We start from the raw sequence: 542385 nt of genomic DNA, 5'->3' as shown, positions 1-542385 counted from the left end.
AGTATCCACTAAAGTTGCGAATTTTAGTTCCCAGGCTAATTTCTCAAGGCATTTTTTATCCATCTCTTAAGTGTAAGAGATCAAACTGTGGCTTTTGTGATGTACATTTCCATAAATTTCACTGGAGATTTAGGAGGGGGTTTTATCCATTATGTCTGTGAATTAATTCTGCTGCTTAGTTCTTGTTTCATTTCATTCCTACAATCTTAGTTTGGCACTCTGGATAAGGCATATCATCACATCCTACAGCAAAAGATCCGCATCATCCAACGCAGGGAAGAGAGGTGGTGGGAAGCTCTATTGCAGGGTAGATCTTCTTCCAAGACAGTGTTGGCTTACAGTAAGATGGGATGTCAGTCTCTATCTAATCTAATGATTCTAGATCCAAATCTCTTACTGGAGTAAGGAGGAGATAATTTTTTTTAATACAAAACATAATGATCTACCAACGAGCTGGAAGAATTAGAGTCACTGTAGCAGTGCTAATCTATTCCCACAGTAATGCAGAAACTGATCTGAGAGGCACCAGAACCAAGCAAGTATGCATCAGCTTTATTAGCCTTTAAAGAAGTTGAATCTAACACCCTTGGGAGTTTTTCTGATATGAAAAGTACTTTAGTCACAAGAAAGGAGATAGAAAAGTGCTAACAGGTTTAAAGGACATTTTTTTAAAGGTACATTCTCCATACAAAATAAGCAGGTTGATTTAAAATTACAACAAGATCAGGCCTGTGAATTGCCATATCTTTCACACCAGCCTTTACCAACTTGTATTTTTCTGTGGTGTATGAGGCCCATGTGCCGTGGAAAGATCACCGCCATCCTGTTTTGTATGTTCTTTATTATAAAAACAAAATTCCTAGAGGCAAGAAATTATGACCCTCCGCATTACGCCCCACAGGTTTCTTTACGGACAACAGCTGTGGCACGTCCATGTGATACCACAGAGATGCTGCATGTTTCCGTTGCTTCAATGGATTTTTGTTCTGCAAGCATCATCTGTATTGTCACATGTTGCAGTGGGCAGAGAAGGGGCTGGGGCCCAGCAACAAATGCCATATGAGCTCTGGTCATATATACTTAGATCAAACTGCTAACATGACCTCGCTTGACCTCGATGGGCTCTGCATGCAAGGGAACATTTATGTAACAAGCTGAGCAGGCAATCCAGCACTGATAAGGTGTTAAATAAGTGCACCAGGACTGCTCTGGTGCAGTAAATCACCAAGCGCTTTGCACCACTAGGCATATTTCCCAAGCTAACATCTAGCTAGATATAACTTTTAAAACATAAACTGTTTTCCTGGATGTCCCAAGACATGGCAACCCTAGCTCCTCCCTGGAGGAGGAGGAATGCGCTGCCTCTCCCCCGAGCCACCCAGCATGGAGACCTGTCAAGTCCCTTCCTGAGGCTAGGGTGAAGAGGATGCAGCTCCAAAGTTTCAAAGGAATGGAATCAGAAGACAGCTAAGTCCCTGTTCCCACCTCCATCACCTCTGCCTGTGTGCCAGTGGGGTGCTGGCTCCACCGAGGAGCTCGACACCCTGCTGCTCATCCCTGTGCCTGTGTGAAGCCTGGCATTGAGCAAAAAACACTGTGACAGAGTAGTCTGTATAAAGTTTTTAAAAACTGAAAGCTCTGAATGGGTATCTCTTAGTCTAAACTAATTTTGTTAAACCAGTTGTAAATCTGCTGTAGCTAAAGTTTATTATTGCATGCCAGTTTTGTATTTCAAATTAGCCAAGATGCCAGGGACTGGATTAGAAATCTCTAGTGCTGCAGCACACCTCTGCGGTATGTAATATAGCAGCTATAGGTAGACCAGATATAAAACCTTCATTCAGGGGTGTATGAGTGGATTAGACAAAAACTAAATGGAGGAAAACCCCATTAATGCAATCAGATGTGTATGCATGAACCAGCATCACTCAGTGGGGCTCATGGCACTGAAAATCCTTCTGAGACAGCATGGGATCAAACAAAACACATTTTGAAACAATCTAGTACTGACAGGTTTGGAGATGATGAATGCCTTTACATATCTGTAGGGAATGCGGCTTTGTTTTCTTTTACAAGACAGTAACAGCTTCTATCAGCACACATCACTCTATGTTGGGTGATTAAAACCATTAAGGAAAGGAAAATCTGATTTTAGTCAGGTAAAAATGAATTTTATTTCTCTGAATTTCTTTCTTTTGTCCCCATTAAAAATATTTACAAAAGGATTTTTTTCCTAAACTTACTCATAATTAAGATTACTTATAAATCTGCTTCTATATCCATAATGAAATGATGACTTTTTTTTTTAGCTATTTGATACTGAAACTTTAACAATACAACAGCACAACTATTTTCCCTAATCTTGCAATACAGATTCAAACCTCAGCTGAACACACAATCTGAAAATCAGCTATGATCTGCTCCAAAGGTTTAAATATTCATATCTGTACTAACAGTTGAGTACAAAGGAGTTGTGGCCAGGTCAATTAAAATAATATTTTTTTCAAGTATTTATGTGAAAAAAAAATCTTCCATTCATCTCAAATTAGTGTACTGTGTAGTTACCGCCCATTATAAACAAGAAGAATTCAAAGAAAATTATCACAGTTTTATTTGCAAGAAAAATCTACAGTGCAATTGTTTTTGTCCACCTGATCATTTCTAAATCACTTTTATATCATCCACACAAGTATAAAGGAGAAAAATGTGCAATGATAAACTCTAAGACAGTGGACGGAAATGCTACTTGACTTTCACCCTACCTGGAATCAGAAGAAGAAAAGAGCCATCCTTAACTTTGCCACCCACTTTGAAATTCAGAAAAAGCATCAACATCAACCCCACAAATGCTGGGTATTTATGCAGAAAGACTTTCCACGGGACTTGGCGAGGAAATGGAAGCCAAAGTTTTCATTGCCTTACCCAAGAATTACTGCAAAATATAATTTTTCAAACAAATTAAAAGTGTAAGAAGGTAGTAAATACTCATGGATTGTTCTCTGGATTTGCAGAAATCAGTAGCAAAACTCCCATTGATTCAAGCACCCATCTGTGAAGGAACAAGATTCAGGATGGGAGATGTTCCAGGCATGGAGAAAAACATACAGCAATTGACAGGACTTTATTATATGGACTTTACTGTTATTACGTGGTTTCATTGTACCCACACTACACAGTGCACAGACTGGGCATGCTTGGGCTTGCCACAAGTTTGTCTTCTCCCTGCTTCCCCGCTCCCCTCTCTGATAGGCTGAAGAAGCTGCAGAGAGGAGACAGTTACCATTCGCCTTTCCTTCTCCAGTTCCTCCCACGTTCCTCCCCCTTTGCCTGTGTCCCTACCCCGATTCGTTCCCCCGTTTGTCTGTCTCATGCTCCACCCTGTGTTCTAGCCCTTTCCCTGCCTAAACCTATTAAACCTCTGGACACCCCCATAAAGTATTCCATTTGCATCTCTACCTTGTCTCTGGACTGTTCTGTGTTGTGTCACAGCCCCATCCGCCCTTGGACTGTGGCACTCATCATTTCACTAGGCTGGAAGAGAATGCAGAGATGAAGGAGGAGCTTTCTCCTTTTGAATTTTTGCTCGATAATTAGTTAAGCTTCAACAATTTTCAGTATAGGTCATAATTGCTTCAAACTGCTACACTCATGTGATCAGTATCTTTTGCAGACAATGTTGCACCACAGGGAATAACCAACATAATTATATGGCACAGTTTGGCTTGAATTAATAGTTCTGAGAACTCAGATTAAGACAGATTAGGATTCAAAATTGTCCAGATCAGTTTCCTAGAAAAGCCTCTTTTTGTATTAGTTTTTTCATAAAACAAAATAATGACCCACAAAATTATTTCTGCTCGTAGAGGGCTGCGTACTCTCCAGCACTACTTGGAGTTAAGTGTTTTATGACTAACCCTGCTCTGAGACATTTCAATACGAGTAGTAAAGGCCAGAGGAGTTCTCACATGCATATCCTTTACCCTACAGAAGTTTGCTCCACTTGCTGCACCTGCCAGAGGGGTGAAACAGTACTTTTTACCATAGGCAAGAGAAATGAAGCTGGCAGCTAGAACTGATATCGTATGATACTGCCTGTATGACACAGTTTTCACTGTTTGCCAGGCGCCAGCTGCTGAGAGCTCCTGCACAGGATGCCTGTCTCTGGCTGAATTTTTTGGTGGGAAGTTTTATCAAAACAGTTCAACTTCTTTTCAAACTAAGATCATGGAAAATGTTACAGTCCTCTCAAGAACTCTTGTTAAGAATCTCTAGCAGCACTTTCTCTGAGACATAGACTTGAAATTTGGGGTTAGTGAATTGTCTGGCCCCTAGCATAGGCATTTGTCATTGTACAGAAGTAAGGGCACTCTCTCTTGTATTCTTATAAATGTCTTTATTGATGAGCTTGAAAAAGCTGGATTTGAGCATGGAGTGATAAGCAAAGCAAGGAAAATTACAGGATCAGAATAAAAGCAACTGAGTGAAGGTGGCAGAGGGGGGCAAACAGGCAAAGAAGAAAAGGGCTTATATGCCCAGAATGGAAAGATGCAAGAAGGAAATAAAAGAAGTTGAAGATGAAAACATTTGTAAGAACAAGAAAACTCCACATTACAGGACTTAGAGCTGATACAAGGTTTCCCTACCAGTGGGAACAACTGGTTTAGATATTAATAAGCATCTCGTGTTGTTGAAAGCTGTTCAACAGGAGTTACCAGGTCCATATTTAGTCCATAAACTCTAGCTATGGAGATCTGTGCTGCAAATATTGGCAGTAGCAAAGTTTGAACCATGAGGACGACTCAATAGAGTATCAGTACATCTCCACAGGATAAACTAACAAAAAACCAGACACCCAGGCACTCCTCCTGCATGTGTGAGTTCCTATTTGAAAAGACAGGAATATAGCGAGGAGGGAATTTTTTAAAGTTGGGAAATGAAATTTTAACCATGCAACCTTATTTTGGCACAACAGACTCCTGAGCTGTACTGCTGACACAGAGGGAGGGAACACTAAACCCAGCATCTGGATCAAGTCCTCCCTCCCACACTAACATTGCTGACAAAACTCCTTGGTCATCTTTCCCTAAACTGAAGACTTCTAGCAGTGTAGTTGTCTTCCTATTGTGTATTTAAGGTTATTAGTTCAAAGTTCGGGCATTGTTTAATCCTCAAAGCCATTTTGTATCAGATTTTATCCATTCCCTATTGTCCTTTGAGATACCTATTTCTCCTAATTATCTACATTTTTATTGGTAAAATCTCAATGTCACTGGCACATCTGCTGCCAGATATGCACCGTATGCTTCTCCTTCTCTCCAAGCAAAACAGTTACCTGATTTTTAGCTGTGAAGTTACACAGTACAGGATAATTTCATGGGTCTTTTGCATCAGGAAAATGTTGCTTAAAACTGTTTTCCTTACAGAATGTAATAATTATCGTAATAGGCCTATTTTTATCAGTAAATTAAGTCCAGTGAAAACATACAGTACATGCATGACTAGTGAGATCTTAATTAACTTTCAGATAATTAAACCTCTTTCAGATGATTAACCCCATTTGGGATTTATATGGACAGCGTAACAAAATATGCCAGAAGGTAACAAAAACATTCTGAATATTCATTCCTAAATTGTTCATAACAAACCTCTACAGAGCCCAGGAGACATCTGTCAGTCTTCTGTGGGGACTTATATTATCAAGCTTGCTGAATAGATCCCTTTTAGACAATACTAAAAAACCCAGCCTTTTATGGGGGAAAACACATTTTGTTATTATTCATACCAGTTTCTAGTTTCTTATACTGAGCTGTTCTTATCTTAAAAGTGTATATTTTTCTAAATTTATTAAATCCTTATTCAGTTCTGATGCCATCACCCACCCCGCTGGCACAGTGTAGTTAGTAACTCTCATTTTTATATATGGATATTGTAGCAGATGGTACAATCAGGATCTCTGTACTTTGAACTAGCAGGAAATAATTCATTAAACACTTTTTAAATGGAAGTGTGATTTCATTAAAAAAACCCCCAAAACCTGGCATAATAAATCTTATTCTTGGATGGGAAGTTGAAGGATGGGACACATTTGTGCCACCAACAGTATTTCAATATCTTTACAGCAATTTGTTTTAAAGTCTTATATCTGAAGTAAACTAACAGTGAGTTTTTTACCAAGATACATATTTTCTCTATAAGATAATATGAAAATATATTCAGTTCTATTCAGGATTCACAATACAAGCTAATGAAATTCAGTCCAATAATAGGCTCACTAATGTTATGCAACCTCCTTTTCTTCAGCCTCTGAGTCTACTCAAAGCACAGTTCTGTCATCCCTGGCTTAGGCACATAAAGAGAGTAGAGAAAATATGAGAATAAGACCAATCAAGTCAGGTTTCAGCTGCCTCTGAAATAATTTTTACAATTCCCACCACCTCTTTTTTTATTATTTTAATTTTTTTATTAACTGCAGCATTAAAGTCATTGAAGATCTCATGCAGTTCTCCACCTAAATAGTGATACATTTCCAGATCTGATAAACTTAAAAAATCACCCCAGAACTAAATTAATTTCAAATTAGTGAGAAAGTTGCTGCTCTTACCAGTAAAAAGCAATGAGACAAAAGCTCTGCAGCAAAATAAAGTTACTATAAGAGGCAGCAAAAGCAGAACTCAAATGTGGGTCTTGTAGTTCTATGGAAACAATGTATACCAACAATGTCCCCAGACAAATAGAGCTGTTTGGTAAATTAGTTTATAGGAAAACTCTGCTAATGTATGGCAGGTATTCCTTTTCAGAAGAAGCCTAGTCTGAGTCAATACCAGGTAGCTAAGAAGCTGGATGTACAAGGATGTCCTTTGATCAGAAACAAAGTAATTGACATATGAGATCATTCTAGTGATGGCCATGTTATTTTAATTTTCCCAACCTCTCAAAGTGAAAGAAAAAACTCAAACAACCAACCATCCCAAAAACCCAACCAAAAAAAAATAAAGTTAAAATGCAAAAAACACTCTGAAAAGAAACTCCAGGTTATTATAAGTGCCACACTGCCCAAGGAATATTTTAGCAACTATTGGGTAGTGGCATACTACCAAACAGTAATTTGGCAACTACAGAGACGTGGTTATTCAAGAGTTAATCAGCTATCCCTATGTGGCTATGCTGTTCTTTGCCTCACAGAAGTGCTCCTTCCTGGCAGATTGTCAGGTACTGTGGGAAGCTCATTCTTTGCTTCCATCAAGCTCTCTTCTTCTGAAAAGTGGAGTACAGTTCCAGTATTGCCAATATGAGCATTAAATTGTCTTCACCTTATTTGAACCAGATTTTATTTTTGTTTCAACATTATTTTCACTGGTAGCTTCCTCTGAGAATCTGTTTGAACAGGAAACCCCATATGCCCATATGCCAGGGTTTAACAGCTAAATGGAGTGAGAAAATCTTCAATTAGCTGAAAGTGGTTTCAGCCAGGCAGGCTGAGAAATGTCTACTGACCAAAAAACTGAAAAAGCTAATTTAGCAGTCATTATATTTTCTAATTATTTAATTCTAGTGGAACATCAAATATTTAGTACCGTTAATTGAAAAAAAACCCAAGAAACAAACCAACAAAAACCAAACATAGTGAATCCAAGACTAATATAGACAATTATTAAAATATTGACTTTTTTTTGGACAGTACAAGCCCCAGACTTGTTAAGGAAGCGGTAATGAATCTCCACACTAAATCAAACAAATTGTCCAGCTTCCAGCATTGCATTTTGGGCATATTAAAAGAAATACTCTTATTCCTAGTGATCAGTTACAAGCCAGTTTTACAAGCAGACTTTGCAAAGTTACTTTGACATTAATAGAAAAAAAAGAGAATAGAGCAGGAAATTTTAAATAGATTTAGATGAACAATTAACTGATAATCTTTTCTAAAACACAAATAATTCTTTTCAGTATGGTTTATTATTATTTCCATGGCAGTAGTATTTTGAGATTTAGTCATGGCACAGATTCCCTTTTTGCTAGACGCTGTATAGGAACAAAAAGACAACCCTTGTCTTGAAGAACTCACAGGCAAGCACATGGTTATTTGCTAGACAATATATTTTAGACCATAATTGCCTCATTTGTTCCAACCCTGATCATCTCTCATCTTTCTTAATGGAATCAAGTTATTGACATCACAGTGGCTGGGTACAGAACATACATTTATATGAGACCGTATGCACAGTTATTATGAGTTTCTTATTCAGAAAGCATATAATTTCTTTGGCTTTGATATACTAAACAGTAACTGACAAATCAGGTACTCTTCTCTGAAAATATTTAATCAGACAAAGCTAATTCAGCTTTGCTGGCCATGAGCTTCTGTGCATTAAGCCATCTGCTTTTATGGGGGAACAGGACAGGAAAAAAAGCAGGTCAGTTGTCAGTAGAAAGAAGTTAAATGAAACTCAGTTTGATTAAGTAGAACGTCAAAATGTAAGTTAATTGAGAAAAAAGTAAATTAAAATAATTTCCTACTGTCACTTCTGAAACATTATGGCTTATCATTTATGCATACCATATCTGTGCAAGACCACCCTCAATCCCTGCCAGCAAGAGCTTGTAATTTTTATTGTTGCCTCAGGGGTTTACTACAACTTGTCCTTAGCAAAGCAGCAGAATTTCAACAACATTATGTCTAATCACATTTCCTAACTCCATTCAAAGATTAATTTGTCCTGTCCAGTTTGTCATTGCAGAAGATACAAATTTGGTCTCTTAATTGTGCTTTCTTTTGTTCACTCTATGGATTCTGGAAACAAATGACATTTTTTTCTTAAACAGAGTTGAAAGATCTTTGTTTCCATCGCAGTCAAGAGACACTTTACAGTCAGTTTCACAGAAGTCAGAATTTTCTTGTGAGATTGAAATATGACCAGTTTGTGGTTGCTTCTTTAAATTTTCTCTAAATCTATTGATTCTAAATTTTCTCTCTTTTCTCTAAATCCTTTACAGCCAAAGGCAAATCATGTTTCAACCAATCTTAGCTACAGAGAGTACATATTTTTCAAAAGCTGATCTCCTCTGTAAGGATATTTTTACTTCACCAAGGAAATTCTCCTTTTTGTTAGCACAGAAAATATTACTCACCACTGCTCATCTTCCTCTGCTTTACTCTATTCTTCATCAAATCATACTCTCAAATGGAAGTGTCTGTACTGGCACCCTCCTGAGTAATCCTTCACCTCTTATCCTTAAAATTCGCTACTCTTGTATTTAACTATGGAGAAGAATAAGGTCACAGCAACCTAGGTTTTGTGTGATATCAGTTTAAAAAAAAAAAAAAAGAAGAAAAACTCACAACAGTCTACACTGTTAGATTTCTAAGTCAGTTTCTGTAAGAAAAAACCCTGCTTTTTTATTGGCTTTGCAAAAGGAATTAGCATGCGATTGAACGTCATCATCTTTGCCAAGCAAATAGCTGTAGATATATATTAAACACTCTTAAGTCCTTTCAATCCCATTTACTCTCCACCTGTCTCTCAAACTGAGCATCCCATTCAGGCAGAAGCGCAAATACCACACAGAGTAATAGAGAATACAAATCTATGTATTTCAAACACACATCTTCTCGCCCTGCTGTTCCCAGTGTTTGTTTGAAAAGTACAGAGTCAAGAGATGGCCAAACACACAGCCAGTCAAACAGAACAGCATTCAGTTTAAGAAATCGATATTTACATGCTTTCTACAAGTTGTCCTGCATTTATAGGCTCAGCCATACGGACAGAGGTTCGCTGATTCTGAATACAAGTAATTATATGTATTCTTGTGTATATATCACTGTACATATATACGTATACTGCTGCATGTCAGACAACTTTAAAAGCAGGAAAATACTATGTCCAGTACCTTGCATGATGTTGGTCTTTTGAATCAGAAGTGGGTTTTGAATCTATCACTCTTCGTAGATATATTCACAAATATACATGATGTATTTTCTGCTTTTATAAGAAATGTTCTGTCTTAACAACAGAAGTCATAATAACTTTTCATAAAATAGCCTATTATTTTACAGAATTTTTATCCCCCAACCCATATCATCTTTTTCAGATATTTTCATATTGCAAAATACATCTGAACACCTCAGTGCTTGAGGTGAAACACATTTCACAGGATTTAGAATCGTTCAATGTCATGAAAAAAACCAACACTGCATGAAGCTATCTAAGGGCTCTTCTGTTCCTTGGGCTTTGCGTACAGAGCCAACCACATCACTGAGTTAAAGTTTCCAGGCCTCCATTCCTGCATCAGACACACCAGGACAATTAGATGCCAGGCATTTTCCTTCTCCCCACTGACAGTGCTATTTTTCCAGTGTTGAAAGTAATGGACTTAATTAATGGAGACCACCATCACCAGCACTCCTTCTGCCTGTCTTTGCCCACAGACTAACCAACAGATGCTACACTTTCAACAACGTACTATTAAAAAAATATGATCTTGAAAAAACCTTACCAAACACCACCCAAAATTGCTGCTCTTTGTGGCCAATTGCTTACTTCATGCTGGGGTTACATTAAGGTGTCAGGGAACCTGAGGGCACCAACAGGCCTTACCAGGACCCCCAGGGCCACTTTGCACACCTTCCACCCACCCATAGCTCTGGTGCCATCAGTCCCTCCCCAGTCAGGAGGCTGCCTGGTCATTGGCCCCATCAGGCCAATGTCCCATCCCTTCCCCACTGAGGAGTGTGATGCCCCTACTGGTGCCATGGGATAGACCCTGGCTGCCAGGCTCTGTCCGGCCACCCCAGGATCCCTGCCACTGCCCACCCCTAGTGAGCCCTGGACCCCACCATGCTCTGATATGCTGCACCAGAATGTTTTGTACAGTTACAACTTTTTAAAAGATAGAACCCATACATCTTACGGTTGTAGCTGTGTTGGGCTTTTGAAATTTTTATTTTCATTAATTAATTCATTCATTAATTTTCTGCTATGCTGCCCCAGTGATGGCTGTCACGAGGTCTTGAAAACCAAAGTACATAGAGAGGATCCTTGTTCCTCAAAGTCTGAAGCCAAAGACGTCTCCTGGCAATACCTATGGCTTTTCACAGAAAATCCAACACTGGCATACATGTCAATCACCTGAGCAAGGCACTGATGGACATTTTCACCTCAGGATCAGGCATTAAAGAGAACAGCACCTCATTTGTACATACAAATCCATATCAATAAAACCTATAGCAAAATTTGAACATTTGGGACAATATCTCTGGCAGGAACACATAGTCTTCCTTTCTCTTACGCTGAGACATCCTAGATCACCAAAGAAATATTTTTTGACATTTTTTCCTAAACTGTAAAACTGCTAGTTAATTTTAGTGTTACTTTGCATTTTCTTTTTATCCCTCAGATCACACTACTTTATATCAGCAAAGAGGTGAAGATAAGAGAAAGCAAAAAATCCTTGGTTTGTTATTTTAATGCCTAAACTGCAGAGCATTTAATTATTTTCAAAATTGTTTTAACATAATCAGGTAGTTTTCAAAATATAAGCATCTCAGAAAACTACCAAGTTGTCAGGGCTTGAGCTATTTGGGGTATCAAGGTTTCTACGCTTTTTCGATTAAGAATTATATAAAATGTATCACATATGTTTTCTGTCAGGGCAATTACAGGTCTTGATCCACACACTTTCCGTCAAACAATCTTTTAAATAGCTATGTTTCTCAGGTATACAGCTAGAGGTTGTTATTATCATTATGACTGGGTTTGGCACATGTCTGCCTACCACAGCAGTATTTATTAATAGTTTATGTGCTGTTTTTCCAAATCTTGAAACAAATATTACGGGCATTAGAGCAAAAGTATTTGCTGCATTGACATCACTGTAGAAATTATATTTTGATTGCTATAGGCAATTTTTTGTCTTTTACTGTAATAAAATTAAAATTTAATCAGAAATTCAAGATTTAAAATAACCCTGTTGTTCTCCAGAAGTCTCATTAGTAAGCAGAGAATACCATACCTCTGACAATTATAGGGTTGTGGGGGTTTTTTTTGCTTTAAAAAAGATAACTCTACTTCATTATTTTTAAAAGCCTTTGTTGTGGCAAGTAATGAGGATTACATTGATCCTTTGACTTGTCTTGTAGATGAAGGTGTCTTTGATCATATAAGTATTATGAATTCCTAGATCAATATTTTCCCTTCCCTATCCCTGATCCCAAAGTACAAACAGTTGCTATAGGGAAATAAAAGTGACATTTTAAATTAAGGAGATCATTAGATGTTACTTCTTAAGAGCAGTTTCCTTTAAAAAGAATACAGAAAAAAAATTTAAATATCTGTGACATGATTTACAGGGAAAGTACTTGTACAAAGGAAAGACAATCATTCTGTAAATGATAAGCTTCTTAACAAATGGAATTTCCACTTTCCCATAGGCAAGACAATGCTTAGCAATATACTGATTTGTAAAATCTTAAGGCTCTTCTTCAGAAACAAGTAAAACTTCAGTATTTCATTAAACGAAAAAGTAAGCCTCCAACACAAGACTGGAAGGCAATACCTCAGCCTCATGCCTTTGCTGACTGTTCTCAAAATGGAAAGCTATCCCTGTTTGCCTATAGACTGCATGGTGGGATTCACCTGACCTACTTTCCAATTTCTAAATGTTAACTGCCTAAACCTAAGCTAGTCATATAGATTCACAGACACCTTGAATTGTAAAATATCTTAAGTTGGAAGGGACGCACAAGGATCATCAAGTCCAACTCCCTCCTCCTTGCAGGACTACCTAAAAGTAAGTCATATTAGTGAGAGTGTCATCCAGACACTCCTTGTGGTCTGACAGGCTCGGTGCCATGACCACTTCTCTGGTAATCTGTTCCAGTGAACCAACCACCCTCTCAGTGACTCCGATGATAGTTAATGGAGAAAAACAGGTATGGACAGAAGGCGAATCATCACTTCTTCCATTTTTATTATTTATTTTGCTCAGTTTCCACACTTACGTGGGTAATCACAGCTATTCATTCTTATCAACAGGACAACAGGCACTTTCAGAAGCATCTAAAAAGAGAAAAGCTCAAGAAAGGAAGTAAACCCATTTATTTGCACTAATAGTACAGTAGCTACCTTTGGGGCACCTAAAGTCAGGAAAGATGACATTCATTCCTTATGTCAATCTCCTGAATTTTGGATGTAATATAAGGACATGTTTCACCCCGAACTTGCATAGCCTTCATTCTCTTTGAAAAACCTTGTAATCAGGACTCAGAACCCAGTTTCTTACATGAAACTGAAGGATTATTTGGAAAAAAGGATCCTAAACACAGAAGGAAAAAAAAATGTATAAAAAGCCATTTGTTTAATGAATAGGGATGTGTACAATAAGGTGAAAAGTTTTAAATAGGGCACCTAATATCCCTTTCCTATTGTTTAAATAGCTTGTTTCAGAAAAAAGACATCATTATTCACTGCGTATGATGTTCTAAGCAATAGTCAAAAGATGCAGGGATTATGGGCATAATCTGAAACTGCTGACTGGAAAGTGCTATAGCAGGCTACACCAGACTAGCCAAAACTGACAAAGAGTATCAGAGAAAGAGCTTTAGCATTCAAAAATATTCTTTGAAGTAAAAGTCGACTCTTCATTTTAAATGTCTGATAAAATAAGAAACACTCACATCTCTGGTAAGACAATGAATGTACAAAACCAAGTAAATTCTTAAGGAGAACTGATTTTTGCAAATCAGTCACATTACTATTTCTAGCCCTAACAGATAGCACAGTAATTTTCCAATTACCATGTAGGTAGAACAGCAGTTCATATCAAATTTCAGAATGAAAATGCACACTATGCAATTTTTCTAGTTCCTCTTTCTATATGGCTAATAGAACACAAGGTGGAAAATTGCTCCTCGAAGTTAATTAGCCTTTAGTTATCACCAGTTATGCTTCCAGCTGTTCTGTTTCATCCTAGGCTTCTTAATTTATTCATCTGGCATATTCAGATCTGTTTCCTCCATACGCATATGTTCATAAAAAGAAGAAGGAAGAAATCCTGTTTCTGGAGAATTAATCCCTCATCTGTCAGATTCCTGATTGCAGCTTCATCAGTAATCCAGTGCTTGCAAGCATGCAATTTACAGTAATTATATTTCTTGTTGTTTAGAGACGTATAATCCATGGAAGTCACAAAAATAAATCATTTGGGAAACCTAAGGTATACGTTCTTACCATTTCTTTTACAATGAAGGTCAGATAAACTCTCATAATTCTCCAAGACTGTAAAATTAGCTTCTTAAGAAAAAGACTAAGAGCTCACTAGTCTGTATCAGTAGCATATTAATAAAGAGAATGCTACTTATGGCTCTTTGCAGCTAAAGAAAAGAAAAAAAATTGAGCTTTTTTTTTTTCTTTTAATATGGCATGTAATGATACACCAGATATTTTGAAAAAATCAGAAGAGAAAATTGGTTAGTCCTCTTACATCACTAAATGTATCGGAATAATCTTAATTTCCTCAAACATAGTAATTATTCTAACTTGCTTTGTGCATATGATTTTTACTTTTTCCTTGTTGATCTTGAATATTGAAAGTATGAATACTATTTTTCAAGGCAATTAATCACATAAGCCACTATATTTTTTTCTGTCCCTTAACACTATGTCAATTTAATAATTCATTTAAGTGCAAATTCAGAATAAAAGTTTGTGAAACACTACGTATTTGCATGATTAAAATTATCTTTCTGTGAATCTTTGTGCAAACAAAACTCTATGGCTCAGATGTCACACAAATATAAACAAGAGCAGCACAATATGAAGAATCATGTGTAAATTGCGTGCACATTACTGCATTTGTTAGTAGTTGCACCCACTGCCCCAAAGGAAATCTGCACACAGCCCTTCTTCATTCATGTTCCATGCAAAGCAGGATTGCCAGAGACTCTGGCATTACTTTTTGCGGAAAGAAGAGGGAGGTCAGCCCCTTATACCACTTGATTCCCAACATTTCTTCCTGGACAAACTGGCAAGAAACAGACTGCATGGGTGGTCTGCAAGATGGGTAGGAAACTGGCTCACAGAGCACTCGGACGGCAGTGATCAAAGCTTTTTACTTAGGCTTGGCAGCCTGTCACATGTGGGATTGACCCTCCAGTGATCGATACAAGGCCGCACGCTGTTCAGCATCATACTTGAGAACTCCCATCTGCAGCCTTAACTGTGTTTTTTTGAGTTGATTCAAATGAACTACTAATATATTTTTGCAACCATTATATAGAATTTTCCTGTCAAAGAACTAAAATACATATCTATAGCTATGCAATATTGTCAAACATGTATTTCCCAATTCTAAACACTCAATACTTGACTCACCTGTAAGTGGTAATTGCATTTCTAATATAATGTACCTAACTAAGTCTTTCTTCCCCCTTCTTAGCTGTCTGTGTACAGAACTTAACAAGTAGTCCAATTTTTCAGTGTTGGTATTGTGATAATAATCAGAAGTAGCTTTCTGGAGTGTGCAGTCTAAGATCAGTCATACTGGGCAGCACCTTTGTGCCTTTTCTGCCACCAACAGCTGCTACAAACTGCCCGCCATTTGTTTTGTGGGAACTTGGCATCCTCTTAGCTTTTGTGTGCCCTCTACATTCTGCCGTCTTTTCTCAGTATCATTTCTCTGAAAAGGATGCAGAAGCTGCAACAAGCTTACCTGGCCTCCAAAGAGTTGTAGCAGAGAGAGGTAGCGGCTCCACAAGTGTAGAGGAAGAGAAGTAACAGACCCACACCTACCACTCTTTCCAAAAGAAGCAGAAAGAAGCAGTGAAGGTGAAAAGTCACAACATAGAATCATAGAATCAACTGGGTTGGAAAAGACCTCTGAGATCATCAAGTCCAACCCTTGATCCAACACTGCCATGTTTACCAGACCATGGCACTAAGTGCCACATCCAGTTTCACCTTAAAAACCTCCAGGGACTGTGAATCCACCATGTCCCTGGGCAGCCCATTCCAAGGTCTGATTACTCTCTCTGTAAAAAATTTTTTTCTAGTATTCAACCTAAACTTCCCCTCGCAGAGCTTAAGACCATGCCCTCTTGTCATACTGCTGGTTTTCTGGGAGAAGATACCAGCCCCCACCTGGCTACAGCCTCCTTTCAGGTAGTTGTAGAGCCTCCTCTTCTCCAGGCTAAACAACCTCAGCTCCCTCAGCCACTCCTCATAGGACTTGTGCTCGAGTCCCTTCACCAGCCTCATTGCTCTTCTCTGGGAATAGACCACTGCTGCCTCCTGTTGTGTGAGACTTGCTCTTTGTCCGTCTCAGAGGGTTCAGAAAAGAAATGAAAGGTTTATTTGTAACTTCTGCCTATGGGAGGAAGCTGGGAAGATCAATTTTTTTCTCCATTTTACTTCATACCCCATGACAGTTGGAGTCTTGCAGATGTCTCTGCAGCTGAGGGTAATGATGGAGAATTTGTGACATTCTCAAAGAAAAGACAACATCTGCAGATGCCATAATACAAAACACGTAACTTCGCCTAAATATGGGAAATGATTGCTTTAAGGAAGAGTTGCAAAAGGTAGCCAGAACAAGGCTGTAGCACGTGATTAAGTGAGTTGAGGGCAACACAAGCTTGATCCTAAATATTAGAGGACATCAGAATTTCTGGAATTTCTAGTTCTACCCATGGATTAGGCACATCAAAGGTAGCTATCCTTAAGTCCAGAATGGATAACTAAATAATTGAGTAACACAGTGTCAGTCAGTGATTTTTAGATGTGTCTGGCATGGATATTGGCCATATAAATCTAAGAAAAGATTCCACGTGTTTTATGTGAATACATTAGAAGTCTATTCAGTTTCCTTTGAATTGCTTCAGTCCAAACAAATCTTATTGCACTAACATTGAGATATTAAGATGTGGAGTGAAAGGAGTGTGTAGTAATGAGGAATAAAGGACTGAAAATCACTACCAGTATGATGTGATATACGCACAGAGAAAGACAAATAATTGCACCTGTGCATGAAGGAGACAAGTCTGATAATATGTATTCATACATCGTAATCAAAACAACATTAATATATTCCAAAGTAAAAGAATTAGAGACATCTCATCAGAGATGTCATGAGACATCTCATTCCATCGTGTGAGTGCTATTTACACCTGGCTTACAGAAGTTAAAATTCTTAAGAAAAACTTGTGAACATTTGCTTGTTTGATTAAAATTATATATATGATTCGGTGCTCCAAACTAGCAGTGAGAGTGATATGCCTCGTGAACATTATAAAACTGAAAAAAAAAAAAAACCAAATTCTTAAGCTAACAGCAAGTGACCTAGTTGTTGTATGTCAGATTCTGATCTCCCTGACTGAATTAGATACTAAATATGTTATATTCAAATATTGTATTATTTTGAATGTAATACACTGTAGTGGGTTTCTGTGGCTGAGTTTTGGTAGCGAGGGAGGCTACAGAGGTGGCTTCTGTTAGAAGCTGCTAGAAGCTTCCCCTGTCCCGTGGAGCTAATGCCAGCTCGTTCCAGGACGAATTTCCTGCCACTGGCCAAGGCCGAGCCAATTAGGAGCAATAGTAACGCCCCTGTGATAACATATTTAAGAAAAAAAGATTTTTGCATAGAAGAAATTCCAACCAGGAAAGAGTGAATTGAGAACATGGGAACAACAAGGTAGACTCCAAGGTCAGTGCAGAGGTAAGGGGAGGAGGTTCTCCAGGCACCAGAGCTGAAGCCCCTGTAGCCTGGGGCGCAGACCATGGTGAAGCAGGTTGTCCCCCTGCAGCCCATGGAGGACCATCAGGATACAGAGATCCACCTGCAGCCCATGGAGGAGCCCATGCTGGAGCAGGTGGATTGTAGTAGGTTTCTGTGGCTGAGTTTTGGTAGCAAGGGAGGCTACAGAGGTGGCTTGAAGGAGGCTGAGACTCCGTGGGAGGCCCAGGATGGAGCAGGGTCCTGCTAGAAACCTGCGGCCTGTGGAGAGGGAAGCCCACGCTTGGAGCAGGTTTTTCCTGGGTAGGACTCGTGGCCCCTGTGGGGGACCCATGTCAATACAGTTCATTCATGAAGGACTGCACCCCATGGAGGAGTGACCCACAGGACAGCAGTTTGGGAAGAACTGCTGCCTGAGGGATGGACTCATGCTGGAGAGGTCCATCAAGGACTGTCTACTGTGGGAGGGACCCCACGGGAGCAGGGGAAAGACTCTCCTCCCTGAGCAGCGGCAGAAACAACAACTGACTGTAACCCCCATTCCCTGTCTGCCTGAACCACTGAGGGGGAGGAGGGAGAACATGGAAGGAAGGAGGGGTGGGGGGAAGGTGTTTTTAAGACTATTTCTTACTCTTTGGCTCTTATCCTGTTAGTAATAAATATAAGTATTATCCCCACTTTGAATCTTGTTTTGCCCGTGAAGGTAATCAGTCACTGACCTCTCCCAGCTCTTATCTATACTCATGAATTCTTAGCTGTTTTTTTTCCTCTCTCCTCTGTCCAGTTGCAGAGGGAAAGTGAGAGAGCAGCTTTAGTGGATACATGGTATCTGGACAGGGACAACCCACTACAGTGGGTTTTATCAGTGTCTTTTAACTGGCATATATTTAATTTATGGCTTATATATTTAATAAACAGGATGTTAAGCAATCAAATTCAGAACAACTAAGTACCTATATAGAAGACAATAAAATTATTATTATTATTGTCCTGAGAGACACCATGTTTTAACAGCCTTCTTTAATAGATAGTTGGCTTAAATAGATAAGAAGAAAGCTGAAGCCCCTAAACCTGCAGTTAAATCAGAAAGTTTCTTGTATTCCTAAACACAGGCTTTCCAACAAGATCTGAAATTTTCTTCCTTAAGAGTGTAGATGTCAAAAATTCCCTGTTATTCGAAGACAAACAGGGAGGGTCTCAACTACCTATAAGGTACCAAGAGGACATCTGCTCAACCCTCTTTGGCTGAGCAGTGGTCTTGCCACCCTGTGCAATGGTTAGAGCAATTCAGATGGGCAATGGGTGCTCCTGGACATGAAGGGGCTGAAGTCAAAGCTCCTCATTCCCAGCAGTAGTTTGTCCCCGTCTCCTTTCCAACAGGTCAAAGCAACACTGTGAAGCCAGAGCACCATCAAACAGAGAGTTGTCTGGCCAAAATACTGCAGCTCAGCCCTACCCTCTCCAAAGAGGTGGCAGCATGTTCACACTATGAGTGGTGCTGAGCAGTAACAGTACAAACAGGTACTTATAGAAAGACTGCTATACTAGGCCAAATTAGGACATTGTAAAAAGGACATATCAGTGAAGAGGTGTAGTGACTCACAGTTTGTGGGTTCCTGTAACATTCATCACCAGGGTGAAACCAAGGAAAAGGCACTGGCTTCTCCAGAGCAGGAGTAGAACCAACAGACCTGGATCACGTACCTAGCTTTGCAAAACACTTTAGGCTTACCACCTAATATCCCTATGCTTCTGTTACCCATTTATAAAACTGAACAACTGCTTCAGTAGCTCTCATGAATGTGCTGTGAAGAATGAGCACACCAGAAAAGCTTGCTAAATAATGAGTAAGGATTGGTTCTGCTGATGCCGTTATGTGCTTCTGCCAATAGTACCTGCCAAATGCAGTTAGAATCATTAGGGTGCTCTCTGTTGTAATATGACACAGAAATGAGACCTAATGAAATTTGTAGAAAAGAAATAGTGTTCCCCTTCAAGGCAGCTGCTCAATCAGAAACTCAGGTAAAGTGACCTAATGAATCTTTCTAATTTTACTTCTGAATTTAAAAATATAGAATATTACAGAAATTAGCATTTCTCATTTGCTAATAGCAACATTTCTCCTCACTGAATACAGGAATAATTCATGTAGTTAAGCAAGGAAAACAAAGTAGCTAATTTACTTCTGATATTTAATTAACTTCACATGAGATATTTATGAGTAGAAGGTAAATGCAACTATTGCCAATGTCTGTGTACTTCTCTAGCCTGACCACTATGAAGAGCCAGAACTGTTTGTTTATCCATTTATATGTGGTACAATTACATTAGAAAATTTGACTTTTACAAAGGCATTATTCTGTCATAATGTATCTGTCTTCTAAAGTATTTGCATATGTAAATTCATCTGTCCCTATATATACTAAATGTGCAGATTTACCCTGAACCTTTACATCAACTGTCATGCTTATTATTTGGTAAGAAATCAGCTGTCACAGATCAATACACAGAAGCCCTGCTCTCCTTTTCATGCAGTCTATGGAAAAATTAAAATGCGTTGGAAGTCCCACTTCTGTCAAAGGACAATTCTTTCTTGAATAGCTTGTTTGATTTTGAATTCTCTTTAATGCCAGGCTTAGGTGATGGGAGATTCATGGAAGTGGTTTAGAATGAAATAAAATAAAGCTTCTATTAAATGACAATTAGAATGATGCCTGTATGATGCCAGCCTACCAAGTAGGCCAATAAGACAACATGTTCTCAGACAGAAAACCTTTGTTTCAGGGAACTCCTGTGCTTGTTTTCAAGTTTATTTTTAAAATAACTGCCTCTGGCATCCATCCCATATTAATTATTTGCCACACTATCATGCTTTAATTCACAGGGAACCTTTCACTTCCAAAACTTGCAGATTTAATTCCTCCTCAGAAAGCCATTTTAATCAGCCAAAAAAAGATACTTCTGGTTTAATTCTGGATACGGAACACCTTTGACATTACAGTTCTTTTCCCCAAGAATTAATATCCAGTCAGGAGTTGTTTTATTGTGTGCCTCATGAATGTTGTAAATTCTAGTAGATCACCATGCTGCTTGCAGTAATCTGTAAAAGCTTCTATTCCTTAATTTATTAACATCTGTATTACACTTGTTTTTAAGAAACAGTAATTGCTCATTAATCCTTTATTAAAAATCTTGGTATAAATTGCAAGCATGAAATAAATACTGCTGTTAAAGTCACCTAAGAAATATGCAAAAGCATAAGTTGAAGAGGTAAGTGGCTGGAGGGCCTCATCACTTCAAACCAGAGGTTCTCTCCAGCCATTAGCAGATTAGAAAGTTTTTTATGGTCACACATTGTGCTAGTCTTCTAGAGACAGTGCAAAAAAATCCCACCTCAGTCCAAGTTCCTGCTTGACTACCCTAACCCCATTCCACACCCCTGAGAGCTAACCGTGAAGATCCTTCTTTAATCATTCATGGTGAGAATGGAAGTTCAACTGAGTTCAGTAATCCTCTTCAGCCAGTGCTGAACCAGTTTCTGCACCTTTCTTTGCAGAGTGAGGGATGCTGCAGTGGCATCTCTGCAGTACTGCTGAATTTCAAAGGGCCAGTGCTACGGCATGTGGTGGCAGAAGCCAAACTCTCTACTTTGGTGCTGACAACAGAATCTAATGCCTTGTGTATGTGATTTCTTTCCTTTTTGCCAACTGCATGCTGAGGCCACACTAACTCTTCCATGATTTGGTTTTAGTGTAGTAATTTTAAATCTTTTGAAATCAGGGAAAAATCCTGCTTAATTTCTGTAGCAGTAGAGTTAGGCCCTGTAACTCACCTAGTAGGAAAAATAAAAAGAAGACATCGTATGTAATTAAATATGTTTCTCTAGAGAAAAACACACAGCCCTGACATTACAGTATGTGCAGCTGAGCCACCATGTTCCTGCATTAAAAGGTTAAAATTAGTCCATTCAGTGCTTAATGAGATGTTTCCATCTTAGAACTTGAATCAGATATTTTTCAATTAACTTCAGGCACAAAGTATGCTGAAACGAAAGACTTGAACTGAAGCCATGCTATTATTAAGGAATTGGAATAGGTACAGTGTACCAGGAACATAATGAAACTTGAAATTGTTGTCCTCAAGAAAAAAAAAGAAAAAAAAAAGATTAAAAGACTGAAAGAAAGAGATTGGGACTGGTATTGACAATAGTGTTTGAACAGGGAGAGATCTGGGTTTATATTCGATCCTTAATATCTCATTCAAAATCAAAGCAAGGTGGGACACTCTAAAGAGCTTGGAAGAGTGTGAGTATACACAAGACAGCCTCTTATTTTAAGAGTTGTGCTGACCACTTGAGAAGAGATGTGACCTCCACCCTTGACAGAAATGTGGCCCACATCCTTTTCTTTTCTAGCAGATGTTTTGACATCTCCCAGGGTGCAGAGTTACAGCTTTTTATATTACACTGAACTCCTTAAAATCCAGATTTATGCTTTACTCTTTATGCTGAATCTAATTGCCTCAAAAATCCTTCTGATTTCAAAATTGGTTTTTTAAGATCGGGAAGACAAAGGCCAATTAGTTCCACTTTGTCAAGCTTGAGTTATTCTAAGGCAGTTTAACAAAGGCTCCTTAAGCAGAAGAAATATCCCAGTTTCACAGAGGAGCATGGCAACCTTTCCCTGGATCCCTTGGTGTTTAGGGACCTGCCTGTTAACTATTAACATCTACTGCAGGACATCCAGTCTGTGCCAGAGTAACACCGGCCAGGAGAGGCCCTTCCCCCTCCTCCCCTATGATCCTTTAGTGTTTCCTCATTAGCACCCTGGAAAGGAGTTGGCAGTTTTAAACTCAAGGTCAAGGAAAACTGTTAACTAAGAAAATCACTCAGCTGCTTCGATGCTTTTTCTCACATGGTTTGAGCCACGCAGTGGGAGAGGGCAGCCCAGGACTCCTAGCAAGCCTAAGGGCCTCCCTCCTGCTGCTGCCCCCAGTAACCCTGGCAACCCACTGGTGGGCCTCAGTGATGGGGTGGGGTTTCTGGCTTTCTGGCTGGCAGCCCTGCAGAAGGGTTTCCATGGCCACCTGCTCCACGGCCTGGATCCTGGCAGGCAGCCTTTGGTGCTGCGACCCAGCAGGATGGGCAGGGGCAGCAGCTCCCTGTGCACCTGCCACCCATTTCCTTGCTATGGGCTCCCTCCCCCCCTGCACCCCATAACCTCTGCCACAGAGTGCACATAGACACCTATTTCTCCCCTCTCTTCTTGTTTTGTTTTGTTATTTTTTTCTTTTCACTGTTTTTTAGGAAAGAAACCCAGATCTTATCTTTCCCAGCATTTCTAAATGAGGCTGCAAGGCTGGTTTCCAGAGCAGCTAAGGCATCCCACAAAGAGTTAAAAAATAATACCACCCCAACCAAGAAAACAAACCCAATAATAAAAGAAACTGTTTTGTGGCTGAAACAAACTTTTGGGTGTTTTGTGGACATTGCCTTGTGAACAGATCCCCAGCCCTTGTCAACATGGTGAGAGGACAGGATGAGGAGGGCACTGTCTCCACAGCTGCGCCCCTCCAAGCTCTGGCAGCCCCAGATGCCAGCCTTCACTTGACATGGACGCACAGGGTGGATATTCCACAGTGGGCAGCTGCCACATGCCTGTAGTAAAGGGAACACACCAAGAACTACTTAGAGGCAGGTTGAAAGCCTGATCTTTCACCCTCTCCTTTCTTGCAGGGCTGATACATAATGCATTGAAACATGGAGCCAGGCTTCATGCCTATTAGTCCCTTAGGGATGTAAAATTGGAGAATACTTTTGAATTGGATATGGTGCCCGCAGTCTTTTGAGGAGTAAATCTATCCTGAGCAAACACATAGAAAGAGAAAACTTTTTTCTGTCTTGCCGTGGGTCTGATTTCAAGGAGGTTTCGTTCTAGCTGTGCTCCATTTGCAAATGACAGTTTTCAGTGTAATATATTGTTTAGAAAGATTTATATGGCAAAAAAGTCACATTTGTTTTGTATGTTTCCTTTTCAGACAGAAGAACTTGCTCCATGCAATTTCTCCAGCTAGCAGTATTCTTTCAATATCATTTACTACTGAAGTCATGCTGAGACCCAGGAAAATAACTACTTTATTCCAACTTTCCTGAAACCTGTTTGCTCATTTCTAAGTACATGTGGCCCCAGACTTGCAAAGTACTCTTTGTGCATATCGAGATCTGTGCAGGCAACTTGCAGGTTCACAGCTCACATTGGAAATCTGCTGCCACAAGGTGAACCAAGTGTAAGACTGAGAGACCTTAAAGTATATTTTCCATTGTCAATGCTACCATTACTGAAGAGTGCTCACAGGAGCATCATTTTACAGATAAGCAGTAATGCCTGTCCTGAGGAATTCAAACTTAAGTCTTTGCCTGTATAGCAACTTTCATTCTAGGAAGTCATTTTAAGCATTCACCAATTTCTTCTTGCAGTCATAAATACATAGAAAAGGAAATCAAGCTACAGAGAACTGAAGCTTCTTCCACAAACAACACAAAAGGGCTCTGCAGGGCATCCTTTAGGAAGCTTGAGTTTTAGGCATGCAGATGCTGCTAACTGCTCAGGAAAACAGAATCCAGCATGTTGAGGTCCATAGCACAACTCTACATCACAACCACAAAAAGGAACCTGAGGGTCCTGGTGGAGGGCGAGTTGAATATCAGTCGTCAGTGCCCTGGCAGCCAGGAGGGCCAACTGTGTGGTGGGGGGCATCAGCCGGCACCAGCCAGCTCATCGAGGGAGGTGATTGCGCCGCTCTGCTCTGGACTGGGGTGGCCTCTCCTTGAACATTATGTGCAGTCTTGGGCATCGCTATATAAGAAAGATATAAAGCTATTAGAGAGCATCCAACAGAGGACCACAAAGATGGTGAAGGGTCTAGAGGGGAAGCCATACAAGGAGTGGCTGAAGAGTGGCTGAGGTTAGCTTATTCAGCATGCAGAAGAGGAGACTGAGGGGAGACGTCATTGCAGTGTATAGCTTCCTCATGAGGGGAAGTGAAGGGACAGGCACTGATCTCTTCTCTCTGGTGACCAGGGACAGGACTGAATTTGTGTCAGGGGAGGTTTAGGTTGTACATTAGGAAAAGGTTTTTCACCCAGAAGGTGGCTGGGCACTGGAACAGGGAAATGGTCACAGCACCAAGCCTGACAGGGTTCAAAAAGCGTTTGGACAATGCTCTTGGGTACATGGTGTGATTCTTAAGGCTGTCCTGTGCAGGGCCAGGAGCTGGACTTTGATGATCCTTGTGTGTCCATTCTAACTCAGGGTATTCTATGATTCTATGAACCTTCTGAGATCCCAGGGTGTGGGACAGCAAAGTGTCTTTCAAACACTGTTCAGGCTGGGAGTCATGCTTTCAAATGGCACTGCCTCCCTACCAGACTCAAATCCTGCACATCTTGACAGCCCTGGACAGCTTTATTGTCCAGAATTCTTCTGTAAGCAATGTAAAAAGTCACACTTCTTGGACAATTACCTATATCATGTTCAGTTTTTATACATTTGAAATACATCCCTAGGCAGTTTATACTGGGTGTAAGTGGCAAGGTTTAAGTAGCAGGAAAGCTGCAGGGATGACTTCTGTCATAAGACACAGCTGGCTCCGTGATGGACAGAACCAGTTGCAGCAGGTTCCAAGATGGACCCACTGCTGTCAGAAGATGAGTCCATCGGCAGCACTCTGATAATATATTTAAGAAAGAATAAAAAATGCTGCGTAGGAGATGTGTGAGAGAGGAATGAGAAAAATGCGAATGAAACAAGCCTGCAGACACTCAGATTAGTGAAGAAGGAGGAGATGCTTCTTATGCCAGAGCAGATTCCCCTGCAGGCTGTGGGGAAGACCATGGTGAAACAAGTTATACCCCTGCAGCCCATGGAGGACCACGGTGGAGAAGATATTCACACTGCAGTTCGTGGAGAGCCCATGCTGTAGCAGGCTTCTGGCAGGACCTGTGGCCCCACAGGGCACCCATGCTGGAGCAGCCCATTCCTGAAGGACTGTGCACAATAGAAAGAAACCATGTTGGAGCAGTTCTGAAGAGGCACAGTTTCCAAAATTGTTCTGATACTGCTCTATCAGCTGCCCTATCATACAATGCAAATAGAATATTGAGCACTATTTACACAAATTTATCTGCATTGTAACTCCTGAACTGTGAAAAAATATGTGGGTGGAAAAGGAATCTTGATTTGTTTGAGCCATGCTCAGTAAATTCACTCTTGGTGAGTCCTAAAAGCTTTGGTCAATGTGTGTACCTTTGCAGTTCTTTTCTCTTTCTGCATGTGTGTTCTGAAGGAAAACCTTTCCATACAATGCACTCAATGTCATAGGGCAAGCAAAGCATCTTTAAAGAACCAAAACTGTAAGATTTTTATTTCATTCTTTAGGGGGTCACAAAAGCCTTTGCTATCCTCCCACTGGCATTTTCACACCTACACAAAGCCAGGAGCATGGGTCACTGTGACAGGCACGTACTCAGTGTTCAGTTACTGACTGCTTCCAAACCTGCCTTTGTGCACAAGATTACTTTTATTCTCTCTGGGACAGAAACATATGAATTCTTAGAAGGTGGGACTGAAATTTGCAACTCCTTGGACCTATATATTAAAGCTGCCACAATGTGAATGGTCTATTTCCTATGAAATCTCCTCACTTTACCATCTTAGCAAACAAGCAAGATCTGGGACCTTTCACCTAGGAGCCTTGCTCCAAAAAGAAGTTACTACTAAAGCTCCTTGAACAATTTTCACAAGTGTAAGTTATTTATAACATTGCTTGCTGTGATCTTAACAAGTAAAAAGAAAAAACATCTATAAACTTTCCCTGAAAGAAAGCACAGCGTGTCTCTGCAAGCTGTTCCTTAAGGGAACAGCACACAGCAATTTTCTTCTACAGCCTTTTAAACACAAAGGGGAAGGTCGTGGGTACCAGACATTCAGGTTAAGAAACTCACAAGGATCATACGATGATGATACAGACTCATTCTGCATCTGTGGAACACAGGCTTAAAAGATAACTCCTGAGATATCACGTCCAGTTCTCAGTTGTCACAGGACACCATGACACCATGAGACTTTATCATATAGTCTTAGACCTTCTTTGGGTTTTTGCCCTCATAACTCCTAGAATAAGGCTCCTCTAGGGCCAGACTGCTCTGGTAGTTAAAAATCATCTTATAATTTCCTGCAATTAATACTCTTTCATTTTTTTCCCAACATTGTCCTCAGGTCAGATAGCTCTCCTCTCTCTTGTCAGTTTTACAGAGAGCAATTATATCTTACTGCAATTCAAGAGGAAGCTGCTTCTCTCCCCTCCACCTTCTCCTGCTCCTCTTCCAGCAGTGAGAGCAGATTAGAGACAAAAATGTCCACATCAAGCATCCCACCTTCTTTCCTCTCATAATCATAGATTTATTGCAAACTGTTGGCACACATACTAGGCAGAAGTGTACTCCACACACAGACCTACAAGTTCCCTGAGAGAATGACAACCATGGTAGGGGGAGCTGAATATCGCTACGAGAGCAGATGTTTGCTAGCAAAATATGGAAAATGGGCCAACAAGCAACAACTAATATGGAAGGTCACAGAGCTCAAGCCAGTTTCCAGGTGCTGTTGAATTTGCTAATACAGACTGCTCCTGGGATCTAGTGGAAGCTCATGTCTTAAAATTAATCCTACTTCTTGGGATGTTGCTCTTTATAAATAGAATGTTTTCATAAGAATTGCAAAGGGCACATTTCCTGCATCATGTCTACTCTGTCTCTCACTGTTGTTCTATGAATCCAGAGCAATGTAGGCATTTACTGCTTACTGCTGATTGCAGCCAAAGATCTCTTTGAATGAGAGAGAGAAGGTTCTGCTGAAGAGCAGAGTGCAGTCCATTTGATTGATGGATGTGTGGGACTGCAACAGTGTATCAGCCATCACCTACATAGAAGTATCAAAGCATGTGACTCTTAAGAGAAAGCTAGCAGCATCTGGCGCTCTGCTCTTTGGCTTGAAAAATGAGGGCCTGCAATCAAGAGGATTGTTGAATAGATTCATTATTGTAGTTAATAGTGAAAGTTGCCACAGTGCATGTGAGCAGGTTGATATTTTGCACCTAACAGGTGAAAGAAGTTTTGAAATTATTATTAAATGTTTTGAAAGTAAATTAATAAAAAAATAAGTTTACACTGTTTTGGCATGAGTAGTCCTTTTTCTTTTAGTAGGTTTGCTTCTAAGATAATTTAGTGCTTATAAAAGAGAGAGGTTGTTAACCAAGGAAAGATACCTATTTTCTTCATTCACAGACCAGGTATATTGGGAGCATCTGGCTTATTCTGAGCTTTTGAAGATGACTATCCACTTTGAAGTTTGTGTTTTCTGTCAATGAAGCCAGCAGGTTATCATTTTTGTAAGTGGAAACCATGAGGTACTTTGAAGGTTTTTTTTCCCTGACATTATTAGCAGCACTTCAAATCTACATATTATAAAAGACACTTTTTTTGAAACATTCCCATGATTCTTTATGAGAATATTCAGTTTGGGTGTTTATTTTATTTCTGTGTTTCAGAGTAATGGCCCATTTCTCCTGTAAAACATGAGCTGAAAGATAGATGCCTGACAAGTCATTTTGAGTCTTGCCCATTGGAATGCAAACACCCCTTTAAATCTATGCAGAAGACTAATAAAGGAGTTAATTCTAACATTTACAGCACTTAGCAAGGAAATAAAATAAAAATTAACTCAGAATTATAAGTAAATATAACATCTTATCGTGTTTTTATTCATAACATGATAATTGAGAGAATGGTGTTGTGTGAGTGCATCGATCTAAATCAGAGAAAGGAGACAGTCAAGTCTGTGGCTAAACATAAGGTATCATGGCATAAATTTGTTTAACAGCAGTACATCAGATTACTGCCATGTATTCTGATTTAACATGGATTGCTTGAGGACAGGAACACAGAAATTTATCTTGGCTTCTAGTGATATTTAGAAGCTAATTGAAATTAATTTTAGCTAAGTCAAAGACATTCTTCTGAGAAAAAATTAGTTCATGTAAGAGATGAGAGAAAGAATATAAAAAATTTCATTTAAACATGTGAAATCTTTTTTTAGTGTAGAGTAGTTAAACACTGGAACTGGTTGCCCAGAGAAACTGATGAGTCCCCACTCTCGGAGATACTCAAAACCCTGGATAACAGTGTATCTAACAATCTACGCTGATATTGAAAAAGTCTGGACTGTTTCTTTCTTGGCATGTCTATACAAATAGTTGAGAATCATGGCCCTGATTCGTGGGAAAATCTATATTACAGAAGAAGATTAGAATTATTGCATGGTGAACTATAGATAGACAGTATTTAGACTACAGATCATAGGTAGGTTATAGACAGAGAGTCTTTCTATCTTTAAAATACCAAACCTCTGAGGCTCAGAGCAGTGTATGTCTGACTCCACACATGTGTGATCATATTACAGTATTCTCCTTTTCCAAAGCTGTGACTGTTATTACCTGATCACATTTGCTCCGTGTTATGACTTACACACAAAAGCAGCCCAAGGATATTACAGGGTGTTGATCTATCTGTGGAGGAGAAAAATAGGGTGACCAGTAATGCCAAGACATGAATAAAAATGGAAGGAGGAGTTTTGTGTATAGGGACCCAAATTTAATGGTATATCAGGGTCACTGAAATTCTCTAGATAAGATCAGAGCAGGAAATGAATACAAGACTTATGCCTGCACAAAGAGGCTATTCTTTGCAGAGATACAAGTATTACACAAAGTGAGTGGGCTAAGTTTGCCTCCCACATTTCTTTCATTACTCATACCTAACACTTGCTAGTTAGCTAACATCAATTTTTCATGCTGGGCTGCTCCAGTTCCACTGAACATTAATGTTAGTAAAACAATCTCTCACTTTATGTTATGCTGCATAGATAAAAATTGTAGTGCTGCCAAAGTCACTGAAGTCACAGGTTCTTACTGAGTTTTGAAGCAGGATATACCCTACTCTCAACCCTCAATGGGAGACAGGGTTGCCATAAAATTACGGGGAAAAGAAGGTAGTGAAAATGACTGACTGTGTAGGACTCAAAAAGAACAGTGCACTGGAACCAAACAAATCTTCAAACAGGCAGAGAGGCAATTTTCTCGTTTGGGATCTAAGTAGGACACTACTCTTCATTAGCATTACACTTCCTTATGGTACAGTTATAGTAAGTGCAAAATCAGTTCTGTGTCTTGCCTGGAAAACATAAAGAACCTAAACACACCTTAGTACTGAAATGACCCTTGACAGACCAGTAACTCAGAGGGACTGTTATCTGGTTAATTATCACCACCAGTACCTAGAGCAGAAGACTATTATCAAAATCACCTCCACAGTTATTGCACCAGCTTGCAAGGCCTTGGCAGATTGCAGCATGACAACTGGCTTTGGTCTGGAGACCTAACACTCTAAAACAACACTACTTTGATGACTTCAGGGAGGCTGCAGTGATTTACATTGCCTGAGAGTAAAAATACATCAATCTAGAGGGACAGAATTAGCTCAGTTGGTTAGAGCCTGGCGCTAATAACACCAAGGTTGTGGATTTGATCCCTGTATGGGCCCTCATTTAAGAGTTGGACTTCATGATCCTTGTGGATTCCTTTCAACTCACAATATTCTGTGATTCTGTGAAAATGGACTAGTTGCTGTACCTTCTACTATATGATATGGCACCACGCACTATACAGCAGAAAGGAAATTGCTGATGAAGTATAGAAAAGGGTCCTATACGCATCCACATATGCTGAATAAAAAAACCTGGAGGATACCCTCATAACCTTTGCTTTCTAGTGTGGCCAAACAAAATGTGGTTAGACACATTTATTTTGTAGTCTCTAACCACACTGACAAGATTCTGATGAATGAGAATTGCCCCAAGCACAATATTTCTCTTTTTTCATTGTTGGTGACTCTCCACATAAGCTGTCTTTCATGCTCTAATTCTTTATGCCGGCCTGTGCGCATTCTGTGCTGTGGTGCTTTGACATGCTAATGAATTTTGCCATGCTGTTAATAACTCAAAGCTACAGGACACCCAATGATATCATCATTACCAGCCTGTGTACAGTTGTTTTGTCTTCTTGTCAAATTTTAGTCTAGCATTTTCATCTGGGAAAAAATAACACGCCTATCTGAGAGGACAGGTAAGGGATATTTGGCATGATCCTCCATTACACTGACCTACATTGCTCGTGAAAGCTAGGGCCCCTGACCTGTATGTTGGGAGTACAACGTTAGCAAGGGCATTTGCTTCCAAAGAAGAGACTTTTCTTTAAGTATTTTCTATTGTTTTCCAAATGAACTTTGTGCTGGGAAAAAAAATGTATTTGTTGAATGTGAGTACTGCAGGTACATTTAACATAAGTATTCCCAGGTAGCACCACCAGCCTGCCCCTGATCTGGCAGTGCTGAAGGAATAGGGCAGCTTTTGTGGCAGCCTAAGGTCTTTCCTTCAGAAGCTGCCAATGACTGCTAGGCAAGTTTTTATTGTTCCTCTCTGGCAGCAAGACTGAGAGCCTAATTTCATTTCACATGTGCCCAGACCCCCATATCAGTACTCTTATAACGAGTCTGAACTTTCAAAACAGTGTATAATCATTGATATCAAACCCTGCAGCTGCCCACTGAGATGTTATCACCACACTTTTCTATTAGAAAGGACATGCAAGAGACTCTGCCCAGTGCCACATAGTGACTTTGGCAGTCACACCTCTCAGGCTATATTCTTAATGTATTAACTTCATGGCTAACTCAGACACTGGAATAATATAAAATACATTTAGCGCAAAACCTCAAAGAAAACTCTGTGAAATGCCTTGCTTTCACATGATGGTTATAATTCCCAAATACCTTTCTGGTGAAGGTGGATACTTTTCTCTTCTTTACAAGAATGGGTAAAAAGAAGCGTTTGAAGGGGAAGGGATTTTCCCACCCACATTCAGGCATTCAGTGGCCACATGGGGTGCATCTGGGTCTTTCCCAGGTCTCATGTTACTCTGTACTAGCAGTCTCACTAGGTTGCCTCAGCACTGCAAGACTGTGACATACCGAGCTGCCTCCTAAGATGCACAACCTCACAGAAGTTTGTGGTATTCATCATCATAAAGAATAAGGACATTAGTCCTATTAGACTAAAGAATTTAGTCTATGTTTGCTGTTCAGATTATTGTGTGAAGAATATGAAAGACTCTCCTTGTATTTCCTGCAGAGCTAAGGGCTAGTCCAGGGTTTCTCAGCCGCACAGCCAAAAGTGACTTTTTTTACCCAAAGTGCTAGAGAAAAATAACTCCTTGATATTTCCTTTCTCTTCTCACATCTCTCCATTTTCCAAAATTACAAGATCTTATTGCTTGTCACCTTCTGAGGTAGTCATCTATCACCTCCAGGCAATTCAGTCCTATGCCATCTCACACCAGTTCCCTTTAGAAGCCTCATCTCTTCCCTCACTGGTGAGTGGTCCCTACTTCCCCTCCAGCATTGCTGTCACATGAGTGAAGAGCAGTAAATGAAGAAATCCAAGCTCAAGCCAGATCTTGTTCTTGTTCTGATGTTATCCCATCAGAGAATGGGAAGCCAGAATAGAGTTGGCAGTGGAGGGATGGAGTCTGGTCCTCCTTTTGTCTTGAGGGATTTTAAAAACACAGTCATTGTGCATAGTGCTCCTAAACATCCTGAAACCCTCCTTTTAAACCTCTTCCTTCTCCTCCAGGGATGGCAGCCACACGGTGGGAAGGGAGATGTGGAAGTCAGATGCCTGGCTCAATTTCTCAGGCATCACATAATCCCAGGTAGCTCACTCTGACCTTTTCCAGTGCAGGCAGTGGGATGCTGGCTGATGCCAGCCACTGACCAGCCCAGGCAGCAGCCAGTGCTTTGGGTGGCCTTTACTGGGACCAATACTGAAACCTTCATTCCCTGTATTGTTTTCTATCCTTACCTTCCTTTTTTTCTTGCATATTACTAGTAGACCAGACATATCAGGTAGATATTACTTGTAGAAACCATGCTCCTAGTTAACTCAAAGCTCTTGAATAAAAATTCATGAATAAAAATAAAAATCCCATTTTATACTCATTCTCTATCCTTCACAAGCATGGCTTTCTGTTTTTCATTAACTGTACTGTCACACCACTGCTGATTATTTAAACTACAAAGCGTCATGCTAGTTGAAGCAAATATATGTAGTGAGGAAACAACAATATGAAAACACCCACTTTTCTTAATACTGAGACTTTGAAAAGCCCCTTGGTATGACTGATGTTAAAAGCCAGTGGTTTTTTCTCCATGTAGATCTGACGCTTGCCAAAACAGAGTGCAAATATAATGCTTCTAGCAGGCATCTGTGGCATTTAGGTATCAGAATCTGCATTTGGCCAGCCAGCTGCTGCTGTGGTCCCTATCTGCACAGTATTTCCTGTATCAGGAGACAATTTCTTCTAACTTCCAATGAGTTTGCAGCTGCAAAGGCCACACTGCTGACTACGTCACTTTTATTTTTGTTTCTTCTCTTATGACTTCAAATCTCAGAGGATACCACACATGGTCGAGGAGGAGAAGAGCTTTTATGAGCTCAAGACAACTCTCAAATGTTATTTGTCTTGGGAATCTACTACAGTATTGCTTATAGGCTAGAAGGTCCCTGCCCCAAAACATTCACATAATGAGATCCAGTGGTTGAAGGCTCTAGATGACAGCAATCTAAGGAGTCACAGCCATTGTCACACCTTGTCCTGGCATCGCAGACAAAAGGTGTTGGAAATACAATGAGATGTTTTCTTAACTATATATTTTAGATGCTTCCAGAGTCTGCATTGGTGGGGTCTTTCTTTTTAATAAGAAAATTGAAATCAGGTGAGAGCTACAGATCAAAAAAAGGAAAGTATTGCATTTTAAAAATTAAAAAAAACCCCCAAACTAATAATCTGAAAAGTTGGAGAAAAATAACTCTACTACTGATCCAAGGCCTTGATTGCAATACCAGTTGTTCCTAGCTCCATATTACTTTTCAGTTCCAGGCAAAGAGGTTTTTTTATATATCAGTGAAAACAGCATGTTTTTAAAAATAAATAATTCTAATGACGTAAGGTACTGTTTTATCACTTCTCTTATAATAATGATAGCAACAGAAAAAAATTTATTTACACCATTGAAACATACCAGTAAGTTTATTGCTACGTTAAAAGTCCAGCTAGCTCATAGAAGTCAGTGTTTAAGGAAGAGTGTGAGAATAGGATACACATTGCATATCCCATGTTTCAGCAGTCCAGAGAAGCTCCTCATCAAGAAGTTGCAATAACAGTTATTTCAGTTGTCAGGGGTTTTATCTTCTACAGACTCATGGAGTGAACTCGTTATTCAGCATCTAAAGTACTCTGTAGTGTGAGTTCTACCATCTGGCTGTGTACTACACAGAAAGTATATTCTTTTGATTGTTTGGAATTGAACAGCATTGAACATAACAAATTCATTTTATAGGTATGATTTCTGAATTACGAGAAATGGTGACTAACACTCCATGGTTAATTTCTTATTGTCACTCAGACTTTGTAGACCCATATGACACCACCACCCCTCCCCAAGTTGTCTCACTTCTACTTTGAAGACACTTAGATGATATACTCATTCCTAATAGAGGTGCTATTTCTTTGATCTCTTATGCTTCTTTTTTTTTGACTCTTCCATACCCTTGTTGTGACAGAGTGGTTTGAAGAGACTACAGCGTTGAAGGTGTAGGGGCATTATGAATGTTTTTTGCAATGTGACAATGCTTTTTGTGTTGTTTTCTATTTCTTTCCTAAGAATTCCTACTTTTAAATAGTTTATTCATCTTCCTGTAAAAGAAAAAGTCTGAATTACAGGAGTCTCCAAGAACTCTGCTAGGGTAAACACTGACACAAATAATCCATTATCATAATACTGTCTTGATGGATGGTGGGATGATGCACTGTCTGAAATAATGACTAGAAGAGTTGCATTTCCCAGTTTAATGAGACACAATGATGTAAGCAGATTTGACAGTTGTTTCCTGAGAGGCTGCCTGCCCCTTGTTGAAAGGCTTTCTTGCCTAATGTTTTAGAAGAGAGAGATGTCAGTTACGTGGGTGTTTTCTTGCTCTGCAGGCAGCCAATTATTGCCTATCACGTCTCACACAGCTGCTATTTCACACACACAAGCCCAGGTGGATGTCACATCCTATTTTTACAACTCAAACTGACAAATTGAGGCAAACATGGAAAATGCAATATTCCAGGCCTTGCAGGTAGAGTCTGCATTGCCACGATTATAGTATTCTCCCCTGTGTTATGGAAAAGCCTAACCATTAATGTAAGCATTTAGCTAATGTCCTACTGAGCAACAAGATAAGGACTACATGTGAAAATTCTTGTCACTTTGAAGTTTTAGCCGTATGTGGAGAAATGGGGTTTATTTCTAAATACTGAATGTAGAAATCGGCTCAAATTAATATTTTGAGCTATTCATAGATCTTAAAACGTCCTGACCAAGATTTCTAATGTGGGAGTACCTTGGTTTGTAATCACTGCACTGTACTCTGTAATCAAGTGCCTGCCTCAGATACTTTCTTGAGGCCTCTCTCCAGCTTTGACTGTGGGTGGTGAAGTTCTTCCCATGTGTGCAATGCCAATAAATAACATTTCTGCAAAAGTATCTCTCAGTGTTAGATTCTCAAATTTTGCAGAAATAAAGAGTCAGGGGCACTACTGACAGTCTTCAATAACTGTCTGATAATTCACAAGAATCTCAAATCCCTTTTTCCATAATTCGGTAACTCAACCTGAAACGGATACCCAAAGCTCAACTTTTATTTCCAGACTTTCCAAGCAGAATTTTGAGGGTTTTTCTAGTTCACCGTTTTTGTGGCTCCAAGAGAGCTGATTCCACTGTGCTGATCCCACTATGGCTCAAGGACAGCTCCTGTCTTGCTGGACCCACACTTGCACAAAGGTTTGCAGGTGTTTCCATGCAAAGCATCACTGCTGGAACAGGCAGTGGCATGTTCTGTGGAAACAGAAGGAGTTGGGGAAATCAACATAGCAGCCTCTTGCTTGTATCCTGTCCGATATAGTCAGAAAGGGAACACGCTGACCCAAGTGCGGCACTAGCAGACACAGGGGCTCTGGACCTAAGGGCAGCTGGAGGGATCAAGGCTGAGCAGACACACATTGAGAAGCCAATTTGTCCACAAACTTGAACTTCTGATTGTTCAACAGGGATCTAAATATAAATAAGAGTGGCTTAAGCTGTTGTAATACACCCCAGCTTATACTGAATAAAGTACTCTCTCTGGAGGATACTGGAATCCATTTAATATATGGGGACATCTGCCATACATCAGCTAGAGTAGCTAAATCATTTTCTATTTTGAACCTCTATGGAAGTACAACTACCTATAGTGAAGAATTTCTGATTAGATGCAGAGGAAAAGCCCATTAATATATTTCCTTAGTGTCATGAGTGACTGAGTGGGTTTTCCAGGCAAAACTCAAAACGTTTCATATTCTCAAAAATATATATTCCTTCTATGCAGGGATTTTTCCAAGTAGCACCAATGATTCCCATGGCAAAATTAAATTAAAAGGGATACAGATTATTTTATTGTCTGTCCCCAGCCACTGAGTAGAATAAAGAAAGTGTTACTTCAATTGTTATCACTGATAACAATCCTGTATTACATAAAAGCTCTCTCAACTGAGAATGTGATTTGAAGCTTGTTTTTAAATACAGCAAAACAGGAAAGATCATTCAGTCTTACCTGTAGTCATGTGCAGAGCCCATGTATCTAAGGAAGATGTGTGACTGAATGGTATTTGTGGTGCTGTCTACTGTGATTTCCATAAATTGTCAACTCTGATTTCATAAACTCCACTCTTCCTAACTCTAAGGGAATATGTCCATTCATTACCTTTTTGCTTTTTCATTCTATGAAAATTTGTAGTACGGGATTAAAACACTAAGGTTTGTAAAATAAACACTGTGAAAAATGCAGTCTCCACATCTCTGACCTAACTTGACTTCTTCATTACAAACCTTTTTTTTCTCAAATACTAGGTCAGGGTACCTCTAAAAATCTGCTGGAAATCCAGCTGGTTCTCAGGACTTAGGATGGTACCAGCTTTCAAATACCCTTTTTTCCCTCTCTTGCATGGTAAATATACCATTCAAACCACACTGCTAATTTTTATGGCTTATATCATCATGATCCATTGTATCTTCATTAAAACAAGTAATGGCAGAGCTTTGTAAAATTAGATGAATCACATTGACTGAGCTCTGGAGTAATTCAGTGATGAATTGTGTTACATGTCTGTGTTACACAGGAGGAATAACTGCACTGCAGTGACTTATAGCTGTCCTGCGAAGCAGCTGTATGCTGTGGAAAGGTGCAGCTCTGATCATTAGGAGCTCTGAAACTGGGAAAGGCAGAAGAACAACAGCTATTCTTCTCCCTTTCTGACAAGTGACACACGCCTCACAAATTATTTTGACTAGATTACTTAGGTCTTACATGGATTACTAGAGGTATACAGGGTAAGACCATATTAGCTGTGGTTATTGCACAGTTAATCACATAGGATTTGATCTTCAACTGATGTCAGTCTGACCAGGCTCATTGAGGAAGTTAAGAAACATCCATTGATAGCATATGAGCAGCAGAAGTGAGTTGTAGAAGATAAATAACTTCTTGTGGAAAATATTATATGAGTATCTCATGCTATTTCCATGCCACATGCATGAATAAAGTTGCAAAAAGTCAATATTACAAAATAAAGGTAACACTGGCGTGTTTTGCATTACATACGCATTTTTTTATATATATCCAGTGAAAAATAGAAATTACTTGGACTCCTGAACCTGTTAACTGGAGACATAAGAATCCTGTACGTCAAACAAAAGCATAGAGCTTGGCCTAGGGAGAAGAAACTGTCCAGAGTTCATAATTTGTGAGGGAAAGGCACACTGCAATGACACATGGCACAACCAGAGCACTTGAAGAGCTCTGCCTGGAAAAAGACACTTGGTTCTTCAGTAGTAGTTACAGAAAGGTGTCCTGCAGTAAGTCATCCTTACTGAAGTGAAGAGTGTGAAGTACATGGTTGATGGGATAAACACTGTCATCTGTAGACATATTGCACTGGTTTTATGCCACAGACAGTATCACACACTGTCAAAACCAGCATCTGGTTTACTTCACACAGGAGTGTTTCCAGAACTGTCCCCTTGAAGTGACAGAAAAGAGTAGATAGAATTGCTTCAAATCTCTCTGAAGTGAGAGTGAAATGCAATGACATTTGCAAGGATCCAGCAAAGTAAGGCAACTGGTTAGGTCAGAACTTGAAGAAGAAGGGCAGGCCTTGTCATGCCAAGATTCAGAAGTCATATTGACAGCCACATCAGATAGTAAACCTTGAGAATATGGTCTAGTAACCATATTAAGTTATTATTGCAGAAGGGGACAAAGGCTCAGTGACAGTGCCTCATTTCTTGGCTTTTCTTTCTGTGATAACAGCCTCAATCAAACACACTGTCTGTTGGCATCACTGTGTCCTTTGACAGCTGACACCCTGTTAAGCTATGGGTGAAGCCGACAGACTCACAGTCAAAGTCTTCGAGAATATTCCCATTGCAGACTCTCTGCTTTTCATGATCTTTAAAATGTAGTCTTCATTGGGAGAAATGCTTACAACACAAATGAGAAGATTTTTGTTTAAAAGAAATGAGCCTTGAATTTCAGTAAATGTTTGCTGTATTGCATAATTATACATATATGAACATTTACAGAAATATGTTATTTTTTCTTATGGATAAGATGGAACACTAGTTTTCTCAAGATAACAGGGCACCATGATTTTTCTAAAAGCTCTTACATATAGTAAGGTGTATTTTGCTGTTGATACTGGTTTCCATCAGGATGAAAGGCAGTCATGTATTCACATTTACTGGATTGACGCTTGTCATACTTGATGGCACTGTTAAAAGTGACACCTTTTAAAAAATCTGCCACTTTTTGGAACAAAAACATGGTTTGAAACAAAGGCCTGTGGACAAAAAAGGCCCTAAATGTGCTTTACTGCTGCCATCTTCCGACATGCAGGTTAAATTGCAGGGTTTTGAAAGAAATTAGCCCAGGCTATTTTTTCCTAACCTGCTTTCCAGTAAATGCCATTACATCGGTGATAAAACATAATGGGATTACAAATATGTGGCTTTGACATGCAAAAGGACCGTGGCTGCACGAAGTACACTCATATGCTCCAGAGAATCCAAGACAGGAAAGGCAGGACATGAATTTCATTCTGAATCTTTTTGGTTAGATGTGCTCCAATAGGAGCATGAAGCAACAAGGAAAGAGAGTGTCTAATGTACTCTTTTGCAATACTTTATTATGATCTAAATTTACTTTCTTGGTCAAAGGGTTGGGCTGTCGAACACATTTCTAAAAGAAACTGAATTGTAGTTGCTGATCCTCCATGCTCAAAAGCTTATTCTCCACTGGGAGCATAACAACACATTAAAATCAGCTCATCAAACAGAGAAGGATATAAAAGAGAAGAAAAAAAGCTGAAAAACTGAAGCACTCCTACCACAAGGAGGGGAAACATCTGTGGATTAACTACACATGTTTACTAGAGTTTCCAACTAGTATTGACTGTGCAGGGCTCAGATACTATCATAAGAGATGATATGAAAACATAGGTATAGTTGGTGTGAACTTCATATGAATGGCATTACCTTGAAGCATCTACCATAATGAGATAATGCAGTGACACAGATGGAGGCTTTCACAGTATTCACTTCCCATATCCTACCTAGACATTTGGGCTCCTGATACTTTCGCTCTAAGAAGATGTCAAGTGACGAATTCAGCAAAAATCCAGGCCAGAGGCTCTGGCCAGACTACTCACATCCCAGAATACTCACATTTGCCTCCTCAAGCAATGCTTGACTTGCAGCCACTTTGTATACACCTGCCTTGCAGCGAGCTCAATTAACGCACAGTTCCACGCAGTCTGCACTTTCCTTTGAATCATTTGTGCTGGAGCCTTGGAAGAAAGAGTGGCAGGGGATTAATCCGTGCTTCTTAGCAAAGCCAAACCCAAGGCACATTCCACCATAGCAGTGACCAAGAACCTATATAGAGCGGCTGATTTACTAATAACCTCTAAAACATAACATTTGCTTTGGAGACAAGTGGGGAGGGTTTAATTTTCATTTCTAAAAAATTACTTCTGGTTCTCAGTAAAGTTATCCCAGCCTCAGTAATGAGACAAGGTAGCACATCAGACATCCAGCAGGCTCCAGTCAGAGGGAGACAGTACTGGTCCATTTCTAATTGCTCTTCAGTCCTGTTTTTCATGACAAAATCCAGTCTTCCTGCTGATTTTATGCTGTTGGGTATCATGACATGCTTACTGGGAGTTTGGCTTGCACAAATTCATTTCCCAGAGGATGTTGTTAAACATCTGTTGTCATATGGTACCAGCTATATGCTGTGGCTGGTTTCTGGAAAGTGGTCCAGACCGAAGCCTCTCAGGGAATGTGGTTAAAGGAGGATGCTTCATCTGGATACCTGATTAGAACAACCACTGGTTCTGCATCGTTCGTCATTGCCATCAGTCAGGTTACTTTAGGGACTGTTCTGACACTTCTGCTCCACTCTATTTTTAAGGCTCTCTTTTATATCCTATTTTTTCCTTCCTTCTCATCTCTTCCGCCTTTCTTCTCTAACATAACAAGCACTTGCTCTCTGTGTTCACACTCAATGTCTGCATAAACAGAAAAGAAAATTTTGTAGATAAGAAATCTATGCACATTTGAATATTTCCTATCCTTTGTATGTCATCTTATAAACTGCATGGAGGAAAATAATCCCTTACGGAACAGTGCAGCCCTTGTCAGATCCCCAATCCTGTTTGGAAACAGTGGGTTTAGAGTTTCATACATTGTTAATTTCATAGTTAAGAACTGGGTAGAGATTTTGCAGGATGAGGGTTTAGTTTTGCTGGACATTCCTCTTAAATCCTTTGTATAGTAGAAATCGGTTTCTACTTTCTTTTCTTTCCACACCAGTAAAATCTCTAGTGAAGTAATAATCCCACGTGATTTACTGGTACTTTGGACTGATGCCAGCTTTGTTTTAATCCCAGCTGCTGCTTTATCCTCTGGGTATTTCAGTTCATAGCAAAGTGCACAACACAGTCTCCAGAATCTTGTGCGAGCAAAAATTTTAATAATTTTATTCAGTCCCTTTGCTTTGTCCCTCATGGCAGAGCTCTGCTGGTCCTCAAACTTGCCCAATTTGATTACATTTAAACTATCTTTAAATAGATGCATCCCCTGGGTGAAACTTCTTCCCTGATTAGTCTGGATGGGAAGCATCTGTTTTCCCTCTGGTAAAGAGAGTTCCTAAAATCAAAGCACAAAGACAGGCAATGGTCATGTCTTGTGGTGTTGGCTAAAGTCCAGCAAGCATGTGGTACAGTAGTGGAACTTGAATTTGGGCAGGCTGACCCAAAGAAAATAGCACAACCATCCCAAAAATGAAAAAATCAAACTCAGAGTAACACACCTACAGTGATCTCAAGCTGCCACAACGCCTTTGTACTTGGTGGCAGAACACGTATCAACACTGTGGTAAATATCACAGTCCAAAGCATATAAAATGCCTAAAACCAGAAGTATTATTAATTGAGAGCTACTGGTGCTGTATCCACAGCAGCCTTGTGTTCCTTTCTGTCCCCTTCCCTGCCCAAGGCCTGGAGGTTCCACTTCCTTCCCTTCCAGTGCCGAATGTGTCCAGCTTCTCTGCATCACAGTGGGAATAGGTAGTGGATGCAACCAGGTCCCACTCACCTCTTCCTGCCAACACTGTGTCCCGCAGGACCCCCTGGCATTCCTTCGAGGAAAGGCTGGAGCAGATTAGAGGTCACTTGTGACCTAGAGCCATGAGAGAAGTGGGAAGGGGAGACTTGGGAGTGTTCTACCCTCCAAGTGGGGAAAAGAAGATCCTGATGCATGGTTCAGCCCTGTGCTAGGTTTGCCACCATGGAGTGATACTGTCTAGGAGCAGGTCTTCTGCTGAGGAAAATGTATGAGTCAAGTCATCCTTCAGCTGTGGGTTTCATCTTGGAAGGAACCAGTTGGCTCACTCTGGAGATGCAGCTGGGATTAAAATTATATATATGTGATGTGAACTGTCTGCCACGGGACTGTGTAGATGTGCCCTAAACCTACACAGTCCAGTGAAGAGAGCACTGGACTGCAAACACTTCTCCTTCTGACTCCAGCTGGTTCTTTCAAAATCACTTTTCCTCTTCCTCTCTGGAAATAGGCCAGTCTTTTCTCTCACAGTGATTTTGTGACCCACAAAACGGGCTCTTCTTAAATTATCCTGCTTTCAGGAGTGCAGCCTGACAAGCCAATTACGCTAAATCAGCGCAGTCACCTGATATGCTGGTCTGTTGCAAGCTAGTGGACACGAGGAGGGAGGTGGCCCTGTTCCTGTGCACCAGCAGCTGTATTTCATGAAGCCCATGAAATAATCAGTCCATTAGCAGACTGACATCTTGATGGCCTAGTGACATTTTAAGGACATGGACCCCATGCGGCCTCACATGCATGGCTGAAGCATGAGGAGGAAGGTTCTGGAAGGGTCTGAGATGTGTTTCCTTATCACCAAGAAAAATTCAAAGATTTATAGATAAAATCTTGCAAGCTACAGGCTTGGTTACAAATTAAATCCCTTGCTGAGTCCCATAGCTAGGAAACTGTGAGATGGGTATTGTCCAGAACAGATAGCTTCAAGGGCTGATTTCTCCCAGGAAAGGGGAGATTTCTCCCAGGCATCAGGAGAACCCTCTCCCCACCCCCCCACCCTCCCCCCCAACATGAAATGTCACCTGTTTTTCATTTTCCTTAATTGCAAGGTGTGTTTTTTATTTTGTTACTTAGTTCATGCAGATCTACCCCCATGTTCTTGTGATCCCTCAGAGGCTTTCTTCATTTGCAAACTGTTATTTCCTGGTATTTGTCTCCTGTCCTAGTTCTTTTTGTCTCCCCTTACATCCATTTCCCCCCAGTGTTGAAGCAGTCAGTGAAGAGGCAAGGTTAGCACAGATCTCATGACATGCAAACCTGGGAACCAACCAGCAACACCTGCTCTGGCAGGAGAGTGAGCTGCAAAGAAATTTTCAACACAAAACTGTCATTTCAATAACACAGAACCACTCCAGAGCGTCTCTGAGCAAAGACTTAAAATCTCTTTCAGTGAGGCAGCATCATGCTCACTTGAGAAAGTCTGGGAGAGACGAAGTGAGCTGTTGTCACACATTTGCCACAGAGCTTGGCCTCAAGGTCCTCCCCATCCTCTCAAAACACAAGACTGCAAAACTCTAGGTGTGGTGAAAGTAAAGTGTGGTGAAGACAAACAATTTTCGGAAAAAAACATGTTATGTCCTTGCTGGAAGAGTTTTAATACAGCAGCAACAGCCAAAAAACTATAATGGGAAGCAAAAATAGTTTTAGTCAACTGATAAGTGAACACATCCTCTTTCTCTTTGTCTGGATTGCTTTTTACAGAGTACCCCTGTGGGTTGCATATTGGCAGGGAAAGCCTTAAGATTGTCCAACAGGCATAATTGTACTGGGGATCTCTGTGCATACTTTTCTAAGATCCAACATGCTGGACGCTCTCACATTTTGCTACTTGTTGTCAGCCTAGTGTCTCCCTACAGCTATTCCCACCTGAATAAAAACATCCAAAAATCCAATATTTTTTGATTTTAAAAAAATAAATCACCACCAGGCTCTGAGGAGCATGGGAGGAGTTTCCACTGTGCAAACACATCCACAAACACATACACTGTAAGCATCTGATTAAATACCTGCTACCAGTAAGCCAGAGCCAGATGTTGCCCATCTTCTCTAGCCCATCTGGATCAGATACCACAGATCTTTGTATGTCTAAATAAATCGAGATTATCTGGGAGAAAAACATAACAAAGCGTACATGAAAAAGATCTCATCATAAAGATCAGTTTTTCCAGTATTTGAGGTCTGATGTGGAAATATGAGTGAAGAGTCAGACCTGTGAACCAAAGCAGATCTGCTGGAGGCTGCCTGTGCTCCTGTGACCAGGTAACAGAGGGTGGATCTAGGAAGGCTGTGTCAGTGCTGGTGTGCCCAGACCCCTCTGTACAGCATTCCCAAAAGCAGGACTATCTACCTGAGCTGATGGTTCCCTCTGGTTTAGCTGCTGCTGAAGTCCTCAAGATGGAGAAACCAGGAAAACTGGCACCCATGGACCAGACTCCACTCCATGCTCAGAGGGAAAGAGGAACTGCATGTGGTTTCTGGCCACACCAAGGAACTATCACACTACTTCAGATGAGATTCTGAGATGAACCAAGCACCTGTAATTCCATTTACTGATATCCATCACGTCTCAGAAACGGGCGCCACGGCTGAGAAGCTGTACATTAAACAGACAGCCATTACATGACTCATACAATGAATCACAAAAATTTAATCAGTTGCTAAGAAAAAAAAAAACAGAAATTATGCAAGGTCATTGTCCATGCCTTTCAGAGCAGCTCACTGAGCCCATGCTCCCTGGCACCTAGGACTCTCAGATTAGGAGACAGATGGATTATGTAGATGAGGACAAATCATATGCCATGTAGCTGCAGGAAAACACAGAATTTACCTTGGAGCTGCTGGAAATAATAGACCAAAGACAAGCATCATGGAAAATGCACCAAGCTAGATTTTGAGCTGAAAGATTCCAAAGTGTACGGGTAAAAAGACATAGGATTTCAGGCATATAATTTCCTGGAAAACAGCCCCAGAGTTTGAAATTATTGTGGTTCCCTAAAGTTAGCTTCCCTTTCACGGTGCTAAAATATTCAGATACTGAGTACACGATGACTTGTGGAAACCCCTCTTCAAGTATATGCTTATACATGTATTTACCTTTATGTGAGAATGAATCAGTAGAGTGTGAATATCTTCTGAAATGCTCTCCAAGGCTGCTGCCCTGGATCAAGTGTTAGGACAGATGAAGCAGCAGTGCTTATATGAAAGGGAATGTGGATCTCCATGACATTCTGGGAGGAATAAATGTTTACATGTAATGTTTGACAGATGGGGATATTAATGCTTTCATTTTATGGATAAAGAAGACAGATATTAGAAGATTGCTGTGTATTACACAGTAGTAAAAGCTCTGTGATGAGGATAAAATTCTGGTCCTCCAGGGAGGAAATCTCTTTTCTCTAATTCAAGAGGAGAGCCTTTATGAAATGGATGATTTGCAGAGGGGAAGGAGTAACAACACTGGCAGCACTCACTTTTGAGGAAGGACCCAGGGGTGAATTACAGGAAGAGTGCTAGAGAGAGCAGGTCACGTAATATTGATATTTTAGTGAGATCCACAATGTAATTAAAAAAAAAATGAAAATAACTGGATTTAGAGACAAGGGCTAGCAAGAGCGATAAAACTTTGTCAGTGTCCCAAAACTACTTGAGCTGGATTTCTTTGATGCAACAAAATCCTGAAACACATCCACATAAGCATGTTATTAAGGTGATTAAATTAATCACTGCCACAACCTGTGCCTTGATCATACCTTTTCTTCCTTCCCCATCAGTCCTGACTTCCTATCTGAGTACAGCTCGCCTCATGTTTGTCATTTAAACTCTGCAAAAAAATGGAATATGTAGGGGAAGTTTATGGCCAGGACGTTTATTACTGTTCTCAATGTCAATTTATTTGCCCATTCTTACCTCCTGTCCTGGGTAATCGATCCTGCTAGAATGACTGACAACAAGTGGACCTTGAGCCCTACTGTGGGGGATATATGGCAAATTTGCAGCATCTGTAGCAAAAAGGAAGCCAAATCCAAAGGCTTTTAAAAGAGCTTTAATTCCCCTTGAAATAACAGGCAGGAACGTGCAGAAGAGGAAACAAATACTAAGGAAGTTCAGTGCTGCAGGCACTAGAAGTGACTGGGTGTTGGAAAGAGGAAACTCAGGAAAATGCTAAGCGGGCAAGAGAAAGAGAAAAAGTGCTTCTGGAGGTCAGTGCTCACATAAAACAATTGTTAACGTTATGGCCAGCACACCAGGAATCCCAGAAAGTTTATAGGATTTGATGCTGCTGCTTCAGAGTAATGAAGTATTCTTGAAAGCAATGCCGCTGGCTGATCAGTTTGGTGCTGCTCCTCCTGCCCCTGTAGCAGTCCTGTAGTTGAGATAAATGAAGACAAACCAGTCTGAAATCAGCTTTGTCAACCTGGTTTTATTTGTGTGCTTTGAAAAGACTCCAAATTAGGTCAGGATTTAGTAGCAGTTGCTGGGACTTAAAAAAAATGCTCTGTAGCAGTGACCTACCAAGGAAAACAAAAAAAAATTGGCTTGTGCTCTTGCTTGTGCTTTTATTTCTATATAAAAACAAGACATAAGAAGACTTGGACTGCTTCCTATAACTCTAAAAGAAAAGTATATGACAAGTGTCAACTTTGTCTTTCCCTATTTTTGCTGAAGAATTTGCAGGATGTCTCATACATGTCTCATACATGTCTCTCTTGCCCATCTCTTAGCTAAGATGGCAGAATTATCCAATCACTTAACATGAGTATATTTTCTCCTATATATTTGTAGGCATTTCAATGAAACAGAATATAAGTCCCCAAAGGACATTAATAGCCTTAATGAAAAATCATTACTCCTCTCAGCAAAGCATTTTGTATGTATCTGTATTATGCCAGTTATCCAGTGAGTCTGTTAGGACAAGCCCTGGAGTTATTATAAAAAGAATGCAAGAGAATATTATTAGATAATGAGGGAGAAACCTTTTAGGCCTGCTCCATACAGCATAAACAAGGGAAGAAAGCAAACATAATTCTCGTTTCCCCTTGACAGGACACCCTCAGATGGAGCTCAAGACATTTACTAGAGATGAGATATGGTGGGAAAAGTGGGTCAGAGCCTAAGAAGATAAGGAAAGAAAAAGGATGGTAATTTCTGTAGTGGTCTGTATTTAGACCTCTGTTGTCTTCACTTTTATACATGACTGACACAAATGGTCTTAAGGCCTATTTGCAGCTATTGATGAAACAAGACACAGACCCATAGCTGATGAACTGAGGTTGCTCCAAGTGAAATTCAACAGGATGTTGATCCTCCTGACAAATGGCAAGTAAGGCTGAATATTAAATGAAACATCCATTTAAAAACTCCTGAAGCAAACAATAAATGCTCCATACATTTAGGCTGAATGTGATCAGAGCATGGCAGTTGAAAGGTCACTGCACAAAAGACAGGCTGTAAAATGCTGTGTAGCAACTGAGTAACAAAAGCTCATATGCAGACGGCACAAAAGAAGAGAATTTGGAAGAAATCATAGATGTCAGTGTAAAATCTCTGTTCATGCATTTTAACTCTGAGAATTATATCTCAAAACAGAAAGTTAATGTACTCACCCTGTCGGAACTACTTCCATGGCTTCCCTCCATCTCCTGTGAAAGGACACAGAGGGCCAAATTCTGCCTGTGGGTACAGGACTGGGTTGCATCACTGAAATACTGCATGGTCTGTGGTGCTCCTTTATAATGGAAATCAACAGATAGTGGCCAAGCTACCCTCATTTCTCCTCTGTTTTTTCAGGTAAGTCTACAGCCTCTGAGTGCAGCACAGGGCAGTCTTTCTGCAGAAAGCTCACTGCAGTTCTCCACAACTCCAAAACCAGGACCTGACAGGGAAAAGAAAAATCCCAGACAAGTTCAGCATGTCTTGGAAGCCAAGGAGGGGCCGGTGGTACATAGAATGGCACCAAAGAGCTGTATTCTGCTGTGTTTGCATTAAAATTGATTTCTAAACATAAGCCACTGACTCAAGCAGACTCTTCTTGGGCAAAGCACTTGGACAGACTTACTAGGAGTGGAGAGGTAAATAGTTGCATTTCTCCCATCCAATGGCCTGCCCTTTGCATCCTCATACCTCCTGCTCCTGCACTGCATCCCTGACAATGCAGAAGGCTGCCTGTGGCTTGACAGGGAAGTTTTCCTCCATCACAACCCTGTAAAGCAATGAGGGAATGCAGTCATCTCATAGGGACCCATCACTTGGCCACCCTTGCAAACCACCCCAGAAAAGCCTCTCCCACCCTTGAGGTGCTCTTCCCAGTGAGAGCAGCATAGGATGGGAGCTGCCCCAAGATGGGTTTTAGCCCCCTCTGTGCACCTGAGCTGCCTACTTCTCTGCATGGCTTGCAAAGCACAAATAAACAGCCAGATAGAATCGTGGTAAACCATCCCATCCACTTCAGGCTGGACATCACAAGGTACAACTGGAGAGTGTCACAAGTCATTCCAGACTCTTCCTCAACAGCTGCTGGAAGATAAGGACTACTGCACTAATTAAAAATATAAGAGAGAAGATTCAGCTTGGAAGACTCAGCCTCTTCCCAGGCCTTGTTCAATACTGATCCTAAACAGAAAGAACACTACCTGGGACTGCTACCTATATACAAACTGCAGGAGTAGGAATTTAACCACCAAGCACACAGAAGAGCCTCAAACTAAAAGGGGTTTAACTAGATGAGCATCTTTTTCCACTTTCAGAAATTCTTTTTCCCACTGCAAAATCCATTATTAATTCCCCACCACACCTCTCTCTGCAGCCTCTGCCTGACAAGCCTTTGAACTCCTTCTCCCTCTCACCCTCCAGAGATTTCTTCCCTGTATAAATCCCTTGGAGATGCAGAGGGAATGGGTGCAGGGTTCGTGCAGGGTGCAGGGTTGATGCAGGGCTCTGGCAGCATTAGGAGAAGGCAGCAGCATAGCCAGGTCCTTGGGAGGAGTGTCCAGCTTAGCAAGGCAGGAGAGTTGGTCTGCCCACATCTGCCATCCCTCTTGCCTTGCCAGCTACCCAGTCAGCTCCTAGGATCTGGCTCCTGGGCTCACTGGTTGCAGGGGAAGAAGGACACACTGCTAAAACCATTCCCTGACACCTCCTCCTGAGGTGTGGCTACCACCTGAACTCTGCAGGGACACTCGCTAATGAGTGTTCAGTGCTTGAACATATTGGGCACACCAGCCACAAGTCAAAACAGTTTTATGTGAAAGGATGTTTTTCTGCCTTTGACAAGTGGGAGACACAGTGGTGCATGTGCTCTTCTTCCTGGGCTCAGAAACTGCAGCAGGAACAGAGCTCAGATCCCAAGAGTCCAGCTGGTGCTGGCAGCATGGCAGGGCAGTGTGACAGGGCAGTGTGGCATGGCAGTGTGATAAGGTAGAGTATGACAGAGCAGTGATGTGTTTCATCCAAATGGCATCAATGAATTCCATGTGATATTCTTTCAAAAATGCACTTGAAATGCATCAAAACTTAGAAAGATGTGGGAGCACTAGTAGGTAGTTGTGGACAATGAAAGTATGTAGGATGTAGGACAAACTAGAGTTGTGTAGGTGCCAGTCTAAGCGTTAACACTCTGAGCTGAGTTATACCAGGAGCTACTGAGTCACCTCCCTCAGGTTGTCTGGGATGGAAGCTCCTATGCCAATGGGCCACCTCCAGCCAGATTGCTAATGCTAACAAAGTGATTTTGCCATACAACAGGGTCTAATACCTGCTTTTTTGTAGTCTTTACATCTAATGCAGTCACTCTTCAATGGCTTACAAGCTGGGTGAACATAGGCTCTAAGGAAAAACTATTTAGTTTGCTGGAAACTAGAAATTAAAGTCATGGCTGACAAGTCAAACAGTGGATATCACAATTCCCTGTGTCTCTGGTGGGGCAGGTGGTGTCATGTTAAATGAGGGCATGAATTTTTGCATGATATCATCAGCTTTTTTGACTCAGAGTAAGTAGATTCAGTCTTTTCCTAGATGATAGTTTTGGAGTCTCCTACGTGTTTTGTGAAGGATTTCTGGGATGTTCAGGGGAACTAAGATCTGTCTTAGAAATAACTGTGATGTCTTAGGTGACATTTGTGATTTAGATTAAAGGTGATCAGTCAGTTGATGAGAGAAAAATTTAGACTGAGTCCTACTATGGTCCTTGGATGGCTGCTGGCAGCAGCCTTGCAACATGCAGCCCATGTACTGGGAACCACTTGGGCAGACACTGTCACCTGCAAAACCAGTAGTGAAGCCCTTAAGTCAAACTCCTTTACATTAGCAACAGCTCTGAATGGAAAACAGGTTAATAGAAAGGCCAAAGAACAATGTTGGTAAAGAATATGTGGTAGAAGGTATTGAAAACTAGCTTCTGATCTGGCTGAGCAGTAGCTTCTATGGTCTTAGGGATGCCAAGAATTGGAGACAATTTGTCCAGGAAGACAGGTCTCTGGAGAAGTATGGCAACATTTTACATCTGCAGCTGGCACCGAAGTTAAGGAAAAGAGCTATCAGAGAACATTTCCCAGATGAGTGCACTAATTCCTTTTCAGCCCTCTTACAGAGTGATTGTAGAGCTCCTGGGCACAGGGGAATGGTTCACATCTCTCAAACTGCATCTAATTCAGTCTTGAACTTAATTTGCAGCAGCAGCAGAAGCTGTCCAGGTTTCCCCTTGATTGTGGGGCTTATAACTGTGACTGCCATTAATGTATTATGTCCATGCACATATTTACCCAAACCACCTGTGAGGGGTGAAAGCAAAGCGAGACATGAGAGATGGTGGTCAGTATGGGATGCCCAGCTGCTTCCTCACGGATGAGTTGGCCCATGACAGAGGTACGAGCTGACAGGAGAGCACAGCACCGGAGATTAATTGCTTCTAATGAGCACCACTGCAGCCCAAAGAAAGGATGAACACAGGACTGCCTCAGAAACTACAGCACTTTAACCCTCTGTGGTGGGAAACCCCTCATCAGAGCTTTTTGGGCACTACATTAACACATCTGAAAAGGAGAGAGGATTTCTGCATGGTCTGTTGCCCACAGCAAATGGAAGTCAAGATCCCAGTTCAGCTTGCTTGGGAGGAACAGCCACGGCATCATGCAAAACGCTGGTCCCGTCACAAGCTCCTTAACCCAGCAGGAATTTGTTTAAATCTCCCCTTCCAGGACAGCCTTATTTTCTAATCCTGTTGCAGCCTCCCTGTTCTCTCATCATTTGTCCTGCACTATTGCTACAGCTCTGCCAGCCAGGACTGCTCACACATCAGTGTAAACCAGGGGTAACTCCACAGACCTTAAGAAGTGCACACTGGACTTACACCTCTGAGAAGGAACCTGAGCTTGGATGTCTGCCAGCTGTCTGGAAAAGCTCTATGAAGTGACTTTCTCTCTCCCCGCCACCCCCCCACCCCCCCCATTTGTTGCTTCTCCCTTTCTGTAGTGCTTTCTTTGTCAGTACATCTTTTAATAAAAAATTTAATAACAAAACCCAGAAATAGAGCATTTCCGCCTTCAGGCTGCTATCTGGGGCACCCATGAAAATAGCAACAACCACTGGGTAGCTCAGAGTTTAGATAAGGTCAGCTGCTCAAGGTCAGCCACCAGTTCTCTTTTAGGCAATTTCTGCAGGGTTCATCAAGTTTGCCATTGGGTCTATCAGGGTTCATCAGGTCAGCGCACAGAAGCACACAAACTATTCCTGTGCCACCATCCCATTGGAAAATCTCCTCTAAGCTTCCAGTGAAAGCAGGGAGAGGAGAGAGCATGGCTCTATACACACAGGAGGAAATCTACCAATCAGCAGGTATCATATCCATTTGCAGCGCCCTTGCCCTGGCACATGTGTTCAGGCTGGGCTTGGCTGCCCAGGAGCCAAACTGCTGCTGTGCCAAGTGGAGCCAGGGAAGCGCCCTGCTAGGATGGAGGCAACCAGGCTGGGAGGACCAGTCCTCTGTCCATCTGCACTGGGACAAAATGGAGGGAGAAAAACAACTGAGCTGTAGATTTCCCCACAATGAGTATTTGCAATCTAAGGGGGCAGAGAAAAAAACAAGCAACTTGATTATTAAAGTTAAGCCTGGGGAATTATCTTAGCTGGAAAAAGAAACTGGGGAAGAAAAAATCAGCCATTGAGTTGTATCAGTTTGGTGGAAAATTACTAAGGCTTTTCCAGGCTGTTTTCATGTCAGAACTGACCCAGTTTTTAAAATGCTAAAGAGTTGGAGGCGTTACTGAGCCACAGAAGAACTGAGCTATCCCAGGCCAAGCAGAACCATAATTTGGAGGAATTTTTCTTAAGTCAATCCACACTGACCTTGTTGGGGAACTCTACCTGTTGGATCTTGCTTTGTCTTAGGGGACATGGGCAGAAGATCTTTTCTGGAGAGCAGAGCAGGAATGGGTGATGAAGAGGAGCCCTGTGGAGAGAGGCTGGGCACTGCATGAGCCACCCGACAGCTGGTTGTGAGCAGATGTAGGTCACTTAGAGACTGGTGAAAACAGAGCCCACTAATTAGGGCACCAAATCGCTAACCACAGAAAAGAGATCAATCCGCTTTGTGACATGAAAAAACCTGAAGGCTTGTGCTGTGCTGTTTGTTTGGACACATTCACCATCTCTGATCAAAGGCACAAGGCTAAGAAATGGTTTTCTAGAAATCCTCAAGCTACAACCATTTCAAGCAACTTTGCCCGATTCAACAATTGCTCCATAAATCTTTCCTAAGGATTTTTATCTTGGGTAAGAGACTTTGGATTGTTGTCAATGTTTTTCTGAAAACAGGAGAGGATGTTTTATTGCCCCAGTTGCTTTTGTACTCTGAGCCCATGGTTCATGGAATGACAGGAACTGTAGTTTAGCTATTCCTTAAGGGTTTCCACTGAACATATCCTAAATTATTAAGGTTAAAAGGTATTGTATTTGGAACATTTATTGTTAAAATAATTTAAATTGCTTTTAAATCATGAAACATGCAAAAATAAATACTTTACTTATTTTATGTACTTTTTTTACAAAGATAATAATCATGTTCATAAATACATAAGAACAATATATTAATCGATTTCAATACTTTCGTGTTGAATCAATTCAACTCCAAACTGTAATACTTATTTTTAGAAGTAGTTTAATATAAAGTTATTCTTTACTCAAATAAAATTAGGTATAAAATTAATATTTTAAAATACTTGAAGTCCTTCCTCTAATGATAAAACCTACATATCTTTGACTAGATCAGTTTACAGGGTGGTGTCTTTTTGTGTAAGAAACAGCTGCTCTAGAGTATTCTAAGCTCATCCTTATTTGTAGAAGGTGGTACTAAAAACAAAGTATACTATCACATACCATTAATTTCTTTGAAAAATGTATCATAATACAGTTTCCAAGAAAAACAAACAAACAAACAGGAAAACCTTATGTGCAAGAGGAACTGTGTAACTGAGATTTGCTTGTTTTGGTTTGGGTTTTTTCCCTCCATGTACTACCGATAAAGAATGTGCTTTTAAGAAACTACAGGCTAATGTGTGGACCCAGGAAAATGTCCTCCTACAATAAACAAGAATTCTCTCATTAGCAAACTCCTTGAGTGCTACTATAAGGCATTAGTGCAGCTGGCACAGTTCCTAAGAATAGAATTATTCATTGCCATGGTTACCCATGCTGGAAATATTACCCTCTGCAATCATTGTAAACAAAGATCCTTTCACAACAGTGTAAAAATTAGAGCGCTTTAAGAAATTAAAGGAAATTATAAATTGTACAGAAGTTGAAGTTGTGCCTTGTAAGCACTGTAGCTTTTCTAGCACATGAAGGGTTCAACAACCTTCTGCCAAAATCTGATCCTCTCCCAGCCTAAATAACTTATGCAGCTCTGATTTGGCATCACCGACAGCAGGGTCAGAGCATGAGACCCAGAGTGCCTGGGCAGCACACAAGCCCTTCTGCAGGTGGTAGAAAGTGTGCTGGTAGGAAGAGTGGAAGTGTGCTGTTCAAATCACACAGGAAGGGCTGATCATAGCTGCAGCAGAGGAAGGCAAGAGGTGGGAAGTTATGACCCACGTTGCTGAAGGAGCTCTCCTCATGAAGAGTATCATGGAGCTAATTTGCATCAAACCTTTGAGTCATGGAGGAGAATGGTCCCTGGAGCTAGCACAAGTTTAGACAGAAACAGTAGCCACAAACTGAGCTTCCCTCCTGCACCATGCTTGGACATCTGGAGCAGAAGATATTCCAACAGATGACATTTGCACTGTGCAAATGCCTAGCGAGTAGGTGGGTTGGTTCACACAAAAGTAGGCAGCAAATGAATGGGAGAAACAGGACTAACACTCAGGCATCCTTTCGTCCTGCAAGTGCCTTTTCCATCTGAACACATTTCCTCAGGGTGGACTTGGTTTCTCCAGATGCCCGTGCCTTCTGTCTGGTCTATAGGCACTGTGGGGCTTTGGTCCAACACAAACAACCTGGAGAGGCTCTCATCCCACTGGGAGCCTATAGCAGAGTACAAAGATGTCTTAAATAAATCATTTGCACCTCACAGTCTAGGGCTGGCTGGGCTGGTGCCTCAGGAAATGATCTCTTCATGAGAGTATCTGAAAGGAAAAAGAAGAGTGAGTTGGGACTTGGAAAAAAGCAGCAGCGTTCACATGCACTGCCAGCAGTGATAACTGCACTGTACCCACTGCAGGGAGTTGCATGGAGGTTGTTCAGACCATTATGCACCAGTACAAGCTGGTGCTACTGCTTAGAAAGAAATCTCTTCAGTCCTCACAAGACCCCTCCATGATGTCTCAGCCCGAAGCCATCACACACAGCATGAGGGCTTGTGTATTCCTTCTTACCCTGTTGGGACAGCACATAGTCCTAAAAGTTCTTCAGGTTCACTGGGCTCCAGGCAGGCACCCATGCTTGCCTGTTGTGAGGCAAAGCATGGTGCGGGACTGTGGAAGGATGGTCCTGACCCCAGCACGTTTCTCAAATGTGGCTCTGACAGCGCTGTGGCCTGTTGACACTTCTTCCAGAAAATATCTCTCTTGTTCAGGTAGGAGAAGGGGTGGCTTAGGGGATCTCATCAACATACCTGAAGGGAGGACAGAGCCAGGCTTTTCTCAGTGTTTTCCAGCAACAGGACTAGAGGCAAAGGGCACAAACTGAAACACGGAAGGTTCCCTCTGAATGTCAGGAAACGCCTTTAACTGTGTAGGTGACTGAGCACTGGAACAGGTTGCCCAGGGAAGTCTTCCTCCTCAAAAGCCATCTGGACATGGTCCTGGGCAACTAGCTTTAGGTGGTCCCATTTGAGCAGGGGAGTTGGACCAGATGACCTCCAGAGATGCTTCCCACTTGAACTCTTCAGTGATTCTATGGCTCTGTAAAGGATAGCCCAAGGATACCCAAGAGGAGGGGGTTTGCTGAGGCAGGGGCCACACCCAGGCAGATACAGACTGGGCCGAGGAGCCCTCAGGACACTGCTCTGGGATAAAAACCAGTCACTAAAATAGAGTCCACAGCAAAATCTCGTAAAATTAACTAATATGTTTCTCATGGGATATAACATCAAATGAGCAGACCTTGGCACAGGGCAGTTTACTGGAGAGCTAAGGCAGCAGCTTTCCCCACTGAGATGCTGCTGGACGTGGCTGCTCAATGCCCTGGCTGTGGCAGCACCCAACATCGACCCTTGAAACCCAGAGAATACACCCAGACAGGAGCCAATTTAAAAACTATGAGAGCATGAAGCACCATGTGATTTGGAAACAAATGTTGCCTGAATTAGGTTTCCCAGTACTTCTATTTCATAACATTGCACTCCTGCTGCCTCCTGGGCAGGAAGGGAACGTGAAAGCCACAGTGACACAATCCAGCCAGCTCTGCCTAGCACAGGAGGAAAGCTGTATCCTTTTAGCATCATCCCCAGTCCCTTTTAACTCCAGACCAGTGTCCCTTAAAAAAATTTTATGTTATCTTTTGTAAATGCATGAGATATCTTTCACTAGATTAGGTTGCTCAGAGCTCCATCCAATCTGGCCTTGAACACTTCCAGGGATGGGGCATCCACAGCTTCTTTGGGCAACCTGTTCCAGTGCCTCACCACTCTCACAGTAAAGAATTTCTTCCTAATATGTAATCTAAACCCACTCATTTTCAGTTTGAAGCCATTCTCCGTTGTCCTGTCACTACACAGACATGCTCTTGTAAATAGTCTCTCCATCTTTCTTGTAAGTTTCCTTTAGGTACTAGAAGGCCAAAATTAGGTCACTCCAAAGCCTTCACCTTTCCAGGCAGAACAAACCCACTTCTCTTAGTCTTTCTCATAGGAGAGGTGTTCCATCTCTCTAATCAGCTTGGTGGCCCTCCTCTTGACTCACTGCAATAGGTCGATGTCCTTCCTGTGCTGGGGACCCCAGATCTGGATGCAGTATTCCAGGTGGGGTCTCACCAGAGTGGAGTAGAGGACCAGAATCCCCTCCATCGACCTGCTGACAATGCTGCTTTTGATGCAGCCCAGGATATGCTGGATTTTCTGGGCTGAAAGCACACACTGCCAGCTCATGTCCAACCTCTCATCCACCAGCACCCCAAAGTCTTTCTCGGCAGGGCTGCTTTCAATCTGTTCGTCCCCCAGCCAATATTGATACCAAAGGTTGCCCCAGCCGAGGTGCAGCACCTTGTACTTGGTCTTGCTAAACCTCATGAGCTTCCCATGGGCCCACTTCTCAAACTTGTCCAGGTCCCTCCGGATGGCACCCTGTCCTTCAGGTCTTTCAACAGAACCACGCAGCTTGGTGCCAACTGCAATTTGCTGAGGGTGAATTCAATCCATTCATCTATGTCATTAATGAAGATATTAAATAACAGTGGTCCTAGTATCCAAATCCTCCCCCTGGGTATTTACCACTGCCACCCCATGCAAAAAAAACCCCCACAAACAGGAAAAAAAAACCAGGAGAGAAGGTTTTCCCCTCACATTTATCATTCAGGTTATGGCCACATCTGCACCTGGTCAGTCTGGGCAAGATAGGAAGAATTAGAGTGATCCTGTTGCAGCATGCCCCTACTCACATCTCAAATTGCTTCACAGGCAGTGGGGTAAAATTTGAAGAATTTGGCCACCTGAAACCTTTCCTCTAGAAGGCTCACAATCCCCACTTAAAAGTTGGAAAAAGCAAAGGGGTGTGGTTTTGCACTCAAGGTCACAGAAGACATCTGTGAAAGGATATCACAGCCAATCACTCCAATCTCTACCCTGTTCTGCAGCCATTCTTCTTCATGAGCTGTGTTAAACAGCTCTGTAACAGCATCGGGGAGCCTCGAGAAGCCCTGCAGAGAAGCCCTAGGGAGGAAAGAGTAAGTTCAGTGATGCAGAATAAGATAGGGATACAAGCAGCCTACAAACCTCAACAAAGTGGTCCTTACCTCTGCTCGGCAGCTGAGCCATAGCAGAGCATTTGTGATCCTCACTGCATGGGAACATTTCTGCAGCAGGGAGGCCTGATATGGCCACAGGAACTGCAGGTTTGTAACCTCTTGAGGAAGCGTTGTAAGTCGTGCTCCTGCACATAATCCAACTGGAGAAAAACAGATGTGACAACACTGAAATGAAATCCCAAGGGGGAGAGAGAAATTGGGGAGCTTGTTAAGAATCCCACTGCCATCTGGAAGGCAGGAAGAGGCAGGCATCTGTGAGAAAGTGGCATCTCAGGGGAGAGCCTGGGTGCTTGCAGCTGGTACTGCAAGACCAAAGGATGAGGACTAGCTGATGGGCCTGGCCTGCCCTGGAAATCAGATGGGATGGTGAAAGGAAGGTTGGGTTTCATTTTCACTTCAGGGTATGTAGCAGAATCTAAAATAATCACCTCTGCTGATTGTTGTCCTTGGCAGGAGCAGTAACTTTGTGGCCCAAAGGGTTTAACTGAAGATACAAAGGGGGAAATGAAAGCACATTGGGCTCTTGATTTGCTAATAAGAGTCTTTTGTGCTGCTTACTGGTTCAGAGCCATCTCCTAGGTCTTAACCCTTTACTCCTTAGTTGCCATGAAAACATGTGGTCTTCCTCGACTATGCATTTTTTTTCAGAGGTAAGAACCGTTCTTTTTGAGCTTTCGCTAAGCTCCCATCATTGGTGCTAAATCTGGGACATGGAGAGGGAAGAGAAGGCCTATGCCATGGTAACAGATGCCTTTGAATTAGTAACTGGTTTTCTAGTAACTGATATTTTCTATAATTCAGCCCAATGAACACCAGCTTAACACTGGCCTTCTCTTATGGAAATGAAGGACAAAAGGCTTTTGCTTTTGGTTAGTCATGTAAATCCTCCGATGAAGCCTATTCTACCAGAAGGGTAGTAAAAGGCTGTGCTATAAATAGTGCTGTGTGTTTGGCTGCGCTGAGGCAGAAATGTAAGGTTTCATAGCTCGGATTTAGGACCCTGGTCGTTTCGGAGCCAGGGGCTGACATTTGCCTTTGTGCTTGTGCTCTGATGTCTGTTTTGCTTTCTGAAGCAGTCATTTATTTTAAATCGGTCTGAATACATGTTACATCCCGAGAAAGAATTGAGATCTGGCATAGACAAGTTAACTTGACTGTGTAATCTGGTCCAACTGTTTTTCCATAAAACATGCGGATTTATGGTGTTTTCTATCAGACTCTAGGAAAAAAATACAGGCAAATTCAACAGCATGTAGTGATGATAGACATAAATATTTTAAGCCCCTGAGAAAGCAGCAATAGGCAGCTCTGCAAAGGATGCAAGCACCATTTCTGCAGTTGCTGCATAGGAGTATTTCTTACTGATTTGAATTAAGCTGTTCAGACGCAGCAGCTCCATAATCAGACACTAAATCTGGCATGACAATGACTGGATATGGTCTAATTGGGAGGATCAAAAACTAAATTAGTTAACAGGGGGAAAAAAGACATCTATAAGCAAAAAAGTAGCAGGAGTGATTTCTTCACTAGAAGTGTTTCATTTTTGTATGACTTGTTATCCGTCAGTAAACAAAACCTATCAGTGCAGAACATGAAAGGTAGAAAGTCACAGAAAGACAGATATAGATGCAATATATCCCAGTTGTAAAGACAGACCCAGACTAGCTAAATTCTTTTCTCTCTCTATTTTTCCTTAAGAAATACTCTGAACAATACTCTGAACAAGAAATACTCCTGCTGATTGTTGTTTTCAACATTTTTCTGATCCTCCATATTACTTTAGGAGAACAGATTATTTTTTCATGTCCACTTTAGATTGTGGTCAGTATCCTCACAGCCATAATCAAAAGGAGGTTTTACATTACTCATATTTACTAGGACACATTTGTCTTTATTTATTCAAACGTATTTTGTTGCAAAATTCATCTTTATAGGTGAACAAATGGAGCTGGGTAGGAATGGAATAGATTTGCTTTACATGACATACAGATTAAGCATAAATTCTGTCCTTAAAATAGTGTTTTGTCATAGGATTTTTGTTTTCTTTGCATTCTGCATGTCATGTCACCCTGCATGTTCCCAGCTCCATGCAAGGAGCTCAGCACCATTTGTTCCCACGCTGTGGTAGCCTACAGCTGAATATGTTCTTGAAGCATGTTGAGCCACATAGGTGCCCTGGAGGCAACCATCTCCCTGTGAAGCAAAAGAGGACACTGCTGCCCTCAAGGCTTCTGGCTGCCCCAGGTTTCACTGCCTCAACCTCTCCCACCACCTCCATGATTCTACCCAGTCAACCTCTGCTCATTCAGGACCTTTACCCAGAGGATCTTTACTCAAGTCTCTTCTCTGTCCAAGGGACTTATGAGTTTCAAGTGACACCAACAGAGAAGGCTGATGAGGCCAGAGGAAGGGCCTGTCCGTGAGTCCCACCACAACACATGGGAGAGCAGATCCAGCCATGTGATGTTTTTGAGCCTGCCTGGTGCAAGAGCTTAAGTGATAGCAAAATTTTATCATAAAACCTCTGACCACAAGTTTCAAGCAAGACCACAGTTAGGTGCAGCTGATTTTGTGGATATGACTTTAAAATGTGGCATCTGCAGCCTTCTGTAAGTTGAGAAAGGAAGCAGTGGAAAAGGGACTCGGACCTCCCTGATCCAGGACTGTGCTCTGTCAGAAGGCGCAAGCCCTCTCTCCCCTCTCTGATGGCAACCCTTGGCTCCAGGTCACCTCTCACTGGAGTTCACAGGGGAGTGCTGCACAGAGCCACTTTGTGAAGGGACTTTGCATAAGGACACAGCGTCAGCATGGGTCATTTGTTAGTCTTCGGAGTAGCTGTGGGGAGTTGTACTTAAGTGACTCTTTGCATTTGTCTTAAGCTGGTAAAAATATACATATTGTTAAAGGACAAGTCTCCTTCATTAGTCAGAACAGGAGACTTCCTGCTCCCAAGATCTAAGTGAATACCTGATCCAAGTGCTAAGGGTCTTTGCAGAGCAAAAAGAGTGACGTGTCATTAGAGATGAAGCAGGTTCTTGGTCCTCAGTTGCCACAGCAGCACCCATGGCTGCTGAAATAACCCTTTGAAGAACATTTGAGCCTCCTTCCCATCCCCCTCAGGGCACTGTGGAATGGTTTTAATTGGAAGCAGATGTGCAATGTGGTAGGTAGGAGCAGGCGGCTGCTCAATGTGAGCTCCTAGTAAACAACTCCTGTACAATCACTTTGAAAGGGAAAACTACCATGATTCAAGGGAAAGGGTTTAAAATGAGGCTAGTACTCAGTGATGGTCAGCTGACTGGTCCATTAGACTTGCCAACACTCTTTACCAATTATTTGGAGTCAAGAATATTATCTTCTCTTTGTTGCTTGATAGATTTTGGATGCATCATTCATCTTCAATGAATGGGTCACAGGGAGATTTCCAGGTCATCACTTCCATTGCAAACATTTTTCCAGTAAGGTGGCCATGAAAGTCATAGAGATGTACCATCAGGAATGACTGATTTTGGTTTGAATTAGGGAGGGACTTTTAGCTCAATATTAGAAACTTCATCTTGATTTCAAAAGGAATATTTGGGCTAAGTCTGGTTTCAGGAGATTTTTCAATTTTTTTCTGTCACAGTGGATGTGTCAGGTTACTGTCATCTAGTTTTGTGGAAGGTGGTAACAGCTGTATCACACATCTACAATTATCAAGATTCATAAGTTGTTGTACATCTGCCCTGCACTTCACTGAAACCCCTCTGTCCCCCAGAATCCCAGCAACTATACTTGGACACAAGCAAGGTAACCACTAGGCAATCTTCTACGGTAGAGAATTTAAACTATAACTCCTCTGCTTTCAGATGCATAGGATAAACAACATGAACATGCAATATGGGACACAGGCTGAGAAAGCCTGAATGTAAAACTGCTTGTGCATTAAATCGCTGGGAAAACCTTTCTTCAGCCTCATTCCAGCTACTGGAAAGAGGAGTTACGCTTTTGTGAACATAGGATCAATTTATACTGTGTCACCATGTCCTGCTCCTTACTAGCATTAATGAGCTTTTCATACCTTTTGTTTTGTTATTGCCTGAAAACTATTGAGGAGATTTTATACCAGTACTTACTCTGGCAGGTTCAGTATCTTCCATGGGAGAACCCTTAGCAAGGCAGTGCTACTTAGCTAAGCAAAGTAAATAAACTTAAAGATTAAAACTTGACTGATGCAAATACTTCATGTGTCTTCTAAATGCAAGAAATTTAGAGAAAGTTGCAAAACAGAGGTTCTAATAAATGTCATTTCATAGTTACAGCAATGAAGTTCCAGTTTTAAAGGTGGGAAATGTAGCTTACAGCAGACTGCATTTTCTGGCTGTCACATCAAAACTGCAACTCCAAAGTCAATCTGTGCCAAGAGAACCAGCTTCCCTGCTGGCTTCCCAACCGGGAGAAGCAGGAAACAAAACCGATTTAAAAAACAGAACGAAGCTCAGTCCATTTCATTGTCTAAGTTGTTTAAAGGGAAAGAAAAACCAAAACCAAACAAAAACTACGTGCTGATGAAATGGAAGACCAGAAGACCAAAACTCTCATTTCTGAAAGCCCCCTTTAAGTAACAAATTTAGTCTAGTTATTCTATGATGTTTTTAGTAGAATTGCTAAAGGCATATTTATATAAAAATCAAAGTGCACACGAGCCCAAATATTCTCTTTTATGGTATTTTGGTGACATAATTTCCTAATGTCTTGCTTTCAAAAGCCTAGTATTTTCCAGTGCACTGAATAGATTGGCTCCATCTCTAGCTCAAACATCAAAAAGTAACCTTCACATTCATCAATGAAAAGTGACAACCGGTTTTATTAACTGTATTCATTATAACACATGACAGTGGGAATATTTTTCACTGTTAAGATTTTTGAATGGAAGAAAAGTGCAGTTAGTCTGAGTTCCTTACATTCATTAGAAGCAAGACTATTGAAACCATCAACATTTACAATGACACATAAGCAAACACCAGAATCAGTGCCAATAAATACACAGAGTACCAAAATAAATATTTACAGAATTAAAAATATAATAAACACTGATTAGTATATCCTTGTGAACTGCCAGGGAAGAAAGACATCTATTGCTATCAGTTAAGTTGTAAATACATTAAGAATACAGTGATTCGAGGAGACACATACTCATCAAAGTTTGTAGAAGTGGAAAGGAGCAGAGTGTGTCTAACAGTCTCTGTTATAAAAACACCCCCCCCGGAATGTTGTGAGCTTTCACTAAGAAAAAGTTGGTGCACACAGACTAGCCAGATTATTACCAAACCTTTTAAATAAGAGGAGAGGAGAGTTCTGGCTTTACTCACTCATTACCTTGAATAGGTCATATGCTACCTTACTGGGGGTGGCTGACACAAAATACGAGGGAAAATTGTAATTAACAGTGATCTGTCAGCTATAACACGTCTTATAGAAACAGGCTAAGTGACTTCTAACAGGACACATACGTCTCTTTCAGCACATAGGAAACACCAAGAGCATTGGTTTGTCCCATGCAGTGTGGAGCAGTCCCTGTTACCATTTCCTCATGCATACCATGATGTTTAAGCAGAGTTGGGCTGTCATTAAAGACTGAAGTCATAAAACACTGGATTTATCGAATCTGTATTTTCCACCAACCACATTCATACCTCATCCCCCATTTCAACAGGACCACAAGCTTCAACGCTAGAACTTTTCTGAGGCAGATTCTACTAACACAGCAAGGAAAATTCAGATGGGATCAAATTATGGAATTTTCACTCAACTTTAATAACAACTGACACTGCTAACAGATCCACTGATTTCAGAGAGAATACTGGTGGAATAAGATATTGTCTAACTGTCACAATTTCACCCATGGCAGAGGATTTACTTTAATTAAAAAAGAAAAAAAAAAAAAGGAACAGCTTTAGTCTTGCTCTCTCTTTCAAAAAGCAGGATAATGTTGCTTTTATCAAGCCACGTGCCTAGTACCTGGTAGTGCTGCTGCACTGTGTGTGCCACACTCCCTCCCCACTTGTCCTTGGGCTGCAAGGGTGCAGTCAGAGCTCCCCACCCTGCCTAGGGCTTGCGTCTTCACATCTTCCTGGAAAAATGAGGATGGAAGAGCAGTGAGATGCCATGAATCAGTGCTGGGCTACAGAGGATTTGTGGACATTTCTGTGCTGAAACTGTCTTTAGAAACTAAAACACTGGGCACTGCTCAGGTATTGATGAAAGCAGTCATACTGTAGTCCACCGGCAGGAGCACTGGCTTCAGCACACGCAGAATCACACCAGCTCCTAACCCAGTGTAACACAGCAATCCAAGCACCAATGCAAGAAAAAAAGGACACAGATTTTACAGGCATATGTATAAATATCTTTTTCCACAAGGACAAGAAGTTCAGCCCTTGCTTTCATTCCATCTCACAGACACTCTATCAACCCTCCCACTCCAGCACAGTACCACTACCCTGGCTTTTCCTGTTGTTGTCCAATTGGGCTGACACCTGCACATGGTGACAGCCTGCACCTCTCTGCTGGGACCACATGGCAGGGTCAGACAGCAAATGCTCCCAGTGACTGGAGGTGCCTTGCTCCCCCAGTCCACAAGGTGCAGGTGAGTTAGGACACACCTTCCTGTCTGCTGCCATTAACCAATATTTTAAGATCAGGCTTAATTCAAAGCAGATTTAGCCAATTTTCTTCTATGAGCACATTATGTTCAAAGCTCCCAATGCATCTGCATAAAAAGCCCATGGAAACAACCTGATACCGATTTATCAACTGTTTTGATGCAACATCATCCAAAATAATAAAAATCTGTTAAAGATCTTACCATTCAGTCCCTACATACTGGTCCCCCTAACAACATATATTAAAAATGTGGCTGTGAAATAGTTAAAGGGAGGCTTCATTAGTTACCATATCAAAACCACAAACAATAACAAAATAAGCAGGAGGTTTAGAACTGTGGAAAGGATCTGGTCCTGTTCTTGCCATCAAGAGTTAAATTAAGGAAGCCAGTGATTGTGTTAGCTGTAATTTAAACACGCTGAGCACTGGAATTATGTGCAGGAGTGCAGCTTGTTAAGATGGAAAAACAATGGACAGACATGTTTTGCATTCAGATGAGTGAAAACACTACCACAGTAATATAAAAGACTGCACAAACACCTGAATAATGCTAATATTTGGGGGAAAAAAGGAAGACTTATTTAAGAAACACTTCCTATTTCCTTAAGATAAGAGATTAAGGACCTTTGCCAGTTCTTACTGGAGTCAGTGGAAGCTCTGCCACAGCAGAACTGGACCTTGGAATGAGATTGTCATGTTGGCAAATGCCCGTTTTCTAACTTTGTGGCCATTGCTGGTTTAGCTTTTATTGCAGACCATTGCTTGGAGCTGATGTCAAAGTAGATAAAGCAATCTTCTTCTTTTAGCCATTGCTACAAGAAGCCTTTCAGACTAGCAGTTGAATCTCCTTACCCTATGAGGTACATAACCTTTTCCTCTCTCCACTACAACTTTGGCTTTATTTATTTAAGTATGTACAGAAAGGAAAAAGGAAAGCAGTTCTTATCAAAGATAAAGAAAATCCGGGCACAGACTCCATAACAAACAGCTCCTGGGCTTTCCTACAAGAGTGACATGCTTCCCTGACAGATTTGCTAAATTGTCCACAACAGGAAAGTGGAGGGATGCATTCCATGCTATGCAAAATATCACTCAACATCCTCACCCATGTGTATGAGATCACACAGCAGAGATCTCCATTTTAAATATTTTTGCAGCTTATTCTGAGGGGAAATTAATTTTTTTTCAAGACCAAGAAGTAGAAGCAAAGATCTCCTGAAGAACACACTGACAGCAGCTCCTCTTTTTTAGTGCTGGAAGGCTAGATCAAAAATCTCAGTTTCCCAAGCAACTGCAGTATGGCTGAAAGGGAAAGAGAGATATAGAAAGAAAAAAAGAAAAAAAGGGTCCTAGGCAATAGTATTCACTGTTTTGGATGGAAAAGTCTTCTAAGGCAAGAAGACCTTTAACAACCTGCTTTTGCAGGAATAAAGACCCACACCATGTGGCTCAAGTAGGTATAGCTATTATTCCTTTGCATATGACAAGTTCTTCTATTTCTCTCTACATGAAATGGACGTAGGAAACACCAATTCAGTGCTGACTGTTCCTAGCTGAGATGCTCACAAGGAAGACAAGATGTGAACTAATGAGCTAAAAAAATTCTGTGAGTCAAATTAAAAATAAACTGTCCCCTGAACACAAACAGCAAGACAGATTGAGATACCTCCTGCTCACAGCAAACAGCACGTGGACTCATGACAAGAGAATCCTGTCATCCCATCCCTCCCATCCCTCAATGGAAGGGAGGGATGTTCAGCAGGAACCAGTCCCAGGCCACTGAAGACAGCTGACAGTGTATTCTCAGCACTGAATCTCAGAAGAGTCAATTGTTGTGCAGTTCTGCTCGGACACGTGGGGTTATGTCATTAAAATGGGAGCATAAACAAAGGGGTGGAAAAAAAGGAAAAGCCAAAATAAAACACAAAACCAAATCCTGCAGAAGCTGTCAAGTGTAAACTCTGCCAAGACGCATTTCTGCAGTGTCTTTGAGTTGGTGTCAATTTGTTTTTCCATGACAGAAGCCTCAGCCTTTCATATCAGTAGCTATGAAAACACATTTTCAGGCCACCTTGCCTGGAGTCCCCCGTTGTGGCTGTTGGATAACCATCTGTCTTGTAAGTGGCTATTGTTACTGTGATCTGTCTCTTTTGTACCATTATTTTGCTCAAAAGCCTTTTCGGAAAGCAGTCCATTAGAACAGGGAAAGAAAAACCTCAGTGCATGGCCATGCCGCAGAATCAATGGCTCCCTTTGATCTGCAAGCTCAGTCAGTACTAAAAATTTAAGAAACAACAAGGTTTTGCTTTGCTAAGCAAAGCCTGTTAATTTGGCTCATCTGCACTCATAGCATCTTACTGAAAATGCCATCTGTAACAGATGTTTTAAGACTTTGGTGCAATATTCACTTAGCTTAGATAAATAATTTAGTAAGAGTCATTAAAAAATAATCAGTGAATTAATTTTCATAGTGTACATCTATGCATGTAATTTTTAAAATTCAGTCCTCTACTACCCGGAATGACGGTAGTGAGAATATTCACAGTGGATGAAGAAAATGCTGGTGATTGATGGAATAAGACTGAACATAGATTTTTCTTATTTTAGTCATAGAATTTCTTCTGAAATCTATTATATGTAGTTGAGTCCTATTACTGGCAAGAGCAAAATGCATATGCACTACATGGAAAATAAGACCTTTTCTGTCTGTTGCAGGCCACACATATAGTACAGAAACTTAGCTCCTATCATGACAAAAGAAGTCCACAAAAACATCACTTCATGCTACCGAAGGGAAATCTTCTGTGCTGATATAAAGGAGGGGAATGTATACCACTGAAATCACTGTAGCTAGCTATAAAACACTATGCAATATATAGAAAAATTCTAGGAATATATAAAATTTACCAGTAGGGACCTGAAAGTGCAAATAGTACACATAACTAAATACTGAGTCCTGATCTATAAAATCCTTTATGAACGGCATACAGCTGTTAATTACAAAGCATCATTCAGACCACCAAATAACAAATAAAACAAATTTTAAAAAGCATTGTTTAAGAAAATCAAAACAACGACAGCATTGGGAGTGTGATCTTTGGGACTCAGAACACCATTTCTACCTCAATTCCTACCAAAGCCAAGAAAAATATGTGCTTGAACAGGGTAATACAAATAAGAATGCAAGCCACAACAGAATGCCTCAGGACTATTGCCTCTTTTTGTCTCAGCCTTTAAATCCAGGAAGCCATTAACTGTTTGTTCTTAGGCATCTCACAGTATTTTACGGGGATCTTTCAGGAATTAAATACAGGTCTAAAGAAAGCCTTTGAACCTCCTTCCCATGATTGTTTTAGGCATTGTGTGGAGTTATACAAATATATTTGTGTGAAAATTGAAAGCCCTAGTAAATATTAGATTTTCTATTACCTTTTGAAATAAAGAACATAGATGGCTTAAAGACAAAAGTGAATTTTATAAATACAAAGTTAATTTGAACATTGAATTTTGTCTTTACTCTCACATAACCATTACCCTGAATCAACGTCAGTATGCCACAATGATTCAAAATACTGACGCTCTACTACCAGCTACTTTCCTGTTTTCCTTTTAAGGATATGATTGTCCTTAAAATATGTACATAGCAAGCAGCCAAACAAACCACCAAGAGATTTGCAAAATGTACTTACACTGGGTATGCAACAGAAAGCTTGAGAGAGCGACTGGGGAGCCCCTGGCATGGGCAGGCAGGGCGGTTGCCCTCCCACCCACGCTCGACTGCCAGCCCAGGGCTCCTCGCTCCAGGGGTTAGCACCGTGGGGGAAGCCGCCCACCAGCATGCAGAGGATGGAGGAAAAACATGGCAGAAAACAAAGGAGAGAGAGAAAAATGAAGAGAAGACAAAGCATTTTAATGATGGTTCGTGTTAATGGTTACGTGAGAGGGAGTTAGTCTAGTGTCATATTGGTTTCTCAATACAGACATGCCACAACGCGAACAAAAAACATATATGATGAATAATTTGCCACACACAAGTCCCGTACAGATGACAGCTGGTATCTCCCAGTGGTTTTAAAGATGCACCACTCCTACTACCTGTACTCACTGCTTCCAATTTTTATGATACTACCCCCACATCCTCCCTCCCTCTCAACTTCCAGTACCCTATAGAATCTTTCAGCACAATTTGTCCTTAGAACAAAATGGGGAACCAGGATTTTTCTGCAGAGTTGTCATGCAAGGAAAGATGTGTCCCTTACAGTCGAGCAAAAACAAAAGAACAGAAAAAGGAATGTTAGAATTAGGGCTGAGGAGCAGGATAATATTCCATGTTCTGTACATACATCCTTTTGAGGGTATTTCAGCTTTAACTTTCTAAAATGCACAAGCAGAGTCAGGCCAAATGCAAATCCCTTTCTCAGGCGAAGGAAACCATCGCCAGCATGTTTGGAGACAGATCCCCTGAGCCTGTGCGTGGGAGCGGGCACGCATGGCTGTGCTCACATGAGCATGGTGCACATACCCTGGGAGGAGGTGCGTGTGACTACACATGCATATGTACAACATGACCCTGTGGGGAGGCAGATAGGAAACCACACACATACACATAAGAAAGAAAGCATATAAAATAATCTTCCTTGAAGTGTATTAAGGTTCTTTCTCAAACCATGAAAACAGGGACTGGTCAGGAAAAACTAGCACTTTCACTGGCGTGTTGCAACTCGGTATTAAATCCTGCAGCAACTTCAGGACTAGATGCCAATTTGTAACTTTAAGGTCATTTCCCCAGTGAACCATGAACCACACATATACATATATACAATTCTTATTATGGTATATCCTGGCTTTTTATGGTTTGCCTATAACCTTAATATCCTTCAAATGTATATTCTGTATATTTATTTTCCTTTTTTTCTTTTGATCTTAGCGACAATAAAAACAACTGCTATGTAAGATCAGACCCATTAGCTTCAGTGATGTGAATTTAGGATTCTCTGCATAATATAGACATGTATATTTTTAAAATGTATATTATTTTTTAGATACACTGGAGCATATATTTTATATTAAATGTGGTCTGATGATTAAATATGTATATCAAAATATTTTGTAAATACATAACATTTACCTTTAAACTTCAGTGAATTTTGGAGCTTTTTCAGTGTATCATAAAAATATGTCCTCAGGCACATTAAAACCCTATTAAATTTCTTTAAAATGTTGCCAATGCCCACGTACAGTAGCCACTATTTAAAAATGTCCTGGCCATTAATACATTTCTCATAAGATACAAGCTCATCAGACCATTTTATGCACCACTAGCTTACCATATTTTCTTTCTCTCTCTTACAGTAAAATTATTCTGACATTATTAAGAATGAAAATAAAAAGCAACAAGAACCCAAACTTTCTTTAAATAGTCAAAAACTAATTTTATATATTTTAAAAAATAATACTTAAAAAACACATTTCTTTGCTGGGTTCCTTCTCCGTAAGGTTTAAGCCCAGAGCAACTGTGTCTAAACCCCTGAAAATAGAGGTTTGCAGTGGCAGTGCTGTCAGAACCTCAGCTCTGAGCCATGGAATATGCCACTAGGATAAAATCAGCACTTCAGACTTACTTATCTGGGGATGCATGAGCCCAAACAAACCAGAGTTTTGCTCTAATTTAAGGTACTTACACAAAGTTCTATCATTTTAGAACTGTAAAATTATCTACCTATAAAAACTAACTTTTGCTTAAACTCTAGATAATAAGGACGGGTGACTTTTTTTTTTTTCCATAAAAAATCTGTAGCATTGAGTAAATCTGCTAAAACATGTATATATTTACACATGGCGAAAGTTATTGTATAAATGTGGACAGTGTGTATATATTGGCATTTAGTAAAATGTTTCCCTGAACCTGATTGTATGCATTATCTGACAAGTATTGATGTAAACATCTGAATCTATGTCAGGTGTCTCTGTTACCCATTTACATTAGACCAGATCAAAACCAACCAGAGAGACAGACAAACAAAAATATGTTTTCCTGTTAGACAAGTCCACCTAACTCCTTAGTTAGCTCCTGCACACAAGTCAATCAAGTCTGCTGCTGAGCAGTGCTCTCGTTCCTACAGCAGGTAGAATACCTGTTAGGTTGGTTGCTTTTTGCTTGGCATTTTTTTCCAACATCTCATAGAGCAAACATCATTTTCAGAGCCAGGCACCCACCCTTCACTCCTCCCCCAGAAATGATTAAAAGATAAGTGTATTGAAGAACCTCTCATGTTGCTCCTTTTTGTAACTTTGTTCCTTTGAAGAACTCATGATACTGCTTTGCATGAGGAAGGATGGTCATTTAGGCTCATAATCCAAGTCCTACATCCAGAAAGGTGTGTAAAAATGAACCTCCCCAGAGTTTAGTGTTGCAGAAAAAAGATACAAATGTAAAAAAAAGTGCTCAAAAAGAAGTCGACTTTTTATATTCAGCCAAACAGTCTAGTAAGAAGAGATTCAGAAGTGCAGGCCCACGGAGTACAGTGAAGGAAGCCTTTTAGGTGCCTTTCTTCAGGTGATGCAAAACTGATTCATTATCTGTGGTCCCTTATGCAGACTTTCACATATTGACCTTGTTGTCTGTCTTTGTCTCCACCTCTTACTCAACTACTTTTTGGCACTGTCCTGGTATGTGGCAGCTTTCACTGCTGTCCCTGCTACGCCCCTGTTACTGACCCGGCGTACCAGTACTTTAGAGACAGGGATTTTTGTTCTGTGCATCTCGCTCTTGGCCAGGTGATGGTGTGCCACGTGATGGCTGTTACCGGCATCTGCTCCATGGCTGGTGGGATGCGAGGAGAGATGTTTAATGCTGATGGGTATCTTGGAGTCCTTCGCTGTGCTTGAGGGTGTTTTCAGTGAGCTCGTGGTCGTTATCGGCGACACGGGCTTGGACCGTGGCACACTGGTGACTTCTTCGTTTGTAGGCCCCACTGGTGGGTTCTCATCCGGCTCGGCATAGAGGTCGTAGAGAGCATCCCCGCTGTAGCTGTCCCTGGGAATGGTTTCCTTCTGGATGCTTGTGGAACCATCTTCCTCGGGACCAGGGGTGGTGGAATCCCAGTAGCCCTCGTCACTGTTTGGGATGCCTTCGTGTTGCTCCTTCTCTCTCCCCTTCTGCTCCTCTTTGTGGTTGACGTGTATGGCAATCTGGTGGAGGTCACCACGCTTCACCACCACCCTATTCTGGGCCCCTTCGGTACCTCGGTTTTCCTTCAGCTCCTCGGGCTTCTTTGTCCCTCCTCCACTTCCTCCTCCTTCTGTCTGAGTCTCGTCTTTCTGTGACAGCATATCCCAGAACTCCTGCAGGCAGGTGTCATCCACCTGCTCCGGGCTGGCCATCTCCTCCCCTCCTCCCTGGTAGGCCACCATGGTGGGGTGCTTCTTGGCGGCACCCAGCTTGCCGGCCACGGGGGTGCTCTTCTCGCAGACGCCACTCCCGCCGCCCACATCCTCCTCGTGGTCCGCAATAATATCTCCGCAGCCTGTAAGAGAGTCAAAGCTTTTCAGTGAAGTCACGTCAGCAAACATCAAACAAATACGATCAATCGACTGCTCTGAGGGTGGATCAACAGAGGAAGGGTCAGGGGCGGCTGCCGTCTCTTGACCGCTATCACAGTGAGGTTCAACAGGGGGGATAGTCGTTATTGGAATTTCACCTGTTATCGCCGCATCCTTCGCAGTCCCAACCTCTACGGCGCCTGGCTCCGGTCGCTCGCGGCTGAGCTCCTCGAGTCGCCGCACGGCGGCGGCGGGGGCCGGCTCCTCCCGGTGCGGGGGGCTGCTGGCCCGGGGCTCCCCGCCGCCTGCTTCGGGCTCCTCAGCCTCGGCGGGCGCCTCGCCGCTGCGCTTCTCCCGCGGCGGCTCCGGCCCCGCGTCTCCCGCGCCGTTCGGGGTCTCAGACAAAGGTTTCGGCGTCTCCTCCTTGATGCACTCCAGGCTGGCGGTCAGGGACCCCGGCATGATAAGGCCGGACGGGATGTCCGAGGTTTCCCCCCTCTCCTCCTTGCCGTTTTTGTCCTTTTTGTGCCACCGCATGCTGCTGAAGATCCCCTTCAGCCCCTTCTTTTGTCTGCCGCCAGCGCGGGGCTCCGCGCCCTCCGCCTGCCTGCCGTTCTTCCTCAGCAGCGAGAAGAAGCTGTGCGACTTGGCCACCGCGCTGCCGGCGGGGCCGGCGGGGCCGCCGAGGCTGCCGGCCGGCCGCTCCTGCGCCTCCCGACCCTGCGGATCGCCGCCGACCGGTTCCTCCTTCTTGTTGCTCTCCAGCACGGCGTCAGCCAAGCCGTCGTGCGTCCGGCTCCGCACCATCCCCGGCTTACCGGCGCCCTTCCCCTCCCCGCCTCTGCTGCGCACCCCGAAGATGCTCGGCATGGTGCCCCCGGACTTCCTCCTCCTGAACAGCTTGAAGGCGGTTTTGTTAATCCTCCCCGACGGCTGCTCGGTGGCCGGGGGCTCGGCACAGTCGCAGTGCGAGTCCATGTCTGCCGCTGCCGCCGCCGCGGCTTCCCCTCCGCCGCGGAGCGCGGTGCGATCCCTCACTGACAGCCCCGCCGCCGCCGCCGCCGCCGCCCGCCCGTCTCCATGGCAACAGGGAGGAGGGAGGGAGGGGGATAAGCCGCTTTCCCTCCGCCGCCGCGGGCCCGATCCAGTCGGCTGCCGCCGCCCGCTCCGAGCCGAGCCGAGCCGAGCCGACCTGCGCCGCCGCAGCACCGCCGGCAGCGCCCCCGCCCCGCCCGCCCCGCGGGCCTTACATAACGCGGCCCCTGCCCACTGCCTCACGCCGCCTCTCCCTCGCACGGCCAGGCTCGCGGGTGCCCTGGGAAGCTGCCGCGCCCGGGCGGGCAGGGCTCAGCTTTTATTTATGAGAGCGTTTTGCATCGCCGCTGTGTCCTCCCGGCACAGTCGCTCCGCGCCCCGGACCGCGGGCGTTGCGTGGCTGAGGCCGTGCGCTTCTGCGGCGCAACGAAGCACCCGCAGCGCCGAGAGGAAAAGGGGCCGGTGGGGCTGCGGGTGGTGACAGTCTGCAGGTACCAGTGCACCACACGGCAAGAACAGACGGGTGGGAACATGGGGCACCCAGACGGAACCCGGACGTAAATACCCCCGGGGGCAGAGGCAAAGGATGCCAAGTTCACCCCCCTCCCTTACTTCCCCATCTCCCACCTCACCAGGCTGACTCGCGCCATCCCTGTGTCCCTGTTTCTCCCCAGTGCCCCGAGGCCGCATGTCCCCACTGCCGACGGCCAGTGGGGAGCAGTGGTACAAGCTGGGGCACAGCCCAGCCCTCACCCCACTCGCCTCCCCTGCCGTGGAGGGAAAGGGCGGTGGGAGCCCATACGCAAATCTTTTCCCAGACCCTGTATCCACTGCACAGTCATGGCACCCAAATCATGCCCATGGTGATGATGGCCGGTAGTCCAAGGGCAGCTGGTGTCACCCTGATCACAAAATTTGTTAATCCTCATTAGCTGCAAATCTATCTCAGGTGCAAACAGAATAGGAATGGAATGGAATGGAATGGAATGGAATGGAATGGAATGGAATGGAATAGAATAGAATAGAATAGAATAGAATAGAATAGAATAGAATAGAATAGAATAGAATAGAGCAATTCAGTTGGAAGGGACCTCTAACAATTATCTAGTCCAACTGCCTGACCACTTCAGGGCTGACCAAAAGTTAAAGCATGTTATTAGGGGCATTGTCCAAATCCTCTTCACTAACAGCATCTACCACCTCTCTAGGAAGCCTGTTCACGTGTTTGACCACCCTTTTGATATAGAACTCCTTCCTCTAAAGTCTGAACCTTCTGAACCTCTCCTGGCAAAGCTTTGAATCATTCCCACGCATCCTGTCACTGGATACCAAGAAGAAGAGCTCAACACTTCCTCTCCACTTCCCCTTCTCAGGAAGCTGTGGAGAGCAATGAGGTCACCTCTTAGTCTCTTTTTCTCTAAACTAGACAAACCTGGCCAGTCAGTAAAAGGTTTTGCCATTGACTTCACTGGTTGGAAAAATTAGTTGTGGCTTTTTTTTTTTTTAACATCATCAGACATTCATTACATTCTCCCACGAGAGCAGGTTGAATTATCTGTTGTGAATAATTTATCCAGTGAATTTAGTCCTGTTCATGTATAAAGAGTGCCATTTGCATTCAGAATTACAAGTGTTCAATAAGAGCAATATGAGCACATCATTCAACTTACATGTCTTTCCTGCTTTCTGCAAGAGACAGAGGGAAGGACAGATGAGGCAGAAGCCAAGATATTGGCTGGAAGAGGAGGAGTGAGTTACGTTTTACAGAGTGGAGTTCATAAACATGCCTAGCACCCAGAAGCCATGGGGACAACCATGACCAATAGGTGTAAGTTGCTCACCTTGAGTATGCCTCCATCAATTGTTCCATGTCATGAGTTCCCCCATTACTTGATCATATTTCTGCTCTTTAAACAGCTGAAGGAAATTTGAAAAAAAAAAGTGAAAACACCAAATGCTCTTGACCAAATGCAAATACGCAGAGCCAGGTGTCCTTTCAAAATTTGAAAGAACAAAGTCTGATCATGTATCTTGGAAAAAAGTGGGAAAAATGCTAATGAGTAGAACTGGGTCACATGGCCGAACTTACCGATTTTTGCACTTTCCTACTGGTGCTTTGCTACATTTCACCAATCCTTTATATTTCACAAGTTCTTCTTACAAGTGTTGAATCCAATGGAAGGAGATACAGAGATACAAAAGGCAGAGTCGAGCTGGCTTAAAGCTTCACAGCTGTACAGAACAGACAAATTACTACATCTTCTTTCTTTTTGTGTCAATATCTGTGGTGGATATGGTGGTGAACATATGATGGTGGAGTTCCAGCTTGTTTTTCAGTCAACCTAAAATCCAGCTGTTAATGGAGGAAAGTGACTTGAGGTCAACCTGAAATTACTACTTGGGAAATATTTTGACAAATTAATTTTTTTTTCTGCACATTTGGGTTCAATCCTTTTTGCACTTTAAAAGTATTATTTAAATAACCTTGAAGTACCTCTGGAAATGGATAGTCATTCTAAAATGAAAGGTTAAAGCACTGAATTTTGAAAGTGACAAATTAAATATTCCCATTTTTTCATTTATCTTTTATTATTTTGATTTAACCTGAAGATAGCTATGGATTCATCATGAATTCATTTAGCCCCCTGCATTATGGTAGGGATTTCTTTATGGCTTCCCTTCGTCTCTGTAGGTCTAAAATCGAACTCTGCTTCTGACAGTGAAAAGTGTCATAACTGTCTGCCTGGCAAGGGGGAAGACAGACTGACAAACACCTTGCAAAGTGGAAGCAAACGGGCAGCTCTAATTTAAAAGCACACAGAGACTCCACAGCCATCAGGGAGCTCCTGATGACATGCAGACAAGGGGCAACTGAGCAGCTGTGGTAGGAGAGCTGTTTCTACTGAATCCCCACAGCATGACTTAGCCTGAGGGGCATCTGCCACGGTGGAAGAGATCCCATGCTGAGCTGCATGGCACAGCCACACCAGCAGGTTTATTCTAGCTGAAGGGGATATGGAAGAAGCTCTGTGGAAGAAATGTTCTCCAAGGTAGCTTTTTTTTTTCATGTTTAGACTGAGTATGAATGAAGAAAACCAGACAGGAGACGCTATATAACAAAATTATTCAAAAAGGGTAATTTAAAAAGTGTAGCATTTATAGGTACACATTTTTTAAAAAAGAAATTAAGGACTTTGAGGTGGAGTCTATTCTCTCCTTGTTCCTTGGACATACCCTACAGCTATTTTGGGCTGCTTGCTGGAGCTTACTGTCACAGCCTGCTGGTCCAGCACTCAGCCTTGGTTCCACCACTGACCCATGCTGTGATCCTGAGGAAGTCAGGGCTTTGCTTCATTTCAGCAGAGGATGCCTTTTCCAGTGACCCACAGGCACCACAGTCTTGTCCCAGCCTCACTCCCTACAAAGTGCCAGAGCCGCAGGGGCACCCCCTGCAGCTGGAGCCATCAGGTGAAACAGCATCAGCATCAGCAGTAATTACAAACCAGCTGCAGAGACTCACCCTGCTTCTCCCCAGTGATTATACTAGGCAGACACTCTCAGATCCCCCAGAAACTGCGGTCTGTGGCACAGAATGAATACTGAATAACATCCTAGGATTCACCAAGTATGAATTAGCGATGGGGGTTACAGCTAGCAAACAATTTTGTCCCTCATTTTGACAGAAGCCCCATTTTTTTGGTATTTCAAGGCTGCCTCACATGCTGAATGGGAGCACTGAGCACAGGGTGATAGGACAGAGCTGTTTGAACATCTCTGCTGGAGTTTTTCAGTTCATGCTTCATTTCTGCATAGGTTTAGTGACTCCAGAGAGTCAGGAGCAGCTGTCTCAATGTAATACCCAGGATATGCTCAGTTTTAAGCCAGAGTTTACCCATATTTTTGCTGAAGTTCTTTATCTTTTTTTTTTTGTTATCATTCTCCATAATCGTGTTTTAACCATCACATATACTATAGAATCATAGAATCGTTTAGGTTAGAAAAGACCTTTAAATCATTGAGTGCCACTGTTAGTTGTACATATGTATATATAATTCATGGGACTTGAAGAGGCTCCATCAATTTAAAACTTGTAGGTCCTCCTAACGATAAGCAGTGAATCATAGAAAGTGAATTGCAATGCTTTGGCCGGCACAGTGCCTGCATCCGGGCCCCAGCTGGTGATGGGAGAAAGTCAGAAGGCTTTTGAAAAGCCCTAGATAATTTCCACGTCAGGGTTTAGAAGTTAAGGATGAGTGCAGGGAGGCCCAGAGCAATAAGACCTTAGCAGGGAAAACGAGCTTACTACCTGAAAAGTTCCTTTGAACACAGCCGTTTCTTTTTACCTGATTAGGTGTGTTACTGGACAGATAAACTCTTCAATGCATTACAATAGCAGAAAATGGAAGAGATGCTGTTTGCTGGATTACAAAATCAATGGGCTCATTAGGGAAGACATAAGCACTGCCAGATGTCTGCTGTTACCCTAAAATCTGCTTAGGGAGCAATTGGGACTAGAAAAAAAGAACAGTTAAAACTGGCAAAAAAAAATTCAGAAAAAGAAATGGGAAATTAAAGAATCCCTCTTATTTTCCATGTGAGCCTTCTTGCTGTAACACATATCAGTGGCAAGTGCCTGCTCATACAGGTACAGGGGAAAAAAGTCTGGGTTTCTAACATTTGCCACTCATTTGCATTTGTCTCCCAACAGATCCATGTCCTCTAAAACAATATTTCCTTCCTACCTCTCCAGCCCATGCAGCAGCACCTAGGACCTCTTTGGGACCACTTACTTTGTTACTCCTGCCTTTGTTTTCCCAGTTCAGACCATTTTCCACATCCTTTTCTGCAAACCAAACTTTCTCCAGATGCAGAGGCATAAAGAGCGTAGATGTGCAGTTCAGCATATCCATAGCCTGGCCAACCCTTACTCAGAGGCAGCTCAAATTTGGAGATGTCTCAGGGAAAAACTTTTTAAAGGAATCTAAAAAATGCAATATATGGAAGTAAGAATAAAGAGTGGCAAGTAGAAGATGAAGGATAAAGTGAATTTCCTATGCTCTATCAGACTGTCATCTCCACACAGGCTTCATGCTCACCAGAAACTGCCTGGTTAACATATGAAAAACTGTCACTGGGAAAATGTACTGGGAAAAAATCAGTGCAATGTACAGATAACAAAGTTCATCATGACTGGGAGATGTCCATGTCCCTGTAGAATATCTCCCTTCTCCTGGGAGATAATAAACTGTCATTACTGTGTTTCATTGGCTGAAGAGCTGCAGTACTGGGAAGTGTTCAGCGAGCAGAACAAGACCTATTTCTCAAAATAGAGACCCGAACTCTATTTTCAGAAAATTACGTTAGAACTCCACAAACTTACAGAATTTGAAAGTGCCTGCTGCAAAACTATGTAACTTAAGTAACCAGCATGTCCTCTAAATCTAAGAAATCACACAAACAAGTGCTGAGGTACAAATTCTTGAACAGGTAAACAATCATGACCTTTTGCAGCATAAATATGGAGGAAAGAAAAAGTCAACCGCTAACTTTCACATGTTTAAACACTGGTCCAGTCTAGCTAAATGGGAAGAAGTCTCATTTCATGAGCCTGGAAGACTGTGTGTTAAACCTGAGACCTTCTAGTGAGGACTTAGGTGGAAGAAAACTTCTTGTTCTCACTAATAATATCCTTGGAGCAAAGGCCAACAACTTCTTTGAATGTGAAAGGAATCCTGTGGCCACTGTGAGGTTTTCTTTTGTTACTGTCACTCAGCCTCAGCATCCCTCCTGGGTGCAATTTTATTGAAAAATAAAAAAAGTTCCGAAACCATTGGATGTTCAGGTTGAGCAAACCAATCATGGGGTTCCTGAAATCAAGTCAACAATCTCAGGTGAGGAATAATGAAGATACAGTAGTTCATCCAAGATTTTGGGATAGTTTTTTGTTGTCGAAACAACTTTTCTGTATAAATGTTTTTTTTTTCTGTATAAATGTTTTGCTGTTTTAAAGAGGAAAATAGGAAAATAACAATAACTCTCCCTAAATGAATCAAAACGTGAGCTAAGCCTCAAAGAAAATTATTGAATATTTTCCAGTTCAGTCAACAGATTGAAAAAAATCAATCCTCTGCATACTATCTCTGTTATCCAATTGTTCTTCCCAATGCAAAACAAAAGGATTACAGCGAAATAAGGAAGCAACTGAGAAATTGAAACGGGAAAATAGCCATCATTTGTCTTAAAGAGAAATACGAGTTAAAAATGCAGGCAGTGCATGTAGTCCCCCAAGGGACAGATTTACTTCTAATTAATAATATGTTAGTGCCCTAGCCCTCTGCATTAAAAAAACAAAACCCTTTAGATTAATCCTGCTGCAGCAGTGTAGCCAGAACCTCTAAGAATTAACCCAGTCCAATCCCAGATTTACTTGCACTGTAATTACTGGAAATGTGGAGAGTATTTTTTCTTCCATATACTGAATTGAAAAGAGGAAGGTTAAAAGAAAAATAAATCCCATAAATATGAGATTTTTAGGTGGACATACAGACATTCTTCTTAAGATGTTTGCTGTATTCCAGATATAATAAAAACTTGATTTTTATTTCTAATTGTGATAGTTAAGTTTTTCTACTTCAAAAATAAATTAAAATGAAATCTTGGCTGTGCAGTCTCAGCAGACATTACAGATAACAGGACCACAGGAGGGATGGGTCTTCTCCACTATCTTTAATTAAAAGCCCAAACAAGAGTGTAAGCAGATTAGGGGGACCATGGGGAATACTGGGCCAGAATATGATTTTTGGAGGATGAAGACGCTGTTACTGAGAGGTAAGCATTCAGAAAAATTTCACTGCATAGGGGATGCCTGAGGTTTTTCCTCATCCCTGTACTACCTCAGCCCTTTCCATCAACTTCAGCAGAAATACTTCTGAATAGTGTTAGTGAATGTCAAAGTCAGAAACAGACCCGTAATTAAAGATTCAGCCTCCCTAAATAGGATACCTATATAGATGTGATCATATTACTTGTGCTTTTTTTTAATTAGTAGGAAATACTTCTCCAATTTGCCAGCAAGGCTACTGTGAAATTCAGCTGCTGCAGATAAATAATAAAAAAAAAGTCCTTTCATTACAAATACTGATAGATACATTATTAGTTTGATTTCTGGAGTGCTCTGTCTCGCTTTCCTTCTCTTCCCTCATTTCGCTGAGTATAAAGCAACCAGCTGCTAGGTATAACATCCAGTTGGAGGGGCTGAGTGCGAGCACCATGGTAGCATGTGGAAGTCTTCGGGTTCAAGTGAAAGGGCTGAGAGGACAAATGTGAAAAAGACATCTAAGCACGTGTGAAATACACAGGCTGCGAGGGAATTACTGAAAAACTTTGGGACCAAATCTGTGCCTTGCAATGTTGTGGGAAAGGAGAGAAAGGATTGTGATTTTTATTATTACAAATTTCCAAAACTAATGACAGAATTCACTGTCACTTTTTTTTTTTTTTCCCTGAGCCTGGAAACTGCAACTACTCCTGGATGGAGAAAGACAGTCTATATTTTCTGTTTAAAATAGGAAATATCTTCAGCATCTTCCAAACGATGGTTGACTATAAGATGCCACACAAAACTACCCCATGTGTTGTAGACCTGTAGGGACCACTGAATTCCATCTGCCTTAAACCAAAGGTTAGGTTTTGTCTCCCCATGCTTTAACCAGCTGCAGGATAAACAGCTGCATCTCAGCTAGTTAGCTTCAATCCCCTTTCTCTAATGGGCCAAAAGACAGGTATTCTTATGGTGTGCTTTATTTCACCTGTTTTACAGGTCAGCTTAAGGGTGGATGAGGTAAATCTTATCCTAAAAGCTCTGAGCAAATGTTGAATGTTCAGAGAAAAACACCTAACTTTGCTCAAATCGGCCCCTCAGTACTTGTGGATTTTAAGTTGTTTCCTCACTTTTCCAAAAATATCAACCAACATTTTTCAGATTTTCCATTTGAAAAAAACATTGTTACACAGAAATAAAACATTTTCATCATTTCTAATGCAAGCATGGGCATTGTTCAATGTATGTGCACGTGGCAGTGCCTTTTACTTGCACCAGAGGATCTACTAAGATGGTTTGCAGCACTAGGACTCTGGTCAAAGTTAAACCATGAGAAAGGTTTGGAGCAGCCTAGATTTTGGTTGTATTGTCCCTCAGAGCTGTGAGAGTTTCTAAAGAATCTGACCCCGCTTGTTCTTTCTAGAAACGATGCCTTGATGCACATCAGTGAACTTGTTAGTTGGAGGCAGTCACAGGAATGCTGGTAGCTTGTGGAGAAGCACACGATTAATTTCCCACACGGCACTTTCACTGATCTCTTTTTAATATTGGTCTCTGACGCCCTGCTTTCACTAAGGGGCATTCTGTTGTACACGCGATACAAATAACACCAGAGGTTTTTTTCCAAAGGGCTATTTTTGACAAGAGCTGTTGCTTTGACAGCAGATCGCTGGATCAATTCTAACTGAATGTCAGCTAAAGGACAGATTTCAGTTGCCTTTTTTTCCTTTTTTTCATCAGTAAGAAAAAAGAAGCAGTGGGTGTTGATTTATGACAATGTTACTGAAATATCTAAAGAGTATAGTGCAGTTTAAGAATAGATTAGTACCAAGAGGAATAATCACTTGGACTTCCACTCCTGCTCTTCTTCTTACTCAGACAAAACAGGTTTCCAGAGAAGCACCATTTGCACAAGGAGCATGTAAGAAATGTAGGATTAGGCCCTTTGAGTTGGCTGGTAGGGTACATGGTAGGCACAGCAAGCAACCCCCAGCCCCTTGGGACCTAGAAGGCTCTCCTCAGTGATGTTTCCACACAAAATAGCTGGATTCAGCATCTACCAAGGATAACCCACCAAACCAGTGCTGGATCAGGGCCAGCAGTGATAAAACTGGAAACCAGCAGCACAGGTTTTCTCAGTGTTGCTGGCTAGTTGGGAAAAGCTCATTTCTCTTGATTCTTGGCCAGGGTATATCATCTCCTGCTTCCAGCAAAACCAATGGGAAAACCATGCGCCAATGCAAAAGATGTGATATCTATCAAATGGGGCAGTCAAGATCATCCACTCATTTTTGTGGATTTTTTCCATGGAACTTCACAAAAATAGGCTGACAGGTGGTCACAAAGCTCTGCCTGAACTCATGGATTACCAAGCCAGAAGGAAGCATCTTGTGGCTGTTAGATCTGCAGACTTGGAAGAAACAAGCCAGAGAAAATGACCTGATTTTTTTTCGAAAACAAGTGCCTATGGCCTCTCTCTCTTTTGACTTTCTTGCATCATGACACATGTGCGCACACATATGTGCAAATATAAACACACAGAAGTCCCAAAGCATTTTTTTTCAGAGAGATTACTCTCTTTTTCACACTCTGGTCTTAAACAGTTTACTACTCTCCTTCAAAGTAACTCTCTGTGTTAATTTTTTTAAGTGTAATCATATCCATGAACTAGTACAGGGGATAAACAGACAGCAAACTGCATCCTTCACTAAAACTTATCTCAGATCAATTGATAATCCCTTGTCAGGATGATTGCTGTCAAAGCCAGGACAAGCAAAGGCATTTTTCATTTCCACCATTGCTGTTGTTGTCTTTTTCTGTCAGCCCAATTGAGCACAGCAAAAAGGAATAGCACCGTATAAGAGCCAGTTTGCCTTAGGATATAAATTGTCGTCTTTTATTTGTCCATAGCCAATGCTGCAAGAGTAACAAAGTGATGCCATAGAACTCAACCACCGTGCTGAAAACACAAAGGAGCCATTTTTTCCCCTCCAACTCAAGATGGCATCCAGCCATGCTGCCCCATGGCAGGCTCCAGCTCTCCCTCAGCCTGGCTGATGACAGGGCTGTGCGCAGCCATCCTGTGTTGCCTAGGGCCAGCCCTATGCCCCTGATGTTGGGCATCAGGGCTCAGCCTCCCTCAGCCTAAGCCCAGCAGAATTGATTCCTTCCCCCCCTCTCCAGAGCCAAGGGGTTTTGCAGGGTGCCTCCATGAAAGCTGTTTTCTCTCCTCCACTGCTCCTCCACACTTGGCAGGAGAGAGCCCTACACCTTTCATCTTGGAAGACAAGAAGGAGTCAGTAATTTTCTCTGGCACTGCTAGCCAAAGCCCTTCTGGAAAGGAGCTGACGCTATTATTGTAGAAGTGTAGCTGACTTATGGCAACAAATGCCAAAGAAGTGCATCACCCTTGTGGCTTGTTGTCTGCATGGCAGGACACCCTGTTGTGTGCTGGATTGTTACACGTAATCTATGCAAATGAAGTCATTAGCTTTAGCAGATGTTTTTTTATCATGCTGTCTCAAAATTGAAAAAGGGATCAGCAGGCATTTTTGTTTTCTTACCTAGATTTTGAGGAACAAAATAAATTGCAACAACCTGCTGTTAATGTGAACTCACCCTTCCTGGTACCTAAGGCTTTGCACCTACTTCTACTCTATATAAGAACATTTTATTTACTGCTTTTCATTTTCTTGATCTAATTTTCAACAAAAATCCTTGTAACAGCTTTAGGAAAGTAGGTTTTTGTTTATTATCTGCCTGTAACACATTGAGACAAACAAACACCTTAGCAAGGTATCAAAGCAGAGAATCAGCAGCAAATTTAAGTTCTTCATTCTTGGTCTTTGCTACCAGGCAGTACCACTCATTACAGAATACATTTTTTCTCTCCTTAGCCTGATGCATCTCAGTTAGGTGCCTATGACAGCTATTAGAGCAGCAGGCAAGGTAGTTTGGATGCAGCCACTTGGTTTTGGGGGCAAGATGGTTTAGTGGCATGAATGCAGGCTATTTTGTGCCTGGTGTCCCACTACCAGGCAGGACCCTGGACAGAGAGCAGATATAACCCCAGTGTTCCATCCTTGAGCTGTGGTTGGGCCATGAGAATTCTGAGGGTACGACCATGGTCTGACTGCAAGAGCTTGCAGTGGGAACTGGGACTGGAGCAGGGACCAAGGCAAGACTGACATCAAAGAGGCAAGAAAGAGGGTGAAGCTGAACTAAGAGGATTTGCTGGGGGCAGTGCCAGGGAGCCCCTGGAGCAGCCATATGGCGGCAGGCAGTGCCGGGCACCACCAGCTCCATCACTCCTGTGACCGTACAAGCAGCTCCTTCTCAGCGGCATGGCAGTGGGTTGCTGGGGTGGCACTGGGCTCCCCGCCTGCCTTCCCTACGCTCTGCAGCTGCTTGCCCAGGGCTGCTGGGCCTCAGCAAGGTGTGGGGGGAGAGGGTAGGGAGGGCTCAGGAGCAGTGGATAAGGAGAGCAGGGAGTGGGGGACTGGAGCAGCTCAGCAGAACTCTGCACCGCACAGCCCTCCCCACCAGCCCCCAGGCATGAGCCCACCACCCTGGGCACAGAAAAGGGCATTAGGCTGTGCTGCGGTAATTAACTGTGGATCGTGGATATATCTCCTGGATATTTAAATGTGAACCAGTTTAACTGAGGTTTAATTAAAGCTGTTGTGAATCGGCTTAAATCTGTGTTCCTTCAGTTCTCTAGGAACATTTTAGCTGCAGAGCTAGGATGCTATCTCCTGGAAGCAGGAGGGTTTGAGCTGGTTAATTGTTAGAGGCATCTGAAAACCTAAATATGCTGACCCAAATGCAGCTCTCAGAAAGAGAGAGCTGTCTTGGTGTTCTTGGAAATCACTGAGCCCAATTGCTCTGGGAGTGGAATCTCCCAGGGACTGGAAACATTGAGCCTTACAACTCTTGGTCCCACATACAAGGTACGCTTTCTCTCTCTCTTTTCTCCAATATAAATAAATAGGTTTGTGTATCCTAAAGAAAACAAAACCTACCAAAATACTCAGTTGCAAAAATGAAAGGAAAAGGATAAGAAAAAGACCAAATCATACCAATTAGCTCCCTTACTGAACAATTGGAAAGCATTCAGTGACAAAAAGGCATATAAAATAATAATAATCAGAGCAGAATACAGTAGCACAAAGCACTAATGTAAATTTGGTGAGACTCCAGCATCTGACTTGTCTTTTGCACTGCAAATATGGTGAAGCATTTTAAGAGAATGATGCTTTTCTATTAATCATTTATAGTATTGATACAGTACTTCTTGTAAGAGTCTTCTTTTTTTCCACTCACTGAACATTATGGATGTTCAATTATAATAAAGCATTACAAACTATTTGCTTCTAGCTAGGGAGAAAGATTTTCAGAGAAGTTTCTCTTAACATCAAAAGTAAAAAGTAATTTCCACTAAGAAAATACATTAACCTGCTATCAGTTAAGAGAATATAGTAATCTCAAAAGATTCCTGAAAATTTTTAAGAGAATATAGTCATCTCAAAAGATTTCTGAAAATTTTAAGTAACTTAGCATCAGATGATAAATTATTATCTTGTAATACAATAGCTTGTCATGTTTCTTTTATACTTAATAAGAATTGAAGAGAACAAGAATGGCACAGGATACTCTTAAAATGACAGGAATCAATAATCAAACATTCTGTCCACCTTCATTTCACACTGGTAACATGTTTTTCACTTTCCTTTGAAAGAGAGAATACAAGAGCCTGCCACTACAAATCTCTGTCCAGTGTGTTGCTTTTCACTGAGGGTTTACAGCTATAAGCCATAGCTGGAAAATCATACTACTGGGCTAAATTACAAAGGCAGAGCTCTAAAGCGTAGTTATTTTTATACTACATCTGTAACACCAGGATCAAGCAGAACCCCAGGGTCCTGGTTGTGTAAGACAATGCTCTCAAAGATGTAGAAAGCTGCGCTTGCCCGTAATTTACATCAACACATTTCCAAGTGTAGACATTGTATAAACCATAACTTGAGTGCCAACATTTGGCATTTAGGCATCTTAATAAACAGCTAAATGAAGGCACCAAAAATCAAAGTTCTAATACAGGAATAGCAGCTGACTTAACACAGAGCTCAGCCAGGCCCTGCAGAACCTGAGCCAAAGTACAAGCAGAACAGTGAGGCTGTAAATTTTGGTGTGGGGATGCTGGAGAGGGCAGCTGGATGCACTGTGGCCAGCCTTGGGTCTACTCAGGAGGTGGTTCCCAAAATCCTGGTTCCCCACTGTTCCTCTTCCTTGGGTCTGGGGACCCCTGAGGAACACCAAAGAGATCACACTTGCACAGTCAGGGAAATATTGGGTTGGAGGTGCCACACAAAGCCAGAAGAGGATTTCCGTTTCCTGTAGGTCTCATGAAGACTGTGGAAGTGAATGTGTCTAATCCCAGGCCCTCCGACCTCTCCAAGGGGAGACGAGCACTTCCCAGGGAAGCATTCAAGGGAAGAGGACAGCTGTGGGCAGCATGGAGGAAAATGCCAAGTGCATTCTTCCTAGTAAGGCACATTGTGCCCAAACTACACACAATGCCTCCAGGAGCCCCCTGGGCCATATTTGATATACCTCACACTCATCAGTTTTGGATCTTCACCCAGGCTGAAACTATCTGTTAGTAACAAGGATGAAGAATATTTTTATCTCACTCATAAAATATTGGATATTACTGAATTGTAGAAACTATTGACCTCATATTTACCACATCATTTTTTCCCTTAATGTGTGCAAAGACATTGCTATTAGGGATATACAGGCTCCATAGAGTAGACAATAACTGTCCAAAAGGGTTTTTTCCTGTCTCTGTGTTCATTTAAGCAGTTTTCTGTAAAAATTCAACTGGGAATTTCCTAAAGATACTGAAACTAGCAGACCAGTTTAATCCTTGCTTGCTTTATCTGCATTTCTAAGTCTCAAAATGATTTAATTAGTAACCAGTATTATAGTATATGTGGATTACAGTCCTATTAAGACAACAATTTTTTTAGCAGGATTAAAAAAAAATTTGCAAATCTCTTTCACTCTGGCTTAGTCCCCAGCCATTCACCTGGACAAAAGGCAGCTCATGTTGGTGAAATCATTTTGGTTTTGAGCACATTTCTCGAGTTTTTGCACCAGGTAACTGCAGACTTTGGAAGCTCTTTCTGTTGCTCCTCTAGAACACAAAGAGTATCATGAACCACTGTTATCAAAATAGAAATGGCTGATTTTTTTTTTCCATAAATATACAAATAACTTTATTGAACCCTGGGACGGATAGTAATCTCTCCTGACGTCTTGCAAAGCAGGAGCTGGTGGGTACTGGGGTTGGCCCTTGTGAGTGGATACAGCCCCACACTCCAGAGAGCAAATGGGCTAAGGAATGAAGAACTGTTTAAAAAGCAGCAAAAGGATGAAGACAGAAAAATTATAAGGCCATGCCATACAGACAATACAGTATGAAGACATTATCTTCTGTCTCTAATGTATAACGCAGACTTCAGTTCAGCTGAGAAATACCCTGGGCTGCTGCAGCACAAGCTAACACAGAGGCTGATGCACATGGAAGCAATACCCAGGAGCAGATCACAGGCTCAAGCAGACCTGGCCGAAGCCCCAGCACCAGCGTTTTTGTGATGGCGTCAGTGTATCAGTTGTACTGAAAAGCAATCTACTGAAAAGTAAAGCTGGAAGCATGGCTGAAGTGCAGGCAACATCGACTGCCAGGGCAGCCAGCAGTCTAACATCATGTTTTGAAGGCAGGAACAGCCATGAGTGCTGCAACAGAAAGTCAGCCCCAAACCAGGCTGCTGCAGTGGTGTCTCACCAGAACTGACACAGGTTGGACCTGGTGGGACTGACAAGGAGTGAACAGATGTTCACAGAGAAACCTCTTGTCTGCAATACTGCCCATCCTCTGGTGCTTTCCAGGCAGAGGAGACACCTGGCTGCATGACTGGAGCATGACGAGAGAACCCCTGAGGCTACTTTGTCCAGTGAGAAGTGACTGAGACCCTCACTCTACACGTGTTTCCGTACATGGCTGAAAACCAAGGAAATGAAATAACCCTGAACTTGCCTGTAGTGTTGCATGAAGATAAGGGGAAGGTAAAAAAACACACATGCCGTTCTCTTTTGTCCTTTCCAGGCAAGTGCAAATAAATCTGGCCAGATAGTAGTTTTATAACTGAATTAACCTTGAAAAAAACCCCTAATTTTGCATGAACTAAGACTATTTGAGTTCTCTCTAACACCCAAATGGTTCCTGGATTTGCCTGCCACGGGCCAGATTCCAGCTGGCATCCTTACTGCCACATCTGACCACAAAGGCATTGTTACTGGTGTGAGCAAGCTCAACTCACCAATTACTGATCCTCTGGCCCTTCCAGATCTTCATCTCATAGTTTCCTCTCACTGTTAAGGCAACACTGTCAAGAGAGGAAACTGGAAGCATGGGAAGCAGTTGAGCTTCACAAGAAGTCCCAGGTAAAACCCCTCTGATTTCTGTTTCTGATCACTTATTTCCAGCCATTTCTCAGCTGTGTCTTTTAAAAATTCCTTGAGGGAAATGTATACCCCATGGAAGAGTTATCCTTGATACTTGTCAAAGGTTGAATGTTACACAGTTGATTCGTTCACTTCTTTTCTTCCCATACATGCAGATGAGAGACATTGTGTTCAACAGCATTTTCAAACAGACACTTCATATTCTTGTCCTCAAAAGTAGTGCACACATTCAGTTCTTTATTGCTTGAGGCAGTGAAGAACAAACAGGAAAGGACAAGGTTTTTTGAGAACCACGTGCAGGAACAGAGGATAAAACGCACTGCCCAAAATGGGCAAGTTATAAAAAAGGAACAAGAGCAAAAGGAAACAGGAGCAACAAAGGAAAGGCAGGGGAGAACAAGCTGGTGTGCAACAGAAGTCTGACTAGGCTTCTTGCTGGGCCTGATGAAAGGCATAGACAAACAGAGAGACTGGAAAGCCAAACAAGAGGCCAAAATATCTGCACTGCAGTGCTGTATCCCAAGACATGCCCCAGTATCTGGGTTGACTCAAAGCAGAGGAGCCAGGACATCTGTAACCAGAGCCAGCACTTTCTCCAGCATGCACACTGATGAAGTCATCACCACCATGCCCACACTGCAAAGGCAGCCATACCAGTTCTCTCTGGAGCTAAAAAGGGCATCAAAACCCCTTTGAAAATACATAGCTCATGTGTGACACACAGAGAGACATTCATACATGTATGTATGTCCCCTGCTTAAGGGTACGATTGATTCAATGGACATGTGTGATTTGAGTAACTGTAGAATTCAGGGTCAAACTATGTGTATGTGACAGACAATTTCATTTTAAAAAGTAAAAAATACAGAATTTCCAGGTTTTTTAAGTGGCAAACACTTGGAGAGTCAACAAGGGATTCACAAGGGCTCAGTGAAAACCCCTCAAACTCAAGAGCTGCTAGCTAACAAGAGCAGCCTGGAATTATTTGCCTCATTTAGTTAAATTTGTGATATCACTCTCTCCAGGGTGGTTTGGGGTTTTTTTTAATGTTTACAAATAAATTCCTTAGATTCTTAAATCTTGACAGAACAGGTGAATGTCAAGACTCTCAATTTACATTACTTTTTCTTTCACTGATTTTGTGGGAGAATACAGGTACATCATTTCAGTACTCAGGTTTCTGTTTCTCCAGCTACTGAACAGATTAGTAATACGATGAATTAATGCTTTAATGTTAATTTAGGTTCCTTAAATTGATGATGCTGTGCAAGTGGAAAAATAATTAGTATGAGACCTCCTGGTCTCGTGTGAGAGCTATAAGAAGCTGTGGCTGTTTCTTGCTTTCCAAGTACAGAAATTCAGTCTGTTCCAGCAGAATTTTTATACTTTTGTTAGTTGGTGTAAGGCCGTGCCTATTTGCCCTTGATTATGTATTTAATTAGGTCTGCGATATTCTATAATTAAATAAGACCTGAAATGGAGATTAATTCTTTTTAGGATTCTCAGCTTACTCATCTCTTTTTACTACATGAAAGAGCAATGCATTTATCTCAGACACTATGTTAACTCTTCATGCTGTTGCCCTGGTCCAAATATTCCAACACTTCCAATCAATATGTACTAAAAAAACCAACCAACCAAAAAAAAAACAAAAAAACCCCCACAAAAACATAACAAAAAAACCCAGCAAAAATCCAAAACAAAACAAAACCCAAACAACCAACCAACCAAACAAACAAAAAAAAATAAAAACAAACCACCAAAAAACCAAGCAGCTAACAGCATTCTGGGATGGGCTGGATTTTCTCCCCAGGCAAGTTCCCACCTATAAAATTTCTTCCACCAGCAGGTCTCCTGCCTGCCCTTCACTCCCATTGAAGCAAAAGTAAAAACAGCCTGCATGACTGCTCTGCTGCAAAGTTTCCCTCTTTCCACCCCAGCTCCCAGCCTGAATGTGCTTTGTCTGGGCTGCTGCTTTGATGTTGCATCGGGCAGCTTTGGAACAATAACTTGAAGACAGCCTTAAAGCCAGCCAAGGGTAAAACATCCAGCCACTACTGTGCAATTGTGCAGATGACATGCCATGGCTTTGCAAGGAAGCTGGAGATGGCCACATAAGCCCCCGAATTTGAGACCATGGGCTGCCTGTCTGCCTCTCACAAGGAGCTCTATGAAAGCCAGGCCAGAGCAAAGCTCTATCCTCCTGTCTTAAATGGGTCGCTACTTTGAGTGCAAACAAGATGGATACGGCCTTGCCAGAGCTGTTGTCATATGTTGTTTTTGAACAATGGAGGATTGAGAGGGGGGAAAAATAACTTGTTTGTGTGTGTGTGTGCATCTGTCAATAAGGGAGCTTAAGTTGGGGATGAGAGACAAGTGCTGGAGAGGTACTTAGAGAGATTAAGTGCAGCAGATTTATAGGTGAAATCTGGTTAGTGTTGATGCAAAAGGTTGTGGGGGAGATTTTCAAAAGCACATGTGGGAGGAGACTGCTTGCATACTATTGATTTTCTATTTTGGTGCCTAGCTCTCATCACTGTATGACAGTCTTGTGAAGCACCAGAGCTCCTGGAGATACTGGAAGATGTCCCTGAAACAAGCAGGTGATGAGTCAACACTGACACCACCATCCACTGCAGAAAGGGAGAGGCGGGAAACCATAGGAAAAAGGCTCCCTTCCCCTCCATGTTGCAAAGTGAAAGCAGCGCAATGGTCCCTACTTCCCACGTTTTCCAAGTAACTCGTGGCACAAGCAGAGGTCAAAGAGCAGGAGAATGATACACAGCACACATTCATGAGCTGGGCATGTTTCCAGCTTTGCGAGCAGGAGTCATCGCTGCATCAGGGAGCACTAACAGCGGGGATTGCAGCCCCTGAGTTCACTTTCCCTGTAATTAACTCATCCTCATGTGGAGACAATCTCTTCTTCTCCTCTGTTTTGTCCAAACCTGGATGATGGCATCCAAGCACCAGAGACAGGACTGCAGCAAGTGCCCCCACACACATGGAGCAGGGGGAGGAGGATGTAAAAACAGGAATGGTTTTAAGCAAAGCTCTGAACTAGGGGCACTACAGCTCTTCACTCGCTGTCAGGAAACAGCAGCTGCTGCTCCACCACGTGCACTTTGTTTTTCTCTGAAGGCAGAAAATAAAGTAGGTCACTATTCTATTTTCCAGAAGCCGAGAGATTAAGGATATTAGGAAAGGGCATAGGATAGTGTAAGCTGCTGATGAAAACACCAGAGACCCAAGCTGCATGTGTTTACACATGACATGAAACTCAGCTGCTAACATGAAAAACAGAGATCATATGTAGATACTACATGAAGAAGAGATGTCAGGTGTATTAATTAGAGGCTATAAAGGCAGAAACATAAGGTTTCTGGCTCCTGAAAAAAACAGGAGACAAAGTAGAAAATTTTAGAAAAGTGAGAGAACATAAAAATCTTTTTAATTTTTTAATTAAAAAAAAAAAGAAGATATTCGCCAAGGAACTACAGGAGATCATATGCACAAATTATACAATGCAACACGAATTTGTACACAATTCTCATAAGTATGAATTATACATTTCGGTGAAGTGTGTAATTTGAAACTTTGAAGTTCTCTCTGCCTTAGACTTCTCTCTTGGGAAGAGACCCACACAGACAACAGACTTACACAAGCAAAGAGGCAGCAGCACTTGTTAAAAGCAGTGAAGGTTTTCAGAAACACCCTTTCTCCCTCAGCATTTCACTACTGGGACCCCTCTTGGGCAGGCAAGTTCCTCCTGTCACAGAGGAACCAAAATTTTTGCAAGTGGTCAGAAGGCTGCTAGAGTACAACATTCACTTCCATTTGTGATAAAGTAATATTTTTAAGGTTAGACATCATTAAAATGTGTATTTCCTTAGAAATAGACAAAACCTGAAAGGAAAGGAAAGGAGAGCAGAAACTGGGAAGATTTATCTGTAAGTCATTATTTCTTTTTTTTTTCTTCATTTCTAAATACCCTTTCTTTCACTGTTTGAGGAAGGGCTCCTGGAAACAACTAGCAATGCAATCTCAACCTGCATCCCCACATATGTTTCTGCCTAAATCACGTAAACGCAAACCAGGGCTTTCACATTGTCCAAGGCTCACCTACACAGAGAGCGGATCCAGGCTCAGTTCCCCAAAGCTGAGAGTGCCCTCACCCTTTCCACAAAGAGACAGGGAGTCCCAGGCTATGGCAGTAGGGATAGGTTGGGGTACGTCCCTGCATTCACACAGGTGCCCGCAGAAAGAGCAAAGGCAGAATTACTGAGGCAGACATTAAAGGCAGGCACTAGCCCCAGCCACAACTGGGACATGAGCTTTGTGTTGCCCCTGTATGTCACAGAGCCCCTGGGGATCCACTAGTGCCACACTTATCCTACAAAAGGAAGGAAAAGTTATTTCAGACATGAATCATCCTTCCCATTGAAGCACAAGAAACCTGGAGTTAGAGGTCTAAAACTGCTACCTAGAAACATCTTTTTCTCCATTGTCTACAAAGGTATCCAGAGGACTTTCAAATGCTGTCACCTAACGTCTGGACATAAACACTTAGATATATACTCTGCACCCTTGTCCCAGGTTCCTTGTGCCACCCAAGAGAGATGACTAAAATCATCTTAATGGGGGGGGGGGGAAATGTGCTGTGGCATGAGGACTTAAGAGCCCACCAGAAGGAGCTGGCAGCTCCCATGAGAAGGGCAATCAGAACTCAGAGGTTTGGACCGGCTTCACCGAAGGCAAAGAAATCTGGCTCCTTGATGTTGTTTATCTGATTCCGAACAGTTTTCTGGATTCTCATTTTCATTAATTACTGCTTAATTCTGTACTTCCCAGTTTCTCCGAGGCCTCTAGATATAACAATTTCAATTCTTCTGTTTACAAAGGAGACCTAATACATTAAAACCATTCACTTTAGACTTTTGTTTTGTGTGTTGTTTTTAAGTTGTTCTTATTCTTCCTCACTTTTGCCTCACAAGCTAATGGAAAAGAAAGATTTAATATCTTGATTTTCACTGGTACTGATCTTCAGCACTTTTTCTTATCCAACAGATCTGATGCAACTGGGGGAATGCTTCTGTATGGCTTCTGCAGAACTTACTTTTTTTCCTTTACAAGCTCTTATGACAGTATGTTAAGACATATCAAGTACCAGCCATCTTAGATTAAAAACAGCACTTTAGCATAAAATATTCAGACTGTGCCAACACCGGGGACCTTCATTTGTCAGCTGTATACTGTTGTTCCCATCATCTAGATATAATACTGCCATTCTGCAATTTGATAGAAATTTCAAGCAGTTTGGGAGGAATTGTTATTCAGTGTGATTTTAGTGGATTCATGGATTAATTGAAGATATTTTCCATACAGTACTATTAGAAAATAGAATTATCTGTAGATCCAGCTTCAGGGCCCTCAGTTAAATTGGTCCATATAAATCAGATAAAGCTAAATCTCTGACCTGAATAGATTGCAATCTAAGCAAACCAAAGGGAGAACTGATGAAAAGAGGATATTATCATAGTTTTCCACAGGCAAACAGGAGTAACACTGAGATTAAAAGACTTATCTGAGGTCAGAGATAGCCTGCAGCAGACTCTGCCATCCAATTCACATCTCCCAGAGTTCCACATTTAACTATGAAGCCATCTTCCTACTCTCATACAATCATACAAAACAATTAAAAAAGCTAGAGAATTAACTCTTGGTTTATTATAGTCTGGAAATTATTAAAGCGTCTCTAAGAGAAACAAAATATCTCTTTCTCTGAATCTCATATCCACTAGTAATTTAACTGGTTTTCCAGAAAGCAAGGGTATAATAAAAAAATTTTACTTGTTCCACCTAAAGAATCTGGCATATAGGAATATTTACAAACTTCTTAAGATGCTTTGGTAAAAGCAAGTTGCATAATTCACTATTTTGTTAGACTTGTCACATAAAAAGGAAATACGGCTTTCTATAGCAATTGCTACCGTATTCCACATTTACCTTGAAGTAAATCTCCTTCACAAAGACCAAAACTAATAGGTAACAAATTAATACCTTCACTTAACAGCACAATTGCTGACCACCACACACATGGCAATTTTTATCTTTTGTTCCCAATTCTGCATTTTCAGAGAGAAGGGAGAGGAGGATTTCCTATGTGCCCAAGGGAACAGAAGTTTCACCTCTACACAACACATGGGGCTTCATCACCAGTGAGGAGCACCTCAATGTAGTCAGCACTACAGATCATGCTATTCCACTTCCCAGTTCAACATACTCAACTGCTGGCATCACTTCTTGGCCTCAGACCTTGGTATACCTATGGTATCATGACACATCTGGAACATGCCTTGGAAATAATTAGGATCCAACACTAGTATCACTAAGCCCTTTAGGAAACATGTGTATGGGGGGGCAATATTCCTTAGGGACATCATGGGACATCAAATATTAAGCACACAAAGTACATCTCCTTTTAGCATTGCAAAGCTCTGCAGAAACCTGTTTTTTAGTTCTAGGCTGCCTTTCCCAGCAACATACTTACAACACAGGCCACTTCAGACGCAACCATTTTCAGAGCTAACTCATCTATTTAGAATAGCCTCTTCTGGCCTTTTAGGCTCAAATCTCCCTGCCTGGGGCAAGGACTGTGGTTCAAAGCCTTCCCCTTATCCCAGCTGGTCTCACTGTATCCCCTGAGCCCCAAGGAGTCCCAGAGCACTTGGCCAGGAAGATGAAGACCAGGGTTACAGTCATCTTAGATAAGTTCCCTCAGAATTGTGCTCCCTCTTACACCCCTTTCCTTCTCTTTAATTTGTTTGTCTTGATGAGTTACCTGAAGGCCTGCTTTGCTTCCCTGGAGGGATAGAAAGCACCACAGTGCTCCAAGGCAAGCTTTAGTCAACACAGAAAGGTCCAAGGAGAGACCACAGAGGAGAGGGTGATGCTCTCTCAGGGTTTCTGCTGCACTGCAACCCTGCTCAGCCCAGCAACACAGCCCAAGTGTAAGCACAGCCCTGCAAGAGAGGTGCCTGCCTGAACCCACCCAGGTCCATTAAGAAAATGAACAGGAACCTCTCCTTTCACATGCAACTCTTAACTATTAATAGCTAAAAGGCAGCAGACCAGAGGCAGAATTTGGGACCAGACCTCCTTGCATGTTTCACCAAGCACCAGCATCTCTTGCTGGCAGTTTCTTAATCAGCTCTCTGCTCTGCACATGGGTGTTTTGAATCCCGTTCTTCAGTTTCTCTTGCCAGCCAGGTAAACCCATCTCTGGGCTGCAGCCCAAGCTTTGCTACTAGTAGGATGAGACTTCAGACTATGGTGTCTAGAAATAGCAACTTGTGAATCCCCCAACTCGCCACAAGCAGCACAAAGGTGTCCAGGGGCCTTGTAATGCTCCCAAGTGCTGCTCTAGAGGCCATTGCCATGAAGTGCTCCATTTAATAACCATTGCAATGTTGAACATCTTAGGCACCTTGCTCCTTCATGAGCCCTTACATTCCCAGGCATGTTTCTCAGCTACTCCAAATTCTAGACCTTTAACCTGTACAAGCAGCAGGGAAGTGACTCACAGTGCCTGACTTTGCATGTGACTGAGCGGGTCACCTGAGGCTCCCTGCAGTCAAATGACAGAAACAGGCTTTTTCACCACGTGGTTCATATGACCCGTTTCAGACATGCACCTTCCTCAGGGCAGCTGTGCACCAGAAACAGCTGTTCCTCTGTGCAAGGAGCCAAGGGTGACCAGCTCAGAGGTTACGTCTGCACAGAAGTGGGTATATAAAGCTGGGGATGAATCCCACTGGGTGCCACTGGGACCTGGGTATGTGCCAGCAGCTTGTGATACCTCCTTCAGGGTCACTGGAGAGAGTGCTCAAGGGTTTTGATAATTTACATGGATACTGGCTGAAGTGGGCAGAGTAATTTCATCTCTCCATTGCTTGTCTATGATTTACAGCTTTGACGTGTATTTCTGCATTGCTCCTGTTTTATTAAATTAGTGCTAGGATCTCTTGAGGCAACTTTTAAATAATTTGCACAGTTTACCTAACATTCCTTGCTAGCTCAAGGTCTCATATGAAATTCGCTTGTATTCCACATAGCTCTTCTAGCCAGCTAAATGTATTATTCTGGAAATGACTGAGAATTTCAGGGTTGATGAACTGTTCAGCAACCTCATCATTATTCTGCAGGTTTCCTGTTTGTAGTCTTATAGGACTTGATAAAAGTAGTAATTTTATACAGATGTCTTTCCCTGACATATTTGTGGCTTTTAGTTTTTAATAAAATTTGTTTTCCAAAAATCACACTTGTCCAACTAGTTTGATAAAACATAATCAACTACATATTAAAGTCTACAAAAATGGCAGAAAGTAAGAGGGCAGTTGCTATTATCTTTGCACCATAGAAGGAAGAGAGTAATGCTTAAAGTGGCAATAAATCAAATTACAGCTGAAAATGATAACGTCATAGCAGCATAACTGCATTACGTCAGTAGCCTCAGGCTCTTTCCATAGTTCTATCTTGGCCTAGATGGCACATAAAAGCAACAAGGACAACAGTGGGTGTGCGCTTCCAATGACACTGTCATTTGAATGGCAGTAAAAACAAGGAACTAAACACAGTGTTGAGAGCTGCCTCTCAAACTCAGATTAACAGTAGCTAATACTTCAATTTTTGAGTCACCATAAAGACTGGTTCCAGGTATTTTATGTTCAAACAACAAGGTGCACTTAGCTTTGACAGATTTTTTCCGGGGAAGTGCTTCTCTCCCTGCCCCATTCTGCTTAGCTTTATGTCCAGAGAGTCGAGGTCCCTAAAGAAGAGTAAGCAGCTGGATGAATAGGTCATGAATGCATTTCTGTGCTGAGCCCTTCACCCTCAATGAAGCTTTAAAAGTGAAATGAGGCTTTGTTCGGTTTGTCAATATGAACAGACTACAAAGGCTTGACAACTCCCTCTCCTAAACCTCAGTATATTTGAAGACTTACACTCAAGAATGGGCAATTAAAACATTGTGGAGTACATGTCACCGTTATTTGATGGATATTAATAAAAATATTCCACAAAGTAAAAAACATTTGGAAAAAACCAAGAGAGTGTGAATACATCATTTCCTTCATCCAAAACAAGTTAATGCCTCTGCACAGCATCGAGTAGGAACATCTTCAAGACAATGGATAATTTCAAAACAATCCTTACATGCAGGAAACCATCCTACTCCTAACAAAGTGGCAAATGTTGAGGCCACAGCGGTTTCTCATCTTCAGAGAAGCATTCCTTACCCACTTCAGGTAGTATGAATCCACTATATAAAAAAGTATGAAAAAAATACACCAAATACCCAGTATTATTTTCAGAATTCATCCAAAAGATATCTTTATTGTGTTTTTTCTTTCTTAAAACTATATGGATTAAAAATGTATTTTACACGAAGTCCTACCAGTTTTAAATTTGTCCTACCAGTTTCAAATTACTACATTAAATTAAAAAACTATTAAACAGACACAGGAGCATCTTAGACATTTTTTTCCTCCTAAAAAGCATATTGTAATTTGTATCCAAATACAGAACATTTGTTATCCAAAGTGGAAAACTCCATTTAGCCCAACCTCTACCAGAGAGCTGGGAGGGGAGCTTTTCCTTAACTTACATGCAGTAGAAACTCACTTGGTGGTGTACTTGTAGTTGTTTAATGGACCAAATGCTGCTAAAAAAAAAACAAGTTTCCTTGACCTTATAACACCTGAGATGCCTTAGCTCATTCTAGGCCATGGTTACCAGTTCCTAAACACACTCTCAGGGAAAAAGCACAGCCTCAATACACCTACTGCTGTTTAACACTAAAGGAACCCCATTATCTGTTACGCTAATAAACCTACGAAGCAAGAGACTGTGCATGAGCAGCAGAGTTTCAGAGTGCCTTTTAACTGCAGTAAATCAGAGCAGCTCTCCCTAATCCTCAAAAGGAAAGAGCACCACACTTCACATCCTCAAATGCTGCTCAGAAGTGCTGTTCTTCCAGCTCTTGCCTAATGGTCCTTTTCAGAAGGAGGTCTGGCCTCCTTCTACAGGAGTTCTACAGACCTACCATAATACCAGTTTCCATATTACCATGCTGTTCTGCAGCTCACACAAAGCATGGTGTACCGTTGATAGAAATTGCAAGTGGTGACTTTCTACCTTGCTGACTTGGATAGCTGTTACCAAGACAAGCAGCTCAGTAGTAAACCACTGTCCCTTGGCTGACCTCTGCAGCTACACATGAGCAGCTCTTCTCAGCCTCAGTTGCCTTGGAGTCTAACTGAATATAGACAGAGAAGAGAGGAAAAGCAAGAAAATAGCAGAAATCACCAGAAACTGAATAGCCTTAAGAGCATTTAACCACAAGAGAGCACAGAGGACTCAATGCATATCAGCAGATGATAAAGCAGTCTCTGCCAAATTGTGTTCTTTAAATAAACTTTTGGCAAGACTTTACGATAGCAAAGCAGAATTTTACATATGGATTCTCATCCTGAAATAGAACAAGCCTAATAGAGATCCAGGAATTTGAATTTTTAGGGCTATATATAACTCAGCTTTAGGATAATGTAAATATCTCAGTTCCTCTATACACTACAATACTTCAAACATCAATAAGTTAAAGTAGTTCTTATTGCTAAACCTAATCCTTTCCCTACTGCCGAACTCCAGCCGACCAACAGTCCAAGCAGAAATTCATCCTCTGACAATCTCATGACCCACTCTTAGTATGCAATCTCCTCCACACAATCTATGCCTGGGAAGCAGCTCTCCTTTCCTTTTTCTTGGCTGATATCAGTAAATTGCTAGATATCAGTTATCTCTCTCCTCCCAGGCTGTTCTTTGGCAGCACAGATGGACGTGTGCTATGGGATATAAGCAACAGCAATTAGAGTGCAGTTCAGCCTCAATTTTTTTACAGCTATCGAAATCTCAGTGCTCTCCTCTGCACCATATTTCACAAAATTCATAGTGATGCTTACATCCAGTTGTGCTCTATATTCTCCCTTTACATTTTCCTGTTCCAAAAAGCATTCACCATCCGAAGTCAACTCACCATAAATTTTTAAAAAGAACCATTAGATTAATATTTACAAAGCTTTGTCTTCATAAAGTACCAAGCACCAAGAGTGCTTATGCTTCTCTTTTGAGACTACTAACCACACACCTCTATCATTCTTGCTGCATTCACATTGGAATTTAAATATTTGATGAAGTAGTATTTTCAAAACAAAACCCTCCTTAAATATAGAATTAACATATGCATAAACATTCATCCATTTTCTTCCACTAACCATTCCTTTTCAGTATGCTTCATAATTGCTGTAGGTATAGAAATTTCACAGAATATTCTGAGTTGGGACCCATAAGGATCAAGTCCAACTCTTAAGTGAATGGCCCATATAGGAATCATAGCCTCCTCTGACATTTCCTGTACCCACGATGAGCATTTAAAAGCCATCTAGATAAATGATATAACAGCCATTAGAACTTATTTTTCCCGCTCATGTGCTGTCCTCACATTCAAGGATAAAAAGTAATCAAAGTTATTATTCTGTCATGGTAGTCACACTTTTATCTTTTCAACGTATTGCAGACTAAATGGGACACTTGCACGTCACCAGATAACCTAGAAAGCCAGTGCACATGCAAAGTTCAGCAACTAAGCAAAAAAAGCACCTGGTTTATCAAGAATCATTTGTTCCAGCCATATACTACTAAAAACAAGTTTACTAAAAGCTTAAAGTGGGATTAGAACATAAAGAGGGATCCAATCAGTGACAGCATTTCCCCCTCTAAAGCATTCTCACATGAATCTCCAAGCACTAAGCTGCAGCAGTCTCATGCTTTCACAGAGGGACTCAGCCCGAGCAGTGTCAGAACCGAGCAACGTGTCCGAACAACATCCACAACTGCTGAATATTCAGAGAACAGCCCTGTTCTCTGCCAAGCCATATTCTTGCAAGAAAGCAGCCATCCTTCGTGTTTTACCCAGAGCAGCTCCAGGGGATGGAAAAATAAACACAAAACAGACAACATTTCTAGGATCACTTAGTCTTTCATCAGATTCTGGAACTAGCTCAGTTAGCACTGAAGCCCTCAAGCCACAGCAATATCAGTCCTTCCTCCTCCCACAGCCCAGCGTGGCCACCACAAAGATCAAGAATGACGTGTCCATCTCCATTTGGCTTTTATATTGTTTTTATGTCCCACTTGCCTCACTTCAACCATTCTGCACAGTAGCCAGCTATTTCTACATATGTTGCCTATCCTCAGTTCAAACATGCACTCTCCAAGTAATGCATGAACTCTGGCAGGTTGTATTCAAAGACAGGTGAGGCAATGAATGCTCCCTGGACTAAGTCGCTAAAATAAATAAGTGAGCCTTTCGGTTATTCTAGGAGCAAGTTAAACTCAGCTTTTTGCTCCACTTGTGTATGCACATACAAAACTTGCACTTTCAGTACAGCCAGTAGCACCCGCACACGGAAGAACATGTGGATAAACATGCTCGCGCACTTCATGTTCTGTGCCACTGGACACAGAACCAGCTGATGGATGTTGTGATTGCTGTGGCATATGGTTAAATCATACTGCTATGACTTAAGCAGGAGTTTTGACATTTTCCCCTAATGGTACTAGCCAGATTCTCCCACAGTATATTTCAACATACAGCCTGCTTTATCCAAAAGGAAGCCACTTGAATAAAAGCCTCCAATGGATTGAAGAGAGCCCTTTAAGTTGCATCTACCTACAGCAGGAGGGTCCCATTCTGTAATAAAGATCACAACACTGACTGTAAATTGCATAGTACAATGCTCCAGTGCATTTGTTTCCATCTGTACTATGCACAGAAACCATATTCTCAGCACAGATCAGCATGAAGCTGGATGTGGCTGAAGTAAATATGAGCAAAATGCTGTTGGAAGAAGTTTGAGCACTGTGTAGCAACTGCAAGTTAGGAAGAGCTTTATTACCATGACAAAAATTATCGCTGTCTTTACCAAATGAAGAATACAGCTGTATTCTAAGAATTAGAATTCTAACTAAGAATTAAAGAAAACTGTTCTTACTAGTTAATGTAAAAGTCACTGAGAAGAGAAGCTGGTGTTTTCAGAAAATTATTCCAATTTCCTAACAAGATTTATTGTAGCTGTTGAAAACACTTATCTGGGTTACCAAGTATGCAGTAATGGTAACAATAAGTAAATACGTAAATTCTCTCGATACTTAAGTCCTAAATTAAGCTCAGAATAGTGATTGTAATTAACAGACCAGCAGTGTACAGTGAATAACACAAAGCTGAGCCAGTCTCCCATTATCTAAAAGTTACAGAATCATTCAAGAAACTGATAAATAGGCCAAGTCATTTCTGTATTCTGTAGTCTGTATCAGGTATGAGTCATCCATAAAACGAAAATTTTAATGTTCACACACTGCTATTATAAATGGACTACTTAATGTCCAGTTAGATTGGCAATATTAAGATCATTTTATTTTAAGCTTTATGGATTTTGAAAACACGTACAAATAAAATACTTGTTACAAAACTCCATTTGCTAAAGTTTCTCCAGGAATATATATCAAGCATGATTCCAGCACATAGATAAATGACTTCTACAGAGAGCATTACATAGAGCAATAAATGCTAGTGAAACAGCCAGTCTTTCCAGATACATTACAATGAAAAGTTTTCTCTCCCTTTGTCACATCTAACGTTTGACTAAATGTTTTATTTCTAAATAGCCATGTCTGAAGTTAAAATGTGTAAGCAAACTGACTGTGGAAGTCAACAGGCACTCAGAAGCCCCAAAGGGGAGAGTAAGCACTATTTTTCAAGTTCACTAGTTCAGGGGTAAAAATTCCTGAGAGACAGAAAAACAACAAACCCTTTTTCTTCGATGGAAAGATGCTTGCCAGGGGACATTGCCAACAGACAGCTGTAAAGATAAACTGTAAGACTGAAGAATAATAGTAAGACAGAGCAAGGAAACCAATCTGTAATGCTAAGTAAGGAGGAATGCCTTGGTGGGGCAGCATGGGACTTCACCAGGGCTGCCTGCTTGCAAGGAAAGCATTCAGCAGAAATATATGCAGAGATACAAAGCACAGGATATGTACATGCTAATCTTGCCATTAAGATGGAAAACACCTATAGTTTGTGCCAAAACTGTAATCCCACTTAATTTTAAATGGTATGCAACTGACCTTAAAATACAAACAAGAATAAACAAAATATTGCACTCCAAAGTTACCATCAGGACATTTATTACATGAAGCAAGTAAATCAAGAAACACAAATCCATATATATTTTCTGTTGCTTGATGTCAGTGCAGAACTGCTCGGCTGCAAGTTTTTAACAGACCAGGTCACTGAATTCTCTGGGACCTGGAAACTGATCTCAGAAGCAGCATGCTTCTGACCTTCCATCTCGAGTCCCTGAACTGCTGCTGGACATCAAAACAGCTCTATTTCTACTTTATGAGTCATACTTCTGCAGTGTCCTGTTCCTTGCTACATGCTGTGACAAGGGTCCCCAACTACATCGTTTTCCTTAAATCTATTGTGCATACAGAAGTTGTGCTATTGAATTATGATGCCGTGCTGATTTTGAATGCAATTTAACATGTAGGCAGCTCAAGCTAACTAGATCAAACATGAGCTCACTCACACTGTTCACTGAGGCTGATCTGAGCCTTCAGAGTAGTGGAAGAAAGCTGTAGTACTTTCAGGTTATTGAAACATCCAGAGCATTAAGAAGCCTGTTACATCCGGCAGACATCTAGCACCACAATAAGCAACACCAGAAGGAAAGTGTGGCATAAACGGTGACAGCAAGTCAAAGCAGACTTCAGCCTAAGGATCTAATTCTAAAGGTTAATAATATAGGTTTCACAACCAGTACACTTAGCCTGTGATCAGTTACAGCTTTAGAACTATTAGCAAATAAAGAGGAGTTTTAAGAGCAACCTTTAGGTTCTGACCTAAAGATCTATAAATACCACTGGAGGGATGATCTAGTTTGAAATCAGATTATCTTTAAACTAACTAGAAAGCAATCATGCTTACACAAGGCCCTCATGCTAGTCACACTTGCTCAAGAGCAGGGCAGGACTCTAAAGAAACAGATGTTGACAGCATGCGTCCTGTGCTAGTTTAACATCGAACTTCCTTCTATTATTTATGTCACTTCCTTAAGAGGACAGTAGTTAAGCTAAGCTACCCCAGCCCCACTTCGGCCCAACTGAGCATCCAGTTATGTGCTCAGTTTAACAGAATGGGAGTAGTAAATTCTCGGAGATTTGCTGATGTGTTACTGTATCAAAAGGCCTCAGGAAAACAGCAACTAGAGAGGAAGAGCACATCACCTTTCCCAGCAAAGCATTCTTTGGCATGCTTATCCTGTGGAAGAGACACATCAAACTGTCACAGTTTGTGATAGCTTTCCTTCTACAACACCATTATTCTAGGGCATTTGTTCACACAGGAATGTGCAGTTTTATGGAAGGACTGCTGTTCCAGTTCTCTAAGTGGACTTTCCAGACTTCAGGCTTTTGCCCTTGATTTAGGTCACTAGTAATTGGACATGTGTAGAAAATGCACAGGCTCAGTTCAGTGTTGCCTAATTAATTTCTTAGTCTGATTTGGCAGTCGCCCTACAAAGTAGAACTGTTAGATATTCAAACTTGTATGGAAGAATACCTTGTGACACTAGAAAGCCTCCCAAAAAATAAGCCCAACTCTTTCGGTACTAGTGAAATAAATATTTTAAATTGCCTGGAGTACAAAATGAAATAAGTTCTCAGGTGAGACTATCAGCTTGGTTCGCTAAAAGAAAAAAGATCAAGCACAGCACAAAATATAGAAACCCAAAGACTTCATGGAGATCTCCTGAAGATGAAGCGCAGAATTGACAAGTGCCAAAGTCTAGCAACCTATGGAGCAGAATCAACTGTACCAATTTTCTGTCTGGAACATTATATTCTCAAGCACCTGGTGAGCACACCAATCAACCACAAACTAATGTCACAGCTTGAAAGAGAGAGTTCTGCACATTATTTTGATCTGTATGAGGCACCTTACAGTATTGTAACTGCTCCTGGAGCAGCATATTCATGATGAAGACAAGCTCATCCACTGAAATAAGAATTAAAATTATTTCTGCTCCTAGGCTACTGCCACAGTTTTTTAGTCAACTTGATGTTTTTTAAACCCTTCTTGAAGGACACAGAACAGCCCCACTGTGCTCAGTCCTGGCCATCCTGCCAAGCTTTCTGTTGGAGCTCACTTCACTACGATCTATTCACTTCACCACAGGTCCCATGTGCTTTAGGTAGTTTTGGCTTAAGCCTAAACAGCAAATGAGAAGAGACAGATGCCTCTCTGCAGGAACTTTTCTCACTGGTGACCCTGGGAGTTGAGTTGGCAGAACCATCTGAACCTCCTAAGATGGCTGCTCTACAGAACAGCCTTATAAAACACTATTCACATATTAACTGGAGTAAAATATTTACTTCAGATCAGGAAGTATTGTATTATTTGACAGACAAACAGGTTTGGTGCCTGAGCAGACAGTTTTGTAACATTTTAAAAGTGACCTAACATGCCTACCTTGATTTAAAATAAAATGGCATTCTGATTCCTTTCGCTAAGAAGTGAACTCTGCCAATTAAAAGGACCGGAAGACTGAAATGAACTCACTGTAACAGTACTGAAAGGCAACAGATCTTCTCTCCAAAAGCCTTGCATACAGGGTTACTCAGAGGGATGTTAAAGTAAAAACAAAATACAGTGATATTTGCAAAAAAGCTTAATATAATCTTTTGAGTTCATAAACTCTAAACAATAAATATGAAAAGTGTACATGGCACATCAGAGCAGCTAAATATAAAAAAAAAAAAAAAAAGTACAACTTGATAACACTTACCTATATTCTCAGTGCTAAGTTTGTTTGTGATATAATACAGGCTTAATATACAAGATGTTTTTCCAAAGAAAAACCACAGAACAAAGTTAATACAGAAGGTGAGGGAGGAGGGGAGACAATAAATAACAAGGCACAAAAACCTCTCTTGTTGCAACCCTGTAAGGCACCACTTGTGCAAACGTGAAAACTATCAAAACCTGTAGTGGAGAAATTCTAAATGTGTTCAAATAACTGGATAATGTATTTTAAATATGACACTATATGCTTATGCCTTTTGGAATAAAAATACTTACGAACCTTTATTTACACCAAAAGGCTTTTAAAAAACAAATTAGTGAAACGGGTGAATCAACAGCCAAATACAAGCGTCACAGCTAATTTCTCCCAGACAGCTTCACAAGTGCAACTTGACCGTGACCTATACTGGCCTTGCTAATAGAGTCCTGGGTCCAATACAGTGCAGAAGGAAATGCTGCATATCAAATTATGTAGCACGCCAGTAATTTTGACAAAACACAGGGATTAGGATAAGAATAGACTTATTTTCACTTGAAACCAAAAATTATTTAAATCAAGAGATAAAAGGTCAGTAGCATTAATCTAACATCATACCTAGAGCTCTTAATACCCAAAGTTATAATTTAAGAACTGGGCACCAACATTTTTATTCCTGTTATGTGCTCAGAAAATCTATCATGACACAAACTTCAGCAAAAACCTTCTCTCTTACTAGAAAATAACAGATACCTAATTAAGCTTACAAACTATAAGTTTCCCCCTTTTTTTCTTATGTCCCATGATCTCTACTGCATCCTCCAATTACATAAGAATCTCCAGATGATACTGAAGTTATTCACAATACGCACAGGTTGAACAACTTTTTACAAGATGAAAAGGGTTTTTCACTAATAACCAACATTTTCTTCTAATGAAACATTTAGGAGACGCTCAGTTTCTCATGAGCTTCAGACACATGAATGATTTTTTTTTTTTCCCCACTTGGGAACAGTATCAGTAGACTACATTTCCAGAAGTTCTGTTTGCAGTCTTGCAACTTGAACAACTGCACAGCACACAGTAAATAATCTAAAAGAATCTGACTATTCAGTTATTAGCTAAGTTTTGTTTTCTTATGTGACATGTCTTATTCTACACGTAAAGACCTTGTGCCCAAATGAAAACATTTGAGGTCAGACAACCTGTAGCTTCAGTGATGCTCCATCTACTGAGCTGCCAGAGAGGAAAATCAGGGCAATCTATTATATTTCAAACAACAGAGGAAATGGAAGACAAAACAGTCTTAAGTGGTAAGTTAACATTCATATAGCTATTTGCTGAAAGGCTGTGCCAGCATAGGCATGCTTCATTCCTTATATTCAGTCCTCTTTTAAGGATATAAAAATTTGAGCAAATACAATGTAAACAGAGCCAGGTAGACTGCAGTAGTAAAGAACAATATAATTGATCTGACAGGTTTAAGGCCAACTATTTATGATTTGAAATGTGTCATACTTTTCCATGGCACTTAATACACTGAATTTAGTACTGGATGACATTAAACAAGGGTATACATATTCATATCTAATGCGATATATACATGTAGCTTCAGTCCTTAAAATAGAAAGTTCAAGTTTTCTTGTCCAAATCAAATCAGTTTGTGAAAGAACACCTGTGGTTTCCTATAATGAATAAAGTAATATTACGATTTTAATCAATTTAGTGCAAACTGATCTAAGTCCAAAGACATACCATTCCTTGATTTTTAGTCACTACTTACCAAATGCCCGTTTCTTTTAACAAGACAACTAGACCTTTTTTTTCCCCTTGAAAGAACAGCAAACACCTGACGACTAGCATGCTGTTCTAGCCTACATTAACAAAACTTGCTGATATACAAATCATGTTTTGGTCATGCAGCAGAGACCCATCCTCAAAATAATCCATCTCTCCATTCAATCAGTCAAGAAGAGCACAGTGCCAGATTTTAATTAGCAGGTCATCCTGGCCACTCCGTACTCCAAGCTGACAACAGCAGGCTCAGCTTTGGAGAACTCGGACACAAGCTCACTGTAACGATTGTCTGCTGTGTTGCTGCCCTCTATAGTTCTCACGGCATCATTCCCAGGGATCGGCGGCTGCTCCTTCTTGAAGCATGGAGGGGTCTTCAGTGCCACGGGGGCAGGATGAGCAGACTGCTGATGTTCCTTCACAAGGACCACATCTGACTGCCCGTTTCTCTGCTTTATTTTCTGAAATACAGAGAATAGTTACTAACAGTGGGCATGACTCTTTACTGATAATATTCTGCTTCAAAAGGAAGTGAATCCCCTTCTTTTGCTGGCCAACTCAGCATCTACAGAATCATGTATGACATACCCTAGGCTAGATATGTAACAGTCATGTTAAGTGTTAGGCCATTGGATATTACATTATACTCCACAGCAGATACTACAAGCACTGCTTGCTTAAAATTTGTAGCTGAGCAGAAGACAGAAAGGTTGCCTGCCAATTAACAAGCAGGGAGCTTGCTAATAGTAAGTAGATGAAACTTGCTAATAAGTAGATTATGAGTCTCTTAAAGACATAACAGTTTGATAACTAAGCCTTATATATCCTTCCTAAAAACCTGCCAAAAGACTTCAGATCCAAAAAATACTAATACGTTTTGTTCAAATGCAGGAATACACTAAAACACGTCAACTGAAAAGCAGGACTGGAAAAAAGAACCTATCCTGCAAGCATGAGCAAGAGAATAGGAAAGATTTGGATTAAGGGTTTTTACGGTTGTGTGGTTTGGGTTTTTTATTTGTTTGTTTTGGTTTTGTTTTTAATTCAAACTCACTCACCCAGTAACTGAGAGCTTGCACTAGTTAACTGAACAGATTTGTTTGTTGGTTTATTTGTGTTCTATTAGAATGGAGACTAAGTCCAGAAGACTTTGGTGTTTCTTGACATCAATTTTTTGAAGATGGAAACAGTAGTAGCAAAGTCTACATCAAGATTTCAAACAAATACATCTCTTCATCACTCAAGTGAGAAATGTGGGCTCAGGTGAAGTAATCATCTTCGAATGAGGTTCTAGAAAATTCAAAACTAAGACTTCACTTTATATCTTGCTTATTCTTTAGATTGCTTCATCTTGAGTTTTCATCTTATTGCTTCAATTGTATAAAAACTTTTACATATACAATTAAGATATGAAACAGTATAAGATTAAATGACCTGCATTCATTACATTACAGTAGGATCAGTTTAATAAAATCTTCCCTCCTAGAAAAGCTGTGCTTCCCCCTTCTCCTCCCAACATAACAAACAGGAGTGTGTTACCTTTCTAGCCAGTCACAAGTAGTAAAACTGATAATCATAAGACTTTTGCATTCCTTAAAACATATTATTTTGAAGTTTCAGCACCTTAACTGACTATAACAGAAATATCAATTAAAAGCCACTAAGTCATACTAGAATAAAATCAGATACAGCCTATCCTGGCTGTTTACACTAGCACCTCGAAGTCAATTATATACATCTTATCTCTGTATTTAGCCCTGTCTTGAAATAAGCATTACAATGTACATGACCCATAATTATGGTGACTTACAACAGCATGCACCTGCATATGAAGTTAAAAAGACAATACTTACTGCTTCCATTTTAGTAGCTATAATGGAAATAAAACATTTTCAGTCTCCTTGGTTTAGCAACACAGCTGTAGCTATGATGGGTACCTTTTTATCCAAGATAAGTTTCACAGAAATTTAACCTACATTAAAATATCTTCAGTAATGCTTTGATAGTAGGAGAACTTTTACATAGTTCAGTTCATCAGTAAAGCAGAATGATGCCTAAGAGCAAAACATTGGCTGCATAGTCTGGCATTCATCACAGGAGCATCCAGTGGAAGTCAAAAGTCAACATTACACAGAGTAAGTGCCAGGCATACAGTAGTGACATTCACGTGAAAGCTAGCAGCATTATTACAGCTTTAAATGTGAATTTGAAAGACAAGAAGTCACATATACATACACTTATTTTGTAATACTTACAGCTTCCAGTTCTTTAATGTCCTCTTCCAGTTGTTTATTTTGCTCACTCAAATTCATTATAAGATTGAGCACAGACTGCCTGGGATGCATACTTCGGTCAAACTGATGGTACATATTTCTCCAAAACCTACATGAAGCAGACAGTTTAACTATGCAGGATAATGACAAAATTGAAGAAGAGATACTGTGTCTTATTTAAACTTACTTAAAATTGAATGACACTGTATTAGGCTCCAAAAGAGTTAGTTCTGGCAAAAAGTCTGGATTATATAGAGGATTCCGATATTTCTTTTGTTCTGCCAAAAGGAATGGCCACAAGGAGTAGGTCTTCTCTTTTACTCTTAAAGCAAAAAGAGATAAAGGTCAACACAGTGATTGCAAGCAAAAAACCAGAAGTTCTCCAACTAATAAATCAATCTTTAAAAAAAAAAGTTACCAGAAGTACTTATAAGTCTTGAATTAAAAGCTCTTAGTAAAATCAACTTCTTCCTGGTATATGCTAATGTTGGATAGAAATGCCAATTTTAGAAGTACTACTGCTTTTAAAATACAATGTGAGACAAACTGACAAAAACTTCACAGAAGTTTGCCAGCTGAAAGCATTGGAAGCTACCCTATTAATTCTTCCAATTGGCTAGTCTTGAGCAGGCAAGAATTTTAAGCTTGCCTAAAAAGAGACTGGGGGAGGGAATGAAGTGACATTTTCAAACTTAAGCTTACCTACTTTGAGAGGAGAAAAAAAAAAAAAAGAGGAAGAAAGGTACCTTAACTTTCCCTACGAAAAATCAGCATGGGATTTTCTCCCAGAATGAGAAAGACTGTCTCCAGAATGCAAAAGCACAAGAAGCACTGCTGTTCCCTGATGCAGTTCAACATAATTTTCAGTACTACCAATCCTGCCTCCATTTGTATTCAGAGCCTAAAATGAAGATTCACGCGAGTTCTTAGTCTGACAGAATAAACGAAAGACACATTACAATATGCCTGCTTACTTTAATTCTTCTCGTTCTTTTTCACAGTTTCCAAGGAAGTTACCAAACTGGCATGAATGGACATGTTCGTGGATTTGAAGGAGGAAAACTTCATTGTACTCAAAGGCTTGTGGAAACTGCTCAGTCAGATTCCACACACATTCTAAAAATTGGGTGAACACCGGTGAGATCTCTTTTGGATCACCATCCAACTGACAACATCTGAAAAAGATTCCATAAACAGATTGAAACTGGTTTAAGTTAGAAATCCAAAAAGTCTTACCTGCAATTGTTTTTAAATGACAGCACATTAATTAGACATTAGCCTTGGTTTGGAGATTAAGCACCTTACTTCAAGAACTGGGGCAATTTTGGAATAGAAATAAGTCTATATTTAACCTGTTTTTCTAACTTATAAGTAATCACACATTTGTATTCAGTACAGAATAGCAACATAGGACAGTTAAGTTCCTTTGTGTCTATTATTTTCACAGTCTTTGGAGTATATCAGCTAAAAGCAAATTAATAAGCAGTAAATAGCAGCAAGGCTATTGTTATAGTTGATGACAGGCAGATCAAGGGAAAAAACAGAACTGTGAACATATAGGACTTCTAAAGATAGGTGTGACTTCATCATCAAAGTAAACATAAATGTAAACTTTTCTTTAAAGACATCAAAACTAAGTGTTTCATATTGCCTAAATAGCTGGGACATAGCCTTAGATTGGTTTTGCACTGTCTATACATATGTGCAGACCTAGCTGCTGTCATCAACACTTGAGAGCAGAGTACCAGTAGTACTAAAAATTTATGTCTACAATATAAATCAATTATCCAATACATAGTTGAATAAATAGAATACAGTGCATTGTTTACTGAAAATAGCTTGCTGCTGAACTACCGCAGTGTTGCTAGAAATTTAACATCACAATCTCAGTTCAGTTTGCTGTATACATTTTACTATATTGGAGGAGTGAACTACCTGTCAGAGAACTTGTGCCCAAAAGAGATCCAGTCTTTCTCTATCAAGACCTAGAGGGTAAACAAACCAAATTCTCATGAAAAATGTTACTCAATCTTACATTTTACATGTATTAAATCTACAGGTTATCCATATATTGTATCAATAAATCTGATTATTTTGTATTCTGATTAAATTGTATTAAATCTGAGTCCAATTAATAACAGTAGGAGCAACCATTTGTCACTTTATAGCTTCTTTATTTTCCTGGAAGCCTTTCAGAGGAGATTCTCAAAGCACATTTCCAAAACTAGTAAAAAAGTTCAGCAACTTGCTAATCAGATAATTGTTCTTAAGCCAGACTCACTTTAAGCATAATGTATGACTTCACTAGATTATCAACTTTCAAAATATGGCAAAGCATAGGAAAAATTTTAGTATTTCCTTCCTGCTATCTTAGTTTACATAAAACCACACAATATAATCTTTCTAACACTTAGAGCAGTAAGTTTGTTAATATCAACAGTAGCTTGTTTTATCACTTCACAGAATCAAGCACCAAAAGGAACACAGTACCATCTGATCATTGCAGAAGTCTTCACAAAAATCTAATTGAAAGTGAGGAGTAAACAAACCCAAAGAGACTAAATGACTTCCCTAAAGATTACACACATTCGCACTATTCACAGCTTAATCCTCTTCCAATTCATCTTCAACTTCACTTTCATCGCTTGTAATATTTGTGACAGTTCTAATCAATATATTGTAGTAGTTTTATGTACCATCCCTATGGAGTTCCCATGACACCTTGCCTTGCCACTGCAGAACACTACTGATTTTCCTACTTTAAAATTTAGAATAATCACACCGAGATTCCTCTTCCTCTCTATGGAAAAATGAAGAAATTTAGATTGCTTAAACATCCTCAGGCACTGAGGGAGTTGTCATTGTTACATTTTGAAAATGTTGATTTGGGGACAAGTGATATAATACAGAGCTGCTGTAATTCAGTACGTCTGCTATGTCACATAAGCACTTTGGACTATGTCACAGATAATGGGCTTTTCTGGATGCAAAAGACAATCATGGCAACATTTCTGCACGGTGGCTAAAGAAATCTGCTATTGGTATTTCAGCTTTTTAGATTTTAAATAAATGTTTTTTCCAGTAGAAAGTATTTCTGTAAGAAAGATTCATCAGTATACTGCAAATCTCATTTTAGATTTGTAACCACACAAAAAAAGGCAGTATGTTTACACTGCTCCCTTTCACACTCAAACATTTTACATCTTTTATTTACCAAGGAAGAGCTCAACAATGCAACAGTTAGCTTACCATGAATCCTTTGATTGTTCTGTAATAGGAATCTAGTAAGAGAGCTCCAAGAGAGCAAACTTGGGAAGTCCTATCCCAGCCATCTGAGCAGTGCACTAATACACTTGCGCTCTCCATCGCTATTGCCTACAAAACACAGTTGTTTCTTGATAAATGTTCTTTTCCAGACAAAAGTCAAAATTTAGTAGATAAATAAAAAAGCTACCTTTATCGCAAACTCATAGCATAGGCCATTTTATTTAGCTAAGATAAAAAAATGTTTATTATGAGGAAAGAATTTAAAACCGTCAGAAAGCTAGGAATCTCTCCATGGAAGTATAGAAAACTCCTTACAAAGAAGAAATTCCACCACCACCTTTGCATAAGCTAACATCTCCAGTGGTTCCCAGTTCTCTTTCTTTCCCTTATAAAACTAAACTTACAAGAAAAGCTCGCAACATATACTAAAAAAGAATTAGATTACAAATTACAGAGTACAGATTAAAAAAACAAAACACCACCAACACATCATTAAAAGATACTCACTTCTTCGTCATTATACTACACAAAAGTAAAGGCCTAGGAAATGTTTATTAGCTTCAGCTAACAAATGAAATCCTGTTAGCTCAGATGTTTGTGAGGGTCATCTTTAGGACAATCATCCACTTTTAACTCAGTTAACTCCCTGTTATTTCACCTAGTAAAAACAAAGATCCAGGCTTTTTTCTTCACCCAGCCTTCTCAGGTCAAGCCCTTGGCTTCCTAAGTGCCTAGCAAAGGCAATTGTTCCCCCAAATTCCTCATAAAGAGTCCCATATCCTGGCCAAATGAAGTCAGCATAGCCACTTTGGCTGCTCTGCAATTACTGCCCCAGGAGCTCTGTTTTACAGGGCGCACTAAATAAGTTTGTTCCATCCTCCTCCAAACTGGTTACACCTTGCAGAAATACCTAAAGAACCAGGAACCATAAGAATCCATTTATCTCCCAGCAAGATGACCAAATAGCATTCAAAAAATCCCAAAACATTAGCTGGCATAAAGAAATGAAGAAATCAATCCAATCATAAAGAAACATGTAATACTTAAACCAGCATATCCAATGTACCAGTATATATACTAAACACCTACCTCCAAAAAAGGTCACTTGCAGAATTTTACACATTACATAACATTAAGCATAATTTTGCCTGGTAGCAAGTCAACTTCCTATCACATAAAGAAGCAGCATGCAAGTTACCTTGACTAGGAAGACAGCAGCATCCACCACAGCTTTGACGTGACGCAGCCATCCAGAATTCTCCAAACCAGACAAGAAGTCATTGACAGACAAACCCCTTGTGCCACTGACTGAAAGAAACCAGAAGTTAAAAAGCCTTAAGCAGTTGCAGCTACCTGAACCCTGCAATGTAGAAAGAAGAATAATTGCATTTTGTGTCTAATCTCCTGTGCTGTAAGTTGATCAGAAATCTTTCAGGAAACCACCACTCAAATAGTTTAAGGGACGGGTACTACAAAATAATCTCCATCCAGAATTCAACTCAGTAGACCTACAGTAATCACAAGTGACAAGATCTGTGTCTTTCTGACAAAATAACATTCCCAATAAATCCACTGGTTATCCCCAACAGGGAGCCTTACCCTTGTCTTACCAAGGAAGGAAATGCAAATGCCAAAGGCTTACCAGAAATACTTAAAGATTACTACTACTAGTAGGAAGTAGCTGCATCCAGACAATATACACAGTTCAGAGTAGTAAGACTGCCAGTTTCATCACCTCCACCCTGCTTAGGAGAATAAGGTGCAGTACAAGGACACGGTGAAGAAATTAAATCCATTGAGATTTTGTCTACCTCCAGACTTGACACACCACATTTCTGACTGATCTCTACCATTCTTCCATAATATATTCTGATGCTGTAACAATAATGCCAACTGAGATGCAAGGAAGAACTTGAGTTAAAGAAAAGATGCCTTGCAGCATAGCAGCAAGCAATGCAGACTAAAAGCTTCTCACACAGACAATTACCAATTCACATGAGACAGATAACCTGGTTCTTGTACAATTTTAAGTAGCAACTTACACAGTTACATTACTGTCCGAATATGACAAACTTTTGGCAATAAAAAAAAAAAATTTGCTGGCTAATGTAACTTCAGCTATGTGTAATTCTAAGAGAAGGTACCTGTGGCTGCCACCTACAAAAATACCCGTCCCTGCCACAGTGGAAGTCTACTTTCCACTAAGCTTAACAGTTGGTCTCGATGATCTTAAAAGTCTTTCAACCTAAAAGATTTTATGATTCTAAACTATTGGGTCCCAATAAAAATAAAAAGGCTCTGTAGATGAAAGCCAGCAGTAGGGACATAACAGCTCCAAAATAATCTTTATCTCTGATCATGGAAGGAAGTGAGTCAGCAGCAAAAGCAGAGAACAAAATTCACCAAATCCCTCTGTGACGCAGTTTCATATTCAACCAAGGCCCCTGATGTAATGAAGGCTATAACCTCTTGAACCACTGCCTCTCGGAGCTTTCCTGTATCTACACTAGATATTTCTCAGCTTTTAGTCAAAGTTTTGGTACACTCCCCATTGCTCAGGAAGATTTGTAGCGCCAAATGCTGCTGAATACTAGAACAAAGACAGGCTTCCAAACAAGTATTGCAGCACCTTTTCTAAAACCCATAGATCTTTGTCATCTACAAAACTACCTAGCAAACGATAGCACAATGAGATAACAAAACATCAAGAAACCCCTGGATACGAGACCTAATTTTAAAGGTTAGGCTGTAGATATCAGTAGAAGCAAGCTAGTTTTCCCTTATCTTTGAAAGAGCATCATTAGGCAAGAGCTCCAGTTTCGAAAGGTCTAGCACATGGAAGAAATCAGGAGAGAACTATTTGATCCTTTCAGCTAGCTCACAATTTCTCTACACCAGTGGTTCCATACACCTGTTCAATCACAATAGTACACAAACAGGTCTAGCACTCTATGGTAAAGGAAAGAAACTAAAAATAGTCAAATATCCGGAAATTCAAACATCTGCAGGGAAGGGACTAGACAAACAAGGCAATGTCTAGAGGCACTATTCATGGCAGCTCACCCCCACATTCTGTACCTTATGATTTAAAGCAGAAGCTTTCCAGCTAGAAAACAAACAGGCTTCCAGCCCTCAGTTTGTTTTCACCCAGATACTGCTGTCAAAATCTGCTTTTGATCAAAATTTTCAGCTTGGCAGAAATATTTCACCACTAGTATTTCCCTCTTCTAGCTAGATCTCTGTACTTTTATAAATGGAGGCAGAGATAGGAACACATATGTTGAGCCCACAGAGTTTCTATTTCTGTGAATTAACAAAGGCATTTTTATACTACTTGGTGATTAAATAAAGAAATTGCATTGACACTGTTCCGACACTTATGTGCTGAAAAAAAGTAATTTTCCAGATCCTTATGGTCTTTTATAGGGTCAAAGATGATTTATGGTACCACTAAGATGTTTAGCTACTTCACAAAAAATATAATTCAAGACAGTTTTGACTCTGTGGCTGCCATCATAAAAAACACAAGCCCTACAAGTCCCAAAACCTCATCATTCCCTTGCTTATTTGTCATTATTCACACTACTGCCTCAGGCAGCAGTTTAAGAAGTGACTAGACCTGCAGACTGAAGGACAGTGGGTTGCAGACAGAAGTTGTTTTTTAACAAATAAAAAAACCTAAACAACTCCTTCCCCCATATACAAAACCCACAAAACACCCTCAGTTTACACGCTTCCATCATCAAAATATACGTAACAGATCACAGCAGCTATTACTGAGCCTTTTCCTTAAATATTTCCTGCAGAAATGCTGCCTCTGACATACACAAAACCTTTTTGCTTATTAGAGTTCAATCTTTTCTGACATGCAGTACTGTATTTTGAATATATAAAACCTGAACTCTGTATTTAATGTCACAGCCACAAATTTAGTCTATGTGAAGATTCTCCCATTAGTGTTGTAGTCTGCCCATTAGGGGGGCAGTCATGTTCAAACTGAAGAAAACTATTTTAGGAAAGTTTTGTTGGGAAGGATTATGTCTTACATTCCGCTTGAAAGTGGAATCATTAGATTCTGAAGGAATTCTGACACAGAACCTAGGAGCAAGACACATGCCAAAGAAAAATAACAGTTGTTTGTCACAAAAAGCCCAAACAACTGAGGACAGTCTCAGTTACAATGGCCCTTGAAAAAACAAGGTCATTGATGATATCACATTCCTAATTTGAGAACATTTAGTTCGGCATGTTCAGGGAAAGTGAGCACACAGAAGCTAAATGGCATTTTCCTCGTTTTAAGTGATGAACCAGGGGTCTAAATAGTAAATTATTGCATACATCCCTAAATTTTAAGGGTCCTTCCTACCCCTAAAGAGGATTCTAATTCTAGAGTGGCATTCAGCAAAACTAGTGAATTATACAGACTGAACAGAGGTAAAACAATTGTGCTCATTTACCAAAAGACCTGATCTGAAGAACAACTAACAGACACCACTCATGATTTTGTTTCAATCAAGTTTAAATAAATCAATTCTCCACATGAGGAAAAACTAAAACATATTCCATCCTTAAAGAAAGCTACAGAAACATAGTAAGTACTGTTGGTGGGATGCTAAGTCAAATGGCTAAGAATATGAACTCTGTGAAGTTTAAGTGTGTGGCACACGCATTTCTGCATCAGACCCTATTACACAGGAGTAGGGTTCTTAAAAAAGTAAAAAAAACCATCAATACTTATTAGCAAGTTTTCTAGAACTGAAGATATTAGTAAAAGAGAGGGATTATGCCAAACGTAAAAACTGAAGCTCAGGATCACGCTTCTCATCTTTCCCTTAGAAAAAGTACATGCAGGAATAACTGGAAAAATACATATTATCAAAGTTCAGTAGGATTCTGTGCAGAGTGCCTGAAGAATAGGTTAGCAGCACATACAGGCTCAATCAAAGCAAAGTAAGACTACACCACTAGTCTGTGAGATTTCTTGACAAACGTAGCCAGAATGTCTTCATCAACATAGGCTTCCATACAAGCATAAGCCTTCTCCATGACTGGATATATCTGCATATTTCTGGAAGCCAACCACTTATACATGTATTGTCAGGTGTGGAACCCAGACTTCTGTCACTGTACTCTAATCTCAGTATTAGTACTCCACAAAGCATCTTAATTTTTCTCTCAGCTGTTTACCTAAATACAACACTACTGGAATTATGAACATACTTCTGACTCTCCATTTTCACCACCAGAAGGCAGGCAGTGGCATGGTGAAGTGGCTCACATTTTCCCTGCCCCCTTCCCTACAAACACCTACAAGCACAGAAGTGGCTCACCAGGTCAAAGAGCTCAAGTTTCGTACAGACCACATGCTCATTGCAAATTCTGTGGACCAAAGTGCTCCTTGAAGAACTGCTATTCTGTATAAGAAAATGTATGTACAGACAAACACTATTTTGTATATTTCCATTACATTGTACACGCGTTTAGAAAACACAGCAATCTTTCCCACAAGTCACTGACATACTAATCAAGTTCACTCAAGACATACATGCCATTCAATTTTCTTCAAAACAGCTCCATGCATTGGTTTACACTTTGAAGGTAAAGGTTTAAGGTAATTCATTACCACAGAGCAGAGCAAACTAGTACTAAACATAGAGCTGGGATAAAATATAGAAATATCAATGCAGCTTGTGTAAGATATTATTAAAGACTTCGGAAAAATACTCATCCTACTTTCATATACGTTACGATAGTACAGTTAAAACATACCTTCCAGAAGTTTTTGTAAGCTGGATCTCATTACATGAATATTTTCAATGCCAACAAACTGGAACCTAATGTTAGAGTAGTTGTCTTCATTCTCATAGCCCTTCCCAGCAGCTCTGTTTGCCATTGCATTAAGCTTAAAAGAGGAAAATAAAAATGCTGATAAACAGTACTTGAAATAAAAATATCAAATTAAGAAACAAAAGTCATGCAATTTCAGTGGAAAGCATTGGGAAAAAAACACAAGAGCACATAGCATAAACAGATTCTAATATACAGTTCATGACAAATCAACTTGAAAGCATTAAAGTCTAAGAAAGGGATGCTGAATAAAAACCAAGTTCTATATTTAGAGTTGACATATCTGAATAATGCATAGTAATTTCTTATTCTGTCCTCCATATTCCCACCAACAAACCTTCACCTGTTTCCAAACATTTTTGAGCAAAGACACTACAAAAAAATTCACCTAAAAAGCAAAGAGTAAGACACAGACTTTTCCAGCTTCTGTGTTCAGACATTTGAGTGAAATTAATACCAGCTGAAATGCAAATGGGTCTTAAAGAACGGGAGTTACCCACACATTCCAACACAGGTCATAACGTAATTCAACTTAATAACATAACATAATCCAATTTAATTAGACAGTGATGAATTATAGTGGTGAGGCACTGGAAAACGTTGCCCAGAGAAGTTGGGGATCCTGGTAGTAGTGTTCAAGGCCAGGTTGGATGGAGGTCTGGGCAACTTGGTTAAGGGGGGTTGGAACTAGGTGATCTTTAAGGCCCCTTCTAACTCAAACCCTAACCCTATGGTGACCTCAGAACGCTACAACAGCATTTCCTCTACTTCTTCCTTGCTAAGACAGACAGTTTGCACAGATCACTTACACAGAACACAGTACTTCCTCCCATTCCAAAAGAAACCCCAACACAGCTCATCTTTTCATGAATTTCATTTCAAACAGTTAAAATTACTTAGATCCCGCTCAACTACTCATTTCTTAAGTATACTTTTAAATGTACCTCTCCAAAAGTTCAGCATCACATTCAGTGAATTCTAGCTGAGTCCTGAGATAGATTCAACTTCTTTAAGAAAGCAAGTAATTAAACGCTTCCATAAAGAGGCCTCGCCTTCTCTTTAAAACATTTTTGCTCATGAGGGAGTCATACTTCACTCCAAATTTTTCTGTATTACACTGTATCCCTGTACTCTACTGTCCAGGAAAGAGCCTTGTCTGAAGAACCTGAAGTACATACCTTCGGCCTGGTATCCATGACATACATGTAGCGATTTGAAGGATTTGCTTTACTAATGGCTTGCAACATGTGTTCATCTTCCAGGCACCTGGCACTGAAACCTGAGAGAGGTTGACTGCATCTGCAAATTGCAGCCTACCACAGAAAACAAAGAACAAATTAGCATCAGTTTAATATCAGTAGTTGAAATGCCTTGCATAATTCTAAAAAGACACGGAAACAAATTGCTTTATTCAGCAGATAACATCACTAAACTGAATAAAGTTCAGGTATTCCAACCTTTTAAGCACATTACTCGGAGACCTTCAAACACAGTACCTACAATTTAAATCTAAAGGTTTATCAAAACATTTTTTCAGGCTCATCTACATAGGCAATGTATCAGTTTACATAATGGACCTAAAAACCCACAAAAAGTATAGGTTGGAAAAAAGTACACTTTAGCAAAGCAAGTTACTCCCTTAACATGAAATGGATTATGTTTGGTTTTACTAACACAAGTATGACTTTATTACTGCAAGCGTAATATGTTATTATCTAATGTAATTTTTGTAAAGTAATTTTCTATAATATGTTCTATTTCAGAAGGTATCGGGTACCAGAAGGTATCTTACAAATAGTAATTATCTTCAAATCCATCTAGCTTCACAGTCATCATTCATAAATTCTTCAACTCAGCAAGGTGATTGTCCTTCTCTCTCTCTCCATATTACCCCCTAGCTGAGACAGACTGCTTTACACCACTCTCTGTAAAATCTTATTTCTCATCCTGTAGGTTTTTTTACCTTGCAAAAAACTCCTTGGAGAACCAATTCTATTCTTCTGTTGATTTGTTATTGATTTTGTTTGAGTTTTTTTACCCGCCATTTTGACCTAACAGATTTTATTCCTGATACATCAAGGAACATAGATCCTTTAACAGAAAGCTATCTTCAGTTACTTTAATGTCAGTTTCTGAAAACTTCAGGAGATTCAACTGATTATCAACTGATTACTTAAGGACTTCTTGTAAACTGTCTTAGTTTAACTCAGCATCCTGTTAGGCACGACTAGTGTCAGCTGTATTTAAGGTTATCATGAGTCACACCATTCTCATACAAGTCACCATACTTGAACCTCCTTACCTACACCCCTGAACTACTGCCAAGTGTTGAGAAATGCTTTTTGGCACATTTATGGTAAAAGGAAGACACATTATACCTCTTTATTTTTATGATAATATGACAACACTGGGAATCTTCCTTTGCTTCTGAACTTGGAGCTACCAACAATTATGGGCTTGCTTGCAGTTCTGGGAACATAAAGTTCTCTAGGATATGTTTCACAAATCTGAAAGACACAGATACACAAAGAATTTTACATGCAAGGCACAAAGCCTATCCTAGTTTTATTGTATTCAATTTGAAAGATATTAGGTGAAATAAGAAATAAGAGATAAAGGATAAACACTAATATGTTTCTCTCTATATATGTAAATAACTCAGACAAGGAGACGAGCCACAGATAAAGTAGTACAAACTGGTATCTAAGTTACACAGCAGAGTACTGCCATACTAGCATTCAGTCTCAAGAATGCAATTCTTCAGTAGAAATGGTAAGAATATGTTTCAAATAAAATACTGGAATTATTTCCCTCATTTTTTTTTATTTGCAGACTACAAAGTAAGATGAATTCTAGTCTAGGAATCACCCAATACTGCAAATGCTAAAGTAGAATCCTGCTCAGTTAAGAGAGAAACCACAAAGCCGAAGAGCAACAGAATCGCTGGGGCTGGGCTTCAAACAGGTAACTATACTCTAAGAAACAACCCCAAAGAATCCATGCACACATACTCTCTCAATGAGGCCTTGGGAAAAACTTGGGAAAAATTAGAAAGTTGTGAGATTGCACACTGATTAAGCAGTTTACTCTCTCTACCTTGCAAGCCAAGTGATTTCATAGTATTAGGCTGTTTTCTATAGGCCTAGAATTCGAGTATAAAGCAGGAACAGATTCAGAGCAGAACGTATTTCCATTACAACACTTACCTTATAATCACGATTTGCATCAGACAACTGCCAGTAAGCATTTGGCACTCCCATTCTTTTATATTCTTCTGCTAGATCAATAAGCTGCCAGCCTTTGACTTGCTCAGATTCATTTTGTTTCGGGTTATAGGAAAAGGCATAAAGTTCTTCATATTTTGCTAAAAAGTAAAGAACACGTAATGGAGAGAAAGTTTCAGGCTTCAAGATTCACAGAGGCAAGACTAAATAGATACTTGGCCTGCCTGAAATATTTATTCTGCAACTATCCTACAGTTAACTGACACAGTTACAGATACTTAGAGGTAGGTTATGAGAATTTTCTTGAGTGTACTTGACCTATTTCAGAAGAGACATTTCTAATGCCATAAGGGCAAAGCACAGGTCACAAAATGAAGACTGACAAAACTGAATAAGGCAAAAGGCAGAATTACTAGAAGACTTCACAAGAGCTGATAGAACTAACTATTTCAAGAGGCAGGAACTGAAATTTATATCTACTGACCTTTAAAACCAGTAAGTTTTAAAGTTCCCTTTAAAACAAAAAAGATTTCAAAAACTTTGTTCTTCCTAATATGGTATTCACTTACCACAGATGACATTTTACACTGCTCTAAACACAAAGCATAAAATGCAAAAGGCCATACTAACTGACAGAAGTCTTTTGTAAACCTGAAATGGTAGTGTTATTCTAGCATCAATATTTCAGCTTTATTTTTGAAACTGCATGAAATTAGTAACAACTTAGTATTTGCTTAGTAGTTTTTTATCTATGGAACACACAATTAAGCGAGACTATATGCATTTATATTCAGGGACAGAAATGTAAAAAAAAATAAAGGGATCTTTCATTCTATTAGGGAACATCAGAGACCTACAAAAGCCAGACAATACATCTTCTGAATTTTTATGTAGATTAATATTTAATCAATAAAATTCTTTACATACTAAATTCATGTAAGACTTTACATAATGCATGTTTTTTAAAGAAATAAATAAAAGAGCCATGGATTTACACACACACACATCAACTTGTTATCCATGCATATATCCATGCAAAGTCTTTTACAGTGACAAGTATTACCTGTTTTTGACAGCTGAAGCAAAGAGTTATAAATGTCATGACAATCTCTCTCCCTGGGAACAACAAAGTGAACTATCCTGAAGTTCTTGCACTGGATGACAAGGGGGCAGCCAGAAGTAGTCAAGGGAAGTTTTTCCACTGCAGCAATGTGATGATGCAGTATCTGTGACATACAAAAACTCACAGTGTAAGCACGCTGATGAGAAATAAGAACAGCATACTATTCAGATTAGCAGATGTAAGACACATTATGCAATGCTGAATACGGATTTTGACTCATTTTGTTCATCGATTATAAAAAGAAATACATTTAGAAGCAGAAATCCAAGAATGACATTTTGGTTATGATACCATAATTGATAAAAATTTAATTATTCTCTTCTGTAATTTTTAAGTGTTACCTAATGTTTGTAAGAAAGAGTAAATATCCTTCTAAACGCAAAAGTGAGATGTAAAACGCCACTGTGGTTGGTCAGTTTGCTTTAACTTTGCTACCTGACAGGCTTTTATCTAATTAGGCAGTGTCCAGACAGGATATCTTTTTTTTGTAAGGATCTACAGGAACATACTTCAAAATTTTCAAAAAGTAAAAATAAAGTAAGTCAGGGAAAAAAATTCAAAGTATAAAAGATACAGAAGATCCTGATAATCTTAGAATTCCAGTATTTAACATCTACAGAATGAACAGGAGATAAGAAAAACATCTCCTGTATTACATACTGTGTCATGTAGACATGACAGTCTCACAGCTAAATGCTTTTTCACCACTTTAACAGAAGACTGTCACAGCAATGGACAGAAAAAAGTCCTCCCTAGATTTTTATCCATGTGGCAAATCTACACAAGATTTAGGTAAATACATGGCCAAGTAACAGCTGCTCAACTGTGAGAAGAAAGGCAAAGATACATTACCTAAACAGAACAAGATGTTCTTGATAGAACTTCAATTACCTCACTGAAGCAATCAACTCCTCTTAAATATTGATCAGAATTTGACAGACATCTGAAAACTATGCTGCCAAATATGCATTTGCAAAGAGACTATACCTTGAAGACATTATGATAATTATACTTGGTACTTGCACTATCATCAGAAATGCAGTACTCTTGAGTATAAGTTTCATTTCCCCAAAATGAAACCTTTTAAGGTAGTGCATAGGGAGATGCAAGCAAATAATGCTTCTGAATCATGTTCCCCCCAAAAACCCATTTTGTATGAAAGGATAGCAGTTTGGTTTGTACAAAGTTGTACATTGTAGTTAAGAATAACAGAAAAATAAATTTTCCTGAAAGCACCATGAGGCATTTAGTCAGACAACCACAATCCAGGGAAATATACCCACAGGGGAAAAAAAATAACCACAGCCAGGGAAAGAAGATTTCATCCTGAAGGATGAAAGACTTAAGGCACTAACTGAAGCTAGGTAGCTGGTCTCCAGTGCAAGGCAGAACTTGATGACCACATGTGTGCCACCAGGGCACTGAGTAGAAAAAACTAATGGGAATTGTTGTCCTAGTCAGCTTTGACTGTACAACATTGGTACTGGTCAACAAGAAGCTGCAGCCCCTTCTGAAATGTTTTATTCCAGAGATGAATACTTCTGAAGAAACAGATGCTTACTGCTCTAAAAAAGTGCATGTTATCTTCAATATTTCACCAAAACCTAGATTTTTGGATTTTTGCTGTCTCATTTAACCTAGATAGAATCTAATTATGAGGTAGTTAACACAGAAATTTTAAACCTGATACTTAAACTATCAAGCAGTCTCCCACTCCTGCCTCTGAATTGCGATGCAAATCAGTTATTTAGAGAAAACCACCACACATTCACTCAGGAATACAAGTGAAGGAAAAAATTACAGCAGCTTGAACAGAAGTGAACATTTTCAACATTACCTGATGTCAACTGCAGCAGTGTCATGCAAGTGTATAATCTGCAAATCGTTAACTTATTATGATACCATGAAGGAGGAGAATGCAGGAATAAATAAGAAGAACGTTTTAGTAAACAAATTCAACCTTAGATCAGGAAGAACAAAATGTATCTGGAGAACCCATGCCACAAGCAATCATTATCCTTACCCATGTCTCTTTCTGGCTTGAATCTATGAATAACAGATGAGTTGCTGTAAGGTATAGAGTTCCCGTCACTGACTTATTGCTCGTGCTGAACCTATCTAGTAATTTCACTTGCTCTACCTGTAAGAAAAAAAGAGGAGGGGGAACAAAACTTAATTTTGAATTTTTGCAGAAAGTCAAATCCTAACTTAGCAAAAGCTTTGTCAGTTTGTGCAATAATTTTGAAAATGGTAGAAAACATAACACAGCACACACAAGGCTATTCAGGACAAACTAGAGTGGTCACATAAGCTTTGAGAAGATTGACTAGTTAAAACACCCTGTTTCAATACAAGAGTGCATAATGAAGGCACAACACTAGGCTCGTCAGAATACTTACTCCATACACATCGACTATTGTTATTTACTAGTAAAAGAGACAAGGATATAATTAAAAAAAAAAAGAATTATTAATTACTAAGTTTTTAGGCTGCTTCCCCAAAACAGAGTAAATACACACTAACAATTTCCTACTCTTGAGATGCCAGCAGTGAATTAACAGCTGATCTCAGCAAGATGCTTCACTAGCTGTCTGCAGACTCAAAGCTATAAAGATTATGTTCTCCTGACTTCAGTTCTAGGCACGTACTGTCTTTTACATAATCCTCAACTTTAAAAATCTAGAACATCATAACCCTGCCTTATAGTCAAAATACATTCTAATGAAATGAAAGGATTATATCAATAATTATAAAAACTCATAGAAATTCAAGGACTGCGCTGGCATTTGAAGCAGATATTTCAAGCTTGAGTCTGGCAAGGGCAAATGACTCCTGGTATTCCATCAACATTGTTAACTCAATCCTACAGAAAACATTTCAAAAAAAAGTGATTTCTAGATAGCCTGCATTTTATCAGCTGCTTATAACTTCATGGGCTCCAAAGTTTGCTGTATTTGAAGCACACATTACATGATTCTTGGTGTGCAATGACATGAAAGGCAAATGGCTTATCTCCATGCATTCCTCTATTTCTTGGCAGGACTGCCTCATTAATGCCAAGTTAAAGCTCTTTGCCACCATTAAGTGCATGGCAGAACTCCAAAATCTTCCATGCCAGCCAGGCCATCACTGAGATGAGATGACTAGGAAAGCCCACATCTACTGTGCTGATGTTAAGCCAGTTAATTCATATGTACAAACATATTTATCTCTAAAAGCACATATAAAACAGAAAAAAAAAGGTTTTTTTCAATTTAAAAAAGTCAGTTAATACAAAATAGAATGGAGGAAATAAAAATATCTACTAGAAGTCAGCATTATTATTATATTCTAGATTTCAGTTTATAAAGCAAAAAAATTGGAAGCTACATGCAATCAGTACTTCAAAATACATTATGCTGAAACCAGCAAAGTATCAGTCCTCAGACAGAGAGCAGCATAAGTGAATACAGCACAGTCAAAACAGAGAATTCATATTGGGCAGATCTGCAGCAATAAGTGCTCGGGTACCTGGCACTGCACCTCCCCAGCAAATAGAGAAGTGTACAGAAACTGCTCCGGTTTTGTTCCAGTAACACAACGCACAAAATCCTAGCACGTGAGCTTTCATTCTCCTTCATGTAACAAGGCAGCTATCCTCAAAGTTAGATCAGGGCAGGCATTAGTGCTCCAACTTCCTCAAACATACGTAAAGTCTTCAAGAATCTGAAAACTAAACTGTAGGTATACTTTTCTTAAAGACAACTGAAATGTAATTTAGATTCAGCCTCCATAGATGACACATTCATTCAAACTTCACTCAAGTCCATTTCTATGGGTACTCAGCTAATTATACACTTTTTTTTTGGTTTTGTTTTGCTTTTTAATTGTGAAGTTTGGTAACTCCTCAGTCATGGAAAAAAGCCATCAGTTTTGAAGATGATGGTTTTGAGAGACTGAAGACCTCTACTAGGTTTTAGCACATTTGTAAACAAGGATCATTTAAGTAGTCAGAAGCAATTCTGATGGTAGCTAGCACTAATAAATTAGTGAGTTTTTAAACCAGTAAGAATTTGAACAGCGACCTCCATCATACAGAGTATTTACAGGCAAAGAGTCACCAAAAAGTTTATCATGACTAGGAGTTACATATCAACACGAAAAAAAACCCAAAGGAGTGTTCTCATAGAGGAGACAAGTTGAAACGGAGAGGAAGGGGGACATTACACTTCTGAGGTCTTGCATTAAGAAAGTGAAAGGATTAAATCTGAACAATTAACTGAAGGCAAAATCAGTTACCAAGATTTTTTCATTGTAACTTTGTATGACATTCACTGAAACCAAAAGGCGTTTTCCCTTTCCCATTTAAGTTTTAGGCTTGCAAATGTAAGTTTAGGATTTAGCAGTCAAGCCAAGCAAACTTTCCAACTCCAGTAGAAAATCCAGCAGTATTTTCACTTGAACAGATTTGACTGAAGAATTTCTAGCCTTTTCTGCCACATTTTGCTTTAAAATATCTTTAAGAACACTTTAAAGATTAATTGCAAAAATCACAATATTCTTATTTGTAATTTCTCCATTCCATGTTGTGAACTGAGTTTCATCATTTGTTGCTACTTTAGTAGTAAAGTCTCACAAGCAATTTTTAAGTTGACCTCACTTCTTTATTCAACATAAATATGTTAGACAGTTAAAGTTTAGCTTTTTGTGAAATTAATTTCAGGTAGCTGTGCTGACAGTTCTAGAAGAATTTTAACGTCAACATTTCGAGCAAACTGAAGTTTGACGAGGTATAAAACTTACTTCATCATATTCTCCTAAGGATAACAGCTGCCCTGCAGAGAAGCTAACTTGTGCAAAACTACAGTTATTTTAATTTTATTTTGCTATTACTTTAATCAAATAAATTGAAAAAACAAGAGTGCTGTCAGATTAGAAAACACAAGTATGTTTCAGAACAGCTGGAATGAGATCCAACTTGAACCTACAAAAAACCTGAACTTTTAAGACCTACAGTGCAGGCTGTACTTCAGGTTTTTTTGCTTCCTATAACTGTAATACTCAATTATTAACATCTAGCCTATATACATTTTAATCCAACTGGATATTCAATAAATCAACAGTTTACAAAAAGCTAGGCGAGCATCACATTTGTAACCAAAAAAAAATCATGCTATTTCTAGTCATGAAATTGATGTTTTCTGAATGGATAAATTTTTTCGTATGAATTATAAAAATAATTGCTTCAGGTAGTAAGTCTTATATCTTACAAGTTGCGTTCAGGCCCCAAAAACGTGCAGAACCACCACTTGCAGATGCAAAGAAGTCAGCTACCTGTAGCCTTTGTAGTCTCAGTTGCAGGTTTGAAACTTCGACAGCTCCTCTGCTCATCAAGAGACTTCGGCTTTAGTCTAGTTATCATTTTGAACTCAGCTGTTGACTGTAACCATACAATATTAAGTTCCCAAACAAGGAGTTTCAGGTTTATAAGTAAACAGGCTGATACGGAAACTTTATCTCCCATCTGTCAGCTTGGTGAAAGATTATTCCACCCAGTGAATTTAAGTGTCACTAACAACAGCTTCATCAGAGACCTTCCTCCAGTTTCACACATAGACATAAAAATGTATATAAAAAATAAAAGGAGCTATACACATTTATATAAAAGTTATATAAGCTATTACTCAAAAAATTTAAAGTCTATTCCTTTATGTAATTACTGGTTATATATCCACCATTTGGAACCGAAGTATGACCACTCCTTTTCTAAACATACCAGTAAATCTACTTTAAAATCAGACTGCCGAGTTCAGGAATTAATCACAATTTCCAGGACCAAACAGAGAAGGGCAGTCTTTTCAGCAGTCCTTGCAGTCAGGGCAAGTCCAAAATGTCAACTACAGCTTAGCTGATATTTTTCTGAATAGCCTAATACACATTGCACATGCACTGACGGCTTGAGTCCTTAACAACACTCACCGGAGTCTTCAAAATAGGAAAAAACAGAAGCGTTGTTTTCACAACAGATTTACCTCCAAAGCTGGAAAAAAGCTGCACGGAGCCACATCCCGAGCACATAAACCAAGTGCAATTCCCTCCCCGACGGCTTCTCCCCGCCAGAGAACCCCCCGCTACACCACGATTTTTAGCATCTTCCCCTCATTGCCGAGACGGGGCCCCTCCGGAGCAGCACTACCGAACTCCCCACCGGAGCTCCCACTCTTTCCAGCGGCACGGGCCGCTCCAGAGCCCCGCGGGGAAGAACAGCCACAAAACGGCAGGAGGGAGGGAGGGAGAACAACAACGCCCTCGCCCGCAGCGGACGGGCCGAGCCAGGCAGGCCCTCCCGGCCCCACGGTTTCCGCCGCCGTTCCCTGCCGCCCCTGTGCCGTCCCGCGGCGGCGGCAGTACCTTGGTGGTGCGGATGTGCTCCATGGCCGTGCCCGCCCGGCCGCGGCCGCCTCTCGCCCTCCGCGACACAGCCCAGCCGGGGCCGCTCCGCCAGCGCTTCCGGGCACGGGCGGGGCCGCGCGGGGCAAGGGCGGGGCCAGCGCCGAGCGCGCGCCCTGCAGCGGCCCCTCGCGGCGGGCGGCGGGAACGGCTGAGGGGCGGGGAGGGATGAAGGGAAGGGATGGATGAAGGGAAAGGGATGGCTGAGGGGCGGCGCGGGAAAATGACGGCGGGTAAAAAGATAACGGTACGGAAGTTACAGGGGAAAACACGATCGCTACTCCTCCTGTTGGAACGCGGTCGGCGCACCCGACCTCCCACACCCGATACAATCCAAGGGGGACTAAACGAAGGGTGGAGCGGAGCGCAGACCCTGCGGCCAGACTCTGTCGAAACGCTTACAGAGGAGGGAACTCGATGGTACTTTCTAAATGATGAACTGCACAGCAAGCGGCTGAAAGCCAAGGGAGATAAAGGAAGATGACCTGCTGTTGAACCAGCAACCATGACGAAATCACTCCCCTTGGACTGATATGTGTCCCCATCCCAAGGTTACCTCAGATACTATACTGAGATACCTGCCTCCAAGGTACAACCACTCATCGAGTAAGATGTAAGGCTAAAGTCACTCAAGCTTCACCTAAGTGAAAGAAATAGTATAACAGTAAGTTAAGAAAGTGGAGAAGTTGAGGAAAACTGCATCGTAACTTCTGGGATCAATCGATGGGCTGAACACGTCTTCTCCCCCATAGGTACGCATTAAGAGCCATTGTCTATGCACACTGAATGATTATCTTGAGCTAACTTTTGTTAGGGATTAGAGCTTGTTAGTATATTGCTTTGAATTGGTATATTGCTTTAAATATGTTTTTGTAGTCAGGTACTATCACTGGCAATCCTCGAACCTTAGCCTGTAACAATCTTATTAATAAAGAGTGCTGTTCTGTAACCTGTTAATGTGAGTCCAAGAGCACTGGCACTCGCTGGCAGTGAGTAAACGTGTGGAGACCCAGGAGGTGGTCTTGCTGGTGTGTGTGACCCTGAGCAAGTCAGTCAAACCTCCCTTCGATCTGGCAGACTGCTCAGTGAAGAGTCCAGCACTGACAGGCTGGTTGGGCACAGGGGCCTCGGCTTTCCTGGGGCTATTCAAACATTAAGAGTTTGAGAAAAATCTCCCCTTTTCACATGACAGGCAGGGATGGCTGAGGGACAGGAGTGGCTGAGGGGCAGCCTGAATGAAGCGTGGAGCTGCAGCGGGAGGCACTGGCCGGAGGGGCAGGGGCAGCGCCACACTGTGTCCCACAGGGAATGGCAGCTGTGCTGGGAGCCACGGAGCTCAGTGCTGGCTGTGAAACTGGCCTGGCAGCCAGGTGAAAATCTGGCGCTGAGGAGAGAGTGCCCTGGGTTCTGTGGAGGGGTGACCAATAGGTGTGTGGGAAAAAAAGAGCCATTCCCTGGTTATCCAAGTCTCTCTTTCAGTCCGTGTGTCTTGTGAATGGGGATATTCCTGGAAGATTGTTCTTTTTGTTGTAGCATCCCAAAGAGCTGGAAGTGGGAAATGTTTAGTCCAGCCCCACTGCTTACACGGGGCCACTCAGAGCCAGTTGTTCAGAAACATATCCAGGTAGCTTTTAAATATCATTAAAGATGGAGGTTCTGAACCATCACTTATCTGGGCAACCTCGTTAGTGCTTGGTCACTCTTGCAGTGTTTCCCGATATTAAGATGGAACCTCTTGTATTTCAGTCTGTGCACACTTGCCTCTGGTCCTGTCACTGGGCACCACCAAGAAGAGCCTGACTGTCCTCTTTGCACCCTCTCTTCAGGAATATACGTGTACTGTAAGTGCCCCTTGAGCCTTCTCCAAGCTGCAGTCTCCCAGCTCTCTCAGCCTTTCCTCATAGGAGAGGGGCTCCAGTCGTGCCGACACCAGGATCTTCACCTTGACCTGCTGCGAATGCTTTGCTGGTCAACAGTGTCTGAACATGAGCCAGCAGTGTGCCCAGGTGTCCAAGAAGGCCTGTATCAGCAATAGTGTGACCAGCAGGACCAGGGCAGTGATCATCCCCCTGTACTCAGGGGTACTCACAGCACTGGTGAGGCAACACCTTGAATCCTGTGTCTAGTTTTGGGCCCCTCGATTCAGGAAGGACATTGAGGTGCTGGAGCTTGTCTAGAGATGGGCAACAGAGCTGAGGAAGGGTCTGGAGCACAAGTCTTACGAGGAGCAGCTGAGGGAGTTGGCGTTGTTTAGTCTGGAGAAAAGGAGGGTCCGGGGAGGATGATTTAAAAAAAAAAAAGAAAGATGATTAAACATCACAGTGGATATCCCAGGGAGCTGGTGGAGTCACCGTCCCTGGAGGTGTTTAAGGAAAGGCTGGACGTGGCACTTAGTGCCGTGGCCTAGTGGACACGCTGGTGTCCGGTCGCACCTTGGAACCGACGATCCCAGAGGTCTTTCCCAGCCCAGCTCCCGAGCGTTGCTGTCGCTTTAAGGGCCGGCGGGCGGTCCCGTGGTGCACTGCGGCGGGCGCGCGGAGGGAGCGTGGCCGGCTGTGTCCGCGCGCTTGGTGTCGCCGCCTGGTCCGGAGCTGCGCCGGGCCCGATGCGGCGCTGAGGGGCCGCGACCTCCGACCCACCCACCCACCGACCCGGCCCCCGCCGCTGCCGGCTCCCGGCCCCGCTCTCCGGCTGTTCGCGCCGCCGCTGCCGCCATGTCTGCGGGCTTCTCCTTCGGCGGGGGCACCCTGGGCTCCGCGGCGGCCGCCGGCGCGGGAGGAGCAGGAGGAGCAGGCGGGGGCTTTTCCTTCGGAGCTGCCACGCCGAGGTAACGCGGCGCCCCCCCCCCCCGCTTCTGGGCTCGGCCCTGCCCCGCGGCCTGGGGCTGTCGAGCGGGCCCAGCTTGGGCCCGTGCGTGTGTGAGGGAGCGGGTCAGTGCCGGGGCGGCGCAGGGCCCGCGCTCGGCGCTTCGCCCGCTCCCGGAAGGGCCGCACGGCCCTCGGTGCATCGTGTCTGCCCCGGCCCTCCCGCCTCCTCCGCTTCCCAGGCTGCGCCTTCAGTGCAGCGTAGGGAGCGATCTGTTCAGCAGCTCATAGGAAAGGGAGCTGCTCTTCTCTTTTCGCTTTGTTTTGGTTCTGGGTGCCTCCTGTTGCCGTGGGATTTATGGTGCTGAAAAAAATCTCCCGGAGCAGTTAATTAGGGGTGAGATAAGAAAGGGTTTATTATGCCAAGGCAAAAGATGTTACGAGACGCGCGCCCCTGTGCCCGAGAGGTTACATTTTATAATACCATCCATCCAATGCCAAATGTGTCCACCCTGTGGCCTTTGCTCTGGACCGCCCCGGGTCCACCCCCTGAAAATGGGTCTGGGGTGTATTTTGGGACCCTCTGCTCATCCCATCTTCACCATCATCAGAGCACAAAGGGTACATAGTTACCTAATTCTTGACTTCATTTTGTTGTTCAGGCCCTGATATGCTGTTCTGCCAACAATCTAGGCCTTGCCTTGACAAAAGACTAAACATTTCTACTAGATTCAGGGGTAGGACTGATATAGGGAGCATAGAATGGGGTAAGAGGGTTAAGGAATGTGTAAACTAAGGGTGCTAGAGGGAAAGGGACAAGGGGCAAGGGAGGGAGGGTTGCTGCTTTTAAAATCTACCTATAAAACTTACAAGGCTTACAAATATTAGAAAAATAAAAAGCCATTAGGGGCTTAAGGCATCACTCCCTTCGCGGTTCTTCCTGCCGTCCTCAGTGCAGGATGTGCATCAGATGCGCGTCCAGGTGCTTCTTGGCAGTCAGCCTGAGCTTGTGTGTGCAGTACGAAGCTTGTTGGTGTTGAAACCCTAATGTATAGCATTGAAAGGTGAAATTCCATATATCTTTGCGAAGTTAGGTTCGACCTCGTGCTCTCTGATACAACCTTGCATTTGGTGTAGAGTTTCTCAGAGTAAAAGGAGCACTTTGATGTGCGTGTGGCATACAGCAGGCTCTGGACTAAAAGCGTTATGATTTAGGTTTCTCAGAATACCTGGTAAAAGTAAAGGTAAGGAAGGAAAGTCTTGTTGCTGGTTTTCCCACCTTTTTCTATTTCTTTACACACAACTGTACTAGCAGAGACTGTTTATTGTGACCAGCTTGCTGCTGTGCCTCAGTTGAAGATTAGGGCTGTTGTAGGGCTTTGCATCAGAGTATTTCCCAAATGTGATCAGGCAAAATTGATCACTGCAGTGTAAACTAAGCGAATAGGGTGGGCTACTCAAGGGAACTTCACCTGAAGCAGATGTATTTGGAAACACCTGTCAGAAGTGTCAGGAATTAGCACTGTGAGGGGAAGGGACAAGAACATCTGGATCTGAAGCCCATATGAGAAGGAACAAGTTTTTTGAGGTCCTCGTAATACTGTAAATTTTGTGGTCATTACACCCTGGTGACTTTTCCTGTGTTACCTGTGCTTGGTTTTGCTGGGAGGGTTTGTTTAGGATTTTGTGTGTTTTGGGTTTTTTTAATTGATATTTGTTTATTTTAATTCTCATGATAAAGCTTATATGGACTTGGTAAAGAGTTTAGATTTCTTTTGCTTCATGCTTTTTTAATACAGGTTTCCTGTGATTAAAATGAGCAAGTTAAAATAATATTTATTTATACAAAAACAATTTTCTAAATGTACTGAAACAAGGCAAGCTCTTTTGTCTTGTTGACCTGCATTTGTTAAAAACTGCCTATTGAATTTAAATATCTTTGGTGGATTTTTTTTTTTTTTGTTCTAGCTGACACTTTTATCTCTTAAAAAAAACTTAATAGGTACTAATTAATAGCAGTATAGCACTCTGTATTTTTATTAATTTATTTATTCTTACAAGCAGGGCCAGTCTTCAGGGCTGTTGGTCAAGGAGTGTCATAGAGGAAGAGGGCTTTTTACTGCTCTTTGAACATCCCTCTAAACTGGTTTGCTTGAGAATACATTTGAGACTATAAGAAGCTGTTCTTCTTCTGGGTTGGGTCTAAGATGGTATTGCCAGGTGTTGGCAGAAAAGGGGCTTTATTGTCTAGTACAAGCATAAATATTGTTCATCGGTGTGATGAGTCCAAGATTATATTCTGTTGGCCCAAAGCCTCTATGACATGCCAACCCCTCTAATTCCTGCATTGTACAAACAGCCGTTCAGGTACTTACATGCTTTCTTAATTGATGTTCTCTTGTATGTTTTAGCCAGGTGCAATGCTTTGTTCTAGGTCTAAAATTGGTTAAGACTTGACTAGAGTGACCCAAGCTCCTCTTCCTTCCATCCGTGGGGAGTAGATAGTCCTTCTGGCCCATGCTTTCTCCTACGGCTGAAAATGCTGCCATTGCTTTGTTCCTACATTTTGAATCTTTCTATCTTAAAATCCAAGCAAAATGCCACTTCATTTTATTTGGGTTGGTTTTGGTTCGGGGTTTTTTTTGTCCTCTTGTAGAACTGAATTGCATAGTTTGTGTCTTAGCTTTCTTCTACTGGAATGCTAAAATGAGAAAATTCTTCACAAAAGAGTCATCTTTTCCTGGACTGGAAGAAGATGAGAAACATAAACTCTTGACTAGGGAGAGAAGCACCGTGTTATATGTTCAAGTTTGCAAGCAGTTATGTCATGATACTGAAGTTTGGTATGTTGAAATTTTGGGAGTAAAGAAAGCTGAAATGCTTTGAATCCTGTGGGACACCTAGGCACGGTGGATCTGTGTCTTTCTAAACTACTTGGCTATTCTGCTTCCCAGATAACTTCTTTAAGAATAACTCCCACCTAGATTCTGAACTTGCAACCAACTTTTGCTGGGCTTGCCATAAGTGGTTTTGTAGATGGCTTGAAAAGTTCTAATGTAAAAGCTAGTTATAGCCTTTTTTTTTTTTTTTAAGGATTTACTTTTGGGTTTAACTTATATTAGGAGCAGCCTTCATACAAAAGGAGAGAAGAGATAAAGGAACAGTGAGAGAATACTGAACACTCGAAACATAAAACATTCCTTGACAACTGTTGCCTGGAAGTCTAAATTGCATTTTGTTTCAGTGCTACTGTTATACTTTTGCAAAATGTGTCTAAGTTAGAGAAAGCTTACCTTGTTTCTAAAAAGACTCACAGATGGGAGCAGGAAGTTACTACAAATATATTATTTACCTGATCTTTCGTCAATTAAGAACAAAATTTTTAAAATCATAGACTCATCTGGCTGTGATTGGAGATAATAATGATTATTGTGTTCTCCTGTGTTTTGTACAATGACAGTGTGTTCTGTGCTAAATGTAAAGCTTGGTCTCGGCATGAAACCTCTAAAATGCGTAGTTACCCAAAAGAAATTAAAAATGCTTAATTTTCCTAGTGATGACTGATCTCTGATTCTTTCCATCCCTTCACCTGTGAAAATAGCTCTCGAAGCTTATTTCTGTAACTTTCTGACACATAGGCAGAAAAGAAAGTATGGTAGGCATGGGTCCTCTGTGGTTGGCACCTGTGTAAAAGGATACTGTTTTGGTTAGAAAATTAATTCATACTTCAGTGTATTTTGATGGTAAGATAGGGCAAAGTTGTGCTATTGCTGTGTATGGTTCTGTGTCGCTGCTTATCACTTAAGAATGACAGAAAGCAACACTGGTTGAGGTTTCTGGTCAGAGGTAACTAACTGGACTTGTAACCTGCTTTGAAAAGATCTTCCAGATTTGTTGTCATCTTTGTGCTTCCTCTAGCACCTGTTCCCCCATTTCAGTGGAACAGGGATTATAATCAGGCAGAACTAATGAGGTGATCTAACAGAGAAAAGTTGAAATTTCCCACTGGTCTAGCAAGATCTAGCAGTTCAGCAGGAGTTGAACAAATGCTGGAGTTAGTGTCAGGGAAGCAGTGGGAGTTCGAGAGCTGTGGAAGGAAAAAGGGAAATGGGCTTCCTCTTTCTGTTTGTGAGCAGAAAGTGAACTTGAACTCTGTCTTGCACAACTGGGTTGTTTGTGCTTTGAGAAAGTGAATGATGGCATTTCAAAGAAATTGAAATGAGGGGTGGTGGTGGATGTTTTCATTTGGAAATATAATTATTGCTAATAGTCTTATTTTGTAATAGCTCAACAGGAGGACTTAATTTTGGAACTCTGGGCTCTTCCACTGCTACAGCAACTACATCGGCTCCTTCGGTGGGCTTTGGGAGTGGAATTTTTGGATCAAAATCAACCACTGGCTTTACACTAGGAAGCACCAGTACAGGTAGAAAAGAATTCTTGTACAGCAGAAATTTGATTCAGCAGTAAAAAAATAACTTCTATGTCCACAAAAACTGGGTCATTATAACGTGTTTACTATTTTACAGTAGTTCTGTAGCTCTGAGTATTACTTACATAGTTCTGTAAAACAGCTTAATTGAGCAGTTTAAGTTTATTGTGCATCATGCAGTACCAGTGCTGCAAAAACACAAATGCAATTACCAGAAAATTGCCTGGGCTATGTGTAAATTGTTCCATAATTTGAATCCTGATGTTTTTTAGAAATCTAAGTCTTGAGTCCGAAGTCCAGGATGCTCAAAATTGTGATGTAAGAATGAGTTGTATTTTGAACTAAAAGATATTTTAAAACATTTTGAAATTGTTAGCATTTGTAATGCAGTAAATGTAATCCTACAGTAGTAAACATTTCTTGGTTTGTTGGGGGTTTTTAAAGTTAGCGATACACATGAAGAAATTGAATAGTATTTTCTTAGGTCTCTAATTCAGCCTATAAACAGACAGCTTCTTATAGGAGTAATGGAGTGCAAAAGAGTAGAACTTCTCTGACTGGAAGTATTTTTCTTCAGCCATCAAGCAAACATAATGGATTTTACTTTGGCTCCAATATTGCTAGACAAAATGGTCTTTTTCTTGTATGCTGCTATGAGTAGATAGGGAAAGTTCTAAGAACCAATCTACTACAAAATAAATTCAACAGTAGACTGAAAGCCTGCATTACTGTGATTGGCTACATTGGGGTAATTTTCTTTTAGCTGTCAATGACTCTTTTGATATTCTAGTCAGATGGTTTTTAAAATATGAGATGGTGTAACCCTGTATTCAGAATAATCTCTTTAAGTTACCAGTAGGGCAGAACCCTAAACTGAGTCACAGGATTTTACAAGGAGTTTGGACTCTGTAATCCTCTTCATTATACTGTAAATCTGCTGGCTTACATGCTGATGTTATACACTACTGTATGACTGAAAAAAATACTTGATGGAATTACTAGTTTCCATTTTTTTACCTTCATTTGTTTGAAGTTTCATACAATTTGCTATTCTGCTGTGTTAAAATCAGCTTCAGGGGTAGCAGTTTCTTATAAAGAAAAATGTTTTTTAAAGTCAGTTATACTTTGATTTGTGCTGCTAGTGCTTACAAATAATGTTTTCTGTGTTAGTGTTTTATTTTAAGGACACTACAGAAGAAAACTTGTATAATAGTTGTCTCCTAATGTTGCATTATTTCAGTGTTTTGTTTCATGTTTGTTATTGTCATAACTTCTCTGTGGTCTTCAATTACTCTTCTTACTCTATTTATTTGTTCTCATTCTTAAAGCCGGAACAGCAACAAGTATTGCTACAGGACTGACACTAGGTAAGGACGTAATTTGTATTTTAATGTTATACAGACACAAGAAAACCCCAGGAGGTAGATCTTTCCTGTAATGCAGAGTTAGTGATCATATCTGAGCATGTATAAGCCAGCCCAAAAGTTAAGGCTGCAAACCAGAGTGAGGCCCTGCACTTCTGGGCACTGTTACTTGTTAAAGGGTTATTCAATTCCTGTACAACAGTCCCAGTGAAAAGTTAGACTTTGTTTTTATGTTCCCCTAATGAGCTTCATCCTTCAGCAGAGGGGAGGTAGAATATGTTATCAAAGAATTATTAATACAGAATTTCTTGGTCTAATGAACTCTGTGTGAACAGGTCTGTTTGGTAATTATCTCTTTTAGAAGAATAAAGAGGGTTGAACTGGAACAGACTTGGAGAATATTTTTGGTTTCTCTGATGCACTCAGGGTGACTGTTTTTCAGCTGTCATTACAAATACAGGAATATGTGGGTTGTTGTTGGGTTGTTTTGTTTCGCATTTGTTTTTTTTTCTTTTTAAACATGGGCTACTGAGGTCTGAGGAGTAACTGAGCTTGAGTACCACAGATGTTAGGGATGGGGGTGGTGCTTCAAGACTCACCGAAGTCAAAGAACTTAGGAAACCATACTATAAATAAATAGGAAAAATAGTGTTGAATAAAGAAGCAGATGAAATGGGCAGAAGAAGGGAGGAGCAGCTGTTAACTCAGAAGAGACTGTGTGATGCATAATCATACATGGAAGCCAGTACTATGGACATGACCATTAATTCTCTTCAATAGCTGAATGAAATTATTTCATCCAAAACAAACAGCAGTTACTGAGAATACAAACAATGTGTTTGCTGTTGTGGTTTCTGGATGTATGTGCACACTCCTCTTTTACTTTGGAGTATGGATTCTAGAATGTGAAATGCGTTCCTACCATGAAAACAGCACAAAGTGGGAACTTTTATTTATTTTACTTTAGAAGTGTTCAAAAGCAAAATTTGTGGCAATAACATCCCAACAAGTTTTCCTTGTTTGCAAATTGAAAGGATATGTGCATTCATTTTGGTATGCACATCCAATTGAGAATTTTTACTCTGTGTTTTGAGTAGTATTGTTTATAGCTCCAATTACCTATATTTGCATCATCTACTAGGTACTCTTGGTGGAAGCTCTTTTTTTTTTTTTGTTACAATTTTTTTAGATTGCCACTAGATATAATTGCCAGTTCATGATTAAAGCCTATTGGATCTGGAGCTAAAAATGCCTGTGCAATTGATGTAAACGTCTGAAATTTATTTGAAAGCGCTGTGGGGATATTTTACGTGATGCAAGTGATCTTGCACACCGTGGTGCTCGTGATGGTTAAATGGGAAGAATGCAGAAAAGATGGTGAATTTAGCATTCATTCACAAACAGAATGTTCCAAGAGCAATAATTGGTTTGGGGTTTCTTTTAGGCACGCCTGCCACCACATCAGCAGCTACTACAGGCTTTAGTTTAGGTTTCAACAAACCTGCAGCTTCAGCCACACCATTTGCTTTACCTGTTACTTCTACCTCAGCGGGTGGCCTGTCATTATCATCTGCTCTTACATCAACTCCTGCTGCAGGTAGGAAAATGTTTAGGGGTTTGGGGGGGGGGGTGTTGTTTCCTTTTTTAACAGGAAATCTCTATTGTAAAACAGTTCTATGTTTTATTTTTTCATTATTTACATAATTTTATGGTACTTAAATGAAAAGGTTCATTGGGCTTCTTGAGTTCTAAATTTGAGTACTCTAATACAGATAGAATTATGGCCAGTATGCCAGGTGACGTAGACACTGTATAATCTAAGTCATTAGAATTGTAGCAAGAGCTACAAAGAGCAATCAATAGCTGTTCGTCAGGTAAAATCATTTTTCATATTGTTAACCCCAGGTTGAAAGCTTCCTGCTTTCAACGGCTCTGAAGTTTGAAAAATGTCTACCTATTGTAGATGGCCTGAAATGGTTGACTAGTAGCAGAAATAAGTTTTTTTCCAAATTACTTCTCGTACTGACATACACCTGCTGTCATATTTAAAACTCAGCTGAACTGCACCATGCATGATAATAATTTAGACTGGAGTTCATTTTTCTTAGCCTTAGGAGACTGCATTTGAGCTCAGCTATCTGTGCCCTCTGTGCTCTGTCCCTTTATGCCTATGGTCTTTCTCTACTTGATTCTTCTTTGTCCTACCAAAAGCTGGGATGCTTAATTCCAAAAGATAGCTCAAACTACCATGAAAATGTTCTTGTATCATGTGTCTTGTGTAAATATTTTAATGCTAAGCATAAACATTAAAATTTCAGCATTTTAGTGTAAAAGTCAGTAGCATTTATGAGTTCCATTATGCTGTAAAATAAATTCTGTACCAGATTCTAGATTCTCTAGTGTTCGGGGGGGACTGCCAAAATTTCTGCATAGTTGCAGGTAAATATAGACTGATCAGGGTTATGAGGTCATATAACAAATAACATATAATTCGAAAGTCTATGGCTGTGGTTGAAGAATCTGAAGGAAATAAAAATGTTTGAGTTTATTATGCAATTATGATGAACGTGCTGTTCACACCTTTCAGTTATTTGAGATTGTCTGTGGCCACATTTGAATGCAGTGTCTGCATGAAGCTGGTTTCCATTCTCTGCAGGAACTACTGGCTTTACATTAAATTTGGGTGGCACAACTGCTTCAACTACAACTGCTTCCACAGGCCTTTCCTTAGGAGGAGCCTTAGCGGGTTTAGGAGGTTCACTCTTCCAGAATACAAGCACAGCAGCAACAGGTAAGTTAGTTTTTTTGCTCCTTCTGTCTCAAAACATTGAAATTTAATGTGTGATTGTACAAATTCATAACTTAAGTTTATACAAAGTCTTAATCCTGTGGAATGGTAATTTTTAACAGTGCTATGGTTAAGAACAGTGTTGCAGTCCATGGACAATAAAAATTAAATCTGAAATAATTGGCTCCTTTCTTATTCTTAAATGTGTTTGTACTTAATACTTTTTTAAAATGAAAATGCAAGGAAATCTTTGTTGTTGTCGTCATAATTGACTCAAGGAAGTTGGTCATGTATGGGAGAGGGCAATGATACAAAAATATCTATAACTGGTGAAGTTGAAAACTCCTTATTTTGGTGGGGTTTGGTCTGAATAAAATCTTTTACTGTTAGTGTTGTCATTTCATGGCTTCCTGGTTTTTTCAGCTCTAGAGGAAGAATTTGTGCTTTGTTGTAGTTTTGGTAACACTGCTCTTAAATGAAACAGAAAGATAGTTATGTCATCATTGAATGGTTTGGGTTGGAAGAGACCTTAATGATCATCTAGTTCCAACCACCCTGCCAAGGGCCGGAATGCCATCCACTGGACCAGGTTGCTCATGGCCCCATCCAGCCTGGCCTGGAACACTTGCATAGATGGAGCATCCACAATTTGTCTGGGCAACCTGTGCCAGTGCCTCACCATGCTCACAGTAAAGATTTCTTCCTAATATCTAATCTGAACTTACTCTTTCAGTTTGAAGCCATTCCCACTACCCTGTCACTATCTGCCTATTTAAAAAGTCACTCTCCCTCTTTTTTGTAAGCCTCCTTCGGAAGGCCACAGTGAGGCCTCCCTGGAGCTGCCTTATCTCTAAGCTGAACAACCCCAGCTCTCTCAGACTGTCTTCATAGGAGGGGTGCTCCAACTTTCTGAGCATCTCTCTAACCCTCTGGGCTCGCTCCAACAGGTTCGTGTATTTCTCGTGCTGAGGACCCCATAGCTGGATGCAGCATTCCAGGTGGGGTCCCACAAGGGCAGAGTAGAGAGGCAGAATCACCTCCCTCAACCTGCTGGCCATGCTGCTTTTGATGCAGCCCTAGGATATGACTGGCTTTCTGGGCTGCAAGCACACACTGTTGGCTCATGTCCAGCTTTCCATCCACAACAGTTCCCAAGTCTTTCTCCGCAGTGCTGCTCTCAGTGGGTTCTCCTGATCTGTATTCCAGTCTGGGATTTCTCCTGAACTAGGTGTAACACCTTGCACTTCATGAGGTTCTCATGGACCTAATTCTCAAGCTCGTCCTGGTCCCTCTGGATGGCATCCCTTCCTGCTGTTGTGTCAACTGTACTGCTCAGCTTCATCTCCTCTGCAAACTTGCTGAGGGTGCACTTGATCCCACTGCCTGTGTCACTGGTGAAGATACTGAAGAGCACCAGTCCCAAGACAGAGCCTTGAGGGACACCACTCATCACTGGCCTCAGTTTGGACATGGAGCCCATAGATCATACCTCTGGCTGCATCCAGCCAGCCAATTCCTTATCCACCAAATAGTCCACCCTTCAAATCCATGCTTCCAATTTGGAGATAAGGATGTTGCTTAGGACCATGTCAAAGGCCCCAGACAGAAGTCTAGGTAGATGACAACAGTCAGTCTTACCTTGTCAGCAGTTGGAGTCACTCCTTCATGGAAGGCCCCCAGACTGGTCAGGCACAATTTGCCTTTAGTGAAGCCATGCTGTCTGTCTCAAACTGCCTCCTTGTCTTGCATGTGCCTTAACATTGCTTCCACGAAGGTGTGCTCCATGACTTTTCCAGGCACAGAGGTGAGGCTCAGTGGTTTGTAGTTCCCCAGGTCTTCCTTTCTCACCTTTTTAAGAATAGGAGCGATGTTTCCCTTTTTCCAATCACCGGGGGCTTTGCCTGACCACCGTGGCTTTTCAGACATGACGAAGAGTGTCCTGGCAACATCATCAGCGAGTTCCCTCAGGACCCTGGGATGCATATTATCACAGACTTACGGCTATTCAACTTCATCAAGTGGGCTCAAACTGGCTCTTTGTTAAAGTTAGTGATCTAATTAGTTACCAAGTAACATGAAGAAATTGCATAAAACAAGTAAAGTTGTATGAAACTTCATGCAGTTTGTTTTCTTCTCTGCTTATTTTGCATATCTTTCAATCCGAGTGTAGTAAATGGATGCTGAAACTGTGAGCAAGTTTATATATGCTTTTAGTTTAAAATAAGTCTGAATTATCAACACTTAAAATGCAAAAATGCTGTTTGGATTTTTTATAGGACTTGGACAGAATGCTTTGGGTTTGACTCTGGGGACAACTGCGGCTCCTTCAACTACTGCCAATGAAGGTCTTGGTGGTATTGACTTTAGTAGTTCTTCAGACAAAAAGAGTAAGTTTTTTTTTAAATATTCTTTTTTTTTTTTAATTGAGAGAATTGTCAGAACACTACGGCAAAGACACCATTTCATTGTGTGAGGAGTGGGGAATTGAAGCTGTCGACTTTTAACTTCCTCTCCCTTGCAAGGCATTTCAGTTAAATTTGTTCTTTGATATTGTGCTTGTACAGAAGAACAAGATCTTGTGTGCAAATGCAATGTAATGTAAATGAACTTATTTATGTAAAAATAAGTGTAGGCTAGTGTCATGCTTGAGAACCAGGATCTCAACCCTTTAGCTTTCGGGGAGTGAAGACTCACAGGGCTGCTTGCTGAGATGCCGTCGCACGTTTCTATAGAGCTCTATGTCAGATTGTCACTAGAGGGAGGAACAGAGCTGTTTAAGTAGTGCTAATATGAAAAGTATTGCTTTGAAATCAACATTCTCCAGCTGTAAAAGATCTTAAACTTGGTTTCTTCTTTTGAAAGCCCACACAATTAAAATGGACTAATTTTACGTGTTATTATTTACACCATCAAATCTGTGTTTCTGATGGTGCATAGTTCTATCTGATACATTCTGTCAGGTTGTTATTGCAAGTTACAAAAACTTTACGTCTGTGGTAGCTTCAAAATACTTAAGTAAGGAACTATTGAGCATTGATATGTGGACACTTAATAATTTGTCTTGCTTTTATACTTCCAGAGTAAGCTTAACTAAAGCTGATTCTAAAATGTGCATTTTCTCTGGTGAATCAGAGCTGTTAATTTAATTTCTTGATTTCATTCAGGAGTGAAATTTTGAATAGGGTATGCCAATAGCTAAAAGAGAAGAAAAATATATAAACTCTATGAAACCATTTTTACAGAGTAACATAAGTTGTGGAGAGAGAAGTCTCCTTACTTGTAGAAGAGAGGGCATATTGTCTGTCCAAAGTGGAGTGCTCTGCATGATGTTGGTTTTGGTGTTTATTACCGAAACTGGGAGTGGTGAAAAGCTTTGATTCCTATGTACTTATGGGATTTCCATTACTATAATACTGGGATATCACAACACTTCCATAACATACAAGTGTCATGAAATGAGGACTAGAGAACCACAGGCTCAAAATCTACTTTGGTAGTAGTGTTGTTTTGTTCATCTCTTAGGGGAGAAACTTGCGTGAGTATCTGAATTGTCCTATTGTTGAAGAGTGGAACTGTGTCAGTTGGACTGTCAGGATAAGCAGAGATCCCTTAGCTAGTGGGAAATGTCAAAAGAGACTGTGTTTTTTGTGGTTTTGTTTTAATTTAGCAGTGTTTCTCATAATGGCTAGTGCTGGCTTAAGCAGCCCTGACAATATCCCTATTTAGGTGCTGCTACTTAGTTCTGTCAGTATACTTGTTAGTACTATGGTATGAGGAACTGTGTTAAGGTTTGAGAGTGGTGGTTCCTATGATTTTGAGGTTTTTATTTCTTTTTTCCTCATGAAAAAAGGAAGCAGGAGATGTGGCTAGCAAAGAAAAGTGCCCTAGGAATCCCAGGGCAGATAGGGGCTAGCATCTATGTTCTCTCCTCTGCAATTGGTTATAAAAGCTTTTCCTTCTAAAAACTGACTGTCCTGTATTTTTTTAAAATATAGTTGCAGGAAAAAAAAAAGCTGTTCTAATTTTTACTCATGTATTGCTAAAAAGAATGTTAAAAAATGTAAACTTTGAAGCACTTGCTTGCCCAGAAAGTAGCAGAATCTGATTTCAAATCTGCATGTTTTACTTTATAAGTATTCTCCTGATGTACAGCAACAACAAAACAAACAAAAAAAAGAGAAAAAGGTGGCTGGAGAGAGAAAGCAAAGCATATTTAGTTTTCTGCCTAATTTTTCAGTTATCAGCAGAGAAAGTCCTAAATTCTGGTGTTTATTCCTCCCACTTTTTTTTCCTCCCAGCTTGCTATAGATTATTTTTTTTCCCTTAACAAAAGGCATAAGGAATGGTTGTTGAGTGCAGGATCTCTAATATTCTGGGTGTGACAGTCTGTAGACAGTTTAAGTAGATGTTGCTTCTAAAAGTAGTAGCTATTCCTAGCAGGAGCACCCGACTTGTGCAACTTAAAACTTAGTTTGTGGCACTAGCATTAGCTGCATAGCTACTTTCTGTCTTGGTGGCACTGAGAGCGAAGACAGAACGTGAATTGGATCCAGCTGAAGATGAAGCCAGTTTCTTGGGCTTTCTGAGTGAGTGTTCTTCCTAGCAGACTGCTGTGGTATGGGATGCAATTACTGTCCTTGGCCATAACTAGAAATAGTCATGATCTGTGTTATTCATGATACTGTTTTCAGCTGTGTTCTGTCACTCAGAGGCATTTGGCATCTTGATCCACAGATGTGTAATTTGGACTGTGCAGGTGGTAGGTAAGCAGTAACATCTTCAGTTCTGTAAAACCTCATTACTGAAATAGCAGAATTCTTAGGGACCTCCAGTGGGCAAACGTTCATTACCTTTGTATTTGAGAGGAAACTGCTGTTGCTGAATTTAAACACTTGAATGTTTCGTGGGTGCAGGTCTAAGTGAGTTGTGGTTGCATAAACAGGAACAGATTTCTTATGCAACTGCAGTTGTTTATGCATTTGTAGTGACTTATATAGTGCCAAAAGATGCTGTATGTTACTCGGTGTGCCAAGAAATTAACACCTCAACTGTTGAAGCATTGGTTGTGAAAAGACAGTTATCTGTGAAGGGGGTGTAAATTAAAACTTTCTTTCTTTTATGACTAGTCTGATCTGTTCTGCTTATCAAGAGAAACCAAGCAGATGTAGTCATTAGTTCTTCCCTAAAATCTTATTAAGTTTGTTTTGTTTGTTCTTCAAAGCTTTATTTCTGACCTACAGTTTTTATTTCTCTAGGTGATAAAACAGGAACAAGACCAGAGTAAGTGTCAGATTTTCTTTGCAGTCCATGTTTTATTAGAAAACAGCTAAAAAAATATTTTAGCTTTTCTACTGATTTGATACTGAAAAAAGAGTAAATGTACATAACCAACATTTGCAGTATGAGCAATTTAGTAGTGTTGGTTCGTCATTTTGAATGTGGCAATTCTTCTTTTAAATGCAACACCTACAGCTTATTTGGCAGCTGCTGTAGGCTGATCATCTGGTCCGGAAAATGGTTTCTGCAAGTGTGTATAATGCTTACACCGCAGGCTTGGACCCTGGCTTAGTATCGGTAGTGTGCATTAATCCTAATCATTCCTAGCTGCAACACTTGTGCAATGGGTGCAGAACTAATCACTCACTTGAATGTTTTAGTGATATTTGGTAGTTATGCAAAAATGTTTGGCAATATGAAAGCGCCATCTAAACGTTCATTGTCTCTCATAGAGATAACAAAGCACTGAAGGATGAAAATCTACCTCCAGTAATCTGTCAAGATGTAGAAAATCTACAGTAAGTACTGGTTTTTATTTGTGATAATTGATTAGCTGAAGTACTGTTGATGCTCTATGTCAGGAACACCCTCCTGGAGGCTGCATGGAGCCCAAGGCCTTTTGGCAGGTCAGCTTTGAGAACAGTACTCTGGATAGTTCTAGTAGCTGAAGTCTTAGTCTGGCTTTTTTGCAGTCTCGCTTTTTCATGCATTTATGCAAATGGACCTGCCCAACAATATGCCCTTAGAATCTTAGCCATCTCTCTCTAGGAGTATTAGGCTTGTTGCACATGTATAGTTAGTATTGAACCTTATGTCCATATTGCGACTCTCGTATGGAGTAGAGAACTGCAAAAGAGCCTTCCCTCAGGCAGGGAGGGCATGGGTTGTAGACTTGGCTGCATGTCACTGTGTTTGTGAGTTCAAAATAGTAATAGCTTTTATATAGATGCTATATATTACTACATATATATAGCATTAAAGATATCTTAGTTTGTCATTCAGCATAACATCTTTAAACACTTGCTATTTGAAGTTAACGGTTTGGGGGAGGGGTTTGTTTTCGTTTCTGTTTTGTACTTTTACAGTATTAGCATGCTAGAAGTTAAGATAGTACTGTGCCATACAGTAATTTTACTGTTCAGTACTTGGTTTTGAAAAAAAAATAGCTGTTTAAGTAATGTGGCCAAGAGGTAAACAGTTGGGTACTTCAGATTCAATATGTTACGTTTATTTCTTCTTCACCCCCCTCTTTTTACCTTTCCCAGGAAATTTGTGAAAGAACAAAAGCAAGTTCAGGAAGAAATTAGTAGAATGTCCTCTAAAGCAATGCTTAAAGTACAAGAAGACATTAAAGCTTTGAAACAGCTTCTGTCTGTAGTTGCCAGTGGATTACAGAGAAACACTCTTAATATTGACAAGCTGAAAGTTGAAACTGCACAGGTATAAATTAATATAAATTTTGTTATGTAGAGTTTGTATGTTGATTGTTTCATGTAGGATAACTAGCCTTCTTTATCAGTAAAGTTAACACATGCATCCAAACTAAAACAGTTGTAAAGAAAATGAAAAATTGAATCACTTCTGATCTATTTGAAGTTACCGGGGGAGACTGAAATCTGTGATGTCAGTATTTTGAGATAAATACAACAGCAGTAAAAATGACTTTTATTCAGGAAAACATTCCTACCTAGCAGAGGCAACAGAAGGGAATGTGTGCCCACTTTAGTTCAGTTTCAGTAATATATTCAGCTGCTAGTGAAGTCACATTTGTAACAATGCACTGGACTCCGGAGCAGCAAAAATGCAAGTTATATGTTCTTCTGATGACTTTGAAAATAAAAGACCAAACAAAAAAACACCCCATAATATTTCAGGAACCAAAATATTGTAATTAGCACTAGTTTTCATTTAGTGAACTTGAGTCACGGCTCTGTCCACCAGTCTGCATCTTAGCTGTGCAGACAGTTTGAGCTTGAGTTTTGATACAAATGCTTTTCAGGTGAAGTTCTGTACCACTTTTTATTTCATCTAACATGTCAAGTATTGCTATATAAATAAGTAATATTTTATTCTAAAGTAAAAACGTTGATTTTTTTCTGTATTTTATTCTCTAGTTGTGCCTTGCCAACAGTTTTCTGTGAAAACAAAAAACTTCTTAATTATATTCTTGTATTTCTGTACATGATGCAGTTGAGTATATTCACAGAACCAGGCACTGAGAAATTCTTAATGGTAGAGTTATTAGAAATATTAAACAGAAGTGTATGTTGTAATTATCATGCATAACATGATCATTTCCATAGAGAGGCATTTTTCTAAACTAGTTAATATTTTTTTAAAAAGATAAAATAATCCTTTTTGCTCTGTCTCTTCTCTTTTAGGTGTGTTACTTCCTTGCACTTGAATGTTCCTTTTTTTCCCTTCTAGTCCTCAGTAATTATAACAATATTTCTGAAGTACAATAGAAAGATCTTATCTCTGACAGCTTAGTGTAATATTTTCTCAACTTTTGAGTGCTTTCAGTATGTGCTATCTTTTTTTCCTTCCCCAAACTTCTGTTAGTATTTGTAATTCTCCAACTTCCTAGCAGTCTGTTCTTTGGAGAAATTCTGGTCAGATTCTATCATGATTTTAACATAAATATATGAAGAAAATACTTTATGTGAACAAATAGTAGAGTCCTAGCTATTTTTCTTTTTGAACACTCCATACAGAACCTTATATTTTATTAATTTTCCCTATTTATTTAGGAGCTAAAGAATGCAGAAATAGCATTACGAACTCAGAAAACTCCTCCTGGTCTTCAGCACGAAAATACAGCCCCAGCAGAGTGAGTTGCTATTTGTAAAAAATAGTCAATGATACAGCCTGAAGAAGAGAAGAAATGAGGAGACCTTATTGCAGCCTTTCAGTACTTAAAAGGGGCTTGTAGAAAAGACAGGGACAGACTTTTTAGGGGGCCTGTTAAAACAAGGGGTAATGATTTTAAATTGAAGAGGGTAGATTCAGACTAGATATAAGGAAAAACTTTTTTACGATGAGGGTGGTAAAACACTGGAAAAAGTTGCCCAAAGAGGTGGTGAATGCTTCATCCCCGAAAACATTCAAGGTCGGGTTGTACAGAGCTCTGAGCAGCCTGATCTCATTGAAGATATCCATGCTTATGGGAGAGGATTTGGAAGGGACCTTTCAAGGTCATCTAGTCCAACCTAACCATTCTGTGATTCTGTGAACTTATTACAATTTTTTTCTGCTTCTTGTAGCATGGAGTGCTTCATAGAATCAGTGTTGTATTTCTGCATTTAATTTATCTTAGTGTCTTAGACTTCCAGTAGTAAATGTCATAGAACATAACACTGCAATTAATTGAAGGAAAATTGGCAGCTAATACAGATCAGATAAAAAGTATTGGCAAACTAATGAAGTATAATTATACAATTTCTTTGATTTACTCATCTAGCTACTTCAGAATCTTGGTTGAACAATTTGAAGTACAACTGCAGCAATACAGGCAACAAATAGAAGAACTGGAAAATCATCTTGCTACTCAAGCAAATAATTCACACATAACTCCACAAGGTAAACGTTTCAGTTTTAATCTTTCATACATGAAGAATTAAGCAAACTTATACCTTTAACATAAACTTAGTAGTTAATCTCCTCTCTTGTTATCGTTGGCTTTTCTCATATAATGTACAGAAATTAGTGTTCAGATGTATTCCTTAGTTCTTCGATGTAAGGATTTGGAATTAAAGGTTAAATTCATAAAGGTTCTTGAGCTTTTGAAGATGGATCCAGTTTCTGAGGTGTGATTTGTAAGCTTGGTTTGTTTTGACATCCACATCTCCCTCCAGCATCTAGGTGATGTCTGGCACCTTCTGTCTTGCGCTGGGCTGTCTGACCAGGCAAATAGGAGTGCCTCCTCTGCCAGCTCTAGATCAAAATGGGAACTTTTCCTTAGTTTGGAGCCTGTTGGTATTGCCTTCAGCTCTGATCAACTAAGAAAATTTAGTCTTGTTTGCTGCCACATCATTCAATCTTGAGAAGACCTTTCTGGTTAAAGAATACTGACCTCTGGACAGTAGTCTTCTACTGTTTGGTTACCATTCCTGTGATCATAGACAGTTTTATCTTTTGGGCCATTTTAGATACAGGTCCTGCAATAAGCAGTGATTTCAAGTGCATGTCTTTCTGTGCTAAACGATATTTGAAAGTCTTGCCATCACAGGATGGTACATAAACTATGGACCTTATATGTTAAAAAGAAAGAGGACTGTGTAGACCTAGCTTGCAGAGTAGAAAATCTACTGAATCCTGAGGGTCCTCTCTTTTTCTGTGTGGCCTTCTTGTTCATCAAGAGTACGAGAGGGATGCCTTCACAGATTTTCCTAAGGTTTTTCAGCAGTTTCTGCTAGAATCTAAAGGTTCCTTGCTTGTGTGGACAAGGCTCAATCTGTTGTGCCAGTACGAGCATACTGTCAACAAATGATGTAGTGCTCTAGACAACACTGTATGGTAAAGACTACATATGCAATACAGGAAAAACGTAGTTTGCCATGCAGGACTCCATGACTCAGAATGTCCTGAAAATTTTGAAGTGTCTAGTATTCAGTATCAATAAATTGCCTCCAGAGTCTTTGGAAACTTGTGGCCAGTCTTCCTAGACACCACTGCCTCCACAACCCTGCAGGGTGGCATGACGCTAATTCCACAGTTTTTTGGTTTTATAATGGAGAATTTTCCCTATGGACAGGCAGACATTTTCAGTTCAAGAATCATTGCTACACTATGCATCTTCAAGAACTTGATAGCTATTATTTGCATTTCAGTCGGTTATATGCATCCTTCAGAGGAAATGCAGCTGATCTTTTTGCAATAAAAGATCACTTCAGCACTCTTCTGTCCTCCACTTTTGTACATTGCTTCTTTGAGAAAAGCACTTTTTTGTCAGCGGATGCCTCATTTTGTCGAAATCTTTGAGATTTCCCCTTTAATACTAAAATTTTATGTTAGTTGGGTCAATGCCCTGAAAATACTTTTATATCTTTGTAGGAAGTGGGATATCCTAAATACAAGACTTTTGTAAGCAAGAAGCTCCCTGTTGTTTTTCTTTGTTTATGATGTGCTTGTGGGTTGAGCTAGATTAAGAGTTCCCATGATGCTTGTTAAAATTATGTCTTTTAAATGTAAATAAATCTTCCATTCTACTGCTGTCTCTGACGAAATCACCTGAACACTCAACTGTGCTTTAAGTCAGAAAGAGTGGAAAATATATACAAATACAAGAAAATTTCATTTAACTGTATATAGGTAAAAGCTGATAAGGTGAAAATGTTCCTTTGAAATTGGATAAAGTTAGTTTAAATATTATTTTTTAGCTTTGCGGATGATGGAATTATAGGAAACTATTTACTATATATATAAAAATAAATCTGAGAAAAGAGTATTTTTCAAAATAGTTTGAAGCTTTGTGTCACCCAATTGCTGTAATCCTGTATTTCTTATAGACATTACCTTGTTCACATGCTTGTGCTCTATGGGTTTTGGGTGAGCTTCTTAATTTAGTATAAATACGAAATCTTCTGGTAATGAGATTGTCACTTACCAACCTTTTACATGCCTCTTACAGACTTGTCTATGGCTATGCAGAAAATCTATCAAACATTTGTAGCTTTAGCTGCACAACTTCAATCAATCCATGAAAATGTAAAGGTATGTTGTTTTCATGTGTTCCTGTGTATTTAGTGAAAGGACTGCAAAGAGTTGTTTTTTTAAAATATATCTTTAGGTTTTCTTTTTTCTTTTTTTCCCCCTTCTGTTAATTTCACTGCTTCTAAAAATTTTCAAACTGTCCTAGAGAAGTACTTTGATTAAAAAAATAACTTTTGTTCAACTGAAGTCTAATTTGAAGTATTTACTGGTAGTAATGATAGCAACTGGCCACAATCACTTGGGTTACAAAATGTTTTTCATTTAACTCCTTTCCTTATAACTGTTGATCAGTTTTTGAAATGCCTTTGATTTCATGCTTTTATATTTTGATTTTTGCCTAATGACCTCTTGATCTCAAACAAAGATGATTTAAATCTGCTCTTGATCAAATAGGTAATAGGAGAAAAAAAAGTAAGTTTCCATATGTAAGATTTTTCAGCATATCAAAGAATTGAGGTTAAAATTGTATTCTGGCTATTTTAATTTCTTTGAACCTGGATTTCATGGTAAGTTGTATGTATAGAAGGAAAAAAGACTACTGTGAAAAAATCCTTATGTATCAAAGGTCCTAGTTAGGTCGGGTTTTTTCCATTATGGACTCTGGCTTGATTTTTTCCATTTACAGTTCTGGATATGTTGACAAAATGTTACTGTTCTACAATCCATAATTTTTTTGAAAACATCAAAACCCTTCTTGGTTGCAAAAAACAAACCAACTTGGAGAGGAGTACAAGTGTTTGTTTCTGCTAAGTGACTTCCTTAATGGAAATAGATATCTTAATTGTTTCCTTCTCTAAGCTTCTTCTGGGAAATTTTTTTGAGATTTTAGTCTAGTTGGTAGAAATGAATGCTGATACTTTGGAAGACAATTCAAAGATAAAGCTTCAAAAAACAGAAAAACAAATGTAATGCTAAAGTGTCAGATGTCATTATAACCATCTGTTTTAGTTTATCAGCTACAAGATGCTGGGAGATGAGAGCAGTTTTGAAATTGCTGTCTCTCCCTTATCTGATGGTTGTGATGTGGTTTGTGAAGGCAGAGCTGTGATCACAATTCATTCCTTTGCCCAAAGTAGGCTTTCTGGTTTGCACATACACTTTGATTCAAAGGTCTGAAGTTGTAAAAAAAAAAAAACAAACAAAAAACCAAAAACAACCCCCCCCCCCCAAAAAAACCCCAAAACCAAACAACAAAAAAACCCCAACAAAAAACACACCAAACCAAAAAAACAACCAACACATGACCTGAAACATCTTCGCGTGGGGTTGCTAAATATATTTATATAGTGTATGAACATGTAGATGCATTCTGTATCCCAGCTCAGTGAAAAGTAAAATATGCTTGGGCACAATTTGAGTAGGTAATGTCATTATCTACTATTATTATTCAGCACAGATTAACCTTAAGAACTGCTCTACAATGTCTCATGGCATTTGTCAGCTCCTAGAGCAGTGAGTATGGCATTGTATTAAATTTCGTCAGAGTTCTACAAATGCCTTTTCTCTCCAAAGACAGTACTCCTGATGTGATAGTGAAGTTATTCTTTTGTGTGTTGCCTGGTGTTTCTGGTAGATTTGGGATTACAGCTGTTCAAATCCCGAGTCAGAATTTTTGGACTGTAAACTCCTCTTCTAGGAAACAAGCATACCTTTGACCAGGAATACAGAACGTAGTATGCCTTCCATAAAATTGAATCTGTTGTTCTTTAATAAGTATATTGCATTTAAAGATTTTCTGTTGTAAGATGGAAGTCATCAGTTATTTAGTTAAAACTATTTATACTTTTTATGTTACCTAAGATACCCCTAGTTTCCTCATCTGTGACAGGTAGAAATTGCTCATGATGAACAGGCCTTGCTGGTATTGCCACAGAAGGTGGTGGGGTTTTGAGGAGGGAGAGGGCATAGGCAAGTGGAGGGGAGGGCACAAGACAACAGGCTTGGACTACTTCTTACCCCAAGGCAGAATGATCTATTGCATTTGGACTGTGTAATATTAATAATGAAATGCATCAGAAACAAGAGTGAATTCTAAAATACTGGTAGTTTCTTTAGCTTTGTGCTAAGAAAGAAATGCAAAAGTGAAAGGAAGGAAAGACAGGTGAAGGTGATATAGGGGAGCAAAAGCAGACTCCATGAAGAAAGGGTAGCACTGAAGAAAGAGTTGTTATTTTATAAGCTAGTAATGTGTCTTTATTTTGCCTCTTAGATCAGCTAGTACAGTGATACAAATTGAATTGTCCTGATTTGCACCAACTTTGAAAGATTTGGATACCATTTAGTATGTTAGTCTATTATGCTTGAATGCATAATTAAGGAACCTGTTCTGACTGTACCTGATGCAAACCAGTTCTTTCTAGCTCATAGCCCGACTGGGGTTTTTTGGGTTGTGGGGGAGCTTCTTGTTTGTTTTGGTGATGATGTTTGTTGGTTCGGTGGGGTTTTTTTTGGGGGGGGGGGGGCTTTGTGTTTGTGGGTTTTTTTGTTTTTTTTTTTTAGGAAATGTTATTCCTTATTCCTTATTAAGTTAAGGGTTTATATCAGATACATGGAACTAAAATGATTTCCTCCCACCCCCTTCAGATGCTCAAAGACCAATACCTTGGCTACAGGAAAAGCTTTCTGGGAGATGCAATGGATGTGTTTGAGGCAAGACGAACAGAAGCTAAGAAGTGGCAAAGCGCGCCACGTGTTACCACTGGACCGACTCCTTTCAGCAACATACCAAATGCAGCAGCCGTTGCGATGGCTGCAACACTTACTCAGCAGCAACAGCCTGCTACAGGTCTGAGTGCATTCAAGTTATAGATTATTAGTGTTGCCACAATAGTAAATTTGTGTAAAATTTTATATGAAGTCTTCCTGTGTGTTAGACTAAAAATCTAAACGTTGTGATAAGCAAAGTTACTGATACATAGCCAATAGAAAAATGCAGGGTAGACTTAGCAATAATTATACAACAGATACTTAATCTTGTGAATTTACTTGTATTAGCGATATTTACTGTATTGTTCTAACTTACCCCTTGGAATGTGAGTCTTCACTCTTAAGTAACGTCTCTGAATACACATAGTATAACCTCTTTCCAGAAACTGTATTGTTATAGTAAATTACTTTAAATTGGCGAGGAGAGAATATCTAAATGCATACTATCTTTTTCCTATGTAAAATTAACAATGCATTTTTATATAGCACTTTGGAACTGTAAAATAAAAAATGCTGCAGAACAGGAAGGATAGTGCAGCAAACATCTGTAGAATAGGAAGTCAGGTGCCTGGCTTATTTTATAGCCAACTCCTTTGTCAGTGTGGTGTTGGAGCAGTTTTTGCTGGCCATTCTGCTGTTGTGAATAAGTAGTAGAGGAAGTAGAGTGGGTCAGTGGTTCCGCACGCGTGTAAGAGGAAGACCAAAACAGAGGAAATCTATGACCCACTGCTAATGAAGAATGGATATGTATGGCAAAGGAAATAACTTAAGGCACCTTAATTGACACTGTTATACTAACCAACCCTCTCTGAGAGGGATTCCAGAATGTAGAGAACTGACTTAGTATGTCATCATTGAACAGAAATGAGGTAAATTCCATTTAATTTTACTTGAACGTGGATATGCGTCTATGTCAGCAAATTATGAAAAACATTCATTCCACTGTGTATTTTCTAAAATGTTTATCATAGGTGTACTGAAAGTCATATTAGCTCCTTCTCTTGTCTTATAACAACAGTTAAATTTTGAATGATTCTAGTTAAAAACTTGTGCAGCAGTCACCTTAAGTTTGACAAATTATTAGACTGTCCTTGCTTTTTCCTTAAGAGGAAAATACAATGTGCTTCCAGCCCTGGCTCTTCTAAACAGCAAGGAGATGGATTTAAATGACAAATATGCCAAAATATTTTGAACACAACAAAATACAAAGTCTTTATGAAATACTTCTCTTCTACATTTCAGTCACAGGCCACAGTCTTTTTGTTGCTGCTGTGTTAATCCATGGAAATTTTGTTGAAATGATGTCTACAAAAATGTATGGTTTTAAATAGAAAACATGAGATAATGTCACACTTCAGGGTTTTTAATACAGATAGGACTGTGGCTTGTGCAGCTTAATGTTGCCAAAGTAGTTCACCCTTTCTTGATCTTTTTCCTTGTCTTATATTTGGTTTTTTTAAATACTTTTTACAGTCATTACAGGATTAGTTCTTTATGAAAGACATACACTTGGGATGTCACATTTAAAAGTCATGCCTGCATTTTCATGAATTGAGGTGAGGGGTTTGAAGTTCCTGGACTTACTAGTCCAGATTCAAGGGAGCTGCTAATAACTTCAGTAAACTTATGCCAGTTATGGCACGACTTTGTGAATATTCTCTTAGGAATAGGAGTGAAGAGAGGAAGGAAAAAAAAAAAAGAAGAAAAAAGGCAGAATTGACCTCTACCAACAGAACTGAGGTGACAATACTATAACATTTTATAGTGAAAGGAGCAAATGGGAGTGTGTGTAGGTTGGTTTCGATTTTTGATTTTATGTTGGGGGGGGGTTTTGGGGGTTTTTTTTTTGTTGTTTTGAACTGAGTATTTCAAAAGCCAAAAATGTGCCAACTACACGATTGATGCAGATAGAGCAAGGCCATTAACTTACATCAAACGTACCAACAGACGTAGGTGACAATATTTTTTTGCTACATTTTCAGTTGGAATACTTTTACCCTCCATGCAGCTTACTTGAAGACCTGGAGGAATAGAGATAGATTGATGTTTTAAGTGGCACTTCAAGAATACTTAAAACTCTTAAAAAGTAGGGTTAGATGAATAGAAAAGGTACTTTGAGTTCCCTCTAGTTCAAAAATAGAATTAGTCAGGCCTAAACTATTTCAGAGATGTCTTGAAGTCCTAAAAGCATGCTGGATGGGAGCATTTCATAGTTTTCCTAAATTACTGATTTCAGTGCTTGACTTTCTCCCAGTTTCAGATTAAGGCTACCGCTTTTTGTCTTAGTTTTAGTGGAAAAGGAGGAGAATCTATTCTTTCAGTTTTGCAGGAATCTTAGTTTTCCCTCTTATTTTTCTTTTCCTTGTTTGAGTTTTCAGATGGCCATTTGCTGCAGTAGAACTGCAAATGCTTCATGTTTTAACTTAGTTTATCCAAATCATAACATAATACAATCTTCTACAAGTTAAAATTAGCATATTTCTGTGCAAGACCTAGATCCTGAAGAGTGGGGTAGATGAGGGATAGTAGAAGGTTCTGAGAGAAAAGGCTGTGAAATGAGGTCTATGTAAAGAAGGGGCAGGGGGTGTCTGTGTAATACCTGACCTGCTGTTGCTGTTCTTGAAGATAAGAATAAAACAAAAAAATTAATCTGGCCTGTGAAGTTTCTGACTAAAATGTAATACATGGTACTCTAGTATTGAGGAATCAGGATGCTTAGTCTTTTTAAAAAAAATATTTGATGTTTACGTGGTTAAGTCTTTCATAAGATGAAGTTAGAGTTAGTTACTGTTCTTTCTCTGAAAAAGATAAAAAATAATTTATTTTAAATTTACTTTCAGAAGTCAAAAGTTTAATAGCTACATCTAAGCTGTGGGATCAGGGAATGCCAGTTCCTGGGTGTAGATAGGCACCCTGTGTTCTCTCTGTATGCCGAGACTTGTCTGGCTTCTATTGAAATAAATAAAGCCAGTGGATCCTGGCCATATGGAAGAAAGGGAGCAAAGATGCACTCCACTGGGCACCTGGGATGGATAATCAGGACACCAGGACTGTGGTGTGCACATGGAAGCACAATTTTTGTGCAGTTTTTTGAAGCTAGAGTTATTAAAATTATGCTTAACTTTTGTCTGCACACAACCTTTCTCTCTAGTTTAGCGTTTTTGGTCCGAGCACAGCTCTGTTGATAGCAGTGAGGCTGGTTATGCTTTTGTGCCATAGCAGCTGGAATTTTAAGCCCTGCCTCACCTGCACCTTCCCTGGGAAATCTTGAACAGCATGGAAGTTAAAGCGATGGTGGCTAATCTACCTATTATTATTGATTGGACTACAGTAAGATTTTTAGAGGAAATTAAATCCTAGTGCACTGAGTCATTATTTAACTCAGTTGGTTAGAGCATGGTGCTTATAACGCCAAGGTTGTGGGTTCAGTCCCCTTATGGGCCATTCACTTAAGAGCTGGACTCGATCCTTGTGGGTCCCTTCCAACTCCAAGCATTCTATGTTTTTAATTCTGTGAGACCTGTAAATGTGTGAGGTTGAAACTGATCTTTCTTGGGTAAGACTAAATTATTTTAAAGAAAGGCTTTCCTTCAAGCTCACCTTTTCTCCTCTAAAAATACAATATCCCCCAACAACTTAGTTACTCTCTCCTTAGCTGGTGAAGTACAGAGTTAGTCAAAGCTTGATCAAGCTGTTAGCATACTTTGTTATGTTTTGATTTGATTCAGTATGAGATTCAAGTGCTAATGGGAAATGATACTGAAATCCTTATAACGCTTAAAAATTTTACTGTGTAGTTTAATTTTAACCAAGATTAGTATCAACCAGTGTATTACTTTGTCAGAATCAGATCTAAGTTGTGACACTAAATTTGCTCACTCTTTGGACCAGCTGTGATTTAAAAATTGCAGAATGTCACTAGGAAATCTGGCTGACCTGTCTGGTCTCTCTGTAATGGGTCCTATTCATTAAACTGAAATGCCCTACAGGGCAAAATATATCAAGTTTTAAACTGTTAAAATACTTGTTATAAAGAATTTGTCTCGTACCTATAATAGCCAGAAGTGCCATTTTTTTTTTTTTGCTAGTGCTTTTGGCATCAAAGAATCTTGCTTGGTTTTTGCTGGTGAAGATTGTGTTTATTTACAAGAACTATAAGTAGTGATGATACCTTCAGAACATTATGGTACAAAATCACCAAATATCATACGCTGTTGCTCAGTGAAAAGCTTGCTAGCCTAAGGAATAAGATCCTGTTTTATATGATCTGAGGTGTTTTAGTATAGTGTTTTTACTGCATGTTGCATTTGGTAAAAAGCTTGGCCTGGAGGACTGTAGTGATTTGTTTAAAAGGTCTTCCACTAACAGTGCCTCCTACTGAGACAGAAACCTGTGTACTTGAGAAGGAACTGGATATGTGTTTTTGAATTCTTTTACTTTATTAGATTACTGATTTGTGTAGGGGGGTTTGTTTTTTTTTATTGTTAACAATTTTTTTCTTATTTTTAAAGAGCTGCTAGGTAGACGTATCAGTATTTAAACTGGATGTAAACAACTTTTAGTTTGAAATCTATGTGAAATTTTGTAATTGCAACACCTGATATACTTTTTTTAAGTTGAAAAAAATAGTTCGGGTTTCCCAGCTATTCCCTGCTAAGCAGAGACTGAAAGCTAACAACTTTAGTTGCCCTTAAAATTTAGTTTTAACACTACTTCGAGTATACAGATGTTATTCAGCTGGGATCACATAAGAATTTTGTGTTCCTAGCAAAAAATGTTACTTTTCAATATACAGTGCCTTTCACTTGATTCAAAATGATTTTCCATTTAGATATTCAAATACTGAAATTATTTTAAAAGCTTGAAATATTCACATTTTAAATATTACTAATGGGAATGTATAAATATTACTAATGGGAAATGTTGTAGTAGAAAGGAAGAAATTTTGAATGAAAGTAGCCCAAGTGTGATAATGGTTTAGGAAAAAGGCTGAAATCATCTGAGCTTTATAGTAATATTTGAATAAATCATCACTTTCACAGATACAGTATGTAAAGTATGTTCAAAGATGAAGATGGTATCTTAAGCAAAGGTGTGGATGTCTGTGGATTAAGAGTTTGGCACTGTATTTTATCTTCAATGGTTAAACTTTTTAAATAGTGCACTGGAAACTGTTTGAAAAAGACAGGAATATAAGATTGTACTGTGAAAACTGTCAAAATATATTAATTATTTATCAGAATTAATTATTTTTAAATGTGTTAGTAACGGGCTAGCAAGTTGATTGTTTATTCCCCAAGTTTAAGGAGAAAAAAAAGGAACTGAGGCTGTAAATTTCATCTTGGCAGACTGAAATTGTTTTTTGACAGTCCTGCATCTTATTGCAAATATGCAGGGAAAGTACTGTCAACTTTTTTAAATTATGGAACAAACTGACTCTGAAATTTTGAATGTATCTAATTCATTAAGGTACACAGAACTGTGCCTTTTGTAAATGCTTATTTAAACAGGTGGTTTTACCTTATTGAATGGTGTTATGTAGCAGAGCTTAACAGAACTCAGTTATCACTTGTGTGGAAAAAAATGGATTGTCATGTTACTGTGTACTTGACTTGCTTAAAAATGAACAATAAATTTAATAAAATAAAGTCATTGTCTTGTTTTTTATCTTAGTGCTCTGTTTAAATTTGGATGGAATACTTAAGTAGTTTTGAAGAATCCTCTTTATTAAATTAACTTTAGGTAATACAGTTTTAGTTACATTAGGGTCAGTTCTTATGTTTTTAATTCAAAGGTTTTCCCTTACTCTGATTCCATTAATAAGGTGGCAAAATATTGTTACTTGTGAGTTATCTCAAGGTTTTGATTAATGTTTTAAAGTTTAAGGTGAGACTGGTTAACTTTTAAAAATACTAAATTGTGTTCTTATGTTATCAGTTTTGACTAGTTTCACCTTATTACAATCAGTGTTTTCTTAGATTTTTACTAGGTGAATGTAGTCAGTCAGTTAAGTGAGAAATTTTAATGAAGTAAAATTTGGGATCTTAATGGGATTTGTTGAAAGCAATGATGTTCACATTATCAAATACTTGAATAAGTAAATAAAGGACCTCTTTACTATGAAAGAGTAAGGCAAGTTTGTTCTCATTTTTTTTATACCAGGGCCACAGCCATCTCTGGGAGTTAGTTTTGGAACGCCATTCGGCTCAGGTATTGGCACTGGCTTGCAATCAAGTGGCTTAGGTTCTTCAAGCCTTGGAGGTACACTTTAACTTTTCTAATCTTTCATTGAATTTATTCTGCACATCTGAATCTCTTGCAAACCTTTAACTCTGCTAGGAGGATGATCTGTTTCAGGGAAAGACCTTAAAACTGGGGAGGTCTGTGCTTTCCAGGCTTCTTCCTGCCTTGCAGGAGGAGTTGCTAAGGCTAAGCCATTGTAGTGAAAACCCAGCATAAACAGGAAGAGGTAAACACAAAGAAACTGTGCTCTTAAAGCTAGGGAAGTACATCAAGTACATCCATTTGTCACTCCAACTTGACTTAATTTTACATATATGCAAGTTATACACCGGAGACATTAGACCATGCTGTAGCTCATCCATATAAGTTTTTCACTTGTTAACTATAGGGACCCCTTTCTGCTTGGATTGAGACAAGAATGAATCTTAAAAAATTACTACAGTTCTGGGATTCTGCTTGCTGAAATAGATTTGCTTTAGCAGTCACTCTGTGCCTCAGTGCTGAGGTGGAAGAAAAAATCCTGCCTCCAGCTGAAAAAGCAACATTTGAAAGCGAGGGGAAAAATACTTACCAAAATATTAATAATGCTAATGGGGAATATATTTCAGGAGGACACATGACTGTGAAAGAGTAGGTGGTATTAAAAAAGTTATAAAATTAATGTAGACCTTTTCATTTAAATATAATGTGTTCTCAGTAGTAGAATTACAGATAGAATTTAAATGATTAGTAGAAGCTACTGTGCATATAAATTTCCTATCTATGTAGGTTGGGGGTTCCCACAGACACTAATGTCCTCTGAAGCTTTTATAAGATCTGCAAAGAAAATCGATACATCTGCTGAGTGCAAACATAACGTGTTGTGGGTTTTCTTGCTACATCCTCTCTTCTCTGCAACCTCAGTCCACACTCCTACATTTTGCCTGTGAGCCAAACATACAAATAAGTGTTGCAAAGTATTTAAAATAATGAAACATCACTCAGTATTGGAAAGGTGATGTAATTTAAACATTACATGAGTTTTGCCCTAAATAATCATCTTGAAATTATCTTTAAATCTACCAATGTCCTTTCTCTTCAGATTTTAAGCTTTTTCAGATAGAAGAAAATCTGTATGCGCCTAAACAAGAAAAAACACAATAGTGGGCTAAAAGGAAATCACTTCTAATTTACCGTTTTTTTCCCACAGTCTTTTAAATGCCTTTAAAAAATCCCTATAAAATTCTTCCATTTTTACCAAAAACATTATAGAGTAAAGATTGTTCACCAGTCTTACCAATGTAAATAAAAGAACATTTTCAGCTGCTTCTAGTTTTGTCATAAAAAGCTGACTTGTATTCTTTTTTTTTTTTCCTAGTTATCTGCTTAGGAAGGTATTTGCTTGCATTATTGATCTGCAAAATGTTTGTCTTTTGATGAATCTAAAAGACTATCTGATAGAAGCAAGTAGAAAAATAAATACATACCTCCAAAATAGCCTGTAGGTGTGTTCTTGGAAACAAAATAGCAGAATGATTACTTAAGTTTGATTGTTTTTTTTAATCTTAGGGGTTTGGGTTTTTTTGAATGGGACAATTTTTAATGTATACTCTGGAAACACCATTTTAATTGGGGAAATTTGCTCTCTTGATTAATTTTCTGTGAATTTTGTCAATGATAAACAGGGGCTTTTGCATTTAAGTATATAAGTTATGTAGCATAGATCCTATGCTTCATTAAATAATTGCAGACACCTTGCCTGATTATTGGTTATCAATTTCAACCTAGATAGGACAAAAGAGTGTATCATTTAAATGAACTATCTTACATTCATATGATACTTGCCATTATATACCCTTAAACCTCATTTGATTTTAAAACATTTCAGAACACTAGGGAACACTGCTTCAGATAGTGTGGTCAATCCTTACTAGTCTTAAAATATCAAAATTATTTCTGTAAAGGAATAGTAAAGGCTCAGTTTGCAGTAAATGAAAGGATTTTCCCTGACACTTGAAACTTAAGATGGGAGCATAATTTCCTCAAATACAAATACTGTTCTCTTTTGGAAAAGCTCTTGAGACAGCCAAAATTAGAGAATATAGTTTTCTTACAGTTCCTATTGTCTGGCCTCTGTCTCAAACTGCAAGTATCAATTTACTTTTCCTTTGAAGTGATCTTGTATTAATAACATGATTTGAAATCTTAAAAAAATTATATTATGCAATTATAAAGGACAATTACAAAACTAAAGGAATGAGTTTTATTACAGCTATATGTTTATGGCTGTCCTTTGTATGATGATTTTTCACGTTAAAAATTTTGTTTCTCTTCTCTTTTTAACCCATTCAGTAGTTTCCTAGATAAAGCTAATCTCCAATAGCCTGGAAGAGGCATGACATTAAAATAAACCAAATGTAAACTTAAAAATTGCTTACTCTGTTTTAAGCATAATTTTTCTCCCAGAGTTGTAGATGAAGATTATGGCTTTCTGTAATAGAAGTGATATAACTTGTATCTGAATTTTCTTAGTTTTAGCCCATTTGGTTACCATTTTCTTGTCAATTTATAGCAATTCAACAGGAATTTCTTAAACTCTGATAATTTACAGCACCTGTTTTTATAGCTTTTCCTTTACTCAGTTTTGGATTTTGAAGGTAGTATTTTTCTCTAGTGCTTTCCACTTTGCACTCTTTTCTTAACACAGCGCTGTGTTGAGAATAAAATACTCTTGAGACAGTAATCTTAGGACTATTTGTTTACCAAATATGTTTGGTTTTAGAATACTCACCCAAAACCTATGTGTCTTTAATTGCTGTGTCTGATTTTTTTTTGCTGTATGTCTTTACTATTATTCTACTAGGATTTGGAAGTAGCTCTGCGTTTGGAAGTAGTGCCACAGGAGCATCATCATTTGGGTTTGGAACTACAAGTAAGCCATCAGGAAGTCTAAGTGCAGGTTGGTTTTTTTTTTTCTTTTAATTTGAAATTCAAGGTTATCTTAAAGCAAAAGTCTTATAATCAAACTGCTGCATTCAGTCTAAGAAAGCTACTGAAACAAATATGCTGAAAGGTGCATGTGTATATCACCAGTGAAGTAACTGTTTACTTACTAAATACACATTTTCAGATCAACTTTTAGGTTCTGCTAAAGGTCTCCCAGGTAGACAGTATTGAGTGAGCATTAATGTTTCCCATTTGATGGTGTCTTTCTAATTAGGAGTGGATGCAGGAGATCAGATGCATCAGATTGTATCAGATGCAGTCTGAGGCACAGAAAAGCAGTGGCTACTTGAATGCAGCAGTTACTGAGCTATTGAAATTAGTATATAAATTTGTGACAAATATACCAGTAATCTGACTTACTGTATTTACAAGTAAAGTTAAAATTCTTTTCTAGAAACCCAAAGGTTTCCTTTAAAGTGTATAACTGCTTACTCTATTTGAATAGTAAGTTATGCATATGTTATCTCTGTATATATTCATAAATGATTACATTAACCACTTTGAAAACATTTCTGTGGCAATTGAACTACACAGCATTCATTTCACTTTTTTGTTTTCATTTTGTTGGGGGTGATAAAATTAAAATATGGATCCTATTGCTCCTTAACTCAAATGTCTGAAATCTTAGTAACTTCTATAGCTTGCATCTCTATGTACCTTTTAAATAGGAGTAATAGCTATGAGTAGGTAAATAGATTACTATAGTCTGGTTTATATTACCATATAATACTTGTGTCCTGTTTCTGAATCTATTTCTTTAGACAAATGGGGTGAATGTGGGTTATGGGATTTACTGTTGCTGCTGCTTTTGTTTAGATATGAGATCTTAAATATTTTCCCAGACTAATGTCTAGTAAGTATTCCAACACCCTGTTCTTCTAGGCTGCTTAGATAATGCCCCAGCTCTCCTCCACGTTTTCCATGAGTTTGTTCTTATCTTAGAATGAAAATTATAGATCTCCAAATTGCTTCTGTCAAGTGTATGAGTTAGATTTAGTTGCTTTAAAAGATTTGAAGATGTTTCTAGGGGTATTACTGCTCTTCTCAATTTCAGTTTGTGTGTTTGAAGAGAAAAATCTGAGTCTTCTGACAGTACTTGAGTGTCTTCTAATAGTAAATTTGGCTTAATCCAGGAGCAGTCGTTGTGTCCAGTGTATCAGCAGATGAAAAGCAGAGCAGCCTTCTCTCAGTTCCTTTAGTGCACACACTGGCAAGATGGAACAGTGTCTCCAGATTCCCCCTGAAACACATACTGGCACTGTGGAAAGCTGACTCCAAACCAAGTCACATTTAATTCCTACTCTTATTTATTTAATGGCAACTAGAAAGGCCGATGTGAGTGGGCTGTTGTAAAGGGCATTAGGACTCTCAAAGTGATGGGAAAATAACAAAAATCACCATTGAATTTATAGATAAAATGTTAAGGGAGGAAGGGGGTGTACAAACACAATTTTTGTGAAAACAGATGCTAAATATTCTTTGAAGAGCTGAGTTCAGAATTTTTGTTGGAGACTTATTTTTATTGAAGAATAGCAACCTCAGTAAATGGGATAAGAGATAATCAAGTGGGATCATGGCGGGACATACTCATACTGCTGAAAAATGGACCTGATTATAATCCATGGGTTCTATGAGCAGCTTTTAGATACAGAGGCTATAATAAATCAGTCAAAGCTGTCCTGGAAATACTTTTAGATCTAGAGCACCCATTGTGATATGCAGGATGAAGGCAGAAATAGATTGGCTTTGAGATCTGCTGAACTGTTGTTTATCCATGTAGCATTAAAATAAATTAAAAATACTGTTATGGGGAGGTGTGTACCCATCTTTAGCTTACCTAGGTAAAGGGCTGATAGAAGCAGAGATGCAAAACCTCTTAACACCCTTCAGGGAGATGCAAAGGCTGTGCCTTCAAAGGGCAGGTTGTCATTTACTTTCTGATAATGGCTGTTTACACATACATAATACTAATTTCAACAATGAAATTGCTGACCACATTGTAGTTATAGTTCAAGACTCTGTGATTCTTCCCTCTAAAACTGAACTATTCTGTGACTGATTCTCTTTCCTTGCAATGGGAATAAGACTCAATGTATACCTTGTTCAGGGGTTTTTTTCCTGAAGATTTTTCATTTGAGTATTCAGCTTTAGGGTTTGGTTTACTTTTAATGAAGTACCATACCATGGCCTTGCTATGCTGTTATGATGGGACAAAACCATTTAGATGAATTTCCCATCTGCCTTTCTACACTTTTATGGCTGCCCTAAATGGCACTTCTAACATAACAGCTATTACTTTCCAAATTGTATCTAAATTAACAAGCATGTTTTCAGTCTTCTATCACATAATCTATGCATCTCTTACTCTAATATTACTCAAATAAAGCTCAAGCTGCCTTCCTTGCATGCTTCAAAATAATCCCTGCATCTAGGAGCAGCAACGTGGAGGTAATTTATGAAACTTTACCGTTGCCTGCTGAACTCCTGGCACTATAGATCACATACAGCTTTACCATGAATGGCATTAATTATGCCATTTTCTATAGGAAGCAATGCTTACCTGTTATCTCAGGTACATACTTGAAATAAAAAGGTAACTTACCAAGCACAGTTTTGGTTATTAAAAGACTTTTCATTCATGAGTCTCTCTGATTAAGAGCAGAAGACACAAGCTTGTGAGAGCTGCTTCAGGATTCTGAGGAGACAACCAGTTGGGTTTTTAATTCTGTACTTTCAAAATATTTAGGCACTGAGTTGAAGATACTGATGTGATCAAAGGATTGCTTTACTACTAGAGAACTAATGAAACAATGTTAAGTAATGCATGTTGAGAATATACCCTTTGTTACTTGTGAATCAGTCCCATTTTTCTTAATATTTTAACTGTTTACAGGTTTCCAGGTACAATGGAAGACCTTGCATGAAGCTCTTTGTTAAAATCTTAACTTGCTTGTGTCGTACTTGTTATTTTGTGTGATTGGTTGCCTTCTTGGTTTCCTGAGAGAACATAAAGAGAAGTTATGAAGCTCTGCTTCTTATTAACTAATCTTGGTGAAATTTCTAGCATTCTGTAATAGTTGCAATTATTATCCAAGTTGGTTGTTCACAAGTGATATAAATTTATAAAAGAAAATTAAATGAGTTGGTGTTACTGTTGCTGGAAACTAGAGGCAGATTTTCTTCAACCGATATTGTTTCATAGCTGAACCAAACGTTCACTTTGTTTACGTTGATAGAGGAGGGTGGAGGAGTTAAAATACACGATTTGCTTACATAGTCATTCAGTTTTTCCAAAGCTTTGTCTCCAGTTTTGCTTTTTAGTTTAAATCATAAAAGGTATTTTTAAATATAAAGAATCTGGCAAGGATTTTGACCCTTTTCTGCTTCACGTTTAAGGTGTGGTATGTGCCATGCATGTTATAAAGCCAGGAAAAGGTAGCCAAGCTAGTAGGAAGACGACTGGGTGCTCAGACTCCAGCTTTGTCGTTCATCTGTTGTGAGTGAACTGAGTGGGCCATGGTCCACTTGTACCTTCTGCCTTCTCTCCCACCTTAGAAGTGCACTGCATATTTATGCTGAGAACTTGAGGAATCTCGAGAAAATGGTTCTTCTGTTGTACAGTTTCAGTGGGAGTTTTGGGTGTTACTGTTGTAGGATAATGGTATAATAGACTTGTGATTTAGGATATAATTGCACTCACTGAGATAGGCTGTGTTAGTGCTGTAATATCCAAGTTCTCTTGGCAAGTCCGAGTGCAGTAGCAATGTGTTCTACAATGTTAGTATAAAGTATTACAAATGCTGGTAATAAAGTGCCTGGTGTTCATAACTTCAAGGAGAACAGACTTGCAGTCCTGATATAACTTATGTTTTAAAATATTTTTCCTTCCTTCATAAGGCTTTGGGAGCTCAACTACATCTGGGTTTAACTTCAGCAATCCCGGCATCACAGCATCAGCTGGCCTGACATTCGGGGTGTCTAATCCTGCATCTGCAGGCTTTGGGACAGGAGGGCAACTTCTTCAGCTGAAGAAACCTCCAGCTGGAAACAAGCGAGGGAAAAGATAGGCACCCCTTTTAGGGAGGGGGAAGTGAATCAACTTTGTTCATCTGAAAAGTCTATTTTTCTAGATTGATGCATTAATTAAATTGCATCCCAGGAGATTTATAAAAATTTTGCTACTTTTCCCTTGTCTGAAATACAAAATTAAATCATATTGAACAGCTATTTTCTTGTGAATAGAAACTCGTTTATGTATTTTTATTTTGGGCCCTAGTTTTAGAAATGTTCTATACTGCATTATTATTAAAGAATCTTGTAAAATCATCTATTTAACCTAATGTTAGTAGCAGAATATTTTTTGTTAATAAGCTTTATACCATATGAATATATGCATATTTGTTTGGGGTTTTTTTGTACAGATAAAATCTATTCTAGTACAAATACTAGAGTTCATATCTTCTGTTCTTGGATATGGCCTTTAAATCTACTTCAGGGTGTCTTTGTGTATATGGATGTAAATATATACAGTACAGTGCACACATCTGTGTGTATGTATGTGTATATATATATGTATAAAACACAGATGTGCATACATTTCCCCATAGACAGATCTCCTTTTCCTTGTGTGTTCTGTTTCTCCATGTTGCTCTGTGGTCCCACAGAGTTTCAAATAGTGGGTCCTAGGCTATGTCATCATTGCTTCTTGTTTTTTGTTGTTTAAAACCAGCTGAAAATGTTTACTATTTCATGAAGTTCGGTAGATAGTAGTTAGTAGCTCTTTTGTTTTTGTTTTTTTTAAATCTTTTTTCTTGGCCCATTTAGCAGCCAACTCTAAAGAAGTATCTGAGATTTTGACACAGACATTTCATAGGTAATGTTCCCAAAGTGTTTGAATTTTAGGGATTTTTTTTCTCCTGAGCTGAAGAGGGAGGGTATTGCAGGATTTCACCTGAAAGCTCAGGATGCCAGAAGGTCTGCGTGCAAGCAGGGCTGGATGAGCTTTTCCCTGGAACTGAGGGAGATGGGATATGCTGTGCTAATGAGCTGATAGCTGTTCCAAAACCAAGTTGATTCACTAGCTTCTTAGCACTGCTGGCACTGACTTAAAAGCAGTTGGATATCTGCTTTTAATACAAGGTATAGTACAATAAGTTGCTGCTAACGAATGGAGGGGGAAAATTATGTAATTTAAAGGTTAAAGCTATTGCAACAGTAGTTTATGAGTCTTGCATATTACAGCATCATAGCTTGTTGTGCTGCATCTCCAATTCGGTGTGCACTAGGAATATCTGGGAAAAATATCTTAAGGAGGAAATAGATCAATTGAGTCTTTGCAAATAACGATACTGGATTGAAGTGTGAGCATGAAACTTTGGAGTCAAGTTGCTTTTTATGCAGAGTTGTCATTTGCTTTTTATTGTTGAAGTGTTATTACCATTTTGTATGTTTTGGAAGTGTCTGCATTCAGCAGTGATTGCTCTTCAACAAATGTTCAGTTTGTCACTTGATCTGATAAAATTAAGGGAAACTGAGCACAGAATTCTTCACTTTTGTACTTGTATGTTATTGCATCTTTGTGAGCAGTCTCTTAGGAAGGGATATAATGTGGTTTTTCTAATGTCATGGAAAAATAAAGCTCACGGTTTATTTTGATTTTGACCTGTTTTTAAACTTTTATTGGGCTGCAGTCAAAACTGTAATGTTTGTATTCTTTTGTTACTGCTTTTTAAAATAATTAATATGTTAAACCACTGGACTCTCTTATAATGTATTAATTTGTGAAACTAATTCTAAATGTGTACTGTTTGTCCATATGTGCATCTTACCATTGTGTAAACAATAAAACAATTATGCTGTGATCCTTGTAATACATATCTGCCTATCTGAAAGATCATTTCCTGCTGTTCTCCTGCATTATAAGAGAAACAGAAACCCCATTGGTGATATGTAGAATCGTTTTCCTAGAATTTATATAGTGCAAAATTGTTCTTGCTGAATTTAGGGACTTGATCTCTCGACTGAAAGTGTGGAATGAAGGGAGGTATTGTATTGTGGGTTTGTCTAGAATCTCTTCATAGTGTGCTATATAAACCTGGATCGTGGTGTAATGTAACAGTGCTGGGAATGGCTTTGTAAATTGGGAAGCAGTCTGAGCCTCCCGGGTACTTGTGCTCTGTTTCTTTTCACATTAAAGCAACAGTTATACCCTTAATTTAGTCTAAGTGAAAATGGGATTATAAAATGGAATAATCACATGCTGGACTACAAACTAAAGTCAAAATGGGATTTGAAATAATTATATTCCCAGAATATTTACTTGGGTGGTTGAATGTAGTCATGATGTTCAGGGATCAACATTGTAAACACTGTTTCAAATTATTTTTTTCCTCCAGTTTAAAGATATGTAATATGATTAGAATGCAAAATACAAATACATTCAAGGTGTGGCTTGGTTTTCTACAAAGCAAGTTAAGAAGCTGACCTATACTTAAACACCATAAAATTAAATCAAGTCTGGATTATCTGTTCTATAAAGAAAGAAAAGTATGTACTGGAGTAAGATGGGGTTCTGTATTAGTTTGTGCCTTGGTGTACAGCTGTGGTGTAAACCTATGTGTGTGACCTCTTTCTTTACTAGAATTAACTTGTTTTTTCTTCAGTGTTCTTTCTGTGATGAAGATAGCAGGAAGAGGGAGAGAGTTATGCCTTAGATTGCTTGTTTCAGGAACCTCTTTCTGGTCCAGAACTTTCTTTGCCCTCACATTTGTCTCTGTTTCTGGCAAATCAGTTAGCTAGATACTACACTTACTTACTGCTTTCCTGTAGATTGTGAGGAAGGAGGTTGAGATAAGGTGGAGTGAGACAGAGTTTATGCATCTTCCCCACCACAAAAAATCCAGATGCAGCTATACTCCTTCCATCTGTGTATTTGTAACATAACTGTGTTTTCAACCTTGACTGCTTTTATAACACAATTTTTTGAATTAAAATAATGTTCAGGAATGCAGGTTTAGTGGCCTATTTTCCCTCTTTGACATCAGTGGTAATTCTTTGGTCTTTTCCAGTCTGCTACTCATGCTAACAGAAGAAATAATCCAGAGTCAATCATGTCAGCTCTCTTATGTGTTATTCCAGGTTATACCTGGAATGTCTCACCAGGGGATATGAAAGAGGCACCTTGCAGGTACCTAATGAGAAATTAAGAGTAACAATATAAAAACATCTATCTGTACCATAGAACATAAATGCTTTATGCTCTGTAAAAAGTTTGTTTCCCTAAAACCCTTATGCAAATTTCTAAGAACAAAGAACTGGCTACCCCCAAAAATTTCCAGCAATACATTATGTAGGTTTTGGACTAATTGCTGCGAAACAGCTGTCAGGCTTTTTCACTCTTCCCTCTCATTAAGTACCTTTCAGCACTGTGGCTGCTGCCTCCAGACACCAGTGGATGGTTGAATTATCCCTGTAGTAGACTGGTACAGCTTCTCATGGAAATGGGCAGGTGGGTTTAGGGAGGGGAGGTGATGCCCGCAGCAGCTCTGGAAGGCAGCGGTTACCTGCTGCGACAGTGCCCATGGAGCTCCAGCCCAGCTGTGACGTGCCATCTCCACCCAACCAGACTGGTAGGTTACTTAAAAAGAGGATGGAGCTGGTGAGGGAGGAGAAGTGTGGGAAGAGGTGAGGGGATGTAATGCGCAAGGCTCCCTATTGTGAATGGGACAATTCATTTTAATTCAGTTGGGGATAATTTCTTCTGATCTCAAATATTTATATCTTGATATTTTTCTAGTCCCAAAACAACTGCATTTGTAATATGATTTTCTTGTATTGATTGAATGTTTTGTTTAGTAGGTAGAAATAGCAATTTTGTTTTCTACATGGGCGATTCTTTTTTTGGGGAAAAAATTATAAATTAACTTTAAATTATAAATTAACTCCATAACCAAATGAATTAAAATATAAAATCAAGGGAGTCCTGTCAGGGTTCCAGTAGCTCTGATGGAGAATGCTGCTTTCACCAGGTGGCAGGAGGCTGCCAGTTATATACCACCACAAAGCCCTGTCATGCAGCGTGTGTAGGGAAATGGTCAGTGTCCTGCTGTGCCACCCCCAAGTCTGCAGGGCCAGATGGGATCCACCCAAGGGTACTAAAGGAGCTGGTGGAAGAGCTGGCCAAGCCCGTTTCAATCACTTACCAGCAGCCCTGGCTAACCAGGGAGGTCCTGGTTGACTGGAGATCAGCAAATGTGTTGCCTGTCTACCAGAAGATGCAGAAGGAGGATCCAAGGAACAACAGGCCTGTCACCCTGAGCTCCGTGCCAGGGAAGGTCATGGAGCAGATCATGTCGAGTGCCGCCACATGGCAGGACAAGGGCAAGCCAGCATGGGTTTGTGAAAGGAAGGTCCTGTTTGACCAACCTGATCTCCTTCTGTGACAGGGTGACTTGCTTAGCAGAAAGGCTGTGCATATTGTCTGCCTGGACTTCAGGAAAGCCTTTGACACCATCTCCCACAGCATTTTCCTGGAGAAACTGGCTGATCATGGCTTGGATGGGTGCACTTGTATCACCAGTAGTTTGGCCAGCAGGACTGGACAGTCATTGACCCCTCGTACCTGGCACTGGTGAGGCTGCATCTCAAGTCCTATGTTCAGTTTTGGGCTCCTCACAACAAGGACATTGAGGTGCTGGAGTGTGTCCAGAGAAGGGCAGTGAAGCTGGGTCTGAAGCACAGATCTTATGAGGAGCAGATGAGGGAGCTGGGGTTGTTTAACGTGGAGAAAAGAAGACTCAAGGGAAACTTCTCGTTCTCTACAACTGCCCGAAAGGAAGTGGCAGTGAGGTGGGGGTCAGCCTCTTCTCCCAGGTAATAAGTGACAGGATAAGAGGAAATGGCCTCGAGTTGTGCCATGGGAGGTTTAGATTGGGTGTTAGGAAAAATTTGTTCACTGAAAGGCTTGTTGTCAAGCACTGGAACAGGCTGCCCAGGGAAGTGGTTGAGTTGCCATCCCTGGGAGTGTTCAAAAAACACATTGACATGGTGCTTAGGGACATAGTTTAGCGGTGAACATGTGACCTTTTGTTTTCAGGTCATAAACATTTTCTGAAATGCCTTTAAGGTGGTAGACTTTTGTTGAACTTCAATATTTGAACAGTCCCTCTCACCCATTTGACTCCTGTTGCTAGGAGGTTTATTACTTAATGCTTTTTTTACTCAGCCTCGGGAATTTAATCTTTATAGCCCACGGCTGCAGCTAAATGCCACAGTGAGGAGGTGAGTAGACTACATGTTTCTTTAGCTTTGATACCTTTTCCAAAGAATGGTTTGTTTTCTGTTTTCTCACCTTTTAGAAGTAAGGCAATTCTAGCTTATTATGAACAGGCTATGATTAAGTTTAGAAGCATCTACAAACTAGAAGAGCTTCAGGGTTTATTTTACTTTTGAGTATAGATCGGTCCCCACCAGGATATCAGGTCATTTCTCTTTGAACAGTTTATGGAAAACTTGGAATATGTATTCCTATCCTAAACAGGTCGGTAGCTGAAAGAGCAAAAGATACTTTATTTGTTTGTTCAATAATGTTTTACAGACTGATGGATTTCTCTCTTTTCTCTAATGCAGGTGTCACCCTAAGGCAAGTGCTTGGGCAGAAGAAGGACAGCAGCTGTGTAGAACGTCATATAATTGCTTCCAAAATCCAGTTCTGATTAGAGGCCGGTATATACCTCGTGGTCAAAAAATCCCTTGCTGGCTCTCTGTATTTAATATGGCACTTTGTGTTAACAGGATATAATTCTGAGGCGATGCTGGTCCCAGTCACACAAGCAAGCTAGGAGGATGAGGTTTTGATCAGACGCTATGCTGTAGTAAAATGGGAAAGAAACACAGACTTGATGAATATTCAAAATCAAACTATTTATTATACAAAACTTGAAATTCTGAAAAATACCACATACTCTTATTAAGAGAAGATGTGGGTAAGTTCTCATGGGGGAAAAAAGATGATGACAGGCAGCTGAAATAGACTTTCAGTTGAGTGAAACCTTGGGGAAAAAAGTATGCACAAACTATGTACAGTTGGGTAGTCTATTAACTCCATGGTTGAGTACCTAAGTAGAAGATACCCTAAACTGAAAAAACATCCAACCCCTTCTCATCCTGTTAAGTGTTAGCATTCCTTGGCTGTTTGGGCTACCCTTATTTCTTTATCAACATCCACACAAAGGAATTTAACCTTTGAGCATAAACACTTTCACTGTTGTTCTATTTGGGGACAAAATAAGATAGATGTGATAAAGGTGTCCATTTGGAAAAAAAAAGTCTTATCTTTAAGAAAAAGGCTTGGAATGGGGCACAAATGCTAAGTGGATGAAATGGCAGTGAGCAGTTAGTCCTTCATAGTGTAGGGACATCTCTCCATCTCTGCTGGAGACACTCATTTTGTGACAATGTGTGGAGGAGTGATGATGAGCATCCCTGTATCTTACCAGTGTGCTGCCTTTGTTGTTCAGTGCAGCTGTGCTTGGCACAGCTCTCCAGCGTGTTGCCTCCTTTATCCTTAACAGCAATGCCGAAGGCAGCTATGGGGCTTCTGATTTAGCACCAGGTCAAAGTGAACCGACTGAAGCGACAGCAAAAGGAAAGTGCTCGCCTTGATGCCATGGAAATGAAACTTAGCAATGCACATTTTATCAGTTTCAAACAGGAATTGTCTTTTTTTCTTTTACCTTTTATTTTGGTTGCTGACTAAGGGAACTGGTGGCTGTCTGAAGGAACTCACTGCACCTAACATTGCTTTTGCTTACCCCCACAGTAGTGCTGTAATGCTTAAAGTACAAGAATAGCTTTAAAGAAGCAGGCACATGTTCGCATACCTCCAGCTGCCAAACCAGCAGCAAGCGTCATTCCCAGGGAGGGCAAGACCTTTGGCTGCCAACTAAGCTTATGCAGTACGGACCACAGGGCAAAGCTCCTACTTGATCCTGCAATAGCAAAGTGAAGTTGATGCTGAGCACTGCTCTGAGAGCAAAGAGCAAAGGCTGTTAACATTGGTTTTGTTGGCTTCAGGTGTGATGATGCTCTGTCAGTGCCAACAGCAACCTCCTGCTTGCATCAGGGATGTGCAGAAGTGGCTGCAAGTGCAGAAAGACTGGTAGCTCGTCCAGATTTAATTTCTGTAGTGAAGATACAGGTCTAATACAAATGCCTATTAGCTTAAAATTATACTTCATTAATAACAGTATTTAGCTAGAAATACTCTTCTAAGTAATTTGTGATTTTACACTTCAGAATTGTCACCTTCATCATCCCCTCTCCCTGTGACTTGTTTCTACTGCTGCCGTAGCTGGTGCAGTCATTACATGTTGCTCTGCCATGGCAGTATCCATGCTGGGGTGGCATCAGGGCTTAACAGGCTTCGGAGCTGTTGGGAAATATGGGGGTAAGATCCTGATCTCAGGCAGACGGATAGTGATACCATTCCAGCAGTGACAGAAACAATAACATTAAAATGGAACATCCCTGGATGTATCATTTAAAGTTAGCCTTGGGAAATGGAGGGGGACAGAAATTCCAAAGCCTCCTTGCCAGGCTAGATCATCTTTAAGGTAAGTCGTATTTGAGCTGTGGTATTAATGTCAAGTAAACCAGGAATGACGCAATACAGTCTTTTTGGCTTCTCTTGTAAGCAGTATTAAAAAATGTCCTGATCTAGAAAATATTTTCATAAATATTGTTAGTTTTCCACAACAATTTGCTGCTTCTTGCTCATTTGCAGAAATAATCCCTCTATAAAACCCAAAACTGCAAATTTAGCTGTACCAAGTCCTGTTGAACTGTACCCAGAGAAGAAGCGCTTTTTTACTTGCTAGAGCTCACTGAACTTACTGTACAGGCAATAACCTGGGCTACAGCTGTGTGGTGATGCTGCTTTCACTACATGGTGACTAAATCCTTGTCTTGCACTGTCACATGAGGAGGTGAGCACCAGTAAATTTCTGTTTTGAAATTATCCTTAGTTTTCTCTGCCTGCATTTGATAAAATGCTTATGCTTTATGCCCTGTGTGGCATAAACTGGAGAGTGAATGTGGAAAATTCCTGTGCTTTCCTGGCTTTTTCTTTTTTTTAGTTGAAATAACTTTATAAAATGATGCCTTGTCAAATTGGCGAGTGTCACTGTGAGGGCAAGCAGTGGGAAGATGGATTTAATCCACAGGTAATTCTTCCTTTGTTTTTGTCTGTGGAGCTGAAAAAAAAAGGCTAAAATTCTTTTGGTTTTAGCCAGTGTCTGGAGTGGTTGGTTAGTGCAGAAATAATAATTCAGTTAGGAAATGGCATCCCTTTCAACTTGAAGATGTGCACATCATCTTTGTGTGCAAGGTTTTACATACTGGACAGCAACCTGTTGAGCCTGCAGTAAGTGGAAACTCCCAAAATCAGTGTACTAAGACTCCAGGGAGCCTGACAATTGTACTGATCAGGGCTGAGTAACTGGACAATGCTAACAAACTCCCTAAAGACCCAGTCCAACGGGGCTCTTTGTTGGAACTGGGGGGATGTTTTCTGAGAAACAGTCTCCTCCTACACTGGTAAATTTGGACGGAGATGTCCCCCAGCGCTCACAGATACTGTTACCCTGCTCACCTCCCTTCAGCCTGCATCCCCTAACCCCATTATCAAGACAGTGTGCATTTTGGAGCCAGACATGCGATAGGGGAGGTGTCTGCGCCGGCTGTGATAAGGTGGTGCCAGCGCTGATTTCTGCTGTCACTGCTGCGTGTTCTGAGACAGTGAGCACTGACAGCAGGAGCTGAGCTTTGCCCACTGACATGCTCAGTGCCAGTGTAGCCACTGCAGATCCATAGCCCAGCCCCTGAGGAGTGTGCTAACTTCATATCATTTCATTCAAAGCTATTTTTATAGTCCTTTGCCTCTTTCTGTGAGTGTTGGGTTTTTTTCCTTGGGTCATCTTGATCTAATTATTTTCCAGGAAATGAGAGCCAATAAAAGAAAGCCTTTTGCTATGAATACATGTGTATTTTAAAATGTAGATATTAAATATGGTCCCTGAGCAGAAATAAAAACCAGTCTGGCTTATGCAACTAATACCACAATCGGAGTGGCAGTTTCGAGCTTTAAATGTATTGATGGTGTTTAAATTATGCTTACCACAGGTACACCTCCACTAGTGTAAAAGGTAGTTAATAACCAGGGTGTAAAGAAAAGGAAACCCTACTAAGTTAAGCCTATATATTCTGGTAACTATTCTCATCTGGGAAACTATGTTAGTAAAACCTGTCAGTATGGATTGCAGTCTTGAATTCAACAGTTCTCTGGTACAAAACCCGTAGTGATGGAGTTTCAATAACACTACCCTTCCCACTAACTTCACATGGGGGCAGCAAGGCATTGCTTTATCAGCAGGAAATACAGTTTTGCCTGAGAAGCGACTTTGCCAGGATAAATGTGAAAGATGCAGGGATTGCCGACCCTTGGCTCCAAGGTGATTTGTTTATAAGTTAAAAAAACACACAAACAACTACATGGGGTCACAGACTGGAATGGTTTCCTTTATTTTATGTAACCAGGAAGAGGAATCTCTGTTGTTGAAGAGGTGTACAAACTGCAATAAAATGTAGCTCTTATGGTAAGCGTGGCCAAATCATCTAAACAATAGTACCATGATAACGAATTCTAGATTTTCTCTGGAATAAGGGAGGGAGAAGACTTCAGGTTACGAGTTTTAATTTACAATCCTGATTTGCAATGTCGCGGACACAACTTTAGGGCCAAAGAATTCTCAAATCCAGATTTTCAAGGTTTCTGATAAGGCTGCAAAAGTGTTTGATGGTAATGATGTAATGACAAGTACACGAGCTAAATATAATGAGAATGGTACAAAAGTGCCTGTTTGGCATCCAGGGCTGGGCAATGAAAAGCAGGTCATCTCCCTTATACCCAAGTGACAAGGCTATCAAGAATGAAACAGAAAATCCCAAAGGGGAAGAGAAGAAAGCATCCATCCACCATCTAAAGTTTATCTCCAATGGGTCAAAAAGAAAAGAGAATAAGAGTTGCTGCTGGTTTTATGTCTCTTTGACCATCAAGGGAATGTGGCAAGCTGCAACAGCATGGGTTGGAAATATGATAGGGAAAGCAAAACATCCCTAACAGTGAGAGCCACTCACACACCTACAGAAGCTCACAGCAGCTTGGAGAGTTGCATTGCAGGGCTTTCCTCTTCCTAGCTCTAAGGAGGTTCCAACCAAAACAGATAGAGATACAGAATAAGGTGAGAGGTCTGGGTTCCTGCATTATCTTGGAGGATGTACACCCAAGGGGGAGGGAGAGGGACTGTTGTTTCTTACTTATTGTTACAAATTCCTCTTACTTGTCCTTTCTTTCCTTCCTGTCTGATGCATGCTGCCACAGCCAGCCCCAGCAAATGCTTGTGGTACCTTGCTGTGAACGGTTCAGCAGCTCAGACTCAAAGTGGGGTATCCTTGTTTTTCCCCTTCTCGAACTGCGAGCTGTTCAGGATGAAAGACATGCTTTTTTATTATCTCTCTTTTCATGCCTTTTCTGGTATTGTCTTTTTTTTGAATTAGGAGCAGTTTGTATTTGCAAAGAGCATTAGTAAATGAGGCCTACCAACCTTAGGAAAGCAAGGCACCATGCTCTGAAGGCACATAAAATTCCCATCTGTAGAGGGACTGTAGTAGAAGAACAGCAAAAATGCCTTTGTTATAATAAGGAGAATGTCTGTCAGTGCAGTGACTGAATGAATTTACAAGGTAAGAACATACTGGTCTTACGCAGTCACTTGAGCATATGGTGGCGATTATCCCACAGCAGCTTTACCTGCAGGGATCAGCGGCACAGGGAGCTGTGCCACAGCTCTGTGCCCAGGCATATAGATGTGCAGGTACTGCTCTCACACAGCCAGTGCAACAGCTGAACACTGGGTCCTTTAGAAGCTGTAAAGTGCTGTAGATGGGCTTATCCCCTACACTGCTGCACTGACAGTTTACAGCTCAGAGTGTTAAAAAATATATGCAAAATGCACTTTAGCAGTTTCAGACAAGTAATAAAAGTTCTTTTACCTTTTATTTTCCCTGCTCTAAGGGAGATGATTTTTCAGGAATAGCAGAATAGCGAGTTCTTCAAATTACTTAAGTAAAATGTGGTTATTTGCTTTCCTGAGCTCATGCTTTTGGCTGGAGAGGACAAAGAACATGTCTACTCACCCAAAGGCCTCAGAAAATTACACCTGGTAGTAGGACTAAAAATTCAGAGGTTTGTAGAAAAAAAAAAATTAAAAGAAAGTTGAAGCAGATAGAGATTTATAGACTATGTGATCATTATTGAATACCTCTAGGCTTTCAAAATCTCTCCCCATTCTAACATCTATATGATGTTTCAGTTATATCTAAAAGCTGCACAACACTCAGTTTGATGGGATAAGTGGATTTTGTGTCCTACAGGATCTGGGACCTTAGTGGTGAGTTTATTTTATATTGAAATAGATTAAGCTAATTTATGCTAGACACCAGAAAGTGAGTGAAAAAGTCGCAGAGTGGAAAAGACTGTTGCCATACTTACGTATTTTCACATAGTTTGGTTCTGGATTTTTTTGTGTGCTTTTAAACTTAAATCATAGGGGTATTACTTGATCAGCTTATAAAGACAGCGAGGAAAAAAACCCTCCACTAGTTAGTCTATTGCTAAATAGGATCTAAAGCATTTTGCAAAGGGCCAAATGTTTTAAGTTTTACAAAAGCATAATGAGGTATGCTATTATCTCTGCTGTTACCCATACAAGTTGAAACAAATCCCAAGCCTGAATATATAAAGTACCTGTTACAGATAATCTCTGCAGGAGATCTGGTGCTGGTACTTTGTTGTGATTGAGGCTCCTAACTTGGAGTATAGATAGGTAAAAAGCAAATTATCTAATCTAACCTATCTTCTCATAGTCTGTTATTGCTATTGAAAGAGATCCACCATACTGAGTATCAGTGAACCATCAACTCAAAGGACAGGGCTGGGAAAGTATTTTGCTTGCCACGTATAAAAGAACTGAGAAGCTGCTTTTCTTATTATGAAAATGTGACTCCAACTCAGATTTAAAGAAAATGATCTCGTAGGAAGATCTCTGTGAATGCAGGCGTTTAACAGCTGCTGTGCTGTCACTTGTGGCTGCCAGACAACCAAAGACAGGTCACTGGCGGGAGCTCATGGTTCTAATTCCTTCCCCAGACAACCCCCTTTCCTTGCTGTGACTCATCGCTGACCCACATCGCAGGGGTGTCTTGGGCAATGGGTGTTGTGGTTGGTGCGGGGGCAGTGTACAAAATCCACAGCTGTCTGTGGTGGGTTTCTCATGCCAGAGCTGACAGGTTTTGAGATGGAGCATCTCAAAGTCCATCATTCAAATCGCTGCAAGTTTCATCTTGTTCACCCAGCTGGGTCGATTTGATGGTACAGAACCTGCAATCCCACTTTTCATCTTGATAACTACAGACTTTTCCAAAGGTTAGCTGCTCCGGGTTACTAATCATCTCTGAGGTAAGTAAGGTGTGAGGTGTGTGGGAACCACCTCTGCTCAGCCAACGGCTGAGCTGCAGAAGGGCTGTGGCTGGGAAAGTACTCACTGCAAGCAACAGCGAAACTCAGGGGGTAAAATGCAACTACCTGGGCCCTAATTTGAGCAGAATCTGTTCCATCGGACCAGCAGCTCCATGAAAGCCTGCAGCTCTAGAGTGTCTGAAAAGAGAACAAAACAGGTGGATGAAGAGGGCGGGGGAAGGACCGATAGGTTGTCGGGGAAGGACAATAATTTCACTGAAGAAGAAAAGCTTGAAAGAATGAGAGAAATAAACAATACTTTGCAGTCACATTCCTTGCAGTGACAGTCCTTACCAGCAGGATTTAAAACCAGTGCCCCTTATCAGAGCTGCCCTGTTTGTGCCCTTTTATTAAAAGAAGTATTATTTTACTTGACGTAATGCGGTTTAAGTGAAATTTGCGATCGGTGCCACAAGAGCTGTCTCAGAGGGAAGGAGAAAACACAAACTTTGTTGACACCTCGGGCGTGTTTAAAGGTGCATCTTTGTTTTGCCGCTGACTTTTAAGAAGTCGTGAGGCAAAAATACGGGCGGCCGCTCTTTTGGGGGTGGAGGGATGCTTCGGTCATAGCGCCCGGAAGGGCGGTGGGGAGAACGCCTGTCTGGGACAGCCACAGTGGGTCTTGGGGGAGGGGCAGCGCGACCCCCGGGCTGGCCTCTGGTGCCGCACCCGTCCCCTTCTCCTCGTCCCCTTCTCCTCGTCCCCTTCTCCCTCTTCCCTTTCTCCCTCATCTCCTTCTTCTCTCCGCGGCGGGAGCGGTACCCCCCCGTCGGGCAGGGGCGGGGCGAGCGCATGCGCGCTGGGCAGCCCCCGCCGCCTATAAGAGCGGGAGCGGCGCCCCCCGCGCTCAGCGGCGCAGCGGGCGCGGTGCTGGACGGGGCGCGTACGGAAGGTGTTGGCGGCTCCTCAGCGCCGGCTCCAGTCCGTCGGTGGGAGGATCGGGGGCACCCGCCGGCCTGCGCCCATGGGCGCGGAGGAGGGCGCGGACCGGGCCGGCACGGCGCGGCGGCGGCGAGCGAGAGCCGAGTAGCGGTGCCCCCCGCCCCGCCGGTGCCGCTCGGGCGGTGCGTCCCGGCAGCCGCTCCACACCCCGTCGGCCGGCCCCGGGCATGTGGCGGCGGCGGCGGGACCCGCGGCCACACTCCCCGCAGCGCGGCGGCTGCCTGCCCCGGGGGGCCGGGCGGCGCTGCCCCGGCGCGGGGGGGCTCTGACGGCGCGGCCGCCCCCGCGGCGGCGCCATGCGGGGCTGGCTGCTGCTGGCGGCGCTGGGCTGGCTGCTGCCGGCGGGGGCCGCGGCTAGCGGCGAGTACTGCCACGGCTGGCTGGACGGGCAGGGCGGCTGGCGGGACGGCTTCCAGTGCCCCGAGCGCTTCGACGGCGGCGACGCCACCATCTGCTGCGGCAGCTGCGCCCTCCGGTACTGCTGCTCCAGCGCCGAGGCGCGGCTCGACCAGGGCGCCTGCGACAACGACCGGCGGCAGGGCGGCGCGGAGCCGGGCCGGCCCGGCAAGGACGGCTCCGACGGCGCGGCAGGTGAGGCGGCCCCGCCGAGGGTGGCACCACGGGTCCCTCCGGCTCGGCGGCTCCGCGCGGGTTTGCGTTGAACGTCTTGCCCGCCCCTTGCCCCCCATGTCGCCGGTTCCCTCCTCCGTCGAGTCGTGGGGCTGGCCGGGCCTGGCGGCGGCTGTTACACGAGGAGAAATGCCCAAGCTGAAGGCCTGGCTTTTCCTGCCCTTGTTATTGGAAATCCCAGCTGCGTCTCCGTTAGAGCAGGTGACACCACTCCCCGCAGTCCCGGCCTGGCGCAGCTCTGCCGCCACTTCGAACGGGCTCCTCAGCTCCGGTTGTGCTCCCCATTCAAAAGAGAAGGAAAAAATGAGACAACCGCATGTGAGCAAAAGAGAAAAAGTAACAGGATATTTCAAAAGAACTCTGGCTGGTCCCCACTGCAATTGTGTATGTTCTTCCAGCTCAGATATCCCCACTTAGGACTGGCTTTACAAGATTGAATTTCAAGGATAAACTCAAGTCTTTCTACTACTGTTTAAAAAAGCCCCGGTGGCTCCCCAGCACCCTTGCTCCCATTCACGCACGCTGAGCACACGAGAAGTAGCCTGAAGTGATGTTATAATTAGGACAGATTTACTCTTGCAAAACTTGTGCGTTACTGTCTGTAGCAAGTGCGTGCACCTGCTTAAGAGCTGCTGCAGCATCGAGCACAGAAGTGGAAATGATGTTTTGCAACCTTCTGTTTAAAAGTGCTGAAATAAGGGAAGATTTGTGTCTTTTTGATTATAACTTGCTCTGTGTAATCAGCTGTGCGAGGAGGTATTCTGAGCTGAGCAGATAAATAAACCTTTGCAGTTCTCAGAACAAGGCATTTTTTTTAAATTGGTGTTTACTGCTCAATAGGTTTGGGAGCCATCGCCCTGCACTGGCACTGTTAAGTTGCATGTCATTAGCAGTGGCTGTCTTAACAAGGTCAGACAGGGTCAAGCAGGGGTCCACAGCTCTGCTGGAGTCTTGGGGCTGCTGGGTTTTGGTGGAAATGATGAAGTCCAGGCATGTTGTTGGGAGCATTCACAAGCACTGAAGGGATGCACCTCTCCTTCATTATTCTCAGATATATCCATACACATTTCTTACTGAGGCAGAGAAAACAGCTTTTTTCCTGGGAGTGGTGCATAAGTACCTGGAGCCCAGGTCCTTCCAAGGATGGTGTTTGCCATGCTTGGTGGCTCCTGACCCCACCCATGAAGCATCACCCATACTTTCTGCTCCCACCCCTTGCCCATCCTCACTTGTCCTGCCCTGATGTCCCTTCATTAAGCCTTGCAAGGAGTGATGCTGCCCCTCTGCTGGCAGCGAAGCTTTGGAGCATGATGCAGTCTCCCCACTGCCTGCTCTGTAGTTTCTCCCTAAAGCCAGGGCTGAAGTGCAGAGCAAGCAGATGCTCATCCCCAGGGCTGTGGGGTGTCGGAGTCCCTGTGACTGCTGTCTGGTCACTGCCTTGCTGCCTCCCTTCCCCAGGGGGGTGACAACAAGCCAGAGTGGGCTGGTGATGGGGAGGGATTTGATGCAGCACTGGTATTTGACTAACTACCCTATGCTCCTGAGCCCTCAGCAGGGATCCTGTCCCCAAAGTATCTCCCTAAGGCACTGTTCAAACCTAGCAATGTCTTACCTAATTTTTCTAGCAAGGCATATTGGAGACGCAATCTGATGAAAGGTGGAGCAGTGTTTAATGTGGACTAGACCACCATCACCAGGAGTGAGCTGTCCTCCCTCAAGGTGTGAGCTGTGAGCTTTCATCCCTGCTAATAACTGTAAAGATGCTTTTGGAAACTTAAGCTGTTGGTTTAGGCAGCCCTTTTCATCATTTCAGTGTAAAACGGTTGGCTGCACACACAGCTGTCAGTGCTTGATCTGTACTGGGAGGAATGGGCTCCGCTTGGATGAGGGGGGACTTCTGCTGGAGCTGCTGAGGTTTGTCTTTGGCCCCAGTGACAATGTTTTCCTTGCTGTTGCAGTGCCCATCTATGTGCCATTCCTTATCGTTGGATCTGTATTTGTCGCCTTCATCATCTTGGGGTCACTGGTGGCAGCTTGCTGCTGCAGATGCCTGCGGCCCAAGCAGGAGCCCCAGCAGAGTCGAGCCCCTGGGGGCACCCGCCTGATGGAGACAATCCCCATGATCCCAAGTGCCAGCACCTCCCGGGGCTCCTCCTCTCGCCAGTCAAGCACAGCTGCCAGCTCCAGCTCCAGTGCCAACTCAGGGGCCAGAGCTCCACCGACCAGGTCCCAGACCAACTGCTGTTTGCCAGAAGGGACCATGAATAATGTCTATGTCAACATGCCGACGAACTTCTCAGTGCTGAACTGCCAGCAGGCCACCCAGATCGTGCCACACCAGGGGCAGTACCTGCACCCCCAGTACGTGGGCTACACTGTGCAGCATGACTCGATGCCACTGACCCCGGTGCCCCCCTTCCTAGATGGTTTGCAGAGCGGCTACAGGCAGATCCAGTCTCCCTACCCGCACACCAACAGCGAACAGAAGATGTACCCAGCTGTGACTGTGTAGCGCTGATGCCTTCCTCCCCCTCCCCGCCCAGAAGATTTTAATATCTAAACTGAACGGAGGAGAAATACTTCTTGGAATGAAGCTCCCAGAACATCACTTGTAAATAATTTTGAAAGGCTCATGCATGTCAGACAGTGTTTATAAACCATTTCTTTTCAACGGGGTCTGTTGCCAGAAACTGTAAGGATGATATCTCGGAATTAACGTTGCCAGATACGCTCTCATTCCAGTGCGTGATTTACAGCAGCGGCGGATTATGCTGAAAATGCATATGTATTTCACATTACTGTACTTGAGAGATAAATGTCGGAGCCGTTAAGTGCCCTTCAGGTATGACATGGTCAGAAGTATTTGCCTAATTAATTCGTAGAAAGGGTTTTGTTACACTGTACAAGACCACAGTACTTAAGAAACCTCTCTTCTCCTCTCCCAGCTCCTTAATGACATTTCCCGATGCTTTACAGACAATCACAACCAAGAGCCAAACAGTGCAATCCCTGCGTGCAGGGTGCTGGTACCAGCCTTCATGGTTTCTTACACACACCCAGTTTGGGATGAAATGCCACGAGAGACTTGGTCTTGCAAAGACCAGTTTTCCTTGTCCCTGGTATTTATGTAGGAGTTAGAAGAGTGAATTATTCAGCTCTTCTTCCATTGCACTTGAAATCCTTGATTTGGTTTTGTCTCAAGATCAGGACTCAGTAGTGGTTTGCACAGACTATCTTTGTGAACATTTTACTAAAAACACGGTACGAGGTGCTTGCTCTTTGTGATACTCAGCAAAGCTTTGGTACAGCTGGCAGCATCTGAGCTGAAACTGCCTTCACAGGGAAAGGTCATACTGTGATTCCAAATATGCCTAATTTAACCTCACTTCTCATGAAACAGTAAACCTGCAGGAATATGCATGAAGTTGTCAGCCCCAAAGCCTACTTGCAGCTGAGTCTGCCTGTAGGAAAATGGAGTTTGTCCCACTCTCCTGCCAGCCCATTCTGAGTCCCCTGCCCTCCCATGTGGGAGTAGGGGAGTCTCACACAGAATTGCCCTGGCTGGGACACGGTAGGGCTGGTGCAGGTTTGAAACCCATCCTCTTTTCTTCTTTACCTGTGGGGCAGGGGACTAGGAAGGCACAGCTGTATTTAATAATAAGGAAAAAGGCCCAACCAAAGGACAAGGGTGCTTGTGGTGCTGTGGGGATCAGGGAGATGGTGAGGTGTGGACAGGGGGGACACTTTCACGCTGGAGCCGCTGGCTCTGTTTTGCTTTGCTTCATCTGGAGAAAACACCTCTCCAGGTGGAAAGGCAACAGCATGCTGGGAATAATCAGATCATGCTAATTGTAATATATCAACCCAGATGTAGCAAACTAAGGCTGGTTTTGTCTCTTAAAAAAGCACAGTCTCTGCGTTTCCATCCATTTGTTCTTCAGCCAAAACATTGCAACAGAAGACTGAGGCTCTATACAAAAGAACAGGCAATTACTGTAACCAGACCAGACATTACAAAAGGTTTCTTATTGTCTGATACTGTATCGATATGTAGCAATAACTGTGATACTGTTATTTTTTGTATGTCTGTTTTTAAATGACACATAAGGTGCAGACACTTTGCCAAATCCAGTGGTTTGCTCATAAACATGCCACACACAGGCAGTCTGCAGTGGGCAGAAATGGTTTGGCCACTGCCATGGGGAAATGAATAGGTAATTTATCCTAGATCTGTTGTTCCTGGCTGCGATCGCCCAGTCAGTGTGCAGGACCTGGACAGAAAGATTGGTGTATGGGACCTGGCATCCCCTCCAGCCAGGCTGGGCGTCTTCATGAAGGCAGTGCCCAGCTGCTGGAGGTGTCAGTGTCCGCCCTGCTCTGCCTGCACAGCGTGGTGCTTGGGGATCTTCAAGGTAGTGGTTGCACCAGAGCTGGGTGCTGCCAAGCTTCTGAAGGACCCACCCTGCTGTCTGGTCTCATGGGGATTTAGGTTTCTACATGCCCACATGGTAGCGTGATCACTCTGACCTTCCCAAGCTGAGCTGGCAGCTGCCTGTGGCTTCAGAAGGAGCTGGAGGCGCTTGGCCCCAGGTGAGACCTGGCCTGTTCCTGCATGACCAGACAAGCAGCTCATCTCTGTGGTCGTGACGTTTCCCAGCTGTGAACCAAATCAGCTCCCCCTTCCACCAGTGCACACACTGCCTGCCTTGCACAGGCCCTGGCAAGGACACCTTCTCTGACCTATGAAATTCAGGTGAATCTTTGTATATTGTTTACTTGTTTAAAAAAAAAAAAAAAAGAAAAAAGAATAAGTTAAATTTAAGTCTGTAGAAATTAATTTACAACTGAAGGCAGAGAAACCTGAGTTGTAATAGAAGGAATTTTGTGAGATGTGGTGATTTTTTTAATGTCATGTACAATAATGTAAAACCAATGTTACCATTTAATATAGCTTTTAAATCTCTGAAAGAGCACTTGCTTTAAAGTGCTTCTTACAAATGAAGAAAAAAGCCCCCTTTGTTTCTTAATAAATACTTTACAGTGTGATTTCAGTTTTGTTTGCTTTGTCATAGGCTCTTTTTTCTTCAGTTAATAATTTACTTTCTTCTGTCTACAAAAGCACATCTGACCAGCCCACTTCTCCAGACTCTGGAAAAAAGCAAAGTTTGGATTTTTTGCTGCATTTTTAAAGACTAACAGTAAACCCATCGACTTACATGGCTGAACACGGTGCCCCAGTGGGGCATATGTGAGGGTGTATGTTTGTAGAGAAGGGGAGCAGGGAGATGGCATCTGAGCATCAGATGAGATGGGGACCCCTCATGTCTCAGTGGCCACAGGGGTGGCTGAGGAGCAGCAGCAGGAGCAGGATGGGCCAGAGCCCATGGCCCCATCAGGTTCCCCATTTCCAAATAATACCAAATGCTCTGCAGCAAACAGCATTTTTGGAGGATTTTGGTTTCAGTAGGTCTCATGGTTAACAGTTGAGCATTTCGAGTGTACAACTCAGTAAGAGGCCCTGCTGTTCTCACTGTCCTCTGCATGGGGACCCTTCTTGCTTGAGCAAACTCCATCCTCATAAGTGAGACCAAGACCAAAACTAAACCCCTGTTGTGCCAGGGGGCATAATGCAAGCCTGGGACAAGGCCACTTTGCTTTCCTGGTGTTTGCTCCCTGCTACTGCTGGCAATGCTGGCACTGCACTCTGTGGGCAGGCAGATGGCTGGGAGAGCCAAGAGGGCACGGATAGGAAACTGGGTCTTTGTTGGATCTGCCTGTTTATGACTCAAATAAGACCAGTCTGGGAAAAAAGTAGCCTTCGTCAGGCTGTACACAGCATGTCCTAAAATGCCACCAGTTCCTAGCATCTGGGGGAGGTAAGGGAGCAAGGCTGGAAGCAGAAAGCTGTCAGGGAAGGGGAAGGGGGGGGGAGGGTCAGCCATGGCTTGGAGTAGATGTGCTGAGGTGGCAAGCACTGTGCAGCAGGAGAGGCCAACAGTTTGTGTCAAAGCTTTTTCTTGTATTTTTATGTGGGGTGTTTTCCTCCTTGGTAGTTTTTTTCCCACGGTTGAGAGAAGTGGGTTTTTCCTGCTCCATGTGGTGACTATGGATGGCACGGGGAAAGAGAGTGTGGAAACTTGCTGAAGAACTCCGAGCAAGCGCAAGTGGTGGTGCATTTACTTTTTATAGGCTACAGTGCCAGTTGAGACCAAGGTCAATTGGATTGCAACTCAGAAGGAATAGTCCACATACAATACAGGAACTGGAAAACCCTCGTGCAGTGTTGCTGCGTAGCGCTGGGACACAGCAGGGTTGGGCTTGAACCAGGGACCAGGATGGGCACAGCAGCTCCTACCAAGGAATGTGCAGCTGCTCCGCAGGAGAGATGGTCTCCTTCTTTTCTTTAAAATGCAAGAGGCTAAAAAATTCTAAACCTGCTGCATGGCCCATAAATACATTTTTGGCCTTATATTGCTGTAAGAAGGGATGGAAACACTCCTGACATCACCCATCTTGCAACCTTAGCTGAGTACTCTTCACACTAAGTCACGCAGCTTGGTGAGGGATGATGCGTGGCTCAGGAAACTCACCCCAAGAAGCTGTACATCTCTTTCCTTGCTCAATTTCATCCCGATACTCAGTCCTATCTTCCCAAACATTCCTCTTTTTTTTCCTGCTGCTTACACCCCTTAAATGTTCTCGCTCACTTGCAGTTTAAAGTGTATGGCATCCTGTTTCTGTTCCTGTTTCTCAATACATTCCTACCTATTTCAGGCACTGAAGTGCTCAGTCACGTGTTGTGCAGGGTGAGCAGTAGTGATGGTGGGCAGAAGCCAGCAAATCCCACACAGGCTAGGCCAGCGCTGGTTTGTCCAGAGCACACACCAAGATGCTGGTGGTGTCCTCACAAGGGGAACTGTGCCCCTGAGGTGGCCATAGGCAATCCCATCAGGCTTGGCCAGTACTGACCACAGTGCCCATACCACTGAGCTATGCAGGGAACAGTAAGAAATCATCATCAGAGACGTGACCCCCTCACAACACACAAGTGGAGAACCACTTCAAAATGTCTTACCTATTAGCTGGGCACAGTCAGAGGACAAAGCCCATTAGCAGGGGGTTTTCATGCCCCTGTACAGCTGTTACCAGCCATCATCGAGGTTATTAGTGGAAAGTGGGGAGCGTGGTGAAATTAGAAGCCATTGCTTACATGTGGCCCTTAATGCCCACAGGAGAGCGATTGGGGTGCAGGTCTCAGCTCAGCACATTGACCTCAGCACCTTCCTTTCAAAAAATCTCGTTCACTGTTCACTTTTGGTCTTGCCGGAACTCTTCTTCTCCCTCCAGATTTTCTGTTTTTCCACTCTTTTCCTCTCACTGAAGTTATTACTAAATATTATTCCCCACTTGTATTCCCTTGTATTTTTCCAAGCTGAATCTCATTTTATTGTTTCCTCCTCATATTTCCTGCTTCTCTGTAGGTCTCTTTGTAATATTTCTCTGTCCTCAGAGAGGCTTGCAACATTTTCCTGCCCAGGATCCCTTTCAAATGGACTGAACAAATTACATAAGCTTGTGCCGTCCTTTCTCCCCTTCTCCATCTACACTGAATGGAGCTGGTTCCATGAGATGCTGGCTCACAGTACCCCCTGTCCTGTAGCAGAACATTTAATCCCTGTGACAGTATTTCTGTGCAACCTGAACAGACAGATAACACCAGCCACTGGTGCTGTAACACTCCTGTGCTGTAGCCTCCTGTGCCCCAGCAGTGGGAATATACCCATCACGCTGGACCACCTAGCACAAAATACCCATGTGGGCTTCATCAGCGGGAAGTCCTCATGTAAGCCAACATTTCAGTGTGGCTGCTTTGCACCAGATGCTGTTGGCTCATCTGCAGCGAGCCCTGGAGGCACCCTTGCCCTGGAGGCACCCTTGCCAACCCAAGGTTGGCATGGGTGATGTCTTGCCTCAGAACCTTAGGGTGTGCCAGTGCCCCCGTCTCCTGGGGCGGACCTGGCCCCAGACACAGCTCCCCCCACCCCGGGAAGCCACTACAGTCCTGGCATAGGGCTGGCTTTTCTCTCTCTACTGCAGAAATCTCCCTTCCTGTGCTGACACTTTACTGGTCTTGAGATTTGCTGACAAAAATGCTGTCCTAAGTGCTTGGCTTCATTTGTATTTTATATCTGGAAAATCTAAGCACACTGACCTGACCCCAGGCCTTTTTCACCTGGGTTGTGACACTGCACCTCTCACCTTCTCCAGCTTCTCCATGCTGGCTTGTTTACAATGCTTTCCTTGGCCCTCATGTCATGTCTATCTTCTGCTTGCCCCCACGTCTGCCCAGTGACCTGCAGGGAGCTGGGCACTCCACTGTGGTGACTGCTGAGCCAGACCTCTTGTGGGGGCAGCTGTGCTGGATGGGGGCATCTGGGGCATCTCCTTAGTGAGTAGAGGCACAGCTTTGTTAGGAAAACACCTGCCCACTAAACATCAAAGGTGATATCTTCCAAATACCAAGAAAAAGGCAAGCAAACATTCCACTAGGCATGGCTGAGAAGTTGCTAGGTGTGTCAGAAGGCGACTATCCTCTTACTTCCTGATTTTCATTAGAAGAGGGGAGAGAAAGCTCTCTGGAATGTAACATGAGTCACAGCTCTCAGATTGCAAGTGCCTCCAGCATTGTACTGGCCACTAGCTTTGTCAAAAGAAGGTTGACTTTTTTTAATGTTAATCAATTTTAGTGGTTATTTCTGATGAGATGAAACCAGGCAGGTAACAACTCAAACAATCACCTTCTGCACTGGGCAAGGCCCAGTGGGTACATGCAGCACACCAAAGACATGTGTTGTCTTCTGTTTGCATTGTTGACAGCACATCAGGAAATATAAAAGAAAACTCACCTTAAACCTTGAAATAGCAATAATATCCTTTCTCCTAAACATGATAATCCTTCATGTTCAGGTAAGCAGTCCTTTATTGGCTGTTATCAGTCCTTCAGAAAACCTCCAGCAAAATCAAGGCAAACAGTGATACATCAAGTTGAAAAATGTTGTTTAATTCAAAAGATGAGTTGTTTTCCATCAGGCCTTCCTCATGTTTAATGCCGAGCCAGCTCAGGGAACAGCCCACCATGGTTTGTCTTTGTCGGTTAACTTGAAAACAAAAAAGTAAAATGCACTCCTTCAGAGCCTACCAATGCTATTTAGCAAGGGCAAGTGAACATTATGTCAGATAGCAGTAATAAGACAGCAATAAAGTTACTTATCTGTCTCCCTTCTGAAATACTGAGCAGCTTCACAGAATCATAAAAAAATGGGTTGGGTTGGGTTGGAAGGAAAGATCCTCTAGTTCCAACCCCCTGCCATGGGCAGGGACATTTTTCACTAGACCTCACTAGATGTTGCTCAGAAGCCCACCCAGCCTTGCCTTGAACACTTCCAGGGATGCAGGGATGGGGCAAACAGGCTTCCTTCAATCAGGTTTAGAAAGAGCTTTGAAATCTGACAGGGACAAGCTGGCAGACTATTTGATGCTGCTGGGTGCAGAGCTGAGCTTAGCTAGGCCACGAGCTTCCCGCAGCTCGATGGTGCTACGTTCACTCGCACCAGTTACAGGACAAGATGAGGATGCTGGTGTGTTGTGCAGTCTCTGCTATGATTTATTACCCAAATGGTAAATACTGGCTTATGCAGCTGCTAATTCCCTCAATATTTGCTTTTGAGAGACACAATCAATCCCACTGACTTCACACATCAGTCAGTGTACGCGTGACCGTAAATGTCTCGTTATGCAGGAAAAAATGATTCTCAGTTTACATCAGTGCAAACCAAAAGCAAGTGCTGTTGACCTACTGTGCAGTCAGAATCAAGCTCTCAGTTTAAAAGTTGAAGTGCTGGCTTCACTATGTAGGGATAAATACATGCAGTCATTATACAGGATTTAATTAACATGTGTGATAATGGTATGCAGCTCAAGCTCTGATACCAGGCACATTCAAATGAGCTGACACCAAGATCACACTACTTTTTTTTTTTAAAAAAAGGCCTGTATTAGTGTGCCTGCAGGCAGTTCCAGTGTGGAGAAAGTAAAGAGTGAGAGGGACCAGCACAGTTACAAAACCAGTGCATTATACAAACCCAAACCACAGTCCCTTCCTTCCAGTCTTTTTCTCCTGAGGGAGTGGGGTGTGCTCCTGCTGTCTGTACTGATTACCAGCAAGTACCAGCAGTACCACAGGACAACAAACTGTCTTGGTTTATTGTGACAACTCTGCTGAATGTTTGTTATCAGACTAGGCTAGTGCCAGCTAAGCCATCAGACAAGATGGGTGTGAGAGCTGAGGCTCCCAGATTCTTCACTGCAGGATTTAAGTGCCAAACTGCCCTGAAAACTTGCAGCTTTGTCACTCGAAGGCCTGCTTTCTGTGACCCACGAAGCTCAGTGTCCCCACCACTCTGACATGGCACCCTCACAGAGGCAGCACCTAATATCAAGGAGAATGCAGAGGGAAACCAGGACCACCTCTTTGGCCATCACCCCACTGTCCCATCAGATCAGTCATGGTATGAAAAATGCAAAATGAGCTCTCTCCTATCAAACTTCCTCATGGTGAGTGTCCTGGCTGACTATGACCACTGCAGCAGGGTCTCACCAGCACTGTTCACCATTCCCTCACCTGGGACATAGCCCACTCCCCATTTGCCCTGGAGCTCCTTCCTCAGTATGGACAGCCAAGAACCAGCAGTGGCTTTCAGTGATGTTTCAAGCCTTAATTCTCCACAGCTGTGTACTTCTGCTGAGGAGGGAGCAGGACAAACTCATTGCTCCTTGCAGGTTTCCGAGGACCTGCTGCACCCCAAACGCTGGGGTAACTCAAAGAGGCACAGGGCTGTGCTGGAGGGAAGGCTGGTTCTAGGTGACTGGGTACTGCTGCAGCAGTGCTCACAAAAAGGGATTATGTTTCTTAAATCTTCTTCCTTAACATTCCTCAACTGGACCTTTCTCAGTTACACTTTTATTTTTTAATGTTCCCATTTCAGACTTGAGCATTAATCTACAGGTTTAGGGGACTTTGATTCTCCTTTGGTCTGTTATGAGGCACCCAAGAGTGCCATCAACACTTAGCAGCTGCTCCAACAAATATTTGGCTCTGGGACATGAGCACTAGACTCTCTCACAATCTTGCCTGTCAAACTGTTAAGAGGGAAAGTCTCTGAGGTGATTAGTCAACTAATATATCTAATAAGGGTTTTAAGGAGCAATCCATTACATTTAACAATTCTGAGAATCATTTCCCTTTTTGTGTGCTGTACAAGAGACGACAGTGCAGGGAGCAGTTGGCCAAGCATTGAATTCTCCCACCACCAACTGAACAAAGCTTATGTAAGTTTATCATCAATTTTACTTTGGTGTAATTGATTGCCCAGATGTGTGAGAAGCTTTTACATACAGTGCACTTCCTGCTGCTACATGCTTGCAGGCTGGACTGCTGCTGCGGAGGCCCAGAGAAGGAGCAAGCATTTAGTGCAGCACAACGCAAGGAGTTCATCACTCTCTATTTCTTTGCAAAGGAAAAGCATACACTAGTTCTGGCTTTTGGGATAAAAGTGTTTTGAAATGTGCTCAAGCAATGACTTGTAAAGGGAAGAGGGGAAATTTGGCTTACATCTTTTTGTTTCCTAATGTAAAAAAACACCAGAAACTTGTTTTAAAAAAGTCTCTCTATGCTCTTAAAAGTGGTTGTCAGCAATCTATAAGGAAACAACCTATTCACCAAGTTATAGCACCCTAAGGAGAGAAAGTTTTAGCCAGACTATACATAAATATGCATTTTGCTCCTGATAAAATCTGTTTAACTCCAGCATCTAATAATATTTGGACAAAAAGATCTCTTTGTTAAAGCTCATACACTTTTACTTTCTATAGGGATCTTACAATGCATGTTCCCTGTGGTCACCAAAAATCAGGTAAGGCTAGCATTTTCTGCAAATTTATCTTCAGCCGTTACTTGCATTACCCCTCTGGTGTTCCAGCCCCCTCACTTTGCAGCAGGTCCAGCACAAGAGACAATGTGATTCACAGCTCACTATGAAAAAATATTTGTTAAATGGAAAGAATATATTGTAGTAGAGAGGATCACAGCTTGTGTCCCCCAGAGCGTATGGATGCAGTGCTGTTGGGGAAACGAGAGCCTTTGTGTGGTGCTTCATGCTGTCAGTCTTGCTTGAGGCAAGTGAGCTTGAGAGTTACTTCTCCAGGTATGGTAACGTGAGCGAGTTCAGCAGCATCAGCTGAGCACCATCAACAGAGAGTAGGTGTGATATTCCTGAGCAGGCAGAAGCAGGAGAGATCCTGTCCCTGTGCTCAGGATAGTTTGGAGGAAACCAGTCTGCCACAGTCTTGCCTCACCTCACATCTCTCTGCATCATCAGACCATGCTCCCCCCTCCAACACAAGAGCATGCAAGCCCAGCATTAAAAAAGCCTCTTGCAAATTTAGCTGCAAGTAAGGAGGTAAAGGAGGTTTCAGGGCTTAATTTTCCTCTGCTGTGTCTATATGACTTAGTTGGGACAAAAGACTTCCAAGGTTTATTTTGGTGAAGCCTTGGTGAGATTGAGTGTATCATTTGTAGGAGAATCTCTCTCCATCTAGCTTATATAAGAAGATGGTTTTCACCCTGGAGATAGTATTCAAATACCATGCACCTGCTGTAAGCTCAGCAGAACCATTCTTATTTTGCCATATTAGTCTTGCTTTGGGGCCTGATTTGAGACTCATTAAAGGAACTCAAGCCTTGTCCTAGGCACTAACAAGCAGGCCCTTAAAACACACCCAAAAGGCCATGAAAAAATAAAAATAATCCATTCACCAGCTTTTCAGACTAAATCTCGAATACATTTAGCATTGAACTCTTGCTGCAAATCTTGTGGGGGGATAAAACAAACAAGCTTTGGTCCACTGGATTGCTTTAATAAAAGGTTTATTGGAAATATTTTTGTGCAGACATACAACAGTCAACAATGCTGTTCAAAGCTACAAATTGTCTAAGTTTCTTGACCCTTCTAAAAATACAAGTAAATGACCTTCATTTGTATTCAGTCTGGAAGGGAAACAAACTCCACTGTAATGCGATGCTGTATTTAAACTACCAAAGGACATTAATAGGACCTGAAAATGGTAACACTTCTAGGGGAAAAAACCCACACACCACTGCTGCTCTGCTGGGAGCCAATTAAACATCCCCCCACAGCATCACTCCTCTCTGCATATCCAGATTAAAACGTCCCCATCTGAAACAATATTTAAGCAATTCGAGTACAGATATGACAGACAAGTGGGCACATGACTTGGCTCGCTGATGAAAAAGATGCTGTTAAGATCCTGTCACTCAAGACGCTGAATATTTGACCTCCCAGTGCAATAGGCTGCACTTTGGGGGCAGGAGAAGGGACAAGGGGAGGTTTTCAAATCAGACAGTTCTTCCAACACACACATGCACACAGTCCCAGAGGGCTTGGCTGCCTCATTGCTGTATATCTGGAGTCCTTTCTTTTTTTTTTTTTTTTAAAGAGTTTAGAAACAACTTTGAGCAACTTTCCAATCTATGAGGTCTTGACCGTAAGAAAAGCAAGTACCCTCATTCCCTTCCTGAATCAAAATATCAACCAGAAGAGCAAAGGAGAGCATATGCACAGTCTGGTAAACTCCATGTTTTCTAAGAAACCCTGCAGATGTTTTGAAATTGATTAATTTATGCCAAGATGACATCTGGAACATCTTCGCAGGGAAGCCACCCAGTAAGGTAGTTAGAATTTAAAATAATCATGTCTTTCTGTTAATGTTGGCTTTTTCCCTTGGCTTCATCACTCCATAATTACAGGGTGCTGACCTTCCAGCTATGCATAGGGACAATTTGGCAATGTATTAGACTTTTCTCCATCATTAGACCTCTGTTTGACTGCCCAGAGCTGGGCTTGACCACACAGAGTTTGTCATTTACCCACTTCTGTTTCTCTTTAGTAGCTACAGAGATGCTGAAGGAGAACAAACCCCTTGTGGCAGACTTCAGAACTTGTCTCACTTTGTTCATATATAAAGGTAGCCTTTGAATAAACACCAGTACTCAGATGCTTTACCTTCTGTCCACACCACAAATGAGCAGGCCATGAATCCAAATGAAACAACTTCTAGACTTCACACTCTATCACAAAAAGATCCAGGTCCCCAGATTAACAAGTCCCTTGCACTGGCCTGAGGGACAGGAACCTGCCCAGGAGCAACACCTAAGAACTCCCATTAACTCTTCATGAAGGATTCTCAGTCAGGACTGAAATAATTTCAGTGCTCAGTTCTGGTGGGTCCATGAGGAAAACAGTAGCTGGGAAACAATTTAGCAATCTGTCATAACCCATGAAACAACCCACTAGAGCCAAAGTATGCTAAGCAGGGGGCACTTCTGGCAGGGACACCTTTCCTTTTTCCAAGCCCAGGACTCAGCTTGGTACCAGAGAAACTCAGCTTCGGGAAGGAACCAAAGAAAAAAGCTTTATCACAGCTCTTCAGGGAAGCCTGAGGAATTCCTCCCTTCTCTAACCTCTAACAGCAGCAGTGGTCTTGGCCAAACTATTCTGTTTCCCAGTACCTTCACCTCTCCAGCCAGCCAATCCGAGAGCACATTCCTGGCCAGATAAACTCAGTCAGGCTGTCAGGGCTTTCTGCAGGTCACTGAGAAGTAATCACCTTTGGGATTCACTTGTGGGGCCAAGCAGAACAGGGCATTTTCTGGTTTTCATTTGCCAACAAAGCTCAAAGCCTCCATTAATCTTACTGCTACATATGGAAAAGGTACAGAAAGAGTTATTTTCTGTACCCATATAGACTTATTTTGATGTCTCCTATTGTACTGACCTGTCCTGTGGCTTTCTCCAGACACACAGCTCTGGTCACAGATGCTGAAAGGTGGTGAAGCCTCTCTTGGGTATCTATAGGATACTGAAGATGAGAGATCTGAGCTCTTTCCTTCCTGGAGTTATTCAGTTTTGAGAAGTCAGTATAAGCAATATTCTAAGAGTAGGAAAAATAAAATGGGAATAGAGTTGTATTAACTATGTTATCAAGCCTAAAAGATTTGCCCCAACCCCACGGAGGACAAAAAAGCTTTTAAGAAAAAAATCAGTGTGTATGGTTTCACCAACCCAGAAAGCTCAGCACCAGGAAGAATAAGCTCCAGAAAGAAACTGCCTCTCTGAAAGCTCAGGTCATGTCAAAGGTCTCACCTCACCATCACTAACAGGTAACTTCCAAGGAAGCAGGGGCCATGCTCCTGGAACAGCTCATTTTACCCCTGCTGCTGCTGGCAGAGTCCCACTGGCCACTGTCTATGATACAAAAACAACTATGCTACCATGCTGTGGAACAGTAAGCTCCCTGTGGCTGCCCTTCTCAGCCTGGCTGGAGACCCACACTTCAAAATGGGATCTCCTGCACAGAGAGCTTCTGAGGAACAGTGACACGTCTGCAGATAAGCAACACGCCAAAGAGAAGAATCACTGTCTGTCAACTCACTTGCCCAGTGACACGATGGCTCACACAGGGCCTGACCGATGCGATGAGAGTGCGCTGTGTACAAGTCCAGCCATCAGATTCATGACCTCCTGAGCAGCGTGGAGGGACAGTTATGAGTTATGCTTAGGAACAACACTTGGATTTAAATTCAAACCTCATTTGATAGGCACTTTAGCTGTGCCTCTAAGAGCTGCCTGCTGGACAGCCTCAGGGTCTGGATCTACTTGGTGCTCAGCATTCTCAAGGAGGCACAGAGCTGCAGCATAGACAGATTCTGGAAGAAATGAGTAAAAGGGTCCTTCCTGACAGGACAGAAGGAGTCCAACTATCTAGACACTGAGTAACATGAAGGGTCAATGCTGTGTTTCAGAAGCAGAAGCAAACTGCTACCCAGATATAGCAGTTATATAGCACAGGTATAGCACAGATTCTCCTCTCTGACCCCTCAGGTATTTCATACCGTCACTGTTTCTTATTAGACTCAACAAGACACAAAGAGCTTTCCCGCAAACTGATTGAAGTTTAATGCATTGATACTGGGTGGATCCAAAACTAAGGTAAAATTATCCTCAGTGCTTAACACTATGAGAAATCTGACAAATCTGAAGTGCTTCTTGGGGGCAAACAGCCACTGAAGGGCTGCTCTGCTTCAAACTTGAGCTGTGAGGTATAATAGCAGAAGTACAGTCAGAGCATTTAAAGATGAAATTAAGTAATTTTTTACAAAACCAAGGGACAATGTAAATAGGACATCACTAGTTTTCACTGATGACTAGAGGCAATGCGAAACAGCAGATTTAGTGAGTTAGCCCAAAAGGACAAAATAAGCTTGCAGGACAGGGACAGTGTAAGGTCCATGCACCCCTCAAGCTCTTGGGTTCTCCATACAGGGCCAAGTTGCACCCACTGTGGACAGTGACTACGTCACATTCCCTACATTTCACATATTCTGGTCCACCTGAGCTTTCTTATTTGTGACTTTATTATTATGACTGTGTCCCAGCAAACACGCTCCATTACATGCTGTAAAAATAATGTAATCTTGGTAAGAGGAGACTTCCCTGCAGCATCTGCTATTAGCTGCTGGCTGAGGCAGGGGACTGCACAGTTTTGGCATGCACTGAGAGGCTTGTGGTCTAGTGAAACACAGATTAGCGAGGCTTGACTGTTATCTTAATTTACAGCCCATATAGTTCATGTTAACTCTACACACATTTTTAGATACATTAGCAGCTTAGTTTGACCTAGATACTTTTATTGGTGATTCGCCATTTCTCCTTGAGAAGTTATTACTGACTTCCCATGCTAGCTCCCTACAGCAAGACCTGAAGCCCTGTCAAGGAAAAAAAAATGTCAACAGACTTCTCAGCAGTGCTTAGCTCAGGCTCCCACTCGCTGGCTTCAATCTGCTACTAGGCAATCATTAAAGGAACAGCAGTTTCTATGCAAGCAGTTTCTATGCAAGCAGATTCCACTGTTACAAAAAGCAGCAACTAGATCCACGTTTAATTTAGGTAAATCATCACTCCCTTCTGAATATTCAAACCCACCTCCTTTTGGTCAGTGCAGAGAGCTGCCCAGGAAATCCTTTTCTGATCAATCCTAGGTAGTTAAGCCTGGACAGTAATGCAGAAATCTCCCATTCCTTCTGCTCCGATACCCTGTCTAGTTGATAACAGTTTCACACAGCGCTTTCAAAGGCTGCTGTTACTGCTACATGCATTTGCCTTAATGAACAAGGAATTCTGTTGATGCAGAGCAGCTGCCATCCTTTTGCTGGAATACACCTCATCATTGTTCATGAAGACGAGCAACTCCAACAGCCAGTCTACAGCGTATTACAATACATTAATTCCCATAATGACTCCAAAGAACAAGAAGAATGCCAGGTCTTGACCCGGGTGGGTTCTACAGAATTAACTCAGCTAGAGATTAAGGCCTTACAGTGATGATAAAGTCTGACCCACTAGCCCCAGTGTCACATACTGTATAGCCCTGCGACAAATCCCATGTGCAATTCCCATTGAGCTGACAACCAACACACGTACCTCAGTCTAAGCCACCATTCACTCTGGGGAGGGTCTGTGTTTGTGACACACACTGACCTCAATTTACCGGGAGGTCAAAATGATACAGCCCATAGTCTACACTAATAAAATAAATCACATCAGATGACAGCTTCTCCTCCCCAGCATTTCCCATTATGTTCTGTAAATTTTATTGCAGTAAGTTAAGAACAGAAAAGACTTCAGGATCCTTTCTATTCTCTGCTTAACACGTTTACTTGCCCTTCTTCATTATCCAGAGGTTTTTAAAAGTTTCTTTCTGCAGCCTCATGAAAAGCCTCCAAATTGTTTACATACCAATGTTTGGTGTGTGGCTTAGAGTACAAAGACTAAGCTGATCTTATTTTGTCTTGGTGGGAAGTTAATTTTCCTTGTGTTTTTACAAAAGGAAGAAACAATTAGCAGTTCTGAGGAATGGCTTACACCACACATTTCCTAAATAAATCTGGGTTCTAAATAAAAGGAAGTGTTTAACAGGTTATATCAGCATTAAGATTTAGAAGCTCCTGGGATCAGGTTTACTCTCCCCTTATTTATTCTCTGCACTAGTATTCGTGGCTTTAAACAAAATTTATCTCCCAGAAAATACACACATCCACACTTGGCCCCTTGACATTCATGCCTATGGCAAAATTATTTGCATGTTTCCCCTACTGCATAATTGTCTCATTAGCACTGCAGAAAGAAGGTGATGACTTTTTCCTCTGTGCCATCAACTTAATCCAAGACCAATCCTGACTGGTGCTGCAGGAGCAAAATTTGCCTTTTTTAACACGGAAGAGGACTCTGAGCCTTTGAGGTGGCACTGGGAATTGAATTATGACACTTGAGCACTGGCATTTACTCACAATCCTTAAGGAAAATTAAGCCAGTTGGCCAGTCTGGTGCTTTCCTTTCCTTAACATAAATATTCATATTCAAATTGCTTTCGGATATATTTAAATCAATAAAAAAATCTGGATGATGGTCAATAGGGCAAAAAACAACGCCAACTTTCTAAATACACAGATGTAGTATATACATTAACCACAAAACCTGGCTTAAACACAGCAGTATTTACTTTATACTATTCAGAAACATGGCTTGGCGACTAAAATTAATAGAACTCGTCTGGAGGACAGCATAAGCTTTCTAAGAGCTCTTTCAGCTTTAACTTATGCGCCAGTTTTTGCCTTTTTTTTCCCCCCCAAATTCCAATCTATGCAGCAGCACGCCTGTCCCACTGGCACAGCAAGGCCGTGGAGCCAGCATTTCTTCCAGGGCTCACAGGTCTGAAGCCTGGGAAGCCTGTTGATGGATTAGATCTAGAAGAGGGACAGGTTTGGCTGAACAAACAAACAGCAGGTCTTCTCTTCACAATGACCAGCTCTGTTTGTGTACATGTGTGTGCACACATGTGTGTAAACCCCTCCTAACTTTTCTTCGCAAACCTATCCTACCTGGCCAGGGAAATACTTCTTTAGGGTTACAGCATCAGCCTCCTGTGTGGATGCATATCTTCATATCTGACAAGATTGTACCTTTAAAGTTCTCGCTGTTTTCTTCTACTATTAAAGTGGGAATGGGATTATGGAGGGAAATCCCTAGCTACATTGGAAGTGCACATCCAAATACATCATGAAGCGTTAGGAAGAGGCACCTATTTGAGTTAATCTTTGTGTACAATGCCATGCACTCAAGACAGCTGCCCTGCCAAGCTCTCTGACTTCCACATCTTGGTTTTGTAAGTAAGCTACTAATTGGGTTTCAGAAAGCTGAGACAGATCCCTAATAAATCCTGTAAGAGGGCATGAAATATTCTAAGTAATTGTTTGCTATCTTGTGTTATTCTGTCATAAGAAGGCAAATAAGCATTTTTAGCTACAAACTGTGTTGCAATCAAAAATTTTACACCAAATGGTCTGTTAAAAATTTCAGCCAAATTAGTAAACAGTGAATACTAGAAGGAGTAAAGTCTGCATGCAGTTGTGTGCACTTGGTCTGTGTGTAACAAAACAGGAAATCTCAGCACCCCGTTCCAATTAAGCAAAGGCTTGTTTCTCATGGAACATAAATTTTTTGCTTTTCTCCCAGAACAACCTTATGCTGATGTTTTAAATAGTGGTAAAACATTGTTTTTAATTTCACACCTCACATAGCACAGTCAAATGCTTCGTAACAACATAAACAAAACTTTAGGCAGAGCTTTGCAACTGAAGTCAAACAACGATTTCCCCCCACATTATGTACTCAAGGTTTGCAGGGAGAATACAGAAACTTGTTGGCTAAGGCCACAGAAATGAGTTCTCTGGTGTTCTGGCTGCTGCCACCAATTCTAGTCAAGAATGTGTTAACAGTGGATGCATTGATCCAAATCCCATTATTCCCACCACCCATCAAGTAAAAACCATTTATTCTATTTCTGTTCTCCTTTTGGTTGTATCGTAGGATCGAACAACTTGCGACTGGGAAACAACACCGTGTTCTTCTTGAGAAAATGCATACCCATCTGAAAAAGCAAAGGAAGAGAGAAAAATAAATCACTGGAGTAGAGCTCAAGGGCACAGCCCATTTTTAGAAACAGGTTTAGGCATTACTAAAGTTACATGATTGAGACTGCAACCATCTTCATTTCTGTGCTGCGCTTCTGATGCTTACAGCTGCGCACTGCATTGCCCACATGGCATAGAATGGATGACTGCTGCCAGCTTCATCCTGCTGCTCCCCTCCCCAAACCAGTTAATTTATACAGTCAGCGACTCCCTCTGTGCTAGCCTTGAAAGCTACAGATTGATTTGAACACACGTATACTCCTACAGTGGCAGAGCTTCTTTAAAGACTTTAGAGAGAAATAGAGATTTGCATTTCAGCTCGACTCCTCTACAGTTTGCTTGATATCAGCAGTTCCTCTGGAGAAACATGGAAATGTCTAGCCTGCAACTGGATCTTTGTCACATCCTCCTCTTAACTCCATTCATCCATATTTTGCATAGAGCAAACAAACATATTCTGGAGGTCTTTATTTTGTTAATCCTGCTAGCTAGCACAATCCTTTGGTCTCCCTAGAAATTACTCAGATGAAAATAACCACGCGCATGATTTCTTTTGAAGTACTGTGGACAAGGCAAGTGACATTTCTGACATCATCTGCAAAACACCACAATGCTGATAAAACAGTCACAAAAGCTAATGGGCCTACATGGTGAAACACCAGACAGACTTGCAGACATGACCCTACAGAAAATTCTGAATGAAAAACTATAGCAAAGTACAACAGACTTTGTGATGCCAAGGAAACGTGGTTTTCAGGTGTAAATGAGTAATCATAAAGGATAAGAAGGGCAGATTAGCATAGTTACAGAAACAAAGAAATAGGAAAGTCACAGGCTACACCTAACCAGATAATGCTTGGTAGTAGAAAAGCAGGCAAGACTTGGGAGAATCCAAGAATTAAACCATGGCTAACTCTCCATGGGCAACACTCCATCTCCCCTGAGGAGCTCTGGAAGCAGGAGCTTGAGAATTCTCAAATCCTGCCTGAGATTTATCCCAGGCTAAAACCCACATAATCAGATAAGGACACATCCCAGTTACTACCCAGAGACCTATCAAATGCCTTTCAGAAGTCCTCCCTTAATTCTCCCCCCTACACCAGGTACTGAGGTAAGGCTGGAGCACAACAAAGAGGGTCTGTGTGACAGAAAGGCACACAGGGCTGAACACCCTCTTAAGACAGGAGGGATATGAGGCTCCCAAGAAGCTTGCTGCTATAGACTAGACTTGCTCCCCATGGGCCTGAATGCAGCCTTCTTTGAAGCAGGTGACCAATGCCGGTAGCCAAAAGCAGCCCAGAAGACCAGAAATTAACTGTATCCTGTGAGGCTTGTTAAATCTTCACCTTAACAACCAAGTTGGGACCATGTGACTCAAGCAAAGATGCTCAAGCAGTCCTAGATCTTTTCTCTGGCTGATGCCTGTACAGGGAGGGTGGTCAGCAACTCCTGTACAGTAGTAAGCTGCTGAGAAGAGAATCCTGCAACACTACGATTGACCAGTAGATAACGTGTAGGGTTTTCCCTTCTCTCACAGAATGCAGGTAAATGTCCCCTCTGAAGCCACTGGGATTCCACTGTAGATTCAAGCTCTTAAGGCAGAGGGCACAATCCCTTAGCAGGAGAGGTTAGCTGACCTGAATCACAAGTACAGCAGGAAATCTTTGCCACTAAGTGGAGGGGATTCAAACAGAAATACATCACTCTAGTCACATCTTCCTCTTGGAGTGACTGCAGGACAGCTTGAACCCTGATTTGATTACATGATTGATCATCCCAGTGTCCCATTTTATTTTCCCTGAGCAATTCTATGCCAATATACATACCCCTACGGAGGCACAGGTTGGTTTTTCCTGCCTCTAGCTGAAGGTTCACGAAGTGTAAACAGTCTTTTGGAAAAAAGTACGTCCATGCTGGATCATTGCAAAGGAAATACTAGTTATAAAAGAGGCTTTCATTTAAAAAGGGGTAGATTGACACTTAAACAAATACCACCAGTGGGTTTCTTCCATGTTAAGGGCCAGCATCCTCTTAGCTTTTTTGGCTAAATTCTCAGTGGTAAGTCAACTTAGTCAAAGACTGTAAGCTTAAGCCCTAAAGACTGAAGCCCACGACCCATAACCTGATATTTGCATTGAGATGGCTTTCCTGTATTTACTTATCCAGTAAGATCATCCAGCACAGTGAAGTCTTCCATTGCCATGACTACTGCAAATACAGCACTGACCACACAAGTGTGTGAAGACCATCAGGCCCAGGTATCTTCCTGCCTATTTCCTGTGCTAGCAGAGGCCTGTAAACAGCCAGGTACCCCAATCACTCCACAATGCCAATGCAAAAGGCAGTCAAAGAAACAGGTTCACCACTCTCACATCAGTAGAAAACACCTTAACATGACAAAAAAATTTCAGGCTACAATCAGTGGTTAAGAGTACCAGGGGTATCCTTACATCTTCATGTTCTTCACCCATCCTGAAATACCAGCAACAAGAGTTTTGTGTGTACGTCATGGGAAAGACTGTGACCCTTGCACATCACCTACTTAGCTGAAGCTCAATATTTGGCAGTTCATTTAAAACTTTTCTGTAGATCTCCGTACAGGAAGATGAGTTCATATTACATTTTTCTATTCACATTACAATTAAAACTGAACTTCAAGCTGTGTAGGCAGCTTACTGTGTGCCTTGTGGAATCAAAATGTGTGCATTTGTAGAGCTGCTTGGGGAGTGTGGATGTGGAATCAAAATGTGTGCATTTTGATTCCACATCCACACTCCCCAAGCAGCTCTACATTTCCACTGTTTTTAGACCCCATCCAAAAACAATGAAAGTTTCCATCTGCCAGTTACTAGGGAACTTTCCGGAAGTCTGAACTTTTCCCCCAACTCTAGTTTTAAAACCACACCTATAAGCCTGCCCTGGGAACAATGCCCTCATTGTTCAGCTGTCCTACAGCAGCCCAAGGAAGGAGCACATTTCTTTGGGGCTTTCTGGGCACAACCCACTCATGGCTGTCACAGGAGGAAGGATCTTTGTACTCAGAGACTTTCTATTAATGGAGAAAAGGCACACTTTTGAACATCTATCAATGGGGCTCACTTGTTAAGAGGAGATTCACATTCTCATCAAATCTAAGGTTTCATTAGTACCAGATATTATCAGACAACCTACTCAATTTTGAAAGCATCCTGTTGGGTTTTCTTAAAGCTTTGATATTCTATTAGTAGATCAGAATCTAGTCTCCCATTAGGTTTCTAATTTAACACACTCTTTTTCTGTTTACTGCAATGGCTATTCTGGTCTGTGTGATGCTGGACTACAGCAACCATCTCCATGCATGTGCCTTGAACACAGAGAGCAACTTGTGGAAGCTCAACATACTCATATACATGAGCATACTCATGTGCAACAACTTCCAAGACCAGGACCAAGAAAGGGTCCAGGGTGGTCTTTTTATTCCAGAAAATCTCTCCACAGAAGGACCGCCTACAGGTCTAGTTGCTTCAGGGATTTATTTTCAAGGCCTTCTACTCCTTGCACTCTCCTCTGATACACTCAAAGTGTCTGTCTCAGGATTTCTTTAGGCCAGCTGGTAAAAGGGCAATTTTCACTGGCAGCCCATTAGAACCTTTGCCTGCTGCAGCAGTTCACTATTTCATACATGCTGTGGTATTATGGTTTAGTATAGTCCAAAGCAGAAAAATGCCCCCTTTTGTTTGCCTTTGGAGAAGAATGCCCAAATTCAAATCCACTATAATTTTTAAGTGGTTGGTGAGGATGGGAGGGACTTAAAAAAAAAAAACAACCAACAAACAACCAAACCCTCTTTTAGTAAATGTTGCTTCTTAGGTAGCAAAAATCTCTCTGACATAAGAAAAATCGACGTTAGGGTATTAACTGACCAGCCAAATCTCTCTCAGGCCAAATGTCTGGTTCTGCACAGTTTTTAAGGATATTTGCTATGATGTCACAGTTCACATTTATCAGTTAAACAGTGAATGCTAACTCAGCTTTGACTTCTCCAGCAACCCACTTCCACTTAACCTGGGAAAGAGAGAGCTGCTTAAAATCTTGAACAGTTTGACTAATGCTTTCAGAAATCGTTAATTTCTCTCCTGATAAACTGTGCCTGTGTTTTCTAAAGGACTGAAGAGTGATTCCTACCAAATGACCCCATCTCTTTCATCCCAGATACTAACCCACTGATATTTGCATGTAGAAAATAGAGTCAGATGCCACAGCATCAAATCTAAACTGATTATTCCTACTTCTTTTTCTTAAGTTGATTTTAGAAGATTGAAACTCCACTTAACATCAACAAACATGTAGCTTGGAAAAAATAAAGAATTCAGATTATATTTCAAACACATGCAAGATAAGAGGAAAAGGAGTCTAAAAACATCTCAAGTAGCTACCCCTTTGTTTTTCAAATCAAAAGGCACCAGCAGAAAAGTGAGAGGAAGAAGGTGTCTGCTAGTGGTGAATAAATAGTGGGATTAGAGCCCTCAGCATGAACATATTATTATTATTTATTATTTGTCAGCTCCCATACTGTGAAATGAACCTCAGATGACAGGTGCTTTTTCTCCATTGATTAATAAGGTGCAAACCATATGCTCTGTGTTCAGATTTTCTCTCTGCAATCACCATATTCTGTCAAAGGAAGAGGGATTTTCTTTGCTAGCACAGGAAATCTGGGCCAAGTGCAGTAATCCTCATTCAGGCATGGCTATTGGCATTTCAGGGGGAGTTCTGCCAAAGCTGCGCTTTAATGGAAGTGGGATTCAGATCTATTTTTAAAGAGCATGCTGAGACAAATGATAACTAACACTGCCAGGGATGTTGCAGGAGGGAAACTGCACTAGAGAGGTGTTGTGGGACTTTCCTTATAGATGGACAGGTCTGAGAGTACCTGAGCAAGAGGGGAACATCGCTCCTCCCATCCTGCTGGTGAGGCTCTGGAGGCACAAGTGATACAGGTCAGTCACACAGAAGGAAAGGGGAGGTCAGAGGCATCTTCTGAATCTACAGAGCTTCTCTAAAGGAGGTGCTACTTTCAAAAAGTCACAGCAAAAAAAAGACACAGATTTGGATGGAGACCTAGAGAAAACTTCGTTGCCAGCAAACCGTCTGAGGGAGAGCTTTTGCAAGTCATTATTGCTCGTTCCCCCAAGTGTGAACCCTACAGCAAGCTAAAGGGAAGGGTCCAAAGACACATCTGGGAGGAGCCTGGTAACATTTCCTGCTCAGTCTTAAGAGGTTTCAGAAAGCAGATGGCATCAGGGAATTCCCAATTTCACCAGACACCTTTGCCAGGAGACAGACCAAGCCTGGGTACCAGCATCGTCACTGCTGCCTACATGATTCCACTAAGATGGTTTTATGTTAGCACATGAGCTTGACAACCGCATGAAACTCTTCCACTAAAGTCTCATGACAATGTCATCCAAATGGGAGCTTCACTTTTTTTTCTTTTTTTTTTTTAAAGTAAACTTCCTAGACATTACACTGGTAAGAAGAAACCACATAATTTTTGATAGTACAAGCTAGTAGACAGATTTCTTTCATGCTTCTGACAGCTCTACACAATTCAGGAACACACAAAACAAAGTCAGAGCAAGAAAAACAGCCATGAAGGTTTTACTTTAAGGGCATACCCTTCCAGGGGTTACTAAACTGGGCCTACTCTCCAAGGCAGCCACTCTGAGACAGTCTCTTTAGGGAGGGAAGCATTTAAGAGACTAATCCTGGCTGCCACTCCTGTACAGCACTGACATGGCACTGTCTCTGTGGTTCTGCTACCCACTTTGGGGGCCGGATCCACAAGAGCCTGGTGCCATATGAGAGCACCCCAGCCACAAATCATGCCTGAAAGTGCTGTGCTAGTGCTTCTGTAGAGGGGCTGACTTACCAACAGAGAGCTAATGAAACACATGCAGAATGAGCTTCTGCCTTTCTCACAGGGCTGTGCAGACTTAACTCAGTCAGCTCTTTCCTCCCACCACAGACCACTAGTACTAGCCTGGAAACTCTCCATGAGATTTTTCTCCTTTCCATGTGATTGGAAACAAAGCTATTTAGGTATTGCTTCATCTCAAAACATTTGGTAGTGGTTGTTGTCAAAAATAAAGTGATTCTCAAACTAGTACTGCATCTTCGCAATCTGTGCTAGGGGAAATTTAATCCCATTTTCATTCCTTTTTGGGACTAAGGCAATTCATTTGCTTAAGCCCTCATCAGCGCTAACTAAACTAACCATTTTCCTGCTTTATATGCAAGTGACAGATTCAGAGTGGAAGTCACACAAATTTTTGGTCTTCACAGGCTGGTAACTTATGGCCTGGTAGAAACATGAACAATTCAAGACTTCAAACACAGCGCTTGTAGCGTGATTTAAGATACTGGCCTGGCATGTCAAGGCTACTGCCCCATTCATCAACTCTTTGCTTTGAAGATTTCTAGCATTTAGTAAACAGTTTAGGGTTGTGAAAACAGCACATGTTCACTGGATTTCACATGGCCTTGTACATATAGCAGCTATGCAACACTGGAAAATAATATTTGACAAGAGATGACAGAAGTCATGGATACACCACAAAAAGCATCTTTCAGTCCCAACAGTTTCAAAATCAAAATTTATGTTCATGTGAAAAACAGACTGCTGAATGTAACCTGTCCTGACTGGTCTGACTCATTTAGCACTTAATCATTTGCATTTATGGGGAAGTTGGTTATCCAAACTAGGATTTATTTTGATCTCATTTTTCTTTCCCAACAGCTATTTACCTGCTAATAACCTGATGATGTGTTCTATGAGACTAAAAGCACATATTAAGTCTGACTAGTCACCTCTGGTGTATCTCTCTTCTGTACCTTGTTAAGGCTTTACAGTAGACTACTTTCACAGCAATTTCTTTAAGCATTTTACAGATTTCTTCTGCCAACCATAGCTTTTGCAATCTTCTCAAAGAGCATGTTTGCATGTCCAAAGCTGTGTTGCTACCAGCATTCCCGGCTGCTTGACACAAAGGATTAAATACTGGCAGAAACATATGGTCCACAGGACTGCTCTGCACACCAGCCTCTCTTCCCAGGAGCAATGGGATTGATTGCTGAGGACCCTATATTCCTTTAAAGTGATGGCCGTGCAACAGATCTATGAACGACAAAGATGATCAGATCCATCACTGTTCCACCCCTTCTAGTCAAATTCCCTGTGGAAAACAGGAATATCTCAGGTATTTGGGTTTTCAAATCCCAGCCCTGCCTCCATGACCTGAACCATAACAGTTCTGCTACAGAAGACAACACAGCTAGCAGTGAGATTTGATTTCAGTGATTCTTTAGTCAGAGGTGTCACTTCTCACTGCAATGGCAATACGAACCTCAAATCCTGAGTGCCTGCCCCTTGCCCTGTGCGCTGCAGTACTGCACACTGGGGGGCTGTTTTCTTTAGTAAGATGAGCATATTTTGACCACTAGTTTAACCACAAGAGAGACTGCATTTTACCAATACAAGGGGCTGACTGGACTCCCTAGTCCCCCAAGACAGCATGGTCCTTCAGTGTATCTGGCTTACAGAGCTGTTAACAATGATTTTTAATACTGTGGAAGCCCTTCTAACACTGACAAAAACCCATCAGGTCCAGCAGATACAAGGTCTATTCCTCTAGGAAGATGAATAAATGGATGACCTGTACACCATCTAGGAAGATGAATAAATGCAATTTATTCGAAACAGCAGCAGCAGTGAGATGTGATGTTACCACTCTTCCCCCAGCAGTGGCCAAAGAGGGAGAGGAGAGAGGCCGCTCTGCAGGCCACGGTTTTCCTCATCAGCGACACGCAGAATCGCAAGTGGCATTACTGAAACATGGCTGTATTCTCAGCTAACCACAGATAATATGATTTCTCATACAGAAACCACTTCTATCTAAGCTAGGCTCTATCACAGCATTTATTTTATGCAGAGTTTTTGATTTTTTACAGTATCCTTAAGACTATCAGCATTCTACCTTTAGAGAACCTGCTTACTGGGGGTTTTGTCATTTGGGCCTGTTGATTGGTTCCTGGGGAATTAACCACATTTGAGCTCCACTTGCCTACGGCCAAATACACTAATTCCACTTCCAAATGTATGTGTCTTGCTTGGCAGCTCAGCCTCTGTGCTAGATTATCTCTACCTACAATTTAATTAAAAAATAATCACCCTTTGCTTCACTCATCTGGGACTGACTGCTGTGAAACACACACGCATACATGATCCGCTACTTACGTGATATACTTTGCTGGACAGAATGAGCACGGAAAAGGCTCGGAGGAGTTTTCCTGCCAAGCCTTTTTAACAAATGATCACGTTCGTTCACGCTAAGGGAGAGAGGAAAAAAAAAAAATAGAAAAAATACCAGTGAGTAACTAGATAATTTCAAGGTAAAAGTCAGCTTTATTTAAAGTACTTGGCAGCTTTGACTTTGTCAATATTTGAGATGGTTGTAGTACGAAAAAGAATTTCCCCTTTTTTTGTTTAAACTGCACATTAGCAAGAGAACTGTCTAATGATGGAAACTCATCCTTTCTAAGGATACTTTGTATAAGTCTACTTTTAGTCAGTCTATCTCTAATATTACCGTTATTGTAATTTCTGAATGCTTGATGCCTCTAAATTATTACAAACCATGTTAGAAGTCTGATCAAGTAATATAGAACATTAAAAAGAAGATTTCTCTTTAGTATTATATACATTAATCACAGCACACACAAATGGCCTTAGAGAGAAGGAGCAAAGCACTGAAGCTTAGCACAAGGTAGAAGGCTTCTATCACACCTGCAAAACGACCTGAAGTAACAAAAGGTGGGAACCATAGTTAGGTTTAGTTTAGGAGATATTCTATCTCCTAAAGAACATTCTCATTTTCCTCATATGAGAAAGAAAAATTTCTATCCTTTTTCAAAAAAAACCCACAAAACTTTGTTTTTCACAGTTCCTGTGAAAGGCCTGAAAAAATTATTGCTGAATTTACAAAAAGTAAAAATACAAACTTGAGGTGAAAAATACAGTATGCTTACACTAGGTTTAACACACACACACAAATCATTAGAGATGCTCTCCACTCTGATTTTTATTAAAAACACAACATTCATTCAATCAAGAATTTTATGCCCAGAATTAACGAACGATGACTAAGATCCTGACCTTTCAAAGCATTTAATTATGTGTACAAGTCCCATTAAGTTTCATGAGGTTTTAAAATAACGTTATCAAATCTCACTGCACTGGAGCCTCAAATAACTTCAACATCAGATTATTTTCAGAAAGATATTACAGTCTATTTTAGTTCAAAGTTCTCCACAATTGGGCTGTTTTTAACATTTCACCCTTGTTCCTAACACCGAGATGAAGCTAGTGCATAGAAGGAATCTACTTGCTGGAGCAGCTCCTTGCAGTGTCTTTATCCCATTTGCACCACATTTACACTGTGTCTCCATTTTCACAGTCTGCTTTTTCTTTCACATCTTTATTCACAAGCAGTAATTCCACTAGTTATGCTGAAAACATGGATACACACCTGAATGCCAATGCATTACAAATTCACATGCATTTGGTACATGAAATGGAAATCCCAGCAAGCACAGCTGCTGCCGTCAACAAGCTTACAACAGATTTAAACAAACAACTCCCTTTCACTGAAGCAGTTTGCTATCTTCAAACAAGAAAGTAACTGAAGAATCTCTGAGATGCCTATAATATGTAATCCAGCCATGCAGGCTTATATTCCACTTAATAGTCCATTAAGGTAACAGCCAGGCTCAGTCCTCTGTTCATTGCATAATGAGATGTCCACAAAAGAAAGGGAGGAATCCTTCTCTTTTTCCTGGGGTCTCTAAGCTCACACACCTGAACTGGAAGCTTGTAGAGCCTACAGACTCCTCCTTTAAAATGTTTACAAACTGCCAAGTGTTTTCAGACACTTGGTCTCTTCCCCACTCCTTCCCTTGGCACCACAGAATCACACCTGCAACAGATACGCCAGGTTGCTTTCTCTGCCTGCAGTCAGTAGTACTCCCTCAATATAAAACAGAAGTTGATAAAAGATTTGGAAGCAAAAGTAAAGATTCCAACTGAGTTTGTCAAACAATCTCTAAGAAGATCATGAGATCTGCATGTGTTCAAAAGAGAGAGGGTCACAGGTTTCCATTAAAACCAGGGTTACCGCATGAAAGCTTCTAAAATCTTGGAAGACCCAACTGCTTAAAAAACCAAAGACTGGTTGTTGTCTGTAAAAAAAATCAAGTACATACAGAAAGAAATTTCTAACTGCTCCAAGCAGGCAGCATAATAGAAAGCATGTACTACAAAGAAAGCACGTACTACGCCAGGTAAGGGTGATGCAATGGAAGGCATGAAGCAAGACACGAGACTTCTCTAACCTTTAACAGCTTGCTCACAAAGTTGGCAGCCTGCAGAGCCAATCACTACCAGTGCACATGCAAATTAGCGATGCTGATTGTAGAGGACTGCTGGGTAACCTGTTGGTGTAGTGAAACACTGTCTGAACCAACTGCTGTCCTGTGAATGATGGAAGTGGAACACTTGTTCACCTTCTGTAGGTGAAGAATATGCAAGAAGAGTCTTTCCCATCTCAGTGGGAGAACTGGAGGGCAATTTAAAGAAGGAAATTTAAATCGATCAAAAATATTTATTTTGAGGGACAAATAAGCAATATTTGCCACAAAATTCTTACACTGAGAATGGAATTAATCATAGCAGCAAAAAGTGTGAGGAACAAATTCTTCATCTGTCTGTCTACCACAAAGCAACATATGAAGTGCAGGCCAATAATGCTTCTCCATGAAGGCTTCTCCATGAAATGTGTGGAGGAAAGTGTGTTGTCAAGGGACTTCTGAACAGGAACCACACATTGCAGCTTTAAGAAACTGAAGTCACATCTGATTTTCCCATTTGGGAAATTATACTGCATTATATGTATGCAGAGAAAGAAAAACTCATGAAGAATTAGAGCATTTGTGGCTTAAGTGGAAGGGATGACTAAACGGACTGCAAGTCAAGACCAGTCAAGTACTATAAAATAAGCTCTTAATACACAGAGGTTAATGCAACACAGCTCTCTGAAATGGATGAGTATTTGATTTATTAACAGATACTAGATCTCCCAATACAAACCCTGAAAGGAAAGTGAAGTGGCTTTCTTAAAGTATTTGCACTCATACTGAGTCCCCACTTTCAGAAAAGGTTTTTGTCTGCTGCCAGCAGGTAACAAAGTGAAGACCTCTCAGTCTCCCTCACACTTCGATGCAAAACTAATAACAACACTGGACTCACAGGTAACAGGTTAAGCCTTGTTCACAGAAATACTGCTTGTTAACAATCCCAAGCATTAGCCACGATTTTCAATTTAATTCTGCTTTCCAGTGACTCAGAGTCAGTGCCTAAGCACCCCCACGGGGTCTAAGGATGGCATCTTAAGATGCCTTGAGGCAAAAGGATAAGAGATCATAAGATCATACTCTGAATACGGGATAGTTGTGTTCATATTCAGGACCTCAAAAATTGTGTCAGAATGGAAGAAATCACAAACCTGGACATTCTTATGGAAGGCAATAGTGAGATATGCTTTGGTTGGTGACCTCTGAGAGGGTAAGGGAGAGGCACCACCTATTTGTAATTATATGAAGGACAAAGGACACAGACAAAATGCTTTGAACTAAACAAACAGTAGATTAGAACAATAATTATTAAAATGTCCCAACTCTGAGGGTTACTATGAAAAAAATGATTAAAAAAAAGTCTATATGCAAGTCAGCTAAATCCAGATTCAGTTGCTAGCAATAATGTAGAATACCTGGGGCCAGGAATACTTTTGCAATGGCTTCATAAGAGGGTTAAGACAACTTCTGCCTGCCTGGAAGTCTGTGCTAAAAACATCACACAAATTCATTAAGTGAATGACAAATCAAAAGGTAAACTAAAGGTAACACATTATTTCATAACAATGTTTTCAATTCCATGAATAAAATGACTCTTCCATCTTCCTAACTGAATAGCCCTAAGGTGTCAACAGAGACCTTCATTTAATCTTTGTGTTCTCTTCTTCTCATCCCTCACAAAAGCAAACAGCCCTTAAATCTCGGCAACAAACATCTGGCTTTACACATTCAAATGAGGTGCATCAAAACAAACAGAATAATTCAAAGCTGACCACAAGGTTCTGCTGTCTCATTTGCTGAAGTAATTAAAAAAAGATGAGCTTCACCACAAATTAGCTCAACTGAGTGCTAATTAGCGTTAATGAGGATTTGTAGTATTTGGTATAGCTTGACCCAGAATGTCCTCCTGAGTCCACTAATTGGCTGGTGGGAAAAGCAGGGATCACAAAACAGGGAGGGTTAAAGTGGATGCAGGTGTCTCTTAAAATTGAATCTTCCTGAGAAAACACACACATAGTCCAGTTAAAAAATACAAAATAAAAAATCAGAGCCCTCCTTCTCTTACAAGATCTGAACTTTTTGTTTGTGTTTTGTTACAATGTACTAGAGGAGACAGAGAATAGAAGCACACCAAATGCGCAAATACACTTATTGCCGTTGGTTTTAACTCACTGCCCCTCTTCAGTCAGATATACACATATGAAATGACTTCCTTTGTTTCTGCTTTTCCACTTTGCAGAAGGAAGAACTGATGTACTACCAGGGCTGCTAGAGATGACACAACTAAAACGCACAAGCACACTTCTGCTACCCCCACCTCAAAAACATGCAAAGAACCTGTGGCAGAAGCACGGCTCTTCAGTGCAAGATACTCAGCATCCGTGGGTAAGCCCAGAGAACAAGAAAGCTGCAGCTGTTTTCCCTGTCATCTGGATAACTACGAAGCCCTCACTATACTGCCTGCATGTGCAGCATCACTGTTTCTTCTATCCTAAACTGCTGCTGCAGCACATAGCAACAGGTAAATCATTGTACAGCTTGGTTTAAAATAGAAAATCCTTCAAGGCTGAGGCTGAAGTTTTGCCCTTAACTCCACAGCCATACTCCTGACCACATGCATTTTCAAAAAAAGCAGCAGATAAATCCCTGTTCAGCCTCTTTCCTTCCACTGCCACAAATTCTGCCAAACACACTGTTGCCCTGACTGGCCTGCATTCTCCTCCTATTGGAAGAAGCATCTTGCAATGCATTGTCCACGACTGCAACAGCAGGGATGGGAGAGAATGAGGGAGGGGAGAAGAAGTTTTTGCAAAATATCCCATGTGGCCACACACACAGTAAAAGATTAGAAAGTTTCTATCCCTGCCATCTTTAGCTGTGGATTAGATTTTGAAGGGAAAAGAGGATATTCTTCTCTCCCTTTTAAAATTTTAGAATGAAAATATAATAATTCATTGCCTCCATACCAACAGTAACTTACACAAAAGTTTGCTGTTTCTTGTTGACATTTTTCAGTCACTGAAAAACGCAACAAAATAAAATACACAGAGTGAGAAGAAAGGTCTGAAGCAGACTTCTCCAGCTTTGATCAATCCTAACCACCAAATCCTTTACAAGCAGACTGTTGATTTTCATTCTCTTGGCTCTCAAACTCCATTAAGTGTCTTCTGAAGAACAACTGGGGGTTCAAGCACTATGGCTTCTCCCCACCTATTACCTGGCAAAGAGGACTCTCAGATCCCTCTCTGGCTGCTAGGACATATCTGAGGATTTATTCACTACCTCAGGTATTCCTGGGGATTTATTCACAAGTTCCATCTCTCACCTTTAGTGAATTATTTAAAGGCTTACAGAATCAATCATGGTCCTGGCAGACAGAGAGCAAGCACCACACACCAGGAAGAGTCTGTGGCCACACCTTTGTAATTGGCCAGAGGAGAGCTATTTTTCTTCTTCAGATACTCCCTTCTGGCTGAGGGTACTCCCCTAAAACAGACGCAGGCCTCAGTTTAACTTGTTTTCTTTTAGTTTAGTCTCAAGTGCATTACTTGAATGTGCATACAGGAACTGTTGAGAGTTATGCAGTGGACAGAGAAATAACTAACATAGGCTTGGCATAAGAAGAATGTAAAAACAACATTAACGCAGACCAGGAATTCAAAATTATATCATGAAAGTCATCTCAAATGCAAGTCACACTAATGTTGAGTGTTCGGCAAAACTCTGTGCTCAAACACCCAGAAAAACTCAAGGCAGGAAGAAAGGCCTGACTGGGTGAGTGAGCAAATACACCTCCATCCTCTGCGCTTCAGAGACATCACAGAGAGGAATCACCTTCCTACAGAACAGCACAAGTGGCAACTATGGGCGTCTGCTGGTTTTTTGATCCACAAAGAGGAGATGTTATTTTTTGTTATCTAGCATTGGATTGCAGGAATGTTTTACTCTGAGGTCAGAGGAGGAGGTCTTTTTAATTTAAAAGGTAAACAGGCATTACTGATAATGAATTTGCAGTGTAATCAAAGGAAACCTCTGGAGCATTTCACAAGGAAGTGTCTGACGCATATAAACAGTAAAACAAAAATCAGCATTTTCTTTGTAGAGTCAGCATCTACACACACTGGTCCTTAATCACTCTGGATCCAGATGAAATACACATATCAAACCATCCTCCTTTTGCATTCTACTGTAAAAATTCAGCGAGCCATCAACAAAAAAACTCCGGCCCACAGCTAGGAGACCAAAGGGTCACCAGCACAAACCACAGAGAAATAAAGACAGAAGTGTTGCCTGTGTCACTTGTAGGTTGGGAGGTGCAAGAAGTAACCTGTCAGAAGTGATTCCTGCAGCAGACAGCCGTGTTTTAAGGAGTATCAAGTCCTTGCTGAGGGCTCAGCAGCAGCCAGCTTTCCAGGGAAGCTGAGCCCTTATGGTTTGCCCTAGTATAACACTTTCAGGCCTTGTTAGTGCAGCAGCTCCCCTCCAGCAGGCTTCCCAAGCACATGTGACAGCCACAGAAGAGAAACTCCCCTTCCCTAGACAGGAGGCAACTCTTTAGGGAACCTTCCTTCTTTATGAACTATATTTGACATTATCCAGCCAAATGTTTGCCAGTTAAGCATCAAATGTATCTGGATGTGTGGCCCTGCAAGGACGACTTGGAACATACTGAGAGCAGCCATGTAGCAAGCTCTCCAGGCCTGCAGCATGGGGTACTGAGCTCAGCCCAGGGGTGGTTGCAAGTTGTTTATCCTGCCTGGATGTGAAAAGGTTAAGAGTGTCAAACACCTTCAGCGACAGCTCCATGGATGTCCTTCGTGGTGACTGATGGCTAAAGTAGCCCCTGCCCTTACCAGTCAGTGGGAGAACCTGACAGTTCTCCCCACACCACATGACTTCCTTCAGCTCACTTAACATGTGGACGCCACAAACAGTGGAGCTGATCCAGCTGAGGAGCCAGGGAAAAGATGGGCCCATGTGATCACGGCTGGTAACTAGTGGTTTGCGAAATTATTAAGCCAGCCTTGCAGCCACATCAACAGAAACCCATGGATCCATGGCCGTCACCAATGCCCTGAAGAAACACTGTTGTTACAGCTTGTGATTTGGCTTGGCAGAATGCTGCTTCAGCCAAACAGCAGCTTTCCCATTGCACCCCAGAGGTCTGCATGAAGAAGCAGCTGCAGCCAGAGGGCAGCAGCAGCAGCAGGCCCTACAGCTGGTGCACACAGGTCTAGCCCTGTTGCCACATCACCTTGTACCCATGGAAGAACCATCCTGCAACAGCAGAGGCCAAGGCATGTTGTGAGCTTCAGCCAGCCCCCATTTGCAGCACCCAGATAGTATACAGAGTTCTAGAACCAAATTCTCCACTCTAAGCCCACACAATCTTCTTCAACTTGTTTCTTAAAGAGGAATGGATAAAAGTAGGACAAAGCTTTTCCTTTTGGTGACAAGCAAGAGTGATTTACATCTTCTTTTGTCATTAACAATGTCCTAAGGCAGAAAAGCTAGATTCCTTTCTGACTCCTAGAATCAGTTGGACAGTCCATTCTACCCTTCATTTTTGAGACTTACTCCTAAACTTCTTTTGAAGACTACTACTTAGAACAGAAGGGTATATATTGGGTTTGCGTAGCAAGGTTTTGGCAGTGGGGGTCTACAGAGGCGGCTTCTGTGAGAAGCTGCCAGAAGCTTCCCCCGTGTCCTACAGAGTCAATGCCACTTAGCTCATAGATGGAGGGTGAGTAACAGAGCAGCTCTGAGGGGAACCTGGTGTCCAGTCAGGGTGAACCCACAATAAGACCAAGCACATTTTAAAAACACCATCTAAAAAATTGGACACTAAACATCACATTCCTCTCTGAAATGCAACAACCCAAAGAAAATAATTGAGATATCTCTCTCCTTAAAGTACCTTCCATTTCTAAGCACTGCAAACACTATGCATGTGTTTATACATTTCCTTGGGACAGGGGGGTAAACACCCTTGTTAACTGTCCCAAAGTCAACCAACTTAACACTGCCCAGTTTTGCCTTCAGCCTTTCCAAAATGTGGGAATTGACTCAATTTAAACATTTCAGAAGCAGAAAAGGCAAAGTGTGGCTTGCTGCTTTTCAGCTATCCTCCTTTTGGTATCAGTGCTGTTGATTTCTTGTCCCTAAGTGCTTCACTTTGCACTTACTCTGCTGGGTGCTTGGTCATATCCCTTACAGAGAAGGTGGCAATACAGTTGTAATTATAACATTCTTTTCCTACTCATTCATTTTTTCAGAAGTAGTCACCTTGGAGGTTGAAGTTTTCTGTGCTTGGTCTCTATGTATAGATGTTTTTTTGGTTTGGGGTCTTTGCATGTGGTTTGTTTTTTGTTTTGTTTTGTTTTTTCCAAGTTTTCTGGATTTTCCATGTAAGTCCACTTACATACTCTCATTTAAGTTAAAGTTACTTCTGTCTTCCAAAACTCTGAATTCCTCTTATCAGCTTTTTTCTTCCTTTTCTTTAGAGACAAAATAAAAGCTTAAGAATAAAGCTTAAGAACAGCTCAAGGCAACAACAAAAAATGGTGAACTTTGAAAGTGTCGTGATACAATTTAGAGCACAGCCCGTGACATTTGGCTGATCTGAAAAAAAACCCAAATTGCCTTTCTGTAAGCTTTTAAGTATTTTGTAATTGTCCACTAAATATTTAATACCTAATACAACTTGTGTTTTCTTGTTCTTGCTATGCATAACTTAGCACTTTATTCTTTACCGCAAATCAGAAGGGTGAATGCTGACTGTCCTGCCTCTCTTTCCAGACCATGTTAACCAGGAGAGGAGCCAGGGTCCAGGCAGACTGCTGAAGCCATTAGGCTGGAACAGTTGTTATGGAGCAGTTCTCCTGCTGTGCAGCCTGGAGGGGAAGATTTCTTCTCTCCCCTGCGGAGATCCCCAATGCCCAAGCCAGTAATTTAGGATTAGGCATCAGAGGGATTGGCCCCTTAATCAGTTTTAACTCTCATCTTGTTATGTTCTCTTTTTTCTAATCTTTCTTTTCAATTTACAGCTTCATTTTGGCCTTTGTGCTGATACTGTACCTCCGTCAACTTTGACTTTGGTAGCAGATTTGATCACAGTTGTAAATCCTTCTCCAGGTCACCAGGTTTTAACCCTATTTGTGCAATGGATCTCCCTCAAGGTTACGTGATAGGTACAATGACAATGTGAAATTAATTGCACCAGGGAAGAGGCATGCCAGCTCCAACTGGTTTGCACTAGCAACCAGGCACTTGGGTCCCCAGTATCAGTGGGAACATGGTAACATCCCCCCTTCAACACTCTGGCCAGATTCTGAAACCTCCTCTGTCCTCTGCTCCTTCCCAGCTCTGCCCCACAGCCTCCCCACAGTGGAATCAAACTTAGTGATTTCAAGTGCCTCACACACATGGGTGAGGCAGAAATGCCAGAAATTAATTGTACATGTTAAAACAAGGAAATAATGTGATGATGCCTTACTGATATGGGACAGGAGGGAGAGAGAAAGGGTCAAGTGTAAAATAAAACAAAATTATGCATTTTCCACCTACCATACATGAATGTTTACCATATGGAATCAAAGAATTTAAAAAACCCCCACTGATATAGTTTTATGTGCTTTTTGCTAGTAAAAGGAGTCTAATATCTTTTTACTAGAAAAGCTGCAAGGAAAAATCATAAATATGCCAGTCACTTTCTTGTGTATGCTGGTGGAGAAATCTCACCTTTGCTTCCCAAAAATGGTGTGAAGAACATCTGGAAAAATTGATAAAAAGGATGCTGAAACCTCAAAACCCAAAATACACCTCTCCCTCTTGAACCTCGTTTTACGCTCAGCTGCACTGGAAGGGCTGGATTCAGATCACAGTCGTGCGTATCCTGAGCAAATACACTGAAGTCAACACGTTCATGAAACAAGAATTCGGCTCCAAACATCCAATGCAATTTAACCAGTTGAAAGCACCAGACTAAGTTTAATTCAAGTAAGATTCACTGTACCTGCTGATGTGAAGGGGCTTTACTGGCATGGTCTCCCATTTCAAGTAGATGTAACTTGAAATGCATCAATAAAGAGACAAAGTGCTTTGAAATATAATGAGCCCAAGTCTCAGTCCTGTTGATCTTAACGAAAAAGCTTGCAGCTTCCTCATGAGGAACCATGAGACCAGGTCCTCACCTTATTCATGTGTTTGTTAAAAGTTAAGTCTGTTTTGCCGTTTCTGCTTCTGCTGGCACAAGGTTGAGGCCTCTGCTCCTCTCAGTTCTGTGCATGGCCACAAGCCTGAGACAGGTTCCCCATGTTCCCCTCTTGCTCTTCCCCAGGGACCCATGGAGCGGGAAAATCTCCACGGGTACCTGTGTCAGCTCACCAATTACCCACTAGGTCATGCAGCTTCTGAAATGAGATAAGCATCTACCCTCACACACCAAATAAAACCCAGGCTAAGATAAATAAGACAACTTGCTCTCAGGGCGAGAGCTGGTCATGCACATTTCACTAAAGCAACAGAGTCAGATTTGGTGAGAAGCACGTAAATGAAAGAGAATCTACACCAGCATGCCTCCTTGTTGAAGGCAGACAGTGGAGAGCCTGTGGGGAGCTCCTGTTTTAGGTGTACCAAAAAAACTTTTATGCAATGGAGGTAAAAGAGGCACCATAGCCATCCCCAGTGGGTGTCTGAGAGCAGCAAGAGCAAAGAGGCATACTGAAAAACGCTGCACAAACACACACTGCAGCGCTTCCTTACTGCTCACGGCTATACCTCGCTAAGTCTGTAGTTGCTTCCTTTCACCTTTGCTGAAGACAAGATACTGCCTCCCAGAATTCCAAACCATTTGAAGAAATTCTTCCCAATACTTCAGTGATGTGGGTACTTTCCTGCAACACCCCATGCAGGCCCTTCAGCTCCTTGTAAAGTAGATCATGAAAGCCACGTTCTTCTTCAGTATAATATAATTTTCTAATCCTGGCCACCAAGCAATTAATAACAGGACAGAAAAAACAACCAAAAAGCTACTTTCAAAGGGAGCTCTCTGGCAATTCTAAGACAGAGAAACCCTCTGAAACAGGAAATCTACTGCCGCAAAGAGGGTGCCGCACAGCTTTGCTCACTCTCCATTAGCTGGCTAGTGGAGCAATAACGTGACAAGAGTTTCCAAAGTAAAGTTTGCTTTGGTGCCTAATCAGGCTTTACTCCACCTGAACTCCTGCTGACTTCAATGAGAGGTTAGATGGAGTGAAAAGTGAATGAGGGCTTGAAGGTTTGGTCCTTTATGAGCCAAGATTTCAGTTGTAAACTTATTTAAAGACACAAGAATCTCTGCAGCTGAACTCAATGCCACTTTTGAACACAAACCTGTAGAAAACTTGTTTTTCTTTGTGCAAATCTCACATGTTAACATGATTAAATCTGCTGGGCAGGTGTCTTCTCATGTCGATGTTTGCTTTGGCACACAAGCTGCCCCTCTCACCTCTCCAAATTCATGAAAATTTAGTGTTAAAGCCTGCCTTTTGTTACATGAGCGTGCCAGGGAGTCCCTCTGCCTTCCCACATCAAGGCTTGCTCATGTCACAGCTGGGCTGAAGCTCAGCCCAGTGCTGCCAGGTGCCCAGGCTGGGGAGGGCAAGTGTGGGTACTCATCTTCCATACGCAGGCAAGCGTGGCATGGGATCCACCACCAGCTCCTTACTGCAGAATCCCTCTGCTGCTTCTCAAGTTGTTTCTTGAGTTGTCAGTTTTCCAGCTTCCCTGATGAATCCCCTGCTCCTGGAATCATGTGACTGATCATCCCAGCTTCCATGAAAATTAGTTTTTAGCTATCCAGATGAGATATACAAAGGAATCAGAGCATGAGCCTTTACAGGTCAAAACTATACACTTGATATAATCTCCAAGCCACCACTGTAATGCTATTTGCAAGGGTTTTGGGACCCAGCTGTAGTGCTCAGAGTGCTGACACTCTGCCCTGCACAGACCGGACAGTTCCTCACCTACCATTTCCCTTGCTGTTTGCTCCCTGCCATTGGTACGGCAAAAATTTGCACCTGCTTTTTTAGATCAATACAAGCAAGTTCAATTTTAGAAACTGTTCAAAGGGGCTAAGATTCAAAAGCATGTAGCAAGCACTAGTGAAGACATTTTTTATTAGCCCAGAAAAATGTGTCTAGCAAGAACAGTTGGCAGGGTGAAGACCCTCTAAGACACAATATGCATATTTAGGTATCAAGTGGCACACGCAGCTCTCCCAGCACTCCTTTCCCAAGAGCAGAGATGACCCAGGTGTTATCTGCTCACATTTGATAGCAATTCAGTTGAGCCACAGCAAACTAACGGCATCCTGTTGTGCAAGTCTAGATGCTTTTTGGGCTTTGCAAATTGCTTGTTGTTTAGCAGATTAGTCCTGAACATTCAAATCTTGCACCTCATTTTTTGTCTAATGTCTAGAAAATTATAAAAGTAATTAGCTCCCTAAATCCTTCTCTTATCTGTAATTGGGTGTGATTTTTTTTGTTGTTTGTTTGTGAAAAACACTGAACAAAAATAGTGTCCGTTATATGGGCCAGGAAAATAGACCTCGATGACAGCCAGCTTATCTTCCACAGCTGACTGAACAAACCAACAACTAATGGCTGTGTTTTCAGGAACACTTCCAACCAAGAGCCGAGGTGACAGACAGACCCGTGGAGGTTTTACGCAGCTCTACACTTTCCATTAGAAATGGGAAGACTCTCATTACTTTCCCTTCCTGCATAATGTCACATTGCCAGAAATATCCCAAGCGCAATGGGGCTATGGGCAGGAAGGTAGAGCAAAGCATGTGCCTTAGAATACATTTCCACCAGCTTCAAGGAATTTTTTAAAAAATAAAGAACATGAACCAGAGACTGTAACTGCAGAAAGTTCCAACTCTGTTTCTTTCCCACCCTCACCCTTCCCTTTGGACAAGCACACAATTTCTAGCAGGTGTGAAAGAGCCAGGAGACAAACAAAAGAGATAAAAGACAGAAAAACTCCGGAGAGCACTCAGGAGGCCACAACACAAGCACAGCACACCAGCTCCTAGCAGGCAGAGGCACTCTACCATTATCTAGTTCACAGATGGACCACCCAGAAAATCTGGGAGCAATTAGGAATGAGAAGAAACAAATGCATGGAAAGAAGGGGGGAGGGAAAATGGGAAGGAGAGCCAGAAGGGATTCCTTACATCATCTCCATGCAAGCGTTTCGAGAATGAAGTGAAGCTATATGGAGGAGGAATGCAGATGAAAGAGTTTGCAGTGAGAACGCAATAAAGTAAAAGGCTATGAAAACATGCAGCATATGAATGAATTACAACATGGCCATTAAATTTACAGAAAGTCAGGACAGTGTGTAAACAGAGAAGAAACCCATCAAGTTCTTGGAGACACAGACACGCACATATAAACAGATCAAATGCTAAGTGTCTCTTGTTGTTAACAGCATGTCAACCCGCCTTGCAACCCAGGGATCTATCAGGCAGAAAGCTGACTCACTCTCCTCTTCAACTGTCAGTAACCGGCATTAAATACTGGCAGGAAAAACACAAACGCTACAAACCAACACCAATGCAACCTCACATATTATGCATGGATAGGAACCATAGCGACACCCAAGGCGCTCATACTACCAGAGCCGTGTGCCTGGGAACAGCCAACTTTCTGCTCATCTTGTTTCCACTTACCTGGCTGGCATCTAATCTCACTATCAGTCAGCACCTCCCAACACCAAGTTATACCTTTCTTGCTTGGGAGGCTGATCTGATCATGGTAACCAAGTGCTTTGGCCCAACTGATTTCAAAGTGACTGCTGAGCACTCTAAAAACAAGGCCCATTATTTAATTAAATGCCTGATTTAAAGCATCTTTGTTGGGTTTAATTGTGGCATAGAAGGTTGCCTTTGTTGACCAGTGCTGCAAAGTTTGCTTTTTCTTTTTAAATCATTTGATATGCAGTTTTTGACTTTTGCTAGTGAGTACAACTTATGAACTGTGTTCTGTGGGATCTAAAAGTCACAGTAAAAAAATTACTCTAAATAAAAACTGAAGATACCAAGTGTTTTGAAGTGATCTTAATCAATAACACTGTGTTTACTTTGTCTTGGCCTCTGAGAAGCGAACTCTGGTCATTAAGGACATCTTATAAACACACTGAAGTTCACACAAGCATTTTTTAAAGCTTTTCAGTTTATCATAATCTCAGTAAACTCACTCCCTGATAATTTTCTCTAAAAACAGTCCTTGTTAACTCACAAGTTCAGTTGAAAAAAAAAATCTACTATCTGCTCGTCCTAGCAGCAGCTACAATATGGCAATTAGTTTACCTCAGAATAGACATCAAAGGCTCAAAGGATGACCCTGCCCCAGAAGAACAAAATCTTTTAAAAGCCCCATTCCACTCAGTTTGCTAGTTTATAAGGTTTGCTAAAATCCAGTTTAATGATCATGTAGTTTCTTAGCAAGTCATGTGGTGCCATATTGTGTAAGAAACAGAAGAGTTAGTTCTAAAACCTTTTTGAACTTGGAGAGCTTTTCCGACCAGCTGATGCAGAACCCCATTCTGAGATGGTAAATGAAACTGTTGGATGTAAAAGCCTGACCATGATTTTCTTTAGCTTCTTTCAGAAGAGACAAAAGTTCCCACACAACACATACTCTCCCCATACAATGAAAGATTCAATAATAGCAATATATTCAAGTCCATATGGTGCGGTTATAAGGGAGAGGCAAAACAAGAAACTAAGAATCCTGAAAGCAAGAGGCCTGTAAGCTGTGGTAGAAAAAACAAGAGCATGGAAAAAAAAATTAAGGTGAAACTGGATGAAGTAGTAGGGCACATTGGATTAGACAGTTCTTCTTTTAGCTACAATCTTTATATCCTGAGCTGCTGACAGTTCCCTCCCCTAACATGGTTATCATACAATTTCTTAATTTTTTTTGGATGACATATAACAAAGTGCTTTCAAAACCAGTCTGGCCCAGTAGCCAGGTAATAGCACTACATGTTACCGGGCAGGGTGACTGAGCAGCAGTTTCCAATACAGCCTCACAGCAATAATGCAGAAGAAATGAAAATGGAAGGGCTGGTTTCAGTGGGGGGGAACAGACATATACGAAAGGGAATAACAATAAATGAATAATACAGGAGAGAAGTCTTCTTACCCTGTCTAGAATCAGATTTGAATGGTGAACAAGAAATAGGGAGGGGAGAGGACAGGAAGGACAAAATGTTGCTTTAAATATTTAGCATAGACTTGCCCCACCTCTTTCCATTACTATCACGAAGCATGGCTTTTCCCAGCTCTCTTGTCTTCGTCTCCAACTCCTGAACTTGTTCCAGCAAAGTTTTATGGTAGGTATGCTTAGCCCTGTACCACAAGGAAAAGACAAAAACAAAACAAAAAAGCCATGTGAACATTTGATTTGCTGCAAGTCCCCAAATTTACCTGTCAGGGGAGAGGCACAGGGCCTTCCCTTGAAGGATTTGGAAAAGAAGGCACAGTGTTTCCACGTTTGTTCAGGTTCACAATACCTGGGAAAAAATACATAAGAAATGAGAAATCAGGAGGACTTCAAATTCAACAGAGTTTGGCTGCTTCAACAGAACACTTAAAACCTAACTAAGCAGCCAAGCTACGGGACCACAGAGATCTGACACCGCTGCCGTGGAACTGCTCAGGACCCAGGCATTCAGACAAAGGGCTGGGATTCATTGAATATTCATGGCAGTAAAACAAGATTCCACCCTGTCTTTTGAGCTACGTGTGGCACTGCTCTGAAAACCCGAGGAAAGTCTCAGGTAGTAACTGCCATTCAAACCCCTTGATTTTTGTTTATCATTCTCACATGACTGGAAAGGAATGTCTCTCCCCAGTGAACTTCCAAACTGACAGTAACAAGACTGGCTGTGACCTACTTCCTCAGCTTGAGGATTAAAAGAGCAACCTATGTACAACACCTGTAACCAAAATTTAGAGTGCAATTCCCCCCATAAAGAGACTTGACCTTTTTACCCCCAGTTTTACCTATTGCTCCAGTGCTATTATACCTAAATTACATTGATCTTGGGAAGAGACTCTAGTCCCCTTCGTCTTGACATGTACAAAGCAAGAAAAAAAGAAGCAGAGATCTTTCTTCAATGGGTAGTTTTTGATCAGCTTCCTCTTTTGTGTCACGTAAAGGAGGATAAATGTCCCATGAGAATATAATGATTTGCATGTGACTGCAAAAGAAGATAAGATGGAGCCAAGTTGGCTGAGACAGTACTTGCTTCATGGTATTAAAATAATATTCTTCAACTCTAGAGATGGCAAAAATTTCTGTACAAGTTTTATAAAAATCTTACATGCAGACACTAAAATCTTTAACCAACGATATAAAACAATGTCAAACTCCCTCTAGGAGAAAAAGAATGACTGGTGTATATGTAATTAAAATATAATGAAGACACATTTATTTTTAAAAGGTACTTATGATACTTATAGCTCCTTCCATGGGGAATAAGAAACAAAGACCACAAAATCTTTGCTGATACTATTTAGGATGACACTGCCTTGATATTAATACTAAGATATCCAAGTCCTCTGGTCTTTGTGTTGCTGAATTAGGCAAATGCCTAAAAATGAGAAGCTAAAATAAAAACTACTTTCAAAACATATCTGCATTTAAGAGAAAAAAAATAGAACAACAAAAGATGAAGCATAGAAAAATCTGGAAGTAAAGATTATCAGGATGCACTTAGAAGAACATACTGTTAAACCAACAAAGGTGTATGATTTGCAACACCAACATACTGTGTAGAAAGAAATGAGTAGCAAGAATATTTTTAAAATTCATAATGCTTCAATAATGTGAGATTACCAACAGCTGCACAGAAATTAATTAGATTCAAGTTGCTATAACTAGTTAGGCTAATGATTAGACTGGTCTCCTCTTTGAGGAAGGGAAAATATAGCTATTAAAATGAGAAAGCTTTGAGGCTATTAATTCTTATAATCTTTCTGGTTGACTTCATCATCACAGTCTTTAATTTAAATAAATACGTTGAAATTTTGACCTTGAACTTCTCTCTTACCTTTTAAAGAGGCCATACCTACTATTGCAAACTTGAAGACTGAGCGTGTTTGGAATTTTTCAAATCCTTTATAACCAGTTTTCCCCATAGACAAGAACACATATGTACAAGTTATTCAATCTCTCCCAAGGGTCCATGTGTATCTTACCACACACCATAAGAGATGATGTTCACCTTTAGAACAAGTATTGAATCCAAAACTTAACAGATCTTGAGCAACAAGTCCAATTTGTGCAGCACAGCTCAAGGAGGCTGATACGGCACAGTATGGAAAAAATACTGTTGTCCTGAAGTTAGGAGTACTGAAGTGTTTTGTAAGTAGTGTGAAACAATGAAACACAAGGGCTCTGCTGGGGCAACAATAAACCCACAGATAGTTGTTATGCATTGAGTCACTCCTTCACTTGGAAGCAAGAATATCCATGGAAGGGTCAGTAATCAAGTATTTATAAATAAATAAAAAAATATAAAAAGGGTCTGAGCTAACCTATCCACATGTTCCCTCAAAAACAAATATTAAAATATGGTACTACAATTGCCTCAGAGTCTGGGCTTGCTCCTATCAAAGTCAACTGCAAATATTCCATGGACTGCTGGCAACAGGACTTGAAACTTTATGACTTTTTCACTACAGCACATTATAAACTTTTGATACACAGAAACACAGGGAGGAGTCTTAGCTTTTAGCTTAGTACTTTACAAGTGGTCCTAGATGCACAATCTCTCAATAAATGATGAGATACTGTGTTCGATGTTACTGTTCAGCTGCAATTTGATGCATTACATAAAGACAAACTCACCTTCCCCTCACACACTGGGATATTAAGACCAGAGACCATAAGAACGGGCAAAAGGTTAACTGCATTTTGTATGGCCCTTCCCCTTCCAAGCCAGGGAAGTGCATCCCTTTGCTACCCTAGGAGGATATTTAGGGGGGTCAGGAGGCCAGAATCTGCCAGGGAGAAGCATGGTAGCATTCACAAACATTTCTCAAACATGACACCACCTCTATTGTGGCCCATTATCCTCACTACCATCTTACAAGTCTTGCACTCCAGAGACTGCAGGTATGTGCAAGGATGGGAAGAGCTCCCTGTACCTTCTCTTACTTACACAGCAGAACTGGTAAGTGCAAAATGCTTCTTCCCCCACAGTAAAAAAAAAAAAAAAAAGTACATGAAAAGTTTGGTAATTGGAAGGCTCAGGAAATTTTTCACTGTAATGTAAGTACTGAGATACCAATTATGACTAAATTCTTGCCCTCTTGCCTGATTTTGCTGAAATATACTCTGCATTTTTATGATTCCCATGTAACTCTGTGGCTCAGCTATTTCAAGACTTCCTAGCGCCGGTGACACGTATTCAAGTCACAAGTGCCAACTGTGAGGAAGCACTCACCTTATAAAGCTCTGTTCATTCAAATGGTTGCACAACTAGAACTTTTATAAGGTAAACCAAGGCACTGAATTCAGGGTAGTGGACCAAAGTTAATAATGTGGTATTTCAACCAAATATTAATAATAAGTTTCCCTCTCTTTAAAGAGAGTTTTCCACATTTCCTTGATTCATTTAAAAAGAAAAAAAAAAGGAAAAAAAAATAGCCTGGAGCTGTAGGGAGCATGGGAGGTAAGTGATGTTTTGACAAACGTAGCCTGTGTAACAAAGGGAACACGTAAAACTAGTTCTTGCTTCCAGCATTAGAAGTTTTGATAGTGCATGCAGCACAGCAGTTTAGAAAAAAAAGATTTGTATAGGTCTTTCCAATCAACTTTTTTCCAGACAAAAACTCTGTACCATGTGTATGGTATTCTGGCAGTATTTTGTACTGCAATTAGGCATGTACCTTTTGGGTCACATGGATGGTCCTCCTGCGGACATACGCTTCACATCCAAAAGAAACCGAAAGGGATAAATTCCATGATCATGAGAAATCAGTTGCTGTAATTTTATAGCCAAAACCATATTCTGTTGTATTACAGAGAGCAATGTGGTGTAACCACTGCTATGGAAATGTGCCGGCTGATTTCCAGAGGCCTTAGGCTCCAGTTTTAAATGGCAAGCCTCTTGGAAAGCAAACAGACCTTTACTCCTTCCATATGGCAGTGCTGATAGCTGTGTCATTTCATTTATCCTAGTTAAAATGTTAATGGTGTTAATTTTTCAGTGATGGGTTAGGGGAAAAAAAAGTCCTGCTCAGAGAACAGATTTTTTGCTTAATGTTGATAGGAGCCTCCTGTTTAAAATCTGTTGGGAAAACATCTAGCATATCAATCACACAAGTTTGTCTTGAGAGCTTCACAATCTCTGTACATTCTTGGTCTGAACGACTGAAAGGATTATGTTGCTGAGATTTCTCCAAGAAATATTAAAGAACAGGCTGAGTCAGTAACAGAGTTTAAAATGACTAATAGCTGAGGATGAGCCTGCCATGGTCTGGCCTGTTTTACAATTCATGAGTCATTTTTTGCCAAGAACTGATAAGAACAGAGGACAACTTCAGGACACTCAACTATCATGAAAACATTCAAAAAACTGAAGTGTAATCTTGGACATCTATACATAAATTTGATCCCTGCTGCTGCAAACAGTTCATCTCCTATTTAGCGTTAATCACAAAAGTTCCATTGACTTCTAAGCAGATAATTTTAAATAATACCTGACACAGGAGCAAGACCTGTTATGCTAAATGAATTTTAAGATTTCCCCCCCCCCGCCGAGCTTTAAGGAGCTGGTCACAGACACAGTTAAGTATCTAAATTTAAACATTTTGACTTCACTTTCAGAATTTTAAAATAATTTTCAATTGAAGAAGTTTAGTGAGTGCAACAAAAAGCCCTCTGATATGCTGGACTATTAAATCATAGTTTGACCCTGAAAAGAAATATTACAGTATGATACCTAGTTTTAATTTTAGCAGTAGCTCATGAAAATTAAGCTGAGGGAGACAACAGGAAAGCATTTAAGAAGTACTTACTGATTGGTAGATTTGCCTACTACCAATTTAATTTAGCTGTGCTATCAACCCCATATGAATAAAACATTTTTTAGATCTATGCACATGATCTGATTTCATAATGATGTTTGAAATGTGCCTGTGTTTGGGAAACTTTCTGCTTTTTGTCAGTATTTTCTGCATTTCTCCGTAAAGCAGGTTGGTGGACTTTGTAGTGCTAGGTTTACAAATGGACTTGATGCTATTAAAGGTCCTTTCCAACCTAAACGGTTTTATGATTCTAAGAATCTTCCTTGACTGACCAACAGTTCATTCCTGGAGCTAAGTGTTATGTGCTACAATCCTTCCACTTTGAGCCTTTGTGAAAAGTGACAAGCTAACATGTATTTCTCCTTCACTCCAGTTAGGATCTGCCTTTTGCCCAAGAATGTCCTGGGTCAATAACAAGGTTATTATATATTCATGCAACAAAACCTTCTCAGTTGTTTTCCAAGGGGAAGGATGAAAGGTTTGGTGCTTAAGACACTTAAAAGCATGCTGAACAAAACACCAGAAAGTCTAAATGAAAATGATACTTCTGCATTTCAAATTGCAATGGTAGAGAAGGTAAGTTGCTTCCCTTGGAATCCAAGTTCTTGAAATTGCTTGCCTCCTGTAATGCTTTGAAACCACAGAGTTTTGAGAGAAGGGGATTACACCAGCTTCTATTTTACAAGTTTTTTCCTCCTCTCTGGTCAGGGAAGGAATCATTACAACTTCAAACATAAAGTGTGGAGTATTGCTCTTCTCTCAGTTAAGTTTTGGAAGATCTGCTGCTGAAGGAGAACCTAAAAAGCAGCTGATGAATAACTTACTGAGACAGCTTCCTGAGAATGGATTAGAGTGCGACATTTTTACTTTCTACCTAAGCTTAGACAGGTTGAACAAATTATTTGCTCCTTTTTAGGAATAGAAAGTCTCTAATGTCCCGTTTAAATTTGCCTTTAAGTAAAGGATAGACAATACAGATAATCATAAGGTGACACACCTTCATTACTCAGACAAGGCTTCCTCCTTCAGATTCAGGACTAACTATTCATTCTCTCACATTGCTGGTTGCATTGGCAGGTGAGAAATCACACCCATTTCACCTTTTTTCCCTTTCAAAGGAGTACCATTTCACATTCACTGAAAGACTTCAGAGTTCTTTACAGAACAATACTGAACTGGACAACAGGTGAATACAGAATAATTCCTAAAACACCAAGAGGGGACTTACGCTGTCCATGCCACATCTTTAACAAGGCACGCAGTGGGCACAAGAAACAAGCCAAACCAGAAGTATCCACATCTTAACACCATTCCAGCCTGTGAAGGAAACAAACAAATAAATCATGAGTATTTTCAAGCCATTACATGTTAAGTGGTTGTTTACAAGCAAAAAGGTAGAGTGATGGCATCAGACAGGTACTGGGTGATGTTGAAATTTGATGGTGGTGGTAAGCCTCATCAACTCTTAACAGAAGATAGGCCTTCAATTAACAAATACTAATGGTATTTTTCACTGCAATGATTCCTTATGACCTCAGATTCCTTAGAAATTTCTGAAAACAATTTTTTAAAAGCATTTTGACCAAATCCTCCAATGATATTAAGTTGTAGATTCAGGCAGACGCATTTTAAGTCATGGAGAAGAGCACCATAAGTATATTTAACTTGCCCTTCTGACTATCTTCTGTGCCTTTTGCTTACTCTGTTTCTACCCACCGTCCTGGATCTCTAAGCAGGATCAAACTGACATGAAAAAACCACATTTCTCACTAAAATGTTTCAGTCATATTTCACTTAAATACAGCACTTCCTGTTCAAACTACTGCTGCCCGAAACCCAGGGTGGGAAAGATTCACTCCTGTCCTGCAAATGGCTTTTTTTACAAACAAAGAGTTCAAAGTTTATCTTTGCGTTTTTCGCATTGTTGCAATGCTTGAAGAAAAAGCTTGGTGGGATTTGAGAAGGAAGAAACCCTGCAGAACCCCATAGTTATGGAACAAAGTTGAAATACAGCACTATTTACAGAAATGCTACTTTCAATCATTAGAATCTTTTGCAGATAAATTAATGGTGATTAAGGCCCAGGTTCGGTAAATGGAAGACGTGAGACAACGTCATCACCTCTTGCATGCAACACACACACTTCCCATCAGAATCATTAAGCTCTCCAGCACATTAGGGACAGAAAGGATTTTTTTTTTTTTTGGTGCAAGGACACAACTGAAATAGAGGCTGAAGGGTTTCAACAGGATTTCCAGCGTCTAGACAGATTTTGCTCTCTAGCCAGTTATGGACACTGCTATATCTCTTTCCCAAAACATTTACTTCCCAATATTTTGTATGCTCCATACACACATCTACCAACATTCACATGCAACGCTGATAAAGGCAGGAAGGCCCGTACCCACGGACACAAAACTGTAGCAGCTACCTCACCAGTAGAAGGCAGGCTTGGCTGGCTCAGCTTTGCCTCACTACTGTAGCACACAAGCATTGCAAGCCTGTAATGCTGGAGTGCCAAGGCATTGCACAGATAAACACAAAGCTGAGCTGCAGAACTACACAAAATATCTACTAGCCTTTGAAATATATTGTAAGAAGACAAAATTTGTTATTATACCCTTAAACATGACTGATCATAACAAAAGACTTCTACCAATCACTACTTTTAATCTGAGAAAAGCCATCACAGTGCCTTGCCGGGATGTTCATCAATAGCATCTAGTACGTTCTCCTGGTGTTCATCTCCATTTAAAGTTGTTCACCTAACAACTAAGTCACATCTAGCAGCAACTTCCCTGTTATCCAAGAGGAAGAAGTTAGTGACCTGCTGAGCCACTTGGATCCTCACAAGTCTATGGGACCAGATGGGATCCATCCTAAGGTGATGACGGAACTGGTGGAAGAGCTCGCCAAGCTGCTCTCTATCATTTATCACCAGTCCTGGCTCACCAGGGACGTCCCAGATGATTGGAAGTTGGCTAATGTGACACCCATACACAAGAAGGGCCAGAAGGAAGACCTGGGAAACTACAGGCCTGTCAGCCTGACCTCAGTTCCTGGCAGGATGATCTGTTCCGTAACCTTAAGTGTGATCACATGGCACCTACAGGACAGACAGGGGATCAGAGCCAGCCAGCATGGGTTTAGGAAGGGCAGGTCCTGCCTGACCAACCTGATCTCCTTTTATGATAAGGTGACCCACCTGGTGGATGAGGGGAAGGCTGTGGATGTGTCTATCCGGACTTCAGCAAAGCCTTTGACACCGTCTCCCACAGCATACTCCTGGAAAAGCTGTAGCCCACAGCTTGGACAGGGGCACTCTGTGCTGGGTTAGGAACTGGTTGGAGGGCCGGGCCAGGGAGTGGTGGGGAACAGTGCTGCATCCAGTTGGCGGCCGGTCACTAGTGGTGACCCCCAGGGATCAGTGTTGGGCCCAGTCCTGTTTAATATCTTTACTGATGATCTGGACAAGGGGACTGAGTGTACCACCAGCAAATTTGCAGATGACACCAAGTTGGGGGGGGATTATCAACCTGCTGGAGGGTAGGAGGGCTCTGCAGAGGGACCTGGACAGGCTGGATAGATGGGCCAAATCCAACAGTATGATGTTTAACAAGACCAAGTGCTGGGTCCTGCACTTTGGCCACAACAACCCCATGCAGTGCTACAGGCTGGGCACAGAGTGGCTGCAGAGTGACCAGGCAGGGAGGGACCTGGGGGTTCCAATCAACAGGAAGCTGAACATGAGCCAGCAGTGTGCCCAGGTGGCCAAGAAGGCCAATGGCATCCTGGCCTGGATCAGGAATAGTGTGGCCAGCAGGACCAGGGCAGTGATTCTGCCCTTTGTATTCAGCACTAGTTAGGCCGCACCTTGAGTACTCTGTCCAGTTCTGGGCCCCTCAGTTTAGGAAGGACACTGAGGTGCTGGAGAGTGTCCAAACAAGGGCAATGAGGCTGGGGAAGGGACTGGAGCACAGGCTCTATGAGGAGCAGCTGAGGGAGCTGGGGTCGTTTAGCCTGGAGAAGAAAAGGCTCAGGAGAGACCTCATCGCTCTCTACAACTCCCTGAAAGGAGGTTGTAGCCAGGTGGGAGTTGGTCTCTTGTCCCAGGCAACCAGCAGTAGGACAAGAGGACACAGTCTTAGGTTAGACATTAGAAAGAAATTCTTTACAGTGAGAGTGATCAGACATTGGAATGGGCTGCCAGGGAGGTGGTGGAGTCACTGTCCCGGAAGGTATTCAAGAAGAGACTGAATGTGGCACTTAGTGCCATGGTCTAGTTGACAGAGTGGTGGGCTGGACTCGATCTCACAGGTCTTTTCCAACCTGGTTGATTCTGTGATTCTGTAACTTGCCCTTGGACTGCCCAGTAGCGAGTACTTCCAAAAGCATTTTTCATTTTAAATGTTAAATCCTCTGTGCCATTGCTGGACTGACAGACCAGTGGTAAATCTTGTACTGAAACCAAGAGCAAGCTAGACAGTGCTAAAACATTTATGGACACTTTGCCACCCACACAGACAGTAAGCAAACACATTCCAGTCCCAGAATCAGCTCTCAGTTATTTGGGAGCCCTCGTGCCTGCATTCACATGTGAATGCCAGAAGCATACAGGCAGTTTTGATCAATGTTTATTTAAAGAAAAGGATGTGCAGGAATAAGAGGGAATTCATAACTTCATTGTTAGCCAAAAAGCAGAACTGTAATAACAGTGCCAAAACTTAATGAGATTTATCCTCATGCTTTGCTCTTCTTTGGCTGTGACCCTGCAAGTGCTAGCAGTCACAGAACCACATCAGCATTATTTCCACAGACCATCCTCACGTTGCCTTTGCTAATAAAGGCTAAAAAGGGTCCATAGTATTCCATATGCATTTTCTGCTATTTTTGCTTGAAATATTTTACGTTCCACTTCTTGCTTTTCTAGCTGAAAGCAACTTGACACACTTTCAAAGTGCAGAACAATCTGAGTACGTGTTCAATAGAAGTATAAATGCTATTATTGTTGTTATAAATGTTGACATCTCAACCAATGACTATGAATTTGGACATGTCTCACATTAAAAAAAAATCAAAGCAAATACTTTTTGCCTGCAATTATGTATTTTACTCAAGTATTGTTCTTCCAAAAACTTCACCATAACAGTGAAACTATTCATCTCATCTGAACCCTGCCAAACACTCATTTTACTACTGGCAAGCCTTTTTCCACACAATCCTTACGAAAATTTTACTCCATTTCTGAGCTCATCTGGAAGTTTCTTTCTTGCTCACCTCTAGTTTCCCCTTGGAGTTATGTGAGTGCTATGCTGCTTGACAGTGAACTGGTTTGTCTTGCATGCACAGCTCTGCCTCTGAACACATTCTCCTCTCTGGCAGGATCACACCTTCTGCTCACAGGATGGGGGCTCCTCAGCAGAGGATTCACTGGAAATCACCTAGCATGTTCTGGGGACATCCACAGACTACCCACTTTTAGGATAGTCTCCAACTTGCAGGATAGAGAGCTGGGCTATGAACAGAAGCTACAATAAGAACACCTATATATCCCAACAAAGCTTTTCTCAGGCTTCCCAGCTGTTGCTGTGCTGCATTCCAGTTGCTCAGCTATTCCTGACAGCAGTGAAGACAGTACTACACTACATCTTCAGGAATGATCACTTTTTCTTTCTTTCTTTTTTTTTTTTTTTTGGTAAAGATCACAAGAAGCAGTAGAAATAGGCTGCTTTTTTAAAAAAATTCAGAATTTTGAGCAGCTCTGTCATCACACAGGCCCCACAGTACGCAACTAAGTAATTTTTATTCTGTCTACTGATGTAAACATTAGAGACTATCCCATCCAAATCTAACTACCAGAGATCATTAATCACAAGGCACCCCCCCAAAACACTTGAGACTAATGCAAGTCCTCCTACTGAGGACATTGCAACTTAAACTGCTGCCACCAGTAGACTGCCTTTCAAGCACTGATTAATCTGCCACAGACAAAGCACTCATTTTAGAGAACTGGTAACATTTGTTAAAAAGAAAGAATGGGAACAAGAAAAGAAAGAAAAAAAACCTTGGCTCCAGTTATTTCACAACTGAGAAGAAAATAATTTAGGTCCCAATACCTTTAACCTCTTGTAAACAACTTTTGTAAGAGTGAGTAGTTTCTTTTTCTTCTTTTAAACACAGTAAAAAAGTGATAATACTGGCCATTCAGAATGACCAGGAAGATCTGCTTTGTACTATTATTTTACATAGCCTAGGTTAAGGTATGCTTAATTTAACTCAAGGGCATGTTATACACAAGCATATCAAATACAGAGTAGGTTGTTTTTAAACAAATTTTAAATTGCAATATGGAATACATTTTGAACTCTTTTCTCTGTTTTACTACTTTTCCTTAGTATGCAAATAAGCATCATTCCTAATTGTACTATTCCACCAATAGGTGGTGCCACTATTTTCAGCAACTTCCAAGAAGGACAAGGCCAAAAGTGCCTAGGGGTGGGAAGTCAATATGTAGATTGTTTTGGTATTCTTTTCACAGCATGGTTAGACAACTGGGAACCAGTAAATGATTCTAACAAACCAAACAAGGATCTCAATCATCTTGTCATTCTAGAAAAGTGAGACAAAATTTAAATTTTTATTTTGAATAACAAAAGTTCTTTATTACTTCATTTCCTCATATATCCATGCATCTTAACTCTGACAAAAAATGAACAGCAAAAGCATAAGATCATGATGGAAACAGCTGGCTTTATATTTACAGCACAATTAAAAGTATTATTGGAAGTGCGCCTGGAGCCTGATCATAGCTCTCTCCACGAGACACGGGTAAGGATGCAATAAGTCACTCAGTTGTGGTTTCATATTTGTTCAATTTCAGCTTTATAAGCTAGGGATTCAAGTCTAACCTGCAGTCAGGCGATGGCGTACCACTTAAGTCACCAGTAGTCACATGTGGATGATAGCATGGCTCCGCCTTTGGCAGCACTTGGGAAAGGAGGAGTGAGGGAAAAGATGGCCACATGACTATTGTGAGGGATTCACATATGGCGACAGCACAAGAAATATTCAATGCCATCACTGAGATACTATTGATCTAGACTTCTAAGACACCGAAGGATCCTCCTGATGAGACATGTGGCCGAAGCTGCAAGTGCAACTCTGGGAGCCTTGGCCCTGCTGCTCCATCTGCATTGCCTCAATACCCAGCAGCAGACAACCCCACCTCAATAGCCAACTGAGATGCATGAGGTAGACATCTCTGCCAGTACCTCTCCTCCATTAGTTCTAGACCAGTGGCTTGGGTCTGAGCATACCACTTGAGAAAGGCTAAAGCTGGGGCAGGGGAATCCCAGTTGGTCACTCTGCTCCCATCCCATGTTAGGCAAGTCACTTGTAAGCATGTCTGTTATACAGTCAATGAAGACAGTTTTCTTCAAAGCTTATCTCTGCCTCAGCCCACTGTTGTGAGGTGCTACTCCTAGGGCCTTCATCACAGACACTTTCCCACTAGTGCAGCTAGCTTGGGCAAACAATCCCCCTCCATTTATCTTTAAGTTCCAGTGCCTCACCTGAAGGCAGGGTGTATGGACAAATATATTATTCTCCTTGAGAAACTCAGGCATTAGCACTGGGACACATTACAGCAATGTTCTAGAAACTTCCAGGTTCCTGGGAAATATGGCCTTCCATTTGCTCTATAGATTCAACAAAGCTCTACAGATTCAGACACTGCTTTAAATGTCTAGGAAATATTTGCAGTAGAAAGTAAAACACATGTTACCCCAATTTTGAAATTATTGCACTTCTAGTAATGTTATAGCTTAGACATCTTTGCAGCAGATTTTTTTTTAAAATGCTTACATAAGAAAATTTAAACCCTAACTTCAGGAGAAACAGATTCCATGCATTAAAAAAACTATCACAGATTGTCAACAATATCGCTGTGCAAACTCCTCAACAAATATATATTTATAGTTTGCAGACCATTACCCACACCTGTTTTAGAGAGCTCTCTTCCTTTAGAGAGCTGCACTGTGCATGCTCTGCATGTTTTGGGTCCTCTTAAGCCTGAATGTTTCAGCACCAGCACTAGGTAGTATTCTTTCAAAGACCTGGAAGTTTAACTTTGAATGGGTAAAAATATTAATTTCTCAACAATCAAGTAACTGGACAGATCTTAAGGAGACACAAGACTTGCCATATACTAACAGTCTAAACACATGCCATGTAACAACTGGAAGATACTGTGCCATAAACCAATCCATTTATCATAAATTACTCTGAAAGCATCAACTATCTCACACTTCAAATGATAAAAAGGCATTTATTACACTCAGTCAAAACCTCCCGCTATTGCTATTAGCTTATGTGGAACAGCCAGTATCTTCACCCCATGCTGTTAATACTGTAGTAGACAGACAAATTGTGTTAAAATTACGGTATTATACAAGATCCTCAAAGTGCTACAAATATCAGACTCACCTTAAAGATCATATACATTAAAGCTGAAAGTGCAGAGGGATGACAGGGCCAGCTCCTGCTCACACAACTCAATTGCAGTGCTGGGCAGACTGCCCAAGTTCCTCAGTTAAATTACACTACACAGAGAATGAGCCTCTCGGAGCCCAAATATGAAATATAATCAATACCCAAGAATGCAGTCTCAAGGATTTTCCCTGTGCACAGTGGAATACAGTCTAGCTTCGACATGAGTTGGTGCTTAAGGACTTCCCCACAGCATAACTGTAGCCAGCTCCAGGCTGGACAGCTTTACTAGATTCAGGGCTGAAAGGTGTGATCAACAGATTTACCAGCTCCCTCTTCAACAAGAGTCTAGGCTGGAAAAGTGCCTAAAGAGTAACTCCTTTGGGTTAGTGGCAAAGTGTTAAAAAATGAGGCAGAAAAATTTTATTTCCCCTCCTGCTTACACCACTGGGAGTCAGGAGTACCTCAGATGAAATCAGCGGAGCTCTGCCACTGAAAGGCTGGCTGGATATTTCCATGTCTGAAATAAAGATGTGCAATGTTTTCCATAATGTAAGAGTTTTCGTTCTAAAATGACTCAGATGAAAACAATGACCTCACTGGCTGGCTGGATTTAACACAATGATACATTGGTCCAGTCTCAAATCTATTTCCTCCCTCTTGCAGTGTCTGCTCATACAGTCATATCCCCTTGAGAGCAGTAGGAGGAGAAAAGAAAAAAAAGAAATCAAGACACCTCACTCACATATTTTACCCTTTTCCCTTAATTTTGCCAGTCAAAGACATACGGAAGCCTAGAGTAAGAAATCTCTCCACTGCGTAGCTTCCATGACATAGTTATCCAGTCTACTGGTAATTTCAATGTTCACCTGGATATAAATGTAGGGAGGGACAACAGGAGCAGTACTTTGAGCAAAAAGAAAAATGCCAACACAATATCACAAAGGCATATATTTGGCATTCCTAGCAAAACCCAAGGAATTTTGAGATACAGGTCTCAGGCAAGAAACTTTTTGTTAAAGAAGTTGCTGGTTATGATGGATAAAAGAAAGCAGGAAAATACAAACTGAAGTACAGAAGACTCAGAAAAATACAATGGCAACTCAAAAAAGATGAATTGCTTCCTTTAAGCTATTTCATGATCAGAAAATTCCAGGAATTAGCAATACAAAACTACAAACCAGTAAATTAGTATCTTCAAGGGCAAGAAAAAGCTCCACCCAAAGTAACTTGACATACACAGCCATGATTTTGGAAAAAACAGTTACGTTATAACACTACGGGAGCACAGTGAAATCCTCAAAGCTCCTACATGCTTTTATTTTCTTGTCAGGAATTCTTATTCCATAATGGAGAAACACAGCAAGTTAGCAACCTATTTCTATTTTGTTTCTTAATGTAATTCACAGAAATTAATATTTGATAGATGAATGAATATATCATCAGCCAAATGTGTCCCAAAGGATGTTAATAAGCTCTGCTTTGTGTTAACTAAAAATATATTCTACATCTGCAGCTTTACTTAAGGAAGAAATTATTGTATCTCATTATCTAATTAGTATACAACAGTAGCAATTAAACAAGGAGTCTGCCCATGCTACTTTCCATTATTACTCTCATAGCAAAAAATTAAGAAAATTAATCAGATGGTGCTTTAATCTGATTTTATGGTTCACTAGCAGTGTAAACTCTGATACAATTTCATGCAGCCCATCATTTTTTTTGTTGTTGGCTACAGTAAGTGCAATAAAAACCCCCATAAATTAATGTTTCTTCAAAGTCATTTGGAGAAGACCATTTGTTAAAACTTAGTAAAATCATATTCCATGTAAATGGATAAGTAGATTCCTGAAATTTTATTAGGAAACACAGATCTTGTCAACCAAAGAACTTCTCCTTTAAGTGGATGAAACACCTCAGTAAAACTTTACCTAAATGGCATGAGACGCTAATTATTCTTCCTGGTTAAAAACCCTCAACTATAAAACATAATTTTGTATTAGTCTGAGCTCCCCCAGCACGAATTAAAATCATTGAATCAAAGTAATTCTTTCCTTTGCACATGTTCGTGAGGACTACAAACAATCTGGGGAAAAACAACCAGCCCCTGACAATGTTTATGTCAAGATTTCTTTTTCCTCGTCTGCATCAGGCTTGGTGCTACTTTGAATCATAAGATAGAGTTTTCTGAGATTTACCCAACTGGACAGTTGTGCAACACAGTATAATCTTTTGTATTTCAATTTCAAATGAACTCACCCTTGAAAATGTGGAAGAGCAGGTCCATGGGTAGCTAGCTACTGGTGGGCAGTGACCTGCCACGGGGCTGTAACTTCACCAAGCCAAGGTAAAACATGTAGGAAAGCGTCCTTCCCACTATGAAAGCAAAGTCAATCCTACAGACACTTCTTTTAGAATCCTTGTATTTTTTCTCTCCTTCCCTTTCAAATTACACCAAAAGAGGCATGAATAGAAAGAACAAAGTAAATATGAAACACTAACTTTGACAGACCCGACAATGTAACAGTTTGTCTTATTCACTTCTTCATGCACTTCAGTATAAACTTCTACTCTGCATATAAAAAGAAATGTATCCTTTACATTATGGTCCTCCTCTTGAAGTAATGTTCAACATGCAACTACTCTTGTTAGCTGCCTGTAACTTTCTGTGAAGGTTTTAGGAACAACCACTCTTGTATAGTAGCTGGCCTTACTAACTGTGCCTTTATCATGAAAGTTGCAGGGGGAAAAAAAGTGAAATTTTATAGAACCCACCTTTGAATTTAAAACTCCAAGAGAGTAATTATGCTTAGCAGAAGCTGCTGCTTGCTAGCCAAGATACAAGTTATACCTACGAAGTTATACCTACAAAGAGTCAGAACTCTTGAATTTCCTGGCTTTGTGTGCTGAAATCTTCCAGCTGTGCTACTGCAACAGCACCGGCTTCCTCACATAAAACACATCCTCCTCACTATTAGCAAAGTAGCATTTCTAAGTAAAAAGCTGCTCTACCATAAGCAGAAAGATCACTTTCAGGAACCCTGGTCTTATTCTACCTTTACCATGGCTTCATGGTAAGAATGTGAGCATATGTCCCAACCTCAGAAAGCATAGAAGGTAGAATCAACCTCTATGGAGTGTTTAAAAAACAAGGTTTTAAACAAACAAATACTATATTGAAAAATAGGGTTTTTTATATTAGTATCAAATAACACTTTCTCATCTCACATGATTGTTTTATTAACTTTAAAAAAAATATTTGAGATGTGCATTTACTCTTTTACTACCTGTTTTGCCACAGAGTGTATCCTTGTGCTAAGTTTTTTTGTGCTTTTATAGACCATCTTAAGAGAGTGGATTAAAAACACCCAAAAACATAAACCACATTAACTACACGATTAAATATTTCAGGTAAGTAGAATCAGGTATCTATGCACTTGCCTGAGCCATCTAAACAATTCTATCTCCTGACTGAAGCTGCTGACCAAAACTCAAGTTCTATGGCACATATAAAAATCTGGAATGGCCAGTGGCAACACTTCTATCAGTATTAGTTCAAGTTAGATTCAGCATGTTGTCCCCCAAATCTGGCAAATGTGTTGACTTAAGGAAGACTGCTGCTCTCCAGAGTCTTGATGTAGCAATTTCCATGGGGTAGGCAGACACCTCTCTTGCAAGCAGCTTGTTGGAGAGTACTGTGAACCTACAGATTTGCTGCTTGCAGTGTATTAGAGCATTGAAACCCACAAACGGAAAACGCTGTTGTTCATATTCTGTTTTTTACTTATTTCCTGATACGACTTGAGATTAAATTTACTAGGATAACACTATTCCCCATGTCTTACATCCTGTGGATTCCTTAACAGCTCAAGAATTTCGGAAAATGGCTAATACTCATATAGTATGAATTAGATCTGGTAACTGCAAGGCTCAGAAGTAGATCTTCTCCAAGTTTTTTAAATTGGGGCATAGGTTTATAAATCAATGAGCAGGTTAAATTCTTACCAAACTCAACAGCAGCTGAAAGTACATCACTTCCAATAGAGGGAGTTCTGCATTCTGAAAAACTGTGGCCTTTAAACTCAGTTCTAGAGATTTTAATCTGTTCTTAATCTGTTACAGCAATGGTTGACTCACATTAGCTAAGTCATTACTTCCCCACATCGTATTTCTCCAGAAAGAGTACTTTACTAGCTCAGTCACTAAAAATTCACCTGAGATTTTATCTTCACTCAATGGTTATATTCTTAAAGCATGTTCTAAACGCAGCTAGGTCAAAGTTTTCTTTACTGTCATACTGTCTCTCCCGGAGGCCACAAAACCTTGGGGTTATTTTTAGCGTGACTGCAGTTCAACTCAGATCAATGGAGCCTTACCACAAATATGTACTTTTTCCCATGAAACTCTTCTCCTTCTCTTAATTTTCATTCCCAATGAACAATTTATGCCATTGCTTGAGCACATACAACCTCTTCATAGAGCCCCATGTCTCTGTGCCTTTAATTATCACATACAAAGTACATCTACAATGATTCCCATCACATTCTCTTGCCAAAGCCTTCTCCCTTCCTTTAACCCTTTACTGAAACCTTCATAACAGCATCATCACAATATAGTAATAATTTATATAAATTCTCTTCTCCACATCATGAATCACAGCTACAGATATCTGCTCTGAATCTACAAATAAATGAATTGCAGCCAAAAGTTAGGTTCCCAGCCCAGAGAAACGCCTGACAAGCCTTATAGGAATGCAGTGCAGTATTTGATGTTTGTAGGAGACACATAGTGCCACGGTAGATCTTCTGCACTGCTCAGCCTTGGTCATCTTGTGCCACCCCTATGTTTCCACAGATGGTTGATTTCTGAGCATATAACATTCCAAACACAAGAGCCAGTGACTGCTGAAGATAGGTAGTCCCACAGGAAATGCTCTGTTTATCATAAAACACTGTCAAAATGACAAATTGACCACAAGTGCTAGTCCAAGGTGCAGAGAATCTACTGGCCACCCGGCCTCAAGTCAGGCAGCACAGCCACCTCCTGCCTCACACTGCTTCCCAGCAGGACAGATTGGGCAGCCTTTCCACCCACAGAATGTAAGGCAGAGCGACTATAGGAGACCCATATTGTCAGCTTCTTTGCTGGGAAGAACACTATCGAAATATAATATCATTTGCTGCATTAACTTTATTTTTTGGTATTGATTTATGCTTTCCCTTTAATTAAAAGGTACCAGGAAAACATTTGGTTTTGATTCAGATACTCAAACACACCAAGACCCATTTTGGGTGACTCCTCAGCACAGGCCCAGCAGCCCTGTCTGCATCTCCACAATGAATGACTTCCGCCAGCGTGCAGCCTGAAAGCCTCCCTGGATCCTTCCTCCTAATCCCCGACATCTGTTCTGCGTCCAGGCCGGGCAGCAGGGACCCACCAGGGCCTGCTGTCAGTATGGCCACAGATGAGTAAACACACCAGCGCCCGTGTCAGGCTGCGTGTGATTTCAGCTGAGAACTCCGGACATGGAGCACGGTTCTCATTTAAAGCATTCGCAACGTCGAGGAAACACCTGTTAAGAAACTATCCAAAATAAATTCACCATGAGTCTTCTAAGAAAGAGAAAACCTGTGATCGACAGCAGCAGTACAAGATCCGACAGCAGCAGAATTAAAAGCCCCATTGCAAACCCTGACCAATTAAATACATAAACAGCATGATTTTTCACTTCAGGGTAACAGTTACTATATCATTTCTCATCTTCCACTTAAAATAGATGCTTTTCACACTGCAAGACTGACGTTTGACCTGTACTGACCTGGTTTATTTTCTTCTGTATGCAAGAATCCTACAATGCCATGTTATGTGTAGTTTTAAAAGAAACACTCCCATACGGCTGTTCTTTAAAATTGTGTCAGCTGCATATCATCAGGAACAGTTTTTAAATAGTTTCTGCCTGACTACTAAAAATGGTGGATCGACATTCTGCTTAAACCCTACAAGGTACAGTAGATGAAGATCAGTAATTTTAGAATTAACATTAAAATCGTAGAAATATCAAGATCTTCCAAAGCTGTATCAGTGACATTGGAAACAAATCCCAAAGTCTGCAAGTCTCTTAGTATCAGACAACTGGCATTTTTAAAAGGCTTGCCAGCAATCTTTTAATTTAAACCACTGTTTTTCCTCTTTAAGGACTTTGGAGGTTTATCTCAGCCAATAGGGGTACCTCCCCCTTCTCCCTGTGCACACATCTGACCAGCAATTGCACTGCAAGCTGCTTACTAATGATTGCGGCATTTTTCAAGAACACTTAAGTGATTTTGGAGCACGGGTGACACTGATGCTCCAGTAGAATTAGATCAAATATTTAAAATATTTTGCATTTCTCAGTTTCTTTCTATTCAGGGTTCTCCAGCAAGAACTATGCTGCTTACTAATTTGAGCACTATACCATGTCTGTGAGGTAGAAAATTTTATTTCTCATACTGCAGTGTGCTGGTTTTGGCTGGGCAGAGTTAATTTTCTTCACCATGGCTAGTATGAGGCTGTGTTTTGGATTTGTGTTGAATACAGGACTGATAATACAGAGATGTTTTTGTTATTGCTGAGCAGTGCTTACACAGAGCCAAGGCCTTTTCTGCTTTTCATACTGCCACACTGGTAAGGAAGCTAGGGGTGCATGGGAGATTGGAAGGAGACAGAGCCAGGTGACCCCAACTGACCAAAGGGGTATTCCAGATCAGATGACATCATGCTCAGTATATAAAGAGGAGGGAAAAAGAAGGAAGGGGGGTATGTTTGGAGCAATGGCATTTGTCTTCCTAAGTAACCATTACGTGTGATGGGGCCCTGCTCTCCTGCTGAACACCTGCCTGCCCATGAGAAGCAGTGAATTAATTCCTTGTTTTGCTTTGCTTGTGTGCTTGGCTTTTGTTTTCCCCATTAAACTGTCCTTATCTCAACCCATGAGTTTTCTGCTTTTTACCCTTCTGATCCTCTCCCTAATCCAGCTGGTGAGGGAGTGAGTGAGTGGCTGCATGGTGCTTGGTTGCTGGCTGGGGCTAAACCATGACATGTAGGTAAGGAAAACCAACATTCACAGCAATTAAGATGGCTTTCCCTACATCACACTGCAGTTTCGGGTCAAGATCAGGTGAGGCCACCTCCACCAGCTATTTCCTTGGGAGGCAGAATGCCAGGGGCATCACTCTGTTGCTGTGCCCACACCACCCACTTCTGGGCACAGCACTTCAGGCTGCACAAGCGGTCTCTTCATCTAAGTCAGACTTCCTCACTGGATGACCTCTGTTTATTCAGATTTCTAATTTCTGCTTGGTCCAGCTTGATCAAGTCCTTTATCAGAGCATCAGAAAATAAGGTACCACAGGGTAAGTGGGAAAGGTCCCTGCACAGGAGAGTAGCCAGTTAGGTAACACAAAGCCAAGAGCAGGACAACAAATTGGGTGTTCTTAATGGAGACAGATCATCGGGGGAGTTCTACAGAAGGCTGTACTATGATTTGTGGCAAACAAGATAATCAAAGACAGTCTAGGAAAGGGGTGAATATCAAGGCAACAGTTAGAGGAAATACTGTCTTCCCTTTGAGAGACTATAAAATAATACAAAATAGCCAGAAAGAACATCAAAGGGACATTTTATGCAATAAAATAAAATTCAATGTGTTTCAGTAGAAAGTGATAGACGTAGAGGAAAATAATATAAGTAATAGTCAGCTGAAGGCCCAAGGATGCAATCATGTTATCCAGTAGTCCAAAAAAATGAAATTCAGTGTTAGGACTTACTAGGAACGGGATTGAAGAAACTTAAATATTTTGCTGATATTAAAAAACCCCAAACCAACAACCAACTGTGCTTCATCTGCATGTTGCCTTCATTCCAAAAAGGACACTAGAGAATTAGAAAAGGTTGAGAAGAAAGGCAACTAAAATAATCATAGTATGGCTTGGTTTCATTATGAGTAATGCCTAATGCGATGACTTTCACTGAAGGAGAGAAAGAGACTATATAAAGGCCTGTAAAGGCAAGAATGGCAGAAAGCAGGTAAAAAGAATAACTGTTCCTTTCTTTTTCCAGTACAAGAACTGGAGACACCAGATCAGACAGCCAGCAGCAGGTTCAAAACCATTTAGAGATAACATGCTTTCACATACAGAGCATATGATTCATGCAGGTTGCTGTGGACCAGAAAGTGATCACACTACTTGGAAAACTTTCATTTGAACTTAAATTACACTGCTTCCTCGAAGAAAACCCCATTCAAGTTTAGTAAAAACAAAGGTATTGTTTCTAGGTGTTGAAATCCCTGAGCTGCTTAGAGCTAGGAGACTACATCACAAAAGTACCATTATATCTGTTTCTATTTGCGTACTCTTCCTAATCTTCTGCCACTGGGCATTGCCACAGCCAAGACAATAGGTTAGGTAGCTCTAGTGGGACTGAAGATGCATTCTTTAGATTGTATCAGCTGGAGGCTGCAGATAAAGGCTCCAGGGATAAAACATTTTTTCTCTATCGTGAAATCAATTGGGCAAGACAGAGGATATGTAACATTGAGGGGTCCAATCCCCTTGACACTGCAGTGACCCTTACCCACCTTCTTACTTCTACATCTCCCAGATCCCCCCACTTCCTCTACCTTCTAGAACCCACTCTTCCATTACTCTCACATTAATTTTTGTCTCATAAAGTCTCATAATTTTGTGTTCATCTTTCAGGTGATGACACACTGTGAGACCCAGCCTGCTGGGAAGTCTGACTTAAGAAGATGAACAGAGCTGATAGTTCTCTGGGACAGTCACCAGTCATTATCAGGGACGCTGGTTTCCAAAGACAGATGCTGATAAAAAAAACATCTGATCCATTTCTTCTAATGCATGAACCTAGCATGCATAAGATCTTCTGCAAGGGTACCTAGCAGACATTACAGTGAATAACCCCATTGTCTCAAAATGATAACCATGTGGCATAATTTCACACTACTCATTTATCCCTCATTCTCAGATGTGAGAAACTAAGTACCTACACACACAGAAGCTGGAATTTGACTAACTCCTCTCACAGAGAGGCAAGGTAGCACCAGCCTCAGTGATTAAATCCACTGCAGCAGGAGTGGATTTAAAGCTTTTAGTTTTGCTTAAAGACAAGTAAACCAAACTGATGATAAAGCAATGTGTATTTCAATCAAAAAGTGAAAGGAACAAAGATAACTCAATGCAGATAGGTATTATGGAGAGCTCCTTAATGAACATTTTTAAGAGAGGAAAACCAGTACCAGAGTACCAGGCTCCAGGGTTCAGCTCCTTCAAAAGTGACAAGCTTTCAGCCCACAAAACCACACATTAGGGCCAGCTTGCACCTTCCTATTAAACTTGCACGGCAAAGTGAGAACTACACACACCACAGAACTACATCCTTTTCCAAGACACAGACATGAACAACTACATACATTCTCAGGTAAATATTCAAAAGAGCATCATTGTATCACTTCCTCCTTACAAATACTTTCCAGCATGTCTGAGGGCAGCCTTATATGAAATAGGGGCACATGGAGCATATTCTGGGCCCCCAAATCATAACCTAAAACTCCTTTCTCTCCTTCTTCAGAGACTGGCACACAGGCACAGTAGAAGAGAAAGATGTTGAGAATTTGCACCACGCAGTAAAATGCTCACAAAACAAATCCCACAACCATATATAATTGAGTAATCCAGACTTTGGCTTACTCAGGTTTATGAGAACCAAACCAGCATTTAAAATTCTTATTTTTGCTTTCCTTTAAGTTTAATTAAGCTTGCCTTAGGCTCACAAGCTTACTGAATTTGAGACTTATTTTTGAGGTAACTGACCTGGAGAGTTTTCCTATCTGCTCTGCCCTTAAAGTATGTTCCAAGTTCATTCACTCTCTTACCACAAGCCTGACAGCAACATGAAAATCATATCAGAGGAAAAGAGTATTTTTATTTTTTAATATTAGCTGATAAACTTTAGCAACACAAAATAGTTTCAACCTCGCTTGTAGTCTCAGGGGGTCCTCCTGCAAGATTCAAGATTAGGCGAGATAGGAGTCTTATAGGTTGTGCTCTCCTGTTTCTCTCTGAGCTCTGAAACTGGGACTTTCTGAAAGGGATACTGGCTCCCACAATAAGCCCATTTGCTACAGGCAGCAGAAGCATTATCAAAGACCTCATTAGAGTCGTCAAAAGCTGGAGCTATTCTGCAACTGACAGAAAAATGTGGGTTTGCAGCACCAACAAATGCATCCAAGAGCTTCTCCAGTCTCCAAACAAGCAACCAATTTGCCAGAAAAAAATAATCCAGAATATTTATGTTAAAGTTCCCCCCTTCCCCTTCCAAAACCCCCTTAAATCAGCAGGGAAGAACTGTTGAATAAGAAAAGATTGCTAAACTCGCTACAGCAACAAGGTAGCACCATGCTAATGAAGTCATTCTGCTGTTCTGCTTTTGCACAGGCAAAAAGGATTATGAGCCTGTGTAGCATGGAAAAAAAAAAGATATAAATATAGCTCTGAAACCAAATATTTCAAAGAGGGATGAATCTGTAACTTTTTTTTCCATGTTGTTATTACATTCTAGATCATTAATGAAACAATCCAAGTGAAAAAAATAAAGGCAGTGCAGTGTGGAAAGGAGGATATAGCTAGAGGAAGATTTAGACTGTCAATTCCCTGTTAATGGTTCAGACTAATTCAGATGGGGTATGGTCATAAAGCTCTAGGGATTCACACATCCCTGCCTCAATTCAAGGCACTAATAACCAATCAGTATTTTAGATAAGACTCTATAAATATTTAAAATTTTTAATCCTTCGAGTGCCAAAAATAACATTTCCCATCATGTCTTTGCCTTTCCCACAGCAACAACAATGAGATTTCTCAGCTGGCATTGCTGGCATCAGCACAATGTCAGGTGGTTTTAGTAGTGGCACTCAATTAACTTAAAACGTTCTATCTAATTGATCCATTTCCTGCACTGATAAACAACTGTAAACAAATACTTCTCTTCAAAGGAACAGCTTTGTTCACAAATTAAAAAAGGAAAGGGGCCATCTGAATCATGCTAGTCATGGCTGTGTCAGGGGTTTTATTATAAACACTATTTTTAGGGCTCTAAATGAGTGATGTGACATTAAATATCACAAGCCAAATTCTTCCTCAAGTTAATGTGACAGTGGTGCTTCCTCACACAAGAATCTTTGCTTTTTCTTTTTTTAACCTCTTCTGTGTTACTGACAGCACCATCTGTGTATATTTACACTGTTTTGATTTTCCTAACCCATATTCAGCCTTTCCAATTTATACTCATTTTTGGCACAGGAAGTTCACTACCCCCCTTCACTTATACTTTCATCAGGTTCGGTGTCTGATTCCTGCATCTCAGTGGAACAACAGCCCCAGCAGTAAAACAAAAGCCAAATCACTTCTGTTTCTGCTTGCAATACCCCTTATAGACAGACGCCCACTCCCACCATTTTGACAAGCATGCATTTTGTGGTTTTTTCCAAACCTTTCAAAATGTAGCCAGGAAAAATTTCAGCATAAACTTTAGGTTTTTTTGCTGATTTGAAAGAAGCCACAACACAGACAGTTACTTGCAGCCTGTTGTCTCCTCTTTTACTAAAAATCCCTGCTACTGGATGTACTTCACTCCGCCCATTCCCCCCATCTGTAATTTTGTTTCTCTATCCACTTGATCCAAATGACAGTACAATCACAGAAGGGTTAAAGTTGGGAGGGACCACCGATGGGGTCACTTAGTCCAACCTCCCTGCTAAAGCAGGGTTTTCCTAGAGGACATTGCACAATGATCATAAAGATATTAGCTTGCCTCTAATGATTTCAGATCCATGCTAAAGCATGCTACAGAAATGCGAAATTATTTTTGCCACTACTATATTCTCCTCTGGAAGTGAGCCAGAAATTCTTAAATTTAGGGCATTAAAATTGCCACTGTCATTTCATTAGCAAAAGCATTTGTTAAAGTAATTAGGAAAAGGCAGACTTGCATTTTGGATCTTGGTATGGTCACACATATTAGCTCAGGAGTTCAAGCCTACTGTTATTAAAGTACACAATTGACACATTGCTTCAACAAACAGATCAAGTGATTGATTTCTACACACTGTCAGCTTCTATGTCTGTTTTGACAGATTCAGGGTGTTACCACATTCAATATTGCCCTAACATGATTACAACCTAAGACAGCTATTAGCCACTAACGTTTACGAAAATGACTGTAGCACTATATATTGATTATGCATTTTCAGGAGTAAGGTGCCCTCTGCAAACTTTTCAGTCCAGACACCTGTGGTTTACCTCAAACAGTTTAAAGACAGGAAAGCAAACCCAAATGCAAATTGGCAATCAAGTTCTAGGGCATGCTCACAGGAACAAGGTGCCAACAAGGCCTGAAAAGATCATATCCAAGCTATTATACTAATCCATATTTACTAATCCATACTTAAGAATATTTTTCAGGACTGTCGGAGACTGTAAGTTCAGATTTGTGAGTATTGAATGTCTAGAAGAAACAAAACAACAGAGCTGCTTACAAAACAAGTGATTCTCTGCAAAGTGGATTCAAACCAGCAGGATAAAAACAAAGGTTACCTATACATAGTGAACCTGCCCAAGGCGGGGGGTTGGAACAAAATGATTTTTAAGGTTCCTTCCAATCCAAACCATTCTATGATTTGATGCTAGATATACATATACATGCATCCAGAATCAATTATGAAACATAATGAAAATAAACAAAAAAGAAACGAAACATTACAGTAATTAGGAGAGGTCAATCAACTCCAGGAAAATAATACAGTAACACAACTCCGTGACTTTTGACTGCCAGTGTTAGTCAAGTGCAAACAAGAGGACTCACTGTCAGGTCAAAGGTAGGGTAGTATCATGTCATTACTATTACAACAGTAATGGTCTTTAGAAAACAAACAAGAAAGTGTAATGTAGGGGAGCTCACGTACTGAAAGGAATTGGCAAATGGACGAGAAGTGAACCTGGAGCTCTCCAAGGCTAAAACTAACATGAAATACCCAGAAGACAGCTGCTTTAACCTCCTTCAGAGACATCACTGCTTTCAATCCCTGGAAAAGTTACTGGTGTTAAAAACATACCAGTTTTGAGTTCTGTCTCACTGATGGAATCCAGGTTTTCTTAACCTTCCCTCACTTAGAGCAGACTCCAGTGCTTGCTTAGATGTCACTTTGAACCTGATAGGCTTTCTTCTTAGGCTGGTTTACAACACAATTATTAGTGTTACACAGCCTTTCCATGCAACAAGATCTAAATTAGCACATTCCAGCAGTAGAAGCTCATCAACTGAGTGTTCATGTGTCCATTGAGTTTGCTGTACCTGAAAGTAAGAGAGATCCCAAGAAGCCATTGCCTAGGGAAGCCAGACTGCCTAGGGTATTTCCTGCCACATTCACAGTTCAGCAATCTTGAAGTAAGCTCCCCCTCTGACAGGCCTTTCTCCAGAGTGCCTCTCTTCACTGATGTCATATATGGCATTATTTCCCCAAGGCCACCTTTACCCTTAGAGCATTCAGAGAACAACTTCGCATATGTATGGGAAATAAAAGATTTTTTAAAAAAGTGGGAATATCTAAGTTATAAATCGAAAAAAAATACCAAACAGAAGAGCTCTATTTTCAGCTAAAAGCATTATCCCTTTCTGACGCACGACACCACAAGAATTTGCAGATCTTTTTTATGAAACCCATAAAGAATCCAGAACAAGAAATAAGGCATCCCAGTAATATTACTGTCAACATCAGAATATTTGACAGAAATAAGGTGAAGATCTGAACCACTGGATTTTCCTATCTTTAGAAATCTTACTGACCTGGCCGTCTCAAACCACTGAATAGTTCACAGACCAGTAAGTACTATGCTCAGTTCTTAGAAAGAAGTAATGCAGACATCCATGAGGACTTTTAATGTATTATCTTTTTAATACATTGGGTCCAAAGGAGGTATACCTAGGTATGCCTATAGGAAAATTAGGTCTGGAAATTCAGATTGAATGGAAAGAGGGAGACCTCTAAAAATAAAAATCCAAGTGAGACTTGGTACATGCGTCTGAATGCTGGTGCAGGGGTGCCATTAAGTTTGAGGGTGTGTCTGGGTCATATTTAAGTCCACACAGGGAAAAGACATGACTGTGAAGGTAACATTTCCTACATTATAGTTTTCATGGAAGAGAAATGCTGGTGTGCATGGGCTGGAATTGAGCCATAGCTTATTTCAACATGTTTCTGATGTGGACAGTTAGGGTTCCCTGCAGACCAAGAGCCTGCTTAGACATAGTCAGTGAAATCAAAAAATAGTGGAAAGTCACACAGCTGCATTCCCTTCAAACTGCAGTACCTCTTGCTGTTTTAAGTTGTGGATCCCCAATTTGCATTTTACGTAACAGATACAGTGAGACTGAAAGATTTCCTAATGTAGGATCAAATTTAATTTGCATGCTTTTAAGGCAGAAAATACGTTCTAGTTTGACTGCAATGATAAAGACTTAAATTTAAAAGCACTGCCTAGGATACTATAGAAGAAATACAGTATGGAAAAGTAACCCAAAGGGAAAAAAATAAAAGGAAACTATATAAGAAATTAACACAGGTGATCAAATAACTGGAAGAGCTGCATAAAAGAACTGGTCCAGAAGGATACTTATAAATTACTTCCCTTTCTCAGAGAGCAACTTCAGAAAGAAATGAAAAAGCAGTCAGATGATTAAACAGATGTGTAATGAAGAGAACTGAAACTAATAAACTCCTCATCTGCAGCTTAACAGAACAGAAGGAAGTGAATTACAGGTATTAAAATTGTAAAACCAGAAGTTTAGTATAAAAGCCAGAGAAACTGCTGCATATAACTGGACAGCAGGGCTGGGGGAGTTCCAGACAAGCCTGGATGTTTCCTGGTACAAAGATCCTGTGGAGAGATATCAGTGAGGCTAAGAACCCACAGAGCTTGAAAGGCCAACAGAGGAAGAGGGGTCAGAGAAGCAATTAAATTAATGCAAACACAAAAAGCCCCAAGACCACACAGGTTTTCAGTAGAGCTTTATAGTAGAAGACCTGACATTCAAGGTACACAATCCCTACTCACTCCGACATATCTAGTAACTGCAGAGGTTCCCAAAACCAAAAGTGAGGCCAGTCTAACAGCACAAAAATAAACAGACTATTATGAGTATTGCACAGGCCAATTTAGTCTCTGAGTGGGGGAGAAAAATCCCTTCAAAAAAATCCTCCCCAGAAAAATAAAAAAACCATCCTTCCTCAGTCTATATGGTTTAAGTAAAAAGGAATCCTATGAAATAAACCACTGAGGCTGAGGCACAGGCAGACAGGAGCTATGTAAGCACAGAAATGAACTGGTAGGAAGGTACACATAGTATGGAACTAAATACACTAAGATTACTTCTAGACTGGTGCTGGCTTCTAACCCTACGTTTAGCTGTTGAACCCGCAGCTGCTCTACCCACAGCTTCAACTACAAAGAGGAGAAAGACACACATGTCCCTGATTTCCTCTTCTGTTCCTCACCTTAAATGAATTCCTGTTCCAAAAAGCCCCAAAAGAACGACCCACCACCTTCAAAGTCTCAGTTCCAATGTCACAAAATGTACAACTAACAAAATATAACAAACTTGTGCTCTAGTCACATAATCTGATACTTGTGTTAAGCACTTTCTCTGACTTTTATTATGAAACCTGTAGATGAATTTCAGTAGCACGAAGCTTTAAGATTTCCAGTTCCACCATAATTTAACTCCAATGCTAAAAGAATCTGTAATTAAACAGCTCCAAAACAAACTAGAATTTGTGTGGTCTGAACTAATCAAGTATGCACTGCTCCTAACCTCAGTCAGCCATATAAAATTAGTTTTCCTCTTACTATTTTGAAAAGAAGCGCAGGATATTAAAAAAAAGCCTACTTTTTTCTTGGCTATGCACTATAAGAGTGGTTAAAGAAAAAGGATAGAAATTGATAAAAACTGCTCTTCTGATTTGGTATACATCAACATAGTTATCAAAAAGCATTCTAAATACCACTCTAAATGGAATAATCAGATTCTGCTGTAATAGCAAATAAACCCCTAAAACTAATTGTAGTTCCTGGTTGCCCCCTTTGGAAAGGCACAATAACAGGATTACCTACCAAAAGATAATCAAAATTGTGCCAGCCAGTCATCAACTACTGGGAATCTTGCTGACCTTGATTTTTTAAGCAAAGGCTCGACAATAGGATATGACATACATATGTATTTAATGGTTTATTCCATACTCAATATCCGAGTTGATGCAAAAATAAATCACATCTGGGATTTATTATAAATAAGAGATGTCTTGGGTCTACTAAATCCAGAAGAGTCTACTCTTGTAATCACACTACTCAGGCATATAATGCACAGGAGAGAGCGTAGAACTCTAAGCCAACTCTTCTAAAATGATAAATCATTAAAAATTAATACCAAATATATCATAATATTAAAATGCCAAATTGACTTATCTGTAACTGAAAATTTATGATAGACTAATGAGAATTTCCATGAGAATGGAAACTATCTTGCTGGTCACTGAACTCACAAAAGCAGCAGAGCATCATTCAAGTACACATTTACAAAGTTTTGTCTAAAAGCTGCGAAATGCTCTGCTCAGTCTCCTGGGGCTCCTGGTGCACCACTTCAAATGTACACATCATCTGTCAGGTTTTTTTGCAATACAAAATTACCGCCAGTTTGTCACCTCATGAAAATATTAATCTGCTTCTTACAAAGTAATTTTTTCCCTCTTGCTCTACTACTGCCATTATCACTGGAAAGCTCTATTGGAATTTCCTCACTCTAGAAAGCAGCTCTTTAGAAATACTCTTCAGCTGAGGTTATATAGGGCTTGTTTCGATCCCTTTGCATCAAACTATCCTTGAGCATTTTTGCTTATTACGTTTGATTATTTGGTGCCCCATCTCCATATATATCTGTATCTACATATTTTAAGTAGAACTAATAATAGTAGAATTGTATTTTAAGTAGTGTTTCCCCCCATGTTTTCACCCTTGCAAAGTACAAGGCAAATTCTTAGTTTCTCCTGCCTTCCCTAAGTATTTCATAGAAACACTTTGCAGCCTAAGAATTAACTTTTCTTTCATGAGAATGCTCAGAACCACGAACAGTATTATAAACTGAAAAAGCTGACACTTTCTTCTGGAAAATTTTTCTCTGATTTTTCAAACTTAAAGTTAACTGCATGATGACAGCATTGGATGTTAAATTTTCCTTCAAAGACAAGATGCTTACTGGACAGTTCATTTTATCATACAAAGAATAAATATGTAGCAAAAGAGATCATGTCCTTTGGTGGAAATTTACAGAAAAAGTAGCTTTACTCCCTATACCTCCCTATCATCTTGACTGAAAACTACCACAAACACCCCTTCCACAGAAAGGTTAACGAGGAAGCAAGTGGTGATGTTCACAAGATAGGCACATCATGGATATTAGCACTGGGTTAAGACCTTACAGAGAAGGAGCAGACAGAAAACATTTAGGGGCTCAGTGAACATCAACCTGACAGTATGACAGAAAAAGACCTTTCTCTCTGTGGATGCAAAGCACACTCTTAACTGAGAAATAAAATCTCTAAATCCAGTGAAAGGTACTAAATAAAAGGCAATATGAAAATCCAGCCTACTCAGCTGCATAAACGTATGCAGTAGAGCCCTTTTGGTTACTAATGGGAATATTCTCCATTGACAAAAATCTTGGAAATTTCCATCTTGACAACCATATATCTGTCAAACTCTATCACAAAGTAAATGAAGATAAGGCTCAAGTAATGGGCTTGGATGTGAATGTGTCATGATGAGAGAGTCTGAGAACACAAACAGGATTCTTAGTTCTTTCCAGGGAGTCTGAAAACAGAACAAGCTCATCTCCATTCTGCAAGATCACCAGCCTTGTGTTTCCCATTGCTAATTACCCTTTGCAGGAGGAAAGAAAGGACACGGGGTGTTCCAAGTCACAGAGGGAGCAGGTTTAAAAGTGAAAATCCATGCCACAGAGCCTGAAGAATGCATTTCAACAAGATCGCTTTGAAGCCAACAACCTATCAAACTGTGGAGGAACCCTCCTGCCTCCACTGGCTCTTCTGGCATGAGACTGCGGAGCAAAAGTGAACCCTCAGACTTCCTACTGGAATGCACTGTGCAATTAGAGGGACTACTTAAAGGGGGCAGCTCCTCCCATTTGTAACTCTGTGATGACTTTTTACAACTATCCAGTTGCTTTCATGGCAGTATAGTATTAGGAAAATATCTGATATATTTTTAGCTTTCTTCTATTGTAGCTTAGCAGCTGGATTCAAAGAGAGCCAACACTCTGTGATTGAGCTGGCCTGTGTATGGATCAGTAACATATGCCCTCTAAAACATGACAAAAAGGGCCAAGGCAGGGATTACAGTTTTTAGGGTATAAATCCTCATGGATCAGGGCATAAGGTACTCCCCACTGCCATCCAGATTAGTATGGTTAATTAGCAGCTTTTCATGTTTCAATCAAACCTCGATGGTTCAATTCCTGTTATTTGAAAAATACTACTACTACATGTAACCTGAGAGAAGACAGGACTAACTGGATTAGTGACCTGATACAGCAACAATTTGTATGGCTTGGCTTGCCATAAATCCTGTTTAAACACTATCCTCTTGCTTAAAGCTGGACAGTCAGTGACCCTCAGCCTGCTTGGCCTGTTATGGAAGTGACCAGAGCAAAACACTTCTGAGCAAACCAAATCCATGCCTGCTGAAGTGACATGCCTTCACTTGGCAAGGTTGAGAAGGGCAGTGAAGAACATGGCTGTGCTTTGGGTGGAAATTTAATCTGTGCTGGGGATATTACCAACTGTGGAAATATTTGACTTAAAGAGTTATGCGTTTCCATATATTAACATACTTCCCACACTTGCTCACATCTGCCCAAATAAGCTATGAAATAAATATTTTCCACATTGTAAATATAGCACATATTTCTAATGCTCAGTGATACATCACTCAATCCAGAAGCCAGCTTTTGCAACTAAGCCTTTCATGGTACAGATCAGCAGGCAAGTAAACAAGTTGAAAAAAATTTTGCAGGCAGTTTACTTACATTTCAGTTTGTACTTCTCTTGTACATAGAATTTGTTTTATTTCAAAAAATAACTAGTGTCAACAGCTTAACAGAGTAACACCTAGTGCACTTTTCTTCTAAAGGAATACCTGTGATGAGAAAAGCAACTTCCTTAATCCCATCTGCTTTCTCAATATCAATGCAAAGTCTGATGCACAGAATTAGTGAGATAGAATATTAGTACAAAAGGTGACTTGCAAAGCAATTAGCCTCTTCATTTCATTGTATTGTATTTTAATGTTCTTAATTCATCCCATTAAATAAGGTCTTTCTGCCTAGGAATCAAGTCATTGCTATTTGCAGCCTCCTTTACTTTTGATAAATGATTATCTCAGAGACATTTGTTTAGTGAATTTTCAATGAAGATATTCTTTCTATAAAGTGTTTAGTTAAATTTTAATCAAATCCGTTAATTGATGGGTTTTCTTTTTTTGAATTTTACCATTTTTAACTCAAGAAATACAAGGTTACTGCATACATGTTACCCTGGTTTTACAAATTAATTGGATATATCCAGAACATTAAAGATGCTGTGAATGAAACAAAGACATTCCTTCTCCAAAAGGTTTGGTCAGGCAAGATAATAAAATAGGTGTTAAAAAACGCTGATTAAAAAAGCTAGAACCAGTACGATTAAGAAAATCTGTCCATTCCTACTTTCAGAGTTCTTCTGTATTGCCAAGACTTCACAATCTAACCTGCCTACCAAGGTGCCCAAGTAATAAAATTAGCATTTGAAAAAAACCTCAAACCTTTTTTACATGACAGAAAACTTGAATGGAACATTGTAAACTAATAGTATTGAAAAAATCCCCAAACCAAATAATTTCAACCAAATTTTATCTATATTAAGACAACCATAATAATGAACCTGGATAATAATTCTGAGCCTTTTTTTCTGGCATTTCCAGCTTTACACAGGATTAAATTTGAAGCAAAAAATGTATTTGGTAGAAAGTTGAAGCAAAATTTTCCTCACTTTTTGCAAAGTTGTGACTGAATGACAACTACTTGCTTGTGTTTAATAGAAATTCTAATCACATTTTTCCGAAAACAGCTACCACAAAAACTGTTCAAGTCTGTCCAGGGTATTGTCTAAAGTAAGTATTAGAGTATTTGTGCAGTTTGTATGGAAGGAAAAGGAAAGACTGAGGTAACTGCTGCTCGGAAACTGGTCAAAGACTGTGAAAGGACTGGTGGCTGGAGAATTCCTCTGCTTGCTTAGGTTGGTATAATTGAAGGCCAGCAGTTGCCCAGGATTTCTGTAAACATGACCACAATATATTGTACCATAACTGGCATACTATAACTAGAGCTCAGCTAGCTTTGTTTACAGAGGAAGCAACAGAACAAACTGAGCTGCTTCACTGATTATGAAATACATTCTTGAAAGGGTTTTGTGGTTTTTGGGTTTTTTTTAGAGACAAATATTCATCCTTACAAGAATTTACAGACTGACCATGCTTCCTCAGTCAGGGTTAATAAATACACTATTTTACTGAGTTAATGCCAATTCACTAGAAATTTCATTGCAGCAGGATTAAATTCTAACAAACCAGTCTCCAAAAAAATCCAACAAAAATTATGTTTCCTCATCAGCTAAGTGGTGACATCTGTAGAGCTATGGCCTAGCATCTGTGCTAATTAGAAATGGAAAGAGCAGCAAGAACTTCATGTTCTGACAGAATAGTTTTTAACATTTGAGGAAGCAATGCTACACTTCAGCCACCCATCTGGTAGATGGGTGTTGGTGATGGCCAGCACTAGGCCTCGCTGTGGCAGTTCAATGACCCAAGCAGTGTGTAAGAGTTGCGAGAGGAGACAGACTGATAATTCTTGCAGAAGTCTGAAGGGCACTGAAATGTTACTCTAGGCAGTCATGAACTACACGTATTTCCACAATTTATATAGCAGTACTGCTTAGATGCACTATTATTGAAGATTGGTTTGTTTTATTTATTTATAATGCCTCTCAGTGCAGCACATGATTTGGGGTAGTTTGATTACTCCATAGAAAAGGGACCTTTCGTTAGCATTTTGATCTCACCAAACACCCCCACATTTTTGCAGGGTATGATAAACAGAAGACTGGTCAGCTCTTCCCTCATAGTACACAGTGTAGTATTTACATGCCAAATGCTCTTAAAAGGCTTCTTCTTGGTCAAATCATCTTAATCCTCTGAGCAATTTCCAATTTCTTGATTCAGGTATTACTTCATGCTTCAATATTCAAGCTAAATCTACCTAGAATCTGCCTGCTTCTTGCAACCACACATCACTATCTACTAGTCTGACAATTCCTCCTGAGCAGTCCTTGACAAACTGCTGTTCACTTTTCTCTCCTATTCCTCAGTTTTTGTGTTACAGAGACCTCCAAGTCAGTCCCCCTCTGTACCAGTCCAAGACCAGGTGATTTCTATTCTAGGATCTCCTTCATCAGCCTCCCCTTTGGATAAACTTGACAGACTACATCCTACATTATCTTTGCCTTAAAGCATCGCTGTGTTTATGTCACTTCACTAACCTTGCGTCAATCCTGCTTCCTATGTATACACCTGCTTGGACATTTTAATCCACACTAGCATTCTGTCTTCTTGCATTACATGGCTATTTATTTTCCTCAACAGAATCTTAGGAGGGACATTATGGAAAGCTTTCAGAAAAGCCAAGTCAATTGTCTCATTCAGGTTGCCTTTATCTTCCATCAACTTCTTCAGTAATGCTGATAATATAAAGGACTACAATTTCCTCACCAAAGCCATGCCATTTTGACTTAAGTTACATTAACCTAATTTTTCCCTTATACTCTTCATGTATGAAATCTCTGTTGGCTGAAAACCATATTCACTTACACAAAACCGTATCAGGAAAAATTTAAAAGATAACTGATGGAGTTATTCATGGTTATTGCTGTCCTAATAGGAAAATTCATTTCTCAATTTCATTTCCAAGAGCTGAAGTAAAATTAAGTTATCTAATTCTTATGCTTTCCCTTGAAGACAGACTTCATTTGCATACCTTTAAGGTTTTCAGGAGCATTTGTTAAAAAAGAACAGGAAGGGATTTTCAAAGTGCTTACTATGTTCCATTCATAAAATAACTGTTTTATCAAGGAATTTAAAGAGTGCAGATTTATTGTTCTATCTTGTCATTATTTCCACTATAGTATTTGAGTGATTTACTACTCTTGAATTTTCAATAGATCTCCTAACTTTCTCCTAAGACATTAAGATTTGCTAAGGTCACACACTGATTTCCATTAAAAAAATGCCCTTGGAATAATAATTTCCCCTTCATATTCTACAGTGAAAATAGATGTAAAATAATTCATAACTTCCCTGCCACCTCATCATCTACTTTAGCTATCATTCAATTCTTGGTGCTTCAGAACGACCAGCCCTCCAGTCACCGATAAAAGGAGGCCAAATATCAGCTGATATTTCTGCCCACAGAGCAGAAATAGGAAGATAAAGCTTTATAATACTGATCTCCTTAACTCATCATGAGAGGAATCTCATGCAAACATGAGTGGGCACATGCCAGTCTCTCTCACTGCTTCAAGCCCTACTGAGAGAAAAAAAATAAAAAAGAGCCTGAGAGAAGCAGCGGCAGGACATCGTCAATTTATTTGAAGCTGCTTCTTGGAAAATGCTATCAAAGCTATTTCACTCTCTCTCTTCACCATCCCACCTCAGAACTCCTCCTTCCAGCCAGATCTGCGTATTCACTACAGTACTATATAGACGACCCTCACTGTGTGCAATACTGTATGTTTTCTTTGATTCTCCCCTTCCTCTTGTGCTGAATATACACAGTGCACTGTAGGGACAGAGACTTTTCATTAACAAGGCTAAGCCTCCTGAAGGGTCTCAGGAGTTTTCAGCAGTATGAGTAAATACACAGTTCAGAAAGGAAACGAAAGAATGAAAGGGCCAGGATGTTCTCAAGATTTCTCAGGTTTATGGTATCAGCTTAAACTCTATTGAGAAAACATGCAGCCCCAGTAGGAGTTTAATACAACCTGAAAGTACAGCTTAAACTTGGTTCCAACTTCAGATAATATTTATATCTGTGATGAAGTAGAACTAGCTCCCAATTCCACAGCAACAGCTGTGCTGCCATCCCATCCTGATCTGAAAGCCTCTTCAAAGGAGAGCAAGCTCTTCAGAAGGACACGGTAGGGTTTACTGGACAAAATTTTTCCTCAGGCCTGCTCCTTACTCCTGCCCTGGCAATCTGAAAATGGTGAGTCTGAGTGACACGTAAGGACAGATCAGAAGTAACAGTGAAGAGCACTATTAAACGGAAAGAGCTTAATATGACTTACTTGCAATTTATCTATAACATTCTTTTTCCATTCATACTCAGCATATCAGACTTCGACTGAAATATTTCTTCGGTTATGCTAAACCTCCTCTGGACATCCACGCTGTTAGTTAAGGAGCATGCAAAACAAGAAGCGTCTACTTAAAAGAGCAGCACATCGGAAACATCTCTGAACTAGAATGCATTTTCTTCAGAATACTGATGTACCATGCATCACAAAAAATATTCCCAAAGGACAACACAGTCAATAAACTCAAATGAAATTCAGCACAAGGAGGCAATTCCATCAGATCTTTCCGGTGACGTTATAAACACAACAAAAAGTGCTATTCATACATCACCTACCCAAGTCAATATTTGTTTTGTTGCTTCATGAATGCTTTGCAGGAGTGACCTTAATCATAAAAACAAAGCACTAAAAAGCATGGTTTGGTCCAAAACTTGTTTTGTCAGGCACTATACAGATCTCCCCAAGTAGCTCTGCCAACATATCTCAAGTCAAACTTGCAATACTCTGACCTAAAAGGACAAGAAGACTGTCAAAAATGAGACTACAAACATTTCCCTCAGGAGAGTGTTATGTGCAGAGACTCTTTCAGTGTTTGAAAAGGGGAGGGGAAGGGATTTTCCATGTCTGTATGTGTTTTCCGTATATATTTGCCAAGAGTTGGTAGATTATCCCCAGAGCCTACTTTGAACACCGGTATAACTGCTCTACTGTAATCTGTATTTCCTTTATGAACATGGAGACTTCAGAATAGAAGGCCAGATCTTGATTTCTGAGTTATTCTGGGCACACTAACAAAATAAATGAACCCCGGCTTTACCCCAGTGTCATTGAAAACAGATCTATAACCCCTCCAGTCTGCAGCACCTCCTGAGATTCAGGAGTTGAAAAGGACGGCAAGCGTAAGAATAGGAGAACAGGTAAAAACGTTGGATTTGTTACTTCACATAAAAAAAAAGCTCCACATGTATCGATTGCTTGTTTCAATAATGTAATTTCATTCTTGTGCAAGTACAGTGAATATAAACAGTGATGAGATAGAGATATAAATTAGGATAATGCCGTAAGCCCCCTCTCATTATCCCCCAGTACTCCTGATGAAAATTTGCTCTTAAAAACCCCACAGACTAGAAGTAGCTGCACAACACTTGACTGTCTGACTCATCAATGCAACACTCCCTTAAATGTAAGCTGCCAAACTACCAATCCAATCCTTTTTATTTCCTTCTTTGTCATCATAAGGATAAGTCTAAAAGCTTTTAGTGCATTTCCTCTCAGTTAAACTCAAATTAGTCCCCTCTGCTGGACTCCTACTGGGATGCCTTGGTCTACCCTAGAGCCCTTGCTGAGAAAAGCCCTTTTCAGTTCAGCAAATTACCTTGGTACCTGCTACTCTGACAAGGCTGACGCCATTATTTATTACATAATAAGCTCTCCCTGTTGAGGGTCAATTATTCCATTGACTGGGCATTACAATAATTCTTGGTAATTAAAAGAGGTACTTATGTGAATCTGGATGCATATTGAAAGAAACATTAGTCCTTTTGTTATCTTGGCAAGCCCTTGTTCCCAGTCCAGCCCAAGCAATTAGCATCTTTTGGCAATCCCTGTCAGCTGGGGTTTGGAAAGCCTGAAAAGAGGGTCACTCAGATGCTAATTTAGATACAATTGTGACAGCGGAGTTTAGAGGGAGCTGCTCCAAAGGCACCATCAGGGTTTAATAAAGCAAACAGCTTGGGTCCCAGTGACCCTGCTGAGGTAATTAAAAAGACTGCTCTATGTTGCTGTGCCAAATGGGAGAGTGGCATCATGAAGCCCATCCACAAAAACCATTTTTAAAAGACGTATAATCACCCATTTAATCTGCTCATTAAACAAATCTCTCATGCGGACTTAACAAGAATTAGCACTTTCTAAAAGGCAAAAATTGACAGAAAGCAGACAATTCAAACGATTCTAAAGGTCGTGATTCCTAAACGTTTTCCCATTATTATTATTATAAGCTCATTTAATGCTAATTTATAATATTTGGGGATATTGGTGTTTAAAACTATCCTTTAATGCTGTCTTTATGGAAGAAATATGAACATGCACTTCTCAAAGCTAACAGGCTGCAATGACATAGCTATAACAACAGTAAGAACCCCAGTCCTACAAACTGTGTAAATAACCCCACACTCAACCCACAGAAAATTCTGCAGGAGTGCTGTTCTGACACTGTGTTTTTCAGGATGCATCCCAGTAAGAGAGCTCTTCCACACCACTGCAGGCTCAACCTCTAACACATAAGTAACATTAGGTACCTTGTAATATGCAACTCTCGTGTTCCTCCAAGGATTAAGAGTTAGAACAGTCACTGCCGACAAAAGCCTATCACCTTCCCCTGCTTCAGAGAAAAAGAGTAAAATGAAAAAAGTTCCTCCTCTTTTGGGCTGGAAACCAAAACTAAAGTTACAGGGGTTGTAGGGCACTGAGTAAAGAGTAAGGAAAATATGTACTTTGGCTTGACAGTGACCTGATGTGTACCACAGATGAGCTATTCAACTCTATGCAGAATGTAAGATTTTTATTTTTGAAAGATATTCTGCTTTGGGTTGGGGTAACAACAGCAAAGGAGGAGGAAAACAATAAGTGAGAAGACAGAGGGTAATGCCAGCTGATTTTTTTTTTTCAGTTTTAAGACAGTATTGGAAAAAATTATCTCTGTACAATGTCACGTTTCATTATGATGCATTCAAATACAGCCTCCAAAATGCTGGTCTTCTTCAATCTTCTACTGAGAGACTAAAACATCAGGGAGGCCATTTTGGCCCCAGATAGAAAAATAAAATCATTAGGCATTGTAGCACGCTCAGCCCTGCTACTGAACTTCTTCAGACTGGTGAGGCTCAATACTATACATGCTCATGACTGACAAGCTGATGTTCTACTGAAAGCTGTTAATTAAAGATTGTAGAGATGGTGTCAGCATACTTTGTATCTCTAGATGCAAGTGATGCATGCGTACCTTTCACAGGTCAGAGCGCTGAGCTGGAATGACAACCTCAATTCCACACAAGCTCGAGAAAGTACAATCTACTTGGCATGTCCACCTTATTTGGAAATTGAAGGCCAAAGTCAGATTAAAGCTCTACATGCCGGTAATTTGCTAGATCAGTGTTTCTCATTTTGTCGTCTGTGGACTGGTAAACCATGAGACAAGTGTGTAATTCTTTTTACCTCTCAGCATATTACAAACAAGATCCTTGTTGTAGAGACAGACAGACACTAACTTACGACTTCCCCGATGGTAACTACAGAGCAGAGACTGACAAACAAGGCAAAGACAGACACCACTGTTCATTCTCAGAGAGCTGACTCAGTTGAACTACAGACCTGCAAATGTGAGTAGTTCTTAATTCTCAAGGTCACCAACATTCTCCAGTCACATGTCTAGCCACTACCACTGATCTGATGACACCTGAGTGCTCTTTTTTCTTCACTGTTCTTTAGCCCTAAAACATTACAAAGCAGGAAAAAAACCCCCAAAACTTCTCCAGGTCTGCCTAAGACAGGTGACAGGGGAAGCAATACCTTGGGCAATTTATCTCTGTAAAGAAATACATATACACAGAGGGATGTATTTTCCTCCCTCCAAGAGCCAGCATGTGCTATGGAACAGGTTATGTTAAAAATTCTGAAAGAAAAACCAGCCACCACCTACAGGTTGCAGGTCTTGCTGCAGTATAGTGGGAAAGACCATAACCTTGGACAGGGAACTATAGGATCTTACCTGAATAATCGCAGAAGTCCTCTACTTCCCAGGGAATCACCTAAAGAAAAGCCTAGTCTATATTCTATAGGAATACACACAAGTTAATTAGGCTAAGGAGCAATGATGGTAATATTTATGCAAATTCCATCTAGATCTATTGATATCTCACTACCAGTGCATGCTACTTGCCCTAGGTTGTTGCTAAACCAAACCACTTATACCTGGAACAAAGCTCTTAAAAGTGAAAAGAACTTCAGCACCAAAAACCAAAGCTTAAATAGGTAGGGGAAGAAACAGTCTTTTCCACCATGAAACAAAAGCTGAAATGGGTGTAGTATGGGGTAGTAGGAAATAAATCTAGAACTACTGAGTTTGACTAGTTTTTCAACTATTCTAAACTCAAGTTCTTTTTTTCTTAGTTCAATACAGGGAAGAAGGGGGTGCTGAGGAAGATGACAATAACGCGAGAAGGATGGAGAACATAAGGAACAGCAAAAAAAGAAAGAGGGAGGAGAAAATAAATCATCAAAACTATATAACCCTAGACTGCCTCACGGAGGAGCAGAGGAAAAAAATTAGACCATTCGTCTTCAGCATGTTTGCTTATTATCTCTTGGGAGAGCTTAGGATGTAATAGTTGACACCATTATACATACGTGCAATTAACCTCAACATATACTATTTCTATGTACCTTTGCAGTCTTATACATGCACACAAGTATCTTGTACTGATAAACCATGTCCAGTTTCTCTTAGCTCTACAGAAAGAATAATTCTTATATAAAATGAGCACAACTCTTTGCCCTAAAATACACTTTGATACTGACATTTGAAAATAGCTCTATATAGTTTCAATGACTACACACGTCCACTGTATCCCCTACCAACAAGTGTACTTCCTAACACACTTGAGAAAGTAATTCAATAGCTGGACAACTACAACTACACTTTCAGGTCTATTTAAAACTGCAAAAACAATGTGTCCTTTCTCCTGGGAGAGCTATGCTACCATTTGGTCAGACAGCAACACATTTTGGACGCGCTTCCAAAGTAGTTGCATGCATTGTGAAGATTTATGGCTGGATGGGGATCAACACAGGCGTGCAACTCCCTGGAAAACACTGAAATCCATCCAGAGATGAACCATCATGGACCAAGTCACACAAGCAGTTTCCTGACCAGTTACTCTGTGGAAGGAAATGGAAAAATTCAATCAACTAGTAAAATTTTTTTTCTTAAAATGAATCTCTATGTCATAAATGAACATGTAGCTTTGCTGCAATATGTAATACTCTGTTTACCTCTGCTTCTCCACCAGCATGTGTGACAGTCATTCCAGACATTCCTTCTGCAGCTTTTTGTTTATTTTGGAGAACGTTTAGAACGCTTTTGTGTTAGTTCAAAAAAAAAAATTTAAAAGAAAATTCTATTTTTAAAAAAGCCCACAAAACTCTGCAAGAAATCATCTATACAAGAGCTTTTAAAAGAATAAACACAGCTGCTTACCAAAGAGTAAGCAGTTACGGGAAAAAACACTAGTAGGTGCCAGTTTGATTTTTTAATTAATCTTAAGGCCGAGGCTGTCCTTTGATTCTTGTGACTTTTATTATTTTATTTCAAATGTATAGTTATTTCTTTTTTGTCCTAAAAAAAGTTATTTTAGGTAATGATGAAAAACCAACTTTCCACTAGTAACTATTTGAGTAATAAACATATAAACTACTAATATTAGTAAAAGATGACTTATTAAAAGCATACTTCAGAAAAGCAGCATTAGTTACCCTTCAAGCTCTCAAACAGAATTGAGAGATTGAAGACAATTTAAAAAGAAAAGCATATAGGTCAATTTATCCTCAGCAATGAATATTCATTTATTTCTGGTCACTGCGTAAATCTGCTTTTCTACTTTCTTTATTTAACTGTCAGAGGTTATAAAGATATAAACCCAAGATCATCTTATTATTAGGCACACAGTTAAAATATAAAATAAAAGCAACAGGGATACAACTAGTTTAAGAACATATGTGCTCTATGTTTATTTCTTTCTGGTAAAACAACAGTGTCAACTGGAATTTGAAATGTATTCTTTATTTAGATCTTGTAGGCTTAACAATAAGCCCTGACAGCTCCGTCTCAGCCCTCTCAAGGCCTGTACCAAATGAAGCCTAAACTCACCATTCAGCAACTGCACTGGCTATGGGATGTCTGGAATTTGTTGTGTGCACTCATCCTTAAAATGGAACAGCTGCTATGAAAGGCTGTTACAAGACACCCAAAGGGGGCAAAAGGTTCCAGTGACACTCTTATCTACAACCTGATATGAACAGCTTTTGCTGCTACCCTGCTCCCATCTCTAGGTGTAAAGTTACACGATATAAGGGTTCAAAACACTCCACTCAGTAAAACACAAAACTGAATGGCTTCTGTTCCTTTTCATGCCATTAGCTGTGCAGATGATTAAATCACCTATAAAGCATATTTATTTAGTGTAACACATCTCTATGCCCATTTTAAAAATATGCATTTTAGAAAACTACGTTTCTACACCGCCACCACCTCCCGGTCACATTTTAGTAAAAGGAGTAAGACAGTCCTTGGGCTGTGTCGTGCTTCTCTTGCTCTCTGATTGACTACATAGCCTATAAGCCCATGGACTAGTTGCATGAGGGGCTCAACCAGGATTTGGTTGTTAAGGATCAGAAAGCAATAGCAATATAGCAAAAATAGCTCTCAGGGGAAATATATTTTTTACTGCCAGAAAGAATATTTTTGTAAGAGAAGCATTTCTGTAATTCTTATTAGTTAAATAAAAGAGTGGAAATAACTAGAAGCATGAAGACCTGAGGTCCTGAGCTCCCATCAGAGTCAATGGCAGATTTCCCACCGAATTCACTGGATACACAATCAAGACCAAATGTGGGATACAAAAAGGAAATTATCAGAGGAAGGACTCCTATTCACAAAGGAGTCTGCATCTGCAAAGTCTGTACCTGTGCCTGAATGAAGTTCATAAATAAGACCAGTGTCCACACACGATACAACTGTGATGAGTTTTAGTTCCATTGGGAAAATCCTAAGAATACTTCTATTTAAAAAAAAGAGAAAAGACAGCTAATTTTTACAGACACACACCACTGGGCAAAGCCTAGTGTCTTTAGAAGGTCTGCTTTTCCACATACTTCCTCCCCTCCTATCCCCACAGCCTCTGCTTTCTCTGGTGCTTGCTCAGGTAACCCAGAGACCTGCCATGGTCTGCAACCAACCTCTCCTCCTTACACCAAAAGCAGGTACTATTTCTTTCTAACATTCCTCTGATACATCACATCCTCTTTCTAAACTTTATATTGAAGAGATTCAATGTATGTAATAAGACAGGAAACACTCGCCTCTAAACACTTTCATGCCTACATAAACATTGCTATAATTGCAACAGATCACCAGCCCCACTTCACCCAAAGATCAATACCACCTTGCAGATTCATCTTTTAATCAAACCACAATTTGTTATTGGCTGTGTGAATAAAATCCTATTCCCTACCTCTTCATACCTACCTTTGGGATTCTGGTTGGCCAAATTTCCTTCCATGGCTCTTCATAAGAGCTATGAGTCTCAGCATCATACAACCCTACCCTCTACCAATGTTCTGATTTGTATCCTGAGGTTTATATACTATATATGCTCCTGAGTGGGACAAGATCATGAAAAACCTGCTCTTTCAGGTAGAGTCAGAAATTAGAATCCCAGAACAATAATATCCCCAAGAATATCTCAGGAAGTGAGGAAGAAAGAAGAATCAGGGAAAGATGAGACTAATGGACTAACATGGTGTAAAACACAGCCAGGCAGGCAGACATAACAGTAGTATTTTCTGCAACACAGATGAGGTTAAAGTGAACCTGATTTGCATCCATCAAGACAGTAAAAGACACAGACAATACTGAGTTCTGCTCTAGAGCCTGGCTTTACTCTCCACCTCAAGATGATTCACCTGAATGAAAAGAGACAATTCCAATACAAAAATCCCTCTCCCTTTTTGAGAGTCCTCTCAGGAACCACTACACTTGCCATGGTTCTGAGGCAGGTAGGTCATCTCAGAGCAAAGAGAGAATGAATCAACCCCCCTTTTTCATCAGCTGCTACAGTACATATCGGACACCTACCATCCAAACAGAAGCTGCCTGCTTTGGCCACATCTGGAAGCATGGTTCTATTTCTAGCATGGCTGAGGCAACTTTGTCTTTCTTCCCTGTCATGGACCACTCAAGTAATACATTAAATACTCATTCAGTATTAATAAACACATTTTAGATGCCCAAAAATGAGACTTCCATCTTAGGTTAGCCATATTAAAATTATCTTGGACTAGGCACATTCTCACAGATTTGTCCAGTTCTGTATTTGCTTCACACTTTTAGCTCTTGTTCCTTGATGCTCGTGATGCCATCTGAACTTGAATCCTTTTAAAGTGCTGTAGCTGGAAATCATGCTAAAAGTGGTAGCAGTTTTTTGCATCTTCCTGTTAGACCCACAGCATACTTGAGAGTAAACCAACTCTTTTAGTTCCTACAGTTGAGCTTTGTCTTAGGTATTTCTACCGCTTCTAATGCTGTTCTCAGTGTTTCTCTAGATTCAGGTTACTTTATCATTCTGAGGAAATAACCATTAGTACCCAGACACTTCAGCCTCTCCTTTTCAGATGTCTCTTGATGTTATTTACATGGTTCAGAATTACTAAGTCAAAGGTTCAAAACATGAGGAAAAAACATCCACTAAAATAAAACCCAAACCCACCTGCCTAGAGCTCTACTCTCGTGTTAAAAAAAAAAAAAAAAGGATGACTTGGCCTCCAGCTGTTCTTTCAGCCCTGCCACAATGAAATCCCTACTAAAACAAAGCCCTTGAGACAAATCCTGTGAGCTCACTACTGGAGGTTTTTTAGTGTCATGTGTGTCCTCTGACTGAAATATGCCTTTCCTGTGATCCAGCAACACACTGTACAATTGGATTTGTACTGCATTTTCCTCTTTCTCTCTCACTCCTAGTATTAATCCCCCCCTCTTACTTTCTCCTGCACAGCTATACCAGGCTGATATTTCCAGCTAAACAAACGTAAGGTAAACCTTAATTTCGTGTCTGGTCAGCGAACTTCATGACTGTCCTGTTTTTACTCTGTTTTTTGTGGTTGCCACTAGACTTGTTTTACATCTGTTTGCATTAAAGCATGCTTTTCACTGAATGACTCAGACACTTAAAAGATCCCAAATCCCTCTCAATAGGGTTACATAAATTCTGAAGTGTTTGCTATTCCCTTCCTTTAATTTCAGTATCATCAGCTAATGTATATTATGATCTTAGATCTGATATTCTCATTCAAATTATTTATATAGGTATTATTAAAAAGATCAGTCCCCTGGAGCATACCACTAGTAACCTATTTTCAGTTAGCAAAATTATCATTTGCAGACACTGTATGTAACCTGCTTCGAGACATTTTTAAAGCCAACAGGCTATTTTTGCACCACAGATCATGACTCTGCGGTTTAACCAGTAAGCTCCTTTATGAAACCTTATAATTTGTTAAAGTGCCATTAATTCACATGGTTTCAATTTTTCGCAGTGTTGTTTTCCTCATAACATGAAAAAACCCAGAACGGTATCAAGATGAATTTGGAAAGCCAGACTTGAATGTGTGCTTATTTCTCAAGATTCCCAATTTTCTGTGTACAACATTCTTATTCTGACAACAATAACAAAAATACAAATAAGTTATTCAAGGGAATTTCAAGCACATGAACATTACAGTGTTAAACTTCGTTCTCCAGCCCTTTTTGCTCCATTTGTCCTGATTTAGTGTCTTATTCACTTTTCCTTTAAAATCATCAGCATTTCTCTATCTGACAGTTGGCAAGTAGGAAGGGAAACTGTTTTAAAGATCAAATTAAGCAAATCTGATTGAATAATTCAGATTTGCCATGGGACCCAATTATTTCTATTAGAAATCCTTATTTTTAAAAGGAAAAAAGTTATTTTCTTTGGCATCCAAATAATTATTTCTTTTACTTCTGGAAACATTGAAGTAGTTGTTTCCTGAGGTTTTACATGTTAACTCTTTCATATGTTTCCTGAGGTTTTACCCGTTAACTCTAGCCCGAAATAGGACCAGATGCTCCAAAGACAAGCATGAAATAGGTAAGAGATATTTTCCTCTTTGCTATTAAAAGTATGATATAAAATAGATTTGCAAACTAGACATGCAATTAGAGAGGACACCAACTGAAGGGCCTTGAGAATAACTGAAGGTTTGTTACAAACCACGATCAACACTACAAAATGTGCCAACTATCTGGAAAAGCATTTCCTGTATCAAAGTTCACTATAAACCAACTGTATTAGACTTGATAGTTCATTTCTCAGGAAAAGAAAATCCAACACCAAAAAACCCAAGCCAAACTGAACCCTCCACATTGCACCAAGTTTTATTTAAAGCCAGTCCTGAGGGCAGAAACTGTCTGTGCAGAAGCCTGCTTGTGACTGCAGAGACACATGGCTACTGTCTGCTGTCCTCACCCCATCTCTGATCTTCTAGTCCACCTTTCTGCCAGGGCAAGATATCAGCTAGATGACATGGAATCTCTAGGAAGTTACCTAAAGCATAGAGTACAGAGATGAAAGGGTAACCAACTTTGCACTTAATAGGTCTGTGTCCTTTCACAATAGGCCAGTTAAATCCTTTCATTCTCAATTCTTTGCATTTATATGGAGCATTTTTTTTAAGCAAGAATCTTCAGATGACTTTAATTAGGTTGTGCCTGCAGAAGCATAAGGCAGAAAAAAGGCCCAGAAAGTTTTAATTTTTGGAGCAGAAACATTGTAATTTTTAAAGTATATTTGAAAGTATTTCCAGGTTTCACAAAGAAAGATAAAACTAAGCATAAGATGTTTTTCCCCATTCAAATTTAGCATAGATTATCTTGTAGTTAAAAACAGCTCAAAAAGTGTCCTTTTTGAGGACAGCTAGAGCGAAGCCTCTGGAAGAAACAGTGCCATTAAAGCACTACATCTAACAATTGTCAGTGAAAATCTCACATGGAAAATCAAACGTTTGGGACATATGAACAATGCTTGGACAATGTTCTCAGGCACATAGTATGACTCTTGGGGTTGTTCTGTGCATGGCCAGGAGATGAACTTCGATAATCCTTGTGGGTCCCTTCCAACTCAGGATATTATGCAACTCCATGAAATAGTTAGATAGGATTCAAAACTAAAAGTAATTAACAAAAAGACACACTGCTTTATATGAAGTGGTGTAGTATGCATATTCCTCAAGCAAACTTATCCTGTTGCTACAGGAGTAAGCTCCTACTTGTGATTTTAGAAGTACTCCAGAGACCTTGTTCCAAGAAAAACATGCTCCTCTTTGTACTGTACTGCTGTTACAACTATTGTGAAAGAAGTGCTTCCCCAGTTTGGGGCACCATTAGCAGATTCAGTAACTGTATTCTGCTACACCACTCTTACTCTGCAATACAGAACAGTGAACACCTCCACTTGAGAAGCACCTGAACCAAGCGAAACATATGGAAGAGAATAGGTAGAATTACTCTGTCAAACCATGAAAAAACGGTATAACTCTTAAAAGACACCCTGTGACCTTCAAGGGAATCTCCTATTTAGAGGTAATGGCCATGTCTAAGCTGTACAGAAAGAACAGGCTCAGCAATTTGTCTAGGTTTGTAAAATTTGATGACCTGCTTGTTTTCCTTCTGCACCACAGGCTACTGACTTGTCTTTAAGCTTCTCCTCTTAATCATGCTGGAATTCACAGATTTCAAGCACCTTCCAGGAGTCTTGGCTGTAATACACTCAGCCGCATCCAGAGTCCATGCAATAGTGTCAACTCATGCTCAGACAGCAACTATCCCTCTTCAGAGAGCTGTTAGCTCGGCCCAATTTCTCACCAACATATTTATCTGCGAACAATATGAAGACTAACAAGAGGGTCAGGATATGAGAGGCCAAGAATCCCTCAAGGCAACATGCACTCAATGCAATTGTGCTTCTGAACCCATCAAAAGTAAAATGATCTGGGATATGTAAAAGCCAGGTATTTATCTCTGTTTCAAACCCTGGTCTAAAAAGATGATGAAAACAGTAACAACAAGGCATGCTGAGGTCAGCAGCATGTCCTAGCAGGAGATGAAAGATGATTCATTTTCAGGGATGCAGTACTGTTCTTCTGGCAGACTCCTCACCATTCATCATATTGTCTTGATATAACACAGTGACTTTTAAACTACTCTATCATGACAGCTTCAAATTGTATCAGTAGAATTTAGTGCTTAACAAGTAACAGGGATATCTTTTTAGCCTCTGTGTTAGGAGTAAGAATTAGGTTATTATGCCTTATTCTGTCTGACTCTCCTTAAACTTTGGAATATACTGGCTGAACTCAAAGAAGTTTGGCAGAAGATCCCATCTCGGCAGTAGATTGAGTTCAGTCTACGAAGCGTATAGAGATGTTCTAAGTGCCCCTTCAAGTGCTCTAGGAAGGAAAAAGCTGCAGGGTAGATTCATCTGTTGGACAAATAACCAACACGAGAGCGACTCCGGCTCAAAGTAGGCATTTGACCACAGTGAAAATCATATTCCATAAACAAATTGCTTCAGGATATGAAGTTCAAAGAAGGTGTATCCTCCCTGATAAACAACACTGGTAACAATGCATGAGGAGAAGGCTGAGGTACTCAACTTTTCTGTGTCTGTCTTCAATGGCAACCTGTCTTCCCACACCTCTTGAGTGGAGGGACAGCAGAACAGGGACTGGGGGAGCAAAGTCCTTCCCACTGTAAGTAAAGATCAGCTTCATGACCACCTGTGGAACCTGAATGTACATAAGTCTATGGAACCCAGTGAGGTGCATCCCAAAGCCCTGAAGGAATTGGCTGATGCATTTGCCAAGCCACTCTTCATGATATTCCAAAAGTCATGGCAGTCAGATGAAATCTCAGGTGACTGGAAAAAGGGAAATTATTTTCAAAAAGAAAGTCTAAGCCCTTCAGGTGTTCATACTCCCTTCCTTGTACCTATATCTCTCAGCTTACCCTAGTGTACCTGTTAGAAGACCAACAACTGTATGAACATCATCTTCTGCATCTACTGCTACTGGCCTGAGTTTGCATGCTGTCTGCTAAGAGGCCTAAGTCCAGATGTCTGCTTGGTACAAGCCATGTAAAGGGAGATCCAGTGACACAGTATTAAAGAGATGAGCTTCCAAAAAAAGAAAAAGCAAAGTGCTTAGTCAGAGCAGAAGTCTCTCCTCTGAAGTTATTTACTATCTTCTAGACTGGAAGCTTATTCATTGTAAAATCCAGTGTTCCCCTGGATCTTCTATACTTTCTTTTCTCTTGTTCATCCTGTGGTTTGTAACAGTTTGGAAAACTTAAGGGGCATTCCTAAGTGGTTACAGATGTGTAAAGGATGCACATTACAGGCCACTTCATCATGAGGATGACATAACTCTGCATGCCAGCTTCAAAAGTAGCTCATTTAATACTGAACCCAGAGACACAATTGTCCCAGACTAGCTGTGTGCCTGTTGAGAGTGATGGGATTATAACAGCAGCTGGCAGTGCTCTGTTCCAAGAAAGCTCACAGCATTATTCAGTCTTGAGCTCTCTCTTCCTCTGTGGAGCCATTTGATCCTTAATCTCTTTTATGGATTCTTAACCCTTTTGATGTACTTCTCTGCTTGACAAAGTTTGACACACACATCTTTATGCCAAAATATGGGTGAAGACTATTAGTAAGATGTCACAGCTGCACACCTATTTTGAACACTACTTACAAGTCCTTGTTAACCATGCATTTGAATGAACTGTCTAGCATGTATTTTATGAAATTAAGTACAGAGAAATAATATTTTAAAATCCACTGCACTGCTTTTCCCGTAACTGGAAAACTGTGCAACTGGAAAACATTAGCATGATGTTGCACAGCATCTGTGACCCTGGACTACTACTACAGTTAGTACCCTCTATTGCAGTAGTATCTGCCATTTGCTTCCCATACAGAACAAAACACCACTACTGCTTAAAAAGACTCAAAGTCAATAGTTGTTAGGAAACTTCTGCTCTGCCCATTACTCTGTCACTATTCTGCTAGGACACTCTCATCAAGACCTACTTCACTTTCTCTCAGCAGTGTCATGTATAATTAAAAGATAACTACAACTTGCTGTTTATGATCAGATTGCTTTCCCACATGAACTAAGGTGGCAGGACTCCAACATGATGGTTTGGGATGAGTGGTGACTTCCACAAAGAAGATAATATCAGAATTATCAAAAAAAGGAGACAAATAAAAGCCAGTGGCTTGAGAATTAGTCAAGAAGGTACCAGTCTGTGATAAGTACATAACAGAAATGGACTCAAGACATTCTGGTTGAAGACAAGGGGAAGCTGCACAAAGGGTCACCAACATTACAGTGAATAAAGACACAACAGGTAAAAAAGGACAAAGGAAGTATTGTGTGAGACAGGTAGAAAAAAAACAGTGTGGTTCGATACGTGTCAGCTGAAAACAGTAATACTGAATAAAAGAAAGTCAAAGGCTGCAAAAGAACTTGGGACACAGCAAGTGTTTAGGGCAGGACTGCTGGAGAAAGCAAAAGAGAACAATGCTGTTGATAGCAGAAAAGAAGACAGAGCAGCTATATGAGATCTTGATTTCTCTTTCCCTTAAAGATCTTGAATATGGTGGAAGGGAATACATAGAAATCAACACTGTCAAATAGGTAGACAACAGACGGATGGGCAAATAATAAAGTGAAGCAGTAGTTCAAGGCTGGGAAATGGCATAGCAAACGGGAAAAAAAAAAGACCTTGAACTAGCACTAGTGAAGTTCCTCTACAGGAAGAGTATTGTACAGCTGAAATACAGTATTTCAATACTGTCATTAAAATGTTCCATATATATTACTTACATAGAAATGTTATTCATTACAAGGGCTTCTTTTTCACCACCTGATCATTGGTAATTCCATCCCTCCCCCCGCCCCGTTCTTGTCTATTTACTCAGTTCGTACTATCAAAAAATCCAATAAATCTTTATTGATTTAGACTTATATATGAACATATCTCCTCTCCAAGGAACACATTTTAATAATTTAGATGGTGGTTCTGTACTGCATCATTTTTTTTACTTCAGGGGATGATGCAGTGGGCTAGAAAGCTAATTTAGACAAGCTTAAAAATTACCACATTTCCACGATTATCCTATATTCTAGTATTCAGTTTGGCATATTTCATGTGTATGAATGGTTACTGTATTCCACACTCCGACACCCCCTCCCTAAAAGATTTCAAGGAATATATCATCTTGCACACAGCACAGTAAGTACTGCTATCAAACATGATACATGCAACCAAGTAACGAAAAAAATTACACAGCACTGCAAGCTATTGTTTGAAGGCAAATATGCCATTATAGTAGCAGTCATATTGTAAATCACACATTGATGGTGGAATTAAAGTCACATTAAAATCCACCCAAGCCTTCCAGGGACATTGCTCAAGCCCACAACAAGACTAATTCTATGGGGAAGCTGACAACTACTTGGGATTTTTTCACCATAAGAATTCAACAATAGGAAATTTCGATTACCACAGAGGGGGAAATCCCCAGCTTTCCAGTGAGAGGCAGAGAAAGGTCACAACCTACTAGTCTATAAAATCACAGCGATAATTACTTTAACATACTAACATTCCCATCCTCTCAGCCATGGAGCCTTGGGCTCCAACAACAAAAGCCACTTCCCCTAGAAGATATGAAAACTATTCTTAATGAAATTAATTTGATAAAATACATCCCTATCAAGTGTTTTAAACGGCATGACAACACTATGTGGTAGAAAGCATATACTGGCCCATGCGCAAGATAAGACATTGGTAAATCTTTTCCTTTTCCACTGCTATCCAATTCAGCTTCTTGCTTTATGACCTTAAGGCAGATTTCAAACTCATCACTGGCTCAAGGCTAAAAAACCCACTTCATTTGAGATGCTGGCCAGTATAGGTTAAAAGGAGGAAGTTCCACATTTGGAAAAAATGCACAGAGAAAACCTCTTAGGATGTCTGATTTAGTAAATAAAAATCCCCAGAATTTGGAATGCTAAATCCTAACTGCAGAGTGCAGCTGTGGCAAAGAAGGGCTCTGCATGTCGCTGTGATGACTGAAGCATAGCAATGCAGCCACATTTGAGACTATCAAATTGATTTTTCAGCTTAAGACAGCAGTAGCTGTGTTTTACGCTTCATAGCCGAGTTCTGGTACAAAGTTTAAAACTTTCCAAACTGTTTAACAGATTACACAAATGGCCAGCAGTAGCTAAACACAAAGAGCTCTAACTCAGTAATGTATTCTACTGTGATAAATTCTGTTCCAGCCAGGCTGTGATTCCTGTCCTACTTAAGTCCCACTGGAAGAAAAAGGAAGGAATCAAATAGAAAGCAAAGAACTCACTGAAATGACTCTTCAGGGCTAGCACTCAAAGCTGTACCTGGGCTCCTGTATGTCTTTAGCCACAGCAACGCTAATTAATCGAGGGCACTTTGGAAAATGCCCTTCAATCCCATGCTGTGACTGCTGGACGGCTCACAAAAGTTCTCCCTTATGTCCTTTCTGCTCTTTAGAAGCCCTGCTGGAATATGCACTACACAGTCTGGGGCAAAGGAGCAGCTTTCTCTGGATGGGACGTTCCTTGAGGTGGTTAACTGAACAGGTGCAAGGGGCCCAGGGAGTGAGCAGGAAGCAGGACTGTGGCTGCCAGCCCTGCACAGCTCAGGGGCCCTGCAAGGAGCCAGCCAAGGAGAAGAGGAGTCAAACTTGACACTGCAAAAGCTGTTCCTCATATGTCTCTGAGCAGCTAGCGAGAGAAGAGTTTTAGTCTAGGACGTAAGAGAAACAAAGAGAAAATCTTACCTACAAAGCGATGCAGGTACATTAGTAGAAATTAAGTTCTGAAGCACTGTATGCATCCAAACATACACAAAAAACATGTGGTGTGGGCAACAACCACTGTGAACCCAAATGACTGTGGCTGCACCCAGGAATACCTAAGTGGGGATATACACCAGGGTGCTGGGCAGCAATGGGTAGAGAAGCAGGAAGAAAGCAACCATGCCAGAGAGGCTGTGCTGTGTGCAGATTTTAAACACTGGATGCTTTTCTGTATATCAACAGGGAAGCGCACAAGAGGCAGAATACAAATCGCAACTGATTTTATTCCAGCCAAAACTAGCAGCAAGCAGAGACTTCCAGGGGATTTGCACATGTGTGTTCAGACTCACTGTACTGAGACTGATGAAAGAGTGTTCCTTATGCTGCTCTTGACAGGAGCAAATGATTAAAATTCAAGTTTCTCAAGAACGGCAAAGCCAGCCAGAGGCTACTGACCCAGAGGCAGCTATTGAAAGACAGCAGGTGTGAACAGATCTTGCTGCTCTTCTATTGCTAAATCACACATTAGGTGATGTTTGAAGCTAGCAGTGTCAAGGGTGAGCTGGGCTGAGAGGGACAATAACAACACTGGATGTAAACAACAGTTTAAAAAAGAGAGGAGCATAAAATAATGTACCCAATGACTTCAGCAGTTTGCCCTGAGTTTTGACCACCACTTCTTGGACAGATACTTTCCACAGTAAACAGAACACATAAATGACGAGCTTATAATTCAACTGCCTGAAGGACCAGTAAACTTCTGTATGCTGTTGTTTTTATGCCACTTTCAACAAAATTAATGCCAGTATTAGGTGTGACCGGATCTATCCCTGCTTGACTGTTGGGCTGCCTTTTCCCAGTTCCCTGTTTTTATGACCTGTATTTCCAAACGTCCATCACTGCTTCAAATTAAAGGCACAAAATCTTCAGTCTGTTCATGGATTCTCTCAAAGAGCGGTAAGAAAAACTTACAACGTGTTAGCCAGTGTATTTAATATAGCTCTGCTTCTGCTACAGAGATACAGTTATTTAACAAAATAGCTGCCAGTTCAGAATCCAAACACTTAATCTGCTTGTTTGTGAAACTCCCTGGATGCTTCCTGCTTTATTGTTTGCTATACATAGGTGCCCGCACTACAGAAAAGAACAGTGGTAAAATCAGAGTGTATATATATTCCAAAGTGCTATTTAGGAAATTTAATTTGAAATATGAAAGTGTTATTGACAAACTTTGTTACATGAAAAAAAATACAATTAAATACATCAGCATATTTGTTGGCACTAATTTATCTAATGTGCAAAGAAATATTCCAAAACCCAATGAACATTCGGGTACTAAGTAGCATTATTATTGCTAAGGTCAAGTTCTTTCAATTGCAGCTTTTGTTTTATAATTCTGACCTTACTAGACCTCATTTTCACACAGACTCCCTTGCCAGCACAATTCTAACAAATTTCTGGATATGCAAATATTTGAAGACAATGGAACCAAGATATAAATGAGACCTATGCTGAAGTTGGTTTTCATTTGAAGAAAAAGTCTTGCTTCTTCATAGATCAGTAAAGTAACTACCACATTTTGAGCATTTGGTAAAATATAATCAATTAATAGTTACCTCTAACACTGTTATTAAAACATTCATCTGGGTGCCTTTAAAATTCAAACTGCTTTAGTTTTAGGTGGCATTATTATTTAAAATTCTAGATTAAAGCCAGCAAAACCAAGCATTCTCCTTTGGTCAGGGACTCTTCACACTGTTTGGGTTTTTGTGTTTGGGGTTTTTAAAACTTTTTAAATGTAACATTGATATATCAAGCTCATATTCAAATCAGATTCAGACAAGTAGCAACTGCTACTATTTAAAAAAATACAGCTGAAAAATCCACTGATCTGAGAATCCATCATTGCTTGTTAAATGTTGCAGAACTGTCCCTCTCCCATCCTCGGCTCTGCAGGACCCATTGAGATATCTGTCCTCTGAATATTTTGGTGGGGGAATATATTATGGGACCATGTGAAGTGATGGGAATGCTCTTACAGGCACTTGTGGGGATCCAGTATCAGGAAGAGGACCAAAGACTAAACTCCTTGGGACATAAGCCAGTTTACTTAATGTGGTCAGTATATTTGACTTTTAGGACACAGCACAAAACCTAGACTACCTACAGACAATTGCTTTTGAAAACCCAGACTCAGGTTACTCTGAAGACACTGAATGGTACAGCTACAGTTCTCATGCTCCATATTTTAAGGCTGGATATTTGGAACATGAATAATGCCATTAACCCAGGAGAATTAGGTAAGCCCCATGGTTTTCCAATGACTTAGTTTTTGTCTGCACTAATTTTACCTCCAAATCTGCATGTCTGAAACTCCACACTCTTCAAGTCTGCTTAAAGTGATTACGTCTTCTCAGTAAATCTTAGATTGTTCTTTCTCCTGGCTGCTGAGCTGTCTGCCTGCAATTTCTCAAAAGAGAGCCAGGATTTCATATCCATTGGCCTCTGCATTCCTGCCAAAGCCCTGCAGAAATGAGAGCTGCTGCAGCTGCCAGGGTTTATTTACACACATTCCTGCCTCAAATTGAATTAATGAGCACAATATAACTCAGGCAATGTCCTCCACAGCTCTTGTTTCTCTTTGCCCCTCTTGACATTTCTTTCTCACACACAACCCCTCTTGTAGTCTGTCTTAGAGCAGTATCTGAAGTGATTTTTACTGGTGTAAAAAACTGCAGACACATTCAAGTTGATAGACTTGTACATGCCTGCTTACAGCCAACTACTTTATGGAAAGCCCAGGATCCCCTTGATGAGTATCCAGAAGGTTAAATTGAACTTATTTGCTTTGTGCAATCCAAGTTGTCAGTTTAGCAATAAACTTCGACATTTAATCACTCCTAAAGACCCAGCCTTGGGAAGAGCTCTGATGCAACAGATGAGAGCAGCTGATGTTACAATGTATCCACAGTCATTAATGTTCAGACACTATATTTAGCAAGTCATTTCTACAGGTGTCTCCAGCCCATTTCTGCCCTCAGAAATCTGAAATTTTGCACTCATAGCATAAGGGCTCCCACCATAAACAAGCCCTATAAGCACTGTATGGACATATCACACACAGGAAACTTCTGTTATGCTGCTAATGCAGACCAATGCAGTGCTTCCAACGTGTTATGGCAGAAACAGAGCACAAAAACATTTGTCCAAATATTCACATCCACGTGACTAACAAAGTCCATTCTCCCCTCTATTATCACCCTATACAGTGTGTATCTCTCACATACTGTGTATATTACACAAGGCTTGAAAGGTTTAGAACAAAAGGCATATACTTCTACTGGAAGAGTGTTAGAGAAAAGGAACAAAACCTTTAATGATATATACATTTGCTAGATTAGCACTTCACCAGCAACATGTAAGAACACAGTTGGCAACAGACAGGGTCCACCTGTCTCACAGAGGGAAAATCTGCACAAGTAGCAGATCTCACCAAAAGAACTGTAAACTAGATTTGAAGGGCAAAAGGGATAAAACCAGTCTCGCTAAATATAAGTCTGGTGGTGGGCATACCAATGTTTAAGTTAGGTTCTTTGGTCTGACATCTCAGTGGAGGTAAGGGATGGAGACCCATGAAGCAGCAAAAATGCAAGGGTTATTGATGTGTTAGAAACCATAGAAGCTTCTGAGAATCGGTCACATGGGAATCAGTGCTTCTCCCCCCAAAAAGCTGGCAGGCTCATTAGCCCAACGGAAGTACATTTACACCAATACCTACAGCACGGTATATATATACACCATGTTATATATCTATAACAAAGAGGACAAGCTGGAAAACATCGCATAGCAGGAAAACTGGAAACATGGCGGAAAGACTCACATAACTGGAGTGCTGCAATAGATCACTATAAGCTCTTCAGATGAGATGGACAAGGAAAGAGAGGTGGTGGGGTAGCCTTATATGTTAGGGAGCATTATGCATGTCTAGAGCTTGATGATGATGATAACAGGGTTGAGGGTTTATGAGTAAGAATCAGGAGAAAGGTCAACAAGACAAATATCCTGGTGGGAGTCTGCTATGGAGCACCCAAACACGATAAAGAGGCAGACAAAATATTTCATAAGCAACTGGGAGAAGTTTCATGATTGCCAGCCCTTTCTCTTGTGGGAGATTTCAACTTACCAGATGTCTGCTGGAAGTATAACACAGAGGAGAGGAAACAGTCTAGGTGACCTGCTTAGGAGACGAAGGAAAGGCTGTGGATCTTGTCTGCCAGGACTTCAGTAAAGCCTTTGATACCATTTCCCACAGAATTCTCCTGGAGAAACTGTCTGCATGTGGCTTAGATGGGTGCACTGTTCCCTGGGTAAAAATCTGACTTGATGGCTGGGCCCAGAGAGTGGTGGTGAATGGAGTTAAATCCAGGTGGTAGATGGTCACCAGTGATGTTCCCCAGCGCTCAGTACTGGGCCTAGCCCTGTTTAATCTCTCTATCAATGACCTGGATGAGGGGATTGAGTGCATCCTCAGCCAGGTTGCAGATGACAGCAAGTTTCGTAGGCATGTTGATCTGCTGGAAGGCAGGAAGACTCTACAGAAGGATCTGGACAGCCTGGATTGATAGGCCAAGGGCAACTGTATGAAGCTCAACAAGGCCAAGTGCTGAGTCCCACACTTGGGTCACAACAACCCACGCAGTGCTACAGGTTGGGGGAAGAGTGGCTGGAAACCTGCCCCGTGGAAAAGGACCTGGCAGTGCTGGTTGACAGCTGAACATGAACCAGCAGAGTGTACAGGTAGCCAAGAAGGCCAATGGCATTTTGGCCTGTATCAACAACAATGTGGCCAGCAGGACCAGAGCAGTGATTGTCCCACTCCACTTAGCGCTGATGAGGCCTCATCTCAAATATTGTGTTGAGTTTTGGGCCTCCACACTACAGGAAAGACATTGAGGTGCTGGAACGAGTCCAGAGAAGGGCAACGGAGATGGCAAAGGGTCTGGAGCACGGGTCTTATGAACAGTGACTGAGGGAGCTGGGGTTGTTTAGCCTGAAGAAAAGAAGGCTCAGCAGAGACCTTCTGATTCTCTACAGGTGCCTGAAAGGAGGTAGTAGTGAGGTGGGGGTCGGTTTCTTGCCTCAGGTAACAAGCAATAACGACAAGAGGAAATGGCATCAAGTTGTGCCAGGTGAAGTTTAGATTGGATATTTGGACAAATTTTTTCACTATTAGGGTGGTCAGGCATTGGAACAGGTTGTCCAGGGAAGTGGTGGAGTCACCACCCATGGAAGTACTTAAAAGACATATAGACGTGGCACTTGGGGACATAGTTCAGTGGTGGACTTGGCAGTGCTGGGCTAATGGTTGGACTTTATCACCTTACAGGTTTTTCCCAACCTTAATGGTTTTATGACTCTACTACACTCTATTAAAGCTTCAAGGCAGTAAAGAACCGGGGGAGAGTGTGCGTGCATCTTTCAACACTCAAAACTGAAATTTTGAACAACCAAGCAGAAACCTGCTCTAGCTGCAGCTGGCACAGGCTGGTTGTAAATTTGGTAACATTTGGACTAAACAGAAGTGGCATGTCCTGAATCCTCTAACTAGAAGAGAGATATGAGATGCTACTCTGAATTACAAGGCTGATTATGTTCTGTACTAATGCATTTAGACTTTTTATATGAGGAAAACCAGGTATTTTGAGTTCCATGCCACAAAGAAAGATCCATGAAAAAGAAGTGACTGTCTTAAGAAAAAAATGAAGGAGAATGTCTGGAAAGAAGATGAAGATGCTGTCTGCAGGAAAGATCCTGGAAGTGGCAGAAGATCTCAGAGAACAGGGACACACATAAATATGAATGCTGAGGTACGGCCAGGGACCTTCACCAGCAACACTTGCAGGTGGTCAACACTGACAGCAGTGGCACAGCAGGAACCAACCCAACTCTCTGCCCAGCTTTCCAGGCCAGCAACGACCTCCCTGCAGGGATGACAAGTCAAGACGTAGGAAACATAACAGTGTACTAGGAGGATGCGAATGAGAATAATTAAACAGGGTAGGAGCACTAATCTCTCTGGTCTTGAAATAAACCACAGTATTCAGATCCTCTAGAGGTTGTCATTTACTTTGTCTTGCCCATGACAGCCAGCACTTGGATAAATTTGAGTAATTGCAGGCCACTTTCACTAGAAGCTGATGCAGAATATATATGGCTTTAAACAATTCTGTTTGCTTGCACAGAAAAAGCATGATAAACACTTAAACATGATAAACTTCTGACTTCTAACAGACCACACCTACTCTTCACAGTTCTAACCCTAAATTCAGTCAGTAATTTTACTTAGAGGTTCCCTCTCAGTCCCTTCTCTGGTTATTTCCAACTTTCTGATATAATTCCACACTCCTCAGTAATATTTTCTCCCTTACACATAGCTGATATCAAATACATTTGTCACTAAATGTTAATTGAGTCCTCAGAAAACATTTCAGATTTTGTGGCTTCCTTTCATACACTTTTTGGTCTGTGTGAGGATGCCAGTGATTCAAGGGTTCAACTGTTCTTCACATACATTCTGAATGAACATTAATGCTGAGACCCATCAGCTCAATGAGATTTTCCCTAACCCCAAATGACAACAGCACTTTTTATAGGCATCTAAGAAAAACTGATTGACAGAACGTTTTTTCTAGTTCTGCTCTCCATCAGATAACCATCTTGTTACTCCATATACTCACTTCTCCCTCCTCTATTTTTTAAAAATTGTTTTATATTGATATCCAATTTTATAAAAGCACAATGAAAGCCAACTGTATAACTCTATCAAAGAAAATCCTTCTGTTTCAGAGTGGGGAAATGTCACTTGAATTTGGAAAGGCTTTCCCTGAATCCAGCTTCTGTTGAAGCGAAGCTTGAACTGGGTACTCTTCATACTTCTCTGAAACAGAAACAGCCTAAAAACATTCCTTTTGGTACATCTTTCTTAGAAATTCTCTCAGAACCCCATAACAAGCATATTTATTCCACACATGAAAATGAAATGCCTAACACTGGCAGTTCTACTGAATGTATACACACTGCTGAATAGCATGATGCAAGCAACGGCTTACATGGATAGATACAGGAATCAGAGCACTAATAAATACCAAATGAAAACCCTTCAGATGTTTACTTAGATGCCTACTCCAAAACACTGCACAAAAGAAGTCCTTGCAAAGGTGACAGTCATTTTTTGTAACATCTCAAATGACACTGTGCTAACCATATTATCTTGTCTTAGAGTCAGTCACTCACACATTTTGCACACCCATGTAATGGCAAGCAATGAATTGAGTACGGTGTGGAAACTTTCAAACCCAGCGTTTCTTCATTCTACCTTTTCTATCCTTGCTCTCTTTCCAACTAAGAATCCCACTCCCTCAGTATCTGCTTTGCTCAGTATTGGTGCAGCTCACAGACTATTACAGGTGGAACTGATGGCTGGTAGGTATTCATTCTCTCCCTTCCCAGAAACCTTCTGAAAATGAGAAACACACAGTTTCAATCTAAACAAGTCGATCACTTGAGAGAATGAGATGAAGAACACAAATATTGCATAAAAGATTGTTTTGGTTCATTTCTTTGGAAGGAACAGGCACCTCCCAGATACTGACCAGGGTAAGAAGTAGTAAGTAGTACACTTAGAGAAACGAAAAATGCTGTTTGACACCATGAATTTGGAATATTTTATTCAAAACAAAAACTGACCCATTTTGGGTCAATTCTAACTATTATTCTAAATGTTCAGCCTCTGTACTGAATCCTTCCTTCTCCTCCCCAGCATTCTCCATAAAGCACTCCCACACTACAGAAAAAGGATATTTATACTTGCTTTTCTTTGGTGTGTGACAACACTACTGTCCAAGCTTTCTCTGCACTGGCTTGCTGACTTACAGTAAGCACGAAACTGCCTTCAGTCATATACTGGAAAAGGGAGATGTGCCCAGAGCTGCAAGATGGAGCTCTGCAAGATGCTTAGCAAGAGGTTGCAGCTCTTAGTTGAGGAAGAAACCTGCTTAACAACATCAAGCTAATGAGAAGTGCTGTTGTTGGGTTTTATGCTACAGAGACCAATGGTGGCACATATAATCATGAATGGCCCTTCCACACTTCAGGCATTATGTTATGGACAACATCTGTATTATTCTGTTCTTTACTCCTATCAATCCTACTGAAACATACTAATCTAAAGAAAGTGCAGCTCCCTGGAAATGTGTGTACATGCCACTTTTATAACACTGTGACTCTTTTCCACAGTCTCCTTCCTACACCTTCCAACAAGGTTACTGGTATAGATACACCACCTCAAGTGCTACAAATACCCAAATGAGAAACTACGCACTACAAGCCAAAGAGATGCAGTTTGACTTCCTTCACAGACTCAAAAGCCCAAAGGCACTCTCAGAAGTCATTGCATTCAGATCAGAGTTGCTTTTTGCCTACCACATCTGCCAGTAGAGAGGCACACAAGATACTATCACTGCCGTCAACTCTTGAGTTAACAGGAAAGCCGTAGGGGACAGATTGTACTGGCTGACACAGCAGTGGGCAGGGTATTTGGAAGGGCTGTACTCCTCCCAGCCTCACTACTCCTGAAGCCTGTGTACCAAGGTTTGCCTTACAACAACATAAGAGAGATCATTTCCACTCCTCAGGGCTTTTTGGATCAAATTTTGACATAATACAATTGGGGGAAAAAATGATCTCATGAAATGTATACTGTAGGGAGGAAAGGGAATAAAGGTATGTTTCAAATTGATCTGGAAATATTTTCCCATGTGAAATAGTTATGCTTGACTCTTACAAAAATGCAGTGCAGTAAAGAAACAGTGGCATGGAGCACAAATTCAGCAAAACAAACAAAAAATCTTCCACAAAAAATATTCCCTTTATAATATGTAAATTCAAACGAAAACATAACATGACCCTTCTGTCCCCATGGAATGAAGGTAAAAACAATGACCCCAACCAACCCCCAAATATCTGCTATCTGGGCTTCCCTGTATCCATCAGAAAACAAAGTCACTTAAGTGTGACCAAAGAAAGCCATAAAACCACTAATTCCAACTCACAGACAGTCACCTCCTGCCCTCTGAAATAGATCCCATCTGCCACTCCTCTTATTTTCAAAAGGAGCAACCACTTCATTGCTATGAGTTTAAATACTCTTAAAAATCAACTTACATACACAATTACCATCTTCCTCTCTTTCTGTCCTACAGATTATAGGAACAGCAGCATACTGATCTACTTTTTAAGTCCTCTGTCTCCTGCTTCTCCTCATCATCTCGGACCATTTAGGCAGTAACCTCTGCATAGGAAAAGGATATTGCTTGATTCCTTCACACTGCCTGGAAATGCAGCCAATTCCCACACATGACAAGCTCACACAGCAGTGCTCCATAGTGAATGCATGCAGAGGCAGATCCAAATCTCCTGACTACGAAGCCTCTTGCACTGCCCTCCAGCCCACCCTACCCATCCCACCATGTAGCACACTGCTAGCCTACAAAGCTCATCTGCAAAAGACCCCACAGAGGCTGAGTGCTTCATAAAAGACATAAAAATGTTTGGCTACTCTCCAGTTATGCTATCCAACAGGAAAAAAAAAGTTTTTTCTCACTAAGATGCACACAAACCCTTGCCATACATGACAAACCCACACTGCAGAGCTGTTTGGTTTTTATCCTCAAGTTTCTAATGCAGAACACAGCCTACATCAGGAATGCTCTGATCCAGTACGGCAAGTCATACATTGTTAGTTTGTTCTTGCTTGTCAATGGGGCTCAAAACATAGAATTTTTTTGTAGATGAGTATTAGTACGCACTGCCTCTCGTACAATACAGTAGCTGCTCGTCTCTATTTAAAAGCCAGCTGTTTCTAATTAAGAAAATACGGAATAGGATATCTTCCAAACATCTTTCCACGAGCTTGCAACAAAGCTTTGCTACTTTTTAACATATGAAAAAAGCAATTTGGGGAAATTTTGAAGGACATGAAGCAACACTGGACTCCAAATTGAAAAAAGATGCAACTTTTGAAGCACAGTCCATTAGCATAGAACGATAATTCTATCCTGAGTGAAGGAGCTTGTTCCTGGACACCGCTACACCCCAGTCCAAAGCCAGTAAATCTGGATAATCAGCCAATTACACAGAAGTGTAAATGTTCTGTATTTCTATTTAAGCTACTGAGCAGCATTTAAACTTGTTAAGGCTACCTGATCTCCAAACAGACATTGGCCAGACAGTGTGGCTGGCATCCAGATTATACTGCTACACTGAAGGAAAAACAGTTGACCTCTTATGCACCATCTGTGCAACCCCAGGGTAACCATTCATAACCGCTCCCTATTGCTCCCCCATCTAACACACCCACCTGCCAGCCGCAGCTCTTCTGCAGGGCAGGAATCAAAACGGAAGTCTTGAAGATTTCAGAGAAACATGAAGACTTCAGAGAAGTTTAAAGGTCAGCTGACCCCCTTGCTCTGCACTGCCAGTTCCCAAACTAGAATGAGTTTTTACGATCATGGCTTAATCCTATTTTCACATGGCTCTAGATAGGAAATGCCAGCACAGTGCTGGACTCAGCTACCTATACAGTCCTGCTTTAAAGTCTTCATAAAATAATTTCTAAGGAGAAATTAAGTCTGGGACATCTTTTAGAAATATTTAGGACAGGTTTGCTGCAGAGCTGCCAAATAGGTAAAGGGGATGTTTTGGGGGATTTGCCTCCAGAAAATAAGCATGCTTAATCTATTAGTTTCACATTCAGGGTTTATTAAAACATTCATTTATCTCAATTTTTTCATCTTTGCACTGTATGACATAGTAGAAGACCATGCCAAAGATCTAGAAGTGAGAGATTAATTTCTGAAAGCCATGTGTGGCTCACAAAAACAACAAACCCACTCCTTCAACAGATGCTTAAAAATATATACATGCTTCGTTAGTCTAATTTGCCTGCTCAGAGCCTAGTCCAAAAGAGCAGAAAAAGTTCCAAAACCACATCAAGTGCCATGGAGACCTCTGTGCATAATAATAAAAACAAACACGATCAGCAGGCATTAAGGACCTCAGTCTGCAGGCCAAGTCTGATTTGTGCATAACAGCTGGATGAAGCATTTTCACCAACCAAAACATTGACACCACAATGTAATGTGCAACCAATTGCAGACAAACAAACCACAATCAGAACAGCCAATTTTCTAACTAGCACCAAACTGCAGAAATATGAGAAGCCAGAAAGAACAACAACTGAGACCTCTGGAAAAAGGTTCAAATGTACAGAGAAAGACAAAAATGTTCTGGAAAACACGAAAATGTACATTAAGCTGTCAGTTTTGCAGTGTGGATTTGAAAGAGCAGTAATGCGAAACCTGTTTATTACACTGCAATAATGATTATCTCGCCTTCAGGATTTTTTGGGTTTGTTTTGTGTTGTTTCCAAGTCTAGTAACCCATGAAGTTCTTACATGCTTTAGTAAGAACTCAACCAGAAAGATTTTAGAGACCTTCAGACTCAAGGCCAACTACAAAACCGACTGTGCAACCAGAGTCCATCCCATCTTCTGCATCACCTCCGTCCCTCAAAAGCCAACAACAGTGCACCAGTCAAGGCAAACCTGTCTTGCTAATGCCATACACAGAGGAATGGGAAGCTTTGCTAAAGGAGGGATAAATGTTTTCTTAGCAAACCATTAATACAAGCAAGTCCTGCTACTGCCACATTACATGGGATCTTCATTACTGGGACCTTTTAAAAATCACCTTTAATCCAGGTAATGCTCATGCATAGCTTCTTTAAAGTCTTTATAAGCAGACAAATAACCTAGCAAGAATTTGACAGTTCAGCTGGAAAAATCAAGAAATATCTTCTGTCTAGGATGTGAAGAGCACTAGCAAATAAAAGCACACCTGCCATTACACTTATGAAAGTGGTTCTTACACAGAGCTGTGTCCACTACGCTGGTGGTACAATTATTTGGACTGTGATTTGATGAGCTTTCTCTCAACTACAAGTGTATAAAAGTAACTGGGAAGTGCAGTAGCTCCAACTTCAAAACCTCCAGCCATGAGGTTTGGTAAGATGGGCTTCCTGACGTCCTGAGATCAAGATAATGGGTTTCAAACACAAAAAGATTCTTAAACCCCAGTTCTGATATGACCACACACAGCTTAAAGCAAATGTCAAAAAAATTAGGAACATTAACCTGTACTGCAGAATAACCACAATAAGACCCTTTCAAAATCAGATTAAAACTCCCCCTCTTTTACCCCCTTTCCTCTAGGCAGAGGGGGAATGAGACTGATACTCATCTTCCTAAAGAAATTTCCTTAATGGTAACAACAACTAATGAGGCAGACACAAAACACAACACTTATATTAAGGTAAATAAACTGTAAAAAAAAAATAAAAATCACATCTAAGAAGCAGTCTTTTCATCATCAACAACAGCAGATGCTTCAGAGGGGTGACGGCAACATCCCTTCCCTGCCAACCCCACTCTCCCTTAAAACACTAAAAATTTCAGCTCAAGGCAGGGAATGAAGAAATCTGTTTTTCTTATCTCAAATAACATCTAAATCAAGACTCAAAGCATGATCACTGTCATAACATCCTCCTTCCTGTACACACTTTCAGGTACAGGTATTTAGGTATGTGTGTGGGTGGTAATACCTACAGAGAGACTTTGATCCTAAACAGTGCAATATTATTCCCATAAACCTAAAGTATGGTTCAATTCCTATGAAGAAATCCACACAACAGAATATGAGCAGAATATCTCACACACCATGTATATGATATATGCAAGAAATAAGCACAATTGTTAGCACTCACTGTTCCCTTCAGGACACCAAATCCCCATCCCTAGGCAAACAAACACAATAGCCAAGACTGCAAGAGGGCAGAACTATGGCTAATGTGCTGGTCAACAAAATATCACTGGATTATGAGCTAAATGCCCCAAAAGTTCATGAAAATGATCATTAAAAAGGCAGTCACATCCTCAGAGCAGTACATTTCTGTATTGCCTCTTATAATTAATGAGTATCAAAGTAGGTAGCTTTTTAAAAACACAGACATCTACCTGTTTTCAACAATCTGTGGTGGTAAGTCATAACTACAGAAGGGTGGGAAAGGATTCATATATTGTACAAAATACTGTCATCCGGAAGTGCCCATTCAAACGCAGTGAGTTCCATTAAAGTATCTTAGCTCCAAAGGCAAGACAATAAAAAAAAGGCATCAACTTTTCTCAGTGTCACTGTTCTCTGCAATTATAAAAAGAACTTCACTTGAAAAAGTGCAAATATTCAGGAAAGCCAAAAGAGCTACCAAAAGGTTTCTTTGCTCTTCTATTACTATTGCTTATACTACTAAAGAAAAATTGCATTCTGAAAAGGTTCCCCCAAAACAGCCAGAGAGTTTACTTCCAAAGTACCAGATGTCATACTATTGGAAAACCTCTATCAAGGACTATTGAGATTTTAATCAGGGTTTTGTCTTATTATGTCACATGTATTCCATTATGAATATCGTAGGGGAAACAGAAGAAATACGTTGACTCTTTGACGACAGAGAATAAGTAAGTTGCTTCCCTTTGCCCTCAAGGAGGGAAAACGGTATTATCTTCCCTGTGAGAATGCTCAAGATGCTATGGGCAAGATAAAGAAATACTTAGTGCAAACAGTTTAGTAAACCCCAGCAGAAAAAAAGTGTCTTTTCACATACTTAAAAGTCTGCTTAGGCTCCCCTCTGACATTTCATGAATGGACAGAACAAAATGTTTTGCACCTCCTATGCCTCCTACTGACAGCACAAACTCCTGGTTGGCCCAAATGCTAGATGAGTATTACAGTTAAAATCAGCTCCCTTTGAGTGCTATTGGATTTGCATACTATGAGGATCTAAAATATCCTGGAGTTCAATTTATTTGAAGATAAACATACTGGCAAGATTTAAAATAAAATCAAAGCTTTTAAGATACCTTGCTTACTTATAAATGAAGAAGACAGCAAGGGTAAAGGAATTGCTTAAGTCTGGGAAACAGCAACATAACTCATTTTACAGGCTAGAGCCTAGCACAATCCCAGCTCATTTCACCACGAGCTGGTTTCATGACAGCAACTGATTACTCAAGAGACTTTGTGGGAGTTAACGCAAGTGGTAAACAAGCTCCCTTTACCTTGGGACCTTCCTCTGATTTTACAAAAAGATAAAAGAAACAAAAACCCAACATTCTTCCACTGCTGCTCCTGCTCTCAAAAATACAAGAAAGCTGGTAGATATAGATACAAGAAAACTGATATTGATCCCCCCAACACACACTGAAAGCCATACAACAGCTTATTTCTGACTGCTTGAATTCAAAAAGCATCTTCATAGAATGATGACCTATTCTTAACATTTTTGATTGATAATTACTGACCCAGGGGCACAAGTACTGGAGCAGACACTTTATCAGTCAATGTGTTCTTCATTTAAAAGTACATTACATTATTTTCATCTTGGCAAGATATTAGCATCACTTCTGAAGTCATAGTGTCAGAAAACCAGACCATAAAACCAAAGGTTAAATAGAAACACTTTCTAAAAACATTAAAGCAAAAACAAAGCCTTATTAACATGAAGCTTTTGTTCTGAGACCTGTGGTTTTATATGTTGGAGCAAATGTTGATGACCAACACAACATGAATTCTGCTTAAGTTGCAATAAAAAAAAGAGAGCTATTTTGGGGGGAAAAAAAGAAGAAACACCAAGCTAAAGCCAATAGCCTGACCCTTCTTGTATAAAGCAACAGCTCACCATATTGTTTGTATGTGATACTGTTTGATAGTGGAAGCACTAAAAGTCTGCTGAAGACAAGTCATTCATGGTTCTGCATGATACCGACATCAAATTTCTGCGCAATATATGAAAATGTGAATTAGAGATACTGATGCTGTATCTGCTGTGAAATACATAAAGATCACCATGAAATACTATCAGAGGACTGAGGCTTTGTCTATCAGTCAATTACTTGCTGATCCCAGCCTGTCAGCTGTTTGTCTCACTTGTAAAAAGCTGCTGAAAATCTACAATAGCCTCCATTACCCTCAGTGTTTTGGCACATGATAATAAAATATGTATTAAGCCAGAACCAGCAAAAAAATCATGTCTGACTACTCTTGTTGAATACAGACTCACAGGAATAACCTCAAAAATCTTTAAGTGACTTGCCATCAGTTGACTTTTGTATCATTATTTTGTAGTACACAAGGGTTGCAATCTAAGCATATTTAACTAATTTGTTAAAATTATTAGTTTGCTTTTCTTCTTTCTGTATCATAAACAGCATCTCTCCATTAAAGAAAAGTCTAAACTTACTACAAAATACATTTTACTGGTAATTTTGAAAGCAGTTCCACTTCTACAGAGTAACATATTATCCTACATTTATTACGCCCTTAATTGTTCATGGTAGCCCCCTATTTTAAACATGCATGAGGCTCCTGAATGACTTTGACAGGCTTGCAACTTGATTTTCTCACCATGAGTTGAAATAATAACACCGACAGAAAAATTTCACCACGTGGAACTCAGCTGATGTGGAAGGAACAAATCCACAATTCCTCTAGTAATATAAAAGGATCAGTAACATAGCAGGTCCCCTTCTGCTTCTGACCACCTCATCCGATTTTCAAGAAAATTCAATTTATTTTAAATTAATGAAGGAAAAACAGAACACTATGAAAGCAAAATATATGGAAAAGAAAGAATCCATTATTAAAAAAAAAAACCAAATAAATATGATATTTAGTCAAACACACAAAATCTTACCAGGAAGGCACTAAAGAAAGAGTCAGTCTCACTGCTATTGACATGAACTGAGAATTGTCATATACTATCCCCAGTGCACATAATCATATATGATGTCACTTTTGGGGAGAAAGAGAGCTCTTCTAATGAGGAGATTAAGCTAAATGAATGCAGGGATTAAGAAAAGGTTAAAAAGAAGAACAAGCACTCTCATTAGAGCACAATTCCTTTCCAAGCATTGTGTGAGTGTTCAGGGAGTTGTGCTGGGCAGCTCCCCACTCAGCCAAATGTTCATACTGACCTGCCCCAGCATGTCTGGTGCGATGGGAAACGTGGGCCAGATGGCTGAGTAGACACCGAAGAACACGAGCCAGAGCAGCATGCTTCCCCAGACGGCCAGGTGACTGAACTGTCAAGCAACAGGGAAAGGAGAGTCAACACAGGTCACTTCCTCCATTCACCCAACCTACAAGTGTTTCCCTGTTCAGGTCTCTGTCGGTCTCACTCAGGCCTGTCTACTGCTCTTGGTTTCAGGCCAGTGGCACAGGTTGTTCAAACATCATAAAGCAGCTCTCTTTAATCTCTGCCTCGCAACAGGGCAGACAGATAGTCTTCTCAGCCAATCTATCTTATTTGGAGCTCCAAAAAACCCACCAGATTTTCCTTGGAACTCTGATTTCTCTCATCTAGTTCCTGCGTGCCACATTCACATAAATCAAGGTGGAAATTTTCAAATGCTCAGGTCAAAATTCACATGGACAAATCCCTTATGGCAGTGTACACATGCAAGCTGTATGCATCACTCACTTTTCATAGAGGAAGATGCAGTGCTATGTAATACACTACCACAATTAACATCTACTGATCCACTTTGCTTTTTTTGTTTAAAGGTGTTCTAAGTGATTTACAGATATGCAACACAGCTTACATCTTTACTGGTTCTTTAGTCTGTAGACTCACTAAGAGAAAATAAAAGTAGTTTTAAAGTGACCAAGAATACATCCAGCACAGATTTCATCTCAGTTGCATTAAAGAAAGTAATTTTTTCTACATGCCCAAACTGTTTTTCTGTTCAGGATGATTTAAGTTGTTTTACTTTTACACTGCAGTGGATGGAATCAGTAATTTCAGCTGTAACGAGCAACTGAGCTCATTATTTGCTCCAGCTTTTTTGGATGCCAACAACTTCTGCGGCTGATGACTTTGGCTGCAATTCAGAGAAATACCTGCATAAATCTTAATTACTAATTACATATGAGTTTAGGAACATGGGAATGAATTCACATACTGGTTGCTGTGGTGGACACAGCATGCTTGTTCAGTTCTCAGCTTTATACTTTCTATTTGATGACTGTGTCTGTTGACTTTTTGAACAGTATGTCTGAGAACCAAAGAACTGTCTGAGTACTGTGTTCTGCCTGCTGTGAGACAGATACAAACTTCTGGAAGAAGGAGAAGATTGGTCCTACTCTAGAACCACTTAACATCCTTGGAAAGGACAGCTTTCTCCAGCAGAGGCAGTGAAAACAAACAAGCAAGAAGTCTGCAGCACCACTACAGACTGGCAGATAGTTGGGACCAACTAGAGGCCGCCTTACACTAGAAGCATTCATACAGCAAAATGTCAGGGGCAGCGGAAAGAACACTCTTCTAGGCACTCCCAGAAAGCTGGAATTTTGTTCAACACTAAAAGTTGCTGGGCTAATGAGCAGGACATGGGATAGGCCCCTTCCTGGAGACACACAGTGGGTAGGAAGATTTGTTTTCAAATTTTGCTATTTATTCTGTTTCCCCCAGGAGATCTGACCAGCAACTACTTCATTAAAAACAAGCCTGCAATAAACAAACCAATCAACCAAAAAAACCCCAACCCAACCCACCCAATAAAACAAACAAAAACCCACAAAACCCACTCACGCCTGATTCAGTTTTAATATGAAGAAAACAAAGAGACTGAAGTATTTTTTGTTCTATTTTTTTAAAAATACTTGGAGAAGAGCGATTTTATCCTTTCAGTTTACTTGCTATTCTGAAAACTACAGTCAATTCACATCAAGATTCTGACTAAAAGCCCTGCCCCAGTGAACAACTGTAGTGTTCAGCTTCCCAAAGCTGAAGTACTGCAAGGCTTCTGCAAGACCTCATCTTTAAGAAAAGTCAGTCCCATGCAATGGCAGCACTGCTTTCCAAAAAAGGACATGATACATCCTCGAGCCACAGCCTTCCTCTCAGACAAGTGGACAGAAGGCTCAGGATAGCTTGGACTGATGCTTCCAAGCTGTAGACTCCTAGACTTTATGATTAAAAACAGTAAAAATAAAATCAAGCAGAGAAACCAACCTAAGACAGAGCCTTATTTTGTAGGAGGTCTATTTATGCTAATGAAATGCCATAATTATTTTGTCTCACTCAGGTTTTTCTTTGCAATCTGCTGGCAGGACAGTTTTTGAGTTTTGCCGCTCTTCACCCCGCCCTTTCCAGCTGAGCAGACTTCACTCATTTTATATTGTCTTTACCTTCTTCCCATGGTTGTCCCAATCATTTCTTCACCTCATGCTTATATCTACCCAAATTGCTCCTCTATCTTTAAAAGCGCTTCTACATTCGTGATGAGCCCTCCTTGCCCTGTTTGAAGATGTTCCTTATACACTCACCCCACCAACCTTTTCACTGTTGATTCTCCACTGATCTTTGCCATTTAACCCTGGAGAATTCATGTGCAAACCAGAAGCAAGTCCATCAGATGAGTTAAATGAATGACAGTCAGAAAAAAGAAATTAAGGCTCTCACATAAAACCCAGACATAGTATATGGTTCTGCCATGTCTCCTATTTATCTGAAACAGTTCATGTAGTGTGATAAAGCAGTGAAGAAAGCTGTAAGTGTTTGGAAAAAAGCCTACTGCAGTATTCCAGATAGGTAACATGTAACATGAAACTGCTCCACATAACTTTAATGTGCAGATTTTGTTATGCATCATGTTACTACTTTTCCAAAACCTTTCTTTCCACACTACCTACTGGATATACCATGCTCTCAACCACTTTGACTCAGCATTATTTATTTAAAGCTTTCCACTGAACCCATCGTGTTCTCCCAAGTGGCAGTGTCCCTCTAACTCTCAAGAACAAACTGCCTGTAAACAATCCACTTGATGATGGAGAAGAGGCTTAACTCAAGGTTGTACATTTAATACTCTTTAAGTAACCTAAAGATTCTCTGTGTGTTGATTCACTCACAGCTGAAACAATAACTATAACCAACATCAGATTCCGAGAGGATAAGTTGATTCTAAACACAACCACTTTTCTGTGCATAACAATAATTTCTCTATCAAATGTCAGTGCTATAGAACACTGAGATCTACTAACCATTATGGTATCTTTTAAAACAAAAGTTTAGAAAAGAGGGCATCGTGATTACCCCCCAGTGACTGAAAAGACCAGTTACCAAGGGAAGAGGAGAGTCGAGGAACCATCAAATAAATCACAATAAAACAGGATCTAAGCAGGCTAACATGCCTCCAATGCAGACTTGGATATACCCTCTTCTAGTGCACTAGGGACTAATTTAAATATTTTTGCATTTTAAAACATTGGTACACAATACAGAATTGATTCATAAGCAACAGCGAAAAAAGAGATTTTATTTTTAGATGAGAGAATGAGGCAGAAAATATTAGCATCTCCCCAACAATTAAATAACTTGTACAGATACCATTTAATCTTTAAAATTCAGAACAGACATAATCTCATTGATTTTAATTCCTCTGTGAGGAATGAAATAAAACATAACTAACAAAAACAATGAGGGTACAAGATGTAAGCCAAGCCCCTCCAAGAAACTCGTAAAATGAGAATAAATTGCGTCCTCAAAACAGCAAAGTTTCTTTGTACATCACAAAAAGTAGATTCCAATATGGTATCTTACTGGTGTGAAGAAACAGGGACTAGATCAGAATCAAAAAATGAGTGTTTCAGAGGGGCTGGGGGAAAGAAGGGGAGAAAGGTGCTGAAGGTTCATCAACACAGAAGCCCTCCCCTATCCCCCCATACTCTTTGGAGGTCACTGCCCTGCTGAATTCTGTCACCTATCAGTAACAGAGCCCTCACTCATTGCAAGTGAATAACTCAAATCTGGGAATCAACATCAGCATTTAACTAACATCCTTATTACACTAAGTTTCCAAACAAAAACTCTGAAACCAATGTGAAGTCACTAGTTCTTTTTACCTGGTTCAAAGACGTTTTCAAAGCCCATTTGTTTATCTGTGGGCAGACACCTTTTGCTCCCCATTGCATTAATTTTAAAGGAGCTACAGATCTATTTCCTTAAGCAATTACAGAAGTATGTTGATTTCATGCAAAATTTTCTCATTTTTAAGTAGAGATGTTGACAATACACTTAAGCGTACTCTTCCCACTTCTGTCAGGCTGTCCTTTTTCATCACACATATCGTGTGATCTCTGAGTTCATTCCTCTCACATTCTGTACTTAGGGAGCTTAGCAGTTTATCCTTACATGAAAGATCCAATTAGAACTCTGAAGTCTCAAGTGATTTTTAGTACTTCTTTTCTGCATTAATACTCATTAGGGAGGAAGGTGGGTTAATAAAATAAAAGATACTGGAAAGCACTTACTCTAGTCCACGCAGTTGTTTCCAAGCCAGCTTTCAGACAAACAGTGACTACAACATACTGCAAGGGAAAAAAAAAAAAAAGAAAAAAGACAACTTCATTACTAACACTTTCAAATTCAAAGGTGTTCATGGTCCAATCTTCCCTTTACATCTCAAAAGCTACTACCATTTAGGTAGCCAGCAACACAGGAACTTGGCAGTGTGGGATTAGGGAAGGACAAGGCATAAGCTATTGCAGGTGCATGTCTGGGAAAAAAATTGAAAAGAAAGAGGGAAAATCAGGCACACAGCATCAGTTTGATATTACTTTACTCACACACTTTCTTCAGGTTTACACAGTTTTCTGGTGGTATAAAAAAGACTCTAAAGAATTCTACTATTCAAAAATTGCCAGGATACACAAACTTACAGTGTAAACTATGTTTCCAACAAATAAATAGTCAATTCCCTGGCCATTTGTGAATACTGCATCTGAAAAAAAACATAAAAATTATCACATTTGACATTAGTGTATCAACGGAATGGATTAAATAACATGGAGATTTTCAGGAGAAAACAGCTGGTCCTAACCTTGCCTTTTTGAACATATAAAAGCACTTTTAGAAGCTGAGAAAATGGTAATGCAGAAGCTGTGCTAAGCCAGGTCTCATACATGATGCTCAGATAGAGCATATATCCATAGCCCTGGTTGCCAGAAGCTGGCCTAGAAAAAGAGGAAATGTTTGCCAGAGTATAACATGTAATTTGCCTCTAAGAGCTAAGGTATGTGTGCCAATTTTTCTGTCAGTCTGTTCTGTACTACTTATTGTCACCTCTAATAAAACTCATTATTTGTGTGCTTGTGACGAAAAAGCCAGTATCTAATAAAACTCATTATTTGTGTGCTTGTGACGAAAAAGCCAGTAAAACATCAACTGATTTGTGGTGAAAGAGAGCTGAATTAAGAAGAAAGCTTTTATCGGTAAAGGACACATGTAACATCGAAAATATCCCACTGGAGGTTAATTCAGCAACAGAGCAGTATTCAGCCTCCACATACCCTTTCTCTAGTCAAGTGTGCACAAGGGTAAATACACGTTAATCTATCACGTGAAAGTGCCAACCTTGGCAATACTTCAAATGTCATTTCGTCTTCCTTAGCCCTTGCGGAATAAAACTGGAACACCGCGAAAACAAACTAGACTGCCACACTAACGCCAAGTGAACTTAAACTCACGGGAGTTTTCAAGCATTACTCAAGCATGGTAAGTATTGCTATTTTCACAGGTTTTAAGACAACTGCTGGATAAATACAAGCACAGCAGGGATGAAAAACACAAGATAAAACCCTGGACCTATTCATAAAAACATACTGCCTAGCACAATGTGCTTATACTACGACAGTACCATTTTGTTAGTTTTATTTGCAAAACTGAATCTGACATCCTTAAACAAGGGTCATGTACTCCAGGATCAGTAAATTTTTAAGCCTATAAAGAAGCATTTCAGACACCCTAACCTCTGTAGTGAAGACTCTGCCCAGCTTACAGATAAAAAATCCTCTATATTTAGTATGTGTAGTTAACCCAAGCTACCTGTTTTGTTTTTCTTCTACCATGGCTGCACGTGGCTGTCTCCAAAGAATTGACAGGCTGTGAGCATTTTCTAGAGATCGCTAGTTCTCTATCCCTGCTTGCTTTTTCTCTTTTGAATGTTAACTACTAAGAAACAGCAGCAGATAGACCAGTCACAAACACTGGAACAGGAGTAAAGCCTGAGACAGCTTGGTTAGGAACTGGTTTGGTTTCTAGCCACTGGCATCTCTATCAGCCCAACTCCTCCCGCAGTACATGGTGTAGTGTCAGGCATTTCCCACATCATTCGCAAGTATATGTCAAGTTTTAAAAACTGTCATTTTGCTCTTTCCTCTGGTGTCAATGGAAAAGGTGAAGAGCACTACAGAATTCAGTCCTCCATGCCTATTGAACTCTATTGATGCCAAAAGTCTCAGTTTATTAAGGAAAAGGCATGCCCAAATGTGTATCAATTTTGATAGAATAACCTGCCATAATGACTTGGTTGTGCTCTAGTGTAACATCACAGTGCACATTTAAGTAACTGAATAAATTTTGCTGTAAGTCTCAATTTTTTAAAGTTACATTTTAATGCAGTAAGTTAACATCTTCCCCCCTTCCCCCCAGTGATTTGCATGACCTTTCACTTTAGGAGGCTATGCAGTCCTGAAAAGAATGATATTTCTGTTAATGAGAATAGCAGGACACTCAGTGAACATTCATTTCTGAAACTATACAAGTGCTCATTCATGGACTATATGTACCTCATATTCTAAGGAACCTGACAGGTTAAAAACGTCCCAGTGTGAATGGCACATTTTTGTCTCTGGCACTGAAATCCCTTTTGCACTTGGAAATGCAACAAAACTTGAAAATTCAATATTCATTCTTCCTTGGAAAGCGAGCTAACAAACCTATTCGAAGGAACTCAAAGTCAGCCTTTGAGCTGGCATTTCAGTCTTGTAATTTTAATTGCTGAAAAGTACATTATCTATTTAGGAATCGGAAAATATCTACAGAAGAATAAAACAAAACCTGTTATTTTTCTTAGCTGTTACCACTACAGATGTCAACCTAAAATTTCTGAAGTTGGATTTTAAGAGGAGCTATTCAAGATTAACATTTCTCATAAAAACAGTGAAAGAGAACAATAAAACACCTCAAATCAAAACAAAAACCATTCAACCATAAAAACCCCTCTCCCACAAAACTCAACCTTCTCCCAGCCCGCATACAGAGGAAAGGGAAGTCCCTTCTTTATAGGGTCCATCAGACAGCATGTGAAGCTCCCACTGAGGATACGATACTGACATTTTCCTCAGCGAGATAGAGAAACATGAACCTGACTCCCACAAGTATCTTTACCATCATGCCTCTGATGTAAGCATTCATCTTCCTTCCCTTTCCATTTCTTTCAACTCCTCCCCAATTAATCCGTCCTGGAGCTGAGAAGCTTTTCTTGAACTCAGTGTTTTCCAGGAAAGAGTTTCACTTTTGAAAAAATTGTTTGTTATTTTAGATAAATACTATTCCCTTCATCATCACCCCTAAATTCCTCATCTGATCTAGTCCTACTTCTTACTACAGTAAAAGAACAGATTTCCCACAGTTCTTCCCTCTCACACAACTATATTGTTAGGTAGGAACCATATGGGATTTACTGGTCCCTGAAATACCATGTAGTTGCATTACCCTTCATTAAAAGCAAGGCTTAATAACACTAATTTGTACAACAAAAAGTCTCATTTCCTAATATCTCTGGCTCTTGATCTGGTTTACTTCCACTTCAGCCAATTCATTTTTTTCCCCACAAGACTTAAATAGTAGTGAAATCTCTCTTTCATCCTACTTTTACAGTACTGTGTTATTGAATAGGAAAGGTCCAACAAGATATAAAGCAAATGGTTGTCAGGCAGCTGCTGTAAGAACATTATGCAGCTAGAAGTTGAGGTATCAACCCACTACCAAAAAAAAAAAAAAAAAGGCATTTTATAAGACATTCAGTATTTGGGTAAAACTTTTTGCAAAGCAACAGGTTCATTTTTCACATAATAAAGTCACTATATGAACAATAACTATGTTAAATTAGAATAATTTCTGAAAGCCACTAGGTAACTGGCAAAGTTCAGCAGCTACAGACCACTAACTGTCTGTCAGCATTATTTTCTTGAGACTTGCTAAGACCCCCTGTTCTGCAAACACACTGGCTCTATAACGCTGAACATCAGTTACTGACATAAGAAATAAAGAAGCCCTTACCATGCTCCAGCACTTTCAGTGGAAACCAGAAAAGAATGATGGAATGGATAAGGGCATTGATGCAGTGACCCCAGAAAACCTGAGGGAAAACAAACCAAGCCATCGGTAAAGTCCAAAACTCTTGACCTCTCTCTAACTCCTAACAAACACTTCATTGTGTAGTTTAGCATCGGACAACGTCTGTCCTGAAGTGAAATACCTAAACTTCTGCAGGATCGATTTCCTCCTATAATTTCTAGTTTTTCACAAGAAAAACACTGGTCCAGTTTGATCATTTTATTCTACCAACTTAAAAGATAATAGGCAAGCACACTTGCAATTTAAGATCTTTATCAAAATACAGCAGACGGACAGAGTCAACCTTCTTTAATTACCTCAAAGAGTGATTTTAAAAGATTGATTCAGTTTTCTTTTAATGGACAAATACTTTGTGCCCCATAGTTTTTAACTTCAAGATAACGGCAGCTCTGTACAAACTAGAACTTTACGTACTCTACAATTTTGCCTTCAGATAAATCAAACGCACAGCTTCCGTGATTCAGAAGTAAATTTAGACGTGTTTATTTCGGAATAAAGATGGAATACCAAATACTGACATTTTCCAGCATTTAAATAGCAAAATGAAGTAAAAAGGGTTCTTCAAAAGTCAGAAGACCGAATAAACCAATTCAAATTTTATTTTAGTTCCCAAAGAACTACTGGAATGGAGGTATAGTAAAGCTGTGAAAAAGCACCCTAGCAGAGACCATTATGAAAACATGTATATTAAATAAAATCCAGGTAATGTTATCCAGTTCCTTTGGAAGTGGTAAACCCATGACTTATCAGCAGTTGTGAATTGAAAAATCATACTCTGATAAAAATCTTACTTTGAATCAAAGTTTATGGATATTTCAGGACCAGTTTCAGTTGAAGACACAGCAGAAACCCCTTATTTATAACACATTATTATTTTAAAATTTAATTTAAAAATTCTTGAAAATTAAAATGTTCTTGAAAAGAACTAGGAGACAGAACAATCTTAATCTTAGTGGCTAGCATAAAGCAGAAGTAACAGTGGGAAACAAGTTATTTTCTAACAAGAAAAATCTAGAAAATAAGAATGCCCATAGTTGTTCTTAAAGAAACGGACTTTCCCTTACCCTTGTGTTGAAACCATCTGCATTTTGAGTAATTTTGTACAGCTGTGGAAATCTAAGCATGCTATCTTGAGTACATGATCTTTCAAAAATTCCCAGAGTAAAGGGTGGCAGTGCTGTGAAAATCTGCAAGGAAAGAAAATACTAATTAAAAGTAGTTATTAGTTTTAAGTGGATCTCAGATAATATTTCATTATCTAGAAAACAGCAAAGTTCTCAGACTTCAGTGAAGACTCACTACTACTTAACATGTTATTTGACAATTTTAAGCAGTCCAAACTAGTCCAAACATGAATTTCAGCAATTCATAACTCTCAAACATTGACTTATGAACAAAAGAAACATGAAATAAAATTAGTATATTTAACCAATAAGCTCAAACCCAAGAAGTCAAGCATGATTATTTTCTGGTGTAGCAGCTAATCTAGCGAGGGTCAAACACATCAGGCTGCAAAGGAAAGACAAGTATTTTTACAAAATAGCCACGAGAATGGGTTCCAATACAGCTGCAGTTGTTGCCATAATTAAATATGTAATATATTTAATCAGAGCTAAGTTTACAGACAAAGCAAATGCGGAAATCACATTTAAAAAAAAATCTACTGAAAAACAAAGGCCATTCTGCATCATGGTACTTTGGGGATTCCCCTGGTAGGCATGAAACAATAGGAACAAATTAACTGCAGTATATGTCTGGCTGTGCTATGGGCAGACTCTTAGATGACCAAGCCTCGGAAGCTTTCCAAGAGAGGCAGCAGGACGCTTTGCCAGAAGCAGAGTAAATTAGCCTCCACTGACTTTGACATTGCTGCTCTTAAAGTGTTTCCAGGATCTGAGGCAGCTCATTTAAAGCCAGCTTGGGTATCCGTGTTTCTTGTAGTCTGCAGTGCAGGCACAGACTGAAAATAACACCACCGTGGAAGTCTGAATACTAAACTCCACTCAATTCCTTGTACATTAACAGTTTATGTCAGAAACATCAGTACTAATCTTATACATACATATATTTTTAACAGTTTGAGAAATATTCTTGAGGTTAAGAAGCAGTTTGGAGTTATGAACTGTTTTGAGTGTGCATGCGTAACTGCAGAAGTTGGGCCGTGGTTCCCACCAGGAGCGAGCTGGCAGTCAGGGACAAAGAACAACACAGAGGAAGAGAGACGAGTGAGAATCGGTAATTACAACCCTAGATCCAGAGGGAATTGTGTGTCTTTTGCTCATAAAGTGATAAACCAGATGGTGAAAATGGCAGCAGGTTGGGGGTAGGGAACTGAAACAAAGACCACTGGTCCAATATATTCCAAAGAAGGCCATGTTCTCATACAGCTTTAATGTATTTTGCCAGGTTTCCTATGCTTATTGGGGCATTTACATTCTCACTTGAAGTAAATCTTCCAATGGTTCTGTTTATGAAGGCAAACCTCCAATGTGAATCAGTACAAAATCAGGAGTTATAATGCTACTATGATTTCATACACTTCATATTTTAATGAGACTACTAATGAAATAAAGGGTTAATCTGCACAGAATAGAATGACAGATCTAAAAGCACTTCAAAATCTAACCCCTTCAAACTGTGGAAGTCCCTAATAACCTACTAGCACTTGATTCTTCATGAGTCCACGCAACCAGTTCTAATTTTAGAAAATACTAAGCTTACAAAACAAGATTTAATTTCTACTTCACTAGTTATAGAAGATGAGTTTCATTCAGAAGCTTTAGGTAGGGTAGGTAAATTCATCAAATGAGGTTTAAAGATGCAAATATCTAAATACAAATGACAGAGACTGAGTAACAGTCAGAAAATTAGGGTGAAGAGAATCAAGGGAATGATAAATCCTTGAATAAATATCTTCCACTAAGAGTATCAAATTTTATGGAATATGAGGGTTTGTGTCATCATTTTTAAAATTAATGTGACAGAAGTTAAGTGGTTCCATTAATACTACTCAGTGATAATTTGCTGGCTTTTTCTGTATTAGCATATATTTGGAATGAGTTTTCTTAAAGAAAAAAATTAAATTTCCTCCCTGCAAAGAGAAATCCAAAGGACTCTTCAACAGTGACAGCGTCCCAATGACTTATATATCCATGCAGCAGGCCACTCACCGGTAACATTACAAAGGTAAGACTGTCAAACACCAACACAGGTCTATGCTATGGAACTTGGTTTCAGAGATCTTTCAGACGTTAATTAATGTGATTGATTAAATAATATTATTGATTAAAGTAATATAGTCATAAGGCACAGTGTAGCACTCTGCAGACCATGGCAAAAATCAGAAATCACTCACAGACTGACACATCCTGTCCTTGGTTCAAGTGAAAAATGCTGGTTACACAGTGATGCTACTTCTCTTTCTGTACCTAATGTAGCATGAGTCAACCCAAAGCATCTGCATGACACTTATCTGAGCATCTAACTCTTATGGCATCTGAGAGAAAAAAATTAATCAAAACTCAAAGATTAGGACATTTTGAACATGAACCATCAGCAAAATATTCGGTAGAAAAGACTGAAGATGCTTTGAAAGAGGAAATTAAATTCTATCTAAAAATCTGCAGAGTTTTATGCAGGTTACATTAGGTTAATCATCTATTTTCAAGGCATTCTCCCAAATTTATTTTTGTGATAAAAGCATCATTTAAAATTACTTTTTTCTTACCTCAAAGCCGATTCAAAATGATTTTTACAAATGAACTCACCTTCCCTGATATATACCTATGACAGGTACCTGTGAAAAATGGGACACAACAAAATAATATACAAGTCCCCAGCACTACCAAGTCAAAACACTTACCACATTATACAGACCAATGCACCATCGCTCAAATAAGATCTGCCCAGAAAATCCATTAACGAAAGCAAACCAAAGCTGAAAAAGAGACAAGTTACAAAAAGCTTTAGATTACTACTGCAGTACATGTTTCCATTTACAGTAGAGAAGAATGTGGAATACAGACCACCATCTGGAGACAGCTAAAACAATTATCAGGAGTGCCAAGCAGTTACTCTCAAGTCTTACATTTTAAATATTGAGTGAGTACTTCTTGTTTAAAATAAAATACTCAGGTGATGGAGCAATTTGCTTTACTTCCATTGCTACTCAAAAAAAATAGATGGCCTCAAACTATTTCAAAATCCTTAACACTGGCAAATTAACATGCTTGAAGCCAGAAACCAATCTCATTTCCATTGTGGTCAGCAAAGACTAGAATTTCCAAGGTGTGTTTTGATGGATGCGCTGCTTCTGTCCTATTTTTACAGTCCCAGAATTGCAGTGATATCTGCTTGTCAGTCACATTATCATGACTATATGACAATTTTATTGTCTAAATGACACAAACATAATTATTTAATAAACCACCAACTTAACGATCAAAATTGGAAGAAATTGCACAAAGAGGCTGGGGAGTCTCTATCCTTTTACAAGTTCACAGAACTTGCCCAATTGGGCAAGCCCTGAGCAATCTGGTTTGCATTTAATGTTCACCCTACATTAAACAAGAGGTTGGACTATATGAACTCCAAGTTGCCTTCATACAGATTCTGTAATGCCATGATTCCAGGAAACAGCTGTAAGCTTCAGTGCACAGGTAAACTTTTCTGAGCACTTCCTTGGACCCAACTTCCTTGAGCCTACTAATCTTGCTTAAGCACCTTTTTTAAGCACGAACTGCTTTACTGGGTTGGAACAAAGTTTCTCAGTCAGCATTGAAAGAAGCTTAGGAGAGAATACAATAAGAAGGAAAAAAAATTATCTTTTTGCAAGTAAATTGGGAACTGGAAGAATAATAGCAGCATATCCTGTGACACATTTCATAGAATCATAGAATCAGCCAGGTTGGAAGGGACCTCCGAGATCATCAAGTCCAACCCTTGACCCACTACAGCTGCGGTTACTAGACCATGGCACTAAGTGCCCATCCAGTCTCTTTTTAAAAATCTCCAGGGACGGAGAATCCACTACTTCCCTGGGCAGCCCATTTCAATGTCTGATTACCCTCTCTGTAAAGAAATTCTTTCTAATATCTAACCTAAACCTCCCCTGGCACAACTTTGAGACCATGCCCTCTTGTCTTGCTGATGGTTGCCTGGGAGAAGAGACCAACCCCCACCTGGCTACAACCTCCTTTCAGGGAGTTGTAGAGAGTGATGAGGTCTCCCCTGAGCCTCCTCTTCTCCAGGCTGAACAGCCCCAGCTCCCTCAGCCTCTCCTCATAGGACTTGTGCTTGAGTCCCTTCACCAGCCTTGCCCTCCTCTGGACCTGCTCCACCACCTCAATATCCTTCCTGAACTGAGGGGCCCAGAACTGGACACAGAACTCCAGGTGTGGCCTCACCAGTGCTGAGTACAGGGGAAGAATCACTTCCTTGGACCTGCTGGTCTCACTGTTCCTGATCCAGGCCAGGATGCCATTGGCCTTCTTGGCCACCTGGGCACACTGTTGGCTCATGTTCAACTTCTTGTCAATCCAAACTCCCAGGTCCCACTCTGTCTGGCTGCTCTCCAGCCACTCTGTCCCCAGTGTGTAGCGCTGCATGGGGTTCTTGTGGCCAAAGTGCAGGACCCAGCACTTGGCCTTGTTGAACCGCATCCCACTGGAATCAGCCCAACTCTCCAGCCTATCCAGGTCCCTTGGTAGAGCCCTCCTGCCTTCCAGCTGATCGACACTCCCTCCCAACTTGGTGTCATCTGCAAATTTGCTGATGATGGACTCAATCCCCTCATCCAGATCACCAGTAAAGATATTAAACAGGACTGGGTCCAACACTGATCCCTGGGGGACACCACTAGTGACCGGCCACCAACTGGATGCAGCACAGTTCACTACCACTCTCTGGGCCTGGTCCTCCAGCCAGTTCCTAACCCAGCACAGAGTGCCCCTGTCCAAGCCATGGGCTGCCAGCTTTTCCAGGAGTATGCTGTGGGAGATGGTGTCAAAGGCTTTGCTGAAGTCCAGGTAGACACATCCACAGCCTTCCCCTCATCCACCAGGTGGGTCATCTGATCATAAAAGGAGATCAGGTTGGTCAGACAGGACCTGCCCTTCCTAAACCCATGCTGGTTGGGTCTGATCCCTTGTCCATCCTGTAGGTGCTGTGTGAATGCACTGAGGATGATCTGCTCCATAACCTTGCCAGACACTGAGGTCAGGCTGAAGGGCCTGTAGTTTCCCAGGTCCTCCTTCCGGCCCTTTTTGTGGATTGGCGTGACATTCGCCAACTTCCAATCATCTGGGACCTCCCCAGTGAGCCAGGACTGTTGATAGATGATGGAGAGAGGCTTGGCTTGGCTTGCCAGCTCCCTCATCACCCTAGGATGGATCCCATCTGGTCCCATTGACTTGTGGGGATCCAAGCAGCTCAGGAGGTCACTAACTGTTTCCTTCTGGTTTACAGGGGGGCATTTCAGATTTTTGTCTCTTTCTACAAGCTCCAGAAGCTCCAACCTGTCTTACTGTTGAAAACTGAGACAAAGAAGGTGTTAAATACCTCAGCCTTTTCCTCATCTTTGATAACTATATTCCCGCCCATATCCAGTAAAGAATGGAGGTTTTCCTTGCCCCTCCTTTTGCTATTGATGTATCTGTAGAAGGACTTTTTGTTATCCTTCACAGAGGTGGTGAGATTCAGTTCAAGTTGTGCCGTCATCCCTCTAATTCTTTTTCTACACGACCTAACTATATTCCTAAACTCTTCCTGAGTAGCCAGCCCTTTTTTCCATAATTGGTAGGCTCTCTTCTTTACCCTAATTTCTTTCAAAATCTCCCTGTTCAGCCAGACTGGTTGTCTTCCCCGCCAGCTTGCCTTTTGGCACACTGGGACAGCCTGCTCCTGTGCTTTCAAAACTTGCTTCTTGAAGTATGTCCATCCTTCCTGGACCCCTTTGTTTTCAAGGGCTGTTTCCCAGGGTACACTTTGAATCAATCTTCTGAATAGGCTGAAATCTGCCCTCCGGAAGTCCAACGTAGAGGTTTTATTGATGGCCCTCCTTGCATCCCTGAGTATTGAAAACTCTATTATTTCATGATCACTGTGTCCCAGACGTCCACCGACCACCGTATCTCCCACCAGCCCCTCTCTGTTTGTGAACAGGAGGTCTAATGGGGCTCCATCCCTGGTAGGCTCATTTACCAGCTGGAGCAGGAAATTATCCTCTACACGCTCTAGGAATCTCCTAGACTGCCTCTTCTCCGCTGTGTGGAGTTCCCAGCAGACATCTGGCAGGTTGAAGTCACAAGTTCACATTGCACGGGATGCACTAAGTATTACAGAGCAGTGAAGTGACAACCACGCTTATTCCCTTCTCACTCCCTGAGAGCCCATAACACTTACTGCCAGGTATCTTTTCTGACACCATTCTGTCATTCATATGGCAGCACCCTCCTACCAGCATTGTTTGTTCTCTGGCTCACTTGTGCAGTACTAGTGTTCTAGGAAAACACCTCAGATAGCATTTACTTAACTGTACGTCATCTGATCTTTTCTCTGCTCCCACCCAAAGTGGATATAGAATAATTAGGAAAGAAGGTAAGAGAAGAAAATGAGACTGCATCAAGACCTACCACTGTTTTCATAGATGCAATATCTAAACAGACTAGGACTCTTTAGAATAGGACAGAGGCAACTTAATTGAAGATTAAAATATTTACAAGACTGGTAAGAATAACAAATAGCTGTTCAAACAGGCACTGCTGCAAGACATGAAATTAGCAGGCTACACAAAAGGAAAAAGTGAAACGTTTTCACACAATACATGGCTGATCTACGGAAATGCCTGCTAAATGATGCTGTGGATGCAAAAGGCAATTAGAAAAAAAATCACAGAAGGGAAGCTGGACACCAGATGAGTATGCCAGAGAATTATCACTGTTCACAAATCAGAGACTGGGTTAGTTGAGGTCTTATTCTGACCCTCTACAGTTGTTCTTACAGCTATTATATTGCCATTCTTGTTTAAAATTAATCAGTTCTAATGCACTCTCAGCGTTCAAGTAAGAAGCAATTACATCGATCCCAACTCATCTGTTTATAGCTATGCCTTGCACAGTAGGTCAGCTATTTTAACTTATTTCCTACCATTTTTTAAACCTTCATCCACTCTTTCTAGTAGGGAGTTCCTATTTATTTCACAATATAGTATTCTGAAGTTTGCACTTCTCCATACCTGCAGTTTGTAGTTTACAGTGCCCCTGTAAGCCTTCTTAAGGGTCACCAGCTTCACTCCATTACCACTTAGTTGAAATGCACCAGAGCCTAGTATATACTAGCAAAATATTTCTTAGATTTCCCCAAAAAAGTGCCTCTTTCTTTCACATTGTCAAATACGCATTAAATTAAATAAGCATTCACCTCATCAGCGCTGTCCAGAAAAAGGACAGAAGACATACTCTACACCCCAAATTTTTATCATCAATTCTACTGCATTGAAACCTTGAATGAATACTCTCTTAATCTTCTTCTAAGGATGCAATTCATGGCCCAAAGTAGCACACTGACCAGTGCACTCTCACCCTTGCTGTGTTTCAGTTAGTTGTATAAATCAGCTCTTCAAATGAAACATATGAAAGACCTTTGGTAGAAAGCCTGAGGTCCCAAAAAGAAACCACAATTAATTTGGGGCTGTCAAGTTAGGAACTGGATGGTTTCTTCCAGGAAGAATCAGAGCTTTAAAAAAGCATACTCCCAGATATTTAGCAATAATGACCTAGGCATTTATCATCTCCAGGCTTCTTGCAATTAATTGCAACGATGAATGAGAGAAGCAATTCTAGAAACCATAAATAGCTCACAAATCAGAAGCCTGTCTGACTTAGTCGGCAACCTCAGACTGTGCTCAGTTTTCTAGATCCCACCGGGCAAAGCAAACTTCAAAGGTTTGGTAGCAAATGATGAGGCCTTTTATAACATTGGCTCATGCTCCTTAGGAAACAATTGCTTTCTGAAACCATAGCCTCCCACAACTAGTCCTCCAGCAACAGACATTGCTGATTTTCCATCAAGAGGGGAAAACAAAGAAGCCAGACTTTCTGTAGCTGGCCCATGGCTAAAAGACAAGCCCTAAACCAGGCAAATCTAACATCTTAAGATTCTTAGATTCACATTTCCCAATAAAAATATTAGCAATACCGATAGGATCACATAAATCTTGGGAAAATCATAGCTGTTAAGACACCTTACAAAGCAGCAGACTATCAAAGTACAAGTGAAAGATACCCATTCAACAGCCCAACTCCTTCTACTTGAAAGGTACTACCCTACCACAACTGTGATGCAGAATTCATTAAAGACCCTGCTAAAATGACCTTGAGATGAGTCAATTACCATAGGAGAATAGATGTGTCTGACTGGGGTAAACAGATATCTGGCGTCACTATTTTTAGTCTTCTGCAGCATCTTTCAACACTGAAAGATATTTTCTATAGAGAAGTTTTCTTCTTATTTCAAGGTTGATATAACTTGGCTAGGGAAGAATTGACATTTAGGAAGTTCAGTGTTCTGCCATTTCCAAAGTCCAATTTGAACTCTTCTTCTTTTGGTAGGATCCATACAGGTGAAAATTAGAATCATGAACATTCCCAGCACTTATGTATGTCTGTGTGCACCACAGGCTCCAAACAGAAGGCAAAAGCTTGGTTTTGCCACAAATTCACATTATCGAATGCCAATTGACAGAAAGACCGTGGGATACTGTCTTATACTTCCTCAATATCTTAGTGTCAAGAGGAAATCAGATACTCTGCATAAAATATATATTTTAAATTTAACACTAGCCATAAACTGTCATGGATGGTTTAAGGACCAGCTGTTTGTAAAGAGAGTATGGTACACTTTAAGGTCAGAGAAGGGAAAAAACCCCTCCACTTCAATGTTCCTGTTAACAAAATGTACTAAATATATTTGAAGTTGCAACAACCCATGCTTGACTCAGACTCGGTAAGCTGGTAGGAAAACTTGCCAAGTCTGGCTGGCTTGCCAAGCTCCAGGGGTTTGCAAGGCTCAGCTCCAGTACTGCTATGAACAAATGGGCCCAAAGTTATTAAACCTCTTTTCTGGCTGGAAAAAAGAAATCTTTTCACTTTAACTATTACCTAGCTGCCAAAATGCTGGAAAAACTTATTTGTAACTCAGCTACAAAATATATATTTTTCTCCCAAGGAAAAAGAAGTCCAATTTAAAAGTAAAGAGATTCAGACCTAAGGCTGAAATCTGGGTCAATATATTGCTGTGCTTTATTACAGCAGATATTGCAAAGATGTGAAACCAGTAGGTACTGTGCAAAAAGAAACTGGACCATGTTGCAAACTGAAAACTAGCCCATCGTTCCTGCCTTGAAGTGTGGCTGCACTCTTTAAATAAGAAACCCCACTGCTGAGGCACTTGATGCCAGCTGTGATGTGGGCACTTTGCCACTAGAGAAAGAGGAGAGGGGAATAAATCAGAGGTCAGCAAAAGCCAACAGATGGTAATACTTGGTTAATATTGACTTCAGCTGCAGGCATGCCAAAAGATCTCAAGGTAGAACAGTCCCACACTGCTGTTTTGAGCCACCCAGCCCATCCACCTGCTCTAGAGTATATTTTGAGAAAAGATCAAGTATTATTTTCAAAAAATATTCCCACTTGAGCAAGTTGGAATGCAATTTTAATTGCATTATTGCTTCATGCAAAATTACTGCAAAATTAATGCCTGAAATAGTAGGAACTAATTTATTTAAGTGCTCTAAGGCACTGGGATAGCAAATCATCTATTCCAAACGTGTATATTTATGAAGTCTTGATAATAGACAGCTTAACGAGTACTAGAAATGTTTTTGCAATTCTGCTAGAGGGCACAGAAAGCTAATGTAGTCAGGGTATCAACAATTGCCACAGGCACCAATTACAGTCAGACTGGATGCCTTTATTATTCAGAAATTAGTTAAATTCTCAAAATATCCTCTCTCAGCACACACACATTTTGCATGTTCTCTACCAAACAGGCTCATTTACAGTTTGCCCAATAAAGCAGGTTTGTGTGTCTCCTGTGCAGTTGATTAATAATGTATCCTGATTTAAAATCTCTCATTACAGATGTCGCTCTCAATGCCAGGCTCTTATTCCTGCCCAAATGCTCACTGCCTTAAAATAATCCCTTCATTAGAGAATGTACAGAACCAATTTTAGAATACAGGTAAACTGTCTTAGTAATAAGGTTTGACAGGGCTGCCTGAGACTCAGTCTTCATTTGCTGAGGAATATTTCTCTCACTCCTTTTATTCCCCTCAGTGTTTATTAACTCTTTGCTGAAAAGAGATCAATATTTTACAATTGAAAAGCATTTGCTCTAGGCCTGTGCACCCCAAACAAGTGCCTATTCAAGGTTAAAAATCATCTCCAGTCTTGTCTGCCAGTGTTAAAAATTATTTTCAAAGCTTCATGCTGCTTTTGTCTCGCTAAAAAAACCCCTATGCATTGACTGCAATGTTTTGTCAGGTAGATACTAAAGAAGCCAAGATAACAGAGATTTCCCAGCTTTAAACACTGATTTATTAAATAAGCCTAAACAGCTATTATTTTTTCTGTTGCTGACTTCGTATAGTTTATATAGCAGAGATTTTATCAGCTTTGTCCTTCTCTGCTTATAGAAGAAGCATACGTAGAAAATTGTATTCCTTCTTTATGTAAGTTGTTTCAGTGCTCCTCTAACCAGCTGACTGCCAATATCCTTTCCCAAAGCACAGGTAACACTCAACAGGAGATGCAAGCACAGAGCAGAACAGAAAAGAGGAAGGGGGCAAGAGGAGCCTCACCCCACACTTAAACACACTCACAATTCTTAAAGTTTAAAATCCATGGAATAATTCTGAAGATTTAAAAATTAAATAAGAAATAGCAAAGTTCTGGTTTTTTCCCTCAGGAGTTAAAGAATAATCATGCTGCTTGTCCCGGGAGTTTTGAGCATTGTGGAAAGATACCACACCTGCAGAAGACTAAGCAGTATACATCAAAGGACCTCACCATTAAGACGTAAGAAGTTTGACTCTTCCAGCAACACTTGGCCCCAATACGCTGATTAATGTGTTTAGAAAAACCAACAAAACATAGCAGGCCATGCGAACGCCTTTTGTTGGGTGGTGGTTTACTTTTTTGTGTCCCTTGAGTTACACAAACATCTAATCAGTATGCCAAATTATGCTTTTAATGTTTATGTCACTGGTAAAATGAATATGTAACCCATTAGAACAAATTAACAGAGCTGTAATCTAACATTTTGGGTTTTTCTTAAACCTTATGAAACAAAGCAGAGAAAAGGCAAGCTATTTCTCCAGCTCTTTTTGTATTAAGTATTCCAGGGACTTAATATTTGCCTAGCACACTAACTGCTGCAGAAGCAAGCCTATGATAACATGATAAGAAATGGCCTGGCTTGCCAAAGGGCAGGTGTACTTTCCAGAAACTTTGGTTGAATTTAGCAATCCCTCAGAACACTCCCCTTCAACAAATAGAGTCAGCTCTTCCCAGTTTGTTTTTCATCCTTCCTTAAGTTTTCTGGAGTATCAAGAAAGCTGAGATTGCTACACTAAGATTGTCTGATGTGTAAGGCAACAATCTTGAACTCACAGGACTCACACAGTGACTTTCCAAAACTCAAATTATACGACAACATGGCTCCGGACAGTTCAGCCACGCCCTGTCAGGATGCAGAGTTTCAACATATCTGCACAGTCAAAGGGATCTAAAACCACAGCTAGAGCAAGGCTACCAGGAATGAGGATGCTGGGAAATTGCTGATCATTTTCCAGTGCCCTGCTTTGGCTGGGAGTCATACTGAGACAGCTGGAAGGTACTAGCTGAGAGGAAACAAGGCAGGAGGAGCTTGTTGGCTACATCCTCTTCCTATCCCTGCTTGGGGAGCAAGGTGGGCTCAGCTGCTTGGTTACTAAGCTGGAAATATCATGCCAGGCTGCCGTCTGCTGCTCAGCAATGCAAACTCATGCCATGAACTCCCAGTACCATCAGCCTTTCTTTACAAAGCAAACACTACTTGTAACACTCCTTTATTTAGAAGCAAGAAAGCAACTATAAAGAAAGGTTTCCACTGACATGGAAGATGCGCTTATGCGCACAAGAAGAGTGACTGCAGGGTTGGAGTCAATTCAGTAGTGATAATTTTTTTTGGGGGGGGGGGCGGAGGGGAGTTGTTTGGGGGGGTTTTTTGCCTCCCAGATTTGCCTGATCAACTTCTTTAGTTGCCCTTGAGTACTAGTACCTAACTGTGGAACTGAGAACTACAATATGACTATTAATAGCTTATGGTATCTCCTCCACACATAATCATGCCAGACTGGTCTTGCTACAACTTTCATAACTGTGTAAATGACTCACTTCACAAAAGAGAGCTAAGTGGTATCTTTAACCAATGATAAAGTAATAGAAGTGCTTTAGGTTTATTATTCTTAATTTGTTCTATAGTGCTGAAATAAACAGATAAAAAAAGATAGAAGTTTAAATATTTACATTAATAGGTGAGAAAACATCAACAGTTTCAGGTAACTTATCCACCCAGCGTTTTGCTAAGCACTTGGAATCCATTAAGAAAAAATATGTCTGAAAGCAAGAAAGGCAGCATTTGAAATAGAAGATTAGGGAACTGCTGAAGAAAGGATGCTACTACTATAAGCCAAGTCACGGCAATGGAAAGAAAGCACAGAAACAGCTACAAAAAACATCAACCAATCTGATACTGGACATACAAGCAGAAGGAAAGCCAACAAAACACACAGCACTCCATGAGTGAAGCCTTAATGCCACAAGTCCAAAGTGAGGCTCAACGCACCAAGGTTTTTGATACTAGGGCTGACTGCAGCCTGAATAAAACACATCATCACAGACTGTAACAACAAAATATTTCAACACCTCTCATACCAAAACAAGAAAATACAGAACACAAATCTGGCCCTAGAAAAAACTACAGATAATGCAAAAAGATCCCCAACCCACGCCCCAATATTGTGTGTATCTGGTAAGGGGAGAGTAGAAATTTCAAAAAGCAGTACATAAATACCCAAATTAGAACTGCCTATCTCTATGGAACACTGGGAGAATACACCTGGGTCTGACTCCAGCTGGAACTGGCCTTACAGTACCACACATTCTGCCACATATATGTACACACATGCGATGAAGTGACTAACAAGCAGCCTGTTTCTCTCAAGTCACAGCATCATGTTTTCACATCCTGTTAGGTGAAACACAACAAAATCCCAAACCCAGACCTCATTCCTATAGTAACCCGGGATAGCATCGCAAGAACATAGGAACATGTAGGTTTTTTTGAATCTAGAAGCATTAACCCTTTACAGGTTATCAGGAAGGAGTAAGATAGGTATTGAATTAGAGAAAGGACCATGTAGAATGGTGTAATTCATTAAGAAAACGGTACTACTTTTGCTCTTAAGTTTGCTTCTTCTCATAGCATTGTGTAGCTGGCAGTTTCCATTTAATCTATATGTTGCTTAATAAAGTAGAGTTACCAATCCATGTCCAAATGCATTAATTTGTACCTGCATATGGCATGAACGTCACTAGGATAAAAATCAATATTCATTTAATGTAGCTGAAATACAGTTGTGCATTCTTATTTCTTGGATATGAACCTAGGCAATGTCTTAGAATAATGATGATTATTTTAAAATTTCCAAGGACCAGATGCAATCCGAGAACTGACTGAATAAAGCTGATGGTGACCAAGACCCTGTCACCATTCAGCTCCTATCTTATAGGACATTTTACTTCAATTCTTTCTCTTTTTACTTTTCTTTGCACAAGTCCCTTATGTTACAGTTATAAAAGCAGGTTCACAGACTTTGCTTTTCTTGTCACCACATAAAGGAATCCTTCTGCAGAGCTGCTGAATTAAGCGTAATAGGAGCAGTTCTGTAGCAAGGTCATTTTAGGTCTGGAACTGCAGCCCCCTTAGGATTCCCTGTTATGGCTACATGAAGTGCTAGGTTCCCCTTGCAAGTCTGTTTTTTCCCCTCCTTTCTCCCTATGAAATAAAATTCAGTCTCTCTAAGACCTTGAATTAAGCTACTTTTATCCAGGAAGTTTATATGAAGTTTTCTGACAGCTTGGAACCCAAAGAAAATAGCAAAATTAGCAACAGAAAAAAGGCAAATCACTACAGAAACTGCAGCTCATCTTCTGTCATACTGACAAGAGTAAACCTTCACAAGGGTAATCCCAGGAGCAGCCCATGTTTCTCATTACTCACAACTCTATTAGCATTTCAGCACAGAGACAACATTCTAGCCCAAAATTACCAGGGCACAGGATGCAATCTAAAAAGCTTCCCACTACTTTTATTGCATTTGTTCCATTTCTAGTAATACAACCATTTTCTTGGTCAGTGGGAGTCTTAAAACAGACAGGACTTAGCATTTTCCTTTTTACATGGTTGCTTTTAAACATGTTACTCCTTCTCTTAAGGCTCCAAGACTAGTTCACAAAAGGTCTGTCCCCTGCTCTCTTTGCCTCTCCTCTCATGTAGAAAATATATACAATATTGATAACTTAAGTCTAAATTTATTTCTTTACGCTGGCAAAAGCTAAAAGAATTGGGTCCTAAACATCTTTTGCCAAAATACGCAGCACATTGTAAACATGTGCAATCACTTCACTGGTAAATTACTCATTGATGTACTTCTCACTAAAGAAATAACGTTTGAACTTCTTTTGGAAAGCGATTAGCTTGCTTTCACTGTGATACGTACAAAGAAATTCTTGGTAAGCCTTTAGAGCATTTGCTGTATCTTCTCTTATAGTTGTGTACAAAGAAAAATCAAAGTAGCTAGGAAAATACCTTAGATGAGAAAATGGGAGGCAGGGACATATGTACGGAAAGCATCCATACCACGATTCACTTGATCTAGCTGCTGTACACATCCCTTCTAGTCCTTCAACAGTAGTTGTACTTCAGAACTAGATTCGGGTGCATAAAAGCACCTGAAGACTGTAGGAAGGCATAAATAGATGTGTTCTATTTGCAAGCCAAATGAATTGAATGCTGGGGAGATGCATATTTACCCCCTCTTAATGAATTCTTGGGACAGCGAACTCTTCCGAACACAGCAGAGGTTCCAAACGACATTCTTCTGTATGAAAACCATCTATTACATGAAAATTTGCCCAACTAAATCATAGTTATGGTTTTCCCTCTCTTGCATTCTCCCCTCATTCTAGATAGGAACAGCATACATGTTTAGTAAAGTAGCTCTTCCTGGTGCAGAATGTTGCCATTTAACATCTGAGTGAAGACACAATAAGACCTTTAAATAAAATAAAAAAAGAACCATCACAGCATATTATGTAAATTGAAGGCCTAGAAAATAAGAGTAATCAGCTGTATGGGGAAACTTCTGTTCAAGTAATATATGTCACAGATTCTTTCCTCCCTGAAAGCATGTATCAGTGTTCCTAAGATCCTGGTTACTGGGAAAGGGCTCAGCTCCCTGAAGGAGCATCTCAGTTCCACAAAGAACTGCAAATGCTAACTTTGCATAAGAGTATCAAGACAGCCATATCTATTCAAACAAATGGCTCATCCCACCTCAGTGCCTATTTTTAACAGTGCATGCATGCATGCCAAGCCCTAGGGCAGTCTATGAACCACACGGTTTCCAGGTAATCACCCAGTAACTGGAAATATCCAGCTTTATGGATATGCTACATGTCTTGCCTGTGTAGTAACCTGCAACAGCTCTTTTCCTTTGTGGCTTTCCTGTTTCCTCTTTAGCCCCTGCAACACAACACCTTTTGACAAGGAGTTTTAGGTAGGGTTCAAAACAATGAACTCAAGGTGCAAGCCTTGATATGAATCAGAAGATAGTGCAGCAGCTGACAGGTTTATTTTTTAGGACCTACCTGGCTAAGACGGGAAAGGAACACTGAACAGGACACCAGTGAGTCAAGTGAAGTTGAGGGATTGTCTTGAAATTTGTGGAGAGGTATGAACCAGCTGGTTAATTAGTAATATCAAATACTTTGGTGTAACAACAGATTTTTACCAACTCTACCTAGAAAATAGGGCTAGTGACCAATATATATGAAACAGAGTGGTAACCCAGATCACCAACACATTTTTTGGGGCCAGGATGGGGGAAAAAATACTTGTCCTAAACAATGCTTCTAAGAGGTAAAAGAAGTAGCCTTTTAATCTAGGCATTAGAAAGATTATCCATTGGCAAAAGCATTTAAGCTATGAAATGCCTTTCACTGCATATGGCCCATAGCTCGTCTGAAAACTGTCACCCTCAACACACGTAGTCCTTTAAGCTATCTTGGTAGGCTTAGTACCCTCAAATATCCTCTTATCTTGCCCTATATCCACAACACGAGACCTCACTAATGCTATAAACACAAACCTCATTCTTTCCAGCACTTCTAAGTGTTTTTAAAAAAAAACCCACACAGTTGGCCTACTCAGAATAAGCACAAAGGGCCACAAGACAGTGAGTCCTACTATTCCTCCAGGTGCTAGCACTAAGCAGCGTGGACAAAAGCCAGTCCACATCTATAAGCCTGGTAGTCAGCTCTCTGGAAAAACTGAAAAACACAGCATAGCTATTGCTTCCTCAAAAGACACCAGAGACCCATCTGGAATTAAACAAAGCAAGTCACCCTTGTATTGCATGGGGCTCTCCCAGCCTCCAGTCTCTCAGGAGTATTTTCTCAGAAACAGTCATTTCAACTCCAAATGGAATATCACAACAGACAGCAACTTAATGTTTTATTTAAGACTGTCTACCATACTGCAGCACAACAATCAACTCAGTTTTAAATGCAGGTCTTAAGTCTGTGGAACAAACTATCCAGGCTATCATTTCAGTTTAAATCAGGCTTAAGAGTGCTCACAGAACATTTGGAACCAATTTAAGTGGATTTACTATCACATTGCAGTTAAACCACTGCAACTTCCTTGTGTAGACAAGCCCATATGACAGGCAAGAGAACATTTGTTTATAGTTTGGATAACTATATGAGGAGAAGGAGGATGTCAGAAATAGCCTTTGCTTCACTGTTAGGGGATTTCAGCTCTGAAGGTTGAAAGGTGGGGGAAAAAGCTTATTATTTTGCTTGCACTGTTCAAATATTAGAAGAAACTTTAAACCACTTTACACTGGGATCTGTCTCAGCCACTCAATTTTAACAACTGAGAATGTACCACTACATACAGCCACATCCAACCACTTCTGGAGAAATACATCCAGAATATACATGTCAGACTTTCTACCCTTAGTAAACTTGGCATTTTTCAGGTAAATTATAAATATAAGTAAAGCTTTTAAAACAAAAAAATCCTTTTAATCTTGCTTAATCCCCAGAAACACTATCCAATCCATTTTCACTGCTATAATGTCAGCTCTTCAGATCACTTTAAGATGGCAAGTGGTTACTTACATCAGTGATCTTGCCATTTAGAAGCTGCCATTCACAGCTGGGGATTTTTTTTCCCCTATCAGTGCTGAAAATAAAACACAGACGAAAAGCCCCAGCCTCAGAACCGCTGTCTGTATGACACTTGTAATTCCCGGGCTGCAGTAGGCTGGAAGTCCTTTGTAAGGGGCTGATACGCAAACATTTAGCCCTCAGTGCCTTCAGTCATGCCTGGGGAGCTATCCTCCATCTTTGTCTTACTAGTATCAGGTTCTAGCATGAACACATGCTCCTTTTGCTCAGATACTACAATGTCCTAATTGAAGACTACTGTATATTTTCTTTTAGAGAGGAAGGGAATTTGACAAGTTAAGAAATATATCCTAAAGTAAAAACTGCAGCAGCTTAGGTTTAATCATCTGAATTACCTCACAGTCAACATGCCCTCTTTTGTGTCCAAGTATTATTCATGCTTCTGAAACAGAGCACAAGTTATTTCAATTTTCAGCTGAAATCATCACCCTGATCCCAGAACTACAGTGCAACATTTTACATGTTTCCAGACTTCAAGTTCAGATACCAAGAAACAGACCTCACACAAGAAAATGCGTAATTAGATTCTACAGAAGCTTCTCCTTTCTTCCCACTGTTAGAGATATGACCAGAGATTTAAGGAAGTGAGGAGTTGCCAGGGGCTACTGTTGGGTCCTTTTTCATGTAACAGGGTGCTTCTCTGAAGAAACCAGTTTATATGACTACTTTTGTGCATTGGAAACTCTGAGTTTTCCATGATTAAAAATACCTAAGAACAAAGCACCTACACAACAAATAAAGGGCATTCATTTGATACGGCAAGTTCACAGTATGACATACATATGCGTACTACTGAACTGTAAAATCAACTCATTCTCATGGATAAATCTGCAGGATAAATCATATTTCAAACAAGATACTGTACTCAAAACTGCTGTGCTAAGTTTTCCCCCAAAATTACCAGAAAAATGAATATTGGTAGTTTCAGGTTTTAATTCCACTCAGTGTCAAGGTCTCTCACAAGAGGTATAACATGCAACCCAGAGAAAAGTTGTTTTGCTTTGTACAGAAATTTAAAAACCTTTCAAGGTTATTTCTAATACAGTACAATGCTTCTTCTAAACACAGCACTAAATTTAGAGTTATAACCAACAATTCCAATGTCTTCCAAAGATTAACCATATACACTGAAGCAAATCCAGTACTGCAAAATAATTTACACCTTGGCTAATTTAAAAAAAACATACACACAAGTATGGCATTAAAGCATATTGCACGCAACTTCTCAAGACCGAAGTGTTCCTACTTGCCATAGCCATTGCAGACATATTTCTCTTAGCCTGCTCTGCATGCATTGCCATCAACTTGGCAAAATTACAGATATTACAATGAATTCATTAAATTCCAGTATTCCAAAAAGCCACAAAAGACATCAAAGTCACAACAAAGTAAGTAGCTCATCTTTTCACAATTACATTTTTAGTAATTCCTCTTACGCTTATACTAGATTAAGACAAAACATAACCTTTGTCAAAACTGCTAACACATGAAATAACATATTGGAGACTACAGTATAGTAATGATCATGTTACTCATATTTATGGAAATCTTAAAATAATCTCTCAACTACACACAGCTTAGCTGTTGGTATTTGAAGGCAAAACCAAACCTTGCTCATGAAGACCTTCATCTATAGCAGTAGTTAATTAGATCACCTTCCTCGCTATCAAGAATTTTTTTAATATTAAGCTTTTAAAGCATTACTAACATCACTACTTTACAGTCAGCATCAAAATACAAAGGACAAGGAAATAGCAGTGTCTTCATCTCTGAAAAGGTGTGGGTTTTCCCCACCCTGGCACCTGTATTGCACAGAAATTCACCTGAGACAAAGAAACCAAAGAGAAGGCACCTTACCAGAAAAATTAAAAGCAGAACATGGACTTTAGATGGGTACCCTGTGAGAATTTGTGGGAAGAAGTCAAAAATACATTTGAAAAGCATGAGGGGGGAAAAAATGTTTATGTATTTCAAATGGAAAAGGGCTCTGCGGTTAGCAGTGGTTGCTGAAGAGTGAACAGAACCTTTTGGCTTTTTTTTCTTTGTTTTGTTTTTTAAAATAAAACTGACTTATAAGCCTTCTGCAAAGAGTTCTATAGTTTAATAATTTAGCCCATGGATGATGCTTTATTAACGGCATGCTTCAGACGTTATCACCGGAAAACTGGATAGAAGCCCAGATGTCTGGTTTAAGACCATTTTTATTTCCTACATTTTCAAAACATTGCATGGGGCTTTAGCTGCATGACTTAGATGAACCTAATGAGAGTCATGCAGCTACGCCTACATATGCTGCTTTGAAAACAGAAACGCACTGGTTTGGGCTCTGCTTTTCTGAAGCCCTCCCTGCAGTGATTTAAAGGTGTTTTTTTCCTCCCAGCCTTTTCTCTGAAGGCCTTCTACGCTTCACCTCACCATGTCTGACAGATAAAGAGCTGAAAACTTTGGACACCTCATTTTTTAAAGACTCCACTATTCAGATCTTGTGCGGTATCATGAAAACAAACAGTAAACAGCCAGGCAATCAAATTCAGCCAATTGTGTGTATGTGCTCAATTTAACTGCAATGGGTTACTTCAAATCAGAACAATGCCGTGGGCACTGAGCAGAGTTAGAACTTGGTATTAACATATGTCATTTATTATGATCGATTCCTAGTTACTGTAAACCCCTTTAATACCCACACATGATCAAACTTAATATAGGTTATCAGGTTCAAATCAAAACTTCAGTATATATATTATATTACACACCACACATCTCGATTAGAAAGCCATGCCATAAATCACCAATTAAGAAAAAAGCGAACCATATATGATATGTATAACTTACAATCTATTTAATAAAACCATTTTGCTATGTGTCTGTTGAAAAGCTATAAGAATAATTTTACTGTATTTTCATATTTGCAAATAGTTAAAAATACAGCTTTGCTTATTTTCTTTTATTTTCTTTAAGCATGAGTGTTAATCCTTCCCTTTCTGAGCTGTTTGAACAAGGGCCCATCTCAGTCAGCTGGCAATTTGCAAATCTGTCTTCAGGTCCGAACAGATCAAGCCTGAGAAAGAATCAGGACTTCACTCTAACCTCTCAATCCTGCAGTGACATGGCAATCAAAGACTAACGGGGAATACAAAGACTCACTTTTACATTTTCAGTACTCATATTTTATAGAAACAAATTATACAAGACACCATGTAAATACTTAACAACGTTATAACAAGTTCTGAGTAAAAGACCAAGCAACACAAGCAGAAGCACTTCAGGGAAGCCTATCTAGACTGGAAAACACAAATAATGTGATTAATGAAAGATTACCTGTGGTAGGCCAGCATGAATAACTAGAACACAAAACAAGTGCAGAACAAGGGTGCCTTTCCTTCATATAGGAAAGACATATAGGAAGACATTTGTACATCAACACCAATGATGCCTAAGCTACGCTTCTGAACTGTGTTCATAATCAGTGTAATTATTACAAAAGCCATGAGCCCCTAGAAAACACCTTCCAGAAGTTTAGAGATCCTCCTGATAGTGACCAGCAGTAACATGACAGAGACTACCACACACACAAAGAGCTTACTTCCCTGTAGGATTTAGCCAGGATGGCATTTTCTTCAAGTTTCCTGCATTTCCTAAGCCCCCTGGGCTCTAGAGAGACTCATTCTTACTAAAAATGCACACATAGTGCATCTTGTATTATCCCTAGTGACAATCTGTCATCCTTCAGGCATTACCCAGCTGTCAGTTTTGAACATTATTGATTAAGCCCTTTAGTGCACTGAAACATATTATGGAATAAGCTATTATATTCTTATATTCAGGTGCATTAGGCTTTTATATTCTTTGCTAGAGAGACTGGGTGTAGGTAAATGTCCAGAAATAGGGCAGAAAGACAGGCAGACAAGCTTTGAGAGATGTGTCACCAGTGCACAGCACGGGTAAAGCAAATGTAAAGCAGGTATCAACATAATGGAGAAGTGACCACAAATGACTTGTTGATGCAAAAGAAGTTCTCATTCTAGGAAAGAAGGAAAAAGGGAGATGGCCTAATTTTTTAACTGTTTCCTACACCAAGTAACAACATTTTACACTCATACCACACAGCAAACTGATTTGGCTGCATTAGATTAATTTTCCTAAGGCTACAGATATTTTTTAGAAGATTCTATTCATATCACAAAGTTCACAAAGTAATTCTTGTTTCAGATCTTGGGAAACCACCACCTCAAATTCAAATACTGAAAATATTAATTGCAATACCCTTGTTCTACTCTATTCCTTTTAAGTTTTCATTAGCAACTGATTTCTTTTAAAGATGAGGAATATTGGGAATTACCAAGTCTGACACACTGCAACTATACAGTCTCCTGCTGTACGTACAATGGGGATTTCAAAATAGTTTGGGAAACAGGTTTAGGCAAGAGTAATGCAAATATAGAAATAGCTCCTCTTTGAGAAATACATCAAGGATACAAAGAGACATGTGCATCCAAGGGAGTCAGTTCAAAATGCTTTTCAGGAAATAGTTGAAATTCACTTATCATTAATAGATAAGCTATTAATTCTCAAATGGAACTGTGCTGGACTTCCAGCTGTTTGAAATACTAAAAAGAAACCTGTAAGTTGGTTTTCATTTTGGTACTACTACAACTTGTACCTTTTTTTTGGCCCTACCCCTCTTCCCCAACACAGTAGAACAGCTGTGACTGACAACTTCTATAAAGGTACCTTTCTGCTTTACAGCACACACTAAACATTTTTATGACTGGTAAAACAAGACACCTTCAGGTGGTGCACATGCAAACATGCACATTCAATTCAGAAGGAAGCCTTTCATGGACTGGAAGGAAAAAAACCTGAGTGCTACAGAACAACACGTGCATTTCCAAGAAAATGCCTTAAACCTCTAATTCTTCCCTGATATAGTTGCAATTAGTCTCAGATGTTGCAGCAGCAAGCACCTGAACAATGCTGGTATTACCCCAAATGATTTTTCAGGTATGGAACTTCCTGGAACAGTTTAGCAAAAGCAGATAATTAATTATTTTGGGGCGTTGCTACAGGACCTGTGCACCCAGTGGAGGAAGTGTCCAACTCAAAGTTTACGCCAGCTCCAGAAGGGTTGACAAGACTTGCTAATACTTCTAAAATTTTACTTTTTACAGTGTTATCACACAAGATTGATCTCAGTACCAAACTGCACAAGCCAAGGCCAGGAGAACTTCATATTTGCAACGGAAGCAGGAGCTATTTAAGTGCAATATGCCGTTTTTTTAGGATATCATTATTTGTATACTGCTAAGCAGGAAGTCATCTGCCAAAACTGCTTTCTGAAATGAGACACATACTCACTACAGGAGTTGGTGTGACTGATGCCAGTGGGGGAGGGGGAAATAACTGAAGCCTGGCAGGTCAAAGTCTGTTTGTCCCCATTTACTAGAATTAAACAGTAATTGCTTCTGTTCAAACAAAAGACAGCAGACATTTCCTGCCCACCAGAGTGGCTTCCAGCTATATCTCCAAATGGAGAAATATGATAATTAATATTTTATCTATCTTCATTATTTTTAATGTGACAGCAAATGCGGGAGTACTGCTAGACTTTATATTACAGGAGTGTATACAGCACCAATTTTCCTTACAAATGAGAAGTTTAACTAAGGGCCTGAGCACAACCCCAAATAGAGTTTGTTGTACCCAGAATTTGTATAATTTACTGCTGCTTTGAGGTTGCAATGCAAATCTGTAGATTTGCATCTTCATAAGAAAGGAATAAGAAATTTAATAATCAATCTCAAGTGAATACTAGTGTGGGTAAAGAGAGCACCTGAAACATCTCATGAGCATGATTCCCCACTGACACTGCAGTAAAATAAGTAGGAAGACAGATTGAGTCAGCACAACCAAAACACCCACCCAAGAAACAACAGTCACCAACATTCAGATTATGATGCAGTCAGCTACACGAAGAGTGACAGGCAATGACCAGAGGAACTGTGTTGAGTTTCTCAAGAACAGAGCTCTCAGGAGATCATAATTTACTGATCTGACATGTTCTATAGGGAACAGTCGGACTAAAAAATAAAAAATGAACATCAAGTTTTTGGGCAGACAGTCCTTCATGCTCATGAGCAGTTCCCAGGGAGTGTGGCTATCCTGATAGCAAGCAGAACTAAGTCTCATTCATTAGAAACCATGTACGTACCAGCAATGTATATAGGTACCAAAATCAGCATGCCAAAAGTTGCATTAGTCTGTGTATTATCCTTTTTAAAATATGAACAAGGTAATGACTTCATCAATGAAGAGACAACAGACCTTCACCTCAGGAAGGGAAGTTAATTAAAAGGGGAGAGCTTTATGCCTATCCAAATGGCACCTCCTTTCCCCCTACAGCCAAACTGGGCTTTATAAAGCCCACAGAGACCCTTCACAGACCACCAGCACACACCCCCCTTTCTTCACCAAGTCCGAGAATGGAGGGCTTGCCAGGCTTACTTGTAACTTTTTACATTTCCAAAAGGCAAATATATACAGATTTCCAATTCTAAGCCATATTTTAAAGTGTTCCCTTTTTTCCTCTCATGCCTTCCCTAAAATTCTTTCTCAGCAGTATCAGTCAACTTGAAGAGAATGACAACTCTCATGTCTCATATCCCTTGAAGCACTATCCTGGTTTTAGGTAACATTCCTCCTTGTTCCCCTAGGTTTACTGCTACCACTTCCTTATTTCAACTCAGCATTAGTTAGAATCTGCTTAAAAAATAGTAGTAACTGCTTCCAAAGAACTAAAGTCTGCCAGAACTTTCATTGCTATCATTTTATCACTCCTCCATTGCAGAAATACCTTGTATTTTAGCACAAGCCAGCTCCTCCTTGTTGCCCAGATGGCCTAACACACATTCTTTAAGACTTCCACACACCTACAATGCCACAAATCACACACCATAAAATCCAGTAATTGTGCATATATTTTGCTAAAATTATGGTCTCTAATGGATTCTCAGTTTTTGAGATATCACAGCTTTGTTATGCACATGAACAACATAGGGGACATAGAGAAAGGGTTTTTTGTTCAGATGTGCCTTTGGGATCAACTACCATTTCTCAATTCCTTCTCTCTTACCCGGGTCTGTGTTTGGGATGTCTTTGAGTTACAGATACCCAGGCAGCCCAAAAGGGTAAAATTGCTTGATTATAAGTCCCCAAGCAGTTATGCCATGCGATTACTAGGGATATCGTGAACATCAATTCATGTCCTTTATTTGCTCTACCTCACAAAAATTTTTGTCTTTTCTGCAGATATACACATGCAAAAGTTCCCATCTTAGCTTACTAAAATAACATGCACATTTAAGTCTGCCAAAAGTCTATAACTCTATGAGAAGAGTTGGTCGTTCCTCTTGTCCAAGGACTCCTGTGTACATCAGGAAGGTGAATTCTAACCTTAAAGAGCCTAACCTGCAGCTGTGCAAGCACTAATGCCTTGGCAAGGAAGGAGGGGAAAGAACACACTCCCAGGGAGAAATGATGACCAGACTGCCCTTTTAAATGGCAGTGCATGTTAATGTCAGATTAAAGCACAGCCCAGTTGTGAATTCAAGTGATGGCGAAAGTACAGCCCAGTGATAGGTACAGCAACATCCATGACACAGTTGGAGGGATTTAGACTTTCTTAGGGAAGTGGCACCTTGAAGGTGAGCACTGCACAAAGCTTCCAGTGGAGAAAGCTGATGGACCTACTGCAACTGCACAGTGTGGTACCACCAAAGCAGACTGCAGCAGGCAAACAAGGATTAACAACGCCAATATGGAAGTCACAGCTTGAAATTTCCTAGATATCGCACATTTACATATTCAATAACAACAACAACAACCAAACCAAAAAAAACCCCCAGGGAAAAGTAGCAATTCAATAGTCTATCCATACACTGTCCGTTAATCAGGATGTATTAATGCGTGTAAACACATTTCTGAATAGTACAGAACCACATGTCATTTTTAAGTCTAATGAGTAACAGCTGACACAAAGCACAGGCTGACTGTCATACTGCTTAGCTGCTCCAGACACCTGTCACACCTTGGCAACCAAAAGGGAGAAGAGGTCAAGACACTGTTAGTAAATCCTCACTTTTCTACCAAAATTGAACTAGACAGGAACCATCATCACAAATAATGCTGAGAGGTTCATGAGTTACTAGCTACTGACGCCTTATGCTTCTGCTGTTATTGAGCTGTCTACATATTTTAATCAGTTAACAGTAACAAAATCAATCTGCATTGTCATTTATTAATAAAGATGGCATTATTCGGGTTTGGATGAGAAAAGACAGCATTAGATTTCTTTTCTAACACACACAATATTTATACAGTTCATACAAAAATATATATACTTTCAATGAATCCTGCAGAAGCTAGATACAGCTAAGGCTAATATATTCCATCTTCTCACTTTCCAAATGCACTCATGCAAAAGTAATTAAGGAAAGAAATCCAGCAAGAAGAAAGAAAGCAAAATAACTGTCATATTTAAAAGCTGGCAGACCAAGTTTTGACCTCCTTCATTCTTCTGAAAGTATGAAGCCACCAGTGGTTCTCCATGTCTTTGTCTTGGAACAGAAACAGATTGTAACATACACCTAAAAATGCACCAAGAACACTTTGCTCTTATTTTTCCACAGAATGTGCCCCTGTGCGTTTTGGGGTGTAGTTTTGGGGGTTTAGCTTAAGCCCATGATCACTGATGTTTATATTCCACGTTCAAGTATACCCACAAATGTGTGTTAAAATAATGGTGGCCTCAGCCTTTAAGTATTGGTCCTGAATCTCCTCTCCCTTGTCTGACACAGACCTCATTACAGTGAGCTGTGAATCCTGGCTAAGAAATATCAAAAAAACCCCACTGGACCAGAATGCCCTTATTTCACAGTAGTTCCACTCAAATTGCAATGGTTCATGAAAAGAATCAGGTTCAAAATAGCAAGGAAGAGGAGAAGTAACAGACAACATTATAAATTGTCATTAGAATATCAGGGGCAGGAGCTGCAACAGACTCAACTAAAAAGATTGTATTCATCATGGCTGGGCTTCACGAATGAAGATTTGGGAAGGGCTCTACCCACATTTGCTACAAGCACGCTGGTGGCTAAAAAGGTCAATGTGAGATAGACAAGTCCGGCTGCAAAAGGCACAGCAAAAAGACTCCTTAGGTGGTATATTCTGCAAGGCACGATTCTCTCTGCATTGTCTTTTCTCCTCAAGAGTGATCCTGCGTGCGTTCTCAAAAGAAGCAGCAGTGTTATAGATGGTGTGTCTCCAGACCTCCCGACTGGAGGCCAGAGTAGACCAGTTATGTTGGTCAATATGGCCAAGGCTGAGATGTTGTTTCAGGGAGTCCTTGTATCTTCTCTTTGGGGTTCCTCTCTTGCGGCAGCCAGTGTAACTCAGAAGTAATACTATCAATAGCATAATTTGCTATTTCTAGTGAATTTTAACATGCAAATGGTTTTGTTGAGAAGAGCAAGGAGATATAACAAGCAATTACATGCTCTCTAGAGCACATAATTAATCAAAAGCATATAAATAGTCATAGCTATCTGCATTGACTCAACATCTCAATAGAGAATAAGAAGATAACCTGTTTTGGACAGATAACTCAAAGCTGTTACAAAGCTGTGTGCTGTCACACAGGCCAGCGCCTCCTAATGCCAAGTCAATTAATTCCCACATAGATGGGAGTCTCTCAAGGGCACTGAGTGATAACAACTTTTTTTTTTTTTTTTTTTTTGCTTCTAGCCAGAGAGCTCTAGCTCCTTACAGGGCAGATATCCCTTGGGTGAAATACAGTCAAATCAGTGAAGTAATTTTACAGCAGAAGAGGTTGTAAAAGCACGTTTCAAAGAAACACCTATGCTGCTGCAGATTTACACTGTGGAATGATCATGGAGGATATGGTATACTTTTTACCTCTGACCCTGATCTAATAAAAAAATTTGGCTCAAGACCTTGAACTCAAGCAAACAAACACTCCAAACCTATACTTTGTATTTTTTCCTTGACAAACACAAGATACATTTTATTTTAAATCCTGTGCATGCATTTAAACTAGGTTACAGATGCCTTTTATGCATCCCAAGATAAAACAATCTCTAGTGGTTAATTAGTGGAACTGGATAGAGGTATTTTTATCATTAGTGCTCATCCAAGTGAAATGGCAAAATTATTTTCCAGCAGCATTTAAAAGCAGAATCTGTATTCAGTTGAATTTGTTCTCTGTCCTAGCTTCTTTGGGTCATGAGCATAAAACCCCAAGAAACCTCAAAATAATTAGGACCAGCTCAGTTCACAACACAGATACTGGAAAGAAATTTTATATTCCAAAAATCTGGTGACCCTACATTCCTGAGCTAGCATTCAGAAGGTTTTTGGAGTTGTCTATGAAGTAGCATTAAGACACCAAAGGCTATGAATTCATCAGTTGTATGCATCTGTACTACAAGGACCCACTAAAAATTTGACCTTTAGAAACATATACTCCAGTGGTGCCTCTAAAGATGCCAGAGAAATGCCCTTACCAAAAATTACAAGGGAGAAGTCATCAATGAGACTGCTGTAGCACAGGAGCTCAGGTAAGGCTAGCTTTTTTGCTGAACTTGCCAAGAATGAAGAGACAAAGCATGAATAAAATGCTTCAAGATTATAAAACTGAACACAAAACAGAATGTTTCAGTGTTATGTTCGAGTTACTCACGCTCGAGAAAAACTAAGCCATAAAGCCTCACTGTACCACAAGCAAGCAGTTGGCAGTCAGGTAGACTTCAGTTCAGTCAAGCAAAACACAGCCCATGCAGACCAGCACACTTCTTGTGTGCACACAACAAACAGTATCCTAGCACGTGCCTTGGGACAAATAAACTCATTTTATTTCTAAAGAACTGGCAGAGAAGTAGAAAATGCAGTGACTTCAGTAGGACTGCTCACAGGCAAGCCACCACACATTTTCAAATGTGGGCTCCAAGCTAAGTTCCCCATTGTGAAATTGCACAAAAGCATGACTTGTGAATCAGTACTACACCTTGTCTGCAACATTTCCAAACTCTCTGTCACTACCTAAAAATGCTTTACACAGACCTGTGCAAAAAGAACTGCAGCAAAGCCCTCTTTGCACCTAGGCTGAACAATGTCTTTAAATACCAGGATAACTTCTAAGTTTAACTGCAGCAGATACAGCTAACTGAGTAGAAGCAATTCTGCTTTTCTCTCCCCTGGAAGACTCAAGTCTCCCAAGTTGCATTAAGTCACAGAATATGCACGTTTACAGAGCCATTTTAACTTGAGTGCCTCAAAGCTACACCAAAGAATTCGATTCACTGTTCCAATTTGTCAGCAGTCACTGGTGCCAGGGCAAGTCCTCTTCAGCCTCCTTTGTAAGCATGTGTATTACCGTTTTCAAAAAAAATGATCTCTTCTCTCAGGTGTCCTGCGATAGGACCCAAGAGAATGGCATGAAGTTGTGTCAGGGGATGTTTAGGCTGGATATTAGGAAAAGGTTCTTCACCCAGAGGGTGGCTGAGCACTGGAACAGAGTCCCAAGGTAAGTGGACACAGCACCAAGCCTGCGAGAGTTCAAGTGCTTGGACAATGCTCTTGGGCATATGGTGTGACTCTTGGGGTTGTCCTGTGCAGGGACAGGAATTAAGACTTCGATGATCCTTGTGGGTCCCTTCCAGCTCAGGATACTCTATGATTCAATGAAAAGCAAGTAAATTGTTGTAGAAATGCATTTTGAACATTGCTATTTTAAGCAACGAGGTACAAGCAAAAATGGAAAACCCCTCACACCCTCAGCATAAGAGCCCTATGGCTTGTTTAACAAAAAAGGAAAAGAGACAAAAACCCCTGCTCCATACATGTAAGATGCATAGGACCTTACTCTGCTCTCAGTTATTCCTATGCAAATGAATAATGTCTCTACTAAAGGAAGTTTATTTATACAGGTATAGGCCAAATATAAAGAGAACCAGTGCAGGTCCAAAGGTTGTATTTGTGAAGAGCTGTATTACAACATATGCATCTATGTATCTATGGTGTTGGATTTTAAAAAAACTGCCTCAAAACTCTTCCCTTCAGTGTGGCAGAGCATACATTGCTAAACTCAGCATGAATGTGCTAAGCACAGGTAATTCCCTGATGACATTTGTTTGCACTTTTAACATCAATACAAAGTTGAAATTTAGCCTGCTCTGTATCTACAAGTAATACAACATGCACTGAATTAGTCTAGGTGAGAGGAGGATTCATTTCCCTTTATTTTTATTAAAACAATGGTTTATCCAATACTGAGGCAGAGCAGCCAATGTTTTTCATGCCAATATTCAGAGCCATTTATACGGAAACTTAGCTTTTGGAAAGAGAGTGGGGCTCAAATTAAGAACAATGAACACTTGAATTCCAAAGCTGGTTTTGTGATGAAAAAATCTAGGTTTGAATTTTCCTACCTTTCATAATATAGGTTTAGTTTCCCTAGTAAAAGTTTCCTCACATTAGGTTATCTCCCTTCTAAACATGAACTTGTATTTTTATTAGTGACATAGTTAAACTGAAAAAAACATTTACTGATAACAGGATTCTGGATTTGATGAACACATTGTTAATGATGAACACACTGACTACATGTTTTACATTTAATGGCCTCAAATTTAGAAAACAGCACTATCATTGTTTTGTTATAAGCCCACCAAATGTGAATTTAAGATCTTTCACACCAGATTAAGCATACATTTTACCAAGGAAAAAAAAAAATATCACTGTGCCTTTCATATACCTCTTACGCATATAAATGTACACAGTAAATTGATCGAGGCATTCTCAAACGTATTATGTGTCCAATAAAATGTCACAGTAGATCTCTTCTTGAAGTAATCTACTGCAGTATGTATTGAACCTGATGGGTGTTTTCAGACCATGCTAAGGAACCTGATTATCATTTATAATATTTGGAGTGTTGAAAAATTACAGGTTGCATTGGTTGTAGGGTGTAATTAAGGTAGCGTTCATAACTTCAGAGCAATGCTGATAGTTTCCACGACTTTTAAAAATGGTTGGAAAAAATTCAAATCCAGCCGTTACATAGCTGGGTCAATTTAGTTTTCAGAGAAGATGGAGTGCTCTCCAGTGATTCACTGTGCAGTGCATAGCACTAAAAAAGAGAAGCAAATTAGCATGAATTTATCTTTTTTAGTGACTCCTTGGAAACTCTTGGGATTAACATGGTCAATTATGAAGCCAAAAACAAGAAGTCAATCATGGATTAAAGTTGGTGAGGCTAGCCTATACATAATGCTGAATTTCTTCAGAAATACAGAATTGTCAGTGGTAGTGATATAAACCAGGTACTGTAAAAAGAATTAGGGTATATTTTTAAGAACAAAAAGAAAAGCACTATCTGGACAATTTTGGCCAACTGTTTTTAAAATATTCCAAGAACCTTGGCAGGCTATTTGTAGTATCTGTTTCCTGTAACTATTGCTACTGAAGAATGTTTTCTTGAAATGGAGACTATGATTGGCTTTTTTGGTGGGTGGGAAGGGGATAGCGTTCTATGCTGCCCTAGGTCTTCTGCATGGTAAACCTGTCTGATAAACAGTGCAAGAGAAAAATAGGCACACCTGTAAGACCTGTTTTTCCACAAATTATCAAGAGGCAGTGCTGAGTCTCACATGCTTTTCTCCTCACACTGCATCCAATACTGTGCTTTCCATGTCTCCAAGTTCTGTGCTGTACCCTCTGTAAATACTCCGCACTTTTTGAACGGAACGATTAACATTACCCAAGCTAAGAGATTTGGAGTCCTTTCCTTTTACATGCTTCAAAAACAAATGAGCAATAAGAACAGAAAAAAAGATTCTTTCATTTTCTGGATAGGATTAAGCTACCTCAACATAGATCTCTTAATACTAGGGCTTCAGACAGATGATGGTCATCAGCAGGTCCTGTGACATACCTGCCAGTCCCATACTGCCCTCCATGAGCCCAGAGCATCCATAAAGGTAATCTACATACATTTCTCTCAGGTACCTAATTTATACCTGATACCAATCTTAAGGACACTGAATCCCACCTTCTGCCTACCTGAAAGCACCTGTCTATGAAGGATAACTTACTTATTCAGGATACACGTGGCATTTGTGAGAATCCAAAGGCTAGATTCCCAAATGATGTAAAATGGAAGTCACATACACATTTGTCCTTTGCTTCATCATAATTAGAGCACTGTGCTAAGCTTACCACATGAACTGAGTATATGAACACAGAAGTAATGATTATTAAATGCCTATTGGCATTTGAAGTATTTGAACAGGCAACTGAATAATTTGAATAAATAAGTATGACAAGACAGCTAGCTACCTGTATTTTTGTTATCCTTGTTAGGAAATTTTGCAACCAGATGTTCTTATCCTTAATTTAACACTGGGAGGAAATACTGCTCTCAAGAAAGTTGCTTTATATGACAACAGTTATTGAGCTTCAGTCCTCAACTTACTGCAAAAATCCCCATGCTTGGTTTTCTATTGCCTGGCTGCAATCTCAGAGCAGCAAAGTCAATTGGAAACAGAAAGCACAGGGATGTAGGCAGAAGTCAGATTACATAAATCAGGGATAAGCACACCAAAGCATTAGAACTGTATATTTTTTAGTAACATATCAGATACACTCATTTCTGCATACCATTTGGATAACAGAGTTAAAATTCCCATGTCTGCTTTCCATATTTTTAAAAATACCTGTTGTGATTGACAGGAAACCATGAAAACAGAAAAAACAAATGAAAGGTCTCGAGCAGCAATATTTCATGTGTGCTTTTGCAGCCTGTGCTGTCAGCTCATCCGAAGTGGTGACCACTAAGTGTGTGGAGCACTTAACAGCTCTCATTGCCAGACCTTGCTGACTCACTAAACCACCACTTCTTTAAAAGCATGTTTATCTATAAATTGTGTTTACTCGGAGTTTTTGAAACTCGAAAATTCAACTCTAGAAGAAAAATTATGATCCTCGTGTTTTCTTCTTATCTTGTTTGTTTAACATCGCTCACATATTAAGATTTCCCTTTCAGGATCCACAAAGAAACAGCTTTCTAATATGGCCTTACAATTCATCTCTGGATTCTTAAGGCAGAAATTAGAATAATGCAGCACCAAGTGATGGACACTATATTCTCCCCTTCCCACTTGTCATCCATTTCTCTGTCATGGCCCTCCACTGCCAGACCTTGACACTGGGACCACCTATTCTGACTCCCAACTCATTCTGCAATATATAATAAAAACCCACTTCATATCAGGCACATTTCAAAAAACCAACATGTTCCAGTGAAGTACTGAGCACACTTTTCCCGCACACTGTGTTGGCCTGAAAGTTATCTTCCATGTTACTGTTTCCACAGAACCATTCCCAAAGGTCTTAAACTCTTACCTGATACTTCTGATCTCATCTTTGATCTTGCTGTGTTTTACTTCTCCAAGAATGACATGAAAGCAATATTCCTGTATTCTTTTACATTTGAAATCAGCTATATTTCAAAGCTCTGATACCATCAGGACAACTTTATGTCATCTGCAGTGAAATATATCTGCTCGACAGATGTGAAACAAATCTTTCATTTCACTAGTCAGTTTAAAGCCAGGTACATAAGTAATTGAATGAAATGGTATTTTGTAAGGATACTCAGGTACTTGCCTGTCAAATCTTCAAAAGCCTAAACCTTGTCACTGACCTTCCGCCTCAGGATGATGCTGAATGGTTTGCTTTCCTCAGAAATGGCTTTAGTGTACAGCGCTACTGCACCCAGACACGGGAAATACAGAAATGGACACCAAAGAGAGGGCTTTATATTTGTATTTCATCCCTGCAGCCATACTGGTAGCTTTCCATGTAGATGCCCTTGCAACCAGCGTGGCCAGTCAAGAGTGGGAAAGCAGCAGCAATTAATGCATCAATCAGCTCTGTGGATGGAAAGGTTTGATTTTGCACCCCTCTTGGTAAGTGACTCCCTAAGCAAGGGAACCTCAACTTAATACCCTAAAGCACCTCGGCAATAGTGATATGCAAGTGCTCAGGCTAAGAAGCACATCAAAAGGACTTGCATTTCCAGGACCTGCTGCTCTTTCTGCTTTTTGTTTGTATTTCAATGAGTTTTGTATTTTCAAAAATCAAGGGGAGAAATCAAGAGAACAGCAGAACGACAATGATGAAGAAATGCTAAAGGAGAGATCAGACAGAGAAAGGAATGGAACACAGCTGTTAAGCCAAGCCAAAAATCTTCTCAGACTTCACTGAGCTTTATTACTCTGACGACTTAAAATTCACCTCTTGAGAAATATTAAGAGGGTCTTATCAAGCAAGAGGGAAAATATATTCACCTCTGTTTCCCCTGCAATCACTAAACCACAAGGCTTCTGTTATATTACCTCTCCAGCTATATGAAATTGTCCCAATATGGGTGCACATTTTAGTCATCAAAGCAGCTGAAAACAGTTCCTGGGCCCGTCTCTCCACAAACAACAATCCACTGCAGGAAGGTAAGCACCAGCCTTAACCCTGCAGCATCTCTCAGGAGTAAAGCCCATGATGGCAGTTACCTGAATATCCTTCCCACAAAACCCTAAAATTCGTATTTCAACCCAGAACCTGAAGAAAAGCTGATAAAATTTAATGTTTCAGAGATGCAACACTTTGGATACCCTGGGTTTAAGACTGACAGGTGTCAAGATGAACTACGTGTATGAGAAGTTTTAGTATACCAACATTTGGATGCTAGGAAAGGAGACAGCAATGTTCTTCTCAAGTATTTATCGTTGTTTAATTAACTTAAGTTTAATCTTAATGCATGCCTCTGCAAATTGTGTCCAGATGTTCTGTATGCTAAGCTGGAGCACCACCTCTGCCTTCTGGTGTTTGGATAGTATCAGGGAATAAAAGTTATGAAGAGCCCCAGTGCCTCACTGCTGCAAAACCCATTTATGTAAGGCTTACAATATCTATTCCTCAGGTGTTAAAATTTCATTGAAATAAATCAGATACAGTAACAAAGGTATAACTGACAGTCATATTCACAATGCGCTTTTTGATTCAACTGTATAAATATTTACTCAGTACAATCTTTCAGAAGATATGCTTAGAAAGTAGTTCATGTTCAAATCCCTGTTTTGTTATGATGCTAAAAGAATATTCCCCATACACCACACATCCAAGTAGAAAGTAAAGGTAGATATTAAATTTGTCCAGTGCGCTGGGAAGCAATCAGGAATGCACCATATGCACAACTGTGCAACAGTGCAGAAGTGCACTTAAGTTGAAGGATTTATTCCCTTGTGAAGCTTCTCTTTCATGAGCATCACTCCATACCACAAATCGATCAGCACTCCTGAGCCTCACAGTAGAACAACAAAACAACTCATCTTTCTTTGTGCAAAGCTAAGGAGGGAATTAAAGATCTCTCCTTTCTCCCTTGCATCCCCAGGATACCAAAACTGGTATCTCTTGGGTTTCCAGGCAATTTGGCTGGTTTTATACAGTTTTGGAGGGGAAGTTCCTTAAGGCTGCTAGTAAACTCACCAGGAAAACTAAAACCAAATTGAGCTCTTCCCATTGCTGCAGGATTACAAGATTACTTCTGTCATTTTACCTCCCCCTTAAATCTTAAACTTGTTCCCAACTTCTATGCAGCATAAGCACAGAAGGGTAACTGAGGTGCAGGGCTGCATCTTGTAACATATTTTTCAGTGCTCAGGTGTTGATGGAACTGATTTTAGTCATGGACATCAGGCATGCCTCAGTACAGCCTGCAGAAAGAACTGAACACAGACTAAGACAGTGAAGAGAATATCTGACCCCATATTCTCAGAGCAGACTTGCACTGTATGTATCATACAGAGATATCTGGCTAATAAAATTCCTCCCTATGGTAAAATGATTAAGCTATCTCTGGCTAGAGGTCCCAGAGACGTTTACTTGTCTTCAACCCCTTACATAGCTGCTCAATGGGAAAGCATAATTTAACCACACGACATTTGATGCAGAACTTAATTTACCTGTCACACTACAGTAAATGAAGCAAAGACAATCAGTGCTACAATGGGCTAGAAGCAGGACTTGCACACTAATTTTCAAATGGAGAAAAGAATCATAGAAGGTAATTGTGAAGCTGTTAAGCATTTTCTGAACAATTCAGGGAAAAACCCAGCAATTGCAACGCTCAGTAAGAAACCCACTAGAAAAGTCATTTTAAAAATTATTTATATTCCTTTTGCACAATAACGAATATTATTGTCATCTCCAACAGCATGTAAAAAACCTTCCTAAAAACATGATGTGTGGGATAACTCTTGCAGTAGAGTAATCTGTACTGAAATTTTAACAACCAACAGCTAATTCAGAAACAGCACAGGAAAAATGGAACAAGTCAGTGGAAAGTATTTGTTCTCTAAGAGTCTAACATCATGCACAAAAGCTGATCAAACCCTGACAGAGCCAGATACACACACGCTGACCATTACAGGACTTACTTAACAGCAAAACATTACTTTCCCACTGTCTTCTGTAACTGATATAACTATCTGCCTAATTCTAAATGTTGCAATTTTCCTATCTGTCAACCTCATTCATGGCTGCTAAACTATAGAAAGAAATAGAAAACCTAATATATATATATATATATATACACACACAGAGACTTACATTGTTAAAAGTGATGAACACTGTGGAAATTGCTGTACCAAGTGATCACTTGATACTCAACTGACCAAACCACTGAGTTCAAGTTCCTCACGTGTTTCTAAGCAACAGCACATGATAAAAATCCCTTCTTGATACTTCTTAAATTCAAGACTATATTCTGCAGCATGAGAACTACACTCCTGTCTAAGAAGGCTGAAATGCAATGTATTAATGGTAATAACAGTATTCAGCTCTCTTTAAAATCCAGATTCACTACTTGACATCTTCAGGCAATTAATTTTCAAAAGACAGTTAGTTACCTTTTAATTATGAAATCAAATAACCTGACTGATTTTATCATTTCACTGGTACTGTAGGGCAAAATTATGCCTTCTCTTTCCAAAAAATAAGGCAAACTAATTTCAGTTCCAGCTAAGCTACACTTTGTAACTTGGAAACAACAGTTATAATTTTGCCTGGTTTACTATTTTTCTATAGAGTTTTTCCCAATTCTATCAAACAAACTTTTGATTTAAATGAGCCCTAAATTCAAGTTTTTATAAATATAAGCTCTACTTGAAATGTTTCCATGAATACAAAGATGCTTTCAATAAGAATATTTGTACAGAAGAAATTAACTTTGTCCCTGACATCTCATATCCCAGGCTTCACTGTACTGAAACCTTCATTTTTCCTTTTACAAATCTTACAAGATTACAGTCAACTAAATCTGAGGAGGGAAACTCAATTTTAAGTTGTTAAATATGGAAATAAAAACCCATCATTTTAGCTCAATCCATTTGGATGAGTTTTGCTTTTTATAAGAGAGAATTTGAGCAGTAAGCACCAGTAAGACCCATCCATTTAGTTACTCTTACCTCAATAATATACAAAACCACGTTTTTGTAGAAGCAATACAGAATGCATTTGGTAACTCGATTGTAACTCCAAGCACCATGGACCAACAACAGCTTCTCCAAGTAGGCAAACTGAAAGACAGAAAAGAAGTATTCACATATATGAAGAATTGTTAAAAAAAAAATTGGAATAAAGTAAATCCCTGCCCTCAGGAAAAAAAAAAATCCTCAAATCAGATATGAAAGCTATTCAAGTGCAAACTTAAATAGCTTAGCAGTACATGCAAAAAACAACACGTAAACAGGTAGCATCCTTTCTGTAAGAAAACTTCTGAATGTTTTAAAGTGTTCTTCACTGGCTTGTATCAGCAAGTAGTCTTTGACCGGTATTCCATTCTGATAGTTCAAGGGCTTACAAGGTTCAGAGCCTCTTTTCTCTGTGTTAAAAGAACAGTCTAATAATTAGAACTGTCTTGAAATGATATAAAGTGCACAAGGGGGAACAAAAGTGGAAAAAAGTTGCATAGAGTCATTTACAGAGAACAGATATTTACATTAGCATTTCCAAAATGTATGCGATCATGTGCTATAGAAAGCACCTAAAATATTGTATAAGGGGTGTGTATATATATATATATATATATATATATATGTAGAAAGGGGCAGTTGCCAAAAAGGGCAAGTAAATAAATCTTGTACAAATGCGTACCTTTTAATGCTAGTTTGAATCACAGATACAGCTCAAACTCAACCTTTTTGAAAATGGAACTTTTATAGAACCAGTCTCATAATCCAGCCTGGGAAATGCATAATTTTCTACCGATGGTTTTGTTTGTCAATTTTTTTATGGTCTGAAGCATTCCTCCTTTGTCCAGCTCCCCAGCTGAAACTGGTGACTGTGTTTACTGTTTAGCACGTGTGTACCTGAAGGCATCTGGGACACTAAGGTGAGACCATTATTTTGCTTTGCTTCCTTTTCCACAAAGTGACTTCACAGGAGAAGCTTGTCTGCCTAAATTTAGATTCTATATAATTTATTTTAATTAAAACTTATTTGAAACTGAAAGCTAAAGTAATGAGTTAGGACTGTCAGGAGAGAGCTCTGGTCCCATGCTTTCCAGCACTGAAATCACTGAACCACAAATCCTGTAAGGGCAGCCCCTCTCCCATGCATCAGCAACTCAGATTTGTTAGGATATGCCAGTAAAGAAGGAGAGAAAACAAAAATGAACCAAGCTTCATGGTTCAGTCTCTACCCAACTTGAGCCAGGCTGAAACTAGGAGACTCACAAGGGAGTAGCTGACCTATTAGACACCTAATACCTCAAGTTAATATGCAGGACAGCAACAACTTTCCTCATCAAAATCACTAACAAAACACATCAGAGGTGATGGGGAACTTGCCACTACGTCTTTAAAAGTCACACCAAACCTCTTGTAGAGAGTAGTTGGACACACTCTGAAAACCTGTCTCTGCTAAAACTAAGGATTGGTCATTTTGGATTCTCTGGAGCTCAGGGCAAGGAAAAAATCCTACCATTAATTGTCTTATCTGTACTCTCATGAAAATGAGTGCACTGCAGAACTGCAGAACACAGCAAGGACAGTACTCACAGCCTAAATAACGCACTGAGCCTGCTCACACTGATGAAGAGTTCCACTACAACATGGCAAAGAATTAAATTTGTTTTGATGCTGAAATTATGCAAACGCACAGCTACTGGCATAGAGCAACAGTACAGACAGGGGCTCTACTACAACACTGCCCTTGTTTAGACACTCCTGTATTTAGAGAGTTTTAAATCAGCAGGGAACATTACGACCATCTGGCCAGCCTTCCTGTGAAACAGTTTGTGTAAGCTTTCACAGTCATCTCTATATCGACCCTAGCATAACTTCTTTCATACAGAGATTATCTTCTAGAAAGATACCTCCATCTTGACTGAAGGGTGTGCTGATGGCATGCTGGGGGGTTTTAAGACAGTGAAAATGCATCCTCAATACAAGCCAATTTTTCCAAAGAAGAATACTGAAACAAGAACATTTGTTGAAAAAGGCAGCTTTCCTAATTAAGAGAAGGGAACAGCCCCTAGACACCAGATGTTCTCTGGATTAAGATGATAAAGCTAGTTACTGAGGAAAAAAGTTATTAAAGTCTATTACTGTCTCACTAAACAGTTAGATCATTTGATTTGGGAATTCTCTAAATAGAGATCACTGGTACAATTTCATTTAAAGGGAAAAGGATGATCCAAACAGATGCTCCTTGCACCTGTGGAAGCTATTTGGAGCGGAGTCAGACCTAAGTTGGCTTTTTATTTTTGTTTGGTTTATGCTTTGATTCTCCCTGGAATCCCAAATGAGCCTATATAGAGACTTTCTCTTCTATAAGTGCCTACTTCTGGCACCACTGCATTTGAAATACCATTTGAACATGAGATGCTACATTAGAGCGGTGGTCTTAAATTACTCAATAAGAACATACTCTGCCTTCAAGGCATGCACATACAGTAACGCTTTAGTGGGAGTTATATGTCTTTGCTGAAAGAAACATACTCCACGGAGATTGAGTTTTTCTTTTGAACACTTTTTTTTTTAAGCACACATTACCACACAGTATTAGTCTCCCTTACAAGAGGGATTTCTTTATATGTTTTCTAATCAGCACAAAGCACTTCTACATAATCACAAAAAATACAGTTCCACAGTGTTTTAGTGATTTTTGAAAGGTACAATTCTGTGCTGGTGGGACCAGCTTTTATTTCATACTGAACTAAAAAGATTCATTCCTATGTTCAGTAACTCACTGACTGGACTTTAAACGAAAAGCAACTTCCACATTCTAACACTAAACCAAAATACAGGGGGTTTTGTTAATGCAGAAGCAACACATGAACATGGAATTACTTCTCCAGATTTAATGCTACTGCTACACAAAAGTAATTCAGTGTGTAGGGTCCTCCATGGATAAACTCTCACTCCTTATGCTTAGTTATTAAAATAAAAGTAATAAATGATCTGAGGAAGTCAAAGTAAAGAGCATTCAATTAAATTATACAGCAGAAGCAACATATAATCCTCAGAAATTAAAAATGAAAAAATCATTACAAGATACCATGGACAATGATTTTGGCAGTCCCTATAATGCTATACATTTGAAATAGGCAACTCTTTATGACAGAGTAAGTACTTGACAGAACTGCCTAAAATTCTCAAGATAAATTTGGTGAAAGATCTCAGTTATTCAAACCTGATACTGCGTGTGCTTCATCTGACTGCAGTACAGAGCAGTAATTCGAGAGTGCCACTTTGCTTCTCAGCAGGGTTAACACAATAAACAGTCACGTGTGCAAACAGCACTTATCCAAACCTTTTTAAAACATCACCTGCTACTGAAACTATCAAAAGGTGGTAGTATTTCATGTCACTTGGTAGAACAAATCTGCCTACACCCTGCCAGAAGGGAATATTAGCTGAAGTTCACAGATCACTGAAGAGACAGTGGATTGATCTCTGTTCCATCAGCTCCATCTGTTTTTGCCCTTCATCAGTCTTAAACACATACACAGAGCACTTCAGCTGTAAATAGTATTAAGAGGATGTCCAGCAACTGAAGCATCTCCTTCCTTTCTTCTGTTTTTTTTTAAAGTCTTTATTCTACATCTTGGTTTTTCAGTAATAAAATAAAAAAGGCAAAAAACCCTCTTTTTTAGCTCAAGTAATCAGTGCTGAATTGGATGGAACAGTTTGGGAGCACTCACCCAAATAACAATCAAAATAACATACATAAAAAAAAAAGCTGTACAGCCCTCTAGAACTGCGACCAATTCTTGGATGCATCACAGGAGTGAGGGGAATAAAAATAAAGGAGGAGACACCTCTAAGAACTGCCAAACAGCCAAACTCTCACACACCTGGTTATAAGCCCTACTCGTAGTAAGAGAAAAGAGCTTGCAACAAGACAGATAAGTTACTTAAAAGCATATTAACACAAGCACCACAGAAAGTGCTTCCCCCGATTACTCAAGAACCAAGATACTGCACAGCTATTAGGAGGAAGCTAAAACTTTGAAGAGAGGTGGAGCTTTGCCCTGAAGAATGCAAAACAATAACAAATTCCCAAAATATACCCAAAATATGTTTTAGACAGGTGCCTGGAAAAGGAAACAAGCAGAGATGGTTCTAGTTTGAAGAGGGGAAGAAGCCATCAAGCTCTACATTGCTGCACAGTGCATTTCTGACAAGATGATATGGCAGTTGCTCTTTTTTGCATCTGACCTGTGCAATGGCATAATCCGAGCAATTGGTTGCCTGCATGCCCTCATTGCCACTGATCCCCACTCCAACGTGAGCTGTCTGGATCATTCCTACGTCATTGGCACCATCCCCAATGGCAAGTGTTATGGCATTGACGTGTTTCTTGACCATGTCTACTATTTCGGACTTCTGCAGAGGAGATACTCTGAAAAGGAAAGAAAAAGGTGTCAGTTTCTCACATGCTAAGCTATGTGCCTTTCCCAAAAGGACAGCTGTAATCTACATTAAGAAATAATCAAAGGGCAGTTGCTGGGAAGTTTCTTTATTCAACAACTAACTACGCTTCAGAACTTGTGCCAAACTATTTCAGAAGGAAAAAGTAGCTTTAAAAATAGTTTCACATTCTACTTGCTCGTATTTGATGCAAAAGAGACCAAACTGATACTAAAGATTTCAAAGTTTTGTTTTCCTTCCACAGCACCTCCTAATACTCTTTGACATACACCAGTGATGCTATATTGCAACACTGGAGAAGTGAGTTTTGTCTTCAGCTATGATGGTTTCCAGATTAACGGTGCAGCCTTCCCTATCTGCTATCAACACTGCATCACTATCCAGGAGAAGAAAGACCCCTAATACATACAGAGACATTTTCAATGGTTTGGCAAAACGTACCACAGGCTTACCTTATTATTAAACCAGTTCTGTTTAATCTCTTTATCAGTGATCTCAGTAAGGGGATCGAGGACACCCTCAGTCAATTTGCAGATGACACCAAGTTCGGTGAGAGTGTTGATCTACTCAAATGCAGGAAGGCTCTGCAGAGGGATCTGGACAGGCTGGATTGATGGGCTGAGGCCAATTGTATGAGGCTCAACAAGGCCAAGCACTTTGTCCTGCACTTGGGCCACAACAGCCCCCTGCAGCGCTGCAAGCTGGAGGAAGAGTGCTGGAAAGCTGTCCAGCGAAAAAGGACTGGGGGTATTGGTTGACAATGGCTGAGTATGAGCCAGTAGTGTGTCCAAGTGGACAAGGAGGCCAATGGCATCCTGGCTTGTACCAGCAATAGTGTGGCCAGCAGGACCAGGGCAGTGATGGTTTCCCTGTACCCAGTACTGGTGAGGCCACATCTTGCGTCCTGTGTTCAGTTTTGGGCTCCTCATCATGAAGACATTGAGATGCTGGATAAAGTCCAGAGAAGGGCAATGAAGCTGGTGAAGGGGCTGGAGCACAAGTCTTACAAGGAGCAACTGGAGGAGCTGTGGTTTTTCAGCCTGGAGAAAAGGAGGCTTGGGGCAGGGTAACAGACCCTGTCACTCTCTAAAGCCATCACCAAGGAGATGGTAGCAAGGTGGGGGTCTCCTGCACCAGGTAAAAAGTGATAATGACAAGAGGAAATGGTCTCAAGTTGTGTCAGGGAAGGTTTAGTTTGGACATTAGTAAAAATTTCTTCAGGGAAAGGGTTGGCAAGCAAATGGTGGAGTCACCATCCCTGGAAGTATTTAAAAAGCATGTAGATGTGGCACTTACAGCCATGGCTTAGTGGTGGACTTGTCAGTGTTAGGATGATCTTGAAGGTCTCTTATAACCTAAATGATTCTACTCCCTCCTCCAGCTTAGCTTCCCATTTGCCAGGCCATTTTTCCAATCTCAGACTACGCACATAGAATCCATCAGAAAGCATAAGGCCACCTCCTAATCTCACACAGGCCTTGTGTGCTGGTGCAATTCCGACTTCAGTGATGATATTACTCAATTCCAACTCAAAAACAAAAGGCTGACTCCATGACATCTGAATATTCTTATCAAATTTATTGGCAGTTACTTTAACCTGATCCTTCTCTCATTTTATATCAGTTTCAAGTCAATAAAAATTCACGGAATTCAAGAGTTGAGCTAGTCTAAACCATGCAAAAGTGGAAAAATACTCAGGACTAGCTTTCTAAATTAAATAAGACATCCAAAATGCCCTTTTGTCATGGACAAGGTGGATCAGGTTACCAAATCATGAGGTATTGTGGAAATACCTATGCATAGATTAAACATTTCCATTCTAACCCTATCTGTACAAACAACTCTAATTCCTTTCCCCATCACTTTTACTTATACTTCCAAATTATTTTATATTTCCTTAAATAAAGCTTTAGACAAAACTTCTCCACATCTCAAGTCAGTCACATATCACTCAAGAAAAAGAATGTAACTGATATCTAAAAGCTTTACTATTAAAATAAGGGGAGAATGGGGAGCTTAGGGAATAGGGGAGACAGAGGGTTTTTCACATGGCATTTTTTCTAGAGGCTACTTCCCGTGCGAGCAACTTACACAGTCCTTTAATACACCCAACTGGATTACTGCTGATCAAAAAAAGCAGAGCTATCTTGTTCAGCATTATGTTTTATGGCCTTGATTTTGTTTAGTAAATACCTCAATATGTATTTTATTAGTAAATCACTCTTAAAATAACTTGATGGGTAATTTGTGGAAAAAGAAATTTGCTGGGCTGAAACTTCATATGTGAATTAAACCACCTGAGAAGCCTAGCAGCTGTCCTGTTCCTAAAAGCCAAATACAGGAAAAAGTTGACTGAGCCATAAAATTTACTTAATACCATTGGATAGATTTATGAAGAACTCTGTTAACCTGGTAGTGAAAACACCACTATAGAGGTCCAGTTAAATTACCAACAAAAAACCCCAATGCACTTACCAACCTAGGGTGCATGAAAGGTGTTGGTTTGCAATTATAAAGCAGTTCTATCATTCACACACTCTCCTCCCTCTCCCCCAATATTCACACAATAAAATACTGAAGTATGGAGCAAGGAGGCAAAGGGACTTCAAGCCACAAAACGTGCACTCCAGAGGGACATGGAGCCAGTTCTGCAGGGCTTGGATTGATAAGCACACAGACCCTCCTTACCAGCCCCAGGGGCACCTCCAGTGCACAGGACCATATACATTTGGCAGTCTCCTCTTGCAATTATTCTTCACAGTAGAGTACTACGTATATCTGCTAACACCCTTTTCAGACATACACATCTCTCAAAAGCTCAGTTTCTGTTCACTTCTCGGTTATGTAGCGACAGAAATAGCTAAGAAGCTCCCTAGTTTCAAAAATGCTTAAAGGAGCACAGGAAGGAAAAAGGACAGAATGTGAACAGTATCTCTGATTCTGTAGTTTAAACAGACACTTCAGACATGACCAAAATGTGGCAGAGATGCTGAAGCTTGTTCCAGTGCAGTTCAGCTGGGACGTCAAGCAAGCTAACACAGCCTGTATTCACTCCTGTGCCTGCAGTGTAGTTTTTAAGTGAACTTTGCCATTAATGACAATTGTGACAATGATTACTTGGCAAGTCAATGAAATGTCTCTATAGAAATGCATTTATCAACTACTACCTAATGTACATAGATTATGCTTTTACTGTCTTGACCAAATTAAATTTAATTATACCCACAGTTATATAACACTCAGTTAATGTTTAACATCCCTATTTGCCTAGTAAGACTAGGCAGAAACTACCAGAAACACTACATATGCATTTTAAATACCACAAATATTTATGCACTTGGTTTAAGAAGATGAAATCTAAGATAAGACTTCAGCACGAAGTGCTACTTCATTATAGTTGTTTCTTCTAAAAAGCAGCTTTTTAGCAAGCATCCTCTTTGACACTTTCCCCATCAAATACAGCCCATAACTCCAGAGAATACATTTTGCTGCACACAGTATATTAACTACAGAAGTTGCAAATTGAGATGGCTACTGATTTCCTGAGGGGTTTTACACCCCTCCTCCTTCAACTCACTCTCTCAGCCTCCAAACCTCTTCTGCTCCTAATAATCTCTTTGGTACCAACGCACTGCATTAGATAACATTAATCCCCTTAGCCAGATGATCAGAGCTGTGGTCCAATTCTCCACATTTGGTAAGCTGTCTACATAAATGACTGAAGATTATAGCACAGGATACTATTAACATGCAGCTTCCCCCAGGTGATATCTTGGAAGGGGAGGAGGAATAGCCAAGTTCACTAAGATTGCAGACAAATGTATAAGTTCAAAGTAAAAAGTGCACGAAAAGAACTGTTTGGAAAATAAAATTCTGCAGTGACAGGCAACTATTGGTACTTATCATTTGATGGAACATCCCTGGCTTTCACAGCAGAGCTCACTGTAGCAATATCAGGATATATGCCTTGCCTTGATATACACACAAGTAAGAATTAAGCTGTGAATAAAACATCAGTTGCATTCAAATCATCTGCTTGCTCATGTACTCATTCACTGATCAGACAGCAATGCTTCTTATAAAGGTTCTTCAAGTGCAACTCAAGAGTTCACTGGAAATATTTGTTTATACTGAAGTTATTTTTATTACCTCTGCTGAAAAATATGTTTCCCAACAGATACTATCGACTTCTTGTAGACTGGTTGTCTCTTTTACACATACTCCAGAGAAAAAAAAGTCAAGTTTCAAGAACCACAACTGTAGCTGCCAGATCGAGTCTTCGAATTCTTGCTCAAACTGCTTCCCTGACAATCTGAATTTAACCTACTCAGGCTGCAGACAGCCTGAGTTCAAGACTTCGCCTTTATAAAGTGTTTAGCATTCAACATCTAGCTTTGCAATATAAAGTGTTCACGGATGATGGAAGGGATATATGAAGCTAAGTGTCAGCCATACAACAGTTCTGGTCCTCACCCACCTCTGGGACTTTCTTCCAGTAGCCTTGTTCTTGAAAGAGTAAAAGCTAATACAGAAAAATAGAAGGTTCTCTTCGGACTCAAACCTGCTTAGTCTTTATCAGCACCTTTAACAGATTAACACAGAAAGGAGTTTCCATCCTGAAGGGATGACTAATGCCTTCATCCCACATCGCTTCATCTGGAATGGGACAGGTGGAAGCAAGAGAGGGCACAAAGTATACCTTGTGAAGAAACTGGGAAAGAAATACAGCCCAGAGACAGGGATTCTCAGGAAGATATGGACCTAACTATCCTTAGATCACTTAAATTCATACGGAAACAGTGGAAGGCGGCAAGGGGGTAAGTACTTTTCAGATAATGAAGTACTATATTGTTACTCTCAGTAAATACTTAAACGTCCCTCTTGAACTTAAGAGGAAGCTTATGAAGAAACAGCACAGGGCACAGCACAGTGCAGTAACACAGATGGTTTCCACAGAGGATGTTTTAAGTGGCTTCCCACTGACTTCTGCAGAGCAGTGCCAAATGGTTTTAAACATTTAGTCTGCATTTAACTTCTTAAGCCTGAGTACAAATGTTTATGAGCAAACTTCTTACCTGATATGTTTTGCCTGTTCAGAACAATTCTACTTATACGGTTTAGTCTTAGGTAAGTCCTGTAAGGAGCAGGGAGCTGGACTCTATCATCGTTATGGGTCCCTTCAAACTTGAGATATTCTGTGATTTGACTCAGCATTTTGCTGGGAGGTTTGGTCAGCCTTACTTCATTTTTTTAAGAGAGTTTAAATAAGATGAAAATCTTCCAATTTTTTTCATCATGAATACTTTATGGGACAACTAGAGTAATTAATAAATTCTGTCATAATACAGTGAAAGGTTTCACCAAGAAAAAAAACCAAAACAAAACAAAACGAACAGCCCACCCCCTAAACCAACAGTGAAGTGATATTTTAAAAATAAGTATCAAACATTCTATTTAGAAACTCATTTCGGTACTAAAATTTTTTAAAACCCAAAAAGTAAGTAGAAGCAAAACATGCAAACATCCTTTTTAACCCAGCAAAGCAATGCAATAGAGCTTTAATTTTTAATGTACTTCAACTGATTTAAAAAAAAAAATCAAACTCCTTTACTGCATACTTTCTGCAATCTGGCAAGGCAGCTATCCCTCTTATTCCCAGACTATATCTAATACATCAAGACAGATGCAGTCACACATGAGATGGGAAGGATGCAATCAGCACAAATAGCCCTATATCACATTGGTCAGCTACACACCACATGATACTGTCAGCAAGAAGCGATGAACAGTTTCTTAATTCCGTTCCTTTGTGTATCTGTATTTACTGCAGTTACAGACACATGACAGCAACTGAAAATAATACTTTTCACACAAGGTCCTTAAACTACAGCTGCTTAAACTGGAGACATTTTGAAGTATACAGAACTAAACCACAGATCAGAAATAGAAATGCAGTATTTTGGAAAATAATTAGTTTTATTTATTGCATTCAAGTCTAAAGGACCAAATGAAGACAAGAGTTCTGATAGAGAACGAGCAACTGCAACTATCAACTCTTTATAAAAAGATAAATGATTAATAAGGAACAAAACAAGTGAACTCTATTAGAATCCTTTTATCTGTAAGATATAGGCACAAAAAAGAGTAGGTTATAAGAGATCAGTTTATATCCAGCTCATCTTACAAGGGCCATGAAGAGACAAGCTCTTCCACACCTAAGCAAGGCAGAGTTTGACCCCTAGTCTCAGCCATCTCCTCTGTTCTGTCTACATGTATTGGTTTCTGGGGGGACTTGTTTGTGTCCTCTCCACAAAAAAAAAAAGAGACTAAAACATTTCTGTTGAAGACTGTATACATTCAACACTCCCAATTCAATACAAAATTAAAAATTAAGACATTCTTACCCACATTTTAAATTTTTAATATTTATTTGTGCAATGTGGAAGGCAAAAAAGGAAGCTGTTTCAAGTACTACCTTCTTCAGCTTCCATGCTGTAACGGGTATAAACAAAGGCATTAATGTCTTTAACATGAAACGTGAATTTGATACTCTACTTCCTTGAAATGCCTTGTTAATGCAACACTAAAGGCCCTTAAGAGTCTACTCTTTATTGCAGTGAACATGATTTTACCCTATTCCATCAACAAATACACTAGTACTTCAAAAAGCTCAGTGACCTCATCTTCAGAAAAGGCAGACGAGAGACAGCCCAGAAAGCTGACAGCTATCAATACTGTCACATAAGTGTATGCATTGGTTCCCAGAAAAATAAGCAAGATAAATTAACACACCACGAACAGTAATGCTCAGAAAGAAAGGAACGTTACAATGGCATCACATTTAGCAGTGCTTAATTACAGTGATTTATCCTGACATACACCAGGATGCAGATCTCAACCATGTGTCATCCAAACAAGGGTTAGGCTTGAATTGCAGTCATCATGCTCTTGAGATATCTTGGATAGACTTCTGTGAAACCCACACAGAAGAAAAATGAACAAAAGCACAAACACATCACACTGACTCAAAATGTGCATCACATCGAATGCTTTATACTTACTAATTGCTCTGAAACTCCTTCCCCTGCTGACAACTTTCCTAGGGGCTGGCTCTGGTGCAGTACGGAGAGCCAGCACAACTCCAGAGACAGCACTGAGTGAAATGATGGATAATTAAATGTCCATAAAAAAGCACCAAGGGTACTTGATGCATCCTACTACATTTATGTGTTTTCAATGGAGACATCTCTATCTTCACTTATCATGCCACTTTTTTTTTTTAATAGTCAATGGAAAGAAACAGACAGTTCTAGAGTGCAATTCATCTGGCTTTAGACATGTACTTTCAGGTTGTAGTTCATCTCCTCTTAAAAATGCCCCTTTCAATAACTCATTTGCCATTCACAGTTGCCACTGAAATGATCTCCAGAGGACAAGGGTTAGGAAATAGTCTCTTTATAAGCAGGATTCAATGTATTAAACAGTTTGATATAATACACAACACTTCAGTGAACACAAGGTTAAATTTCAAGTCAGCATCTTGTTCCTCTTTGATATCCCTCCCTGCATGTTTCTGTCTTGATTGCCCTTCCTCCAGCCTGCCTTACAGAGCAATGGTTAAATAGGGAAAATCTAGTTTGGAAAACAAATTATTTGCAAAGTGATGAGTTGGCATAAGCACAGTGTTGAATGAGAGACTATTTTGCATTTTTAACTATAATGGTCACTAGTGGCAACACATATAATACATTTTTAAAGTGAAATTAACATATCAAATTGATTTTGGGCTTCCATCACCCCAAGCTGATTAGGGCACATTCATTTCCATGCTAATCAGCCTGAGCAGCTCTCACACAACACACTGCCTTTTTCTAATGACAGAGCAAAAAAACTTCAATCTGCAAAACATACACATTAGTGCCTTTATAACCTTGAAGGTATGCACAGAGAGCAAGCACACATGTGTTTCGCAGAGCAGAGCAGTTTACAGAATTTTGCAACACATGGTGAGATTGACAATTAACACTGTCCATTAATAAGCACACCAGCCCATTTTTCAAGGCTCTGCAGTAAAGCCAAAAGACCCAATGGAATCGTGCAGAGTGAAACTCTGCATGATTTCTTTTTCACCCCTTCTATGAAATGTTTCCTGGAATTTAATGTAAGAATACATATAAGTGATCAACTTGCAATTACATGTTATTGTTAAAAAGCCTAGGATTTCTGAATTACATGCTCCTCAACAGATAAAGAGACAATCTGGAGCAGGGTATCTTAGCCAGTAATTATGGTCACAGGGCTGCAATCATGTGGAGGACCGACTATCCAAAGTGAAAGTACCACATCAGTAAAAACGTGAAATTTTCAATTTCAGAGTTACCAGTATACCTGAAAAATCAGGGTCATCACGTATCAGGGAAGAAAGGTGGGGTCCCAAAATTTTCATTACAACACCACCAAAATGCAAGTTATTTCCCATCCTTCCCTGAAGTTCAGTCTTTATTTAACAAGAACAAAATGCCTACAAGCGAAGTCCCTAAATCATTAACACTCAGAAAAAAAACCCCTGAACTTCTACTTTCCATAATCTCTCCACAGCTGGGGAAGCTGAGCACCAGGGTGTTCCCACTAAGATTAAAAATAAAAATTCAGAAACAACTTTTGTATGAAAAAGACAATGACAACTGAAAGTCTGACTGGGATCAGCTCAGTCTTGGTCAGCTATTAAATCTGTGCTCTGTCCAAAGCCAGGTTAGGTATTAACTTACAGGAGAACATTCACAGCATTCTCACAACTCCCAAACACAAGCTGAAAAAAAGGATCTTGACATTAACCTCTAACGTCAGATTCAATACAAACAATACTGCTCTAGAATATTACTGCTTTCTTTTTCCTCCTTCCCCTCCTCATGCTTTTCTTAGTGAAGTCAGTTATACACTAAGTTCATGATTAAATCAAAGCATTAAAGTACAGCATATAGGGGTAAGGGGGTGATTTTGTACTCATCAGCCACCACCTCAACTATAAGTTAATATGACCAAATTTACATCAAGAAGATATATTAACAGTAACTCTGCACATAGCCAGCCACTAACATGGCCATATTCTAGGGCACCTGTAACCCTCAAACATGGTTCAACATATCCATATCTTGTTTGAGGTGTGGAAATGTCCTGTGGCTTATGAAAACAACTTTGATTAATAGTAGCTGCCTCTGTAACAGCCAAACAGAAAAACAGCAGAGTGAACACAACTGTATTAGTCCCCTGCACCTCTGTTTGTCAAGCACCTTTCAAGTGTGAGGACTCTGTTGCAGAGGAGAGCGCATGAAACTAAAGCCATATACGCTGCCACATGAAGCCTAAGTACACCACTTGCTGTAACAATGTTGGCAACTGTTGGGCAAGAAGAGGCCAACCTGGTCCAGTCTCACCTCTGCCAAGCTGCTTGAACGGACTGTCCCCAGAAGTTTGTGCAAGCATTTTGGTGCGGTCCAGGCAGAGTCAGAGAGTACTTTGACAGCACAGGATGAACACACACAGTCCAGTGTTTATGTTTGCTTCTTACTGTTCTTATTAACAGTGTATATATGCGCAGCCTGAAGTGCCTCACACACAAGGAGATGCCTCACAAAACACAATTTCCTCTGTTTTCCCAAACTTTCACTGACTTCAGAATTATGCCTCTTGAAAGCTCCACACTGGCCACCTTGCTGTTACTGAAAGGGATCTTAGATGGTTTTGACAAAAAAAAAAATGCATCAAAAAAATTACAGGTCTGATTTCCTGAATGCGTCTCAACTCTCAGAGCTGTTTTTCTTTTCCACATGTGATTTTTAGTTTTATTCTCATCCATATTTCTGACCACAGGATCCAGTCATACCAGTACAGATGGAGCTCTGCACAAGACAGTGCTCCGTGGAGTACACAGTCAAAAAAAAGCACAAATATTGGGCTTAATATCTCAAACACGTCAACAATTTTGCTTCCTGAATTAGGTTAATGTCACAGTTTGAGACTGCCCCCCCTGGAAGCCGGAGGGTCCAGAGGTGATTGGGTGCCAGGGCAATTTTCCCTGGAGAGCCAATCACTGCTCGCCTTGTTTGTTCCTGCTGAAAAATCATATAAACACAACTGGTGGAAGTGCTTGGCAATCAGTCTGTGTCTGCTGCTGTGTGTGAGTGTAGAAGGCCAGGGGTGGCAGGGCCTCCTTCTTCCCCCTCCAAGGGGGTAAGGGGGCCCTGCAGCCCCACAACTCTGCCTAAGCCAGGGTTGGAGGCAACATTGGAGTGAGTGTGTGTTGTGAAGGAAAGGATTCACAACACCTGAAGATAAGAGGGAGAGAGAGGTAAGCTCCTTGCGAGGAGGCCAGGTCCTCTTCTTCCCCCCTTTCCAGCCAGACTGCAGAGCTCGGGACAGTTCATAACTGGACCAAAGACCTGTAGCAAAAGCTGAGCGGGGGCTTTTTTTTCCTCTCACTGTAAGTGGGAGAGGATGCAAGGCTTAGTATTATTGAAGCTGAGCCAAGACACGGGCCGGAGGAGGAGGCTCAGCGCCAGGGAGAAAACCCCAGGCAAAACTGGAGACGGACCAGAGAGAGGCTCGGGGGGTGACGAGGTTTGACCGGGGGCATCCGAAAACACGGAGGAGGAATGAAGATTCCAAAATGCCTACTGTGATAAGCTGAACTACACAGCATGGAACCGAGGTATGACAGTGAAAGAGAGAATGACACAGCAGAGACTGACACGGAACCAGGGAGAAAGGACTCAGAGCTATCTTCTTGGACTTCGTAAGGAAGAAAGGACTTCAGCAAACAGCTGGAGAGAAAGACTGCGTTACCTATCAGCCTAAAGGCTTTTCCTGGACTAAAGTTAAAGGGAGAGGCTTAAAGAGACTGACAGAAGTGTATAATATTATATATATATATTTGCCTTTAGTTTGTACAGTATATTTATTTGTGTAAAATAAATGTATATACTTCCCTTACCCTCCTCCATAGAGATGTTTGCCTGAAAATTTCTCTTCAGTGTTGAGATAAAATTGTGGGAAGGGGTGGGGGAAACCTGGAAATTGGATTTTGGATTTTTTTGGTGGCTCAAACCACCACAGTTAAGAATACAGAACTAGGAGACAAGTCTTCAGAATGTCAGATATTTGCATCTTTACAGAAAGGATGCAAAATGCTGCAGTTCCAGCTTGATAACACACATGCCCATGTCTCACAGGACATGCTTAGTTAATACTAAGTAATTGCTGCCAGGATAGATCGTGCTTTCCACCACCCCTTCTATATAAGGGAATAAAGACAGACATATGAAAAATTATACATAAGGAGCTTTGAAACAGCATAGAGAAAATAGGTGCATTTAAGTTAATCTTTTCCTGAAAGCCAGCAGAAGGACATTGCCTAAAGGACCTTCTTTCCTGGAGAGAAAACCAGCTTTGAAACATATCAGTGGGCATTATGACGAGCCCTTTCCTATTAACTAGTGGTCTTTTAAGGTGAACTGTTGGGCAAATGTGAGGCAGCATGAAGTACCAGTGCATTACTGGGGACAGAAAAGCAGATTTCTTCCACATACACTTCTGTACCATATGTACTCTTAGAAGAGAAGTGTCCTCTCACTGCTACAATGATTTTTAAGCACTGGCCTGCTTCAGACCATTAGTGCCAAAGTAATCCTGAATTTGAGTATATCCAAGTCATTAGTGCCAAGGAAATTTGAAGTATCAGACAGAGCTACCTTATTATTGCTAATGTAACACTTAGATCACCCATAGCCTCGGCTACAACTGGAAGAGCTAAATGAGCCAGACCACATGAAACATCTCGTTAAAAAGATACCATGGAAATTCAGACAAAAAAGGAATTGCTAGAAGTCAAACTGTATTCACTGACACTCTTCATGACTCAAACCAGATTAGAAGTAAAACACCTGGGAGGAAAAACGATGAGTTGCCCAGTGCTGAAAAACAGGCTCTAAAGGAAACAGGAAAGCAGCTTTTTCGAGTTAGGATACTCTCCACATGTACCAGAGCATATCAGTAAGGCTAAGTTGATGCTTTCCTTTTTAAACCCAGCCATGAAAGGAAGACATTTTACAGTAATTTCTGTTTAGAGAAAGGCTTAGAGCTGATGCATGCTCACCTGACTCAATAATACAGCTTTTATAGCAGCATATAGTCAACTGTCAATTTACACAGTAAATTTTAGTCAATCTTTTTGTTACAAGCTAAGACTTGGAAGCTTAAGTTCACTTACATCTGTTTACTAGATATCAAAAGTTGATAATTTTATATATTTTACATACTGTCAAAATTCAAATAACAGCAATTCATTTTTAAATACACCAAAAAATCCTATAGCCAAACAGGTATTGAGGTAAAAAGTGAATCTCACGTTCAAATATGAACTGGTAACTGGAAAGCAAGATCTTAAGACACATTGCAGAAGCTGAAAGATGTGAGTGATAATGTGAAAAGCGCTCATGCTCAACAGACTCAGACATACAACGAATGCCTTCTACAAGCTAGTCTACACTGCAGGATACAAGGTACGTAGATCCCATCTTCAAACAGACTGTGCCGGAGAGCCTGGGGAGCAGGGTGGGGGGAAGAGATGGAGGCAATGCACAGGAGACTGATCTCAAGCCTCTTAAAATCAGACGTGCCAATTTTTTTAGTGACGGTAACTGTGTATGGGAATCCACCATAAGAGTTCTCATGGCACAGTTTGTACTCTAACCACCAAAGAAGCCATCAGCACACATCGTCTAGGCACTGTATTTTCTTAAACTAAGTTTTAAAAAGTGATTACACTTTGTATACATCTACACAGTTCTCTACACCCTATTTCTCCAAATAGGTTCGAGTAGCCTTGCCAGAAGTTTGCTGGCAGTGATGTGCAAGGTATAATCAAAGGTTTCTACCACAAGATTCCAGGAGGCCACAGCAACTCTAATCTATCTTGAAAGTGTGCAAAACACTCATTTCATGAAGATGGAGAGAGATTTTATGAGCAACTCTCTCAGGAGTAAAACGGAAAAACATCAAGATCACACACTACTAATAGCCTTACACTCACACTTGATTGTGACTTAGAAATCAAAGTTAACAATTTAGATTACAAAAAAACTTCTATAAAAACAGACTAAATGCCAAAAGTAAATTACTAAATCTTTCGAATGTAAAAAAAATTCCGAACTATTTACATGAAACAGAATAACTGCTTACTCTCTCCATGCACTCAAGTATAATAGTACTGTAGAGACCCTGCTATTTAGTTTTTAGGAGCACAGATTTTATTCATATTCACATTGTTCATATCCAGTACAAATAATACCCCAAACACAAGCCAACACGCTGAAGCAAGGCACAGCAAGTAGCCCAAGTGAGGATCCAACCATTTTGACGTATTTGAGACATAACTAATACAACGTTCTTTGTGCAGAATATAGCTCACAGGAACAAGGTCAAATATTCAGTGTCCAATTGGCAATGATCAGAGGTACCATGAGATTCCATCCTGCTCAACATCATCAGTAACCCAGATGCTGACAAAAGGGATATCCCTCAGCAAGTCCACAGATGATGCTGAACTAGGGGGACTAAATTACAAGGAATCAAAGGGCTTTTATTGAAAGGAACCTTCAGAAATTCAGGGACTGAGCCAACGTCCTCATGGAGTTCAGACAGAGAAAGGCAAAGCTCAACATCTCAGAGAAGAATAACCCCATGTACTAGTGCAGGCTTGGAAATGGTCATCCCATAATCTGGTTATGGTGGGCATCAGGTTCAGTGTGAGTCAAAAGTGCACAATTAGTGTGACTGAGACACACCACATACTAGGTAGTGACCCAGGACACAAGAGTGACCAGGACAAAGACACAAGTTATTATCAGCCCTCTCCTCAGCACAGGTGAGGCAAAATCTATAGTACATCCAGGTTTTGAGCCCAAGTTGAAAAGAGGGGAGAGAAAGTTAGAGTCCAGCAGAGAATTCCTAAGATGGTCAGGGGTCTAAAATACATAACCTGTAAGAGGAGGTTGTGTCACTTGGGCTTGTGCTGTTAAGAGGCAGTTTAACAACATGAGTTGCTAAACTACTATTGCATAACTACTGAAAAATCAGGGTCATCGCGTATCAAGGAAGAAAGGTGAATTACCACAAGTTTCCTGTTGCATCAAAAATGAAACAAGGGCCAGTGGCCACAGATTGCAAATAGGGACAGTTAGGAGGGATATTATGGATGTTTCATGAAGGTGTTGAGCAATGGCAAAGGTTTGCCAGAAAGGTTGCAGAACCACTGTCCAAAAGCTCAACTACAAGAATTTATGGCAAACATGATTGTAGATGACAACCCTGCCTTGAGTGACAGGTTGGACTAGGTCTCCAGAGGTCTCTTCCACCTAGACTGTTCTACACCTGAAGTCTCAGTTTAGTGGCAATGGAGGCACTTCCCTAGTAAAAGACTGAAATGGTCCCTGAAGAGTGTTCCCATGTGGTTATGTCAACAGCAAGGTCTGGATTTCAAACAAGTACACTTAGCACACATGCTGCCTTGTGTGCTAAAGGTCTTCAGTGAGCCAGCATTAACTGGGCACTGCAGTAGAGAAGTGACCTCATCTCCTTCCCCTACACGTAGTCATCATCCCATGTTATTGGAGCATCCTCCCCAGGTAAACAGTCCTCTCCTTCTAGCCTTGCCTTTTTCTCATCCATCAGCACTTCGAACTCTTCTCACCATCACATCATCCCCTTTCTTTTGCCTGAATAACCCACTGGTACTGAAGTTATATAAATAACCTTGTGCATAATTTCCTTACTTGAAATTTTTGTATTTTAACAGTGGATACATCAGACTTGGCAACTTTTAAGTTAACAGCTCTTTGGGTAGACACTATAAAATTTCTTGGTTATTTTTATGCCACAGACTTTTCAGTTAAAAAATACATCTGGCATAAAAGCCAATCCATCAAAAGAAATAAACATATCTCCTGAGAAAGCTAGACAGCCAGTGTAGACTCAACAGAAACTACTCTGATCCAGCAAAAAAGTTCCACGTGGGAAAGACTGCTTCCAAGAAGGTCAGCTCTCAAAGACTTAGATCTTTAGCTCCACCTTACTATTTCCAAATCCAGCAAAAATTAACATTTTCATCTCATTAGTTCATAATGTCTGATCATACCCTACTTCTCAGAGAAATGCCTTGTAGTAATAGACATTTCTCGTTTCTTTCCCTCACCTTTGCTAGATAAAAAGAAAGTGAGAACTAGATCTAATTCTCCTAATTTAAGAAACCGAGCAGGAATAAGTAGTAGAACTGAAAGCTGACCATTAGCCTGATTTCTCTAATACAGTTGCTATGAAAGTTAAACATATATATTAGAGTTGGAATCTTCCTAAATGCTATGTCACATATATTTGCAAAGAAGTTTGACCAAAGACAGAGGTTTTAAGAAAAACCTTTTTCAGTTGCACCGGACGATAATTATCATAGTCAATGCTAATTTCTACAATAAGATTTCCCAGCCTTTTATATCTGAGACACACTTTTATTCTTCTCTGTCCCTTCCTGAGCTTGACTACTTATCTGTGACATTTATAAAACAGCATAAGTAAGACATAAGGAAAGCCACAGATGGCTTTAAGTGGCTCTTTACTCAATTTAGTAGCTGACAGTAATTACTACAAACCCAGTCAAAAAATTAATCCTTCCATTGAATTTAATGAGGCTTGAATAAGGTCCGGATGATTAGTCAGTCCTCTGTAGAACTCAGTTCTCCCAGTAAGTTCACCTTAAAAAGTTTCCGAGGAAAGTTAGATCCACATGTCAGGCACAAATTACGAATATTTAGCAACTGTCTTTGCATTACTACTCCCAGTACATCGTGAAGCAGTAGATAAAGAAATCAACTCTGTTGTGCATGCTAACGAATGAACGAATCAAGCAAACCACCACAAGAGCCACTGAGTCCTTTCCCCATCTGTAGCCTTCACACAGTTGCAAAAGACTAAATGAATTAAAATTTCAAAAAGAGGAGGGAAACTGGAATAATTGCTAGTACAAACAGGCTCGCTTTCAAATATATGTGGGTCAACAGCTCAAAGCAGCCGCGGTCATACTGTTTACTCTCCTTTTGACATAAAAGCCTTTTCCTCGATGAACAGCTCTTAATACAGAAATATCTAAATGTATGCTAATGCCCAACAGAGCAGTAACTTCCTTTGATTGATTCAACAGTACCGAAAGTACCAGGAAAAAAGATCAAACCAGCTATTATACAAACAACCCATGTCTTCAATATGGTATGTGTCAGCATGAAAGCTGAAAGGAGTTGAACAAGCCAGCTACTAATGTCGTGCTTGGTTCTGAAAGTGGCAGCGTTCTTAAGTGCTTGCAGATAAAAGTGTTTTTCTCAAGTTGTGACATCAATTTACAGAGCTCTGTAATATAATGAAAGTGCTTTGATTTAACATGATTTATGAAGCAAAAGCACTTCTGGTGTCTTCAGAGAAAGCATAGGAATTTACAATAAACACAAGATAATTAACTAATTTTGCAGCCAGTTACTCTCCTGAAATCATAATTAGAGAAAACAAACATGACCTCTCTCTTCACTTTTTATGCTGCTTAAAATTCCTTCTTCTGCCTTCCATTTCACTAACTCACCACCTTTCCTTCAACATCCTTTCACTGGAGAGCTTCCAGTGACAAACTCCTCTGGCATAACTTTAGTGAAGACATTTTCAACTTTCCACTAGTCCCAATACCCTGTTTCTTCACAAAGCTGCTGTAGTGTTTACAGAAGAACACAAAGACACACACAAAAATAAATCTGAACCAATGGTGTACAACTTTTTCAAGTGTGTCACAAGTAGTACAAACCCTGGCTACAATGCATTACGTTTTACCCTCCCAGGTTCAGCACAATCTTTTTTTTCCCTCCTCTGTGATGGGTACTCTATAATTTGAAGTTATTTAACTGCTAGGAAAACAAATCTCTGGTTAAATTTAACTGACCATGTCCCAGATGCATGAAAAACAAAAGACTAAACAAATTGTTTCTTTAGGTAGTGACAGATGACTCAGTCTCCTTCTGTGGACAGGGATAAAGTTAGACAAGATGAAGACATTTACCTCTCTGAATAACTGGTGGAAGGAATAACAGGAACAGTGTTTAGAAACCAAGATCCACAGAAAGATATTAAAGCTGTCAGAGAGCATCCAAAAGAGGGCAACGAAGATGGTGAAGGGCCTTGAGGGGAAGCCTTATGCAGAGTAGCTGAGGTCACTGGGTCTGTTCGGCCTGGAGAAGAGGAGATGGAGGGGAGACCTCATTGCAGTCTACAACTTCCTTGTGAGGAAAAGAGGAGGGGCAGGCATTGATCTTCTCTGTGATAACCAGTGACAGGACACGAGGGAACGGCCTGAAGTTGTGTCAGGGGAGGTTTAGGTTAGATACCAGAAAAAGGTTCTTTCCCCAGAGGATGGTTGGGCACTGGAACAGACTCCCCAGGGAAGTGGTCACAGCACAAAGCCTGACAGAGTTCAAGAAACATTTGGACAATACACTTGGGCACATGGGGTGACTCTTGGGGATGGTCCTGTGAAGGGCTAAGAGTTGGACTCAATCCTTGTGGGTCCCTTCCAACTCAGCATACTTTCTGACCCTGTGATTCTTCAAGTGGTACAGCAGGAGATGGGTGGTATACCTTACCTAAAACTGATCAAAAAAAAGTAGCTATGGTTTTAAACTCCCACAGTCTAAAGAGGACACTTAGCTCTTCATGTGGTACTTTCAATATACGTACCAAAGCTAGTCCCTAAAAGAATTTACACATATGGAGGCCTGTTTCATGCATCTCAGACAAATTCAGGCACGATAGCTACTCATCTGTCTCAGTCCTGGCCTTATGTTGGACGTGACTATCTAGAAGCCATATGTTTACATACCTTCAACACATCAGTAAGGAAATTGCTCAGCTGTGTCCAAAAAGGCAACAACTTTATAAACCCACAAAATATAAACAACACTCCTCATTATGCAAACGCATAAATCCACTGCATATCAACACCCTTGCCAGGCACCTCTTCTCTCTCAATCACATAAAAAGAAGTCAAAAAAAAAAAACAAAAACAAACAGGAGGTAGGGAAGAAAAAAATGTTAAAGTCCTTTCAAACAAGGACCCTCTATCTGAAAAAGGCAACTAAAAGTCGATATCCTGGAGGCTTATTTGATGGGGAGGAAGGGGAGAAGAAAAGTAGCCAGGGTATGATTATCCATAATGTCTTCAAATGCAGAACTTGATGCCATCCAATGAAATTACCAGGCAGATTTAAAAGCAAAAGGAAATAATTCCTCTGCACAGTACATAACAGGTTCTGCCCACCTTGAGATTACAGACAAATATCTAATTGCGATTAGAGTTTAAACACACTCAGAAAGAAAGATTTAAAAATTATGAACAAAAAATAATCAATGAAGAATTATGAAAACAAGATGAAGACATAGCTACTGGCAACAGAAGTTTCATTCACTATCTATACACACATTCCCAAGGCGGTGACTACTGGTCACTGTTTGAAATCAAAAACTGGATTAGACTGGGTCTGATCCAACACTGACCACTGCAATTAATACAGGAAAACAGGTTTAAGATCATTAGCTGACAACTAGAGCAAATATAAGTTTCTATATGGTTTTACCACTAGTCAAAGAACAGTTATACTGCATTATTATCCATTAAGTTTGGAGATAGCCTACTAAAAACCTCTTGGAAAAGAAAAGCTACAATCCAGTTCACCTAATTCTAGAACTGCTGTGAACTGGACAACAATTTGTGCAGTGAAACATAATACACTGTCATGAACAGCCTGCCTTTCTACAAGTTTTTTACCACTGACAGCATATAAAAATTTGAAAAAAATTGCAGAATAGCTCAAACATCCAAGAAATTCTGAAAAGTTTCAGTATTTATGAACACTGAGAATTCAATTTTCTTTTTCTACTCTCATTGCCTATGTCTTTCTGAGAAGGGAGGTGTTCACAAAAGAGAAAAGCCAACCTTTTAATGAACATTATGGATTCATCTGCTATCATCTCCTTACCTCAGATTTTGCCTTTTCTGTATCTGGGAGAGCCTAAGTGAGTTATTACGCTTCTGTAATAACAGACCTCGTATTGCAGGGTCCCTTTCACTATTGTTCTGTTCTAGGCTTAAGTAACTCTTCAGTTTTTGTAAATGGCATACCTGACGGCTGCAGCAACCTTTAAGAATCAAATCTTATGACAGGATAATACAGATCTTCACAAAAATATCCCAAGATAACAATTTCTAATTGAATAATCAGTTGCAAAGAAAATGAAAGGATCTAATTTCATTTCATTGTGTGCGTACCACAGTTTCTTCTTTACTTTACCTGTGAGGGACAAAAAGAACATGCAACAGCAATGGCATGTTTTAGAATATTCAGCTTTTAACAGACTTTAATCATTAGTACTAAGGAAACCCCCTAAAGATATGAGAAGCATAGGATAAAAATAAGAAAGCACAGCTACTACTGTTCTTAAAATGTCAGGCAGCTAACAAGGAGAATCAACTTCTTCCACACACTTCGGTATTTACTGATATTTCTGTTCCTTTGCTTCTTTGGTGGCAGTTGTCTTAAATGCCTAATTGAGCTAATGCACTTCGAGAAGGCAAAGCAAACAGGAAACACAAAGGAATAGAGAGGTCCCAAGGAGCTCTCACCAGGAAAGGATAACAAAGATCTAATTACATCAAGATTCCCCCTCCCCACACAAGGACTCAGACACCATGTACATGCAAGAAGACACTCAGTATTTCTCCTTAACCATTCTTGAGTCATCCTTTAGGATAAAAAGCCATCTCAAAATGGGCAGAAACATTAAACCAGTATTTTTCCAAAGTATATTCATCTCAGCTAATGCCTTTATTCTTACTTGAAGTGAACATGAACAGCAAATGCATGTGCTCACGTGATCAGATGAGGGGGAGGAGTCACCACTTACAGGAGAGAAGAATGAGAGGGCAGAAGTTTTGGTACTACAAAGCAGAGGATAATCAGAACACGTGGTCCTGCAAGTGTCTCAATATTAACTGTACTACAGGTGTTTTATAACAAAATGTTGGGCACCACTGCAGAACTGAAAGACTTTGAGATCAGTCTAGCTACACTGGTTTGGGTGATTGCATCCACTCATCACTCTGTTTGAATAGATGTGAAAGGGCTCTTCAATCCATAGAGGATACAACAAAATTTGCATCAGACAAACTAGCTTTTCCTCCTTTGCTAGTGTTTTGCTTGACAGAAGGTCCTCAGCCTTATTACCAACATTCTAAACAGAGAATACTTGGTGGAAACAACCAATTATTCAACTGAAGGATATTTTTTCCTATGTTACACATATTTGCAAAAAGGCAAAAGAACCTGAGAAAAGCTTTGCTTTCAACACAGCACTACAAAAAGCAGCCAAAGTTTACTGCTTCCTGAACATAGGAAATAAATACTCTTCTCAGTGTTCCAGAATCCCAAGGAAGCCTCCAGCTGTGAAATAAGGCAACTTGATGAGTTCTGCAAGAAATGTACCAATTAACACACATTTCATCAAGTACAACATTAAGATGTTGAGGATCAGTTTTGTCCAGATAATTTTTCTCCTGTTCCTGAAAGAGATCTCTGAAGTTTCCTCAAACGAAGCTGTCAACACAAAAGAAGACTTTCTAAAAGGGCAATACATCTAACGCCACAGCAAGCCTATAAACTGCTTTGGCACATCCATGTTCCAGTGACGTCTGATGTCTCCTGAAATCCCATTCCATTCCCACTAAAAGTTCTTACTATTGAAAACAAAGAAATTGATAGAAATCAAAGTTTCTCTCAAAGTTTAAGTAAAGGAAACCATGCCAGTCTCAAAGGGATTAAAATATGGAGAAGTCAGTTTGATCCAGAGAATGGAACGATCACAAAAGAAAGTGATTATTCCCATTGTAAAGTTTACACCAGATTTTGGCTGGATTCCTGCTCACATTTCTTTAATTATGCCTGTATAAACAGAACTATTACACATCCAAATCAGTATCATCTATAATTTAGGAAAGAGATGTCTGGAAAAAAAAATTTCTCATTAATGAAACAGTATTTTACAAAGGGTCACTGAAAGAATGCAAAGTCATCTCCACCAGGCAGCTGAACCTCACAGAGCTGCAGGGTTCGGTGAGAATGACCTAAGCTCCAAGCACGTTAATACAGAGTCAGCTTCCTTCTCAGCATCCTGTCAATACCACCAGGGGCTGGTCTTGTTTCATTTACATATGCCATAAAAATCTTTCCTGGAAAAGAATATTATATTACCACATGTAGATTTTTAACCAGGAAGCTGAACTTGAGGACAGCACTCATGAGACTCAGCTCTTTAAATAAAAAAAAAAAATTAAAAAAAAAAAAAAAAGACTAAAAAAACATATCTTGCAGGGAAGGAAAAAGGGATAAAGCAGCCATTAAGTCAGCAGACATTTCTTCTGCACTTTTTTTTTAGAAACATTTTCTGTTCATAAAGACAGTAAATATCTGCGCCAAGGGGAAAGAAAATATGCATTAGTGTAGCAGTGCCATCTGTTTATTCTGGTACATGAATGAATAAATTAACACCAGCATTCCTTACTGCACCAGTGTCCTGTCAGACAGCTGCCCTGCCAGGAGCCTCCACTCTCAATGTCTGCAAAAGCTAAGCATGATATCCCAGCCAGTTTAGTCCTTGGGCCCCTCCTGGAAGATCCTGTTAATTATGCCAAGGTCTGTTAAAGTTATGTACAGAGTTCTCTTAATACGTGTCTACTCAGCTAAGACTACTAGCCCTCCAATACTTTTGGTTTGTCAGATCTCCAAATGAAACAAATGAAAACCACTGGAGAGATACCAAGTGTCCCCACACTCCTTCAGGAATGGATTTAACACTACTGAATTACCCATCAAAATGCCATAAAGAAATATAGGCTTTCCTAATGCACTGTATCACTGGATGCCCATAATGCCTGTTTGGACACAATTACTCTCCCATATGCTCCTACTGACTTGACACTACCATCTACAACAGTGATTTATGCAGCTGGTGTCAAGAAGTTCATTATCTCCACAGATGGAGCAGCAGGCTTTCAGACTACTAGAAGCCTATGCCCCAGGGCTGAAGTGGACACAAGAAGCTTAAGAGTTGAGAAAAGTTCAGCATGATATGAAAGGAAAAGGAAAGCAAAGGGAAAGGCCAAAGAAGGTGAGAAAGTAGGCACTGGAAGCCTCTAAGATACACATACCCAAAGCAGGAACTGAAACATCTACAGTTCCCACTGTTCAGGAAAAACTCAAAGACAAGCTGAGGGGCCTTTGTGAGAAGAAAAAGAAGAAAAAACAGGGAAAGGGGGAGAAAAGGAACAAACTACTAAAAGGTCATGACATGAGACATTGCAGGATTTAAACACAGACTGAAGCTATTTCCTGTTTTAAAACCAAGAGAAAGTATTGATTAGTATCAAGGAGACTGATTTAGGATAACATAAATCACACTTCTCAAGAGCTGAAATGTCAAGAATCTTGCAGCTTTTAGAAAAGGATGGAGTTTTGGTGTATCCCCCCTCAGTAATAGCTAACTAATTTAGACTAATGCAGTAGCAGAAAACTGTGTAGGTTGTTTTTTTTCCCCATGAGAAAGAACATGGGGTCTTGGTAGCAAAGGTAATTTAAGAGAGACTTTTGGATCACAGTGTAAAGTCAGTTTTCAGTGAAATGGGAAAAAAAAACAACTCCAAAACACACATCTCTTCCAGGCAAGAAGTGCCTCCATTTTACATGTTTGGGTTTTTTTTTTTAAATTTAGATCTATTTTTATGTGAAAAAAAATTAAACACAAATGGCTTTGCATTGAAAGTTTTTAACACTTGTTTTCATCACTGAGTTCATATGGTTGTTTGCTTTGTGTTACTTTCCTTGAGAGTTTTCGAAAGAACATGCTACCTATTGTCCACCTTTCATCTCTTCCAGTCCTGTCCAAAAAATAATGCTAGTGCCCATTTATTCCAGCATAATTAATTTCTTCTGACTTAAGTGCACTGAAGTACTTATAAAGACTTTCCTTAATCACTGTAAGTCACCACCACACATTTAACAACTGCATCCTTTCAGTCCCATGTATTTGCCACATCACCCCTACGCATACACGTAGAGATAGATGAGTTTTGTCTACTATGACTACCCCTCATCAATTTAAGAAGAATTTGATCACTATCTGCTAATATGGAGTTACAGAAACAAACAATTGAAATGGCCCAAAGTAGTCACAGGTTTGAGCAATATCTAGTGCTCCAAGAGAATAAAACAAAGTTGTACGTGCACATTCTAGCTTGGTCTCCACTCTGATACATGACAGCAGTTAGGTCTCCTCAGACAAGTCCTTCCTCTGTTATTTACACTGTGCAAAACACTGGTCTTGAGGCAAATTACCCCAGTGTGTTCACAGGCTTCCTTGCAGCTGACTGAAGTGTCTTTTGTTCACTGCAGTTCATGGCCTGACACACACCACTTCCATCAATGCATCTGTGATTATCTCACTGTTTTTATCTTTCAGTGCTTCAATATTACACACCTTATTAAGCTGTTACACTTTACCAGCTAACACAGACTATCAAACTGTACTCCTGTATGTTCCCTCTCACAAATAGAGGGAACTTCCTGAATGAGTTTTGCTTTCCCTTAACATTACACAGTTTTGATAAGCCAAGTGACATTTATGAACACACTTGACAAGAACCCTGTTCACATACACAGCTCCACAGCTCTTTCCTTTAATCACTGCCATGCATCCAACCCACTCATGTTGCCATCTGATCTACTGTGCCTATAAACATCTTTTGTCTTCACTTTGTAGCAGAAATGAGGTGTGGGTGTGTTGGAAAGATACAGTTGTAGAAGCATGCTCCTGTGCTGTGTGCTTACCCCCACACTATAAACCCTACATCTAAGAAATGTGGAGGTCTGACCTACACATCACCTCTTAAGCCCTGCAGTCCGCTTTTCCTTCTAATTTGCCTCTAACTACTTTGCATAAAAACTTGAGTTCAACAAGCTTTTCAGACTCAAGTCAAGCCACAGGTGAACACTCATAACTTATGGACACCATGAATCCACAGATCTTAAAGCACTGTGGAGAGAATGCTGCAATTTGCAGATTAGGTGGAGCTGGGAGAAGGGCAGGAATTATATGAGACCAGGGAGATTTAAGTTGAATGGAAGTTCTCTTAGAATAGAAACATTACAAAGAGATCTGGAGATCTAAAAAGGGCAAGTTTCCAATTCCTTAAGTACTTTGGTTCCAGAAGTCTTCATGCCTTCATTTTCTATTCCAGAAAGCAATAAGTTTTGGTTAAGCAATGCTTGTTCCTTGCAATAGTATATTCTTGGTTCTTAACTAACAAAACACCAACCAACCAAACAAAAAACCCCCAATCCAAACAACAAAATCCAAAAAACAACCAACCAAAAGCTTCAAAGTACTTATGATCCCTGCTTTCCCCACTGACAACCTTCCTACATTTTTTCAAGAATTAAAACCCTTAAAACACATTCACTTTGTTTTCCACTTCTCATGCAGATATTTTTCACACTCATTTGAATGTGAGGATCTCTTAATATTTCAACCAGTCCTTCTGGTCTTCTGACTAATGGACTTTTGTTGTAAAAAAAAAAAATAATTTGAAATCTCTATTAGAAATCTTTAGACAATTTCAAGGTCACGCAAGTGTCCTTACATAATCTTTCAGCATGATGTCCATCATTCATTTTTATACAAATACAAAAGGGAATCCAAAGCAACTGCTCCACTGAAACACTGCCTGGTTCAAAGTCTAAAGTTTCATCCAGTCCATCAGCCAGGCTCGATGCCCTTAAACTGTAGCATACCAAATATACTTTTTTTCCTGCCTTGTGATGATTATTCTGTTTTAATTTCTTTTATTGACTTGTCTGCTTCACAACTTTTCTTCATCTCCACCTTTATGCAAGACTTTGATGCACCAGTTATAAGGAACACTTCCCCAGTGGCCAGAAATACATCTCTTCATTTGCAGTATTTCTGCTCAGTTGCATAAATTCTTATCAGCAGCATTTAAACTTTCAAAACAGTTTAAAAGAGCCACCTGATTGCATCTACCTGCAGCTACTGGGCCTTTCATGAAGCAGTCTTTCAAAAAGCATGTTGGATGGCTACCCAGTCCAATCTCACACTATCCCAAAACACCAAAGAGCACAGCAGAATCATCTGGTCAAGCCACATCTATGTTAAGACTCACCCAAGCAGGACTGGAGAAAGAAATGGTGAAGATTTGGTAGGGGCCCACTTCACTGCCCGCACACACACCCTCCCTCCAAATCCCACCTGTTACATGTGATAGGAAGAAATTTATTAAACTAGAAAGTGGTGGGAAATGTATTCTAAAAGTGGTCCTATGCTGTAAAACTGTGATCAGGGCTGGGTCCATGGAGCCCCCTGCTAGGCTTCCTTCCATCTCCAATGAGACAATTCATAGGACCAAGACATGTAGACTAATTTCTAATGCCTTCCCGTCTCAGAAGAATATTATCTTTTAACTGTTTATGGACCTGTCTTGATCTTCATTGACTAACTCAATCTAATTATCACAGCATAAAGCAAAATAGGAACTTATTATTTTCTAAAACCTAAATAAAAAACCACCCACAGTTATTCCAAAAGCTGGTAAACATTTCGGTCGGAAGGGGAAGTAATGGTGTGGGGGTGGGACAGATATTGTAATGAACCAAGAGCAAAACCTTCATAAGCAGAGCAGTTTCACAGTGTAGGTACCAGAAGACTCAATGGAGTAACCAAAGACCTCACTTTTACCCATACAATTAATTAGAAAAGTATTAGGAAGAAAACAGTAGCCAGCTTAGCATGGGCTGTCTTTTGCTTGTGCTTTCAAGCCTGCTATCCGTATTTGTAGCCAGTTGTTACTATGCCATAACACATTGCCCTGCTAAATCCCAGAGAGGACTGCTTTGCATGTCACTGTTTGAGAATTGTCTCAGACAGGTGTCAGTTCTCACATTTCTCAACATTTGAAGCTGGCACTGAGCATCTCTCCGCCTTGCCTGGGCCACCTCCTCTCCCCTTGCTGGTGGGACCTTCTCTGTCTGAGAATGCAAGTGTCACATTAAGGCCAAAAGATGCATTAAATTGATTTGTGCAAATTGCTCAAATTAGGAAAGAAGACACATCTGCTGAGGGCTATTTTCCTCAAGATAACAGAACAGTGTTTGTTTACTCTCTGGTCATAATCTAATTCCATCTTGGCCATCTCTTGAGCACAGATGCTGTTTTGCTTTTGCTATTTAACTCAGACTGCAGTGCTGGAGGGGAGGAAGGTGTCTTTTGGGGGTTGGATTTTGGCAGGCCTGAGGACAGTGGAAGTAAGGGAGGCTGGAACTGCAGCTTGTGCTTCAATTTCACTGTTTTCACTGCAAATTGCAATTTTCAGGTGAAAGAAAACCATCCGCCCACTATTCCTTCTCATTGCTACAATAAAATTCAAGTGAGTGTTCTGCATTTCATTCTGCAGTGTACAGTTGCCCCTGCTGCACATAAAGGGGATTCAGTGTCTTCCTTACCAAAAAAATCCATGCAGACTTGACGATTCTTTCTCCTTGTGGGTAGAAGAAAAGCCATATGCTTTTTCATTATACTATAAGCAAAGATATTTTCACTATCCTGAATGAACAAGAAAAGCACAATTGCTTACACAGAACTGTGAATAACTTGTAGCAAGATTTTCTATAACCCTCCTGTAACTCAATACAACAGGAGAGGCAATTTCAGTAACACTTAGGAATAGTAGGCAGGCAGAAATTTTATGTCATATTCTATTAGTTTACACAGGTTTTCATTACAAAAATATTAATTTGCTATGAATAAAATTGCACCAAACAAAAATTATTCCATTATTAGAACCCACACAGCAAAATCATCTTGGCAGCTCTCAAAGCACTTGTACACAAACAATTTCAGGAACTCAGCCAATACTACAATAGAACATGATGAATTCATCATCATTCATTGGAAGATAACATGAAGCCCTGAAGGTCCATTTACACTGAAAAAAACCCCTAGATCCATTTATTTTAATTCCCAGACATAATGGAATAGTAGTACAGTTAAATCCAAAAAACACTCAATGTAACTTTGGAAATAAATATCATGCAAACAGCAAGTATTCTCAAAGATGACACTTTCTTGCAGTTTTTCCTTTGAAAAGCTATTAAGTGAACTATTATCTTCAAATGGATGAGCACTAAATAAAGTCTCTAAGATCGTTCAAGATGGTTAAAGCAGTCAATTGTCTATTACAAAGATTGTAGTTGTGCCCAATCAGAAACAGGCTCAAGTCTGCAGATAATAAGCATCCCAAAACCAAGTTCCCTTGGTTTTAGTGGAGTGTTCAGTTTTATTCCAAAGGCATTAAGTATCATGCTGAATCCGACCTCAGAGATAAAATGTCATCACCATCTGAAGGTATTCCTGCTTTCAATGCTTATGTTTCAATTGTTGCCTTAAATTTTCTTCAATAAAGCACAAACTTAATTTAAAATCCTAATCCTACACTGCATCAAGCACTTAGCATCTAACAGACGGCATTTAGCACCTCACAGAAGCCAGTTGCAAATAGAATTTTGTTAGTGAGTCTTTAAACCACATGTATAGCCAAACTTATAACCCCAGATGGCATGATTTGGCACTTGGCAGAAAAAGGAGAATGAAGTGGAAAACACTGAAAAATACTGGGAAGAACAAGGAAGGGCAAAAGAACAACACATACCCACCAGGCAATTTCTGCTTTTTCCTTCCTTCTTCTGCTGACATGGCTTAAAACAGGAAGGGGTTTTACTGCTCTATAATAGCTCAAGTCCCTTGTTAGACAACCACTCAGGCAGCCTTTTCCCCAGCACATTACTGCACAAATTGAGCACTACCCCCATGTCATCAAGTGAAAGCAGGTGAGGGGCAGAGCCTCAGATGTTTCTAGCAGCTTTATTATTGCAAAGATCAAGGAAAGTTGAAACATTCCCATGGAGGACAAAACTGCCCCTTCTGAGCCAACATTCCACTCTGATTTGTAGTAGTGGAGCAACAGAAAAACAAATGTTCACTTACTCCTCATATTTGTGTGATATCAGTTACCTTTAGGGAACCACCTTAATCAGTGTCCTCTAGACCCTAGCATCTGTCAGTAGTATCTGCAAATCCATGTCTGAGTTTATGTATCAGTGGCTGCATTCACACTGGAGTGCAAGCTTGTTCTTGGGTTTATGAAAAACTGCCCATCTCTACCATATTTAAAGCTACATATGGCAAAGACAAACCTTAATAAAGCAACAGTTCCTTTACAATCTTTTAAGTCACTTTGGTAAGTCACAGCTTTCTGACATCAAATCTCTTGGAAAAAAGCTTTATAAAACTTCTAAAACTGAGTAGGTGCTCCTGTTCAAATACGTTTGGAAAATACAGCTGGATTGTTAGCATTAAACAAGAAAATGCACAAGCAACCTGATGTTTTAAGTGATTATTCATCAGGGTTGATTTCAAGGAAGATTTGCATTTGTTTCTTCTACAAAGAAGCTATTTAGTACATAATTATTTGGAAAAACACAGCACTTCAGGGAAAAAATTATCAGTTCAGCTCAGAGATCCTAAGAAAACGAATAAAAGCCAGTACATGGCCAGTAGGAAGGGAGAGTCTAATGCTCACCTGTAAAACCATTTTCAGATAAATACAATGCCTGGCAATTCAGTATATATGTTGAGGCCGCCGTCCTCAGAGAATCAGGGAGCTATTGCAGCTGACTTCCAGCAAGGATTTATGCCAGGAGCTCCAGGGAATAACTCATGTAAATTAATTCCTCAAGAACTGGCTAATAAGACAAATATTAGGATACTTTAAATTGTCTTCAATGTTATCTTCCTTAACCGCACTCGTTCCCAAATGTTAGACTAAACCAGAGTCATTCAAGCCTTCTACTCATAGTGCTGTACTGAAAATTTTCTAGTACATTTCATAACAAAGTTTCCTTAACATGTTGTCTGACAGCTATGCATACCACTCAACTAGCAGTACAATTCAGAGGAAGAAATGACAGCTTCTTAACTTTTAAAGGGTTACTTAATTGTTTCTCTTCCGACTGTCACAGACAGTAGCAGCATAATTTGATCCTATCAGGGTCTAAATGTTACATGTAAGTTGTGAGACAGTACACAGGAAACAAGATCATTCCAACCATTTTTCATTTCTTGTCAGGATTTGGGAGCAGCCTTCTCGGAAAAACCACTCCTTCTCTTGACTTCTAACTGCTCATCCAGCTCCTTACAGAACAGAGCTCCTCTCCCCAAAGGCACTCTGGTACAAGCTGTGAATAGTACTTGCAATCTTCTAGTAGCAATTTCATGCCCAGTTCCAACACTTCCTCTTTTACATGAGACATTATTTTTTTTCTAAACTGACTATTCCACAAGTAGTATATCCTTCACCCTAAAGGTTCTTTGCATTAGTTTTTTTTTCAATTGAACTTTTATAGTTTTTCAATTCCGTATAAAGGGATAGCCTCTACACCACTTAAATTATTGCTCCTTTTTGTACAAGAGAGGGAACACAGAGACACCATGAAACTTAATTTTAAAATTCTGTTATGCTACTCTTCTTCCACGCTGCACAAGTAGCATGAAGATTGTAAAAACCACATAAAGAAAGCAAAACCCCTTAAATAAGTTGCTTAAAAGAAAAAAAGATGTGCGCCCACACATTAGCAGTAGACTGGCTGTTCAGGAGCATTCGACTTTCTTAATTCCAGACCGTGATACCATTTGTTAGAGAGAAGTGGTTAGTGAAATCAAGTTTAAAAAGGCATTCACCACTGGATTGCTGCCAAATGCCCATCAAAAGCTAATCAATTTAATCAATGATAGGCCTGGGTTAAATGAATTTGCAAGTTAGTTCAGATTGTCTAAGTGAAATGTTACTATAAAAAGAGCTTTTTCCCTACCTGTGATAAGTTCTGAAGCTACTGATACTCAAAATTATCTACTAACACACCAAAATTCCAGTCATCACCAGAACAAACACAGTTCCCAATTTACAACTTGTGATTTATTAACCAGCAAAACCCAACGAACAGATCAGATTGTAAACACAAAACTGATAATCCATTTACTACGAAGTATTTATTCTGCATCAAGCCCTCAAAAGGTGTCTGTTGTGCTAATAGGAATTAACAATTCAGAGGAAAATGCACACATCACAGCAGAAGCGAGTCTGCAGAGAACTTTCCTTACAGTGAGATATTTGAGGAGCTTAGTAATTTTAAAGCAAAGTCCCGTCAGTTAACAGTCTTTATATAATGGGACAAGTTCTCTTTGCTATGGTATAAGGTGACTGCTTTTTTTTCTTGACTAGCAAAAGTCATGGGAGAGTCACTAGTTGGTAAAGTTGGGTAAGATTTGTTCTTTCTAAGAACAGTAAACATAAGAAGTTACTAGAACGACTTGTTTAAGGCTGTGGTAGATCCACTATTTAAAAGTATATGCCATCTAAGAGGCTTTCCCATTCAGTTACCCAATTCAGTAATTACTCATCACCTCAATATTGTGCATAAAAAGAATGAACAATATTTAGACAATAAATCCATGTTTAAACCTCACTTATTTTTTCCCTTTCAACTTCAAAGGAAGATTTTTATTGGGCCAAAAATCTCATTCTACAAGTCAAGGAAAATGGTGGTGTCTGTTCTCAGAGAAACGCTGTCTACTATACAACCCACACTTCACGTTTCCCCTGTTGCTTCCATCACAGGAAGCGCAAGTACATCCACGACAGACCTCAGACTGTAGAAACTGGACCTCCCATATAGATCCTAGGCACAAGAAATACCCCACACTGCTGTACGAGATTGTTCCAATCTTTTTTTTAAACCCTTGCCCACTTGAAGAGTGTATAAGCTACATACAGAACTGTGAAAGCCTCTGCAAGAACTGCTTGTTGCTCATCATGAAGAGGTTACTAAGCTGTAGCCTGGGATACTTCAGTTCAAATCTACTCTGCATTCTCAAGATGAATCCATACTTCATGCCTACACGTCCGAAAACGAAACAGGAGCCTTTACTCCAACCCTCATCATTTTCCATCAGCTACTGCAATTATTTTTTACTTTTACAAATCCCCCTTTCTCACACAACAATATAAAATGCTGCTTCCAAGAGATCAGCATTCACCATCAAACTCTGATCTCCATTAAGTCTTAATTTCCAATGTTCTTCCAGGCTTGCCTAATATATATCTTAAAAGCCAAGTGGCCTATCCTTTACTTTAGCAGTTCACCACTCATCTCTTAAGTTCCACAAATACCACTTTTTCTGAGCTTACTCTCTTTTTGCTCTCTGTATTTGCCATAAGCATCTCTGTAGGCACTCCATCCTCCAGATTTTCCCTTTCAGTGCAACAACCCCTCTGTGACAAAATACACAGAAAATACTAGTGATTAAGCATCCAGTAACTAGGGTTCACAATGACATTCGGAGTCATCCTGTGACAACTACAAGCAGCACAAAACCCATCATATATACTGCTGTCTTTTCAAGGACTGGCTTCTTGGCAGTTTATGAATTGCCCGATGCAAGATTTCCTCTGCTGGAGCCCACCCAAGTTCCACCCTTTGCTAGTTGAAAGTTTTTTCTCTTCTTCAGTACTGGCAAAACTCAGTATCGCAGCACTTCTGAAAATTATTGGACAGTTTTTCAAATGCAAGACATGATGAGATACTCAGAGCCAATGGTAAGGCACACTGATGGCATTAGGACTTAACTCAAACCAGGAATTTGAAAGGTTTAATAGGAATAAATCCTCAAAATACTTCAATGATTTGACAGAGAAAGTGGAAGGCTTTGGAAAAAATCCATATAAAGTCATTTTTCGAAAGAGTAATAGCAAATGTTAAGTACTTTGTGTCCTGTTTGTCTGTCTTAATTATCTACATTAAATCAAGTAGAATATATCAGTGGACATTTTGGAGAAAACCGTCAAATGTTTTCTATTAGGGAGTTTTAACTTACCTTTACAATGAGCACAACCAATTGTAAAATGGCTAACATTGGATTTCCTCAGTATTACATGTTTTATTTATGTCACTTATAAAACAATGCATTCCCCAAGTTGTAATAATATCAAGCATCAGTTACAACAGCAACTAGTAAAATGTTTTTGGCAAGACTGACAAATATAGCACTAGTAGATCCAGAATTGCTCTGTTCCCTGAAAGCTAATGAAGTTCTGAATCAGGATCTATTGAAAATATATCAGTGCTCTTGACTCCACACAGCAGTGCACAGAAAACAACACTGAAAACCTACTTCTTGCCTACACAGCTGAAGTGTGTTATAATGTAAAAATACACCGGAGATCATTCATCTGCTTCTCTGAAATACCCCACAGGCACTGTACACACACATACACAGACTGGGGAAGGGGGAACAATTGGCCTTTCCCCACTCCTCCAGTGTGTGCCCTACAAACAGAATAGGAGAAAAAGAACTTGGTTCATTGTGCCATTGAATATTTTGAAACAGTAGTTAGCATAAACACCAAGTAACAATAGGCTCAACCGCAACTTAGCTCAGAGCATAAACTGTGCTAACTACCTCTTCGTGAAAGAAACTTTTAAAAATGAGTTTGGTTTCTGAAGTATTAAATGCCCTCATTTGTTTTGAATCCTAAGGGATATGGCCCCTCAGCATCTTTGCAGAATCAGGCTGCCGTTTAGAGAAGCCTCTGATTTGTTACAGTATTTATGACCCAATTTTAATTTCTACCCATAGTCTTCAGTATTAATCAAAATTCAACACTAATTACAGCTGCCAAAGCACGTCTCTTAACTCGTACAGCCGAGCCAGGTAAAACATGCTGAACAAATTTCTCCCACATAAAAAAAGATGCCAGCTCTCTTTCTTCACTAAAACACGCAAGATATTTTAGCCTGTTTTTATACTGTCTTCTAAGACTTAACCACTCCATACTTTGTACTCCTGTTTTCTTTCCATCTGAACTTGCAAAAAATCCCCATTTAATATCAAATTCTGATTTTAACTGATGAGCTATTTCACCTTCTCCTTTAAATCACTAAGACACTCGCTCTAACTGAGCCTGATACTTATCCTACAAGTACTGCTCTCTGCCCTTCAGCTCAAATTACTGCCACATCTACTATTTTTGCTTCAGCAAGTTTCTAGTCGATGCAATATTTAGGCCAATGAAGTTGGGGATTTTTTCCCAAATTTTACAAGGAATTGCTTCCAAATGGCTTCCTGAAATATTCGTCACATGAAGTATTTCTCTACCTGCAAAACAATACTGTAATTTAATTTTTTTTAGGAGGAGATAGTATGCTTTTTCATTTACAGAGACCAGTAGTTCATCTGTCACAGCTCTATTATTTTCAAGTCTACTACAGATGTACCTTCCAGTGCTGCACCCACCAGGATGGGTGCAGAATTAACCCTGAGGACTCTTACTGTAAGTCAACATACGTACAGGGAGCCAATTTATTCACAGCAGACACTGGCGATAGCCACAGCCTGGTTACAGAAGCCTAGACTTCACACTATGCAGTTCATCCTGTTGAAGAAGCCAGTGGCAGCTGCAGATCAACTACTTTCAGCACCTAAGCCATCTAGATATTTTATTAATTTCACAGTCAAACAACAGTTTGTTCCTGTACTTTAAGATATGGGTGCTGCATTTGTTTTTCCTATCTGTTGTCATCATCAGCCTTTCAAAACCCACTTGCTAATTTTGTAAATTGGGTAGCTAATCCCTTTATATTTGAAAATAAAGTTACTCTTCCTTTACAGATTTCCTTTCATTATTATGGTGAAATACAAATTCCCACCTACGTATCTGCAGCATCAATTCATTGCCTGAATCCATCCTGTAACAAACAACATGTTCATACAGCCTCTCACTGTGCAAAGCCTGCAGAACAGGCATCATCACACACAACTCTGATTTCACAAAGAGCTGAGGAAGGTTAGGTGTCTCAAGTCTCCATAGCAAACTGGGAGCACAAATCATGTATTTAGACTTCCAAAACAAGCACTACAGATGCAGAGCCATCCCATTACTTCTACTGGTGAAAGGCAAGAAGCTGAAATAGATTCTCAGTTCACTGTCTCCTTCCTGAGGAGGCATTTCTGCCTCTGTATTCCCTGTTTCTGCAACCTGCCAAATTCAGCATTGCAACCTGACTTTCATATCATTGTTGAGATGCTTTTTTTAATTAAGGTGTGACTAAGCCACATGCAGACAACATCCTGTGTTAAATTGGAAGAGACATGACAATTTAAATTGACTTAAGAGTCAAACCCATGTGATCCATAGGCCTACATAATGCATTACACTATATAATGCATATACAGCCTTCATGCTACTAGCACTTAATGTTTGAAATTCCAACAGGATCTTCTCATACCACCAGGAGATATAGTCCCAAAGCTTAGATTTCACTGCTAAAGAGTCCCAGGTAAGACATTCATGTCACTGTCGCCACTGCATGAATGGGGAAAAAAAAAAGCTCACAGTATAGGAATTCCTAACAAATCGTACTAGAGACCATCTTTGGAAGAGTTACTTAGCGCTAATACCTCTTCCTATCCTCTCCTTGCCTTACATTTGAAAGAGATGAGAGAGGAATTATCAACAGTTTGTAGGCAAACAGTTCGTACGTTTCTTTAAAACCACTAGAACGCAGAGGAACAGAAGTCCTCTTCTGTTCAGAAGCTTTCCACTCAATAAAATTCCCCATTTGTCTTTCCTTTCCTAGACTTCTTTCCTCTTGCTAATCAGTGCCAGCCTCCAATTAGAACTGACAATAGAAGAAAGTCTTTTTACAATCTTCAGTCATCACTACATAAAACACCATATTGGACTCCATTCTGCACTCAGTTCCTTCTTTTTCTCAAAAAGAAAACTTAAACTAAGTTTACTGGTTTTAATCCTTTTCTTGTTCTCAGGCCAAAACCAAAATTCTTTCCAACCCATTCTGGACTTGGAGTGCAAATACTGAGCATGAGCTGGGCTTGTTTGCTGCACCTTCAGCTAAATTACTGCTGCCACCACTGTTCCTGCTCTCTACCATCTCGTAAAATATTGGCTTCTGCTGTACATATCCAATAAAGAAAAAAAATTAATTTTCCCCTAAACACAGCAAACTGGCAACAAGATCACAGATCAGCCTGTCTGCCTGGTATGCAAGACTAAAATCCAAAAATGAACTGAAGGCCCAATGTAAAGAAGGTGAAAGGCATATGGGGAAAAAGGAAATGCAAACAGTGGTTGTAGAAGAGGAAAATCAGATATGAAAAGGAGACCATGATTGTGAAAGATGTGGTTTCTAAAATCTAGATACGGCTGTCTTGTTACACTGCTGTATATGTATAAAATGGCTGCACACCTTAAAACATCAGCACAAATTAGAGAACCCATGCCAGAATCTCACAATAAAAATGCCCCTGTTCTTTAAACACAAAAACACAGGCAAACTAGTAGGGAGGAATCAGGTGTCACACATTAAACAAATAGATTGGGAACAGTATAAAAACTCCAGTGTAAGCTGACAGTATCCCTTTCCCTCTTGCACTGTCTACTCTCCAAGCTCCTTGTTGTGACCCCAGCATCTTATATTTTTCAGCAAAGCTCTTCAGGCTCACTGCAATTCCCTCTATGTTAAGAGGGCCCAGGAAAATTCACACTGCTGTGAAGAAACTGAAATGACAGACCTGCCTCCATCACACCATGGGACACCTAGGACTGAGAGAAAACCTCTTTTCTGTTTTCACAAACTCCATCTAACCCCGGCATGCCAAGGAACCGAAAATGTTGCTGCCAGTCACTGAAAGAGCAACAAGTCTGACCCCTTGTACCACCTGGGGTGCTCCACATGACCAATCTTTTAAGTGAAGGACTGCAGAGACCAAGAACTGGCTTTACCCCAAGAGAGATGCCTACAAAAAAAGCCAGAAGTCTGGAACATTTCTTCCCCTTTTCAGCACAGCTGTGAACCGCACATTGAGAGCCAACCTTTGATAAGAGGCACAAATACCACTAAAAAAAGAGCTCTGAATCAGTGGAGCTTTTTATATACTGTAATAGATCCCAACTGTATCAAAAGATTAATATTGAGCTCTCAGGACTAAGGATATGGTATTGGGTCCAGGATATATGCTTTTAAAAAGGTCCCTAAATGCTTATTCATCTAATAAACCACAAAAGCTCTAAAGAAGCTTCTGCCATCTGTTTACTGGACTGAGACATTTCTATATGATCTTCTCCCTACCCTCACCAACTGGATACAAAAGAAGAAACTAAAACCAGAAAAATTAAAACCAGGACTGCATTCTTTAGTCACAAGACTTCAGTACTGAAAGGATCGCCAAAACTTTGCAATGTGTGGTACAATAAGTTGCACTGTGGGCAGATTTGAAGCTTTAACTCTACATTTCCTTATTTCTGTCATGTAAATCAGACTCAATTTATTTTGCATATAGTTCTTTTCAGCTTAATGTGAATTCATTTACTACTTGCAATTTGAAATAAAAATATTTGTTTTAAGCCAACAATTCGAAAGTAGTGGTTGAGGAGGAGAGAATAGTTAAGTGACAGCTTTCCTTTGATCCTCAGGTCTTCACAGTTACGATGGGGAGGGACCCACTAACCACACCACAGATTAGGTACTGAACACATTTTGTCCATATCATAGAAAATATTAGTCTTTTGGATAAGCAAAGCAAGTAATTTAATGATACCAACAGTAACTAGAACAGGTTTATAAAAAAATCAAATAATTGTTTAAGGAGTTCTTTGATTCTGTTTTCAAACAAAATCAGGTACAGTGCTTGCTTTGGGGAAGGCTACAACTACTCTGTTATGCTTAAAGGGCCCCCAGCCACTGGCTACTATGTACAAAAATGACCTCCACCTTCACCCTTTACTTGAGTTTAGACTATCATCTCAGACTGAGGTAGTCTACACTCTCCAGTCCCATCACGTTAACTGCTTTAAAGGCTCAGATATAGACCCAAGTAAGCGGCAGTGGGCACTGACGCCCAAGCAGCACACAGTATCAGAAGGGTAACTCCTCCCCAGCCAAGGACATGAGTTAAACAGTCTTTTCTCTGCAGGGAATACCCTGATGGCCAATTAGAATCCACAGCATTAAACATTCATAAACTTCCTGGTTAAACATTAGAAAACAGAATTCAATTTCTTAAAGTACATGGTTTTCTCATAGTCCAGGATCTGCACAAGCACAGTACGCTCACAGCAGTGCACTGGACAGCAATCGCTGGGTCCACCAGCCTCCACTGGGGCATCATGCCCTGCATGTTTACGAGGTATGTCAGCCCAAATGGGATGCCTGTACTCTGTCCATATTGATTGCCAGGTTAGCCACAACATGAAAAAAAAAATAAAATTAAGTGGTCACAGGAAGGAAAAAAACACCTCCAGCTTCTCATCCATACAACCAACGTGAACCTTGCATATACTCGTAGACACACACCAGCTTCTTATAAACCAGAAAATCATGCAGTCATCTGTTTCAAAAATAGTCATGCAATATTTACTCTCTAAATGTGAAAGTACTTCGTATTTTAAAACTCTAAAAATAAAGTTCAAAATGTGAATAATAGTCACCTTGTCCTGGGGAGAAGAAAATTTCTCAAAGTCTCTAAGCATTGCCATACAACAAGGTACTGAACCTTTCACAAACAGTTTTCAGAATAGTATTCAGTAGTGTTGAAACTACTTCACCACATCTTTGACTTACTGTCCTTTAACTGTATGCTACTGCCACTAATATTTTTTTTTTCATTTTGTTATCTGCAGTGTATCACAGGTACACACAGTGACCACACACTAGAAGAGATTGTCCAGGGAGGTTGTGCATTCTCCCTCAATAGAGATATCAAGATCCGTTTGGATGCAATCCTGTGCCACGTGCTCTAGGATAACCCTGCTTGAGCAGGGACATTAGACCAAATAACCCATTATGTTCCCTTTCAGCCTGACCTAAGTGGTGATTCTACGATTCCACACGGCCAAAACAGTTGAACAGGGTTTTAGCTGACCAGGTACAGCAGGACAGCCTCCCAGAACAACTCTGTTGTTGTCAACAAGCATGAAAGTGGGCTTCTTAGACCTTTTTTCTTAAATCACCACTGTTTACTTCACCCATTCAACCAGCCAGACAAACCCAGCAAATCCCATGAATGTGCTAAGAACTCCTGAGCTCAGCAATTAAAGTAAAAACATTCATTAGATTCTTACACTTGGGCAGGATAAAACTTAGTTCTATGTTGCCTTTAAAAGCCTACCCTAACAAAACATCCCTGAACAGCTTAGATTTCCAGCCCACACATGTTGGTTATCAAAAGAAACAGACATGAGAAACAATGAAGGAAAAAGCTTGCACAGATTTCTTCCTTAGACTCCTAAAACCAGTTGTGCTGGAAAAACAAAGCTAAGTTAGCCACTCAGAACCAGTGGAAGGCCAGTCACAAGCACCATGGGTTAAAAGCAATCACGTTCCCTTGAAGGGAACTGCTTAAAAGTTTTGCTTGATTTTTTCCTTCCAAGATGCAATCAGAACTTCTTAACCAACAGTAATGCAGCTACATCTTGCACAATAACAAAAAAAATCCAGCAATTGCTTGTTGCTCTGGAGGCTGCCCTTAATTCTAAGTTTAACTCAGTCACATTCTTACTCCTGCTATATCAATCTATATTCAAAATTCTACAAAGACCTGATCTGAGCAGCAGAAAACCCCATAGTACAGCTACTTTCCATTTATAAAAATCACAGCCAAGTCAGGTCTCAAAATATGTCTATAACAAGTCTGACAATTATATGAATTTTTGTCAGTTTTTGCCAGCTACTCTTGTCATTTTTAAGGATGTTCATTGGGGAATGGGAGAACAATACACACAAAAGGTCTCACAAATAGCCCTCTAAAGAGCCAAGACATGCACACACATCTGATCTGCAGGCAATGATCTCAACATCATTAGTTTAGTCTCGGACACACTCATATCACTATGGCAGTGTATAGAGCCATTGCATCTCCTGGACAAAATCACTGACCCACCATTCCAAGAGACCCATCACACAATGCATGGATTTGGATGATCTGTCTGTACAACACAGTACCAAGGCATATGGAAGTACCTCACCTGGAGGATGAGGAATGTAAGGTAGAAAGTTTTAGAAAACCTTGGCCCTTTTGGGGCCCTTTTGGATATACTGGACATCAAATATATCATACGCAAAAATGACCCTCCACCTTCTGAGTACAGACAGTTCTGAGCTTAACGTTTCACCAAATGAAAGATTAAAACCAAGAGAGAATACAGAGAGTACTGAACCAGGGCAAATGGTTCTACATACATAACAGAGCCACCTTTCTTGAACTGCAGAAACATTCTTAAGACCTTCCAGCCTCCACAGAGGCTGTCAAATCCTGCTTCTCCACTTAGGAGGATCAGTTCAGCCAGCAACCTCTGAATGTTCAGCACATCCTTCTCAAAAATAAGAAGCTATTTTGCAGAAAGATGCATTTGAGTTCCCAAACAGATGTCTTCAGCCCAGCTATATGCAGTTAGTAGCTTGTCTTCCTTTTGAGACACTAACACATGATGTCACAAGTTTTTTTTGTTAATTTTTAAGACTTCTTGGTTCTCCCTTATTAGGGCCCACAAGTAATAGCTCTTTCAAGATTACATGTAGGTAGACAACCACAGGTAACATCCAACACAGGTTCAGACATTCTGATCAAAGTGTGATATGGAGCAATTTAAAGTAAGTGACATGGAAAACAGTAGGATAAGGGGGCTATGAAGGAGCAAGATATTAAAAACATTATAATTTTCAATGCCTATCACTGTATCATCTGTTCTAGACACTATGGGAGAAGCAAGTTTAAAAGAGAAGAAAACTTCATGCAACACACATGCCAAAAGGAGATAACAAAGCAGCCTTCCCAAAATAGGCTGGAGTTATTTAAACCTCCTTTTTCAGAGAAAACACAAGAGCATTCTGCTACAGCAGAAAATGAGTTTTTCGTCAAGTTTTGGAGTATATTTTTGCAAGTCCTCGCACGTTTGCTAGATTACCTTTTCTTAGAAGTGCTAAGGAGAATGACTAGCACAGGGAGAAAGATTTTTCTTTTTTAAAAGGATGAGTTTAGTATTGCTCTGCATAAGCAGGTGAATATACCTTACAGAAGATTCTGTAAAGAATTATTTCTGCTCTCTGTGGGCTACTGTACAAAGGAAAGTCTAACCACTCCCAAAAGCTATCACACCATAAACACAGGTATTTTGCTAAATGGCTTCCAACGAGGCAGCCTTGATTGCCCTGCAGAATATGGTGGGATTTACTCACATAGTTAAAGAAAAGTCAAGTCTATAGATCTATATGTTTCAAGCACATAAGCAGGTCAAAAACTGCATAACCCACTGGAACCAGTGCCTCTTCACTCTTCTACTCATGAATAAACTCAAAGCGTTTGCTACCTAGTTTAGCCTGTTGAATCAAATCAGGTTAACGCTATTTTCCTCGAGCACAGTTTTGGTTTTATTATCACGACTTCAGAGATATGAACAGCAGAGAAATATATCTAAGTCTAGCCATTCTATTCAGTGGAAGGTCAGATTTTTCCAAATATCTAGTATGGATTCAGCCATGCTCCTACTGAACTCAGACATACTCTGGAGTCAGCTTCTACCAACACTAAGCACTTTTGGAAACCTGACCAGAGCTATTTCACTAGTTCAGTGTCCTGCATATTACCACAGTGCACTAAAGCCCAGAGTTCTCATCAAGGCAATTCTCAGCAGTACTAAGAAGCTTACAGAACAGACTGTTACTGCCTCTGTAATTTTATAGCTTGTACTTTTAACAATGGAAAATACAATATTTAGGCGGATCTGTGGGACAGAGTACAAGACTCCGCTGAATCTTATGAAAGGAGTAATATCATAGTTGTTTTGAGTCTTGTTTCTGAATGCAGTGCAGCACCATGTATTCTTTAGAAGCCTCTGTAAATTCAAGCATCAGGGTATTAGTGAAATTCAAATATATGGAAGACAAAAATAAGGATTTCCATAAAAGCAAGGTGTATTCTCAAATCCTCTCCTAGAAGAAGTTTTGAGATCTTTTATAACTACCCAATATTCAGACAAGGAAATTCAGAATAGTAAGCACTGATCAAGATGAGGTTACCTATTCCCTCATAACATTCTACAAGCCATTACAAGAAAACAGAAAAGGTGAAATATTTCTTTGCCACTGCAACCTGGTGAGCAAGGAATTAAGGAACTTTTCTACACAGTCAGAAGCCTTTACAAACCAGTTGCAAGATTGCAGAAAGGTACCAGACCCTTGGCCTCCATCCAGCCTCATGGACCAGCAGGGAATTCCTTAAGAGGAAACATTCAGTCACTCCCTGGCAGATAACATACTGTTCCAGGAACTCAGGAAAAGGGTATTTGGTGCAGCAAACAAGAAGCAGTTAGAAAAAGGGATGACTGTGTCAAGAGTCTAATTGTGCCAGAACGCCCAAACAGGAAAAAAAATGCATAACTGAGGTCTAACGGAGAATTGGAATATCTGACACACCTTGGATTTGCGAAGAAGCTTCAGTTGAGACAGGTCCGTGAGCTGCAGTTAAGCCTACACAACATCCTAATTAGAAATTGTTCTTATGACATAAAAAGTGTATACACCAACAAATGTTTTTGTATGCTCTGTTAGAGGCCACATATTATATACACAACACAAGCCATCTTGAAAGAGCTCAAACATTTTGTTGACAGCTAAGTTACAAGGTTAATTTATTATCTATAACTCCACTGGCAAACTGGAAGAAGTCGGTAAGCCCAGAGTCAATATGCACCACCCCCTAACAGTAAAAAACCCAAAAGACAAACACATACAAAACAAACAACCCCTCCTCCAAAAAAAAAAAAAAAAAAAAGCCCAAAACACAAACCCCTACACATTTTCATTAAAGAGAGTGGTGATAACACATACTTCCAAAAATATTTTTACAAAACAGAAGCCTAAAATGAAGTGATGCAACTAGTTTGAGGTGGGTTTCACGAGTATGACCATGGTGTACTACCTCTGGATTAAAATCTGGAGACCTTTGGTATTCATACAGTCACCCTCAACAGCTTTGCATAGGAAGTAAATATCATATTCAGCAAAGAAGGCAGAAGGAATTTCAGTGAGAAGGAAGTAATTGTTCAAGTTGGAACTGTACCAAAACACAGGGGTTAACACACTAACACTTGTGGAAAGAAAAATATACCAGTACTATGAATTTCTCATGGAACAGAAGGTATTCCAAACCACAGTTTTATCTTTCTTCTAAAACAGCATACGTTCCAGCAGCATAGTGTTTTCTCATGTGCAGTATCTATGGAATGTTTATTTTCCAATTTGGGAAGTGTAGGGCTAAACATAGCACTGCTGGATGCTCCTGCTAAGAAACTGAACAGACAAGTAGCAATTTGGACAAGGTACTGCAGTGTGGTGAAAAAAATGATACTGATACCACTTGGAACTGTCTGCGAGTATTACCACCCCATTGCTCAAGACAGAAATTTCTCTTGCTCTTTATGAAATACATCAAGTGAAATGCTAAGATTTTGGTCACCCAAATACTAGGCTCACAACACAAAAAGGCAACAAATGAACTTAAAAAATAACAACTAAGGTAAACAGCACTTGGAGGAGAAACTTGCTAAGTTTTTATCAGGACATGAAATATAGAAAATGTGCCTTTCCTCAAACTTTTTCCAAATACGTGCTGATAAGTGAATTTGCTAGTAAAAATGGTAATAGAAAGAGGAAGTTCAGGTGAAGTAGAATATTTCACGAACAAATTTTTCATTCATACTCACACTTATGGGCATGAGAATTCACTCAGCTGGTCATCCCATATAAACAATCTCAACATTAGAACAGATACCCAATACGAACTGAAGTACACAAGTGTCAAAACCACAAATTTAGTCAATTAACTATTTTTCTTAATTAAATTCAAAAAAGCAAATATTTTACCAAATTGTGAATGGCAGTGGAAACTGGAACACTGGTTCAACTTAGAGATCACTTTCTCTGAAGTACACGGCAAGAAACACAAAATAATTCTAAGTATAGTCACAGTCACATTAATGGGACACACTTAAGCAATAGGAAATGCTTGGCCATATAGCAGGAATCATTTAAGTTCAGGCTGTCAGACAACTGCATAGTTACCCAAGGGAAAGAATGAAACATGCTTCACCTGTGTCTTTTAAAAAGAAATAGTCAAAACAGTATTAATTGTTGTTAATTGTTTATATATTTAATGTAAATAAAGATAATCCTAGGGAAGTGAACAAGTGATTCATGGATGTTTCTGACTTAATAAGCACGTACTGCCTTACGAAATACTACCCTGAGTCTGGGATGTTTACCAATGCATCTAATCAATAGTCATATTTTGGGGAAACACTAATGCACTCAAGATTAGAGTCAAGTCTTGGCTTTTTGACTTGTCAGTTGACCAGACAAATGACTGAAAACAATAGTAATTTTTTTACCCTTTAAACACTAGCTATGTATTTGAATTATTTAAACTATGAGAGTGACGTTCAGGAGCTGTCAAAGCTCAGAACACTGATTAACAAGAACAAACAGAAGCCAGAACATTCAGCAGAAACTCACTCTGTCACTCAAAGGACAAAATAATTACCAAAATTTCTAAGACCAACCTCTCCTGAAGTTGGCCCATATTAGCTTTCCAACACAGAATTGGTGGTGTTTTGCAAGTTTATTTAGCTCTTGCAAAGCAACCAACAGGCTTTTAAGAAAAGTAACCATAAAATCCCGAGATCACTTTACACATCCCTACATACACACTGGACAGTTTAGGCAATCATTTCTAATCATCTGTGTATCCTTTATTCAGGAGCGCAAAGAGCACCACAATCCTGCAACCCCAAACCTTCCTCCCACTTCAATTATCTACAAACTTTAAAGCTGTCAGAATGGTTCTTCCCTCCAGGTTTTCAAAGTCATGAGATGAATATTGCTGTCATGAGTTGTCAGAAATAGAACAAGAGAATCGGCATTGATAATTTAGTAGGTGACAGATGAGAGGAAACAAATGTACATACAGCAAAGTGTAACACATCCATGATTTTCTTTGGGACCAATTAATATTAGAATTGGCTTGCATACTCAATCATAATTCCACTGCTCATGAAAATGGGGATCTTATCGAATGAAAGCCAACAAGACACTTTTTTGATTTAATAAATAAGTACATTCTGAACTACAGCACAGAACAATCATTTTGTCAAATACTAACACTAGCAACAATATGAGACTTAAGGGCATAAATATTTAAGGAGTATTCCAGATGTTCATTTTGTGAGCTGTATTATTAATGTCTCCTCCAAATGATGACGGAAGACCAGAAGCACCTAAGCTATGGCCTTACAACTCAGACTGCTAAGACAACTTCACCCATCTCTTCTCAGTACTTACCTGATGAAGTGACACTAGCAATTAGCAACAGGTGCTCTTCACAAGTCACTTCTTTCCTTCCCTTATCCAGCCTCCTGTTTACAGTTCATTAAACCCCTTCCAACACCCAAGCAGGCACACTCTAGTCAAAGGGTATGTTCATTCCAGAATATGTAGTGTCTGTTCTCAAAGAGATGCTTGTGGGCTCATGTCCTTACCCCTGCATACTACATACAGTAGCAATGCAGACGGAAAAACAGGGGAGTTTGCTGTTGCTGGGAGGTTGTTTAAAGAACAACCATTTTCTCATCTTGTTTACTTCTTTACTCAGCTCCCAACCATTATTGTTACAGCTCCAATATTGCTCAAGGTACTGAAAGCAACAGTTTGCCTAACAAAGTTGGTGAGGTTGGGCAGAAGCCCTCCAGTCAGTATTCAGATATTGGGCAACAACTGCACACACCTTTCACACCTAAAAGCAAGCAAAATCATGATGATGTAGTAGCTATGACATAGCAAGAGCCGCTGTGGAAATAGCAGAGAGCCACAGACAATGGTGTTGCTGGATTTCCTAAGTTTCTGTTCATGCTACACCACTTTATAGATATCTCCGCAGAACAGGACATCTGATGAAAGTATAGTAGAAGAGTTAAAGTTGGCAGATTTTACAGCAATTAAGACATTTTTCTTGGTTTTTCCTATTGCCTGAAATGCCACCTACAAGGGCATCAACTCATTGTTCACTCAATGAAAAGCTGCAGTATCTAAGTCTATGTCTGGAAGAGTATTACTCCACTGAAACAACATTCTAGCACCATCACCTCCAGCAGGATTGCAGAAATGGTCAGTAATACAAGAGAAAAAAGAAACAATGCTAAGGCCCAGTGACAGATGTGGTCCCAGCCTTATGCTACACACCACTCTTGAGATGCTTGTTTTGTTGTGCTTACATCTGTAAGAGAAATTAAATGACCATCTCTACTGTCCAACCATTATATTTAAGTACAGAAGTACTTACAAACTGCTTGGAATTATTTAACATCTAAAATGCTGGTTAATTGCTTCTTCCTGATGCAAGTCTTGTTAATATGGCATTAAACCCATACAAAGGCAGAGTCACTGTCACCTGTAGAAAAGTTCTAGTACACAACAAAAAATGTTCCCAAAGCATAGTCATAAAAAAGGATTTCTGGAACACCACACATTCCAATTACAAATATTTCAAGGCAGGTCCCTCAGTAGAGAATTAAATATGCTGCCATAACACACAACTTATAGACTTCGCTGCTACTTTTATATTCAAAGCCAAAAACGGCAATCTGCTGCACAAACTAGCTAGTGTAAAAGCACTAGAAGAATGATAACACTACATTTTGTTATTAAAAAAATAATGTCACTTCTACGTAAGCCTTAACATTTAGTTCTCTCACAAAACATAAATAAAAATAGGTCCTTTAAGGAACATTTGAAAACCTGAGATAGGCAATCAACAGTTCAGATCTCGTAAATGAAGTCATGAGTTCAACTGCCCTCAAAACAACATTTAATTCCACTGAAAAGTAAGTTCTGCTTGCCCTTGACATACTAACATCCCAGTCAGTATGAAGGAAGATAATAAGATCTGTCAGTTTCTGGAAAAATTTTTAACAAACAAGGTTTTTTCTCAAGGAGTTGTTTGATTTGATTTTGCTAGCTTTACCAAGTCTCCCAAGGGGTATATCTTTCTCCACTGTGCCAGTGGCCTGACAGAAACACTGTAACAGTGGAAGACTTAACCCTATCATAAGATACCATCTCTCCCTCTTAATGCAAAATGGAGCCAGGTTTACTACAGTTTCATTTTAAGAGATTACCCCCGAGAATCAAGTTCAACTACAGTTTACGCCTAAAGTCCAGTAAATGAATATACAGTGTAGCTTAAGTATATTTAAAAAAAAAAATTGAACGGCAAAATGCAGCTGAAACTCCCCAGAGGAGATGAAAATGTTTTAGTAAATTTATGAAATATTAAGTCTCACAAATTTATGCAATGTTAAGAATAGCAAAACAACTCCTCCTAGAGTGGTTAAACATCATACCACTAAGTTAAACATCCAGAACCCCCTCCCAATTAACATTTTTGTTTGAAGACTAACTATTTAATTTGAAATTTCCTCTTGCTATGCCAATTACATTTTAAAACTTTTTCCTGTGAAGTTTAAGTGCACTATCTTATTTTACGCACAAAGTACTACCAAAACCAACCCAGAATAGAAAAAAAAAATGTTTTTCTTGCCTCAGTACCAAGCACCTGGCAAGTAAATGGAAGGTTCCTGCAAAGCCTTAAAGGTTATTAAAAGCATTCCTCCTTTTCCCTGGGGACTTAAAACTCAGTTATTTTCATTCCTCCTTTTAAGCCTATGAAATTACATCATCTTTTCCCCTTTGATTTATACTTTATAATATTTTTTCCGCATTGTTCCTCAATTTGCTAATTCAGTAATAAATAAAACTCCTGTTGGCTTGTATAATGAAATAATAAGAGAGGAAATGCCCAGTATTGCATGTTTCTTTACAAAACAGGATCATTCATTATCTTAATTACAAATATTCTGTGTATAATTTTAATAATTTGCAATTCATTATTTGTTTCAACTACATAAGTCTTTGACTTAACTCGTCAAATCTTTGAGAAATAAACTAACAAACTGCCTTGGAAGGATCTCTACCAAAGCACTGTGATAGAGTACAAAAGTAAGAGCTTTCTATCTGCTCATAGTTTATTAACTTCCCCACAAATAGACCATAAGTCTACACCCAGGGTCAATTCCCTTCCTGGGCACTTGGTGCTCTCTAAGCCCAAGGTAACTTTACACCAACCCTCTTACTGGACTTACATCTGGGCCTGTTGCATTCAAAAGATTGCTGCAATTACGTTAGCTTCCCCTTGTAAAACACTAGTGTTCACTCCCATGCAACAGCTGCAAAAGTAAGACCCTCTGCTCTAACACTTAATGCCCTCTCCCTTTAGGCCCCTCCCCAAAATTAAAAGAAATTATCAATCAGCAGTAGCAAAAGAATTAGTATTAAAAACCCGGTTTAACAAAGTCATTGCAGTTGACAACCATTCAGAACAGGACTAGGAGGATAAAAAGCATTGCCTGGAAAAAATGAGACACCTGTCCCCAGTTGCAGAAGCCTAGAATTACCCACATTAGAAGAGACTGCTGGAAATGCCCCTGGCTAAAGCAGGATCAGCTAGAGCAGGTTGTCCAGCACCACATCATCCAGTTGAATTTTCCATGTCTCAAAGAACAGAGACTCCACAGCCCCTCTGGGAAACCCATTCCAGTGCTGGACCACACTCCCAGTAAAACAGTAGGGTTTTGCTTGTGTTGAGACAGACATTGACGTGATTTAATTTGCCTGCTGCATCTTGTCCTGTCACTGAGTGCAACAGAAATGAGCCTGTCTCCTGTATCTTCATTCATTCTTATTATATATTCATACAAATTGATACACTGAGTATCAGAGAGTACAAACTGATACCCTCTGAGCCTTCTCTAGGCTGAACACTTCCAATTCTCTCAGCCTCTCCTCATATGAAAGATGCTCTAGCCCCTTTATCATCTTTGTGGTTCCTGCACTGGACTCCCATTTAAATGGACACCATTAAACCTGTTTGCATCTTCTATTAAGGATCCCAGAACAGGACACAGCATTCCAGATGTGACCTCACCAATGCCAAGTGGAGAAGGAGGATCACCTCCCTCAGTTTATGGCACTGCAGCCCAGGGTACTCCTGATCTTTTTTTGCCACTAGGATTCATGCTGGCTCATGGTCAGCTTGTCCACCCAGACCTGAAGATCCTTCTGGACAAAGGTGCTTTCTAGCTTAGCAACACCCCCAGTTTGCTGGTGCAAGGCGCTGTAACTCCCAAGGCACAAGACCTCGCATCTCCACTTCTTGAGCTTCATAAGATTTCTCTGCTCAATTCTTCAGCCTGTCAAGGTCCCTCAGCATGGCAGCACAGCCACTGGTATATCAGCCACTCCTCACAGCTTTGTATCATCTATAAACTCACTGAGGGCATCCTCCATCTCATCATCAGGTCATTAATGAAGATGTTGAACAGCACTAGCCCCAGTACTGTGCCCTGAAGTACAGTAGCCCAGGAGACATCTGGAAAGAAGCTAGTCAGACAGAAGCCCATGGGTTTATCTACTTTAGGTGCATGGACAGGAATTGCTTTTGCCATGTCATACTTGTATGATAGTATACACATAAAGATAAGTAAGGTTGCAAAACAGTAGTGCAAGGTCTCCATACAGTCATTCCCCACAGAGCAGGTCTTGCTTCTAGGATGCAGATAAAACTTCCTGTCTGCCTAAATCAACAGTTCCTTCTAGGTCACAGTTCTCCCGAGATACCACGAACGAGCACAAATACATATACGGTCTTCAAAGCTGCATGATCTTTCCAAGTTAAAAATTATGCAGCCCTCCTGCCATAAAGTAAAGCAGGTCAACTTTTGGGTTTCATTTTCATATTTCTAGGAAGGCTCTTATTTCCTTCTTCTGAAATAGTCACGACATAGGATCACATCTGTGTACAGCTAAATCCACAAAAGGCAATAAATTCTGCTGTGACATCGTAAAGCAAGCATAAGTCTAACATTTAAATAGGGCAAATTACCCACATGTTCACATAACATAAAATTTTAAGTCAAGATAAATTCATGCAGAAACTTTCTCTAGAGCTGAACTGAACAGTAACAAAGTTTTTGCTTACAAATGACTACATCCATACTACTCCTCCTCATCAGCGTCTACTATAATCAGGCAATCAGGCACAATGTTTTCTCATGATCTTTCATCAGTTCATAAAAGAGATCGAACTCAATTGGGACTGACTGTGGCAGAAGGAACTGCATTATTAGATGACAATTTTAGTGGAGGACTTGCTTCCTCCTCCGTAGGAGCAAGGAAGACACTAATAAGCAACCTGCTTAGTAGCAGGGTGCATAGTAGGTTGAACTTCACAGGCTTCACACCCATTTTGTTACTTGAAAAAGTCACAGAAATTTCTTACCTGCAACAAATGACTGCTTTACAGGAGAGTGCCAAGTCTAGAAAGCTCTGCCTGACTTCAAATGAAAGGGCATACTTCAGTGTGTGGCCATCAATAATCAGGGCAATATCATTTTCCTTGCCCAGCGACTCCCCCAGACTGGTACAATGTTGAGTCAGAGAGGCTCTTGTTGCCTGAAGAAAAAACAGAAAGAAATCATGTTTCTTCATAATATAAGAACAGTGCATCCAAACTACAGCAAGGCATCTCCAGACTATGCAACAGAGCTCAGTATAGGTGCACGCAAATCAGCAGAGACATAAGTTTGTGTTTTTACAGGACCTCGTGCATAAATATTGATTTGTCACAAATCAGCAAAAGTTGCCTCCGTTTGCTTAGGAAACCATGTCTTGTTTCAGTGCAGACTCCAGCATCTCCACTACACAGTCCTGTATGATGCACGTGCCCACAGTACTTGGCATACATCCTTTTCAACTGTAGCCCAAATGAATTAACTTTCCTGGGCCAAACAGGTGGGAGGAGGATAAGGCCACTTTCACACAAAGGGGAGAGAAAAGGGGGGGGGAGGAAGAGGGAAAGCTGCTTTGCAATTCATTTTCTCTCACCCCACTCACTGATACAGTAGTCAAAACAAACTCACTCTGATTCACAAGAAAACTAGCCCCAAACTGGAGAAAAACTTACAGATTAAGTTAATGAGTATGGCAGACTGCCCAATTCAGCCCTTTCAGACTCGGACTACCTTTTGCACCTTCTTTATTACAAGAATGACTGCATTACAAGAATGACTGTTTCCCCATTAAAATATGAGGGATTAGATTTATGATTTCATGACTGTACCCGAAAATTTAACACAAAGTAGATGACTGTGCTTAAACCATTAGAGACCAGTGCTGGGAAAGCAAGGGTATGTCTTCAGGGAAAAAAGCTGTTTTATCTAGTTCAACACTACTATGCTGAACTTGCCACCCACTGCCGCATGAGAGGAGCCCCAAAGAGAAGATACAAGGACTCCCTGAAACAACATCCCAGCCTTGGCCATATTGATCAACATAACTGGTCTACTCTGGCCTCCAATCGGAAGGCCTGGAGACACACCATCTATAACGCTGCTGATGCCTTTGAGAACACACGCAGGATGACTCTTGAGGAGAAAAGGTAACGCAGAAAGAATCGTGCCTTGCAGAACATATCACCTAAGGAGTCTTTCTGCTGTGCCTTTTGCAACCGGACATGCCTGTCTCGTATCGGCCTTTTTAGCCACCAGCATGCTTGTGACAAACGTGGGTAGAGCCCTTCCCAAATCTTCGTTTGCAAAGCCTAGTCATGATTCTATAAGGAACACAGTTTCGGTAATGTTATCAATAACAAAATTTTATTCCAAGAACCCCCACCCCTGGAAACTTGGAGTGTCATTTCTTTGTCTTTACTGCTTCCTCTCAGTGTTGCTTAAACATTTTTCTTGCTCTCAAACACAAAATTAGCTCCCATCCTTTTCTTGAAGGCACCCACAGGATTAAAAGCTTCACTGACTATTTGAAACCAAGGGAGCCAGTCCCTGCCCTTATTTCTGGTCTAGCACTTTGGGCACTTCAAGGGAAACACCCTCATTTTTCACCTGACCCAAAGAAGTATGAAGGGCCACAGCCTAACCACTCTCTCCCACAGAGGCAGAGGAGAACCCTGAGGGCAAGTTTAGGAGGGTTATTCAATATCCATCATCGGTTGCTCAAAAGAAAAAAGCCACTTGGCAACAGCAAGACTTATAAAAGGTAACGTTGCTCATCAGATGAGATTACTATTATGTCCACAGCTTATTATCATAGCTATGCACAAGCCTCATCCAATTCATGCCCTGGTCATGGAACTTATTCATCTTATATATGATTAGTAACAAGGTTAATAATACCTCATAAGGCTATAAATTAAGGATTACAAATTGGGCACTTAATCTAACCAGCATTTTGTAAAACTCTTAATATACTCATCTATACACCAGTTAAATTACAACCTAATAGTTTATACAGTAAAAAAGCATGAATTATTATTTCTGTTTCTTCCAACTACTTACAAATGCTATGTTTTAAAAACAAAAACTACTGCTCCTGTAGGCCACTGCAATTAAGAAGAATAAACTAGACCTCAAACTCCCTGGGTATACATATAATGAAGACTTCCTAAGTAAGCAGAGGAACAAACATGCTTTTGTGGGCAACTCACTACTGGAAACTAGAGTAGAAATCTCTACTTTGATACCTAGCTTTTACTCTGTGTCTGACATCAAGGGATAAGTTTCTTCACATCAAGCGAAACTAAATAAATCCTTTACTAAAACAAGCATGGTGGAGCAGAAATCACAGTAATCTTAAGAAAGTATCTCGATAAACTCAGGCCTGTGGAATACCCCTGCCTTTTTACTGAGTACCCATAAAGTATAAAGGGAAAGTCTGTCAGGAGTTCTGACAAAAACAGAGTATTAGAAGCAAATATTACAAGCATCTCACTTAGCCATAATAAACTTTGTTTTCCTTCCCTCAAGATTTTCTTTAGACATACAGAGCATCCAGCTGCTCTGGGGAAGCCTAGAAAGGTCCCTGTCAATCAGACCTTATTGTACTGGCATATCAATTTCCAACAAATACTAAAAATACACAGTTTTAAGTAAAAGTCAGAAGGCGCAAAAACTGAAAAGTTCATTGGTTTTGTAGCTCTGATTCAGTGGGCTATTCCAATAAACATGTACACTTCATTAGCCAGTAGAGGACATGTGCACCTGCTTAAGCTGTCTGTTCAATCAGAGCAACATGATCAGTTTAGAGCTTCACTATGGCTTAAAAACTCGTAAGACCACTGAGCTTCAGAGCACAAACATGAAAAAAATGATCAACCACAGAACTCAAACTGAAGAAGATAAGGAAATTAGGTTTTAATTTATTTTTATTCCACTTCTGCACATTTGACATGACTGGGGGCCTTGTTTCTAAAAGTATGAACAAGTCTGACATGCATTTAAGGGAAATTATTATGGTCTCTCTGCTTGAGTTAAATTCAAGACAGGGTGCTATATTCCATAATCAAGCCATCTCACCTGCTTTTCCTGTTTGTTTTTCCATTTCCATTTTAACAAGTCACAACCACAAATACAAACAAACCTTGAACAGAGCATTTACTTGCATTACTGCCTTAAAATAAACGTTCAGATGTTATTGTTCTCTGTGTGCATAGTTTCCATCCAGAACACCAACATTATTAGTACCCTATTATAAATCTTCATAGCATAGTGTAATTTGTTGACAGGCAGAAAACAAAAACATCCTGAAGCAGAATTTGTGTGGTCTTTTCTCTGGACTGCACTCTCAGGATCTTCAACAAACCTTCTGATGGCATGCCTGTATAATCTCACTTTCTAAAACCTCAGAAAAAAACCCTGCTGAGCCCAACTTTGTATCTGAATTACAAAACTGACTAACAAAGTTTGGGATTTCCCAGGCTATTATTTTGTAGGTTGACAGAGCAAACACTAATACTTTTCACATGATGCTTAAAGTCAATGCAATCAGAGTGAATTTAATCAGAGCTCTGCTGACTTCTCTAAAAACAAGAGCAAACTCCTCATACTGTAATAAAAAAACATTAGGAACATTACTATATAGGTTATATAACTTAATCTTCAGCTGGATTTTTTGTGTGTGCCTTGGGGTGAGTTTTTTGTAGTTGCTGGGTTTTTTGTTTAGTGGAGACTGCCCAATTCCTCCCACAAGAGCTTGCGAAGTGTGCACACTATAGCAAGAAATGTCGGTGTGTGAGGCAATTCAACATCCAACACAGAACCCAGTATCAGACAGTTGCCAGGAAAAAAAAAAAAAAAGTTGATACCCAGAGAAGAACTGGACAATTATTATAAGATGATCAGCTCCAAACCACCTCTTCTCCTTCTTCCCCTGCATTTCCCCAGGAAGGTTCACAAAGTCACTGAGATGACAGTGAGAGACAGAAACAACAGAAATCTGGGCAGCCACGACACTCAGGTTTCATCATAAGCATACAGTGATACATGGTCCACAAGGCAAAAGATCTTGGGAAGAGAAAATGGCAAGTAGCATCACATAGGCAAGAAGGTCTCTTCAGCTGAAGAGAGCCACTCACCCCTGGATCTGTGACTTCTAATAGACATATCCCCATAAGGCCAAAATCAGCCTTACATTCTGGCCTTCCTGTGCACCTACATTTCATGCACCCTCCATGCGTGGCCATTCCTCCATCTCGGAAGACCTAACATGACTCTCGCAGAACAAGCTCCTGCAGTAAGAAATATTAGCTTATAGTTAAACTAACTTCTAATTTTAAGTCAACTGTATACACTACTTGCTTCTATATTTATCTGAAAAGTACTGCTAGCTACAGCAGGTTAAAGAATTTTCCAAGTTCACTTCTTCCATCATCCTATAATTAATTTCCAAACCACTAAGTCTGATACGAGATTTAAATTGCACAATCTGCTAACTCATTGAACTGCACTGCAGTGCCAGCTCAACTTATTTTAACAATCCAAGGATTTACTTTTTATGGCTTCTGTTTTCCTTCCTATGCATTGATAATCTGAATAGTAACATGTAACCATTTTTTTTTACTGTGCTAAAAAAAGTGGTTTCGACTCAAAATATCAGCCATGCCCCCTGCTCCCCAGTGTTAAATCAAATTAAATGGAAAATCTTCCAAGGACAGCTTAAGAATTAAGCAAGGACTCCACTGCATAACTGCATTCAAGATAACACTAGCCAACCCTACTCCATGGAAGATTTTCCACTACATATTAATTGCAACCTAAAAGCTTCACCACATGTTAGGTGAAGGCTTTGACTTCAATCTGCCTAGTTACTGTGCTAGAGAGATCTGTTAAGACATCCGGCAGAAGCAAATTTACAGGAGAAAAGGAATAATCAACATAAAAGCAAGAAAAAACCTAATGTTTAAACCAAAGCTGGCAAAACACTGTGTAACACCTGTTGGGCAGAAGAGTCACTGGAAGTGCTTTCCACAATAAACAGAATATTTACAAGAGCTAACCTTGAAACCTGTCTCGAAATCAAGAAAGAAATACCACTTCCTGAACTGATCCTCACTTTTGCCCATCTTACAAGTCTGGTACCAAACATGACTAGGACAGCAAACTACTTCAATTTCCAAAAGCAAATAGGCAAATTACAAAGACCTAGTTATAAGGAAGGGTGCAAAGCATATTGCCACAAAGCCTAGTGAAGATGACTTCATGTGTACAGCAAGAGTTCAGCTGCAGGACCTGTTCTCATTTTCCTCTGCTCCCTCTTTTTTGTGATTCCCACAATTGATCAGTCTTCAAGCAGTTGGTTTTTTAACTGCTTCTGTGTACTTTCAGAACTAGGCTGTGGATAGAAATACCAATCCAAGCAAAGTTGTGCTTGCTAGGTGCACTGTGTCAGCTGCTTACACGAACTGATAAAAAAAAAAAACCATGGCTTTTGGCCAACTAAATGGAAACTCAAAAATATCAACAGAATTGGAAATATCAAGTTACTAATATGAGGATATGCATGGCCTAATACAATCAACCTTATAATGACATGGAACTCCACATTCAACTTACGAAAACTTGCAGAGAAGCATTTGCATACTTTCTCAAAAATGAGGCAATTCTTAAGAGCATCCACAAATCTACTCTGGCTTTCTTACACCCTTAAAGCCATATGACAATACTAAAAACAAAAAAACCAAAACAAAATCAAACTTGACAGCAGTACGGACGTTATTCTTGCTACGTAGCGTGACAGATGAGGCAATACATGTTGAACAGAGCAGGTTATATTCCGGTGCAATACTTTCCTGCCTTCTGCCTTTGTCACTACAGCACAACACTAAACTCACATTCAGCTTACGACCCCCCTACTCCTTTTCTGCTCCCTATCTCATGTGGTTCACTGTGCTATAACATGATCTTGCACATTTCCTTTTACTCCATAGCTTCTTTTAGAAGATACCAGAATAAAGGACTAGAAATGCAGGAACGTGTCATCCCATGCTCATACAAGTACTGAGTGACATGAGGAGTTTGGAAGTGTCTCATAAGATGACCTTACCTAAAAGAGCAGCAGTAATACTGGGACTTGTGAGCTATGGGATTACAGGAGAAAACCCAAGAGGAGAAAATACACTAAGATGACTCATGGAAAGTTATGTACTAAAATTCCTCAATAATATGCAAGGAAAAACTATACAGCGCCATATGAAAATCCATCACCTCTAAGGTTCCTGTAAAGCCAAAAGAAGAAATATTAGCAGGAAGGTTGTTTTTTTACTAACTCACTGAAAACAGCACTATGGAGAGATGCCTTTGAAAAATCACACATTTCTAAAACTGAATTTTAAGAGTACACCCATTCCTTAGCTTTACAGGAAGAAGAGACTATAAGGACACTCTCTAGAGTTGAGAGTCAAGAGAGTCTTTGAAAGATGAACAGTAATGGAATGTCAGTAGTTCACTACTTCACATTTTAAAAGAAATAGTATGAGCATCTCCCAGTTTAGGAAGCCTTTAAAATACAGGATGCACTGCAAATTCAACCTGTACACACAAAACCATTCAGCAAATGGATCATGGAAGATCAGATCCCAGATGAATACCTTCAATTTACTCTTTTCAGTAAGATAAAAATTTAAGAAAAAAAACAAATGGGCTCATCAATAGCTGTTGCTCAGTACTACTGCAGTGCTTAGCCTGTGTCACATGCTGATTTCAAGAGATACATAGGAGCACACAGTGTGACTGCTCCAATGACACTTCACACTAATCAGCACTAACTTGATTTTATAAGTCCCAATCAATTACTTGACTTCATCACTTTGAAGTAATTCTCCAAAGAAAGACTGACAGGAATAACCAAGTGCCCCATATTCCCTCACTAATATAAAGCAAGCATGCTTTTGACTGAACTTCAGCCTGAACTAATTATAAGACATTTGATCTCAGATTCCAGTGACAGAAATGCCAAAATAGCTTAATATTCTCCAAGCCTGGTGGGAACAGGACCATGTATGTACAATCATTGGAAAATAGTCTATTCTAAACCATTTCTGCAGGTGCCATGTAGAAAACCTGCCATTTCTAAATCATTCCTAACAAGATTACTCACAAAGCCCCTGGAAGAGTCAATTGAACTCTGAGTAGTATGAATGGGTAATTCTTCCAAAAGATGTTATTATGGCCTTCCCACAAGAGTTTGAAGTTGATCAAGCAGCATCTGCATTTCTCTTATGGAAGTATTTAATAAGCCCAGATACCACAGTTACACAACGCCAGCAATATGCCATCTGTTCATCCAAACCCATTTGTGATACTAAGCTCACTGTGGTGTTTAAAGACTCATTACATATAAAATACTAAGCAAATATTGTTAAACAGAAAGTGTAAATATCATTAAAAACAAAGGCAAGACAAGAACCCATTCCTAAAATATGCCAACCAAACGACTCACTGATTCTACACAGCAGAACTTGCTTGTTTAATAGCTCCATGATTCTGCTTGATAAATACTATCTCCTACCATGCCAAGAAAAACATTGTATGGAGGACCCAGAGATATTAGATAGCCTCATTCAGATCATTTTCATAGCTTTGAATTTAACTTCAATCTGAAATTCCTTCACAGTTAGCCAAGTAATTTAAAACGTCTATATACCAAGAGTTCTTAATCTGCATAGCAAGTCTCAGGTTATCACATATTCAGACCAAATCTTGCCTTGATATTATATAAACAGATCATATCAATATTTTTGTCTCCAGGGGCAGCTGAAAGTCCAGATGAATTCGACCATCAAGAGCTATAAAACATGCTGTAGATGATTACTCTAGGATGTTTTCAATTCTGCAACAAATTGATTATGCAGGAGCCAGGGAACTTGGTTAAATAGGGAAGAAAATATACCCTGAAGGAACATCTATCCTATCATCAGTACGTCAGTCTCCAAGCATGTTCCACATAGTTTAAAAAGAAAAATGGAACAGACCTTTTTACAAGCTTTGTCTGATCACAGAAAAATCGTCTCCAAATGTCTCAGTCAGATATACCATCTCAAACACATATCCTGTATAAAGTGTTGCAGGTACTTCAAGATCAGGGTAAGGAAGAGCATGAAACAGCTGACCATTTGAAGACTATGGGGTTAAATGCTCAAACAAGCTTAAAGCTGAGTTATCAGATGGCTGAAGCTCTCAGTAAAGAGAAGCAGTGCCTGTATTAAGGAGAGTTGGAGGTTTCAGGGGGAGAAGGAGAGAAGAATTAGGAGGAAAGAGAGGCTTTCGCCAAATTAAGAAGCAAAATTGATTTGTTCAAGATTACACTAACTAGTCATCTCTCATCTTGCAGATTAACTGTCATGGCAGTGTGTGCTGCCAGGAATGGTGGTACTAGTGTTTTAGCCTTCTGAAACAAAATCTGCAGTTTCCTGCAGCGTTAGTTTTTCCTCAGATTAAAGAGAAAGATGCTGATTATAGCAGTGGCATCTTAAAAATGTGAATCTTGACTTGAAGCCTTCACTAAAATACTGATTTCTTAAAAAAAAGAAATCAAGGAAAGTGTCAAAAGTCTCAGCATTCTCAGACCAAAGAACTGACATCCTAAGTAGTTATCCAGTACAATATGGCTGCCAAAGGCATCATCTTAAAAGCCACGAGCCTTTTGCAATCCTTTGAGTTCTCAGAGAGCAAAGCCTGCAGCATAAGAAACAATGGTAGAAACAAGTGAAGTCAAAGAGACAATTAATCAAATGTTCTTCAAATGCTATGAAAGACAATACCACATTTTTTCAGTGTGGCATTTTTTAATATTTCTAACTTTACCAAGAAACATCTGTATCCTGGGAAGACCAAGGATTTCAAAGACTATAGACAAAACCCTGTTCTCTTCACCCTAATAACAGCATTAGGCTTATTACATGACTTTCATTTACTCCACAACTGCTCTATGTAAGTCAATCTGTGCATTGCTTTCAATACACATTAGATGTTTGACTACAGAACAGTTTTAAAAACAACCTTGTTCTGGACACTTTCACACCTGCGTGATTACTAAAAGTAACTGTACTCTGCAAAGAGGAAGCAGTCTGTAAGTTTTGCTGATAAGCTAGAATGACTCAGTGTCTTTATATTTTGATATTTCACCTTTATGAAATTAATTCATTCAACAGAATAGGCTTTTTATTTCCTTCCACTTTTGTCAAAAAAGTCCCGATTACTTTTCCTCTTTCAAATATAACAGTCAACCTTTTCCACAGCAGAAGCAAGCTTTTGTTTAGACCCCCAAGGAAGTTACATTTCTGCAAAGTAATTTCTCAAAGATAAAAATCAACCTTTCAGATCAAGAAAACAGTACAACCTTCTGCTTTAGATCATGATGATGTAGGATTCTCTGTTACAGTGTCCGAACCACATGCTTCTGTGTTTTGTTAATACACTCAGATGCCCACAAACAGCTAAGGACTATTCAGCCAAGAAAATTACTCTGGTGTGTGGATATACAAGTCAGCATGTAATACACTCCCCTCAAAGTAAAAAAAAAAAAAACAAAACCAGGAGGGGAGTTATTTCTCCTCATATAGCATCACAGAATGGTTTGGGTTGGAAGAGACTTTAAAGATCCTCTAGTTCCAACCCCCCGCCATAGACCAGGTGGCTCAGAACTCCATCCAGTCTGGCCTTGAACACTTCCAGGGATGGGGCATCTGCAACTTCTCTGGACAAACTGTTGCAGTGCCTCACCACCCTCACAGTAAAGAATTTTTTCTTAATATCTAATGTAAACCTACTCTTGCAGTTTGAAGCCATTCCCCCTTGTCCTGTCACTGCATGCTCTTGTAGGAGGTCCCTCTCCATCTTTCTTGTAGGCTCCTCTCAGGGAGGCCACAATTGGGTCACCCCTAATAGAGTGATAGGGTGCTTTAAAGAACTAGATCTGTGCTACAGATGCTTTTTCATATGTTTATATCCCTATCTGTGTATGGGGTTTTTTATATACATGAAGCAGTGCATACATATATTATGATTGATATATATAAAATATAGTTAACCTGATTCAATGAAATCAGAACAAACTTTCCTTAGAGAAATAACAGCCAACAACACAGCCAAGGCTACACTAAAGGAGTTTTATCATTGCTAGCAACTAAGGAATCCATGTTGATATTAACGTACAAAAGACTGAACACTAGTCAAAATTAGAGACTAGATGACAAAACTCATCTTTTCTCCAAAACAATATCATGCACAGGAAACACAATATTGAGTAGATTGATTTGTACAACAATTTGTACAACATGCTCTTCTAATGTTGCACTTACTTTGTCGGTACAGACATAAGCATGTTTCAGAAACACGCTAAGAAAAAAATTTCATATTTTCAAGTCATATTACATAGGCAGTCTGGAAAAGAAAAGGTTTTGGTTTTACCTTTTCACCTAAGGTAATGTCAATTTGTAAGACATCACAATAAAGTTGGAAGAACAGAATTTTCCTCTCAAAAGACTAATAAAATTTAAATAGGGCTAGGGAAAGCTATAGCTTCAATTATTTTTAGTCTTCCACTCTCAATTTCCTCTCCAAAATCCCCCCTTGAAAAAACCCCAACCACTATTAGCATCTGTGCAGTTAATAGTTCAGTTGCATGCTAGTGTAAGTAACAGAGGCCATACCACTGTCAGAGTTCATAGCCAAAGTTATTCCCGCACTTAAGTAAAAGTAAACTGCTTTGAGAATTAAGCCAAACAGCAAACTATAAACTCTAAGCTACTCAAGACAGACTCAGACATGCAACGAGCCAACTTGTCATGTTAGTCTTCCTTTCAAGTGCTTGTGTACTATCAAATCTGGTTCTCCAGGCGAAGCAGAGCAAGTTCCAGAGTGAGTGATTAGCGCAGGCAAGCTCTGTAATAAAACTGACTTTTAAGAAGCAGATTGCTTTTAACCCAAATTGTTTGCTTAAAGCTCTGGTTTTGATTTAGACACAATACAGGTATTGAACAGAAATATGAGAGAACTTACAGTTCTTGAAATACCCTTTGAGATTTTACTTCTACCTTTACAGCATGACAAGCATCAGAAGTACTTATGCTCCTTGGACTGCATATTTTTCCTTTTTACCCATGGTTCACCAGGCAAATAAAGCAACACACAAAGGTGTTGCCAGAAGGATCTGATATAAGCTGTACTCCCATGATCTTATCTCTTCCTCAACAGCCTCCCAGAAATGGGGAACATGCACACTCATTGATTCCATCCAACTGGGATCACTTTGACTTCTTAAAGAATTAGGTCAGGCTTCCTGCCCTTTGGCAGCTGCTCAGGAGTAAGCAGGCTATCTTAGACACTTCATTCCTGGCCTCAGTCCCATCTGTGCCCTCTCAGGACTTCTAACAAAACAAGAGCCCAGCAAGCAGACAGCAAGGCAGCCTTCTCCTGCTTGAGCCAGCCCCCTCAGTAAGCAACTACAAATAAGGTACTTAAGCCTGACCATGCTTCTGTTTAAGACAAAACAGCACCCAAATTGCCCCACAAGGGCAGATAAAGGATGTGGAACACCTTGAACAAGGAAAACACCAAGCATGCCCTAAAGGACAAGGGCCTGGACACTCCCACACGTGGGAAACACAGACTGTCAGAGGAAGAAGTGGAGACAGGAACACTGGAACAGCAAAGATGTAGGGAAACTGAATTTTCCCTCATGTTTCAAAACTAAAAGTGAGAGCTCTATAGCTTTTCATCCAAGCAAGAGGACAGTAGCAGATCTAAAACCGTTTACCTTGGACTACAGTTTTTTAAATCCATAAATTACAGTGAGAAACTATACAGGTACACACAGGGAAGGAGAGAGATGCTACTGGGTAAAACAAGCAAGATACCAGGAAACACTGCTGCTAGGTCAGCAGAGATCTTTACTATCTGAACAGTTCTAGACCTATAGATCAAATAACTCTCATTCAGTAATTGAAGGAAAGTGATAGGAGAGCTATCCAAAACACTAGCACTGGCACAGCACATAAATAAGAAAACTAAAGAAGTCAGTGTCATAATATCAAGATTGCAGAAATCCAGATAGCTATATACTTGTCCAGCTGATACAAGACCCATAACTGAACTATCTGCAAAGCATTAGATCATGAAATGAGAAAAGCATGGCAGAATTACCCAAACAGTTGTATGCAAGCCAGCCTGTTGAATCTACTTACTAGTTTTGCTCAAATAAAATTAGTCAGGATGCAAACTCTTCCGTTGCAGTTTGATTACCAAATTAGTACTACACAACAATAACATCAGATAAATACCATAAGATTGTCCAGCTTTAACAACTTTGTCAGAAAAGGTCTATAAACAGATTTTCTAGTAGAGTTCTACCAAAGTCAATTAATGCTTGATGTTATTTACCTTCAAAACACCAAAAGAAATGCAAGTTTTCTGTCTTGCAATCCAAGCTTAGCAGATTAGAGTGACGAAAGGATGAAAACTGCTGCCCAAAGTTGTTGTGGAAGCTGCATCCCCAGACATATTCAAGGCCAGGTTGGATGGGGCCCTGAGCAACCTGATATAGGGAATGGTACCCCTGCCCACTGCAGAAGGAGTTGAAACTAGATCATCTTTAAGACCGCTTCCAACTCAGACCATTCTACAATTCTATGAAAAATAAAGAGGTCTGAAAAAGAAAATATAAGCAAGCTTTGTTGAAGCAATTCATATTACTTCAACTGGCAGCACATGTGTGAGCAAACTAGATGTGGCACAAATCCAAACCCGCCCTCCTGTCTTTAGTTCCACCCTTTCAACAGGGCACAAGGCAGGCAGCTCCTCCAGCCCATCCATTGCCATAAGGTACACAACAACCAGCAGCAAGGTACAACCTCCACTCACCTCCTGAAGTCTCAGAAGGGCTACCTGAGTGTATGGACCAGCTCACCACAGGTAGTCCACAAGATGCAATACAATTGTCACTTTTTATAATGATTTTTACTTCAATTCCAAGTCAAATTAATTTAATTTATTTTATAAAAAGGGTCTCCTACTATACCACAGCTTCAACTGCTCAGAAGAGAGTGGGTTTAATGATAAAACTGAATGGCTGGGGGCTCCTGAAGACCCTGAAGCCTATACAGAGGGTTTTAAGAACATGAATATAACATAACATGAAAACATGATAAAACATGAAAAGCTAAGGGTTTACAAGAGATGATAGTACAGGGCACCAAGATTTTTCTGAATATCAGTCAGTAGCCTGAAACTATTTTATGCTACTTGACTCTCTTAAATAGCATTACCTTGTCAGCATAGGCTATATCCTTAGGAAAGGGTGATGTGCATGAACAAGCACACATCTCCTGACTGTAGCTTCAGAGAGGCACTGCATGGTCATGGTCTGGCCTTGACACGTCCTTATGTAGTGGTGGAAAAGGATACAAGCAGGAATGAGGGCAACTTTGCCACCGGCCTCCTTGAAGATCAAAGGAAGGAAATGACTCCACTCAACTGTTCCCTAGGCAGCAGTCCTAGTAATTTTGATAACTAAGATTATTTGAAAAAAATATAGTAAAGTCTTCAGCATTCTGAGCACCTCCAAGCTGCACAGGAATAGAAAAATGGCCTTCACTAAACAAGTCCTATTTAATATTACATAAAATTACACTAAAACGCCATCTGCCCTTGTCATCACAGCCTTTAATGTTTAAGGCAGTTTCTTGCTCATCCATAGTTCAGCCAGCACTGAAATTCCAGACAAACGGCCCATTTGAAAGACTACATGTGTTCACTCGACAATTTAGTGTCTTTGTACTTTCAAAGCTACACAGGAGACAACAATCCCAGGTAGTATGTTTGAGAGGAAAGAAAATGAGATACATTTGCTTGTTTCAGTGACTGAATTACTTATCCAAGGACCATTTTGTAAGAGCTGTCCTGATGCTCGACTAAGGTTAGCTTTCAAGGAACTTCATACAACTACTTTAATAATCTTGAAGTTCTGATATTGATAAGAATCTGCGGGAGAGCTCTCAAACAAATAATAACTCACTGAAATAGTCTTAATATTATATAACCTTAATATCATGTAAAAATTGGTTTCAGCAATTTAGTATTTTAGATCTAATACAAAATCCACAAAAGCCTTCTCCAAGTCACCAAATGCTTTACCTGAAGCAATGAATTATCACAAGAATCAGAAATACCAAAAATAATGAAGTTTATCCCAGCAGTTTTTTAGACCGTATGCAAGACCTCTGAAACTCAGAGATGCTGAGCCCCCATTTATCCCAACTTCTCAAGTCTCCAAATACTGCATTCCTCCTAAAGCTTATTTCATTAGCTGACAAGGTGATCGTGTTCACACACTAAAAAAAGTCTACATTAATGTACTGTTTCAAAAGACAGCACCATAATGATTTTCAGAGCTCTAATTCCTTTGCAAAGAAACACACAGTTAAGGCAACAATATTCACGACTTTAAGAGCAAAATATTGATTCTGACATCACACAGGCTGCCTTTCTGACTACCTAAATTGCAATCATACCATGTGGGAACTAGGTATTTAGCTGTAACCAATTTGGACATTGAAATTAGTTAAGGCAGAACACCACCTTTCGGAAGATACTAGCAGAATTGAACAACAAAGAGTCTACCTTTAAATAACATGCAGCAGTAATTATCCTGAGCTTGGTCAGTGGTCTTGCTACAAATACATCTGTACTTTGCTGCTTCAAGTTTCCTTCAGGCCCTAGTTAACCTTTGCTCATAAATAATGATGTGTTCCAAAAATGCTTAATGGAAAAGAAAATTGTAACCAGCCAACTGTACACGAGAACCCAAACTCAAGATTACTGAAACTGCATTTATTAGGCAGCAGACACAGTCTTAAAATCATACTGGCCATTTTCACAGCACAATGTATTCTATGTCTTGTTCAACGTCTTATTAGAACATTAAAAAAAAATTTTTCCTATTTTAGTCCATGTTATTTAGTCTATTTAGTCCTTAAAATATGCAGTTTACTATAGTTCATACTAGCATCAGGCTTCTGTTAAGTATCTATGTAACAAGCTTCTATCCATTTTTTAAAAAATTATCTTAGAATATCAATGAGAGCAACAATAACAGCATGTAAATTAACAGCCAATTAAAACCCAAGTAAGGAATCAGGCACTTTTTTGGAAGATGCATCTGTGACAAACAGAGGTACTCCAAGATTTTATGTTCAGTGAGTAGGCAATGCAAGGCAGTTAGGTCAGTAAACAGTCAAGGTAACTAATTCCCAGTGCAGAGATTAAGTCAGCCTGAGTAGGAGTGCTTCGTCACTTATAAAATTAAGAGATGTCCTAGATCCGTGCTTAGTCCTACATGACTACCATTATTTTGAATAATATTTAGTTTGAGAATTTCCTGTAAGTGACCACCACAAAAAGTTACATTGAAGCCCTATGTTGCTCTTGGGAGGTTAGTAACTCTACTATGGTTCTGTACAAGAGCTACAGCAGCAACTTTTTGTTTCCTTGAGCACGGCACCTTCAGCTCCTAGTATTCTTGGCAAACATACTTTCTAACACTTTTTGCCAGAACTATCCCTCTGATTTGCAGATTTCCTTAACTGAAGGGCTGTGTGGCTCCTGGGTGCTGCACAACCATGAATCAAATTATTTGTCACAAGGTATACTTTATTAGTAACCTCAAGTAGCTAAAGAATTTCCATTTCTTCAGAAGTTTCACATACTTCCTTCATACAAACAAAAACCCCAAAAAAACCCCAAGCACCAAACAAACTAAACAACAATCTGTTGCCTTTTCTCCCTCCAAAACCATCACATTCAATTTCTCCACTGTCCTTACTTGACTTCTCCAAAATACTCTGTCCACCTATAATAAAAGTTCCAATAAAACTGCTAATGTTGAGTAACGAACCACAGAGGAAAGTGCAACTTTTTTTAGCTACTCTATACTCTGCCAGACTCCCACAAATAACTCATTCTATTCCCTTCCTTCCTCTAAAAGAGACTTGCTTATTCCTTGCAGATTTAAAAGAAAAATACATTTAAACTGACATGTATTTGTTGGCAATTGCCACTGCTAGGAATGACTGCATGGCATAAGGTGTCTAGAGGTCACAGGGCAGCCCATACCTAGATGCTAGTTCTGTTTAACTTGAACTGCTCTATATTATAAAGTAGGGCTTTACAACAGCATTTCACATAAGTTCAGACTCATCTCTGCATTCAAATCTGGCAAAGTCTTAACACTGCTGATCAATATTCCTTACAGCTTAAACGAATATTCTATTCCCATATACAGCTGGTGAACACTGACATGTCCTGGACATCCACAGGTAGTTCAGGAAGCAAGAACAGCTCTGCTGCTGCCCTGTTCATGTCTCACTGCTTTAGTCTAATTCTAGGAAGAACTGAAAACAAATCTTATTGACACACTATAACTGTTGCCCAGCAGAGATACTGCTACCTGCTCAACAGAGAAGCTGGCCACAACACCTGATTTGCTTTTATCCTGATGGCTTCCAGCACTTTTACTTTTTTTTTTAAAGCCAAGAATATAAAGATGCTCTGTAAGAAAGCCCCAGGCAGCCTTTTCTTTTCTAGTCAAATAAACACCATTCCCTGAAGTGAACACTAACTTTCAAAGACTTCTTTTTCCCTGAGTTTTAAAAACACACCAGCTAGTTCCCTATCAGTTTACCCTATACATCTGAAGTTTTTATTGAAGTTTATCTAATAAATATGATACCCACTTCAATTACTAAAAATAATTTTAATAAGAAAACTCCTGAAAATCATCAAGATCGTGTTTCCTTTTTAAAATTAAACCGCCAGAGTAATTTCCCTAAAGATTTAGTTATACAATAGATTTATTTTATTAATATTTACTAAACCTATTAACTCTGTCTACTGAACTGTAGAGTTTGTCTGTCAAGCCCTGGATAGAACTATAAATCCCTTGAGAACTTGATAATATTAAACCTACTATAGACAGACCAATTAAGTTTTAATAACTTGAAAAGAAAGTACAAGTTTTCAAAAAAATCAGCTAGTTAAGTTGTGAACCCATCCCCCCTTTCCTTATGTTATCTACAGATAAGTTCTGAAATTTTAATTCTATAATCAAGACAAATTATTACCATACCAACCTAGATCTTACAAAGCTCCTTCACTATTAATTGGTTTTATTAATCCACATTTCTCCAAAGTTCTATAGACTACTAAACTCTGTATCCAAACATACATGCTCTGCTGACCTTCACCCCCCCCCAAGGGCATAGAGTTCTTGAAGCCAGATGACCTTGGTCACCATTAGCCATGTAAATGGTCCCTAGTTGTACTACAGAATTTGATACCACATCTTTCTACAAATAGCTGTATTTCAGTGAATACTACACTTTAGCTACAAGAACTTGAATTAATAACGGACACCAAATTCCTCAATCTTTCAAATCAGAGGAAAGCTTCATTGTGACGTGTCAGTTTTGCTGGACACAGAAAATGGACAAAGATTTTACATCCAGCTTTCCACTAAGTACTCACTGTCATTTCTCAGTCTTCTAGTGCAGTTTGGATATTGTCAACCTATTATCAATATGATCCCAGGCTGAAAAACACTTGAATATACAGCTGTCTCAGGGGTCACTTGCTCTTTTCCAGAGTGTCACAGCAGATCGGAGTTGAATGCAGGCTGCACATATTAGCCTGAAGAGGAAGCAAGTGCTTAAATCTGGAAAGCTTGTATGAACATTAATTTCTACTCTCCAGTCACTGTTTCATATGCTAGCAGAGGCCCCAAATCAGAATATTCCACAGCTGAACAGTTCTTGTCTCAGAGAAAAGATGTGCTCCCAAGATTAATCTGAAGGATGTTAATGCCTATGGCCATACTTCAAACAAGAGGGACATGCAGGTAGAACTGAACATCCAGATTACCTTTCTAGGATGAAGTTAGTTATACTTAGTGTTCCACATAACAAGTAAGAAAAAGTAAAATCATCTTGCATTGAACAATGCTCTTGACCTGACCAGAAACAAACACAAAAGGATCCAAAGGCACATGCATTTAACAAACAAGCATATTAGCAAAATGATGGACTAGATAACCAGGTTTTCACCTAAAATTTTTGAGGGCTTTGTTATGTGAATTGCCATACTGGATCACTTATGTCTCTTTCACCATAGTGAGACAGGAGGTAGAACACAGCTGTGTAAGTGAATGGCTAAGTTCACTGAGGAATTTGATTGTTTTCCTAAACTAGCCTATTTCTGGATAGAAGCAAAGAGGTCTACCCAAGAGGAGCACAAGACTCAAGCTGAATGAACTGAAGAGATTACACCAATTCTAAACTCATGAGGTAATTAATCTATAAGTCTTATTAACATGACCATAAACCTGGTGTCCATCAGGAATGCCAGGACACTCTTACCTTGCCTGGCTAGCTTGAAAACCAGAGTGCATGACAAGCATACGTACATACATACGACCACAACCCAGCATGATGGAAGCTTCAGGAGGACATATGAATCACCTCAGCTCTGATGAGTACCCATTCCTAAAGGTCTCCAAAAGAATATTACATTCTGACACTTCAGAACTGTGATTTTAGACCTGCTTAGAACACAGGTTATGATAATTTAGGATTTAGGAATTAGTTGAAAATTCAAGATATCCAAATCACTTTTATCTTGGCAAGGAGATCACACTCATTACTTAGATTTGTAGAAGATAAGCTGATTAAAACACTTAGTAAATATGAAAGAGAAACACTGATCCTCCAGCATCACTACCTCAGTTAAATTACTCGAGATACTGAAGTGTGAAAATGCACCTTAACACATTTTTCAGTTAAAAAAAGAAAAGCATATAACACTGTGGCAAAGGTAGGCAAGAACCCTACAAGTCACTAAAAGATTCCTCTGATCAGTTCTACTCTATGTAGAAGGTTAAAAAGCAGAAGGAACACATACTTAGTCAGGTATTGAAGTCATGCAGCTAGAGAACTGTTTAATTGTAGTTTCTGACAGACTGATCAACACAGAGAAATTCTATGGGACTTCTTCTAGCTTCAACCAGATGTAAAACATCTTTTTTTCTTCATTTCCATGTGAAGGAGATGTATTCCTTTATGTGACTGATAGGCAGGCTTGGAGTAATCAAGCTTCAGCTGCAAGAATGATCCTCTAATTATCATGAAAAAGCAAATAATCTTCACAAAAGGATTTAACAAAGTAGTAGTAAGTCAGTATTATGGGAACCAAAAAAGTAAGACCACAGATATTCATATTTCTATATTCTGAATATATGATTCAGAATATATGATACATACCCTAACTGTTACCCTGAAACAGTTAGTTCTCCACTACCTTCGTTAAGTTCACACTGCAGATAAATAAATCCTATTGCTTTAGGCTGGCTCTGCACCAAGAAAGGAACACTGCTTATTCTTAAAACCTGCACACAAACTTTCACAAGCAAGAGACTCCCCTTCAATAAAAGCAGAAGATCAGATACAAAAGTGTCTTGAGAGGAGGACTATTTAGTTCTTACCCTTCATCACAAAAGATAAATCTGAATTCTTTTTACAGATGTGCAGTATTAGCCATGTCAATCAAGAGGATCATTATCCAAAACTCATCTACCTACACATGACACCAGCTTAGCCTTATTCCCCTCAAAACACACCATCATGATTTAATATCAGCAAAAACTGCATTTTCTGGTAGCTTCTCATTTAACAAAATCCATTTAACACTTCATTATGCATCCTTATGTTTCCGTCCTCTCTTGTGCTTAACAGAAATAAGCATTATCAGTATGCTGCAAAGAATCCCATCTTCAAAGCACACAGATACTTCCTTCACCATCCAGCTGAAGCCATTATTATATTGTTACCTACACAACAGAAAATAGATCTAGATAATACTCAGGATCATCTGCTGATACAAGCCTTCACACATGTGAAGATCATTAGCAGTTTTAAGAGAAATAGAGTTTGTTCCAAGTAATTTTCTTCTAACGGATGAGAACTCTTATAAACAAGACAGCAAATTTTAGATGGAATACAGGGAACACACACCCTGCCTCTCCATTTCTATGTAATATGATCTATTCTGTCCTAAAGCATGGACAAGGCATTAACCCCCTAAATACCTGCAGCTTAAATCTGCAAGACCTTTTCTGGCTTTTGTCAAAAACCACCACTCATAAAACAAGATATGAAAGTAAAAGTAACTTTGAAAATACTGTGTTTGCTTTTTTAAAAGCATCCCCCACTCTCAAAATTTCAGCTATGGAAAGAAGAGTTATTTAGTAACCTTCTCTTAGGACTCCTAAAGGTCCTTGCATTCCTTCAGGTCCAAGTACCTCCACTTCATCCACATCAACTATCACAGTGCCAGAAAACACCAAGAGAAAAAACAGCCACAGATAAGGGAGAACAGCCATTAATGAATTCTGAAAAGCAAAAGCAGGATGAAACAAAAATACCAGCCCAACTCATTCACCACTCACAGCTCAAACCTATTAGTATTACTTCCTGAAAAAATGGTAATCTAACACTTAAGTTACACAGCCCTGTGTGTATTTAAACCTACAGGTCCGGGTAACACCTATATTCTTTCATTTCTAATTCTACGCAGCACACTCAAATCAAAGCAGCTTTTCACACTAAGAGCTGTATATTTTCCACATCCATACAACTAACTTTCTATGCAGATTAGCAAGTACCTGGAGTTATGAAAGATCCTATTTGTTCCTCAAAAACAAACAAGAAAAACACTAAACCCCTTCTACCTAACATTTTTGAAGACTTATCTGACTACTAGACGCTGTTCCTTATGTAACCACTTACTGGTTTGATAGCTATTTCCAGATTAAGAAAAATAGAAATTTGACCAATAAGAAAAGCTTGGTACAATAGAGAAATGTATTCTTTTCCTAATTAGCTTCCTTGGCAAATCCCCAATGTCCACAGAAGAGCTGATTACTATTCCAGGCTGACTGTAAGTTACTACTGAAGTAACTTACTAGCCACAAGTCACTAGAGGACCACGGTAGATGCCTCTCTGAAGGAGAGCTGATGCTTGGCTAAAACTGAGCTTGCCTGCACTTTTCCTTGGTCAAAGCATGTGGGCAGATGATAGCAGGAGAGACAAAAATCCCAGTTTCCTCCCTAGTGCAACACACAAGATGTAACCTTCAAAGCATCTACAAGGTATTAGTAGTACAGAGCTTGTTATCGTCTTCGCAGCCGTATCTGCATCCCTTATTATCTTTTAGTATGACTGAAGTACACATGATACCAATGCTTTGGAGCATCTGGAGTACTAGGTAACTCTGGTTTTAGTCTGAAAAGCTGACAATAACTTTACCCCCATTTTTTGGGAGTAATAGGCATGACATCACTGATAAGGCACAGACGTCCTTCCTCTCTCCTGCAAAAGAACCAGGATCCCAAAAGCAACAGAAGCCAACTTCTGCTTACACCTTTAGTCATATCTGATTAACAGACACCAGCATTGAGGGTTCTTACACCGGAGTATCAATTTGCTGTGGGTTACACATCTGTGTATAACGCCAGATGATGACTGTCAGTCCAGGCACATGGGTTCTGCAGAACACACTCACTGTGCAGCTCCATATACATCAACAAAATTACTTCATAGCAAAATACTACCTACAGGTTCAGAACTGTGTCCCTCCAGTGTTGCCCTTCCACTACTATTAAATACAACTCCATGTGATAAGCAATTGATACAGCTCCCAGCTCTTCTTTCTACAGGACTGATGGGGAGGAACACACCCAGCATTCCTTGGCTGTAATATCCAGTAGACAGGGTCTCTCTGAATAATCCGATTTCCCTTCTTCGGCTACCCCTCTCACTTCTCTCACAACTCAAATTCTAAGAGATGCCAATGAAAGAAATTTTTCCAGGTTAAGAGCTGCACAGTAAGACTTTATGGTGTTCCAATTTAATTAAGCAGAAACTGAGTCCAAGAATTACATTCAAAGTAAATCTGGTGCACAAAATATTCTCATTTCAAAAACCTTTATTAGGAAAAGAAAAAAACAAGTGAGTATATGTATGCATCCGGTTAAGTCTATAAGGGATAGACATTTGCAGATTATTATGCTAAGTTTCTAGAATTCGGCTGAATCAAGCTAGGGATTAGTCTTTTCTATTCCCAGGAGTTCTCTGAAGAGAACAGAAATGATTGATTTTTCTCCTGAAGCGTATGACTTCGAAAAAATTTAGCTCTCAAAACCAAGGCAAGACAGTTGTTCGATCACATCTCACCTGCTACTGCATGCCAAGGAGCAGAAGTGGGGGGGAAAAGTCACACAGGGACTGCACAAAGGGGTAAGTGTATCAATATTTAAAGGCTCTAAGCTCAACCTGGATCTTGTAAAAACTCATTTTTAGTATTAATGGATTTCAGAGGTGGAATATATTAAATATAATGCTACAGAATTCCAGTGTGAGAATCTTCTAGTGATAGATTTTAAGCTCGGTTGAACAGGAGACAAAATTTCTGTTACAGGTGTAACACAAAATAAATATTACTATGGAGATCCCACACTGAAAAATTGGCAGTAAGTAGCTAGAGACATCTTAGAATTAAAAGAACTAGCAGTAATTATCAACAAATCACAAGTCTCCTATTCAGACTTACAAAAAATTCAATTCTACATTCAGAAGGGCAACAAGAGTACTTCGGTGAATAACATATTTACTTTAGTTTGAAAACAATACTGATTTAATACAAAGCATTTCTGATGAACCAGTTTAGAAGCTCCACAAGTTTGTGCTCATGTTTTTGAGAAACATATGCTATCTGAGCTAAAGCAGCAGTCACCTGCAATATTACATATGTCTTCATGGTGTATCATGTAATCATCCATTTTCTTCACTTAAGAGACCATCGACTATATACCAATAAGGGGTTTTTTTTCTCCTCATCTGACATGCCATGGTTCTCAATTTTTCTTTTTTTTCATAGAATCATAGAAGGATTAGAGTTGTAAGAGACCTTAAAGATCATCATCTAGTTCCAATCACCCTGCCACAGGCAGGGACACTTTCCACAACACCAGATTGCTCAACCCCCATCCAGCCTGGTCTCGAACACCTCCAGGGATGGGGCATCCACAGCTTTTCTGGGCAACCTCTTCCAGTGTCACACCACCCTAGTAAAAGAATTTCTTCCTAATACCTAATCTAAACCTACCCTTTTTCAGCATAAGGCCATTCCTCCTTGTCCTATCACTCAATACCCTTGTAAGAGGTCCCTCTCTCCAGCCTTCTTGCAGGTCCCCTTTAGATACCGGAAGGTGCTATAAGGTCTCCCCAGAGCCTTCCCTTCTCAAGGCTGAACAGCCCAAACCCTAGCCTGTCTTCGTAGGAGAGGCACTCCAGACCCCAACTTAGTAGCCCTCCTCTGGACTCACCCCAACAGGATCACATGTTGGGAGCCCACAGGGCTGAACGTAGCACTCCAAGTGGGGTCTCATGAGAGCAGAGTAGAGGGGAAGAATCACCTCCCTTAACCTGCTAGCTGTGATTCTTTTCATGCAACGCCGGATGCAGCTGGTTTTCTGGGCTGCAGCCACATATTGCTGGGTGATACTTAGCTTTTTGTCTAAACACCCCCAAGTCTTTCTCCTCAGGGCTGCTCTCAACCCATTCTCCTCCCAGCCTGTACTTGTGCTTGGGACTGCATCAACCCAGGTGCAAGACCTTGCACTCAGAGTCTTACTGAACTTCACCGAGTTCACACAGGCCCACCTCTCAAGCCTGTGCAGGTCCCTCAGGATGGCACCCCCTCTCTTCAGTGTAGCGATTGTACCACACAGCTTGGTGTCATCAAACTTGCCAAGGGTCAAGTTCATGTTCCGAAAGCTTTCTTTATTTATGTTTACTGACAAACTTCCAATACTCTTTACAGCCAGATTCTGTAACCAAACATTTCTACACATTAAATTATTGGAATCATATCAAGGCAACTGGAAAATAACATTTATCAGGTCGTAACTTTGCCACAATAGTATTACCCACTTCCACCAGATTTGTAGGTATCCAGTAACTCATTTGACACTCAGATACAGGCTTTGCATCTCCCATCCAGTCAAGTACAATGAACTGCCAACTCTAAAAGCAACTGTCAGATGCTGCCTATTATAGATCCTTTCATCTGTTCTACAAATACCTCTCATAGAAATCAAAGTGATATCGAATACTGATATTGACATTGAAACATACAGAACAGGAAAAGATCTTCTGGGAAGATTCATGTACAAGTGTATGATTTTTCTAGTTAATTTTTACATATAGATGAGGAGCATGGCTATCATTTATCAGCAATTTTTGATTTAAAGTTTTAAAAGCTACTGTATATAGGTAAGCTCACAATGTAGTTTGCTCAAGTCTCAGTTTGGTTACAGCTGTTCCATACAATACTGAAGATAGCTTATTACATTGAAATTACTTATTTAGCTTATTTTTTGTTTTTTCTTTCTTCAAACTTGTTACTCCTATATCCATACCTTAAAGCCTAATTATATTCCTGCTGGCATGCTACATGTTTTTCCAGTTTGCACCAGAAGTAAACCCATGAACCTCATAAGTTCCTTGTTCTGAGACTTCAGTTTGATTTCTACAGTTTGTGACTGAAGACCTCCGGAGTACATTTTGCACAACACACCTGTGCATGAATTGTTTATCTTGCTACCCTAAGGGCAAGCAAGAGAAATTCAGTGAGAAAGCTCAACAACTTTCCATCTTGTTAATAACACCTCCTTCTGTTAAGACTTATACCAGAATTTGCTTACTTACATCTAGTGATTCTTCATTGACCAGGATGAGAGACATACTCTGTGAAATGAGTCTGCAAGAGTACCCTGCAAGAGAGAGAAAAAAAAACAACACACAAGGATTTACTTTTTGGAAGACTATCTAAGGTTGAGCTCAACCTTGACATAAGCATCTATAGATCAGATGACAATTTACTTTTTGAACAGTTACTCCTCTCAGACAGACTGCTGGAAACACTGGTGTACAGGACACACACCAAAATGACAATTTTACTAGCAACACAGGCTCAGTTTTATCTGCACTTTCAAATACATCACTTGAGACGTTTTAATTAAAGAAAGCACCATGTGAACTAGATGAATCAAATACAGCCTACAGCCCTACAGCAAAAGTTATTTTATTTTTTCATCTACGTTGGAGGCAGAATTGCCTTCCACGCACTACAGGAACAGATCTGAATGCACAGTTGCAACTGTGCCAGATGACCAGAAGTGCACACATGGATTAGTTGGTGCTACCCAGTCCCCTTAGCCCACACTTGGGCTTACATAAGCATTTTTTACTCTGGAGAGTTCAGTGTGGAAGGTTCTGAGCATCATTAAAAACTACAGATCAATGACACACACAGAGGCCCTACTAAATCCTATAGGAACCAGGTAACTGTAGTAGTTTATTCTTAGTGTAGGACTGGGACACGAAAGAACAAGAAAGAGCAAGTTGCCATAGTCTGGAGCAGCAGTCAGAAGGCAGTTCTGCACAACTGCTAGGACACCAAAACAAAAAATGAAAATTCTCAAGACAAAAAAAAAACCAAAAACCTCTCTTACATCTTATAAAAGTATAAGCATTTGCAGAATAAACAGTTTAATTCCCACTCATATTAATGGCAAGAGGCAAATGCAAACTTGCATCAGACAGACAATCTCACTGCTTTATCCTAAAAGCTCACTTGCACATACAAGTTCACTTGGGGTTGACACGGTCACGTATGCTTAATAAAACAGCAGAGAATGAATTTATTTGAAGCACACACCTTTTATTGCTCATCTAAACTACACAGTAAAAAGAAATACAATAGAATTGTTTTGTATTTCTACTGTATTTTTGTATAGAAATGAATTACAGCAAGTTTTAAGAAATTGCTGTCAAATAAAATGAGATCTTAGGAAGTCTCTCTTCTCATACGGAGATTGGAGGCTATTGCACTGTAAGAGTAATGTCCCAGTGAGGAACCACTGCAAGGCTGACTGATTCAAAAGCATAACAGTATAGTCAATGTAAAAACAACTGAGGCATGACATTTTCTATGGGATTCTAGGTTCCTTAGGAAGGCCATACTGGCTCATCAATTGCAATGTAAATCATTTCCTCAGGCAACAAAGTTTTTATAATTGGGCTAGTTTTGTAGGCATAATCCAGGGTTAACATGCTTGCATGAGCGACTTCCGTCAAGAAAGCAAATCCCTTGTTTTCCTTTGTGGAAGACATGCTTACATCACACAGCCAGGCACTCTCAGGCAGCAGGTTTGATTACCTGCATAAGCTTAGTTTGTCATCCATTTTCACAGCTGTGTAGACTATGAATATCAAGTGCAACCTTGCAAATATGTTTTCATCTTAGTTGTGTTAACGAGCTGTCGTGTTTGAGGGGTATCTCAAACCATGACACGAGCCAAGGTTTAGTTTCTGCTTCAGAGAACAATACAGAGTGACACTGAACTCACACACACCTGTTGGGAAAAGGATGAAATATATTCTAATGAAATGCAGCCTATACCATGAAAGCTTTGCAGACAGCCTCTGATTCTGCCTGGGAACAAGTCTTAGGCAGTAGTACAGAATTGAGCAACAAACCTCCAGCAGGTATAGACAAAACAGTGACTTTTTTCTCAAGTCAGTTTGCCATTTTAAAAAGTTAGTCCCAGGCTGAAAACTCACTTCCTTATTTTTATTGAGAAGAAAAAGAGAATAGTACAAATTTAGGCACCTCCTTCCATACCAGGGTTATTCTTTCCCCAGGCAATGGCAACAGTCTTGTAGAGTAGCATGTTATAAACTCAGCATAACTAATTCAAAAAGATTTTCTAGTAGCGTTTGATTAGAATAGCAGCTGCAATAGAAAGCTGTAATTTCTAAACCACTGCTTCACTTTACCTCTTTCAAAATGAGCAAGATGCCATTCTACAAGTCAAGCAGGAAGAAAAAAAAGATACTGTAGAAAAGCAGATGCTCTGCTGTGCATCTTGGAAGTCATGGATTCAGAAGAACCTACCCTGCAATTGAGGCTATTTTGCATCTTTCTACTACATTAAAACAGGAAGACCAAGATTGGAATAGGAGAATGTAAGCCAAGCCTAACAAGGGTTTATAGAAGATCTATACATTATATACAATTCCAAGGCTAAGATGATATTAAAATCTAGCACTAGTATAAAGCAAAGTAGCTGGCAACTGTGAGACTACCAGTAATAATCTTAGACATTTGCATTAATATTTTAAAGTTGTATAATAGTTTTATAATAGTTATTACTGGCAATACTAATACAGCAAGCAAAAATACATTCTCTAACGTATACTAGAGTAAGATCAGCTCCTGGTTCCAAGCCAGATATAAAATGTCAATTCACACCTGCAAGTTGATATCTAGCTCTGTAATTTAAAAGTCTGACTAAGAGTCCACAAAGCAGATGAATCAGGTACTTCTGGAACTTAGTTCAAGTGTCCTGGGAGAAAGACTGCTTTAACCAGAGTTCAGGATCATAGCCTACAGGCACATTCGTACTGCAGGCATACAGAATCCAGCACCTGAGGCAAGAATGATTACCCTGTGTGTTCAAAGAGGGTACATATGACCTGCTCAAACTTGCATAGGGATATAGGCAAGTGTGCTGGCATTGCTTCAGTTTCCTCAGCTGAAAAAAAGCACAGCTCATCAAGAAGTGTTCTCACCCCTGAATTGGAAAGATATGGGTCTGATGGATGTACTGTTAAATGAGTAAGGAATTGGCTGGACACCTGTATCCAAAGAGTTGCAGTCAATGGTTCAACACCCATGGAGTTACACTCAGTGGTGCAACAAAGAAATGAAAACCAGTAATGAGCACTGTTCCTCAGGGATCAGTTCTGGGACTGATACCATTCAGTATCTTCCCCAGTGACATGCTATGGGATCAAGTTCACTCTGAGCAAGCCTTCAGACAAGACAGAGTTGAATTGTGCAGTTGATACACTCAAGGGAAGCGATGTCACCAGGAGGCACTTGGATTGGCTTGAGCAGTAGGCCTATGAGAACCTAATGAAGCTCCACAAGTGCAAAGCAAGTGCAAGGTCCTGCACTTTGCTGCAGCAATCCCAAATATCAATCAGGGCAGACTTGGGGATGAATGGATTGAAAGTAGCCCTACTGAGACGTACCTGGGAATACTGACTGATGAAAAATTGAACATGAGACCCCACCTCTAGTATTGCATCCAGCCCTGGGGCTCCCAGCAAAGACAGACATGGACCTGTTAGTGTGGGTGCAGAGGAGGGCCACAAAACCTATCAAAAGGCTAGAACATCTCTCCTATGAAAACAGGGTTAGAGTTGGGGTTGTTCAGCCCGGAGAAGAAAAGGCTCTGGGAAGACCTTTCAATATATAAAGGGAGCTTATATGAAAGACTGAGTATGACTTTTTACCAAGGCCTGTAGTGGCCAGGCGAAAGCCAACCATTTGAAACTGAAAGAGTTTCAGACTGCACATGAGGAAGAAATTTTTTATGATGGGGTGGTGAGACTGGAACAGATTGCCCAGACATGTCGTGGATGCCCCATCCCTGCAAGTGTTTGAGACCAGGCTGGATAGAGCTTTAAGCAACCTGATCTAGTTAAACATGTTCCTGACCACAGCAAGAGGATTGGATTAGGGCTTCAAAAGGTCCCTTCCAACCCCAAACCCTTCTATGATTTTAAGGCAGTGCTCACAGCTATGAATGCACACACTAGGTAACAGCACTCAGCTCAACTGTAGAGACTGATTCATTGATCAGGGGAGGGATACCATTGAGAAAATACTGTATTCCCATTCCCAGAAAACAAATCTGTTCCTAAAGAAGTTAATGACTGGAAATAGAGCAGTTCTGATTTTTTGTAAGCCTGCTGAGCACCAGGATTGTAGTAAACAAAAATCTGTCATGGGTGTTTTTGTCTCACTGAAAGACAATGAAGATCCAGAGTCTGCAGACTGATTGAAGAAAAAGGATGAAGCTACAAGAACACTTAACCCTTCTAGGAGTTGTTAGCAGCTCATGCTCAAAGATGCTTCTGAACCTGGAGCTCCCATTTTCTAGAGGTAGAGAGTTCAAATGGTTGATCAGCATTAAAGCTTATAATGAACACCCTCCTCACCTGCAAAATTATTGATTGGCACATGGTTGAGTAGAAAGCATACAGCCACCCCACAATAAGGTCAACTACTACTTTCCAGAGAAGTCAAAAATGCAATCAGGAGACAGACATATGCAAATTCTGAAAAACAAAGAATCAAGAGGAAGCTGAAAGAACGAAGTACTCCAGCTCCTTGATACACCTGCCAAGAGCTCAAATATACCTCAATACACACACATCCATACAGCAAGCAAGACTCTATAAGGATAGCCTCCACACACAATGAGAAAGTGAAAATACTTTTTACTCCCCAGATAGTATATTTACACCTGAAAAATAGTGCACATGTGGGTTGTGTTTTTTAAGTTCAATGTTTATTACAGCTTTAATGAGTTACATGCAAAAACCGGAAGGCTGCCACATACTTATATTTTCAACCTAACTTGAACACGAAGCTAATTAGAGTTTTAGTACCAAACTGTACATTAAACAAAGTGATAATTTAGAAGTTTTAATAGAGATGCTTATTCTCCTCAGGTTACTATAATAAAAGAAACAATAAACCAACAGTTTTAAAGAGAAGCTAGAAATTTGTCTCCTTCACAGCTATCAGAAAAAGCTCATTTACTTGTGTTCAAGCTACCTGCTGTTGGTTAATATATCAACTTATTTGAGGTACTTAGGCCAAAATCTGTAGATACCTCTTTTTTCAGTAGTCAAAAGATGATACTTCCCTCCTATAATTGACTTGTAAAGAAAGTAAAATCTGCATACAGTGATTCAAACCAGATAATTAGCTTTTAAATCAATTGTCTACTTAAGCCATCCACCTTATTTCTTCTACAACTGTAACAGTTAATTTCATCTCTTGGTACCAACTTCAACATACAAAGACATATGAAACTTGATCTGGTTTTGAGAAGCACACAAAAATTCTAGTCAGTCAAACAGACTACATTCTGAAATTTCACTAAGCCAACCAAAACAGAAAAAAAAGGAAAAAAGAAAACAAAATAAACCAGACAAAAAATTAAAATGCCTGAAATTTTGTTAAAGGTAATTTAAGTTCAGTTACAAAGCATCAGTATTAAGAGAATCTCGAAGTCAACATGAGCTTGAGAAAGCAATGTATGCTGTTAATGTCCCCCTTAACCTACACCTAAACAGACTAATTGGTAAATCTGAATGCAACTGTGGAACCTTAGCAGCATAGGTTGCCTCCTGTTAAAGGAGACATTTCTTTAGCCTTCTTGAGCTCATCTTGACTTCAAGACTCTCTTTTTATATGAATAAAGGGACAACTTAAGCTTTTTACATTTAGAACTGCATGCAGACAGGTCTGGGAGTATTTCAAGCTAGTCCTGGCAGAACTGTGATGGTCTGTAACAGAACCTACTTATGTGAGATGTCAGATCACCACAGAGTGCTATTTTGTCTTCCCATCTCTGGGCAGACTTACTATGACAGGGAGAAAAGTCATCAAAAAGAATGCAAGAGCATCATGGTATTATACTGCCAAAGATGCTACTTTTGGGAGGTATGGGATGGTATGGTAGGGGATGTGCTTACATTGGGATACGTTCCTTTCCCAAGCCTTTACTACTAAGTTAAGACCTGAGTAGCCACTCCCTAGGAGACTACTAGCATTGCATGAAGCACAATGGTAGCCATAAGCACAGCTCAGAAATTTTAACCATGGCTGCATTTTGTGACAGTACAAGGTATTGCTACCCAGGTTACCCACCTTGAAAGTATCCCCACTGAGAAAAGGGTTGAAGGATTTGAGTTTTGAGTGTTTACTAGACCTATTCATGTGGCATATCCAATGCAAGACTAGCATGGTAGCAGAAGTGCTAGAGAGCACAGCACCTAATTGCAATAGGATGGAAATTACAATGTGAACCTCCAGTTCAGTCCACCCTTACAGTAAAATCTTAGTATTGGATAGGTGTTGGGAATATTAACCATTATCAGACACATTTATGACCTAAAAAGAAATGTAATGTTTAAGGGCTGCTTCTAATAAAAACCCTAAACTTACAAATGCTTAAAACTCTCCAGTTTTATGCTGCAAAAACAGGTAACCAGATAAACAGCTGTGTCTTAATTAGGTTACCACTGTACTCCATCAGTACGGAAGCAAACCTGTCTAATAAACACTTGAATTTGTACTTTTTTTTCACATCATTGCACATTGGGGTTTTTTTGCATTACAAAGGGCGTAGCCTGTAAGCCAGGATGCATCAAGGTTGAGACAAAGATATCTGGATTATACCTCAATAAAACAACCCATATTGATCTCCATACACACACACTCAAAAGCGAGCATCAGCAGCAACACACTTCGGCTAACAAGTCACAACGTACTAACAGATGTACCATCAGGGTCAATTATTCAAGCTTCCACCCTCTTTCGCAGACACAGTTTGCAAGAACCTGTAATCTACACACTTGGCATTACCATATTTCTCTTCATATCCCAAACTCTATTAAAGCCTACAAAAGGTAGTCAGTAAGAAAAAAGAAACTCTAAACCAGTTTCATACACTGCACAGAATATTGGAAACATTAGTCTGGTTAGGCTCTTCGGTTTCCATCAGAAAGCAGAGTTACATATATTCACTCCATAAAAGAACTGCACCTAATCAAGAGCAGAAATGTCCCTTTTGCCTTAAAAACCAAAACATCTGAATACAGTCCAACACTTATAGTGAAGATTTCACTAAAAACCCCCTTCTCCAAAGTCATGCCCTGCTACAGAGGAACCATCCTATATGAAGCAGGCCTGATTTTGTTTAAAATCCCACATTGCACATCTTGCATGTAACCTGCTATGTATCAGACAAATTCAGAGTAACCAGAAGGATGGATACCTATATTGAGAGCTGTTTCCTGTTTGTCACCCGTCAAAATCCATATCTTAATTTCTGCCTTTATTAGTGTGGCTATTGTTTCTGGAACACCTGCTTGCAGGCGGTCTTCGATGGCTGTAGCTCCAAGAAGCAGCAAATCCTTTAAAAAAAAAAAAAAAAAAAGAATTTGAGGGATTGTTTTCTGAAGATAAACCTCTGTGTGGAACACACTCAAAACAGAATTAAGACAGCATGTTGCCTCTCGTTAATACTGCATTTTGACAAGCAATTTATACTACAGTAAATTTCTGGTGTGGCTATTCTACTTCCTCTGCACACAATTCACATTTCAAGAGGTACAGAATGGAACAGAGTGTTTCTGATCAGAAAGATGGCAACATTTCAAGAATAATTAATTGAAGTTTTAAAACTCAAAGCTAACCTATGGATGAACGTATATACTGGAGCATTCACTAATCACCATAGCAACATGATGAGTGGTCACAGTTTATGTATTTAAGCTCACAAAACAAGTCATTTGGCATCACATCATTTAAACTAATTTCTGTCCATAAAATGTACATACAGACTGGATACAATCACTAAAAGCAAAAATTATTGCAACTATTTATGGATATAATCACTACATTTAAGTAATACAAGTGGTATGAACATTAATCAATCCAAGTATCTCTAGTCAATGTACAGATGCCTGCCAGAAAAACATGCCTCATATAATGAATTTAAAACTACAGAGTTTGCCATATTCTTATGCAATTCTACAGTAATTTCTTGAAGAGATACGGCTACCTTAGAGAAAAAAAAGTGAGGTAGAAAAAACAGCTAAGAAATAAACCTTGTCAAATGGTACAGTCTACTCAAATTTTACCTTTAAAGGCATATTAATGATTCCTTAGACATGTAAAGATCTTCAGTCTAACATAAATGGATATAAATTGAGTTTAGGTATACTGTATCACTTCAGTAATGACACAGAAAAAGTAACAGCTTCTATTCTTGGTAGACACTAAAATTATTCAACAGAAATGAAGACAGATGAAGTGAACAGAAGTAGTTAGGAAAGTTACTGTTGTTCAGCCTGGAGATGACGAGGCTCCAGGGTGACCTTATTGTGGCCTTTCTATATAAAAAGTGGGCTTATACGAAATATGGAGAAAGACAGCTGAAGTGGCAGGACAAGAGGTGATGCTTCTAAACTGAAAAAGATGAGGGTGGTGAGACACTGAATAGGTTGCGAAGAGAAGAGATGGACGACCTTCCACTTGGAAGTGTTCCAGGCCAGGCTGGGTAGAGATTTGAGGAACCTGGTTTACTGAAATGTGTCCCTGTCCATGGGGGGGGCGGTGGGGGGGGTGGTGTTAGAACTAGATGATCTTGAAAGGCCCCTTTGAACTCAAATCCTTCTATGATACCACCAAGAGGGCATTAAAGCAGCTTCTGCTTATATGAATGTACTGATGCCTAAAGAACAGAAGAGCAAATTATTATTCATAGAGGTATGTAAGTTGGCATTAGTTGCAGGTTTTGATAAAGCTTCATTTTTGTTATGAGATATTCAGGTGGTAAAGGTAGCAGAATCAGCTCATGCAAGTTCTCATGCTTTAGTACCCTATAGCCTCCCAATGAAACATTAAGCCCTACAAATGCTCTCAATATTGCTACAAACAGAATCCAAGTGTGCAATTGTTGATTGCCTTTTTTTCCCCGAATCACTTGTTAAACAGCTAAACATGACAGCACAGGGATCAGCATGGCTGAGCTACCTGAGCAGGGGAGTTACTATTGCGCTCACCAAAACCCTCTCAACTAGCGTACAATTGGGGAAGGAAGCCAGTTCAAATTGGTCTCTGTATGTGCACTTGTACTATGATCCAGCCATTTCAACACTCAGATTGACAAAGTAGCTCTCTTGCTCTCAATTTGAGTTCTTAGACGAAAAAAAAAATCCACAAACATCAGCCTGTTAGAATACATTGTATTTTATGTCACAGCCACAAATCAGTTTATCTGGAAATACCCTGTTCCTTGGTATGAGTGGCAAGCAAGCCATGCTTGCCGGAAAGGCATACAGTGGATAGTTCTTGCCAATATGGTACCAAGTCCAAAGCTCCAATTCTAAAACCCATGTGTGGGTTCCCCTTTTTTTCAAGATACTGAATTGTGAAAAAAGGTGGAAGGTAGATGACCAAAAATGATCTAAGGTTTGACAACACACTTTCAAGTTAAGTTAAAGCCATGTTCATGTTTCACCTCAGTGACAACAGAGGAGTACGAGAGCACAGCCCAAGAAGCAGAACGCTGAAAGGAGCTACCCAGAATTAAGGATTAGACTGCCACTGTTACTGACACACTGTAACACAAAAGAAGATTTTTAGGCATTACTTCAAAAACAAAGACTCAATCTTCAGCTCTTGCTGGAAAGAGTTCTTGGAGCTTTTCTGTTACCCTGTGACAGTTAACTCCAATCCTAGTCTCAACCTCCTCACAGATGTCCCATCCCTGGAAGTATTCAAGGCCAGTTTGGATTGAACTCTGAGCAGCCTGGTCTAGTGAAAGGTGCCCCTGCCCATCACAGGAGGTTGGAACTCAATGACCTTTTAGGTCCCTTCCAAACCAGGCCATTCTATGATTCTGCCCCAATAAACAAGAGTGCTCCAGAACTTAAGCAGAATTTTTATTATTAATTTTAAAATAAATTGAAGTTCAAAGCATATTTTAAAGAAACCACTAAATAAAATGAGAGTGAAATACCTGGAGCAAGGGGGAAGAGCGTGAACACCTGTAGGTGAGGAGCGCAACTACCAGCATTTCAGAAAGAAGCAAGACCAACAAGGCTCGGGGAAACACTGGCCCCTAGTGTTGGCACTTTAACATTTAATTCTATGTGGGATCAGCGTTTCAAATTGCTTCTCCAATACCTACCTTTCCCTTCCAAAATTAAGAGCTCTGCAATTTTCATGGAGTGCAGTTTATCCACCTTTTTTCAGTCCATGCAACTACAGGCTTTGGTAAGGACTTCATTGTGCCTACAACAAAGCCTTCAGAACACCTGAACTGTGACTGTTGTATGAAAAGCAGTGCATTTCTTCATATACTAGTACATGGGAATTTGGTGCAACACAACTACTTTTATACATTAGCTTTATCAAGTTACAAAGATCTTACACAAAAAAGGAAGATAAAAAATGTGTGTGAAAAGCTTTTAAGTAGAAATTATTTTTTTTTTTTATCCATAAGTTTGTCTCAGACTTACAAATTAAAACTTGAGAGATCTATGGACTGAACAGGCTGCCATCTAAGAACATCTTTTCAGTTTCTCATCTACAAAATTAACAGTTTATTGTATAAAGCCCAAAGTCCACTGAAAAATACACATATAAGGAAACCTACATCTAATCAAAGAAGTATGTTTCACCTTTTCAATGATCTCGTAGCACTCCTCCAGCTTCTGAGTTCTGTCTTTCAGAACTGTACTGGATTCATTGTAGACATTCAACCACTCTCTGTAAGACTTCTCCGATAGATCTGCATAAGCAATGCACAATGTCCTCAGACCTACGAAACATAAGGCAGCCATTACCCACAGTAAAATTACACCGAGTATCAGCAAATCATTAATGCCCTAATGAACACTAAATTCCAACCCTCTCACTGGAACAACAGGAGCTATTAACACAGACTGCTGAACTCTGGATTCCACAAAATCTCCCTCGACATTTTTAAAGCACTTAAATTTCCACAAATGTAAACCGAAAGTCTGGCTCATTTCATTACTAATGTTGGTGCAAATCAAGAGTCTAATGGGTAAAAACTTAGATGTCTCCAGTCCCTGATTTTCACTATTGCAACCTAGCCATACTTGACCAACAAAAGTGTCATCTTTAACCTTCTAAGTAAGCATCAAAACAAGCCTTGCTTTCATGTATTTTTAAGATCAAATTAAAAAACTGCCTACATACTGTGATTGGAGATGTTACTTCATCAAACATACCACATCGTCCATGTTTTTTTTTAGCAAGACTGATTTCTCCTTCAGTGTATAAATCTAACTCACATTAATAATGGGAGTTAGACATGTATGATATAGTGAATAGGGTCCATGAAGTATGAAAACCAATTTATTACACCACTGACAAAAATTTACATAGAGAAGTAATAATTTTTTTTCCTAGCATGAATCAAGCAGAAATGCGCGTGTGCCACTAAATACAAAAATTTCATTACTGGGAACGTGGGAGTCTGCAAAAAATATATATTTAAAAGCTGAATGATGTTTTCAGATTTAGGAAGAAAACCACTGGTTCATGGTTTTACTATAGCACAAGTATCTTATGCTACTGCAGAAGAGGGAACAAAGTCAAGTGCTTCCCTGTGAACAGAGGTGTTACATCAGCCAAAGGCCATACAGACCACTTCAGGTCATTTTTGATGTCTTGGTCTACAAGGCTTCCCAGCATGTTCAGATTATCACTCTGCTTCGTAAAGCCAGGGACTTTGGCATTCAGCTTTTACAACTCTAACTCCAGTGTAGTTGAGTTATTCTGGGCAATACAACTTATACCCTTTCATCATGGACACAGAGAACACCATCTTTTCCACTTCCCTACTGAAATCACACAGAAGCAGGGCAAAAATCTCTCTAGTCTTAAAGTCATCTTAGAGTTGTTAAATTGCTGGTTACACACTTCTAGATTTATCTTCATAATCATCTTGACACTGCTTATCTTAGACAACGCAGAAGATGCTGCAAGTAATTCAATAAAACTGAATTCTCAGTGCATGCTTTTTCTCTTACCTTCTGTTGCGAAGTATTCAAGATGGCACAGTGTTTGCTCCATATACTGGGAATCTTTTGAAAGCCTCTCAAAAATTACATTATCCTATTAAAACCAAATTCATGACAACAGAGTAAGTCTACATATGAAGTTTCCATTTATGTATTTACAAGCTCAAGTGAAGCAACCTTCATGGACTTGCTAATATCAAAACCAAGACTATATTTAAAAGTAATACATTTGGGTTTTAGAGATTCTGATTTGATTAAGTCATTTAGGTTGTGCCCAGCAGCAGGAATACTGCATCCACTTTAAATAATGAAGACAGAAGTACACTCTGCCCTTCTCCTCTCTTTCCATAAAAAGGTCATCATTACTGGGGAGTACAAAACATTTCTCTTTAAGTTATAAGACAATCTATTGATTTCAGAGAGTAACTGTCTGGTCTTAAGTTCAGTACATACTGTACTCGCATGCAGAAGAAGAGTTTCCCGCAATCCTTTCTAGAAAAGATTTCCGTTGATGTTAAAAATTAAGAGGCAGAAACCCTGATCTCATTCTACTGCGAAATTCTCTCAGAAGCAACCTTCCTCCTGCAACAGCTTTCTTCATCACTAAATCAAAGGACAATTGAAAAGGCTAAAAGCTGCAATCAAAATACAGCACCATCGTATCTAGAGTCTCCGGATTTTATTCTGCAACTACCAGGACAAGTTGTTACAAACATGTAAAATACAGAAACCCTACTTTTACTCATACATATGCTCTTAAGCTAAGTAAACAGGCCTACATCTAGCACTGATCAGAGATAGGCATACAAACCAACCTACTATGGAAGCGACAGGACAGAGGATGACTACCAGAATGTGCAACAGTTAATGCAAAACAGGCAGTTAACTTACATCTCAGATGAGTGGCAGATGCAGCAGACAAACCACCAGATTACACTAATCACTGCAACACTTTGGCTCTGTTAGTACATCTAGGGTTGCTCATATGGAAGACAATATGAAATTTTGTACTACAAACTCTCCTGTTCTCCATCCCCTCCAGTGCCACACTTCAAAAAACAGTGTGAATTTAGGCACAGCATGAACAACGAGCAGTTGCAAGTCTGTGTGGTCCTACTAGACAAACAACTGTAAATTACTGCACAATGGTAGTGGTCTTAATACACTGTCACCACTCCAGCATGAAGCCAGCATATCTTTATCAAATCAGGAGAGGTAAACTGAAGCAATAGAGCAACGCACCCAGACCTATATGTCAGGACAAATTCAAGTAAACTAGATCCTAAGAGGTCAAAAATACTTTTTCCCTGTTGAAAAAAAGCCAGGTCCATAGTTTTCCACTGACATTAGAATGACTCTCTGGCTTGGACAATGCTAGTTTTGCAGACTTTGTACTGTGGTAGGTTATTGCTCTTGTCAGTGGAGAGAGAAGCACAACATGGAGCAAGTCATGATGACAAACAGCAGGTGCAGAGGTGCAAGAGAGCCAGACCAACAGCCAACCACTTCAGAACAGATTTTAAATATTATAAATTCAGACAACAGCATTTAGTCCAGCTCCTGAACTCCCACAGCACAGCTGGGTGAAATCTTGACTTTGCTGAAGTAAAGGGTACTTCTCCCATCAGTTTCAGGATTTTAACTGGGCAGTAGAAAGCCTAGCAATCTTCCTGCCTGCAAAAAGAGTCAGAGGAAGAATGACAGCTCTCTTAAATCACCTGGCCTTAAACAGAAAGCTAACAGGTATTATGTATGAGACATGAAATGCCAGCATCAGCCACAGCTGTTGAAACAATAACTGGTACTGTTAATTCTCCATTAGACAGTATAATTACTTACAGCCCCTTTGCAGTAGAGACGTAGTTGTCCTGCTGGAGTTCGAACAATCACTGACATTCTCTTTCTGTTGCTAGTGAAAAAAAAATATTTGCTTTCATTAGTCAAAGTGATCAAGAGTAATTCCTGTTCTAGCCAGTAAATTTTCTCACATGTGTTCAGTGCATCTGAGATATGATGCGATATAAGAGTAGTAACTTAAGATCACACAGCCCTTGACAGCAAGGAGAGAAACACTAAATTGCCCATTTCCAGCTTCAGCCCTATGGCTCCTGTTGGCTAGCACTTAACCAGAACACAGACTTACACTCAAATGTAAGCAAGAAAAAGGCAAGATAGGATAAAATGCTCTGGAAAAAATGGGAGCCACATTTACTTTCAACTTTTTCTTATTCCTCTAGCAAAATTGTTTTGGGAACTCACTCTAGAAACAGAATCATTAAGGCTGGATGTATCTATTATATGCGTAACAGACATTGAAACAACCATTCACTGTCAAGGGCAGTTATTTAACTTCCTAACTCAAAAGAAAGCAGAAACATCATAGAATGGAATTATGGTATAGACCAGTTCTTGGCCTTCCCGCCGGTTCTTTATATTGGTCTACTCAGACCTATATAGCTGCAATTATGTAGAAGGAAGCCAAACATCCTGAGCAAGGCTGCTTATCAAGACAGTCAAGCCTGGCACGTATCTTAAAAATAACATAAAGGTGGACAGTAGCATACTGTACATAGACATTTAACATAGGAATATAGGTAAGGATAGGGTTTTTTAAAGATAATTTTTGGCATTTTACTTAGTAATCTCTCCTTTAAAAGATGCACTAGAAAAAACACAACACAGCTTGTAAGAGGCAGACACAAGCCAATCAACTCTCATCAAGGAAACCCTAGAAACGTGTGGTTTTGTATAAACCTTTTCCTTAGCAAAAGGACAGCTTTTTGCCAATGTGAACAAACAGATCAGAGCGTAGAGCAATCCTCCTCCTCTTGAAGTTGTTCTGGGAGATCTAGTCTCTTTTCAGAGGTCAAGAGCAACGTATAAGTACGCAAGCTCTTGGCACGTATCATAAGATAAAACAATCCCTTCTGAGACTTTCTAAAGAGGGGGTAGAAGGGCAGCAATTAGCTGTGGTCAGAATTTCTGCAACGTGCTAATGACACTGGGAAACTTCCATATGCTTCTTGAAATCTAATTGTTGGAACTTCCTCGCCGGTCATGTGGGAAGTTGCTATACACAGTGGAAAAGTAAGATAGCTTTTTTCTGCTGCAAGGAGGCTACAGCTATTCCTGTTATAGACATCAGGGTACTGTGGTCAGCTTGTCAAAAACCCCCAAAAGACTCTTTAGCGCCTTTTTAGATACTTTCCACAAGTAGCTTATGTAGCTACATTATGTAGTAGGAAAGGGCAAAGTAGTCAAGAATAACCTTCAAAGCAAGCCAGCACAAAAGAAAAGCTGCCTACCCTAATATTGCCCCCCTTTAGTTTTACATAGTCCTTTTGAGCAAGACCAGCCAATTCACAGACAGCAGAGGACAAGAGTTCAAGGCTTTAATCCACACTAAGAGTAGGAAAAAAAAAACCAAACCAACCAAAAAAAGACTGCTGACTAGCACCATCCAAACTGACATAACTTTTATCAGCTGAAAAACGAAAATCATCTCCAGTGATTTAGGGGTCCAATTCATCAAACAAAGCTTCTTGCTACGCAAGCAATACACATCCTAATGGGCCTGACATGCTCAAAGTGCTTGCAATGTTTATATTTTCATAGTTGGAGTGGTTGTTAAGAAGGGGCACCTCCAGTTGCAGTTTCCATCTACTCAAAAACAAGTAATTTACAGAAGATCTATAAAAGTGTGATCTCCAAGTATGTTCAAGAAGACAAGTAACACAAAAGGATATCCACACGTTACAGCAAAACACTTCCAGAGCAGCAACTTTTCAATAAATCGAGATGCAGTGGCAAGGAAGAGTTTCATGCTCACATGCCAACAGCCATCAGCTCTGTACTCATCCCACATCAGAAATGAGAAGATGAAGGAGCAGAACAAGAACTAACAAAGTTCTGCTTTTCTACTGCATCAGCTGTATTTTTTTATCTCAATAACACATTTATAAGAATGGTATTCTCATGTTCCATTTAGTATATTAGAGAAAAACTCACCTGGAAAACTCCAGCACGTTAAGAATTTCAAAGGTTTTCTCTTTCCCCAGCTACAAAAGAAAGCATGTACTATTATAAGTACAATCCACATTGTATTCTTACACGTGCAAACATGCAAGCTGGTCAGGTGTCTCTCACACAACACAGTATAAATAAATATGGCAATGGCTCCCTCTGCTGGTTAAACCACGGAGAGCCCGATTTAATGAACTTCCTTCAATATTCAGTATTGTGGCATCCTTCATTTACTATTGCTACACCATTACAACGGAATCAATATCTTACTCCAAAACTATAGGCATGCTCTGAAATGAAAGCTGCATAATTAGTTCTTAACAGCCATCAACAGGTTGTGAGTGTTTTTCCAAGTTAAAATAAAGATGTTCTCCAGATTTGGTGTTAAAATAACCTTTGACTGAACTCCCTAAGCATTTCTTTTACTTGAATTTACAAGAACATTAATTACATTTTTCATGGCAAAAAAAAAGTTAACTGAGGAGAAACTCCTCTTATCACCAACAACTCTCTGTTAGGGTTGAGCATGAACCACCTGAAGAAAGAGCAAGATTTCAAAACACCTGCCATACCTGTTATATAACAGAAACAAGGAGTAGTAGGAATTACTGGAGTCTCAAAACTTCAGTGGTATTTGTAGCATGTGGTTAAAGAAAGCGCTTCAGTAAAATCTAATTGTAGTATAGACTTATGTCCTACAAGGCACATTTCAATTCAGCAATATCCCTGAGACCAAAAGGCATCCCCGACCCATGTTACATGTGCTGCCACTGACATAGGCAATGAAGAGGGACAGGAACCTCTGAGAGCAACAGTTTTTATTGCTGGCTGTAGACTGACCATGCTCCTGACTTGGTATTGGGAGTATAAAGCTAGGTCAGGTAGGCCTGGCTCTTCCTGCAGAGAAGAGAAGCACCTAGACAACTCTAGATGACTGCTCATCCTACGTTTTTCCCCTTAAATTAAGTAATTTCTCAGAAATTGTTAAAAGTTTGTGACAAGTCCTAGAAGATGTGTTTTAAGTACTCATCTTGGCACTGTACCAAGGAATTTGCAAGTGAACACACCCAAGAGGAAGGACAAAAATACATCCATCATTTGTAAAAAGCACCCTACCAGCTGCATCTGTATAAATCTGGAGCCACTTTAGCTTAGACTGCAACTTGAGTCTGAATGTAGCCCATGAGTTTGAGACTGTCTGTGTCAACTGTAACCCATTAACTACGCATCCCTGCATATAGAGCTTGTTAAGTAGATACATCTTCTTAAGAAAATGCAGAACATCTTACTCAGAAGAAAAAAAATCCCTTTTAATACAAGAAATGAAACATTTAGATGAATTGTAACTAAACATAAGAGTCAGCCAGAGACACGAATTTGCTTCTGAGTGTGAGTGTTCCTATCTGTGCTTCCCAGACAAGGAAAATATTCTTCAGGTACGACTACTGTTATTTCCCATATAAGCTTGCAACTTCCTATTGCCCATGCCACACAGAAGGGTAAAGGACTTTGCATCTTCAGATAGATTAAAACCATTTCACCCCGTGTGCAAAAGCCTTTTGCATGTAAGCACCACAAGGACCCTGGAAAGGGGCCCTCACAGGAGCCATATGGGACACGTTTATGCTCTGCACGAGCTTGGCAGCCTGTGCCATGCACATCTACCACTTACCGCATCAATGATAACTGAATGCGGAGTCCGTCCTGTGAAGACATAACCAAGTTTTTTTGCTCCTTTCACTAATGCCCCTTCATCTGCCAAAACAAACAAACAAAAAGCTTAAATTTCATCTGGTATGTAAGAGAGGCCTCCAAAACCCATATTAAATACGTCAGACTGCCAAAACAGAAGTCCCCTTTCCCATATACTGTCCTGTGTACAGTTGCTCGAGTAGCTCTGCACACCCTTACACAAAAAGGTTCAATGCTTACTTCTACAAAGGCCATGTAATATCAACTACACGAACTTTGTACTCAATCCATATAAAATACCCTGTAACTACTGAAGCATTAAACTCTGTTCTTTGGAGAAGTCATACTTTTCTACAGGAAAAAGGGAAAATACCTGTTCTGAAAGAAGATCAAAGCCTATGTTGTTACTCCAAATTCCTACAATATGCCTTTAATCCATTTTCTGCTGTAAAGGCACCAAGTTCACATGCTATAGAGATACAGCACTGCCTTCTGGAGACTAAAATGAGCAGTGTCATTAGGAGCTCAAATAACAGAGCTGAAACCAGAGCCAACACTTGTACCTCCAGTAGGTACCTAAAGAGCCTCATTAAGGAGCAAGTGCCATTAAGCACAACCACCACAGGTGAATTTAGTGCCCAGTTTAAGCAACCCTCATGTTTCTACGGTACTGTTAGTCTCCTCATGGTTCATCACACTGTCCAGAGCTTCCTCACATGGGCTCTTCACCCTACTTTTCAGACACACTATTAAGACATAAATGAGAAATGATACTGCTTCCTCACTCAAAACACCACTACAGCAATTCCAAAAATATCTTCACTAACAGAGATAAAACTGATGGAGAGCAGGGTCATGCTGTTCTGCATTCTGGCCATGCCTATACTCTTCAATACCTCTGTGTTAACTTTAAGGAGAAAAAAATGTGTCAAGGGCAAGCCTGAATGTGGTCAGGACTCTGCTATTGGTTATACCATGTCATGTATCAGCACTTGGTCGTTCCCTATTTTACTTTACGCACATACTACTAGATCAAGAAAGACAGTCTGTACTTATGCCAAATAAAGCAAGTAGTTGTTCATGCAGAAACAAATAATTATTTCCATGAATCAGCTCTACAGACTCCAAGTTTTACTTTTGCTTTTCATCACCGCAGAAAGGCCAGAGTAGAAGGTCTCATGAGAGCAGAAGGCATCATGAGCCCAGCCTATCTCTAAAGAAACATCATGAACACTGTAGTTTCACAGGAGGCATTCAAAAGCAGCATGTACTGATGACAGGAGATGCCAGACCTACTGCTACCATCATGGGGGACATCATGCTTTCAAAATCAATGATCTTCACAGAAATTTATGGACCTCCCTTCCATCTACCTTCTAGTCCTTCAACTCCTTCCCTCCCAAAAAAGAAAGCAACAATCAACCTGGAGAGGAGGCCTGGTAGATGATTGTATTTCCTTGTCTCTCAGGAACAACAGTATGACACACGGCCAGCAGCGTGAGGAACTCCTGTATGTGTACAGCTGTGGGCTAGACAAGACACCAGAAGAGTGAGGTTTAGCATTACACACAGACTGAGGCATCTACTCACTAAACTGAGAAGACCACAGAGGTATCACAGAACAAAAAAAAAAAAAAACAATATTCTGTTCTCTACTCACAGCAGATCAAAACAGCAGAGTTTAGGGCCAGCATTGATGAATTAAGAGTGTTAATGATAAAGACCTCACTTAAGCTGAAGAGAGCTGTGGAGCCAGAATATTCCTCCACCTCCCCAAATATAAAAGCATTAGTTCTGTAGCACCCCAAGCTTCATATAGGTGAAGACATCTGCCACAAGCTGATGACAATCTAGCAACAGGAAATATTACTATGGCAGCTTCTAACAGAGTGACAGTAACCACATCAGAATTAAACTTGATGCAATTGCTCCATTAGCGATGAACATCCAGAGCTGACAGCAGCTGAACAGCCAGTAGAAGGCAACATCATGTGCCCTTCCACAGAAATGCAGCATCCAGCCAAGCATAAAATTAATCAGTGGTCCCTACACATTTAGCATCATGAAAACATAGAATATAAAACACTGTTCACAGCCAGCCCCAAGTGCTTAGATAGACACCAGGTCTGCAACTCAGCAAAGATGCTACAGCACTTCAATCACAGGCCTGTGATCAGCCAACTCTGGCAAATGCAGTTATAGCAATTTGAAATTGAGTCCCCCACCCCTCTCTTCTCTCTTCTCCATTCCTGCCTCTGGCACAGTATTTATAGTCTCATAGCAGTCAGAAATGGTACTCAGCTGCCCAGTTCAAAACCAGGCACAACTAATTCATTTCAGCTGAAGTGAACACATGGTTCCCCTTCCCCAGCTCTGCTGTAACCATAACATCCACACTTGGTAGCATCAGTGTCTTCTGTCACAGCAGCCATTTGCTCAGTGACTGAGTCAGACATGAACTTAGTAGTTTTACCTTTGCAGAAAACCTTACTTGACTTTGGAAGCTAGAAGATATTTTTATGTGCAAAAAATCTGTGAGAGTTTGTAAAGTTTTTATTGTCAATATCAAGCTTTAATGAGTAGGAAGTAAATTACCAGAAAAGCCACAAAACCATATCAGCTGACATACACTATGTCAACATGTGTAAAAAAGTAAGTGTGTTAGAAAAGAGTGGAATAAAAATACTGAATATTGTAGACCTATACCTTTGTTTTACTTTATCTACTTTGTCATGAAGACTTTCTAAGTAACTGTTTCCCACAGGACCTTTATCTTTGCATATTGAAACCTCCAAATTGTATGGTAACATGCCACTAAAATAACAACATTTTTAACTTGTGACATGCTGGGGGTGCAGAGGCTATGTTCAAGAAAATGAACATGTGGAATATAATCAGAGAGTAATGTGTAAAATGTTAAATCCACAGCAAATTACAATCAGGAGGTTACTGCTTCTATTTGCTTTCACTGGAAATAATGGAAAGTTTTATCTCCATCTCAAAATTCAGAGCCTGCCAAATTCTCATTTCAGTATCCATTGCTACAGACCTTCGATGTGCTTCTTGCACTTTTATCACCCAGCTCCTTAACATGCTTTCATAGTATGCCTTCTATCAGCTGGAAACAACCCGTCTCCAGTAATGACATGGATTTTAGTTCTTCCTATGTATATATTTATGTTTTCAAGTTAGCAACATAATTTGCTGCTGCGTTGATACTTTCACAGCTCACAATGTATTACAGGGCAACCTTCCAATTCTATTGCAACAGATCACCAGAGTCCCAGCTTATCACAACAGCTCCTCCACACAGCTGTCACTTGTTTCCTTTCTATATTGTTCCAATACTAACAATATTTGTTGCACAGGCATGAATCAGGGTAGAGTATTCAAATTTTCAGATCTGTGACCAGAAGATTCATTAATGGATTCTGTGGCAACACATCCCTTCCAACATGCCAAGTTTAACCCCAGCAAAGGACAGAAGTCCCACAGATTAACTGATTCTACCTTATTATTTATTTTCCTCTATTAAGTCTCTGATATTTTAGTAGTCAAATTCTTACTGATGGTCTCGGAGACATTTCTTGCCTGCTCATTTGTTAAGGTCAGCCTTATTTCTTTCCACCCCATTTTTTCCACCTCTATTTATCTGTAGCTGGAACAAAGTTGGTATATTTTAGTCTCTTTTTCATCAGACAATAGGTAGTTCTCATTTTAAGTGCCTTTTCCCCCTCATTTTTCTCCTTATGTGGCAACAGCTCTGGGTAAAAGCCATTGTTTCTTTCTCTGGTTTTGTTTTGGGTTTTTTTGTGGGTTTTTTTTTTCCAAAGGTCCATGAAAAAATTTGTGTACAAGCACCTATACCAGGGATACACCCCAGTGGCTAAATTATTTTGCTTACTGCCCCTACAAGCTAAGAACTACATACATATTGAAACAATCCCCTATTTCTGAAAGCAGTTTCTGCATTGTTATCTATAAAGCAATATCCTCCATGAAAGCAAAGTTTAGCTATCTAGAAGGCACAGCAATATCCATTATCAAGCAAAGCACAGACCACTGGTCACGAAAGCTGTATCACAACTTTTTATCCCTTCCTTGCTCCCTTATTCAGAGGAACAAAACACTGATCCAAACCTCCATTTTTCAGGGAGTAAACTGTACTCTGCACAGCTACATAACTGTACATATATCACACATGTCCTTATCTTGGCCTTGTCACTCTGAAGACAAACTACTTTTCTCTAGCCAGCTGATAAAATTACAAGGAAGTTGCATGTCAAGTTAAAGATTTTTCACCTCTCTTTTTACTTGTAGCAGTATGAGATCAGTGCCTCCATTCATAATATCTCCAGATGAGCAGGAGTGACATTTTTTTGAGCAAATGGTCTAGAAATGGCCAATGGGATATTAAAGCATCTTAAAAAGATGTTAACTTCCTACTGTTTAGTTCACTAAAATATCTGGAGAGCAGTGTGAGGATCCAGCCATGTTGGGCATATGGAACAAAGAAGCCAGTAAAACCAAAGAGGACCAGGATATTTCAGGTACAGACTCAAAGAGAACATTAACCAGTGTTTGAATATCAGGAGAATTAAATGCAAGTTCATCTTGTCCAAAACCAATGAAATATGACCTATAATTAAAGATACTGTCTTATACTTGAACAACAGTAGCAAAGTCCCACACATAGTAAGAACAAAAGCAGACAAATGAAAAATATTTCTCACTAAGCTCTAATAATTTAGTTGTGAGCTATAAAATGACAAGTTTGCACAGTTTTCCAGCAACAGTTACTTTCCAAACTAAACCCTCCCAGATCTCACTACCTAAACATACTTTTGGCAATACTGTATTCCAAATTCCGGTTTTTCAACCCAGTTAGTAGTGATATGCTTTTCTGGTTCTGCTTTCCTAAGGAATTAAGAATCAGCTGATGATAGCTGTCATTTCAGAAAAGCCTGATCAGATAACAGCCTCAGTTTCCACACACTTCACAAAAATAAGTAGGCACGTTGGCAAGGTCTAAACAAACACTTTCAGTGTAGTAAAGGTTCAACATGAACACAACAGTTGTCTGTTCTGCCAAGCCAGCTGCTAAACTACTCATAACACATACTCACTGAATCAATTTATGCATTTGCAGCTATACTTTCCTGCTTCTTGGCCAAGAGAGAATTTGGGGGCCATTGAAGAAAACTCTTGTGCAAATTGGAATTCATAGATGAAGTTCAGAGAGAATTCGGGGAGATGCAGGAGTCCAAGATGAGATCCAAGTCTATAGTTCCTTCACTTCTTGACCTCCTTCCCTGCTCTCCTATCATCAGGTAAAATATAACCCCACATCAAACAGGTTTGCATCTCCATAGCACATATGCAACTAGCAAGCACCAAGATAAAGACCACCTAGTGTATTCACCAAACATTCATTCTAATCTTAGGAAGCAACTGATCTTTTCTTACTAGACTAAGAGTTTATGCCATTTTCTCTATACAGAGAAGACAGCATCATTCAGAGTTCATCCAAAAGAACCAGTTCCAAAGAAAAAGCACAGGCAGACAAACCTAGGTACTTTCTTCCACATTAAAATCCCAGAGCAGGCAAGAGAAACTTCCACATGTTTTCAAGACAAGTTATTTTTCCTTGGAACATTTCCTATGGGGCAATAATTCTTGAACTGCTATTCAAGAGTGAACTTGGCCATCAGTCAGCCCTTACACACCAGTGGCCCAGAAGAGCTATGAAATTTAGAGGTGACACAGGATGCTAAAAATCTTCCTAGCAGATGGAAGACAGTCTCGAGAGTATAAGTACATAATTTTTTATTTTCAACCTGGAAAGGAAATTACTTGGCACTAAGACAGCTCTAAACTAACACTTGTGACTGGACTGAAAAAAACCCTAAAATCTTCAAGACCAGAGCAATGAGCAGTTAAGAGTTTGTAGATATCACACCTAAAGCTTCAGCTGCGAAAGGTCAAATGTTTAAAGGGAATTAATTGCCCAACTAAGTACAATACCACCTAGCCCCACTAGGCAGCTTGTGCTAGAACACTTCAGTTTTATCACCTCAGTTCACTAAATGAGTAGAAATTGTCAGACATCTGCAAATGGCGTCTGCAGCTATCTATTAGCTATAAAAAATAAGACACTATGCAGTTTGACAGAAAGAAGCATCTTATGCACATTAGCAGCTGACCAAACGCAAAAAAGCTACAAAGACCCTTCCCTCTACCACTATCATGGAATTCAGCCCTAATCTCACTGACACAGTCTGACAAATACACCTGAATGTGCCAAGCAAACTGTCATATGTAGCCCTTGCATTCCCACATCTTGTGCTAAATCACCATCCATTCCTCCAGTACAGTCAGGCTCTGAAGGACATCTTTGGCCTACACAAGGCACATTTTCAGTCTTACTAGCCAGAAGTTTTCCCAGTGTCTGTGTGCTCAGCCCAACAGTCAGCTGTGCAATGACAACAGTATTTATCCATTTAAGTTCCCACCCAAAAGGAAGCTTGATACATAACGTTCAGCATGTAAAGAACAAAGACTTCTGAGCTGTCTAGACTAAGTGACACCTAAGGAAGCTACCAAAGTTCTTTATCTGCCTGCTACAACAGCAAATATTTCTTCTATCTCCCAAAGTACAAACTCTATACAGAAAAGATCAAATAATTAAATAGCCCAAAAATAAGGGGCCATCTCAAGGCTAGATGAGAAATTTCATCTCACAACTCATTTGATCTATGTCCCTTCTGCTGAGTCTATTAAAATATACCAGAGCACTTATCTATACAGCAGCCAGCAAGCTTTATCTGCAGCCTACTCCTAAACCTGAACAAATACCCGGAGTCAGCAACTGTCACAAGCCATAACTGTAGCTATAAATGAACAAACAGGACAAAGAGGAACAGGATGATATCCAAGTCTTAGCTGCAAGTGATGTCCAGTGGAAAACCCTTCCAGTGAACATGATTACAAAAGCCACATAGGAAACCAGTGCACTGTACTGGGAGGGTCACCCTGACGTACGTTAGAGCACAGCAGCCATCTTTAGGCTCCATCACCATGAGGAATACGTAGTGCCACATCAAGTAATTAAGAATTCATTTCGGTATTTACACCATGCTGCATTTCAAGTTCTTAAGTACTGTACAGTAGAAAACAAAGCTTTCCTGCAGACAAACAGTATGTTGCAACTACATTTGAGATGCTCATAACTAAAAGTTAACTAAAGTTAACTAGCCCAGTCACAGAAGTTATATTGTCTAAAAAGAACAATCAGCTGGTGGAGTTTGTGCTTGCCAGTGCTCAGATCCCATACTGAGAGACAGCCTGCAGAGAACAAGGGTCATGCTTTTTGCAAGTGTTTGAATTGTCTGGTGTCCAGTCCGACACTTCATAGCCACATGACTTCTGAATAAACAATGAACTGGCACCCTAAAGACTAGAACCCTTTAGGACTCAACCACTTAGGCTAAAATTACTAATCACTAAGCCTCATGCTAAGCTTAGATTTGCAATTAAGTCTCATCCCTTACATCCTTTACATAACTGAAATTCCGTTTGCAATACTTAAAGCAAGGCTCATACCAGAACCACCTTCTAATGCTATAGATTACTGTTAAAAACAATATTTTAACAGGACAGATGTTTGAACAGTCAGTACTTTTTCTTTTAAACAATTACAATTTCTATCATTACTTGCTACAAAAACATTATCTTCCATATACGACAGCATATATGAAGCTGTTCTATAGGTAGCTGGTATCCATATCAATGCCACTGCTTCTTTAATTCAATAGTAAGACAAGTGGGCAGAAAGGCGTTGGAGGGAGCTATTTTGATTCCTTTTTATCCTCTCTGTGCTTGCATGACACACTCATGGAGCAGACTTCATCACACAAATAGATTTGATCCGCATTCAATTCCAGACAGGCCTAGAATAAGGCATTTAAGAGGCATGATATTCAACGAGTAGACTTACATGATCATTTTCAATGTTTTGCAGCAGCCTTGGGTCATCAAATTCACATGATTCACTCGTGGAAGGAGGTAGCTGGCTGCAGAGCAAAACAAGTATATTCAAACAAGCGACAACATTGCCAACCTTAATACTTCAACTATTTTCTCAGGAAGCAAGTTTAAAAAACAAAATAAGACTCCAGTGCCCTTGAAAGTATTGTGAAAAGATCATGTAAGTAATGCAGAAAGTGCTAAAAACGAGCAGCAGCAAGAAACAGTTATCGTTGACAGTGTATTTGAGAAGATTCAAGTGTCAATGCACCTCCTGGGACAGATGTTGCAAAAACAGTTTTAAGCACACTTGAAATAAATGGATTTCAAACCAATTTGCTTATAAAACAGATCAAAAGTTCAATATCCCTAAGCTCCCTCCCTAGTCAGAGTTCTGCTTCACAAGTTGACCCTGGAGGATTTTAAGTCTGAGTAGTCCATATAAGTACCTGAAAGAAACTTCCACAGAACTGACTAGGAAAAAAATGTACAGGGAAAGAAAAGAAACAGCAATATATTGGAAGAAAAGAGGCACCAATAGAAATTACATCTCAGCAGAAGTAGCAACCTATCATGGTATCACCTTCCTAAAAGATGATAACAAAAACTATTTGTGTCAGTGGAGAAGCCCAGCTTAGCTCATTAAGCAAGTGCTCTTCTAACAGCATTCAGTGTTTACCTGTTTCTTGGGTGGGAACTCACTTCTTGCCTATATTTGCCACTCAACTCCATGTCAGTCCTCCCTGGCTCTTCCCCCTTTTCCTGATAATCAAAATGTGCTACACTGACACCTCTGTTACACCCCCGGGTTTTCACTCGTTACTATGGAATGGGACAGACCCATTACCTCTATTCATTAAAGTCCTGAATGAAAAGGAGTAGGATTCTTTTGACATGATACACCTATATACATCAAGCTCTCTCCCAGTTTGATTACTAAAACATAGCATTTTAATAAAGAAGTCCCTTTTCTTCCCCTTGTCATGTCTGAACTTAGTGATTAAAAAGAGTAACATCTAGTCTCTAGCTAGGGGGTAAGGTTAGCAGTTTACTTTTAACTTGACTGTCTACATTTATAAATAAGCACTGCATTAGCATCCAAGCCACCCCAACCGCTGCCTTTTCCTCACCCCCTTCGCACGCCATCTCTTTATGCAGAGAAGATCCATCATCACCCACCAGCTCTGCATTAGGCTCCCACTGAAAGACCATTTTACTCAAACACATTGCTCCCTTGGGCTTCTTCCAGCCCCAAACTGGAAAGTCTTTATATAGATTGTACCCACTTTGCTATACAGAGCACAAACATCCTGGAATATATTTACCTGAAGTCTTCTGATGAGCGTTCTCTTTCCAGCTCAGGAAAGTGACTGAGGGGTAGAAAAAGAAGAGAACATTTATTCCACTTTGGTAAAAAAAGAAAAAAAAAAAAAAAAAAGAAGATCAATGAGTCATTACACAAAAACATATGCTGGAACCATAGGTTCAGCTGTTCATACATCTGAATCAAGGTTTCTGCCTCTTGAGATATCTAATTTAGTTAGCATGAATTTCAAAGGTTAAGTTGCACAGAAAACTTAAGACTACCCATTTAAAACTAAGCAAATACAAAGATTTAGTATTCAAGACTCAAAAGGCCAAGTGCTAAGAAGTACTGGCATGACTCAAAGGGATCCTTTAGACAGAAGTAGAACAAAACCGTGAAGTAGATATACCTATACAAGGAATATTAAACTCTACAATTAGAGCTACACGATTCTAACAAAATCCTGATTCATCCGAACAAGTCACAGAAACATGACTAATAATTGCTACCCTTGGGCTGCAGCTTCTTCCCTCTTGAAAGGCCAGAGGTTATTTAGCACTTCTGCTTTTGTTTAAATTATGATCAGGTAAGTTAGGAAGTAAGTTGCCTTTACTTCATGTAAAGTACTCCACAGGTTTGACTTTCATAATTTGTGCTGCAGGACATGAAAATGAAAACTATTAATTAAGACCACAAAATACACTAAAATACAAACTGAAGAACAGAATGTTCTAATCCTTTTCCAGTATAAAAGTCTGTACCAGTAGTAAGCACACATTAAGCTAGAGAGTTTCTAAAAGTGTCATACCTACCCGTATGTCACTCCAGCAATACTACATTTCTTAAAGTTCATGATATTGCATGTTAGAGTGCCTGTTTTATCAGAAAACAGGTATTTCACCTGGAAGAAAAAAAAAGTCTAGTTTTCAACTTGTAAAGTTACAAAACTTAAAGTGGAAAACAGATTAAGAAACATATTACTCAATGTCACAATATTGGCCCATGCAGGCTTATTACAGGTTGGTTTGTCTACCAGATCCACAGAAAAATTATCAGGCAAGTTGTTCAATGGCATTAATTCTTCTTGATTTCTAAATGTAGAAAAGCTCAAATAGTAGGTATCAATTGCCAAGGCTCCAGAGTGGTCACTACAGATGTAGTTGGTTGTGCCAGCTGGACATTCAACAAATCTGTCAGCTGTACTGAAGTCAAAGAGCAAGACTGGAAATTAAAACAAAGACTATTAAGACTATTGAAAGGTCAATACAATTTAACACACAGAAGAAATTCCACGTTCCAAAGATCACTGAGAACGTGTCTGGGGTGCTTTTACCCCCATAAGCAGTAAAGTGCAAGAAATATGCTAGGGTATGTTCAACTGGTATCCTGTAGTCAAACAAAAGCTGCTTTTTCTGGTATCCAGTCATAAACAGTCCTCAAGTGCAAGACACAAAGCCACAGTCAGCAATGCCCAAACTAATAACCCCTTAATGGAACTAGTGACTTTCAGGTAGAACTTGGAGGCCACTCCAACACAGCAACATGACATCTTGGAGCATTAGCAGATTCAAGGTTCCCACCTGCAGTGGGCTACAACAGACCAAAAATAATTGCAGGTTAAATACCACCATCATATCTCTGTACCACGTATGATTTTCAACCAGCAACACTGGTGCTAGCATAGGAGTTAAACAATTTAAAGACCAAAATATTTTGCCTGGAGCTGAACAAGCTTTTCCTCAATAAATGCAATTCAGTTCAAGACAGTGCACTACACTACTAATTAGGTGATCCTTTAGCTGTGCTCCACACTGCTGCTTGAATACAGCATTGGGAATGGAGTTTATGTGAGTTAGAAGTCAAAGTGGGTACCCAAACATCTGAGGAACTTCAAGCCACTAGTAATTCTACACAAAACAAAAATTTTAAAGGCATCTGTGAACAGGTAATTCAATTAATGAATCAAAAAACTCAGTCTAGTTACACAGAATCACTAGCAAGTAATTTCTGAAAATAACATATGGGCCAAGAATATACATTATGTCATATATCTTCACTTCAAACAAAAATAGTGCCATAATTTAGAGGTTAAGGTCACATCAAAGTAATCTGAATACAAATCAAATTTAGCATTCCAAAGAAAAAGACAAATCAGCTTAAACAGGAAGAACATTGACTCCCACTCTGCTGAGCAGCACAAAAAAATTATGTACATTAAATGTATAAACATTGTCTTCAATACCAAATCACACAATTAGTAAGTTCATGAGGTTCAGTTAAAGACCTATGACTGATGGTCAAGGAAAAAAGCTAGGATTTCTCAATGGTACTACAAAACTCCAATAGCAACACTGTGTTTTCCAGTAAGCTTGTTTTGGGAAGCCCTTCTATTTTGAAGAAATGTCATTTGTAGAATAAACAAATCTACAACAACTACAAGTTGTTGAAAAACTAGATTCTTGAAGGAGCACAGAATAAATTATGAATAGAACTGTATTGTTTTAACCTCCATCTTCTGTGAAGCAATCAGAAACATCAAGAACTAAGAACACAGGCTGAGGCTGTTGGCCTCCTCTTAAGCCAAGCTTAGTTCTATACATTCTGTTGTGGTGTAGACAGTCACAAATGCAGATCATCTCCCCAACACCCTCGAGGAAAAAAAAGTCAGTTTAGAGCGAACACACAAAACAGTTTCAGTTCCCAAGCATAAAGCTGCCTATGTTAAATTTAATCCTACAGTATCTCATCATTTTACTTGTAAGACTCAGACTAATGACAAACATGTCCCATTAACCTGAGCCACGGAGCAATAGAGTAAAGCAGACTTGTACAGCTTGCTCTCATACCTTCCATCTTGCCAGAATAAATCGCTAACATGACACTGAAGAAAATGTTGTCTTACCTGCCCAAGTTCCTCATTAAGGTTTGAGGTTCTGGCCATTGCAGGTGTATCTGTCTCAGGGTAATACATATCTATGTCCTGAAATGAGAGCAAAATTAGACCTATATTATTAAAATTAAACACTGAAATACTCATTATTCTTTTAGTCAGTTCCAATTTGTTTTGACTGTCTTAATGCCATTAGTGGAGGTTCTGAAGGCTTTGACACAAACATCATCCCAGGATGAATATGGGTGCCTCCTTTCCAAAGCATACCTCCATACTACATGTACATGAGAAAAGCCAGATTTAACTAAAGATAGTTAACAAACTAGAGATGCAATGGAAAAAAAAAAATCACAGTACAGTAGGAAGTTTTAACAGGCATTAGCCATGCTAATCACATGTCTTCAATTACAACAATCAGTTGCTTTAGCCACATTTATGCCTGAAAAGACAATTTGAATGGTTTCATGAAATTAATTCCTTCTGTTACTACATTTTATTGTGAGTAAAAAAACCCAGCTGCTACACAAACCAAAGCAACTTCTCAGAAAAGCGTCTCTCCTACATCATAAGCAGCTCAGGGAACAGACATATTAGATCTCATTTACTTGTATTTTTAGGAACCTACTATATTACTGAAAGTCCAAGGATTAATGCATACCAGCACAAGGTATTCCTCTTGGGTTTGTTCAGCTTAAGAGACATCACTACAGTATTTTTGGTCCACAACTAGAGAAAAACATTTCTGAAGTCAAAGCTTGCCTCAACAGAGCAAGATGACTGTTTGGTTGCATAAGGCACCACCAACCTCTCTCCCTACAAAAATACGATCCATATCAGAGAAATTAAGAAAAACAAACCACAACAACCACCAAAGAAACCAAAAAGCAATATCACACCTTCAAATAAAGTCTAGTCTTTCCCTCTGCTGTGGCTGAGAGGAGATATAAGGTACTGAAGAGTTTTCAAAAGATAACTACTGAACATGAGTCAGCAGAGAGACCTCCTTCACCAAAACCTGACACTTCTTTCTCATCCCAAAGGCCTACAATACAAGTCATCATTTGCACAGGGGATATTCCTATGACTAAAGCTTTTAATTTCTGTGAAACACAGAACTGATACAGAATAAATCCTTTGAGCTTTCCCCTGCCTTTCCCAAAAGTTGCATCAGAAAATTAATTAAAAGTCTCAAAGATGTTAAGTGTTATTTTTTTTTTAAATGTCAACATCCAGAACCGAGATATATTCATTCTTGTTACTTACCCAATTTATAAAAAGAGCCTGAGTAAACTTGACAACTTCCAATGTCACCAGAAGGCTGATTGGAATAAGGTTGTTGTACAAGATTATAAATGTCAGCAGATTGTATCCAAAGTTGACAGACAGCATTTCTGTGGACCGAAAGACAAAGGACATGAGCAGACACAAGTCTGAGTGGTACAGGGACAGTATAGGGGCAATCATCTTTATGCAGTTGGCCTAGTCAGATTTAGCAGTGCTAAAATAATCAGCAAGTGTGTTGACATCTAGTATAAGGGCCTTTTTAATATTGATTTTAATAGTATATATATAAAACACCCACAGAACACATGCCTGAATACACAGCATATTATGCCAGGTGAAGAAGGGCAAGATTTGTGAGGCTATATATTAAAGAACAGAACACTTTCTGAAAAACTTTTGCTAAACAGATGGCGAGAAGTACAATATTTCCCACCATAATCCAAATTTAGAGATTTATCTGATGTGTCAACTGCCCAATTAAGAGCCACCAATATCACTAGTAATATAACTATCTTTCAGAAAGTGCCTACTTGTCTCAGTGGAGTTAGGAAACAAAAAAAAAAACACTAAAATTAATTCTGAAGTCTGACATCATTGTCAGAATTGAGAAGTTACCCACACTAAAGAAATCTAACAGAACAACCGATTGCTGAACAGACACCTAGTAAATGAACTAGGGCATCCTGCTTAAGCAAAGAAGCTGTTATTAATGGTGACAACATTGGGCAGGTTGCCTGAGTAAGTTTGCCATCACAACTGGTCCTAAAAGGGAAAGGAAAGCATTTACAGACAGCCAGCAGGAATGCACAAGGCTCAGCAGAGACAAAGGATGAAAGGTCCAGTTCATGGTGCTGCCCAGAGCCTCTCCTTGCAACCAAAGTCTCCACATTTGTATGCTCTTCACTTTCCTAGAAGCTTAGGGAGGCACTACAGTCAGCACACAGAACATCCAGCACAATGGGGTCAGAGCTCATAACTCAGGGTTTTCAGCATTACAAGTTAATTAAAGATCAAGGGAGACAACTAGGAGGAGACAGAACCCAGAGAAAATTGCTGAAGCCTAGTGAAGATCAGTCTGGACACAGGCACCTCCAAGTGTGAGTACATCCTAATTCCATATCTTTGGTAAGTTTACACTAAGTCAAAACTTGCTTGGTATTGAAACATTTTCCAATACAATTTTTACAGAGATTAGACATTTAACAAAAAATTAATATCTACCTGCATAACCTCAAAAAGTGTCTTTCCTGTGTGTGGCAGTTACAGAACTAATAGAAATTGTGCATTCAATTTACAAAAAGGCATCTATACAGACTATTATGTCATCCTAGTTTATTTCAAGTTGAACAGGTTTTATATTACAAGTTCAAGAGTTCATTTAATTCACCTTTTCCAGTATTGCTCCCACCACTGGAAGGCACAAATTTAAACCTACTCATTAAAAAACAACAGGGAGGGCAGGGAAGAAACTCTGAAAGTTGCTGACACCACTAGTAGAAGACATTACAACTACAAAAACCCAGAGTCAAAAATGAGGCATTTCCATGCTCTTCCTATGGGATTTTTTTCATTACTAACACAACTGCAACTCTTAAACTGCACAGTATACACTTGCCATCTGTTTTGCAATCATCAGCAGACAAGTCATTTGCAGTTTGCGATAACTGTTTTAAAATCTGCATCTAAAGATGCTTGTAACAACATTTTATAGCTAATGTAACCTCCTCAAAATGGAAGTCTATTGGAGAGCACTTCATTCTTCATGTCTGTCTTTGATATTGAACTAATAAGTTCAAGGACTGTGAACGAAATCAAACAAAACCCTTCAAATAAACACACTAAAATATCAGTTTTCTCACAACAAAATAACAGGAGTCAAAGACAGAAACTTTATCCAATAAATAAGAATCCTAACCATTTAGCATTTAAGTTTCCTATAAAAGAGCAGATCAGCATTTCTGACTGAAAAAAAGTTAAGAGAAATCCTTTGCAACTGTATAGAAGTATCAAGTTGAAGTCAGCATCATGAGACTGATACTGTCTATCATGCAGTCAGACACATGTAAGGCAGCAGTATGTGACCTCCTCTGAGAATAAATTTGGGTATGATAATATGGGTATGGTCGATTTGTGTATGGTATCTCCACAGAGATGAAAGAATGGGAACACCAGATATCCAGTAATAATTCCTGCCCCTCTTCTGTTTCTGCCCTGTTCCCTGAGTGGTAGCCCACTGATATTTACCTAACCTTTAGAAGGTTTTATTAACAGAAGCCTCACTGGCAAGTTCACTTACACCAGCCCATTCTCAGAAAAAAAAAAAAAGGTCATCAAAAAGCTAGCAAAGAGGCTTTGTTTCTTCTTTTTCTATTTCTTATTTTATGCATTCATTTAATGAAGCTAAGAGCCTGGTAGGCTCTACAGTCTGATACAGTCCTGGCTCAATGCCTGCATACTCACTGTTGGAGCCAAGGTACCAGACGACTTCGCCGTGTGTTCTGTTCCATAATAAGGCACCTACAGAACTCACAAGGGCCATTACCAGGAGAATACAGAACAAAACCAGGATCTGCATGTTGGTCACTTTCTCCACGTTTGATCTCTTCAGAGGTGCTTTGGTTGAATTCTAAACAGCAGCAGAAAAAGAAAAAAGAGCCTAGCAATGGCTTATACAAGATAAAATTGCAGAGGCAAACTCAGTCTTTATTTTCAGAGTCATTAAAGCACTTCCTGCCCATCTACTGTTGGTCAGCAGCAGTGAGCAACACATACATATTGCTGGTCTCTCCAGGCACTCCCTGCCATTAGGGTAATAGTAGTATTAACCTAATCAACTTCACGGTCTTTACTATGTCCTCAGCTGTTAAATCTCAGTTTTAAATGTCATCCAGCTACCAGATAAATCAAGATGAAAGTTAGTTCTTACATATTCAACTGCTTTCAAATACTTCAAGTAAGTGTTTACATATGTGCACATGCAAACTCAAATACAACAGTACCCTTGTATTCGTCAAGGCCTCCAGGTCTTTAACAGCTATAATGAGTCAAAGCATTTCATAAAATCGAATTAATAACAAGGAGAATACAGGAAAGATGACCAGCTTATATTTAAATCTCCTTAAAAACTTTACCTGCATGAGTTTTGTATCATGTCCTGTATACACAACAATACCCAAGACCCATTGAGTGTTTCTCAGTTGCGCACCCCTCAGCAAGATTTGGTCTGGCCCAACAGGAACTGGGCTGCAAAGCAAGAAGTATATCTTTCAATTCTTGGTAACACTCTAAGGACAGTAATTCTACCTTCAGACTTACACCCCAGTGGGAGGGGGGGAGGGGAAAAAAAAGAGGAGAAAGTAATACAATGACCTTAGATTGTCCACACAACTGAAGAAAGCACTGAAACCTCTCTAAGTCTACTTCCTGCTAAAGCACAGTAGGGCAAAGCTGATACAAGGGAGCTGTTCTAATTACCCAAAACTTGAGAACTTACGTGGCAGACATAAGCCTGTCTTGCACTTGACCTTGGCTACTACTTTCTTTCTCGCATCAAGGACAGAGAAGCATCACACTTGCAAAGAGACTATGTACTCCAACCACACTGTATCACATACACCAATACACAAGCATTTGGGAAAAACTGTATTACCCACATGATTTTAAGTGAGATGCAAATGATGATCTGCTGTTCTTCCATCTGTCACTACACAGCTGAGTTGCCCAAAGAATACAGGTTTTGTGAAGGAAAAGAGGTACAGCCAAATGAAACCTGTATGTTCCTACCGACCTTTCAAAATCTGTGAATTCAAGTACTAAGTACTTTTCTTTCAACAGCTGCAACAAATAAAAGTCACACTGATAAAGCCTCCAGATTCTGGGATCATTTTTCTATATAGATCTGACCTTGGTGCAGCCTTTGGCTCTATCTGGAAGGGACAGGTTTCTATTTCCTCTGTATATCTTGTGTAACAAGAAGGCCCTAAAAAACCCTATTATTTCCCCAACTCCTTCTCTTTACATGTATCTTTAAAAAAAAAAAATTCACCATAATTACAAAGAAACCAAGACTCCCACAACAACCAGAAGGCTCCATACAAAGACACAATTATATTATCTTATACTGGCAGATGCTCTGATTAACTATTATTAATTATTACTCTCCTCTTCCAGAGTAAAAATATGCATGTGCTCACTGTTACAGATTAAAAGAACAAAGCAAACGTTTTTCCAAACCAAGTGACTTTGGCCTTGTTGTCAAGTTAATACCTTTGGCCATCTAAGCGCAAGTTTCCAGTGAAGTCATAAAGATGACGGTTGGGTCCTTCACATTCTATCCTCCCAGATACTTTCATCAATTCTTCCCTGGACTGGAGACTAGCAGTTTGAGACAAGCCCTGCAAAGACCAAATCAAAAGAGATTGTCAAAAATTGTTATTAGAAGGCAACTTAGGAAAATGGTGTAAGGAAGATTTATTACGGACACATACGAACCTGCTAACAAGATCGATTTAAACTCTCTATACAAGATAGTTATATTTACCTACATGATCTCTTTAACCAAGAAAAAAGTTCCATCCACAAAGCACAAAGTTGCACACAAGCAAGAAGAAGCAGAAGAGAAGCAGTATAAACAGGCCTGGTTTTTCTCTTGAAGTATAGCTCCACTAATGTGTTATTGTTGCTAAATAGAGTCATTGCTAAGTGTAGTCTCTTGGGTCACTGCAGCCATTATGCTCCAATCCTACTCAAGGTTAATGATTCATCTGCCATGTAAGTGTAATCTAATGTATTGGTACTCCATCTCAGAGTACATGTACAGTGCTCCACTGCTTTTCACCTATAAACAGAGGGATCCATTTCATGTTTCTTTTGCCAGAATTTGACGGCAGCACTGCAAGCCAGAGCAAGGCCATATTTTTGTATTTTAACCATGAGTCCTGAAGCAAGTAAGATCTTACAGAAACTCAAGACCTGACCTTTTAGGCAGAACTGCAACAGTAAATCACCTTTCTACAAATGCAGGAAAGAGATAGCAAATATACAGATTTTTAAAAACAAGTAATCTGTGTTTCAAAATCCGAATCTAAATTTTTTAATGAAAAAAGGAAGATTCTTAACTATTTCTAAACACTATAATCAACAGTGTTGATTATAATCAAATGAAAAAGATCCACACACATTCCACTAGTTACTGCAAATTAACTTAAGCATGTAAAAGGTCCTTCTCAGCTTCTGCCTCTGCATAATGCTCCTAGAACGGCACTTGTGACAGAAGAAACTGCACCTCTCATCACAAGCACTGCTGATATTCTTTTTTATGTACAGGACTTAAATCCCACTTACTGGACCTTTGGCAAAACATAACAGAGGTCTGCTTGTCTTTGAGGGCTTAAAATACTTGCTCCAGATTAGTTTCTGTACACTTGTATAGGATGCACTGTTGCTTGGGTTTGTATCTGTTGAAAAGGCAGCTTACAGCCACCTGAAAAGAGATCCCTTTTTAAAAAAAAGTACTTGTATTGTTGTCAGTTAAGGTAGATGCTGCTTCATAGCTAATATTAAATACCTAAATGAAAAAAAATCAAATATAAAATTCAATTTGTTTTACCTGTCGTATTTTAAGATTCGTCTCCCCATCGAGGTTAGCTGTTTCAATATAGCACATGGCTTGTGGTTCACTGGAAGGAGCATAAAATTTTCAATATTAAATCTCAGTACTTCTTGTATATTGCTTTTGTACTAATACAGTTCACAAGAGACTTTTCCAATATACTGCAGAAGACAGAAAACCATATTGGTGGTATCCAACCATGAAAGAGTCAGCTGAAAGTACATATTTAACAGAGATGTCTTTGGATAGGAACAGGGTAATACACCAAAGTACAGAGAAAGACAAGTCTAAATCAGAGGGTTAGTAAGAATTTAACAAGTAATGATAAACTTAGATGCCTGAAGTGGATTATTTTGAAATGCAATCCATAAAATTTATTCAGATTGCAAGAACCATGGACAAAATACCAAGTATCGAACACTATAAAAGGAATATATTGGGATGAAGAGGGTAATGCTCTCTGCTATTGAATTCTGTCTGTGAGTTGAACACACAAAAGACCACGTCTGCAAGGTCACCTTAAAGTTGAGAGGCTTGTGAAGGTTCATCTGAAGTCAGTGCTAAAACAGCTTTTTTTTAAGCATCAGAAAAAGGTTCATTGAGATTAAGATTGAGGGCTGTGACCTGCATCTTCCAAAGATGTTTCTGCCCTTAGTGATAGCAGCACAAAGAGCTGAATTTTCCATTAGATAAGCTCTTATCTACATCTAACATGAAGGGGCTCTGCATGAGTAGCACCTTTGATAAGGAAGAGTACTTCTAACAGTTCTTTTCCTGACATACCACTCAAGATTTAAAAATTTTGTATGGAACCACCAAAACTATTTTTTGCCAGTTGTCTTCTCAGGCTGCTAGGGAATATCAGTTTCCTGTCTGGATTCAAACAAGTGCTTCTTCAGCATATCACTTCCAATATTCTTGATACATTACTAGTTTTCTTCCAAAGCAACAAACTGCTTTAACAGCAAAACTACTCAATCAGCAGAAGAGTCAGTAATAAAGGCTCCTTAAGACAAAAATAATTAAGAAATGGATAGGTACATTTGTAACACAGTAAGAAACTAGATTATTCTGTCCACATTTTTCTTTTAAAAAAGTACAGTTAGAGTCTGTTCTTTGTCTCCTCCTATACGAGCAACCTGAACCCAAGAAAAGACACTGATGAAGTCCAGCTTGATTCCAATTTTACCTCTGCCAAATACCTTATCTACTACAGCTGACGTGCTTAGGTCAGGAGGTAGACCTTTTGCAATACAGTTCCTCTCATTTCTACAGAAATGTGGAATTGTTTCCATACAAAGTTGCATTTGGATTCAAATGGTTTTTTCCTTCATGTAAATTTATTCTTTACATAAAATTCATTTGATGTCACCTTTTTTCCTATGTGGAAAAAGAGTCAAGATAAAAACAGTTCTTTGTTTCACCTCTGACAATCAGCTCAGACACAGAAGATCAACACACAAGCACAAGATTCAAATCCTTCAGAGCATGCAGAGCTTTCTGGTGAACTGAGGACACTTAGTACGGTCATTTAAAGGAATCATGAGAATAATACCAATCGTAAAGCAGCATTGCCATAGAAATTGCTATTTATATCAAGCAAAGCTTCTCCCAAATTAACATGCCTTGGGTTAAATTCTCTAATTATTATGTGGTTATTAATGACAGCAGGTTAGCTGAACAGAACAGTAGACTAATGTAGAACAAAAAGCTGACCCAAACAAGAAATATATCAGAGGGGTTTTTTAGTGTAACGTATTAGAGAAGTTCTTTAGTAGAATATTCTTCATTGCTGAAATAGAAAATTACTGATGTCAAAGTTTAGCTTCACTGCATATTAAGGTTGACAACTGCTTATTTGAAGTTTGATGTCTGTTTTAAAAAAATACAATACTGTGTACCACGGAATGAAGATGTCTCTATCCTTCATCATGTGACAATTTAAGAAGACTGAGTTCTACATATAGCTTTGAAAAAAATGAAACCTCTCAGAAACAGTACAGACAAGAAGAATGGAGCAGAAAATAGAGAAGCTTGAAAAACAAATTCCTTTAAAAGTTGGGTTGGGTAAGAGAACTGTAACCTACAGACTAGAGCAACCTACAGCCACTGTTGAAAAGCACACAGACAGGAGAAAATTATGGAGAACAGCAAGGTGTCATAAGACTTATCTATTAGAAACATGTTTAAGAACAGGCACTGTGCTACTGTCTGCTATTACCGTCACAATATTGTGTGATGTTGTCTTATGTTTAAACTTCATCTGTCTAAGCAGACTATGGTCTTGATTTGGCTTGAAGTTGTTCTACACAATACAGAATCTAGATCAGAAGCCAAGTACCGCTCAAATGCTTTTAGGAACTAAGAGACCTAGACAAATTAGGGGTCTAGGAAACCACCAACCATATGAAGTTTAACTAAGGTAAGTGCCAGATTCTACACCTGGGACAGAGCAACTCTGGATATATGTACAGACTGGGGAATGAGACACTGGCAAGCAGTGCCATGGAAAGGGACCCCAGAGTCCTGGTCAATAACAAGTTAACCATGAGTCAGCAGTGCCCTGGCAGCTGTGAGGGCCAACTGTGCCTGGCGGGAGGGAACCAGGCAAAGCATCACCAGCCAGTAAAAAGGAGGTGATTGTCCAGCTCTGTTCTGCACTGGTGAAGCCACACCTCAAATCCTGCATGCAGTTTAGGACACCACAAGATAAGAAAGATATAAAGATATTACAGAGTGTTCAAAGGAGGGCAACAAAGATGGCGAAGGGCCTTGAGGGGAAGCTGTATGAGGAGCAGCTGAGGACACTTGGCTTGCTCAGCCTGGAGAGGAAAAGATTGAAGGGAGACCTCACCATGGTCTACAACTTCCCCACAAGAGGAAGCAGAGGGGCAGGCACTGATCTCTTCTCCCTGGTGCCCAATGACAGGACCCAAGGCAAAAGCACAAATCTGTGTGAGGAAAGATTTAGGTTAGCTATTAAAGAAACATTCTTCACCCACTGAAGAGGGTGACTGGACACTGGAACAGGCTTCCCAGGGAAGTGGCCACAGCACCAGCCCTGACAGAGTTCAAGAAGCATTTGAACAATGCTCTCAGGCACATGGTGTGATTCTTGGTGTGCCCTACCCAGGACTTGGATTTCTATGATTCTTGTGGGTGCCTTCCAATTCAGGATATTCTAAGACCAAGCTTCATTTGTCAGCATATCTGAATGAAAAGTGGTCCCATAGTTCAAACTAAACCAAGCAGGACTCAACAGGCTATTTGCTACCATGTCAGAGATTGGCCATATGTGCGTTGTACCCAAGACAAGCGGTAAACAAGGCAAAAAGCTATTTTGTTATTTGATGCCAACAACACTAGCCTTTTAGATTTATAATTTAAAGAGAAAGCATTCCTGAGGGGAAGGAAAATATGCTGAACACTCTGGAATTAACTGGAAGGAAACTTAAGCTTCCTTAATTAAGTGGAGGGATTCTCAGAAGGCCATAGAGCCACTGACTGCATGAAGCTTGTGTAAAGGACCTTCAGTCTTCCAATAAACTCATCAATACATAGTATTATGTACCTGTAATGCACAGAGCGAAGTCTTGAAGAAGCCTTCTTTTTGAAGAGCCTATCTACAATGATACATGAATCATTGCCTAGTAAAGCAGTGTTTTGACATTGCTGAAATTTCATTTTAGATGTGGAGTAGAATTAGTGCCATCTGATGTCTGGTTTTATTAATAGCAAATACAGAGACTTAAGTCCTCTGCACCTCAGTTCATCAGACACATCATTTCCACACCCATTCTGGATACCTGGTAGATATAATGATCATGTCTGCTGGAAGATGTTGCCCATTGGTGACCTTCACAATATCGCCTACTGCTACCTGTGGTCAGGAGTACAGTAGCATGGAAAAGAAAAACAAACAGTTTGCTTGTCTGGAATGTTAGTTTGTTATTTTCTTTCACCCAGTCAGAAGAATAGCATCATGCACAGAACAGCTAGAGACAGTGCTTTTGAAAGTCAGAGTACTTTTCACTGCAATTGTTAACTTCTGTGGCTTATATTTAATAAAACTTAGTTTTTTCTTTAATTCTGCCATTATCCAAATTTAAGGGTTTTAATTTAGTCTTATTTAACATAATGAAAACTTTGCCACTAGGGGAAAAAAAAAAATCCATCTTTAAACTTCACCTCAAGTATCAAGAGTTTCTTCTACTCATACTCTACATTACTTACCCACCCAATCCTCACTATCATTTTCCCTTAATTCTCCATAGATACACTGCTTGTACTAGCCACGAGCAAGTAGTATCATCTCTACAGATATATAACATAATCCAGTTCTTCCCTGACATAGTTACATGAGATATGCAGAGTTCAGAACTCTAGAATACTGAAGGCCCAAGACTTTACACCACCTTTAATTAGTCACATGCATGGGACTTTCATTCTAAAAAGAATCAAGTAGCACTCTCAAAACAGTAAAACAGGTTTGCCTGATGAGCATCAGGCTGCTTGGTGCCAATGCACTGCTGCAAGTCTGAAATGGGCTTAAAATACTTCTAATACATTAATTTTTACAAATTGAAACAGATGGCATGTTTGAACAAGCAGATTCATTAGTTTTACTCTGATCCCACTGAAAATAAATTTCCTATCAATTTCAGCACAAAAAAAAAATAAATCAGAAGTCTGCCTTAAAGTGATCAAAGTGGTTAGCACAGAACTGTTATTCCCTGACAATAAATGCAGGTCTGGACAATATGCAGATACAGTCACAGGTCGATTCAGGAAGTGCTCAATGCTATTTAAAAAAAAACAGATTCCAGGCTTAGCTTTAAGATCAATTTACCATCTTTTCTACAAAAATAGGACATGGAACAGCATGAATAGGAACCAACACAAGCCACCACAAACCCTGGCAATCTTTAGTTTCTACTATAGTCTAACACTTCAGCAAGATTGCTTTTAGGTGTCTTGAGACTGATGTCATTTCCCAGAGGTTTTAACAGGGGGCATGTTCTCCTCAACTATTAGCTAAGAGGGCTAATTTTATCCTTTAAAAGGCATTAAGAGCCACAATTAGATCGATATATCCTAAGGCATTTCAGCAACTTCCAAGTCCTAGAGACAAAGCTCACCAGATCCTTGCAGAGGGCTTCACAGAACATTGGTCCCAAGTGCCTCAGTAGCAGCAGGGCTTGTGTTCCTTATTTGAACAAGCAGCTTACTAATTAGTCTCAAAACCTGGGAACCTTTTAGCACAGGCAGCAAAGTAAGACTCTTTTAGACTTGCAGGAGAGGTACAGTATTGCAGTGAAAGTTACTCTTCTAGATGTTGACTACAAACAAAATACTCTCTACAGTTTACATATTAACTACACAAGCAAAACCACAATGGTTCATTAGCATTTGACTGTAACACAGTATTAGGTTTTAAAGATGGGTACTCAGGTGACTTGCTCAGGGTGATTTTGACTACTGCAACAGAAGGGATCCCTCCCACCAGCCCCATCCCAAGAGACAGAAAACTCTCACATCCTGCACATTAATTCTAAGCCTCCGAATTCATTTTGGCAAGAGTAATTCTTCAATAGGTACTTTTATTCCCTCCCATCCCCAGGTTTTATTTACCTCTTTCCACATAATGTTCTGCCACATCCCATTTCTTAGAACTGGAAAGAAAGTTTAAAGTTACATTATAGAATAAATGGCCACAATTCAGACAAATTTCAAAACAACTACATCAGCAGTAGCAAACACTGACCAGAACAGGAACTAACAGATCAGAGCTGTACTTTTCAGAAGCTGAGACAATACTTTTGTCTACAGCTGTAAGCACATGAATCCAAGAACAAGGAAGAATCTACCCTTCATATTTATATAATTTTTATCCCCTGTTAGACAACAGTTGGTGGCCTGATTTCTTCTTGGCATTATTTCACGCTAACCTGCAGATGGGCAGCATTGTTTCTTGTGGGAAGTCACCTTCCTTCAAACAAAGGAAGGTGACTGTCAACTGCCCACTGTCAACAAGTATTAGGAAGCATCTGTGAATGACTTACCACAGAATTTTCGCTTCTCATCTTATTCCTGGCATTTTACTCATAATATTTTGACTCTGACACATCCACCTTCACTACCATTACCAAGGGCCCATGTAAGGTTGAGTCTTAAATGCCAAGCAGGCTCAAAGCCCTGCTGAAAACAAATGACCAAATTCAGCAGAAGGAAAATCCCAGCTGTTGAAGTTCACATTGAAATTTTTGGGTTGCAATTTTGCACCTTCTATTGTGCTTAACTCCAAAGGACAGAAAAGGACAGGTCTGCTCTAGAATACTTACAGGATAAAATTGATAAATTATTAATTGTCAAAAGGTACCTGGTTAAAATAATTAAGGACAAGTACCTAAAAAAACTGTTCCAACTCAAAAAGAGTTTCAATATAAACCTTCTATCTAACACTTTCTAAGACTAAAACCCAGTGTACTGGTGTTCCAGATCTAGGACTTAATGCTGTCACTCACACCTAGACATGTAGGGCCATTTCAAGTGCGGCTCCTGAAGGGTAAGCATCTCCCATCAGACTTGTGCCACAGTTTGCTAGCCCTGTGTGTTTCTACTATTTAAGTGCACCCCATATAGCATTAAATGCTCATGACTTAGTTCTGTTATTTGACAATGGGAGGACCAATACATCAGAACAGTTATTACTGAGCCCTCTACATCTATGCAATGTGCTGCTCAGAGGCTTCGTATGGATTACAACTACTCTGGTTTGATTCAACATCATCTCCATATACAAACACGTGAAGCCACCAAAGATATGAAACACTGGCTCAGAGCCTAAAAGGCTCCATCTCCTAATGGAAACTTACAGTGCTCACCTAGAGCAGAACTTTCAGTTTAGTTTGCTCCAAAGCAAATTTAATTCCTACATACCAAAGCCACTCTGCAAAGCAAACCAATGTTTTCCATGGTAAATTTAATACAGCGAAGGCCTTTTGAAGATACACCACTACTCTAAAAAACCAAACATGAAGATAAATGAAAATCCTACATAAATGCTGCTGAAATAAGCAACTGGCCTTTACAGGCAGTGGAGCTCAGGACACAACCAAGCAGAGAGCAGGTGTCTACTTCTCAGTGAGTTCAACTGCTCTCTGTACTGAGTGCATTGATTAGATATCACTCGGCTATAAGAGGAACCTAAAGGCACACAGAGAACCTAAATATAATTCATCTTAATCCCACTCTGAACCTAAATTAGCTTTTCATTCTGATAATACACGTCTCAAGGATGAGCTCTTCAGCCTTCCTCTTAAGAAGTACAAGGATATGGTTTTAAGTATCAGATGGAAAATTTATTTTGAGTATTCAAATGTAAAAAATAAAATCTGAACTAAAGTAATTTTTCAAGTGATTAGTTCAACTTAGCTCCATTAGAATACTTTGTTTTCTTTAAGGCTGTCTCTCCACAGTAACCGTGATAAACTTCGCTTGAAGTGTTTGTTATCAGGTGTTCTCTAGCTACAAATGAATTACAACTGGCTCTGTAACCTTAGAAAGGACCACCTTCCTTATTACCTATAACAAGGACTGTTATGCTACACGAACTTAATTGCCAATTTGCAATGACTAATAAATACAGTGTTTGAAACAAGTTTCAAGTGTATGCTTGAAAGATGTTTCAAGCACTTAAAACATCTCATAGAGACTCTTTTAGAGAAATTATCTCGGAGAACTGGTAAGGCAATGCTTTTTGATGAAGATACAAACTTAATGATCAACCCAAATTTTCAAGCACCAAATTCACTTAGAGTAACAGGCATAATGTTTGCAGGACTATCTGAAGCATAGAGCTAACAAGTTGTTCACTTCCCCATGTGTTCCTCTATCTTTTTGATACTTCAGGTACATGTGTTTGGGAGGAAGGGGCTCTACTCAGAGTTCAAATCCCTGTGTTCCTGTTTCACCTGCAGATCTGCACAAAGGAACAGAAGAGAAGCTGTCACGTGGGAACATGGACCTGCCTTATGGCATGGGCCAATCACAGCGTGGCCATTGATAAGCTCTACCTATTTTCTGTACAGGTTTTCGGTTAAGGGAGATGAAGAAAATCAAAGTGATGTCTTCAGGTACAGAGTACCAATGAGTGTTAATACATTAGAGATACTCACAGGCATTCAGTAGATATCAGTGTTAAAATTTATTTCAGTGACACTTCAGGAAAGCAAAGCTACAAAATTCCCAGACTTCTTATGTTTTATGGACAGCAGCACTTACAAAAATGACTTAAAATTCTTTTGACACCAACTTGTAGTGTTTCAGGGGGTTGTTGGCTTTTTTTTTGGGGTGGGGGGAAGGATGGAGTCTGGCAGAGAAGAAAATTGCTTCATTTTCTCAGAGGACCTGAGAACTATACACCTTTGGACAACCTTGACATTACATAAACTTATAAATTCTAATAATCCCCCCAATGCCTCACCCTTAAGTGCCAGACCCTTAATGATCAGCCTAAAACATTCTGCAAAGTAAAATCCTAACATATCCTAAAATACAGGTAACTACCAAATCCACAAGACATGCATTTCCCACCATCAGGACTGTTAAAACAACAGAATTGTTCAAAAGTAAGTATTCACTATTTGCACTTTAAGTATTTAAAGAGTGTTTAGTCTTACCTATTGTTTTCTTTTTATTCACTGCACTGTCTGCCTTATGCCTTTTCTGCAAGGAAACGAAACATTTATTACACCTCATTACACTTCATTACAAATTCCAAAACCATTAGAGCTAAAACAAGACAAACTGCAAGATGATACATTGGGTCATTTCTGCCTTTATATTTTTGTTATTTTTGTTATTAGTTTGCTTTTGGTTTTGTTTTTTTGTTGGGGGTTTTTTTAAGCCACACAGATCATCCAAGTCTACGTGGCTTATAAAATAGTATAATGTAACTTCAAACTGAGAGTACCCATGTTGGAAGTCAGGCTCAAACCTGTATCAGTGGTAAAAAAGTATGTCTCAAACCAGTTTTCTGGAAGAAAAAAGGAACAATAAGGAGCACTATATTTAGATGGCAGTTGTACTACACATTCTATGTGCTGTTGTTTAGACTGATACCTAAATAATTTTATTCATCAGTACTTTGCAAGCAGAAAGACCTTTTTCTGATAAATGGTATCCAAGTATGATAGTGCAGATTTTCCCCAAAACAGGATGCTCTGTGCTCAGGTTGCTTGCCTCCTCCCTGCCTGCATTTTCAAGACCATCTAAAAAGGCTACATATTTGTCAGGACTCCAGCATCGCACACTCAGTGTCTTTCTAATAAAAACATGAATAAGCAAGTTTGAAGAGGTAAAAAACAAGCATCCTGATTTCTACTGTTTTCTTTTTCATCAAGTGTAATGAAAATATTTATCTCAGTGGGCTACAGAAATTCTAGTCAAGTTCAGAGCTTTTGAAGTCAAAAGGATCTTTTGCAGCTGTTAAGCAATGACTCAAGACTACAGAGATGCATGGCTTTATGGCATCTTATAGCTTTTTTTTTTTTTGAAACATGAGCACAGCCTTCCCCATAACCATACTCACGTAGTCTTCTATGATTTCTTTGATGCCAGCAACTGTTAAAATAAATAGCAATGGCACCAAGGTGGTATACCTTCCTGTTGGAGAGACATCTGGAATTTGCTGTGAACAGAGGGAAAAGAGATACTCATTTTATATTTGTATTTAAAATTAATTTCCAGTAAATTAGAATTTTCTGTAAAGCTCTCAGAAGAGAGAACACAGAGCTTGCTGATTTGTTCCTGACTGCCACCCAATTTCAGTGGGCAAACTAGCCTAAGGTCTCAGTAGGTTTGAAGAAACAATACCATAACAGTTACAAGATACAGTTGCTGTAACCTGCCTTTTATTCTATTTCTCTTCACAAGAAAAGCGTTCAAGTGATGCAATTCACATGGAAGTAGGGATAACCCGAACTATCTAAAAAGCAGTTTCACAAGAATTCACACATTCTGTTCTCACTATGGTCAACAGTTCCATGTTTTAAGACAATACTTATTTTTACTTCATAAGAAAAAAAGGAGCTTGACTTCACAAACTACTTCAAAAAGAGTATCTAAATTGTCTTCCAGTTTCAATTATCTAACACCTACCTAATTAATATGACTATTAAAATATGTTTAAGAATTTATTTGCAGTTAAGAATAATAACTGAAATAACTTGTATTCCCTTACTATTTCAATTTATAAACAAGACAAAGCAATAAAACAATACCTGCAATAAGGCAATGAAGAGGAAGAATGCATTTGCAGCTTTTCTTATCTGCTCATACAGGAATCGAGGTAGAAATGTCACCACACTGTACTTGGCTGTGCTGCAGGTTAGAAAATTTTCATCTTAGTACTTCATCAGAATATCACAGATCATGACTAAAAAGCTGGAAGTAGTCTTCTAAAAGCCAGCATTAGAAAGTAATTAAAAGATAACAAAGTAAAGGCATATTCAGAACATGGAGGAAATAAGTTGTTTCTGTTATGATAAAGAGCTGTACCAAACAAAAGAGCTATCACAGACCCAAAAGGCTGACAGTTCCGCTCTCATCACCAGTACCTCTATTATCAGATGAACTAACAGAGAATTTACAATCTATACAAACTTCAGCACCATGAACAGGCAATCATTCATCTCAGTTACGAGCACTTGATCAGGTACTTACCCTTCATCAAAACATGGAATTTAAGTGCTGGAGGAGACAAAGTCAAATACGAGAGAAATTCTACAGTGCCATTTTTAAAATGCCTCACTTCCTAGTTCAGAACCACTCTACACTCAGCTACAAATAATCCTTCAGAACAATACTCACTTTTTCAGATTAATTTTTTCTGGGTTTTTTCCCCTATATTTTACATATATAAGTATTGTAACAAACATATATATGTAACACTAAAACATAACTACTATTTCTTCTACCTTAAAACAAAAACATACTACACTAGACTTAATCATCTGTGTCATCTATGTAACTTCTTCTACTCTTCACATCAAATCCACAATGGGCATGAATACAACTTCAGAAAAAAAGTCTCCAAGATGACATGATGATGATTTAACCATTCCATTTTCAAATTACAGCAAGCCACCCATGCTGCCAAGTTACCAAAACAAACCTAAAAGAGATTAAGATTCTTGATCTTGCAAAGTCCTCACTCTCTGAACACATTACTTACAACCCATTTATCTCCATACTTTTTCGAGACAGTGCAAGGAAACACCATACTGCAGAACCTGTCTGAGCTGTGCAAGGGACCAAGTCTATCCAGTAGCACAAGGAAAAAATATTTTTAGAGTAGAAAGTACAACTCTACCCTACTTTTCCCCATCCAATTAGCACTGAACATTCCCCCACTATAACTACTGGGTATCAGCATGAGTTGGAATTTTAACAACTGAGCACTTGCAGCTCCATATGCCTTGCAAAGGCCAGACAATCAGTGACAGGAGTTTTGAGGTATTAGTTTGTTTGGTTGTCTTGGTTTCAGGTTTGGGGTTTTTTGGTTTTTTTGTTTGTGTTTGGTTTTGATTTTTAAAGAAGTCTTGTGTTTCCAAGGAACAAGGATCACTAAGTTACTCTCTTCAAGAAAAAAAGAGAAATTGTTTCCCAGTTGCTGTTTTACTGAAGTTTCCTAGAAGTGCCAAGAGCACCTTTCCATTATGCCTGGTCCTTTTTCTACCACCAATAAGCCTTTCAGGTAACCAACATCCACAGCATTACTATTCAGAAATCATGAAGGACTAGTATAAACAAATGCTTTAGCTACAGAATCTGCCTTTCACAATGGATTGCTATGCATAAAACTCTTACTACAACCCACAAGCAGCTAAGTTCAGTGGGGTTCTCTTACCTTTGTATGTACGAGGTTAGAGAACTACATTCTCCAAGACAACTTATGTTCTTTAACCATTTTCCTTTTCCTCTTATCTTTCCCATCCCCAACTCCAAGACACCTAATGAGACACTGTTGCATCTTCCAAAAATCAAGTAGTAATGAGATACAAGCAGAATCGGTGGGGCAAGTGACAAAAAAAAAATCAAGATCAACTAAAAACCAAACAGTTAAGATGCATCTATCACTTAGTTTTTTCTTCAAGCACCTATAAAACCCTACTGTACTTCACGAAAATCAGATATTACTTTAACTGGATGTCTTATAAAAGGAAACATGACAGCATTTCTATCACTACAGCCTACAGACCTCGTATTGCTACAACCACTCAGTAGAATCATGTATTATATGTATAATCAAACACCCAGTGTGATATTTTACAGAAATTTCAGGTGACTGGACTTCAACACAGATCCTATTAACTAAGCCAACTGAGTGAAATCATGCATCCAGGCTTAAAGCATGTAACATAGTCCAGTTATATAAATGACATTACTTCCTTAAAGTACTTGTTAATTTCTTCCAACTGTAAGTATTTTTTGTCTCATGTGTAATAACCTTCCTTTAATACAGGACATAATTAAACACATCTCAGAATTACCTTGTGACTTAAAAATATGAGTTAATCAAGTTAACAGTTTAGACCTAAAAGTGAACGGCCCAAGCAGTACTAATGAAAAAAATCAAGCATTGGCAGATATTATATCAGAAGAGTATTCCTCTGGATATCAGATTGCTGTGACTAAACTAAAGGAAAAATTTTTCTGACTGCAACCAAGCCACAACATTTATTAAGAACATTCTACCACTTACCAGCTTCACAGTTAGCTGGTCCAAACACGATTCTTCCTCTAACAGTTGTGTTAGTGCCAACACAGTAAGGCTCTTTTTAAAGTTTTGTACATCCAAAGTCACTATGTTTTCTGTTGCTTAAGTAACACGATAGATGACTACAGAAAATATATACAACTGTAATTACAGATGGGTACATTCCACTGTTACCATACAGTAACCATGTGTATGTATAAAAAGCAGGTATGTATTATTCAAAAAGCAAACTTCCTACCAAAAGCTAACTAATAGTCTAAGCTGGGCAGGAGCATTCAATTGATTTGGCTCTGAAGAACAGTACTTAAAAGGACAAATACAATTCTTAAAAATAATATAAAAAAGCTTTGTATGAATAATCAAAGCTCAGGAAAAATAAAATCTACAGGTGAACAGCTAAAAAAAAAAAAAAAAAAAAAACAACAAAACCAAAAAAATCAATCAGCTCACTCATACCAGAGTTTTGGTCACTAAAGATAAATATCTGCACAGGTTAGCCCCAGTCAGAGCCATCTTGTCTTCAAAGTGGCTGGTACCCAAATCCAAGAATACCAGATCTGCAGTTCACAGAACAGGCTGTGGCAGGGAGGGGTGAGGGAGCAATGGAGGAAACCAAACAACAAACTGGTGTTTCCTGAAGCAACAGCTGTTAACTATGCAAACCCTGCTTAACCAAACAAATTTAACATTTAAACAGGTGTGCAAACATTAGAAGAGACATCTCCTCTATACCTGCAACCTAATTTGTGTAAGTCAAGCTTCAAGCTATACCACTGGGCAAGTCAGGAGAAACAGTACCAAATCCTGTTAAACAAATGAGTTTGGATACACACGAGTACAGCTGAAAGAGTCTGGCCCCACTCTTTTTAGGCCAGCAAAGATTTTTCTCAAAGTAATCACTATATAATTTGGAAAAAGTTGGTGTCATTCACATACTTAAACCTACTACCATATTACTTAAGTATTACTTAGTTATTTTAATAACACTCAAATGAAAAGCAGTAAGAAGTGTACTGAGAACTCAGTAGTAGTTTTCCAGCATACTTCCTCCATTTTTTCATATGCCATTTTTGCACAATCACTTCCGCTGTTGCCATTTTCCCTGTGTCTCAAAAACATTTTCTAAAGTCAAGTTTTACTTTACTGAATAATCCCTGAAGAGGAAAAGTTTGTCAGTAATTGAAGCAGAGCAGTTATGTCCTTGAGACACATATGCGTGCTGGCAATGTGCAGCTGAATACAGCTCTGTATTTTTACAGTCAGCCATCTAAAGCACTTCCAACCCTTCCTCTAGAATGACAACTCTTGAGACGAACTTCACCTTCAGGATAATCATGATTAAGAAAACAGAACCTCCTTGAGACACATGTGGTTCCATTTCCAGGGGTGATAAGTACAGCAAACTTTTCCTAGGCAGTATTCACCCATAGCTACTCATACCACAGTTCACACACTTGAAATACTCTCCAGAGCTTAAGAATGAATACCACTTGGTGATGGTGATTTTAATACAATTTGCAGAAACACTTACTAAGAAAGCCTGGCACAGACATCTGAACCACAGCAAAGGGGCTGGGTAACTAAAGTGCATGTTACAGACTTGAACTCTTCCCTCACCAAACAGGCTTTGTTTCCATTAACACGTACAAAAGATCGGATGCCCTGTAACAGAGGAGGAAGAAAAAAACCAACCCAACACCCAGAAAATCCAAGATGATCTGCTAGAATTAAGAGCTCAAATACTGTCTTCAGTGCAATGGTGTGTGCATGCTAAGGTCCTGCCAGGCACATGATAATTAATAGAAAGTCTGACATCACCATCTGAGGTTCTGCTACACGTCTCAGAAGCAGTATGACACAAGCTACCTCCAGGCAGTCACCATTGCTGCAGGAGGCATAGCAGCAAGCTTTACACATTTCAAGTGATATTAACAGAAAAAACAACATTCAGTTACTACACTGAGTACAGAGAAAGCCCGTTCATAGGAACATCTCACCAACAAACAATGCTGCCACGCAGAATACTGAGGAGACTGCTCTAAATCCAAGTGCTATGATCAAAGCTCTTTACATGTGCCTGACAATGAAAGGTCACCTACCTCCTTGCCCATACAGATGATGCTGTATTTTCATAATGAAATTTGCTAAAGAGACATAAAAATCAACTGTTTACAAATTTCCCAAAGAAAATATCATGAAGGCTTATAAGAAGCAATTATGATATGCCTATGAAATGATTACTGGTTGACTAGAAATAAGGTCCTAAAAAAACAGTGTCAGTTTTTATAACAGGCAGCAATTTCTGCCTGAACCAATGCAGCCCCCAATTCAATTGAAGGGTTTTGTCAGATGAATCCTCAAGCCTATAGTTCTTACAGAGGAAGACTCCAGCCAGCAGGTTTCACTGCTCTGTTTATAGCCCGTACACTTCTATCAGCAAAGAAAAGGGTATGCGGTGCTTCAGTACTCCAGACAATTTCAGACAGACTCCGAGCTCAGGTCAGAACAGAGGAATGTGAAAGGAGCAAAACTTGCTCTAGCACAGTAGAAAGTGCAACTACTTGAATACTACAAGACATATTGCTTAAAGCTTGACAGAGCAAGACAAAGAACCAAGAGTTCTTTAGAGTACACATTAGAGTATCTGTCATCCAGCTCTGGAATGACCACTGTCCATAGACCAAGTGGACAGTGCCTGATTTGTTTCCATCTTTCCCTGCACTCCCCTACAGTTTCTCCATAATTGCTAAGACATCTTATCTATATAAGTTCATGTACTGTTGTGATGGGTTTATGTTGGCTGGACACCAAATGCCCACTAAGCCGCTCTATCACTCCCCTTCCCAGCTGGACAGAGGAGAGAGAATAAGATGGAAAACACTCATGGGTTAAGGTAAGGCAGTTTACTAAAGCAAAAGCAAAAGTTTGCATGTGCACAAGCAAAGAGGAAAATCACAAGGTTTATTCTATTCTTCCCATCAGCAGCAATGTCTGACCACCTCCTGGGAAGCAGGGCTTCAGCACGCATAGCAGCTTCTCGGGAGGCAGACGCTGCAAGCAATGAATGCCCCCCCTTCCTCCTCCTTTCCTTAGCTTTTATACCTGAGCTGACATCATACGGTATGGAATATCCCTTTGATTAGTTTGGGTCAGCTGGCCTACTTGTGTCCCCTCCCAGGATCTTGCCCTCGATGGGGGAAAAGCAAGGAATGTTGAGAGATGATGCTGGTGGCTATGCCAGCACTGCTCAGCAGTAGCCAAAATACTGGTGTGTTATCAACACCTTTCTAGGTAACAATGCAAAGCACAGCACTGTGACTACAATAACCAATGTAATTCATGTAACCCAAGTAAGTACTATTTCCACTAGAACAGCCTCCTACAGTAATGCTCATGGCAGTTTTAATATAGAGCAGGCACTACCATAACTGCTTACACTCAGTTTAACCTAGAAACCATGACTGCGTGGTCACATTTAATAGAAGCAGTAGCACTTTTGCTTCCAAATCCTGTACCCTGGAGGCTTTTCCTAAGGCATGCAAATAGAAAAGGCCTTTCCATTTATTCTCTAGTCATGAAATCCCTACAGGAATGGGACCAGATTCCTGGCTATTTTTCAGTAACAAATACATTAAAGGAAGACTGTTTAGAAACAGTACCAAAAGCTCTGAAGGCATGATACTATTTCAGCATACTTCTCAGGTCATCACTATAGAAATACACCCTTGCTTTTCAGTAGCCCTGCTGGCAAATAGAACTCAATAAAAATAGAGCTGACCAGAACAGTTAACCTCAAAATACTACTGTCTAATAAAGTCAGTTCAGTATCACATTTAGTTACTATGCAAACAGAAGATAGCCTTCACTGAAACACACAGCATCAATGTGTGAAGGTGACTGAAAAAAATATCAAACAAGTCACATAAGGTAGCTAGCTGACTAAAAGCTAGTGCTAACTTCAGGTTTTAAAGCCATTTTTTAAACACCACAACTTAAGCAGCTTTTATTTTAGTGACAAGCAGAGGGCTGGTAGAAGAGATTAATATTTAGTCAGTCCTGAGAAAAATGTGATTATCTTTACAATCCAGAGAAACTAAGTGGAATGCAGTTATTACAGTCCGTAAGCTCTATTTAGGTCCACTTAAGAGAATGTCTTGCTTTCCTACCTTTCTGTGCAGACCACTAGTAGTCAGTGAAGTCCGTAGCACAGACTCGACTAAGTGTGATTTATTATACTTGCCACCTCTAAGTCCTGAAACACACCTGCTTTGACTCCACCCTTATTCAAACCTCACAGACAATCACCAAAAACATTTAGTTTCTTCTTGTTCACCTGTTTCTCTGGACGGAGATCACCAACAGTGGAGGAATACGTAAAAAAAGCAGAGTCACAGGAGAAAAAACTCACTACTGAATACGGGTCAGTATTTAGTCAGTATTTAGTCAACAAATATGTGGGAAAACAGTTTTGTTTGTATGAAGTCAGACTCCATTTAAGTTTTGGCTTCAGAGTCTGAAAGTCACTTAAATGGTGACTTTATCTAAGAAGAGGAAGAAGGGTACTCAGTTTAAATCCCCTGCTGTGTTGCTGCTGCTGATTTATGAACTTTATCATGCCAAAAAAATCCAAAACAATTTCAAGAGAACAGAGAGCTCAGCGTGCAGCAGGTGGAAGGGCACTAGAACTCCCACATCTGAGGTTTTTTTCATCCAGACATTTCAAAATTCAACAATTTAACTGTCAAGGGGTTCAGGCCACAGATGTAGCCCACTAAGACCAAAAATGCAGCAACTTCAAATATATCGATACAATTCAGAAACACAACAGGTATACCATACCAATTACTTTTAGTGAGTTTTAATGGCTAAAAGAATTATTCTGTAGTTGTAGTCCAGACTTTTTCATTGTGACAGATTGCAGTATCAGCAACAGCTGCACTGCAGGAAACAAGTTTTTGCTTATTTACAAGAGTATGTAACATAATTTTTTTTTCAGTTAAGAACAGTATCTACCTAGAACTGAAAAGAGTTAGAGGATTATTTCAACACATGACTAGACTTGTACCATTCAGAATACAATAATACATCCCTTCTTTGAAGAATTTCAAAATGCTGTTCTGCAGTCAGGTAAGCAGTCTGTTCACATGACAACAGAAGAGATTTCCAAATGTAATACGAACACAGTAACACAAACAGCCAGGGCCTGAACTCTACCAAGAATAAATACAAGTGGGGGCAGTTTTACCTAAAGAGCACAGGTACATTTTAGTGCAAAATGAACACACTACACAAATACTAAGTGCACACTAAGTGCAAATAAATTCAGGTAGTGCAGACAAATGTGGACTAGCATCCACATTTTCAACCACAGATCATAGTGAATGCTACTCGGGTTACAAGGGTCAATACTAATTGGCTAGTGATACCAGCAGCTCGTATTTCAGCAGCAGGGACTCATTAAGCACAGTGAGAACCTCCCCACATATTCAAAAAGCATTAATGCCTCTGAATCACAAGTGGCTTCTACAGTACCTATTCAGAAGTCAATAAAGCAATGCACTTTTCTTCATTTAATGCAACACACGAAATAAAGGAAGAATATAGATTGTGTCTACAGTTTTGTCACAAGCAAGCTTTCTGCAGACATGGATGGGACAGTCTGGGATTACACATAAACAGAAGACTGTTCTATACAGGACTTGTGATGCTACTAGAAGTCTTGCTACAGTCTTCAGCGCTAAATTCCCCAGTGGAAGTGCTTCTGCTTTATGAGACAAGAAATTTTTTCTCACCTGTTTACTGGAGTCTTAAGATCCCATAAAATTTAAAAGTAAACATCAAAGGCTTTTTGATCATTACCCGTTTTAACAAAATTTAACTTTTGCCTGTATGGAAGAAAGTTTCTGAACTGAGAATTTTGAGGATATCAGAATGCAATTTTTGGGACCTCCCTAACAGATCAAGCCACCAAATTCTGTTTAGGTAAGAAGCTTTCAAACAAGACTTTTAGATTCAAGATCCACTAAAAACAAGTCAATTTTTGCCCTTCCTGACTGTTGCCCTGCCTCAACCTCTCACTCAAGTCACAAACTGAGGCTGGAGTCCTGATTCAGATGCAAATCAGATTTGCACCAGGATGCACTACCAGGCCTGGAGTAGAAGAATATCACCTAGAGCAACATTTACAAGAGCAACTCCAATGTACTTAGAAAATTCAGAGACGATTTCCAATGTTCTTAAAGTTATCTCAGCACACTTGTTCTTCCTGGATCAATAAACCAGAAGTCCAACTTCTTTTGCATCGGTATTAACATACGCAACAAGTGAGGGGCTCAAAACACTTAACCAGATTTTTACTGCATGCACTAGAATAAAGTTTCAGTACTGTTATACATTCAGCACAAGCCACTGACGTCAGAGTAGATTCCTGTATTACTACACAACATCCAGGAACTGTATTTACACGAAAGCAAAATTTATAGAGCATTCTCACTTTAAGTAAAATATCCAATCTTCACCAAATATACATTCGGAAAAGTATTCATGCCATTACTTCGGGGATCTCAGAAGTATTGACACAGCATTCAAGCCCCTATCATCACACCCCACCTGTACTCCTCTGGTTTTACAAGGCAGTAGGGAAGCTTGTTTCTGAACTTGTGGTGGGTTGACCTTGGCTTGACACTTGGTGCTCCGTGATCTATTCTATCACTCCTCTCCTCAGCAGGCCAAGTGGAAAAAATAAGATGAAAAAACTCATGTGTCAAGATAAAGGCAGTTTAATAAAGCAAAGGCAGAGGTCATTGCAAGAAACAAAGGACAACAAAAAACTTACTCCCTACTTTCCATCAGCAGGCAACGTCCAGCCACTTCCCAGGATGTAGGGCTTCAGTAAGCATAGGGATTGCTCCAGAACACAAGTGTCACAGTAAGTGGCACAGAGCTGTGTACAGAATGTCTGGGAATTTTCCCAACATAAATGTTTCATTTCTCACTGAACTTAAAGTACAGAAATGCTCTGATTAAACGGACACAAGTAAGTTATGTAAATTGAACATGTTAAAATAAGTACTAGTTACCTTTCATAAAAACAAACATACTTAATACCACAAGCACAGCTGCACTGGACCAAGCCATTACATTTGTTCAATTTTTTACATATTTCAAAGCTTCTAAAATGCTTCAGCTGAAAACAGAACATAAGTTACTTTTTATTAAAAGGTCTAAAGAGTAACACATATACAGAGTTTTTCCAAACTGAACACAGCAGGGTTGAAAGCTTCTGATGCAGGCAGAAAAGGTGTTCCTACAGAAGGGAGAAGTGCTGCTGCAGTATAATAAAGAACACTGACAGCCATATACATGTGCATGTCAGTGGCCAAGCTAAATCCAGCCTACAACACACAGCACTATGTTTTGAAGTAGACCGTGACAAAGTTCCAAGAACACAAAAAGAATTAGTCATTTCTCTACAAGTCCTCATAATCTCATTTATGCCAGAAAACCTGGGTAAGAGAAAAGGCTTCTTCCTTCTACATCCTCACACTTCGAGACTTCTGGAAGTGTTAATGCCATCTTGCCATCCACTTAATTTCTGCAATATCACCATATACTATTTAGAAGTGGTATTAGGGAATTATCCATATTTCTTGTCCAAAATTAAAACATATTGGTACTTATCACTTTGTCTTTTTACTCCCACAAACACTGGAATTCACTTTTAGCAGTGCGTCTCTACCCAAAAGTTCAGAAGCTCAAGATGTTCTAAACATCTTACACAAAAAGCCACATCACTAACCTACCTTACTTCACAGTCTGCACCTCCATGGCTTTCTGTATTTTGCTTTGTTTTAAGCAAGCTATTTCACACTACCCTTTATTTGGAAAACTTTCTGTGAAAGCTCACAAATTCCCACTGTTATTCAGAGAATACAAGATGACTACCAAAAATATGACAGTCATAACTCACATGATTTAAAACAAGCTGTTTTATCCTCTTCTTCACTTTAATTTACCACAAGCCTTCACACAGAGGTGTTTACCTGCTTACACAGCACCTTGCTCTGTGGTACACTAATGCTTCCTATGGAGACGATACATCTGCAAATCCAACAGTCCAGAGAAATCCAGTGCTGAATGAGTTTCTGAAGCTGAACACAGTAAGAAAGTCTGAAGGCAATACAGAACTGCAGCTCCTCAAGAGCAACTCCAGAATACTTAGGTGAGTAAATAAACAACCATTCATACTCCACACAAGGCCCCCTTACTCAGATATTACCAGCTCAAGTCACCTTTGCCTTCAGTCCCACCGGGCTGAGGAAGAAAGCTAATCCAGAGGATGGAAGGAGCACAGCAATGCCTGTCACTCTTTCAGAAGTCAGAGATCAAAGCTTTCCTACTAAGTAGCAGCAAATTATTATAAAATTGACTTGATTTCCAAGTGACTCTAAGGAGCTAAGATTCCTAATCAGGTAATGAAGACATGTCTACTTTGCCATTACAGTACCTGTATTTTGTCCTATCCCTCACACACAAATAGTCCTTATGACTCAAAATGCCTGCCATGAAGCAAAGATGCAAAAAGGTATTGAGAAGCTTGCACAGCTATCAGGGGATGGCTTCCAGACAGCAAGTAAGGCACAACTGATCTCTGGTAATAGCGCTGTCAGGAAGAAGTTCCTGGTAGCAGTCACATGCTACTTTTCCATAAGATTTAGCCAGATCAGAACAGAATCCCTTCTGGAAAACCTAAACTACAGATTCTGCCAACCCTCTATTCCCTGCTTTTCCCCTCTCTAAGTCAGGAAAAGCACAAGTAGTCTATCCACAAGAAACGGTCAAAGTAATTTCTGAATTAGTGAAGTGAAAATAAAGCAGTGAAAGAAAACGTTCAACATCCAGTATTGCTATCTATGCAGGATAAGGAAGACACTGAGAAAATCTATCATTTTAACTGCTCCTAAACCACAGGCTTTCCCAGAAGACTATACAGCAAGTCAAAGCTGATGAGAAAACTAAGTATAAACAAGTTGCTGTGCTGGTCAGAACACAAGCATCCAGAGAATATTCTTAGAATTATCCTTGATAATGCACACAATAGAACAGTTAATGGAAATCATCACTTCAGCAGGACATAAAATTTCTCTTTTCATAAAGGCACTCATTGTGTAAACTGTCCTATGAACAATAACCCAAACATCTGCACTAACAAACAGATGATAAATAACACTCCTCCTTATTCATGGCAGGAGCCATCTGTTCATCTAGCTAACCCAGCTAACCCCAGGCAAGTGTGGCGAGCACAGCCACCACAACTTGCTCATGTTATACATCTTCATACTCCATGTTTCAGTGCATGTTATTTGTGTTTCCAAGCTGCAGTACCATGGCATTAACTATAAGTCTTAAACACACACACCTACAATGAAAGACTCCAAACACCAAAGAAAATTACCTCTGGTCTTCAGTTAAAGAACACAAGTGGACCACAGCCTCTTATGCATGGGGAGGCCAGACTGACTACAGAAACTACATTCTCATCCTCTTAGACATATTTTTCTTTTCTTTCTTGCTATTCTATACTATTTTTTTTAAGCTTAGTCTACTTTTCTTTCAACTGAATGCAACTTTTTAAGAGAACACTTTATGGAGTTTACACAGTGGATTCTATCCAAAACTTCCACTAAATTTCCACGGCTTAGCCCTTGCATACAGGAATACTTGAGCAGTTCCTGTTATTCCGAAATTCAATGGCTTTCCTTAACTGTAGATCTTTTCATGCATCTTACCCACGCAGCTCCATCAGCTCTCTACTCTCACTACCGTTAACTCCAGCACCTCACTCCCTTGCTGCCGCTGGATTCCCTCGTGCGGTGGCAAGACCCTGGTGCCCCCCGCACCAAACAAACCCGCCTGCTTCGGCAGAGACACATTTTACTGTGCCGAAACCTGGTGTGGGCAGGGTCGGGAGGAGAGGGAGAGGGACCAGAGCCCTCCCTGCCCACGGCTGCGGGGTGTGCGGGTTGCCGCCTGGAAAGGGAGAAGCGGGGACCGCTCCGTACCTGACCCAGTTGTCGCGGAACTTGCTCTGCTGGGGCTGGTTCAAGTAAATGGTGCGGGCTGGTGCCTCGTCCAGATCCGCCGCGGACGTGGCTCCGGACATCTCATCATCCGCCTTCTTATAGCCCGATGTTGAACAGACCGGTCCTGCGGGGAGAGCGCGGAGAGGAGGCGGTCAGCGAGGAGCCGCACCTACCGGGGCCGGGCCGGCAGCTCTCGAGGCGGGGGCCGCGGCCGGTGGGGCCGCACGGCGCCGCGGGGAAGGGCCGCGGGTGGGCGGTGAGCGGCGGCGAGCGCGCCCTGCCCGGTGTTTACCACGGCGGCGGCTGGTAAATAATGGCCGGGCAGGGAGGGGGCGCGTGGCCACCGCAGGGAGCTGGCGGCGGGGACAGCCCGGGGCCCGCGCCCCCCGCCCCGCGGGGATGGGCCGCGCCCCGCCCCGGCAGCACCGCCCCCGCGCCCGCCTGGGCCAGTGCCAGCCCCTCTCCCGCCGGGAGTCGGCGGGTGGCGTTCCCGCGGCCGGTATCCCCCGCCTTCCAGCCTTGTAGGCTCCGGCGAAGGGAAGCGGGGGAGGAGGGCGGCCAGCACCCACCGCACCGCCGCGGGGCTCCCGGTCCGTTCCGCTCCTTGGCGCTGCCTGCCCGCGGGCAGCGCATCCCGGGCGGCCGAGCCCGGAACCGCGCTCAGAGAGCGGCGCATCATCCCCGCCAGACCTCGCCCAGGCCCCCGCGGCGGGACCGAGCGGCCTTCTGCTCGCACCGTACGGGGTGGCCACGGCCGGGTCTGGCGTGGGAGTCCGTACTCAAAGACAAGACTCAGTTTTAGACTGAAATGAGAAAAAGACTGTATTGCTTTACACTTACAGTTTCAAAGCTTCGACTTGAGGCTTCTTCAGCTTATTTTCATCTCCAGCTGTTCTGGAGTGAATTGAGTTGTATAAGCATTGTTTAGCTTTGCATTACAGGAATGGGAAAACATGAGGGAAAGGAGCCAGCTATTTCCTCTGTCAAGACTCAAAACATTAGCAACGTTGTGAAGACAGGTTTATTGCTTTCCCCTTCCATTCTAAGCCACGGAGATAGTCTGACTTACTTGAGCTGTAAATATATTAGATAAGAACATCAGTTTATTCAATAAGCCATAGATTTACAAGTTAGCAGAGGTGGCTCTAGAGAAGAGTAGGACTACTCGTTTTGTAATAATCTATTAGAGGTGTTATGTTAGGCTTATTTGAAAAATTCATTCAAAGGTTAACATTTAGAAGCAACTGCTGTAAAGCCAAATCTATTTCTGATTTCTGTATAAATTCAAAATCATACTGCAAAAGAAGGTGATCTGATCAGATAGTGGCTAAAAAGGACTCTTGCAATGAATAGGAGAGCCCCCTGAAATTACGTCCTCCTTAACTAAAGCTTGAGAGAAAACCTTCCATCCTACGCAGCCTTAATATATTAAGCGTTTAAGTACTAGTACTGTGTGAAAACTTGTCCCATTTAAGCACAACATAGTTCTAAGCTAACACTCATCCCAGACTTTCTCAGTGATTGATTCTTTATTGCTAGTGCAAACATGCTCTATATCTCCTCTAGCTGTCAGCCACTGGAGGGCAACGTTACCCATTCATAGTAGGATACAGTCAAGCACACAAACTTTGCGGTGCTAGTAGCCGGCCAATAAAGGTAATGTAATTAACACACTGATGTGCTTTCAACTTGCCAAAGGCAAGCGTTGCACACTGAATTCATACTTTGGAGACATTAAGCTGACTTGTAAGTACGAGGCTAATTAATTGATAACTCATTTCAGTTGAAACTAATTCAGAGAGCAAAAATATGCCAACCGGATCATTTTTATATTGTGAAAAAGGACATAAATTGAGAAAGTGAAATATGAAGACTATACACTATGCAAGGCAATGCCATTATGATACTATATTAGGTTATTCAGCCTAAAGAAGCTTGCCACAACAGTTCAACCTTGCTGAGTATTCTCCCCTTCAAAAAACCCCAGAACTAAGAGCACTACTGGATACTTGTTGTCCTTTCCCATTGATTCCATGTTGTGTAACTGCAAAGGAGATCAAACAACACTCTTAAGAGCATTAAGTGCAAGGAAGCTTTCATCTGTTTTTCTAGTCAGGCTCCAAAACAGAAGCACAATTATTCCAGAAAAACATGCTGTAAAAATTGCTGGTTTTTTCCAAAGACCTTATTTGTTTTGTTTTTCATATATCCCTCTGATGCTTGAAGTTATCCTGATGACTAGTTCTCCTCTCCACAAAGTATTATGAAGCGGTCCCAGAACTTTAAGGATTAACTGAGTCAATACAGCTGATAAAGTTCAGAGTTATTTAGGTTTACTTAACACACTATGCTCTTGGCTACTTTCTCCAAGACAGGTACCGCAAGGAAAATTTGCCTTACTCTTTGAATGCACTGAAATATTTTCAAAGCAGACTTGTGAGTGTGTAGAAACAGCTGCAAAAAGGTTTTCGTTTCTCAAAGTGGCTCAAGCCAGCTGCTTCAACTCTAAGTGGAATAACGCTCATTTTGGAAGATTATCCAGTAATCCTGCCCATCAGGAATGCCTTTCACCTCCCTCCCCTGTTTACTAAGCAGATCACACCAAAAAGCCTGCAGACAGCGACCTTTACTACTGGCTACAGATGCTTTCCTTTCCCTGCACTTACAAAAGTTAAGGAGCTCTGAGCTTCTAGGGGGTTCTGGTGGGCAGCAGTCCCAGGGGTTACACCACCTTCAGAAAGCATCCCCTTCAAGGACACCTGACCACATGCAGACAATCACTTCAGCCATGCAAAAGCAACTTCACCTCTGTTCCTTGTTTCAGAAAAGCTATGGATAAATAAAGCAGACTTGACCACCTTCTACAGTGGTAGAACTTAAAACTGAAGTCTCAGCAGTTTTTATTCATAGTAGTGTTTACTTCCCTAATCCCCAGGAATTAGACTCATTGACTTCATTTTAGGGCACACCAACTTTCCACTCTGGAAAGGTGTCTCTCCCACAAGACCTGCATATTTTCTGTTATTTACCCATGGATTTGCAACTCTGCTATGCAGTTTATCTTGTATAAAACTATTCATGCTTTAATTAGTAGTAATATTAATAGTAGACCATTGTCCCTTACAGCCTCTTCATTTCACATGCTTAGCTACATCAAATTTTGGATGTTTAACTACATCGATATTAAGTCTGTATCATAGAATTGTTTAGGTTGGAAAAGACCTTTAGGATCATCAAGTCCAACCATAAACCCAGCACTGAAAAGTCCACCAGTAAACTGTCCTGAAGCACCACTTTTACATGTTTTTTAAACATCTTCAGTGATGGTAACTCAACTACTTAGATCCTTGCAGAGATTCAGCATTGTCCAATACACTTTGCTTCAATTCTGAGGCATAAGACACTTAGTGCAGGTAATACTGTGTCACACTGCACTTTAAAAGTTCAGTGAGTGAGACCTGAGTTATAAACTCCCTTTTATAAAGCCCATTCATTTCTTCAAGGCTCTTAGTTCACACTATTTAACAAATTTATTTTCTAAAAAAAGATAGGATTAAAGCTTGACAAAAATAAGGAGATTTTATAGCTTTCTCTCATCATAAGGGAAATCAGACTTGATGCCCTGACAAATTCACATGGCATTTATTATCACTTGAAAAGCAATGAATTATGGCTTAATGCTCTTACCAGGCCTGCAAAGATGACAGTTTCCATGTGTATCTGTCTCCTCAATGTCTGCTCAGTAATAATCATACCTTCTGTATGATTAATAAGTAAAGTGTTGTGAATTCTGTACTGTTTTTAAAGATGAGTTCCTTGGGATGCTTGCCAACTGTCAGAAGTCACAAGAGAACTCATGCTGAAATTATCACTTTTCTCTTAAGAAGATTAGCCAGCTAGTTACTACTTCTAGCTTGGTGATGTGCTTAATTGCTCTAACACAGGTTCCATTTTTAAGAAAGAGCGATAATAGAGCAATTAAGCCCCTCACCACGACAGCAGAACCACAAGCTATGAGAGACAGCAGGTTTGTACATGAGAAGTTCACCAAACAGGCTTCTTCGTGTCATTTAGAACCTAAAGCAAGATTAAGAGTGTTTATACCCAGGAATCATCATACTGATTCCGCGCACTCTTTGCAGGAGTAGGATCTAGTACAAGAAAGGACACTGAGCTAAAGAAGCTGCCCCCACTAGAGCAGAGTTGGTGTCAGCCTCCAGCAGTCCTTTCTCACTGTGAGAACTCAGACTTGTGATTGTATAAGCTTAGAATTGCAAAGTAGAGAGTCCTCTATGCCTCCAACTGTAGTAAGTTTTGAATAAATAGACATAAGAAAGACCGCTTTCCTCAGAGTGAGAGAGCCTCACCACAAGCCTCCAAACTCTGTCATTTACTGAACACATGGCATTTTTCTTATTGGTTAAGCCTCAAAAAAAGAGTTAGCAAAGTGAACATCTGAGAAGGTAAGAGCCATATTTAGGGAAGTGGTAGACAAGTTTTCTCTGCACTGAAATACAAAGTTAGTTCTTAACAAGCCACCTAGCTTTGGTAACACCATTACTTTCTTGGGATAACATTTTTTTCACAGGATTCCTGTCACAAACTGAATATCAAAGAGGACACCGAATGAGGAGTTCTGCAGTTGAGAATTGTCAACAAGTTAATACATGAACAGTGACTTTGAAGCTTGGCTAAGTGAGCTGGTTTTACCTGAAACCATTCTTTCTTACACTGTTTCATTATCTGCCTTCACTGTTCAACAGAAATGCACTTGAAAGTTAATCTAAAAGTGCATAAGGTAGGAGTTCAAAGAGATAGAGCACAGCATGCTCTCAACAGAAGATGCAGGACATGAACTTGGCCACCAAGTCCTCTGGGAAAGCTTTGTTCCCACTAGGACTGGAATATCTAAACCTTAAGTTACAACCAGTTCATGTGAAAAAACCTGACAATGCTATGGCTTTAATTTTTAGGAATTTAGAAAACTTCTACAGTGTTCCATAGTGTAAAATTGTAGGCAAACATTCTGACATACTCATGTCTGAAGAAAGGAAGTTCTGGAAGAAGTCACAGTGGAGCTTTTATTTTCTAACTCTTCTATTATCAAAAGTACTTTTAAATATGCTTCCTTCATCATAGATAAGTCCTGCAAAGTAAGATGTCTTTAGATCACCTACATGCAAATAACCAGGGTTCATAATAGCAACAGCCTGGAAGTTAATACCACAGTTGCAAGACATCTCTCATTTCTCTGTAAAAGCACCATGGATGTTATTAAAACATATCTTTCAGGAACTTAAAGCTTTCAGCAGGTACAGTTAAGAAGTTTGGTATCCAATTAACTTTGATCATGAAAATATGAACAATCTTGTCAGTTTTAATAGGCAGTTATAAAACTTTCCTCAGCTTTCCCAAGACAGTTCCTTGTGGTTTGAGGCCAACCAGAACTTCTGTTTACTAAAACAATCTTTTATACATGATAGTAACAAGTGTAAGATTTGCACAGTAATGGAAAAGTTGACTGGGAGAAAGGAGCAAAGTACTTTATATTTTCAGCTGGGACTTCACTAATACTGAGTTTCTCATCTAGTAGTGTCTAATCAGCTTAGATGGTAAAGAGTTACCTAAAAACATAATGGTGTCAGTTCTGCTAACATGAGTGCTAAGCATAAGCAGTTAAAGTCTTTTAGACTTGAATACTAACATTCAGGGCTTCAGTCTAGGATAACAAGGAGGCCATGACAAATTCTAGTGACAGAAGGCAGTTGTTAGCTGTAACATACACAATATATGAGAACACATGTACCCAACCTTCAGAGTATCATCAAGAAATGTTTGTGATGCTGGATGCAAAAGCTATCCCTTCATATCTGTCATTCAAGGCAGTAGGAACCCTACAATGGGGCTCGTACACTAAGAGGTTGAAATGCTTGCCACCATGCAACATTAATAAAGTGGACAACAAATCAGTACAGTTAGTATGTGAAATACTATTGCAGATATCTAAGTGACTACTCAGCCAGACCAAGCCCCTCTGCAGGAAGACACATAAGCAGTATTATGTACAGTCCCAGGGAAGGTACTGTTTTTCTTACAGACTAGAGACAATATAAAACAGAAAAGGTGGAAGTGAACTCAGTTCTGACTCTGTAACTCATGGGTTCATTCTCCAAATGCCTGTAAGTGCTGGTTTGGGTTTTCAGGGGTTTGGTTTTGTTTGGGTTTTTTTAAGCAGTTGCATATTCCAGAAAAACTATGAGGATACTAAGTGAGCAAAACAATATGGTTGGAGTTCTTCACACTAGAATTTATTCTTAAAAGTTAACCTCAATTTGTGTCTGTCAACAGCTAAAGCTATAGTAAAAAAAACTTGTGTTCAGCTAAAGCAACTCAAGATTGCTATGGACAGTCCTACTACAAATCAAACTTGGGACAGGGAATCTTAAATCTCTCAGATAACTTCCCTGTTCAAATCAGAACACGGAAAGTCATCCATACCTTTATAGCAGATCTTTTATAAAAGCACAGAAGGAAATCAGTTTTGTAAGTTTACTTTCACAGAATTATTTTCTGTGCTAGATATAGACCAATAAACAAAGCAAGAGTCGGATGAAGATGTCTCAGTTGAAGACAGTAGCCCCAAAAGGATATTAGAGTAAATGAATCTTCAGAAGCACAACAGGAGACAACTGGACAAACAAACCTTATTTTCTGGATTCCAGGATGCAAGGAGGAAGTTGTCATCCATCAAGTTAACACAGAAATTGCAGAGAAAATTAAACAGACACAGGTCTGTAACTTAGCTCTTTTTCTCTTTATAGCTATGCAATGTGTGTATATTATCAAAATTAACAAGACTAAGAAGGGTATTGATGGGCAGAAAAGTTAGCAAATGTGATAATGCTCAAGGATTTCACAAGTTTCTTAAAACTCAAGTGTAGTTACCTGCAAGAGTAAGTTACGACCGAGAGAAGCTGCCACACAGAAAGAGCTTCTATCAAGCTTCTCTCTGTAAAAGAAGCTGTCACATTAGAAAGAGATCACTTGTCAGCCTACTCTGAGACCAATTTGGGGGATAATTTCATTTAGTTAGTCAACAACACAAGACAGGTGAGTGGCTTCTAATTTGGGCTTGCTTACTTTGAAGCCTGGATTGCTACATTGCAGCTTACAAGTGTCAGTCCTTAAGAGAAGCATTAATCCAGTCTTCAGGAACATACAAGTGTTAAATATCCTACAGTGCAAACACCTAACAGTGCACTTCAGGGATCACCGCAAAGACTGCTACTATAAAAACAGAACTCAGCTAAGCCAAAAGAAAAGCTTGGATGTACTTGTCAGTCCAAGGAAGACCAATTCACCGATATCATGTAACTACAGAAGAACTGCAGTGTTATAATACAGAGATACTCACAGTATAGGTGAATCAGTAGGTCATAGCTGATTGATCAATTGTGTTAACAGACCCACAGCATCAGTAGCTCTCGCTTAACTAGAACTGCATACATTTATGACAAACTTCTTGTAGCCTTAGCTGATACAAAAGCAACTGTTGAGACTAAAGAAATCAGAACATTTGCTTGGCCCTGTTAATGTTAATGTTAAGCCTAAAAAGGCATAGTACATGCTTTGTGCATGCTCTGTTTATCTCAGATTTAAACTAAGTTTGACAACACTGAAAATGGTCTTTCTGAATAATCTTAAATTACTAACTAGAATGTTCTTAACTCTAAGAAATTCAAGGCACAAAACACTGCTTGTTTTGAGGAGCAGTCTCCAATTGAAAATGGAATTGCATGCCAGAGACAGCTGGAGCCTGGATGTTGATCCATACGCCCAAGTTCATCTGAATGAAGCAGCTAAATGTTGTCACAAACAAAACATTTCTAGCAGAATGCTAGAGACACTTCAGAGAACTAAACAGCAGCAGCCTCAGGGGTTTACACTTTAGCAGAAACTGTATATAGAGAAGATTCAGAGGCACTGTCATACAAAATATTGCGTATTTCAAGAGACAGAACAGAACTCTTAGTGAGGCAAGGGATAAGAAGCAGGTCCATCCAATAAAATTCACTTCCCTCTATATGAACAGCAGACAGTCACACTGTTCAAAGCAAAAATGAGCTGGCAGAATACTCAGGTAGGGGAAAGTGGGCTTTCTGTGGTATGTGTTAAGGTCTCCTTCGTCCATTTCTTTTGCATCTTGGAATGACAAAATAAAGGTCTGATGTTTCTATTCCCTCTAATAATCCCCACATGCAGCCTTGGTGAGACCACAAGAGGAACAGCACTTGGCCTAAAATAGCTCTTCTCCATCTCCTAAGTAATTTTGTACCTTCTCACTTAATGTCAAAAACAAGCAGCTTCTGCTGATAATGCTGAGCTAATAACACTGCACATGATCTATTCTTATTCTGCCTCAAGCTTCATAGCCACAGCTGTCAGCTAAATTCCGAGGTTGAACCTGTATCACTAGTAAGTGAAAAAGATAATTCCTTCTTCCCGTGCTCCAGCTTCCAGACTAAGTTTACAAAAACATTAGGGGCACTAATAATTGACACCAGTTAAAACAAGTGGCTTGTTGTTAGTTTTAAGTTCCCATATTGCATTGAACAAAAATGGTGTTGCTAGAAGGTTCACTCCTATTCTGCTCTTTCCTTTTGTTCTCCAAACTCACTTGTGTATTTGCTAGGAGTTTGTCACCATAACCTGGACTTCAAGCAGGTTTTTTTTGGTATCCACAACATATGTCTGATTTATAAGAACCAATGATACATCTGAGGCCTGAAAAAATAAATTTCAGGCAGCATATGAGTTAGATCTAATAGCCTGACACAAAGTTGAATACTCAGCTTCAGCAGCTACTGTTCAACACCAAAATTCAACAGAATTTTAAATAGGCAAGAAGTACTGCAGCTCCAGTAAGCTCGAGGAACCTCCCAAGCTGCCACTGAAACCCCCAAGTTTAAATCCCAACACTTCATGTGCAATAGGTTTTCCCAAAGCTGTTCAGACTTCTCAAACTCAGATTTAACTCTGAAAGCTACCTATGAGTTCCATATGCTCCAGGTTTCCAACAACTTAGCAAATGCTATAACAACACCAAAGCATGCTAAAAGAAATGTGTCATCAATTTTTTTTCCGACAAACAGCATATGTCTTGAACAAGCCCCACAAGAAGCAGCACTAAGGCAGCTTTGAAGGAGGTAATGGAGGCATTGGTTCAGCGAGAAGTCAATATACCAGGCACTGCTTCTGTGTTCTATGTTTGGGGTTACATGCTTTTAAGACTCTGGAGAACAACGTTTCTGCTCACCCGCAGGTAATGTCACATGTCAACATTTCACTGCTCTTTTCACAAATTTTTTTTTTTTTTTAATTCCTGGATTAGCATGGCCTACCAGCTGTTAATTGAGTTCAAAACACATGCACACATTAGAAAACACTGAACAAGTCTTCAGCATTTGAGACAGTGTGGAGGGTACTGGATTTAGCACTACTCATTTAACATAACTTAGAAGCATTTTTATGGACAAGGCAACAGGGCAAATGCAGATGAATTGGGCAAACATGTAAAAACACATCATGTTCATTCTGCACACACTTTCAGCCTCTGAAATAAAAGCAACTGTGTCTTTAAGTTTATTTTGAATTTTCAGCTCAAAAAAAAAATCTTTCTATACAAAGGAAAAAAATGTAAAACACTGAAACCATTGCATTTAACAATGTAAAACAGTAATTCTACTCCCTTCTTCCAGTCTCATTAATTGCAGTTCCTTCAATGCATTAGATTTGATTGTTAAAATAGTTTTTAAAAAGTGAACATAAGGTGGCAGAAGCTACAGCTAAATTGGACTCTTACACTTCAAACGAAAATAAGCATCTCTCCTGTCAGTAATCCCACTGCTCAAGGAAGATCCTGAAATTCTAGTCCTTTTGCCAGATACACCTTGGATAACCATGACTAGTAATCCCATTTTGGGCCATATACATAACTATCAGGTACATGTATCTGTTACGTGATTAGTGAAATATTTCAAAAACAGCCATCAGAAATCTCCTTAGCACAACTGACAGTCACAGCTAATCCTCACAAGAAAGCAGTTACAGCCTTCTCTCCTCCCACCTTTGAGGCCTGTTTCCCTGTATTAATATTGGTTGAAGCTAAAAATATCCTTGGCACATCATAATTCTATTAGCATTCTGACACCCAAGTGCTTTTTTCCTTTCTGTAATGCATCTGCTCTGCAACAATTTACCAACAGCTTTAAGCATATCAGCTGCAAGCACAGCTGAACTTGATTTCTAAGAGACCAATTTAAACAAGAAAAATAAATGTTTTTCCATTTATATGCTTATTATTTAAAGCTATCTGTTGTCTTCTGCTGAAAGCCCAGAGGCCTGTAACACTGGCTTGTAGCCAACACTAGATTAGAAAGATTTACTGAATACATAGTGACCTTCTGCTCTAAAGTGTTCCCAACGCTGTTGTTCTTAATTCTGTCCACCCCCAGTTCAGTGTAATGAGCAACAAAAGCAGCTGCCCATTGTACAGTTACCTAGAGAGAAGCATCTCTTCCAGCGATGGCACAAAGACATGATGTTCGCTCCTTCTTGCACTGGCTGCATGGAGATGAAAACAGCAGTAGTCCTTCAAAGATCTCTACAGCATTAGCAGGTCTCAAAGCTGATTAAAGTGATCCCCATGGTAATCTGTGAAATATATGTTTGCACTTTCAAATTGCTCTGCATTGGATTCACAGAAGGCAAGTGTGCAGTAGGTGTCTGTGTATACCCATGAACAAAGAGACAGCTGTGGCTTTCACTGAAACATTTTAATATGTTTCAACCAAAAAAAAAAAAAAAAGAGAAATTCAGCATAGTATTTCAGCACTTGAAACAATGATCTGCCCAGTTCCTCAACTTTTGACACACACACCCTCCCCCACTAGATTTCAAAGCACAATTTCTCAAGTGAAATCCTACTACAAAGATACAGTAGAACTCAAGTTCTGTTCCTACCAGAGATGGTATCTGTGAGGTTACAGGTCATTATACCTGCAGAGATGAATGGGTCTCTAAGGATTATTTTTAATTTACTTTCCCTTGCCTGTGAGCAAGGTTAATAGCAAAGTATTTTGGCTGTCAAATGAAAAGGTTAAAAACTATTTCAGCTATCACTTCAGCTAATAAAAAATCCTCTCCTTTAAGAAAGGAAATAGTAGTTTTCATTTGCTTTTCACCTGTAGTAACCCCATGAGAATGTGTCTCTCTTTAGAGTCACATGTACTTATGTCAGATGCACCTTGGATAACCATGACTAGTAATCTTATTTGTGGGCCACATATCTCAATATCAAGCACTAAGAACCGTTTTCCAGGGTCCTTCCTCCCTGGCAGTCTGTCTCTGCCCCACTCCAAATTATTTGCTCGCTTTTTGGATAGGGAATAGAAAACTTAAAACCTCAGAAGACACTCATAGGAGGAGGTAAGGATTTGGCTTTTTGGACTGTATCAGAAGCAACCATGCCAGCAAAGTATTAGATCTGTAGAATAGTTCCCTGTGGCCACAGGGCTACTTGAGTGGTGCATCTGCTATTTTTAGCAAGGGAGTAGAGTTATGCTAGGACAACTGTGTACTCTGAGAAAGCCAGACCACATTAGCAAGGAAAGAAGACAGGAACCACCACTGGCTGTTAAGTACCAACTGCACCTTGGCCAGTTCAGTCTTTCTGAAGCTACCAGCACACTAGCATTACATCATCAGCTTGGGGGTTTAGTTCTGTTCATGCCTGTGCAAAGCCAGACTCCACCTATGAGAGGTATATCAAGCCCATCTCTTTCATGAACACAAAGCTGCATGGAGCAGAAAATCAGACATGACCTGACAACTGGCCCCAGTAAGGCTGGCAAGAGATAATCACGTAAGGGATATCAAATAATTATGAGCAACATAATGACAGGAAACCATGGAAGACACTGCTAGCTACAAGTAAGTGCTTTTTCCTCAGGAGAGGAAGGTAGCTCAAAATTTTAGGTGCTCTTATCCTGCTTTCATTAGGGAAGCATGTTGCATAATGCATGAGGAAAACATCTGAGAACAATGTTTGAGAACATTATCTATTCCCTACACAGATGAATCCATGAGTAGATAGTATTGTATCCGCTTTTCCTCTGCATACAGTTGTACTTTAACTTCCTTACTAAAAAATGGTAGAGAGCTTTTCCTTCTGCGGGGAGTAAGAGATTTGTGCTCCTCAAAGAAGACTACTCTGTAGAGAAGTTTAAGCTGCTTAACACTTAGAGTTCAGATTTCCAGCCACTTCTCTGCCCACACCCTCAAATACATGATCACTTCACTGTGTGCTGAACAGCTGTAGCACCTTCATTCCACACAAAGTGACTACTTGACTGTGTATCTACCAGGTGGTGGCCAGCAAGGCACCTTCCCTAAGCACAGTCAGTGGGACAGGCAAAGAGAAATGCAGCACAGCACTGGAAACCAGCACAATGCACACAGCCACAAGCAGAGCTCAGAATCCTGCAAGTTGTTAAAAAAAAAAAACAAATTTCACCCAATTAATAACTTGCAATAAAGCAAATATCTCTTCATTCTTTGTACTTCAGTATGGAAAGCCAGTCAATACGTCGGACAGGTTTCTGGCAAGCCAATAAGAAGGACTAAAAGCCAGAAACCAAACACCACAACTGGCTTAAGTGCATTTGTTCCTACTCTAGTGACTCCATGAGTACTGGCCACAAACCACACTAATTAGCAATTACTCAAGTCTTGTAGCAGCTAATGATTTCTCAAGTCTGGAATGTACTTCTTAACAGTTAGACATAAATTATATTTGTTATATAACTATTTGGATTTTTAGTACCTTACAGCAGAAATAGGACATTTTGTTTAAACATTAAGTTAGAAAGCCCACATTTGAATAACTTCAAAATGGATTTGGTATCACCAAAATTCATGGGATTTTTGTTGGGATAAACTGACAAGTTCTCCACTCATTACACCTCATCATCCCACCCAATATTATTTTAACTGCTATTTCATTCTAAGATGTTAAAAAACTTTAGCATGTCAACTCCAAACAGATTGGTGGGGGTAGCATCTACTCCCTTCTGTCTGAGGCTGCTGTTTTGAGAACAGAATGGCTGAATATTAAAAAATAGCATCAGTTTCTCACACAGTGTATTCAAATGATTTAAGATAATTGTACTGTTGTATCAAACCCCACTAGTTCAAGCTCTGTTTTCCTCGTAAGGAAATCAACTTTACAAATGCAAGTAGCAAGCAGGGTAGTAACTGCTCCTATCACTTGCATTTAAGAGTATTTTCCAGCCAAGAGTTAAGGCATAACCAATTTCCATTTATTGTTCATAGCTGGATGTTGTTTAACTTCAGAAACCTGCTCTTTGCCCTCCTCCAGTATTCATGCTTTTAAGATTTATATAAAGCATCTGTTCAAAGAGTCCTGAAGTAAAACTTGAATTGAGCACCAGTTTTATTCTTTCGTGATGGCAAACATTGACAGATGTGCATAGAACTGCCCGCAGGGTCATGAAAACTACTCTTCTAACAGGCATTTGTTAATAATGAAACAGTAGCTGTAGGTTCTCTTTTAAATATATTTCCCTAGCTTGTATAATCAAAGATTCAGGTTCCCTACCACAGACTGGGAAGGGAATTAATTCTCAGAGCAGCTCAGCAGCTAGGGAGACCTCGAATAATTTAGTATTTGAGAATGTAACCTCAAATAATTTAGTAAGAGAATTTTCAGTTTTTATCAGATCATCTCCAAACTGTTGATAGCATGCCGTATATCAGGAAATAGTAAACACATGTATACAAACACATGCAGTACAAACAAGAAAAAAAAAAAATCAATTTCCAGCCTCTTACTCTGGGCTGTAATATTGTTTGAGTAAGATTAAGGTCTCTTAATCTTGATGAGATTAGTGATGAGTCAGCTAATTCACATTGATGGAATTTTAATGGCAAAAAGTATAACAATTTTGATTTCATTATTGTGCACCAAAGTCCATCCTACCCTAAGATCTACAGAGGACTCAGCTTTTTACATATCTATTCTGTTTATTTAAATATATATTACAATCAGTAAATCTGAGCTTCATCACAATCTATTAATCCTCTAAAGGATACCCTCCTATATTCCCCTCTCTAAAAAAAAAATTACTTCAAATACTTTCTTTTCAAAAGGCAAGGGGAAGAAAGGAAATTCCAAGTGTTTTTTCCAGAGCAAAATGAGAGCCTGAAAAAACAGCCAGGTTATGCTACCTTCTGTTTTGTGAGGCATCCTTTGACTAGCAGTGAAGGTATTTTGTCCCATCCGCTAGCAGTTTTTTGTTTCAGATCAGTCTTACAGCAACCAATAAGTTTCAAATTTAAAGAAAAAATAATTTACTGCAGCTTGGAGAAGTTTTGTAGTTTGAATAACTTAGTCTTCCAAGTTGTTGACTTCTCTTGTAAGAAATCCAGCAAGGTACTAAAACATTAATTCATTTCAAGAATGACTTCAAGCCTTAATCTCAAGGCTAATAGCAAAGAAGTACACCAAATCCCACAACAGAGAGAGTATTGTGGCCTGAAGCCCCCACAACTTGTCTGAAAGAAAAGCATCTTGCTGAAGTATGATTTTTCATTACTATTTATACAAGTGCACCATAAAACTAGGCAAGCTCTAAGGATAAGAATGATGTACACCTACCACCAAATTTGCGCTGCCTGCTTACTACTCGCTACATAAGCATGCATGCTTAGAGGCTTCTTATGGGACAGCTCTAAACGCTGGCCCATCTACACACATTCAAGTGCAGCTATCATCTTAAAAAAACGCATTTTCTAAGACACCTAGCATGCAAAGAAAGAGAGAACAAGTTTTCAATAAAGCTACATTTCTTCCTAGATTAGCTTGGTACTACCTTTAGCCAGCGCCCTTGATGTTTACAAAGTGCTTTTCTTTCTGGAAACTATTATTTATCAAGCAATCACAGTCAAAATTAAAGCACAAACCATAAATTTTATCGTTGTAGAAAACATGAAAGAGGATAACAGTCACTCATATTCCCATGCTAGTGGCTAGAAAAAGAGGCATCTTCCAGTATTCAAACATAGGAGACACAGGATCCTACTGTAAACATGCCTTCTGCAATGTTGCCAACATATGATATGACAAAACATAGGAGCTAATTGCACCTCTGAAACCACTTCTGTACTTGTACAGCAAGACCACCCCTGCCATGTATATTGGGAATACAGCTTTGTCAGTCAAAGTAATCTATGACTTTCATGAAGACATTCAAGACTACCAGAGAACAGTTCTTCAAACGCTGATTTACAAACGCCACTAGGAGAAAAAACCTTGCAGCAGGACAACCAACTTCTCACTCACTGTCACTGGATCTCCTTTCCAATTAATATGAAAACCAATGCACAGAAACCCAGCCTTTAAATAAATAGGAGTAACGTCTCTTATACATCTGTTATCTAAAGATAATACTAAATAATCATAGTGAACTATTTTCAATTTTGTGAATTAATACCCTTCCATGTAGCTTCTGTTCTACTAACTTGGACCACCAAAACAAACTAAAGTAGCACGACTATTAATAGATAATCCTTGCAATCCAGTTAGCAATGCTTTTGTCTCACTTATCAATGCACTTGCTTCCACATTAAATGGCTTTCTACTTTAAAAAAAACAAAATATTGATGTCAATAAAGAAGATTAAATACTTGCAAACAATGTAATACTATCAATAAAGAGAACAGGCATTTTTGTTTCATCCTTTTATTCTTAATATCATTTTGGGTAAACAGCAACAAAAGACAAATATTCATTATGTTAAGATAATTCTATTTGCTGTAAGTAGCCTGAAGCCACTACAGTTTCTTGCATTTATTTGCACTTACATTGCATTAAAAGTGCTATAGAGTTGATTTAGCTATTTTTTTTTCTTTCTAGAGGCAAGAATGCTAGATCTCTGTAACAGGGAAGATAAAAACATTTAACAAGATCTTGGGTCACAGGATAAAGCAAAGAAATGCATTCCTCATACCCTGTGGCAGTAGCACTTGACCTATGCCTGAGACTGCTGCCTTCTAACAGGCCAGACAAGAACTCATTTACCAGCTGAAACACATACAAAAAATGCCTCATAAAAGAAAAGGCCACACATCCACTAATCCAAAAGCAAACTGCATCACTTACCAATTCTTGCCTAACAAAGCCCTATGGCCTAATTTCTGGCCTTTGGCAAAAGTCTGAGAAGTTAAAGATTCAAAGATGATACACTCTAGTTACAAGCACAGAGACCAAGCACAGCCTCTTCCCTACAGGTTTTCAAGACAGATTTAATGCAGCCCCAACACTCTTCTCATGAAAGTTGTTCTAATGATTAATGGATCCATAGCAACTCCCTTATGAGCAATCCTCATTACATACCAAAACACACTGAGTTTAAAACAAACAAACAAACAAAAAAAACCCAACAAATCAAAACGCACACGCACACACACACACACACACACACAAAAACCCAACCAAAACCAGACGAAAATCAAAACAAGCAAACAAAACAAAACCAAAAAAACACAAAGGAATCCATAGCAGGCAGACAGGCTATACGGTAGAGGTAGCTCTGTTCTGGCATCTAAGATAAGCAGTCTGGTGAGTCTTGGGGAAAGCTGGCTTCAGCTAGATCTAGAATAGCTCTAACAAAATCCAAAGTTGCATCAGATGAAGATCCAGTACTGTGCATCTTCTATCATCATTCAACTTCAGTTTCCACCACCCACTCTAACTAGACTTGCCTGAAACCTGTAAGCCCTATGAATTATTTACACAGTACCCCTGCTCCAGACATCCAGGGCATTAGCAGGTACCCTCATAACTTCAGTGCTGATCAAGAGGTGGTAGGAGAGGAAGAGGAAAGGCAGCATGCAAAATACATCACTATACTAATAGCACAGTAGTCACTGTTCAGACTTGGTTAATGAACTAGGCTGCAGATAATTAATTGGATTTGTCAAAGCCAGTTTAGACCAGGCATTTGTTCACTAGGCAGCACTGTGCAGCAGCTATGAGATATATGGGCACAATTGCTCCTACCCTTAATGGGGTAAGGTGAGGGTCTTGTAGCTAAAAGCAACAGGCATGATCAGTAGAGTTGCTAACCTGCCTTCAGCCTACAGCAGTCAGATTAGCAGTAAGACAAGCCCACTGCTTTATTAAATTGTAAAAGCACTGGGAAAACTATTCAGGAGGTCACGTTTGTTCTCATGTCTGTACGTATGCATACAGGTATTGTGGAAGAGTTCAGTAGAAAGAAAGCACACATTAGTAAAGCACTGTTTCTTCAGTGCGTCTCATCTGTTATACAGACACCAGGATGAATGTTTTTCCCTGATCAGATATGAGCTGATAACAGTATTGGGGCAAATTTTAACAATTAAGAACAAAACACGGCAGAAGACAGCTCTATTGCCAACCAATCCAGTGATAGTCCCTCTACATTTTGTGATGGATCCCACTGCAAAAGCACAGCAAATCCAACACCATGTCTTCATCTCACCACTGCCAACTTCTGCCACTGGAAAGGGTTCAACCAGTAGCAAGCCAGCCATGTCTTACTGAACCCCATTTCCTCACTAGTGCTGCTGACCTGTGCTCTGGCATTGTAAGAGAATGGTCCTGCAGGTGGAGCCAGCTTTTGAAACAGTGGGGCTCCCCGTCAGCACCTTTGAGGGCAACTCTCAACTCAGCTTTACCAAATTCCCCAGATGTCTCTCACCTTTTACATCCACATTCGTCCAAAACAGGAACATAACATCCCCGAACCCATGAGTCCATATTCTAGAGGATGTTAGCAGAACACCAGCCTTCAGGAATATATTTAAGTATATGACCACGTGGGCATACCCTGAGCACACCTATATGCCACACAAGACAGCTGATATTGCCTTTACAAGGAGACATCTGACTACAGAGTAGGAAACTAAGGTTAAAACAAACTCCCTTGAATCCCAGGGTTTCAAATCCATATATCCCTTCCTCTGCAAGAGGGAAGAAAGACTACTAAGTCTGATCATCAAGGACTGACTGATGGATACAGCCAGTCCTTCCTCCCAGCATTTCTTCAAACCACTTCTCTCTACTTTATCGTGATGTTACATGTAATGCAGAAGACAACGGGGAAGGATCACTTGGAGGAAGGAGTGACTAGGCTACTGCAGAAGCAAGGCCTAAATTTACCTCATCCTGCCTCTGTTAGATGAAGGTCCTACTATTTGGTACAGGCATGAGCATCCAACTACTGCCTCAGATGCTCAGACATGCCTTTGAATTGGCACGAAGCAGTGCATCACCGAGCACTTCCACTGCTTGCACAAGCCACCAAAATGAGCCTACCCAAAAGGGTAATCCAGCATCATACTACAAGTTCCAAGGATTGAATGTTAAACTAAGAACAGCACATAATCAATCAACTATATCCTTACTACTCTGTTACTTCTGGTTTTCTCCAAATATGCTTAACAAAGAACCAAGTACACATGAAACAAATGATGAAGAGAAAATGAAGTTATAATTTATTCTCACTGAGGCAACTTTTTTTTTTTAATAGAAGTCATACCGCACTGTTGATGAAGTACTTAGCAAATCAGATAGAAAACATGACTGTATGGTACCATTACAGAACATCCCATGTACCAAGCCACACAGGCTTATGTGGATTATGTGGCTTATTGTATTCATTAAAGGTTCACTACAACTGTTAGTGGGACTGTTAATGGAAGCATTCAAGAGAGGAAATTGGCAACCAATTCATTCTCTCTAATTGCAGTATACTTTCAGCTGTGTCAAGCAGCATCCAAGTGCCTTGCACAAAACAGTATCTTTTGTAACTGCCTAGTGCAGTAACTAATAAAATTAGTCTATCATGTTCTTATTTAACTCTTGGTGTTTTTTCTAATGTAATACCTACTAATTACATTGAAGTCTGACATAATGCAAGAAGAAAGTTAATACTGTCTTGTTAATCAGACAGACTATTTTAGTTCTCCACCTTCAGAACAAAAACTGTTCAGCAATCCCACATGGTAAAAGGCACACTCACATCCACGTAGAAGACTGCACTGAAGCCCAGAGCTATGAGCAAAACCCACGCAGACCCATCACACTCCTTCAGCGAGAGAAACAAGAAATACCATCTCCAGTGCAGAGTGGACAACAGAGTTGACTGCTACCAGCAGGAAGACAACAAACCTCATGCTAACTATTTTCAGAGCTCTAGGAATAACAGATACATGGCAGAGGGATTCCACAGTCCTATATCACGATCACAACACAGGACATATGCAGAGAGGTGGCACATTCCTAAGATGCATTTTCTGTCTCTAACAGACATTTTCTTCCTTTTAAGGCACCTTCAAACAAGAGTAAATATGCTGGTGCAAGAATTAGCAGCCCTCCTCACCACACGGCAGAGGACTTGGAATGCTAGACTGAAACCACCACCTCCCCAAGAGAAGTGTTAGAGCAAGGGAGTGGAGGAATGGGTGTCTGCACTTTAGGTTTCTTACATTTGGACCCAAAAGAATAGTTCCTGTACTCTGAGCCTTGAGCACCAGGTGTAGAATCTAGTGCAGAACCTCTGATATTGATTATAACTGATCTGTACCACCAAGGACTACCAAAAACAGAACACAGAACAGTTATGATTAGGGCAGCTTAACAAAGACATTCATCCGCACAAAGCTCAAAACAGACTTGTGAACTTAATGAATATCTTTGGCGTAGGACAAGTTTATTTTCAGTTTAATGGATGTATAAACAGACTCCCAAAAGAGAAAACTCAACAGCAGTTCTATGTTTAACCAAGGACAAGAGAAAAGCTGCCATCACACTCCTCTGCCTGTTCCCTGAAGGAAGAGAGCACTAGTCACAGATAAGAACAGCTTACAGGTTTGCAGTATCAGCCAGTCTTATCTCTGCTCTGCAGCCTCAGTCAGAAGACCAGATCAAGGATGAGAGTAAAGCTTATTGAGCTAGAAATTCATGTGAATTCTTCCTTTTCCCTTTGAAGCATATTATATCAAAAATATAATTGCCAGTTATTTCAATGCTGCAGCCACCTGCTACTGTTATGCTGAAGTCCTGAACTATAGCATAACTGGAGACATTTTCCCCAATAAAGCATTTTTATTTAAAAAATCCCAACATAATAAGCCTTCTTATGCTGGTTGTTCTTCCTGGAACAGCTATCTTGTCAGGAGCATCTGTACTGTATGAGTTTTAAAAATATTCTTTCCTCTTCCCTCCACCCCCCTCACCAAAAGAGAGGTAACAGTCTTAGTGGCTTGACCTCTAAGAGATATATTATGGTGTTTCCACAGATTTTTCTGGGAAGCCTATACATCAGCCCCTGAACTGCTGCAGACTGGTGACAATGAATTTCATTTAGGCAGAGTTATGCTGACTGGACCAGCTGGGGCTGTGACCATATAGGTCTCCTGCTAGGGTTCATGCAGGGCTTGTCATTGCTGAAACATTAAATGATTGTTTTCCATCAGATTAGTATTCATCTTGACCTATTGCATCATTTCTGAGGTTTAAGTACATTTGTACTGTATCCATCTGTCACTTTTGAGACACTCCAGTACCTGCCTGCAATAGGCAGAGTTTTATTGCAATTGCTTCTACAATGAGCAAAGACAAGAATCACAGACCTTTTCAATATTTAATTATCTAGTATTGCATAGGCTGCTGTGAATTTAGAGGAAATTATGCTTATGACTCATATGCTAGTACTGGAGGAGTTTTTCATTAAAAAGTAGCCCTAGGGAGGAAAGGAAGAAAAAAAAAAAAAAAGACGAAACCAGCCAACCACTGCTGAAAGCTGAATATCAACAACCGGCTGACTCAATTTCCAATGACAGTGCATCCATCCAGGTACAGCAAGCACTGGTGTCTCATTCCTAAGAAAGTCTTATCAGCTAGATGTCAGTCACTCTTCTCTCTCCTTATATTCAGGGCAAGGAATGGCTGAAGACACAAAACTGGTGCTAAACTCTTCAGGAGAGAGTTTCAGATAATCCTGACCTATAGCCATTCCTGGATTATATACAGGTTGATCAAGTATCTTCATTAAAGTGGAGACACCTTATGAAAGGGAAGTAGTCATTCCCATCCCCAGTATGTTTTTTTTTGGGGGGGGGGGTCTTGGTGGGTTTTTTTTTTAATAAAACATCAAAGCAAACACTCAGTTCTCTGAAATAACTACTGGGGACAAGTTTCATACAGCTATTTTTTATGAAAGCCTAAAAGCCTCATTTCTCTTCACAGACTATTACAGAAGATATTTAGTCATATATGAGCAGAAGCCCCCAACTGGTAAGCATTAGTTTGTTATACCATGTTTAGAGGTTGTTAGAAATATTACTACCACAGTATTCCCCCACAGCTGTTCTATTTTGCTGTGAATAGTAGAACTTCTCAATGGAGAGAAATCCCTTCCACTCACTCACTATCTTAATACTGAGCTGATTGTTAAAACAACAGTTCCTCATCACTGATAAGCCTTACACCCTAATAAATTTGAAGTCTCACACATTAAGGATACATTTCATTTTTAACATAACTCCTACCACGCAGCTGTTGAGAGCCACCACTGTAGGTGCTCACAGTACACAGTTTAAGTGCATATGACAACAGGAACACATGATTAGAGGAAGGAATTATTCTGATATAGATGTATAATTGTCTGCTATCCAAATTTAAGTTTTAGCTACACTTTTACCAAGCAATATCTACTCACAGATAAAAGAACAAAAGCATTACAATAAAAAGCAGACATGGCCTTTGCTTGCTACTAGACCCTTACATTACTGATGTATAAACCTACCTATCAGGAAAACAGGCTTTCAGCTTTTCCACATAGAAAATTGAAGAAGACATAAGGATAGTCACTGTCAACCTCAAAGCATTAGAGTTGAAGGCATTAAAAATAATTTTTTTTAACAAGTGCAACCTTCCCTCCTTTCAAAAAAACTCACCTGACTGAAATTCAAAGCTACAAGGAAAGGACAAGTCTCTTATAGGTTATAACTTATCCTGCCAAAATCTCTATAGACATGACCTTCTACTACCTTTCTCCTCTTTTAAAGTCTTCTTATCAGTGCATTATCTTGTCTCACCCACAAATTATGGATCTGGGGCTCATTAGTGTAAACAGAGCTGTAATAATTGCCATCAGGTAGAACTCGTTATTGTCTAGTTAAGACTGCTTTCTGGTGAGGAGTTCAGCACAACCTATTCAGTTTGACTGGTCACTATGTTACCCCACCTGAATGAGAGTTTTTAGACAACTTATTTTTACTGTTTCTTTTTTAAGTGCTGGTATTACTGCAACTATCTTTTACAGCTTATTTTTAGATTTATTTTTGATAGTATGCATCTTAAATCCTGTATAAACAACCAGAAAAAGTTATTGTAATTTTTTCCTCACATTTTAAAGCTTAATTCTTCTTAATTGACTTACTATTTGAGTGATCTTTCACAGTTTCTCTTATTGTAAACTGATTTTCCTTTTTACAGGTGCATATAATAGGAAAACTCCTCAAATATCTCTTCCTATCTTTCAGTGTATGAGATAATTCTAAAGCATCTATTTCTGCTTTGACCTTAGTTTTAGCTACTTGCTTTTCTTCTGTTAATCCAATTCTATTTTTGGCTATAGCCTCAGTCACAGCATAGTCTTCCAGTTGAAGCACTGCCAATCTTCTTAATGTAGGACTTCCCTTCCCCCTTCTTCAGGTTGTTAATCACTCTTCTTGAATTTTAGTCTATAAAAAATAATATATCAATTTCCTTATTAGAATTATTTGTATTAGTATAGAATCACTGTTAATAAACCATTTAAACAATAAAAAATAATGCCAGAAACCTACAGAAATATGGCTTATAAAATTCCCTTGTAACAATAAACCTTTATAAGAAATACAGGATTAAATAAGAGGTCATGTTCTTTTTGGTTTTTCCCAGAATATCCATGTGGACTTAGTTTCCTGAGGTCTGACACCACCAAAGCCAGATGGCAACTATGAAAAAAATGTAACTCTAATGGCTGTAAACTTACTTGACTAAAGAAATATATTTGTATACCTCCTTCTGTTTTCCGGCACCATATAAATACTGTGTAACTGCCTGTAATCTTCATATGCCCTATGAAGTAGATAACTAAAGTTATTCCCTTTCTCTGGAGACACTGATTATAAAATACGTGCAGCTGAAGTGAGACAGCTTTAGCTCCCCACAAAGACAGAAGCTACCACATCCCTGTTGTCCTTCTCTACCTCAGTAAATTTTGTGGCTTCTCCTTAGGATACTGCTATTTTATTACTGAATGCTAGTTTGTGTACTGATTCTGATGGAAATAAAATATATGGTTGTTTACAGTTGCTGAGTCCCAAATTAATGACAGTATATGCTCCAACAGTACCATCTGCCCTGACTAGACGTGAACTGGGACATAGAAATATAAATCCTACCATCTCATCAGTGGGCAAAACTGTTCTGGTTTGATTTGCAGCCTGTAACAGTGATGCAGAAATTCAGCAAGATATTTGTGTGTGAAGTGCTGGGTGTCTTACAAGGGACTTTAATTTAAAAAAAAGGGGGGGAGAATTTCTGGCAGGAAAGATTAACTCTTGCCTTTGGTTGTTGGGATTTGTCTACACAGATGACACTGATAAAAGAGTTTAATGTCTCTGTAAACAACAGCAATCCAAGCAGGAATGGCAAGTACACACTGGGACCTTGGCTGCCTAATGAAGCAAAAAGGACCAAAAGGAGTACTGAATTATTTAAATCCTATGCTATTTAGCAATGACACAAAATTGCACTGTCTCAACAAAATCGTATCAGATTTATTATTGCAGCTATTTTATTCCCATTTTTCTCTCTTTTGGGCTTTGGCAGAAAGCCCTCAAATAAAATGGTTTAGGTAATCAGCTAGCTGGCCAAAACTTCAACAAAACCATCCACTGTTGAGGACTGCAGAATCTTCTTATTCAGAGCCCAGTCTTTCTTGATGGTAAAAGTTTAGGACTGTTAAGGTCTCTCTGCAGTCCAGGTTGGGAACACTTACTGCTCTCTCTCCCATGCCATGCCAGACACAGTCCTTTCCATCTGACTTGAACTCCTACCATAGCCAACATGGCTAAGCACACTTAAGGGAGATAGCATAGAGTAGGGAGTCAGTGATGGAAATGGACAACAATTTAAATGGCAGGTGTGTCTGTGAGACAAAGTAAGACTTCCTCGTCAGCTGTTTTCAGTGGAGATCCTGCAACTAAAGAGACCTTCTTTGGTCTACTCTAGGATCTTGGATTTTGCACACCTCCTATGAGACACTGTCAGAAAAGAGGGAATGGTAATGGGGCAATAGGGTGTATGGAAAATGCTGTGTTCACAGTCCCAACTAACAGAAACCCATGACAGAAGGGCTACCTGGAATGGACTAGGGAAAGCTACATCTATATTGTTGGGCAATTATAGTGACAGCATACATCTCACAGTAGGAAGCTCTTGATAAACTGGCATTAGCAATGCTGGAAGACACGTGCCATCCTACCTCTTGAGTAGGTAATGCATAGAACTCCCTTGTGGTTTGGTTGCCAGCTGTATCCAAAGGCTCTCCATGTTCCAGAATTGAAAAAAAGAAACCTGGAATTGAGGATGTCAGAAAACATAGTCCAGGAAGCAGAACACCCTCAGAGTTTATATCTCTCTCAAGCTTTGTAGTGTGGTTGACATGCCTGAAGGACGGGATGTCATCCAGAGGGACATGGACAAGCTTGAGAAGTGGGCCCATGGGAACCTCATGACGTTCAACAAAGCCAAGCCCAAGGTGCTGCAGCTGGGTCAGGGCAATGCCCGGTACCAATACAGGCTGGGGGATGAACAAACTGAGAACAGCTCTGAGGAGAAGGACTTGGGAGTGCTAGAGGATGAGAAGCTGGATATGACCCAGCAAGGTGCATTCACAGCCCAGAAAGACAATTGTGTCCTGGGCTGCATCAAAAGCAGTGTGGACAGCAGATTGAGGGAGGTGATTCTGCCCTTCTGCTCTGCTCTGGTGAGACCCCCACCTTGAGTGCTGCATCCAGCTGTGGGGTCCCCAGTACAGGAAGGACATTGACCTGCTATAGCAAGTCCAGAGGAGGGCCACCAAGATGATCAGAGAGATGGAGCACACCTCTTCTATGAGGAAAGGCTGAGAGAATTGGGATTGTTCAGCCTGGAGAAGGTTCAACCTGTTATTCCAGCCTTTCAGTATTTGAAGGATGCCTACAAGAAAGATGGGGACCAATATTTAGCAGGACCTGTTTCTATAGGCAAATATTTTGGATCTTTTCAGTCACTCCTTTCTCTTTCTGAAGACTGATCACCCCCTTTTTTTACCCTAATGAAGACCTGTAGGGTTTAAAAATTTTTTAAAGACCAGATAAGTAAATTTCAGATTTGTAGATAAGATCACTTCGATCAAAACCAGGGGGTATAAACCTTTTCGCTTACTGAAGATTGTGGGAAAACTTCAGCAAAGGTCAAGATTTTAGTTAAGGAGTGAAGAGTGAATAGTCCTCAATCTCCAGGTAGTGCAGGATTAGGATTAGTTTGGCTGAGGGAAGGGTTTGGAGGGAAAAGGCTAGCACTCTCTCCTCCCTTCTGTCTGCTAAGCTCTCATGAAAGCTCCTTTTACCTCCTATGACCAAGCAGATAAATGGCACAAAGTTGGCTTCCAGATGTATTAGTTGGCTTCCACCTGTATTAGTAAAACTCTAGGAAAAAGATCTGACTGTTAATCTGTAAAGCAGGAGTAGTCCCCTCACCAGTCTAGGGAATCCCTGCATACTTTAATTCCCCTGTCTTTCTGTCCCTCTTGAAAACAAGGCACCAGGATGGATGTCAGTGTATTTCAGTTCAGTAGCCATGGGACCACTGAAGTAGTAACTATGGTGAGCCTTTCCAGTGATGCAGAAATGTTGAGTAAATGTCAACTGGATTTCAGATTAAAGTTTCCAAGTTAAATCCTGATTCCCAGATGTGTAACTGATAAGACAAGTGCAGATGTAGCCTCTATGTCTGTTTCAGAGTTATGATGGCTGAGGTTGACTTTGCACATATTCTTTTAGTGTCTTTTGTCTCCCATTTACAAATAAACTGCATCTATTAAGTTAAGGTGACATTTGCTTAGAGTACTTAAAGGCACAGAAAAGTCTGGGGTATTTGTTTCATATATCCTTTGTATAAGCATTGCATTGAATGTTCTGCTCTTCCAGCTATATGTACAAGACTGACTTTGTGATTAACTATCCCTTAAAAGAACATGTTGGCAATCAGGCTCTACAGACACTGTCTGTAACAGATATTCTGATATTTGTGCTATTACAGACTAATTAAAATGTGCCACAATGCAACATGGTACAAGAAAATAAGTAGGAAATACTTATCCGTCATAGTACTAAAGCTAACATGGGTGCTTAGAATATTGCTTCACAAGTAGCAAATTGGCACTCTGAGACTCAAAGATTATTTAAAGGGTATTCTTGACAGCTCAAAGAAGAATGGTCAAAGGGAAATGAACCAGCTCAGAGTACCACCATGTAGCAAGTCTACAGAGTATCACTTGACAACCTTCTAGAAGAGCAGAAATGGATGACATGGTTGTTTATAGCAGGGCTTCACTACAATAAAAATGCCTTGTGCATTACTAACTAATTAAGGAGTGATCAGTTTGAGATGCTGACATCAATTTTCAGATGATCATCCATGAGTCAGTGGGAGCTATCAGCTTCGAACTTCTTGAGGGGGGAAGAAGGGTTAATTATTTAAAAAAAAAAAAAAAAAAGGAATGCTTGAGAGTAACATCATTTCTGAAGCCATAGATTTCCACGTAAAAATACACCAACAGAGTTGCCAGAGATCAAGATTGTATCCAAACCTTGTGGCAATGAAAACGCAATATACCAAACAACAATTCTTTCTATACCCGGTAAGTTTCATTCAGGAAGCATACCCAGCAATTTTATCATCTTGACGATATTCAGGACCCTGAACAGACAAGCACTTTTCCTTGCAATCATTTTACTGTTAGATATTTTCATCCTACATGGAATTACAACAGCATTCCTGCCAAATCACAGTAGCAGGGTAGTGCTTTTAGGTCTACCCAGAAGATGAAAACAGTGACTTACTCAGCACAGGGAGGTACACTAAAAGCAGATACTGCTAGGGAACTAAAATCTGAAACAAAAGTCCTGTGGAGAGAGAGTGGAGCAGAGAAGGAATAAAATAGTTCCTATATATAGACAGTACATATAGAGAGTACATATGTCTGTCTGCAACGGATTTATGAATAGTCAAATAGCATAACATAAGAGAGTTCATATATTGACTATACAGTGGAGTGGAATTTTTTATTTTTATTTAATACATTCATTTAATTTAATCTTAAGAACTTAATTTAATCTTAGTTAAATCTCTTATCTTCCCAACGAACTCCTGAATAACTGTATTCCTCATCATCTGAGTGGTTTGATCTTTAATGGATTTATTCATGATTTCACCTCCCCCATCACAATAAGGCAAAAAAAATGTTTATTTTGCCACACTACTTAGGACCTTGTTTATTTATGAAGTTGCTCCACAGTAACTGTGCACACATCATCTTTTTCTAATTCAGTGTCATAAGCAGAGGTATTTTAAATTCCCTCCTATCCTAATACAAACTGACTCTCATCACAGCCAACAAGCTTTAAGTGAATTACCCAAGACAGCAGAACTTCAAGTTGGCCTCCAGTTAGCCCTGTCACTGTCACCACCTCGCTTTACAGCTGAGCAAGATCTCACACTGATTGAGAAGACACCCCTTTGTGCTACTATAGAAACGTAGTAACGTAAAACATGGGGTTTATTGTGAGCTCTTTGTCAAAAGGCATAATTGTCACTGGTGTTTATGTAAATAGGACTGGGCCTTTGATGTGATTGAGTGAACTGCACATTATACTATGTTACATGCCGGTTAAACATGGATGAAAAGAAACAGGAGCTCCGTCACACTTACACAAAATTACCACCACACAGTTCAAGTGTGCATAAACAAACATGTACTGAAGTAGTCTATTTAGTAGTAATTTCTGACATGAAGCAAGTAGAAGCTTAGTCTTCACCTGGAAAAGTTTCTCATCACATTCTCAGGGTAGAATTTCTGTGTGCCAATGCTATGGTTGCAATTGTCTTGCTAAATGTTTCAATAACTCTTGATAATGTTCATGGGCAGTTAAAGCATTTGCTGAGGAAGTACACCCCTCTGTTTACAGGTCTACTGTCACTACTCCTGCCAGGTACATTTCTCACGCAGAATAGGGCTTTTGTTCTTAGTTAAAAAATTTAAATGTTAGTATTTTAGGAATTTTTTAGCTCAGCACTTTGCTGACCCCCTCCATAGTGTATGCTTGTTTAAAAATGCAGTCAGAACAACTGCTGATCCTCCTGCAAAATAGGATGTAGATATCCCATGAGTAGACATGACTTGAATGAGCTTCAAGGTGAAAGCTTCTAGCATTCACTGTGTTTCTTACACCATCTGAACCTGTCCTCCACAATACCAAATTGCACCTTATTTGAAGCATCAACAGCCGTACGTAATTAATGCAAAGCTGATTAACTATTTCACCTATAGCTCCTGTGCATTTTACATATATCTATAGGAGTTATGTCTAACCTGTAGTGGCTGTAAATGGCTACAGATAGAATCAAATAATCATAGAATCATTAAGGTTGGAAAACACCTCTAAGATCATCAAGTCCAGCCTTTGACCGAACACCACCATGCCCACTAAACCATATCACAAAGTGCCATGTCTAGTTGTTTTTTGAACACTTCCACAGATGGTGACCCAACCACTTCTTCGAGGAGCCTGTTCCAATGCTTAACCATTTTTTCTCAAAGATAGAAGCTCTGAGCAAAATACATGGCCTGTGTGATGTTATAACTGCTCTGTATGACACTTCCCAACAGTAGCAACCATGGTAATGATATCACGGCACAAAAATAGCCCAAAGAAGTTCTTTTATAGACATTCTTCCAACAAAAGAAAAAGATGGATTCTTTAGAAAGAAGTGATTCTAAGAGATAGTCACTGTTCTTAATACCAAAATGACAGCATAAACCATAAGCAAGTATTTCACAGGAAATGTAGATGGCAAACGTATAATAGGAGCATTGTCTCATATCATGTAATGATGTTTATATTTCAAATCCTCATAAACTGAGAGAAGATTCTGTTGCTGCCTCTACACTGAAAATATTTCTTCTTGCTGATGTGTATCACTGAGCAGTTGAAAAAGACCACAGTAAATAACATCAAGATCATTTGTACCTTTAATCCATTATAAAGTTGGAATTCGATTTTTTTCCCTAAAATAAAAATGCCATTGTATATTCATCCAATGTCTTATTGACAGTTGCTTATTTTTAGTGATTTTAAGGAGGCAGGAAGGAGAAGAAAAAGTTAGTCTTTGATGTCTGTGGTTCAAACAGTAAGGAGTTGGAGACTTCTTTGAGAATAATTTAAATCTAATCAATTTAGCTCAGCTGGTACAACATTACAGCAATAAAAAGGTTTACCTGTACAAAGAAAAAAAATCGATTAATGACCAAATGCATAAAAATGAACAGGACTGATCTTTTGAGTGGCAGGAGGTGACTTTCCATCTCTAAATTCTTCTTTTCACATCATCTGCTTTTCTGGAAAGTACTTCATACCAGTGTTAAGTTTAAAACTTTACCAAATATACCAATTACATTTTATACTATGTGAGTGTAGAAAATCTGAGATGAAAAGATATCATTAGACACAGAGGCAGTGTTCTTCTTGACTAAAGAAGAATGTCTATAAGCTACTAAAATACTTTACATAGTATGAAAATAAATCTCAGTGGCCCAAACTAAAACCCAATACTTTAAGATTACCAAAACTCCCTCAAAAGGAAACAGAACTAGCAAACAAACTACAAGTCTTTAAAGCAGGGAAGATCTTCTGTTCTAAAAAGGAAAGAAGGTAGAACATTCTGATACATAGGTGCCAAGAAAATCCTGGTGGATAGAGATAGGGTTACCAGTTCCCCCTCCACACCATTCAGCTCAGAAGGGTCTTTGCAATGCCACCACACAATCACATCTGTACTGCTTTTCAGTGGCTCAGTCTCCAAATGTATGTTTTCACAGCTGGGTTCACACAGCCCAAAGCCCCTCACTTGAACCTGTTTAGCCCACACATACAGCAGGTCTGCACACCAAGCCACAGCATGCTGTAGCAAACAGAGTTCCTGCCTTTCTGTTCCCTGCTGGCATTCAGACTATACAGGCTGGTAGTGAGCCACATCAGCACTGATCCAGGTGACCATGTAACCATCTGATGTCTAATGTTGACACAAGTAAGGCAATGGGAATACACAGGAATGGGGAAGGCAGGACTTTCTCTCTGGGTGGCAGAGAGATTGGCTCTGTTGTTCTAAGCCATCAGTTTGCTCAGTGTCCTAAACCAACTACAATCATATCCTTTAATAATTCTATGTAGTAAGTTTTTAGACGTTATATATACCTACACTAAATATTACTCTTGTCATCCTTAAAAACACTCCAGATAGGAAATATATTGTTCAATAGCTAGGAAGCAGTGATCATAATGCTAAACAGCAACCCCATCTTTCTTCAAAGTATGATCTAATTTGGATTGTACTTATGTGAAATGAACATGTAAAAGTTGGAAGCTGTGTATAGATAAGTCCCAGCTAGAAGATCTGGGTGCCTGAAGCACCTAGAGCATAACTGAGGCACAACTTAACCACCTAGATCCACAAGTACAATGGTGGATTGCAGGTGACCAAGCTCTGGAACAAATTGCCCAGAGAGATTGTGGAGTCTCCCTCACTTATGATATTTAGGAACCATCTGGACGCAATCCTGTGCCATATGCTCTAGGATGGCCCTGCTTGAGCAGGGAGGTTGGACCAGATGACCAACTATGGTCCCTTCCAACCTGATCCATTCTGTGAGTCTGAGTCTGTGATTTACAGAAGTTAAACCTTAAATTCCTTATGTATCCCACATTCAAGCTAAACACTCTCCAAGTGCCAAGCATCCAATATCCGAAGGGAACCTTGGTTTGGATTCCAAATTTTAGGTCACAAACAGATCTGCCAAACTCCAGCTCTGGAAAAGGAGCCTCAAGGATAGGGTTTCAGACTGGACTGCAGAAGTGGACACAACCCCAAATACTGGAAAGTGGAATCTGCTTAACTGCAACTGTTTCATCTGAATGGCTTAGGCTGAAGATAAGTAAAGCTGGTAATGTGCTAAATCCTACTCTGAAACCTTACCATTTCCTATGAGCTGTCATTACACACCTCTTTGCTTAGCATCCCACTTACTTCAGCTATGCAGCTATGCAGAAGTCCTTGAAGTTCTGTCCTTATTACCAAGGAGTGAGGCCAAACAGGGAAATATTACTGGAGTGACCAGGCTGTGCAGAGGAGCCAAAGGAAAGGTGGTTTCTCCTTCAAGTTAGCACTAGCCTGGTTCCATGAGCTGAACAGCCACAAGTGGCTGGAGGACATCTTCAAGTACAGCACCATCCAAAAGCCATCCAGCAAACGCTCTCCAAGGTGCTCTGAGATTTCACCCAAAGTAGAACTGATCAGGAAATGTGCTTCAAAAGCACATTCCTTATTGAAACAAAAAGTGCTAAAGCAGCATTATACTGCACCCTTACTCACCGCAGAGATTGTACTAAGCACCTAAATATTTTGCACAGGAAGTGGTGTCTGTAAGTCACTGACAATGTCACCAATGCTTCATCTATCCCTAAGTACAACATACCACAACTAAATTCTGAATGCACCTTAGTCCTACAGAAGTAAGTCAAAGTCCTTTGGGACCAGAATTCTACCTTCAAAGTATTCCATTTCTGTGTATTTTCTTATGAGCTAGTTGAAAAACATTTTCCTGCATGAACCTCTTAAGAAATCTTATCATTTACCTCTCTGCAGGCTCACTGCAGTGCCTGATGCTCTTCCCACTCCAGAACACAGGACAGAGGTCCCTGACCAGCCTGGTGGGGTGTGGGGCACCCCTGCCTCCCCTCCACCAGCCATACTGCCCTCTGAGCAGATGCCCACCCAGAAAATTTCCCTGCCAAAAACCATCAGAACCAAGAGAAAGAAGGGGGGCACATTGCCCCCTCCGGACTGTTCCCGCGTGGAGTGTGGATGCCGGGAGGGCCCTAGGGGGTCCCGATGGGATGGATGGATGGATGGATATATGGATGGACAGATGGACGGACGGACGGATCGACGGAAGGTGGTGCAGTGGTTAGGGTGGCCCCGCGGGGTGCAGTGCCGGGCCGGAGCCTGGAGGCGGGGGCCGGGTGCGCGGTGCCCTTGTGGCGGGGGCGGCGGGCGGGAAGCGCCGGCCTCCGAGCACCTCCATCCCGACCGGAGACCCCGAGGGCGGGGACGGCACTGCGGGATTCCCAAAGGCCCCGGCGAGGGGGCGGCGGCGGGGACGGGCGGCCGCGCCATGGAGGCGCCGGCTGCCTTCCTTCCCTCGGCGCGCCTTCCTTCCTCCGCCGCGGCGCCTCCTCCCCGCGCCGCTCCCGCCCGCCTCGCCTCGCTCTTTCCTCACCGGCCGAGGAGTGGATCTTGGAGGACTTCCGCCGCAGGGACATCTTCAGCGCGGTGTCCAGGCCGGCCCTGTTCGGCATGATGTGGCCGGCCGGGGCGGGCTGGCCATGGGCCCCCCCCGCACGCAGACGCCGCGCTGCGGCCGCCGGCACCGCCGCGCCCGGGCTGCGGGGGCGGGCGAGGCGCTGAGCCCGGGCCGGGCCCCGCTCCCCGCCGGGCTGGGGGTGCCATCCCGGGGAGCCTCCGTGCGCCTAGTGTGAGCCATTGCAGACGGCACGATAAAGTCAGGACCTGGGTTTTGTGGGTTCTTTTGAGGTGTCTGTCTGGAACTAGGATTTTATTAGACATTTTAGGCGCATAAAGAATCCCAGCGAAGCCCCCGCTGGGATCAGGATCCTTAGCCGGGATTCTTTGTTCCAGTTACAAGGGCATCTTTCATCACTGTGGTATGCTGCCAGCCTCATTGCAGAAGATATCGTTCCTACTCAAAATGTCTGGTAAATCAAAGATAAAAAAAGAAATAGAGGAAATATTAATCAATACAGCACTTAACTCTTACAGTGCATCAGCTTTCTGCGCAAAACATTTGCAACCATGAGAATTTACCTGCCAAGGACAGGCAAAGAGGAAATGCAAGTGAATAGGGAAAAAAAAAAAACTAAAAAGTTGCCTCTCAATCTTTACATTTGTCCGTCTTAACCAGGCATAGCTAGCAGTGATTGCCACATCTTAATGGATTACCTTCTCTACCAAGTGAGCTTCAAGGTAGCATAGTTTAAATGAGGCAGAAGCTCCCACGAGATGAGGATATACTGAATTTTGGGAAGACCTACTGCATAAGAAATGGTCCTCGGTACCTTGAAGGTCTGTGAAAAACGGCCCCGAATCTGTGTCTAAACCACTCTACCATACAGAGTTGGCTAGCATACACAATAAGGAACGTGGGTGGTATTTCAAAGGTCATAAATAAATAATGCTAAACTGCTGAATCTCGCTGTACTTTGATGTCTTCACATATAATACAGAAACTGATACTTTCCAGCTACAACTTCACAAAATGTTGCAAATAGAATTTTGGTTGTCAAATCACTTTGTGCTTCATAAATATAAAGTAGTCTAGAAATTTGGCATTTTACACTTAATGGCTCTGAGTGCATCATAGCCCACCTGAAGATGTTTGCTTTGGGACTGGACTGCTGCAGACAGACATTTCTTGCCTATGAGAAACTATTACTTGTGGATTTAATCACTCTGGGAGAAGGCTGGTGCAAGAGCTTGTGTGAATGAAATCGTCCAGTAAGGGCAATGCTGAATGCTGGCGTTCCTGCATGCCTTTCCCATTTTAGGTCCATGACATGGAGCTGGTTATTGTCATGAACATCATTTTCTCCATCAGCTTACTCTTTCTCCTCTCCACAAATTATTTTCTGTTGCAGTCAGTGTCTTTGCCCCAGTAGGAATTGTCTGGATAACAGAATATCAGTTCACATATATTCTTAGGTAGTAGACAAAAATAAAGTGAAGTTCACTTTGGGTTTGAGCTGCCAGATCAAAGTCAAAGAAAGTGCTCCAAAAAAAGGACCAAAAAAGAATGGCAACTCCTGGTTTCTTGTTTACTTTTTTAATCAGAAATTAGCTCTGAGGCGAACTGTGTTTACAGGATGCTCAAAGTATTGTCAAACTGTAAGCTGTCAGTCCTGTCAGCCTGTGAGCCCATAGCACCTAAGTGCACTCATTCCTTCACCTGTACTGCACTTGCTTTCACCTCTGCACATTCAATGTTCTCGAAGAGTGCTCCAGATAGCACATCATCTGCCTTGCATTTACACAGGCTACTCACTTGTAAACTTAACTACTTGAGCACTTTGAAGAGATTTAATTACCCAACCCACACTTACCTCCACAAGCCTGAGATGTGTCCCTGTGGAAGGAAGCTCCCTGAACATTAATGAGCAGGCATTTCTGTAAAGCGTAATGGCATGGAAGAAAGAAATCACATCTTTGCCCCTGCATAGACTGAAAGTCTCAGAGGGCCTGCCTGCAATGTCTGTCTCAAGTCACAAATTGATATAATCGTACACTGCAGTCTAACGGGAAGCTGAGGGGAGAAGGTGGACTGCAAAAGTGTCTAAGGAAACCAAGTGTGCAGGATAATCTTAGTACCTGAGAAAGAACCTGCGTCCTGCTCAGCAGGCTTAAGAGTGGGGCCCACAGGAAAACTAAGTGTACAGTCCAGAGGTGAACTCATGTTGGTTATGTTTCTGAAAGCTCACGTTCATTAGTAACAACTGACAAGCTGCAGGTGAGCCCTGAGCTTTGAGAAAAGAAACTGATTGTTCTGCTGTGCAGGACTCACCCTTGTCATTGTGTTATGCAATGCCTGTCTTTGTCGTAGTGCTGAAGTGCACTAAATTGTGTATTATTGGACCATGAGTCAGGGCAGTATTATTCCCTGGGGTCTGTCATAATGGATCCATGTTTTGAATGATGTACCAAAAACAAAAGGAGTTCCTATTTTTCAAATTACAATGTGATGACTTTTCTAGTATTTATAGCAATGTACTTTCAAAGAGCTCAGTATGCATAATAATTATTTCAATGTAATAAATAAAGCAAAGGCAGGAAGAATGGTCCTGTAGTTAATGTGCCAGACTGGGAGACAGGATATCTTTATGCTATTTCTGACTGTGCCAGATACCGTCTGGGACCTTGGAGAGATTGTTAAGCCCAAATTTCCAAAAGATGCATTCTCTGCTACAATTATTAATGTTATGCAAAGAGTTTGGTTCTGGGGGAAAAGAAAAAGGGAGCACACCATTCTCAGTCTAATCAAAGAACTATTAGGTGAAAGCTAATTAATACAGAAAAGAAAAAATAATGAAATTAAAAAATGCTACTACTACTTAAACAAAAGAAAAAAAATTAGGAATAATAATGCAGTTCATTTTTTTGTAGACACACTCTTCCTGTCTGTCATTTTTTTGGTGTTGTGCTTACCCTCCCACTGCCCCTCTAGGGTCGACACTGCCAGCTTTTGTCAAGCAGTGGGTGTTGGGGCTGTGGCTGGTCATCCGTGTGTTCCCAACAAGTTCTTTACTGAGAAAAGCAAAGAACTAATATGGGGCTATTTTATGTGAGTTTTAAAATCCCTTTACACCTTACTCTTTCTTCATTTGTCTACAGCTCCACTTTAATCCAGTTGTATTGTATGTGATGCCATTTATATATGTTACATACTTGTTCTTTGTGTAATCCCTAAACTGTCTTTGTCCAGTTCTCAAGTCTGCACTGCTTTAGCTGACTACTGGAGAGCTCTTTATAGCCCCAAGTTCTCCAGTGCCAAGGCTGTCCCCCTTTTTTTATCATCTTATACCTGCTCTACAGTGTCCTGTGAGCCCACTCTCAGGGGGTCCTGCTGTCATTCCAGGCCTGTATTCCTCTACACCTTATGTTACATATCATTATATTAGTCATAAGCCTGTGGCCTCCTTCCAGCAATGGTGGTGTTAGGCTACAGGATGAGAGTAAGCGCATGCAAGTTCTGCATGTCTAACTCTGCTTATGTTAAAAAACAAAACAAAACAAAACAACATAATAGATTTTCTTGATCTTAAATCTTTGTGCTGTGGTACTTTGCCCTTGCTTACATACATAGGATCAAAACGAGCATGATGCAGATAATATGCTGAGATACATGGGAGGTATCTGTCATGACATTTTTAAAAAGGTTATATTAAAAAAAAAAAAAGTCAAAAAGCCATAACTTGCTGTTTCTAGATTGATAGAGAAAGTGTGCTTGGCATCACTCAGCTTAAGAAAATAAGTAAAACAATTTATGGATCTTCTTCACAGAGATGCTGATCTCTACAGACCAATACAGGATGTGACTATTAATATGTGAACATGTGTCAATGCATGTATGATTCATCTGTAATCTCTTAAAGGAGCCAGAGTCTCCTATATCTTATAGAGCAGAAGGGGCTTGGCTTAACAATACATTCCTCCTAGTTACCCATAACCCACAGATTTAACCTGAAGATGGAAAAAAAAATATGATGAATTGCACACTGAAGGGGTGCATGGTGTGGCAGGATGAAGGAAGTGTAAACCATTACCTGTCAATGCAATGGGGGAAAAAAGATCAAAGATTGGGAAATGTTGGTATCTTCATTTTTAAAGTGCTGATCAAAGCTCATTCAAGGCTATACAGTTCTTTCTTCTTATTTCCAGTGGAAATTTTCCGTCCAATGGAAGACAATCAGCATCAGGCACGCCAAGGTTTCCCAGATGACTTTTGAATAATGACACATTGATATGTTGAAAACTGAAATTTATACTAATTTTGCAGCAGGAAGTGATCTGTGATTTGCCTGAAAAATACTGAAAAATGTAAAAATACCACCTCCTTTCTATATTAACCCTAGCAAAAACAGTGAAACTAAATAGAGAAAAATAATGTATTTTTTTCTAGTATACTCAGGACTAAGAACTTACTTACTTCTTCATATCTGCAAGTTAGTTCAGGAAAAATACATCAGTGTTATTACTTTACCAGAATACTCCAACTTTGTATGGTTATAAAGACACATTCAAAATACAGTAACCTAAATTAGAACAATTAATTTTTATTCCATGATAATGGTATCAACAGAAAGAATTAATCGGAAAACTATGTGTAGAACAACCCTTATAAATGCTTTGCACAGAAAGGACGTACAGTACAGTCAACTGTAGTTCAGACATTCCTCCAGCTTATACTGAGCCAAGTTAGTAATAGCTAGTAATGAATGAAAAAAAATATTCATAAGCAAAGAAGAATAATATTGAAGAAATTAAAAGCTTAATGAAGAAATCATAGAATCATACAATGGCTTAGCTTGAAGGCGACCTTGAAGATCATCTAGTTTCAACACCCCTTCCACTAGACCAAGTTGCTCAGAGCCCCATCCGGTGTGGCCTTGAACACTTCCAGGGATGGGGTATCCACACTTTCTCTGGGTAACGGGTTCCAGTGCCTCACCACCTTCACAGTAAACAATTTCTTCCTGATATTTGATTTAAACCTGCCCTTTTTCAGTTTAAAGCTATTACACCTTGTCCTTTCACTACATGTGCTGGTACAAAGTCTCTCCCCAGCTCTCTGGTCAGCTCCATTCAGGTCCTGGAAGGTGCTATAAGGTCTCCCCAGACCCTTCTCTTGTCCAGGCTGAACAGTCCCTGCTCTCTCAGCCTGTCTTCATAGGAAACATTTAAGATTGATTTTCAGAATGTAAATAGTTCTCAAAATGCATGAGGTGCATTTTCATTATTTTGATTCACTTCCCTGTCCCACAGCTAGGTTGCTGGCTAATGTGAGTCCAATATTCTTTGGTTTTGTAATCAATGAGATTGGTGCAAAGGGAATCCAAGGCAGGCATATAATACTGCCACACTGATCTGGTGGCACTCACTTTGTACAGTTGTAAACATGCAGAAAAGCAAAAGTTGGTCCCAAGTAGGTGTGCTCAGAAAGACTGTAAAGAAGCTTGAGAGAACTGACACACTTGTTAAGATTGAACCATATTCTGCAGCATGTGTAAATATTCTACAATATGCTTTAAAGCAGCTATTACATCCAGGCCACCATATGACTGGAAATAATAGAATTCAGTATATAGTGTATCTGTGACTTACATGTTATTCAAAATATTTTGATACCAGAAAAAAATGGTGTCATGTACAGCACAGAATAAGAAGAAGAAGAAAAAAAAAAAGACAAACCCCCACTGAAATATAATTTAGTATAGCAGAGAGTTTTATATATATATATACATACACACACACACATATGTATATAAAACAGATGACCTGAAGGAACCCAACAAGGAAGATGGAGATGGACTTCTTACAAGAGTGTGTAGTGAGTAACTGGACAAGGGGCAATGTATTCAAACTAAAAGAGCATAGGTTTAGATTAGGTATTAGAAGGACATTCTTTGTTGTGAAGGTGGTAAGGCACTGGAATAGGTTGCCCAGAGAAGTTGTGGATGCCCCATTCCTGAAGGTGTTCAAGGCCAGGTTGGATGGGGCTCTGAGCAACTTGGTCTAGTGAAAGGTGTCTCTGCCTGTGGCAGGGGCATTGGAACTAGATGGCCTTTAAGGTCCTTTCCAACCAAAATTATTCTGTGGTTCTATGATCTTGTGTATTCTAGGGACCAGCACTCACAGCTGTCCTTGTTTGCAGTGTTTTGGTGGACTAGGATAAAAGGCTCATTGCTCTCTGTCCTACTGCTTTTCAGGAAACATGTCCGACTCATGTCCTGCAAACTGAGGTTTCTTCCTTTGCTGGGAGCCATTTCTGCAGGCTGGAAACCTGCTTCCTAGACACTGGTCTCCAGGAAGCTTACAGAGGGGTAGTGTCATCATCTCCATTTCCCCAGGGCAGAGGAGGCAGAGGGAGAGGCGCTGGCTTCGGTTGAGCCACTTGGAGAAACAAAGCTCCGACGGGAGTGCGGAACACAGGGCCCCAGTGCCCCTGCCCTGGGGAACGCCGTGTTCCCAGCGCGGGCGGACACCAGGGAGGGAGCTGACGGGACCCGCTCCAGCACCTCGGAGAGCTCCCGGCACCGGGCACCGCACGGGCTCCACATCTGGAGGTGCCGCCTCTCCACGGCAACATCGGGAGTAAAACACCGGTCAATGCACTTCGCAGCTGGCTTTTCTCGGGTTTATTTAAACTTGAGTTAATTAATTTTGTTTCTGAATTAGCATTAATTTATCTGATCGTCCCGCTGGTATTTCCATGCCCCGAGAAACAAAGGGCGCTGGCGCAACGTCCAAGGAGCGCCAGCCCTGCAGAGCACGAAGGGAAAGCGTTTTGTCCCAAACCCTTTCTTTCCCCCCTCCCTGTTAGAAGCAGCTGGGGCTCGGCGGGAGGAGCAGCTTGTCTCCCCTCGCTTCCTGGCGCACAGTGCTAGCCACTCCCCCAGTGCCAGAGGTTCAGAGAAGCTGACTTTAATCACATCTCCCCCGTCTCCCCCACCTCAGGCCTCACTGTGATCTGAGAAATGCTCATTAGGCCCCAGCCATGACGAACTGCACCTGGACTAAGTCCCTCTTGAGCTTATCAGAAACACTGTCCGTTCCCAGGAACTAATGTTTTCTAATGAGCATGTGTATTTTAAGGAACAGCCTTGGAAACTTATTTTTCTTGCCTGAATAACAAAGCAAGTGGAATAATATTTCTGTTGCCAAACCTTCAAAGAAAGTTACTGACTCAAATTGTGGTCAGTATGAAAAATTATAAAGCCCACTGTGTAACGACCCTATAAACACTGGTCCAAAGTGAGATCCTTTTGAGCTCTCAGTTGCCAGAAGGTAAGGGGTTAATGTGTATGTATGTCTCAAACACTGATAACCAGATGGCTGTGGAGCAAACCAAGGACTGTTAGTAATAACAGACAAGAATTGTTGGTAATAACCAAGGACTACTGATATTAACATGCCAGGAGAAAGAACAAGTTTTGGTCAGAGAAGGGTAGCCAGGTGGATATAGGGCAGCACTTTTCTGTTAGAAAGAACCACAACACAGTACAGCCCAAGTGCCGGAATGATTGGCAGGAAGAGGACATGGACTATATGGTGGGATTAGGACCACCAAAGACCCCCGAAGCCCTCTGACCCATTTCCAGAAAAGCCTAAATGAATGGACTGCACATGATAACTAATTAGCACAAAAAGTGAGAAACCAACCAAAAAAGGTTGCTGCCTACAAAAAGGTACCCCTCCCAGCCTGGGTGGTGCCTCCAGACCCTGGACATCTCATCAGCTAGACTGACACAGCTGAACTGCCATTTATCAGCAGAATCAGTGGTGAAACCAGGATTTGCATCCCCTCAGCTGGGTCAGTGCTGAAACCAGGATTGGCATCCCATCAACTGGATCAACACTGGAGTAAGGGCTAGTGATCCCTTTTTATCTCTCTTTTTCTTTTCCTCTCTCTTTTCCTTTCCTTAATTCATCTATCCCTTTTTAATTAGCCTCTTTCTCTTTTCCCTTCCACCCTACTCCTTTATCCAATCCCCACTGCTGTGTGCCTATAGAGTAGGTCAGGGGCTAACATACCAATTTCCATGCAAAGTCTGTAATTTACTAATAAAACTCTCTGATTATTTGCAGACCCTCTGACTTTTGTCGTTCCTTTCGCCCAATGAGCATTTTCGAATCTCAAGTGCTTCCTTCCCCTTAAGGAAAGGTCGTCACACAGTGCCCCGTTGCCGGTCACCTTCCCCTTCGGAGGCAGGTCTGTGCTCCAGGACGCACCGCCGAGCCAGCACTTGCTCCTTGTTGACTGGCGCCCTCTCCTGCTGTGCGACATATTTTCCTCTCGGACGCTGGGAGTTTCATGTGAATTCAACGGATCCAGGCAGCGCACAGGGGTACGCCATGGGCTGCTGAGGAACCCTGCGCTGGGGCTCTGGACACGCTTTTGCCCTCAGCGTGCTTCTGTCCAAAACAGAGTGGCTCATTCAAATTGTTCTGCCTTCCCTAATTCTACCACCATCAAAATGAGAATTAATCTCATCCCGGTACTTTCTTTTTTGGGGTCTCAAATTGCATTACTCTCAGGGGCATCTCACAAGCACGAGTGCAGGGGAGTCATGAATGAAATCACCTGGGAGGCCAGAGTCATCATTTGAGATTCATGTCCAAGGGAAAAAAAAAATTAAAAATTGGAGTCTGTGGACTTGGAGATGCCTTAAAAAAAGGGATGGGAGGGTGTGCTAAATTTTACAGACCTTTTGCTGAAATAACCCTGAACCTGGGTTTTTACTTCAATCCTACATGGAACAAAAAATGTGAAGAAAAACAAAATAAGAAAATGGAATTTTAACAGTCCAAACAGGAAAAAGGCATCAGCTGTAATGATATTGGAGATAGCCCCCAACTGCAGTGTTTATGCAATGCTAAAGTATCTCAACAGAAGGACCTGAATCCAGACATGCAACAATTCTGATGTAAACATTATACTATGATGCTTATATTTTTTCCTTATGAATACATATTTTTTTCCTGTAGCATTCAATTCATTGTATGTGTATATGCGTGTATGTGCAGAGACAAACTACTGGGCTAGGTGAGGACTAATATGATCCTTTAAAATCACTGTATGTGTATTAAAGTTAACTGCTACACATATGCAGATTAACTACACACTAACTCTGTGCTCATACACATATTGGCAATTCCTGTTCTTTCAGCATTTATATATACCCTGTTAACATGGAACAAATGCAATAAACTGCGTGCAAAGTGTGTTTAAAAACCAGTAAAAGGAATAGTACCAGCAGCCAAAGTGCTCTATTCATGCATTACTCACTCAGATAAGGGCAAGACCTCTGTATTAAAATAGCAACACGGTATGCTTTCTTGGGCACGCATGCCTGAAGGTAGAAGATGAACCATTATTAATGTAGCTCAAATGTGTGTGAACTGCAAAAATAGCTCACAGGCTCTGTAAGGTATGTCAAATGCTCAGCACAGCAGATCCAATGCTGTGTAAGGAAATACATTACAGTGGAACTGGCCTAGATGAAGGCTTAGTACTAAAGATGAGATGGAAAGGTTTAACATAAAATTTAAGTGCTTTTCTTGGAAATAGAAGCAATATACTATAGCTGACCCACTTTACTTCAGGACAAGAACCCCAAGTGTGGGTTATAAATGCCTGAAGCCAGGCCCTTATAAAGGATTGCTTAAAATAATGGGACAAAGTGATCCTACATATCCTATTATAGCTGTTCAACCTATGGATGAAAACCAAAGCTGTGTTTGTTTTTGGTTTATTGCGTATATGTTTCATTTTTGCACTTCAGGCAATTTACATTGCACTACAGATAAATTTAGTGGTGGGATAAACACCTTCTGGGCTAAGTGTGAATGCTAAGGAGCAACTGGCACTGAACTGCTATCTGGTGAACCTGCTCCAGGTCTGGTTCAGACTAGTCAAAGTTCAGCATAAGTCCAGAGAAAAAAAAGGAAATAGGAGAAATTTTGCTTTGAGGTACCTTGTGCGTCCAAAAGGTGGGCTAACAACATTCCTACTGTAGACATGAGCAGGCTGAGGGAAGTCTGCAGGATGCTGGGCAGTACTTGCCTGTTGTTGATGGTTTCTGTGTGCAGGCTGAAATCATATTAGCTGCACAGCATCTCAGGAGAGCTAATTATATTTTTAATTTTAAAGACTGATCTCTGAGTGCTGCATTGTCAGTTTGGCCATGTCTGTTGTTCTGAATGTTGCTCTGATCAAAGTTGGGTATGCACAGCTCCACAGTTAAAACCACAGTATATGACTGGATAACAACAGTCCTGAGCTTTCTGCCATTTGCCCCCTCTCTCCCTTGAAATCCTGCAGACTGCACTGATGTATATGGTCAGTGCACTCAAAAGGAGAGTCAGGTCTCAAAGCCTCTTCAGGAACTGGTAAATCCTACAACCCTCAATCAACTTAGTGGCTCTTTTCAGGGGTGTATACTGAAAGAAATACTCCTTAAATTTTTGATGGGATGAGGAGACTGGCAAGAGTACTAGCATTTGTGAAATGAAAATCCAGAAAATTTCTGGACTGTTTGTCTGAAGATCCTATCTAGCTCTTTTTCTTGATGTGGTGGTCTACAGCAGTTACCACAATATTGACCATGTTGGTCACCATTGGTGACCTGTAGGTTCTCAGCTGGCTCCTCATTCACCCTGACACTGAATTCATGCATTCTGCTGCCTCACACACAAAGGACAGCTTTTCCCCGTCACTGTCCTGGGCTGTCCTTCCTTAAGAGCCTGTATCCATCCAGTGCAGCACACCGGTTGTGAGAGCTATCCCACCAGGTCTCTGTGATCCTGGCGGGATCATAGCCTTCTAACTGCACACAGACATCTGATTCCCCCTGCTTGTTCCCCATGCTGTCTGCAGTGGTCTACAGTCACTTGAGAAGCTGATTTCCTAGAGAAAGTAAAACATCTGGTCCACATACTGGCCTGTAGGACCTTATTTGTATGAACACACCTGGAATGACCCTGCTTCAACTCTCGTCTGTTAACAGGTTTCTCTTGCCCACACTGCCCTGCACACTCTGCTTATCAAGTTCTTCCAGCACTTCCTCACTTGGTTGCAGGATGTCCTGTCCCTTCCCACATCATTCCTAGTTGGCCTGATGGAGTTGGTTTCCTCACCAGGTTGGTTGGGCTCTGATCAGTCACTTGGTGGTTACTACATGACTGCACTGACTTACTCCAGTGGAAGCTTGACATGGGGAAAAGGCATCTGCTTTTAAAAGCAGAATAGTTATTTCCCATCAAGGCAAAAACATGAAGTGGTAGGACACAACCTGCTATAATTTACTGTTTCCTTTTATATTTCCAAATTTGCACATGTTGCTAATTTTTTTGTCAATAACTGCAGAGAACCGTCCTCTCTCACACATGCCTCTGGTTCCTTTCTTTATGTACTGATATATTCACTTTTCACATTAATCCACAGTCTTATATTACTAGAACTACGCTGTACACCTCTGCTTGGCTGTACAAATTCAGCCATATCTATCCCATATCCAAGCCAGACCTTATTGTCATAAACCAGGTCTGTGGCTTAACAAGATACTTGATGCCAAAACCAGCCTGATAACCTATCCTGCACATTCCAGTCAAACTATCATATTTCATGTTCCATTTTCCATTTGGCTATTGTTTTTAGATGAAAACGCCACACTTATGATTCAGTTGTATATCAGACAACAACCCCTCTAGGTAACTAATTCCCTCCCTGTATTTCTAAAGATCTAAAACCATGAATACAATGACCCCTTGACACTGAGTCAAGCCAAGAGAAGTTGTGCAACCTCTCTTGATGATGCTTCTGCATAAGTCCTAACTTCTTCCATTATTTTGTTGAGTTCATATTAGCATGTCTGACAAACTTTTTGGGCCACAGCACTGTGAATATATGTTGTATATCTTGCTTTTCTCAGTTCTCTGCTCCTGCTTTTCTGGTTTATGGTGCAGTATAAAGCAAACATCACTATTATGGTACAAATGTGCCACAGACCTATTGAAACACAAAACCAGGATGATGCCCTTGTATTAGTTTTGGAGCTATTCTGAGACACTTGGTGCTCAATAAACCCTGCAAGTCAGACTGAAAACCGGGAAGAGTGATGCCCCTATTATCCCAAATCTCTCTCCCTTTCTAGTCACGATTCATATGAACTTTTCAGTAGTGCCACAGGAAAGTACTTTGTGGAAATAGTCTGTTCCTAAGATGAAGGAAAGAAAATGGTTACAGGTGTATAAAGAGACATAATGAAAATGGAAGGGAAGCAAAAGGAAGTTGGAAAGAGTCTGAAGAACAGGATGAAATTAAAACAATTCTGCTCACTTTGCAGTTATTTGGCAACACAGGAATCCATTTCTATGTCATATATTATTAATATCAGCTAGATATATATAATATCAGCTAGAAAGTTGCTGATAGCATAATACATGCAAAAAATGAAAAAACCTATTAACTCAGCCTAATATTTCTTTATATCTTTGCCAGGGTCCTGTCCAAGGCAGCTCTCTGGGTCATTTTTCACATTAAGGCTTTCTAGAGGCTCTGAGTTAGTGCTACCAGTTGAACTGAGTTAAATATTTCATTTTAAATAAACTGTTATTTTTAAAACTTCTGCCCACATTCTGCTATTTACTTCCCTAAAAATAAATCACTTTTCCCAATGTCACCAAATAACATGTCACTTCTTCCAAAGAAGCAGCCAGCCTGATGCCAGTACCAATAGCTGTGCACCGTGGAGCAGGAGCTGAGCAGGACATATCCCAGTTTTGTAATGCTCAACTTCCCAAGTTACTCTCAGTGTTTAATATATCTCAGTTTAAACTGAAACCAGGCACTAATTTGCATTGGGTTTCTAGGAAAGATGGGAAAATAAAGCCCAAGAGCTGGACCAGCTGGGTGGCCAAGTTGGCCTAGTACCCCTCCATCAATCTCAGAGATTAAACAGTTTATCTTCACTCTTAGGACCTGTGTCACACATGAGTGGACATGCACATCCCGTTGCTAATTCCTTCAGCAGAACAGAAGCCTCCAGGACTCTCCTGAGACCTTCCCAACACAGCCACGCAGGTGTCAGCCTGCCCAGTCTCATGCTGGTTCTGCACCCAAACTCAGGTCTCAAAGCTGCTGAAGACAATTCCTCTCCTTCACTCTCCTGCCCAACATTTCCCATAGAGTTGCTCCCAGCTGCCTTAGGAAGTCAATCAGTTTCTCATTGCCTCTAATTTCTCATGATCTTCCTGTCTACCACATTGGTGGAAGGTTTGATCCGGACTAGGCCACCTTCTCAGCACATTTAGGAATAGCCAGAACTCAGCACCAGGCAGCTTTCTGCTGCAGGCCAGGTAAGCCAATGTATGGTAACACCTACTTTCCAGTATACATTTTTATAGCAATAAGAGCTAACTTCACATCAATTGACAGGCAGGAATTGCACACATAACCACGTGGTTTAAATCAAAAGCCCAAGAGGTGCAGAATCAGTCCAACAGGTGACTCCCTCATGCAACAGCTGATGCCAGAAATGGTGCAAGAACAGTGTGTGGACCTACTACCACAAATAGGTTACAAATTCCACATTAGATACATTAGATACATTAAGACAATAACTACAGGAGAGCCCAAATTTGGTTTTGAGGTTTCTTGTACAGAGTATGATGTTAGGATTCCATAGCCTAACTTAATAAACCTGGCTGGGAAGTACCTAGCTTCTGCTGCCTTCCGTGCGAGCCAGTTATCCAGAAGCAGGTGAGATGTGTTCATGAAATGGAGCTCAGAGAGGGTGACAAATACAGTTCCACAGCAGCTAGAAGTGTTACTTTGGAAAGGAAGAAAAACATGCTAATAGGAGCTGTTAGAACAAGGCAAGAATTTCACTGGGAGAAAACTTCAAACTGGGAGGTGTAAGTGAAGTAAATGTAAAATATCCATGAAAAGATGTAGATTATGCTGAAATTTCAAGAGGAATGAATGCAGTGGATTATTGGAGCATTTGCATCTTAATGAGAGAGAAAAATAAAGATTTACAAGAGGAGGGAAGAAAAAAAAGAACATAAACCTGTGTCATTCCAAAATTTGAACACTAGGCTTTGGTATTTCTTTTTGTGGGAAAGGATTAAATAAAACTCAGCTACAAATATTGAAAATCTCTGAACTTCAGTAGCACGTCAAAAAACTGTATCTCGGATAGTACAGGAAATGTTGATCTTTGTTCTAAGTAACAAACAGGAATCAAAAATTTATGTATTTAATCAATTTCCAGACATTTGTACTTTTAACACATTTGTTTACAGAAGCACTTTAAAAACAAATCTACCCTGGAATGTTAACTGTTTAAACTTGATTGACCGATATTGCAAAAATGAAGTTACTAATAGCTAAGAGAGTGATCTCAATGTTACTCATACACACTTGCTTTAGTGTCTGACCACAGGTTATTCTAGTGATAGACTGCAACACAAACTCCACCTTGCTCTTGATGATGAATGTGATGCACAAATATATCTTGATGCCTTTCTAATTTTATAGACAAAGCTAGGTAGACCAAGTGTCTTATCATTGTGCTAATTTACTTACCGGATATTTTCTTTTAATGAAAAGTAGTAACATAACAAAGCTGCCCTGTGAAGGAGGATACAGATAAAGGCATATATGCCCACCTTTACTGGGTATTTATGAAGAGTAAGCAACTATTACTCCTCTCCTCAGCCCTTTTACATGCAGAATAAAACACGTTATTAGCTCACCTAAACAGATGCAATTCAGGGACAACTAAGGGAACTTAATAATTAACAAACAAGTTTAATTCTGTCAGTGCTATACTTAGATTTCAAGTTCTTCTCAACAAGTATCAGCTTAAGGATAATTAACATATTTATTTTCTGAAATTCTTCATATATTTACCCCTAGTCCCTGTTTATTAAAAAAAGAAGTCTCACAAATCTGCTGATTTAGAAGTAACATCTTCTAAATCGAGGTTTGACCATTTATTTCTAGATATTTAAATACCTGTGCTATGTGACATATTCGTAAGTGATCAGAAGAAAGAAATAAGTGATCAAATCCACAAATGCTACAGAATTATTGGGATATTAAATGCAAGGACAAATCACAGGAGGTAAGGTGCCCAAGATGATGAAAGGATAGAGGAAATTTGATTTGCACAACATACAAAATAACCCAAGATAAAAGGAAATATGCAAAGTACACACACAAAAAAAAGCATGTGATAGTCCATTCTAAATCAGCAACTGACATTCACAAAAGTGATTGTGAAATCTTTTGCATGACTTGGTAAGATATCAGCTCAGTGGTGAGTAGCAAACAAAAGTAAATCCAGAATAATAGGAATTATTTGGAAGGTCACAAAAGGGAAAAAAAAATGTTATATCACGATATAATACGTAGTGCATCCATGCTTTGAATTCTGCATGAGCACCAGTCCTCCCATTTCAAAAGAGCAACAAGACTAGTTAGATAAGAATAGCTTCTATATAAAAAGAGGTTAAATAGGATACCTCAGTTATTAAAAAAAAGTAAAGAAAGAAAGGAAGAGTATGGGCTAAGTCACTAGCAAAGTGAATGGAGAGGTGTTAAGGTTGCACAAGAACAAGGGAATGTAAGATACTAAAAACCTTAAAGTATAAAACAAGTGCTTCTCACAAAAGCCAAACTGTAACTGCAATGGACAGCTGCAGAGATCAAAAGCACAGGTGGGTTCGAGAAGAGCTAGGAAATGCAAATTAACAAAGCTCTTAAACACCGGTATGACTGTAGGAACATGAGCCCCCAAGTCATGGAGAAGGGAAAAGGAGCATTTGGGGGGTTGTGGTGGTATAGAACTGAAGCTGTATCACCAGGAAAGCGAGTAAAAGAAGGCAATACCAAACTGAATCACTATGATTTAATTGGTCCCATCAATACAATTTCCCAAGAAAGTGGAGGAACATAAAACATGCTCCTCCAAGGGAGGGGAAATACCTGACAACCAACTCAAATGGGGCATGACAAGAATATAGTATGGAAGTCTTCATGTTTCTTCTCCCACAGCCTACAGTTTGTACAGAAAGCTCTCACTTTCAGATGTTCCCCCCAACAGCTCAGTTAAATGTACTCTGTCATAGAGGATCTTGTCTTGAACCATGTATGCAATTGTGCTTACAATTGCACAGCAAAATCCTCCCTGAGTGAAAGAAGGCACAGGAAATCTCCCTTTATCTCTAGAGCATTAGTGAAGCAGTTGTAAGGATTAAAGTTAAAATTGACCTTGAAGGACCCGACCAGCAAGGCAATAGTGAGCCTAAAGCAGGCTTCTACAAATGTGTCCCTCGAATCAGGCAGCTTTCAAAAATATGAACGAAAGCCATAAGGAGACAAAGGAGCAGCAGACAGCATCCATATCTTTATATACTGTCAACATCAGGAGCTAACAAAGTAATAGAAAAAAAGGTCAAAAAATAACCCAGCTCTGATACTCACATTTACATCTCCTCACTCTGCACTGCAGCTAAGGAAGCCACACTCAAGGAAGGGTCAACAATGTTTGCAGTAATAAAAAGCCCAAATCACATCAGAAGATATCTTAATTGTATCCTTCAACTTATCTAAATCTCAAAAGAGAGTTTCTTAGAACTACTCTTATGAATAAAACCAAGACCTTCTCCGGAACTTATAACACAAGCTTTTCATTTGCCAAACTTAAGTAGACATCCAATAGCTCAACACAGGATTTTATAGTTACCCTTCAAGGATGTCATGAGCAGATGCTTTGACTGAAGCACCTGACACAGAAGTGCATTTGCCAAGGCCACCATCTGCAGAGGAAAAAGTCAGTAGGACTTGTTTTCTTCTTACCATTCAGAATATACAAACACCCACACCAGAATACTGCACAGTTCTGCCTTTCTCTAGTGATCAGGATGCACATTGCTCAGAAGAAGCTTTGTAACATTCAGCTTCTTCCAGAAACCCCAAGAGTTCTTTGTGCTGGATTTTTTATGCACCATAACAGTTAACAGGCATTCTGGAAACACAGGAACAGAGCTGAGGAATACCAAGGAAAGAATAAAGCAAAAACAGACTGAACATCAAGAATAAGAAATCATCTTACCAATCTATTGGATCTTACCAATCAACAGTAATTCACACAAAGCCTCCATTCTTTACTTCACAACTTTATTTCAGTGGAAGTTATTGGTATAAAATTTAGTATCTAATTATACAGATACGAGGGACTTTCAGAGAAGCTTATTTTGTCCTCTTTAGTGTCTTTTGCAATTTGGTCCTCAGGCATGTTTCAAGAGGACAAATATTACATGTGTACCTTTAATTTCTGTACAAAAGCACTTCAAGTCTTTGTTTTGTTCTTCTGAGTACAATACCCAAAACATGCATATTGTAGACAATATAATAGACAAGGAAATATTGTCCTTCTTTAAACTAAGGCAGTTAAACCCCAATAATATCAATTCAGTAATTTAGAAGAGTAAAAAGGCTTCCTCAGTGCTCATTTACTCTTTGAGCAAATAAGTAAGACACAGCCTCTTGGAATTACCAGATTTGATTGCTGTCATTATTGAAAAGACAGATTGTCAAAGACAGCATTTAATTATGTACATTTTACAATGCCACTAACCCATCAACTTTTGAATAAGAACGTCAGCATTAAGAACTGTGTAAACCTACATGCAAAAACTGCAATAGAATTTTAATAGAACCAAATTGGCAAGTTTTTGGAAAGGATATTTCAACATTAAAAAAAAGTCTATTAAAATAAGCACTTCAAGTAACTTAAATATCTTTAGCAAACATGTCCAGCAAGAAACTTCCTGTAAAAGAAATTGTTCTTAGAACAAAAAGCTAACAAATGGCTATTAAGCCACTAATTTTTCAACACAGTGGTGGGTCTGTGTGAAACAATTTGTAATCTAAATAAAGCGAGTTCATTACAATGTTAAAAAACATACATTACGCAGGACTGATTAACTATTGCATTTCGGTATTTACAAAAGTGCTTAGCATAACAAAATTACCTAAAAAAATATAAACTTTACCAATATCATTTGGTTCTATGTGTATTCCTAGACCTGCATTTGGAAAAAATAGTATTTACATTGCTAGATTTAGACAAGTTTCCTATCATTTTTAAAGAAATTTAACAAAACTCCCCCCACAAATGGACCCCTTTGTAAGTCAATTTATCTGGCTTGGCTCATTAGAAATAGAGCAGAAGCAAATTCTTGAGAACTGAGCAGTACAAATAATTCTAGCCATTGTCTGTGGCATTAGACCCCAAAACAGGTTGCCGACAAATTGGGCAAGTGGAATTTTCAGAAAGCCAGCGATCAATACAGTGAATATGAAACTCGTGCATACAAGGTAACTGCCTTAGTTTATTCCCTGCTGCATATTCGTTAATGCAAACACTACACGTTTTACTTCTTTCGTTTTCAGTGTGAATATCCCCATAGTTCCGTGTAGAAAGATTGTCGATCTGCTCTTTGGTTAAACCTCTTAAACGATCATCATCGTCATCTTCATTCAGCAAGAAGAAGTGGGCAAGTCGAAGTATGGGCAGTGTTCCATTTTCCACTAAGTTGTTCACATCTTGAGACTGCCTGTTATCTTGGTTCTCGTTACGGCGCCCATAGCGTTGACTATCATCCCTCTGTCCATTTCTTTCCCTGCTGCCTTCTGCTGCATGTCTATTTCTCGATGAAACCTCACTTAGATCACTGCTGTTTGCTGAACTCGAGTTACTCTGTGCATCTGATAAGGGATGACCACCTCTCTGCACTTCTGAGTTGGATTCAGTTTCCATTAAAGAGCTCAGTTCTCCAAAGCCAGTCATAATTTGTCTAAGGATTGAGCGAAGAGCCACTGACGAAGGTTCACCAAGCCCAGCTTCTGAAATACGACGGAGAGGTACCCGTATAGTGCTAACATAGGTTCGAATACCTGCCCGTTCTGATCGCGATATTGTATGGCGAAATCCCCCACTGTCACTTTCAAAGGTAACCGTGTTTTCTGACATTCCTACTCTAGAACGAGTTCTACTGGCAATACTGTCACGGTCTCTGTTTTCTCCAGGACGAATTCTTCTCACCTGGAGATCTAGTGTAATTGTTGGATGCCTTCTGACAGCAGCTACTGGCCTACTGGATTCCTCCTCTTCCAAAGTTATTCCCAAGGACGGAGCTACACTGGGAAGTTGAGAAGCCTGAGTGTTGCCTCTTGCTTGCTCTTCAGCAGGCTGTGGAGAAGCCTGAGCTATTTGTCTTCTACTTCTGTTGACTTGCTGTGCATTTCTATCCTGCCTCTGACCACGTTCCTCAGAGTGAACAGCACCACCTTGCCTTTGCAGCGGAGAGCGGCTTCGACTACTTAAGGTAGACCTTAGCCGCAGAATTTCTAGTCTTTGGTTTGTATTCATCTGAACGTTTGTTCTCACTCTACCCCTTCTGACTCTTGTAGAAGTAACTCTTCCCAGCATTTCTCTTCGTTCACCAGCAGCTGCAGAATTATTACGTGTAGTATTATTTGTTTGGGAAAGGCCTGTCAACTCCCTTGTTCTACTCCTAAGCCTCCCTGAGACTGCATGAGAGGCTACTTCAGACCTTAGTGCCATGGCACGTCCTAAAAACCTGGTCCTTGCAGCTTCAGTGCTTGCCTCCCTTGCAGCCATGCTCCTTGTTCGTGGAGTTACTGAACCGGTAACTAGTTGACGTCTTCTTTCTAAATACAGTCTGGTAGCATCTATATCGACATACTCCTCGCCAGGAGTTTCAAAACTGTTATGATCATGATTTATATTGATTTCAAGACTAAAACGAAACTCCCCACTGTTCGGATTTGTTCGACTCACGGCTCTCCAGGTTTGATTCCCACTCTGTCCACTGCGAGTGGCATTTCCCGTGCGACGAAATGTGTTAAGCCATTCGAACAAAGAGTCACCATTTGAGTTTTCTCCAAGAACATCAGAATCTGAGAGAAACAAAGAATTGCAAAAATTCATATGACTGCATGCTCAGCATACTACGATGCACTCTAAATCCTCTATGCTTGCTGGGCTCTGACTTCAGAAACGACACAGTAGCAGGACATTACTGTTCCTTCCTTAAGCTATCAATCTGGGTGTATCCTAGTCAGCTGATCTTGATTCAGCAAGAAAAAGCATAACAGATTTAGTCTCCTTTTGGAAAACATTTTTAAAAGTTGTTTTCCCTAAGCAGCGGAATAAATGATCACAGAATCATAAAGGTTGGAAGGCACCTCTGGAGATCACCTAGTCCAAGCCCCCTGCCAAGGCAAGGTCACTTAATATGGCAAATATGAGCACTGAAGAAATGAGGCTGCACACACAGCATGATTCAGTTTTCAAGATTCTCCACAGAACTCTCTCTGCGTTCCCCTTTTATTAGGGTTCTTTTGGTAAGCAGCACCTGGTGTTGTCATTCAATTAACTAGAATTCCCATGACTTTTTGCAAACTCGGTGTTTTCATTCACACACTCCTTCTCAGTTCCAAGGCCGAACACTCCCTTTTGATTCCAATTCACTGAATGCAGGTGCTGCTAGCTTAACTTGCTCCCACAACTTACAGCAGGTGACACAGGAACGCATCCAGGTGGGATGCATGGTTTCAACAGCTTTTCCCCTTTTGTGCAAATATACTTTTTCCCTACTACAATATCCACCAGTTCCATTTTCAAATCTCCTCCAACTACAAGCCCAATTGGTTAGTGCTAACTATGTGTATATAGCAGGCCAATGGTCATGATAACAGTGAAGGTTTTCCCTTGAAGGGATCAAATTACATTCCCCCTACTCCATCATCTCCCTATATCCATGAAACCTGCAAGAACTTTGGTATCTTCATTTCTGAGCTGCCAATTTCTCTCCTAAATCTGATTAGAACTGGACAAATGATTAAGCCAATATTACTGGGGAACTGAAGACAGAATGCACATAATATGAACAAGCCTCACTTGACTGAAAGAAATGGAAATAAAACAACAAGAATTGCAAAACAGTAGAGAGATTAACTGTTTTCCAATTAATTTATTTTCCAACTGCTCTAATACACGGTAAAAACCTCAAAGAATTGAAGAATTAGGTTTTTTGTGCTATTACATTTACTAACAAAGGAAAATAGGAGCAAATAATTTGTGGTCAACATGAATCAGTTTTCATCAAGTACTTTAAGTTTGTTTTCATATCATTAGGGAATCTCAAGATCTTACTTTTTAACAATTCAGAGAGGTGCAATGGAATAAAACAAGACTTGAGAGAAGTCTCTCTTAAATATCTGTACAGAACAGCATTTATGCATCATGTACTATGTGTATCTATATATAAAAATGAAGAATGTTTACCTCCAACAGTTCTACCTTCACCTTCTCTGTTATCCAGATCAGACTGTGATGCCAGACGCTCCTTAGCCCCCTCCAAGCGTTGCTGCAACTCTTCTGCTGTTATTTCCCCTAAAATAATTTACATTTTGATAAAGCTGTTAGATAAGACACTATAACTGCCTCAACATAGCCATGCAGAAGTAACATTTTCTACCTTGAATGAAAATCTTCAGAAGGCAGATAAAACTGATGTAACCAGAAAGAAAAGAGCACTAGTGTGAGATTATAATGCAGGTACACAGATAATAGAGGAAGTAGGTCCTGGGGTGGAAGATGAATATGTCAAGAGTATGCTGGCTTCCAGTAACAACTTAGAGGCTCCCAAAATTACCACATATCAACAGATATACTTTAATGTACCAAATGTTAATTATTTGGGTTTGGATATTACCTGTATACAAAGATGCTACATTTGAAAATGTAATACTTTTGTTCCATATGGAGGTTTTTTCCTTTATAGGGAGCCACAGAAGTCAGGCTACTTGAGTCACGCTACCACATGTGGTGCCTGACAGCAAAAGTGTTACTTCGCGTTACATCTTTTCTACTGAGGGTATCCACATCTTACCAGGAGTGCCAAGCAGGTTGCTGTCTCTCATTAACCTGTAATCTTCTTCATTGAGCTCATTAATGAACTGGTAATAAGCCTCCTCCCTACCAAGGCGCTCCAGCTGTCGTTGTCTCTCATCTTCGCCACGACTACACTCTTGTGAAGATGCCTGCTCATTGCCATTTCCTGTGCGGTGTCGAGAGCGATCCATAATAATAATGCTGAGCTGTCCTGAACAAAACCAGAAGGTTAGACTGCGCAGCAATTACAGTAAGAATTTACCTAATTTACAGTAAAGAGTTTCCTCTTTTCATTTTCAATGAAATTAGTTTACTAATAGCTAAAGATGATTAAAGTGAACCAAGCTCCATGTTATTTGTCAAGTCAAACACAGAAGTTTATTATGCAAATGTTTTACTTGTAGTTTGCTCAAAAATAGTTTCAAGCCCCCTTTCCTCACTAAAAGGACCTATTGGTTGGTATGGCAACTTTAAAATAAAAAAATCATGACAGATTTTTTTTTTTTAGCTAGGCAAGGATATTTTAGAAAGTTAAAGAAATAACATAAGATCTACGTCCCTTCTTCCAAGTAAAATACAATAACAGTGTGCAGTATTTTACAAGATGAAGTATATAGCTGAAAACATGGTTCTCTAATTACTGGACTGCAATTACCCAGTGTAGACTTCTGACAACCACAAGTAAGGTAAGACTACATATTTCCGTAGGGATTTCAGTGGGGTATTTCTACCGGTAATACCCTTCATGTAGCACAAAGCCTACAGATTTATTTGTGGTGAAATGACTCTTTTGACATCTTTACATCATTTGTATATTTTCCTTGCACACTCTAATCCAAGGATTAGCTACCAAAGGAATACCCATCTCCAGAAAACAGGTGTAAAAGGAAAAGGGCTGTACTTCACGCATAGTTCTTCATCACTTTTCAAACACTGAACCAATGGGTCCACACTGTTAGAAGGCATAAATAACCTTCAATTTCTGTGCCATTACTACCTCTCTCTGATGTGGTCCAGTGTTGAGTCCTATCAGCATCTCAGACCACTCCCCAGCTTTTCTATTTTCTGAAGAAAACTTGCTCTTCAACACTCAGTTTAAAAGAAGAAAAAACATCCTTTCAATGCAGCTCCTTGTTTAACAAAAGGTATCTGTAACACCTGCTGAGGCAGACACCTGACAAAAGAGATCACTTCTCTACACAGATCATCAGGCCAAAAAATCCCAGCCACAGGGCACCATTCTGCTTGCACGCGGTTAAATACCTTTGTTTGTTGTTTTTTTGGTCAATTCACACACACATAAGAGTCACTTCAAGTTTAAATTATGGGGCAAACACAGAACAGCATTCTCAGCACACTCATGATCAGTAATTAGCCTTCACAGGACAGGTGATGAGACAACAAACAGACTAAACGAACTGACTATTAGAAACACATTCAATTAAGAGCAAATCTTTATCAATGCTGTAAACAGATTAAAAAAAAATAAATCAGAAAGTGTATTTGCCAACAGCAGAAGCTGGCATACATTTAATATACGTTTCTTACATTCTTTGTGAGATCCATTCTGATGTATCCTTGGTCTCATTATTTTCCAGCCCATCTTACTTCCCCCTGCCAGCCCCTGGTAACTGCACTTCTATACACCTCTTCCCAATCAGTCTTTCTACTCATCTTCCTCCTGTGTCTAACACTGCATTTTGATGCATTTAAAACTTCCCTCCCAACTCTTTAACTCACTGAGATTTATTTTTTTTTTTAAGTAGAATATCTCCTCTTCAAAATACTTTCCATTCCCATAATATTTGGGGGGGGGGGTGTTAAAATCACTGTTGCCCTCTTGGCTCAGCCTCACAAACTGTAGTTAACTGCTGACTTCCATTTCCCACAAGAACTACGCTCAAATCAGGTCACTTCTCAATACAAATTTCTCAGGTAGTTCTTTCTCTTACTACCCCGGGTTCCTCAAAACAAAAGCAGTTTCCACCCAAGGCCCAACCCCCCCACACTAATTAGCACTATCATTACCTTGATGACATCCATCATTTGACTATTATCATGATAACACCCAATCCATACCGCACTAAATACTGAAGTGCCTCTGTCCTAGACGACTTACAACTTGACGAAGGTGAAGCAGGAAGGGGTAAGAGGACAGATAAAATTCATTTAGTTTCACGTGAGGTTGCTATTTAGACGAAAGCCTTAAAACAACTAACACGTCCACAGTGACCATACCTAGTCAAGCAACTTCCTGGGAATGTCAGTGTATTGATACACGGAAAAAAATTATATAAATGTATGTTCTTAGAATGACAAGTACATCATATGTAGTCCCCCTCAAAGTAAATTTAAAGTGTTTTTCAAAAGAAACGTTCTTTACTTTTCAGTTACCATCCACAGAAAATCTGGAAATCTCTTTGATTTTGTGGGTGGTAGTAAAAAAAATTACTCTTTTGTTGACAACTGTATGGTAGGATGATTAGTCACACTCTTTCAATGACTCACTTAGAAACAGTTAAGAAGTGTGAAGTGCTTGGTCGTCCCATCTGTTTAACATAACTGCACGGATGACAACTACTATCCTTATTTATCAAAAGCCATCCAAACTAAGTACTTTGGCACTTAAAACGTTTTAGTTGTGAAAGTTGAAGGGTATTATCTGCATCAAAAAATGAGGTATTTTGTCACTAAAATATTTCAGAGTATTGAAAAGTTGAAAGGTATTAACTAAAAAACGGAAATCGAAATCCACTTATGACTCAGGATTACTCTTCCTTTGCAGAGACAGGACCCACACGCCAACAGTATACATTTTCTAGAATTTTCAACCTAAGATTTAGTCCTTATAATATATACCTTATGATTTTAGGTTTTGGCCTGTTTCCATGAATTACTACTCCTCCTGTTCAATTAGGTACTCATCTTCTGAAAGACTACCACCTGATTGTAAGGCGACTGACTACGGAGTTTAGCTGAGGAAACCTCCCCTCTGGCTCCAGAGGGCTATTTAAGCATTTCTGTCACACTGCAGCCTCCAGGCAGGATGATCTCACCGACTTCAAAAATTTAAAAAACCCCCAACAACAAACCAACCAAACCACGAAAATAAAAATAAAAACCAACCAAACCCAGAAAACCCCACGCACAGAGCCTGGGGAAGGAGGGGAGGAAGAAGAGAGAAACGAAGAGTAAGATAGTAACGAAGGAACAGCCCGCGGGACACCCAGTGCGACCCAAGCCCGGTGCCTGGGACCGCCCGCCCGCCCCCCCGCCCCCCCCCCCCCACGCCGGCAGCAGGACCTGCAGAGGCCAGCGCCGCGCCGGGCCCACGGTGTGCGGCCTCCCGGGCAGGACAGGGCAGGTGCCCGGTCGGGCCGGGGCTCTTGGTGTCTCTCCGGGCTCTGGCCCGGCCCGGCCGCCCGTCGCCGTGGGGAAGGGGCGGGGAGGGCAGTGACTGACAGGGCTCCTGCCCAATCACCAAGCCGGCCCGCGGCCGTCGGCCAATGGTGGCAGGGCTTGGCAGCGCGTGCCCTCCCGCCTCTCTGCCCCCGGGGCTCCCGGCCGGGCCCGGCATGGACCGACTCCGACCCGGCCGCACCGCCACCCTCCGGCAATGCCCGCGGTCCCAGCTGCCCCGGCCGCGCCACCCGTCACCGGCCCATGCCTGCCCCCCGCCCCGGCTGGGGGGAGCCTGCCGAGAGCGCAGCCGGGGAGACCCGAAAGCCTGTCCCTGCCTGCTGCCGGTGACGGCGCCGACCAGCCTGGCTCAACCCCGCTACGGGCTCCGCTCCGCTCCCCTCGTCTCCCGGCAGCAGCAGGAGCCACCTCCACCAGGACGATACCGACCCCTTGAGTGGACGAGCGGAGCGGGCTCCAGCCCCGATTGCGGTCCGGGCACCGGCTCCAGCTCCGATTACGGTCCGGGCGACTACCGGCGCCGCCGGCGCAGGTTCCGAGCGCGGGAGAGGACGGCCCCTGCCGCGAGCCCCGCCCGCCGGCGCACGCGCGCTGAGCACTTGACAATAACTCCCCTGAGGAGTAGGATTGTGTATAATCACTGCTCCCAGGCCTGCTGCTGTTGTAAAGGGGACGCCTCTCCGTTTTCCATCACTCTGCCTCTCCTTCCTTCCTTTCTGTTTACCTTCCTTTCTGCAGGAATCTCCTGCCTTCTCCATTTTCGCTAAAATTTTCAAAACAATTAATTGCTTGGTCCCGTCACAGAGGCTGTTTTGTCTCAAGCCGCAATTTTAGCAATTTCGATTTGCAGAGCCTTAGACAGAAGTTTTTCCACATGGGATGCCGAATCTTTCACAAATTTTGCATATGCTAATTGTGGATACATTGACATCCACAAACTTGCTCCTTCGAGTTGCGTCTGCAGATTGTCACAACGCGTGGTGGAAGCTGCCAGGCTATGACTGGAGCGTGTTTCACGTCTTGCACAAAGTCTCTGAATCAGCAAAGTGAGAGGATTTTGCAGGAAGGGTGCTTCAACTACGTAAAAGAACCTCATCCCTAGAATATCCAAACTGCTCATACCACTGTTTAAACCTCCTCATAAAAATAAACAGAGTTGGTGTATTTTCTGTGCAACTAGTCTGGATACAAAGGAAAACTCAGTAATGAATGAGCTGCTAGGAAGGGCCCGGAGCCACCCTCCAGGAAGATACTTTCACTACACACCCAGAATTTTATTCTGGCTGAGAAAAAGAGTTTACACAAGTGTTACATTTAGGTTTGGTGTTAGTTTACATTCCTGTTGTGCTATGAGTTGGTTTCCATGAGACAAATTGACAGTTGGGACACAGTCTTAACACTGAGGCTAGACCAGAGAGTACTCCTTCCTGCTCACGGCATTCAGGAAATTATACCCTCTTTGTTTTTCATGTTCCTTGCCAAAGTATGAATAATTAGTATTCTATTATGATTTTCTTTGCCTGGATCAATTAAAATATGTCCTTCTCGAAGATCAATTTTACTTTCCTAATGAAAGTCTGTGTATAAAGTAGTGCCTGGATCCCTTGAAAATTCAGTTTCTTCCCACAATTGTTTTTGATCCTAGTTTTGAAATCCTTTCATCCTACAGTCTGGTTTTGGTAAGCATTGTTCCACTGTCAAACTCAAGATCTTCTCTGCTATCAAGCCCACATATAGACTGCTCACCAAAAAGAAATTTTTTGTTTAGATGGGTGAATGAACCCATATTTCTATACAGAAACCTTACACTGAATTAGTCTATTTTCCACTGACCTGTCCTCCAATGCAGAATTTGGTGTTCATGTCCTGTTCATAGTGATTTTTCACAACAGCACACTATAACTAAGTAAAGTATTTGTTCATTTTATGCTGTGTTGTTAATAAAACAAACCAAGAGTGGCTCTTTCTTGGAATGTGATTGCACTGTGGTAATGCTTTCCACAGGAAAATTCTCTTTGCAACTATAATAAAAATAGCCTATGGAGGGCAGCAAACTTCAGGCAATTACTAAGTTTTGTATAAAAGAGAATCTGAGAACCTGGATTTAATTTGACTGTTCAGTCTTTTAAGGTCTTTAGAAAGTAACTTTATTATATTTTATTATATTATCAAGGCAGGGCTTCATAATCAGTCTTTTTATACTGGATCTTTGTATGTCTAGGTGACACCAAATTGGTGATATGAAGTTGATGGGACATCACGAACCTCATGAAGTTTAATGAGGACAAATGCAAAGTCCTCTATCTAGGAGTGACCAGCCCTCTGGGACAATACTGACTGGGGGCTTTGCTGACTGTCTCTACTGGACAGGCTGAGGGATCCTGGTGGCAGTAGTTAAACAGGACCCGACAGCCATTAATCTGGAGAAGACTGGGAGGGGATCTTATCAATATATATATAATAATCAAGAGGATGAAGCCAGGCTCTTCTTGGTGGTGCAGAGCAATAGGATAAGGGGCAACGGGCAGAAACTGTAACACAGGAATTCCACCTCAACATGAGGAAGTAATTCTTTACTGTGAGAGTGACTGAGCACTGGAACGGGTTGCCCAGAGAAGTTGTGGAGTCTCGTTCCCTGGAGTTATTCAGAAGTTATCTGGACACAATCCTGAATAACATGGTCTAGGGAACCCTGCAGGAGCAGAGAGGTTGGACCAGATGACCCACTGTGGTCCCTCCAACTTGACCCTTTATGTGATCCTGTGAACACAGAAAATTGATTATCAGGAAGGGATTGGGAAGTTATTATTTCCCTTTACATTATTCCCTGCACGTGAAATACAGTGCCCAGTTTGTGGGGCCTCCAGTAGAACAATCCTGATATAGAAAATTACTAATAAAGTGGAGTGACTTCTGCCGAGAGCACTAAGATGGTCATCGGCTGGAGCACTTGCCATGTGAGAGAGGCTGTGAGCCCCAGGGCTTCTTCAGCTGGAAGAAGGAGCAGTTTGCCAGTACCGAAAAGGAGCTTGCTGGGAAAACAGAGCCAGAATTTGTACTGATAGAGGGACAAAAAATTTTACCCTGAGGATAGTCAAGTCCAGAGAGGCTGTGGAATCTCCTTGCATAGAGGTTTGTGAGACCTGAGTAGACAAAGCCTCAAGCTACCTGAATTTAAGAGTAGCCCTGCTCTGAGCAGGATATTATCCTAGATAACATCCAGAGATTCCTTCTAACTTGAATATTTCTAGGATTATGTGAAATAATATAAAATAATAAAATAATATTTAATTTCAGGGTTTTTTCCTCTCAGGTAGGGTTCTTTTCAATAACAAGAATAACCAGGAGTTCATAGGCTGAATTTTCAAGGTTTGTTGAGATAGAATCACAGAATCATTTAGTTTGGAAAAGACCTTTAAGATCATTGAGTCCAACCATTAACCCAGTACTGCCAAGTCCACCACTAAACCATGTCTCTCAGTGCCACATCTGCACGTCTCTTAAATACCTCCAGGGATGGTGACAACTGATTCTCTGTAAGGAGCATAACACAACCAGACTGATAGTTACTGTAGGTGGTCCCGAGTCTGGCAAACAGATGTTTCACTGAATGCAAGCACAACTCTCCTATAAAGCACCTGGATACAAAGAACTGATTTATGTTTGTTAATAACTTGCACTCCAGCTAGAATCTAGGATGCTTTATTAGATCAAGTTGATCAACTTTATAGTAAAATATAGTTAAGTGGAAAATTAAAAAAAAAACACCCACATTGCTTTACATAGAAAACTGTTTATAGAACCAGCTCTTTACTTACCCGCTTTAAGTAAACTGTGTTCTTAAGTGCTGCCACTATTCAGCTGACTCATTCATCTGCCCATAAACAACTGTAAGGTTTCTAAAAAACACTCAAATTGTGCAAGTATGACAGTTTGTTTTTCTTTGCATACAGAAAAGAAAAAAAAAAAAGCCACCACATTATTCTCTTTCCTTCAGCTTTCCCTGGACTAAACAAAAATGGAAGATGTAGAGCACTTAGCAGGACTGAACCTTTTTCATTCAATACCAAGATGGGAACACCTCAGTCACACTGCTAA

General features: G+C 40.2%; 7 protein-coding genes across 18 annotated transcripts; 3 read left to right on the top strand and 4 right to left on the bottom strand.

The window, feature by feature from the left end:
* Positions 1-61979: 61979 nt before the first annotated feature.
* On the bottom strand, positions 61980-72397 carry AMER2 (APC membrane recruitment protein 2). The gene is made up of 2 exons (XM_032679973.1): positions 71503-72397; positions 61980-71328 (listed from the first exon to the last, which is right to left on the bottom strand). The coding sequence occupies exons 1-2, from the start codon at positions 72320-72322 to the stop codon at positions 70451-70453; spliced, it is 1698 nt and encodes a 565-aa protein (XP_032535864.1). The 5' UTR covers positions 72323-72397; the 3' UTR covers positions 61980-70450.
* LOC116782504 (translation initiation factor IF-2-like) lies at positions 72321-73835 on the top strand. Its single transcript, XM_032679255.1, has 3 exons — positions 72321-72491; positions 72647-72936; positions 73588-73835. Exons 1-3 carry the CDS (start codon positions 72321-72323, stop codon positions 73676-73678), a joined length of 552 nt encoding a protein of 183 aa, XP_032535146.1. The 3' UTR covers positions 73679-73835.
* A 27397-nt stretch (positions 73836-101232) lies between these two features.
* On the bottom strand, positions 101233-128716 carry MTMR6 (myotubularin related protein 6). The gene is made up of 14 exons (XM_032680995.1): positions 128605-128716; positions 124238-124354; positions 122155-122317; positions 121074-121231; positions 120246-120374; positions 119046-119180; positions 117790-117922; positions 113219-113328; positions 112003-112128; positions 110689-110738; positions 109728-109928; positions 108941-109075; positions 108736-108862; positions 101233-106941 (listed from the first exon to the last, which is right to left on the bottom strand). The coding sequence occupies exons 1-14, from the start codon at positions 128626-128628 to the stop codon at positions 106681-106683; spliced, it is 1869 nt and encodes a 622-aa protein (XP_032536886.1). The 5' UTR covers positions 128629-128716; the 3' UTR covers positions 101233-106680.
* Positions 128717-131192: 2476 nt separating this feature from the next.
* On the top strand, positions 131193-172718 carry NUP58 (nucleoporin 58). Of its 2 annotated transcripts, none has more exons than XM_032680998.1 (16): positions 131193-131470; positions 135734-135873; positions 137208-137246; positions 138688-138840; positions 139900-140034; positions 142308-142418; positions 145287-145311; positions 145761-145826; positions 146574-146748; positions 148059-148138; positions 148769-148887; positions 150938-151020; positions 153604-153805; positions 159889-159987; positions 162812-162907; positions 172582-172718. In XM_032680998.1, the coding sequence occupies exons 1-16, from the start codon at positions 131358-131360 to the stop codon at positions 172665-172667; spliced, it is 1722 nt and encodes a 573-aa protein (XP_032536889.1). In that variant the 5' UTR covers positions 131193-131357; the 3' UTR covers positions 172668-172718. The 2 variants fall into 2 exon arrangements, with proteins under 2 accessions (XP_032536889.1, XP_032536887.1); XM_032680996.1 differs by lacking the exon at positions 172582-172718 and adding an exon at positions 166852-168828 and having other exon boundaries at positions 131227-131470.
* An 8107-nt stretch (positions 172719-180825) lies between these two features.
* SHISA2 (shisa family member 2) lies at positions 180826-186205 on the top strand. The gene is made up of 2 exons (XM_032679254.1): positions 180826-181120; positions 183118-186205. Exons 1-2 carry the CDS (start codon positions 180826-180828, stop codon positions 183669-183671), a joined length of 849 nt encoding a protein of 282 aa, XP_032535145.1. The 3' UTR covers positions 183672-186205.
* A 7922-nt stretch (positions 186206-194127) lies between these two features.
* ATP8A2 (ATPase phospholipid transporting 8A2) lies at positions 194128-512913 on the bottom strand. Of its 5 annotated transcripts, XM_032678118.1 has the most exons (38): positions 512805-512913; positions 490587-490740; positions 480007-480151; positions 467448-467547; positions 466757-466855; positions 465846-465891; positions 462796-462836; positions 460971-461044; positions 457162-457231; positions 455820-455947; positions 454685-454796; positions 454014-454179; positions 451533-451660; positions 450282-450359; positions 448192-448280; positions 447399-447443; positions 446045-446120; positions 439472-439577; positions 438029-438111; positions 436342-436391; positions 434173-434242; positions 432343-432427; positions 430963-431102; positions 427548-427686; positions 420331-420395; positions 395451-395623; positions 345465-345648; positions 341208-341318; positions 306900-306974; positions 304102-304224; positions 302960-303038; positions 299557-299618; positions 299149-299205; positions 294810-294917; positions 231092-231180; positions 225070-225174; positions 209602-209693; positions 194128-201283 (listed from the first exon to the last, which is right to left on the bottom strand). In XM_032678118.1, the coding sequence occupies exons 2-38, from the start codon at positions 490654-490656 to the stop codon at positions 201186-201188; spliced, it is 3561 nt and encodes a 1186-aa protein (XP_032534009.1). In that variant the 5' UTR covers positions 490657-490740; positions 512805-512913; the 3' UTR covers positions 194128-201185. The 5 variants fall into 5 exon arrangements, with proteins under 5 accessions (XP_032534009.1, XP_032534008.1, XP_032534012.1 ...); XM_032678117.1 differs by lacking the exon at positions 490587-490740 and having other exon boundaries at positions 512805-512911; XM_032678121.1 differs by lacking the exons at positions 490587-490740; positions 512805-512913 and adding an exon at positions 480868-480885.
* A 17133-nt stretch (positions 512914-530046) lies between these two features.
* RNF6 (ring finger protein 6) lies at positions 530047-538825 on the bottom strand. Of its 7 annotated transcripts, none has more exons than XM_032678126.1 (4): positions 538717-538825; positions 534866-535078; positions 534259-534366; positions 530047-532868 (listed from the first exon to the last, which is right to left on the bottom strand). In XM_032678126.1, exons 2-4 carry the CDS (start codon positions 535056-535058, stop codon positions 531151-531153), a joined length of 2019 nt encoding a protein of 672 aa, XP_032534017.1. In that variant the 5' UTR covers positions 535059-535078; positions 538717-538825; the 3' UTR covers positions 530047-531150. The 7 variants fall into 7 exon arrangements, with proteins under 7 accessions (XP_032534017.1, XP_032534020.1, XP_032534015.1 ...); XM_032678129.1 differs by lacking the exon at positions 538717-538825 and adding an exon at positions 538605-538701; XM_032678124.1 differs by lacking the exon at positions 538717-538825 and adding an exon at positions 535862-538262.
* Between the last annotated feature and the right edge of the window lie 3560 nt (positions 538826-542385).

This window comes from Chiroxiphia lanceolata, chromosome 2 (genome assembly GCF_009829145.1).
Source record: "Chiroxiphia lanceolata isolate bChiLan1 chromosome 2, bChiLan1.pri, whole genome shotgun sequence".
NCBI classification, from domain to species: domain Eukaryota; kingdom Metazoa; phylum Chordata; class Aves; order Passeriformes; family Pipridae; genus Chiroxiphia; species Chiroxiphia lanceolata.
This window is presented reverse-complemented; position numbering and strand designations above follow the sequence as displayed.

Coding starts and splice junctions, on each gene's coding strand:
- LOC116782504 (XM_032679255.1), top strand. CDS start 72,321: ATGTCTGCCGCTGCCGCCGCCGCGGCTTCCCCTCCGCCGCGGAGCGCG. Junction 72,492..72,646: donor GCCGCCGCGGGCCCGATCCA/GTCGGCTGCCGC, acceptor TCGCACGGCCAG/GCTCGCGGGTGCCCTGGGAA. Junction 72,937..73,587: donor CACCCAGACGGAACCCGGAC/GTAAATACCCCC, acceptor CCACCTCTCTAG/GAAGCCTGTTCACGTGTTTG.
- AMER2 (XM_032679973.1), bottom strand. CDS start 72,322: ATGGACTCGCACTGCGACTGTGCCGAGCCCCCGGCCACCGAGCAGCCG. Junction 71,329..71,502: donor GAAGGATGCGGCGATAACAG/GTGAAATTCCAA, acceptor ACTCTCTTACAG/GCTGCGGAGATATTATTGCG.
- MTMR6 (XM_032680995.1), bottom strand. CDS start 128,628: ATGGAGCACATCCGCACCACCAAG. Junction 120,375..121,073: donor ATGCAAATCGTGATTATAAG/GTAAGTGTTGTA, acceptor TGTGTCTTTCAG/ATTTGTGAAACATATCCTAG. Junction 108,863..108,940: donor ACAGTGTCATTCAATTTTAA/GTAAGTTTAAAT, acceptor TGCTTCATGTAG/GTTTTGGAGAAATATGTACC.
- NUP58 (XM_032680996.1), top strand. CDS start 131,358: ATGTCTGCGGGCTTCTCCTTCGGCGGGGGCACCCTGGGCTCCGCGGCG. Junction 145,312..145,760: donor AAAACAGGAACAAGACCAGA/GTAAGTGTCAGA, acceptor TGTCTCTCATAG/AGATAACAAAGCACTGAAGG. Junction 148,888..150,937: donor TTCACACATAACTCCACAAG/GTAAACGTTTCA, acceptor TGCCTCTTACAG/ACTTGTCTATGGCTATGCAG.
- SHISA2 (XM_032679254.1), top strand. CDS start 180,826: ATGCGGGGCTGGCTGCTGCTGGCGGCGCTGGGCTGGCTGCTGCCGGCG. Junction 181,121..183,117: donor CGGCTCCGACGGCGCGGCAG/GTGAGGCGGCCC, acceptor TTGCTGTTGCAG/TGCCCATCTATGTGCCATTC.
- ATP8A2 (XM_032678117.1), bottom strand. CDS start 512,883: ATGCCGAACAGGGCCGGCCTGGACACCGCGCTGAAGATGTCCCTGCGG. Junction 466,856..467,447: donor TCTTCATTGCCTTATTGCAG/GTATTGTTTTAT, acceptor CTCTGTTCACAG/CAAATTCCAGATGTCTCTCC. Junction 231,181..294,809: donor CACCAGACATGCTGGGGCAG/GTCAGTATGAAC, acceptor TTTCCTTCACAG/GCTGGAATGGTGTTAAGATG.
- RNF6 (XM_032678123.1), bottom strand. CDS start 535,903: ATGCTGATAGGACTCAACACTGGACCACATCAGAGAGAGGTA. Junction 535,074..535,861: donor GACCACATCAGAGAGAGGTA/GTAATGGCACAG, acceptor TGTTCAGGACAG/CTCAGCATTATTATTATGGA. Junction 532,869..534,258: donor TGAAGGTAGAACTGTTGGAG/GTAAACATTCTT, acceptor TGTTTCTCTCAG/ATTCTGATGTTCTTGGAGAA.